Genomic DNA, 435,053 nt, shown 5'->3' on the forward strand with positions numbered 1-435,053 from the left:
ATACAACAGACTGTTCACCTCAAAAACACAGATAATGGCCAAATTTAGTAAAGTAATTCGGAAGGGGTAAGTTCTAAATACTTACTAACCTTATTTTTAATATAATTTAATGGTAAATTTACAAACTTAATTTTTAATAATGGCTACTGTTTAACAACTGGCTTGCAACAAAGTTCCTGAAAATTAAATAATTGGCTCTCCTGAGCCAGTACAAGCCAGCGCCAGCACACCACTGCCCCCACGCCTCCAGGAGGCCTCAGGATTGTAATGTCCACCCTATGAACTGACCAAAGGGAGACCGTCTTGGAGTGCTGCTGGTTTATTAGCAGATTTTCTTTTACAATGTTTGGGAGGAAGTGGGAAAGGAATCTTTAGGCAGACTGCCACTGAGGCACCACTGTTGTGTTCACTTACATTCAGCTGTGCCCTGCTCTCCTTTTCCTTATCTGCATACTACATGGAGGCTCAGAAGTTGAGGGGTTTACCTAAAGGAACAGAAAAAAGAAGGCAAGGCTTCAATGCAGAAGGAGCAGGCCCACGGCCCCGGAGGAGAACAGGGAGGAGCTGAGGTGGAGATAGCCTCTGCCTCTCTGATCCTGTTCTCATCCATCAGCTCAAGAAAAGCAGACTTAGCAGAGTGGGACAGATGTCTTTTATTGGTCTGACCAGCGTGACTAGTCGTAGGCCCAGGAAGAGCTCTCCTATCTGTCCCGGCTCCCATCTTCCCTCTCCTGGGGGTTCATGACTCACCCCCAGGGAAGAAGGGTGGCAGGCAGAGCCAGGATAAAAAATACAGGGATGGGATCTGAAAGGGGCTCCAGGTGATGCATAAAACATAGGGTTACCAGACCATCCAGATAAACTGTCCATCAGGCAGAGCAGAAGCAGTTTCCCTATACAGGCCCCTGGCCAGGAATGGCAGGGGTCAGGAGGAAGAGCTTCCCTAGAGGCTTCCTACTGTGCCCTTCGTGCCATCAGCATCTCCCGGATATTGTCCTCAGCTTCCTTCACACTCCGCTCCAGGTAGGATTTTTTCTGCTGCAATATGAGAAGGAAATAAGGGTTAGGACCAGGGGGAATGTGCCAAGTTGGCAGATGCAGCTTCTGTGCCCAATGGTTATGGCTTCTCTGTGACCAGTGACTTCCAGGAGCCTATTGTCTATTGGGAGCCAAGTATACACACCTGCCCAGAGTGTTCCCCCACCCTGACCACTGGGCACAGGGAGGGGGTTGCTCGGTACAGGAAGCAGGAGTGCTCTCTGGATGGCAATAGCACTCTTCCCCCAGAAGGAAGTAGACTCTAAAAACAGGCGTCTTGGTACATGAAGTTATACCAGACAGACAAAGGCCAGGAAATTCCAGGACAAAGCTCTGGCCCCATAACAGATTGTCTCTCAAGGTTTTCCATGGCCCAGGCCAGGCGCCTGTAGCTGCCACTGCTGCAAAATGGACAGCATACCCTCTGCTCTGTCCAGCAAGATGATAGATAGGCTGCATCACACGTCTCACCAAGGCAGATGAGTCAAGATGAAATCTGCTTTTCTAATGAAACTGTTGCCTGCCAGGAATCCAGGACAGTGACACTGAGTAAAACAGACCTTTTGCAAGTTTACCTCCTACCCCATCTGGGTCCTAAATTTAAAATCTCAACTTAAGACAAAGAACTTTACTTTCAGGAGCCACATGTGGACCAGGATTAACAAAAGATTAGTCAAAGGAAATGATGTGTGTACATTATTTTCCCTGTGGTCACCCCAAAAGTATGGTGGCTTCACCACTGGTCCCTGCCCTGAGGACACCGTTGTGGCTGCATTCCCACTTAACAGACATGAAATGAAGTCTCCCTTTTTGGGGAATACTCAAAATAATCCCCTCCCAGGGTGCATGTGACTGAGCCACACTAGAGCCAGAAATGCAGAGCCCTAGCCCAGATGCAGCCAGTGCCCTTCCCTCACCCCTCCTCCCTTCTTCACCCAAGCAGCTGGGGGTTCACTTTGACTACTGAAGTGCCCAGGTGACCTGGGGAAGCCAGGGAAAGGCTGGGGCAGAGGGCAGGTAAGCAGCCTGGTCTCAGGCCTTGCTTGGGAACTGATCCCCAACCTCTGAGACAGGAAAATGGAATGGAGTGCTTCTATTACCTGAGGCCTTCACCAATAAACCTCTCAGGTGCCCCTTCTACATATCCCTGCCTCTAACTTCTCCCACTCTCTGTCCAGATATTTTTTAAACGATAACATTTAGAGACTTTATAGTTTCCTTTAAGTGCCAAATGCTGAGGCATCCACAGTATTTTTTAGTAAAATTTTATTGAAGTATAGTTGATTCACAATGCTGTGCCAATTTCCGCTGCACAGCAAAGTGACCCAGCTACACACATATATATTCTTTCATGTTCCCCTCCACCATGGTCCATCATGGGACACTGAACATAGTTCCCTGCGCTACATAGCAGGACCCCACCGTTTATCCATCCTATATATAATAGTTTGCATCTGCTAATCCCACAAATCTTTCTCATAGTTCTTATGTGAACCTCTGGTTCCTGTTTGTCTTCTAACTTCAAATTTCTTGAAGGCTAGAAAGAGCCCGATCTCTTTACTCATCTCCCATCTGTCCAACTTGCACACAATTCCTTACAAAAGAACAGGAGCTCCACAAAAACTCATAGTGACCATGATAATTCTATGGCTGAGGAAATTTGTTCAATTACACTGCTAAACCTGATATAGTCCTATCACTGTGATATCAGAGTGGGAACTTAAACTTCCTTTGATAAACAACTTGTGGTGAGTAAGAAAGAGGCAAATACTAGTAACTCCTGATACACAACTGAAGAATGTACATGTACTAAGTGTTGTGCAGCAGCTAGACAGCAAGTGCCATGCACCATTCTGGGCACCTTTTGGGTCCCAGCCCTGCAGGAATCTAAGGAAAAGGCTTGTGGAGCAAGTGGAGTTCTATCCCGGCAGCACTCAGCCAGTGCTCAGGAGCCCAGGCCTGTTGCATTCCATCTCTGCCAACTTGCTGCCCCAGCTAGCAAAACCATAAACTTGGAGCATCAGCAAGAGCTTTTCTCCCTACTGCCCAGGCCTCTGGCCAATCAAATTCAGGTTGTATTCTCAGCTTTAAAATTCTTCATTCTGTCACATCTCTTCCTTCTATCTTCCACTTCCAGTTTCATTACTTTTTCATGATTTTTTACTACTGCATATCCTAAAGTCTTCAAGTTTCAAAAATAATGTAAAATGAACCTGTCTTTAAATCTTTAGTTTAAATAGACTTACTGGACATTAAAAAAATTTTTTTCATCCCAACAGATGGGGCATCTCTAGCACAGACCTGCTTTCTAACTGTATTTCAATAGTTCCTGTCTCATCCTCAAACATACCTAAGCCCAGAAGACCCTCATAGTCAAACCCGGACCAAAGCACATGATGTGGGTTGAACTGTGTCTCACAAAAAGACATGACGAAGTCCTAACCCCCGGTACCTGTGAATGTGACCTTATTTGCAAATAGGGTCTTTGCAGATGTAACCAAGTTAAGATGAGGTCATACTAGATTAGGGCAGGCCCTAAATCCAATGATTAGTGTCCTTCTAAGAAGGCCACGTAAAAACAAAGGGATACACAGGGGAAATGCCATGCGTTGATAGAGGCAGAGAGTGGAGGGTTGCATCTGCAAGATTAGAAAGGCGCCAAGGATGGCCCACAACCACTATAAGCTAGAAAGAAGAAAAGAAGGAGTCTTCCCTAGACCCTTCAGAGAGCATGGCCCTGCAACACCTTGATTTTGGACTTTCAGCCTCCAGAACTGTGAAAAAATAAATTTCTGTTGTTTTAAACCATCCAGTTTGTGGTAACTTGTTATGCAGCCTTAGGACACCAATATAGCACCTGAAATGAAGGATGCTCCCAGAGACAGAGTTTATCCCAAGGTTCTTTTGGACCCACAGCTTCTATCCACACTGAATCACAGAGGCCTAGGTAAGGATCCCTAAAAGTTAGAATACTGGAATTGTACTTATGCCAGAAATAACTGTCATAGAATTGACCCAAATACAAATGAGACCATCAGAGAGAATGGAAAAAATTAAGGAACCAATGACTAAGTTAAACTTTTTCTTCCTTGAATCTCCACAGCTTAAAACCACTAGTCAAATCAGAAACTCTGTGGACCCTGCTCTTCCCCATTCCTGTAAATAACAACTCCGTTGCTGCAACTCAAGACAAAAACTTCAGTGTCATCCTTGAATCTTCTTTCTTTCACATCTGACATCCAATCAAACAACAAATCCTGTCAGTGCTATCTCAAAATGTATCCAGAATCTGACCTTAATGAAGAGCCTCCTAAGTGGTCTCCTTTCTTCTGTCCTTGACCCCCTTCAGTTTCTTCTCCACACAGTGGCCAGAGTCATCTTTCAACATTTAAAACCTTCCAATGGCTTTCCATCTCTCTCAAAATAAAAGGCAAAAGCCTTTTCAAAAAGCCACGTACAGTCCTGCTCTAAGCTGACTCTGACCTCCCGTCCCATGACTCCCTCTCTCTCACTCATTCAGCTCCAGCCACACTGGCCTCCAAGCTGTTCCTCCAATCCACCAGCTATGCTCCTGCCTGTCCTTTGCCTTTGGGTCTCTTTGTGTAGGAACTCTCTTCCCCAGATATCTACATTACTTGCTCCTTCACGTCCTTCAGGTCTTTCTCAAGTGTCACCTTATGGGAAAGGCCTTCTTGATCATATGCGGCTCCATACTCTCTATTCTCCTCACCTTGATTTTCCTCCTTAGCACCTATCGCCACCTGAAGCGGTATTTGTCTGTCTGTCTGCCCTTATGAGAAGGAAAGGTCCATGAGGGCAAGACTTTGTTCTACTCACTAATACAGTCCCAGTGTCTAGAAGAATCGCTGGTTCATAATAGGAACTCAATAGTTGTTGAATACAAGTGCATTTATCGTGGGAAATGATGCCTTACTGATTTACTTGTACACACACTCCTTTTTAGTTTTCCCTCCCAACCTGAATGAGGAATACCCATCAAAGGAAGCAAAGGCAAAAAATGACCATTCTCCTTCAAGGTGGTTTTCAGTTTTTGACATTGCCCTCTAACCTCTGCCCCTAGATAAACACAGGTTTAAAACTCAGACCTCACTGATCCTGATGGGGACATGAAAACCTTGCTCTCACAAACAGGCCCTAAGGGTCAAAGCCCTTACACTTTATTGTCAGGTCAACTTGTAAAACCATAAAACAAACCATCCCCATTTCCCACGTCCTGGAGTAGAAAATCCTTGAGAAACTGCTCCATGTGATGTCAGTGTCAGGGCCGCTGTGCACTACAAGGGGATAATAACTGCTGTGGAAACTCTAGGAGGCATGTGAAACCCCCACCTTCCACCAGGAGTCCTGGGAAGGCATTTGCTGGCCTCACTGCAGCACCTTTCCGTCTTGCTGAGCAATCTCCCTCAGAACCCTGTCTGTAGGAAATTCTCTCCTGGCATCAAACCACAGAGCTCTAGGTGCGGCAACATTCTTGTGGGGCCTTGTCCTGACGTAAAATTCTGAGATTTCCTGTGGGGCTCAGCACGGCCAGGGAAATGACATTGTTGGACTTATTGCTCATCAGCCTGAAGTTCTTCTTTCCGGGAGTCAGACTAAGGGGCTGGTGTTTCATTCTCATCCTCTCACAAAGGAAAGAGGCTCAAGTCCCTAGAACTTTTCCGACATGACACAATGTCTCAAATAGACTCCTGAGGTAATTCATCTTGTGACACTATCTCTATAGACTTTTCTTCTTTTCTTAGGAACTTTATCTCTTTCTCTAAATTAATATTTTTCCTGTTTGTATTATCTTAGGGTATAGAGAAGTCTTTTCCCCTCTCACCTTTTATTTCCCCACTCGTAAAATGAAGATTTGGGTAACACCAAATTAAAAACTCAAGAGCTTCAATGAATCTCATGTTCTCTCAGTCTGCAGAACTGTAAAATGGCCAGAGGGGGCCAGCTGCCCATAATGGGGAAGTTTAGCAAGAGGCCAAGAATTCACTGAAGGCTGAGGAGGCATGTCTTGGCGGCCAGGGTAAAATGTGAAGAAGGCAGGGCAACAAGAGGAAAAAGAGAAAAACAAAGGCAGTGCAGGGGCACAATGAGAGAACTCAGAAAGGGAAATGAGACACGGATGGGCAGAGCTCTGAAAATGCAAGCGCTACAACAGCCTGAATGGGTGAGGAGCACTCACCAGAGGCAGGAAAGGCAGGCCAAACATGACCAGGGATTTGAAGATCAGAGACAAGTGATCCAAGGACACACGTCCACTTGTGAACTCATCTGGGTTTATCCACTTCACCATTAAGGACACAACTAGGCTACAAGGTAATTGCTGAACTACATATGGCTGGGAGACAAGCTGAAAGAATGAGAAAGCAATTTTAGGCATGGAGCAGGAGAATAAAGGAAATCTAAGAAGGGGTTACTGTCTCTGCATCTTTTAGAAACTGCTTTCAAGACATCTTTCAGAGGTTCCTCTGCTGAAAGACAGGGACAAAAGACTTGGATCAAGCTGAGCAATGACCTTGGTTTTTCTCCCAGATGTTCTTTTACCTACCTGCTAAAGAGACTCTGACACTGCTACCGTATGGGGTCAGACTCCCAAATCCCACCTATGATCACATGGCTCAATGTACCCACGATAAACCTCTGCTCTACTCAAGTACCTTATAGCAGAGGTATACCAAGTGGTGGTGGTGGGGGGAGAGGGTGGATTCTCATTTCTTCCAAATGATAGTGTTTAGCCTTTTAGTCCACCTAAAGTTTATGTGATCTCTATCTACTATTGCCCTCCCTAACACATAAGCTTCATTTAAGTCCCAGAGAAAGACCAGTACATCAGACAACCTGAGAAAGAAAGAAAACAAGCTCACAGGTAAATGAAGAGCAAGGAGAGGCAACTGTTCCAATGCATATGGCAGAGATCAGGCTTCAGCCAAAGAATCATTATATTTATAGGCACCAAGCTTAAAACGATAAGCCAATAATCATGTCAAGTGATAAACAGCTGATGTAGGTAGGGACATTTGGCTCAAAGAATATTAAGGGGAGAAGGAACCCAATCACTAACTTAAATATCTAAAACAATGGCTCTTAAAGTATGGTCCCCAGACCAGCAGCACCAGCAACACTGGGGAACTTGTTAGAAATGCACGTTCTTGGGCCCCAACCCAGACCTACTGAATCAGAAACTCTCGGGGTGGAGCTTGGCAATCTGTTTTCACAAGCTCTCCAGGTGATTCTGATGCAAACTGAAGTTTGAGAATCTTCAAAAGTGGAAGTCAGCAAAATTCTTCTATAAAGGGCCAGATAGTAAATATTTTAGGCTTTGTGGGGTTGTCTCTGTCACAACTACTCAATTCTGCCACTATAGTGCAAAAGCAACACAAAAAACGTGCAAACAAATGGGCATAGCTGTGTTCTAAAAAACACAAAAACAAGCGAGCCAGATCTGGTCAGCAGGCTACAGTTTGGCAACCTCTCTTCTGAAAAAAGAGGGAGCCTTAAAAGGTAGAACTGAATCTAGCACGTAGGGATTTTAACTTTCCATGCAAGTTGCCTAATGAAAGCATAAATTTCCATCCATGCATCGTTCCATTCATTCATTCAAGCCTACTGCCAAACCATTTCTCCTCTTTTTTTCCTCCAAAACCCTGGTTCTTGAAGTTTGTAGCATCATGGTGTACCATCCTCTTCTCCCTTCCTCGCTGCTGCAATCTCCCAATCTCCCAATATCCTGGGTACTGCCCCTCATTCATCGGAGGCTCACTGTCTTCCTCTCCACCACTGCTGCACCACTTGAGGTGACTTCAACAAGAACGGAGATGATCCATCCAATACCATGACCTTCTCTCCCCTCACAATTTTTACTTTACCCCACCTGAGCCACCCAGCCCACGTTCATACCCTAGAGATTTGACAGCACCAGTAACTGCACCACCTCCAGAATTTCAATTTCACCGCCACTACTTCCTATTTTTCCAGGTCGTTTCGATCTGGTAACTCTCCCTCCAGCACTTCTTCAACCACATCACTCAACAAGTTTTTCATTATTCATTCTGCTTCCATGACCTTCTCCCCTCCCACCCAGCTCAGCTTCCACAGTCCATCATTTATATTTATTCCCCTCTGAACTCCCTTTTGCCCCTCTCTCCCTCTGTTGCACTTCCCTGGCAAAATACCAACCCAAGCTAAACCCAACCATCTACCTACTCCATGTTTGTACCCAAATAGCTGAATGCTGCTGGAGAAAAACACTTAAGTGTGCTGCATGGTTTTACTTTAAATTCAGAACTATGAATCTCAAATAGGCACTCACCAGTGTCCAGAAATTCTATTAAATTTTCTTAATATATTAAATTCTCTGCTCTCCAGGGCTTCCCTGGTGGCACAGTGGTTAAGACTCCGCCTGCCAATGCAGGGGACACAGGTTCGAGCCCTGGTCCGGGAAGATCCCACATGCCACGGAGCAACTAAGCCTGTGAGCCACAACTACTGAGCCTGCACTCTAGAGCCCGTGCGCCGCAACTACTGAAGCCCGCATGCCTAGAGCCCGTGCTCCGCAACAAGAGAAGCCACCACAATGAGAAGCCCAAGCACAGCAACGAAGAGTAGCTCCCGCTCGCCACAACTAGAGAAAGCCTGCGTGCAGCAACAAAGGCCCAATGCAGCCAAAAATAAATTAATTTAAAAAAATTCTCTGCTCTCCAAAGCAACTATTTCATACTTCATCTTGTCTCCTCAAATCTCCTATACTCTCTCCTCCCCTCTCATTCCCAGCTGAGAAAATAGCAGCAATCTGATGAGAATTATCTCTTTCCACTACCAAATCTACCACCTGACCTACACCTATACATATACTCTCTCCTTTCCTCGTGTTAAAATGGATAGAGGGGTTGTGTTTTGATAGAAGCAGAAACACAGCCCTTCCACTTGGGTGCTGTATCCATCCCCTTCTCAAAAATTTCACTCCCACAGTTATCCTTTTTCTTTCTTCCTAATCTTCAACGTCTCTTTCTCTGCAAGATCCTTCTTGGTAAGGCAAGTCACACACACACACACACAAAAAACACCTTTCTTGTCCTCACATTCCCCTGTAGGTACTGCCTCCTTTCTCTCCTCCCCTTCTTGCAAAACCTCTTGAACCAATTGTTTAGTAGTTGCCTCCACTTCCTTACCTCCCATTATCTCCTCAAACCTCTCCAATCATGCTTCCCATCTACCCTATTGAACTTACTGTAGTCCAGGTCACCAACGATCTCTATGTTGCCCAAAGCAGTGGTTACTCTCTGTTCTCTTCTTACTCAACCCGTTCTTACTCATCAACAGCATTCAAAACAATTCTTGAAATACTTTCCTCTCTTAGCTTTCATGATTCCACACTCTTATTTTCTTCCTACATTACTGGCTACCCCTTCTAAGTTCTCTTTTGCTGACTACTCCTCCTCTGCTCAACTTCAAAATGTTGACATTTTCTGGAAAGCTGTCCTTAACTTCTCTCCATCACTCTCTCTTAGAAACCCTCATCTAGTCTCATAGCTTTAAACATCATTATGACTTGTAAATTTACATCTCCAACCTAGACCTCCCCTTAATTCCAGATTTACACATCAAATTGCTTATAAAACATATTTTCCTGGTTGTCAAACCCAAACTTAACATGTCTAAAACAAGCACAATTGATTTATAGTCACCCCATACCCTCCCAGTCTTCTCCATCTCAGTGAATGGCAGTCATCCAATTGCTCAATTTAAAAACCACAGAGACAAAAAAATACAAAAGCCAACAGAAGCCATCCCTGATTCTTCTCTTTTCCTCGAACCCAATAGCACCCCGCAGCCACCCATCAGTCTTAACTTACTTCCAAATATATCCGGAAACCATCCTCTTCTTTCTATCCAGCTCCACTGCTACCATCCTAGTCCAAGCCTCCATCATCCTCGCCTGGATGTTTGTCATGGATATGATATTTTAACATGTAATTCAGATTACTTTCTGCTCAAAACCCTTGAAAGCCTTCCCATGACACTTCGAATAAAATCCGAACTCCTTAACCTGGGCAATAAGGCCCTGCATGATCTGGTCCCTGCCAACCACTCCAACCTTATTATGACTCTTCCCCTTTTCACTTGCTTAAACAATTCCACCAAACTTTTTCCAACCATAAGACATTTGCATCATCTGTGCCTTCCACCTGGAATGTTCTTCCTTTGGATACTTTTAAGTGGCTAGCTGCTGCTTTTCATTCAGATCTTAGCTGAAATTTCACCTTTTCAGAGAGGCCTCCCCAATAACTCTCTAAAATATCACCTTTACTACATGATATTTTCTTGCTTATATCTTTATTGTCTGTATCTGAATGTAAGTTCCATAACAGTAGGGAATCTTCTCTGACTTGATTAAAGCTTCATCCTCAGTACCAAGAACTGACATAATTAATTTAACCAACATTTATTGAGCACTCAATATATGTTAGACCCAAAGAGCACTGGGATTAGGGCAGTGAACAAGTCAAACACTTATTCACAGAGATTACGCTGTTGCAGGGCACATAGACATTTAACTACCACTGCAATAAGGGCTCCAAGGGAAAAGCACAGTGTCTAATAGAGGAAACACCTGGTATAATCAAGGAAATCACAGAAGCACTTTTGAACAAGCTCTGAAGGATGAGTAGGAATTAATAAAGTGGAGAGGTTAGCATGGGGAAAGAGCAATTCCAGGCAAATGGAGCAGCAAGAGCAAAGGTCAAATGAAGCAAGACACGTTTGGGAACTAACTAAATGACAGCCAGTGAGGCTGAAGTACTGAAGTGCGGGGTGGGGCAGGGAGGGATAGATAATATAGAAGGATGAGGCTGGTGAGACTGAGTCAGATCATACAGGGTCACAAGCCATATTAAAAATTTGGTATTTATCTTAAAGATGATGAAAAGCCACAAGGTCTTAAGCGGGAGAAACAAAAACGTCAAATTTCCATTGAAAATAAAAAATTACTCTGGCTGCAACACAGAGAATGAGTTAGAGCAGAGCTTCCTGCAGAAAGCCCAGTCAGTCATGAATGGGTAATAGATGTGTCCAAGATATTGATCCTTTTAGTCCCTAGAGTGGCCGGGTGCATTCAGGGCAGCCAAAGCCCCCCTGGGCAGTTGCCTCCACCTTGAGCACCCTTTGTCCACTTACCCCAGTGAATCATGCAAATACTCCTCTGGGTGCTGTGATGTAAAAAGGGTTGGGAAGCACTGGGTTAGAGAATACAAGTGTGAATGTTGAGAAACCTACTAGGAAGCCATTGCAATAATCCTGGAAAGAGATGACAGTATCTTAGTGGTGGCAATGGAGCTAGAGAAGAACAGATTCAAGAAATATTCAAGAAAAAAATCAACAAGAGGACTTCACCAAGTCCTTCACCATAACCTTCATTATTTATCAGAAGTTAGGAGGGGGGGTGTCAAGAATACCTCCCAAGAGGACCAGGTTTGGAAAAAAAGATGATAAGTTTAGTTTTAGACACATTGAGTTTAAGGTACCTGTGAAACATCCAAGTGAGACGTGAGAGGAGAAAAAGATTGGGGCAGAAACTAACACACCACTGTAAAGCAACTATACTCCAATAAAGATATTTAAAAAAAAAAAAAACAGATTGGGTCTGAAGTTCACAGAAGAAGTCTGGGCTAGAGATACAATTTTACATATAGGTAGTACTTGAAGCCATGAGAATGAAATTCCTAGAGAAGGAACTCAGAATAAAAGGACTTAGCCTTATAAAAGTCAACATTTAGTAAGAATGAAAGGAAGAGGAAGAACCAGCAAGTAACACTAAAAAGGAGGGACACTGTGTCATAGAAACCAAAAGAAGAGTAGTTCAGGAAAAAGGATGAGATGACTAGAAATCACTGGATGTGTTCAAGTAGGAACCATGACAAAAACATGTCCGAAATGGTTGGGGGCAGGGGAGGGGAGTGCTCCATCAAGTGGCCTCTAGGATATCTTCCAACTTTAAAAAGTCTAGGGAATTCCCTGGTGGTCCAGTGGTTAGGACTCCACAAGCTCTCACTGCTGAGGGCCTGGGTTCAATCCCTAGTCGGGGAACTAAGAGCCCACAAGCCATGTGGTGCAGCCAAAAAAATAAAAATAAAAAGTCTATAGCTCTTTGAGACCTGACCCTAAAACTTCATGAAGGAAAACTACCCAATATTTTAATTGTCACAGATGAGCCCTAAGAGTATGTGTACTGTAGTGTCAGGATAAATAATTTCACCTCCTAACTTCAAAGGAGACACTGGGCTTTGTACAGATCCAACACAAGGGCTGTAGAAATATCAGTATAATTACGCTCAAGGAAATTATGAGAAGGGCTGAAATGCTATAGTCAGGAAATAAAGATGCAAAAAAAATGTCCTTCAGAGACCACACAATGCCACAACTGAGAACTGTGTGTTGGATAAATCTATTAACAGTATACTAAACATGACAAGTATTTGATTCAGGATCTGCGTAAAAGAGATCAGAAAAAGGATGCACAAAGACCACTACCAATATCACAACCCTGAGGTCTTTGATTCCTTTCTAAAACAAACCAAAAAACCCTAAAAATTATAGTCCTCATAGGACACTATTCTAAGTTCCATCATATATGAGAAATAAATGTACCCAGTACATAAAAAGAAGTCTCATGAAAACAAATTTTACAACAGCAAGACATTTCCTCATATACACTGTTTTACTTCTGGTTCTCCAGGGTCAGAAAGCCAAGTATCTATCAATAGGACTATTAAAACTCTACAAGTCTTCCAAATGAGCAAATAAAACAAGTTTTACTATTTCAGTCTTTAGTTTACTCTAATCTTACAAGAAGAGCAAGAGGATCAAATCAACAGTTTTTACTATTGAGTTTGGCCTGTAGGCATGGTAAAGGGGTAGGTGAATAAAGGTGTGCCTTCTGAGAGCGGAAGTAAGGGCAACACCTTGCATTCTTGGAAGTGAAGGTGTAACTGACTCACCTGTGGCAGCAAGACTAACATGCAAGTATGTGTGGCAAAAGTCTGAAGTCAGTCTGATCCTACTCTCTGCTCCAAGCAAGTCCAAGAAATTCTATTTTCTTATAACTCGACAACAAAAAAATACACAACCCAATTAAATAATGAGCGAAGGACCCTCAAACAGACATTTCTCCAAAGAAGATATACTAATGGCCAATAAGCACATGAAAAGATGTTCAACATCATTACTCACCGGGGAAATGCAAATAAAAACCACAACGAGATACTATTGATACTTTACACCCACTAAGATGGCTATAATCAAAAATGGAAAATACGTGTTAACAAAGACATGGAGAAATCAGAACCCCCATATACTGATGGTGGGAAACGTAAAATGATACAGCTGCTATGGAAAACAGTTTGGCAGTTACTCAAGAAATTAAAAAGACAAAATTATCATATGACCCAGCAATTCCACTCTTAGGTATATACCCAAGTAAGAGAAATGAAAACAGGTGTAGTAACAAAAACTGGTGAATGTTGATAGCATTACTCATAACAGCCCAAAAGTAGAAACAACCCAAATGTCCATCAACTGATGAGTAGATAAACAAAATGTGGTATATCCATATAATTGAATATTATTCAGCCATAAAAGGAATGAAGAATTGATACATGCTACAACATTGATGAACCTTGAAAACACTAAGCTAAGTGAAAGAAGCTAGACACAAAAAGCCACATGCTGTATGATCTATTTATATGAATATCCAGAACAGGCAAATCTATAGACAGAAAACAGATGAATGGTTACCAGGAAGGGGAAATGTACAGCAAATGCTTAATGGGTAAGGGGTTTCTTTGGGGGAGGGGGCACAGTTGGTAATGAATATGTTCTAGAATCAGACAGTAATGATGGTTGTGTTTAAAAACAAGCATGACACGGCAAGTTCCTAATGAATTATTTTCAGAGCAAATTAGTCTTTACTCCACCCAAAGACTGAGAGTAACACATACACAAACCAGCCAGGATAAAATAAACTGACGTACTAATTTCTGAAAATTAACTTTAATGTTATCAGCAGAAGCATTAACATTTAATGAGTTAATAAGGTACTCTGGGAGAGCCAATGGACAAACAAAGGCAAGGAAACTTCTATGTGATCACATTACTACTTTCCAATCAAGTAATTTATTTATACAACTAAAAAAATAGAGATATGGCAACCGGAAACCCATAAAAGGACCTGGAGACAGTGAAAACAAGTAAAAGCTCAAAGCCACTAAAAGCACAGATGCATGACTCATCGGCACCTCCTCTGCTGATTTGTATAGGTCATCAGAGGGTAGAACTGGAGAACTATAAACATACTCTAATATCAAAGGGTTATTTTATAAAGCTTTCAAAAAACCTCAGCTTTCTTTTTACTAAGAAAGAGAAAAGGAAAACTCATAGTTACACCTGTCGGTATCACCAAGAAATCACTGTTCTCTAACTCTAGGCTAAACCTCTAGGTCAGGCAAGCAGCCCAGGGCCTTTGCTCATAGCTCTGAGTGTTCTGAGGGGCACTGAGAAGTCAGGTCACATTACCCAGTGGCACTTCTCCATCCAGGGTGATAAGGGGCTCACAGCATGATGAAATCACTCTATAGACCAGGCGTCACAGCTGCCCCTTGTCCCAACTCCACACCCACCCAGGTTACCATGGAACTGGTACAAACAAATAGTTTAATATGCTATTAGCTCTGATCTAAGTAGCTGACATAACACCAATTAAATTTATAATGACACTGGAGTAATAAAAGAGCACTTGGCACACTTCTCTTTGCAAACATGATTCAAAGGGTGGTTTTCCTTTTGCCCCTTCTTCAATTTCTAGCTGCTAGGCCACTTAGAAGCCACTTAACCTCTTTACTCAAAGAGTTGGTGTTTAGGGGTTTATCATTTTATAAGAAAAGGACCACTAATATTAGAACTAGCTACTGGGGGTATCCTACCATGGCATAGGAATCCTCATTTCTTTCTGAGTAAAAGTGAATGATAAAGTGGCTGGAATCTAGAATCCTGGGTTCCCACTCAAATCTCCCTCTCTTTCTGACTAATTCTGGTTCTGGCTCTGTGAAGGACACATGATCTCCATTTCTAACACGTGGGCAGAGGCCACCTAGTTTAAGAGATTGGCTTCACCACAGAATCCATGGCTATGAGGAAATGAGAGCAGCAGATATTATTAAGTGCACCAACCTGCTGGCGCTTGCATCCTTGAGCCCACTGACTAGTCTTACCAATGTCTATTATTTATGCTGCATATGGAAGGAGTCATCAGGCCTTTTGGCCACTTTTACATGCTATACATTAAAGCCATCAACAATGGGTCCTTTGATGTTACATGTTCTTATGGAATACCCTACAGCAGTTAAACTGAGTAAACTACATATATTTATTAGTGTGGGTAGAGCACACACATACAAAAAAAGCAAGTTATTGAAAGACATGAACACTATGATATCATCTGTTGAAAATGAGATGTTATAAAACATGGATTGGAAAGATATACCTAATACCTGATAGATTTCTTCTGGTGAGTGGGAATGAGACTAACGTGGAGCCAGGAGGCAAGTTACAAAGGAGACTTCAATTTCATTAGCATGGTTTTATTTTTGTAAAAAACAAACAAAAATATATATTACAGTATTCTAACATTTGTTAGTTCTGGGTGGTGAGTACACAGGTGTTTGTTAAATTAGCTTTGTACGTTTGTGTATCTTTATTTTTTTCCCAGTTAAAAAGAAACCTTTATCTTATAAGTACATGGTGGCAATATGCTCAATCAGTAGTTACTAAGCATCCATAATATGCAAGTAAAAAAATCCTGCATTTACCGAGTATTTACTGTGTGCCAGGCTCAGTCTCAAGTGATTTACATGTATTATGTTATGGGGTAGGTACTTTTTGTAAGAAGGGAGACATGCTGATCCTCTTCACCTCCAGTTTTCATCAGCTATCAGTCCTGGCTTCTTCAATCTACTCTCAGGAAGACTACTAGCTTTTCCTATTGGTGTGTTTGGAAAAAGCAATTACGGCTCAACTCCTTCCGCTCTGCCAGGATCTGCCTGCTTGCAGAAGGTACACATTTTCCTCGTAAGTTTGACAGATATGCTCTGCCTGCCTCTGCAGAGACAGACCTGTGGTTGTCCCACGCTTCCAAAGATTTGCTGGGTAGCTACATCTAAATTTGTATGCTTAATTCTGGATCAGTATTAGAAACCATTATTACTGCTGCACACCTAAGCCACATCCTTCAACCTAAGCTTTATCAGTTATAAACGTAAAATACATTTAAAATTTTCATATAGATTTGCCTTTCAGTTGATTCCATACTTAAGCAGGAAATAAAAGGGTTATTTATTGTCCCCATCCATCAACCCTGCTGTTGCTGCTGTTTTACAGAAGAGTATACTTAGGCTTGGAGACACTAAGTAATTTACCCAAGGGGGTAGTATGTGGCAGAGTCAGAGTTCAGATTCAGATTCATTTGATTCCAGAGCTCATATTCTTAATAATTATGCCAAGGCATTATGCTATGCATATCAGAGCAAAGAACAGCAGTACCAATTACTTGCTAAGAATTTGTAAGATGAACTCAAACAATATTCTAAAGGTTGAAGCTTTTCTTAGTATATACTGAAAGAGGGTAGGAAAGTATGTTTGTATATGCATATGTGTGAGTGTATACAAGGAACCGTGAAAAGTACTAGTTATTATAAAATTCTTTTAGGGAACTTTTAACCTTCAACTCTAGTAGGCATGTTGGCTTCCACCCATTAAGTACCCCCTCCCTCAAATTTTACTCAAGAAACCACAGATACACAGCAGGGTTTCTAATCTCCTGTGCTTTAAATGAACTATGTTGAACTACTCCCTACAGTGTAGTTCCCCCAGACAGCATGCTCAGCTTTGAGATTAACTTGATGTCAGTCTCTATATTCTGCAATCCCTCCTCAGGGAAAGCAAACCTTCCCTCCACAGACCAGGCCTCCCTAGCTCCAGGTCAGTGCTAATAAGAGAAAGCCACAAAGCACTTGAAACTTAGGTCTAACTGAGCTGACAGCCCCTGCTGTCAACACAAAACCAAGGGCCTGCACAGCCCCCTAACCATGGAGGAAGTTGGTCCCATCCCTTCAGCTTGGCCCCTTCACAGCAGAGGCTTGCCCATGTGGATGTTCACTCAGTTCTCTGGACTCACACTGCACACTATCCACACCTCTGTAAAGAGCTTTTACATCTTGCTGCAGTGCCCCTGGCTCAGTCTGTGAACCTTGTTTATACCTCCTGTACCTACCTTTTCTCCTTAGTTGATCTAATCCAGTCCTATGACTTTAAATGCCACCTATAAACTGACAATTTATAGACAATTCTCAATCTTATTTCATTAGCCTGGAGTTCCGGATTCATATTTCCAACTGTCTATTCAACATCTCTACTTGGGTATCTAATAGCACCTCAAAGATAACAAGGCCCAAACCAAACTTTCAATTTGCATTTAAAATTACTTTTGAAACTTGAAAACTGATTAGGAAACACTGATCTATGAATTATCAATAGTACATATGTTCTCATAAACATTTGGAATCTCTGTGGAGCCCATCACACATGGAATGCTATGTGGAAACCACAGTGAATGAACAGCATTGCACTGGGAATAACTACTTGCCCAGAACAAGGAGTACTTATACAAAGTGAGTAGAAACAATGCTGATTTCATTCATTTTACCCTTAACTTGTTTCCCTTAGGCCTTTCCAGCCTCATTTCTCACTTTAACCCTTCATTCCACCACTCTACTTCCAGACTTCTGTCCATAGTATTTCTTTGATTTGAAATGCTCTCTCCTCTGCCCCAACCCTATGTAGCAAAATTCTAACTGATCTTCAAGGCCCAGCTAAAATGCCTCCTCTCTCATGAACCCATTCCAAATCTCTCCAACAGCTGAGTGAATGATATATGTGGGAGGAAGGAGGTATGATTCCTTCATAACAGGTTCAAAACTTTGAGTCCTCGCTTTCATCCCTACACCCAATTGTCTTAGCTCTACCTTAGAATATATCCAGATTCTGATCACCTCCACTGCCACCACCCTGGTGGCAAGCCAACATCAATCTCCCGCCTAGATATAATGCAACATCCTCCTAACAAGTCTCCTTCCTTCCACCCTTGCCCTCCATAATCTATTCTCACCAAAGCAGCCAGAATGGTCCTTTTAAAATGTAAATCAGATCATGTCATTCCTCTGTTCGAAACCCTCCCCAAACTCCCAACTTCAGACCATAATCCAAAATCCTTAATATGGCCTACAAAGCCCTATATAATCTATTCCCTGATACTTCTCTGATTTCACCTCCTACTATTCTTGATCACTCAGCTCCAGCTAAACTGGCCTCCTTGCTATTCTCCCAACTCATCAATTATGCTCTCACCCCCAGGTTTTTATACTTGCTGTTCCCTCTGCTTGGAACCCTCTTCTCCCAGATGTACACATAGCTTGCTCACTCCCTTCGGGTCTCTCTTCTCAAATATCACCTTATCAGAGAAACCTTCCCTGTCAACACTATATAAGACAGCTTATACACTCTCACCATTCTCTCTTTACCCTGTGTTGTTTTTATTTTTAGCATTTATCAATTATATTATTTGTTTATTATCTGTCTCCGCATCCCATTCTCCAGAATATAAGCTCCAGGCCATCAGGGCCTTTGCTAATTATGTCTTTGCCTGTAATAGTGCATGGCACATAGTAAATACAATAGACTGTAGGTTCCTTAATGTGCAAGATTGAAGGTAAGAACAAAAAGCCTCCATAGTTAGTCAAAACCCCAAAGTACTCTGTATAATCAAGACACCCAGCAAACATTTAATGATTTTTTTTTTTTACATGCATACACTTCTTCTGGCCAATTATTATTGGCCAGAGCCTCACATCATGAATCTTAGAATTGTTTAGTCCCCCCAAAGGAAGGAAAAATCAGTTCTAAGTGGAAAGTTCAGCCTCTGATATTGAAAGCATCAACACTTAAAAATTAAGGCAAATGATATTTTACAATTCAGTTCAAAACTTGATCCATTTTAAGGCTTCAACTATAGTACCAGAAGCTCCTTCTTCCTCTTATGTTTTCTATCACCACCTATAGCTTGTTTCCCTCTCGTACCTTCTCTAAAGAGAGAAAGACACTGAGCTTGCATTAATGAAGTCTCTGAGTTTGAACCCCAAAAGTCCAGAAACGGAAAGTAATTTTTTTTTTTTACAAATTTCTAGAGCCGATTAAACTCAACCACAAATGATATCAATCTTGAGCTACTTGTAAAGATTTTAAGTGCTGCCATGTATGTCATTCCACATGAATCACAAGACGTCATCATCTATATAGCATAGATATTGTTGAAGACTGTGCTCTAAATTATAATTTGAGACCCTTTAGTTCAGTTAAAATGATTATGTATTTCATTAAATTAGGGAGTAAAGCAGGTTGATGACTTAAAAAATGCCTAAAAGTAATAAGCATTCCCAAAGCCTGCAGTGTCCAATTGCTCAATTTCCAAAGCTTTAGGTAAATACAGGCTTTCCCAAGATACTCCTTACCAAGAATCTCTAATACAAGCAATCCATTTTTTTCTTTGGTGCTAAAGTGGCCAGGCTCAGACCAAAAAAAAAACACCAAAAGAATTACACAAAGGGATTTTTGGATAGGACTTCAGACACAAAAATCAATAAGCAACTTCAGAATATAAAAATCAGTAAACCTTCAGGTGAGTTGACACAGAATGTAGAACACCAGAAATATAACTGAAAATTTGCTCCCAGTTTTCACACACTCCACCGCTGGTAAATACATAGCAGAGGATAGGAAGGACATTTAAATCATCCTTTCAGTGATCTTCAACAGCTTTACAAACAAGTAGTAGACTGCTATCTCCATTTTACAGAAAGTTATTTCTATTATTAGGAAGAAGTTAAGGTGCAGGGAAGTCAAGAGCCAAATCCACATAGACGTTTATGCTGGAAATGGGGGTTAAAATTACATGCAGGTATACTGAAGTCACATGTGTGGTTAATTTTATCAAACAACCTGACTCTCTGGGAACACTGAGTTAGGGCAGAAGAGAGTACTAAATAGATGTCTTTATTCTCACAATAACTCCTCCATTTTAACTACCATCTTCTCTGTCTCACCCTCTCTCACAAACTAACTGCACATTTCCACTGTCAAAAGCCACATTAAATTCAAGCAAAAGACCACAATCACTTGGTTAATCTCCAGTACAACCACTGATTAGAGGATGCTCTTTGAGACCCCCAGCTCTGGCTCTCCACTATAAGTGGATGTGGGTACATGAGCCCTATGGGGTTTGGGAAAAGAGAGAGCTCAAACAATGTACTTGTCAGCAACTTTAAACAAAAAACCCATTCAATTAGAATGGCACCATGTTCCTTTTGCCCTTTCTCCTTAGGAACTAAATTAAACAGATTACAGACAGTGGCAAGAGCTGGCCTTAGAACAGCCTCCCCCTTATTTGTTATTTTTAGCAATTTAGTCCGACAACGCCTGACAACTAAACATGCCTAGAATAGCTAAAGGGAGGGGGGATTATCAGATACTACCAGCAAAAAAACACTAGTCATCACTTCCTCCAACCCTAAGAAAGAATCATTTTCCATGTCTTTATAGCATCACAGAGTTTGAGCTTTTAGAGTCTCATATAAAAACACAGCACATATAAAACATCAGTGGAAACTGATAATGCTTCCTGACCTGGAGTATTGTTCCACCCTCATGTGTTTTCTTAAAAACAAAAGCAGAATAAAATGAACTAAAGTGTTTTACACAAAAGTTAGGAGTACAATGCATGTGTGTCCACTTTGGAAAAATTCCAGTGCAAGATAATTATGTACCCAAAAGAATGGCCTCATGAATAGTGATGGAATTCAAATATTTTTATTATACTGGTGGCAGGTGAGAGATTTGTTTGAAAACAAGACAGAGTGAGGTGGGAGAAAATCATAATTAGCAAGACAGCATCAACCACAGACACTATTTTTAAATGAAATAATGTAGTAAAAATTCTTTGAAAAATGAATAAAATGGTAAAATAAAAATGGTAAAGTCCTAAGCAGTATAACTATCTGCATCAGCAGATTAACTAAAATTCATTAAAACCCATTTTATAAAATTTACCACTTATAATAAATGTCCATGTACACTCAAGGAATTTAATAATTTTTCAACATTTTCTGAATTTTTTTTGCCACTATTCTAAGTATCATGTATTTTACATGACACTATAGGATAAAGCACTACAAATGATAAAATGATGTCTCCCTGAGTATGTTACTTTATGCATGTGGAGTTAATAAGCTATTACACAGCTCTATCCAAAAGGATCTCTAAAACAGGTGATACTTAATATAAACTACCTTTAAGCCATCACACAAACATCTCTGATTTCAGTTATTTAAGCAACTACTACAAAGATATCAAACAAGATGCTGTCACCTCATTTTACATTTTAGCTGGCAAAGCCGTAGGCAGACAACTAGTTTTATTTTACCTGCAAAAATAGGACTACAATTAATAAATTAAGGTAATGATCTAAACAGAAAGGAAATTGGGGTTTTTTTGTTTTGGTTTGCCTCCCTCCATCTTTTCATTTTAAGGGGACATTTTTGCTCCTAAAGTGGCAATTCAGAAAAAGACCAAGGTTATAATGATAAACTTAATAGAAGTGACCCTAGATATCTTCTAATCCAACCCTCTTGTTTTACAGATGAGGACACTGAGGCTTAGAGTACAGCAAGGGCTAGAATCCAGAACTCCTAACTCAACAGAAGGTATTTAAATTAGGAATTTAGTATTTAAATTAGGAATTTAGGGTAATGAACGTTCTTCTATAAGTCTAATAGACTTTGAGATCTCTATTCATGGTTCAAATATCAGCTTGGATCTTGTTCTTTTGAGCTGATTAATTACAGTGTGCTCATTAATACAGGTGTGACCTGTTCCACATTGAGTATTGAACAACTCATTTCTTCTGGCCAGCATCTATTACTTCAGATTAAAAGAGACCTGTCATATAAAGACTGATAAGAGTAAGAATCTAGGGTAAAGAAAAGTATACTGATTAACTTCACCTTACCATCTAGTTAAAAGGGCAGGGAGGCATGCAATAACACGAAATAAAGTTCAAATTCTAACTCATCAAAAGAAATAATTCACTAAGCAGCCTGAAAATGAATGGAGGAACTCTCAGGCATGGGAGGGCGGAGGCTAAGGACAAATATTTATGGTTAGACAAAGAAAAGTACAGACCATATAAAGCATACAGCAGCGAAGGCTGAGGTCAACAACCCTCTGAAGCATTCAAAGGGATACTCTGGTGTGGTTATAGACAAGTGTTCCAAGGAGGGGAATCAGGCCACCCCCGGAGTGTATCCTAGAAGAAAAGAATAACTGAATCAAGATGCAAAAGGCTGAATTCTGGACTAACTGGAATGCAAATCCTTTTTAAAATCTTAATCACAAAACGAAGACACACAGCAGTGAACAGATCAAATCAAAGGAGTGTGTGTGTAAAACATCTGTAATATGCATTTCACAGACAAATAAGAAAGGCTGTCTATAAAGGGCAAGTCTATTTGGACTGTTTACATCTAAGTTCTTACCAGACCTGAATATTTCTACTGAGAAAATGAAATATATCATAGATAGTTTACATTTGGGCAAATATTAGCACTTGAATCGTAACACATATATACTGACCAAGATACTGATAATATTGATAATAACCAATAAAGAATACTCAACCAGAAAAAGAGCATATATGGACTTATTCAGACTCATTCTTCTCTGAAAGTCACAGAGGAGGATCACACAGCTACATTAAGCCCTAAAACACCAGGACGTGGAGAATATATATAGTTCACTATAACTCTAGCCTTCCAACCATCAGGCTCTTTTAGACAAGTCTTAAATAACTAAAAACTATTTTAAAACAAACATCCTTTTTTATAAATGTTGAGAATACAAATGAACTCTATAAAGAGATAAGTATTCATATGTGAAATCCCAACATATGGAACAATAAGAGAAACTTTACCCAAGACTCCCAAAGTCAAAACAACATAGAAAAGAGATTAATTTACTAATCTTGTAATTATTTTTTTAAAAAATGTTTTTAAGACACTCAGAGGTGCCTAGCTATCTAGTTACTACTAACTAGATAGCTATTTGGTTAGCTATCTAGTTATATCTGAAGGTGGGAAATCACCAAGCTAATTTTTAGAGTAGAGACATTTTATACTTTACTGCTCTCTAGTACTCAAACTCTCCTGGGTTGGAGCAGGAGATGTCTCTGAAAAATAGCTCTCCTCAACAAGAGGCTAAGAGATAAACTGTGTAAATGCTCCATGAGAACATCTTGACTTCTTAAGGGTAAAAATGAGCTATCTGGAAAGATAAATTGTGGCACAACTATATAATGGAATACATATAGCAATGAAAATGAACAAATCACAATCTCAACATGAATGTACTTCACAAACACAATGTTGAGGAAGAAGCGAAGCAAAGCAAAAAATATGGAGACAGATTTTGTTCATATAAAGTTCAAAAACTGTCTTGAGGGATATATACATAGGTAGTAAAACTATATTTTTTACGAAAGGAAATAATTATCTAAAAGTTAGGGTTACCTGAGGGAGGGGGAGAGCAGGCAGGAATGGAAGGGAGAAACAAAGGTAGGGGGCGGTGCTCTGGTGTCCTGCCAATTTTTGATTTCTTGGTTTGGATGATTGTAACAAGTGTTTGCTTTATAATTATTGATTAAACTACATGTATTTTAACACATATTTCTGTAAATGCTATATTTCACTACAAAATAAATAAATGACTAATTTTTTTTTGATGGATTCTAAACTTTGAGCTATGCAAGCAGATGAACCATTGGGTGTAATTCTTGTTCAACATATAAAAAACATTCTCCCACTGGCTTTGCTCTCACCTGCCCTTCTCTCTTCATTGAAAACACAAGTAAGAATCAGTGCTTATCATATAGTAGTGTCCACTTGACATCACGTCCAAAGAGGGTGTCCCATCATATACACAAAGGTACTAGCCCAGGGCTTCCCTGGTGGTACAGTGGTTAAGAATCCGCCTGCCAATGCAGGGGACACGGGTTTGAGCCCTGGTCCGGGAAGATCCCACAAGCCGTGGAGCAACTAAGCCCATGCACCACAACCACTGAGCCCGCGCTCTAGAGCCCGCGAGCCACAACTACTGAGCCCTTGTGCCACAACTACTGAAGCCCGCACGCCTAGAGCCCGTGCTCTGCAACAAGAGAAGCCACCACAATGAGAAGCCCGTGCACTGCAATGAAGAGTAGTCCCCACTCGCCGCAACCAGAGAAAGCCCGCGCGCAGCAACGAAGACCCAATGCAGCCAAAATAGATAAATAAATTAAAAAAAAAAAAAAAGGTACCAGCCCAAAAGTGAGGTACTTAGGGCAAAAACTGGACATCCATCCAAGCGTCTACCAGTGCCTACCCATGCTATGGAAAAAATGATCCTCATTAGGCAGAGTAAAATCTCCTCAATCATGGAAACTCCAAAACATTTTCTCATCAGAGTCTCAGAACTCAGCCAACTGCAGAGTGTCACAGGCACCTCCTATCCGTTTTCTTGCCACTAGTCTTCCTACTTGTTTCAGGAACTACCGTCTGACCATAATAGCCGTTTTTGTGGAAGAGTCAGGACTTTCACAGTTTCTTAGATTTTACTTATAGCATTGGCTGGAGGGCTATTTCACAACCCTGGGATTGTAACATTCTGCGTCAGAAGTGGCATTATGTAGGCCAGAATGTCCTGGTTTCCTTATTCTTATTTTTATTGTGTCATTGCTGAGCTAACCAGGGTGGTGGAAGGGGTGGTAACCACGTCAGAGAAAGAGGGGAAGGAAAGTGGTCAACCAGTATTTGCATGTGCCTAAAATATAATGGGGATTTTAAACTGAAGGCAGATGAGCCTGAAGCAGTAATTCAATGAGAGAGAACATAGGAGAATAGTGGTCAAAATGTGTTCAAATATACCACTGAAAGCTTATCTCAAGGATTCCAAATACTTGAGATTCAAAAGGCAAGACATCAAAAATTCAGCTCTAGCTCATCTGAATGCTGAATCTAAGTTTTTGCAACTGCAAAAGAAGTCCACAATTATTTTCTTTTTACCTCTAAAAAAGTGAGCAAAAATATAGGATGAATTTTTCACTCTTTAGAAGATACATATCTCTTCAATCTATCAATAAGGTTTTAACTCAACTTTACCTAACGTTGAATTTTCTTTAAAAAAACCTATACTCTTTTTGTAGCAATGCTGTACATTTCAAAAAGAAAATTATTTTTACAAAGACAGATGAGACTCATGAAGTCCTAATTCCAAATCCCAATTATACTCATGTCATTTTTAAAAAGTACGATTTTGCATTTTCTAACAACATACACTGTGTTACATATTATATACTCAGCCATCTTCTTTAAAGTTATTCATTATCAGTTATTTTTTTTTTAGAGAATTCCCTCAATGACATAAATAACATGGTTACTCTATCATACTAAAGCCGTCATTTTATTTTTTCTCTTCAATCAGATTAGCATCATTGGTCTGCTAATCGCCATTAGGAGAAATGGTGACATTCCCTCCCAGAACCTGATCAACCATCTTTATAAAGGGAAGATAAAAATCTATATAACACTATCACATTATGAGTCTGTTATGAAAACACTTCCTAGTCAAACCCAGGAAAGTGACTACAGCCTGAAGAAGCCAACATAGGGGTATTAAAATGTAAAATATGGAATTTTAAGAAGAAAAAGACAGACTATTTTCCCAAGGTTAAGATGGTACTTGTCTTTACCCTTCTAGTATGTAATATAACTCCTTATCAAGAAGACATGAGGGCAGGGACTTCCCTGGCGGTCCAGTGGCTAAGACTCCATGCCTCCACTGCAGGAGGAGCAGGTTCAACCCCTCATCGGGGAACTAAGACCCCGCATGATGCACCACGCGGCCCAAAAAAAAGAGGACATGACAGCAGCATTACAGTACCCCCACCCCTGCTCCATAAGAAGAAAAGGGCCAACAAGTGGGACACCAGGCTGGTTGACAATGTAGACACAGCATACTACAGTTATCAAAAGCTAAACAAATTCTAGGTTAAGTAGGACTGGGGAAAAAAATCTGGAGAGGGCAAACATAAACAGTAAGAATGGAGGTGGATAAAAGGGAGTCTAGAAAATACTAATGAAGATGGGCTCTCAGATCAGACTAGCACCTATGTTATGTCATGGAAAAGACTGATCCATAGCGTCGTTTATATAGACTGTTGGTAGGGGTGGGCACACACTGTGGGGCTGAGTTAATAGCTCTGGTCAAAAACTAGAACTTTGGACCCAAACCAAAAAGCTTACTTTATCAGAGATGAAAATGTGCTAAATTAAACAGCCTGGCCTTTGTCTGCAGAGTTATGCATAAATTATGCCTCCTCAATTTAATTGTAAGGTATCTGAGGGTAGAAATTAATAATGATAATGATAATTAAATAAGATGAAATAGGCTGGACTGACAAGAAACACTAGGGCCCAGAAGAAGAGACTGTATATTTGAAAGGCAGAGTAATAACTGGGAGGCCTTGGGAAAAACTATTTAGAGCTCTGAATCTGCATCAAGCTTCCCACGTAATAGGAAACCATATTTGTAATTACTTCAACTGATGATAGTTTATGTGCCCAAATCCTCACACTGTGCTATGAAACTAGTAGAATAATTAGAGAGAACAAGGGAAAAGCACTTAATTTAACACTGAGGAATCAGAAAATGCTTCTCAGAAGAAGTAGCCCTAAACTAAGATCTTAAGGATTAACAGAGGTGGTAAGAGCAGAAGGAGGAAGTTCCCAGGCAGAGAGAATTACTTTTGCAAAGACCTAGTAGAAACAAAGAAAACACAGCAAGTTCTAAAAACAAAATATTTCTGCATGTCTGGAGCATACAGTGTAAGAGAGAAGAGGATATGAGGGACATGAGAGAAAGAAACAGGAGTCATTTCATAAACAGCCTTGAAGGTATGTTAAAAAGCTTGAATGTTACCCTAAGAACAATGATGGGGTTTACACAGAGGAACAATACGACAGATTTAACATTTTAGAAGGTCATTCTAGCTTTAATATGTTAAAAGGATTAGAAGAGAGAAAGCTGGAGGTGGAAAAACCAGTTAAGATGCTACTGCAGACAATTGAAGCAGCTGGTTTAAAGGTGAGAAAAAACTTCCAGAGGGAAATACCATTTAATAGAGAAAACAGTGAAGAAGTAATATTCAGAGATAGTAAAAAGTTTCCAGAATTGATGAGTCACTAATCCTCAAACTCAGAAAACCCAACTTAACCCAGATAGGATTAAGAAAAAAAGCAAAAAGACTAAATCCCCACCTAAACATATACCAGAGAAACTACAAAGCATGAAAGATGACAAAACAATATTAAAAGTAGCCACAGAGAAAAGACAAAGGAACAAAAATTGGACTGATAACTTCTCAACAGCAACAATGGAAGCCAGAAGTCAATGGAATGCTATCTTTAAAAGAGCTGAGAAATTCCTAAACATATAAAGTGAAATGAAACATATCATCTCAACTATGCATATAGTAATAATGAGCATTTACAGCACCCAGATAGTAGTTTCTAAATACCATTGCCCACTAAACTGAAAGACTAAGGAGAAATTAATAAATATCATCACAGAGGGAGATTTGACACATCTCTCTCATAACTAACTAAATAAGGAGGAAAAAAAATCAGTAAGAAACAGAAAATCTGAACACTGCAACTAACAATGTATGTGTGCATGCATGCACATGTGGGTCTGTGCACATGTGTATACATTTCAGGCTGAAGTAATAAAATTATAAAGGTATGGCAGTCAAAAAGTATAGGATTGCTTCAGGGAAGAGAATAGTGTGTGTAGTGGGTGATACTATTAAAAATACAGGTTAGGGCAGTATTGGAGAGAACACTACATGCAGAGGCAGGGATCATGCAATAATTGAATGTTGAGGTAATAAGGAAACCACGATGGTAGGATAAATGGAAAACAAGAAACTGAATATAAACTAGATTTACATTACTAAAATGGAAAGATAAATTGTCAAATGATGAAAAACAGTATATACAGCATAATTCCTCTTTACTTAAAAAAAGTGTGTATGTGTGTGTATGAACTTGTTTATAAAATAAAGTTTTATAAAGTGTAATGATACACATCAAACCGTAAAAGTGACATTTTGAGGGTATGCAGAAAGAGGAGAAAGTCATTATTTTTGTTTAATCATTTGTTTTATTTTTTGACTGTTTTTCTTTTTTATAGTATACTTATATCATTTTTATAATATAAATATTGTATAAGATGAAAGATTAAAAACAAAAAACACAAAATAACTTCCTAGGATAGAGGCTATAGTTTAACTCTGCTAGTTTTTTGTAGCTGTTAATTAGCATTTCAAATACCAACAAGCTAGCTAATCTACTTCTATTACCTGACAGATATCAGGATACTCTTACCAGTATTTGAGAGACTCCGTGACAGGAAACTTTTGGAAGATGAATTTCCTAATATTCATCAGAAATGAATAGTATGCTAAACTCATCATCTGTGGCAATTTTACCTTGATGATTTTTTTAAATTATAAAAGTTAACACAGGGAGATGCAAGAGGGAGGAGATACGGGGATATATGTATATGTATAGCTGATTCACTTTGTTATACAGCAGAAACACACCATTGTAAAGCAATTATACTCCAATAAAGATGTTAAAAAAAAAAAAGTTAACACATACTTGTTACAATTTATCCAACACAGAGGTTATAAGAAAAAAACAATTTCATCCCATGTCCCATCTAATTTCTTTAGGGTAACCAGTGTTAATTTAATATATATAACTACAAATCATTTTCAATGTTCATATACAGATCTTGGTTTTTGTTTGTTTCCATAAAAAGAATTATTTACATGTTACTTTGCATCTTGCTACTTATTCATCAGGACAATTTTTAGATATATTTACCAACAAGTGCAAAAACACACTTTTTTTTTGGTAATCTACATGAAATAGTTTCGTTCAGTTTTTTAAGATACTTTTGTTTGGAAAACTCAATCTAGAAGAGCTGGGCTGACAAAAATGATAAAATAGGATATAATAACAACCTGGTTACTACAGGATAAGTTTTCTTCTTTTTTTTTTTTTTGTTTGCTTATTTGTTTTGTTTTATAATACATTTTCTGAGCTACAAAGCCACTATCAAGTTTGTTTAAATTCTCATTGGTAGTCAAACAAAAATAAGCCTAAGTAACCTAAGATACTACATGCTTGCCCCAGCCATGCCAAGTCAGTGTCCCTGAGAAATCCCCTGAAGGCTACAGGGGGTGTCTCACCAATTCAGCAGAGGGCTGAGTCAGATTCTGAACCACTGCCTCAAATAGTATTCAAAGAAATCAGATAAAGTGACCTATGAAGTCACTGTATCCACCCCCATCTCAGGAAATCTTGGTCCCAAAAAATAATAACCAGTTTTTTGTCCTGTCCAACTTTTACTATATACAGGATAGACCATTCACCAAAGCCCAAGAAGACTATTTCATCTGAGGTTTTAATGTATAAGGAAATGGTAATAATAAACTCCAATTTTCCAAAGATTTACTAAATTATTACTCTTACCTATCATCTTTTTCCCTAGCTTAAAAAAAAAAAAAAAGTTTTCCTCACTGGAGCACTATCCTTCAGATAGTTAATTAGTTATAGCTTACTACTCAGTCCTTGTCTAGAATTACAATGTGTGAAAGAGTCATATAACTAGATCCTTTGACTATTATTATCATTACCTACTCTCATGCCCATCTACCACAACATATGGTGTTTAAATATACACTGTGCTTTTATTTTATTATATTTTTTAAGAATAGACATGTTCACTTAAGACAATGGAAGAAATACATTCAGGTTAACAGTATCCTATCTTCTCCAAAACTCCCTAAGGTTTCAAGAGATTAGTCTTTTTTCTGGTCTTATACACTGCCATAAAAAGACTGCTTCATAGCTCTAGCACAATTAGAAAAAATGAAAACAATGTGACATGACCTTGGCAGGCATACATTTTCATTTAATATGACACGATAATTACTTTTTTCCTAAAAGTCGACTACGACTATCAGTATTCAGTCAAAACTTACTTACTTCCAATTCTTTAATTTTTTCTTCTGCTATCTTCTGTTTCTCTAACAGCTGATTATGAATTGCCTCCTTGGATTGAAGAATAAACCTACAAAGCACAAAAAAGTTGAAGATTAAGCCACTTGACTACTATGTTCATCAAAATCAACAACTATATGCCACAAATATTAAACTAAGAAAACTAGAAGGATGATCTCCAATTGAGAACAAATAAAATGTATTACTACGTTATGACAAACTCAGGAAACCTCCACAGGTTTAAGCCTTCTTGGCTGAGAAGGAAAAAAAGCTTTAAAGTAAATTGTGCCTTCTGGTCTTAAGAAGGGAATCGGGCTTCAAGTATATTCATAGACAAAAGAAAAAAAAAACATAAAGGGATAAAAATCTACTGTAGGCTAAAAGAAAAGTTAACAAACAATAAAAATCCCCCATAACTTTAATTTTTCAGTTTCCTGTATCAACTTTTATCTAGATATCTTTCAAACAATATTTGTAAATTACAGCTCCTCCTCCAACCTTTAAAAAAAATTTTTGTAACAGCAGTAACTCATGACCTTTTAAAGTCACAATCAAGTACTGTGTTAGGATCAATGCATTAGTGTTTATATGAGTTCCTCACACAGAAAGCACTGTATAAGGCCCAGTATCTTTTATTATTATATCCAGAGTGTATAATACCTCTGAAAAGCTCAAAATGCACAAGTGGAAATTTTCAACTTTTTCCATTTTACATTCAGGCACATTATTTACAGTTGATGAGGGTGGAAATATGGGGAAACTTAAAAAGTTAATACTGAATCTGTTTTGTGACTTTAGGTTCATAATTCTTGCTGTGGGCAAAGGAAGAGCAAACTATTTTATAGCCTAAAGCAAGTAAATTGAAATATTTCCCTTCCACTGGAAGCAAGGGAAAATCTCAATTACTCAAATCTCTTTCAGGACTGTCCAACTGGGTTATAACAGATTCCAAAAAAGAACAACAACAAAAAATACAATTAATTAAGCGACTGTTTCTTCTCTTTGAACATAACTTAAGAGTTTAGCAAAAAACTAAACATCATCTCGTAACAAAAAAGCCAAACAAGAAACATATAAAGTTAGCGATATGTGGTTTTCTCTACCAACTTCACAAAAACAACACTGTGTCTAGGTAGGTTCTTACCATTAGGGTATGTTATTATAGATAAAAACAACAAAAAGGGCAACTAGCTTTTGCCCAGACACCTGGGAGGAAACTATTTTTCTCTCCTCTTCATGAATACACCTTGGCATACATATAATACAGTCTGGTGAACCTCTCTCTTTTTTTCCTTAATTTATTGATTTTTGGCTGCGTTGAGTCTTCGTTGCTGTGTGCGGGCTTTCTCTAGTTGCAGCAAGCGGGGGCCACTCTTCGTTGCAGTGCGTGGGCCTCTCATTGCAGTGGCTTCTCTTGTTGCGGAGCATGGGCTCTAGGCATGCGTGCTTCAGTAGTTGTGGCTCACGGGATCTAGAACACAGGATCAGTAGTTGTGGCGCACGGGCTTAGCTGCTTCACAGCATGAGGGATCTTCCCAGACCAGGGCTCAAACCCGTGTCCCCTGCACTGGCAGGTGGATTCTTAACCACTGCACCACCAGGGAAGCCCCTGGTGAACTTCTCTTTCACTCCACAAATTATTAAGCATGTGTCCTGACATGGACAGTCCAGATAATTTAATAGATGATCCCAGTCTTCAGTATTAACTTGACCCTTTGCAAAAATCTTGCTCATACATTTAATGCTAAGATAGACCACATTCATGAAAAGTGAGGACTACTACATAACCTTTTGTGTCCAAAATATTCTTATTATTAGTCCAAGAGATAGGTGTTATTTCTGATAAGACTATGGTTTACAGAATATTTTTCTCAGAACTAATTATTTAGTGTAGTATTTAAGGAGAAGAGTTGTTTTGAACTGTAATAAGTCTCAGTGACACCATATAAAAAGTATTATAAATCTAGGCCCAAGAGTCACCAAACTACGTCATTACATGCACGATTTTACTAACAAAGTCTTTCGGCCATGGAAATAATTTTCAGAGTAAAATATACATTTTTAAATAGCACTGATTGCTGGCCAGTGAATAGTATTCTCAAATAATAGGTCATCAGACATTATCTTTATTAGTGTCTCGGAAATTTTCAAAGCTAAGATTAGAGGTCAAGTCATTACTTATGTGGTCTTTAAAAATAAAGTATCTGAACAGATACTAAATCCCTTGAGCAGAAAATAAAATTACTAGAAAGCAAGGACGCTCAACAACAAAAACATGTTTTTCCATGGCCACACACCCCTGAGGTATCTATATTGAACTGTGCCAACTTCAAAGGCCAGAGAGATGTCATCGAAGCTGGCCAATCTACAAGCCTGAGGACATCTCAGCCATGAGAGTTTTAAACAAGGATGAGTATGGAGTAAATTCAAATGTCTATCTCAAAGAATAATTACATAGACAAAATTCAAACCAAAAAAATTACAGAAAATTTAGTTCTCAATTTTTAAAATGCCAAAGATACATTGTATGAGGATTGGAAAGAGCCCCCAGAAACATTTGGATTTCTGGAAAAAGTCTTTAGGAAACACCTTTTTCTAGTGTTAAAAGACAATGAAGGGCTTCCCTGGTGGCGCAGTGGTTGAGAGTCTGCCTGCCAATGCAGAGGACACGGGTTCGAGCCCTGGTCTGGGAGGATCCCACATTCCGTGGAGCAACTGGGCCCGTGAGCCACAATTACTGAGCCTGTGCGTCTGGAGCCTGTGCTCCGCAACAAGAGAGGCCGCGATAGTGAGAGGCCCGCGCACCGCGATGAGGAGTGGCCCCCGCTTGCCACAACTGGAGAAGGCCCTCGCACAGAAACGAAGACCGAGCACAGCCATAAATAAATAATTAATTAATTAAAAAATAAATAAATAAAAGTATAGAGGTTTTTTTTAAAAAAAGTCAGTTTAAAAAAAAAAAGGACAATGAATTCTCAGACGTTATTTTGAAGATAAAGGATATATCATGATAATGTAATTATGAGTGGTACATGATAAATAAGTATTATGTACACTACTTCTCAAAGTAGAGACTCTCACAGACATCCTGCCTGATAGTTTATGGAAAGCCAAATGGTAGACAAAGGATTCCACAGTTCAGAATGCACCACAAAGGAAAAATAAAGCATGAAATGAAAAATTATTTTCATATAACAAATGATATGCACAAAACATGCTTATTAATACTCAGCATCATATAATCTACAATAGTCACTGCTTTGTATTGACAAAAGGCCTCTACATTGGAAATCAATGCCATGTGACTCTGCACTGTAAACTATCAAGGATGTGTAGCCTGCTGTTTCATTTCCTCATTTATTTGTAATTATGCCATCTGAAAAACATAATTTATGATGGCTTTTGGTTTTCTTTATTTGAGAAACATCAGAAGCTGTGTTCTGAACTGTCCTGCAGGTTGATACATAACTTCTATTTTCTAATGATTCAGCATATATCAAAAGTGTTGTTCACCTGCAAAAACACAATCTAGGATCAGTGGCAATGCTGTTTTTGGGTACACTTCCAAAGTATGGTAACCTGAACACAGATTATTCAGAAATAACAATGTGCTTATGATAATGCATTTTGTTTGGGTGGGAAAGTTTTAGAATATGAAAACATATTCTAGTGGCATGTAAAGAATCCGCAAATTAAGTAGCACACAAAAGGCTAGATAAAAATGATCATATCTTGCTCCTTTGCCTCATTCCGCTGGTGATGAAAACTAGTTGCATGTATGCACAAAGATCCACATGCAAAAAAATTTTTTACTTCATAATTTTTTAGCAAAACAAAAACAAACAAAAACCTAAATCCCTTAGTAAAGAAGCAATTAAAATTTATGCTACATCCATATTGTGAAAGGTTGAGTAAGACTTCTATTACTGGCATTATGCAGAGTAGACATCCCGAACAATGCAAAAAAAAAAATTTTTTTTTTAACATTTTGCTGAGCAACCACAAATTAAAGATTTCACAGTGTGGAGAAAAGGGAACCCTCGTGCACTGTTGGTGGGGATGTAAATTGGTGCAGCCACTGTGGAAAACAGTATAGAGATTCCTCAAAAAATTAAAAATAGAACTATCATATGATCCAGCAATTCCACTCCTGGGTATTTATCCGAAGAAAACGAAAACACAAATTAGAAAAGATATATTCACCCGTATGTTCATTGCACCATTATTTATAATAGCCAGGATATGGAAGCAACCTAAGTGCCCATCAACAGATGAATGGATAAAGAAGATGTAAGATATAAATACACACACACATATACATATATATGATGAAATATTTCTCAACCATAAGAAGAATGAAATCTTCCCATATGTGACAACATGAATGGAACCAGAGGGTGTTATGCTAAGTGAAATTAGTCAAAGAAAGACAAATACTGTATGATTTCACTTATATGTGGAATCTAAAAAATAAATTAGGGACTTCCCTGGTGGCACAGTGGTTAAGAATCCGCTTGCCAATGCAGGGGACACGGGTTTGATCCCTGGTCCAGGAAGATCCCACATGCAGTGGAGCAACTAAGCCCATGCGCCACAACTACTAAGCCTGTGCTCTAGAGCCCATGCTCCACAACGAGAAGCCACCACAAAGAGAAGCCCATGCACTGCAATGAAGAGTAGCCCCCATTCACCGCAACTAGAGAAAGCCCGCCAGCAGCAACAAAGACCCAATGCAGCCAAAAGTACATTAAAAAAATTTTTTTTTTTTTTTTTAGCAGTTAATTTTTTTTTTTAATTTATTTATTTATGGCTGTGTTGGGTCTTCGTTTCTGTGCGAGGGCTTCCTCTAGTTGCGGCAAGCGGGGGCCACTCTTCATCGCGGTGCGCGGGCCTCTCATTATCGCGGCCTCTCCCATTGCGGAGCACAGGCTCCAGATGCGCAGGCTCAGTAGTTGTGGCTCACGGGCCTAGCTGCTCCGCGGCATGTGGGATCTTCCCAGACCAGGGCTCGAACCCGTGTCCCCTGCACTGGCAGGCAGACTCTCAACCACTGCACCACCAGGGAAGCCCTAAAAAATTTTTTAAAAACAAATTAACAAATGTAGCAAAAATGAAACAGTTATAGATAGAGAGAACAAACAGGTGGTTGCCAGAGTGGAGGGGGGTAAGGAGAAGAAAGAAATAGGTGAGGGAGATTAAGAGGTACAAACTTCCAGTTGCAAAATAAATGAGCCAAGGGTATAAAATGTACAGTGTGGGGGTATATTCAATAACTATGTAATATCTTTGTATGGTGACAAATCGTTAACTAGACTTACATGGTGATCATTTTGAAATACATTTTGAAATACACTTCTATACATTTTGAAATGAACCAAAATACTGAATCACTATGCTATATAACAGGAAGTAACATAGCACTGTAGGTCAATTACACTTCAAATACAAACACACAAACCAACTCACAGAAAAAGAGATCAGATTTGTGGTTACCAGAGGCAGGGGGTGAGGGAAGGGGAATTGGATAAAGGCAGTCAAAAGGTACAAACTTCCACTAAGACAAATAAGTACTAGGGATGTAATATAAAACATGGTAAATAAAATTGCCACTGCTGTATGTTACATATGAAGTTGTAGAGTAAATCCTAAGACTTCTCATCACAAGGAAAAAAATATTTTTTTCTATTCTTTAACTGTGTATCTATATGAGATGATGACTGTTCACTAAACTTAGGTGACAAACATTTCATAATATACACAAGTCAAATCATTATGCTGTGCACCTTAAACTTACACAATGCTGTTTGTCAATTACATCTCAATAAAACTGGAAAAAAAAAAAGTTTCTACAGGGGCCAAAATGAAGTGAAATCAGAAATTGTGGAAGGTAAGAAAGCAATAAATTGGTTTTCACCATGAGAGATTCTGCTGAATCCTAGAGACCTTCAGTATCCAAACAGGCACAGACACAGGAGATAAAACCTAGGCAGCATCCAAAGTGAGGATGTTATTAAGAGAATCCTCAATTAAAGGGTTCCACCTTCAGTCTAAGAGTGAAAACAACAACAACAACAACTTGTCTCTCAGCATGGTAAAATAAACTTGTCTATCTATACCTTGGTAGTAAGTAAAATGAAAAAATAAAAATGTCCCCTAAGAATTTGTAACCATAACGTGACTTCCTCATGGGTTGTGGTCCAAATTCAACCTATTAGGGAATTCCCTGGGGGTTCACTGGTTAGGACTCCACACTTTCACTACCAATGGCATGAGTTCAATCCCTGGTTGGGGAACTAAGATACTGCAAGCCACACAGCACAGCCAAAAAAAACATTAAAATAATTTTTAAAATAAAAAAATAAAAATTCAACCTATTTTATGGTCTAGAAAATCTCAAGCACAGAATTTCATTTACAGTGTTCCTAATTACATACATGGCAAAGGTCAAGTAAACCTGAAGATGGGTTAATAAAAATTAAACTAAAACACAAAGAGAAAAAAAGGTGTAAAAACCAATAAAACAAACAAAACAAAAACAGGATACAGCAGGCAAGACATAAGAGACAATATTAAGTTGTCTAACATATGTGTAAGTAGAGATCCAGAACAAGAAGAAAAAAATTGGAGAAACATTTGAACAGACAATGGACAAGAATTTTCTAAAACAAATGAAAAAAAGAAGCCAAATCACAGTTCCAAGACACTCAGAGAAACCCAGACAAAAAATAAATACAACAAAACTAGATGTAACATAACCAAATTACTGAAAACTAAAACTAAAAAGAAAATCTTGAAGGCAGCCAGAAAATGACACACTGCATTAAAACAAAGATAAGAGTTACATCAAACTTGTCACAAACTATGCAAGGAAGACAATGGAATGACATTTTCAAAATACTGACAGGCAAAAGCTATTAACCAGCATTACACACACAGTGAACATATATTTCAAAAATGAAGGAGAAATTCAAACAAAAGCTGAGAGAATTTATTCTAACAAACATACATAAGAAATTTTAAAGGTAGTTGTTCCAGCGGAAGGAGTATGATAACATATGGCAACTTATAAAGAAATGAAAAGCACTGGAAATAGTATAAATTAAGATAAATATAAAAGACATGTTTTTCTCATTGTTAATCATTTTAAAAGATAGTTGGGACTTCCCTGGTGGCACAGTGGTTAAGAATCCACCTGCCAATGCAGGGGACACGGGTTTGATCCCTGGTCTGGGAAGATCCCACATGCCGCAGAGCAACTAAGCCCGTGTGCCACAACTACTCAGTCTGCGCTCTAGAGCCCACGAGCCACAACTACTGAGCCTGCGTGCTGCAACTACTGAAGCCCACGAGCCTAGAGCCTGTGCTCCACAACAACAGAAACCCACGCACCGCAACAAAGGGTAGCCCGTGCCCGCCACAACCAGAGAAAGCCCACGTGCAGCAACGAAGACCCAACGCAGCCCAAAATTAAATAAATAAATTTTAAAATAAATAAACAAAAAAAATAAAAGATAGTTGACTGTCTAAAGCATGGGTTGGCAAACTGGCTTGCAGGCTGAATCAGTCACACTCATTTGTTTATAGAATGTCTATGGCTGCTTTCTCCCAACAATGGCAGAGTTAAGAGAGCTGTGACAGAGATCATATGGCCAGCAAAGCCAAAAATATTTACTATATATCCCATTAAAAAACAAGCTTGCCAATTCATGATCTAAAGCAAAATAGTAACAATATACTGTGGATTTCAGTACATATGTAAAATGTATAACAATAAATAAGAAGAATGCAGAGATGTGAAATATAAGATGAAACGGTAATTTTTTTTTTAATTAATAGCTACTCTATTTATTTATTTATTTATTTATTTTTAGCTGTGTTGGGTCTTCGTTTCGTGCGAGGGCCTTCTCTAGTTGCGGCAAGCGGGGGCCACTCTTCATCGTGGTGCGGGGGCCACTCTTCATCGCGGTGCGCGGGCCTCTCACTATCACGGCCCCTCCCGTTGTGGGGCACAGGCTCCAGACGCGCAGGCTCAGCAGTTGTGGCTCACGGGCCCAGTTGCTCCACGGCATGTGGGATCTTCCCAGACCAGGGCTCGAACCCGTGTCCCCTGCACTAGCAGGCAGATTCTCAACCACTGCGCCACCAGGGAAGCCCACGGTAATATTATTTAAAAGTAAATTACAATAAACTAAAGACATATATTGCAAAAAATAAGATAATCTCTAAATAAAAAAACTTTTTACTAAGGACTAATAAGCCAAAAGTAAAGATAAAATAGGATCATAAAACATACTCAATTAATCTAAAAGAAGGCAGAAAAAGAGAAAATGGAATAAAGAACAGGTGAGAAAAAGAAAGCAAGCAGCAAGGTGGTAGATTTAAATCCAATTATAGCATTAATTACCAGACATGTAAATGATCTAAAGACTCCAATTGAAAGGCAAAGATTGTCAGATTGAATTTAAAAGCATGACCCAACTACATCCAATCACAAGAAATCCACTTTAAATAAAAAGACATAGATAGGTTCCAAGTAAAAGCATGATCACACCCACAAGGGTGGCAATAATCAAAAAGACAGATAATAACAAGTGTTGAAGAGCATATGGAGAAGTTGGAACCCTCATTGGTGGTGGATACATAAAATGGTATAGCTACTGTGGGTAACATTTTGGCAGTTCTCAAAAGGTTAAACATAGAGTTACCCTTCAGCAATTCTACTCCTAGAAATATAACTAAGAAAAATGAACACACACGCACACAAACACACACACACACACAAAAACTTGACTGTAAGTGTTCAAAGCCGATTATTCATGATAACCAAAAAGTGGAAACAATTCAAATGCGCATCAACTGATAAATGGATAAATAAAATGTGGTATAGCCATACAAAGAAATATTATTTGGCAATAAAAAGGAATGAAGTACTGATACATGCTACAACATGAAGTAACCTTTAACACATAATGCTAAGAAGGGAGACACACTCACATACTATATAACTGTATGATTCTATTTACATAAAATGTCCAGAAAAGGCAAGTCTATACAGACAGAATGATTAGTCGTTGCCTAGGGCCAGGGGAAGGGGATATTATGGAATAACTGCTAATGGGTTTAAGGACACTTTTTGCAGTGATAAATACTGTTCTGAAATTAGACAGTGGTGATGACTACACAATTTCATAAATATTCTAAAAATCATTGAATTGTATACTTTAAAACTGTTAAAAGAGTGAATTTTGTTATATTAACTTTATCTTTAAAAATAGCCAAAAGATTTAAACAGACATTTCATCAAAGAAGAGATAACAGTCACAAATAAGAAATGCTAAACACCATTCGTTATTAGAGAAATGCAAATTAAGCCCACAAGGAGATACCATTACACAGTTATTAGAATGGCTAGAATTAACCAAAAAAATAAAGGCAACACCAAGTGTTGGTGAAAATGAAAGCAACTGGATCTCTCATACATGGCTGGCGTGCAAAATGGTATAGCCACTTTGGAAAAGAGTTTGGCAGTTTCTTATAAACGTAAGCAATCATTCTTAAAAACAAAGCAATCCCACTCCTAGGTATCTACCCAAGAGAAATAACATATGTCTATGCAAACAACTGTACACAAATATTTATGGCTGTGTTATTCAGAATTGCCAAAAACTGGAAACTCAATGTCCATCAACAACTGAATAGACAAACTGTGGTACAACTATACAATAGTATGCTATTCAGCAATAAAAAGGAACAAATTACTGATACATCCAGCAACATGGAGAAATCGCAAAACCATTATGCTCAGTCAAAGAAGACAAACACAAAAGGTTACATACATTATGATTCTATTTACAAAATTTTCTTAAAAAGCAAAACTACAAGCACAAAAAAACAGATCAACAGTTGCTAGGAGGTGGGGTAAAGAGAGAAAATTGACTACAAATGGACATAAAGGAATGTTTTGAGGAAATGTAAATGTTCTATAACTTAACTGTGGTGATAATTACACAACAGTATGTTTCTCAAAACATACAGAACTGTACAACTAAAATGGGTAAGTTTTACTCTATATAAATTACATGTGAAAAACAAACAGGAAATGACATTACTTTCAACAAACTGGAAATAATAGACTAATCCTAAAACATAGAAGAAATCCACCCTCACACAGATCCCAGCTAGCTGCCTGCTTTGGAGAGCATCAGGTGGACCATGTGGACCCCACCTGCCTCCAAAATTTGGGGTGTGGGGGAGCCGGGGCACATGGGGTGTGGCTATGGCTCAGCCAGGGGTTCCGGAGCAGCCTTGGTAAGATGCTGCAGGAGCTGAACTGTGCATGAAAGAGCACAGAAGCCCCATTCCTTACCATCAGTCTCTCCAAACCCTATGCCAGATATTCTCAATATTACAGTGATAAATACATTAGAATGTTTTGAGATTGCTGAATTAAAATATTAAATAAATTCAAATAATAAACCTAAGATGGCAGACTAGAAGGATGTGAGCTCACCTCTTCTTACAAAAACACCAAAATCACAACTTCTGACCCACTGACAAAAAAAAGTGCTGGAACCTACCAAAAAAGATTTTCTACATCCAAAGATAAAGAAGAAGCCACAATGAGACAGTAGGACGGGCACACTGTGATAAAATCAAATCCCATACCCACCAGGTGGGCAACCCACAAACTGGAAAATAATTATATCACAGAAGTTCTCCCACAGAAGTGAAAGTTCTGAACCACATGTCAAGTTCCCCAGCCTAGGGGTCTGGAAACAAGAGAAGGAGTTCCCAGAGAATCTGGCTTTGAAGGCCAGTGGGGTTTGACCACAGGAATTCCACAGGACTGGGGGAAACAGAAATTCCACTCTTGGAGGGCACACACAAGGTTTCAAGTGCACTAGGACCCAAGGAAAAAAAGCAGTGATCTCGTAAGAGCCTGGGCCAGACCTACCTGCTGGAACTGGAGGGTCTCCTGTGGAGGCAGGGAGTGGCTGTGGCTCACTGTGGGGAAAAAGACACTGGTGGGACTTCCCTGGTGGCGTGGTGGTTAAGAATCTGCCTGCCAATGCAGGGGACACAGGTTCAATCCCTTGTCCAAGAAGATCACACGTACCACAAAGCAACTAAGCCCATGTGCCACAACTACAGAGCCTGCATCCTAGGGCCCGCAAGCCACAACTACTGAGCCTGCATGCCACAACTACTGAAGTCCACGCGCCTAGAGCCCGTGCTCTGCAACAAGAGAAGCCACCACAATGAGAAGCTCACGCACCGCAATGAAGAGCAGCCCCCACTCACTAAAACCTAGAGAAAGCCCATGCGTAGCAACAAAGACCCAACACAACCAAAAATTAATTAATTAATTTTTTTTAAAAGAAAGAAATACGGTCAAGAAGATTTAAAAAAAAAAAAAAAGACACTGGCAGCAGTAGTTCTGGGGAGTACTCATTGGCGTGAGCCCTCCTGGAGGCTACCATTCTCTCACCAAGACCTGGCCCCACCCAACAACCTGTAGGCTCCAGTGCTGGGATGCTTCAGGCCAAAAAACCAACATGGCGGAAACACAGCCCCACCCATCAGCAGAAAGGGAGCTTAAAGTCTCCCTAAGCATACAGCGGCCCAATAAACACATGCCCTGACATGGCCCTGCCCACCAGAGGGACAAGACCCAGCTCCACCACCCAGTGGGCAGGAACCAGTACCTCCAACCAGGAAGACTGCACAAGTCTCTTAGACAGCCTGATCCACCAGGGAGCAGACAGCAGAAGCAAGAACTACAACCCTGCAGCCTGTGAAACAAACCACAATCACAGATAATTAAACAAAATGAGACAGCAGAAGAATAGGTCCCAGATCAAGGAATAAGATAAAACCCCAGAAGAAAAACGAAGAATGGGAGATAGGCAATTTAACCAAAAAAGAATTCAGAGTAGGGCTTCCCTGGTGGCGCAGTGGTTGAGAATCTGCCTGCCAATGCAGGGGACACGGGTTCGAGCCCTGGTCTGGGAGGATCCCACATGCCGCGGAGCAACTAGGCCCGTGAGCCACGACTGCTGAGCCTGCGCGTCTGGAGCCTGTGCTCCGCAACAAGAGAGGCCGCGACAGTGAGAGGCCCGTGCACCGCGATGAAGAGTGGCCCCTGCTCGCCGCAACTGGAGAAAGCCCTCACACAGAAACGAAGACCCAACACAGCCAAAAATAAAATAATAAATAAATAAATAAAAATTAAAAAAAAAAAAAAAAAGAATTCAGAGTAATGATAGTAAAGATGATCAAGGATCTCAGAAGAAAAAATGGTGGCATGTAGAGAAGACACAAGAAATGTTTAACAAAGACCCATAAGAATTAAAAATGAACAAACAGATGAACAATACAATAACTGAAATGAAAAATACACTAGAAGAAATCAATAGCGAAGTAAATAACTGAGGCTGAAGAATGGATAAGTGAGCTGGAAGACAGAATGGTGGATATCACTGGAAGACAGAATGGTGGATATCACTGCCACGGAACAGAAAAAAGAAAAAAGAAAAAAGAAAAATAATGAGGACAGTCTCAGAGACCTCTGGGACAACATTAAATGCACAAACATTTGCATTATAGGGGTCCCGGAAGGAGAAGAGAGAGAAAGGACCTGAGAAAATATTTGAAAAGGTAACAGCTGAAAACTTCCCTAACATGGGAAAGGAAACGGTCACCCAAGTCCAGGAAGCACAGAGAGTCCCAGGCAGGATAAACCCAAGCAAGAATGTGCCGAGAGACATAGTGATCAAGTTGACAAAAATTAAAGACAAAGAAAAAATATTAAAAGCAAAAAGGGAAAAGCAACAAATTACATACAAGGAAACTCCCATAACGTTATCAGCTGATTTCTCAGCAGATACTCTGCAAGCCAGAAGGGAGTGGCACAATATATTTAAAGTGATGAAAGGGAAGATCCTACAACCAAGAATATTCTACCCAGCAAGGCTCTCATTCAGATTTGACGGAGAAATCAAGTTTTCCAAACAAGCAAAAGCTAATACAATTCAGCACCACCAGACCAACTTTGCAACAAATGTTAAAGGAACTTCTCTAAGCAGAAAAGGCCACTACTAGACACAAGAAAACTGAGAATAAAAAAGCCACGGGTACAGGCAAACATAAAGCAAAGCCAGGAAATCATCCACACACAAATATGACATCAAAACCAGCAATCGTGAGGACAGCACAAATGCAGAATACTGGAAATGCATTTGAAATTAAAAGACCAGTAACTAAAAACAATCTTGTTCATATATAGACTGCTATATCAAAACCTCATGGTAACCACAAACCAAAAACCTACAATAGATATACACATAAAAAAGAAAAAGCAATCCAAACACAACATGAAAGATAGACATCAAACCACAAAAGAACAGAAGAGGAAGGGAAGAAAAAAGACCTACAGGGCTTTCCTGGTGACACAGTGGTTAAGAATCCGCCTGCCAATGCAGGGGACACTGGTTCAAGCCCTGGTCCGGGAAGATCCCACATGCCATGGAGCAACTAAGCCCATGCGCCACAACTACTGAGCCTGTGCTCTAGAGCCCGCAAGCCACAACTACTGAAGCCCGTGTGCCTAGAGCCCATGCTCTGCAACAAGAGAAGCTACCCAATGAGAAGCTCACACACTGCAACGAAGAGTAGCCCCCGCTCGCCGCAACTAGAGAAAAGCCCACGTGCAACAACAAAGACCCAACACAGCCAAAAATAAAAATAAATAAATTTTAAAAAAAAGACCTACAAAAAAAACCGAAACAATTAACAAATGGCAATAGAAACATACATATTGATAATTACCTTAAATGTAAATGGATTAAATATTCCAACCAAAAGACACAGACTGGCTGAATGGATACAAAAACAAGACCTGTATATATGCTGTCTACAAGCGACCTGCTTCAGATCTAGGGACACGTACAGACTGAAATTGAGGGGATGGAAAAAGGTACTCCACGCAAATGGAAATCAAAAGAAAGCTGGAGTAGCAATACTCATAGCAGACAAAATAGATGTTACGATAAAGACTGTTACAAGAGACAAAGAAGGACACTACATAATGATCAAGGGATCAATCCAAGAAGAAAATAAAACAATTATAAAATATATATACACCCAACACAGGAGCATCCCAATATATAAGGCAAATGCTAACAGCCATAAAAGGAGAAATCAACAGTAACACAATAATAGTGGGGGATTTTAACACTCCACTCTCATCAATGGACAGATCATCCAGACAGAAAATCAATAAGGAAACACAGGCCTTAAATGACACATCAGACATTCCATCCAAGAGCAGCAGAATATACTTTCTTCTCAACTGCACATGGAACATTCTCCAGGACAGATCACATCTTAGGCCACAAATCAAGCCTCAGTACATTTACAAAAACTGAAATCATATCAAACATCTTTTCCGACCACAACACTATGAGATTAGAAATTAATTACAGGAAAAAAAACTGTAAAAAACACAAACACATGGAGGCTAAACAATATGTTACTAAATAATCAATAGATAACTGAAGAAATCAAAGAGGAAATCAAAAAATACCTAGAGATAAATGACAACGAAAACATGATGATCCAAAACCTACGGGATGCAGCAAAAGCAGGGCTAAGAGGGAAATGTACAGCAATACAATCTTACCTCAGGAAACAAGAAAAATCTCAAACAACCTAACCTTACACCTAAAGCAACCAGAGAAAGAAGAACAAACAAAACCCAAATAGAAGGTAAGAAATCATAAAGATCAGAGCAGAAATAAATGAAATAGAAACGAAGAAAACAGTAGAAAAGATCAATCAAACTAAAATCTGGTTCTTTGAAAAGATAAACAAAATTGATAATCCTTTAGCCAGACTCACCAAGAAAAAAAGGGAGAGGGCTCAAATCAATAAAATTAGAAATGGTAAAGGAAAAGTTACAACCACAGAAATACAAAAGATCATAAAAGACTACTACAAACAATTATTGAATATATGCCAAAAAATAGACAACTTGGAAGAAATGGACAAATTTTTAGAAAAGTACAACCTTCCAAGACTGAACCAGGAAGAAATAGAAAATATGAACAGACCAATCACAAGTACTGAAATTGAAACTGTGATTTAAAAACTCCCAACAAACAAAAGTCCAGGACCAGATGGCTTCACGAGGGAATTCTATCAAACATTTAGAGGAGAATTAACACCTATCCTTCTGAAACTATACCAAAAAACTGCAGAGGAAGGAACACTCCTAAGAATCTGAAAAAAATGAATATATGTATATGTATAACTGAATGACTTTGCTGTACACCTGAAACTAACACAATATTGTAAATCAACTATACTCCAATAAAATTTTTAAAATAAATAAATAAGTAAACTCAAAGATATAGCAATAGAACTACCAAGACAAAGCAGTGCAAGAAAAAAAAACAGGAAATAAAAAAGAAATGAGGGGCTTCCCTGGTGGCGCAGTGGTTGAGAATCTACCTGCCAGTGCAGGGGACACAGGTTCAAGCCCTGGTCTGGGAGGATCCCACATGCCGTGGAGCAACTAGGCCCGTGAGCCACAACTACTGAGCCTGCGCATCTGGAGCCTGTGCTCCGCAACAAGAGAGGCCGCGATAGTGAGAGGCCCGCGCACCACGATGAAGAGTGGCCCCCGCTCCACGATGAAGAGTGGCCCCTGCTTGCAGCAACTGGAGAAAGCCCTCGCACAGAAACGAAGACCCAACACAGCCCAAAAAAATTAATTAATTAATTAATTAATTTAAAAAAAAAAAAAGAAATGAGGACTTCCCTGGTGGCGCAGTGGTTAAGAATCTGCCTACCAATGCAGGGGACATGGGTTTGAGCCCTGGTCCAGAAAGATCCCACATGCCGCGGAGCAACTAAGCCCGTGTGCCACAACTGCTGAGCCTGCGCTCTACAGCCCGCAAGACACAACTACTGAAGCCTGCATGCCTAGAGCCTGTGCTCCACAACAAGAGAGGCTACTGCAATGAGAAGCCCGCACACCACAACAAAGAGTGGCCCCCGCTCACCGCAACTAGAGAAAGCCCATGCACAGCAACGAAGACCCAACGCAGCCAAAAATAAAATTTAAAAAAAAAAAAAAAAGGGACCTGCCTGGTGGCTCAGTGGTTAAGAAACCGCCTGCCAATGCAGGGGACACGGGATCGAACCCATGTCCAGGAAGATCCCACATGCCACAAAGCAACTAAGCCCGCACACGACAACTACTGAAGCCTGTGCGCCCCAGAGCCCACATGCCACACTACTGATTCCATGTGCTGCCACTACTGAAGCCCCCGCGCCTAGAGCTCGTGCTCCACACCAAGAGAAGCCACCACAATGAGAAGCCCATGCACTGCAACAAAGAGTAGCCCCTGCTCACCGCAACTAGAGAAAGCCCATGCACAGCAACAAAGACCCAATGCAGCCAAAAAAAAAAAAAAAAGAAGAAATGAGCTATCAAGCCATGAAAGGACATGAAAAGACATGGAGGAAACTTAAACACATATTGTTAAGTGAAAGAAGCAAGTAATGAAAAATGCTTTTTTACTCTGTATGATTTCAAACATATGACATTCTAGAAAATGCTGAACTATAGAGAAATAAAAAGATGAGGGGTTTGGGGAGGGAAGGATGAATATGTGGAGCATAGAGGATTTGGGAGACAGTGAAACTGTTCTGTATGATAAAGTAATGGCAGATACAAAACATTATACATTTGTCAAAACCCATAGAACTGTACAAGAAGTGAATCCTAATATCAACTATGGACCTTAGTTAATCATAATGTATCAATATTCCTTCAATTGTAACAAATATACTACACAAATGCAAGATATAAAAAGAGGAAGAAACTGGGGAGGGGGAATGTGAGAGCTCTCTGTACTTTCTGCTCAATTTTCTTGTAAACCTAAAACTTATGCTCTAAAAAAGAAAGTCTATTAATTAAAGCAAACAAACAGGTTGGGGACATGTTAAAAGGGAACAGGAGACAACCTGAAACAAATCTATAGAACACAGCATGCTCAAATATAAACTCTGAGTGATGCTGCTGCATCTTAGTACAATCCTATTCATGTTCCCCTCATCAACTCCTATATTCATAAACCCCTCTTCTCTTCCAGGACCCATATTACAAGCATTATGCAGGCTCTGGGCTAAGCTATTTGTACCCAAAGTCCCTCTGAGAACTCATTTATTTTCAAGGCTTCAACCTGGCTAATGACTCTCAAAATATTATCAACCCCTATCACCTACACTATCATCTAATGGTCATTTCTACTTGTATGTTCCACATCTCCTCAAATTCAGCATGTCCCAAATTAAACTCATTTTATCTACCCATACCAACATTCCCTACAGTTTCCCCATTTCAATTTCAGTCTCTATCAGTGATATCACCACTTGCCCACTCACCTAAGTCCCAAACCTGCAGCTATTCTCTGTGTCCCCATATTCCCAATTTATCTCTAAGGCTCATTACTTTCTTTCATACTCACCCTCTTTCCTCTCCATCCCACTTCTGCCACCTTACTTTCTGCCCTTATTACTATACTCCTGAATTACTTCAAGAACTTCCTACCTGTACTCCCTGATTAAACTCCCTAATTCATCTTAAATATTTTACCCAGTTTTCATGTAGCTAGCCCTGAACTGTTGGTCACTCCAGTGATTGTTTTTGATGATTTTAGCAGACGCTATTGGTTGGCTACCCAGTATCTGTTCCTCTTACTTTGTTGTCAGAGCCCCAATTTTCTTTGGGTAGCCTGCACTGTCAAGAGACTCAGGGAGGTGAATCCTGTGGTAAATCTTGATTGGTCTTACCCAATCATGGAAGTTCCATCCCCCAAAATTTAAGCCAAGCATGTAGCTCAGTTCTTGTCATGAAATGTGAGAGGTGGTCCTTTTGAAGACTTCTGGGAAAGATTTCTTTGCTCCCACAAAAGTGACACAAAACACATGATACTTTCTAACTCTGGAGGTTGTCACATCTGAATGAAATCCTTGGAACTCCTGCAATCAATCTGAAGATGACGCTGCCAAACACAGGGAGGAGGGCAGAGGCAAGAGTACTTAAAGAAGTGGAATTAAAGCCCAATATACAGTCCCTGAGGAGGACTGATATGCACAACATGGATAAATCTTGGAAGTACTATGCTTAATGAAAAAAGCCACAAAAGGAGTACATATGATAATGATTCTATTTATATATCCCATATAAAGTTCTAAAATAGACAAAATTAATCTACAGTGACAGAAATCAGATTATCAGTTGCCTAGAGCAGGATCTGGGGGAGTGGAGGACTGACTTGGAAAAAGCAATAAGGAACATTTTAGAGTGATGAAAATGTTCTATATCATGATTGGAGAGGTGGTTACATTTGTCAAAACTCATCCAACTCTACTCTTAGAATGAATGCGTGTTACTATATATAAGTTATAGCTCAATAAAGCTGACTTAAGAAAGATACATAATTAGTACTATAGTAGGCCAGATGGTTATACGTGCCAGAGGAAAAATAAAGCCAAAAAACAGAGCATACAAGAGGCAAGTAGATGGGAGGTGGAAGTATGTATATACTACTTTTAAATAGGATGGTCATACCCAGCAATCCCATTACTGGGCATATAGCCAGAGAAAACCATAATTCAAAAAGACACATGCACCCCAATGTTCACTGCAGCACTATTTACAATAGCCAGGTCATGGAAGCAACCTAAATGCCCATCAACAGACGAATGGAGAAAGAAGATGTGGTACATATATACAATGGAATATTACTCAGCCATAAAAAGGAACAAAACTGGGTCATTTGTAGAGACGTGGATGGATCTAGAGACTGTCATACAGAGTGAAGTAAGTCAGAAAGAGAAAAATATCATATATTAATGCATATATGTGGAACATAGAAAAATGGTACAGATGAACCGGTTTGCAGGGCAGAAATAGACACACAGATGTAGAAAACAAACGTATGGACACCAAAGGCGGAAAGTGGGGGGGGGGGATGGTGGTGGTGAGATGAACTGGGAGATTGGGATTGACATATATACACTAATATGTATAAAACAGATAACTAATAAGAACCTGCTGTATAAAAAAATAAATAAAATTTAAATGATAAAAAAATAAACAGGGCTTCCCTGGTGGCACAGTGGTTAAGAATCCGCCTGCTAATGCAGGGGACAAAGGTTCGAGCCCTGGTCCAGGAAGATCCCACATGCCGTGGAGCAACTAAGCCCGTGCGCCACAACTACTGAGCCTGCGCTCTAGAGCCTGAGAGCCACAACTACTGAGCCCACGCGCCACAACTACTGAGGCCCGCACACCTAGAACCTGTGCTCTGCAATGAGAGAAGCCACCGCAATGAAAAGCCTGCACACCGCAAAGAAGAGTAGCCCCCACTCACCACAACTAGAGAAAAAGCCCGCGTGCAGCAACGAAGACCCAATGCAGCCAAAAATAAATAAATAAATAAATAAATAAATTTAAAATAAATAAATAAAATGAATAAATAAATAAGGTGGTCATAAAAGAGTGGATATATTGTATATGTATAACTGATTCACGTTTTCGTACAGCAGAAAGTAACACAACATTGTAAATCAACTATACTCCAATAAAAAAAGATTTTAATATATTAGTAAATAAATAAATAAATAAATAGGGTGGCCATGAAGGCCTCAATGCCTATTTAGTAAAGACCAGAAGGAAGAGAAGGTATAAGCCATACAGACATCTGGAAGAAGGTGGCTTCATTCAGAAAACCCAGAAAATACAAAAGCCCTTGTCTTTTTCTCTGATAAAATGTAAAAGTCATCTGAAGATTTTGACTAGAGTGATCTGAATTTTGTTTTAAAAGAGTCACTCTGGCTGCTCAGTTGAGAACAGCTATAAAGTGTAAGGATAGAAGCAGGGAGCCCAATTAGGAGGCAACTGCAATCCAATGATAGTTTAGACCAGGCTGGTAACAAGCAATGTTCAGATTCTGGGCAAAATTTAAAGATAGAGTCTTTGCTAATGGACTGAACGTAAGACTGAAAGAGAGGAGTCAAGGATGACTCCAAGGGACTTCCCCAGTGGTCCAGTGATAAAGAATCCGCCTTCCAACGCAGGGGACATGGGTTCGATCCCTGGTCAGGGAACTAAGATTCCACATGCCATGGGGCAACTAAGCCCACGCGCCGCAACTACTGAGCCCTCACACCTCAACTAGAGAACCTGCATGCCGCAAACTACAGAGCCCATGCACTCTGGAGCCCACGAGCCACAACTGGAGAGAAGCCCAAGCACTGCAATGAAGATCCCACGTGCCACAACTAATACCCAAGGCAGTCAAAAAAAAAAGGATGACTCCAAGATTTGAAAGAGCTGGAAGGATAGAAAAGCCATTTGTGGGACTTCCCTAGTGGTCCAGTGGGTAAGACTCCGCGCTCCCAATGCTGGGGGCCTGGGTTTGATCCCTGGTCGGGGAACTGGATCCCGTATGCCGCAATTAAGAATTTCGCATGTCACAACTAAAGATCCCGCATGCCACAACTAAAGATCCCACATGCCACAACGAAGATCCTGCATGCCGCAACTAAGACCCAGCATAGCCTAAATAAATAAATAAATAATAAATAAATAAATATTAAAATTGTTCCCCTCCCTCTAACCATCATTCCAACTGCCTTAAAAAAAAAAAAAAAAAAAAAAGAGAAAGAAAAGCCATTTGCTGAAATGAGAAAGACTGAAGGAGGAACTGGTTAATTTGTAACTAATGAGAATTTTATTTTGGTCAAGTCAGTTTTGAGATGCCTATTAGACCATCAAATGTAGATGTAAAGGAGGCAGGTGGATATATGCAAGTTGGGAGTTCAGGAAGGGTTCTAACCTAAGATAAAACTCTGGGAGTTGTCAGTATATAAAAAAGCATTTAAAGAGATAAGCCTGGATGAGATCACTAAGAAACTGAGTATATACAAGAAAAGAGAAAAAAATCCAAAGGCTGAGCTGAGCCCAAGATCAATCTAATATTTGGAAACGGGAAAGAAAAGGAAACAGTAAAGGAGACTGAGAAGGAATGGCCAGCGAAATAGGAGGAAAACCAAGAGGTGGTATCCTGGAAGCCACAGGAAGAAAGTGCATCAAGGAAAGAAAGATAAACTGGACTAAATGCTACTTACTGATAAGTCAAGTAAGATGAGGATTGGGAATTCACTATAATTATTTAAAAAATCATGGTCCCTTCAGGAACCCAATTCCATGTAAACATTCCTTGTTCTAGATGAGTAACTCACATACTGATAGGTTCAATCTGTACTAATTAAAAATCACTGTATATTTTTAAATCAAACTATTACTCTTGAAATAGAAACAGTAGTATGTTAATCTATTTTAAACATGACATTTATTTTTGGTCACTACTTGGTATTCTAAGTATTCTGGTAAATAATCACCTCTGATGTTTACCACTTTCACTCTGGTCTCATCAAACCCCAAACATTTCCACACATAAGCATCAAGCTATGCTACAACTTTTCCCAAGATGTGATCTTTATTTTACTAGTAGGTTAAAATATAACATTGGATAAACGAGAACCAATGGATAATAAAAAATTACTATCCAATGAGTACTGAAGGACCCAAACAGAATACTCTTGGTACAAAAGCAGAAAGTCACAGAGAAATATAAATATATTTTGGCACAGTGCAAAAGACTCAGACACACACATACAGGATGCATCTTGTGGTCCAAATCTTTTTACCCTGAGCCAAACAATGTAAAAGGCTTGGCTTAGGGCAGTCATGCTCTTATCTATTTAGAGATACATTTTCAGTACTGGGCTCCTGCTGCTGTGCAAATTTTGATATAAGAATATTCTAGTCCTCTTCAAAGCCAAAGGGATAGTGTCTTCCAAGTAATCTGGTCCATTTCAAGGTAACTGATCTTAGAACAAGAGTTGATAATGTGAGTTTCTGGCCAGAAAAATGAGATAACATTCTCCCAGACATGTCCATTCAAACCTGAAGTCTAAAATTAAAGTGGGTATACATTCTTCACAAAACCACAGGCACTAATGGTACATGCAACACACTGCAATCCTAATTATTCCATCTGGGCAAAGGATATTTGCAATTCACAGCAATTCCTGATAGAAGTAATGAGAAAGAAAAGAATACCAATAAGTCATTATCAAGTGTGTATTCGTGTATATGGACTGACTCTTACCTTTTAAGTCAATATTTTTTCTGAGTTCCTTTTGGGTGTTTCATTAAGCAGACTATGTCCCTTGACATGAACATGTCAGTCCTCCCTCAAACAGATTAGATAGCAAGTTGTTCCTAAATTTGCCACTATGAGATAAGTGGCAGCTAAAATCACAAAATTCTTGGTACAGCTTAAAATTGATTGTTTTTCACTTCAGAGAAATTCAGCCAGAGTTAAGTCAGTTACAGCACCCAAATCCCCAATGACAAAGTAACAAAGCTCAAGATTACTGCTACCTTTATTTTTATTTACATAGGAACAACAAGGTAATTTTTTTCACCCTTCCCTCAGTTAAACTACATTAATTCTTGCTTATCACCAATTGGAATACACTGCACTATCCTCTTGTGTTGTTGATTAATTGCTACTTTCATGCAACAAAAGCAGATCAAAAAAAAAAATGTCAGGCCTTTTGATGTCAGGAAATGCACAAGGAAACTCCTCCAAGTAATGGTAACAAAATGAATCAATTACATTTAAACAAGTTCTAGCCTAAACTAAGCAACCCTACAACAGACACATTAAATAAAAATTTTATTTCAGCATGTTTGTATATCCCAAGGTAAGTGTAACAGACTTCTTTTTCTTTTCTTATAATAAACTCCTAATTGACACATTTTTGAAATTAATTTCCTGTGTTTCAGTGAGATTGTTTGGATTCTGGAGAACATGGGAGGGCAAGAAGGGAAAGAATTATTAACAGTATTCTTCTGCAGAAGAAAAATGGCTATGTAATTCCTACGCAAATGTTTGTTAACTTCCCCTGCCATAAAACCAGTGATGTCATTCTACACAGCAGTAAGCACAGTTATAACGAACACCGAGTTTTTAAATCACTGACAGCTTACAGAAATTAAGAATATTACTCAAAAATCTCCTCTCCCTAGAGTACCACACCTGTGGAAGAGGAGACTATGCCCAGCTGGGGTTATATACATACTCAGCATCAACAAAACTGAAGTCATTTTTCCCTGCACAACAGGAAAAGTTGTTTTTTTCCCCCTTAGGACTCTGAGCAATGAAAGCCATGACTTTATATGGCTCTGTATAAAAACACAAGAAGGCTGGATCACATTCTATTAGGAAAAGCAGCTCAACATCAAAACTCCTCTTCCTTTAAAATAAAACCTAAAAAAATGACTAAGAAAATTTCTTCCTACCTTTGAAAATTATTTTATCTTTGCTTCATTTTCTCTACTGTAAACTACAGATTAATACTTTCAAAGAGAGTATAAGGAGCTTATAAATTCGAATTTGCTGTGTGGCTCTCACACCAAAAGTAGTCTGCATTTTTTTTTCTCCTACAGTAAGCATTAAATAAAATATCTAAACTTGGTTCTAGTGAGAAAAACAATATAAACCATTATTACTATAGTATCAATAATACTTAATATTTACTACACCAAGATTTGTTGTTTATTAGGAATGAAATATAGTACAACTATATCTTCAGCTTTAAAATTACCTCGAGGGGCTTCCCTGGTGGCGCAGTGGTTAGGAATCTGCCTGCCAATGCAAGGGACAAGGGTTCGAGCCCTGGTCCGGGAAGATCCCACATGCTGCAGAGCAAATAAGCCCGTGTGCCACAACTACTGAGCCTGCACTCTAGAGCTCGCCAGCCACAACAACTGAAGCCCGCAGGCCTAGAGCCTGTGCTCCGCAACGAGAAGCCACAGCAATGAGAAGCCCAAGCACCGCAATGAAGAGTAGCCCAAGCACCGCAATGAAGAGTAGCCCCCACTCGCCGCAACTAGAGAAAGCCCGCGTGCAGCAACAAAGACCCAACACAGCCAAAAATAAATAAAATAAAAATTTTTTTAAATTTTAAAAATTGTAAATAAATAAAATTAAAATGACCTTGAATTGACTGGAATACCAACTCTACATCAACATGAAATTGTAAAATGGTTGCAAAACTTGAGGTAGCATGATTTTACATACCCCTTTTGATTAATATTTAACATAACTAAACCTAGAGCAACTGCAAATGTTTCATCTTGGCTTTTCTAAATGTCACAACTCAAATTACAAGTCAACATTCAAATTAACAATTAAAATCACAACAAAACCAACATAACATTTTAAACAAAGGGCAGTTCAACCAAACTGTCACAAAGAGTTCAGATTTCTACATCCTAATCAGCTGAAAAGTTGCTCGATTATTTAGATTTTTTTAAAAATTTTGTTACCTATCAGAAATATACCTACTGTTTTCATTTTCTACCTGTGCCACATTTATCTTAAGTTTTATACTTCTGGATCTTTCAACCATTAGAGATCAACCATCAAATTACTTCAAGAAGTAGAAATAGCAACACTGCTCCCGAACAGCAATTTCTGCATTGCTAGACACTTATCTAGTTGGTAGATTTATACCATTGTTCATTCTTAGTTCCTTAAATGTAAAAAAATATCCACAGAATGGTGGCATACCTCTAAATTAGTTTAAATATGGTACAAAGTTATTTTTAGTTAGGTTCAAGTTTTAAAAAGGCACTAATCATTCTTCTCAAAGGCTAATCTACTCAAGTTCCTCCCATATTAAAATAATAAAAAGCCCCAAACATTTCCACACATAAGCATCAAGCTATGCTACAACTTTTGGAAAGAAGAAATGTTATTTATGTAATGTTCAAGCACAAGGATATTAGAATAATGGACCTAATATCAAATCAGGGTCTGGATCATACCTATTGTTAATAAAAATAAATTTGACCTTTATTCTGATGATGGGCCTTTCAAACACCAGCATGACTAAATGTCATTTATGTGTTCTTTCAAATGTAATTCTAATTTTTAAAAATACTCTTATCTTCTACTATGCAAAGGAAAAAGGAAGAAAACTCCCATAAACGATTACAAGCTGGTTCTTATACATGAAAAAAAAAATACAAGAAACATTCATGTAATATTTATTTGAGATCTGTTCCCTCCTTGCATGCTAGAAAGATGAAGACAAACACTTCCAACTATTCAGACAGATCATTCCACAGTTGTAACTTTCATCATAGTTCTTAAAGCGGTATGGTGAGGTCAGCTCACAAACAGCTTAAGTAGCAAAACTAGAAATTGGTGGTAGTAGTATCAGGCTACATAACAGCCTCTCCAAAGAATATGAAGTAAGAGAACTAAAATGTGCTGGCAACATGCCAAGAGACTGGATAGAATATAGCTTTGAGCAATGAATATGCAGAGCTTACAGTATATAGCAATTCATCATCTCTTACCCTGTAGCTTGATTTTCCTTGTTTTAAACCAAAAATAGCCATATATAAGGGGTATTTAACAGTACCAGTTTTCTCCATGCTTAATGACTGGGAAAGGCATCTGGGCTTGAAATGACTTGGTAACCTAAATACACACCCTAAAATGAAAAATCTGGCTTCCATCCTATGTGAGGATGAGTAAGGTAAAATATACAATTGTATTGATATTATTCTGCACAGAATAGCTTTTATTCTCCAAAAATTATACTGCCCTCAGCATAATCCTAAGGCTTGGGTTTTTCTATATTGTCAGTTCTATCTCTGCAACTGGTTGACATGTAGAATTTGTCAACCTTCTCAACAGATTTAATAAAGAATTAATTCTGTCAGATCAAAGGACATAATTTTGGTCAGAAACAATTCCTTTGACCTTAGTCAAAATATATGTTACTTTTAAAATTTCACCTTTATTGAATCATATATTTTAAAAGCATAATAAACTCCAATTCTTAAGTCTCTGACACTTCCTAAACATTTTCTTTCTAAAGAACCAAAAGAAAATGTGGTTATTTTAGGCGAGAGAATCATATACAATTCAAATCCACACGCATTTAACACCTATTTTGTGCCAGACATTATACTGAGAACTGAGGAAACAAAGATAAATATGTATATGGTCTCACAGAGCTGACAATCTAGTTGGGAAAACCAGACCATTTCAAACTCAATCAAGTTCTGCCCCCTACCCTCATACTGCCACCCACGTGCTCTACTAGCTAGAGGAACAAAAGCTCTGGTATCCTCCAGGAAAGTGTAAGTAAATCTGCCAGGCAAGATGAAAAAATCTTCAGAGAAGATAAGCTACATCTTGAAAGATGAGAATTTCACAAGGGAAAGTGGGATACTGCAGGCCAAGAAGGACAGAAGGAGCAAAATCAAGAAAGCACAAAAACATGGCATGCGTGAGGAAACCCATGTGGCAAGGGTAGGGATAACAATTTTGGGTACATGTGCTACTACTCTTCTACCCTCAGCCCATGACAGACCTCACTGATCAATTAAAGCATGTTTAAGTCCACATGAGACTCAAACTCCTTCTCAACAGATAACTCAAAACCAATGGAAGGAGGCAAGTCCATGAGATGAAATTTATGTGCTATCCTCAGCCTGGGAAGAGAAAGTGGTGGGATTTGAGGCTAGAAGGGTAAATTAAGAACAGATTATGAATGACCGTGAATGCTAGGCGAACAAGTTTAGATTTTATTTCGTGGGCAACCAAGGGTGAACAGAGGATTTTATGAGAAATAATGACATGATCAACTCTGGCAGATGTCTGGCAGATGTGTGAAGAAAGCTTTTGGACCAACAGAATAAAGGCAGAAAGAACAGTTTAAGAAGCTATACCTTCGGGACTTCCCTGGTGGCGCAGTAGTTAAGACTCCATGCTCCCAATGCAGGGGGCCCAGGTTCAATCCCTGGTCAGGGAACTAGATCCCACATGCAAGCCGCGACTGAGAGTTCGCATGCCATAACTAAGGAGCCCACTGGCCGCAACTAAGGAGCACACGTGCCACAACTAAAGGAGCCCTTGAGCCGCAACTAAGGAGCCTGCCTGCCGCAACTAAGACCCGGCACAACCAAATAAATAAATTAAATAAATATTAAAAAGAAGAAAGAAGCTATAGCTTCTCAGTCCAGGCAAGACACAATGAAGCTTGCCTTCTTAGTCCAGGCAAGATGCAATGAGGCCTGAATTTCAGCAATGGCAAAAATCTATTGCAGGTTCTAAAACAAAAATGTAATGTTTTAGATTTCATAATTCTTGGTGCCTTTTTTTTTTTTTTTATAACTTTATTTATTTATTTTTGGCTGCATTGGGTCTTCGTTGCTGCGCACCAGTTTTTCTCTAGTTGCGGCGAACAGGGGCTACTCTTCATTGCAGTGCGCGGGCTCCTCACTGCGGTGGCTTCTCTTGTTGCGGAGCATAGGCTCTAGGCGCGCGGGCTTCAGTAGTTGTGGCACGCCAGCTCAGTAGTTGTGGCTCATGGGCTCTAGAGCACAGGCTCAGTAGTTGTGGCACACGGGCTTAGTTGCTCCATGGCATGTGGGATCTTCCCAGACTGGGCTCGAACCTGTAACCCCTGCATTGGCAGGCGGATTCTTAACCACTGAGCCACCAGGGAAGCTCCTAATTCTTGGTTTTAAAACAAGTTTGAGAAAAATTAGTATTCTAATTAGAATTCCCTAATAATACTCAAAAAGGAAAAGAAAAGACAAATTAAGGTAAACACTAGAATTAAAGAAGTGAATCACAATTCAAAATTACTCAAGACTATAAATCCAGAAATAGATATTTCAGGTTTAGCATCAAGAAAGAGAACATCCTCATGACCAGACTAATACTCAGCAAGTCTTTTCTTCCTGAGGGCACTAATACTCTAGCCAACAACAAACACTACTTACCTTACATGCCCTTACAAATCCCAGTGAGATGCAGAAAGAACAAAAGTCAAATTTAAAACCATATCTCAGCCTTTAAACTCTAAAATTCTTTGTGAATACAACCCATATGTAGCACTTTGGGCAGAATGCAAAAAAAGCAACTTCCTATCATTTCTGCAGAATGTTTAATAAATGAAAGTATTCTAATTAAAAATTAAAACTTCACTGTAGATCAAAAGGCCAAAGAGAAAGTTCTTCTGTTTTGGAAAAAGAAATTCTTTAGCTGTTGCAAACAAAGGCTAATGTAATGATGTGAAATCCAGGTGCAACATATCAACAAGCATGCTAGAAAAGTTAGCATTACTGTTTTAAGACCTAAGGGTATTCAAACTAAAGATAAAATTATCCTGTAGTGAATGCCAACAATGCACTTCATACTACATAGACACATATTCAAGGGTTCTACTTTGTTCTCATCCCAATTCTTTTGTGTCCCAGTAACAAACTCTCAAATTGGGATTATCTTCCTTTTAAAACAAGCTAAAATGAAAAACATGAACTCCAGCAATAAAATTTATTCTGTGGTAATTGTTTATTCTGAGAAAGCAAATCAGATGAACAGTTTATCATCATCAATCTCTTTTCCAGAAAGATATGGATTAGCTAGTCATGAGCAGGGTCTATTTCTCATGATGTCATTCTAAAGTCATCACTAAATGTTACACATGCCATGCTTCCTTCAAATCAATCACAAAACAAGTCATCCTAGACTGAGGTCAAATTCCTTTCCAACTAAAAGAGCTCCAAACTTAAGTAATGGTCCACTTACTAAGTAATACTCAGAGACCAAATTCCAGAAAAACCCTCCTCCTGTACCTCCCCCACCTAAAAAAAAAAAAAAAAAAAAATTAGTCTCCTTTTAGCTCAGTGTAATGGAATGTGACCTGTAGTTAAGGGGTTTTCCATTCCTATTTACTGCTTAGAGAACATGAAGCAGATCTATTCTCTCTCAGAAGGGTAATGTATTTTTTAAAAAGTGAAGTGTAGGGGGTTAATCATAATTAGAACAAACAAAAGGTAAGGTGATTTATTAGATTTCTCATGTTTGACAGAATGAGTACATTTAAATCACAACTGAATGTTTATTTTTATTTTACAACCTGATCAGACATCTAAAAGATTTATGATTTGTGTGACTACTAATAACTAGGTAGGGAAGGGGAGGTTAAAACTACAACTACTTAAATAAATCTTCACACATGAAACTACTATAAACATCTTTTCACAACAAATCATATCTTTATCATTGAAGTTACACACTTAAGTACCTAAGCATAGAGAGAAGAACAGGGAATAAATATTTTTAAAATGTACTTCACAGTTTAAAATTAAACACATCTATCTAGAGTTCAGTTTCTCATTTTTAAAAAAAAGAAGATATTTGACTAGATGATCTTTAAAGCTACTATGATACTTTAACACAAGTTGTAAAGTGAACAAATTCTATGATTTAATTCAGACAAACCTCTTTCAAGATAACCCCCTTAAGGATATACTTTACTTACATTCTTCCTACACCTTCATACATGTTAGTCTCATCTACCAAAGTCATAATCTCTGTATCTGTAAGATGTGCATGCTTTTTCGTTCTGTTTAGCTGTTCAATCTGTATGTCTGCAAGCTTCACCTTCTGTTGAGTGTCAATAACTTTGGCTTGAAGCTCTGTGAAGGCCTAAAAAATAAGTCCGTGATTTAGTAGGTGCAACATTTTACAGGAAACATTTAAGTCAAATCTAAATATATTAAAATAAAGTCTGCTAACCAGAGACAAAGCTGTGAAATTTACCACGCAAACATCAATAAAAATCAATATAACTGTAAACAATCAAGCCACTATGCTAAATACATTTGACTCTTGAACAATTCGGTGATTAGGGGCACTGACCCTCCGTGCAATTGAAAATCCAAGTATAATTTATAGGTGGCAGTTCCTATACAGCAGTTCCTCTGTATCCTTGGTTCTAAATCTGTGGATTCAACCAACTACACATCGTGTAGTACTCTAGTATTTTCTATTTTTAAAAATCTGCATACAACTGGATCCCCGCAGTTCAAACCAGTGTTGTTCAAGGGTCAACTGTACTGAATTTACTCAGTCCTCAGAAGATGCAACCTATATGAAGCAGAACAAAGGTAAATAATAACCATATCAAGTAGCAGGTATCCAAGGAGTAATAAAAGCACTAAATGCAACAGTCAGAGGATGAAACCCAGAGATCCAAAACAAGAAACATAAATGTAACAACTCACTACATCTGTATTACACAACTAGGTGTAAAGTACTTTCCCACATTTGTTTGAAGTATTAACATGTGAATATTAATATGAGAATACTGACAGATATAATAAATGTCTCATTTACTCTTTTCAATAATCCTGAGTTAGGGATGGCAGTTTCACCACCACAGTTTACAAATTAACTATGTTTTAAAGAGATATAAATGACTTGCACAGGGCTGAACAACTACTAGGTGGAAAAGCAAGTACTTAAATCCATTTCTTCTGACCTCTAGTTCAGGAATCTTTCTATTCTACTATCTACAGTAATATTCAGAAAATGAATATTTTAAGAGAAAGACAAAAAGAATTTCAAAGCATTGGTAGAAGAACTGCATCATGATCTTCATACGCACATACCAAGCCAAACTTGACACTTGAGTACCCTTACTCAAAGATAAAAGGTTCTTGGATACTCATGAAGTGCCTAGAATGACTTTCACATGCTCTCAAATTTATGCCTTAATAATAACATTTGCGGCTGCAATACACAGCAAAAGCTACTACTTAATTTTTATTCTCACTTTGTTCTCACCTACTAGTAAGGTTTCAAAAGATTCATTTTGGGGGAGAGGAAGTGCCTGAAGTTTCCTAATAGTCTCCACCTGCCGCCACCCCCGCCCCCGCCCAAAAAAAACCTTATAAAGATATTAGAAGACCTTTAAACAAGTTTTTTTTTCAGTTAATTTCATTGGTTGTCAAAACTACCCAATTTAAGTCTGTAATCATTTTCTCAGTTTGCATTCACTGTCCACAGGTTTCCTAGCAACAAATTCAAATAATACTGAGGGGTAAGTCCATTCACAGCTGTACTCTATTGTTAGCTCTTTCACTAAACCCTAACTTAAATTTGAACTTTTAACAGAAAAAAAAGGTAAACTTTTATAACATTTTAAGACACAGTTTGCTAAGGAAGCTAGTATATTGTTAATGCTAAGATATTACAGCACTAGAGACCACATAAGGACTAAAGGTACAAGTTTCAAACAAGAAGCAAGACACACACACACATAAATCCTCAGAGCAATAATAAACAGCTTCATTTATTAGGTGGAAAAGCTATTTCAGCTGTCCTATTTCTTATGCAGAGGTTGACCAGGAGACAGCCTTAAGTAAGATTTGCTCTTCTAATGAACCTAAACTGATGGTCAAAAGGTGGGAAGTAAGGCAGAGAATACTGGATTCTAGTCCCAACCTTGGTCTGAGTCTTTTCTGAAACTGTTTCCTTTTCTAGAAAAGTATAGGTTTAAAGTAGGTCAAGTCTAGGAATCCCGACAACTCTTAAGCTGCGAAAACGTTCCTGAGTAACAACACATTTATAGGCAATTGTTTGAAAAGAGAAACCCAATTCCTTCTGATACCGATTTTATCTGGAAAACTTTCTTTTTTGACAAGTCTTTAAAAACGGGGGCGGGGGGGGAGCTGAGACCAAAGCCCTAAGATGAACACTGCTATGAGATATACCTAACTGAACCGTATGTAGCGACCTTACAAGGTATGGGATTGAAGAAGTGGCCTAAAAACACAGGTTGGACTTGGATTTTTTCAAAGCAAATTAGAATGCAGAATTAGATGCCTCAGCTCGGGCAGCCGTCTCAAAGGGCTCCAGCTGGAAACGCTCACTTCAGGCCTCACTATGGAACTGAAAACTCCAAGCTCAACGAAAGGTCTCTGGAACTCGGAACAAGGGAACAGAACAGCTATCGGCCCATCAGACTTAACCAGGCCCAGCGCAACCGGCTCTTACCCAGCAAAGAGCAGCTCGCCCCCGACTCCAACCTAAAGAGACCCTGTCCCGCCTTAGGACTCTGGGAAACCATTCCCCATTTCCCTGGAGCCTTCCGCAGGACTCGAGTCTCACTCGATATTCTTGTCCACAGTCCCCTTAGCTCCCAAAGAAAAAGTCTCTGCCTGCTCAAGACCCTCTTTTACCTTCTTCAACTCCAAATCCACGGGGGCCGCCATCTTGCTTCACTCCTGCGCCTGCGCAGTGGGAGAAAGCCGGAAAGAGGATGGGGGAAGGGCGCTCCTTGAAGGTTTGATTTCCCCCCTTCCTTCTGCGCCTGCGCATGAGTCTGGCTGATCGGTTTTCCGACCTTCGCCAGCGCTGGCAACCCCTGAAATATCCAGGATTCCGATTCAGAGTGCATCTTCCTCACGTGACCTATAGGCCTGCCCTGTTTCTCCACATCCTTCCAAACACAGCACAACGCGCAGATTTCGTGTATGGGTTTAAGCATTTTGACAAATAGCTTAATTTGTGCTGCTAAATTGAGATGTATGTAGATCAGGCCAAAACCCCTTAAGTCATTCATGCTTTCGGCGAGTCCCTGTGCTGTCAGGCATGAGAGAGTCAGCCTGCGAGCTTCAGGCATGGCAGTGTGGAGAAGACCAGAAGGCTTAGTTGAAGTGTTCTCGCAAAGAACGTATTTCTACTGAACGCTCCTGGAAGACCTTCTAGACATAGTGGTTCTCATGAGAGGCCACATTAGTTTGTTTTTAAAAAAAAAACAAACAGATTCTCTGATCCTCATCCCAAACTTAATTACTTAGAGTCTTTGCGATGGGGCCCAGAAATTTGCGCTTTTGCAAACTCCCCTTATGACCTGGTGCAAGTGGTCTGCAAACCACATTTTGAGAATCTGCTATAAAGTACCTGGTGTTTGAACCAGAAGAGTGACTAGTAATTGGACTTTTGGACGTGAAAGAAATATATGTCTTACCTACTCTAAAAATCTGTGGGGGAGAAGAAAGGGCAGGGAATTTGGAACTAGATAGATCTGTATTCAAGGTTTGGTCTACCTTGAGCCTAGGTATGTCTGGTTCCTATACTAGTTGTATAGCAATAGAGTTTGTCTCCTCATTTAATATGAGAATAACCCTAACAGGGTTATTCTGAGGAATAAATAAGATCAGGATGAAAAGCTCCGAGCATAACACAATGCACACAGTAGGTACACGATAAATAGTTGTAGTTAAGTTCATGTAGTTAGCATTGTTGTGTTTGTCTTTCAAGGTCCAGCAAATGGGCCACATCCTCCTTTACATATTTTTTTATTTTTTACATCACTCATCACACAGACCATAAATAATCTCTCTTCAGACTCTCAAGACTACATCTATTCCTTTTTCAAGGCGCTTTCTATCTTAAACAAATTTTTTTTCGTATTAGACTTACTAGCAATCCAAGTGTCCATCAGTGAATGAATGTATAAACAAAATGTGGTATATATCAGGGGTCCCCAACCCCCGGGCCGAGGACCAAGCAAAGCTTCATCTGCCTCTCCCCATCGCTCACATGACTGCCTGAACCATCCCCCCACCCCACCCCACCCAGTCCGTGGAAAAATTGTCTTCCATGAAACCAGTCCCTGGTGCCAAAAATGTTGGGGACCGCTGGTATATACATAAAATGGAATAGCATTCAGCCTTTAAAAGGAATGAAATTCTAATCCTACTTAGAATTCTAATGCTACAACACGGATGAACCTTGAGGACATACACTAAGTGAAATAAACCAGTCACAAAAAGACAAATGCCGTATGATACCATTTATATGAGGGACTTAGAGTAGTCAAAATCATAAAGACAGAAAGTAGAATGGTGTTGCCAGGAGCCAGGGGGAAGGGACAGAAAGGGGTATTCTTGTTTAATAGGCATAGAGTTTCAGTTTTACAAGATGAAAAGAGTTCTGGAGATGGAAAGTGGTGATGGTAACACAACATTATGAATGTTTTTAATACCACTGAACTGTACACTTAAAAATGATTACAATAGTAAATGTTATATTATGTATATTTCACCACATTAAACAAATGAAAAAATGTATTTGTTCTTCTTTCAAATCTACATGTTCTTTTCTTTTTCATAATGATATGCAGTGATATGTTCTTGCCTAATAGTGAAAATAATTAGAACATAATGAACATAATTATTTTTAAATTTCTTTACAATGTTTTATCACCTGAAGTTTTTTGGGTGTGAATTCTTCCACTGGGGGCGTCTGCTGGTCTTTCTTATGAGACTTAATTTTCTCATTTGACTCATAAGTTTTTGATTAAGTTCCTAACTTCAGTGTCTAGCATGTCCTGGACGATGAAAACATCTCACATTCACTTCTTTTTTTTTTTTTTTTTTGACTGCACCGCACGGCTTGTGAGATTTTAGTTCCCTGACCAGGGATTGAACCTGGGCCCTCAGCAGTGAACGCATCAAGTTCTAACCACTGGACCACCAGGGAATTCTTCCACATTCACTTCTACCAGAGCCCTGTGAGAGACATGAGTTCCAGACCAATTTTTAGGGTGATTCTTGACACCACATGAGTGAAGCAAATTTAGGGAAAAATAAACTTTGCCCTGAGCATAAAGTTGGCAGAATGTGTTATATGTTTATGGACTGGCAGCCACTGTAATATGTTTCCTTTTTTTTTTTAATATTTATTTATTTATTTATTTGATTGTGCCAGGTCCTAGTCGTGGCAGGCAGGCTCCTTAGTTGCGGCACGTGGGCTCCTTAGTAGCGGCATGCATGTGGAATCTAGTTCCCTGGCCAGGGATCAAACCCGGGCCCCCTGCATTGGGAGCACGGAGTCTTACCTGCTGTGCCACCAGGGAAGTCCCTGTAATATGTTTCTATATCTCCCTTTTATTTGGGCCTTCAAAATAAATATTTCCTTTCTCTCTCCAGAGCTTCTAAAATGGAAGGAAAAGACTGTCTACGAAAGCCCTAAAGAGTTTGCAGTCCTTGGACACTTGCCTGGAGAATAACCATGCTGTGCTTGCTTCTATTATTTTTATTTAAAAAGAAAAAAAAAACAAAAACAGACTTCACACTGAAAGCTTCACTACTACAGGGATATACTCCTTCTGAGGTTCAAACAGTCCACAGTCGTGGAATTTAAAAGGTGATCCTCTATTACCCTTCGGCTCTGCTAATCCATGCACAATACACTTACTTATTCATTCAACAAATATTTATTGAACATCTGTTAGGCACTAATCTAGGGCCTTGGGATATAACAATTAACAAGAGACAAATTCCCTGACCTCATGGAGCACACATTCCAGTGGGGAAAGACAAACAATAAACATGCAGGGACTTCCCTGGTGGTCCAGTGGCTAAGACTCTGCTTTCCCAATACAGGGGGCCCAGGTTCGAGCCCTGCTCAGGGAACTAGATCCCACATGCCACAACTAAAAACAAAGATCCTGCACACGGCAGCAAAGATCCCGCGTGCTACAACTAAGACCTGGCACAGCCAAATAAATAAATAAATATTTTTTTAAAAAAGATTGTATGTTCCAATAGCTAGAATAAACAAATTTATTTTTAAAAAACATGCAAACAAATAATTTCATATATTAATAAGTATTATTAAGAAGAAAATAGCAATGTGGTTAGAGACTGACTGGGTGGAGGCCACTTAGGTGTGGGAAGCTCTCTGGAAGGCCAGAACATTTGAGATGAGACCTGAAAATGAGAATTAGACAGCTATGCAAAGAGCTGGGGAAAGAGCATTCCAGACAGAAGGAACAGCAAGAGCAAAGGGTTTAGGATGGGAGCAGGCTTGGTATATTTGAAGAACAAAAGGAAGACATCAGTGTGGCTGGATGGGGAGAATGGTAGAAGGCGGTGACATCAGCGAGTTGGACAAGGGGCCAGACCATGAAAGACCTTGTAAGCTACAGTCAGGGATCAGAATGTTATTCTTTTTTTCTTTTTTTTTTTGGCTGCCTTGAGTCTTCGTTGCTGCACGCAGGCTTTCTCTAGTTGTGTCGAGTGGGGGCTACTCCTCATTGCAGTGCGTGGGCTTCTCATTACAGTGGCTTCTCTTGTTGCGGAGCACGGGCTCTAGGCGCATGGGCTTCAGTAATTGCAGCACAGAGGCTCAGTAGTTCTGGCTCGCGGGCTCTAGAGCGCAGGCTCAGTAGTCGTGGCACATGGGCTTAGTTGCTCCGCAGCATGGGTGATCTTCCCGGACCAGGGCTTGAACCCGTGTCCCCTGCATTGGCAGGCAGATTCTTAACTACTGTGCCATCAGGGAAGTCCCAGAATGTTATTCTGAGTGTGGTTGGAAGCCATTGAATAATTTCAAGCAGGGGATTGATATGACCTGAAGAGATTGATATGATTCTATTTTAAGGAGACCATTGTGGGTTCTAGGTGGAGACTAGATTGGAAGGAGCAAGTGTTGAAGCAAAGAGACCAGTTAGGAGACTACTCCACTAGTACATGAGACAGATGCTGATGGTCTGGGCGAGGATGATGACGAATGAGGTAAACAGAAGTAGATGGATTCAGGTAGAGGTTACTGAACTCAATGAAGGAATGGATTGGGGGTACGGGGGTGGCCATGAAATAAAGAGAGGAATCAAAGATGATTTGTAGGGACTTCCCTGGTTGTCCAGTGGGTAAGGCTCTGTGCCCCCAATGCAGGGAGCCTGGGTTCGATCCCTGGTCGGGGAACTAGATCCCACATGCATGCCACAACTAAAGATCCTGTGTGCTGCAACCAAGACCTGGCGCAGCTTAAATAAATAAATATTTTTTTAAAAGATGATTTGTAATCTCCAAATAAGTATGCTGAGTGAAAGAAACCAGACGAGAAAGAGTAACATGCTGTATGATTCCATGTCTAAAGTTCTAGAATATGCAAATAAATCTAAAGTGACAGAAAGAAGATCAGTGATTGCCAGGTAGATTGGGAGTGATGGAAACTAAGGTGGAGGTGGAAAGAGGGGGTTACAAAGGAGCATTAGATAACTTTTGTGGTGATGGATATATTTACTATCTTAATTATTAAGATGGTTTCCTAGGTGGGAACTTATCAAAGTGTACACTTAAATATATTCAGTTTATCATATGCAGTTATACCTCAATAAAGTTGTTTTAGAAGAAAAATAAAGACGTCTAGGTTTTTGACCTGAGCAAACTTGTTAAGTGATATGTCTTTTACTGAGAAGAGAAAGTTAGTTCTTATGATATAGCCTACATACAGTCTCAAAGCCACTCTCCAGGAATAATAAGAATAATCGGGGCTTCCCTGGTGGTGCAGTGGTTGAGAGTCTGCCTGCCAATGCAGGGGACACAGGTTCGAGCCCTGGTCTGGGAAGATCCCACATGCCGCAGAGCAGCTGGGCCCGTGAGCCACAATTACTGAGCCTGCGCGTCTGGAGCCTGTGCTCCACAACAAGAGAGGCCGCGACAGTGAGAGGCCCGCGCACCGCGATGAGGAGTAGCCCCCACTTGCCACAACTGGAGAAAGCCCTCGCACAGAAACGAAGACCCAACACAGCCATAAATTAAATTAATTAATTAATTAATTAATTTAAAAAAAAAAGAGTAATCTTTCCTCCTGTGAATAGACTATATTAGTTAGAGTATAGGTTCAGCTGCTGTAACAGAGTTCCAAAGTAGCAGTGGCTGAAACAAGATAGAAGCTCATTTCTCTCTGTCACAATCATCCAGACATAAGCAACACAGGGTAAGTATGTGAGTTCTACAATGCCAGAGTTCCCAGGCTCCATCTATCTTATCCATGTGATCCAAGATGACTCATCACCACCATGTCCATAGCTTAGCTAGAAGGAGGGGGAAAAGGACAGGGGAGGCTCACTCTGTCCCTTTAAAGGCATATCCCAGAAGTTGTAAATGTGGCTCTGTTCGCATCATATTGGCCCAGAGAGAATCACGTGGCCATTCCTGGTGACAAGAAAAACTGGGAAATGTAGTTATTATTGTGGGCAACTATGTGACTAGCTAAACACCAGGAATTATATTATTATGAAAGGGAAATAAAAGAGAGATACTGGGGAAAAATTAGCAGTTTCTGACATGGGAGCTTTTCAGCTTACAAAGCCATTTCTCATTCATCAAGTTATTTGATTGTAACAACTTTCTACGATGGATACTCTGAAGGGTTCATTCCATTTGAGAGAAAGTTTAGCAGAGTGGTTAAGAGTATAGACTTTGGAATCTGACCACCTAGTTTCAAATCCTGTTTCTACTGTTTACTTGCTGTGAGATCCAAGGAAAATTATTTAACCTCTCAGGGCTTCTGTCTCTTCAACTGTAAAATAGAGATAATAACAGTACCCATCTCATAGGCTGTTATCAGGATTAAATGAGATAATGCATGCAAAGTTCCTGATATACAGTTATATCTAATCTACATTAATTATTATTATGTGTCAGGTATTGCAAACCTACAGAAAAATAAAAGAGCATTTCACAGTACAGTGGGGGTCACAGATAAACAGAGAGTTATAAAAGAATATGAAAATTCTGCTGTAGAGGATGTAACCCCAGGAGTTGGAAGAACACAGAGGAGGGGCTCCCAACCCAGGAGTCTTGTAGGAAAAATAAGAGTTTGTGGCAAAGAAAAGAGAAACAATATTCCTAGAAGAGACTAAGACCACCAAGGCAAGAGCCTAGTGTCTTTGGAGAAATACAAATTGTTTGGTATGCCTGAAGCACAGAAGCATGTCAACCACTGAGAGAAAGGGACAGAGAGATGAGGGCCAACGGTGGAGGGCCTCCCAAGTCAAGCTCATTGAATGCAATGCAATGGTCATTGAATACAATGCAATGGTCATTAAATACAATGGAGTGCTGTAAGCAAGGGAGTGACTGGTCACATTTACACTCCAGAAAATTGCCATGGCTGCTTTAGGTGGAGTGAGAAGAAGATGAGAAACCAGATCAGAACTAGAGCAGCCATCCAGACAGCAAGGGGCCAAAACTAAGGCAGTGGAAGAGAGGAGAGCCCCAGTGTTCATCTGCTTTTCAGAATTCCTTTCCTGTCTTTAGCAAGTTCTCTCTTAACCCTGCCTTATCTCAGCTGCTTTTGCATCACTTTATTTACTACAGAAACATCCTCTTTGATAACATTTCTATATACAGGTGATCAACCATCATGGTTTGTCCAAGACTATACCAGTTTTTGCACTGAAAGCCCTGTGACCTGGGAAACCCCTCAGTCCTGGGCAGGCCAGGACAGCTGGTCAGCCAACCTATAGAGCTTTACAGAGAGGCAGTGTAATGGTTAAAAGAAAAATTCTGGACCCAGATTGCCTGGATTCAAATCCCAGCCCGATCATGTATCAGGTACAGGACCTTGAGCAAGTTACTATACCTCTCTGTAGTTCAATTTCCCCACATGAAAAATGGGGATGCTGCAATGTAGTAACTACCTCACAGGGTCATTGTGAGGATTAAATGAGTGAATATATAGAGGTGGCCCTCTGTATCCATGGATGCAAAATTCAAGGTAAGGGCTGACTGTAAGGGACTTGAAAATCCCGAGATTTTGATATCTGCAGGAGCGGAGGAACCAATCCCTGGTGGATACTAAGGGACAACTATACTGAGTATTTACAATTTAGATTGGTACCTGGAACACTGTATTTTTCATGACTATTTTGAAATTGTAGCTGTAATAAACCTACTGCCTTCTGGTTTATTTCACTTCTGTTCCACACATCCCCTTGCTCTGTCATCCTTTCTTGGATGTCTCCAGATCCTTCACTTTAAGCTCTCAGTCACCTCACCCAAAGATGGTGAGAAAAAGTAGTTCTGAGACTCGGATCTGTGGGTAGCCTCTGAGAGCATTAAATTGAATTAAAGAGAATTTAAGGTTTTTAAGACTCTCTCCCAAGTGGGCTACTTCCTGATATCCTCAGGAAGGGGGAATTTGCATCTGTTTCCTCTGACAATGAATTACGCACAATGGTCTGCCTAGTAGTAGGGTGGGATGGGGTGGGGCATTTGTACGGCTTATATGGTTCTGTGAGGGCTTTAGGGACAGGGATAGGGAGTGATCCTTCCCAGCAACACATTTGCCAAGAAACTGAAGTAGCTCTTCTAGCTGGCTGAGTTAGGTTTGGGGCTGGGACATTCCTAGGAGGGGAAGGGGAGCCTTAGCTGTGCCTACCAAACAAAATAGTCACTGTAAACTACAAGGAGAGGAAGTGAGTTGTCCTAAGGGGGAACTGTCAGCGGCTTTCCCCAGGCACCTTGCCACATTTGATTCAATCTGTTTATGAAAAGTCCAAAGAAAATGAGTATTTTCAATCAATCTGATGATTTAACCTTGTCTAAGAGATGAAGCTGGGTAACAGAGCACAACAAAGACTGGGATATTTATCCCATTGGTCACCAGAGAAAGTGAGGGGGTGGGGCCTGTCAGAGGTGAGAGTCAAGGATAGGAGACTCAAGAATCGGGAAGCAATAAAGTCAGGGAAATCAAAAGCCTAGTGGAGAATCCATGTCTCTATCGCTCCAGCTCACCCCAAATGGAAAAAGTTCATTGTCCTTTAAAACAGGAAGAAGAATACAATGGGGTTGGGTTGAGATCTGGACAAAACTCTACATGCAGTTTTTAAATAGGCACCAAAAAGCATCAACACAGAAGAATGTTTTTCTACCCTCAGAGCTGTACCTAGGATGTGGTGACTAAAGCTTTTCCCCAGAGCACCCACATTTAGCAGCTCCAAATTTTTTAAATAAAGATTTTTAAATTGTAAGAAGCTTAAATTTTTAATATTTTTCCTTTTATAAATTAGAAGAACATGAGTGAGTGTAGCACCTAGTAAGCAGGAAACTTTGTTGAAACAGGAAACCACACATCATTCACCTGTTACTAACTCGCATACGTAGCCACAAGCAATTCCAGACTTATATTTGACCAGTTTCGCCTCCAAGTGGAAAGAGACAAGGCTACTTTCCTTTACGGTTCCAGAAAGAGTCCCAGAATTGGATTTTCCGGGCCTAAGTTGATCATATGCCCATCTTTGAAATAATCACAATAGCCAGAGGCATGGAATGCTCTGATTGGCCAGGTGCAGGTCATACAGCCATTCCTGGAAGGTTAGGGGTATCATCCCCACCCAAAAAGCACATGGACTGAGGGAAAAGTGTCTTCTTTACCAAAGAGTAAAGTATAAGTATCAAAGGAAGAGGTGATGGATATCACAAATAGGAAAAAAAAAAAAAAAAATAGGTGTCCACTACAACTTAGTTGCCAAAATTTCAACTTTTTCAATCCTCTCTCCTAATAAATAGGCCAATTCCATTTCAATAGGTACATGAACTTCATGATAGTGAATCTCTATTCTTCCTGAGATAATGGAGGTCAGGGACTTCAAGGAAACAGTTTTGTTTTGCAGTGGAGTCCTTGGATCATTGGATGTGGAGGGTCACATCCAAGGGGACTGAATCTAAGACTTAGTGTTGTTTGGCTTTTCTAGCTCAGGAAACTAAGTACTATCTCTTTGTTTTATTAATGACAAATTGTAGCAGCCACTGTTGATAGGGATGTGGAAGTTACCACTTCCTTTTGTCCCCTCAGCTAAGGTCAAATGCTAAGGTCAGCTTGGGCTTGGGAAGATGGCAAAGGGTAGCTGGCTGTGGGTGAGTAGCCTCTGTGACTCATAGGTCTTTGTCTTTCTAACCATAGGGATTAGTAGAATACATAAGAAGTCACAAGCAGGAATACTTATCCTGAAACATCAGCATCTGAGGACAGAAAGCCATATAGAATTAGGCGGTAAACTTTGCAACGGATCCTAATTAGTCCATCCATTTTGTCACATACTTATTTCCATTGTGTTCTGCCATCTGAAGTTTAGTATAAAATTTCCAGGAAAAAATCCTAGACTCAGAGAGCTGGAAGGGATCTTTGAGTTCTTCTAGCCTACCCCCTTACTTTATAGTTGAAAATATACAGAAATATGTAGAGAAATATAATATAGAAATATAGAAAATGAGGCTCACAAAGGAGAAGTGGCTTGCCAAGAACATAGCAAATTGGTATCCAAGCTAAGACTAGAGCCCAGGAGTCTTGGATTCCCTTCCAGAGTTCCTTCCATTCCACCCTGTGGCCTTTCTTGGGTGGATCCTGGCAAGACTATACTGAGTCTCAAAAAGAAGAATTTAGAATCAAAAGGCTCCATTTGTCTGGGGAATATGGGACTCCTGTTTGTACCCAGTTACCCTCGACTGCACTTAAACATACAGATCTCGGAAAAGGGTTTCAATCCCAGGGCACAAAGACAAGTTGAGATAGAAAAAGCTCTAGGCCTCTGCTCCCTAGAAGCAAGATTAACCTGGTGTTCTTTTAGATTTGGACTATGCATTGGGAATTCTGGGTACTCCGTAAACACAGCCGTGCTGCGTGGCTTACGGGATCTTAGTTCTCCCACTAGGGATCAAACCCACACCCTCACAGTGAAAGTATGGAGTCCTAACCACTGGACCACCAGGGAATACCCCAGCAATCTTTGAAAGCACTGATACCTGGGCCCCTCCTCCTGGAGAGGTGGATTCAGTAGATCTGTGCTGAAGCCCAGAGAATCTGCGTCTTTTAGAAGCTCACCAGGCTTAGAAGCTGCAGCTCTAGAAGAAAATGTTAATGGAAATGCTTTTCTGGAAGGGAGAAAAAAAATTATGTCAAAACTTGGCACTTTAAAGCCATTCTGATGTAAACGCTTCAGGTGTTTATGACAAAGAGAAAACGAGAATTCCTGGAAAGGGGAGGAAGTTGAAACCCAAGAAATCATAGAGGGAACAATGGAAATAAGAAGGCGGCTGAGTTTCTGTTTTACTACATTGTGACCACAGCTTACACTCAGACAAACCACCTCTTAGCCCAGACTTTGTTTCCCTGACTCTACCCTCCAGTGACAGATTCTGTGAATCCCCAATCCTCAGGGCAGAAGAGCATTAGTGCAAATCAACCACTTTTTGGCATTTTTCTAGTTTCTGAACAAAAAACTAACCATACATTGGCTTTGTCCATGTATAAATGAAACAAATATTTAAGTACCTACAGGATGCTAAGTGCTGCTCTAGCAGTGAACAAAATAAACACCTTCCCAGTCCTCATGATCTTTAGAGTCTGGCATAGGTGCTGGATGCATTTCATAGAACTTACTGAGAACTGGGGTTGTAAAGAGATCTTTCCCTTTATTTTAGTGGCTTCATCACACTAGTTTCTCTTCTATTCCTAGACTACATCAAGCGTTTTCTTTCCTCCAGGTTCTCCTCTAGATCACTCTTACCTGCACTCTGCCCATCACCTACAACTAAACTTATGGGTGTCAGCTTCAAAGCCCTTTCCATAAAGAGGCATTTAACTGACTCCACAATTTATGTATACATTCTTTTTTATATTCTTTTCCATTATGGTTTATCACAGGATGTTGAATATAGCTCCCTGTGCTACACAGTAGGACCTTGTTGTTTATCCATTCTATATATAATAGCTTGCATCTGCTAACCCCAAACTCCCAATCCATCCCTCCTCTATTCTCCTCCCCCTTGGCAACCATAAGTCTGTTCTCTCTGTCTGTGCTGACTCCACAATTTAAAGTAGCTGCCCTGGGGCTTCCCTGGTGGCACAGTGGTTAAGAATCCGCCTGCCAACGCAGAGGATATGGGTTCGAGCCCTGGTCCGGGCCCTGGTCCGGGAAGATCCTACATGCTGTGGAGCAACTAAGCCCGCGAGCCACAACTACTGAGCCCATGTGCCACAACTACTGAGCTCGTGCTCCACAACAAGAGAAGGCACTGCAATGAGAAGCCTGTGCACCACAACAAAAAGTAGTCCCCTGATCTCTGCAACTAGAGAAAGCCCACGCACAGCAATGAAGACCCAATGCAGCCAAAAATAAAATAAATAAAATAAATAAAATTTTTAAAATAAATAAAGTAGCTGCCCCTGTTATTCTCTCCCAGAGCACCTTATACTTTTTCTTCATGGCATTTATCACAGTTTTTTTTTTAATTAATTTATTTATTTTTGGCTGCATTGGGTCTTTGTTGCTGTGTGCGGGCTTTCTCTAGTTGCTGCGAGCGGGGGCTACTCTTCATTGTGGTGCTCTGGCTTCTCATTGCGGTGGCTTCTCTTGTTGTGGAGCTCAGGCTCTAGGCACGAGGGCTTCAGTAGTTGTGGCACACGGGCTCAGTAGTTGTGGCTCGCGGGCTCTAGAGCGCAGGCTCAGTAGCTGTGGTGCACGGGCTTAGTTGCTCCGCAGCATGTGGGATCTTCCCGAACCAGGGCTTGAACCCGTGACCCCTGCATTGGCAGGCGGATTCTTAACCACTGCGCCACCAGGGAAGCCCTATCACAGTTTTTAACAGTATATTTATTTGCATGATTATTTTTAAACTCCACCTTAAAAAAAAATTAATTCACACAATAACCACATATTAAATGAAAACTGTAAAAGGAAAAGAAAATTAGCTTCCTGCTCCTGACACCCTGGTTCTCAGCTCTTCTTCCCACAGGCAGATGCTATTATATTCTATAAATATTCTATATAGTTCTATGGGTCCATGTAATTATTTGTTAAGTGGCTACCTACTAGTCTGAGAGTAGGTACTGTGTCTATTTGTTCATTGCCTTATCCTTAGTATTTGGCACATAATCAGCACTTCATCAGTATTTGTGGGGTAAATGAAAGGATGTTAAAAGAACAGAGAAATTGGGTCAATATCTGAACTGCCAGCTTCTATGCATCTTCCCTGCCCCACTCAGCTCTGAGTATCCAGTAAACTTTATCGATGCTCCTGTGCTCTCCCAACTCTCCGTTTACACCTCCTTGAGAGCAACTTCTCACACAGCGCTGAAACTATAGTTCCCTTGCCTGTCTGTCTCTCCCAGTAGTCAGTGAGCTCCTTGAGGGCTGGGACCACGTTTAATTCTTCTGGAACGCTGTTCCCAGACGTTAATGAATACTTTCTGACTGGCTGCTTGTCTAACCTGACACATCAGACTGTTGGCTCCTTTGCAATTCTGTTCTCAGCCTGTCAGAGCAGCTCAGAGTTGTTATTTTTCTGATAAAGACTAGCGTTTGCTTCAACATCTCTAGTTTAGAGAGGTGCACTTTATTTGAGCCTTCCTGCAGATCCTCATTTCTTTTAGGACTCAGTTTCCTCATCTGTAGAACGGGAATAATCATGCCAAACTTCCAGCATTGTTGTGATAATTAAATGTAAATGCTCTTATGTAAAAGCACCGAGCACATCAAGGCAGTTGTTCAATTCCCCACACCCTTTCAGCAAGAAGAGTCTAGGTGTCTGTTTTACTGAAAAGGAGAGAAGCTCTCTCTGCGTGGGAAGTAGGGTCAGACAGACAGGAACTTTAATTCCAATCCCAGTTCAAACATTATTGAAACAGTGAGGTGTGAATCACTAATATAGTAAAAAATTTCCCCTTTTTGGACAATGACTTGAAATATAATGGTTACATGTTAAAGAAGCTGCTGAGTGATGCATCCTCAGGACAGAATACAGAGACTTAGAAGGTCCCTCAAGGCCATATGCAGTCTGGTCCCTGCCTGCCCCTCTGTCTCATCCTGCAGCACTCCCTCCCTCCTCCCTTCTAGGCTCTAGCCACACTGAACTTCCTTTGTTCCTCCATGCATCCTTTTGATGCCAGGCCTTTGCATATGCTCTTCCATCTGCCTGTCACTCACTTATCCTAAGCTTAAAAATTTCTTCCCCAGGAAGACCTCTCTTGACCTCCTGAACCAGAATAGGTCACTGTGTTGTAGGGCAACCTATAAAACCCTGTTCTTCCCCTTTCCCAGCACTCATTACAGATGTAAATTCCCAAAGGGCCTTATTCAACCGTCTATGTATTCAACAATCATTTCTAGAATTCCTACTATGTGCTAGGTGTTGTTCTGGAGGCTGAGGATACAGTGGGAGGCGAGATAAGCCACAGACCCTACTAATGGACACTTACATTCTAGTGAGAGAGGCAGACAATAAACAAATTAATATAGGGACCTCTGCCCTGTTCATTTCAGCATTTCTAGAACTGGACATTGTATACCCAACGCATAGCAGATACTCAAAAAATGCTTGTTGAGGTGAAGGAACATGAAGTGAGTGTGAGTGGCAGCCAGCCTCAGGAAAGAGGCAAGGGTGGCCAGTGTCAGAGCCAACATGACTAACTACTGCAGGGATCATTTCACCCTGAAGATCTGTCCAGCTTTCAGGAGGGACCAAAATGGGTTGGAGTCTACCCTCTCCTGTTGGTCTCTAAGAACATGAGACTGGGGTGGGGAGAAGTGGCTTAGCTTCACTTCTGTCTGCCCTGTGCCTATGTAGGCATGTAAAAATGGGGATAAGTGAGTGGGTGCAAGCCCCAGACTTGCCAAATGATCTCATCCACTCCTGTGCCTTCCTGTGCCAGACACTGGCTAGCTGGTGGCCAAACCCATTTCCTCTTTCTCATGGACACCCACCTAGACTACATTTTCCCACTTCTCTTATAATTAGATGTGACCACATGATGAAATTTTGTCAGTGGAATATGGACAGAAGTGATAGAAACTCCCATGCACGATCCTTCATGCTCTTTCCATATCAAAGTGACGTCGGAAACCATGTATTAAAGGTGGCAGAGACCCAAGATGGAAGGACTTAGGTCCCTGAACTACTATTTGGAGAAGAGCCTCCCATTTATTAGGACAGCCATTATTTTATTTATTTTTAAAAATATTTATTTATTCATTTATTTTGGCTGTACCGGGTCTTAGTTGCAGCACATGGGATCTTCGTTGCAGCATGCGGACTTCTTAGTTGCGGCATGCGAACTCTTAGCTGCGGCATGCATGTGGGTTCTAGTTCCCTGACCAGGGATCGAACCCAGGCCCCCTGCATTGGGAGCACGGAGACTTGCCTGCTGGACAACCAGAGAAGTCCCAGGAACACCCATTTTAGACTTGATCTGAGTGAGAAATAAACTACTGTGATGGGCCACTGAGGCTGGGCATTTACCTGTTAGAACTGCTAGCATTATCTTAACTATATACTTCCTTACTCTCTCTGGGACAATGATACTTCTCCAACCCAGTGCCTCCCCTTGGCTCCAAACTCAGCTCTACAGCTATGCACCAGACATTCCTATTGACATGGTCGGATATATATATAAAACCTTTCTCAGATTCTTTTCCATTATAGGTAGTTACAAGATATTGAATATAGTTCCCTGTGCTATACAATAGGTCCTTGTTGTTCATCTATTTTATGTATAGTAGTGTGTATCTGTTAACCCCAAACTTCTAATTTATCCCTCCCCCACCTCCTTTCCCCTTTGGTAGGCATATGTTTTCTGTGTCTGTGAATCTTCTTCATCCATTCATCTGTTGATGGACACTTAGGTTGTTTCCATGTCTTGGTTACTGTGAATAGTGCTGCTCCGAACATTGGGGCGCCACACTTACTTTAAAACCCTAGGCTGGCTCCCATCGCCCTGAGGATCCAGTCCAAACTCCTTGGCATTGTCTTGAAGGCCCTGCATGATCTGACCCGGCCTCCCTCTACCTCTTCACCCCTTCTGCTGACCCCAGCCCAGCTGTCTACACTCCGGTCACACCAAATTCATTTCAGTTCCTCATTCACATCATCCTCCCTCCCTGCGCCGACTGTTCCCTCTGCCGAAGAATACTCTTAACCCCTCTCTTCCCTTGGGCCACATCTGCTCAGCCTTTAGGCCTCAGCTTGAATTTCACTTCCTCAAGGAAGTGGCCTCCCTGACCCCTGGAGCAGGCTCAGCCACTAGCACCTCCTACTGCCCATCGTAACTCTCTCGACACTTGATTGGTGTGACTTGTTTAATTGTCTGTCTTTCCTGTTAGAGTGCAAGTTTCTAGAGGGCAGAGCCTGGGTCCTGTTCACTCTTGCATTCTTAGCTTCTAGAACAAAATAGGAATCACTGTATGAATGTTAAATGAACCCATGTTATCAGTGAACTAGCTCAATAATCGTCAACTTAAAGTTGCCATATGGCATCTCTCGGCAGCCTCTTAGGAATATCAGTGCTCTTTCATGGTAGCAAACAGTTAATTCTCAGAGTTTCTCTGTGATCTGAGTCAGTGATGATTTGCCCCGTCTTCACGAGGAAACAGAGCCTCAAGGGAGCAGGTGATCTGCCCTAGGGAAGCAGAGAGGAGAAGCAGTCACAGGGCTCTAGCTATGACCATACTACCTCTACCTCCGCCCTCCCCGCCTGCCCCCCCCCTCAACCCTGGCCACCAACTTTTCTTGTTTCTGAGCACCGGGCAGAAATGTAATGTCATGACACATTGGGGCATTTCTTTCTTCCACTGCATTTTTCTGATGTGACTCCAGCCTGGGGGTTGGGAGAGCACAGGCCACAGGGGGAGGGAAGCGATTGGTGGGGAGGTTAGCTGCCCCCGCATTCCTCGGCGGCCTCCGTTTGCATAGTTCTGAGGGAGAAGAAAGCAGTTAGCAAGCTTTGGCAGATGCACTGGGCATTCAGCTCCCGTTCTGGCAGCTGCAGTGGTTGGGACCAAACACACGTTCTGCCAAGGCCAGGGAGGCAGGCCCTCTCCTGGCCCAGGCTGCCAAGATGCGGTGGAGGAGGTCAGCGCCTCTGCCTAAGATGGGGAATCACAGAAAGAGCCCCCTTCTTTCTGCCCAGTCTGGCAGCCAGTTGACCATGAGCCAGTAAGTATGCGTATATGGGGTGGGGGTGGGAGAATAATGTCAGGGCCTCAGGGCAAATCCTTCCAGGTTGGAGGGCTGGCGTGGACATTGGAGGGTCTGGGGGTGCTATCTTAGCCCTTGCACACCCTGGACATACTGGAGGGGAAGCCCCTGGGCAGATGTCCCCACCCAGCTGCTGGGGCCACTGACATTGCATTCCAGAGAGGGCTGCAAGTCACAGACCGTGGCTTGAGAAAGAGCGTGCAGCCTCGCTCACCATGGAAACCAGGCTTCCTAGGAAAAGGTCACATATTTGATGTGGCTGTCATCCGGACACCTTGAAAGAGGCCCTGTTCCTGTTTTCTTGAGGACACCCGCCAGTAGAGAAGGCCTGAGACAATGGGGGTAGCAGCTGACCAGTTTGCCCGGCTCTAGGCAGGCCCCTGTCACAGTTTCCCCTTCTCAGCAAAGCCCAGCATGCACACGCTTCCACAGTCTGACTCCAACTCATACCCATTGGGTCAGCGCTGCAGACACAGCCATGAGTCTGGCAAGGAGATTGGCTGTTCCAAGAATCTGGAGAAGGAGGTGCCAACAAGATCTACGAGGGTAAAAACTAGCAGAGGGCTAGAAGTCAGAGCTTGTCAATAACTACCATGTATTGAGTACTTACTTCACACCAGGTACCATGATAAATGCTTTACGTGCACCATAATCCTCACAAAAACCAGAATAAGAAAAGTGAAGCTTTATGCAACTAGAGATTATCATACTAAGTGAAGTAAGTCAGAAAGAGGAAGACAGATACCATATGATATCACTTATATGTGGAATCTAAAATATGACACAAATGAACCTATCTATGAAGCAGAAACAGAATCACAGACATACGGAACAGACTGGTGGTTGCCAAGGGGGAGGGGGTTGGGGGAGGGATGGAGTGGGAGGTTGGGGTTAGCAGATGTAAGCTATTATGTATAGAATGGATAAACAAGGTCCTACTGTATAGCACAGGGAGCTATATTCAATATCCTATGATAAACTATAATGGAAATGAATTAAAAAAAAAGTGAAGCTTTGAGAGGTTAAATAACTTGTCCAAGATTATTATACAACCAGAAAATGGCCTGGTCAGGGTTTGAACCCAGCTTTGCCTGATGCAGAGCCTGAACCCTTAACCTCTACCCTATTTTCACTCACTCCTTTATTCATGCATTCATTCATTTATTCAACTGTCCATTCATTCATGCATGCATCAAACATTTAGTGAGAGTCACTGATGTGCTGGGAACTGTATTGGGTACAGGCAGAGAGAGCTGCAAAAGGACACGCTGCATGACCTCCATGAGATCACAGTTGGAAAAACAGATGAGTGAACAATGACAATACACAGTGTGATGGACGCCATGGGAGAAGAACACCAAAGGTGCTATGGGAAGAGGACCAATTTTCCTTGCATTGTCCAGGCCCGGTTCTGTGGAAGCACAGAGGAAGAGTGACTAACCCAACTGGGACTGGCGGGCTTTCTCCAGAAGGTATCCAAACTGGAAAAGGATATTTGTACCTGCAGGTTTGGACTTGGGTCAGCCTTCTCAGGCCTTGAGTCTCAGGGTCTGGAGTTGTATCCACTAAGCAGGAGAGTACACTTACCCCCAGATGGACCTGATCAGGCCTTCCTTACCAAGCACAGGGCTTCCCAGGGCCACCAATCCACTCAGTACCATCAAAGAAACAGAAAGAAGTCAGGCCTTCCTAGAGAGCTTTCGGTGAGGGCATGGTGTACACAACCAGGCTTAACCCAGACACAAATGGCATAAAGGAAGAACAAGTGGTAGCTTCTTCCTTCTTTCACACTCCCAGTGAAGCATGCCTGCTGTCAAAAGCTGGGGGACAGCAAAAATAAAACTAGTCTCTCAGGGACTTCCCTCGCGCTCCAGTGGTTAAGACTTCTCCTTCCAATGCAGGGGGTGCACGTTGGATCCCTGGTCGGGGAGCTAAGATCTCACATGCCTCGTGGTCAAAAAAACAAAACATAAAACAGAAGCAATATTGTCACAAATTCAATAAAGACTTTAAAAATGGTCCACATCAAAAAAAAAAAAAAACTAGTCTCTCATCATAGGGAAACCAACCCAATGACTTCTAGGTTACAAGGAAATGAGGGTTGGGGAAAAGGGTGACTTAATTCCTCCCATCTGTCTGGTTGCTACACCCGCATCATACATCTTTGAGGAAGCCTCCCACGCAGGCTCTGATCCACTAACCACAGCACTCCAGCCCTGAAAGGGGCCCTTTTCCTTAGACGCCCTGTTGGTTAGTAATGGCCAAGATGCTGGGAGGGAAGAATGGAGGGAGGGAGGGATGTTCTCTGAAGAGCAAGAGGGCAGCTGGCTTCCTTCACAGCTGTGTGGGTGGCAGTGAGCTAAGAGGTCCTGTTCTCCTCTCCATCAATCAAGAAAAAATGTGCAATTTTAAAAGTTCAAAAAGAAAATCCAAACCCAAACAACCTCCAAATTATATTAACATGGTGGTGGCCAGACACTCCAGAAACCAACCATGGAAGGGGCAATTCTAACTTCTTCCTCCTGCTCTCAGGCAAGGGTAGCCTTTTTCTTTTTCCAGGGTTGGTCTCCATGGAGCAACATTGCCTGGTGTCCTGTTCCCGGAGGCCTGGCCCGGCTTGGGCACCTCACCACAGCAAGGAGGGAAACACAGAGGCTTCTCCTCTCTTCTCTCTTCGGAGAATGGTGGTCAAGATAGAAGCTCGTGGTCAGTGAGAATTGCATTAGGTAGTAAGAGCCTTGTGGAAGGTTCTTCATTCCTCTGAGTTTCAGGGCCCTCTTCCATTAAACTGGAAATAATAATACTACCGACCTTCCCGGGGCACTATAAGGGTTAAATAAGATCCTCTCAGAGAAGAACTGTGAAACACCATATAAATGGCAGGTGCCCTTATTTTTCTTTTTTTCTTTTTCTGTCTTCAGGTCCTTCTTATTTATCCCTTTTGCTTCCTTTTTTCTCCTCCTTGCCTCCTTCTCCCTCCCATCACCCTCACTGTAGTGCCCTCCTTTACCCCATTTGGCCTTAATATGTCCACAGAAGAATTCTTTTTTTTTTTTTAAATATAAATTTATTTATTTATTTATTTTTGGCTGTGTTGGGTCTTCTCTGCTGCGCACAGGCTTTCTCTAGTTGTGTCGAGCTGGGGCTACTCTTCGTTGTGGTGCGTGGGCTTCTCATTTCAGTGGCTTCACTTGTTGCGGAGCACGGGCTCTAGGCACACGGGCTTCAGTAGTTGTGGCACACAGGCTTAGTTGTTCTGCGGCATGTGGGATCTTCCTGGACCAGGGCTTGAACCCGTGTCCCCTGCCTTGGCAGGGGGATTCTTAACCACTGCGCCACCAGGGAAGTCCCCACAAAAGAATTCTTGAGTTCTGTGGCCCCTGTGAACTTGCTCCCCCATTCATTCCCATCTTGATGAACAGAACCATTATTTGGCCAGTTTCTCAGGCTAAAATCCAAGAAATCATCCTTGATTCTTCTCTTTCCCATAGTGCCCACATTTGATCCATCAGCCTGTCTTATAGGTGGTTCCTCCAATATGTATCCTGTATCTGACCATTTCTTACCACCTCCTCTGCTACCACCCTTCTCCTGGCCCCCATCATGTCTTGCCTGGATGACTGCAAAGGTCTCCTAACTTTTGCCCCCTAGGACCCCTTCTCTGTATATCAAAATCATACTTGTAAAACATAAATCAAATCATATCACTCCTCTGCTCAAAACACTCCACTGGCTTCCAAATTGTTTACCATCTGGTCCTTACCTCCCTCTTCAACCTCCAATGACTATGCCACAACTCAGGAGTTCCTTTGTGTCACTCACACATACTAAGCTTATTCTTTGCATGCCTGATCCTGCCTTGTCCCAGTTCAGATGTTACCTCCTCAGAGAGACCTTTTTTGAGCCACCTATGTAAATTAATTCTGTCCCTACTGACTCTTTAGTAGACCACTCTTGTGTGTGTGTCATTTCTGAAATTATCCCATTTCTTTATTTACACATGTATTGTTGGTCCATGTGTCAGTCTTGTCCACTGTTCTCCAGTGACAAGAATAGTACTTGGCACATTATAAGTGCCCGTCAATTTTTTTTTAATGAATAAATGAATGTACTTGCTCCAAGATTACTTCTTCTCCCCCTCACCTTACTCCATCAAAATGCCCTCCCTCTTCTTCAGAGCATGGATTTCATTTGAAAGTTGATAGAGAGGCCTCCACAAATATTCGCTGAATGAATGAAGCTAAAACGAATTACGGGGCTTCCCTGGTGGCGCAGTGGTTAAGAATCCGCCTGCCAATGCAGGGGACACGGGTTCGAGCTCTGGTCCAGGAAGATCCCACATGCCTGCCGCGGAGCAACTAAGCCCGTGTGCCACAACTACTGAGCCTGCGCTCTAGAGCCTGCGAGCCACAACTACTGAGCCCACGTGCCACAACTACTGAAGCCTGCGTGCCTAGAGCCCGTGCTCCACAACAAGAGAAGCCACCGCAAAGAGAAGCCCACACACCTGAACAAAGAATAGCCCCCACTCGCTGCAACTAGAGAAAGCCCACGCGCAGCTACAAAGACCTAATGCAGCCCAAAATAATAAATAAATAAAATAAATAAATTTATTTAAAAAATAAAACGAATTACGTCAACTAAGAATGCCAGCCTCTTAATGTATAGCTATTCCCAGGAGTATTAGCATTCTCAAACAGGAAGCTTGAATTTTCAGGCATCGTTGACAAAGGGAAAAATTTCAGGCCAGCCGAGTTGAAGTGATATGTTTGGACTGAGTTTCTGTTCCATGTCTTCTCAAATCCACATATATTTGTTAAGACCCTTTAGGGCTCCTTTGAAACCAAAGCTGCCGTTAAAATGTAAAACAATAATTGAAAAGCATTGCTTGTTTCTAAGAAAAGAATTGTGGATTGAGAATCAGAGGCCTGGGTTTCAATCCTGGATGTGCCACTAATTAGCTTCTTGCACAGGTTGCTGATGGTAACTATCATTTACTGAGCATCTAACATGTGGCTGACCCTGAGCTAGGCACTTTACTCACTTATATCATTTCTGCAACTCTTCCAGGTGGATATTTTTAGTATGTCTATTTTATAGATAGGGAGGAAGGTTCAGAGAAGTCAGGTATCATGCATGAGGCCACGTGCTAGTAAACAGTGAAGCCTAGACTCAGACTCAAGTTTGTGTCAGTCTGTATTCCTGTTCCTTCCCCAGCACCCTGATAAGGCACCTTGGGGCAGGAGAAGAAACTCTAAGGAGTTGCTCTCTAAGATCTTTTTCATGTAATTTCTTCACTATATGTTTTCTGGATTTGAGAAGAAGAGAACACAAGTGTGGCCCTGAGAACTCATTTGAGAATGTAGCTTAGTGGTTAGAGTACAGCCTTGGATGTCAGACTTCCCGAGTTAACAGCCTGACTTTACCGCTCACCTTAAGCATCTACAACATGCGTGGAGTCAGAGCACCTACCTCCTGGCCCAGTGGGCCCTACTTAGTGAGCACTCCATGAATGTTAAATATTTATTAACCTAATAATGATTACTATGTACATCATAAAAGAAAGTCTCTCAAAGGCTACTGAAAGGAAAGCTCACAGAGAAGAGGCAGATGTTTCTCAGTACTCACAAGGGCCCGATCTCTTCTGCTGGCCAATCTTGAGAAGTGGCTGCTGGTTCAGAGGCTCCCAGAGTCACTGTATCAGCCAAGTAGATGCCCAGGGGAGCTCCAGTGAAGCCAAGGAGAGCTTTTATCAGCAGCAGGGGCAGGAGGAGAGAGCAGCTGAAAAGCAGGAAGCCCAGAACCCACAGGAAACATTAGCTGGAGAAACAGTGTGCTCGGAAAAGCCCAGCCCTGAGTGAGGACTGGAGGCTTGAAGCTTAGAGGCAGGAAAGGGAGCCCCACGAAGAGTTCAAAGTAACTCATTGCTCCAGAGTTATTTCTGTACCATTTTCTCTGACTACCGAAGTAATACATTGGTACTTTACAGAGCTTTATATAATGCAAACAGCAAAAGAGTCCCCTACCAAAGTTTTTAAGTATCCTTTTATTCAAGTTTAATACCTGTAGAGAGATGCACAAATCATACTCAATGAATTTTCTCAAAGTGAGGTGCACGTGGGAAGCCAGTACCTAAATCTTAGAATATAACATTATCAGAACACCAGAAGTTCCCCTATCTTCCCCCTTCCAGTCATTATCAATCCCAATAGTAATTCCTTTCCTAATTTCTTTCCCCATAGATGGGTTTCGCCTGTTTTAAAATTTTAAATAAATGGGATCACACGGAACGTATCCTTTTGTGTCTGGCTTGTTTGACTCAGCAGTATGTTGTGAGATTCATCCATACTGCTATTTAATATTTCATTGTATAGATATACCACAATGTATTTATTCATCTCACCATCGAATACTGATGAGTATTGGGGTAGTTTCCGGTTTTCAGTTATTGCAAATAATGCTAAGATCACTCTTGTACATATCTTTTGGTGAGCATATGTACTAATTTCTCTTGTGTATATCACTGGAAGTGGAATTGCTGGGTTATAGGGTATGCATATGTTCAGCTTTGGACAGTCAAAGTACATGTAAGATCTCTCTGTGGGCTCCCGGAGAAACTTCACAATGTCACAACTCTCAAAGAGAAGAGGATGAGGAGGGGGCATCCAGTAGCACTTGTCTAACGGCCTCCCAGTGGAGGTCTCTGCTTCCACTCTATCCAGGACAACATGACCCGTCCCAAATTCCATTCATCCTGTCATCCCCATCCATCCTCCCCAGCAAATGCCCTTCTTTAAACCCAATCACACTTCCAGGGCAGCACTGCATCACATACCTGTCCACCTGCTGGCCTTGGATTGGATTTTAGTCATTTCTTGTATTCATTCATCCACATAACAAATATTGTGTGCCTACAACTCAATTGCACTCTTTTACCATCTGGGATTGGAGCAATGTACACACCCCTATCTTCATGGAGCTAGCATTCTAGTAGGAAGAGGTAGACAAAAACAAATAAGAGTATGTTAGTGGTGATGAGGGCAATGAAGAAAAATAAAGCAGAATAATAAGGAGAGTAAGAGGAGTGGGGTGGGAGAGGAATGTGTTATCGTATAATAAGGTAGTCAGAGAAGGCCTGCAAGATCTGGATTATGTTTTAAATGATCACTGGCTATTATGTTGGAAATGGGCTATATGGGAGTAAGGTGGAAGAAAGGAGACAGGAGGCCACCACAAGAGTCTGGGTAAGAGGGAATTCTCTGGTGGTCCTGTGGTTAGGACTCTGCGCTTTCACAGCTAAGGGCACAGTTTCAATCCCTGGCTGGGGAACTAAGATCCCGCAAGCCACGCGGCGCAGCCGAAAGTTAAAAAAAAAAAAAAAAGTCTGGGTAAGAGATGATGGTGAATTGGACTGGGGTGATGATAGTGACAGTGATGAGAAGTGGCTGCATTCAGCAAATATCCAAAAGGTAGGTCTGACGAGATTTGCTGATAGATGATAGATGGAATGTGGAGCATGAGAGGGGAGTCAAAGGTGACTTGTTTCCTCCAGGAGCAATGCCTGCTTGCACAGACAGCATAGGCCCTGATGCCAGGGTCTGCCCACTGAATGGGCAGATGTCTTTCCCGGTTACAGCCAGCCCAACTTCCTATGTGAAAGATCTATTCTCTCCTGTCTCAGAGATGGTATGATATAAGTACTAAGACAAATGATTAGAATCAGATTACCAGTTGCAGCTCTCTCACTTACCAACTGTGTATCCTCGGGCAAGTTACCTAACCTCTCCAAGCCTCAGTTTCCGATTCTGGAAAAATGGGACAATAGTACCTCCTACATAGGGTTGTTGGGGATACTGAGATAGTTTACATAAATAGGCCTGGGCTATTTATGGGCTTAGAAAATACCTACGTTAAACTAGCTCCCAGTTAAAACAAGCAGACAGAAGGTTATGGAGTAAGGGTTATCTTTATTTGAATTGCAAAGTATAAATATAAACCAGGTTTGGAAATTCAGGTTTGTAACAGTTCAGTAATGGCACCAGAAACTTCCAGAAGGGACCACGATAGCATACCTTTGTAGTTTTGGTTAGGTGGGTGGGTTTACACAAAAGCCCTCCTCACCTCCAACCTTCTCTGTAGCAACTGGTAGGTTATCAATTACTAAGAACAGTCAGCTCCAATGTTTCCTGTTCCTCCTCAGCCTTTTTCTTTGTTAATACCTTTTCTAGATTATCCTCTGCTGCATTGACCCCTGCATGGAGTAGCACCAGAAGAATGGCAGGATAAGAGAAATGTCTTGACACAAAGGACAGTGAGTTCCCACTCTGTGGACCTGGGCCCATGGAGGGTGAGGGGCCAGGAAAGCTGCAGGCATGGAAGCCCAACTTCTTCTGAGACTGGGCAGGGAGAGGACACAGGGGAATACCGATATCTGTTACATCTTGACATCAGCACCTTGGGCTTTCAAAACACAAACGGTAGACACAATCGCCTAGGCAAGACTGCCGTCCAACTCATAGAGTGGATCTGACAAAGTTAGTTCCTACATCACATCCTGACCATACAGAACTCCCCCTGTGGCACTCAGATCGTGGAAGATCTTCCGAAATGTGGACAGACAATAGATTACTACAGATGGATCACAGAGCCATCTCACATTTGCAGCAGAGGAGAGTAATGCTGAGCCAGATGGTGGGAGATGCAGGATGGAGGGCCAGGAAATTGCCAAAGTAACAGTCTAGGCACTTGAAATATTATTGTTAGATTGTTAAAAACTAAATAAATTAACATACATAGAATAAAATAAATATATAATTTAAGAGGCATTTTACAAACAAACAAACAAACAAAAATAGTTGTTATTTTTCCATCTGGGTAGAAGTCCCAAAATTCAGAGTTCTCAGGTTTATGGTATTTCACAGTTAACTCATCAAATCCAGCACTGAAGGGTCCAAATGGCAGATCCCTTGGTGGCCTCTTGAGTACATGGCTTCTCAATCTTTGTTACTTTCTTCCAGTCCCCGAATCTTTTTCTTCCTCTCCTTCTTTTTTTTCAGGCAAAGATCCTGGAGCATATGGAATTTAACTGGCATTTTAATCCAGAAGATAAGTGTTTAAACAAACTTATGGGGGTAAGTAGGGCTTGGTGGAGGAGAATCAGAAGGGCACGAAGGTCCCTCACTTTTGCTTTCTTCTGACCCAGATCCCACTGGACATATTCTGTTTGGCACTTGAAGGCTCTCGTATTTTGGCAAAGCAGTTATGGGAGGCCCAATTTAGACGGCAACTGGGGATGAAGGAATCTTCATGGCTAGTTGTGAAGTCCTTCCCCTCTGCAGAGTCTGTGATCAACTTGTATCTTCTCAGAGGTAGCAGTCCCCAGCTGATTCCTAAAGCACAAGAAGAAGGCATTTAAAGCTGCAGCCAGCTCAAGAGGTCTTAAGAGTCTCCTGGGTCCAGCTTTAAGAAGTGGAAAGATCTTCTGGGAAGGGGTGGGAAGGAGAAGAGACGAGGACGAGAGAAGCTGTCTTCTCAGGCATTGGTCTTGGGTATCTCTCTAGCAACTTCCACCCTAAGTGGAGATGCAGCACCGAGAACCTTTTTGAAAACAATTCTGCAGTGGGACCCTGACTCCACAGTAGCCCGCCCCCTAACTCCTAGGTCAAGAGAAGACTTCAGCACGCCTAGAAACAGATCTGGGAAAGCTGGTGATGGTACCATGGGGCAAAGGATGGACCATTACCTTGAGCACAGGTTTCTCTCAGTGGGACGTAGTCATGCCCAATTTCACTTTCTCTTCATTTTCCACATCATAACCTCCTCTCCTGTGGTACCTGAGGAAAGTAAGTTTTCTGAGCAAGCTCTGCCTGCTACAACAGGGTGCAGGTCCCAGAGCTGTCCTTCCAAAAGATTCTGGCCCAGTGATTCTCTCCATACTTGGAAAAGCCCAGAGGATACGGCAGCTCAACAGACCTCTGGCCAAAGGTCCAACTGCCCCAAAGGATGCCTCTCTCTAATGGCAGGCTACAATTTGCTAAGAACCTTCACCTCATTTATACAATCCTCACAACATCTTTATGAGGTAGGGGAACAGAGATTACAATCACTGAAAGATTACAACCCTTAGAAAGACAGGTAACTTGATCCAGGTCTCACAACAGATGAGTTGCACTGCTTGTAAATGGGCACAGAGTGCTTAGTAGGTCTCCTCAGTCTAGAATATAAGCTGGATTGAAAGCATGGCCTGGGGACTAGATGCCTCAGATTTGGAAGGATACACCAATAGCACCACCCATGCCCTGACTACCAAACCACACCCTAATGCCATCAGAGAACAGAGTCAGGAAAACGAACTGTGTGAAGATGTGGCTCCATGGGTGGGTTGCTGAGCCTGCTGTGAGAAGCAGGACCTCCTGTGGCCTGACAATTTTTGCCCTGGGCTCTAGACACTGGACATATGTCATACCAGAGAAGCCAGGTTCTTGGAGAGCCTGTACCCAGGAATGTTAGTCAGACTCCTAGCCCAGGATTTGGGGGTTTAGAGGGCTCATGTGACCATCAGGTAGAAGATCCTGGAGGAGGAGGAATAGAAGTGATTTGCAAAAACAGCCTGTAACACTCACCAAAACATGAGAAGCCCCACGATGACCAGCAGACAGACGGATGACAGCACCACGACCACCACAACCAGGATGGTGGTGTGATCATACGTATATAAACGATTTTTCACTGGGAGGCTCAGCCCATGGCACCTCTCTCCATGGTAACCCGGGTGGCAGCTGGTTCAAAACAGAACAAAGCAGAGATGAAGTTAGTGGTTTGGCTTCACTCTTGGCAACGGGCCACCTACATAAGCCAGAGCCCACTCCTCACAGCTTCTGCCTGTCAGTCCCCAACTGTGACGCCTGTCCTTCCTCCAGCCTTCTCTAGTACAAGACTCTTTAGAAGCCCCTCTAAAGGCTCTGTGGCCTTCCTCCTTCACTCCACGCCCTCCCCTTCTTCATTCCCTTTGGTTCTCTGGCACAAAATTCCTGCTCCAGGCAGGGAAAAAGCAAAAGAGGACTTCAGGTCTTGGCTAGATTGTTCCACGCGTGGATGATTAATTACATGTGTGTTAAAATGTTCAGAGGACTTGGGCACAAGAGCTGGTGGGTTGAACTGAGGGGATTCAGTATCACTCCCTGTAGTGAGGCCCCTCAACGCTCTGACCCAGAAATAAACCCAGCCTTCCCCACCAATGCTTCCAGTGTCCAGTCCCTCTGCCACTGCCCAGCCTATTAATAGGCCCTGTTCCTTTGCCAGAAGTCATTTTTCTCAAGTTTCCTTCATTTAACTCCCAGCTCCCCCTGGGTGCAAGGCCCAACTTGAAAGCTGAATTTTGGCCTTTGGCCTCTGAACGCTGGGCTATCAGGCCTACTTCATCCCAGGACAAAGCAAACAAACCGAGAAAACATCTTCTTGCCTAGCTGTCCTGCCAGTACATTTTAGAATGTCAGAAAAAAACCCTTGGCTTTTCTTACTCAAGAAATAAATCAGATGGCAACTGCCTCTTCTAACACAAAACTTTTCCTGGAAGCCCTTGGGAAGACTGAGAAGTGCCTACAGTTGAACAAGCACATTCACGTCCCTTTCTTTTTTTGCGGGGGAGCTGCACGGCGCGGCTTGTGGGATCTTAGTTCCCCGACCAGGGATTGAACCCAGGCCCTCAGCAGTGAAAGCGCGGTCCTAACCACTGGACTGCCAGGGAATTCCCTCACATCCCTTTCTTTATCTGAGCGTCCCAGAGATCCTTTGATGTAGGCAGGAGCCCATGTTACAGAAAGGCAGAGCTATTTTCTCCACAGTCACACAGCAGGGCAGAGACATAGCCACAGATTGTCTGACGGTGAGCTCAGTGTGCTGCCCACACACATCCATAAATGCCCATTCGGGGATGCAGTGGCACTGTCTGCCTGGGGACTTTAGGCCGCTAACTGCTGAAGGAAGCACCGAGAACCCGGTGGCCCTCTAATCTGAACTGCACATCCTCTGGGGAAAAGGTTAGGCATCTGGTTCCTTAGAGCAAGGAATCCCTTCTTCCTGCCGAGAGGTATCAGGAAAGTTCCAACGAGCAGACCCATCAGACCCAGGGGCCGGGCCGCCCCTGCCTCCCTGCCCAGCACCTCTTCCCTTCCCAGCTCCTCCTGGGTGTTTCGGGGAACCATCTCACTGCAGGATAAATGTAGGTCAGGCCCACAGCAGAGCACACAGCTCCTTGCGCAGCCTCTCCATGCATCTGTCCCATTGGCCCAGGTGGACAAAACAATGACCCCTATCCTGCCAGGACATAGAGGATGCTCTTAGGAGCACCCCTGGAAAAGCACTTGTTCAAAGCACTTTACAGTTTATAAGACACTATCCTTATCGACTAGCTTAACTGAGACTCATAACACCCTGGTAGCCAGGTATAACCTCTTTTACGTATTGAAAGACTAAGATTAGGGTCAGAGAGAGTAAATGATTTGCGAAACGTTTCACAACTAGGGAGCAGAAGGGCCAAATTCCAAATTCATAATTCTTTCCATTCTGAACAGTGTAGGTTACCCCAAGGAAACACATATCTAATGGGCTTGATGGGTTTCTGGAGCAGAAACAGAGAGCGGTCTAACTCTGCTCTCTCAGTTATTATTACTGTTATCTTGAATGATAAATAACAATTAATAGCACACATTACTTACTTATAGGCTTACACATTACTTACATAGGCTTACTTACATTTTACTTACATAGGCTTACTATGAGCCAAGTACTCTGTGCTAATTGCTTTACAAGGATCATTTCATGTAATCTTAAAAACATCTCTATGAAGTAGGAGTTACTATCCCCATTTTAAAGATGAAGAGACTGAGGCTAAACTTCTATTATATAACCTGCCCAAGATTACACAGGTAGTGAGTGGTAGAGCCAGGATTTGACCCAGCAGTCTGGCTGACTTCAGAGACTGTGCTTTCCTGCGGGGAGGGAAGCTGAAGTTGAGTCTGTTTTTCACTTCCAGCCCATCATTCAAACCCCACAGGTACTTACTCAGATGATAGAAATAAAGCTTGGCCTCAGAGTCCCGCAATTCAGTTACATAATCCCTCCACCCCCACCCTGAGTCAAAAGGATAATAATGTAAACATCCTAATATTACCCACGTCCCCCTCCCTTTGCAGACAACTTCTGGCTCCCCCAGGGAAGGAGCATTCCAAGCATCCCAGGGTGAGGGTAAGATCGTGTGTCTTGCCCAGAGCCAGTGACCCATCAAACCAGGATGTGTTCCTCCTACCCACGTCTGTGGCCCATTTCAGAACTTGTATTACAACAGAAGCAAGGACCCTCTAGAGTACAGAGACATCTTCCAAATTGGATTCCTCCACCCCAGGAGGTGGAGGGGGCACCATTTGGTGGAGGGGACTCAGAATACATGAGTTCCAGACTGGTCCTGCTGCTATTTCTAGCCAGGTGATCTGGAGCAAGTTACGGTCGCGTTTCCAAGCTTCAGTTTTCTCATGTGAAAGGCAGGAATGATAAATGCCTATCTCACTAGAGCTTTGTGAAGATCAAATGAGATAATACAAATAAAAGCACTTAATAAAAGGCCAAGTCCCACATGTGTGGGAGTTACTATATAATCAGATTCCAGAGGATACTGCCCATATCCTGAGGAAGGGAGCACCAAAGTCAGATGGAGCCAAAGAGAAGGGGGCTCGCCATTCCTTCTTGGCATCTGGGCAGTGAGGCCAAGTAGAGCCTTCAGGCCTGTCTCTCTTCCAGCTCTGAGTCCTCGTCAGGCTAACTGTCCCCAGGTTTCCTCCAGCCACAGGAAACTTTGCAGCCAGTTTCTGGGTCAGCAGCTCATCAGGAGCCCCAGGAAACTGCTCTTTGAGGGCAACTTTTGGCTGGTGACACAAAAGGGTTTTCCTGTGGGTGATGGCTGCAGAGGGCGGTTTAGGAAGCTGGCCAGCCTCAAGCTCACCACGGCAGCCTGACACACCCCGGCTGGTGGTTGCTGGGTCTGGAGGCAAGAAGGAGCCACAAAGCGTCCCAGATGTAGGTGCCCAGATGTCACATTCTCCCAAACCAGGAGCTCTGTGTCTTCTTGCTGCCTTCTGTCCTGAGTACCAAGGGCAGGAGGCAGGAGGCAGCCAAGCCAGACACAGAATCCAGCCCCTTGAAAATCTGCCTAGGAAGCAGATACAGAGTCTTCACATCAGATTCCATGCTCTTCAATTAGTAAAAGCCTTCGGAGACCTCTAGTATAATAGCTGCCCTCTGTAAAATCATGCTCCAACTCTGTAAGAACAGACAGGGAAGAAGGACGCAATCCAACACCCAGTGCAGCCTGGGGGCATGAAAAGCATGTTGGACTGGAAGTCAGGCACCTGAGTGCCTGTCCTGTTTCCACACACTTTATTTAGCTGTTGATCTCAGACAAATCACTTCCTACTTCCGGGCTCCAGTTTCCTCATCTTTCAAGTACAGACAGCAAGCCCTGCCTACCCAGCAGAGGGCTTTTGAGAATACAGGGCTGTATTTTCCCGTCCCCTAGAATAGCTGGCACCAAGTAGGTGCTCAACAGAGACCTGTTGGGCTCAACTCATATTAAATGTAAACTGTAAAGCTCCAGGGCAAAGGAAGGAAGGCACTGTCACAGTTACCATCACCATCCCTAGGGTCACCTTGACCCTGGACACCACTATCTAGGTTCTCTGGGATTAGGTCGTCAGTCAAGCTCAGCTCTCCAGGAGAGCAGCCTTAAAAGGGTTCTCAGCTGAGCGGTGGAAGTCCGTCCACCAACGCCCTGGACCAGTTCGGCCGAGACAGATTTCTGGCCTCGATCCATCTTGACTACGCTCAGAGTCACTGCCTCCACCCTGTGCTAATGAGGCCAGTTTACAAATTTAGGACAAATATTCCCTACCCTGTCTCAAGACTTCTGGAAGAATAATTTGGGGACTGTCTAGGTCACTCTTTTTTTTTTTTTTTAACATCTTTATTGGAGTGTAATTTCTTTACAATATTGTGTTAGTTTCTGCTGTATAACAAAGGGAATCAGCTATATGTATACATATATCCCCATACTTCCTCCCTCTTGCATCTCCCTCCCACTGTCTAGGTCACTCTTAAGCAACCCCCTCCAATACCAAGCTCTTGACACGGATATGAAAGGAGAGGATGCACAAGTGACTGTAGACATGGAGGGGGGTGATGGGTCTGTCTGACAATTGCCAAATACAGGGCAACTCTGCTATATGAGATCAGATGGGACAAGGAAGCTTTAAAAAAAACCCCGAAGGAGCTGTACCAATCACGGCAGAAGAGACGCGAGGCAGCCAGCCTTCTTGACAGGCTGGGAAGCGGTGTGCACACAGCAATCTCCTGACTCTGTCCAGAGTCTCCCAGGTCACCGAGGCTGCCACTCCACAGAAACTCAGGCCCAGCAGAAGAGAGTGCATGTTTACAGCCTGATGTGGGTGTTGGTCTCAGGCACAGTGGCGACATTATGCCTGCCACAGAGCATGGCAGTGTCGTCACCCCTGAGGGGTTGCCAAGGCAGCCATTTGCTGGGCTTGGCCTAGCAGAGTGGCTGGGGAACCCATGGCCTCTCCACCCACACCCCTGCCCAGGGAAGGGGTGGTGCTGCCTGACCGGGGGCTGATGCCTACTGAGTTGGGTTCTATTTTCCGTTAATCTTACACAAAGGAAGTGTTCTCCCACCCCCATAGCCAAAGGTCAATACCCACCATGTCCCCCACCTCCTGGCCCTCGCCAGGGTGAGGAAGAAGGGAGGAGGGGCTTCTCCTTGCTCCACAATGATTGCTTTCTCTACAGTCCTGCCACGTCTTAGAATCAACCCACATTTGCTCACTCACATGCACATATGTCTGAGTACACATACCTGCATAGCACATATCCAAATGCACCTCATACCTACCTGCAGGACTTGGGAAAGAAGGCCACGGGAGCTCCACTCCACCCAGGAGCCCCACTCTGCCATGTTTCCTACTGGCTTCTCCCATCTGGAGAAGGGCATGAGGCAGAAATGAAGAACCTGCCTTCAGGTGTCAGCTCTCCTAGCATGTGCTCATTTCTGAGCAAGCAGGAAATGCCCCCAAAGATGAAAGAGCGTCACAAACCCACGCCACAGGAAATTGCATCCTATGCTGGGGGGAGCCCCTTCCGCTGACTAAAAATATTTCCCCTCCTCCCAACTTCCTCCCAGAGGTTGAGAAGAAACTGAGTGGATTTATGAATTCAAGGAACAGTGACAACCAGGAACAGCCACCAGGCTGACAAAGAGTGAGCTGTTAACAGTCAGCCCCGGGGAAGAGACACTTACATGCAGGATGGAGCTCGGAGCTCCTTCACGTATTTGCATTCTCCGTGGATGCAGAAGTCCTTGTATTTCCGAAGACATGGGTCTCTCTTCTTCCCTAACCCCTTGCCTTTCTTCTTTCTTTTCCCACGCTCCTCCTTGCTCGGTGTGGCCAGAGCTTGTGGCTTGGAAGAGAAAGCAGCTGCAGTAGAAAAGTACCCTGTTAAGTCTTTGACTTCCTCAGGGGAAAAAATCAGAACAGCACAGTGTCTGGAAGGACATTTTGATCCTACCTGAAGTCAGAGGCCTGGGAAGGCCTCTCGGCTCAGTGCCTCCCAAGAGCTGAAGGAAGACTGGGCAGACCTCCCAAAAGTGGTGGAGGAAGTAGAGGCTGGGGGGTCCCAAGGAAGGCATTTCATAAACTCAGTTTAAGGACCTCATTCTATGGACTTGAGGACACGGGGAGTGGGATGGGTAAGCTGGGACGAAGTGAGAGAGTGGCATGGACATATACACACTACCAAATGTAAAACAGATAGCTAGTGGGAAGCAGCCACATAGCACAGGGAGATCAGCTCAGTGCTTTGTGTCAACCTAGAGAGGTGGGAGGGAGACGCAAGAGGGAGGGGATAAGAGGATGTATGTATATGTATAGCTGATTCACTTTGTTATACAGCAGAAATTAACACACCATTGTAAAGCAATTATACTCCAGTAAAGATGTTAAAAAAAAAAAAAAAAGACTACTGGGTCCAAGTGACACTAAAAAAAAAAATAGGACCTCATTCTAAGAATGCTAGCTTCTGTTGAGTAACTGCAGCTGATTGGGCAATTCTACTGACCTCATCCCCACCCCACTGTCCATCCTCATCTCCTACTCCCCCACGCCCACTTGGTTCTATTTTGGCCTTAAATCAGCCTCATTTCCTGATGCTGCACTCAGTGACCCATTTGTAGGAAGACAGCGTCAGAGATAAAAAATTGCTTCTGGAGAAGGTACTTGGAGGGTATTTTAGAGGGAAGAGGCTCCTAAAATAAGAACAGTGCCCATGTCCAGGTGGTCCTCTCTGGGGTACCCATTAGCAGCAGCGTACCATGATCCCAGAGCAGAACCAGGCTCAGTGACAGCAAGCAGGCCACCCCTGGTCAGAGATTTGCTGTTTTAGCTTTTTAAATTTTTTTTAATTTTAAAAATATTTTTATTGATCTATAGTTGATTTACAATAGTGTGCTAATTTCAAAGAGCCTTGCTTTTTTGACATCAAGCAAAAATTTACCCTGCTCTGTGTGCTATTTGCAGCTTACCACTTCTCTCAAAGGTCCATTTACATTTATCCCCAGATGTCCTGCTTATAGCTCCCTAGGATGGGGAGTACAGTGCACAAGAAGCAGAAAGATGGAAAGTAAAGAACTATCAGAAGGAACTAGAACAATGATAACTCTCCCCATTCTTTCCACACTTAAAAAGGGAAAAACAACCTCACACAGACATCCAGCTGGGACTGATCATGGGCTATGCCCATCAGCCCAGGGGTCTGACACAAGTCTCCCCTCCCCTGTCCCAGCAGAAAAAATGTGCCTGCTGTCTATGGCTATAGCCACATGTCTGGCAGAAGGATGAGCATCATACATTAGACTGGAGTCCTAGGATCCTCAAGGTGGAATTGACTTCAAAAAATATGGCTTTCCATTTTCAGATGAAAAACTTGAGGTCCCGAAAGGCAGTGACTTGCCCAAGGTCCTACAGTTTGGGGATCTGAAATGTGGTCTCTGGACTCCATATCCAGTGCTCTTTCCCAGCACACCAAGCTGCCTCACACAACCCAGTCCCCTCTTCCAGACAAGCCCAGAGCACCTGGGATGCTGAGCCAGGAATGAGGCAATGAATGGGCTCTGAAGTCAGCAGACCCGTGTTCGAATTTCAGCCATGTGATCTTGGGCAAGTCACTTAATCTCTCTGAACCCTGGAGCTCTCAGTAAAAAGTGGAGAACAGGTGTTCCTATCTCAGAGGGTTGCAGCAAGGATTAATTAACCCACAATAACATGTTAAGTGCCTAGAATAGAGGAGGCACTTAATAAATGATAACAGTTATTTATTTCAGGTGATAAGATTCCTAGACCTGAAAAATAGTCTTTGCCCAGCAAACCCAAGAAAAAAGAAGAAGCAGATGCCAGTAGTCCCATAGACTCTTGTTTCCTCTGGTGCAGACCCAGGCCCTTTCAGAACTCAGAAGGTGAGGCAGATGCTCAGAGGAAACCAGTGACCATGGCTGTGGTGAAATTGAGGCAGGAGGGCCCAGCCGATCAGAAGGAGGGAGAGGGACTTCCCTGGTGGTGCAGTGGTTAAGAATTCGCCTGCCTCAAAAAAAAAAAAAAAAAAAAGAATTCGCCTGCCAATGCAAGGGAAACGGATTCGAGCCCTGGTCTGGGAAGATCCCACATGCCGCGGAGCAACTAAGCCCGTGCGCCACTACTGAGCCTGCACTCTAGAGCCCACGAGCCACAACTACTGAGCCCGTGTGCCCCAACTACTGAAGCCCACACGCCTAAAGCCCGTGCTCTGCAACAAGAGAAGCCACCGCAATGAGAAGCCCAAGCACCACAATGAAGAGTAGCCCCCGCTCCCTGCAACTAGAAAAAGCCCACGCGCAGCAACGAAGACCCAGCACAGCCAAAAATAAATAAATAAATAAATAAATTTATTTTAAAAAGAAAGAAAAGGGAGGGAGAGAGTGACAGGGTGACAGCCAGGCTCCTGAGGGGAGAGGGAGCAGTGAGTCAGGTCTGCAGAGCTAGGAGGAGCAGCTGTGTGGGTGGAGGGTGAGTCACAGCCCAGCTCTGCCCTGCCTATGAGGAGAGGGCCAGGAGAATCCAGGTTGTTCAGGCCAGGAGTGACCCCCAGAGGGCCACTGTGAGAGGATGGAAGGTGGGAACCCAGCCTCAGCTTTGGAGCAGACCCTTGATGTATACTAAATAGAGACAGCACCTAAGGGAAGCTCTGGGTAAGGAAGAAGGGTGGCAGAGGAGCAGACGGAGCTAGAACAGGTGGATATCTTTCCAACCAAATATAGTCATTCCGGGGCTCCAGGGCTCAGTCCCTGCTCCACCCTTAAGAATCTCTGCAGGTGACTGGGGGCAAGGAAGCAGGCAATACTGGAGGCTCTGGACTCTGCCCTGTGCTTGTATTTACTTAGCCACAGCACCTCTGCCGGTTGAAGGATCCCATTTGGCCCTTCCTCCCTTGGAGTCTCTCTCAGGGACTCAAGGTGGTCCGGAAGTATCCAGGCTTGTGTAGGATTTGTAGACACCCAGCATATCAATACAGCTCTCTAGGGACCCAGTGCTCAGCATTCACAGCCTCCCGAGGAGGTGCTGGCCTAACCTGGGGGGGACCAAGTGTTCCTCGTTCCCCTGTTTCCCCAACCTGGAGACAGGTGGATGGAGGAGACTAACACTGCACACCTTGTATGTGCCTAGCATCTCCACATCTGTTACCTTATTTTGTACATAATAGTCAGTTGAGGTGGGAATTAGGACTTGTGCACATTTTTTCATAGAAACTCTAAGGAAAGCATCTCAACCATTCCTTGTTCCTATCACCCAGCTTACCTCAGAGGAATGTACCAACCTCACACACCTTGCCTGTTTCAATTTGCCTCAGAGTATCCAGAAAGGCAGCAACGTGGCATGTGAGACCACGTTGGGCAAGAAAGACAACAGGATCTACATTCTAGGACCCCCCAGTGAGTTTGTCAGGCCAAGTGGCTTTTCCTTGAGGTCCTCCATGAAAACCCCCAAACCACAGGTGTGCCCAATCGTTATAAATGCCAGATCCACTTATTCTTCAACTGTCCACCGGGGTCCGAGGATGGGCATCCCTCACACCCACCTCTGAAAAGGTCCAGGTCTGTCTCTTCCAAGTCCAGGACTTCCCGGCCTCGGCCACCTCCCGGGGGCAGCAGCTGGTCCGTAGATTGAGTAGGGGAGTCCAGATTGCTGGTTCCAGCCGCCAGCCCTCTCCGAAGCCGCTCCAGGCTGTCGCCGGTCACCAACACCGAGAGCACTACGGGTGAGGGGCGAGGCCGCTTCAGAACCCCCGCCCAGACCCCCGTCGCCACGTACCGCTGCCGGCTCCCGCCTGCCGGGGAGCACGGGCCCCACCAAGTGGCCCGCGCCGGGGGTGCTGCAGCGATCTTCCTCCGTGTCCCCAACAGAGCGTCCCCATCCCCCCCGACCCCCGGCAGCCCTCTTACCTGCAGCCAGAAAGAGCTTCAGCACCACCGACGGCAGCAGCTTCATGGTCCCGGACTCGGCGGAGGCGGCGAGGCAGCAATCACTTCGGAGGCGGCGGCCACCGGGCGCTGGCACGGGAGCCGGGCGGTAGGAGCGCAGGAGACCCTGCCGGGCACGTTCTGCTGCCGGCCTCTGGGTGCAAGCCTGGCTGGGATCTGCGCGGAGCTCGCGGCCGCTGGGCGTCTCTGTATTCACTCCGTCTGTCCGTCCGCCCGAGACCTTGAGCCTCACTCAGAATGGCCAGCTGCCTTCCGCGCGAAGCTCCCTCGGTAGACTGAGCGCTCCCGGGCTTGCGGCCGGGAATAAGGCTCCTGGAGGCGCCGAGGCTCCGCCCCGCCCCCTGCCGCCCCGCCCCCACCTCCTCCCGCGCTGGGACTCTCGCCCGGCTCCAGGCGCCTGCCGCCCAGCCCCGGACCCCGTGGGCGCGGCTGGGAAAAGGGGCGGGAGAAGGGGGCGGCGCTCACATATTTCGGGACTAGGCCAGGGCAGCCGCGGCCTGACTGTGGGTAGGGCTGCTGACCGGCAGGTGGCGGGGACCAGCTCCTACCTTTCCCCAGATAAGCTTGTCACGCTGCAGCCTTGGGACTGCTGAGCTGCGCTTCGCCCTTGGACACCCCTCATTCCTTCCCCTCTTCCAGGCCTGGTCCCTCCGGTCATCCCTGCTCTAAACCAGAGATCTCCACCCATGTCATCTTCTGAGCTTCAGAAACCCTCTTCTTTGCCCACCGATAAATCAAGTAGTAAATAATAATTAATTCATTTATCATTTAAAATTAGAAACATGAATGCCAGGAGGTCTCGTGAGCCCAAGGTTACCAGAGTTGCAGTTGCAGGCACCTGGTATCAACCCAGCAAAAGCAAAGGAAGTTAGTAGTAGTCTTCCAGCCACTGGAGTGGCTTCTCCCCATCTTTGTCCCAGAGGACAATGTCTCCATTAGGATTTTTGAACTATTGAGTATAATCCCCAGGCTTCTGGGATTGGAGAGACACAGGCTGTGGAACAAGCCTCCTACTTTTCCTTGCCTTTGAACACCACCTTCTTCTCCAACATAAAAGCTGAGCCCCCTCCCACAGGACCCAGCTGGCTAGCTTAGGTTGCCACGTTCAACAGGTGCTAGGAGATTGATGTGTTTTTCTTCCAACTTATGAATTTTTACAGGGGTCTTCTGGAGTCAATGTCCTGACCCAAAGAAATGACTCTCTCAGTAGGCATTTCAGCTCCCAGGGACACGCTGGGATGGGAGTTGTATGACACAGGGCTGGGTTGGCATTCAGAGCCCTCAGATTGTGCCAGATAGAGCTGCTTGCCTGATTCAGCCCATGTGTAGGGATAAAAACAGGCCTGCTATTTATACATAGTCTATCCCACTCTCCCTCCCCATCCCCACTTCTGCAGGGGTCAGTGGGGCTTTGCCCTCTTAACTTGTCCCTAGCAACTCTCCCCAGGTTTAGGTTTCCATAATGCCCTGGAATCACTACAGATCTAAGCTGGAATCCTAACTTTGCTTCTTACTGTGTGACCTTGGACAAGATATTTAATCTCACTGAGTCTCAGTTTCCACACCTCTCAAATGGGAATAACAATAATAATAATGCCTACTTTGTAGAGAGCTGCGTGAAGATTGAACGAGGGAACACATATAGAGCAGTTAGTACAGGGCCAGACATATTGTCATAACTGTGACCTATTATTATCATTATTATTACTAATCATTCTATACTGACTGTTCCATTTCCTTAGAGACCTCTTTTCTCTCCTTTCCCCACAGGTCTGAGGCTCCATGTGTGGTTGGGCTGGTTTTTAGGAGGAAGCTCACCTGTCACCTATTTGGCCAAGTGCCACTGTGGGATTGCTCCTTTTGGTGATCAGTATTGGGCCTAGGACCTCAGTAGATTGTCACCACCCAGGCCACACCTTTATTCTCCCTCAGCAGCTGCCTGACAACCTGCTTCCCCAAAACGAAGCCACCTTGGGGTCAGGGCTCTCCCCAGGGGAGGGTGGAGGGAAACACTTCCTGACACACAGCCAAGTCACCCTCTTCCCCTCACCACTGCCAGTTTCACACCCTGCTCTCCTGTCCCAGCCTGCCTCTCCCTTCACACACTCTGACCTTCCGCCTTCTCACCCTCACATCAGTCTTAGCCCATTCATGGGGCAACTCCAGGCTTTCATCACACCTGTGAGCCTCACCCCAGCTAGGTTTGTGTGTCAGCCAGGTTTTATGGGAAAGACCTGAAAAAAGAATATAAAGGGCCTGGAATGGTTCTGGGACAGTCACTTCTCTCAGAACTTTGGGTGTCCTCTAATCAGAAAAAGGAATCACGATTCATGCTGGAGCAAAGTCATTAACTCATTTATTCCACAAACAATCACTGAACACTTTTCAGGCACTAGGGACACAGCAATAAATAAGACAGCCAAGGATATGCTTTTATGGAGCTTGCATTCTACCGTAGGGGGAGACAGGCAACACATTAAGTAAATTAAAAAGGAAACTAGATCCTATGATGACAAGTGCTAAGATGAAAGTTAAAATTCAATGATATACTATAGGATGCTGTGTCCCAGTGCTTGGGACAACACGTTAGACTTGGTGACTGATTAGCAAAGGTCTCTCTGAGCCTGTGACCTGTAAGCTGATGCTTCAATAAGTAGAAGGAGCCAGACTTGTGATGATCCATTGCCAAAGTATTCTAAGCCGTGCAAATAGGGCAAAAACTCTGAGATGGGAACAAGCTGGGAGCACTCAGGGAACAGCAAGAGGGCCAGAAAGGAGGGAGGGTTATGAGATAACATTGAAGCAAAGGCTAGTGACAGATAACAGAGAATGTTACAGGCCCAAGGTAGATGCTGGATTTTATTTCCTATCACTGTGAGCATCAAAGGAGAGACGTCAGTGGGAAAACACAGTTATGCAGGATTCTTTCATCTCTTCCCCTTGCTCTACCCAGGCCTCTCTACCCCACCTGCTCTCTGGCAGTCAAGTGCTAGGGACACACTCCTGAGGAAGCAGACAGGCCACTCTTCTTTTCCTGACTATCTGTGGACCATGGGCAGCTGAGGCTTAGAAACCTACTGGCCCTGGGCCACCAGTGAGTCACAACGGGGCAAATCTACAGCAGAAACCTTGGCATCCTGCTTCCCAGCTCTGTGCTGGGTTCCCAGGCCTCTGGAAAGACAGGCTCCTTGGGACACTGTCACTGACTCTGCTAGGCCATACAGACCTTCATTTAGGGAGAGCACTTGCAAGCCAGTGGGGAGGAGGTGCTGGTGGTGACAAGAAAGGGGAGAAGGGGACTTGGAGAGGGGACCCACCTGAGTCCCTTCCCCACTGTGGCTGAGATGTCTATGCTAACAGATTGGTTCTCCCACACCTGGCTGTGCATCAGAATTACCTGGGAATTTATTTAAAATAAAGAGGTCCTCCTAATTCAAAACTTCCTGGGGTGGGTCCCAAGCATTTACACTTTTGGCAGGTAATTCTGACATCAGCCAGTTTCTGAAGCACTGGTCTGCATAATTAGGATAACGAGTTAAGCATCTGAACAAAATCTGAACCTCTGAGGCAGAGGCAGAAGAACTTTAAGTAATGACACTTCCCATGTGCTCATGATCTTGCGTGATCCTCACAACTGCCCTAAGACTAGATACTCCTCCCTATTTTAAAGGGGTAAGGCTAAAAACAGGTAACAGCCCAAGGCCACCCAGTTAGTAAGAATCTCAGCCTCAATTAGAATTCCTCTCTTTTTCCTGGGCCTGTGCTCTAAAGCTCAACACTATTCTGAACAAATGCATGAGACGATGGCCGCCCTCTCTCTGCCTCTACCGACAATAACACCCTCAGCTTTACTGAGGCTCAGTGCTCCATCTTTCTTGGGGGGAGGTGCTAAGAATCTCTGCCTCACAGACTGGAGGGAGGCCTAGGTAAGGGCAGCAGGGCAGCTAGTGAAATGGGTACGCTCTCGGGAGCCAGACTGCCACGGGTTCAAATTCAGGTTCTGCTATTTTTCTAGCTTTCTAACTTGGGACATGTTAGTCAATTTCTCTGATCTACAGTTTGCGTATCTGTAAAATGGGGATAATAATAGTAGCAGAATATGATGCCTGGCCCATAGTAGGTGCTTACTTGGTGACAGCTGCAGTTAGGAAAAATGCTTCCTTCTTTCTTTCTTCCTTTCCCCCTTCCTTCCTTTCTTCCTTCACTTCTCCCTCCCATTCTTTGTTCCTTCCTTCCTTTCTTCCTCCCTCCCTTCCTTCCAGTGGGAATTTAGTAAGGTGCTGCTTTCACCTGGGCCAGTCATCCTCAGTTGAAGTGGTCCCTCTCTGCTGCAAGATGGCCATTCTTACCAATGAGTTGGTGGATCTGCAGGGCCACTCCAAGTTTTAGAAACCGCTACCCAAGAAAGCAGCCCTCATCGCTCAGAGAGAAGCATGTGCCCCCTGGGGGATGGGATTCAGCTGCCTTCTCCTTCCATTCTGACCAGAAAAGTGAGTCCCAAGTAGACCCAGAACTCAGCTGGCTGGGGATAATGGAGGGGCTCCTCCACTGAGGGTACTTCTATCACCAGGTGGCCATGAGCCCGGTTACCCAAACTTGGAAGCTCAGGGTAAGGGGTCATTTCTCTTACCCCAGGCTGATTTCTCTCATCCGCGTCTCTATCCCCATCAGAGCCAGTTGATCAGGCAATTTGGGGGGTGCAGCGGGATTTGAACTCAGGCCTGACCTTTGGAGTCCCCTTGCACCTCCTATGCTGACTGGGGCCCCTGGAGGAAGTGCCAGGTAATACTTCCTGTGCACCTGGGGGTGGAGAGGCTCTTATGTCTTATTGCCTGGGGTCAAGATCCATTTGAATAGGATGATAGATAGGAATGGATGAGGTGGGGTGGGGGATGTGTTAAGGGGACATCTGAAATCCCTGTCATCCCCAGAAGATGTTGAGGAAATGATATTTATGATGTGCTTGGCGAATGCCTGGATCCCAAGCCATCCTCCTCCATTTCTGGGCCCATTTCTGTGGCTTCAAGAGATTTAAATCTCCAGTCCCAGGACTTTACCCCTTCCGTCATCCCCTAGCACAGATGGCTCACTGGAGGGACAGGCAAGTGATTCTCATCCATCGCACAACCCGCCTCCTTCCTCAAGCCTCAGGTTCCTCCATATAAAATGAAGGTTTGAAACAATTGTTCTGTATTCAGGCACTGGCCAGTGATGTCCATAGTGAATTGTTAGCAGTCGTGCTGCTGTGAAAAGTCTTGCTGAGACAATTCTATGACGATCAACAGTGCCTGATCTACAGGGTGTGATAATTTTCTCTCTGTGCCTCAGCTTCTTCATCTTCAGATGGGGGGAGAATAACAATCTACTTAGGGGGTTCTTGTGACAATTGAAGGAGATAGCATCTCTGAAAGTGCTTGGCAAAAGGGAAAGCCCTATATAAATAGGTCAGTACTATTATTAACGTCTCCAGAGCTCAGCCTTGGAACGAGGTCACATCACATCCTGTACCAGGCATGTATAAGTTTGGTTCCTCTTAGAAATGTGGTCACAGAGCTGCAGTTTAACAATATCCATTTGCTCTTTTTATATTTATTTTATTTATTTATTTTTTGGCCGCGCCACGTGGCTTGCGGGATCTTAGTTCTCCGACCACGAATCGGGACGTGCTCCCTGCAGTGGAAGTGTGGAGTCCTAACCACTGGACCGCCAGGGAATTCCCATTTGCTCTTTTTTATAACTTAAGGTTGATCTAAGACAATGGTTCACAAAGGAAGAGATACTACCTCCTAGGGGATATTTTAGGAATCTGTGGGAGAGTTTTTGGTTGTCACCGATTGGGGAGCCCTCAGGCACTTGTGGGGGAAAGACATCAGGCACACACAGTTAAGAATTGCCCCAACTTCCACTGCTTTTGAGTGTCCCGCCAGATACTCATATGGGTGAAACTCTTGATTATAATTACTTGAGCCTAGACTTATCTCTAATTCACACAAAAATGCAAAAAGAGTTTTTGCACTGACTTTTCCAGGAATGAAATTAGCATGAGTTTTCATTTTGGTGTTATTTGAGTTGCCAAATGACAAACCTGTGTCAGTATTTGTAGTTGTCACACTCAAGGTAAGTCTGTGTAGGTGCAAACAATGGGCAACTTCACTGAGATTTCTAGAGTAGTCTGACCAAGCATTTGCCTATTCAAATAATATTATTTTATTTTAAATCACCCCTTTTATATTAATTAGGGTATTCACTTTCTTTAAAGAGTAACTGTGCAGTTAGGATATTATTTGTGAACTTCATTTCAGAATAGTAAAGGGACATTAATGTATTTGTTATAAAAAGGAAATATCGATTCTGAAAGGGTTGAGAACCACTAACATAAGAGATGTTCACATGGAATATGAATATCTGTATCCTTTGTAAAAGCGCTGTTCTAGATATTATTAGATATAAGGTCCCTGGCCAGTGCCTGAATGAGGTGTAATAAACTCCTCTTGTAGTTCAGTGTTAGGAAGTTTGGCTCATCTGGTATCTGGTATAGGTACTTCCTTTTATGAAATAATGCAGGTGTGAAATTCATGTGTTCCCTTTTTGCATCCACTGCCAGGAAGCTCAAAGTTAAGTTTTGGTGCTCAGTTGCAGTGATTATCCCCAGTCCAGCATTTTGAAGACAATTATTTCTTACTTCTCCAATCTGATTTCATTATGGGGCTCTTTAATCATTCTTTAAATATTTACTTGTTTCTATGTCTCTTGTTGTCTAAATCTTTTCTGGAAGTAAGGGGAGCACAAGTAATTAGTTTGAAACTCAATAATCACATACCTGCAGTTGCCTTCCCAACACTTCCTGAGTCTGGCAGTCTAGGTCAGAGGCGCCCGGAAAGCCTGAGGTAAAGCGGTTTACTGTGGGCTTGGGTGGTTTTGCTCTACAGACTCAATCTCTCTTTTTCCTCTGCCTCTTCCTTTCAAAGGCTCTCACCCCTCCACTCCAGATGGAGTGTCGGCATTGTGACAAGTGGAAGCAGGCTCCAGCTGTCAGGGTCCACTCCAAATCTTGGCTGGATCTTGGTGTCTGGGGTCAAGGTGGGGTCAGAGAAGGGCCCCCCAGCTCCAGGATGAGAGACGCCCAAAGCTCCAGCTGGAGAGACTCTCCCTCCCCAGACACTCTCCTAGCATCTTGTCTGAATCCCTCAGAAAGGAGGCTTTAAGCTTGGGCTGAGGCATGTGACTGACACCTTTCTGATCCCTGGGTCCACCGGCCCCTAGCTCTGACCTTGAGCAAGATATCTATCTGAGCCTCAGTTTCCTCATCCAGAAATGGGAACGTTAGCTACCTCAAAGGGCTACTGTGAAGACTCACTGAGATAACCTGCAAGGTGCTCAGGCAGTGCTCGGAATATAGCAAGTACTCAGAAACCAGCAGTGGCTGTTCATTCCAGTCTGCCCTGGATTGGTATGACTCATAGGCCTGTCTGCTGGCCCCAGCTGTGAGCTCCTGGAGGCAAGAGCGTGCATTCAATCTCAGCTCCTCATTCATAAGTTCAGTGACTGTGGCAAATTGCTCAACCTTTCTGAGTCTCAGTTTTCTTATGATAAAGTAAGAATAATGAAATATACCTCAAATTTGTGGTATGAGTAAAATTAACAGTGGTTATTTTGGGGTAAAAGGGCATTTGAAAATTTATTTTATGTTATTTTTACTCTTATGAGCATTTTCTGTTTTCTCTAGAACAAATGCGAATTATTTATGTATTATAAGTCATTTTTCAAAAATGTGCTTTTTTTCTGGAAAAAAAACTCTTAAATTTATTGAGCACTCACTACATTTTAGGTATTGTTCTAAGAGTTTTACATACATTATTTCATTTAATTCTCACAACAGCTCTCTGAGGAAAATAGTATCTTCACCCCCATTTTTATTTATTTATTTATTTATTTGGTTGTGCCGGGTCTTAGCTGCGGCAGGCGTGCTCCTTAGTTGAGGTATGTGAACTCTTAGTTGTGGCATGCATGTGGGATCTAGTTCCCTGACCAGGGATCGAACCCCGGTCCCCTGCATTGGGAGTGCGGAGTCTTAACTGCTGCACCACCAAGGAAGTCCCCACCCCCATTTTATAGATGGGAAAACCAAGGCTTAACGAGGCTGAGCAATTTGCTCAGCTGGTTGTAAGTGAATCTATACATGTGATAAAATTTCATAAAACTATACACCCAAACACACACAGACAAATGAGTGCATATGGAAACAAGTGAAATCTGAATAAGGCCTGCAGTCTAGTTAACAGTGTTGTGCTTATGTCATCATCCTGGTTTTGAATATTATACTATTGTTATGAAGATATTACCATTGGGGGAAGCTGGATGAAAGGTACCAGCCAGAGACCTGCTTTTTTTTACAACTTCTTCTATAGTTCTTCTTCTATGATTAGACTCACATAGTTTTTTTAAAATAAGTTAAATTAAAAGTTTTAAAAAACTGAGTTTTTTAAAAGCTTGTCATAAGGATTGCATGAGATAATGTGCCTAGCACAGTGGTTGGATGCAACTGACATTTCACTATATGATATTTTCTTTCTTCCCCACTCTGGAAGTGGCTATTTTCATAGCTTTTAATTATAACAGCCTCCCTCTATTGTGTTTACTATGTACCAGGACTATTTTACATGCATTGTTTCATTTAATAAAGCCTATGAAGTGGGCACTTTTATTATTCCCCTTCTGCTGTTAGGAAAACTCAGGTTCTGCAAAGGTAAATCTCTTCTCCACTTGCTAGAAAGTGACCAAGCCCGGATTTACACCCAGGCAGCCAGTTGGTGACACCGCTTCCTCCCCCTCAGGGCCAGTTCAGTGTACTGCTAAAGATCTACTTTGAACCTTGGAAATCATCTACTCCAACTGTCTCAGTTTCGGTGGAAGAAAACAGGCTCAGAGGGGGGAGGGGCTTTGCCCAAGGACACCCAACAAGTCTGTGTTTGAGCTAAGATGAGAACCAGGTCTTTGAATTCCTGGGCCAGGGTATTTTCCAGGGTTCATGCCCAGGGCTGCTCTCCCAGACAGCACACCTTCACTGGCCCTGTCTGGGAGACCACTGATGCCCACAGACAGACCCTCACTCACCTCCGTCACCAACCTGTGCAGCTCAGGACACTTGAGACCCAAGAGGGAGAAGGGCCCAGGGAGGGTAGAGGCATGGTGGCCCTCTATTTCAGGCAGCCTGGGGAGCCAGAGTAGTTGGGGCCACAGAGAGGGCAAGGGCAGACCCTCTGAACTTTAGCTGGAATGGGGGAGGGAAGGGAGGCTGTGCCTGTGAGGGGCTATTCATGCCAAATCCAGCGCCTGTCCCCCTCAGGCTCCCTTGAGTCACTTGCCCCTGGGGTTGGGACACATTCTTGAAGGGGTGGTCACAGGGATTCCCCGCCCTCTCAAGCCCTAGGCCAGTTTCTATTCTTCCTGGGACTGAAACCAACTTCCCCATCAGACTCAGCACCCAATTCCCAACCGGTAATATAGTGACTCGCTCCTCTAATTCCTGCCCTGGGAACTCCTTGGACTTGAGATATTTGCCCCAAGTCCAGACCTGGGGTTGGTGAGGAGGGCCAGCCTGAGTCCCATTTTTCAGAGAGGAAATGGGTCCCAGGATCTAGTGGAGAGGTTGACCCGCATTCAGATGAGCCTGATGGGTCTCTCGCCCCATCGCTGTTGCGCTCCCCCGCACCCCATCCCGCCAGGCCAGTCTGCAGTGGCTCAGGGCAAGGCGGAGGATCAAGGACCCCTTCCTGCCATCCCCACCATCTCTGCGCCCTAGTGGGTCCGCTCTGGGAAGCAAACCCAGCCGCTTGGCCCAAGGGAGCGGCCCTAGCGATCGTTTCCGCGGGGAGCAGCGCCCTCATGTGGTCTCAATGAGAAGCTCAGCTCATTTCCCAGCCCCTCCCTTGCTATGACCTCATTGAACAAGTATTTATTGAGTGCCACCAGGTGCTCTAGGGGCAGTGGTGAAGAAGATAGATAAAATACCTGCTCCGTGGATGGTACATTCCTCTGTGTGTGTGTGTGTGTGTGTGTGTGTGTGTGGAGGGGCAGGCAATAAACGATTGAAAAAATAAATAAACAAGGCAGTTACTAGTAGTGATAATTGCCAGGAAGAAAAACAGAGAAATGTGATGGAGAAACTTAGGACTCCATGAGTAGGTAATATCTAAGATGAGACGTAGGTGACAGGGATCCAGTCCTGTGAAGATCTGGGGTAAAAGCCTTCCGTGCAGAGAGAAGAGCCACTGCAAAGACCCTCAGGCAGGAACAGGCTTCACATAACAGAGGGAGGCCAGTGTGGCTGGAAAGGAGGGAGCAAGGACAGAACGGTATGAGAATCCATCAGGGAGGCAGGAGGGCTGGAGCCAGACTATAGACCAGATCTTATAGACCATGACAGAGTTCGATTATTCTTCTAAGAGTAATGAGAATGTATTGGGTGGGTTTTGAGCAGAAGAGTTGTATGGCTTGATTGCCTTTTAAAAGAACCTCTATGTTTGAGTGAAATGGAAATGTATTTAAAAAAATAAAAATAATAATAATAAAATGAGGGTCCCTATGGCTGCTGTGTGGAGAATGGAAGAGTGGAAGCAGAGAGATCACCGTAAAAGGTTAGAAAGCTATTGAAATAATTCGGGTGAGACATGATCGCAGCCTGGAACAGGGTGACCATGTTGAAGTGGGGAGATGTGGTTGAATTCCGGAACTACTGTGAAGGTAGAGCCAACAGGACTTGCTAATAGACCACGTTCTCCCTTGCTCATCTAGTGCCAGGAACTCCTCCACACACACACCCTAGCTGGCTCCTCCATCCTCACTGGGGGGCTGAGTTAGAGAGGTGGACCCCAGGCACACAGCTAAATTAGGAAGTTTCCAGGTGTTGTTGGACAAAGGAATTTAAGACTCAGGCATCTGTTCTTCATGAACTGCCTCCACTTTCCATCATTAGCCCATTTAGTGGGCAGGGCCTCTGCCTGCTATCTCCCTTCTCCATTAGCCTGCTTGACTTCTATAGACGCAGTTATTTATTAGGTCTCTGTTTGTCCAAATGGGTGCCCTCAGGGTGTGTTGGTGACACTCAAAACAGTCCACGGTATTTGGTGTTTGTATTTGGTACAGAGTAGTGGGTAGTATAATCTGGGGGTCAGTCCTAAGACCCAAGCCAGCGATGTATTCTTGTTAATTTACACAAAATGCAGTGGGGTCAGACTGGATCCCACAGGAAATGCTCACCACCCTTTTGCCCCAGGTTGGGCATTTCTGGAGAGCCTGGGAAACGTCAAGCTAGCCTCACACTCTCAGGCTAGCAGGGAATGGGGAAAACAAGCAGGGGAGGAGGTGACTGGTTGGCTCTGGAGTCAGTAGGCCTTGCTGTTTGTGTTGTGCTACATGCGGGGTGCATTATAACTGCAGCCCCTGGGCCCCTGGGGCTCAGAACCTAGGCCCCTGGCCTCAGAACCTAGGACCACACCAGTCCCTGAGAGTCTGTGCAAGCCTCACCGAGATGAAGCTGCCAGGCCAGGAGGAGTTTGAAGTCTCCAGTGCTTGTGAAAATGTACCCACAGGAGAGCTAGACAGTGGCCCTGGCGGCCCCTTAGACACAGACAGCAGGGAACAGGGGGTACCCAAGGACCCTCTGCCTTTCATTCAGCTGAATGAGCTGCTGGGCTGGCCCCAGGCCCTGGAGTGGAGAGAGACAGGCAGGTGAGTGGGACCCAGGCCAGTTTTATGGGGCCCTTCCCCTTCCCCCACTGGGGCCTCCTCCATGACTGCCAGCTCTTCCCGTGTGTGGGGTGGTATTCTCACTCCCAATCAGGAGTTCCTTCCTGTGTTCCCCACTTCAGACCCTCACCCTCTATGGTGCTCAGCCTTCTCTGCAGTCTGGTTTTGAGTTCCCCAAGACCCAAGGTGAGGGCTGACTGCCCGGGAGGGGCATACTCTGTACCACTGGGCCCGCACCTTCCCCACCGTCTCACTTTCCCTAGCTCTCCTGTGTCCCCACTCCTGAACCTGGGAGGGAGGCCCTCAGGAACACTGTCCGCCCCTCTTCACCACAGGTGGGTGCTGTTTGAGGAGAAGTTGGAAGTGGGTGCAGGCAGGTGGAGCGCCCCCCCGTGCCCACCGTGGCACTGCCTAGCCTCCAGAAGCTCCACAGCCTGATGGCCAAGGGCCTCGTCCTGCTGGACTGTCCAGCTCAGAGCCTCCTGGAGCTCGCGGGTATGCTGGGACCCTTTGCTGGGAGGGCCTGGACATCCAGGCCATTTCTCTAAGATTTCCCCCACAAAGTTTTGGAATTTTCCAGAGCCCACCCCGCCCCACCCTGGGGGATTACCCATCCCTGTCACAGGGGAGAGATAGAAATGCAGAGTGAAGAGAAAGTTCACTGGCCCCTGCGTTCCCTAGACTCTCAGAAGGGAAAGGGACCTGAGCAGAGGGCAAAGGGGAGAGTTCAGGGGCAGGGAGCTCACAGGAAAGGGTGGGAGCCCCACCTATGTTCTCCAGAGCAGGTGACCAGAGTGGGGTCACTGAGCCCAGAGCTGAGAGGGCAGCTGAGAGACCCCCGCATCTCATCCAGACCACAGGCACCAGCCCCTGCTGAGGTGAGAGGCCCCTCCCTGGGCCCAAGACCAAAAACCCTGGGGTGGGAGGGTCCCAGATCTCCCCTGCACCTTCCTGGACCAAGAGTGGCCTAGCCTCAGCTTGGACCTCAACCCAGGACTCATGAGTGAGAAGAAGCAGGGGTAGTAGTGAGGGGAGAAGAATGGAGGGGCTAGAATCACAACAGCCAGAGCTCTGTGAAGGGATGTTCTTGGTAGGCACTGTGCCAGAGGTCTACGCACAGTATCTTATTTAATCTTCACAACCACCCTGGGAGGTAATACCACAATTATCCCCATTTTAGTGATGAGAAAACTGAGGAGCAGAGGGGGAAGTTGTGCTCCAGTTTTCACAACTTGGCAAAGCTGGTCAGGGAGCCCTGGTGGATCCACCCCAAAAGCCTGTGCTCTTAATCATCGCATAATCCTGTTTTGTAGGATCTGCTCGTCCAAGAGAGGCTTCTCACGAGGAGGAAGCCCCCCTGAAGGAACAGGTTTGTGGCACTTCCTTGGGCAGGGCTGGGAGAGGAGTTAGGGATTAACAGAGGTCCACCCTCCACTGGACTCCTCCTCAGGCAAGATCCTGCCAACATCCCCTTCCCTGAATAACCTTTCATTCTCTGTGTCTCCTTGAACCCCAACCCAGCATCAGAACCCTCTGAGACAGAAGCTCCCACCAGGGGCTGAAGCAGGGGCTGTGCTGGCAGGAGAGCTGGGCTTCCTGGAACAGCCAGTGGGGGTCTTTGTGCGACTGCGGGATCCAGTGGTGCTGGGGCCCCTTACTGAGGTGCCTCTCCCCAGCAGGTGAGGCTGCTGAGTGGGGGTCGGGTATCCTGGAGCCCAGAGAAGGCCTTTACCAGCGAGGGGATTAGGAGGTCTTTGGGTCTAGTTCTCTGGGGGTGGGGATGGGGACTGGTACTCAGGGAGGGGTGGCGGTCAGTGCTGCAAAGAAGGTGTGCACAGGAGCGTGTATATGGGGTTGGTAGTGAGGTCAGAGGCCAGGGCTGCCCTGTGAGATAGCAGCCTCTGTCTCTCTCTGGGACCTGGTTCCTTCCTCAGGTTTTTCGGCCTTCTCCTTGGCCCTCCCACACAGGGAAGGGGCTACCATGAGATGGGCCGGGCAGTGGCCATCCTCCTCAGTGACCCGGTGAGCTGGGCAGGCACGTGTGTGTATGTGTGTGTGCGTATACGTGTGTGCACGCTTGTGTCAGTGAGTATATGGACTCTCCACGTGCGATCAGTACAGCAGTGAAGCAGAGTGTGGCTTCATGTCTGGGAGCATGAGGACTGAAGTTCCCTTGGCTACCACCGCACCTCCACCCCTTACCTAGCACAGGGCTGGCACACAGTAGGCACCCACAGATACTCACTGAACGCATGCATGCGTGAATAAATGCTTGAATGACTCATCTGCCTATGTGACTTGTGTCTAGTTTTGAAACTGTGAAAATGCATGTAAGGGTGCAGATCTGTATTTAGTGCCCCTCTGTGCCCCTATCCCAAGCAATTCCAGTGGTCAGTTCAGTGGGCCACCAACTTTCATGACCTTCTGGCAGCTCTGGATGCTTTCCTAGAGGAGGTGACAGTGCTCCCTCTAGGTCGATGGGACCCAACAGCTCAGATTCCCCCACCTAAATGTCTGTCCTCTGAGCACAAAAGGTATCTGGGGGTCATCATGCCCTAGAGATCCTTCCCCAAAGGCCTTGGGTCCAGTTCCACTGTTGAGGAGGGGCAGTGGGGTAGGGGAGGGGACAGGAAAGGGGCAGACCTGAGTTCTGCTGGACCACTCTGTCGCTGTGAGACCTTGAACCTTCCCCTGCCGGAGCCTGGCTTTCACTCCTGTTAGAAGGTCAGAATGTGACCTGGACCTTGTTGAAGCGAGGCCCAGGTCTCCGCGGTCAGAGCCGCGCTCCCAGCCAGCAGAGACACGAGCCGCCGCCAGGGGGCAGGGTGCCGCGAACTCCGGCGCCGAGTCGCGATCTGGCCGGGGATCCTCAGCCAACTCGGGTTCCCCTTGTCCTCAGGCTCCCCTCGCAACTGTGGGAGCCCAAGGGCCCCTCTGCCCGGCGAAGGACCCCGGCTGAGGACAGGCACGGCCGCGGGCCGCACGCGGCCAGCCCGGAGTTGCGGCGGACTGGCAGGTGAGGCGAGCTGGGGTGGGAGCGAGGGTAGCTGTCCTGGGTGGGGGGAGGAGTCACACAGGCCCCGAGGTGGGCGCTCACTGTGGGGGGCGGGGGAGACTCACCTGGCCCCAGGGACGTGGGATGCGGGAACCTGGATCACTGATGACCCACGGGCGGGAGGCTCCTTGTCCAGGACGTGCGCCGGAAGGCCTCGTGGTACCCCAGCGACTTCTTGGACGCCCTGCGCCCCCAGTGCTTCTCGGCCGTGCTCTGCATTTACCTGGCCACCGTCACTAACGCCATCACTTTCGGAGGTCTGCTGGGAGAAGCCACCGACAGTGCTCAAGTGGGGGGCGGGGGTGGGCGTGTGGGGAGTAGGCGTAGCTTTGGTATTCCACCAACCATGCCCTTCCCCCTCCTCTGGGTCTATGGCTGGGCTGAGGAGGCTCCTCGGAAGCTTGGTTCCTGGGCTGAGGAATCCAGGGTCCTGTGCTGACAGGGCCCACTGTTGGCTTCTAGGGGGTGCTGGAAAGCTTCCTGGGCACGGCAGTGGCTGGAGCTGCCTTCTTCCTGATGGCTGGCCAGCCCCTCACCATCCTCAGCAGCACCGGGCCAGTGCTAGTCTTTGAACACCTGCTCTTCTCCTTCAGCAGGTAAGAGAACTCCCCCACCTCACCTGACCTCACCTGACTAGCACACCCTCAGCCTGGTCTCAGCTGGGTCAATAGGGGAGGGCGGAAACTGGTTCCAGGGGCACCTGACCCGGATTAGGTTGGGAGCAGAATGGGCACTTCCAAGCCCTGCCTGTCTCTCATCCCCCAGAGATCACAGCCTGGACTACCTCCCCTTCTGCCTGTGGGTGGGCATCTGGGTGGCCCCCTTCTGCCTGGTGCTGGTGGCCACAGAGGCCAGTGTGCTGGTGCGCTACTTTACCCGCTTCACCGAGGAAGGCTTCTGTGCTCTTATCAGCCTCATCTTCATTTATGATGCCGTGGGCAAAATGCTGACATTGACCCGTGCCTATCCCATCCAGAGACCTGGCTCTCCCGCCTATGGCTGCCAGTACTCAGACCCAGGAGGTGGGCGAAGGAAATAGGGAGCTTGGCAAAATAAGGGAGGATGCAGGAAGGGTTGTCCCCGTACTGTCCCCCTTAGTTAAGTTCAGCAAAATGCTGAGTACTTACCCAGTAACCAGCAGCACTCTTCCCTATTGTGGTTCTGAGTCAGATGAAAAATAAGTCAACAGAGCAGGCCCAATATCTTTATTTCTGCCAGTGCTGAGAGAAGAACATGGTTGTATCTATGGGTATATGGGCTTCCTAATGATGAAACCAAAATTGGATCGACTTACCCACCCAGTCGTGGCTGCACCGGAGAGGGACTGTCTCACCCTAGAGGAGCAGAGCTAAATGCACGCAGGGTGCAGGCAGCTTACTCCCTAGAGAGGGAGAGGAAGGGGCAGGGCCAGGCATGCCCAGCTTCTTCTCCCAAACTCACCAATCAAATAAATCACTGCTCTTCTCCTGGGCTGAGTTACTGACTGGGTGGAGAGGAGCTTGGAGTATTACACTTGCACATTTCCCTCCACGTGGACCAGGACTGAGGAAGAGGTGTCCTCTCAAGAGTTCCAGGCTCTGCACTAGGCATGAACAAGACTAATTCTGGCCCTGGTGGAAACACACAGATTTGTGTGCTCATCCATTTGTTGGGCGTCTGCTTTGGCCAGTCCTGTGCCGGGCACAGGGTTACAGATAGGTAGGGAATTTGAAGGGACAAGGGCATGAGGCAATGTCCTGAGGACAGACTTGGTAGTGATCGGAGTCAGCAGACAGATGAGTCAGAACTAAGAACTCTCTGGTTCAGCTGGACCTGTGAAATTAGGCTCCTGATTTGGGCTGGAGAAGGTTCCCAGGGGAGGAAAAATCACCTGAATTCTTTTTTTATTTTTTTTAATAAATGTATTTATTTTATTTATTTTTTATTTATTTATTTTTGGCTGCGTTGGGTCTTCATTGCTGTGCGCGGGCTTTCTCTAGGTGTGGTGAGCGGGGTCTACTCTTTGTTGCGGTGCGCGGGCTTCTCATTGCCGTGGCTTCTCTTGTTGTGGAGCATGGGCTCTAGGCACGCGGGCATCAGTAGTTGTGGCTCACGGGCTCAGTATTTGTGGCTCGCGGGCTGTAGAGCGCAGTTTCAGTAGTTGTGGCACACGGGCTTAGTTGCTCCGCAGCATGTGGGATCTTCCCGGACCAGGGATCAAACCCGGGTCCCCTGCACTGGCAGGCAGATTCTTAACCATTGTGCCACCAGGGAAGTCCCCACCTGAATTCTTCTCTCCTTCCAGGAAATGAGTCTCAGTGGACAAGCACAAAGCCAAAAGACAGAGATGGCATCTTCAGCGTGGTGAGGGCCTGTTCCTGGGAGGGCCTGGGAAAGAAAGGGTGGAGACCAAAGAAGTCAGTAGTACCAGGCTCTTCCCACCCCTCATAGGTCACTGAGGCCCAGCCATTTGCTATGGTTGCAGATCTCCTATCTTGTGTACTCAGTCTCAGTGGACATCAGTGGACATTTATTTCACTGCCCATAACCCCATCCTGGACCACCTCTCCACACAAGACCTAGGCCTAGTCAATGCATCCTTGCTGCCCCCACCTGAGTGTACCCGGCAGGGAGGCCATCCTCGTGGGCCTGGCTGTCATACAGTCCCAGACATTGCCTTCTTCTCCATTCTCCTCTTCGTTACTTCCTTCCTCTTTGCCATGGCCCTCAAGCACGTAAAGACCAGCTGCTTCTTCCCTTCCATGGTGAGTGTCACCTCTCTTTCTGTGGGAGAGAACTGGCTCTTGGCCTTGGGCCCTGTCTGCAAATGGGAAAGGGGGCAGAAGGAAGGGGATGGTGGCCTGAACCTGACTGAGTGTCTGCTGGGTGGCCAGGTGTGCAAGATGCTGGGTGACTTCTTCTCAGTCCTGGCCATCCTGCTGGGCTGTGGCCTCGATGCCTTCCTGGGCCTAGCCACGCTGAAGCTCACGGTGCCCAGAGAGTTCAAGGTGAGAGCTGGGAGTGGAGGGCAGAGGGCAAAGCAGGGCCAACAGAAAGGACCCTAGAGGAGGAAGATGAATAGATCCCATACTTCTCTAGTCTTCTGTTTTCTCACTCATAAAATAGAAATAGTATAATAATGGTCTCACAGAGTTGTTGTGAGGACACATCGTGTGCCAGATACATAGCAAGCACAGAGTAGGTAGCTACTATTATAGGTAAGGGGTTAAAAGAATGGGTTCTGGTCAGCCAGCCCTAGGTCTGAGTTCCACTTCTGTCACTTCCTAGCTGTGTGACTTAGGGAAGTTAACCCGCATTCTGAGCCTCAATTTCTTCATCTATAAAATGGAAATAATAAATTACCATAGTTTCTACCTCACAGGTTGTTTTGAGGTTCACAGAAGATCATAGTGCAAAGCACTATCACATTTCTGGGACTGGCACATACCAAGACCTCAATAAATGCTAGCTATTGTTGTTATATGTTCTCCCTACTCTTGGCATGGCCCTACCCACTACACTACTCCCCAAACTCTTCTGGGCACCCATGATTGCCTGCTCTGATCCAGTAAAGCTGGAGCTCCCTGCCCAGGGCATGACAGTGCACAGGACAAGGCTCAGCACTGACTTAGCACCTAAACTTTGCCTGTGCATTTGGAGACCTCCCCTCCAGCTTCCCTCAGGGCAGGAGAGCACGGGGGCTCCAACTGAGGCAGCCTCAGGGGCTCAGAACCCAAGGCAGCAACTGGAGCCCTGCCCCCCACAGACGCTTGTAATCAGAGCAGACGCAGACACACCCAGCCCTGCCCCTGCCCCAGATCAAGGCAGGTCTGAACCTGAGTTGCCCAGCGCTGGATGGGGGTGCGGGGTGCCTAGGGAGAAGCTCTCTGTACATCAGGAAGTGTGGGCGGGCCTAATCCACCACCTCCTCCTCTTGCAGGGAGGGAAGGACCCCGAGAACCAAAGTCCAGAGCCCCCAGCTCCAGCCCAACCCCCAGGCTGGTCCCCCTCCTTCTGCCCTCTGCCATCCTTGCACTGGGATGCTTTGAACCAGCTGTGCACATACAGACTGCTCCCACCTAGCATTCAGTGTCTTAGAGCATGCGGGGGGGGGGTGGGGGGGATGAGGGGGGGCGTTGTGGAAGAGTGCCAAGGCTGGAGTGTGCAGGTGAGGTGCTCTTGAGATACCCTCTCCAACCTGTCCACGGACTGCCCTTCCCTAGCCCACACTCCCTGGACGTGGCTGGCTGGTGTCACCTTTTGGAGCCAACCCCTGGTGGCTGAGTGTGGCAGCCGCCCTGCCTGCCCTGCTATTGTCTATCCTCATCTTCATGGACCAGCAGATCGCAGGGGTCATCCCCAACTGCACCGAATATAGACTGCGGGTAAGGCCTGCTGGGTAAGACCCTAGGTCCCTAGCCCAAGGGACAGGAGCTCCAGGGTGGGGTCCAGGCTCCCCCTCTCCCACCCCAGAGGACAGAGGGCTCAGATCTGGGCTAGCTTCATCCTCATTGCCCCACCGCTACCTGCAGAAGGGAGCTGGCTTCCAGCTGGACCTCCTCTGTGTGGCCGTGCTGATGCGGCTCACATCAGCTCTTGGGCTGCCCTGGTGTGTCTCATCCACTGTCATCTCCCTGGCCCACATGGACAGTCTTCGGAGAGCGAGCAGAGCCTGTGCCCCAGGGGAGGCTCCCAGCTTCCTGGGCATCAGGTGAGGCCAGTATTCAGGAGGCTGGAATGAGACGTGGGCAGCAAGGTGGGGTATTGGGTACAGGGCAGAGTTATTTGGGCAGCTTAAATTGTAAGCTGGCGACTCCAGAGGGCTCTCTCACTGCCCCATGAGCACTGCTGTGGGGCGAATGGGTGGGTTCTGGGCTCTGAGGTGGGTGAGTCAGGTCTTCCCCTCTCCTCCTTCAGCCATGAGACTGGGAGGGGCCTCCAGAGGAGCATCATGGATATGAGTGTGGAGGCAGCTGGGGCTGAGCAAGGATGAGGTGGTACCTAATCATCCCCACTCAGTGTAGAAGCACCTCATTGATATTACAAAGTAACCATCACAAAAACAATTTTGTTGGAAACACAGTCTAACTGTCGAAAGTATGTGAAATCAACTTTGCAAATTATGAAGCAGAAGTTTTTATGGTAGTGTAAAATGCTAATTTTCCATCAAAATAAAAGATAAAAACAAAGAGCAGCTCTGAGCTTGAGCTGCTGAAGAGGACTGGGACCCCCGTATTGAAGTGACCTGTCCCTTCCTCTCTGCCAATTTTTCACACCAAGCTAAGGTCCCCTCCCTGCCAGGTAACTCTCAGGGGATCCCTCTGCTTCCCTCCTGCCAGGGTCTGTTGTGATGTTTGGCCAGTGTGCCCAGCCTGGGCACCCCAGGGGCTCTCCCAGACCCTAGCTAACTCCTCCTTTCCCCACAGAGAGCAGAGGCCGACGGGCCTGGCGGTGTTCATCCTCACAGGAATCTCCATCTTCCTGGCACCTGTACTCAAGTTACCTTAGTCAGACAAGCCAGCATCAGGGGCAGGGCAGTAATAATAATAAATGTAGGAAGAACTGACATTGGCTGAACATTTACCGCATGCTGGGCACTGTGTTAAGTTTTCTCCATACATAGTCTCATTTAATCCTCACATTACCACTGAGAGGCATATGCACTTTAAAAATGAGGAACCTGAAGATTAAAGAGGTTAAGGAGCTTACAAGAGACCACCAAGAGGGCTTCCCTGGTGGCGCAGTGGTTGAGAATCTGCCTGCCAATGCAGGGGACACGGGGGTGAGCCCTGGTCTGGGAAGATTCCGCATGCCGCGGAGCAGCTGGGCCCGTGAGCCACAACTACTGAGCCTGCGTGTCTGGAGCCTGTGCTCCGCAACATGAGAGGTCGCGATAGTGAGAGGCCCGCGCACTGCGATGAAGAGTGGCCCCCGCTTGCCACAACTAGAGAAAGCCCTCGCACAGAAACGAAGACCCAACACAACAATAAAATAAATAAAAAGTTTAAAAAAAAAGAGACCACCAAGAGACCTAGTTTCTCAGACCTATCTGAGAACCCAAACTCTGACCCAGTAGGCTTTCTACCCAGTGGAGCAGGGTGCAGACATGCCACCATCCCCAGGGCCCAAGTACTACCCTTGCTCCAGACTCTCAATGAGCCTTAGACTAAGAGTGTGATCATCACAACCCAGAAAAACTTTGAGGCAAAACCCCTTCACTTCTCCCTCACCAGATGTTTATAAACACCTACTGTGTGCAAGGCTCTGCGAGGCACCTGGGAGAAAGGGGTGGGGAGGGGAGTAATATTGAAGAAGAATATGGAACCAAGCCCCTGTCAGCAACACATACACATGAATAAAAATTAAGCAACAAGTAACAGCAGAAAGGTTCAACAAGCCAAGACAGCAAAGCAGTCAAGGAGGATGTGGAGAATGGTACACAAATTCACAGGCAGGACGACAAGAGGTTAGCGGAGGGAAAGGTCATGGAGGCTGGGTGAGAGTAGAGTAGTTGAAAGAGTCAGATGGACCGGATCAGCCGCTGACTAACTAGGTGACTCTCATTCAGCAGATTTTTACCGAGCATAAGCCATGTGCCAAGCACTCTTGCAGGGACTGGGGATATAGCGGTGATCAAAACAGATCATCCACATCTTGCATTCTGGTGAGAGGAGACACATAAAAACAATTAAAACAATAAACTAGGATAATTTCAGATAGTGATAACTTCTACGAAAAATAAAAGAGGGCAAGGTGATTAAGAGCACCAGGGGTCTACTTTATTTATTTATTTATAAATTTATTTATTTATTTTTGGCTGCATTGGGTCTTCATTGCTGCGTGCAGGTTTTCTCTAGTTGCAGCAAGCAGAGGCTACTCTTCATTGTGGTATGCGGGCTTCTCATTGCAGTGGCTTCACTTGTTGTGGAGCACGGGCTCTAGGCACGCGGGCTTCAGTAGTTGTGGCACATGGGCTCCGTAGTTGTGGCTCACGGGCTCTAGAGCGCAGGCTCAGTAGTTGTGGTGCACAGGCTTAGTTGCTCTGTGGCATGTGGGATCTTCCCGGACCAGGGCTCGAACCCATGTCCCCTTCATTGGCAGGCGGATTCTTAACCACTCAACCACCAGGGAAGTCCTCAGGGGTCTACTTTAGATTGGCTGGTCAAGGAAGGCCTTTCTGGGGTGTTATGACATGAGTAGTGAGAAGCATGAGTAGTGAGAGGGATGTTAGGGAAGAGCATTTTAGGTGGAGGGAATAGGGAATTCTCTGGCAGCCCAGGTTTAATCCCTGGTCGGGCGGAAAAAAAGAGAAACATAAGTGGAGGGAATAGCAAAGCAAAAGGCCTTGCAAGGGGTAGAAGTAAACTTGGACATAGTGAGGAAAGGAAAGGGGGCCAGTATAGCAGGAACAGAGAGAGCAGAGAGGAATGTGAGAGAGAAGAGTGGTAAGAGAGGTAATGGGCAAGTTACTTAGCCTCTCTGAAATCCAATTTCTCCATCTGTAAAATGGAGAAAATTATAGAATTTACTGCATCTGATTGACGTGAAGATTCAATGAAATCAGGCAATACAAAGTGGGTATGCTTACATGCTGGAGGCTGGAGGCTGGGGGTGGAGCCTGGGGGGGTGGGTATCTGGGCAGCTGGCAGAGGTGAACTACTTTGCCAGCTCTCCACTTCTCTCTACCAGTTCATCCCAATGCCTCTGCTCTATGGCATCTTCCTATACATGGGGGTGACAGCAATTAGCAGCATCCAGGTGAGTCCATTAAAATCACCAAGTAACCCCACTCTTCTCCTTTTCTTTCCCGCTGGTACTTCCTGCCTGCATTTGCCAATTCCCCTCCTCTCCTCTTTTCCTGCTTCTCCTGGCCACAGGGACTCTGCTGCCACGCTGTGGTTGGGGAGGGGACCAAGGGAGCCTTCTGACCGTTCCCAACGCTGGGCTTGGATAGCTAACAGTGACACCCTCCAGGCTACCTGAGCACCCTGCTTTCCTCCTCCTCTTGTTCCCCCAGTTCACGAAGAGGGTGCAGCTATTATTGATGCCAGCAAAGCACCAGCCGGACCTTCTGCTCTTGTGGCATGTGCCTCTGAGGAGGGTCCACTTCTTCACAGCCATCCAGCTTGCCTGCCTGGGTCTGCTTTGGATAGTCAAGTCTACCCCTGCAGCCATCATCTTCCCCCTCATGGTGACTCGGGGCAGAGTTGGGTGGTGTCCTGATGGCCCCCAGGAGACTCAGCCTGGGAGGGTGGCCAAGGCCTGAACGAGAGGGAGAATCTACCCTCTGTCACTTGCCTTGGCTCTGCCTGGTTGGGAATCCTAGGACAAAGAAAGATGGCCAAGGGATGACTACAGATGGGCTAGACCTGGGATACCTGGTTCAATTCCTTTCCCAATCTCTTTGGGCTGATCAGCCACAGGTAGGGATATAAAGCCCAGAAGAAAAGTGAAGACCTGGGAGAGGCAAGGCTGGCACTTTTGTTACTCAGTAAGCTGATAATGTAAGTGGCTTCTGGCTTTGTTCTTACTGAGGAAGTTAAGAGCCATGGGCTTTGCACTGGAACCAGTCTGGTTACTACATCCCAGCTCTGTGACCTCTGAGAAGTTACTAAACTCTCAGGGCCTCAGTTTCTTTCTCTGTACAGTGGGAATAATTATGTCTACCTCATATGAATGTGTTAGCATTCAGTGAAACTACACACAATGCCTTGCACATAGGAAGTGCTCAATAAATGTTACTGTTGTTAATGTTCCTGCTGCTATTGCTGGCAGCCCTTGGCTTTGTTTCTATCCCTGCAGTTGCTAGACCTGGTGGGGGTCCGAAAGGCATTGGAGTGGGTCTTCTCACCACAGGAACTCCTCTGGCTGGATGAGCCGATGCCAGAGAAGGAGAGAAGCATCACTGAGAAGGGGCTGGAGCCAGAGTACTCGTTCAGTGGAAGTGACAATGAAGATGTGAGCTCCAGGATGGGCCCTCTCAGGAGAACAGGGCAGGGGTTGGGGAGAGAGGTCTTCTCCAGGAGTTGCCCCTAAAGTGTAATATCTCTGTTAAGTCTGAAGATCTGATCAACACAATCATTCCTCTTTGTTCTGTATTAACATAGGCACACTGAAGGAGCGAGGGAAATTTTTTCTTCATATGAGCCCAGGGTGGGTGGAAAGGCCTGTGGACAAAGTCCTGATCTTTGTCTTTGTCTTAATGTGGGTTTATATCCTTTCACTCTCTGGGTTCCTTTCTCTCTGCTGTCTGTCTCAGTCTTTTGTCTTTCTGTTCCCAACTCATCTTCGGATCTCCGTTCCATAGTCAGAGCTGATGTATCAGCCATAGGCTCCGGAAATCAACATCTCTGTGAATTAGGTGGTATGGAGTTGGGGCTCCAGGAAACTGAGCGTGAGGTAAGGGTGTGAGGAAAATGCTCCAGGTGTTGAGGATGGGGAGGTGCGGGCTCAGACCTTGGAAAGCTCCAGTGTGCTGAACAGCCCTGTTTTCTCTACATGCTCCAGTCCCTCCTGAACCCCCTAGTGGGGGAGGGGGTAGCAGAGTCTCTCCAGAGGAAAGAAGGAAACAAGCGAGGGTTCCTGGGCTTGGCTCCCTGTGGCACTGAAGTCTGGCCAGTAGAGGGAGCTCAAGCTCACACCAAACTGGAAGGGATGGGGGGTGGGGGAGGGAAGGGCACAATGATAAAAGAATGGGAAGGAGCAGGGAGGAGAGGAAGGGAGCATAAAGCCTCCAGCAGTTTTCCTTGCCTTGGAGGCTCCTCCCATAGGCTGCTTAGAACCACACTCCAGACAAGTGGAAGGATTCTTTGTCACTTGCCCTCTCTGCCTTTCCTTCATTTTATTCATCCATTTATCAAAACATTTTCTGAGTACTTTTGGAGTATCCAGGTACTAGAGATACACAGTGGTAAGACAGTCATGGTCCCGGACCTCAGGAAGTTAAAATTCCAGTGGGAAAGACAACTGTTAGAGTGGGATAGTGCTGGCTAAGGGAGGGAGAGGCTGTGGCAGCAGAGAGGCCTCCGATCTCTTCTTGGAGGGTGGTGAAGCTACAGTGGTGGGAGTTGGGTAGGGCTTCCAAGAGGAAGTGGTCCATAATTTGAAATCTGAAGAATGAACAGAAGCTAGCCAGGATAAGATGGAGGGAAAACATTCTAGACAAAGGGTACAGTACATGCAAAAGCCTGGAATTTTTCCCCCTTGATAAAATGAACTCTCTGGGGCTCCGCCTCGCCATGGCTCTCCAGGCCGAAGAGCCCGAGTCCCCACCAGTTGCAATGGAAAATTCTGGGGGCTGGAGGGAGACAGGGCAAATCACGGGATGGCACAGAACAAGATCTCCTGAGCTCTCCTTATCCCCTATCACTGCTTGGCTCTGTTCTTTGCCTTGTTGTGTAGTCCTTGCTCTGACCCCACTATGTCTTCTCTCTGTTCACAGGTATTTACTCAGGAAGTCAGGACATTGTTGGCCTTTGGCTAACTGCCAGATGCTCAGTCGGCTGGGAACCTGGAACGTTGGGGCAGGACGGGAAGGCAGCTGGCCAAGACCTCTTTCACCCTCCTGAGCCGGGAGTGGAGAATGGCAGGGGACAAGCAGGTTTGCTTTGTGGTTGGGAAAGTCTGGTAAGCCAGAGGGACTGACCAGACCCCACTCACTCTTTACCCCATTGAAGGAACCTAAGTCTAGAAGCCCTTCCCATTTTGAAACATCTGTCCTCACAAATTCTCTTTTGTACAGTCAGGGGGTTGTCAGGGAACTCTTTTCAGTTTGCAAAAGGGAAAAAAAGTCCCTCTTTCCAGAAAAGTATTTCTCTATTTTAAACAGTTTTTTTACACATATAAAAATAAACTTTAGTTTTTTGACCACAAAGGTGAATGAGATTATTGCAAAATATTGGAACACTCCAGAAATGTATAATTTTGAAATGGAAATCATCCCAGAGATAACCAGTGTTTCATTTTAGTGTATATTGTTCAGATTTATTGAGTTCTATAACATGCTTGATACTTAATATATGTTGGATGTTTTCCCCATGTTGGTACTACATACATATCCAACATTCCTCTTGCATAGAATAAATAACTTTATAAATTGAAAAAGATATCATATATACAAAAGAGTATATAAAATGTCTTCTGCAAGTGCAAGAATTTCTCCAGAGTATATGCCTAGGAATGAAATTAAAGAGTAACAATAAAAAGAACACCTGTGTATCCAACACTCAGGTTAAGAGATATCCTAGTGCCTCAGAAATCCTTCTGTATGTTCCTCTCATACTGCACCCCTAACTCCCCATAAACACATCTGAATTTTATGGTAATTATTTTCTTGCTTTTCTTTATAGTTTTAACATCTATTTATGTATACTTATGTATTTATTATTTGGCCTATTTTTGAATGTTATATAAGTGGAATCACAGTATATGAGTTCTCTGCTTCTTTCACTCAGCATTGTTTTGAGAATTATTCATATGGACCTCTGCAGCTGTAGTTTGCTTATTTTCATTGCTGTTTAGCACTCCACTGTATGACAATACCACAATTCAATTATCCATTTTACTGTTGACTCAAAGAATTCACTGCTGAAGCCATCTGGACCTGGTGCTTGCTTTGAGGAAAGTTAAGTTCATTCAAATTTGTTAATGGTTATAAGATTTTTTTAAAAAATTATAGACTATATATTTTTAGAATGGAGAAAATCAAGGTTAAGTTTAAGTTATAATTAACAAAGGTAAAATGAAGTTTTGTTTTTGTTTTGTTTTTTTTTCTTTTTTGGCCGCTTGGCTTGCAGGATCTTAGTTCCCTGACCAGGGATTGAAACCGGGCTCCCAGCAGTGGAAGCGCCAAGTCCTAACCACTGCACTGCCATGGAATTCCCAAAATGAAGGTTTTTATTGAATTATTTAACAGCCTAAAGTTTTTTCCCCAAAACATGAAGATCCAAAACGTCCCATAAACAATAAACTGTGATTCCAAAGCACACAGCCTTTCAATTACTGAAAATGTTATCTTTATCTTATTTCAGTTGGTCCAGGGTGGGTTTTAGCAGCATTTTTTGGTAATTTTGGCTTCATGTTGTCTGGAGAGAATTTACAGGTGGTGACTAATAGGCAAATAATTTGAGAAGTTCCTCCCTTAAATGTTTTATAGGGACTTCCATGGTGGTCCAGTGATTAAGACTCCGTGCTTCCACTGAAGGGGACACGGGTTCGATCCCTGGTCGGGGAACTAAGATCCTGCATGCCACGCAGTGTGGCCAAAAATCAAAAAAAAAATTGTTTTATAGACTTGAGCCTCCTCTTTCTATAATATTATGGCTGTTTCAGCCCCTGGCAAAAAAGCATTTGCTCAATAAATGTTTTGAGAAAGAGTGTTTGAATAAATGATGCAGAAATGTTATGAATGCAACAGATGATTGTTAAATATTCAGTGAACATCAGTGAGACGAGAAAATCATACTTTCTATCCTAAAAAATGAAAAGTGCCGTCTCTTTTGCCACGCTTTCCCAAAATGATTTAAGAAATCTGCTTCACAGTTTGCAGCACTAGTTGAGAGTAACTTTTGGGGAAGGTACATAATGAAAAAGACAGTACATAGTCTATTAATATAAATTAATGATCCCAAATAAGGATTTAAATAATGGGGGCCTAAATCAGTAGTGTGTTTTTTTCACTGGTGATGGAATATACTAAAACAGTGATATCTATATCAGTAAGAGAAAGGAAATATGAAGTATCAAGTTCTTAAATATAATTTTAAATTTTTTTATTTTTACATTTTTATTTATTTCTTTTTCTGGCCATGTTGTGCGGCATGCAGAATCTTAGTTTCCCAACCAGGGACTGAACCCCTGCCCCCTGCATTGGGAGTGCAGAGTCTTAACCACTGGACTGCCAGGGAAGTTACCCTTAAATGTAATTTTTTTAAATTGAAGAGTCCTAGTCTTCCTCTTCATCACATAGGCAGCACCTTTGAAGTAAACAAATCTGTAACTTGACCAATTTTTTGGAATGCAGGTCACAGTATGACCCGACCCAGCCTCTGATGGTTAGCTTCATCATAAGCTCCATGGCCTCAACTCTGGGAAAAACTGTATTTTTTTAGCACCATTTTAGGTTCAGGATATAGGATTTTTAGGCTCTTTATTTCTTCTTTAGCCAGTTTTGGTGAATTGAATTTTTCTAGGAATCTATTCATCTTATCTAAGTTTTCATATTTATTGGCATAAAGTTATTAAAACCTTTATCTGTTTAGTCTATGTAGCACATTTAGCTATAGTCCCTTATCATTTTTAATATTATTTGTACTCTCTTTTTTTGTTCTGGTTACTCTTGCCAGAAGTTAGTCTATTTTATTAGTCTTTTTTTAAAAAATAAATTTATTTATTTTTATGATTTTTGGCTGTGTTGTGTCTTCGTTGCTGTTCACGGGCTTTCTCTAGTTGTGGCGAGCAGGGGCTACTCTTCGTTTGCTGTGCGTGGGCTTCTCATTGCGGTGGCTTCTCTTGTTGTGGAGCATGGGCTCTAGAGTGTGCGAGCTTCAGTAGATGCGGCGCGTGGGCTCAGTAGTTGTGGCTCGTGGGCTCTAGAGCGCAGGCTCAGTAGTTGTGGTGCACGGGCTTAATTGCTCCGCGGCATGTGGGATCTTCCTGGACCAGGGCTTGAACCTGTGTCCCCTGCATTGGCAGGCGGATTCTTAACCACTGAGCCACCAGGGAAGCCCTATTAGTCTTTTTAAATAATTAACTTCTGGCTTTGCTGATCTTCTCTATTAAATATTTTTTTACTTCATTAATTTCTACTCTTTATTATTTCCTTCCATTTTCTTTAGGTTTATTCTGTTAATTTTCTAAGTTCTTAGCTCATTATTTTGAGCCTCAGTTATTTCCTGATGTAAGCACTACTGCTATAGATTTCCTTCATAGTACCACTTTAGCTTCATCCCACAGTTCTGATATAGTATTCTCATTACCATTTATTTCTAAGTATTTTCTAATTTCTACTATGAATTCCTCTTTGACACACAAGTTGTTGAGAAGTACATTTAAAAATTTTCCAGACTTATGGTTTTTTCCCCTCAATTAATTATCTTTTTATAACGGATTTCTAACTTAACTGCATTTAGACATTTGTGAGGCTAACTTCATGGCCTGGCGTGTGGTCAGTTTTTATAAATATTCCATGTGTGCTTGAAAAGAATGTTTACTCTCCAATTTTGGGGAGCAATTTCCTACCTATTTCTATTAAGACAGCCAGCTAGTTGTGCTGTTCAAAATATTCTATATATTTCATAAGTTCTTTTTGGGTCTGTTTGAACTATCAAGTACTAGAGGAGGTATGTTAATATACCTACTATGATAATGATTTTGTCAATATCTCCTTGTGGATATGTCAAATTTTGCTTTTATATATTTTTAAAAGCTGTGTTATTGGGTGCTTTCCAGTTTAGAATTGTTATATCTTCCTGGTTAAATGATCCATTTACTATTTTGTTATGGTCTTATTTTGTGATGACTAGGAATGCTTTTGCTTAAAAGTATTCTGTCTGCTAGAAATATAGTTATATCAGCTGTCTTTTGGTTAGAATTTACCTATATTGTATATTTACATTCTTTGAATTTTAGTCTGTGTTTTTATATTTTAGGTGTATTTATTAATACCAGCACATAGCGAGATATGGTTGTTGTTTTTTTTAATCCAATTTGACAATCTGTCTTTTAGCTAGAGAACTCAGTCCATTTACATTTAGAATAATTACTAATATGTTTGGGTTTTTTTTTTGGTTTTCTATTCTGTTTTTCTGTGTCTTTTCCCTTTTCTCATCTTATTTTGGATTGATTGAGCTTTCTTGTCTTTTAATTTTCTTTTCCATTTTCCTCCCTCTATGCATTTGGGATATAAAAAAAAGGGAAGTCAAGGATGACTCCAATGTTTCTGGCATAAGTAACAGGAAGAATGGAATTGCCATTGACTGAGTTCATATTTGGGCGTTTTAAGTGTGATGCTTTTTAGATAATAAGGCAGAGATGTCAAATAAGTAGCTGGACATGCAAGTCTGAAGTTCAGGGGAGAGGTCTGAGTCAGAGATAAAAATTTATAAGTTTATTAGTATATAAATTATATTTAAAATGGACTAGGTGAGATTGCCAAGGGAATGGACTTGGAGAAGAGATCCAAGGACCAAATCTTGGAACATTCCAGTGTTAAGAGGTAGGAGGTTGAGGAGCAACCAGGAAAGGAGAAGACTGAGGAGAGGCTGGTGACATGGAAGCAAAACCAGAAGAATATGGTATCATTCTTGAAGTAAGAAAATGTTTCGCAGAGAAGTGTTTCTGGTTAAAATTTGTTTTAGGATCATGCTAACTCATTACTTTTGTGCCAGTTCGTCTATGATTTTTAAAGTTAAAAATTATATCTAACCTAGCATTTTAGTTGCTTAACCTAGCATTTAGTTATTTAGGTTGTTCAGAAATTTTAATCCATACAATGCCAGAAATGGAAATTCTGATGGCTCTTTTTAATGTTATAAAGAAGGATCCTAACATTATAGTCTAAGTATCTATTGATTGAGAGAAATATATATCAAAAGTATCATTTAAACTTAGATAATTGTATATTTTGTTCATTTTAACAGCATCTACATATTGTTGAAGATGTCTTCATTTAGACTTATTTAAATATTCAGCAAATACTTACTGAACATCGACAGTATCCTGTCAGATAAGGTTTCTGATTTCATGGAGTTTACATTATAGTGAAGGATAGAAGTAACAAACAATGAATAAGATCATCTCAGATAATGGTAAATACTCTGAAGAAAATCAAACAGGGTAATATGATAAGGACTGGGAGAAGACATTACTTAAGATGGATGTTCAGGGAAGGCTTCTCAGAGGAGGTGACCTTAAGGTAAGACCTGAGTGACAAGGAACCAGCCAAATTATCATCTGCCTGCAGTCAAGGAGTGGTAAACATACACATGAATTTTTTTTTTAAGATTTATTATTTATTTATTTAATTTATTTTTGGCTGCATAGGGTCTTAGTTGCGGCACGCGGGATCTTCATTGAGGTATGCAGGATATTTTGTTGCAGCGCACAGGCTTCTCTAGTTGTGCATGCGGATTTTCTCTTCTCTAGTTGCAGCGTGTGGTCTCTGTAGTTGTGGCGTGTGGGTTCCAGAGTGCGTGGGCTCTGTAGTTTGCGGCACACGGACTCTCTAGTTGAGGTGCACGAGCTCAGTAGTTGTGGCCTGTGGGCTTAGTTGCCCCACGGCATGTGGGATCTTAGTTCCCTGACTGGGGATCAAACCCGTGTCCCCTGCATTGTAAGGCGGATTCTTTACCGCTGGACCACCAGGGAAGTCCCCCATACACATGAATTTAAGAGCTCTATAGTCTTTTTTTTTTTTTTTGGCTGCTCCAGGGAGACACGTGAGATCTTAGTTCCTCGACCAGGGATTGAACCCGTGCCCCCTGCAGTGGAAGCACAGAGTCCTAACCACTGGACTGCCAGGGAATTCCCAAGAGCTCTATACTCTTTAGATTGGGAACCACTGTCATATGGGAAAGATTTTGAAGTACTGGCTTCAGACTTAGCCCTTAGCTTGGTCAGTCCAGACCATATGGGCCTGAGATATTCCTTTCCAGGCTCGAACCCATAGACTTCAGTTTTCTGTCAGTAAAATGGGGACAAGAGCCTGGATTCTAGGGTGCTGCAAGGGTTAATTAATGCCTATAACATTCTTTAAGATCTTTAATGTATGTGCTGCCGAAGTGAGCACTCTTTAAGATCTTTAGATGAAAGACCTAGTGCTGCATAGATGGTTATTAGAGCCTCCCAAGCCCCAGGGAAAATCTCTCCATATCAGTAACCTAGGTTGTCTCCTCTCCAGTCTGTAGCTGTGGAACAATGGTTCTCAAACTTCCATGGGAATTGGAATCAAACGTTGTTATAATGTGAATTTCTGGGTTCTCTACTTGAAGTTCTTGTTTGTTTTTGTTTGTTGTTATTGTTGTTTGTCTACTTGAAGTTCTGATTCTCCCTAAGGTTCTGGGTTCTCATCTTCTTAGTTCTGTGTTCTTCTGTCCTCTTGTCCAGTGCCTCATGCTTCCCAACACTCTAGATTTTTGTCTTTGCAAATGGACCTGAGTGTGCATTTGTCTATATATACTAAGGTCAGAGACATCTTTGGTCATTTTTCCTGAGAGCAATTCACAGCAGATATTGGGGAAGGCAGGAATGTGTCTGTATCTACTTCTCAAATTAGTCACATGTTAGAAGGAGGATTTCAGGGAAACTTTCGAATAAAAGGAGGGAGAAATTGCTGACTGGTACAAAATGGGAGATGAATACATGGAAAGTAATTAATCCTGGTTTGAGGACCAGTTCACTGCTTCTTACCTCTCTTCTTGGTGCTGAATCCCAGTATAGGGGCTGTCCAGGGCTTGATAGATCACTTCATTCATTTACTCATTCATTCATTCAACAAATATGTATGTATTAAATATTTATTATGTGTCAGGCAGTGTTTATATGTTGGAATTCAGTGTTAAATAAGACAAGATCTCTATTCTCCTGGAGTATCCATTCTAATAGGGGGAGACAGAAAATAAATAAATATATAAAGATACATACATAAGACTGTTTCAGACACTGATAAGTACAATACACAAGCTAATGTGATAAAGAAGGTGGGTGACTACCTTAGATTAACATTTGAGCAGAGACCTGAATGACAAAAATAAGTCAGCCTTGAGAATACGGAGGAGGGGATGGAGGGGAAGCATTTTTGGCAAAGGGAATATCAGTGCAAAGCCCTTCAGGCAGGAAGGACCTCAGAATGTTTGAGAAAACGAGAAAAGGCCCACATAACTAGAGTGGAGGAGTGAGGGAGAGAAAATTTCAGGATGAGGCTGGAGAGTCTGAGGATTAGGGTTGTAGGCGACCATAATGTATACCTTGGAAGAAGCGGTGTGGGTGAGGCCTTGTCCCTTGGGGTAAGAATAGTAGAGGCCAACTCAGAATTGCCAGAACAATCTTGAAAATGAAGAACTGTGTTGGAGGACTCACACTTCCCAATTTCAAAACTTAATTCAAAGGTATAGTAATCAAGACAATGTAGTACTGGCATAAGGAAAGACATATAGAATTGACAGTCTGGAACAAACCTTCACACTTATGGTCAATTAATTTTTGATGAGGGTGCCAAGACAATTTAATGGTGAAAGAATAGTCTTTTCAACAAGTGGTGCTGAGAAAACTGGATATCTATATGCAAAAGAATAAAGTTGGACCCCTACCTCATGCCATATGCAAAAATTAACTCAAAATGGATCAAAAACCTAAATGCAAGAGCTAAACCACCTCTTAGAAGAAAACATAGGTATAAATCTTCATGACCTTGGATTTGGCAATGGTTTCTTAGATATGACACCAAAAGCACAAATAACAAAATAAAAAAATAAATTGGGCACCATCAAAATTTAAAACTTCTGTGCTCCAAATGATACTATCTAGAAAGTGAAAAGACAACCCACAGAATGAGAGAAATATTTGCAATCATATATCTTATAAGGGACTTTTATCTAGTTTACAACTCAATAATAAAAGGGACAAATAACCCAATTTAAAAATGGACAAGGGATCTAAATAAACATTTATTTAGATATATAAATGGCCAATAAGCACATGAAAAGATGCTCAACATCATTAGCCAACAGAGAAACACAAATCAAAACCACAGTGAAATACCATTGATACTCACTAGGATGGCTATAAATAACAAGTATTGGTAAGGATGTGGAGAAACTAGAAACCTCACACATCATTGGTGGGAACGTAAAATGGTACAGCAGCCCTGGAAAACAGTTTGTGTTCCTCAAAAAGTTAAACACAGGACTTCTCTGGTGGCGCAGTGGTTAAGAATCCGCCTGCCTGTGCAGGGGACACAGATTTGAGCCCTGGTCCGGGAAGATCCCACATGCTGCGGAGCAACTAAGCCCATGCGCCACAACTACTGAGCCTGCGCTCTAGAGCCCGCGAGCCACAACTACTGACCAGTGTGCCACAACTACTGACCAGTGTGCCACAACTACTGAAGCCCGCGCGCCTAGAGCCCATGCTCTGCAACAAGAGAAGCCACTGCAATGAGAAGCCCATGCACCACAACAAAGAGTAGCCCCTGCTCACTGCAACTAGAGAAAGCCCGCATGCAGCAACGAAGACCCAATGCAGCCAAAAATAAATATATAATTTTTTTAAAAAAAGTTAAACACAAAATTAATATATGACCTAGCAATTATACTCCTAGGTATATACCCAAAAGAATTGAAACCAAGTACTCAGACACTTGTACACCAACGTTCATAACAGTATTATTCACAATAGCCAAAAGGTGGAAACAACCCCAAATGACCCAACAACCCAAACTCATGAATAGATAAACAAAATGTGTTATACCTATGCAATGCGATGTTATTCAGCAATAAAATGGAACAAAGCACTGATACATGCTACAACATTGATGAACCTTGAAAACATCATTCTAAGTGAAAGAAGCTAGTCACAAAGGACCACATGTTGTATGATTCCATTTATATGAACTATCTAGCATAGGTAAATCTATAAAGACAAAAGGTATACAAGTGGTTGCCTAGGGCTGGGGACCTGGGGTGTTGAGAGATAATGGCTAATGGGTTTAGGATTTCTTTTTCAGGGTGATGAAAATGTTCTAAAATAGATATGATAGTTGTACAACTCTGTGAATATAATAAAAGTCACTGAAATATACACTTTGGAAGAACTGTGTGGCATGTGAATTATATTTCAATAAAGGTGTTAAACAAATAAAAAGAATTGTAGAGGCCAGAGCCCGATATCTAATTAGAAGAGTCACAACAGGGAGGTTGAAAGCCTCTAGGGCCTCCAAGACCAAAGGAATTACCACTGCTGGGCAAGAACTGGGGAATTCTCCAATACCAACTCTAGGGACATACTAGCTAAGTGAACCCAAGGGAAGAATCATGGCCTTGGGAGGTTTCTCCAGTTTGTTTTCAGAGACCTGTGTTTGTTCATCTCCCATGAATATATCCATGTCCAAAGGGGATAATGTGTAATGATGCAAACTAGAGCTTTGTTCCCTCTCTAGATTCTCTGCTCTTTTCAATGACATTTATTTCAGAGTCCTTAGCTCCAGCCTGGACATATCTCCTGTTCATTAATAACTATAGGATCACAGAGCTGGAAGATCATCTCATCTGAAAGATGCAGAAACTGAGGGTCCAGAGAAGGAGAGTGATCTGCATGATCACACAGCCAGTAAATGGCACAAAGGAGGATCAAATCATGGTGAAATGCCTTATGCCTAAATTCCCCATCCTAGTGACTATATCCCTAATGAATCAGCAATAGCCTAAGGAGAGAAGGGCTCAGGCCAGGGGAGGGGTGGATGGTAGGAGGAAAGTAGAAGCTTAGGTGAATGTGGAGGTGGAACGGGAGGTATATGGGAAAGTAGCAGTTGTTATTATGCTGGTTTACATTTTTTTCTCTTTTAACTTGATTTCTTTTCATGTTGATCTATTCTAATTAACCAGGTGGTACTGTGGCCTAGAAGAATTGCTGGTTCTTAAAGGCCATTGAAGGGTTTAGGCCATTTTAAGAAATGGGCCAGAGCAGGAGGAAGGGAATGCGAGTATTCCTGCTTTAGGGGATGTCCCTGGCTCCTTCCTGTTCATGCTGTTGAGCCCAAGTGGACCAGACGTGGCCCCTGAAAGTTTGTCTTTACCAGCTAGCTTTGGGGTTTCTAAACGCCTTAATAGCTGTGCACGTGCCTCACTCTCATCTTCCCTTTCCTAGTCTCTCTCTTTACCCAGCACAACCCATAAGTCTTATCTGGAGACTTAGACAGGGAGAAGAAGGGAAAGAAGTGCCTTTTCCCTTTCATAAACTCACATCAGAGATACCCAGAGCACAGTTCAGAGCTCTTGTTCCCATGCTTTGACTGCTGGGCTAAAGATGAGCGGTGGCTGAGTGGGAAAAGACTGAAAACACAGCAGAGTCTCCATAGGTCATCTCCTCCATTCTTCTGCCACTGCTGGAACCGCTATACTATAGTACTGCAGCAGCTCTGAAACTTTTTGATCTCAGAACCCCTTTACACTCTGAAAACTTATTACAGACCCAAAGAGCTCTTGTTTATATATGTAGGCTTTGTCTATTGATATTTTATCTACCAATATTTACTGTAACAGAAATTTAAACTGAGGAATTTTTAAAAATCCATAATTTCATTACATAAATGTGAACACAAGTTACATATTTTTAAAAATTTATTTATTTATTTATTTATTTTTGGCTGTGTTGGGTGTTCGTTGCTGCGGCGACTGGGGTCTATTCTTCGTTGCGGTGCACGGGCTTCTTATTGCAGTGGCTTCTCTTGTTGCGGAGCACGGGCTCTAGGCGTGCTTGCTTCAGTAGTTGTGGCTCACGGGCTCAGTAATTGTGGCTCGCAAGCTCTAGAGCGCAGTCTCAGTAGTTGTGGCACATGGACTTAGTTGCTCTGCGGCATGTGGGATCTTCCCAGACCAGGGCTCGAACCCATGTCCCCTGCATTGGCAGGAGGATTCTTAACCACTGTGCCACCAGGGAAGTCCATGATCTTTCTTTTTTTTTAAACTATTAATCTTTTTTTTTTTTTTTAAATTATTTTATTTATTTATTTATTTATGGCTGTGTTGGGTCTTCGTTTCTGTGCGAGGGCTTTCTCTAGTGCGGCAAGTGGGGACCACTCTTCATCGCGGTGCGCGGGCCTCTCACCATCGCGGCCTCTCCTGTTGCGGAGCACAGGCTCCAGACGCGCAGGCTCAGCAATTGTGGCTCACGGGCCCAGTTGCTCCGTGGCATGTGGGATCTTCCCAGACCAGGGCTCGAACCCGTGTCCCCTGCATTGGCAGGCAGATTCTCAACCACTGCGCCACCAGGGAAGCCCCCCATGATCTTTCAAAACAAAAATAATTTAATGAGAAGAGTGGAATTTTTAATGTCTGGCTTAATAAAAGACGGATGGATTCTCCTATCTGCTTCCACATTCAGTCAATTGCAATATAGTATTTTGGTTGAATAACATGAAGCAAATCTGGACTCACACAGATATGTAGTTGGAAAAGGGAAAAATATTTTAATGGCTTTTCCAGATAATTGTGGTTATTTCCTTTAATACCACACCAAAATTAAACGACTGTTAGTTTTGTAAAGGTTGAAACCATAACTATAAACTTTTCATACTCTGTTACATTAAAATTCATTGGTCTATCTTTGGATGGTTGTTTTACTCATATATGGGTTTGTAACATCAACCATTGGTCATTTGGGAAATATTGGTCCACTGAGTTATGTAGGTCTTGCAAATACTGACACATTTAATTATATAATATCGAAAACCACATTTGTTAATATTATCACTATCTCAGGACTTCCCTGGTGGTCCAGTGGTTAAGACTCCACACTCCCAATGCAGGGGGCCCGAGTTCTATCCCCGGTCAGGGAACTAGATCCCACATGCCGTAACTAAGAGTTCGCATGCTGCAACTAAAAGATCCCGCACGCTGCAACGAAGGTCCCACATGTGGCAACTAAGACCCAGCGCAGCCAAATAAATAAATAAATATTTTAAAAAGTATTATCACTATCTCTTCAGAAAAGTCTTTTAAGTTTTGGGAAACTGTAAACCAATGGTAGTGGGTACAATTTTGCAAAATCCTCATTTTTGCCCCAAAGCCTGAATTTTATAACTGGAAACAAATACTGTCAGCTGTTTCCCTTCAGATGGCAGGCTCCAGAAAATGTCTGCCAAATACACAAGTCTGAATTGCCAAAACTTATCTGTCAGTCACACTTTCATGTAAAAATGGTATTCCATGAAAAAGTGGTTAGTTCAGCTTTGCAACTGGAATTGCTGCCTAAGTGTTTTTCCTTGAGGCAATCATGTACTTGAGACAAGCAATGTATAGCAGAAGTGCTTTATGTATACTTCCCATTTCCTCACATAGAATATTTAAAATATATGTACTCAAGGGTTGAGTTTTGTTTTCTGTTTTTAATATTTATTTATTTATTTGGCTGCGCTGGGTCTTAGTTGTGGCACACGAATCTTCGTTGCTGTGTGCAGGATCTTCGTTGCGGCATGCAGGATCCTTAAGTTGTGGCACATGGGATCCTTCAGCTGCGGCATGCGGGCTCTTAGTTTTGGCTTGCACGTCGGATCTAGTTCCCTGACCAGAGACTGAACCTGGGCCCCCTGTATTTAGAACGTGGCGTCTTAACCACTGAACCACCACGGAAGTCCCAAGGGTTGAGTTTTAATAAAATTAATTTTACCTGCTCCATTAAGGATATTCATATTAAATTTGGCTTTTTTCCCCCCTTTGCGTGCTGAGTGGAGAAGACTACATTAACTACTAGTACAGTTTGATACCATTGCCTTGAATCGTGCTGAGGCACCAGCAATTTTTACCCACCATTGCTTTTTTTTTTTTAATATTTATTTTGCTGCCCCGGGTCTTAGTTGCAGTATGTGGGATCTAGTTCCCTGATCAGGGATCAAACCTGGGCCCCCTGCATTGGGAGCATGGAGTTTTAAGCACTGGACCACCAGGGAAATCTCTACCCACCATTGCTTTCGTACTGTCAAAAAGTCAACACAGTGAAGAGTTGTATCTTAGAATTATAATGAAAACAGTTTTGATTCCACAGCCCTGAAAAGGCCTTGGGGTCTCCAGGAGTCTATAAACCATACTGTGAGAACTGTGGCAATATATGTGTGTGTGTATGTGCGTGTATATTAAAATATATGTAAAATAGTTCTCCCCTAAGTTCACATTTCTCTGAGTTAAATATAATTCCCTATATCTGACCTTAAAAAGTACATTCTAAATTTTAATTAATTTGCTTTTTCCTCCCAATTTTAATTTATTGGACAAGTAACATTACAACAATAGAGCTATTTTAAAATTAAAAAAAATCATCTACCAACTTCTACAGTTTAGTTTAAAGGTAATAATGGGGGGTGCTTTTGGAAATCTATTATTGCAAAAGTGTTATATGCTCATTGTAAACAAATTCAAACAATAAGTGTACAAATAAAATATTTTTACTTAAAAACAGAAATTAAAAAAAAAAAAAATAATAATTAAAAAAAAAAACAGAAATAATTGCATATACTTTTTTGCTCAGCAGTTTACCATGAACATTTTACTTAGAGTTTTCATTCATTCTTTTTAACAAGTGTATATCAGGTCGTTTTATAGCTGTACTGCAACTTAGCCACTTTCTTATTGATGGACAAGCAAGGTTTCAATGAATTTCCTTGTACAAATATTTTTGAGCTCATGTGTGAGTGTCTCTGGGCACTATTCCCCCAGAATTGGAAGTGGATTTGCTAATCAAAGGGTGTGCACATTTAAAAATTTGAAGGCTGGGCTTCCCTGGTGGCACAGTGGTTAAGAATCCGCCTGCCAATGCAGGGGACACAGGTTCGAGCCCTGGTCCGGGAAGATCCCACATGCCACGGAGCAACTAAGCCCGCATGCCGCACAACTACTGAAGCCTGCGTGACTAGAGCCCGTGCTCTGCAACAAGAGAAGCCACCACAATAAGCCTGTGCACCGCAACGAAGAGTAGCCCCTGCTCGCGGCAACCAGAGAAAAAGCCTGTGCGAAGCAACGAAGACCCAACACAGCCAAAAATAAATAAATAAATAAAATAGAATAAATTTACTTTTAAAAAAATTTTTTTAAAAAATTGAAGGCACCTCCAAGCTGATTTCCCTAAAGACTGTATCAATTTTCACTCCTGCTAAAGGTATATGAGAGAGCAACATGGGACTTGTTTAGTGTAACTGCTGGGCAGGAGATGATCAGGGTCTGAATAGTGGTCTCACCATTGCTCTTGAAGGTTTTTTAATATTTCTGAATCCTTTGGTCACTCTCCAGGAATCCTAGTATTCCTCTAAAATCCCTAGTAGATAGAGCAATATTGCTGCTTTCTTAGGACTCTCTATTACAGCTCAGTCGTAGATAAAAACGCTGCCAGCTTATGGGCAGAGGCATTGGGACAGTCTAGGACTTTAGCCAAACCGCAGAGGCCACTGACAGGCTTGCCCACTTCTCAGACATTTGTCCTACATAATTCTTGTACTGGTGAAGCAGTCTTCTTCAACTGACAAACCTTTTGCATCCACTAGATCTCTGCTGGAAAAGTCCAACCCTGTCTGTTTTTTTCTTCCTTGTCACCAGTGGTGCCAATGCCAGGATTTAAGAGGGCCCTCTAGGTGAGAAGTTTCAAGTTAGAGTCCTGACCACAATTTTCCTTACAGCTTCTGCGAACTTGTACCAGACTCATGTCTCAACTAGACTATCTATGGGTATACTTTCGGGGCCATAGTAGACACCATGTCACTTCTTTGGGGCAGAACATCTGGGAGGTGGCACTGTTACCTGCCCTGCAGGTGAATGCCATGCTGTGTCTCCTGATTTATGAGCCTGCCTTGATGAGCAAGGGGTGTGGTAAACTGAATTGAGTTCAAACACTCCACTAGAGTCTCCAAGATCAAACTTCAGAATGACTCAGTTCTCACATATAAGCCAAAATTCCTCCCCGAGCTGGAATCCTGGGCTTGTTCGCTCCTGACTTTGGTAAACAATGATGTACTTCTGATTCTTACAGAAAACATCAGAGGGTTAGATAGACAGGGTCATATAGGAACCTCAGAGATTTTCCTGCAAGGTATTGACCCTAATGCCCATTCCTCCAGTGCCTCCTTTATTAAAAGGAGGGAGTGTTTATTTTTTTATAAATTTATTTATTTATTTTTATTTATTTATTTTTGGCTGCACTGGGTCTTTGTTGCTACGCGAGGGCTTTCTCTAGTTGCGGCGAGCAGGGTCTACTCTTCGTTGCAGTGCACGGGCTTCTCATTGCAGTGTCTTCTCTTGTTGTGGAGCACAGGCTCTAGGCACGCGGGCCTCAGTAGTTGCAGCACGCAGGCTCAGTAGTTGTGGCTCACGGGCTCTAGAGCGCAGGCTCAGTAGCTGTGACTCACAGGCTTAGTTGCTCCGCGGCATGTGGGATCTTCCCAGACCAGGGCTCGAACCCGTGTCCCCTGCATTGGCAGGTGGATTCTTAACCACTGCGCACCAGGGAAGCCCCAGGAGTGTTTATTAAAAGGACTAAAGGACTCCTTAAGAGCCCTTCTGATTCAAAAGTGATTTACTAGGTGCCAGACCACCATGACCTTAAAGATAAGCTGATTCTTGCTGTGGGGTCTACTATTTAACTGTTCTCCCATCAGTTTCCAAACCATGAGATTCCATGCCAGCCGTGGGACCTTCTAAAGTCTATGGCAGAATGCCGTGGTACCAGCCAAGAAGAGCTTCTACAGAAGATGGGTGTGGCTGCCCAAGTTGTAGGGCACAAGAGGATGTTTGGAGTGGTTAGCCTCAGGTTTCCCAACTGTGGAATAGGAGAGGTGGGGGCTTCATTGCGATGCACATGGTAGGGTTCTGTGTTTCTCCAAGGGATCTACTGATTGCAGGCTCTTTGAACCCTATTCTTGTCAAAGTGCTCTTACAACTGTGACCAGTGCATCTGGGCTGAACCCTTATATACTTGCTGGTACTTACTCCTCAGTGTGATTCTTGACCTTCCCTTTTAATTAGTACTGAGGGATGGCGGGAAGCTCAGAGAATTGCTGCTAGTACTCATATTTTCAGTATGCATCTTTCAGTGGAGGCAATACCCAAAATATATTCACCAAGGACTCACCTGGGGGGAAAGTGACTTCACCTTCATTGCTAACCACACGACCTTTCTGCATAGAGATGTTACTTTTTGTGGAAAGCAAAGCTACAACTTGACATCGTTTAAAAATTTGTTTCCAGTTACAGTAAAAACATTTACCTGTTTCTTTTTTTTTAAATTTATTTATTTATGTATTTATTTTTGGCTGTGCTGGCTCTTCCTTGCAGCGCGTGGGCTCTACAGCATGCGGGCTCAGTAGCTGGGGCACGCAGGCATAGTTGCGGTATGTGGGATCTAACTTCCGTGACCAGGGATTGAACTCGGGCCCCCTGCATTGGGAGCATGGAGTCCCAACCACTGGACCACCAGGGAAGTCCCCCTGTATCTGTTTCTGTTCAGTATGTTTCTCTTGAGGGTTTCTTGCGGACTTACCATGTAATGTTCTATATTGGCTAAGTTCCCCCCTTTGCTGTCTGAAACCAAACACATAGGGTGAACTCACCATCATCTTCTTTATCTGAAAAAGAATTGTTCCTGCTTAATTTTTCTAACACTGCCAATAAATATCCCATTTGATCAGTTCCCTGATTTTATACCTAAAGTGATTTTTTTCTTACAAACTATATTAAATTTATTTTCCTGATCACCAGAGTACTATATGATGTATAGAAAAATTGAAAACATAAATAAATAAAATAAATAAAAACACCCATTATCCCACCATCCACAGATAATCTGTCTGGTGTATGTCATTTTGACGTATGGGAATATTCTATCCATTCTAGTGTATTGGGAATACTATATACCCTTTGTTTTATAATTTTATCTTTTATTTAATATAATGTGAACTTCATTTTTAATGACTATAGAATCAAATTGTATACCAAAATTGAGTTAACATCAATTAATTCCTGTTAGATATTTAGGTTGTATTGATTGTTTTTTTTTTACTATATGATATTTTGTGCCATGTCTGATTAACTCTTAAAGATAAATTCTTAGAAGTCCAAGAAATAAACATTTTTTAAAATGAACTTTTATAAGAGTGGATCTTAAAAGTTCTCATCACAAGAAAAAAAACTAACTGAGGTGACATATGTTAACTAAATTTACTGTGGTTAATCATTTTGCAATATATACATGTATCAAATCATTATGTTGTATACCTTAAACTAATACAATTAGTGACAATAATTATATGTCAATTATATCTCAATAAAACTGGAAAAATAAAAATAAAATAAATAAATGTAAGCATAAAAATAAAATAACTTAATTAAAAGTAAAAACTTTAAATTTTGGAATAGTTTTAGATTTAAAGAAAAGTTGCAAAGATAGTACAGAGTTCCTAAATAGCCCATCCCCAGTTTCCTCTGTAACTAACATCTTAACATTAGTATGGTACATTTGTCACAATTAATGAGCCAACACTGATACATTATTATTAGCTGATTGATACATTATTATTAACTAAGGTCCATACTTTATTCAGATTTCCTTCATGTTTACCTCATGTCCTTTTTCTGTTCCAGAATCCCATTCAGGATATCATATTACATTTAGTCATCATGTCTCCTTAGGCTCCTCTTGACAATGACAGTTCTCAGACTGCTTGCACATATCAAGGATACATACTATTAACATGATTTATCCCTGTTGATGTTAATCTTGACACCTGTCTGAGGTAGTGTTTGTCAGGTTTCTCCACTATAAAGTTACCCTTCCCCCTCCCTTTTCCATACTGTACTCTTTGGAAGGATGTCACTAAGCACAACCTACACTTAAGGAAAAGGGAGTTATGCTTCACCTCCTTGAGGGCAAAGTATCTACATAAATTTGGAATTCTTGTGCATGGAAGACTTATCTATTCTCTCCATTCATTTATTTATTCAATCATTTACTTATATACATATGAACTTGTGGATATTTATTTTATACTTTGGGTTATAATCCAATACTAATTATTTGCTCAAATTGTCCCAGCTTTGGCCATTGGGAGCTCTTTCAGTTAGCACCTGTATCTCTCTGAGATACCCTCATTATTTTGTGTATGTGTGTATGTTTAGTACTTTCTTACTTTCTGGCACTATAAGATGATCCAGGCTCATCTTGTACAATATATTTACTGCCCCAGTCCTAGAATCAGTCATTTCTCTAAGCAGCCATGGTTCCTTTTTTTTTTTTTTTTTTAATTAATTTATTTGTTTTTGGCTGTGTTGGGTCTTCGTTTCTGTGCGAGGGCTTTCTCTAGTTGTGGCAAGCGGGGCCACTCTTCATCGCGGTGCGCGGGCCTCTCACTATCGCGGCCTCTCTTGTTGCGGAGCACAGGCTCCAGATGCGCAGGCTCAGTAGTTGTGGCTCACGGGCCTAGTTGCTCCGTGGCATGTGGGACCTTCCCAGGCCAGGGCTCGAACCCGTGTCCCCTGCACTGGCAGGCAGACTCTCAACCACTGCGCCACCAGGGAAGCCCAGCCATGGTTCCTTTTATTGAAGAATGATATTAAAAACCAGGAGTATAAGGTGTGCATGTTGCTACTGGAATGTCATTTCTAGCTGACAGAACAAAAAAAAATATGTGTGTATACTAATTTGTGTATATATACATACCTATACATATTTCTACATATATCCACTTGTAACTATAGTAAACTAAATATGAGTTCATACTCATGTTTCCAGCTCTAACCCATCACCTCACAGATCATTCTAGCCTATTCCCCTTGCTTATCTGTAGTCTCCCATTCTAACAGTGAGAAAGTAGGCTCCTACAATCTGTCATCCATTTACATAATTGTTCAGTTCCAGTACACATACATAGTGGTTTCAGAACTGTTAATGCATATCTCCATGGGAAACAACTTGATCAAGCATAGTACAGTGCTTATGTGCTGTTCCTTTTGTCTTTAGTCTTAGAGCCACCACTCATTTCCAAAGTTACGTAGGTCAGTATATTTTTCCTTCACTCCCTTCAGTGAGGTTGTTTCACACATTTTAAAAAAAAAATAAACATATATTTATTTATTTTTGGCTGCATTGGGTCTTCATTGCTGCGCACGGGCTTTCTCTAGTTGCGGCGAGCGGGGGCTACTCTTCGTTGCAGTGAGTGGGCTTCTCATTGTGGTGGCTTCTCTTGTTGTGGAGCATGGGCTCTAGGCGTGCAGGCTTCAGTAGTTGTGGCACTTGGGCTCAGTAGTTGTGGCTTGCAGGCTCTAGAGCTCAGGCTCAGTAGTTGTGGTAAATGGGCTTAGTTGCTCCACAGCATGTGGGATCTTCTTGGACCAGGGCTTGAACCTGTGTCCCCGGCACTGGCAGGCGGATTCTTAACCACTGTGCTACCAGGGAAATCCTGTTCTGTACATTTGTGATACAATTAGATTCCTTTGCCATAGTCTGCATTCCATTCTGGGATCCCCTGGACTACTAAATGATTAAAAAAAATTTTTTTCATACGTTAAATTTCACTCTTTGTGCTGTAAAGTTCTATAGGTTTGACGAATGCATAGTGTCATGTATCTACTATTACAGTATCATACAGAATACAATATCATACAGAACTTTACCACCCTAAAAAATCCTCTGTGCTTCACCTATTCAACTCTTCCCCCACCTCAACCCCTGGCACATTGATCTGTTTACTATCTCCATAGTTTTGCCTTTTCCAGAATGTCATATAAATAGAATCATACAATACGTGGCCTTTTCAAACTGGCTTCTTTCACTTCACAATATGCATTTAAAATTCATCTTTGTCTTTGCATGGTTTGACAGCTCATTCCTTTTTATAGTATTCCATTGTATGGCTATAACACACTTTGTTTACCCATTCATTTATTGAAGGACACCATGGTTGCTTCCAGAAGCAATGATTATGAAGAAAGCTGCTATAAACATCCCCATGCAGGATTTTATGTGGATATAAGTTTTCAAATCAATGGGTAAATACTTAGAAGTGCAATTGTGCATTGTATGGTAAGACCATGTTTAGCATTGTAGGAACCTTCCAAACTCTTTTCCAGAATGGCTGTACCATTTTGCATTCTCATCAGCAATGAATGAGAGCTGCTGTTGTTTTGCATCCTCACCAGCAATTGGTACTGTCAGTTCGTTGGATTTTAGCCATTCTAGTAGGAGGAAATAAAAATTTAAAGAAAGGATCTTGATACATAGTGCCACATTTCGCTTCAGAAAGTTTGTATTGATTTCTCTCGAGTAACTTCTGTTCCTAACTCTACTGTTCCCCGCATTTCATCAGGCACCAAGTCATGCTGATTCTTATGCTTGCTGACAGTTCCATTCTCTCATTTTGATAGCCACTCCCCTGATTCAGGCTTTCATTACCTCACACCTGGCCTAAGCACAACAGCAAGACTGTTTGTTTCCTAGACTCCAGTACCTCCTTGTTCCATATCCCAACTCATACAATGCAGCCCAAACAAAACAAAACAAAACAAAAAGTTGTAATCTCCCTTTGACAATTTTTATCTTGGTAACTTTGCTTTTCAATAACTACGAACCGAAATTTAAAGCGCTCAGTCCAGTATTCAACATTTCTTTAACCAAATTTCTCTTTAATCCTCTTTCTGATTTCTCTGCACTGACCAAGTTATTCTTTTAACCATTCCTTTCCATTTGGAAGGCTTTACCTCTTCTATTTCCCTCAGTTAGTTCCTAGTTCAAAATGATAATAATCAAAGCTTTTTCCTAAATAAACTTACTCTATTTTGATTTCTCTTTTACTTTCTACCTACTCAATGCTGCAAAATAGTTTATTATACTGTCTTGAATTTGTCTTTCTGTTAAGACTGTTCTCTATTATCCCCACGTGCATTTTATCTACCTAATCATCAGTCAATAAGTATATGCATCAGTGTAACTGAAAAGAAGTACATTATCTTCTGCTTCTTTTATGTTTTCTCTAAAGACTTGGCAAAGTGCCATGCACGCAGCAGGAATTAAGTCAATGTTGGTTGAATGTACATGTGAAAAAATTGCAAAACTAACCTGAAATATTTGAAAAAATTTTTATTACACAAAAAGTATATGTTCACTGTGGAAAAGAAAAAAGAAAAGCCTAGAAAATATAAATATTCAAAAAAGAAAAATATAATTTTATAAATCTCTGTACGAATCTATTACCCCAAAGATAATTACTATTAACATCTTGGTTTTACATGTAACCTACCATACTTTTTCCATACATGTATGATATTTGATTTAAAGTGATGACTATGTTTTGTGGTATGGAATGTCTCTTAAGTTATGTACCTTTAAAGTGTACCTCAAAAGGTCAACTGGACACACAAACTTTCTTGGTCAAGGAGCACAGCATCACGCACAGAAGTATACTAGTCACTTGAAGTAGATTTGGTATTTCTGATTCTCAACTCAGAGACCCTCCCACCAAATCCTACTTCCTCTCAACCCTATTGCATATTCTCCTTGACATGCTGTCCTCTGTTAAACAATTCAAGGACTAAGGAATCCTGACAGAACCCCAAGGAAGAAAATGAATATGGGTATTAATTGTTCTCTCCTCTCTCCATTGTTGAGAACCTGAGTGATTCTACCACAAGAGGTATTTATATACTTGTTAGTTTTAGAAGTTATATATATATATATATATACATATATATGTATATATATGTATATATATATATACACTTTTCCCATTTTCAGGTAGGCTCAGTAAATTTTCTGAATAATTTGGTATAATTTTCTTAGGCTATGTGGTGGGGTAGTCCAGCTGCAGGCATAGCTCCTTGTTTTTTAAAACATGCCCACTTCCTACATCTTGCAGGTATATTCAAATATAGCTCAAATAAGTGGTAGCCTTCAGCCTGGTTGCAATTTTATGGTTTTTCAATTGAACTAAGTTGTGCCCAGAACTTCCTGGAGGATAGAGAGTAGGTTAGAAAGTTAGACATCTGTAGCACTGTTTGTTTTACAAAAAAAAAACTGAAACAATCTAAATGTTCAACATTATAGTACTGGATAAATAAATTATAGTATGCCTGGTTAACAGAATACTATGAAGGAGTAAACAAGAATTACAGAGCTCTTTATATACTGACATGGAATATCTCTAGAATATATTAGGTGAAAAAAGCAAGATACAGAAGTGTGTATAGTATGCTGCCATTTGTGTTAAAAAGGGAAAAAGTAGACAGGTACGAAATTGCTTATATATGTATAAACATTCCTAGAAGGAGACTTAGAAACCTGATAACGTGGTTTGCTTATAAGAGGGGATCTGGGTGTTTAATGGACAAAGTAAAAGGACTACTTTCATCGTATTTTTAAAATTCTTTTTGAAATGTGAACCATGTGAATATATTAAGTATTCAGATTTTTTAATGTGAAATTACATGGTGTAAGAAACTAACAATATAGTTGGAGAAACCAGGAGATAAGTTTTAAGTTAAATGTTTCCAACTGTTACAAAAGAGAGAGATATCAAATTTGGTGGCAGTCAGGGATAATTTACCTAGAGTCCTAATTAGCAGGTTTATAAAGATATAATGGTTGAAGTATTATATCAGTTTACCTGATTGATTAAATTCCTCTACCTTTGAGGGTACCATGGAATCAACGTGATATAGTGGGAAGAGCATGGGTTTGGGGATCAGGCAGAAATAAATTCAAATCCTAGCCTTTTAATATACTGGCCTTATATGTTTGGGCAAGTTATATAACCTTTTTGGAGTTTCAATTTCCTTATCTGTAAAATGGGTGAAATCTTGATAGGGCTATTATAAAGGTTAAATGACATAACATCCAAGTGCAACAAATTTGTTGGTTTACTTATCCTTCTTTCCTTATATAGATGGGCTGAACTGAGATGGACTGACACGTAGAAATTAAATGTCTTGAGAAAATGCAGGTTGCATGTAAAAGAACTACATGTAGCTAAATTCCCTGTATCTACAATTTAGTTGTCAATCTCATATTTCTTATGAGGAATAAAGCCTTTTATTACCCCAAAGTTTAAAAAATCCTTGGACTATACAGTTTCCCTTTTTCCTTCCCTGTCTGAAAGATGATCAGAAGGAAGAGTGTGCTTTGAAACACGTTAAATTAGACCCTAATAAATATTCCCACTGGTTTTCTGTGGGAAAACATTTTATTCTAATGTTAATTTCCAACAAGTATACTTTTAAGAGGGATTTTGTGCTCCACTACTTATTCAGCCTTTGAAAAATCAGTGTATTACTTTTCTTTCAGTAGTAAATACCATCTTAATATATAATATATCAAAACCAAGGTTACCCACTGAATCACATTAGTACTTATTGATATTTTACACTGAATACATTGAGTATGACCTTATATATTCATCAAATGTATTACTTGATATGATGATTTCTCAATTAGTTTTCACATTTGTAAAACCACATGAATGAGGCATATATGGAAATATTAAATTATATTTAACATACAATCTATATAGCAGTCACCAAAATCTAGGAGATTGAGAGTTCCTAACTCCAATACTGACTGTCAAACTACTGAAAACAAGTGTCTTAGGTAAAGGTCCTGGTGAAACAAAGATCACTGCTTGATCATTATACTCCCAGTTATACTCAGGGTTGGTTGCTAGGGACTGAGTAGAGAAGTGTATTTTTCTCTCTCAAATATACTGGGGGAAATGTATATATCCAGATTTCCTTTCTCTCTGTCCTTGAGATTCACGTAATGAATTTAGAGTTTTTTCAGGTAGCTGCATCAGAAATTATTTTTGTGATAGTGGTAGAAATGACAAGCAGTTCCTTTGTAATGTTGCACCAGTCAATACCTGTTTTTGCCTAAGGATGTAGCCATACCAATTCTGGATAATCCAGCTCTGAAGTGGGTTGGGCAGTGCTGGGTTTCTTTTGTTGGCGCTATTAGTTTGAGTTGTGACCTAGTCACACATGCCTACTGAAGATATGAGCTAATTAAGTTCCACAAATTCTAACTAAAGCCAGTGTACATGGCATTGACATCAAAGTAGTTTTCTAGAAAAGGTACTTTCCCCGCATTTTCTACAATGTATTATCTAGAAAGAACATTTACCTGAAATGTTCTGCTCATAGAAAACTGTCTCTTTTTGACACGTGAAATGCCAAAATGAGCATTTACCAAGCCAAAGAAATGTTCACAATCTTCGAATTGCTCTTTAAATAAATGCTTGGCAGAATCAATTTTTAAAGTCATTTTAAAAATCATTTTTTGTAGAATTTTCAGATTCCAGTTCAAGGGAGGTGAAATATTAAAAATTACACACTCAAGCTATACAAGGCCCTTTGTTAAAGTTGCAAGAGAGTAGACAATGCCAAAGCTTTTGCTTTTAGCCAATGTCTCTTGGCTAAACTCGTATGGACATTCTCAGGGTCAAAGAACATTTGCCATACAAACTTCCCCAAATGCCTTTCTTGCGATCTTTGATCGTAGGATTAGTTAGAGCATTAGTTCTTTTAAAGCCCTCTTTATTGACAAAGGCGATAGAGAGATAGAGCTAACAGAGGTACAGAGAGCTCCTTTGAGGGGGGAAGACCCCCTTAGCTAGCCTTGTTTTGCATCACAGAGACAACAATTAGTGTGGCTGGCAGGAGCCAGGGGCAGGTGGAGGACTCCTGAAGGAAGACTAACTAAAAAAAGTTAGTCTTTGCTGTAAGTTTGGCACTTTGCTAAGCGCCTGACGTTATTACCATTTATTCATAACAACAACTCAGTGAGGGAGGTATTAGTATTACCCCCATTTTACAGACGGGCGAACTGAAAATCACAGAGACTAAACAACTAACGCCCGGAGGTCACACAGTAAATAAGCGGCGGCACCAGAACTCGAAATTGCTCCAGAGCACGCACTCTTAACCACTGCGTTCAGCCCAGCGGTGTGATTCCGCGCGCTGTCCACGGCCTTCCCACCCTCCTTCGTGGGACAGTTCCCGGTACTGAGGCATGGCGCTGTCCAGCCCTCAGGCCCGCCGCCTTCCACAGGCAAGAGAACGCGCCCCCGAGGGGCGACCCCGCCCGCAGGTTGTAGAACTGCCGCGCCCAGCCACGTCCTGGCACACGGGCTGGCCGAATCGCCTCCGGGCGGTCATCCTCAGCAGCTCTCTGGTTCCCTCAGCTCGGGGGGCTACGCTCATCTCGGAAAGGCGGGAGGCACTCAACCGGAACGGCCCCGCTCAATCGTCTCTCCCAGCCCCCTACTCCCGCCCAAAGAGCCAGAAGCAGAGTTTACACAGCCTCCCCTGTCCCAGAGGCGGTGACCTCTCTAGTTACTGACGCGCCGCTCCTCCAACCAGGGACGGGCAGGACGGTGGAGCCTAGCTGAGACTGACAGCTTCTTCCCTCCAATCCGCGTGCAGCAACTCTCCGCGCCTGGCAGAGAGCGACAGGTGGGGACTGCGTTACCTCCGCGCCTCTTGCACCATTGACGTAGGAGTCTCACTAAGCGCTGGGTGAATTCACTCCAAATCTCACCAATTCTTGCAGGTCGTCACCTCAGCCGTCATTTTAATCAACAGTGGAAATTCCCCAACCCTTTCCCGTCACCTCAGATGGGGGCGGGATGAATGGTACACTTACCGGCCAATTGTACCACGCGACGTCCTGTGACCAAGTGACCGACACTTTCTGTCGCCAATGAAGTTTCCCATTGTCAGGGGTCACTATGACTGACCACAAGGCCAACTAATCCACTTTAAGGTCGTGACGCGATAGTCAGAGAGACTGGCCAATAGACATAGAAAAAGACCGGAAGTCGGCACTTGGGGAATAGGAGGCGGGTGTTCGCAACCGCCTAGGCCTGCGCGGGTCAAAGCAGCTTGAGGGCCGCGAGCCAGGGAGCGGCGCGTGACGAAGAGTCTGAGCGACGGCTCGCCTTGGCCAATGATCTGCAGCCACTGGGGAGCTGCAGCCAGTGGCGAGTGTGGGGGCGGGAGGCAGCAGGTTAGGCAGTGAGAAGTTAGTGGCGCTGCTGGGACGGGGGGGAAGGAGACGCTTCTTCCTCCTGCTGGTTCTCTCGTTCCCGGGATTGGCGGCGGCGGTGGCCGCGGCCGCGAGTGACTCGGCAGCGTCTCCGGCTCCGCGTGAGAACCATGCTGACCGACGGCGGAGGCGGCGGCACCTCCTTTGAGGAGGACCTTGACTCAGTGGCTCCGCGATCCGCCCCAGCCGGGGCCTCGGAGCCGCCTCCGCCGGGAGGGGTCGGACTGGGAATCCGCACCGTGAGACTCTTTGGGGAGGCCGGGCCGGCTCCGGGAGTCGGTGGTGGCGGCAGCGGTGCGAGCGGAGGGGACGCGGCGCTGGATTTCAAGTTGGCGGCTGCCGTCCTGAGGACCGGGGGTGGTGCCTCTGGTAGCGACGAGGACGAGGTGTCCGAGGTACGGCTCGGGGACCCCCGCCTCCCACACAGCTTGAGGCACGAATTCTCTCTGGGCCGGCGCAGGGCCGGGGCCACCCTCCCGCTGCCCAGGCGGAGTCGTTCTCTGACAGCGATCGGCTCCATGGCGGCAGTGGCCGCGGTGCGGGCCTAGTGCGCCCTCGGCTTACTCTTCAGCCCGCGGCTTGAGCCGGACTGCTTCCCGTCACCATCCATAGACCCACAATAGGCAATCCTTTGGTCTCTGAGCTTCGCGCGGGAACCGGGACTCCTCGGGCACCTCCCGCCCACCCCGCTTTGGAGATGGGGGGGGCGGGGTCTTGCCAGAGTCCCTGCCCTTGGTACTGAGAGAGCGAGACAGAGGGTCAGGGTGAGAGAGGGAGAGTGAGACAGAGACAGAGAGACAGAGCTGGCTTGCCTAAAGAGCATTGCCACTGTACTGTGTCTCTCCTCAGAGTTGCAGGGTTGGACATTGTTTGCCTTATGCCTTACTTGTGTGTTTAAGGAGGGGTCTTAATTCCCCTGTATAGTTTGAGACAGGTGAGCTCTCTGCTTTTGCGCTGAAAAATCACGTGGGTCTTGCGCCTGGAACTTTGTGTGAAGTTAGACAGGAAAAGAAAGTTCCAGTGCATCTTTGAGCTTCGCAACAGCTGGATAGCTGAACTCTGGAGATTTTTATGCTTGGAGAAGATGAGGCCCTGTATGGACACCTTTTGCAGTGAGGGAAATTTGTTATCAGGCCCTTAGTTTCTTTTAGCTCTTAGGTGTATACTGGGCCTTTTTAGGTCTAGGCAACCTAGAATGGTAGGCATCAACTTTTGGGCTCTAGGGCAAAAGGAGATATTTTATATCTGCACTTTTTTCCCTTGATTTTGGCTTGGTTATAGTACTGTCTTGTGATGACTATTGTTCTAAGTGCTCAGAGTATTCTATTTTGGTTCTAAGGTGCCTGGTTCATCCCCTATGATGTTTTAACCTCCAGTGTTGGTCTTAAAGTACAGGGATTTCTATATATGTACAACTATCCTGGCTTTTGTATTTGAGAGGAATGAGGAGACACTGCATTTGTGGGTTGTAGAATACATTTAGTGCACAGTCTTACCATTCTTGGTCTGAACAGGAATTCCTTTAGATTTAAAACCTTAGTGTATTCTAACCCCAATATTTTGCTTTGGAAAAAACTGTGTGGGTTGTAAAGGAGATAGTTCCTTGAATATCTGTATCTTTGAATTTCACTATAAGAGAAATAACTTCTAAGCCAAGGTGGGACAGGATTTTATTTGAGTAGGCAGTTACGGAGAGACTCTCTGGAGCACTTCCACTCCTGGGCTTGTGGAAGGCTTTCATTTAGACTTTGAATGAAAATTGATGAGAGATGAACCTAGAACACATTTACCTTTTACCTAGGAAATAAAGTGGGAATATCTTTAGGCTCTAAAGATTAGAGTCCATTTTTCTTTGAAACTTCTAAGAGAGACTGAAAAGGTTTGCTTTGGTCTGAATGTGATAGAAGGATGATGTCCTTGATTTTCTGGACCATTTTTGCATAATTGTCATTGATGAGATGAAACATCACACACTTGTTTTTACTCCAGTAGTATTCTTAAATTTCTTCAGCGGTAGAGTGCTAGTGAGCTTCCGAAGTTATGAATCTCTAACTCTATGGGCTCATGTGTTATATCTGGGTAAATAAGCTTTTGAAATAACCATTTATGTGAGGCTTGTTCACGCATCCATATCACATGGAGAAGAAATTCCTGGAATTTCTAGTGTCTGTTGTATAGTATGTGTGGTAGGATATAGTCTATACCTTTGTGAGTGAAATGACCTTTTTTTCCCAAGCAAATTTCTTGGATTGTCTTTTCTCTCTGACAAGATGAGTGTCTTCTCCCATATTATTAACTTTGAATTTCCAGTGTGAAAAGACCATAAATAATATTCTTCAAACAACACTCACCTAACTGGCATTTGATGAATAATAATAGAATCTTTATTTTCATCATACCTAGATGTTTTAGAACCAAATATTTAAAATGTAGACATTCAGAGAGATGGGTTGGTTTGTAGTTTGAGAGTGAAGTTTGTCTTGTTCCCCGAATGGGGCAGGACTAGGTGAGAAATGAGTAAGAAATGTGGAGGCCTGGTGCATTTGCTCTAGAGTTAGTTGAAATTCTATACATTTGGTATACAGAAATGTAGATACTTTAAGGACCTCTTTTCTATTCATTATCAGAGCCTACAGCTGAGAAAAAACAAGGTGCTTTCCCTTGCTGGCTAAGTCAAAACACCTTTTAGTTTGAAGAAGGGGCTTGGATCTTTTTGTAAATTTTTTATATTAGAATTGTGCTAGCTTAGGGAATGTCACAATTTGGGGTCTTTGGTTCTTGTTGTTTTAAACATTGGGGTGAATACCTGTTTTGTATTTCTTCAGGCATGCTGAGCATGTTCCTTAGCTGTCCAAGTCCTTGAATAGAAGAGTCAGAACTTGCATTGGATTCTTTTGAAATGTACCCATTTTTCAGAATAGAAGTCAGGTTGAAAATTTTTTAAAAATCTATTTTTAAATGTTAACTTTAGATTTGTAATTTTTTTTTTAAGTAAGGTAAAAGGAAAATAAAATTCCTAAAGAAAGGATTTTGGTGAGGTTTATGATCTTTAATTTTTTGTCTTAATGTATGCATATACTGTATGTATATGTGTGTGACATCTTCTTTTTAAAATTATAAAAGTAATATAGTCCTATGGTAAAAAAGTTCAACAGTGTAGATAGTAGATATAAGATGAAAAGTAAAAGTTCTCCTCACCCGTACTGACCCTTCAAATCCCACTCTTCAGAGATAACCAGTATTGAAATTTTTATTTTAGAAAAATTTCCAGGCCTATATAGGCCTATATGTATATGTATACATGTTCATATACACACTTAAAAGATAGATATCCAATTAGAAAACATTGCTGAGGATTTTTTCTTATCTTGATACAGGTGCTATATTTACAATTAGGTAAAAGCACATGGAAATTGTGTACAACATTTTATAGCAAATTATAACAAAAGCTTTGTAGGGATTTTTTTTTTTTCCTGAAGATTATGTTAAAGAGTCAAAAGCACAGGCCATACAGAGGGTCCATTCTGATTTTCTCTAATAGGAGATGGATCATTTCCTTTAGGGTTACTTATGACCTACTATCTAGATAGAGCAAAGTTTCTCAACAGCAACATATCGACATTTGGGGCCAGATAATACTTTGTTGTGAGGGGCTCTCCTGTGCTTTAGCAGCATCCCTGGCGTTTACTCACTAGATGCCAGTAAAACCCACCACCCAGCTGTGACAGCTAAAAATGTCCTTAGACAAAGCCAAATGTCTTGGGGGGCAAAATCACCCCTGGTTGAGAACCACTGGTCTAGAGGCCCACTCTTATCTGGGATGGCAATTTTGTCATGAATACTCTGTATTCAAAGTTCAGGTAAACAAGGTGAGTCACTGCTTTTAATAGCATCTCAGGGCTTATGCTTATAACCTGAACAAGAGAGAAATTGAAAGAGGGTATGGACAGATGTTTTGTTTTTTTTTTAATTTATTTTATTTTATTTTATTTATTTATTTTTGGCTGTGTTGGGTCTTCGTTGCTGCGGGGGCTTTCTCTAGTTGTGTTGAGCAGGTTCTACTCCTCGTTGCGGTGTGCGGGCTTCTCATTGCGGTGGCTTCTCTTGTTGCGGAGCATGGGCTCTAGGCGCGCAGGCTTCAGTAGTTGCGGCAGGCGGGCTTAGTTGCTCCGTGACATGTGGGATCTTCCCAGATCAGAGTTCGAACCCGTGTCCCCCTGCATTGGCAGGCGTATTCTTAATCACTGTGCTACCAGGGAAGCCCCGAACAGGTTTAATGTTATAAATTTTCCATGGTAAATATATAATTTTAGGAAACTTAAAATGCTATATTGTTTTTGAAAAATTCATTTATTGTCCATGAAAATGAATTTCTAAAAATTCTTTATGGGGACTTTGTTCAAGGTAGAAAGGCTTTACTCCATAAATTATCATCAGTAGTGATAAAATAGGAAATATACCTTTGCATTCTAGTGAGCAAATTTTGGAGACGTGAAAATGTCGATTGAAGGAAAAATTACATGTTATTACTGTAACAATTTTTTTTTAGATTTATTTATTTATTTTATTTTTGGCTGCGTTGGGTCTTCACTGAAGTGAGCGGGCTCTCTCTAGTTGTGGCGAGCAGGAGCCACTCCTTGCTGCGGTGCACAGGCCCTTCATTGCGGTGGGCTCTCCCGTTGCAGAGCTTGGGCTCGAGGCACGCAGGCTTCAGTAGTTGTGGCACATGGGCTCAGTAGTTGTGGTTCATGGGCTCTAGAATGCAGGCTCAGTAGTTGTGGCGCCCGGGCTTAGTTGCTCTGCGGCATCTGGAATCTTCCCGGACCAGGGCTCGAACCTGTGTCCCCTGCAGTGGCAGGCGGACTCTCAACCACTGCGCCACCAGGGAAGCCTGTGTAACAATTTTTTATATTGCATGAGCATCAGCCTTGCACAAGTTTCATTCTATAAAGCCTTAAGACTTTACATAAAATGATTCGTTGGTGAGTTTGGTTATATGAATGGTGGGTCGAAACAGAGTTGATTAGGTATGGGTAGAGGAAAACCTTTTTGTGAAACTCGAAGTATGTAGAGGTTTTCTTTTGGTTATTATTTAGTACATTTTCCCAGGTGATTTACATTTGTACAGTTCATAAGACTAATATAAAGGCAGATACAGTAAAAAGTCTTGACCTTACTCCTGCTCCCAAGGATCCTGCCCTTTACAGTTTTAAATTTTTATTTATTTATTTATTTTCGGCTGCGTTGAGTCTTTGTTGCCGCGCAGGGGCTTTCTCTAGTTGCAGAGAGCGGGGTTACTCTTCGTTGCAGTGCGTTGGCTTCTCATTGCAGTGGCTTTTCATTGCAGAGCACAGGTTCTAGGCACATGAGCTTCAGTAGTTGTGGCTTGCAGGCTTGGTAGCTGTGGCTCACGGGCTTGGTAGCTGTGGCTCACAGGCTCTAGAGTGCAGGCTCAGTAGTTGTGGCGCATGGGCTTAGTTGCTCCGCGGCATGTGGGATCTTCCCGGACCAGGGCTCAAACCCCTGTCGCCTGCATTGGCAGGGATTCTTAACCACTGCACCACCAGGAAGTCCCCTGCCCTTTACACTTTTAATGTCTTAATGTCCTTTCAGAATTTCTTTACGGAAATACAAATATGTAGTTTTATTTTCCCCATTGTTATACAAAAGATAACATACTATTCATGTGAGATTTTTAAATGGTGAATTTGAGAAGAATTTAGACTTTTTATCTATTCAAAAGTGATAAAACATGTTAAGAATGTAGCATTGGAGATGAGTTTAAGCACATTCTTTTCTGAGCCTATCTGGTAGTACAGTGATGACCTCTGAAAATCAATTCTGGCCTTCTGATTCAATGAGAGTTAAGATAAATAAAATAGCAGTTTTTAAAAAGTATTAGTCTTGAGTTGGCAAGGAAAAAGAAGAGAAATGAGGTGTCTACTTTTTTTTTTTTTTTGCCCAAATTTACCTTCCTACAGAACCAAAGTTTTAAGAAATAAAATAAATTCTTTTCTTTCTTTTTCTTTTTTTTTTTCAATCCACTATAAATGAACTGTTCCAATATATCTATCTTCTTGGACCTTATTATTTACAATTTTCCTCTCCTGTTGCTTGTCTACAAAGTCATAGAATCCTGGTGATAATCCTATTTCATCTCATTTTTAGGTAACTGCTACCATTTATTGAATGCTTATTATATTCCAGTACCATACTATATATTTTGGTTATTTTGTTTAATCACTCAACACCCCTTTGAAGTAGGTATTATCTACATTTCTATAGATGCATAAGTGTAGGTTCAGAGAAATGATGAATCCAAAAAACAAAAAAACAAAAAAATGGTTAAAATGTTATACAGCTAGTAAGTGGTAAAGCTAGGATTTGAATCCAGAACTCATGCTGCTATTTTGCGTCTTCTGATTAAGAACTAGGCAAAGTTTTTGGTTGCCAATGCTGTGTCTCCAATAAATGCTTGCTTAATCCCTGTTGAAGTTTTCATAGATCTATAGTGAAGTGAGAAAAGTAAGGATAATGCAGTGAATTTCTCATAAAGCTGTCTTTTCCCACTTTTTTCTTTTTTTTATAACAATGATTTTTAAAAATTTATTTATTTTATTTATTTATTTTTGCCGGCGTTTGGTCTTCGTTGCTGTGTGTGGGCTTTCTTTAGTTGAGGCCAGCGGGGGCTGCTCTTCGTTGCATTACACGTGCCTCTCATTGCGGTGGCTTGTCTTTGTTAGGGAGCACGGGCTCTAGGTGTGCGGGCTTCAGTAGTTGTGGCACATGGGCTTAGTAGTTGTGGCACATGGGCTTAGTAGTTGTGGCTTGCGGGCTCTAGAGCGCAGGCTCAGTAGTTGTGGCGCAGGGGCTTTGTTGCTCCACGGCATGTGGGATCTTCCTGGACCAGGGCTCGAACCCGTGTGCCCTGCGTTGACAGGTGGATTCTTAACCACCGCGCCACCAGGGAAGTCCTCTCACTTGTTTCTATTTTGAGATAATGCCCTTCCAACTATTATGAAATTAATTTTTTAAATATCCGTGTTTGACAAAATATCAAATTGGAAAGTTCATGTTAGGACTCTGGGTAAAGCCTCAACAGTCTGGGAACCATTGATCTGAATGACTTGCTCAGGATCACACAGCTAATTTATAGTAGAAAGTAGGTTATGTGACTCCCATTATAGTTATCTTAACTGCTATATTGTCCTGCTGACTGTTTCTCTTCTGATTCATGAATTTAATTAGTTGCTTAGGAAATGCCTTCTCAAACTAGCATTTAATCCGTAGTTGACCCTGTTGGAAAACTTTTATATTATGAAATTGGTGACTGCCATGTAGATCAATCAATATATTAAGAAGGCAGTCAGGGACTTCCCTGGCGGTGCAGTGGTTAAGAATCCGCCTGCCAGAGCAGGGGACACGGGTCCGAGCCCTGGTCTGGGAAGATCCCACATGCTACCGAGCAACTAAGCCCGTGCTCCACAACTGCTGAGCCTGCACTCCAGAGTCTGCGAGCCACAACTACTGAGCCTGAGTGCAACAACTACTGAAGCCCACACGCCTAGAGCCCGTGCTCTGCAACAAGAGAAGCCACCCAATGAGAAGCCCACGAACCGCAAGGAAGAGTAGCCCCCGCTCACGGCAACTAGAGAAAAGCCCGCACGCAGCAACAAAGACCCAAGGCAGCCAAAAATAAAAATAAATAAATAAATTTAAAAAAAAAATTAAAAAAAAAAAAGAAGGCAGTCAAAGGTGTGCCATTGAGTATTGGAGGAACACTACTTTAAGGTAATTTTGTAATTGCACTTAAACTCGGAAAGTTTAGGTCTTATTATTATTCATTTTAAGAGAATTAAGAAATATTAGAAGTACCAATATAGGAAGGCATATACCCAACTTTGCACCTTTGCCACTATGGGAAACATTGATTTTAATTTGTGAAAATTAAAATCTGTGTGCTATTCTATTGGTAGTTACTTACAGTGTATGGTTCCTATGAATAAAGATCATTTGCCTTATGATGATTGACTGGTTTACCATTTTTCTGGTCAACTTTACCTAAATCAGGAGGAAAGTAAAGTTGTATATAAAGCTTTTTTTTATTTGATAAGCTGAGATTTAGCAACAGTTTGTCAAAGAACACATTCTGCTCTTCCTCCCCTATACATCCTTCTGTTCTCACAAAGTTTTTCCCTTAATGGATGATGTTTTCATTAGTAGAAAGAGTTTGTTTGTTTGTTTGTTTTTTTAAAGTAGATGTCCCACTGTATCCTAGTGGTTTGATTCACTGCGTTAGTTTGCAATTTTGAAAAGAAAAAGGCAAGTACACTCCCAGGGATTAGCCCCAAGAACCAAAGAGTTGAACAGGAGAACAGTTTATTAAATTGTCAAGTTTTGATGCTTTGTAATGAGGACAGTTAGGTTGAGAACAATTTTTTTAAATTGTGGTAAAACAAGGATAACAAAATTTTACCATTTTAACCATTTTTTAAAATGTGTTAAAATATACATAACATAAAATTTACCTGTTTTTTTGGCCATGCCATGTGGCATGTGGGATCTTAGTTCCCCGCAAGGGATTGAACCCTCGCCCCCTGCAGTGGAAGTGCAAAGTCTTAACCACTGGACCGCTGGGGAAGTCCAGAATTTACCATTTTAACCATTTTAAAGTGGTTTTAAGTACATTCACATTGTTGTGCAACCATCACCACCAGCCATCTCCAGAACTTTTTCATCTTCCAAAACTGAAACTTTGTACCCATTAAACAGTAATGCCCTGTCCTCCCTTCTTCAGCCCGTTAGCAACCACAGTTCTGCTTTCTTTCTCTATGATTTTGACTACTCTAGGTATCTCAAGTGAAATCATACAGTTTTTCTACTTTTTGTGACTGGCTTATTTTACTTAGCATAATGCCTTCAAGGTTCATCCATGCTTGCAGCATGTGTGATACTTAGCTGAATACTATTCTATTGTATGTGTATACCATATTTTGTTTATTCATTCATCTGTTGATGGACCCTTGGATTGCTTCTCTGCCTTTTGGCTGGTGTGAATATGCTGCTGTGAACATAGGTGTATAAATACCTGTTCAAGTCCCTGCTTTTGCTGCTTTTCTGGTATATACCCAGAAGTGGGATTGCTGGATCATCTGTTAATTCTATTTTTAATTTTTTGAGGAACCACCATACTGTTTTCTGTAGCAGCCGTACCATTTTACATTCCCACTGGCAAAGCACAAGGATTCTGATTTCTCCATATTCTAGCCAATACTTGTTTTCTGTTTTTGAGAATAGCCATCCTAATGGGTGTGGTTATGATGTTGAACATCTTTTTCATGTGCTTATTGGCCATTTGTGTATCGTCTTTGGAGAGATGTCTATTCAAATCCTTTGCCTCTTTTTTTTTTTTTTTTTTTTTTTTGGCCACTCTGCCCAGCTTGTGGGATCTTAGTTCCCTGATCAGGGATTGAACCTGGGCCCCTGCAGTGAAAGCGCCAAGTCCTAACCACTGGACCACCAGGGAATTCCCCCTTTGCCCATTTTTAATTGGGTTGTTTTTTCATTGTTTAATTGTAGGAGTTCTTTGGATATTAATCCCTATCATATGTATAATACGTATAATTTGCACGTATTTTCTCACATTCCATTGGTTGCCTTTTTTACTCTGTTGTCCTTTCGTGCTTAAAAGGTTTTAGTTGAGATGAAGTTCAGTTTATATGGTTTTTTCTTTTATTGTCTGTGCTTTTGGTTTCATATCCATAAAGTTGTTGCCAAATCCTATGTCATGAAGATTTTTTCCCAATGTTTTCTTCTAAGAATTTTATCCTTTTAGCTCTTACATTTAGGTCTTTGAGCCATTTTGAGTTAACTTTTGTTTTTGGTGTAAGGTTAGCATCTAACTTCATTCTTTAGCTTGTGGATATCCAGTTTTTCCAGCACCACTTGTTGAAAAGACTGTAATTTCTCCATTGAATGGTCTTGGTATCTTGGTTGAAATTAATTGATCATATATGGGAGGGTTTTTTCTGGGCTCTCTGTTCTATTCCATTGGTCTATATGTCTGACTTTATGCTAGTATCTCACTGTTTTTATTACTGTAGCTTTAGTAGTAAGTTTTGAAGTCAAGCAGTATTAATCCTCCAACTGTGTTCTTCTTTTTCAAGATTGTTTGACTAGCCAGGGTTCCTTGAGATTCCACGTGAATTTTAGGATGGGTCTTTGTATTTCTGTAAAAAATGCTGTGGGATTTTGATAGGGATTGCATTGAATCTATAGATTGCTTTATGAGAACAAGTTTGAATACAAATCTTACATAATTGTTTCACCACAGTAGATATTAGCAAATCAAAAAGCTTGAGACTGACAAAACATTTGAAAGCTTCTATGACAGGAAGAGACTGAGCACTCACTGATGTCCTCCCTGAAGCCATTGAACCCAGTTCGCATGGAATACTGTGCTCTAAGTAGATGTTTCTTTTTTCTTTTTTTTTTTAAAGTCTTTATTAGATTTGTTACCATATTGCTTCTGTTTTATGTTTTGGTTTTTTGGCCACGAGACACGTGGGATCTTAGCTCCCTGACCAGGTATTGAACCCGCATCCCCTTCATTGGAAGGCGAAGTCTTAACCACTGAACACCAGGGAAGTCCCTAAGTAGATGTTTCTGTAATATAATCGTTATTTTTTCCCTGTTTGTCCTCATATTGACTAATTTGTGATTGATCATGATGCTTCACATGTTGATTAAATGCTAGGAAGAATAACTTTTTATCCTTTTTATCACTAGAGATGGGATGAGTGCCATTTTGGAAAAATTGTCTCAATCTGGTATTAGGTCTAGATAAATGAACCTGTAGTATTTTCTTTAATGATGTAGAATTTAAAAGTTTTCACATAGGCATTTTATGAAATCTGAGTCAGAAAGTAAAGGTTTGGCCGTGTCAGTTGATACTTTGAGTGGTACACTTTGAAAGTACTTCCAGCACTTATCAGCTTCTAATTGATTTTCTCCTGGTGTTTACCTATTCTGCTAAATCTCTACATTTCTATTTTGGCCTTTTAAAAATTGTGCAGTTGATAAATTCAGTAATATATGTGACACAGACTGTCATTATCAAAGAGCAAATCTCCAAAGGGGCAGTAGTCCAATTATATTGGATACATTCTCTCTTTTTTTTGCTACATTTTATTTTGATATAATTTCAAACTTACTGGAAAGTTGCAAGAATAGTACAAAGAACTCCTCCCATATATCCTTTATCTAGACAGACCAATTTTGTTCATTTTGTCCCATTCCTCTCTCTCTCGACAGACAAGTAATTTATTTTCTGAATCATTTGAAAGTAGACTGCATACATCCTGTCTCTTTTACCCTTAAATTCTTTAGTGTATCTTCCCTAACAACAAAGGCATTCTCTTACATAACCACAGTTCATTTATCAAAATAGGAAATTTAATAAATTTCCAAAGTATTTTTCAAATTCAAATTCCCAAAGTTAAAAAAATTGAAATAGAATTCACATAATATAGAATTCACTCTTTAAATTGTACAATTCAGTGGTTTTTTAACACATTCAAAAAGTTGTGCAACCTTCACCGTTATCTATTTAAAAAAATTTTCATCACCCCCAAACAAAACCTGGTACCCATTAGCAGGCATTTCCCATTCTGCTGTCCCTGCAGCCTTTGGTAATCACTATTTTCTGTCTCACTGGATTTGCCTAGTCTGGGCATTTCATATAAATGGAATCATACAATATGTGATCTTTTGTGCCTCACTTCTTTCACTTAGTATATTGTTTTCAAGATTTCTACATGTTGTATCATGTATCAGTACTAAATTGGATAATATGTTTTGTGGATATACCACATTTTGTTCATTGGTTGATGATATTTGGATTATTTCCACATTTTGACTATTGTAAATAATGATACTATGAACATTTGTGTACAAGTTTTTTATGACGATATCTTTTCAGTTCCCTTGAGTGTATACCTTGGAGTGAAACCTTGATCATATTATAACTGTTTTATTTTCTGAGAAACCACCAGGCTGTTTTCTGTAGCAACTGAATGATTTTACATTCCCAGCAGTGTATGAAGGTTCCAATTTTTCCACATCCTTGCTAACATTTTTTTTTTTTAATAGCCATGCTAGTGGGTATGGAGTTTTTGGTTGTTTTTTGTTTTTGTTTTTTTTTTAAATAAATTTATTTATTTATTTATTTTTGGCTGCCTTGGGTCTTTGTTGCTGTGTGCGGGATTTCTCTAGTTGCGGCGAGCAGGGGCTACTCTTCGTTGCAGTGCACAGGCTTCTCATTGTGGTGGCTTCTCTTGTTGCAGAGCATGGGCTCTAGGCGTGCGGGCTTCAGTAGTTGTGGTTTGTGGGCTCTAGAGCGCAGGCTCAGTAGTTGTGGCTCGCGGGCTTAGCTGCTCCACAGCATGTGCTCTGTTCCCAGACCAGGGCAGGGAAGCCCCTGGAGTTTTACCTCATTGTGACTCTGATTTGCATTTCCCCAATGACTAATGAAGTTGAGCATCTTTTCATGTGCTTGTTGTCCATCTGTATGTCTTTGGAGAAATGTTTATTCAGATCTTTCTCCCATTTCTTGGTTGGGTTGTCTTTTTATTGTTGAATCATGTTTGTTGTTTGTTTTTAGGAAAAAACACGTATTCTGGATACCAGTCCCTTATCAGATACATGATTTGGAAATATTTTCTCCCTTTCTGTGGGCCATCTTTTCACTTTCTTGATTGTGCCATTAAATTTTATTTTTTTAAGTCTTTTAATAAATTATTTATTTATTTTTGGCTGTGTTGGGTCTTCATTGCTGCACACGGGCTTTCTCTAGTTGCAGTGAGTAAGGGCTACTCTTCGTTGTGGTGTGTGGGCTTCTCATTGCAGTGGCTTCTCGTTGCAGAGCATGGGCTCTAGGCGCGTGGGCTTCAGTAGTTGTGGCACACGGGCTCAGTAGTTGTGGCTTGCGGGCTCTAGAGCGGAGGCTCAGTAGTTGTGGCGCACGGGCTTAGTTGCTCTGCGGCGTGTGGGATCTTCCTGGACCAGGGCTCGAATCCATGTACCCTGCATTGGCAGGCAGATTCTTAACCACTGCACCACCAGGGAAGTCCTGTGCCATTAAATTTTAAATTTTGGTTGGGCCCAATTTTTATATTTAACTATTTTTTCTTTTGTTGCTTGTGCATTTGGTGTCATGTCTAAGAGACCATTGCGTAATCCAAGGTTATGAAGATTTACACCTGTTTTCTTCTTTTTTTCTAAGAGTTTTATACTTTTAGCTCTTATATTTAGGTCTTTGATCCATTTTGAGATTTTATATAAGATGTGAGGTAGAGATCTAACCTCATTCTTTTGAATGTGGATATCCAATTGTCCCAGCACCATTTGTTGAAAAGATATTTCTTTCTCCATTAAATTGTCTTGACACCCTTTTCAAAAATCAGTTGACTTTAAATGTGATGGTTTATTTCTGGAGTGTTTATTTCTATTTTATTCCACTGTTTTATATGTCTTCTCATGCCAGTTCCATACTGTCTTGATTACTGTAGTTTTTTGTAGTAAGTTTTGAAATTGGGAAGTGTAAGTCTTCCAATTTTGTTTTTTTTTAAGATTCTTTTGGCTATTCTGGGTTACTGGATATGTTCGTGCTCTTCATCTGGTCTTCGGAAGAGGTATAATAGAGGGTATTTTATATGGTACAGAATTTGTGGTCACACATGAAAACCACCCCATCTCCATTAATAATATTCCATTTCTTGAAATTTCTGCCCCTCTTGTATACACTGAAGGTGGATGGTTGGGAACTCTTATGATTTAAACCTGTGTTTGCTAGGCTACCAGAAGAGGAAGTTGTTGTAGTGTTTGTTTGTTTGTTTATGCATCCCCTCCCTGACAAAGCCTGGATACATGTTTGAGAGGAGACAAAACTGAAGAGGCAGGAGGTGATTCGTTTGGGTAGTTGTAGTCTAAGTACATCTGATGTGGACTATATATAGCTTGCAAGAAGAATATGGACAGAATTTCTTTTTCCAGGATAATAAACAAATGGATAAGTGGAATAAAATATAAAACATAGCAACTAGAGTTTTTGCATCTAGTATCTTCTAACAATTGCTTAGGAGGTGAGAATTCAATATTTGAGTAACACACAATTAGCTTGACACCCAAGCCAGTGTTATCACCTGTGTGATTAAATTGCAAAAACAAATCTTGGATGTTACTGCTCAAATGGTCCCAATTATTTTAATTTACTAGTTATTTTGACTCTGAATAGTGAGAATCTGTACTATATTTTAGTACCTGTTTTGCTTGAGACTTGACTGACAAGTTAACAAAGAAAAGTTTATTTTCTTTTAGGTTGAAGAGACCATTATTTAAGGCTATACTTACATCAGGTGCATGTATTTGACCTATTACCACCCCCCCAACAAAATTTTGAATAATATGATAACAGTATCAAAAGTACTTACTACTATGTATTATCTCCTTGTTAATCTGTTGAAAGCATGCTCTCATTCTCTACAGAGGAAAATCAGTGTTTAGTTTGGGGTAGGGCCTCTTTTTCGTGAACAGACATCTTGCATAATAAAATTATATCTTTCAGAGATTAGAGTCCTTGGCACTCTGTTTAAGAATTCTGATTGGTATCGTAGGGTAGATTCCACAATAATTTAAATAGAATCTACTATTTGTTAAGCTTAGTGCTGGGCTTTGGGATTACAAAGATGAAAAAATGTGGTCCCTGCCCTTAAAGACATTAGGCTTTTCAGGAACGTGAACATTTCAGAGAATGTGAAAACAAGGTAAATTATTTATTCAAATTATATTTGCCCTTCTAAACTAGTTTTACATAATAACAAATTGTATTTGAGTATGTGTTCTAGGCATGTGTACCTTAATTGCATCACCTCATTTAATATTTTCCTAGTCTTGTGACAGTCCAAGATCCTAAACTCAATATATGGATCATTGCCCTGTGTTAGTTGGATAATCACTATAAAGGTTGATGTTTGGATGTCTTACTTCAGGAGTTTGATGGACTTTAAGTGACAGGTTTAAAGGGGCAATGATTTAAAATGAAAGGATACAAAGTTCATCAGCATAAGATATTTGAGCAAAACCACAACTGCTTCATTATGTTCTATAAACTCTCCAAGCATGTCCTGCTCCAGAGCCTTTGGCATTTGCAGTTGGCTCTCACAGGAGCATTCTTCTCTTAGATATGCGTGTGGCTTCCCTCTCTCACTTATTTTAGCAATCTGCTAAGAGCCCTTCCTACTGCCTACTGTATGTACGTTCCATAAACATCTCAGATTCACAATTCTAAAACTGAACTCATCCCTTCCCCTTCTACCCCTATCCCTTCCCCACCCCACCTTTGTAAATTGCATTGCCCTAAAACTAGTCAGTGTAGTCAGAAACCTTGAAGCTTGCATCTGCTATCTCTTACCACACACATCCAAACAGGTACTAAGTCCTGTAGGTTCTTTCTTAGCATCTTGTTTGTCTCTTTCTCTGTATTCTCACTGCTTCTGCTGTAAATCAAGCCATCATCTTTCACCTGAACTTATTGTAGTAATCCCTGGCTCTATCTACTTCTGTGATTATACCTCTAATTCTTCGTTTACCCTGCTATCACGGTCAGTTCTCTAATGCCAGTTCAATCATGTCACTCCTTTGGCAAAAAGGCTTCCCATTCCTTAGATAAAGAATAAATCAAATTCCTTGGTATGGCATACAAGGTTATTTAGGATTTGGCTTCTGTCTATTTCTATCCTTGCTGTATCCTACTTTATTTGCTTTTTATATTCCAGCCATACCAAATTGCTGTAGTTCTCTGAACATATCAAGCTATTAAACGTCCCAAGTAATTTGCTCTCACTGCTTTGGCTTCTAGAATCATGATAATAACTACTACATACTGAGTGTTTATTGTCCACTGGACTAAATGCTTGCCTTTATGTTCTTAAATAAACTTTACAACTACCATATGAAGAAAGTGATATTATTCCCAATTTACAGATGAGGAAACTGAAGCTTAGAGACATTGTATAATATGCACAAAGTTGTACATCTAGTGATGAAGCCAGGATTTGAATCAGGTTTCTTGGAATGTAAAACCCATGCTTATAACTACTACTCTACACTGCAGCTGTCACTAATGGCCCCGTTCTCCATCCTGTTGGTTACCTTCTTGTTCCAGATCATCACCTCTGATTTCCTTCATTACTACCCCAACTGGAATTGACCATTTCTTCCTTCCTCTGTGTTCCCATGTTGTCTGTATATAACTCCCTGTTAAATAGCATCTGTAGTACTTTATTGCATTTATTTGATTATATGCCTTAATGAGCAGGAATCATGTCTTATTTATTTTTGTGTTTCCCATATACAGTAGAATGTCTGGCACTTAGTAGGTGCTTATTAAATGTTGGGTTTAATAAGCCAATGTATGTTGAATATATGTATAGTGTTTAATATGCTCAGATTACTTGTTAGCCTAAGACAACATAATGGGTTTTATATTTTTGTGGAGTAGAGAGTAAGAGTATAGGAACACAAGGTCCTTAGACAAAATGACCTTAATAATAGTAGTAATGGTAATATTAATAGTAATAATAACTAATATTTGTTGAGTGATTACCATGTATTAAGCACTGTTGGTACAATTTTAGATATAGTATCTTGCTTAATCATCAATAACCCTGTGATGTAGTTACTACTATTATCCTTATCTTATAGCTGAGGAAAATGAGGCTAACAACGGTAAAAAGAGTTAGCTAAGATGGCACTGTGAACAGTGGGCTAGTGTTCTAAGAGTCCTTGCTCTTAGTCATTATGCTCTCCTCCCGTTATTGGTATGAATTGGAGGTTTATGGGTGTTTGAGGCTCTTTTTAACTTATTAAAATTAAGTATTTCTTTGGTGTGTTTGATGCTTATTTTTTTATTTAGGGTAATGAGCAGAAGCCAGGACTTCTTTCTAACCTCAGTCTTACCCATTTATTATGATAGGGCAAATACAGAATAACATTTCAACATTAAGATTTTCTTGGACTTAATTGCCAGGTTCTTCATTCCTTGTGACTTTCCTAATGAATATGTGAGGAGTCTTCTCTTTTTTTAAATGTATTGTGGCACAAATTTTGTTGTATGTATGTTGGTCAGAAATAATGTAGTTTTACTGCCAGAAATTACTATATAAAAGCATGATTTGTCTGTCTCTCTAAGAACTCTGGCAGAGAGGAGTTTGTGGGCTTGATAATCTATTACATTTAATTTAATTTAAAGGTTTTTCCTGACATTGCTGTTATTGTTAAACTGCAACATCATGATGCTTGTAGATTCTCTGTTTACTTCATTGGTTAGTACGCATTTGTTTTAGTCATACTACACTGTTTAGAAGAGTCACTTAATACAGTTTGGTGTGGTGAAAAGGGTGTGAGCTTTGGAGTCTGAAACATGGCTTCAGATACCTGTGTGGTTATGTGATCTTGGGTAAGTCACTTAACTTTTCTGAGTTTCAGTTAAAATGAAGATGTTAATCTACTTCACTGAGTAGTAAAGATGATGGAGTGGAATAATATATGGAAAATGCACTTAATGGTAACTATTATTTTTTTAAAAAAAAGCCTTTCCTTTCTCCCATGTTTAGAAACTTCAAAAAATAATAGATTCTGTATTAAAACTATGGTTTAGAAATGAAGTTTTTGTAGTTGACTAAAGTGGAGGTAATTTTCTCCAGCTTTAACTGAGAATTAGGAAAAGCCTGATGGTTCTCTCTTGTGCTGTTTAAACTAATTAACTTCAGAAATCCCAAGGTAACAGTTATGTTTTTTGAGAAGAGGATTGTGGATCTGAAATTGGGCATACAGTTTCCCTTGTAGAAAGAAACTTGAGCACTTTTTACGATGAGGCATATGGCCTTTGCATTTCATTACTTCCAGATGTTGTTGCTGATTATATTGGGCCTTACAGTATCAGCAAAACTCGTTCCTAAATTTATAATTATTTGGTCTCAAATTGCGTCTGTATTACTTTTTCCTTTTGAGTGGATCTTGGAGCATGTTTGTGGTGGATGCAACTGTTGAAACTTTGGAGTAACACATTTTTTGCAAAAAGGAATTACTATGTCTTTCAGTAATTATCTCTTGGAATGCTGACCCATCCTTTTTGCTGCTCCAAGTAGAAATCAGTAGTAAGCTACCTGCATTCTAAAATTGGTATGATTCTGATTTAAAGACTTTGGGTGGGGAAAGGTAAGACATGTTTATCTCTCCAAATGTTAACTAAGAGAGAAGAAAAATAATAGCAAGTACATTTTAAAAATATATATTTTTTAGATGTTTAAATGTTTTATTTGGCTTTTCCTTTTTAATTATCAAATCTGAATTTCTTGAGGAAGCTTTATTTTTGAAGGTTTATAAGAAGAGGTGGTGAAAAATAAAGATTTAGCCTTCCTCTTGAACTTCTCATAGCTCTAGTTGGAATTCATGGGAGTGATGATGATTCTTTTTTTTCTTTCTGGCTGTGTTGGGTCTTCATTGCTGTGCGCGGGCTTTCTCCAGTTGCGGAGAGAGGGGGCTACTCTTCATTGCGGTGCATGGGCTTCTCATTGCGGTGGCTTCTCGTTGCGGAACATGGGCTCTAGGCGCACAGGCTTCAGTAGTTGTGGCACATGGGCTCAGTAGTTGTGGCTCACAGGCTTTAGAGCACAGGCTCAGTAGTTGTGGTGCACAGGCTTAGTTCCTCCGTGGCATGTGGCATCTTCCCGGACCAGGGCTCGAACCCTTGTCCCTGCATTGGCAGGCAGGTTCTCAACCACTGTGCCACCAGGGAAGCCCCGAAATTTTGGGTTTTTCTGTTGTTGTTTGTTTGTTTGTTTCTTGGTGGAAGTGAGTTTTGGCCAAATCATAGCTAGGTTAATAAATGATGTTTTCCTAATTAGATTTTGGCCAGGGTGACTGAGGTTTTTTTTTTTTTTTTTTTTTAGGTGGTAATAGCTGAGTCTGTGGTTATTCTCCCTAGTAACTATTGCCATCCAGTGGTTCATTTTGAAATGTCATATGGGACAAAATGCTTGTTCCCCTTTTCCTCCCTTCTACCTTTGTTTAAATTCTAGTTGAATCTAAAAACCACACATTTTTTTTAGAAGAAAGGAGGGAGAAAAAAGACTTTTGAGGAGGAAGACATAAAGAGTTTGCCTTTAGCGTTTTAGAAGAGATAACCTATAAGGGAAAAAACAGGTAGTTTTTTGTGGGCCAGATTTCCTCTCATTCTTTTTCCTCCATGTTTTATTTTTGTACCTAATCAGAAGTAGGAAAAAAATCTGCCATGTTTAAGACTTGAAATAAACTTTCTTGCCATTGGTTAAAAACAGTACCACTATAGGTTGATGTTTTATGTTTGCTGCTGAATGTAGCTGCTGGATAGAGATGAGCTGTGTAACTACCGTTAAGCAATAAGGAAATTTCTGTGACCCTTTAGTTGTATGTAGGAAACTATGAGCCTTATATATTCATTTGCATGATGAAAACTAATTTCATTAGATATAATATTACTTTGAACTTATCTATTATTTAGACATTTTTTTGGTGTTATATCACTGAGCCTTTATATGAAATGTATGGTATTGGTCTTACTATTTCCATGTAGCTATAAATGGTTTCCATCTTGACTGGCCAGATACCTTTTGAGGTAATGCTGTTGCAATCGGCATTGCAACAATATGTGTTTCAGCAGGTTTATCAGGTAAGATAGTTATGAACTGCCAGAAGCAATCCCCCAAATAGTCCCAAAGTAATAGGCATAACTGGATATTTTATCCTTTTATTGAATCCACATTGAGACAGGCTTTTAAAAGTTTATGGAAAGTAGGACAAAAAAGTATGAGAATTGAATGCCTTTTGGCACATCTAATCGACACAAATATATTCAAGTCATTTATGTGTATAGTTATGTATAACTTATTCTGGGAACTTAAGATTTTCCCTACAAGTGTTACAGATATTTCAAATTTGATCTTGTGGGTCAGAACTTAAATATAAAATGCCTAAAACTACATTTGAAAATTCAAGTGATTCTCACAAAGAAAAAAAATTGTAACTATGTGAGGTGATAGATGTTAACTAAACTTATTGTGGTAATAATTTCATAATATATACTGTTAGCAGTCACTCCCATTCTTCCTTTCCTGACTCTTCAGGAGACCATTAATCTTCTTTCTGTCTCTGTGGATTTGCCTGTGCTGGACATTTCATATTAATGGAATCGTACAATATGTGACTTTTTATGTGTTCTTGCATGCTAAGCATGATATTTTCAACGTTTGTCAGTGTTACAGCGTGTGTCAGTACTTGGCTGAATAATATTCCATTGTATGGATATACCACATTTTGTTTATCCATTTACTAATTAACAGACATACGGGTTTTTTCCCACTTTTTGTCTACTATGCATAATGCAGCCATGAACTTCTATGTACAAGTTTTTGTATGAACATGTATGTTTTCAGTCTTCTTAGGTATATACATAGAAGCGGAATTACTGGGTCATATGGTAATTCTGTGTTTAATTTTTGAAGAACTGCCAAACAGTGTCCCACAGTGGCTTCATCATTTATACTTCCACTAGCAATGTACAAAGGACCTTACGTTTTTTAAGAGTGGATCATTTGTCACTTTCTAAGTGCATCTTCAAGCCCATTTTTTATTTCATTCCCTTACTCTCCACCCACATTTCTGACCACCTATTGAAATTCTTTGCATCCTTCAAAGCCTAGCTCAAATGCTACTTCTTGTACAAAGTCTTCTTGGATTACTGGGGCTGGAAGTGATTTCTCTTTAATGCATATAGTTTTACCATTTATTTCTCTTGGAGGCCTTTTGTGATAGTTGTTGGTGTCTTTGACATTTCTCCTACCACATTTTTGTACTGTCTTGGTATTGTACTTTGTATAAAACAGGACTTCAAAAAAAAAAACAAAAAACAGGACTTCAATAAATATTGGAGAATGAATGGGAGAGAATTGGAAATCCTTAACTTGGATTTTTAAAAAGTTACATAATACATGTAATCTGTATTTGTCTCTGTAATATGTGTAATACTACATCAGACCAGTGCTTCTTATAAAATAGACATATTAACATCTAAATACCATATTTAATAAATTTCAGAATTTGGAATGGTGGTTTTTATTTGTCCTTACAACTGGCAGGTATATGTATCGGCAAATATGTAATAATTTCTTGCACTTGCAACAAACTCTTTGTTGTACAAGCAGTTACCTTTCAAAGCATTTGAAAACTGGTAGTCTACATTTGTCTGCTGGCATTGATCTAGAATGACATCTTTGTCTGTAATTATATATTAAAGCATCTGTATTACAACATAGTACATGGCTCAATGTTACTGGGTCTGAAGTTAAAGATTTATTTTATAAAAATAAAAGTACATCACTAGATAATAAAATATTGTTATATCCACATCATTTTAATTTTACTGTCTTTATTAGGATATCTTTATTTGGTCTCCATTGTGAAAATTGATGACCAACTAGTCAAGTATTCCAAATAATGTAGTCCAAATACTATGGTCCTTTGTTTATGAATTTGTTAGGTAGTATCTGTTGCCTAGTGTTTAAGAGTTATATGGCCTGTGTTTGAAACCTGGCTTTGCCATTTATTAGCTGGCAGAAGTACTTAACCTTTCTGATCCTGTTTTTCTATCTGTCTACAAGTATGTTAACCTCCCTGGTTAGACACTTTTTTTTTTAATATAAATTTATTTATTTTATTTTTGGCTGCGTTGGGTCTTCGTTGCTGCACACGGGCTTTTCTCTGGTTGCAGCGAGCAGGAGCTATTCTTCGTCGTGGTGTGCAGGCTTCTCATTGTGGTGGCTTCTCTTGTGGCGCACGGGCTCAGTAGTTGTGGCTTGTGGGTTCTAGAGTGCAGGCTCTGTAGTTGTGGTGCATGGGCTTAGTTGTTCCGCGGCATGTGGGATCTTCCCGGACCAGGGTTCGAACCCATGTCTCCTGCATTGACAGGCGGATTCTTAACCACTGCAGCACCAGGGAAGCCCCAGACATATTTATATACTACAGACATATATAGGTATATAAATATGTACTCATGATTATATATACATGAGTACTCATGTTCATGTTTGCATACATATACATACATACTTTTAGCAAAATAAAGATCATACTGTTTTAAATCTTGTGGTTTTCACTTAATTTTATGACTGTTTTCTTATGCCATTAAATATGCTTCAAACACATTGTTCTTAATCACTGCATAGTGGTCCATTCTGTGAATGTACAAAACGTACTTACCAAATCCCCTATTGTAGTTTTTTTCACTTCATTTCTGGAATTTTAATTAATGCTGCAATGAACATTCTTGCACATTTTTGTCTGGCATTCAGATAATTTTTTAAGGATAGATTTTTTTTTTAATGGAATTACTGGGTCAAAGGGCATGTGCTTTTTAAAAATAAATTTATTTATTTATTTATTTATGGCTGCATTGGGTCTTCGTTGCAGCACATGGGCTTTCTCTAGTTGCAGTGAGGGGGGGCTACTCTTCGTTGCAGTGTGCGGGCTTCTCGTTGCAGTGGCTTCTCTTGTTGCGGAGCACAGGCTCTAGGCGTGTGGGCTTCAGTAGTTGTGGCACTCAGACTCAGTAGTTGTGGCTCTCGGGGTCTAGAGCTCAGGCTTAGCAGTTGTGGTGCACGGACTTAGTTGCTCTGCGGCATGTGGGATCTTCCTGGAGCAGGGCTCGAACCCATGTCCCCTGCATTGGCAGGCGAATCCTTAACCGCTGCACCACCAGGGATGTACGGCATGTGCTTTTTAAAGCATTTTGATATACATTTCCAAATTGCTTCCCAGAAAGGTTGTGCATATTTTATTTGGTAAGAAAATTTAGAATTAACTTGATTTGAAATTAGAGGGTTGCATGTTTATTTTCGTAAGTTGATTTTGCTTATAGTATTCATTTCAACAAATATGTATTGAATAACTACTATGTACAAGGTATTCATAGGCTCAGACGATAGAGCAGTGAACAAATGGCTATGATTCCTAACCTAATAGAGTTTTCCTGTCTAGAGCACTTAGGATATTTGACAGTGGATTAAATCTTCTTTAGTTTGTCAGAATTGAATATATTAATTGGAAGAGAGGAGAAACGATACTTTAATGACCTATTTATGCTATCTAGCCTTTTTGCTATCTACTCCTGCATACATCTTCCTAGGGGCTATGTTGATGTACTTGTTTCATTTTAAAAATGCTGCTTTTCAGGCTCTGTGGTAGGCACAGAAGATTCATTGCTCTCCAGGAAACTTGAATCTGGTGTGTCTGGGTTATATCTGTAGTCGTGTCTGAAGATAAGCAGATAGTCCGGAGGCTCCCTCAAAGTCCCTCCCCATAACCCCCTGTTTCTACAATAATTTATTTGGTTACATTTGAATTCCAAATCAGAAGTCATATTACCTTAAATTGCTGTTATTCTAACAATATTAAGATCAGCTTCATGGATATTGCATCTTTAATTCCTAAACAGGTTGAATCATTTATTTTGGACCAAGAAGATCTGGATAACCCGGTGCTGAAAACAACATCAGAGATATTCTTATCAAGTACTGCAGAAGGAGCAGACTTACGCACTGTGGATCCAGAGACACAGGCACGACTAGAAGCATTGCTGGAAGCAGCAGGTACTTCATATTTTGTTTTCTCTTTTTCATCTTTTTAAAAGACTCCAGGGAATACCCTGGTAGTTCAGTGGTTGGGACTCTGCGCTTTCACTGCCAAGGGCATGGGTTCGATCCCTGGTAGGGGAACTAAGATCCTGCAATCCGCATGGCATGGTTGGAAAAAAAGAAAGACAAAAAAAAAAAACCCCAAGACTCCATCTCTATACAAAGTTATAAAAGATTATCCCCAAATTATATATATTATATAAAATTTGAAATCTGTAGAATTTGTTTTTTTTTAAATTTCCTGAAGAAAATGTTCACATTTTATGTTTAAAAAATTCTTGGTTGAAAGTTCTCAGTGAGTGATTTCTAAGCTCAACACTAACTTTTTTTTTTTAATTGAAGCATAGTTGATTTACAATGTTGTGTTAGTTTCAGGTGTACAGCAAAGTGATTCAGTTTTACACATACATATATTCTTTTCCATTATGGTTTACTACAAGGTATTGAATATAGTTCCCTGCTATACAATAACATTAACCATTTTTTAAAAATTTATTTATTTAATTTATTTTTAGCTGTGTTGGGTCTTCCTTGCTGTGCGTGGGATTTCTCTAGTTGCGGCGAGTGGGGGCTACTCTTTGTTGAGGCGCGCAGACTTCTCATTGCGGTGGCTTCTCTTCTTGCGGAGCATGGGCTCTAGGCACGCAGGCTTCAGTAGTTGTGGCACGCGGGTTCAGTAGTTGCAGCTCGCGGGCTCTAGAGCGCAGGCTCAGTAGTTGTGGCGCATGGGCTTAGTTGCTCCCTGGCACGTGGGATCTTCCCAGACCAGGGATCGAACCCATGTACCCTACATTGGCAGGTGGATTCTCAACGACTGTGCCACCAGTGAAGTCCCAAGACATATATAGTATGTTAGGAATGTGTTTACTTTGATGATTCTTTTTATTCCTTTAACTTTCTCCTCTTATGAAAAAGCATAGGTAAAATTTATAGCAGATTGACTTTTAGTCCATCTAATGTGTCTTTTTGGAACTGACCGAAACTTAAAATTAGATTGAACAAAACAATTTAAGTATCTAGCAGAAGATGGTTTTAGAGCAGACGGTTTAATTTAAACCTTTTTTAAAAAAAGGTTCCATTGCAGGAGGCAGAGGTTCGATCCCTGGTTGGGGAACTAAGATCCTGAGGGCAGTGCAGTGTGGCCAAAAAAAAAAAAAAAAATCACATTAGTAATTGCTTTGGTGTCCCTCCCTTCTTTGGATTTATTGTGAGTCTCCTACTTGTGATTTAGGGGTAGTCTATATAAGATTCCTGAAATAGGAGTGCCATGGCCACCCCATATATATATATATATTTTTTTTTTTTTTTTTTTTTTTTCCTGTGCTTTAGAACCAGCTTAGAGCAGAGAGAAATGTGGAGAAAAGGCATTTTTCTTCTCCATGTCTTCTCTGGACTAAGTTACTTTCCTTCCCTAAACCAAGCTTTGTTTATTGGTGATAGTACATCTCCTCTCTAGTTTAGGCTGACATTTCACTCATACTGTGAGTACTACTCCAAGACCCCTAATTAAGGATTTTAAACCTATTTCTCTTTTTTCTGGCCACCTCATGAGTCTCACTCAGGGATGGCTCTTTTCTGGTACATTGAGCATTTTTCTTTAGGTTCATGGTTAAGTATAAGTACTTATATATTTATACCTTATACAAGATACCTTAGAATTGCTTGCTTTTCTTACCTATACTGTGAGAGAGAAAATAAACCTTGAAAATCATGTCTTCCAGGAGGTGTCAGAAATTACTGAGTTTTAAAATTTTCTGTGTTTTGACAATTTAAACTCCAGGCATTGTTGGATATGATATTTATCTAAAGAAATTGTCAGATGTTTGTTAAAATGATGTACTCCTTTGAAGCCCTGTGCAAGTCAGTTGGCTTAATGAATACTTCTTTTTGTGCATTAGTATTTTCATTTGCTTTTTGGACATTGTGTTGAGCCTGTAACATTTAAGACTTATGCATTGTTTTCAATTATGAGAATGTGTTAGACGTTACTAGGCTTCTTAAGAAGATAGAATTCTTAATGCTATTTTAACCAAAAAAATTGAAGTTGAAAATATTTTTTTCTTTAAGATTCTTTGAGATTTTTAAAGAAAATTAAGAATTAAAGAAAATTAAGAAAATTAAGAAGAATTTTTAAAAAGTCTTTTCTAAATTATAAATAATATATAAAATAGCTAAAACAATATGAAATGTATTAGGTAGATTGTAAAGCCTGCCCATTGTAAAGGTTTACATATACTTCCAGACTTTCCCTTGTAGTTATATAAATACATGTATATGTTTGAATATACATGATTTTTTAAAAAATGAAATTAGATCATATTATAGAAATTATAATTTTCTTTTTTTCACTTAATTTATTGTGGCCATCCTTCCATAACAGGATATGTTGCTCTTTCTCCTTCTTTAAAGGGTAAGATAATATTCTGTTGCTTGGATGCACCACAGTTTATTTTACCAATGGCTTATTGAAGGATTTTTACGTTATTTCCAATTTTTTTGATATCACAAATAATGCTGTAGTTCATATCCATGTATATCTATAACTTTACTTGCTTGTGCAAGCATCTTCATAGGACAGATTCCTAGAAAGTGATATTGCTGGGTCAGAGGACATTTTTGCATTCAAAATTTTGATAACTTTTATCAAAGTGGTCCCTCAAGTTTATGCCAGTATACATTCCTATCAACAGCTTTCCTCAGTCTTCTTTTGGTCAATTTCATAGTTTGTGTTCATTCAATATTATCAATGAGTTGTGCGGTAGCTCTTTATAAATGATATAAATTTCGTTGGGTGTTAATTTTTCCAGTTTTTATTTTGCCTTAACTTTATTTATGGTGTCTTTAATTATATAGAAGTTTTTATTGGAATTAAAAATGTTTAATATCACATTTACTAATTTTTTACTTTATAGCTTTTGTGATTTGGTCTCATGCTTAGAAAAACCTCCTCTATATCAGCAATAGAAAAAGACTACATAGTATAATAGTACTTTTCAGATTTCACTTAAGTCTACCTGGTATTTATTTTTGTAAATGGTGTGAATTTGAGATCTTACCTAATTTTCAAATAACCAGTTTCTGAACAATATTTATGAAATAAGCCCTCCTATCTCCACTGACTTGAAATGTCACCTTTATCATATATTGAATTCACAAATGATCTAAGTTCTTTTTTTGTTTGCCTCTATTATATATCCTTGATAGAATTATCTTTTTTCTTTGCAAGAATCATACTATCATACTGTTGTAATTGGATAGCATCACAATATATTTTTTATCTTATTGGGCAAGTTCCCCTTCCTTTTTTTTGTTCTATAAAATTTTATTGACTGTTTCTCATTTTCAGCGGTAACAGGTGGTGATATTATCAACAAAATTTTGTTGCAGTAGTCACTGATTCCTCACTGAATCTAGAGAAAAAGATTTATTGGCAACTTAGACTTACCATATTGTGAGCTCTGTAAGGACAGGAACTATGTCTTATTCCTTTCTGTCCCCCTAATGTCTGGCACATCATAAGCACATAGTAAATACTAAATATGAGAATTAATTTATTTTAATTTACACTCTTGCCCCAGAAAATGGTTCTAGGTGGCTGTTCAATCAAAGGAAGAAACTGTTGGATTGTTTGTTGTAATATTACAGAATAGCCCCTTCATTACTACTGAAAATAGATAGGATCCTATACTAGAGATCTTATGCTGTGATTGTACTTTGATAGAAATCTCATTCATTCATTACAGTAAGCATCATGTTAAGTTACGTTTGGAGTTAGGTAGAGGACAAATTAGTATTATGTGCACTGTAAAGATGAAAAGAGTAAAACATAGGTGTTATGCAATGGCCTTTTGACATTAGTGACAAAATTGAAATTATCAGCCTTGCATAATGGAGATTATGCCATTTTGCCCTAGGGAATAGTGTTTAGAAATGTAATTACAGTTTACACATTTATGCTTTTTCTTTCCCCGAACTGATTGATGCACACTGAAGGAATTGGCAAATTGTCAACTGCTGATGGTAAAGCCTTTGCAGATCCTGAGGTACTCCGAAGACTGACATCTTCAGTAAGTTGTGCTCTGGATGAAGCTGCTGCTGCACTGACACGGATGAGGGCGGAAAACAGCCACAATGCAGGACAAGTAGACACGTATGTGTTTAATGACTTCTGCTGGGTATTCAATTCAATATCTGGTTTTCATTTCTAAGGAAGTTACTTATTCTGAAGGTTATAGTAGGAAACTCTAAACTGACTGCCTGAGTAATAATAAATGAAATGGGTTGTTGATGCAATAATCTAGGTCCTTGTTACTCAGATATGGTCCATGGACTAACAGCGTCAGCATCATAGAAATTCAGAATTTCAGGCCCCATCTTGGATCTACTGAATCAGAATCTACCTTTGAACAAGAAACATGGGCTATTTGTATGCACATTAAAGTTTGAGATTCACTGATTTTGTTAGTCATTCTGCAGTAAAAATTTTACTTAGATTTTTACCTTCTATTTCATCTAGTCACCTCACTGTTATCAAATAAAATTTTAAGACATAGGATTATATCCCAAATGTCTTTGGGAATCATTACATTAGTTTAAAAAATTGTGCATCTAATGCTGTATAAAGTTCATTTAAAATTTAATATGACAGTATGTTAGGACATTTTGAAAGATAAAAATGACAGCTGTTTTCATATTTATTTATTGCCTTTCTGGCTTGGTTCACATACATGAAAAATTAGTATTGCAAACAAATACTCAAATAATTTTCTTCTTACCATATCAGCATTTTTCTATATATGACTAACTGTATATATTTAATGTAATTCGTTATCATAGGACCTTGAGTCTTTCTTTGTTGGTTTTGTTTTCAGTCGCAGTCTGGCGGAAGCTTGTTCAGATGGGGATGTGAATGCTGTTCGTAAATTGCTAGATGAAGGCAGAAGTGTAAATGAACATACAGAAGAAGGAGAAAGCCTGCTGTGTTTGGCTTGTTCAGCCGGGTATTACGAATTAGCACAAGTAAGCAGAAATAATCTTTAGTGATCAAAATTGTGGAAGGGTTTTGATGTTTTGTTTATTTTTATCATTAATAAAAGAAATTATCATTAGAGGCCAAGGTCTTTCCTTTTTGGCAGTAGGTAAAATAGAAACTGATACATAATTAATTTTTGTTGTCTGTACATGCAACTTGGCATGGTCTGTTTTTTTCTGCCGCTTGCTTACTCAAAAATAGTCCTAATGAATAAGAAAAACAGAGAAATAATAATAATAATATTTTAAACTTGCCTTTAGAAATAATATACAAGTATAATGAAAGATATTGACTTATTTTCATTTCATCTAGATTATCCCAACTCTTTTAGTTTGATTTTTTTTTCCTGTTAGAGCAATTTTGGGAAATAACCATGTGTTTACCAGTTAGTTTCTGTCTTGTGAGTATAGTTTTGCTGTTCTCTTGCTAGATAATCCTGAGCATAACACTAATTCTTTGACAGGAGCAGTTAAATTGTATAATTGGATGGTTAATGTGATTACCTACTTTAAGATTACTAGGTAATGGTATTGTAAAATATAACATCTAATCGGGTGTTTTGAGCAGTGAACATTGGCATATTTTCCCAAAAGGTGATTATTTTTTATTTTTCCTTGCCTCCACTCTAAATATCTTCCCAGATTCAGTATATTCTCTAGAAGTAATATTAATAGTAAGAATTGACAGTTTCTCTCTGTGTGCATATGTGTTTTAAAGGTATTGCTTGCTATGCATGCTAATGTTGAAGACAGAGGGAATAAAGGAGATATAACCCCCCTAATGGCAGCATCCAGTGGAGGTTATTTAGATATTGTGAAATTATTACTTCTTCATGATGCAGATGTCAACTCCCAGTCTGCAACAGGTATGTGGAAAATGATGTGTTAATTTGAGGAAAACAAATTGATATAAATAACTATAACCTGAGAGATAAAAATTTGATTCCTAGGGAAAACTGGTTGTAAACATACAGAAAAATCATAGCCCTTGTTTAGAATCTCTGAGTAAAATATAGATTAATTTGATATCTTTAAAAGTCTTTGAAACACTCTTACATTCTATTTGGTCAAGATTGACAGTTTTTTTGCTGGGGACAATTTCTTTTTTGCCACAATGATATATAATGTACAAAGAGGCAAATTTATGAACTGTATCTTTCACAATTTTTTATCTCATTTAAATACAACTCCCTTATATAGATTAACCTGAGAGTCAAAACCCTATAGAGTTTTTTCTGTCAAGTGTACAGAGTGCATTTACTAATGAGATATTCTGTGGCAGCATGAAAGCTACTCTAGTAAGGTTCTTTATAAGCCTCGGTCATTTGTCTTGAGTTATAGGTGTACATTTAATAATGAGATTCCTTGGATTTAGTGAGGCAGGCACATGGTTTAAAATACAGTTTCAATAATTAAAGCATATCAGTCTTCCATACCATTAAGTATATATTAAATGTAGCCTAATTTATTTTTTAAATGACCATGACTTCTTAGAAAGGATTGTAGGTTACTTTGCTGACCACTTTTTCTTAGTCATAGTAATATTAATATCCTCCATGTCTGAGACTGTTAAACAGTTGAATTCTGAACAAATTGGGTTTGAAATGATAGTTTTCTTGCTGAACCTTTAAAACAGTCTTCTTCAATCTCATACTGTTGGGATGGTTAAACCATCTCCCTACTCCCTTTAATAAATAAAAGTCCTCAAAACAAAATCAGGAAAGGAATAAGTGGCAAGTCAGGGAATAATGACCTTTTAAATAAATTTTTCTTTTGAAGGAATTATGCTGAGGGGGATTTATATCTGTCTCCCTGGGTCTCATAAATGTAGACTAAACGAATAAATGTGTAAAGATAAAGGAGAGGTAAAAGAAAAGTAAGAAATGAATATACATAGAAAGAAAATGTTAAGTGTTTTCTAAGTTGTACGGTGTTGAAAGAAAAAGCAGTAACTTTGAGTGGTACATTAAAATATTTTATATTAAAATATGTTGAAAGTGATTTTTCAAGATGGCACTTAATCTTATTGTACAAGCTAAGGAAATATGGAGAGAGATGAATTGGTTTGTTTATAATAAGTCTTTTAATTAGCGAAAAAATTACGATGATGCTTCTAACCAATACAACAAAAAAATGAGATAATAGTTCTAGTGGTTTATGTTAGGTAATTGAAGAGATAGAACTAGAGCAGTAGTATAATCGTAATTATATCAGTTTTATCATAATTTTTAATTTCTTTTTGTTCTTTTTTAGGAAACACTGCACTAACTTATGCCTGTGCTGGAGGATTTGTTGACATTGTGAAAGTGCTACTTAATGAAGGCGCAAATATAGAAGATCATAATGAAAATGGACATACCCCCTTAATGGAAGCAGCCAGTGCAGGTCATGTGGAAGTTGCAAGAGTTCTTCTAGATCATGGAGCAGGCATCAACACTCATTCTAACGAATTCAAAGAAAGTGCTCTTACACTTGCATGCTACAAAGGTACTCTATAAATATATATATGTTTATAGGGTTTTTTTCATAGCAACTTTGAATATTTAAATATTTGAATATTGAGTATTTGAGTTAATTTTATATTTCTTATACTTTTCCTGTGCTATAAAATTATCTAGCTTCTAAGAGATTATACAGAAAGTCCATTTTAGCGTGTATTTCCTAAAGTATAGTTTCATAGTATATGTTTTTTTATTATTTTAATTCAAATTTATTCAACTAGCTATAAGGTCAACCAAAACTCTTAGCACAGACTTAGAGGGTTTCCATTCTTTAATAACTTTTGTTTTATATGATTTTTTTCCTACCTTTATTTTAAAAATAATACACACTCAAATAATAATAATCACACTTGATATAGAAAACCTGAAAAACACAGAATAGTGTAAAGAAGTTTTACAATGACATGTAATGCTACCATCTAAAGATTTAAAAAGCATGTAAACAATATTTTAGTATATTTACTTCTAGTTTGTTTTTTAAGTACATTTATAAACAAATATATATACACTTGACTCTTACAACATGGTATTGAACTGCACAGGTTCACTTATACACAGACTTTTTTCAGTAAGTGTGTACTATAGTACTAAACAATCCAAAGTTGGTTGAATCCTCGGATGTGCAACTGTGGATACGGAGGGCCAACGGTGAAGTTATGTATGGATTTTTGACTGCACCCTAACCCCCCACATTGTTCAAGGGTCAACTGTATATATACATTTTTAAAACTAAACAAGCATACTCTAACACTATTTTATAGTCTGCTTATTTTACTTAGCAATACATCATGAACATATCCCCATCTCAATAAGTATTTTTGTAATACAACTTTTGATAGACACATGGTATTTCACTATTTCAAAAGGAGTAGATTTGGCTGCATATGTCACAAAACCTAAATTAATAATGATTTGAACAAAAGAGAAGCTTATTCTTGTTTATAGAAAACAATTCTGGGAATTCCCTGGCCATCCAGTTGTTAGGACTCTGCGCTTTCACTGCCGAGGGCCCGGGTTCGATCCCTGGTTGGGGAGCTAGGATCCTGCAAGCAGTGTGGCGTGGTCTAAAAAAATAAAAAATAAAAAAGATTAAAAAAATAAATAAAACAATTCCAAGCATAGGCTATCTAGAGCTAATAAGGCAGTTCCATTGTTATCAAGATCTCAGCATTCTGTTTTTCTGCTCCACCATCTTAGTATGTGGTTTCTATTCTCAAGGTTACCTACTACCTATAATCAAAGATGGTAGCTAGGGCTCCAGCAATCCATATTCTAGGAAGGATGAAGAGGGTAAGGGCAAAATGAGGAATGCCTTCCAACTTAGTAAGCTACCTTTAAGGAGTCTTCCTAGAAGTTCTGCTTTATAAGTCCCTTTTACATCTCATTGGCTCCCAGCAAGGGAGGCTGGAAAATGTAGTCTTTTAGTCAGGAATGTTGCCACTGAGATGAAATCGGGAGTTCTGTTATTAAGGAAAAATAAGAGAATGTATATTGGGTAGGAAACTAGCAATCTCTGCCAAATACATCAAATGGATGCACCATAATTGCCTATTGTTGGACACTCGAATTGTTCCCAGTTTTTCACTATTATTAAAAACACTGTGATAACATCCTTGTGCAGACATCTTTGCCTAATCTCTGGTTATTTCCTTAGGATAAATTCCTGGAAGTGGAATTGCTGGGTCAAAGGGTATGGACATTTTTAAGGCTTTTGATACATATTGCCAAATTGCCTTCTAGAAAGGTTGAACCAATTTACACTCCCACCAGCAGTGTTTGAGAGTGCCCTTTACCCCACCCTACACCCTCACCAACACTGGGTATTATCATTCTTTTTAATATTTGCCATTTTGATAGTAAAAAATGGTGTCTTATTTTAATTTGCAGTTTTTTAGTAGGAAGGTTTAATATTTTTTCATCAGTTTAATATTCATTTTCACTTCTTTTTTTGAATTACCATTTCATGTCCTTCATCCATTTTTCTACTGGAGTGTTTGTCTTTTTCTTGTCAACTGTTGTAAGGCTTTTTATATACTAAATGTATCAAGAGGGTTGAAATTATTTTGAATGGAGTTTTCTCTGCCTGCTCATTGCCACAGTGAGTTTATGGTTATTATTTTAAAGCTCTTTTTCTGAAAAATATGATCCAAACATACTTTACCTGGCATTCTATTTGATTTCAGTGTTTTGATTTATATTTTATACAGAGTAAATCAAAGAATACGTATTATTACTTTATTGCTTTACTTGAATTAACGTGCTTTGGACTAATTCAATCTTTAAAACCTAGATAAGACCTTGACGAGAGCCTGCTTATTATTTTGGATTGGCTTTGTAAAATTGTCATTGATTTCTTTATTGAACGCAAAATAAGTTCTCTTGTAAATTTTTGTATAGACACCTGAAAGAAAAAGATTCCCTATTTTAATACTTATATATTAAATCGATAGTTCTTGAGAAATACAGTTTTAAAATTTGTGTTCTTTTTTTTCAAAGGCCATTTGGATATGGTTCGCTTTCTGCTTGATGCTGGTGCAGATCAAGAGCACAAAACAGATGAGATGCACACTGCCTTAATGGAGGCTTGCATGGTAATTTTAAGTTGCACTCACATGAGATTTTATGGGAAAAAAGGGTCATATGTGTTTCAACCTTTGAAAATTATTTTTATTCTTTTGGAAAAATCATTATTATGAGATGGTAAAGATCTTGAGTATTTTGTACATTATCAGAGAGGGAAGGGGAAGTGTATGATGTTTTGTTTATCTTTTGATGGTAAATCTGTTAATGTAGGAAATCATACAAAAGGCAGGCTTGGCTATGTCATTTTCAACACAGTGATGTACTTTTATTTTCTTCCCAGTTTTTTCATTATGGTAAAACACACATATCATAAAATTTACCATGTTAACTATTTTTGAGAGATATTAAGTATATTCATAATGTTGTGCAACCATCACTACCATCCATTTTCGGAACTCTTTTCATCTTTATAAAACTGAAACTCTGTATCCATTAAACAGCAACTTTCCATTCCCCACTTCTTCCTATTCCTGATGATCACCATTCCACTTTCTATCTTTATCATTTTGACTACATTAAGTGCCTCATATAAGTGGAATCATACAATATTTGTCTTTTTGTGACTGACTCATTTCAGTTAGCATGATGTCCTCAGGTTCATCCGTGTTGTAGCATATGTCAGAATTTCCTTTGTTTTTTAAGGCTACATAATATTTTATTGTATGTACCACATTTTGCTTATCCATTTATCCACTGATGGACACTTGCATCGCCTCCATGCTTTAGCTATTGTGAATAATGCTGCTGTGAACATGGGTGTACAAATATCTGTTTGAGTCCTGTTTTCAGTTCTTTTGGATATATACCCAGAAGCGAGATGGCTTGAGCATATGGTAATTCTATTTTTAATGTTTTGAGGAACCACCACCATACTGTTTTCCACTGCAGTTGTACCATTTTATGTTCCCACCAGTAGTGTACAAGGGTTCCATTTTCTCCACATCCTCACCAACACTTGTTATTTTCTGGGTGTTTTTTCTTTTTTTTTTTTTTTTTTTTTTTAATTTTTCTTTTTTTGGCTGTGATGGGTCTTTGTTGCTGTGTGCGGGCTTTCTCTAGTTCAGCTGAGCGGGGGCTACTCTTCATTGTGGTGCACAGGCTTCTCATTGCGGTGGCTTCTCTTGTTGCAGAGCACAGGCTCTAGGCGCATGGGCTTCAGTAGTTGTGGCACACGGACTCAGTAGTTGTGGCTTGCGGGCTCTAGAGCGCAGGCTCTGTAGTTGTGGTGCATGGGCTTAGTTGCTCCGTGGCATGTGGGATCTTCCCAGACCAGGGCTCAAACCCGTGTCCCCTGCATTGGCAGGCGGATTCTTATCCACTGTGCCACCAGGGAAGTCTCCTTTTTTTTTTTTTTCTGATAGTAATCATCCTGATGTTTATAGTTTTGATTTTCATTTTCCTCACTGTAGTTTTGATTTGCATTTCCCTAATGATTAGTGATACTGAGCATCTTTTCATGTGCTTATTGGCCATTTGTATATCTTCTGCAGAAATGTCTATTCAAATCATTTACCCATTTTTTAATTAGCCTGTTTTTTGTTGATGAGTTTTAGGAGTTCTTTATATATTCTGGATATTAATCCCTTATCAGATATATGATAAATATTTTCTCCCATTCTGTGGGTTGCCCTTTTACTCTGTTGATAGTGTGCCCGTTTATGCACAAAGTTGTTTGTTGTTTTTGTTTTTCTTATTCAAAAGTTTTTAATTTAAGTTCAATTTATCTATTTTTGTTGTTGTTGTTGCCTGTGCCTTTGATGTCATATCCAAGAAATCATTGCCAAATCCAGTATCATGAAGCATTAGTCCTGTGTTTTCTTCTAAGAGTTTTATAGTTTTAGCTCTTATATTTAGGTCTTTGGTCCATTTTGAGTTAATTTTTGTATATGATGTTAGGTAAGGGTTAAATTTCATTCTTTTGCATTTGGATATCCAGTTTTGCCAACATCAGTGTTGGAAAGACTGACTTTTCCCATTTAAATCATCTTGACACTTGCCAAAAATCATCTCACCAATTATTTGACCCAGGTTTATTTCTGGGCTCTATTCTGTTCCATTGGTCTGTATGTTTGTCTTTAAGCCAGAACGACAAAGTTGTGATTATTGTAGCTTTGTATAAGTTTTGACATCAGGAAGTGTGAGTCCTCCAGCTTTATTTTTCTTTTTCAAGATTGTTTTGGCTATTCAGGGTTCCTTTAAATTGCATATGAATTTTAAGATGGTCCTTTCTATTTCAGCAAAAAACTCCATTGGGCTTTTTATAGAGATTACATTGAATCTGTAGATTGCTTTGGGTAGTACTGACATGTTTTTTTTTGGCAGGGGGTGCTGTGTTGGGTCTCGTTGCTGTGCAGAGGCTTTCTCTAGTTGCGGTGAGCGGGGGCTACCCTTCATTGTGGTGCGTGGGCTTCTCATTGCAGTGGCTTCTCTTGTTGCAGAGCACGGGCTCTAGGCACACGGGCTTCAGTACCTGTGGGACACGGGCTCAGTAGTTTTTTTTAAATGGAACTTTTACAATTTTAAAAAATTAATTAATTAATTTGGCTGAGTCGGGTCTTAGTTGCAGCAAGCGGGCTCTTTGCTGTGGTGTGCGGTCTTCTGTCTAGTTGTGCGGGCTCAGTAGTCGTGGTGCATGGGCTTAGTTGCCCTGCAGCATGTGGGATCTTAGGTCCCTGACCAGAGATCAAACCTGCATCCTCTGCATTGGAAGGTGGATTCTTAACCACTGGACCACCAGGGAAGTCCTGATCATGTGGGTTTTTTCCCTTATTCTGTTAATGTGGTATATTACATCAGTTTTCATATGTTGATCCATCCTTGAACGCCAGGAGTAAATCCCACTTGGTCATGGTGTATAATCCTTTTAACGTGAGTTTAAGTCTTACCTCCTCTTTAATTTTGGGGGGAAAAATTTGAGAAGGATTGGTGCTAATTCTTCCTTAAGTGTTTAGTAGAATTTACCAGTGAAGCTATCAGGTCCAGGGGTTTTCTTTGTTGGGAGACTTTTTATTATTGATTCACTCTCCTTATTAGATATATGTCTATTTACATTTTTTACTTGTTTGTGATGTAGCCTTGGTAGGTTTTGTGTTTCTAGGAATTTGTCCATTTCTTCAAGGTTATTCAATTTGTCAGTATATAGTTGTTCATAGTACTCTTTTATAATCCTTTCTAGTTCTATACTATCGGTAGTAATATCCCCTCTTTCATTTCTGATTTTAGTAATTTGAGTCTCTTTTTCTTAGTTATTCTAGCTTTGTTGATTTTGTTGATCTTTTTAAAGAACGAGTTTTTGGTTTCATTGATTTTTCTCTCTTGTTTCTTATTCTTTATTTTGTTTATCTCTGCACTAATCTTTATTATTTCCTTCCTTCTGCTAGTTTTGGTTTAGTTTGTTCTTTTTTTTCTTTCTTTAATTGGTTTCTGGTTTGTATGATTTCTTAACCTGATTCTAGATTTAACACAATTATGATTAGGTATGTTTTTGGAAAAGGACAGTAACATGTAACCCTAAAGTAATGTATTTGGCTTTAGAGTTATTACTGATAAAACTCTAGTTTTGGAGATAACAGACATCTTTCTAAAGTTTTTGTAGCTTCATATTAAAACCTTATAAAGCAAATTGACTAATATAATCTATGGATAACGTAGAATGCATTTATTTGCTTCTTTCCAAGATAACCTAGAATTAGATTTATCATGCAAGCACTTATTACCTTTAATGCTGTTAACATAAAACTTTAGGTTAGAACCTTAAGTCAGTCTCTTTATTTCATAACTGAAAGAACTGAGAAACAAAGAAATTGGGTAATCTTGTCCCAAATCATGCAGTTAGATAGTTAGATAGCAGATGTTGGAGTCCTGGGCACACCACAATCAATTGTGTAGGTTGTGCAGCAGTACGTGGTAGCCCTTTCTAAGTCTAGGTCTTCTTTCCTCAGCTGAGTGTTTTTGCCACTAACATTACCCTGACTCTTATTTAAACCAAATTTTAAAAATAAGAATATTCGTTAGAAAAATAATAGAAAAAATTTTGACACTAAACATGAAATATTTTACATATGCCAATAATTTTTTACTAACAGTTGCAAAATCTATTTAATGTAAATTTTCTGTTGAGAGCACAAATTTTCAAAATAAACATGTTTCAAAGGATATTACTTAGCAAATATATTCTTTTGTTGATAAAACAGTGCTGGATTCCAAAAACATATCCAACGTATTTGGTCATAGATCAGTTCAGGAACCATTTTTCTTCTACATCTGTAAGCACTTAGATATCATAGATATATGTATATCTACGAAGCATACATCAAATTCAAAGAAATCAGAGCAATCTGAGTTTTTAAGACAGGTTTAATGACAAGAAAATTACCTGGAAGTACAAATGTTTTTTGAGATGTGATTAAGTAAAGCACATTTTTGCCTGTGTTCCTTCCAATTGTATATTACTGCATAACAAATCACTCAAAACATAGTGGCTTAATACAACGGCCATTCATTATTTTTTATGATTCTGTGGGTTGATTGGATGGTTATTCTCTTATTCTCTTTCTTTTCTTTTTTTTTTTTAAATTTATTCATTTATTTCTTTTTGGCTATGTTGGGTCTTTGTTGCTGCGTACGGGCTATCTCTAGTTGCAGGGTGAGTCGGGGCTACTCTTCGTTGCGGTGCTAGGGCTTCTCATTGCAGTGGCTTCTCTTGTTGCAGAGCAGAGCTCTAGGCGCGCCGGCCTCAGCAGTTGTGGCTCGCGGGCTTTAGAGCGCAGGCTAGGTAGTTGAGGTGCATAGGCTTAGTTGCTCTGTGGCATGTGGGATCCTCCCGGACCAGGGCTCAAACCCGTGTCCCCTGCAGGGGGATTCCCAACCACCGTGCCACCAGGGAAGTGTCCGCTTTTTTTAAATTAATTTTTATTGGAGTATATGTTATTCTCTTTCAATGTGTTGTTTAGTTTTAAACGTTTGAATGTTTGAAAATTTTCCTGTTGTCAATGATTTCTACTTTGATTACATTCTGATCAGAGAACACACTCTGTATGATTTGAGTTCTTTAATTCTTGAGGTTTGATTACCATGAGTAAAATAGATAGCTAGCGGGAACATGCTATAGAGCACAGGAAGCTCAGCTCGGTGCTCTGTGATGACCTAGATGGGTGGGATGGGGGGTAGGGTGGTAGGGAGGTCTAAGAGGGCGGGGATATATGTATACATATAGCTGATTCACTTCATTGTACAGCAGAAACTAACACAACGTTGTAAAGCAGTTACACTCCAATAAAAAAAGAAAGTAAACACCATAAAAAAAATTCTTGAGGTTTGTTTTATATTCAGGATGTGCATATATATTCCATGGGCATTTGAAAAGAATGAATATTCTGCTTTTGGTCAGTGGAGTGTTCTATTAAGACCTGTTGACAGATGGTGGAGTTCTTCTACATCCTTTCTGAATTTCTGTCCAGTTGTTCTAACAGTTGTTGAGAGGGGGTGTTGAAATCTCCAGCTATGCTTGTGGATTTGTCTATTTCTTCTTCTAGTTGCTTCACTTTTCCCCCACATTTTGGAGCTCTGTTGTTTTGGTACATGCCTTTTTTTTTTTTTTTTTCCTCATCCATTTTCTCAATTTTTTCCCTCTATTTTTTGGGATATATCTAGTAGTTATTTTGAAGTTCTTTTCTTCTAACTACTATATTTGATTCACTTATGGGTCAGCTTTTATTATTTTATATCTTGATGATCAGTTACTTTTTCTTGCCTCTTAATATGCCTAGTAATTTTTTTTTGTAATCCATATGGTGGATGATACCTTTTCAAGGCCCTGGATTACCCTGTATTCCTTTTAAGACTGTTAAATTCTGTTCTAGCAGGCACTTAAATTACCAGTGAATCACCCTGATCTTATTGAGGCTTAATTCAGCATCACTTTTACTCCTAGGTCCTTACTCTTTGGTCTTAAAGATGTTCACTCTTCGTTTAGGATATATTTCCTTGGGCCATGGTTTGGAAGATGCCCAAAGAGAAAAAGTTAGAGTGAATGGAGGCTAAACAATACACTTCTTAATAACCAAGAGATCACTGAAGAAATCAAAGAGGAAATCAAAAAAATACCTAGAAACAAATGACAATGAAAGCATGACGACCCAAAACCTATGGGATGCAGCAAAAGCAGTTCTAAGAGGGAAGTTTATAGCAATACAATCCTACCTCAAGAAACAAGAAACATCTCAAATAAACAACCTAAACTTACACCTAAAGCAGTTAGAGAAAGAAGAACAAAAAAACCCCAAAGTTAGCAGAAGGAAAGAAATCATAAAAATCAGATCAGAAATGAAGGAAACAGTAGCAAAGATCAATAAAACTAAAAGCTGGTTCTTTGAGAAGATAAACAAAATTGATAAACCATTAGCCAAACTCATCAAGAAAAAAAGGGAGAAGACTCAAATCAACAGAATTAGAAATGAAAAAGGAGAAGTAACAACTGACACTGCAGAAATACAAAGGATCACGAGAGATTACTACAAGCAACTATATGCCAATAAAATAGACAACCTGGAAGAAATGGACACATTCTTAGAAAAGTACAGCCTACTGAGACTGAACCAGGAAGAAATAGAAAATATAAACAGACCAATCACAAGCACTGAAATTGAGACTGTGATTAAAAATCTTCCAACAAACAAAAGCCCAGGACCAGATGGCTTCACAGGTGAATTCTATCAAACATTTTGAGAAGAGCTAATACCTATCTTTCTCAAACTCTTCCAAAATATAGCAGTGGGAGGAATACTCCCAAACTCATTCTACAAGACCACCATCACCCTGATACCAAAACCAGACAAAGATGTCACAAAGAAAGAAAACTATACGCCAATATCGCTGATGAACATAGATGCAAAAATCCTCAACAAAATACTAGCAAACAGAATCCAACAGCACATTAAAAGGATCCTACACCATGATCAAGTGGGGTTTATCCCAGGGATGCAAGGATTCTTCAACGTATGCAAATCAATCAATGTGATACACCATATTAACAAATTGAAGAATAAAAACCATGTGATCATCTCAATAGATGCAGAAAAAGCTTTTGACAAAATTCAACACCCACTTATGATAAAAACCCTCCAGAAAGTAGGCATAGAGGGAACTTACCTCAACATAATAAAGGCCATATATGACAAACCCACAGCCAACATCGTTCTCAATGATGAAAAACTGAAACCATTTTCACTAAGATCAGGAACAAGACAAGGTTGCCCACTCTCACCACTATTAGTCAACATAGTTTTGGAAGTTTTAGCCACAGCAATCAGAGAAGAAAAAGAAATGAATCCAAATCGGAAAAGAAGTAGAGCTGTCACTGTTTGCAGATGACATGATACTATACATAGAGAATCCTAAAGACTCTACCAGAAAACTACTAGAGCTAATGAATGAATTTGGTAAAGTAGCAGGATACAAAATTAATGCACAAAAATCTCTCTTGCATTCCTATACACTAATGATGAAAAATCTGAAAGAGAATTTAAGGAAACACTCCCATTTGCCATTGCAACAAAAAGAATAAAATACCTAGGAATAAACCTACCTAAGGAGACAAAAGACCTGTATGCAGAAAACTATAAGACACTGATGAAAGAAATTAAAGATGATACAAACAGATGGAGAGATATACCATGTTCTTGGATTGGAAGAATCAACATTGTGAAAATGACTATACTACCCAAAGCAATCTACAGATTCAATGCAATCCCTATCAAACTACCAATGGCATCTTTCACAGAACTAGAACAAAAAATTTCACAATTTGTATGGAAACACAAAAGACCCCGAATAGCCAAAGCAATCCTGAGAAAGAAAAATGGATGGAGGAATCAGGCTCCCTGACTTCAGACTATACTACAAAGCTACAGTAATCAAGACAGTATGGTACTGGCACAAAAACAGAAATATAGATCAATGGACCAGGATAGAAAGCCCAGAGGTAAACCCACACACATATCGTCACCTTATCTTTGATAAAGGAAGCAAGAATATACAATGGAGAAAAGACAGCCTCTTCAATAAGTGTTGCTGGGAAAACTGGGCAGCTACATGTAAAAGAATGAAATTAGAACACTTCCTAACACCATACACAAAAATAAACTCAAAATGGATTAAAGACCTAAGTGTAAGGCCAGACACTATCAAACTCTTAGAGGAAAACGTAGGCAGAACATTCTATGACATAAATCACAGCAAGATCCTTTTTGACCCACCTCCTAGAGAAATGGAAATAAAAATAAACAAATGGGACCTAATGAAACTTAAAAGCTTTTGCACAGCAAAGGAAACCATAAACAAGACAAAAAGACAACCCTCAGAATGGGAGAAAATATTTGCAAATGAAGCAACTGACAAAGGATTAATCTCCAAAATTTACAAGCAGCTCATGCAGCTCAATATCAAAAAAACAAACAACCCAATCCAAAAATGGGCAGAAGGCCTAAATAAACATTTCTCCAAAGAAGATATACAGATTGCCAACAAACACATGAAAGGATGCTCAACATCACTAATGATTAGAGAAATGCAAATCAAAACTACAATGAGGTATCACCTCACACCAGTCAGAATGGCCATCATCAAAAAATCTACAAACAGTAAATGGTGGAGAGGGTGTGGAGAAAAGGGAACCCTCTTGCACTGTTGGTGGGAATGTAAATTGATACAGCCACTATGGAGAACAGTATGGAGGTTCCTTAAAAAACTAAAAATAGAACTACCATATGACCCAGCAATCCTACTACTGGGCATATACCCCGAGAAAACCATAATTCAAAAAGAGTCATGTACCACAGTGTTCATTGCAGCTCTATTTACAATAGTCAGGACATGGAAGCAACCTAAGTGTCCATTGACAGATGAATGGATAAAGAAGATGTGGCACATATATACAATGGAATATTACTCAGCCATAAAAAGAAACAAAATTGAGTTATTTGTAGTGAGGTAGATGGACCTAGAGTCTGTCATACAGAGTGAAGTAAGTCAGAAAGAGAAAAACAAATACCATATGCTAACACATATATATGGAATCTAAAAAAAAAAAAAATTGTTCTGAAGAACCTAAGGGCAGGACAGGAATAAAGATGCAGACGTAGAGAATGGACTTGAGGACACGGGGAGGGGGAAGGGTAAGCTGGGACGAAGTGAGAGAGTGTCATGGACTTATATATACTACCAAATGTAAAATAGATAGCTAGTGGGAAGCAGCCGCATAGTACAGGGAGATCAGCTCAGTGCTTTGTGACCACATAGAGGGGTGGGATAGGGAGGGTGGGAGGGAGATGCAAGAGGGAGGAGATATGGGGATATAAGTATAAGTATAGCTGATTCACTTTGTTATAAAGCAGAAACTGGTGCACCATTGTAAAGCAATTATACTCCAATAAAGATGTTAAAAAAATAAAAATATATTTTATAAAAAAAAAAAAGGGAACATCTCAAATGCTCCCTTCTTTAAGTTATCATAACCCTAGCCCTAGCTTGGTTACTGTCCAGTGCCTCCAGTTGTTTTCTTTTTTCCTCAGTTTTTATAGTTGTTTATGATAGAGAGTAAGTCCAATCCCAGCTACTGCTCAAAGGCTAAGACTAAAGTCTTAGAGTTAAAAAAAAATTCTAATAATGATATTAGGCCTTTAAGAGTAGATTATTCTTTTTTTAATTTCTTATTTTGTTATTCTTTTTTCCTTTTTTAGAAATAATATTGTTCATTAACATAAAAAAAGTGCTTAGTACAATTCCTCTCTAAGGTCTGTACTCAAGATATGTTAGAGTATATATAAAGACTCTTCAAAAATTAAAGTAAATTCAAGCAAAACAGTTTCTTGGGAGCCTAGAGAAGCTGGGCGCAATAATAGTTCCCTGATCTGTGGGCATTCATAAACCCTTATTTTCTTTTCAATTAGATTTGTATATCAAACACCAAGTAACTCAATACAGGAATTTGGTTAAAATATATTTTATCTTACATATATTTGAAGTATTAGTAAAACTAAAATTTTAATGTAAAGTCATTTGTTTTTGACATCATGTCAGAAGTGGTTACAGCTAAGTTAGTCATTTAGTTAAGTATAATGAAACTCTAGATGGATACTGAAACCTAATATTTAATTAAGGTTTCTTTAATTAATTCTTTAGTAAAAGAATTGCCCAACCATATAGAACCTTATTTTTGTACTCAGTCTTTACTTTTCATTAGCAATATTTGGGTCATTTTTGAAATAAAGAACAATACCATTTGTCTTTATATGCACAACAGGAGTTAAGGAGTTACATAAAATTTTGAAGCAGAGAATTTGAAACTAAAGAAATGTATGATGATAGAGGGATAGAATGGATATGCTCTATGAGAATATTTTATTGTTAATTGCCTTACTGTCTATGCACATGGGCTCATGGTAAAATTATTTACAAGTGAATACGACTTATTTTTACATCTTTGTAAAATTCTTTGCCTCATTACAACAAGTTAGTGATGAGAAAAAATATAGGGTAGTATCAGTCCACAGGGATTTACCTTGGTGACATAATCCCAAGTGGTAATGACTTCACAAAATTTGTTGTTATTTTTTGCCAAATCTTTTTTTCTTAAATAGATCTAACACAGTTTCTACACTTAAACATGACACCTAAGTTTGAGGCTATAGCTATATTTGACCTTGGCTGTAGTATAAACAGTAATTATTTTATTTTGAGTTACTGTTGACTATGGATTTAACAATTTTTTGAACTTCAAAGAATGTGGAAATTCAAAATTATTTGGAGTTGTAACCGTATCTCACAAGTCTGATTCTTGTGGAAAATTTTGGGCTTGCTCAAAAGTAAGGTAAAATAATTTTAATGGACTTTTGGTAAGACAGATTTCAAAAATTGTTCAGATGGTCATGGTAATATATATGCCTCTAAGCTGCCTCTCCTTTTTTTTCCTCTTGTCTTTCCTCAATCTCTTGCTTTTCTTCTCCCACTTAAAAAATATCAAAACAAAACAAAAATTCCTTTCTTCTTGTTTTACTTCTGAAAATCTGCAGGATGGACATGTAGAGGTGGCACGTTTGCTTTTGGATAGTGGTGCTCAAGTGAATATGCCTGCAGATTCATTTGAGTCTCCGTTAACGCTAGCTGCCTGTGGAGGACACGTTGAACTGGCAGCTCTACTTATTGAAAGGGGCGCAAATCTTGAGGAAGTTAATGATGAAGGATACACTCCCTTGATGGAAGCTGCTCGGGAAGGACATGAAGAGATGGTGGCACTACTCTTAGCACAAGGTAAAATAGTTTTACTTCTTTAATTAAAAAATCCATTTCCTTTGGTTTTTTGTGTCAGTATCCCTGAAGTTTACTACAACTAAGATATTTTTTGCATTGATGATAAAATAAATTATCAACACCCTGGAAAGAACCCCAGAAGCAGAGAAAAGATAATTATCACAAATCAGAACACTTTATTGTAAGTCTTTTGTAACTAGTTTTATCTATTTTCATGCTTTCCTCAGGAGCAAATATAAATGCTCAGACAGAAGAAACCCAAGAAACTGCTCTGACATTGGCTTGCTGTGGAGGATTTTCTGAAGTTGCAGACTTCCTGATTAAGGCAGGGGCTGACATAGAACTTGGCTGCTCCACACCTCTGATGGAGGCTTCTCAGGAGGGACACCTGGAATTGGTTAAATATTTACTGGCTGCCGGTATGTGGCTTTAAAAACACCTTTTAGAAAAAGACTTTTATATTGCTTTCATAACTTTAACAATTAACCATAACTTTTTCAGCTTTCTACAAAAGTTGAAAGACAGCTCCATAATTTAACTCTCTTCTTAGGCTTTTAAATCTCCAAAAATGTCATTTTTTTAAAAGGTTTCTTAGGTTATTAATGTTTGCTTGGTGACTATAAGGCTTTCTGTTGACCTCTTTCCATTGAATGTTTGTGGCTTTTGAGGGGAGAAGTTAGTTCCTCCTAGTGTCTGTTAATAAGAGGAGGTGGGGGTGACATAGAGGTTATAATTTGATACCCTTAAGCCTGTTCATTTCTTGACATTTCTGACTTCTCAAAAAATATAAGAAAGAATGAACGAACAAGTGGGAACCTTTTTTTTGGCAGAAGTATTTAGTTTTTTGGGTTTTTTTGTTTATTTGTTTTTAAATATTAATTTATTTGGCTGCATTGGGTCTTAGTTGTGGCATGCGGGCTCTTCATTGCAGCGTGAGGGATCTTTGTTGTGGTGCGGGCTCTTCGTTGTGGCATGCAGGCTTCTCTCTAGTTGTGGCGCGTGGGCTCCAGAGCGTGTGGGCCCAGTAGTTGCGGCACATGGGCTCTCCAGTGTGGCACACGGGCTCTAGAGCACGTGGGCTTAGTTGCCCCGTGGCATGTGGCATCTTAGTTCCCCGACCAGGGATCGAACCCACGTCCCCGCGGAAGGTGGATTCTTAACCACTGGACCACCAGGGAAGTCCCAGAAGTATTTAGTTTTAAAATAATTTGTGCTTTATATATTGTTAACCAGTGGTAAGAAGTAAGTTTTTTTACATAGAATATTTGTAGTTTTATATAGAGCAAGTTAAGGATATATCAGAAAAAATTGATCCAGATGTAAACCTTTATATATCCCTTAGAAATAGTATAAAATTTTTTATCCATATCTAATAAGTTGTTTAAAATTTGACATATAAAGAAATTAATACATAAAGGAAAATAAAATATTTAGCAAAACTTTATTTATCCTTTACTGTTAATATTAATTTGATTATAGCCCAGCATCAATTATTCCTTTGAATTATTATTGCAATAATTTCTTAATCCAGATCATTAATGGTTTGGCTGATTATTTAGATTTTGAACCAATGCACAAACCAGCCATACAGGCTGACCTCTTCCTTGACTCAAATACTATTATTTGCTGTAGTTAGTAAATGTATGTGCATTATTCAGTCATTTTTCCCACATTATTTTCTGTAACTGTCTGTGTCCCCATTCAGGACTCTTTCTTTACCGGTGCTTATCAGTCTTCATTCTCCCCACATCCCTCTAAGTGTCAAGATATTGTTAAGGGGCTTTTAAAAGAAGGAATAAATAACGTTAACTAAGAAATCACCAGACATTCTGCTCAACTCATGTGTTAACTCTATTAATTACCACTGGCCACTGGTATAGTAAATATTACACACATCTTATAGAAACTGATGTACAGTCATGTTCCATAAGCAAATCAAGCTAATAAGTGACAGGGCCAATATTCAAACTTAGAACTGCTGACATTGTTTTTTCTATTGCGTCACCACTGATTCTCATATTTAGCTACTTTTGCTAATTTGAAGTAGGTAGTTTCTGGAACTGTCTCGGGGGCCTGAGAATCACTTTTTATGTGATCACTACCTAAAACAATTTTTTTCCAGATTAGAGTGTGATTTATTTACATGCATTTCTTCTTATATAGTGTAGTGCTAAAGAAGAATCCAACAGGTCTTTTAATACATTGCCTATACAATTTTTTAAAAAAATTCAAAAACCTTTTGTTACGGCATTTTTTTCAAACATTTAGAAAATATGATGAATCCTAAGAACCCATCACCCAGCTTTAAGAATCTCATTTCATCTATACTCCCTCTATATCCCCCACTTATTTTTATATAATATTTATTAAAAATAATTAAACATTAAATTTTTTTTATTGAGAGATAATTGACATACAACATTATATTAGTTTCAGGTGTACAAAATAATGATTTGATATTTGTGTATATTGTGAAATCACCACCAGAATAAGTCTAGTTAATATCCGTCTCCACACATAGTTATAAAAACATTTTAAAATTAACATTTAAATTTTTTAAATTTGAAAATAAATTTGTTTTTATAAATTATCAATAAATATTTCAGTATGTATCTCTAAAAGACAGTCTTTTAAAAAAGTAACCACAGTACCATTTTCTTACCTAAATTTTTAAAATAATAATTCCTTGGTGTCATTAAATATCCAAGCAGTTTTCATATTTTCCTGATAGTCTTATAAATGTGTATGTGTGCGTTTAATGACTTTTTTGAATTAGGATTCAAATAAGATTCATACAGTAACTCTTGATCAATACATCTCTTAAGTCTCTTTAATTTATGGGCCCTTCATCATCTTTCTTTTCTTTTTTCCCTTGCAAGTTTTGGTTGAAGACATGAAATGTTTATCCTTTAGGCTTCCCAGAGTATGGATTTTGCTAATTGCACCTCCACGATTTCAGTTAACTTGTTTTTCTGTCCCTTGGATTTCCTATAAGTAGTACTTAGATCTAGAGACTTGATTGAATTCAGGTATGATGTATGTTTGTTTTGTTCTGTTTTGTTTTTAAGACTACTTCATAGGTAGTATTTGTGTACTTTCTTCAGGAGGTAGTAAATGTCTGATTGTCTCTCTTTTTGATTATTAGATATTGATGATCATTGCTTAGATCCATTAATTTGTTAGGGGTTACAAAGTGGTAATATTCTAAATTCTATTATTCCTTCCTTGTTTATTAGCAGGAATATGTCTATAAAGAGAAACTTCCCTTCATCAACTATTTGGTTACTCTTAGGTATAAATCATATAGGACCAGTAGTATAAATGTTTGATTTTTCTCCCCCTTTCCTCTCCCCCCATCACCCCAAATAATGAGGTGGACCCCTAGTATCCTTCACTGGTGACCAATGAAGTGGTTTTTTTTTTTTTTTTTTATTTTTGGGTGTGTTGGGTCTTCATTTCTGTGCGAGGGCCCTCTCCAGCTGCGGCGAGCGGGGGCCACTCTTCATCGCGGTGCGTGGGCCTCTCACTGTCACGGCCTCTCTTGTTGCGGAGCACAGGCTCCAGACGCGCAGGCTTAGTAGTTGTGGCTCATGGGCCCAGTTGCTCCGTGGCGTGTGGGATCTTCCCAGACCAGGGCTCGAACCCGTGTCCCCTGCATTGGCAGGCAGATTCTCAACCACTGTGCCACCAGGGAAGCCCGAAGTGGTTTTTTTGTTTTTGATTTGAACATCATTTTGAACTTCTAGATTTAAACATACATGGTGGCTTTTACTCTATCATAGTCCTCATTCTTTTTTATGTAAAAATTGCTGAAAGATGGGACAATTTCACTATCTTTGGTCAATAAGTTTAGCTCCTAAATCCTTTTGGTGTGACCTCATTATAGTCTCTGTTTCCTTGCTTTTTGATATTGCTAGGTGTTTCAGGCCCATCTTATACAGATTCTCCCCCAGTCTTGGAACCAATTATTTCTTTAAGAAGCCCTAATTTCATTTAGTAGGATATGGTACTTCTTAGCTAGAGATGCTATTTCAGCTTGGTCTTTCATTGTCTCTAGGCCTTTTTAGTTGGTCAGAGTGAGGAAATATTTTTCTTACAGATAATAATACAACATGAATTCATGTCAGTACTTCCAATTCAGAACCATACGGTTTTACTTAACTTCAGCAATCTTTTATCTGTGTTTTCTCTCAGCCATGCCCCGAATTTCACTCACCAAAGGATTACTCATTTGATTTTTACCTCAATGTCCATAGAATAGAAACCAAAACTACCATCAATATGATTTCTGAAAACTGATATTTTTTGCTTTAGCAGCCCTTTTATTTCTTAGGGTATATCTTACTGGGGATGTATAGGCAGATTATTATTATTATTTTTAAAATAAATTTATTTATTTATTTATTTTGGCTGTGTTGGGTCTTCGTTCCTGTGCGTGGGTTTTTCTCTGGTCGCGTAGAGCAGGGGCTACTCTTTGTTGTTGTGCGCGGGCTTCCCATTGCGGTAGCTTCTCTCGTTGCAGAGCACAGGCTCTAGGCACGCGGACTTCAGTAGTTGCAGCACGCGGCTCAGTAGTTGTGGGTCGCGGGCTCTGGAGCACAGGCTCAGTCGTTGTGACTCATGGGCTTAGTTGCTCTGTGGCATGTGGGATCTTCCTGGACCAGGGCTCAAACCCGTGTCCCCTGCATTGGCAGGCGGATTCTTAACCACTGTGCCACCAGGGAAGTCCAGATTATTGTATTTTTTAATCGTTTGGTATAGTTCCTTTCTGTGTGGCTAAAAGCATTTTTCCAAAACATTTAAAGGAAAATTAGGATTCTTAAAATCTGATATTTTCATATTTAGAGTTTATGAGTTTCACCAAATTATAAAATTCACAAAGTAAATGTGTAATTTTTTTGTTTGTCAGGTGCTAACGTTCATGCTACAACAGCAACAGGAGACACAGCCTTAACCTACGCTTGTGAAAATGGACATACGGATGTTGCAGATGTTTTACTTCAAGCAGGGGCTGATTTAGTAAGATATTTTTAATTTCAAATATTTTTGTGTGAATGTTAATACTCAATTTATTTTTAACATTTAGAAAACACTAGTAAAGAAGATCAATAGTTTGCATGCTTTGTATAAAATAACTTTTAAAAGTTTAGCTACTTGTTCTAGTTGTTGCATTTATTAAATGTATTTGAAAATAGTTTTTAAAAGGGCATACTGTTTCTTTTCCTAGGTAAAAACATTTGTTTCTTTCTTCCTCTCACCCCAGTCCCATTTGACATTCCTGAACCTTTTTAACGCTCCTTTATTAGACATATAAATTCAACGATATGTTTGTAGCATAGGATAACCTGTTAAATCACTTTGAGTGATTTCTTTTGTTTTTCTAATTAGTTAGACATTTAAAATAAAGCTACTGTCATCTTCCTAACAACATTATTACAGCATTTCATTCTTTTTCTGTTCTTTTAATATCTTCTATTTTGGCTTTTCAAAGTTTCAAATTAGATGGCAGGTTCATATGTGTAATAATCCTTACAACTATGGGAAATTATAAATAATATCCCACTTAAAGGTTTATGCTTCTTGCTGAAATGTTTGCTTTGACTAATTTTTATTTTGTGAGAGTATTTTGAACTGCTTTCTAGAGTTTCTTCCAGAATTCCCTTATGTATTAAAAATCTATGTGAGACACGCATAGTTATAAATGCTGTAGAGAATCAACTCTATTAATTTCAGTTATTTAGAAAAAACTGTGCAAGTATTGTCTTTTAAACCATTTCCAATAACAGACATTCCCCCCAAAATACCTGAGAACATTGTTGGAAAATAATTAGACTATAATAAGTGTATAGTGTAATTATGCTATTTATTTATCATCATTTCTACTACTAATAAATATTGTAGTGATAAGACTAGCATTCATTCTTATTAATTAGGATCTGCCAGTTAGAATTTCTAAGAGGTGTACCTTTTTCGTTTGAAAATTATGACGGATATGTTAAGTAGATCTTAATCTTCTGCCTTCTTTCTTTATCTCATTCCTTTTTTTAAAGTTGCTTTGGGTCATCTAAAAATTAAGAATTGAAGCATTTCATCACTTGGAATAAACAGGGTAGAGCATAAAAGCTTAGATAATATAAGCAAAGTTTAATACTCTTATCCTCTGAATTCTTATCAAAATTCTTCCTTCTTCCATTTTTCCATAGCTAAGTCACTTTCTTGACTAATTTGCTAGTTCTTCTAAAAATATTAAATAGGAAAAGAGGAATTATCTGTTAAATGCACTTTAAAGTATAGCAAAACCTTAGTGATTTTTGACAGAGTTAAAAATTTGTTATGAAATATTTTTAAATGCCCTTTAAAACAAAGGGCATTTAAAAATAGAAAACAAAATAGTTGTTTTTTATTTTTATAGTCTTCTGGAATTAGGTAAATTGTGATTAAAATTCCTTAGAAGAATTTCATTAAATAAGCAGATTGAAAGATTTGAATTTACCATACTGTTTTACATTCAAAATATAAGATTAAAAAATGGCTCAGATAAATATTTATCTTAAGTACAAAGGTAATACTGTTATTCTGACGTAACTGTTTTTCTCTTTTGCAAACCATCTTTGCATTCATATATACATGTAATTATAATCATAGTATAGTACAGTTGTTTTCTATTTTCCAGAATGTGTATTCTGTCATAATCTTTTCCATATTGCTACATATTCTCTATATTTATAACTTGTGCATAATATTCCATCAAGTTGATGAGCCATAATCATTCACTTATTATTGAACTTTTGACTTGCTTTTTATTTTTCACTGTTGTAAATACTGCTAGATTTAATAATTTCATGTGCATAACTTTTTCATTTTTTCTCCTTTTGAATTATTTCATATATTAATTTTTCACTTTAAAAAATATATTCCTATTTTATGCTTTTGCTATCTGTGGAGAGATATTTCAATTTTAATATTAGTTATTTTCCTGATTGTAAAAGCAATTCTTGTTCTTTATAGAAAATGTGGAAAGTATAGAAAAGCATAGTAAGTTTGATATTTAAAACCTATAAATAATTTCAGGCTTTACTATAAGCCATAGGCAGGAAACAAAAGACCTAGTCAAAAACAAGAAGTGAGTAAAGCAGGCAGATCAGTCCCTGAGTCCTGAGGAAGAAAATGACTGATAATTCTTGCTAGCTGGACCTAAAAGGACAGTAGCACCTTTCTTGTCCTTCATTGTTTTCTGTCACCTCCTAGTATCTGTTTAGGACTGTAGTAATTTCCTCCAGTGGTTTGGAATTGGAAGACTACACTCCCATTGCATGGAGTGGAGATATATTCCATTTCTGGCATCCCATAGATGTATTCTTGATGTCTAGGTTTGGTAGTTCTTTAAGTTAAATTGTTTGTTTGTTTGTTTTCGTGGGCTAGCTGAGAACCTTCATTTTGGGGGGAACTATTTTTACCTTCGGTTTTAAATAAGAACGCACAAGTCAACCTTTGAAACACGATCTGGGCCATGCTTTGTTAGATTTTTAGAGCTTAACTTTTGCCACAATTTAAGGCTTTGTTATTATATATTTTTTAAAGAGCTTAAAAGTTGTTGTCTCTCATTTTTAAAAATATTCTGTAGAATCAGTTAGGATATTAATTACAATTTTATAAAAATGTAATACAACAATTTGGATTTCTTATATTGTTTCCTGAGATGAAACTGAGAGGTTTTAAGGCTTTTCATTCTACATGTGTAGTAGGTATAGTTTAGAACTTAGTTTTAAAGGAAATCTAGACAGTTTCTTATTTAACGCTTTTTAAAAATCCACAACCAGAACTGTTAGTATACTTGAGCATTTTCAGGTAGATCCTCAAAATATATGTACATGTTCTCATTTGAAACTTAGTTATTTGAAATTTTATTTTTTCTTTTTTTAAAAATACTTAAAATGAAAAAATATTTGATATTTCCAGTAAAAAAAAACCCTGAATATCCATCATATTTAGAAGGTTATGGATTGATATGTAACTTGTCTACCTTTGTAATAATTGCATAACTTTGAATAATCCATTATTAAAAACCTTTGGACTAGATTAGTATTCTTAAATAAGCCACTTAAAATGTTCCTTTTGGAAATCAAAAATTAAATGAAATAAAAAATTGTCCATTAATTCCAGAGGTTTTTTTTTAAAATTCTTCCTATTTAACATGCAAAATCATTTTAACTACTCAATAAGCAGAGAGCCTTGAACAAATCACCTAATCCATATCTTCCATATAGTTGCACCTCTTGTTACCACTGTAATGGAAATCATTATATATTGAAATAAAGATTATTCCTTTATGTACTTTTTTCTCTGCATAGCATCTTTTGTTTATTGGGCCCAAATTAGTTTTTAGTATTTGGTGTGATTACAGGTATAATATGATGTAAACCCATCATAAGAAAGTTTGTATAAAAACACATTAGCATTCTGTAGTATACTTAAAATCTAAAAGAAATTTTAAAAAAAAGAAAAAAGAAAAAAATAAACCAGCCTTTGGAAACTAATCTTATTTCTCTGAAAAGGAATATACTATGTGTCCTTACAAATTTGTTATTGAACTGCTTGACCAAAAATAACCAATAAACACCATTTAAAAATTGAAGTTGAGTGACTCCCCTGACGGTCCAGTGGTTAAAACTCCATGCTTCCACTGCAGGGGGCATGGGTTCAGTCCCTGGTCCGGGAACTAAGATCCCATATGCCGTGAGGCGCGGCCAAAAAAAATAATAAATAAAAATAAAATTGACATCTGCAATATTAAAAAAAACGAAAACTGAAGTTGATTCAGTTCCATTGTCTTTGAGTCACTGTCCTGGTGTCCTGTATAATTATTACTTTAGGCCATTCTCCCCAGTTACTGGTCTTTAGACCAAAAGGCAGAGTTTTAATATTTCATTCTTATTTGTATCTTGATAGCTTACTTCAGCTAAAGCATTTATATGGCTTGATTTCTTTTACCACAGTCCCCTAGCCCCCTCTTTACTATTACTTTTATGTTCAAGGTGGAGAATTTGCATAGTTAACTATTCAACAGTATAACTTGGATTGTAAAACCCTACTCTGCTTCTTTCTTTTTTTCTCTTGCTTGCTTTTAATTTTGACTTACTTTGTTGTCTATGTTTTCCTGGCTTCCATGCCCAACCATGTTATTGTTATAGAGATGATCCATCTCTATGAAAGATGACTGCATCAGGTCAGAGTTTCCAAAGGCCCTAATGATAGGATGTTTAGGTGGCAACAGTGTTGGTTAACATGTCAGTGTTGTTTTGTTTTTCTGTTTAAAAAAAAAAAAAAATATATATATATATATATATAGTAGGAGTTTTTGTTGTGTTTTTATTTTATTTTATTTTTTTCTTCCAGGTTTATTAAGATATAATTGACATACAGTACTATATAAGTTTAACTTGTGATTATCACAATAAATTTAAGAACCTCTATCATCTCATATAGATACAAAATTAAAGAAATAGAAAAAAAATTTATTCCTTGTCATGGGATCTCTTAGGATTTGCTCTCTTAACAACTTTCATATTTAACATACAGCAGTATTATATTTATCATGTTGTATAATACATCCCTAGTACTTACTTATAACTTGAAGTTTGTACAGAGTTGCTTTGATTTGGTGGTGTTTCTGGTTTTCAAACCATTTGTAAAGATGATGGAATCTTTCTCTTTTCATCATGACATGTTAATTTCAGCACTAAAATTTGATGCATTTGTTGAGATAAAAGAAATATTTGTCATCTGTGGAATTTCCTTCACATGTATTTGCCAACAAAGCTAAGGTTGGAAAGGGAGAGTGATATATAAATCCCGTAAATTAGTATTCCTTCCTTGTCTACAGCTCCTTGGCCTTTCATTTCTAGAAGAGGAACTCAAGTAGTATTTTCCATAATAAACAACTGACATAGATATTAGAGAAGGTAAATACATTCTAGTTGTGTTCACGTAAAGATTTTTTATGACCCACTTTAGCATGTTACAGGCCTTCATTGCTATTTGAAAGTAAATCTACTAAAAGGAAGAAATACCTGTGGAAGGCATCCTGTAATCCTGTATCTGAATGGAGGGCTAATGAGTGACAAAGGCTACACTTAGTTATTTAGAAAGAACTCAACATTAGAGATGCTACTGAACATTAGACAAGACACCGGAATTTTCATCATAGCCATCAGATCACTGATGTATAAGTAAATAGTTGCCTCAATATTCTCATCTGTAAAATGAAATCTAGTGTTATTTTCTGGACTATTTTACCCAAATCCTGTAAATATTCTTTCTTTGGCTATGCTGGGTGTCCTAGGGCAAATCACTTAGATTCCCTAGCCTTCTTTTGTTTTTCTTTCTCATCTCCCCCCTTTCCTTTATTTTATGAGGGGTTTGGACCAGATCTTTAATGACGTGGCTTAAGAAATCTAATTTTATGATTTTTAAAGAACAGGTTAACTAGCTACCTGTTTGGAGGTATCAGATGGACTAGATGAGTACTTAGCCCAACAGTGTGTAAAGTGCTATGGGATCCTTGAAGAAAATGAAATTTTAAGGTGTGAGTCATAATTAATAATAGTGATGTGTTACACAAATTATTCTATCTCTTAAAATCTTTGGGTATATTAAATGTATCTTAAATTTCTTAATTTTGGGCATTATTTATAATGAATAATTAGCAGATTTAGCTTATTATAAAATATTTTAATAGATAAAAGTTACTAATCCCTAGAAAACACAGTAATGTGGTAAGGCCACCCCAGTAAAGAATAATTTGGCATTATAATGCTAAATCATTCTCTCTCCCACCCTATCTTTTTACTATCAGTATTTTATCCTACTTAAATACTGTCAAAGAAGTAGGAAGAGTTTCCTTAACATGGATTTTTATTGTAAGTAAACTATTTTCTTAAGAATAAAATCTCTCCAGTTATCTTTGGAATTGTTCAATTACGAATTTATTCTTCTTTTCCTTTGGTTAAACTTTATTTTGAGTAGCAGAATAAACTTTTGTTACATCCTCTTCTTCTCATCTTATATGCCTTCAAACTTTTCAAAATTTCCTTTCTTTAGGATTGTTTTTTCAGCTTTGGCTTTCAAGTATACATAGGTAATGCCCAGTGAGAGACAAGGAGTTTAGAAATACCATTTTACTTTGAGATGTTAGCCACCTTGAAAATAGGGGTGGAAGACGGAGAGGTTTTTCCAAGGACAAGATAGGACATGGTTTCTTTCTTTCAGCTCATAATAAATCTGCTTTAGATGCAGTAGATCAAAGAAAATAAATAGAACCAACCTAAAGAAGTGTGGTGGGCACACAGTGTTACTAATCCTGGGTCTTTGCCATATTGAGTAATAGCTGGTCCTATGCAAATCAGTTATATTTTTTCTTATTTTTAAATAGGTAATATGTAACACTTTTACATGGTTCAAAATTCATAGAGTATAAAATGTCCCATGGGCACCCAGTTTCCCTCTCTGTTGGCAATCAGTGTTGTTCATTTCTTGTATCCTTCCAGAGATATTTTATATATGTATGATGAAATTTTACATCTTGAAAGAAACACATATTCTATTTAATGCTTAGTGCTTTGTATAATTCCTTACTGAAATAGAATTTTGATTTTTAGTATACTAATTTTCTCTGTAGAGTTGATCATAACTTTTAAAGGTTTATTATTTTTAATGTTGGAATGAAAATCGAAGCACTTCTGCACTGAGTAAATTGCGCCCCTTGAATATGTTGTACTGGTCTATCACTGATTTTCCTCCCTAACCGTAAAGTAAGCTCTTTGACCCTTGTTGCTTTTCTTAGACTGTGTTCTAGCCAAATGAACTTTGGGGGGCGTTTTCCTAGAATAGTTGAACTAGTGGAAACTGGGTGATTTGGACATGGATACATTAGCACCCTCTGGTTCTTAATCCTGGAAATTAGATTTGATATGGACTTACCTTAAATGAAACAAAAATTCTGAAGGATCAGTTTGTTATCTATATTAAATCTTAGGAAATAGAGGATTTCTATTTCTTTTCTATATCCTCTTTTGTAAGATTTTTTTTTAATTTAAGCAATATGTTGTGTGTCTTTCTGAACATTTCTATACACTCAAGCATATATATATATTCTGTGTATGTGGGCTATATGTCTTTTTTATATGAATAGATTTGTTACCACATATACTGTTCTGAAACTTTTTTCTTTTTAATATAATATTTTTCTGTCAATTCCTAAGATTTCTCATTCTTTTTCACAGGTACCTAGTGTTCTATATAATTTATTAACCATTTATTTATTCATAAACACCTGGGTTATTATAATTTTTAAATACTACAAATGGTACTGCACTAAATATTGTTATGCACATTTACGTATCTTTGCTACTTTTGCGAATATAGGGATAAATTCCTAGAAGTGAAATTGCCGGTTTTCAGAGGGTCCACATCTAAAAGTTTGATAGCTGCTGCGAAACTGTACAAAAATGCTGAACTAGTCTATTCTTCTACTAACAATTGAGGTCTCCTGATTCTTATATTCTCATTAACATGAGTTAGATTTCCCCTTCCTTCCTTCCTTCCTTCCTTCCTCCCTCCCTCCCTCCCTTCCCTTCCCTTCCCTTCTTCCTTCCTTCCTTTTTTTATGGTTTTAATTTTCTAATCTCTGATCATAGTCCCCATGTTTCTTTTATCTAAAAAAATCCCTGTGTTCCAAGTAGCCCTATGAGCTGCTCACTAATTGCTGAACTAATTGTTGAACTATATAAAACACAGGTATAAAGTTACTTCCTGGAAAAGTATTTATTCAGACATCATTTACAAATGCAAATTTTGAAATATTTTGTTAATTTCTTTAAAAAAAACTGATTTTTTTAAAATCAAATATTTAGACAATGTTTATTGACTCCATTCTGAAGAGGAGATTAATGTGTCTTCCACCATAGGATTTTCATGAGTTATTTTTTTATTACATTATCATGATTTTATAACATTTACATTCTGTTTTATGACCCTATTATTTCTCAAAGTTGTTAAACTTTAACTGTATATTTAGGTGGATTCATGTTTACCTTACTAGTCTTTCATATTATGTAGACTCTGAATTCCTGATTTCCTGAACTTGACTCACCTTTTGGCTGGCTGATACTGGTATTTTGTTTTGAATTTACTTTCCTCAACCAAAAAAAGGAATTCACAGGTGCTTGCATTTTTGATATTACTGTATGTTGTATTTATAAATGAATGTAGCCAAATATAAAATTAATGAATCATGTGTTTTTTCCCCTCAAAATTCTAAGCCCTCTATTCTACTGTTAAATATTGCCAAAGCCTGCTAGAATATTCCCCATTATATGTAAGTGATTTCCTTTCTGCCCGGATTATCATAAGATTCGTTCATTATACTTAAACCTCTATGATTTCCCCAGGATGTGTCTTAGTGTTTATTATTTTATAATAGTTTTTCCTGGAAAACCGTGAGTGCTTTCTATTTAAAGATTTTAGTTCATCCTCTCTCCCCTCTCCTTTTCTTTCTCCTCCTCATCATCCTTCTCCAGTTTTTTTCTATTACAGCCTTGAATACTTCTTTTTCTGTTCTATTTTCTTCTGGGACGTTTATTATCCATATATTGAATCTCCCTTATTATCTTTATGTCTGATTCTTTTCAGTTCTTTGTCCTTTTCCTCTGTATTGTTTCTTTCTTAAACCCATCCACCAGGTCACTATTTTTTCTGTATACTTGTTGCTGCTTCTAACGTGGTTTTCGTGGTTTCATCATTACTTGGTATCTTTTCCTACTTTTATCTCTCAGCTTCTGATATTCGCAAATCTTTTGATTTAATTATTTTCCTTGGTTAGATATTAAGATACTGCTCTATTTTCCGTGGTTTTAGTTGTATTTGGAGATAAAGGCATGAGTTCAAAAACTTTAGCAGAACTTCTGAGCTCTTCCAACTCACTTTTTTTTCCTGATAAATTTATTTATTTATTTGTTTTTGGCTGTGTTGGGTCTCCATTGCAGTGCACAGGCTTCTTATTGTGGTGGCTTCTCTTGTTGCAGAGCACAGGCTCTAGGTGCGTGGGCTTCAGTAGTTGTGGCTCGCAGCCTCAGTAGTTGTGGTGCACGGGCGTACTTGCTCTGTTGCATGTGGGATCTTCCTGGAGCAGGGCTCGAACCCGTGTCCCCTGCATTGGCAGGCAGATTCTTTTTTTTTTTTTTTTAATCCATTCATCTGTCAATGGACATTTATTTATTTATTTAAAAAATAAATTTATTTAAAAAATAAATTTATTTTAAAAATAAATTTATTTATTTATTTATGGCTGCATTGGGTCTTCGTTGCTGTGTGCGGGCTTTCTTTATTTGCAGTGATCGTGGGCTACTCTTCGTTGCAGTGCACGGGCTTCTCATTGTGGTGGCTTCTCTTTGTTATGGAGCACGGGCTCTAGGTGAGTGGGCTTCAGTAGTTGTGGCACACAGGCTCAGTAACTGTGTCTCATGGGCTCTAGAGTGCAGGCTCAGTAGTTGTGGCGCACGGGCTTAGTTGCTCCGCGGCATGTGGGATCTTCCTGGACCAGGACTGGAACCCGTGTTCCCTGCCTTGCAGGCAGATTCTTAACCACTGCATCACCAGGGAAGTACCCCCAACTCACTTTTAAGTTTCCTCTTGCTGTTATATCACTTTGTTCCACTAGTTAAAGCGTTCATATTCTCTTTAATATTTTTGAAAGTACAAGGGAATATTTGACTAAAATTTTGTTTCTATTTTTGTAGGAACTTCTTAATAGGTTCTGTGTTGGATACTTTGTGCTTATTTATTCTTATTTGAATGGAGCTTGTCTTTGTTGAAAATCATATGGGGATGAGGAAGGGAGAAGTGAGCTTTAACAGTCAGCTTCTTCAAATCATAGAGTTGACTCAGAATACTTTCTCACCAAATCTCTACCATAGGAACATGCATCCCCTTAGGGTAAGCATATCATCCAGGGTAGGAGGTAGGAGTGACTTAGGGTGAAGCCTTCTCTAGGCCACATTTCTTTTATTTGGAGATACAGTTGATCCTGGTCAGTGATTGCAATTCTTATTACTGTTTCTTCAACCATCTCCCTGTCTCATCTTTGAGTACTTTCTCCCTGTCTCGAGACTAGATCTAGAGAAAATACAGATATTCCATCGCAAGTTCTTTCAAGTCTCCTGTTTTAGTTGAAAAGTGTGAGCGCTAAGTGCATTTATAATGGGGGGAGGAGGTACTACAGAACTATTTAATCATCTTACAGTATTTTTCCTACTTTTATCTCTCAGCTTCTGATATTCGCAAATCTTTTGATTTAATTATTTTCCTTGGTTAGATATTAAGATACTGCTCTATTTTCTGTGGTTTTAGTTGTATTTGGAGATAAAGGCATGAGTTCAAAAACTTTAGCAGAATTATGTCTGCATATGTTAAGGTTTATATTGAAGTTATATTGGTAGAGAACCATATTATCATACTTAAAAATCATACTCTGTTCATGAGATTATGGTCTCTACAGATGAGAATCTTTTTAGTTGAAGATCCTGAGTTAATAAAGCCCAGCACCTGAAGTACTGGTCACAAGGTCTTCATGGCCAAATGTGATTTTCGTTTTTGGAATAAGATCCGTGAGTTCTTCTTTTTCCTTTCACAGGACAAGCAGGAGGACATGAAGACTATTTTGGAGGGCATAGATCCGGCCAAGCATCAGGTGAGGGTGGCCTTTGATGCTTGTAAGCTACTACATAAAGAATAGATGATGTAGGTAACCAGAACTCTGGATATCTGAATTCCAGCCAAGAAGTTCCAGGACCCTGTTGGGTGACAAAGGAAATCCTCTTCGATTGAAAAAGATTATGAAGTTCCAATAAAAAGAGATTTACATTGCTAGTAGTTTGCTTCCTTAGTATTCTTTTTATGTGGTATTCCTAAAAAAAAAAAAATCTCTTAGGTTAAAATAGATTTTCTTATTCAGATAGTTTTTTTGCATTCTCCCTTATTGAGAGAGTTAAGATAACCCAGAGAGAAAGTCTCAGTCATAAAGCCCTTTGTATTCAACTTTGTTCAACAAAAATCTGAAACTCAGATTTAGGGTGATATATTGGATTTTTTTCTATATAATCCTCAAATAAACAACAACAAAAAAACAGTTTAGTGAAACATTTACTATATTGCTCATGCCCTAATTTCTATAAAATTAAAATTTTCTTCTTAAAATCCTTTCATGTAACCTCGTTCTAGGATTGTTTTTTAACAAGGTGAATACTAGTTGATAAACAAACATTTCTTTTGAAAAAAGAAATGTGTGGAATTTGTGCCTGATGCTTTTAGAATTCAAGCAAATTTAATATCCATTGTAATCCAGAGAGATTTGTTTACACTCAGGAGCAGTGCTTAATTTTTAAATTAGGAATAAGTTGTGATTGCTTCACAATTAATTTAGGCCATCTAAAATAAATTTTTCAGTGTCAAGCCACTCTTAACCATAATGCTTATTAAATATCTTTTTTATTGGCTTTTGGAATGAGAAGTTGTTACATATTCATTCTACTTTGAAGAAAGTAAATAAATTTCTTTCACAAAATACTATGTGAAAATGTAAACTTTTACTCAGTTTATGTAATAGCTGTGGCTCCTATCAAGAATGTAAAGCTGAGTGTTAGTTCAGATAAAGTTAATTTTTTCTCCCTGGATTTGTTAAAGAAAATGTGATTTTAAATCTGTCTCTCTAGCTGTAAGTCTCAAGACTTGGGATACTTTTTAAAATTGAGGTTTGTAGCCCCACTTTTAGAGGTTCAGATTCAGCAGATCTGAAATGGGGAGTCTGCATTTTAAATGATATCCCAAGAGATTCTCATAAGTCCTCTATATTCCACACTTTGAGACATTGCTAGAGTCTGTAGATTATTCTGCATCATTGCTGAGTTGTGTTCTTTTCCAACCTTTGCTTTATTATCATTCTTCCTTCTTCCAAACTGAGTAAGCTTGGTTTTTGTCTTTGTTACTTGTGGTTTTTAGAAACTGAGCTAAACACAAACCCTAAAACAGTGCCTCTTAATCTTTTTCCATCTCAGTTCTGCTGAGGGATATGAATCTGATCAGTAACAGATCACTAAATTAGTGATTAATATACAGTGGTGGGTTGGAAGAACATATCCCCTAGGGGAGAGTGTAAGAATCCTTTAGTTACATATATAGTATAAAACGGCCTCCCTCTCCTCTCCTCTGATTCTGGTCCTTCCCCCTAGACCATGTCCTCCTTCAACTCCAAGAAACACTGGCTCTGTGATATAGTTACAATCTTCGATATATACCTTGGTTGCCCAGGACTGTGGTTTTAAAGGAAATCAATTTATTTTAAAGAAAAAAAGCCTTAATCTAAAATTAAATTTTGTTATCTAAAGCCAAATAGAAAAAAAATGCACCTTTTTTCTCATAATGCTTATGCATCAGAACGAGAACTTTGCAGTGCATTTTTTATGGACAAGATTTTAGCGGGCTTATAAACTCTGATTATCCACTTATCAGTATATTTCAACCGTTGGTGATTAGTTTACCTTAATAAACTAAATAGGACCTCCTGCTTTTTAAATAACTTTTTATTAAGGAGTAGCATATATACATATTTTAAAACTTTACTACTTAAAGCTGGAACACTTTTATCAATTTTTTCTTGATCCTTAAAACTATCTGTGCAATACACAAAACTCCTAATACACTTTTTTTTTAAAGGCCAAGTTCTTTCTTTCTAGGTTATTGTATGTTGAATGAGTCCTATCTCAAAGTTGTTTAAATATAAGTAACAAATGACTTCCAGTCAAGAAAGTAAAGTCACTGTTAGTATATTTTCAAACCTCTCTGCTCTCTGTCATTCAAGTACATAGATCTAATAAATAAAATATGGGAGAAAAGCAAACTAAACTAAAAATATATAGCTATACTCAGAGACAAGACCAATGAACTCTGTGGACTGGAAACGGACCCTGGATCCACAGCTGAAGCTGTAGGCCCAAGGAGAATTAAACCTAAAAAAAAATGGGCGCTGGGGGCTGGAATTTCATCATCTATAAGGGAATAGGGACTGAATGCATCTCACATGGAACTGGCCAATAGATGTAGTCTTATTGCCCAGCCTGTGAAGCAACATGGAAAAAAAGCTCCAAGCAACTGCCCAGAGTGGCAGTTAGAAATTAGCAAGTTGTTCTTCATAGAGGGAAGCTGCAAAGACAACATTGTAACTAAGAACTTGGAGGGCATCATTATTTGATTTAGTGAGAAGAACAGAAATAACTTCATGGGATAAGAAGCTTAAGTTGCCAAGGAAAGAGCTACTTCTGAAATGGACCAGACTGAGGTAACTTTTAGACCATCTAATGAGAAGGGATAAGTTTGTGGATGGAAATAAAAGAAAAAAAACAACTCCCATGCAAAATGAGCTTTTTCAAATAAAAAAATTATAAAGCTCAGGAGCAAATCTACATGAAGAGAGATAGTCAAAATGCAAGCAAACAAAAAGCAGCAGCACAGGAGAATACAGGCCCAAGGAAATTGAAATAAAAGACTTGAATCAAAGATTTTAAGCATGCTTATTTTAAACTATGAACAATAGCCATAAAACAATGTGAGGCAATGAAACAAAAGCTGATGATTATGAATTAAGAACAGATAGATACGAAATAAAACATTTAAACTTTCAGGAGAGAAAATTGTGGAAATAAAAACTAAATATATAGGATAAACAGTATATTGGACAGTTGAATAAAGAATTAATGAATCAAATGATAAAATAAATAATACAGCACAAAGGTAAAGAGATGGAAAATAGGAAAGAGAAATTGAGAGGCCATATATATTTGACCATATATATATATATGACCATATATATATATATATATATGAAGTTTCTGAAAGAGAGGCTAGAAATAGAAGGCAGAGGCAAAGCTTGAAGAGAAAATGATGGAGAATTTTCTAGAACTGAAGCCTGACATGAATCCTTGATTGAAAAATAATTGCTAAGGAGAACAAATGGTACTGCAGAATTTTAAGGATAAAGAAAAATCTTAAAAGCTATTGGAGGAAAAATGAATTATTCTCAAAGGAACAACAATTAAATTTTTGATGGTAGATTCTCATCAGCAATAATAATCACAGAAAACGATGGAGAGTAATATCCTCAAAATACCAGAAGAGGGACTTCCCTGGTGGCGCAGTGGTTAAGAATCCACCTGCCAACAGAGGGGACACGGGTTTGAGCCCTGGTCCGGGAAGATCCCACATGCTGCAGAGCAACTAAGTCCGTGTGCCACAACTACTGAGCCTGCGCTCTAGAGCCTGTGTGCCACAACTACTGAAGCCCGTGCACCTAGAGCCCATGCTCTGTAACAAGAGAAGCCACCACAATGAGAAGCCTGCACACTGCAACGCAGAGCAGCCCCGCTCGCCACAACTAGAGAAAAAGCCCGTGCGCAGCAACGAAGACCCAACGCAGCCACCCCCCCCCCCAAAAAAACAGAAGAAAATAACACAATATAGAATTCTATACTCAACTAACATTCCAAAGAAGGAAAAATAAGCATATTTTCAGATCTACAAAGAATAAGAGTTTACCACCTCAGACCCTTGCCAAAAGAACTACTAAAAGTTATGTACATCAAAAAGGAGAAAAAACCCTGGAGGAAGGCGTGGGATGCAGGAAGCTACGGTAAGCACAGAAATTGGTAAAATATATTATAAATACAAATTTGTGAGTATAAAACCTAAATTTTTATGCTTAAAACCAAAGTAGTACTAAAAATCTAGACAGCAATAGTATGAAATTCAGCAGGATATGTTAGAAAGTTCAAAAGCCACGCTAGAATCCTTGTGTTATTCAGGAGTGAAGAATCAGGTACTGAATAACTTTAAAGATTCTTTTTTACAAAAATATATTATTAATCAGAGCAAATATAAACCTATTGAACTCCGTTGTTAAAAGGGCACAGACATGAATTAGATTCAAAATCAAAATCTAGCAAATTCTGTTTTCAGGAGAAAGATCTAAAGCAAAATGACAGGGAAAGGTTGACAAAGTAATGGAAAAAGTTATGTAAGGCAATATTAATATCAGGCAAAATGTAATTTTAAACCAAAATTATTTTTAGAGATAAATAAATGCTCCTCCAGCTAGTATAACAATCAGTTACTAATCAGTAACTAACATCTACCCTCCAATTAAAATAGAAAATTACAAAGTTACAAGAAAATTAGCTCTACATTTGTAATGATAGGATTTTTTCCCACACTTCTCTATGAAACTGATAGATCAAATACATAAAGCGATTGTTAAGAATAGAAAAATCAAGTTTGCTCCTATAAATAGAGAGCTATCATTTTGTTTCCAATAAATATGGAATATGTTATTTTCCAGTGCATTGAATATGTGTAAATCTGGTGCATGTTTTAGGCCACAAAAGAGTCTTTAAAACAAACTTCTTAATCATATGAACTACATTCTCTGATCTCTGTTTTTTTAAAATTACAAATTAACAATAAGACCTTATTTTTTAAAATCCCATATAACTAGAAAATGAGGAAAAATACTTTTACATAATTCATGAGTTAAAAAGGCAATCACAGTAAAAATTGCAAAATAGATGTTATCACCAAAACTACACATCAAAACTTGGGTGAGAGGGTACAGCTAAAGTGGTCCTTAGAAGGAAAATTGTGTGTGTGTGTGTGTGTGTGTGTGTGTGTGTGTGTGTGTGTGTGTATGTAATGAAAGTAAATGAAGCTAGTAAAAGAACAATAGCACAAAGAAGGAAGGACATAACATTTTTAAAAAGTTAATAGAATAGTAAACAACAAAAAAAATGGAGTTAAAAAAAGAAAAAATAAGGATAAACAGCAAAATAAAAGCTGATTTTAAAAAAATTCTGAGATAGATAAAATAAGCCCAGCTTTTTTCAAAAGGGCAAAAGGTATATGATAGAACCTTAAAGGGAGTTATAACTGTATGATATAGTAGAGAACTTTAAAATTCATAAGGCAATATGAACAATCAGTTTGAATACTTAGATGAAATGAATACTGATTTTTTTCTATAAATATCAATTATCAAAAATGATTCAAGGGGATTCCCTGGCGGTCCAGTGGTTAGGACTCTGTGCTTTCACTACCGAGGGCCTAGGTTCAATCCCTGGTGGAGGAACTAAGATCCCGCAAGCCTCGCTGCATGACCTAAAAAAAAAAAGATTCTAGAATCGTATACCTCAATAAAACAACCATTTCACAAATTGAGTCAGTAGTTCAAAACCATCCATCTAATGAAGGTAAGAGGATCCCAGATGGATTTATAGGTGAGTTTTACCAAATGTTCAAGGAATAGATAATCCCTATATTATTCTAGCTGTTATCCAAAAAGAAGAAAGAAAAAAGGTCAAACTGCACAATACCTAAGTTTGTAGCCTTGAAAAATAATTTTCTTTGTTTATGAAGGAAATAATCATAATTCGTATCCTAAAATTTTATTGATATTGAACAAATATTGGCTGAAATAATAAATCCAACATTCATAAGTAAGTAGCCAGTTGACCCTTGAACGACGTGGGGGTTGGGACGCCCACCTGTGCTTTGGAAAATCCACATATAACTTCACATCTACCCATGTTGTGCGGGGTTCTGCATCCCTGTGATCGTGTAGTGTAGAACTTAGGTATCAACATATAAATGGACCTACGCAGTTCAAACCCATGTTATTCAAGGGTCAGCTGTATAGACAAATTTGGTTCCTATCCTAAAAGAAGGATTCAGTGGTCAGATATTTTGGGACAAATGGTATGTGTTGTGGGATATACATTATTAATTTTAGGACAAGAAATATTATAAATACATTATAAAGTTGTAGTATTATCGTATCAACTGTTTCCTCAAACATATTGTTCAAAACCAAAGGAATGAATGTATATTTATAGGGAGGAAAATAAAATAGGCAGCTTTTAACACCTTTTATTTCCAAAATTTTATTAGTATGTTGAATTTTGAAATTTCACTTGGAGTGAGCATCTTGGGATTATAGTTTCTGATTTCTTATTTTTAACAGCTATGGGAATATTTTAAATATACAGAACTAACAGTTACTTTAAAAGTTTATTCTAAACAGGGCTTTCAGAATCTTTTGTCTTTGCCACTACTAGTTGCATTGATGGGTGTCACTGCCAGGCTAAAGAGATAAGAAAGAAAAAAAAAGGAAAAGTGACATTAGTATTGCCCACCCATGATCTAGTAATAATGTATTATCAAATGAAGGTAATGAATGTCTTACTCTAAGTTTAGCTACCATTCTCAAAATTAACTTCTCTTTCTCTTATTTACCTAGTAGAAAATTTAAACTTCAAACTTCATTTCTATGAAAGGGAAGATTTGAGAGGTCATATATGCTTAGGTTCCTTCTTGGTAAACAGTGTTCAAGTACTTCATTGTTTTAGACATTAGGTATATAATGGTAAGCAAAAATGGACATGATTGCTTTTCTCATGAAGCTTATACTTGAGTGGTGGACATGTTACCCAAATAGTTACACAAACTAATATGTGATTGGAACTTATGAAGGAGCAGTTCGTAGAACTGTAAGTCAATAGTAGGAAAAGTGATCTAGTCAAGAATGTTCAGGAAGTTCTTCCTTGAGGAAATAACACTTAACTTGAGACAGTCAAGGATGAAAAGGAGCTAACAAAGAAGTGTTACAGGGAAGAGAGAGCAGCTTAAGCAAAATGGCCCTGAAACAGGAGGGGAAATAGCAGTTGCTAAAGGAGCAATTTCTTTCCAGTGTGTAGTTGATACAACAACTCCAGCATGTAGTGTGTTGACACAACTTTCTAGGTCTTTCTGAGTAAGCTCTTCATGATGTGTATTCCGTTTTGTTTGAAGTAAATTGCCAGAATATTAGATTTACCTACATTTGAATATAAGTTCAAAATTCATTCTAAAGCCAAATTATGTTGGCATTGTCTATAGTTATTCATCCTCCATACCTTAGAGTTAATAAAGATTGTTGTCTAATCAATATGCATAACAAAAATCAAAACATAAACTAGGAGGTTGAGAATTCTACACTATCAAGATAAAAGAAAAGAACTTCTTTTAGAGTGGAATTCCTGTCACTGCAGTCCAGTTTAAAGTTTCCATTGGGTTGACAATCTATTCTTATTGTTAGTTTGCCAAAGTTGTAGTGAGATATAGTTATGTAAGTAGACTAGTTGACTGTGTGGTAGCTAAAGGATTTGCTGAGTTAATTAGAAGAAATCACTGTTCTTTATCAAGTTTTTCTTAGTAACAAAAGAGGACCAGAACAACAGAAATTAATGTTTGCATACATAGTGAGGGGATAGTTGAGAGAACTTTTCGTAAAAGCTGTGTGTCAGCTACATTTTAATACTTAGATGAATGTAGTAAGAGTTCAGAGTACTCCCAACAGGCAGTACTACTTACCATACAAGCAAGCTTTTTTTAGTGGCATTTGATATTAGGATGCTTGAGAAGCTGTTTTCTCATTCATTCCTCTTGCTGACAAACTTGCTAGGAAGGATAACAATCTTCCTACTATTGTAAGACTGCTTCTTTTGCCTTTGACTATTCAAGCATTTAATTTCTACTCTAAAAAATAATCAGCTCTTTTGTATTTTTCTTTTTTCCTTTTCCCTTTACTCCTGAAATACCATAGTGTTTTTCTTCAGAGATTGGTTTCTCTCCTTTGATAGATCTCTTATTGGCTTCTGATATGATGAGATCCTCAAAATCACCTCACAAAATTAAGGTTCCTTTTTCATAGTTGAGATGAATAGTTAGGGAAATATCTTTTTAACCTTAGTATTAGAAAGATGCAGTTACTTCTCTTTGGGGATCAAACTAAACATAAGTCTTATCCTTAATGTTTATTGTTTGGTATGTAAAACTGAACTTGCTCTTAGAAAGTTACACCATCTAATGTGGACTGAAATTAATCCTGTATTTTGGAGGAATTGAGGTAGGTAACATAAGTGACTGCGTTGAGTAAGTATTAAATCTTCATTATTTCTTATGTCATTGATACTAAGTGTTAAAAATAGATGGTTAATGAATTGGCACTGATGGATTATTTTATGTTTCTTTACTAGGAACATGAATCTGAAGGTGGAAGAACACCTTTGATGAAAGCTGCGAGAGCTGGCCATTTGTGCACCGTGCAGTTTCTTATTAGCAAAGGTAAAGAAAGTACAAGTGTGCATTTCCAAGAAGGTACAACTTCTGAAAAAAGTTCCTAAACTGTTGCAATTTCTGTTAAAGCTACTTTATCTATAGTATAAGTATTGTATTCCAGTCTTTTGTTGCTGTATTTTATTAGGAGGCAGAGTTCATAAGGTACTTTGCTGGGATCTTTATTAGGTGTTTTTTTTCCTGGCTGCATTGGGTCTTAGTTGTGGCACACAGGATCTTTGTTGAGGCATGCGGGATCTTTCGTTGCCGCGTGTGGGTTTTTTTTTCTCTCTCTCTATTTGTGGCGCACAGGCTCCAGGGCACGTGGGCTCTGTAGTTTGCGGCGCGTGGGCTCTAGTTAAGGCTCGCGAGCTCAGTAGTTGTGGCGCAGGGGCCTAGTTGCCCCGCGGCACGGGGTATCCCAACTCCCTGACCAGGGATCGAACCTGCGTCCCCTGCATTGGAAGGCAGATTCTTAACCACTGGACCACCAGGGAAGTCCTGTTTATTAGTTTTGAGTTTGAAGTTTTCATCAACCAAAGAGTATATGGTTACTCCCCAAAGTTGGAAAAGTCAAAGGTAAAATGTCCAGCTATATTTAGTAGATACAGTATTGTTCAGCACTTAAGGCAGTTCTGCTGGAAATGGGGAAGGGTGGAGGAGAGAAAGTCTGCTACTGTTGTTGATGGTACAGTTAAATCAACCAAGTACACAAGGGTGTTATTTATTATTTTTAGAGATTCTATTATTAGAATATATTTAGGCAAAGAAGTTCAAATGAGGGATAAGAGGTAGTTCAAGACTACTTACTATAGAGAAGTGAAATGCTGCTGAACTCAGTTTATGTTGAACCATATAAAATTGTCATTGTATATGTCAAAGATGGTAATATTAGCAATTTCTTTTGGTTCAGCCTAACTCTGTGTAGTTTTCGAGGTACTCTGGCATCTGATAAAAAAATCTTAGGATGTTAAACTGTAAGGAAGGTCCACTCAAGTGTTGTCACGTTATTCAAATAAACATTTTATATCTATTGTATATTCCAGTAGAATTCTGACATTTTGTACCATTAAGGATGCAGTGTAAGATTTTATCATTTTAAATATACTTGCTTTCTTCTTTAATTGGATAAAACTAGGCCTATTTTCTTCACATCACATTTTGCTACCAAGTAAGGCATATCTTACATAATGTTATAACTTAGTCTGTAAAAGCTATTTACTTCAACCATGCAGAAGTAATAAACAGATGGATAACCTTTAGAGTTCTCTCATGCCCCTTTCCTAAAGAAGTTACCTAATCATACCCAGCAACTACCCTGCTAAGCATATAATCAGGCTTGTCAGGAATAAGAACACATTGATTATAGCCTTTCTAGGCTGTAGTAAGTGCTAAACAATCCCACCAACTATATTTATTATTAACAACTTTAAAAATAATCTCATGTTGCTAATGTAAGGATGTTTATTGGTGTGCCTTACCTTTCCCAAAGGTACTTTAATACAAGTTAGGATTAGGTTCAGCTGCGTATTTTTGAAAATTAAATAAATAGTAGTTTCCCCTAGGTTTATTTTTCCCTTCATAAAATATGTCGAATTAAGGAAGAAGGAAGAATGAACATTGCTATAGTCTTTTTTTTTTTTTTTTTAATTTATTTGGTTGCACTGGGTCTTAGTTGTGGCAGGCGGGCTCCTTAGTTGCAGCTCACCAGCTCCTTAGTTGTGGCATGTGAACTCTTAGTTGCAGCGTGCATGTGGGATCTAGTTCCCTGACCAGGGGTCAAACCCAGGCCCCCTGCATTGGGAGCATGGAGTCTTATCCACTGTACCACCAGGGAAGTCCCCATTGCTATAGTCTTAACTATCTAGTTGAGTCCTTTTGGGATTGTAAAAGGTAGTTGAACTAAAAATGAGAGGTCTTTTTTTCCGTGAATCAAAATTAATTTACCAAAAAAAGAGGCTAAGAAAAGATTTTGCATTTAGACTTCTTTTAGGTCATATTGTACAAAGCTATTGAACAACTTACTAAATCGCCTTTCTGATAACATATTTGGATAATCTTTTGTCTTCTCTTCATATCCAGGTCTCTCTGACCCTTAAAATACACAATATGAAGAATTACATTTCTCGTAAATACTGTTTAAAAAAATCTGTTTTCTCTACTTTGAGACCTGGCTATACTGCCACATTTTAGAAGTAGATCAAAAATGTCTTTGAAGAGTTACATACAATGGTATTATTTGGTGCTCACATTAACCTGTATGTATTTATTAATCTAGATTTTTCATTTTAGAAGTGATATTGAATGAACGAACTACAACTATGCACAGCAATGTGGATGAATCTCAAAAATATTATATTGAGCGAAAGAAGCCAGGCACAAAAGAGTACACTGTATGATTTCATTCGTATAAAGTTCAAAAACTAAAACCAGTTTGGAAGTCAGGATAGTAGTTACCATTGGAGGGCGGGGTAGTGACTGAAAGGGTGCACAAAGTGGGGCTTCTGGTATGTGGATAATGTTCTGTTTCTTGATCTGGGTGCTGGTCACACAAGTGTGTTCACTTTGTGAAAATTTTTCAAACTATACACTTATGATTTGTGCACTTTTTTGTATCTATGTTGTACTTCAAAAAAGTTTTTAAAATCACATTGTCTGAACTGGCTTTGCTAAGATTGCTGTTTATTTTTCTTTGAAGGTGCCAATGTGAATAGGGCTACAGCCAATAACGATCATACAGTAGTGTCGTTGGCATGTGCAGGAGGTCACCTGGCAGTTGTGGAGCTACTCTTGGCTCATGGGGCTGACCCTACTCATCGTCTCAAGGTATTCTACTTCAAAATAAGTAAATAATATATACATCATTATTAAAATATATTTCAAATATTTTAGTGCTTAATATTTATTAATATTCATTACTGTTTAAATGAGTTTTGATTTTATATGAGCTGCTAAGAAACTAAATGTGTTTAGTAATCATATTATAAAAAGAAATTAATAAATAATTAATTACGGTGTCAATTTTTCTCAGGATGGCTCAACAATGCTCATTGAAGCTGCAAAAGGTGGCCATACTAATGTTGTTTCTTATCTATTGGATTATCCAAACAATGTTCTGTCAGTTCCTACCACAGATGTGTCTCAGCTTACCCCACCTTGTCAAGATCAATCTCAGGTAATGTAAAACAAAGCTTATTTGTAAATATAAATATTCTTCAAATTGGGAGTTTTTGTTTAAAATTAGTCTTTAGTAAAATGGGCTTATTTCTCTCTCTCTCTCTTTTTTTTTTAATAAATTTATTTATTTATTTACGTCTGCCTTGGGTCTTCGTTGCTGTGCGCGGGCTTTCTCTAGTTGCCGCGAGTGGGGGCTACTCTTCGTTGCGGTGCATGGGCTTCTCATTGCAGTGGCTTCTCTTGTTGCAGAGCACGGACTCTAGGCACACAGGCTTCAGTAGTTGTGGCTCGCAGGCTCTAGAGCACAGGCTCAGTAGCTGTGGCGCACAGGCTTAGTTGCTCTGCGGCATGTGGGATCTTCCTGGACCAGGGCTCAAACCTGTGTCCCCTGCATTGGCAGGCGGATTCTTAACTACTGTGCCACCAGGGAAGTCCGGCTTATTTCTCTTTTAAATTTGAATAAACCTGGTCCTAAATTCTTTAAGATTTTCTTCAAAAGTACATGGAAAGTTTTTTCACTGTCTTATTTACTGTAAATAGTGGTTAAAAAGAAACACTTAATACCAAATATAAATATAAGTATTCCAAGTTGTCCTTTTATTACAACTAGGTCTTTAAGGTTGTTTGTTTTTTTATGATTACATTAAGCATAATCTTGAACCAAGAGAATGATTTTCCCTTAATACCTCCCAAGACAATATTAATTATCCTATAGATAGTTACTTTTGTCATCCAGGAAAGTATGGGTAAACCAGGATATATGCACCAAAAATTCATTAATTTTTAAACCTACCTAAAAATATGGAGAGAATATAGAGAGTATACTAAGTATACAAAGTTCAGTGAAATCTGAAATTCCTTTCTACAAAGTTATCCTGAGAACTACTGAAATACACCAATTCAGGAAATGTGTTGGATTTTTTTCTTTTGACCCATATAGAATTTGAACAAGGGTAAATTGGCCAGTTGAATATGTGACTTGTACTCCTAGCTATAACTGAAACCAGCAAGGATTTCTCCGTAACAAGAGAGTGATATTAATTCCATTTAGCTTATCATTGACTGTTTGTAGAATGCCTGAATTTGCCCAATCACTATTCTCAGAAATTACTGCTTGGTGAATAATGCTGCTGCTGCTGCTTCTCCTTTTCTTCTCCTTCTCCTCCTCCTTCTTCTTCCTCCCCTTCTTCTTCTTCCCCTCCTTCTTCTTCTTCTTGGTTTTTCTCTTAAAGAAACAAAAAAAGTTAATTTGGTGGTATACGAAGAAGATCTAAAACAGGATCTCTTTCATTTATGGACCTTTGTTTTATTCTTTGGTCTGAGATTATTTTTTTCTGAGTTGACTTTTTAGGTTCCACGTGTACCAATGCATACACTCGCCATGGTTGTACCTCCACAGGAACCTGACAGAACTTTACAGGAGAACTCTCCTGCTGTTTTAGGAGTACAAAAAGGTTAGTTCTTGAATTATTTTCCTTAAAATGGGTATGTTATCACCTAAAGTATGAATTCGTAAAGGTACTTTAATGGTACACAGTTACTGTGTATCCAGAATTGAGGTAGGTAATTCTGACAAATGCTAATCATCTTACATACTATTTAAAATAGAAAAGACACAAGTACTAGGAAAAATGATTTCTTAAAATGCTAACATACTTCTAGGTGTAGTTTTCATCTGGCACAGGCAAAAATACTTAAGCATATACCAAGTTCTTCATTATATTAAATAAAGTAGCAAGTTATATTAAAGTAGCAAAAATTTATCAGGCATTCATTTTTCATTTCACAACTCTTTAGCTAAACAGTAATATGAGGAATGAAAATATGTTTGCTGTCAAGTCTTAGTAGCATTGATTCAGTTTGGTGAGTGAGAAGTTTAAGAATTATATTTAGTTTCTTTCATGTAATGCTGAATATATGGCTTAACATCTGTCAGTATGTGAACACGGACAAATAACTATAAAAAAGTATATGAATAATATCCAAGTGAATATCAAGGTGTATACACTATTTAAAGGACTCAAGTTTTTGAGCTCTGTTATTTTTCTGCTGTATTTTCATTTGTAGATATAAAGTACCTTCACTTGGTAATAATGTATGGTTGTCCTACCTGAGTTCTCTGAAATAAAGAAAATAAGTAATATGTAAAGTGTTAAAAACTATTATATGTAAAACAAATGTATAAGCATATTTCATTCATTATATGACAATGAAGTTCTAGATTTTTGAAATCACAGTGAAGTGTGTAAGTATATATTTGTATCTTTAACACAGCTTTAAATGAAGTTGGTAAGGAGTGACTATACAGCAGCAAACAGAAGCTTCTTTCAAATTAATGTCAATTTTAGTAATTTAGAGTATTGTGGGCCTTCACCAAGGATTACTTCATTTCTAAACTATTAATTTCATAGATAAAATACCTGTAGTCTCTCCGACTTAAGCTAATTCTAGCAGTTTTCCATTGGACACCTAGCTATTCAAACTTCAGAAAATGAAGACTGCTATTTTTAGTCTTAAGAAATAAAAAACAAATTAAGCATGTACTTGTTAAGGAATCTGAGCATCCTAACCGGCTAACAGCCTTTAGTAAAATATTTAAACCTAAATGCCTCTGTTTTTGTTGCTCTTTGTTTGACTATATCCTATAGAGGACTGTAGTAACTTTGGCTAGGGAAATTCAGTACTAAATAAGAAATCATTTAAAAAATATTTATTAACACAGAGCCACAAAATAACCAAGAAATAAGCTAGGAAGGACACAGAGTATGTACAGAAAGGAAGTAAAACATTTTAAATTTCGATTTAATATGTAAGTCAACTGAAACGTTTGGGTAGTGACTTTTTAAGTTGATACTCAAGTGAGTAATCATATTTTTGCTTACTGAAATACCTTCTTATACTGAGTAGCTACTTATTTTCTTCACTTTGATGTTTTTTGGGTCTTTTAAAATTTATTTATTTTTGGCTGCGTTGGGTCTTTGTTGCTGCGTGCAGGCTCTCTAGTTGCAGTGAGCAGGGGCCACTCCTCACTGCGGCGCGCTGGCCTCTCATTGTGGCAGCCTCTCCCATTGCAGAGCACGGGCTGTAGGCCCATGGGCTTCAGTAGTTGTGGCACGCAGGCTCAGTAGTTGTGGCTCGCGGGCTCCAGAGCGCGGGCTCCAGAGCGCAGGCTCAGTAGTTGTGGTGCACGGGCCCAGTTGCTCTGCGGCATGTGGGATCCTCCTGGACCAGGGCTCGAACCTGTGTCCCCTGCACTGGCAGGTGGACTCCTAACCAGTGCACCACCAGGGAAGTCCCTGATGTTTTATTACTTACTGAATAGTGTCAAAATGAACTAACCTTTTAAGGAATCTTTCATTTTACTAAATTATTAGGGAAGGAAAAAATTAACACTGGTATCTAGACACTTGGCCCTTGCTGTTGCCAGATGCCAAGTGGTATTGCCAACCCAACATTTATTTATGTGGGAGCAAGCTGTGATAATGCATTGTGTTAAGATTTCATGTTAGTATTGATATAAATCGTGTGCATATTAGAATATCACTATAATTTAGGAAAAATCAATTGATGATGTAAAAGTACGTACACACTGAATCACCTGGGTAGATAGAAAAATCTATCTTAAATTATTAAATATACATTATATTCTCCTTAAAGTGGCTTTTTCTTAAAATTTCTCATTTATATAGCTAGAGAAGTTACTTTGAGTGATGAAATTGCTGTTTGACCGTTTTGCTTTTGTTTTTCCTAAGTCCATAGATTATACCTGCATTGCATATGTGACTAAGGATGGAGGAAGGATTCTTACTCTCTAGGACTCTCTTCCTATTCTAGCAATCATCTTTTCAAGTTTATAACATTTTACTCCTATCTGAAGTCTTTATTCATATCTGCATCCTTTTAAAATATATTCAGGCTCATAAATCTTACCCAGGTGTTTCTTATATATCCTACTATGATATTCTTTTCTTTCATGTGCACCATTCGTCCAGGCTCCGTCCATCTTGACTCATATTCTTCTGATTTAGGCAACTAATCTCACTTATCCATTGTTAGTTTTCAAGGATTTGAGATCCTAGCTGGCATCTGACAGAGGCCTCAGAATCACCTTTATAAACAAAATGTGAAACTAGGTAAGAGTGATATGCTCAGTTTTCTAGCATTGTTTAGCTTTATCATCTATAGTTATGAATATTCACATGGGAAAGGATACATAAGTAATATCAAACCTTTGTCTTTCCAAATTTAATATTGTAAATAAATTTGTTGATTGTAGCCACTTGTTGCATCTAATTCATTTGTAGTAACTGATTCTACAGAGATCCTAAAATAGGATTCTGATTATTCTCTGTAGTTATATAGCTTAGAACTAACTAATCCATTGCAAAGCATTAAAATGATGTCAAGATAAACAATACACATCTTTTGTGTGCACCTTAAGGCCCTCTTGAGGAGTCATTTCTTTTCTCTGAACTCCTATAGCACTTTATTGGATCTTCCTTCTGGCTGTGGTCACTCCTGCACCTTCACCTTCCCTTTGGACTTCAAGTGTGGAAGGTTGAGTTAATCATACTTAATTCCTGGACTTTGTCATCATGACTCTGCTCTTGTTTTTACTTTGTTCCTTTTTATCCCTCTTTCCATACCCATACTTCCCCTTAGGCAGTCATTCTAGTGTGTTTGATTTGCAGATTCTTTTGTTCTTACAAGTTCTTATAAAATGTTTACTACTTTATATATTTTTAAATTTACATAAATGGTATTATGCTGTAGATCCTGTTTTGTTTTTTACTTTTTTCACCAACACTGTTTTTAAGATCTATCCATATGTCTACCTCTAGATTGTTTCTACCTGCAGCATACATAGTGTTTCATCCTGTATATCCTCTATTTTTTACTTGTCCTTTCTCTCAATGATGGGTACCCAGATTGTCTCTCATTCCCCACCACCACAGACAATGCTGTGGTGAAAATTCTGGTACAGTCCCCTTATGGATCTGTATGAGAATTTCTCTGGGATAAACTCAGGAGCAGAATTGCCTGTCATAGGAGTATGTAATGTTTATCTGACAAAGTACTGTGAATACACTCTTTAGAATGCTACAGCAGTTTACACTCCCAGCAGCAATGTGTAAGGGTTACTATATTAAACACCCCCATCCCATTTCCGTATCTGCCAACGCTTGGCTTTATCCTTTTATTTGGATTTGTACATTTTTATCTCCCCTTTTAGACTGTAAGCTCCTCGAGGGCAGGGTTTAGATTGCTCGTCTTTGTATGGTCCACTATGGCTTGCTTGTACTAGACGTTAAATATTTGTTGAATAAATTAATAAATGCCAGGCTAAGAATATAGATTATTCTGAAGACAAAAGAAAATTATTAAGAATTTTTAAGAAGAGCGACATTGTGATTAAAGGTGATGTTTAAGAACTTAATCAAGAAATACTATTTTAGACTGCTGGGGAACAGATTGAAAACAGAACTATAAATGTAAAGTAAGTATTAGGTTAACATGATGCTTTATATCCCAGAGTTGTTATTGAAGTAGGTAACATGAAAAGTTCTCATTTTAATATCAAATCATTAAAATTGTATAGAAAAATTATATGTACAGTGAATGAGGTTGAGTGTTCCTCTGGAAATTTTACTACTAATATTCTCTAGTTTAATAGATTTCCATTAGTAATCATGCTTACGTGGATTTATGTATGCCCAAATTTAATAATGTCTTTTAACATATAACTGCTTATGTCCACCTCATTTCCTCACTGCCCATAAAAAAATAAAGGCCATGTTCTAAGCTGTCTCTATATCGTGGTTTCCTGTTGCAAACTTTTTTAATTAATGGAGGAAAAGTGAAAGTTGAGGAAGTAGGGTAGAAACCAAACCAAAGAGATAAGATAGTAACTTTACCTGTGTTCCTAAATATTAATTTATGATATCACTCAGTGCTACCAATGAGTAGAGAATGAATAGATTTATATATTTCTATCTGACAGTGGGCGATATCTGAGGAAGATGGAACTCTTTTACATTCTGGTGTCTTATACTACTACCTTCCTAGAGACTGAAAATTTTGTTGGTAAAAGGACACTTGTTAACATTCTCTGCTTTTCCCCAAAATGAAGGTGTTTCTTCAGCTTCTAGGAATAATTAGGTGACATTTGTTTTTCACCAACATGGCTTAGTCGTGATGTTATAGCTTGTATTAGTGCTTTGATGTGTATCTAGGCAATCCCACTAACTCCATGGATACAGATACTCAGTCATTGTCTATTTGGGGAAGAACTGCTTTTTGTGCATTACTTTCACCATCCTCTGTTCTTCCTGCTACATATATTTTGGGCTTTTTGTCTCTGTGTTCAGTTAAATAAGTTACTCTTTGTAATCTTGTGCTCTAAGCTTTTTGTATTTTATTTGTTAACAAGATACAGCCATTTCTCTCTGTTATTACCCTCAAAATTCTAGCCTTATTTTGGATTATCTTACTATTATAAGATTTAAAATCTGACTGTCCAATGTGGTCATAATTAATTACCAGTCTGATTAGTGTTGAACTCTTACCTAGTTTTCTTAATCTTAAATACAAATTACGAGACGCAAATTACAAAATACAAAAACTATACAGGGGTGTTTTAAAATAATGTTGGAGGAGCATTCAGAACTTCTTTGCAGAACTTCTGAATTTACTCTGCTGATGTCATTGAATTTGTTACACAACTGAAAATTTCCTTGCTGGGCTCGCAGATTCATACATTTCTATTTGTGGCAGTTAAACTCCCTTTTCCTACCAAGGATTGTCATTAGGTACCTTGAACAAGTAGAGCAAACCATTATTTCCTATGTGATCTTGCGGAAATAGTTGTAAAATTATCTCACAAACTAACGGCTTTTGCTCTGAAAGGATAAAGTCTGTTCTCACCACTTTGCTCAGATAGAAGTGTAAAATTGAATGTGGACAATACATTTTGCTGAATTTTGCGTTTAAAAAATAACTGTCTTTAAAGTAATTGCAGTGATTTTGGAACTGTGGTTGTCTGACCTCGTTAAAGACAGTATCTCAGGGAAAACCTGTTAGACTTTTTTTGATAATAACATGTTGCAAATATTTGAGCTGCCTGCAGTTTTGAGTTCTCCTATTCTAGCAAAAAAAGCAGTGAAATCTTTTATTTTTTTGTCTAGTAGTTTTGTCACCCTCTTGCAGTTCTGAGCATTTAAACATCTAATGGATTATTTTTTTCGTTTGGACCTAAGAATCATTTTGAATGCATTGGATGAGCTTATTTTTAAAATTCTGAAGTTACATATATTATTCATATATATTGACTACAGTCCTTAAGAATAGACAACTGTTTTTTACCCAGTTTTTTTTAAATAGCTTTATTGTTGTTTAATTTACACACCATAAAAGTTCACTCATTTTAAATGTACAATACAATGACTTTTAGCAAATTTACATAATTGCATAACCATCACCTCCATCTAGTTTTGGATCCGTCACTCCAAAAAAATCTCTCATGCCTGTTTGTGATCAATCCTCATTCTTACCACTATAATCCAGGCAACCACTATTTTCCTTTCTGTCTCTATAGATTTGCCTTTTCTCTATAGATCTGTTAAAAATGGAATTGTACAACATGTGGTCTTTTGTGTCTGGGTTCTTTCACTTAGCATAATGTTTTCAAGGTTCATCCACGTTGTAGGCTATATCAGTAGTTCCTTTTATTGCTGAATAGTCTCAGTTCTTCCTAAACAAGATTAAGCCTTGAATTTGCCTCTAAGTAGTTATTATATGTTTCCTCCACTTTATGCCCAGATGTTAGGATTGTTAATATTGATAATTATTTTGCCATGAGGGGAGTAAATTAATTTAAGTGTGATCGAAACCTTAAATTAATGTATAGTTACTTCATTTTTAACATACACTGTCAATATGAGTAATCCTATATAGGAAGTCTGATTTTCTCCTAGGTAATATTCATTGTTTCTCTCATAGACTTTTACGTGAAGAGTTTATTTAAACTCAGAATAATTGTCCTTTGTGATACAAGTTTAATACAGTGTTCAGGTACAGAAGTGTTTAAGACTTAATTACTGAAAAATTTTAGAAGGTTATATCTTAAAAATTGATTTCAAATTATATTTTAATATAATAAAGAAACATTTTGGCAGTTTGAAAGACACTTTTCCCTACTTTGATCTACAAGTTACAGTTTCTTCCAGTAACCTGTACTTGCACAGTTAATATTGTAAAAAGAACAATTGGGCAGTTAAGCCAACATTAATGATACCCTCAACATTATTTTGATACTGCTTTAGATTTGATGTTCTTTAAAAAGTCCAATTAAATAAGCAGAATTTTGAGGTTCTTTCCTCTTTGATTTCCTTTTCTCCCTAATCCTGTCTTGTTTTCCAAAATCATCCAATCCAATAAATATTAGATTTTTTTAATTGAAAAAGTCACATTTTTTTAATTGGCAACATCCCTGTTTGTGCTATGTAAAATAGATGAGTCTGGTCTTTAATCTACCTACAACTGGTGTGAATCTGAACATTCATTCTATAGCATTAGTTATATGGGTTTTGGGAGGGAAGTATGTGGTGGGGGGGCGGAGGGAGGACTGGGATTTTTTTTTTGTTTTTTTTTTTTTTTTTAGCATGGCACATTTTCAAACATTTTTCATGTGCTTAGGTACATCCAAGCAGAAGTCCAGTTCCCTGCAGGTAGCAGATCAGGACGTACTGCCACCTTTTCACCCATACCAGCCTTTGGAGTGCATAGTAGAGGAGACTGAAGGAAAACTGAATGAACTGGGACAAAGAATTAGTGCTATTGAAAAAGCACAGCTTAAGTCATTGGAGTTAATTCAAGGTGAACCTCTGAACAAAGATAAGATAGAAGAACTTAAAAAGAACAGAGAAGAGCAAGTCCAGAAGAAGAAGAAAATACTGAAAGAACTGCAGAAAGTGGAAAGGCAGTTGCAGATGAAAACACAGCAGCAATTTACCAAAGAATACTTGGAAACCAAAGGTCAGAAAGACACAGTATCTCCACACCAGCAGTGCTCTCATAGAGGAGTCTTCCCAGAAGGGGAAGGAGATGGTAGTCTCCCAGAGGATCACTTTTCAGAGTTACCTCAGGTTGACACAATCTTATTTAAAGATAATGATGTTGATGATGAGCAACAGTCTCCACCATCGGCAGAACAAATTGATTTTGTCCCAGTCCAGCCTTTATCATCTCCACAGTGTAACTTTTCCAGTGAATTAGGTTCTAATGGGACAAATTCTCTTGAACTTCAGAAAGTATCAGGTAATCATCAGATTATAGGACAGCCTCAGATTGCTATTACTGGACACGATCAGGGGCTGTTAGTGCAAGAACCAGATGGACTAATGGTTGCAACTCCAGCCCAGACGCTTACCGACACTCTTGATGACCTGATAGCAGGTGGGTTAAGAAATATACCTGTAATAATTTCTCTTTAATCTTTGTGCTCAACTTCTTTATATGACTCTCCGAAAACACCAACTTGGTACTTTTCCATTTTAGAACTATCTTTATAAAATTACTCATTTCTTGAGGTGTTTTGGAAGTGAATTTAACTAAACTCAACAACACTAACACACAAAAGTGTGTTTTCCCTCTTCTTTTTTGTTATTTGCAAAAGCAAAGAAATAAAGTTGCCATGATACTTTATTTTAGACCTTTGGTATCAAAATCATCCTGTGTTGTATCTTGGGTAGGAGATCTCAAAATAGAATTTCTTTGTAGGCTTTAGAGATAATCATATAAGGTTAGACATTTAATTTTCCTGCTGGTGATTTTCATATTTGGAAATCAGAATTCTAAATCGCATTGCTTTTTCTTTATTTATAATTTTATTAGATCAATTTAAATATTTCTAATTAAAAGGGATGTTCAGAAAAAAAATATAAGCATTCCATGTTTTTAAAATATTTGTGGTTAGAAGATCATTGTCAACTTGATAACGATTTAGAGATTGGGATTTTTGTATTAACTGTCTTGATGAAAGCAGACAGACACCACACAGACACAGACACACACACACAGACACACACACACAGACACACACACACACACAGCAAAGCAAAAAAGAAACCAGCCGTATAAACTTACAGTATATGTTTCTGTTTATTGTTGTGTGGAAAATTACAACTAGATATGAAATGAGGTGCACAAGTTTACTTTCCGTTTCATTGTCCTTGCAGCAGTGGGAAAACAGTGCAATTAATCATTTACCTTCCTAAAGATGGCTGGTGAATGTATCACCTCCATGAGAGCCCAGTTCAGAAATGCAGCCAGAATGGCTGTTGACAGTGGATGAAGACCAAGAACTAAGATGTAGCTGGAGTGATATTCAAAGGCAGGCCAGTCCTCTGTCTCTTGATTGCAACATTTTTTTTCTTTACTGTTGTCTGTTTCTTCTTGTCATATTCTCCTCCCCTCCTCCCATCCCAGTTATGCTATCCCAGTTTCCTTTCTTCTTTTGTGAGCCTTTAGTCTTCCTAATCTTTACTGAATCTTTTAAAATGTGGAGTAAGATTACTTAATTCAGGAATTTTATTGGGCATGTGTATGACTTCCAGTGGTTATAGAATTGTAATAGTGCCTTTGAGGCTCCTCTGATATGTAATAGGTATTGCTGTGCAGAGGAGGAATGTCTTAGTTTTCATAAAGAAAATAAAAATGCTGAGAAATGTTTTAAGGAGTTAGAGTCTTTATTCTTTAATTTTGTTTTTGTATCTTCAGCCCATAGCCACTTAACTCAAATTGACTTTGTGTCATTAGCATTGCAAGTTGTTATAAATTTTGAATAAACTCTTATAGTTCATTTATGGTTCTGATTTCTAATCTGGTAAAAGCAGATATTGGAGTGTGAAGTATGATTATAAATAATAATGATGAAACTGGTGACCTGAGAGTAACATTTTTAAGACTTAGGGTTCTATAAATATCATTATAATGTTCCTAATTAAGTACTCAGTTTACAGTTATGAAACCCACATTATTGATCAGTTTAGTTTGTTGGAACTTAGGACCTGTCCTTTTTTTTTTTTTTTTTAAAGGAGAAACAGCTCTAAAGGGAACTTGTAGGTGTTAACTTTATGGTAGTATTTACTGCTGTTTCTTGTAGAGGAGGTCAAATTCTGGTTATTTCACTGAAGTATTTGTTATATTGAAATGACCTTTTACAAAGTTCACATGAAACTTCAAAAAATTGGTTTAGAAAACATCTTTTAATTACATTTAACATTACTATAAACGAATAAAATTTAATTTCTTTTAGACATTAATGTCTAGTGACAGTTGGCCCACCATATTGTACAATATTCTTTTATTAATATGCTTTAAAGTATAAATCTGTCAATACATTAAAAATTATACATTTTTTTCTCATTTTTTTTTGGCTGCTTGGCTTGTGAGATCTAGTTCCCCCACCAGGGATCAAACTCAGGCGCCCAGCAGTGACAGTGCCTAGTCCTAACCACTGAACCTCCAGGGAATTCCCTAAAAATTATCTTTGTTTAAAAATACTTTCATTTTGCTGAAGCTTACATTTTAAAATATATAGCAATAATTAGATTTTCTTTGTTCAAAATGATGACTTATCTCAAAATTTAAAACTTTATTGAATCTAAGTTTCTGTTAATTTCTTAATTGAAGTTGAAATAAATTAAATAAGAATGAATTAGGTAAATACCTAATTCTGTGATTTTATGATATGTTAATATACCAGTAGAATTATAGATCAGAACAAAGATATAATTAATTTTACCTAAATTAAATCTAGTTATCATGCCTCATAGTTAATAAAAGAGAGGAAGAGAGGATACTGTACATCTTACAAGTTTACTTTAGATAATATTCATATATAATAGCAATAAGTGTCACTCTTTAAATATAAGAGTATTTTTCTTTATTGCTGTTCTACTCTCAAAATATTTGTCATGATAATGAGTTGGTTAGATACATAATTTATTAATGTCATAACTTGACTAGCTGACTGACAGCCATAACTCTATAGTCTTAAACGTATCATACTTGATATAGTCTCAGCCAGAATATATGTATACTCTTGATTGGAAGCGTGGTTGTTCAGGTCCATTTCTTCTGAAATTAAGTGTCAGTCTTTTAGAAGTTATCGTAATAGCAAGTGATTCTCAGTTCAGATATCTAGAATTAAGGTCTGAAAATAAAAAGCAATTTAAAGAAATTCAAAATAGCTTTGTCCATTGAGCAGTTCTAGAAACATCTAGTAAAATTTTCAGTCTTAATATATAAAGAAGCTTGGTTAAAAAATCAACTAATATCACTTTATTTACATTTATTGAGTGCTTACCATGCACCAAGCTCAGTGCTAAATGCTTTTATATACATTATCTCATGGGCTCTTTATAGTAATACTATAAAATAAGTCCATATCCCATCTCTGTTTTTCTGTTGAAAACTGAGGCTATAATGGAAATTAAGTTGCTAGTAAGTGTTAAGATTCAAACTCAGTTCAGCCAGTTTAAGAACCTTAGAAGTAAAATGCATGCATCTGATTCAACTTGAAGTTCTGAGTTTATATTAAAGATATTATTTCCTTAGACTTCTAAATTCTACTAAATAACAATTACCCTTATTATTTTTGTATTAAGATTTGATGTGCATGTAAGGTTTAATATAGTTTTGTGACTTGAGAACATTGTTACTGTTGTTGACATCTTAATAGGCTCTCTTCAAACAAATTCCAATTCTATAGTATCTTGCTTTAAGTAATCCTGTGATAGTCATTTTAGGCTTAAGAATAAAAAAGTAATTAGGAAATTATCTTTGAGGGAATTTACAGTAAAATATCTTTAAGTAATAATTTCTTCTAATAGATGTTAATATTTTATTTATAGATTGTTATTTATATGGAACTATTTAATAAAGTTACTATTATCTAAAACAGGTTACAGTGATTTAATTTCTTAAGGCCTTGCAACATAGTTTACTTATACCTAATATCTGAGATTTTTATGTAGTAAAGTTTATTACTGTCTTCCATATTGCCTACAAAACTATCTTAAATTGCATAAAGAATTAAGTAAAATATTGCACTTATTTAGTTCTTCTATCACCCCATTTTAGGATAGTGCATAAATTTAATTTGAATTATGTAGTGACTTTTGTGATAGTGATCTGTTTTGGTCATTTTCAGAGACATTTTGTTCAGAAATAGAAAACATTTTAGGATTTATGAAAAAAATTTCATAGTCCTGGTATAATTTTATCTTCATAAAACCTTTATTCCACATGTACTTTAAAAATCTTTGCTACTTTCTAGTTTTATCTTTAGAACTTTTCATATGTAATTAATCCTATTAAAGTCACTTCTGTGGAATGTTTCTGATTGTCATTATTGCAGGGAGGAAAAAATGTCTTGAGGATACTGTTGTACAAAAATGTACAATCAATGTGACAATACATTTTTGGTAACAGCTGTTAAATGTACAAAAGTATTTTTTAAAAACCAACTCTGTAAAAAAGTCTTTTATAACGTCACATTCTGGCATAGCACTCTAGTCAACTATTTTAAATTTTTTGAATATCTGTTTTTCATAATAACAGAAAGAGATAACATGAATAAACAAATTTAATGATAGAAAAGTAATTCTTTAGTAAGATATATGTTGATAATTATACGACTACTGTTAAAATCTTACTATTACAAAGGTGCCATATATCAATGTTTAGTGTCTTGTTTCTGGAACTGTTTCCAAACATATCAGCTGTTTTGAGGAGGCATAACAAAATACTATCTGCTTTTAATTCATTCAATGACAAAAATTTTTAAAGCTTTGTTTTCATTGTGCATGTTCTTACAGGCAAAAGAAATATTTATAATAATCATTTTTATTTGTAACCATATAGTTAAATTATGTATATTTATGTGGTGACAGAAGCTGTAGAAATTCATATTATCAAGATGTGATTTTATATATATTTGTTGCGAGGGGGGAGGGACAGCTCATGTAGAAACATATCTGAACATCTTAAAATTTGCTATTATTTAAAGCATACTATTAAATATAGTGTAGTACTATAATAATAGTGTAGTACTATTAGCATACTACACTTATCTTTCATACTTGTGATCAGTATCCTTGATTGGGATCCAGTCATATCAAAATTCTAGAGAGAAAGCATTCTCCAATCCTTGAAATGCTTACATTTTTCTTTAAGACCTGTGTGTTTTTGATTGACTTTTAGTGTGGGTAAGAGGAGGTTATTGCCATCACTGAAACTTTGTTGTCTTTTTCTGTATTATTAATGATTATATGTTTTTTCTGAGTTTTTTCTCTCGAGTGAACTATAATGTTTTTAGTTTTCAATGCAGTGATTAATAGTGCTGAAAATCCTATAAAATACCTGATAATTACATATATTAGGCACTTACCATACCAAACACTTGTGTTAAATACTTTTTGCACATTTCTCATGGATAATTCACAACATCCCTCTGAGATAGATCCTATTTCCCCCTTCACGGGGCAAACTCCATCTCATGTAAGAAAAGAAATATGCAGAAACATAAAGATATAATTTCCTTTAATTCAGTTTCAAACACCACATTTTGAGGTCCCAAATAAAAGTTCCAATGTTCATTTTTAAAATAGTTTGATTTTCAGACATTGATTCATTTTAGCAAATTTTCAGAGTAAATATTGAATTTTAAAAACACATACTCTCTGCTGTTTATGTGAGAAATATTCTAACTTGTTCTTCCCCTTTTTCTGCTTTGTCTGCTTCTTTTTTCTTTTTTCCTTCTTTTTTTTTAATGCATTGTCCTCAGGATGTTTTTATCTAATTGCCTTTTACAAACTAAGATATAAAATTCCTTTTTTTTTTTATTGGAAACTATTTTCTCCCTATTGACAATATTAAAGGCTACCATTTGTTGTATATGCACTAAATATCAGGTACGATGCTCAATATTTTACTTCATTATCTCAAGGGGTTTTCCCAACAACCTTACAATGGAGGTACTGTAATTATCATCCCATTTTACACATAAGGAAATTGAGGTTCAGAGACATTAAATTACTTGCCCAAGATCAGAAAGTCATTGGTAGAACTGGGATTCAAACATATGTCCATCTGACTCAAGCTTGTGATTTAACTACTACATTATATTACTGCTATAGAACTTTCCGTTTTCTGTGTTTTTCTGTACACAAATGTCATTACTCTTTCAAGTAGAATTCAGCAATATGAATATTGTTTTTCAGCTGTGAGTAGCAGAGTGCCCACTGGTTCAAACAGTTCCTCTCAGACGGCAGAATGTCTTACACCTGAGCCCTGTTCACAGTCTCCAAGCAATGTGGCTTCCCAGTCTGTGCCTCCTGTGTATCCTTCAGTTGACATCGATGCACATGTGAGTAGACTGCTTTATTTATTTATTTATTTATTTATTTAATTTATTTGGCTGTGTCGGGTCTTAGTTGCAGCATACGGGGTCTTCGTTGTGGCATGCGGGATCTTTCATTGTGGCGTATGGGCTTCTCTAGCTGTGGCGCGTGGGCTCCAGAGTGCCCAGGCTCAGTAGTTGTGGCATGTGGGCTCTCTTTGTTGTGGCCCATGGGCTCTAGAGCGCAAGGGCTCAGTAGTTGCGGCATGCAGGCTTAGTTGCCCTGCGGCATGTGGGATCTTAATTCCCCGACCAGGGATTGAACCCTTGTCTCCTGCATTGGAAGGTGGATTCTTAACCAGTGGAGCACCAGGGAAGTCCCTAGACTGCTTTATTTAAATTTATTTTGCACATTCTGATTTTCTTTGGAAAGGAAAAGATTCTTTGTACATTAATTGTGAAAATAAATATTATTTGCTCTTCAATCAATAACCCCATTGTAAACAGAAAAAAATCTAAGTTTTTTTTTCCTTTTCCTAGACTGAGAGCAACCATGACACAGCATTAACACTAGCTTGTGCAGGTGGCCATGAAGAACTTGTATCTGTACTCATAGCACGAGATGCTAAAATTGAACACAGAGACAAAAAAGGTAAGAAATGTTAGTGAGAAAGTTGGAGAGTAATTATATCAGAAAACAATTCATTTTTTACTATCAATAAGTGGTTCCTAGACTATTCAGTGAAAAAATGGGTTCACATATTTCAATTAAGAATATCTGGATTTGTTAATCTTCAGAGCCAAATTATTCTTCAAAAATTCAAAAATTAGACTTTAGATCATCAAGGAAGCAAGTTGTGTTTAGCTTTCTCCTTAATCTAAAAGTAGAGCATGCAGAGGTATCAAAGTTTATTATGAATATAAACTTTAATAGTTTTGTTTGACTTAGCATTTTCTTTTTATCAGGTGTTTATGGGGTTTTGTCACTAACAAATTAGGGTTTAAAGCAGTTTTATGTTAAATGATTATAAGTATCTGCCCTAAAGACCTTTTCCTACTAAAATAATAGAGAATTAAAAACAGTGCCTTAATATGTTAAAAAACACAAATTTGACTGAGATTTTTATTTTCTGATTTAGGTTTCACACCACTAATCCTGGCAGCAACAGCAGGACATGTTGGAGTTGTTGAAATCCTTTTGGATAAAGGTGGAGACATAGAAGCACAATCTGAACGAACTAAGGATACTCCGCTTTCATTGGCATGTTCTGGTGGACGTCAGGAAGTATGTTAATGTTAATTTTCATTTCGTAAACATTTTACTTGTATTTTAAATATGCATATGCTTAGTAATTTAGCTACATGAATAAAACTTGCATGTGTTTTGACATGTTCTATATATTAAATTTAATGAGAATAGTAAATACCCTTTTAAAGAATGTTTCTTGCCTTTCAGGCAAAATAAAAATTCTCATCATCCTTACGTTTATTGGGATTCAATAGAGCACAGTCCTAACACATGAAATGCAAATTTATCACTCAATAATTGAGGAATAGAAACAGTAACAACTTGTTATTTCAGTATAATTGGAATTTCATAGCTCTGAATTCCTTGATATGAAATTGACTTCATTTCTGTAGTGCTGATATTTGAATATTTAGGGTCTAATTAAAATGTTAAGTATTTAGACAAGGAAGTTATAGGTCCCATTTCTTTGTGCTTCCTTCATTATAAGATGGACCCTTGGTGTAAACTAGATTTCTCTGTTCATATTTTACTTTGTAGGTAGTAGACTTGCTGCTGGCTCGGGGTGCAAATAAAGAACATAGGAATGTGTCTGATTATACACCACTGAGTCTAGCTGCATCTGGAGGATATGTTAATATCATTAAGATTCTGCTTAATGCTGGGGCAGAAATTAATTCAAGGTATCTATCACCTGTTTATTTTATTACTCATGATTAGTAAATTATTACCTTGGAATTAAGTGTTTTCCCCTAAATATTTAGACAGATACCATTTTTAATTAAGATAGTACTAAAGTTGCAAGGCCAACAATTATTCCTATAATGTGCTTATAAGTAATCAAAGCTTATTTCAGCTAACGTTGCTGTTTTTAAAGAGGTTTCATTTCAGAAAACACTGTTATATATAGTTGGAAATTTATGGCCTCTGAATAGGGATTATGTTTTAAATTGTGAGATTTTCCTATTTCTAATTATTAGTCTAAACAAATAAAATCTATTCATTGGAGTTAGAAACCTTTCTTCTTACTGAAGCTTTTTCATTTTTTATGTTCTCTATGCTTTTTAAGAAAGCAATAGGCAACATATTATTTTAATTTTCTAAGCACATTTCCCCCCTTAGGACTGGGAGTAAACTAGGTATATCTCCCCTGATGTTGGCTGCAATGAATGGACATGTTCCTGCAGTGAAACTGCTACTTGATATGGGTTCAGACATTAATGCCCAAATAGAGACCAATCGGAACACAGCTCTCACCTTGGCCTGTTTCCAAGGACGAGCAGAAGTAGTGAGTTTGCTTCTGGACCGAAAAGCCAATGTTGAACATAGGGCAAAGGTAAGCATTTTATAACTTGTCATCTACTTCAGATATATTTTTAATAGAAAGAGCAACTTAAATTGAATGTACTATTTTAAATTATCATAAGTTAAAACTGATGCCCCAATGCAGAACTGAAGAATAGTTGTAAACAATGTGTCACTGACCATTGGTCAGTGGCAGACTATCACCATTCATGACTTTTATTAAAGACAGTGAAGAAAAATAGAATCAGTACTTTTTTCCACCTTCAGCCTTGAGTGGCTTTTTATTAATCCTCCAGTTTGCAACTTTTGAATGTAGTAAATTCTTCTGTAGTAAGATATGTTTGTAGTAGAATTATTTTGTATAGTCCTTTAATGTAGATTTTTAAAGAACTCCTTTAATGAGGCATGTACTTACCATTGGTAAAAACTCCAATCAAAAAAATTGCTGCAGGGACTTCCCTGGTGGCTCAGTGGTTAAGAATCCACCTGCCAATGCAGGGGACACGGGTTGGATCCCTGGTCCAGGAAGATCCCACATGCCGCAGAGCAACTAAGCCTGTGCACCACAACTACTGAGCCCACGCACCACAACTACCAAGGCCGTGCACCAGAACTACTGAAGCCCACATGCCTAGAGCCCGTGCTCCACAACAAGAGAAGCCACCACAATGAGAAGCCTTCACACCACAACAGAGAGTAGCCCCCACTCGCCACAACTAGAGAAAGCCCACACAGCAACAAAGACCCAATGCAAGGACTTCCCTGGTGGTGCAGTGGTTAAGAATCCACCTGCCAATGCAGGGAACACGGGTTCAAGCCCTGGTCTGGGAAGATCCCACATGTGCGCCACAACTACTGAGCCTGTGCTCTAGAGCCCACAAGCCACAACTACTGAGCCTGTGTGCTGCAACTACTGAAGCCCACGCACCTAGAGTCGGTGCTCCGCAACAAGAGAAGCCACCGCAGTGAGAAGCCTGCACACCGCAACAAAGAGTAGCCCCCGCTGGCCGCAACTAGAGAAAGCCCGTGTGCAGCAACGAAGACCCAACACAGCCAAAAATAAATAAATAAGTTTGTTAAAAAAAAAAAAGCAAAAAACAAAAAAGACCCAATACAGCCATAAATAAATAAAAGCATGACTATTAAAAAAAAAATTGCTGCATAGATTATACAATTAAGACAACTAAAACCTAATCTGACCACGACAGATTACTTTTTGTATTACAAGTATTCAGTGTGACCCATTTATATATTAGAAGTCCTAAAGAAAGCCATATTATTTTGGTAATGATACCAGTAGGAAAAGTCTTCTGGTGAAATGTTGGAGACTAATGAGCAAAGACACATGCATAAAATTTATAAAATGATATTTTAATCTATTTTACCCAAGTTTGAGTAGCATTTAAGGAATTTATCCTGGGTTATTTAGCAGACTGCCTTTTCAGATAGAGTATATTCTAAACAAGATAGAGTATATTCTAAACAAAGTTTTCCCATTGAACATTGTGCCATATTTAATTTTCTTTTTATTCGTTTTAATATTTCTGTTTGTTGTGCAGAGCAGTTATTGTCTCATGTAAATTTATAACAGTAGAGATGTTATGAAATTGTTTATTTTTCTAGCATGAGGGTAGTATAAGAGAAATCATTCTAGCATGTCTAACTGAACCTAACAATTTTCACTTGCTGTTTAGTAAAGCTTAAGAGTGAATGTTGCTTAGCTCTCTTGTGAGAGAAAATCAGAAATAGAATACACATATAAGTCAATTGTTTCAGTCCCTTAAAGAAATTAATATAATTTACTCACATAGTTTTTTGGTTTAAACAGACTGGTCTTACCCCCTTGATGGAAGCTGCTTCTGGAGGATATGCAGAGGTTGGAAGAGTTCTCCTAGATAAAGGAGCAGATGTCAATGCCCCCCCTGTGCCTTCCTCAAGAGATACTGCTTTAACAATAGCAGCGGACAAAGGTCACTACAAATTTTGTGAGCTCCTGATTAATAGGTGGGTAAATTTTATATTTATTTATAGAATTTCTGTGATCCCTTTCACATTTCAGAGCCTTTACAGTTAATAAAATTGTTTTACTTTATTGACATTTTAAAGAACAGATTATTTGTTTGCTGTTTTATAAAAGATGAAAGACAAATTAGAGAAAAATAGAAAAAGTCAGCCTCTTCCCATAGGAAACAAACCATATTAACATTATTTGATTTTTATAGGGGAGCCCATATTGATGTTCGTAACAAGAAGGGAAACACACCACTTTGGTTGGCATCCAATGGTGGTCATTTTGATGTGGTGCAGTTGCTAGTGCAAGCAGGTGCTGACGTGGATGCAGCAGATAACCGGAAAATCACACCTCTTATGTCAGCATTTCGCAAGGTAACTTAATGTGGGGAAAAAGGGTAGAATTTGTTTAAAACTACTAAATTTTAAGTTGAAATCATGTGAGAAAGATAAATTGGTCTTGAGGAATTGACTCTGTTCCTATATACAAACCTTTGCTGTCTTTCCACTTTCTTTGTGGCCAAATCTAAGAGCTATATGGTAGTTCCCTATAAGCAACTTGGTTCTTAAATCACTTGGTGTCTTGACTAGTTTTGTTATGTTTTTGTACATAAAACGTGAGATTTAAGGACAGATATTATATGTAGATGAATGTTTTCTCTACCTAAAGAACAAAAACAAGTGGACTCTCATAAAAATTTATTATACCTCCTGTATATATTAAGGCTTACTTATCTGCTCTATTTTACAAAGCTTTCCCATTGCAATTGTGATAAAATGTAAACTACTTAACGTGGCTTACAAAGCCCTGCATGATATGGCTCATGCTAGCCTCAAACCAATCATTTCTATTCCCCTTCCCCTTTGGTCACTACAGTTCAGCCACTGGCCTAGAATGCACTAAATTTTTAAATTCCTGAGGGCCTTTGCTCACTGGTTTTCTTTTCCTGAAATGTTCTTTCCCTTACTCTTCACCTGGCTCACTTCTCTTCATCCTTTAATATCTACTCATCCTTAAAAATCACTTCTCAGAAAGTCCTTTTCTAAATCCCAATCTGAAAAGTTTCTCTTGTTCTCTTTTATAGTTCACTGTTATTTTCCTTATCTCATTTTGTAATTATACATTCAAACATGTATTACTTTTTTAATGCCCATCTCCCCAGTCAGACTACAAGATCTATGAAGGCTGAAATTCATGACTGTCTTTTTCACCAGTGTTTATACCCAGTTGTTCAGCTCAGTGCCTAACACATACTAGATGGTCAGTAAATAGCTATTGAATGAGAGCAGTGTAAGTTATGAGTCTTAAAAAAAATCTTAAATATTTCCCTTTTTTTTCAATTTTTTTCTTTCCTTTTAATTGAGGTATAATTTATATATAGTAAAAACACAAATCTAAGGTACATGAATTTTGATAAATGCATTCACCTATGTAACCCATACTTCATAAAGATATAAAATACTTCCATAATCCTAGAAAGTTTCATCATGCCCATTCTCAGTTAATTCCCTGCCCCAGAGGCAACCACTTTTCTGATTTTTGTCACCATCAGACTAATTCTTTTTTTTTTTTTTTTTGTGCCGCACCATGTGGCGTGTGGGATCTTAATTCCCCAACCAGGGATCGAACCCGTGCCCCTTGCATTGGAAGCATGGAGTCTTAACCACTGGACTGCCAGGGAAGTCCCCCCATCAGACCAATTCTTGAAGATTAAACGAACTTTAGTAGGAGGGGAAACAATGCAAGTTTGGTTATGTTAAAATAGATGTACTTATAATTGATTACAGATCATCCAGCCCCTGATAATGGCATTTAGAAAGTGTTTTACCTAGATTCAAGTCATAGAACTCAAATATGACAACCTACCTCGTTTAGTTTTGTAAGATAGAGCCAAAATAATGCTTTGAAATCTAGAACATCCTCTTTGTTTTTGGACTAATTTCCCTTTTATATTGAGATTCATTTCACATCACCAATTTTTATTTTACTAATAGATTTATTCTAGGAGATATATTTTTTTTAAAGTTTGTCTATTTTCAATGGGATGTGGGCAGATTAAATTCAGGAGAAATGTCGTTTGGTCCACCATATATTTCCCAGCATGTTGTACTTATCGTTTTCTGATTATAAACTCAACACTGTTTTTACTTTCATAATTTCAATTTTAAGTTTAGTAAACTCTCAAGTGTTACTGTACCTTTTACCCTTAAGTTTTTAAGCATATGGGCCAATTTTCAAAGTATTCTTTTGTGTATTTTTTGTTATACTTCTTACAGGGTCATGTAAAAGTTGTTCAGTATTTGGTGAAAGAGGTCAATCAGTTCCCTTCTGATATAGAATGCATGAGATACATAGCAACAATCACAGATAAGGTAGGTTTAATATGCTGTTGAAGCACATTTTTGTTCTTTGTGGAATTATATGCCAGAGTATATGTTAGCAGACCGTTCTTTTCATCCTCTATGAGACTGATCATCTGATTTTTCTATGCTTTAGTTTCCCCATTTGCAAATGAAGAATGGGTATAATATTCTTTATAAATTATTTTGAGATTTCTTTCCTATTATGGACCATAATTACAGTGACTGCAGCTAAAGTTTATTACTAGACTATTAGCCTGATTAGAAAATTTTCTAAGAACACAAACTTTTTAGAAAATGGTACCTTATTTTGATTTTTCAATCAAAGACTAGACTCAAAGGATAGCTTAATTTGGTTTAGTGAATATTCAGTAATTTGAGGCTTTAAGCCCTGAACTTTGGTATACTTATCAGCTCAAGTTTTATTGGCCTGTTTATGTGTTCCTATATTTATATAATTCCATTTTCCACTATAGGAACTGTTGAAAAAATGTCACCAGTGTGTTGAGACAATTGTGAAGGCTAAAGACCAGCAGGCTGCAGAAGCAAATAAGAATGCAAGTATTCTTTTAAAGGAACTTGATCTGGAAAAGGTGAGTGGGAAAAATAATTTTCCTTATTAGAAATGGTTGAAAATCTAGTAGAATAAATTTGCCACTGATATGACCATAATCTTAACAAAATCTCTTTTTAAAAAATGATTAATAGATTATCAAACTACCATCAATTTTTTGATTCTGACCTATACATAAAAAATATTTTTAACCATGTAAGTGAGGAATTAGTTTTTTAGCAGATCACAATTTTCCAAATGACATTACTGCCTAAGTGGTTTTAATATTAGTCTGGGAAGAAATTTTTTAAAACATTGGAAATCTTTTGTTTATTATAAGATCTGGGCTATAAGTGGTTTATTAGATCCTTAATTAAAGAGTAAGTGTCTAAGTTTCCTAGGATGTGTGGTAGTATAATGGAAAAAGTTAAAAAAAAAAAAAGGTCGCTTTTCTGACACTCAGTGTGCTTACCTTGAAAAGGAGGGTGTTGTTATGAACCCAGAAGTTATATTAAAAGAATAAATAGCATAATCAAGTAGAGTTATTATAGGAATGCAGGAGATAGCTTAACATTAAGATATTTTGTTGATGATAAAAGGAAGGAAAAAGATCATTTTGAGAGACGCGAAAATTTTGACATCAATTTTTAGTTTATTTAAAAAAAAAACACAAAACTTGTAAGTTAAAAACAGAAGAAAAAATTGCTTACAAATCAATGAGAAAGGGACTTCCCTAGTGGTTCAGTGGTTAAGACTTTGCCTCTAATCCCACATGCCTCGCAGCCAAAAAACCAAAATATAAAACAGAAACAATATTGTACAAATTCAATAAAGACTTTAAAAATGGTCACCAAAAAAAAAAAAAAAAACATTGAGAAAAAGATAACTTGCCCAGAATGAAAAATGATCACACAAATGGGCAATTCACAGAAGAAATATAAATGTTCAATAAATAGATGGAGAACGCTCAACTTCATGAATAAACAAAGAAATGCACAGTGAAAGAGTGATTTAAATTTCTTTTACCAGATTAGGAAAACTTAAAATTTAAAGGTTTGATAATAGATATTGATGGCTAGAGTGTGGAGAAATTAACATTCTAGTATGATTTTTGATGTATGGTATAAATTAGTATAACTATTAATGGAGATGATTTGACAAATGCATTAAATTAAAAAGGGTGCATACCTTTACTCCAGTCACTCCTCTTCTAGAAATTTAGCCTAAGGTAAATACTTTGACAAATGCTCAAAGATGTGAATATACAAAAGGACATTCACTGTTAAATTGCTTATAATAGGGGCAAGGGTATAAACCTTAAAGTTTTATCGTTAGGAAATTAAATAAATTTTAATACCTCCATGATAAACTTGATTACAGTTAAAATCAGAAGGGGAAAAATAATATTCATTTTAAAATGAAGTTTGAAGTTTGATGACTACTAAGGTCCCTCCTATGTTCTATAATTTTTATTTTTGTGTAACTACCCAGGGATATGGTCAGCAATTCCTTAAACAGCCGTTTTGCTCTTATGCCAACCGAGTGATGAAACTGCATATTCAGTTAATAATTATTTTTTCTCTTAATCCTCAGCCCCTTTTTCATTTACATAGGGTGTTGACAGACTTTTTATTTTTTTATTCTTTATTTTTTTAATTTTAATTTTTAAACTTTTTTGGTTTCGCCTCATGGCTTGTGGGATCTTAGTTCCCCGACGAGGGACTGAACCCAGGCCCTTGGCAGTGAGAGCGCAGAGTCCTAACCACTGGACCACCAGGGAATTCCCAACAGACTTTTTCTATAAAATGCTGAAGAGTAAATATTTTAGGCTTTGTAGGCCCATATGATCTCTGTCATAACTCCTTGACTCTGCTGTTGTAGCACGAAAGCACCCATAGACAATGCCTAAATGAATGTGTTCCAATAGAACTTTATTTATGGACATCAAAATTTTAATTTCATAATATTTTCACATGTCACAAAATATTCTTCTTTTTATTTTTTCAACCATTTAAAATGTAAAAGTTAGTCTTAACATTCAGGCCATAGTTTGCTGACGCCTGATTAGATAAATAAAAATGTCAAAGAGTAACTTACGACTCAGAATGGTAAATTATAGTTTTGAGGAAAATGCTTTACTTAATTACCAGGACAACTGGACTTCATTGACAAATTCTTATGGTGAGCCTTTTTTAGATAATTTCCATACAAATATGAGTAATTTGATGTGTTTTCTGTTTGTTTCGAATTTTCATTATGATGTGAAGCGACCATTACCATGTTCCCCTGTCTGAAAAAAAAATATTTTCTAGTACTAACCAAAGCAAAACTATAAAGTAAGACAAAAGTAATTTCTGTAATGGCCTCCTTTGGATATTTTCATAGTGAAATTTGTTAATACCTCATAAAGAGCATAATAGCTGCATTTTATTTTATTTTTTTTAACGTCTTTATTGGAGTATAATTGCTTTACAGTGGTGGGTTAGTTTCTGCTGTATAACAAAGTGAATCAGCTATACATATACACATATCCCCATATCTCCTCCCTCTTGCTTCTCCCTCCCACCCTCCCTATCCACCCATCTAGGTGGACACAAAGCACCGAGCTGATCTCCCTGTGCTATGTGGCTGCTTCACACTAGCTATCTATCTTACATTTGGTAGTGTATATATGTCCATGCCACTCTCTCACTTTGTCCCAGCTTACCCTTCCCCCTCCCCCCTCCTCATGTCCATTCTCTATGTCTGAGTCTTTATTCCTGTCCTGCCCCTAGGTTCTTCAGAACCTTTTTTTTTTTTTAGATTCCATATATATGTGTTAGCATATGGTATTTGTTTTTCTCTTTCTGACTTACTTCACTCTGTATTACAGTCTCTAGGTCCATCCATCTCACTACAAGTAACTCAATTTCATTTCTTTTTATGGCTGAGTAATATTCCATTGTATATATGTGCCACACCTTCTTTATCCATTCATCTGTCAGTGGACATTTAGGTTGATTCCATGTCCTGGCTATTGTAAATAGAGCTGCAATGAACATTGTGGTACATGACACTTTTTGAATTATGGTTTTCTCAGGGTATATGCCCTGTAGTGGGATTGCTGGGTTGTATGGTAGTTCTATTTTTAGTTTTTTAAAGAACCTCCATACTGCTCTCCGTAGTGGCTGTATCAATTTACATTTCCACCAACAGTGCAAGAGGGTTCCCTTTTCTCCACACCCTTTCCAGCAATAGCTGCATTTTAGTCAAACAAATGCCACATAAATCTATGGATTTGCCTAATTCTGGACATTTCATATAAATGGAATCAGACAGTATTTGGTCCTCTGTGACTGGCTTCTGGCAATTCATAATGTTTTCAAGGTTCATCCATGTTGTAGCATGTATTAGTACTTCATTTTTTTTTTTTTTTTACTGCTGCATAATATCCCATTATATAGGTATACCACATTTTGTTTACCCATTTATTAGTTGATGGACATTTAGGTTGTTTCCATTTCATAGGTATACAGGTTTTTTGTTTGTTTTGTTTTAACTTGGAATGCTTCATGAATTTGTGTTTCATCCTTATGCAGGAGCCCTGCTAATCTTCTCTGTGTTATTTCAATTTTTTTAGTATATATGGTGCTGAAGCAAGCATGGTGTACCAGTTTTTGTATGAATATGTTTTCATTGGGTATATATCTAGGAATGGAATTGCTAGATCATATGGCAGTTCTGTGTTTAACCATTTGAGAAACTTCTAGATTGTTTTCCAAGGTAGCGGCACCATTTTATGATCCTACCAGCAGTATATGAAGGCTTCAATTTCTTCACATCCTCACCATGATTTGTTTTATCTGTCTTTTTGATTATAGCCATCCTAGTGACAGTGAAGTGGGTATCTCATTGTGATTTGATTTGCTTTGCTTTTCCCTGATGGCTTGTGATATTGAGCATCTATCTCTTCATGTGTTTATTGGCCATTTGTATATGTTGTTTGGAGAAACGTCTATTCAGATCCTTTGCCCATTTTTTAATTGAGTTATTTGTCTTTTCATTATTGAGTTATGAGTTCTTTATAAATTCTTGATACAAGGCCCTTACCGGATTAGCAAAATTTTTCACCATTTTATGGGTTGTCTTTTCACTTTATTGATGGTCCCTTTGAAGCACAAAAACTTTTAATTTTGATGATGTCCAGCTTATCTATTTCTTCTTTTGTTGCTTTTATAAATGTATGTTAAGACTGACATCTATGGGAAACCCCATGTATCATAAACAAAAGTATAATTTCATTATTTATTTTAAATTACTGCCTTATTGATAAAATGAGATACCTACTTTATTTGCAGTCAAGAGAGGAGAGCAGAAAGCAGGCTCTTGCAGCTAAAAGAGAGAAAAGAAAAGAAAAGAGAAAAAAGAAAAAAGAGGAGCAGAAAAGGAAGCAGGAAGAAGATGAGGAAAACAAACCTAAGGAGAATTCAGAGCTACCAGAGGATGAAGATGAAGAGGAGAATGATGAAGATGGTGAGAAATGAACCATCTGAAATAGTGATAAAATTCTTCTGTGTTCATCAACTTCATTTTGAGTGCTTTTTGCTCTCAAAACTCTCAAAACTAATTCTAGTTAAATATTCAGTTACTTTAATCTGAAATAGACAGTTGACTTCCATAGTAAATACTTCTAAATATTTTACATTGTAAAGTGACACAGAGAAACAGAAGGGGGAAGGCAAGCACATAATTTGAAGACATTCAGTTGTAATTTAAGTTCCCCTGTAAAACCCATTATGTGTGTCCTAAAAGTGATACAGTAAGAGGTTTGCCAGCTTTTCTTCAGGTTCTTCCCTACCCTCTCCTTCCCCAGATGGAAACTGGGAAGAGGTCCAGTTCCTCAATAGATTTTTAACTAAGGTTCAGTCTTGAAGCTGTATAGGGTTGGGGTCCATTACTCTCAAAGAGTTGTTTATTGTATAGTCTGGCAGTGGTTGTAGTAGGCAAATAATTTTGCTCTATTTGAATTCTAATTCTAAAATGCTATTTGAAAAATTTCTTAAATTCAAACTGTATTGTGATTTTTGGTTAGTTTATGAGACTAGCATTTCAGATCTTAAGAATGTTAATGTTTTATACCAAGTTAGACATCAAAATATGATATAGTATATTTGTTCTCACAACAGTAAAGATTTCTTTATTTACTAGTGAATACTGGTAAAAGGAAAATATGACCTAAGGGTCTGAATTATTAGGTGTATTCTGTCACAATTTGTTTTGAGATCTGTGGCTCTCAGTGTGATTTTTATCCTTTTTCATGATTTCAGTGGAGCAAGAAGTTCCCATAGAACCTCCTAGTGCGACCACCACCACCACAATCGGAATCTCTGCAACATCTGCAACATTCACAAATGTGTTTGGGAAAAAAAGGGCCAATGTTGTGACAACTCCCAGCACCAATCGGAAAAATAAGAAGAACAAAACAAAAGAGACCCCTCCCACTGCACATTTAATATTACCAGAACAACATATATCCTTAGCACAGCAAAAGGCAGATAAGAATAAAATAAATGGAGAACCCAGAGGTGGCGGTGCAGGTGGGAATAGTGATTCAGATAACTTGGACAGCACAGATTGCAACAGTGAGAGTAGTAGTGGTGGTAAAAGCCAAGAGTTAAATTTCACTATGGATGTGAATTCCTCTAGTGATAGGAGATACCCCTCACTGCTACTCCATTCCCAAGAAGAAAAGACAAGTACTGCTGCTTCCAAAACTCAGACACGGTAAAATTTTCTGACTTGTTAACTCTGCACCTACCTTTCCTTTTTCACGCCTGGCACAAGAACTTGAAGTAACATAAGTTGTGTTAAACAACTGAAGTCTACCACATTACCTGTCTTCAACATTTAAAACTGAAATTCACCAGTGTCCTCCTTATCATGTGCTAGTTATGCAATGAGATTGTTAGAACTTTTAACATTCAACTTTGAAGCTGAAAATATTAGCGTTCCTTGATTTTAACTGTCATTTTTATTGATTATATATAGTCCTTCTGGCTTCTGAATCCATTTTAATACTAAAATAAATAATGGACTCTTTGCCCTATTTCTATTTTTCTGATTGTTAATAATTTGATGTGCCAAATTTTTTTTTAACAAGGTTTTTGGTTTTTTTATATAAATTTATTTATTTAATTTTGGCTGCGTTGGGTCTTGGTTGCTGCACGCGGGCTTTCTCTAGTTGTGGCGAGCGGGGGCTACTCTTCGTTGCGGTGCGCGGGCTTCTCATTGTGGTGGCTTCTCTCGTTGCAGAGCACGGGCTCTAGGCACGTGGGCTCAGTAGTTGTGGTGCGCAGGCTTAGTTGCTCTGCAGCATGTGGGATCTTCCCGGCTCAGGGCTCGAACCCGTGTCCCCTGCATTGGCAGGCGGATTCTTAACCACTGCGCCACCAGGGAAGCCCTGATGTGCCAAATTTTAATTCAGATACTTCAGCAAATCCCTTTGAGTTTCTATCTTAAAATTTATCGTTTATTGGCCTTGATATTTCTCTTCTCAGACTTGAAGGCGAAGTGAATCCTAATTCCTTATCAACAACCTACAAGTCAGTGTCGTTGCCATTAAGCTCTTCAAACATAAAGCTGAATCTGACCAGCCCTAAAAGGGGGCAAAAAAGAGAGGAAGGGTGGAAAGAAGTTGTTCGAAGGTAAGTAGAATTAGTCTCGTCTTTTTAACTTTTCTCCTCTTGTGAGATGGTTATCCAGTTAATTAATGAATAATTTGAATGTGGTTATTATATTCAATGGCAGTGCCATACTACATCCAGAGTAGGCTAAAGCAAAATTAGAAACAGTATGTAAATTTTGTATGCATATTTTATATGATACAAGAAATGTTGGCTTTAGAATAACAAAAAACATTTTATTAAAACATAAGACATACAGTTTACAGACAAACCATACAAAAAGGTCACAGGCTTCTTAAGGGGAAGATTCACTTGACAGCAAAGTCACAGTGCTATTTGTGAGGGCTATGATGTTTGTTTAATGGTCCCATTTTGATTCAGACAAGTTTGTCCATCTACAGCATTTAAATAAAGTTAGACTTCGCTAGAGAATCTATATCTGCTTTTAACCAATGCAATTAGATCACCATAAAAGTGGGGGGGTGGAAGAGCCCATAAAATTAAAACTACCTTCTCCCTCAAAAAAAAAAAAAAAAAAGACAAATACCAACACCCCTGCAGCTAACTTTGACAACTCCCTTCATTCACACTGCTTTATACTTAAACCATGATGGGGGAAATGAATAAAAGCAGAGAGGAGCCACTGCTTTTAAATGTTTCACACAATCCAGAAGGTATTTCTAGCCTCTGCTCATGCTTTACAACAGGGAATCAGGATAAGACTTACGTTTGCTAATGTGCACTTAATCACCAAAGGACTAAGATGTCTGAGTTTTTATTCTGTAATTTTTGTAAGACTTTGTGTCCATTAAAAGCAAACAAAAAAGGAAGAAGTCTTGGCAGAACAGAAGTGATGCACACTTGATGATCAGATTGATTTAAGTATTATTCATGGCCTAGTCTATGCTCTAGCTTTCAAAATAGCTAAATATATTCTTCCCAATTTGTCTACATTAGGATATTAAATTTTGATCATGAAATGTATTTTAGAGTCTACAATTGGGTATTCTTCTGGAAGGTATAGTTCAAAGTTTGAGGGTCCCTCCCTCAAGGAGGGAATCCTGGCAGCCAGCAGTGACCACATGAAGATAATGGGTGTTGCTCTCATTTGGTTCTGCCATCAAACACTGGGTTTCCGTGATAATCCTGCAGGACACCCAGGCCATCTTGTCAGATCCCAAAATCAGCCTCTTGTGTTTTCTCACACAAGTGGAAGTCCCAGGCTCCACTTGTGGATTGCTTTTTATGTACAAATCTGAGGCTTTATTTTTTATTGCTGAGTAAAGTTGTTGACACTGATAAGCTGCCTTTATTCATTTTCAGTATAGAGTTTAACAATGTGGTATGCATTATTTTAATTTTGAAAGTATCAATATATGATCATTGCAGTTTAGTTAACATGTGATAGTTTATGCAGATTTGAATGCTGAGATCATGAGTGACTTAAATATAATTTTTTTAAATGGCAGTGTGTTTTTTTTACCTTTACTAAATTAAATTCAATATAATAAGAGGTCAGTTTCTAAAATAAAAACTTATAATAATTTCCTCTTTAAGGTTTGAGAAATACTATTCTACAGATGTTCATGAACATACTTACTGAGACATCTTTTTTTTTTTTAATTTATTTATTTTATTTATTTATTTTTGGCTGCGTTGGGTCTTTGTTGCTGTGTGCAGGCTTCTCACTGCGGTGGCTTCTCGTGTTGCCGAGCACGGTCTCTAGGCGCGTGGGCTTCAGTAGTTGTGGCACGCGGGCTTAGTTGCTCCACGGCATGTGGGATCCTCCCAGGCCAGGGATCGAACCCGTATCCCCTGCACTGGCAGGCGGATTCCCAACCACTGCGCCACCAGAAAGCCCGAGACATCTTTTTTAATAGACATTTTGATTTCATAAGCTCATGTGTGGTCTCCATTTTGTAGGTCAAAGAAATTGTCTGTTCCAGCCTCAGTGGTTTCCAGGATAATGGGGAGAGGAGGATGCAACATCACTGCAATACAAGATGTTACTGGTGCCCATATTGATGTGGATAAACAAAAAGATAAGAATGGCGAGAGAATGATCACAATAAGGTAATTGTGAGATATATATATATTGTTAGTTCTATGAGGAAATTAAATTTTATTAGAAGTACATTTTTGTTAGGTATGGTACAATCAATTCTATTTCATGGTAAAGATTACCTAGTTTTGTATATTTTTGATCTTGTTCTGTTTTTTGTTTGTTTTCTCCCCAGGGGTGGTACAGAATCAACAAGATATGCAGTTCAACTTATCAATGCACTTATTCAAGATCCTGCTAAGGAACTGGAAGACTTGATTCCTAAAAACCATATCAGAACACCTGCCAGCACCAAAGCCATCCATGCAAACTTCTCATCTGGAGTAGGCACCACAGCAGCTTCCAGTAAAAATGCATTTCCCTTGGGTGCTCCAAGTCTTGTAACTTCACAGGCAACAACATTATCTACGTTCCAGCCCACTAATAAACTTAATAAGAACGTTCCAGCAAATGTACGTTCTTCTTTCCCAGTTTCTCTACCCTTAGCTTATCCTCACCCTCATTTTGCCCTGCTGGCTGCTCAAACTATGCAACAGATTCGGCATCCTCGTTTACCCATGGCCCAGTTTGGAGGAACATTTTCACCTTCTCCTAACACTTGGGGACCATTCCCAGTGAGACCTGTGAATCCTGGCAACACAAATAGCTCTCCAAAGCATAATAATACAGGCCGTCTACCTAACCAGAACGGGACTGTTTTACCCTCAGAGTCTGCTGGACTAGCTACTGCCAGTTGTCCTATCACTGTCTCTTCTGTAGTTGCTGCCAGTCAGCAACTGTGTGTGACTAATACCCGGACTCCTTCATCAGTCAGAAAGCAGTTGTTTGCCTGTGTGCCTAAGACAAGTCCTCCAGCAGCAGTGATTTCCTCTGTGACAAGCACTTGTAGTTCCCTGCCTTCTGTCTCCTCTGCATCTATCACTAGTGGGCAAGTTCCCACCACATTTCTGCCTGCAAGTACTCCTCAAGCACAGCTTTCTTCACAAAAGACGGAGTCTTTCTCTGCCATGCCAGCCCCCAAAGAGAAAGTGTCCACACAGGACCAGTCCATGGCAAACCTGTGTACCCCCTCTTCAACTGCCAACAGCTGCAGTAGCTCTGCCAGCAACACCCCAGGAGCTCCAGAAACTCACCCATCTGGTAGTCCCACTCCTCCCTCCAATAACACACAGGAGGAAACACAGCCATCCAGTGTGTCTGATTTAAGTCCTATGTCAATGCCTTTTGCGTCTAATTCAGAACCTGCTCCATTGACTTTGGCATCACCTAGATTGGTTGCTGCTGATAATCAGGATACCAGTAATTTACCTCAGTTAGCTGTACCAGCACCTCGAGTTTCTCATCGAATGCAACCCAGAAGTTCTTTTTACTCAGTGGTACCAAATGCAACTATACACCAGGATCCCCAGTCTATTTTTGTGACAAATCCAGTTCCTTTAACACCACCTCAAGGCCCACCAGCTGCAGTGCAGCTTTCTTCAGCCATGAACATTATGAATGGTTCTCAGATGCACATTAACCCAGCAAATAAATCTTTGCCACCTACGTTTGGCCCAGCCACGCTTTTCAATCACTTCAGTAGTCTTTTTGACAGCAGTCAGGTGCCAGCTAACCAGGGTTGGGGAGATGGTCCACTGTCCTCACGAGTTACTGCAGATGCCTCTTTCACTGTTCAGTCAGCATTCCTGGGTAACTCTGTACTTGGACACTTGGAAAACGTGCACCCTGACAACTCCAAGGCACCTGGCTTCAGATCACCTTCCCAGCGAGTTTCTACTAGTCCAGTTGGTAAGTTATTATAACCATCATTACGTCACAGTTTGGGGCTTTAACAACATAATCTAACCTTCCAAAGTAATAAAGCATTTATTTTGTACATAATATTGCATGATCTTTTAAAGAAATGAAGGTGTGTCATAAATAGTAAAGACCCCTTAATGACTGCTGATTGAGTGGCCAAAATGTAGTTGTAGGTAAGTCACATATGAGCTGCTTTATATTCTCTTTTATGATCTCTCTGCACCTCATTTCAAGGAAGTTATATCTTGTGTCAGTCCACTTTCTTAGAATTGGTATAAGATGATATTAATAAAAAAGGACTCATAGGATGCTTCAAGCATTCCAAATTTACAGACATTTTAAAAATCATAGTGATTGCCTGCATTTCTGAGATTAAAAAGTTTGGGTTACGAAGGTGTTTAGGTTACAGTCCATAATCTACATTCTTTGTTTTCAGTCTTGGGTACTCAGAATGAATATTAAATGATGTTGTAACTCTGTATTATTTACAATAGATGGAGCTGTTTGAAGAGATCCTGTGTGTATAGGTTCTTATTTAACAAAAAAAAAAAAAAAACAATTTTGAATCAGCTGTTTGTTTCTTGAAATTAGAAATTAGCTGCTGAGGCAGTATAAGAAAGATTTAGAAAGATAAGAGTCTAGTGGTGGCTTGGAGATATTTGGAAAACCAGAATCTATTTTCCAGAGTCTAAGGGCCAAACTTTAGTCCAATCTCTTTGCTCTAGTCTGAAAAACAAAATTAGAAATTGTGGCTGACCTAGAAAGGGGGTAAGAAGAACTAGTGCCACTTAGCATTTTTCTTCCAGTTGGAAAACTGTCCCATAGCCCATCTTTCCTTTTTGCTAATTATAAACTGATCTAAGTTGTTTAAAATTTGTGAGTTTATGGATATGGCATAGCCTTAGCTTTTCTATCAGATATGTTTCCATTTACTTATCTTTTCAGGAAAACATAGCTGTTATATCATCTTTTGAATAGAAATAAAGCTTGCATAAGACAGTCTGTGGTCCAAAATATTCTCTTGGATTTTTTTTCTTCTTTTCTATAAATAGGTATCTATTTTAACTTTTCATTTTGGCAGACTAATAAAAAGGTTTTCAAAGGCCCCAGAATGAAAGAAGAGCTCATTGCCAGTGCTCAGACTGTGGTAAAAATTAATTTTTTAATTAATCCTTGACTTGATTGGCACTAACTAATATGTGAATTTAGAATGCCTTAGCTAGAGTTAGACTTCAGATCTCTCATATTCCAGTGTTTGAGCTCTTTGCACTCCACATTCTATATCCCAGAAGATGTGCAGATTATGAATGGCTGGAGAAAAGAAAGTCAAGGAGATCATCCATCTAGTTTGGTAGCAAACAAGGTTTGGGAACCTTAATTATTCAGATCTATAACATCAAAATTATTTATTACTAGTTAAAAAATAATTTTTTAAAAAAGCAAGCATTAATCCTTGACCTTCCTTCCAGGGTCCAGGACTGATTAAGCTTGGCTTCATTTCTTAACTGCCTGGGTAGTTTCTTTTGTTGATGCTCTTCTTTCATGGATATAGTTTAGTTTTCCTAGTTTGCAGGTAAGAAATAGTGATACTTAAAAAGACGGGAAAGCATGTGGAGAAACTGGAACCTTCAAACACTGCTGGTAGAAACTTAAAATGGTACATCATTTGGAAAAACAGTTCAACAGTTCCTCAAAAAGTTAAAAAGAGTTACCATATGATCCAGTAATTCTGCTCCTAGGTATACCCAAGAGAAAACATGTTTCTACACAAAAACTGGTACATAAATGTTCATAGCAACACCATTCCTAAGAGCCAAAAAGTGGAAACAATCCAATGTCCATCAACTGATGAATGGAAAAACAAAATGTGGTATATCTATATAAGATATTATTCTTAGTATAATGTATATTCTATATTATGAGATACAGTGAAAGAAATGGAGTACTCATTTGTGCTACAACATGGGTAAACTCTGAAAACATTTTGCTGAGTGAAAGAAGCCAGTCACAAAAGACCACATATTGTATCATTCTTTTTATATAAAATGTCCAGAATAGGCAAATCTAGAGAGACAGAAAATATATTAGTGGTTGCTTAGAGGTTCAGATATGGGGTAAAGGAGGATGGAGAGTGACAGATAATGCATACAGAGTTTCTTTTAGGGTAGACAAAAATGTTCTAAAATTGATTGTGGTGATGGTTGTACAACCCTGTGAATATACTAAAAGCCTTTGAATTATATACTTTATAGATGAATAAGACCTGCTTGAAAAGTTCTGAATTTTTTATGTTGATATTAACTACTTTTTTCTGAAATGAGCACCTATAATCCTTTTCCAGATCCTTGACCTCTTTCCCTAAAAATGTTCTCCAGAGAAAGCAATGGAATTTGAGAATACTGCTAAGTTCAGACTCATGCAAACTAGATAGAAACTTTGATGTAGTTTGCAGCTGTTGATTTTTTTTTTTAATCAGATGGAATACTGAAATTATCTTTAGTTTAATCGTATGCTTTCCTTCCTTGTTAGGAAGCAAACATTGGTAGGTTTTGTTACTCATCTTGCACAGGAAATGACTATAGTTTTATAGATGAACAGCTATATTTCTAAGTGATGGGTACCACAACATGCTCTCATTTCATGTCCCCTCTAATGAAAGCTTTGAGATTTATCTAGAACATACTCCAGGTGACTGCCATTCCTAAACATTGGGCTCACATTTCTATATCTAGTCCTGCTTGGTGATATTCTTCTGGACTGTAAGAAAAAAATGGTTTGGGGGGACATACAGTATGAAATAAATGGATTCTTGTTGCTGTGATCCACAAAATAAACTGCGTTCTTTCTGCTTTTTTAAAGAGGAATTAAGTCAACCTTGGACTTTCATTTTTAAAGCCTTGGCTAATTTGACGTCTTGGACCTGTTTTTATTTCAGGGTTACCGTCCATTGACCCATCAGGCAGCTCCCAATCTTCCTCTTCTGCTCCTCTGACAAGTTTTTCCGGCATACCAGGAACTCGGGTTTTCCTGCAAGGGCCAGCTCCCGTTGGGACTCCCAGTTTCAACAGACAACATTTTTCTCCCCACCCTTGGACAAGCGCCTCAAACTCATGTAGGAATCCTAGAGGAACTCTTCCCAAAGAGTCTTGAATAAGTTATTAAACCATTTGTTTCAGGGAACGCTATATTGTAACTTTAGTAATCTAAATTGTATGCAAATACCCAAGGTTTGTTTTGCAGTCATGTCAAAAATTATCAGTCATTTATAGGATAGAAAACTTGAGAAGGGTCAGGCTATTCTTCCAAGCCAGATTTGAGATTACACTGAGACTTGGATCAAGAAAAGAGGCACTACAAGTAGTTTTATAAGACCGTTTGGGGACAGTATTGTGAAATAATTTCTTAGGTCTGAAAAGAAGTTGAATTTAAGTATCTGGTCAGTTTGGTATGATTCCTCATTTAGTTTTACATTTGAGGAAACTGTATGATTGCCATTTATAAGTGAAAATATTCCTCTGTTCTGACTTATTTCAATATTTAGAACAGATGAAGTTCTAAAAGGATTTGAACAGGATTTGATTTTTTTTAAATGAGCATCATGAGAAAGTCAGTGAGTATTGGCCCTTTGGCAAGGAAAACTACCCATATTACCTGAGAGTCCCATTAAGAAACAAAGCTGTGAATTGAATCCTACAATGCTTCACTAACATTTAACCTTCCTTCCTTATGGGGAAGAATAAGGGGCTGTAGAAAGAGAAAAAAGAAAACAGCTAATAATTATAGAGGACCAGCAGCTATTTTCCAGACAATATGATAGTTACCGTGCAAACATTGCCACATTTAAGTTAATTTAAAATGTGACAATATATGTTTTGAGAAGATTTTTTAGAACTACAGTAAGGGGAATTCCCTGGTGGTCCAGTGGTTAGGACTCTGCGCTTTCACTGCCGAGGGCCCGCGTTCAAACCCTGGTGGGGAAACTAAGATCCCGCAAGCCAGCAGAACTACAATAAGAATAAATACAGCCTTCTTCCTTTCTAGCCTCGTTCAGTTCAATTTGAAAAAATTCTTTAGACTAGTCTATACTTACTATATTTTTAGACTAGTTGTTTATATTTACTACAGGCAGAAGTAGTATAGGATAATATTTATAGAACTTATATATTTTCTTTTTTTAATTTACTTATATATTTGGTTGCACCAGGTCTTAGTTGCGGGAGGCAGGCTCCTTAGTTGTGGCATGCGAACTGTTAGTTATGGCATGCATGTGGGATCTTGTTCCCTGAGCAGGAATCGAACCTGGGTCCCCTGCATTGGGAGCATGGAGTCTTAACCACTGCTCCACCAGGGAAGTCCCTATATATTCTCATCTGAATGACCTTGTAAAATGAAATTTTTTTTCCAGAACCTATGTTGTGGAACAGATCTTTCCAACAAGGTTTCTCATATTCTTATAATTAGTTTTTATATGTAATAAAACAATAGAGAAATATTTTGCCACCAGGTGACTCTCCTATTCCATCTGTTTCTTCGGGATCATCTTCACCTCTTTCAGCCACTTCTGCCCCACCAACTTTGGGCCAACCGAAAGGAGGCAGTGCCAGTCAGGATCGAAAGATACCTCCCCCCATTGGAACAGAGAGACTAGCCCGGATTCGGCAAGGAGGGTCTGTTGCACAAGCCCCTGTGGGGACCAGTTTTGTTGCTCCTGTTGGACACAGTGGAATCTGGTCATTTGGCGTCAATGCCATGTCAGGTACAGTTACAGTGTCCTCTGTCTGGAGGGATATCTTGAGTAAGTTGTGGGATTTTGCCATTTAAACTTAGTTCCTTACCTAAATAAATAAGCTTATTAGTTCCTGCACTTAACCAGTAAGGTTGTTTAAACCTTTGAGGAGTTCAGTCCAGTCTCAAAGTCTGGAATGTTAGTTTGGATTATACATAATAATAGATGTAATATGTATGATAGTAATATATATAAAATAATAAATACAGACTTGATTAGAAGTAAAAGATTCAAAGCATACTTCCTTTCCTTCTTAAGTTTTTCATTGTAGAATAGGACAATCATTTGATTTCTTTCAGAGAGCACTTAATCTTTTGAAGGACAAGGTAGAGTGTTTAGGGTATTCAGAGGACTCCACCCAGTTTTCCAGGAACTTGTATTTTGATTTGCAAAGATTTTCATGAATGTGTCCTGAGCTTCTCAAAGGAATGCTTTTGATTAAATTTAGTATGAAAAAATCCAGTGGTAATGTTTTGTTATTTTATCCAAATAAATATCTAACCTTGATCTCAATTCTTCTTTCTAGAAGGCTTGTCAGGTTGGTCACAGTCTGTGATAGGGAACCATCCAATGCATCAACAATTATCAGACCCAAGCACATTCTCTCAGCATCAACCAATGGAGAGAGATGATTCTGGAATGGTAGCCCCCTCTAACATTTTTCATCAGCCTATGGTAAGCAGTTTTGTGGATTTTTCTAAAGTGAGCTGACAAACATCATTGTAACTTGTTTAACACATTGCCAGCCAGTGTAGTCACATGTTAAGGAGTAATTTGTACTGAAATAATTCTCCCTTTTGGTATAACTAGTTTGTTTCTATGACTTTGCCAGATCTTTTATCCAATTTCAAAAGTGGATTATGTTGTTTACATTAGTTTGTCCTCAAACTATCTTGAAGAAGCCCCCGTCTTCCCTCCAGAACCTGAGAGATTTGGGTTTTGCTGCTTTGCATTTGGCTGCCACAGCTTAGAGGCCTCTTCCTCTCTGAAAAGCTGGCTGTGAGCTCCCCATTGCCCTCTTGTCTCCTCTGAGAGCTTCCAGGCTGCCATAAAGCCAGATTGTGGCTGCAAGCAATCATGTAGAATTCCCCTTTTCTTGGCAGAAGCTTATTAGTAAATCCTAAATATGGGAAAGTTGAGGGTATTATATATGTTCATCAAGTATTGGAAATTTCCTGATGATTTGATATTGGATTTAGTTGTTTTGTTTTTCTATTCTCATTGAAAAGTGTTGCTGACGCAAATAACCACTTTTGGTTTCCCAAGACTGTACAATGGTGCTATACTTACAGGATACTCTGGAGTTCTTTGAATGAAGGGAAATAAGAGAAATCTATGCTGATATTGTGGAATCATCATTTACAATCACTTCATGATTACACCTTTCTGCTGTTTTAGGGTCTACCAATTTCCATGTATGGAGGCACCATAATACCCTCCCATCCTCAGCTTGCTGATGTTCCAGGAGGCCCTCTGTTTAATGGACTTCACAACCCAGATCCTGCTTGGAACCCTATGATAAAAGTTATTCAAAATTCAACTGAATGCACTGATGCCCAACAGGTAAAATGGACTTAATGCTCTTTTATTTTTCAGATTTATGATGTCATTCTTTTAATTCTTTGGGTAGTGCAAGTTCTGAATATATCAAAAGTCATGACATCTGACTATCTTGAACTGAATTAAGTTTTTCAATATCAAGATGATGCTACTTAACATTTTATCTCATGTATGTGTATTCTTCCTAGGCAGAAACAGTGAATTACCATTGCATTTATATATTCATTTTGTAAATGTCTAAAGATTCCTAATTAGAAATTCCAATTTTTCCTCCCCCTTTTCAGATTTGGCCTGGCACGTGGGCACCTCATATTGGAAACATGCATCTCAAATATGTCAACTAAGTTAGAAGGTCTTACTCTTTAGCCTTGTTTGAGAAACTTTTGACCTTGGAAGAACCCTGGGGATTTTTTTTAATGTGCCTAAGAAATATTCTCTGAGGCTTTAGCAATGGAAATTTGATTGCCCATTGTATATGAACAAAGTGATTTCCTATCCATCTGATTATGTTCTCTGGTTAGTTTAGCCATTTTGAAATTAGTGCTTTGGGCTAAACATACTGAATGCTACTTGTATGCAGAAGAGAATTAGATGATTACATGTTTCAACCTTTTAGGGTGGTAAATACATGTACAATTGTTTACATACTTAAAATGAAAAGGTTGAGTAAATTTCTTGTCATATAGTGGCTCTACTTAATGTGGCCTGTATTAATGTGAAATATTTACCAGAATATTCAATAAAAAGATGAACAGTGTTTAGAAGTGGGGTGTGATCCTTTCAGTGGTCATGCAGGTACTACCCAATCCACAATCATACTGAACCAGGTTGTTAATACTATATTTGTGATAGGCTTCTCACATTTTACACTTCAGAGTCCATTCTTAGACTGCCTTGAAAAAGCACTTTTAAGACTAGTTGTATACTTATTCTGTGTTAAACATTCCTTGTTCTTTTGTTCTCTTCCGTATCGTTTTAAAAGTGAGAATGTTTCAAGCCCCTGCAATGTGTCTTATTTGACTTTAGCAGATAGGCCATTAAAAGGTTTAGCTCTTTGTGGATCATGAGTATGTCAATAAGAACAACAGGATTTCAGTCAGATGACACTGAAAAAACTTAGGGACACCCAAATCATCCTTCAGATTCCTTTTGTGCTTCCTGACTTTTTTATCTAAAGATTTATATTGGTTATAGGTGTTTAAGTTTTATTTGGGTTGGGACATAGGAGGGGGGGGTGGGGGTGGGGGGGGGTGACTCCTTTAATTCTGTTGTATTGTTGCATCAGCTGAATAATGTTTATAAATATGTGACTAATTCTGGGCTTAGTTCCATGAAGAGCCAATATGGTCAACAAGCTAAACTCATGAACACTGGAATGGATTGCTTTGGCCAAACTATAGGCTATGCCAAGAATCTGACACAATAGAGAAGAAAAAACTAGCCCAATGAAAAGAACAGTCATCAACTTGACTGTTCATGTTTTAATATGGTTGAATTACCTGGTCTTAGATAAAAGCGAGCTAAAAAAGAAAACAAGAAAATGTTTGAGGTGATAGAGGAGCCAAAACACACATTAAGGCAAAGAAGGATGCACAGAAAGATAATAACTAGGGGCAGAACCATACCAGAAGCACTTTTCTACTCTCCTACCAACGGAAGTTCTTAATCTTCTCTGCCTTGCTCCTAGAGCTGCCACTAGATGAGACACGCCATGTTTGTTCTGTGTTAGACATACCTGGTTGTTCTGTCTTCCATATCATTTTACATATGAGAGTGCTTCTGTAAGCTCATTTCTTATTTTCTATTTTGAATGGATTTGGAAATTATCACTGGTGTTGAAGCTAGTGCCTTTGTAGTGCTTAATAACCACATCAAGTAGTCTCAAGAGACCCCCTTGAGGGGGACAGAGGACCCCTGGCATCACCTACATATCTTGCTGTTTCCACTTACCACTAATAACAACCCAAAAAATCACCTAATATTAGTGAAATGAATGAAACTACTCTTGATGAAACATATACTAGAGAGAGAGAATACTACGTAAATTATTCAGTGGGACAAAAAGTGAGTTTTGTTCTATCTTAACTATTTAAAGTACACTTGAATTATTGGAAGAGCTCTTCCAATATCTTCTATACCTTGAGGACAACAGAATGAGAAATTTTATCTCAGATCAGGAACTAGAACCCATAAGAAGACACAATTATGAGAAACCCCTAGAAGGATTAGGAAAAAACAGGAGCTGTGCAGTTTGTAGCAGTTATTTAGGATACCCTACTTCCTGCCCTCTTGCCACCACTGCCTTCTTTTCTTTCTATTTGAATCCCAGTAGCCTACTCCCCACTCCATTTTGCCTGCTAATCTCTTCCTCTGTCTTGCCTCTTCCTGGCATTACTTTACTGCTATTTTACCAACCTGAACCTTGGATTAAACCTAGCTCAGGTAAGAACTTAATTACTTTCAGAATATACAAGGGATTTGTGGGGAGGCAGAACGGGTAGAGTGGAACAAGAGTCAGAAACCTAAATTCTGTTTTCATTTCTGCCACTTTAAGCTATATGACCATAGGCAAGTCATTTCTTACCTCTGGGCTTCACATTCATCTGTAAATGAAACAATGTAAATGAACTCAAAAGGGTCTCCTAGTTCTAACAGATTCTCTTGTCTTGTGAATGAGAATGTATGGTATGGGACTACTAGAAGCCAATACATTGCTGAGATTTGAGGGCCCCTACCATTTGTTCTTACATGGAATCAAAAGTCTGCTATTGTGAGAGCCATTATTGATTTTGGGAATTTAGTGGAGGCAGAAGAAAACCTTGCATACCCATAGTGAGCCCTCAAGTCATTAAGAAACATCCTGCTGAAAAAAAAAAAGAAAAAGAAAAGAAAAGAAACATCCTGCTGAGGCATAGATCAAGCCCTATGAGAATAACAGCTCATTCAAGGAATAAAACTGTATCATCAAGGTTTCTGGACCCACTTATTTCAAGTAGTGTTCAATGTAATAAAATACCACCACCAATAAAATTCTTGATGTTTTTAAGACCCTTTAAACCTATTGTGGCTACAGTGTGCTGACTTGCCCTTTTATAGGCCAGTCTGCTTCCTTCAGTCCCTGCTCTCAAAGGGGAAATCTCATCACCTCAGCTAACGAGACCGAAGAAGAGAGTTGGACAGCCAATGGTGGCCTCTCCTAACCAGAGGTAAGAAATCTCAGGACTTGGAACTGTAGTTTCCATCTTACAGATTCTGGCCAAGTCCTCTTTCCAACCTCAAAGTTAGTACAGGAGGGTACCATCCTTAGTTTGAGGTAGCTTTTAGAAGGGGAAAGGCTGGTCATATTAGAGTTTCAAGCCACATAGAGGAGTTCTTAGTATACATGGTTCTGTCCCACTGTTTAAGACCTTTGTACCACATTGTAAACCCAGGAAGAGGCAAACAAACTGTAGGAAAACAGCTTCTGAACATCTTGTTCTCTAACTAGCCCTAGAGCTCTTCTACTAAGAAGTGTGGATGGTTGTGACGTCTTCCCAGTGGACCCTGTTCTGGGGTGAGGGACTCTGATAATGCTGCATTTTCTATTCCTCAAAGATTTGTCACCGTGTGTCAATGTTATTTGACAGGTTACTTTACCTTCACTCTCTCCTGTAGGAAATGGGTGAGAGAAACTTGAGTGTGTTAAGACCACCTCCAAAAAAGGGCAGGAGCTTGGGCTTGAAGACCTAATTTGGAAAACAAGATCGTGAATCTAATGATCAGATTGCAAACCTATTTTGTGATTACTTTTCACCTCTTCCTGTTTTATCTTAATGGTACTGACGTGAGTTCAAAGTAATTTGCCTGGTGGCAGAGACCTGGTATTCCCCTACAGGTTTAATCAGATCTCTGGGGTTGGGACCTGAGCATAAGTTTTTGGTTTTTTTCTTTTTTGGAAGCTTCTATACTGTAATGGGCAATCAGTGTTGAAAAACCTCTGATTTAAACTCTTGGTCCTTCATCCTGGTTGAATGGATGATGAATCTGGTTTTCTCTCGAAAACCAACTACCTATTCTCTGGTTCCCCAGCCCTTATAGCACACAGTGTCTCAAGAAAAGTACACTTCTAGTAGTACTCTTACAGTAGTAAGACTGCTCTAAGTCTGTAACTGCTGCTGTTGTTTTATAATAGAGATTAATAGAAGGATCACTTCCACACTGATCCTTCTTGAAAACCTTTGACACTTCTAGTTCTCCTACTCACTGGTCTTTCTCAGTCTCCTTCCTCCACTACCCCTTAAATAAATGTTGATATGCTCAGGTCTCTTCTTTTGGTGTATCTTCTCCCCAGGTAATCTCATCCCATACTCTTGGATTTTACTCCACCCAGATCTGAATCACTTGCCCAGAGTTCTCCCTCTGTAGCTTCAGACCTGTATATCTGGCTCCTTACTGTGCTTCTCCATCTGAACATTCCACACACATTATATATTCCCCAATATAAGATATGCCCCTCCCCTTGTTTTCCCTATTATATTAGGTGGTACTACTAGCTACCAAGACTCTCAAGTCAGAAGATTGGGAATTATCCTAGCTTATCTCCTCTCCCACCCCACCCTGAAATCAGTCACCTTACCCTTCCTCCTCTGTGTATCTGGATCCCCTCCACTTCTCTCCATCCTCGCAGCAACTGCCTTTTTGCCTACCCTATTTCACTAGGCTGGAGTCTTTACCTCCAGTCTCACTGTCCTCCACCCCATCTCCCCCTCCCCTCACTAGACTACTTACCTTGCTTAAAAGTTGAGTTGTCATAGATGGTTCCTCCACAATCTGATCCCAAGCCTTACCCTCCAGCACTTCATTGCTAAGACACTTTATTTAGGCATATACCACTTTGTAAGAGGCTCAAAAACCTTTTTGGAACAATAAAATATACATATCCTTGCTACCTGAAGCGTGATTCTAAGGACATGCAGACCTAAGGGTCTACATCACCTGGGATTTTATTAAAAACCCAGAATTTCAAGTCCCACCTACTGTATCAGAATCCTCATTTTAACAAAATCTCCAGGTGCTTTATGTGCACATTAAAATTTGAGAAGCAATGACTTGTAAAATAGTCTTTTTAAATGAGTCAAGAAATCAGAGCTGAGGGAAAATCTGATGAAGCCAGTGCTGAAGTAGTACTGATAAATGCATGAAGTCAGGTGGTCTACAATTAATTGGTGGTGGGGTGGCATTGCTGAGGGTATAGTGACTCTGAGGAAGCCAAACAGCAGACAACTGGGTCAAGTCGAGATTTTTTGTGTATACAGGTACTAGACTTAGTACTTACTCTCCCACTACCTCTCTCCTGCCTCCTTTCATGTCACTGTGCCTACATCAAAAAATCTTCTCTTTAAAGGCCAGCCTCTCTGATCTTACTTTCCAGAGGGCTAAAGACCAAGCCCTCCTCACCAGCCCCCAGTCCTTCCTTAGTTTCCTGAGGTTAGCTGTGATAGAGAGATCAAAGAACTGGCCTCTCCTATCTTCCAACCTTTATTCATGCTTTAATCAGTCCAGGTATCACTTCTTCCAGAAAGCCCACTCTCCCTCCCTGACCTACCCTGATGGCTGTGCACCAGGCCATCAAGGCACTTTTACCCTGTACTGAAATTGATTAATGGGAGGCATTACACAGCTGTGCCTAGGGGCACACACTTGAATCAGACACACACAGGTATGAATTCCAGCTCCCCCTCCTACAAAATCCGTGACTTTGAACCATGACCTAACCTCTCTGGACTTTGGTGTCCTCACCTGTAAAATGTGGCTAATAACAGTGCTTTACTGTCCAAAACCGTTGAGAGGAATGGATGGATTAATACATGGCAATAACGTGTGCCATACCTCACCTGTACCCAGCGCCCGCTGTAAACAGTAAATAGTAAATAGCTGAGTAGCTGCGGCGCTTATAGGTATAGGCAGGCTGGCCAATTTTGGGCCAGGAGGAACTGGAGGCTGGTGAGGCTCCTGGAACTCCTTCCAACTTTTGCTGTTTGGTGCTTCCTCCCGCGAGGGTAGGGCGGGATCATCGGGTTGATTGACAGCCGGCCCGCCCCCGGCTTGACGTTGTCCTGGTGTTGTTGCTGCGGCCGCACGTGGTCAACTGAGTCCGCCTCAGACTCGGCTGCGCCCCGCGTCCTCAACACCAGCACCAGCCGCTGCTTTCCTGCTCGTCCCACCCGCGCTATGTCCACATCCACCAGCTGCCCGATTCCCGGGGGCAGGGACTGGCTGCCTGACTGCTACAGCACCACGCTGGGGGGCACACTATACGCCACTACCCCCGGAGGTCAGCGGCCAGGCCAGCGTGTGCGTGTCGCGGGACGTGGGCGGGGAGGTGCGAGCCTGGACTTGCCTGCAGGCCCCTCTGCAGGTTGTAGCTTTGAGGGGGGTGGGTGCTTGGAGCCGAAGCCCAGTTCCCTAAATTCTCAAAGTGATGCAACACGGCCTTGTGCCTAGTTTCCTAGTGACTGGGCAGAAATCATCACTATGGCCTGGGTTCTGGGCTCCTTGCTCACCCAGCCCTCCTGACTTGCCGCCTGGGAGCAGAAGCCGAGGCCCCAGTTGAGTGTGGCCTCAGCAGGAAGCAACCGGGTCTTGCAAAGCTGCAAATGCAGGACTCTGGCAGTTGGGGGCAGGAGCTTCGGGTCTCTGCGCTGGCTGGCTTGACTAGTGGCAGATTGGTGGAGCAGCCTGGGATCATGCCTATTCAGGGGTTCCTGCCGCGGAGGCGAAGGGGAGGGGTGAGAACAGGGTAGGGCCTTTTGAGGACATGATTGGGGCCAAGTTCCTCTAGGCTGAGCTGAGCCTGACAGGACTTGGGAGGGGTCAGGATAAGAACAGTGTGTCCCTGTATTTCACAGGAGGAACACCGCTCCTCCCTGCAGGATATCAGAGCCCAGGTGGCAGCACCAGCCTTCGTATCTGCTCTTGGCTTCCTCATCCAACTGAGGCTGGAGGGCTAGGCCCTCCCTTGTGAACCAAAGCAATGAAGTTCCAGAGCCAGCAGAGCAGGACAGGAGCCTCCTTAAGTACTTGAGCTCCAAGTTTGGTGCTCCTCCTGGAGCCAAGACCTGAGGCTCCCCTAAACTAAAAGCCCCTGCCTAAACCAGCTGGGATGCCCCACTTGCTCTATGGTGCTTAGACACATCTTGGGTAGGCCCAGGAGACTTTAAGTGCTGTGAAGCCTAGTCAGCTGAGATCCTGGCCGGGCTGCAGAGCAGTAGCCCTTTGAAAAATGGGAAGATGTGACCCCTTGGTCCCTAAAAGGCCTGTGTCTGGGGTCCCAGACAGCTCTGTACCCAAGCTCCTGCCTCTTACCTAGCCCCTACCCCTTGACAGGCACCAGGATCATCTACGACCGAAAGTTCCTGCTGGAGTGCAAGAACTCACCCATTGCCCAGACGCCCCCCTGCTGCCTCCCTCAGATTCCCGGGGTCACAACTCCTCCAACAGCCCCACCCTCCAGGCTCAAGGAGCGGAAGGAGCAGAAGGAGACAGAGGAAGAGATACCTGGTAAGGAAATCAGGCCCCCAAATTTAAAAATGGCTTTGAGCCCAAATGCCCCAGTTAAGTAGAGTGGGGGTTCGATTCTGAGAGGGGCTTCTTCACTGACACTGAACCTGCAGACCCCAGCCCAGCAACCAGTCCTCCTGCCTTTTCTCTCTCCAGATGATGCACAGTTTGAAATGGACATCTAATCCAGTGAAGATGACCCTGTGTGTGGAGTAAGAGGAATCCCTCACGCTGCTGCTGCTACCTCCTTTTTCTGGGGTATCCAAAGGCCAGCTGGCCTCATCTAATCCAGAATGGGGTGATATGGTGGTTCTGGGCCTCCCTTAGCTCTGAGGCAGCTAGACCGGGGATAGGAATGGGCAACTTGCCAAGCCCTTAGTTCTACTACTCTTTGGTCTGCAGGCACTCCTCCCAACCCCTGGCCCTTGGCTCAGGCTGAGGCTGAGGCTGGGGCTGGGGGATGGAGAATGTCACTGTCTGACTGCTTAGTAAACATTCAAAGAAATGCCTTGGCTCCAGTGTTCTCCTCAATGCTGATCTTCCCATCTCAGCCATAAAACTAAGGGTCCCAGCAAACCTGGTTAGGATCAGAGGTCCCAGGTTCCTTCCCAGCTCCCACTGGGCCCACTTCCAGCAGCACTTAGAGCCTGAGGCAAGCTTTGGGGGCAGGCCATAGGAGCTGCCAAACCATAAACAGCAATAGCCTGACCCCTGCCAAGGGCTGTTGCAGCCTTTCCAGGAAGCAGCCTTCCTGGAATCAGGCCTCTCTACCAGTCCCTCCTTAGCTTTTCCAAAGCAGGAGAAAAGAGGCACTGTCCCAGCCTATAGCCTTCTTTTGTCTCTCCCCATACCTTTTCTGCCTCCCACCTGTAAGTACCAACTATATTCCAACACTGGAAACCTGTACTCTCCCTTCTCACAGCATGATATGAGCCTCCTGGCCCCTTCCACCTGGTTCTGTTGTCCTCAAAGCGTTAGAAGACCTTAGGGCCCAAACAGAGGCAGAAGTTTATTTGGTGAGTCAGATAAAGAGTCATAATCCTACTCTTCCCGTCCCCTGAAAAAAAAAATCATGATCCCATATGTCAGCAATCTGGTCTTTTTCACCTTCAATTTATACAGCTAGGTTCTAATCTCTGTAGCACTTGCATACCTCAAGGGTGATGCAATGCAAATAGGTCAGTCTCCTTTTTTTGAGGGAAAAAAATCTCCCCATGCTATTTGAGCCTCTGTTCCCATACTGAAACAAAATCATCCAAACATAGGGTTACTCAGCCCAGCAAGGGATGTATGTTTCTAATTTGGGGGAGAGTGGCAGGCAGTAGTCTACTCACGCCTAGCAAGGCCATTCATGATGAATAGAGGAAGAACAGAGGTGTGCACGGTGCACAGCGAGCAGGGCAGTTAAGGACACCAGAGGAAACCAGTTTGGCATAGGAAGGGCTCATCTCTCCTACCCAGGTCCCACCACATTGAGATGTTTTTATTGAAATTCATATGGTATGGGTAACAAGCGGCCTCCCTGTGGTCCAGGAGGGACCTCTTCCCCCAGAGATGGGTCAGGCCAAACACCCCAATGGGGCAGACAGTATCCCAAGTGGTAAAAGGGAGCCAAGTTAGGGAAGGCCTCCCATGCCAAGGCATAAGAGATGGTGTGAGATCAGTCTGGGGAACCCACAGATTAAGGATCGTGTTGGATGCCTGGCACGGTCTGGTTCTGCTCAGCTGTGGCTACAGATTTCTCTTCATTGGCCTCCTCCTCTGAAGACAGACTCCTCTTTTCCGCAATTAATCTTTTAACTCCCACCATCCACTGACTGACCTCAGTCACATGGTCAACCATGAGTGAGCGGTGGATGTCATCTGCTGCATCCCACTGGTGGCTTGAAAGCTCTGAGGAGAGAGAGGGGCTGAGCAAGAAACCTGGAGCAAAAAACATAGCTGCAACTCCTCCCCTCCCAACCAGTCAAAATCTCAGCACCTAGTCCAACTTGGACAACCATGGCAGGATGAGGGACTTAGGCTATACCAAGGGACCCAGCCACACCTTGCACCAGCAGAGCCATCCTCTTCTTTACAGGCATTGACAGCTTCCCTCCAGCCCACTGTTCCTGCAGCAGAGCCAGGCGTCGGCTGATGTCATCACATACCTGCTTCTGAGAGACAGAAGCCCCCTCCAAGTCAGTGCTGCCAGCCCAACAGGGGCAGGGAAAGGAGCACCATATAGGAAGCACCTGCTTTGTCTGGCCCAGGAACTTTACACTCTAAGAGTTATGGTTCTTTACGCAAAGATTAGAGGCCCCACTAAGAATCTGATGAAATCTATGGATCTTCTCAAGAAAAATGCATGTATGGCTAGAATTTTTAAATTTCTGGAGTTTCTCATATGCTCAGAAATTAATTCTATAGTGCTGCTTTACAAATAAGGAAACTAGGGACCAAAGAGGTGAAGATCACTCTGCTACTTTCCTTTTTTTTTTTTTATATATATAAACTTATTTATTTTATTTATTTATTTTTGGCTGCGTTGGGTCTTCGTTGCTGGGCACGGGCTTCTCATTGTGGTGGCTTCTCTTGTTGCGGAGCACGGGCTCTAGAGCGCAGGCTCAGTAGTTGTGGTGCACGGGCTTAGTTGCTCTGCAGCATGTGGGATCTTCCCGGACCAGGGCTCGAACCCATGTCCCCTGCATTGGCAGGCGGATTCTTAACCACTGCGCCATCAGGGAAGCCCCTCTGCTACTTTCCTTTAAGACTCCTCAGATCCCTTGCCTCCAGAGAACTTAGGAAACATTATCAATAAAAAAAGGGGCTGTTGTTGTTGGTTTTTTTTTTCCCCTCCCTAAGCATAATATCAGCAGGGTCTGTTCTCAGTGGCCTAGAGGTACGTAAATCAGGCTGTTATTGTCACTAATGGGAGTTGAATTCAATTCTTGTTCCTATAAGCCTCTTCTGAGGCTTGTGAACCCTCCTAAATCCTGTGTTCATTTTTCTAGGAAGTCCTTAGCAAATTCTGAAGGGGTTCATTAACTCAGAAAGGATTAAGAGCCATTGCCCATAGGGTCAGAGGGTCTACCTTTGAGAGTCATACTTGCATCTGGCTGTTGATGGGAGCTTTCCCACTTACCTTTGTGTGGCCACGGCAATCCTCCAATGCCCGTTCCAAAGGTCTCAATACATCTTCCAGCAGAATCTCAGACTCAACGACTGGGAAATTTGTGGGCTCCATGCTGGAGGGAGGACAACTCCCCACAAATGGGGGTCTGGAAGCCTTACTTGACAGAGGTGGAGGCCCCATTGGGGGGGCCCCAGGAGATGTCTCTAAGGTGGGGACTGAAAAGGTAAAGCAGGATCAAGCAAACATGGCTTAAATAGGTAAAAGAAATAAAATGGATGATGTGATAAAGAGGAATAGTAGAGGGACCTACCTAGCCTGAGTGTTCAAGGAAGGCCTTATAAGATGATATCTAAGTTTATCCCAGCTCACACACTATGTGACATATGGCAAGTTACCTTTAACCTCTGAGCTTGGGTTCCTCTTCTGTAAAATGGGGATATTATAGGAATAGTACTTATTTCACAGGGTTGCAATGATGATTAAGTAAGAATATAGGTACAGCTGCTACATTAGTGTGTAGCAAAAAGTGCTCACAAAGTTAAGAACTTGGATGAGATAGATGCAGCCATAAAGAGTTGAAGGAACCATGTACTAGGGCAGAGGTAAGGGAAGGGCCCAAGAGGTGGAAAAAGTCCTGACTTGTTCAAGGAACAGAAACAAGGCCTGTGTGGCTGGAAATGATTAACACTTAAGAAAGTAGTATGAGCTTTCACTGGAGAGGTAAGCAGGGATCCAGACCCTGCAGGGCTTTGGAGGAGTTTAGTCTTGAGCCATTACTCCATTAATGGTAACAGGAAGCCACTGCAGGTTTATAAAAGCAGGGACTGATGTCACTAAACTTGTTTTTTATGACGTTCACACTCTGTATGGTCTGTGAAAAGCTGATGAGAATAGGTAGAGGAGGGCAGGTTAACAATAGTCCAGGAAAGAGAATGCTGGCATGGACTACAGTGAAAGAGTAGATGAGGGGAAATGGAGTGGTCTGAGATATATTTAAGAGGAGGTAGAACAGATCTTGATGGAACAGGGGGTGAAGGAGAGAGAAGCCAAGGATGACTCTTGGTTTCTGACTTTAATGATGGGATGGTGGAATCACTATGGAAAATGAGAAAACTGGAGGAGAAAAGTCAAAAATTACTTTTAGGTATCAACATCCACATGGATGATAATTCATCTAATTTGGTCTGTCAGTTTGACCTTCTCACCTCCAATAACCATTTTTTCCACCCAACCTCAGCCTCCCATCCCTCTCTGCCTTGTTCTCAGCAACAATGACCACCCCTCCTACCCTTCCAGCTCAGCTACTCAGATTTTCGAGGTGCATTAAACTCACTCCCTTTAAATTCATAGCTACAGATTTTAAAAGGCATTCAACATTGCCTGGAGATCATATACTTTGCCTCATTTTTCCACTCTTCAGAACAACTATTTTCACATCTTATCTCCTCTAAACTCTTCTACCTTCTCCTTTTATTTTCCTTTCCCTGCTGTCTCTCTACTTCTGACCCTACCTCATATTTCACTGAGAAGATAAAGGTCGTTGAACAGGAACACTCTCATCTTCTCACCACCAGTTCTACTAACCCACCTGCATCTGTGGCTGCTTTCCTTCCTCCTCTAATAGATGAAAGGTTCCTGTTCCTATCAGAGGCCATCTCTGCAGCTGTACTCTGCATCCCCGCCTCTCTTGCCTTCTCTAGGCTTCCCTCCTGCAGTTATCCCTTTTCTCCTGTGCCATCAGTTCTCCCTCTCTACTAAACAATCCCATCAGCATACAGAACCATCCCTTACCTCACGCTGCATCCTCAGGCACTGCCCTATTTCTCATCTCTGCTTTACAGGAGAATTTCTTCAGTGAGCTGACTACAGTTACTCTCTCCACTTTTCACATTCTCTCCTCAGCCCATTCCTGCTGGGTTTCTGCTCTCATCACTCCTGACTGCTTTTGTTAGGGTCACTAGTGATTGTTACGTTTGTCAAATCAAGTGGTCCCTTTTCTCCATCTTATTTAACCTCTCAGCAGCATTCATCAGGGTTGAATCAAGATTTTAATCTCTCCCAGAGTAAACGTTACTTTTCTTCTTACTTCTTTTGCTCTTTCTCAGTCTCATTTGCTAATTCCTTCCCTGTTCAACCCTGAAATGCTAGAGCACCTTAGGGCTCTGTCTTGGATCCTCTTTAGGCCTCTATCCACACACACTCTTTATTCAAGCCCATGACCTCAAATACCATCCATGTGACAGTGACACATTTCTGTAATTCTGGCCTAGACCTCTCCCCAGAGTAGCAGCCCAAATTTAACATGGCCAAGACAGAAAGCTTGCTTTTTTCCTCACCCACCAAAACCCAGTTATCCCATATCAATGATCAACACCATCCAGTTCCTCAAGTGAAAAAATGTATGTTACATTGCTTCTTCTTTCACCTCACCTGCTATACCTACTCATTCCTACTGACTTTCTCCATAACATATCTTATATCCATCCAATTCCTACCACCTCTAGTACTCCAACCCTTGTCCAAATCATCATTACATCTTACCTATGTTAGCATAATAGCCTCTTAATTTGTCTTTCCACTTCTTCCCTAAAATCTGTTTTCCACACAGGAGACACAGTGGTCTTTTTAAAGATATAAGTCAGTGTTTCTCAACCTGGGGAGATTTTGCCCCCAGGACAAATGTCTGGAGACACTTTTGGCTGTCACAACTGGGTGGGTGCTACTGACATCTAGTGAGTAGAGGCCAGGGATGCTGCAGACATCTTACAATGTATGGGACAGTCTCTCACAGAAAAGAATTATCTGGCCCAAAATGCCATTAGTGCTAAGGTTAAGAAACTCTGATTTATATTATAACTCTGCAATGTTACAGGTGTGGATAAGAGAGGAGTGAAAAGAGCTGAATTTGAGCTCCCTTTTCAGGGCCACAGATCCACCTATTGGCACGGGAAATGCTCAGGGGAAAAGGACGCCCTCCTCTACTTTAAATTTTTCCATGGCTTCCACTTTACGTAGATTAAAATACAAACTCCTTATCCTGGTTTACAAAAACCCACTATGATCTGGCCCCCTGCGTACTTCTCAGATCTTAATCTCTATCCCTAGCCCACTGTGCTCTAGCCATCAGATATTCCTTCAGTCTCTGAATTTGCCAAACTTATCTCAGGGCTCCTGCAGTAGCTGTTTCCAATGCCCTGAATGCTCTTGCACCTGATCTTTGTGTGGCTAGCTTTTAATCATTCAGATTTCAGCTTAAGTGTCAGCCCCTCAGGTACCTTAGTTACCCCGTCACTCTTACATCACCCTGTTTTATTTCTCTGCAAAGCCCTTACCACCATTTCATCTATCTCCAAAGCGATAGTGTGGACTCCCAAGAAAACAAAACTTTTGTCTTGTTCACTGCTGTTTAGTTTGCCTTCAAACACAGTAGGTGCTCAGTAGATGATACTGATTAAATGAATAACACGTTAAATCTGAGATGCTTATCATACAGTCAAGTGACGAGGAAGAAGAGACAAATGGGTATACCACGATGGGGTTCTGAGAAAAGATCCAGGTTGGAAATAGGATTTGAAAATAATTTGGAAATTAAAAACTATATTAAAAACCGTATGTCTGGATGAGATCACCTAGGGCGAAAGCACAGAGAGATTCTTTTGAGACCAACGTACCAATTATTTACCTGGGCAACAGGTAAGGAGCTCGGAAAAGGGCCAGAACTGGGCCCCTTTCTGGGGCTCCAACCTCTCTCCTCAGGAAGTCCTCGGAGAGCAAAAAAGGCCCACGGTACAAGCTTATCCCTGGCACCGCCCATTCTCGGCGGCACACAGGGCCCCCACGCACCTCTGGGGGATCCATCCTGGGGAGCGGCGACCCTCTTGGTGAGCGGCGTGCGCTTGGGTCCGCCAGCCTGGGTCTGCAGCCCGTATGAGAATTGCGGCGGATCGTTCCAGCCCCGCTCCTTGTTGCCTGCGAAGGTGAGAGGACGTGTGAAGCGAGCCCGGGGGCGACAGAGGGTCCGCACCCCGCGCGGTAACCGCCCGCAGCCTGGGCCGGCGGTAGACCCAGAGCCCCAGCCCACCCGCCGCGCTCACCCGGTTTCACGTACAGCCCCGCCATCTCCACTTCCGCACGGCCAGCGGGGCATCACGTCACTTCCGGGGCGGCCGCACCCGAGCCGGCTGGGGCACGCCCCCGGCAGGGCTGGTTGCCTGGAGTCCTCCAGGTTGGACAGTTCAGAAACGCTGGGAATCACCGTCGAGGCCCCGCTCCAACTCCCGAAGGAACTCTAAATCTATTCCAGCTAATAACGCACGGGGCCCTAGTAGGGTACCAAGTGGGGCTGTTTTCCAGGGGGTGGCGCTCTAGGAGCCCAAGTGGGTTCTCTCTCTCCAAATCTCACAGTTGCTCTCAGGAGCAAGTTTAAACCACCAGAAGCTCCTGTCCCACACATGCCCCCACTGTGATCTAGCCAGGTGGACTTCCAGAACCTCTGTCCACTTTCCTGAACGTTTACACTCTCTCGGCTGGAACGTATTTATCAGGAAGCCTAGCACACTGAAAGCACCTCAGACCACGTACTTCAGGTGTCTCACCTGAGCTCCCACAACCTTCTGAGATTTCCCAGTTGTACTACATATTATCTTCAGTGCTGTTTATTTGACTCTTGTTTGACAGTTCAGAAGGTGGAACTCCTATTTTATTATACCTCCAGTGCCGACCTTAGTGCCTAGTGCCTATATATACATAAAAATATATTTCTTAAATGAAGTCATTTTTCCAACACTCCCATGCCCTTATGTGACTACCTGCAGCCACCAACACCAAGCACAGATGCAGACACTCATCTCATACAGGTTGTTAACTCCCAACCCAGTCCCAGGCCCAATATACTCACATCCAGTGAGGTCACTGAGGGATTTTTATTTGTACTGATTTTGCTATAAAGTGTTGCTGAGGTAGAGCCAACTGTCCAGGGCTGGACAGGGGCAAGGAACACAGGGACCCAGGGAGAGGAGAGCCCGGGGCCTAGGCTGTGGTACAGGGCCTCTCAATCATCCATATAAACAATAAATTGGGCAATAAATAGAGGGTGGGCAAGGGTCACTGGGGCAGGCAGAGAAGGCTCCAAGGGGCGAGAGGCTGCAGGCCCCTGGGGAATGAAGGGGTACAGAGTCAGGCATGGACCCAGAACCTCCTTCCCCAGTCCTCCCCGATTAATTTAGGGCATGTGGAGCAGAGAGGGTTTCAGCCGGAAGGCATCAAGAAAAGAGAAGACGCCCCGCTTTCGAGGGGCTGCCCCTGCACCCCCAACCCCTCCTTTGAGCAGGGGGAGGGGCAGGGGACCTCCAGGGGAGTCCACAGAGCTGGTCCGCTTGAGCCGCAGGCGGGCACGGGCCTGGGCACCCCAGGCCTTGCCTCGAGCCGCAGAGGCCACAAGACACTTCTGGTACTGAACCTAGGGAGAAGGGGAATGTGAGGATCCAGCTCCTTTCTGCCCCTGGACCCCCTGAAAGCTTCTGCAGGACAGGGACCCGGCCAAGGCTTCAGTAGGAAATGAAGCTGGTAGTCTGCCACGTTTGGAGCCCCTACAGCATTCACAGGTAGCTCAATAACAAAAGCCTAAAACCTGACATTCACTGAGCATTTAAGGAGAGCTTGACACTGTGTTAAGTTCTTTATATATATATAATCTAATCGATCTAGTTATTTATCGGGTGTTATAATCAACATTTTGCAAATGAGGAAGTGAGATTCAGAGAGAATACATGACTTGCCCAAGGTCACGTAATCAGAAATTGATAGAATTGGAATTCACAACTAGTTCTGATTGCACGGCCTGTGCTCTTAACCATACCTACCACTATGCTAACTCTCCTCCATCTCTCATTGCAGTGGACTGGACCCTGGCAAAGTGGACTCCCTAGTCAAGGGGATGTTCTACAACCCAGTCCCAGGGCAACTGCTCTGCTCCTCTCTCATTTGAATTCAACAGGGTTCTAAATGGTCTTCTTACTTCTCTTGTGTCTTCCAAATCTTCTACCCATACTATAGCTTCAGTGATCTTCCAAATCCACAAACTTGACTTCACTGTCCTGCTCAAAACCTTTCAATGGCTCAAAGTGCCTCAAGATAAAACAAATTCATCACCCTACCCTGTAAGTTCTTCCATGACCTGGATTCTGCCATTCTTTCTGCCCCTATCTCTCACTCCATCCCCCCCTGCACTCCAGATACACTAGATTCTTTCACATACTCTAATCCACTGACATCCCTCTCACCTTCACAGCTGGGGTTCCCTGTACTTGGCACATGTCCTGTCCCATTCCCCTTCACCTGGATAACTTCCCTCCTTGGACCTTCAACTCTCAGTTTTCTATCACCTCTTTCAGGTAGCCTTCTTGAACCTCCGAAGGGGCCATATCCTCCATCATCCTGTGGTGTACAACTTCTTTCTGGCCTGTCTCTGCTCTAACCTAAGTGTTCTGTGAGGGCAAAGGCTATGCCCTCTAAACCACTGAATTCCCAGGGTCAAGTATGGTTGAGTTCCAGCAAGCACTCGTATTTGAGTGAATAAGTGAACTGAACTGAGTGCAAGTGTCCCATACTCAAATGCCCACAGATAACCAGAAAACAATCTAAATGAGAGAAAACAGGAAAGACAATGCTCACCCTTCAAGGCACAGCCCTTACACAATTCCAGCTAAATGCTGAAATGTATACGTGTGGACCCAAGTGTCAGAGCTTCTGATATTTTATGAAAAACACAAATAGCAATTATTATGTGAAATGTCCTGACCTTTAAATATTGGCAACTAATTAAAACCTATTAAAAACAGCATGAGGGTCAAATAAAATACTACTGAACCACAGTCAGCCCTGGCATGGCTGGTTTGTGATCTCTGGAGAGGTTGCCGATCCTGAACCCCAGTCACCGGTACAGAGCAGCTGCAGGGCAATCCCACCCACCCATTCCCACCCCTAACTCACCATGCAAGCAGCCTGCACAGCTTCGGAGAGTCCCCCTGCATGGGGCTGGCACCAGAAGGCCGCACACTGGAAGCTCTGACGGCCCAGGTCGGCAATGAGGCCAAAGGTGTGTGGGTCACGACCAACACCAATAAAGGTCACGAGGCGCACAGGGCACTGCCACAGTGGCTCCTCCTCTGCACCAGCCTTTGCCTGCCCAAATCAGGCTTAGTCACTAGAGGGCCAGGTACTAGCTGGACCCACTGAGCACTTCCAGTAGCAAGCAGTAACCCCTTGGCATCCCCGCCCACCCCTCCACAGCCCCTAACTTCACCTTCTTCTGGCTGGTACCTGAATGGGATGTGCAGTCATGAGAGAGTCAGATACGCTGAGCATGGCAGGGACCCAGGTGTCCCGGTCCCCATGGGTGGTGAGGGTACCAATGGCCTCGTTCAGCATGTCCATGCCTGGGGGGGGAACAAGCCCACCATGGTGTCTCCCAGGCGTAACAAAAGATCTGCAGGGAGTGTCTAGGCCCCTCTCACTGACTTAGGATTCAGAGAGATGGGAACAGAATAGCTGCAGCCAGGCTTAGACTCCTGAGTTGAGAAGGGTGGTACATCCCAGGCTATAGAGGGCCATGGGAGCACTCTTAGAAATGGTGGTAGATCCTTCCTTTCCCACCTTCCTCTTCTCTTATGCAGCCCACCCCCTCCAGCCCACTCAGTCCTCACCCATGGCTTTGGTGACTGGCAGGGTCCCCATGTACAGTGCCTCGTACTTCTGAGCAGCCTGGCTCACCGCATCCAGTAGCTCCACTGAAATATATACACCAAGTTGGCCTGGGTACTCGCTCAATGACCCTTTTCTCCACGCTTCTAAGGGAACTGGAACTAGCAGAAAAAAGGCCATGGATGTTCCTCCAATTTAGAGTTTGGGAATCCCTGGGACAAGGACACCTCAGAAGTTCTCTCTCTCCAGAGAAGTACTAAATAACCAGAACGCCCTTCCCATCTTTCACCAAAGTAGCCTGTTGGTGCAGTGCAGCCCTTCCCTCCCCATACCTTGTCGAGGCAGGTCTTCAGGGGAGATGGGGTCTAGTGAGCAGCAAGGGGAATCACCACTGACCCCTACTCGCTCTGACAAGATCTGAAACACAATGCAGCCAGCATGAGGTGTAGGGAGGGGGAAGTGAGGTAAGGGAGCCAATACCACCCTAACCCAACCACCTTAGCAGCTTCAGACCCAGCTCCATACCCACATTCCCTGCCCCACTCCTGGCCCTTACCTGGGCACAGAGCCCGTGTAGGGCACTGGCAATGGCCTTGGCAGGGACGTCACAGCGAAACACATGGCACTTGAGCATACAGCTGTCTTTGTCACCCGCCACAAAAGCGAAGTCCCTGGCAGGGTCAGAGATGGGACTAGGGCAGGGCCAGGGATGGAGCTGGGGTAGAGGCTAGGTAGGGACAGGGGCCTGTAGTGCCTGCAGGAGGCTGGAAAGTCAGGGTTATGGCAGGGATGGAACAAGGAGATCAGGGCTGGGGCTCCAGGCGCCTGGCTGTCACTCACCTGTCACTGTTCCAGAAGCATGTGGGAGCACAGAAGAGAATCAGCCCAGCCTCTCAGGCTCTCCCCCATCCGTCCCTGATGAGCTGGGCCCACCCTCCCCAACCAGGGCTGTACCAGGCAGGGGAGGCAGAGCTTGGGTACATGTCAGAGGACCTGTGTCCAGGGGTTCAAGTACAGAGGGTCAGTATCAGCGGGGATCACAGCCTGCAAGGGGGAGGGAGGAGCAACTCTCACTTCGAGGGATGTAGGGGGTCCTCACCGGCCCTTGGAGCTGCCCACACCCCATACACGAATGTGCACCAGAGGCTGGCGGTGGATCAGACTGTGGTCCAGGGGATTCACCAGGCTCATCACATCCTTCTTCAGGATCATCAGCATGTTCTGGCCCTGCCAAGGAGAGGTCAGCCCGGAGCTCAGGTGAAGGTGGTTGCCATGAGGAACAGGCAATTCAGGGACAACCACCTCTGCTGGATGCTGGGCTGAACCCCTTGAAGGGCCAGCCGGCTTACCTCGCCCCAGGCACCATCCGGGGGCTGGCTCTGGCTACGGGTCTGGGCCAGCTGCTGGATGCAGTTATTGACTGCAATACTGCTCTTCCCTGGTACCAGGTCCTCTTCAGGTACTTCTACCCAGCCCAGAGAGCGGACTGCAAAGCACTGATGGGTTGAGGAAAAGGACAGGAGGACCCTGAGTAAGTAGAGGTGAAGTAGGGTGGGAGGTGCCACAGGCTCCACATATATAAACCCTCTGAGACCTCCCTTCAGCCTTGATCACCTCTGCTCAGCCCAGTCTCACCCCTGACCTTTCCCTTGGGACCCTCCCCAATGCCCTGGGCTGGCCCTCAGGCCCAAGTCACTACCTTAGCCCCTGGCTCCATTCTCTGGATGTAGGATTCTTCACCATACCAGGACAGAGAATTACTGGAATAGAGCAGAGCTCGTAAGAGGACCACAATTCCTATAGAAGGGACAATGGTGAGGACTAGACTACTCGATGGGCACAAGATGTGGGATAAGACCCAGAATATAGTGTCCCAAATATAAAGTCAGAGTGAGACAAGGCCCAGGACATATTACATAAATGTAACATAAAGCATGGCTTAGAATTTGAGGGAAAATTCAACACACAAGACACAGAATAAAACAAACATGGAACAGGGTCCAAAATCTGGACCAGAGCCCCAAATCAGGACAAGAAGACCCTAGAACACAGGATAGGAACCTCCGTGGACAGAACCTAGGGTAGTGACCAAGGCCTAGAACATGAGAGGTCAGGACCCAGAACACATAAAACAACATGTAGCAAAAAACAGTTTGGAACAAGGAACAAAACTCAAAACACTGGGAGAGTCAACAATATGGGACAGAGCCAAGAACACATAACAAAACCCTAAACATGGGACACAGGCCAGAACCTGTGCTGGAAAGCGGACTGTGGGTCCAGCTGCATCTTTGAGTGCCATGGAACCCCAAGCCTTTCATTTTTGCCTGGCCTATCCCTGTTACCTCCGGTCCAGTGAGCTCTCCAGGCTGGAGAAGGATCTCCCCTTGGGGGGCCGAAGTCCCCAAATTCCCTCCGTCTTCTGTAGAGAGGGGGCTAGGTCAGTGTGGCAGCAGGCTTAGATCCACACATGAGCTCAGGCCCCCACCTCACACTCCACCTACCGTGCCTGCGTCCTCTGCATCTCCTGACTCCCAGGTTGGGCGCTGCCACTGGGTGCTACCGCTGGGTACATGCCAATAATAAGTACCTGCAGCATCGCGGATCTTCCTCCAGCCAGGGGGCAAACCTGGCTCCCCCTCCAGACTCTGGTCCCCCCACAAGTCATCTACAGGAACGTGGGATTGGAGAAGGAAGGCATATATGTGCGCTAAGAATAACACTTTGTCATAACCCTTCCTCCAACCCAAAAGGCACAACTTAACGCTGAAGGTTCAGCCTGAGGGTCCAGGCTTCCAACCTTGGATACTGCAGTGCAAAGATCGGGGTTCATTTGTTCCCTGGTCTTCACTCCGAGACGTACGCCCCTCCCTGTCTTTGAGGCTGGGGTAGCCTTTCGCGCTCCCTCGTCCCCCCTCAGCTCCCGATCCTCCCATCGGGACCCTCTGTGCACACCATCGCAGTTGACCAGAATGATGGCCAGCATGTAATCCTTGCCCAGCATAGCCCTGGTCGCGTCCCCAGCTCGCCTCCGGAGCTGCTGCGCCTACAAGTCCAGCCTCTCTGCGCCGGAATCGGCCTGGCCAGCTGGCGCCGCACAAATACGGGGCGGGGCAGGGGCCGGGTCCTGGGGGCGGGAAAGGACCCGCCTGAGCAGCGCCTCCCGTCGAAAGGTGGCGCGTGAAAACAGCCGTCCGGATCCCCCAGTTGCCGCGCGTTGGCGTGCGAAGGCCTGGAGGAGGAGCAAGGTCCGCGGCGCGCACGCTGACATCATAGCTCAATTGTGAGCTCATCAACCGGCGGAAGGTCCGCCAGGCCAACGTGCGCGGAGCGCACACGCGCACGAGTGAGATCATGGCGTTCAGGTAGTCTACGCGCGCGCACACGCAGCCTAGGTCTCAATGGGAGAGGTCACGTGGGAGTATCTGCGAAAAGAAGACCTTCAGGAAAGCGCCTCCACCCGTTCCAGAAATGCCCCGGAAGTGCCTTCGCCCTCAGTAAAGATGGCAGTAGCATTTGCCAGGAGGGAGGCGGTGCTGCGCCTGCGCAACAAGCTCGGCTGGGAAGATGGCGGATGACAAGGTGAGGGAACTGCAGGGTTGTCTGCAGTCTGGGGTGGGCTTCACACTTTTTTAGTCTTGGGGAGAGGCGACAGATGGGGGGGCTTCTGGGTGGGGTTGCCCCTTGTTTCTCCTGGGAGCGGACTTTTACTCCTGTCGACTGCCTCAATAATGGGAAGTGGAGTGGCGGAGCATTGCGCAAGGCAAGCGGAGCCGGGAATCCCCCAGGTGTCTCCCCACCCCCCAACCCCGGACCATCATGATCCTTAGTTACTTGCAGACATTCCTCACTCTGCTCCATTCCCTAACCACCGAAATTTCCCTTCCAGAGACAGGAAGTTTCCAACAGCACAGACACACCCGCATTCGAACACATTCCTTGGGCACACTAATTTCGTCGTTATGTGCGACCAAAATCCTGAATTCATTTACCCACACTCTTGCAGACAGCCACGTTCCCTCCCCCCGCACCAAACCCCAGCTCATCCAGTCACACATTCAGTTTGCGATGGGTTTGGGGAGGAAGGGGGAGAAGCCTAGGCAGAAATCAGGTTTACCCCCAAATTGTCCAAGGAACTGCCTCACCGTTAGTCTGGAAGTTCAGCACCAACCACACATTTGCTAAGTACTTGGAGTCCTTGTGTTAGGCCTCGGGACACAGACGACAAGATAGACTTTCAGGTAGCTTACTACTCACTAGCGCTTGCCGGATAAACCTAGGTCCCCTAGCTGCCCCTCTTGTCTTCTCTATTCACCGCTTACTGTATAAAATTTCTGTAAGAGTTGCTGTAAGTTACCGATGCAGGTCCCATCGGTCACCCCCTCCCAGGCCCCCGTGTGAATTCTTTTACTTTTCTTCCTTTACCACTATCATCTCAGGAAGGTTTTATAGGAAGGGGTTTCTTAGGCTCACTGCCTCCTGCCCCCAGCCTCTGATAGACTTGAGCAGGGGATGGGGCTGGGTCAACCTTCTGGAGCCAACCTCTCTTTTGTCCTAGGATTCTCTACCCAAGCTCAAAGACCTGGCATTTCTCAAGAACCAGCTGGAGCGCCTGCAGCAGCGTGTGGAAGACGAAGTCAACAGTGGTGTAGACCAGGTAAAGGTGCACCTGCCCCCTGCCTCCCGCTTAGGCTTCATTGGTCAATATGCTTTTGAGTGGGTGGTAGAGAGTCATTCAGCAAATGGTTGGCTATTGAGGGCGTGTTCTCTGTGACCCCAAGGAAAGTTTCCCTGAGAAAATGGCCTTTGAACTGGGATCTTAAGTAGGGGTTAACTGGGTGAAGGGAGGAGGAGGGAACATTCCAGGCAGATGGAACAGCATAGGCAAAGCCCTTGTGGTCGGAGGTAGCATGATGAACATGCGAGGTGAAAGCAGTTCAGTTTGGCTGCAGTAGTGGGGGAGCATGCTAGGATATGAGACTGGAGAAGTAAGCAGGGGTCAGATTCCTCAGGGACATCTCTCTCAGTGGGATTCTGTGGTTAGAGCCTTCTAACCTCAGGGTTCTGACATTATGTGATCACGACTCCTAGGTTCTTTTTCTGCCCAGGACCTTGAAAAAATCTTTGGTGAGCATACTACGGTTTTCCAGAGTAAGGAGGAGCTGGTAGTGGAACATGCTAAGCCCAGCTTGAGTAGCTCCTGGGTAGAGAAGGGGAGAGCTTGGCTGAATTTTCTCCTACATTTTCCTCCACAGGATGGCTCGCTCTTGTCCTCTCCATTCCTCAAGGGCTTCCTGGCTGGCTATGTGGTGGCCAAACTGAGGGCGTCAGCAGTATTAGGCTTTGCCGTGGGCACCTGCACTGGCATATATGCAGCTCAGGCGTATGCTGTGCCCAATGTGGAGAAGACATTGAGGGACTATCTTCGATCACTGCGCAAGGGGCCCGACTAGCTCTGGATCCCATGGGGGAGGCAGGATGAGCAGCTGGGGCCTGCAGGTGGAGGCCTTTCAACCACAGATGCCATATCTGGCCTCCCCGGCTTTCGCCCATTTGCTGTCTCCAGCTTTCCTGCCGCCTTCCTGCAGAGGCTGGACAGTGGCTCATCAGCCAGCACCCTGGACTCCTCGCCTCCATAACCCCATGGCATTGGCCCCAAGACAGTGGCTTCTAGAACCACCAGCCCCTTCCTCTTCTAGCCCTTACTGTGGAGTTTGCAGCTGACTCTGATTCTCAGTATTCTCTCTGGCGGTGTACCAAGGCTCCTCTTCCCTGGGAGCCAGCTCCATCACTTGATTTTCCCCAAACGTGTCACAGTCCCCACTGACCCCCCTTGCTAGCCGCACAGGCCACCCAGGGTCTAGTTTGGGCATGAGTGTAGAGGACGGGGGTGTGCCAGGCCTGGGCCATCCCAGGCAGGCCCGCTGGACCCTGATGCTACTCGTGTCCACTGCCATGTACGGTGCCCATGCCCCATTGCTGGCACTGTGCCACGTGGATGGCCGTGTGCCCTTCCGACCCTCTTCGGCTGTATTGCTGACTGAACTGACCAAGCTGCTGCTGTGCGCCTTCTCCCTCCTGGTGGGCTGGCAAGCATGGCCCCAGGGGACCCCACCCTGGCGCCAGGCCGCCCCATTCGCACTATCAGCCCTGCTCTACGGCGCCAGCAACAACCTGGTGATCTACCTTCAACGTTACATGGACCCCAGCACCTACCAGGTGCTGAGCAATCTCAAGATTGGAAGCACAGCCCTGTTCTACTGCCTCTGCCTCCGACACCGCCTCTCTGCACGCCAGGGCTTAGCACTGCTGCTGCTCATGGCAGCAGGAGCCTGCTATGCAGCTGGTGGCCTGCAGGACCCTGGGAACACCCTCCCTGGGCCCCCTTCAGCAGCTGCTGCAGGCCCCATGCCCCTGCATATCAGTCCCCTGGGACTGCTGCTTCTTATCCTGTACTGCCTCATCTCAGGCTTGTCTTCCGTGTACACAGAGCTGCTCATGAAGCGACAGCGGCTGCCCCTGGCACTTCAGAACCTCTTCCTCTACACTTTTGGTGTGCTCCTGAACCTAGGTCTGCATGCAGGTGGCGGCCCCGGCCCAGGGCTCCTGGAGGGTTTCTCAGGATGGGCAGCACTCGTAGTGCTGAGCCAGGCGCTAAATGGGCTGCTCATGTCAGCTGTCATGAAGCATGGCAGCAGCATCACACGCCTCTTCGTTGTGTCCTGCTCGCTAGTGGTCAATGCCGTGCTCTCAGCAGCCCTGCTGCAGCTTCAGCTCACGGCTGCCTTCTTCCTGGCCACGCTGCTCATTGGCCTGGCTGTGCGCCTGTACTATGGCAGTCGCTAGCCCCTCACCACCTCCACCCTGATTCCTGACCTGTAGATTGGGCGCCACCATCGGAGCCACCTCCCAGTGCTGACCCCTCCCCTCAGCAGCCCTGTAACAAGTGCCTTGCGAGAAAAGCTGGGGAAGTGCGAGCAGCCATGTCAGTCTCTGGAGGTAGGTGCATGGAGGGTTGAGCCTGGGAGACTTGAAGCCTGGGTTTGATTAAGGAAACTCTTACACCCCCAGAGGTTCTTCCTGACTAAGGAATGAGGGGAGCATCAGTTCATGGGCCTGAGAAATGATACCGTGCCTGATGGGAGGAGGTGCCCTGCCTCAACCTGCATGAATGCAGTTTCTTAAAGTGGGGTGTGGGCAGCAGTTGGCTTTCCTTGCCTGCTCTGATCACCCCAGCAGACCCACGGCCCCCAGGCCTGGTGCTGGCTGCTCCAGCCCAGCCATGGTGCGTGACTCCCCCGTAACTTACTCACCCCCCACTGTCATGTAGGAAAGCCCAGTTGCTGCACATTATACGCCCATCACCCAGGCCTCTGCCATGCTCCCCTAGCGGCAGCAGCACCTGGAAATAATGCCCCCGCTCTCTCCACATCCAGCCTTTGTTCTGGAAACCTCAGAGAGGACTGGGGCTTGACACATCTCAGGGAATGTTGCCCCTGGGCCCTGGCTTAAGCTACGCTCCTGACCTCTCTGCTCACCCTAAGGACTCTCTCAAAGCCCGCTGCCCCCTCTATAGCTCCTAGGAGGTACCATCCTTCCCACTCTGGGTCTTGCCCTTTCCTAGCAGTGTCCCAGCTCCCAACAGCCTAGGGAAACTCTACACAGAGTGACCTGGGACCAGGCACAGGGAAACTTGTACAGCTCAGTCAGTGTCTGTATAAGCAATAAGGTCTTAATAAAGTGCTCTGGGGTGTAGGTGGTTCCTACAATTGGCCATAATTGTCCTGTGTCTTCTGTGTTGCATAGCTCCTCTCAAACATAATTTCATTCCTCTGGTGCCCTGAGTATCTTAATCCTGGAGTGACTTATGGACTAAGAGAAGAGGCTGTTTTCTCCCAGCTGTTGCCAATAGCATTGTTTCCTTTGCGAATTCCATGGAGCCGAGACTATTTTCTGTCATGGAGCTTTGGAAGTTTCTCTGAAGCATAAAACTTGGGCCCTGGAGAATTTGGAAGGAGTCTTGGGAATAGAAAGTGCTGGGCCCAGCAAGGCAAACTGTAGACTGTAGGCTAGAGAACTCTTAGGACTCAAGGTGGTTTTGTTTCTCATCTCCTCTGGATCCCTCACTGATATTCCTGCCTGTCGTCTCTTCTCATGACCAGAGGAATGTCAGGCCCTGCTCCCGTGGTAGAATACCTGGTAAGCTTGTGGGGAAAAAAAAAAGAGAAATCCCAGTCCTGCTGAAGCAGAATCTTAGGGAGTGAGGTTTGGGAATCTTTTTTTTCTTTATTCCTTTTTTTTTCTTTTCAGTAAGCTTCCTAGGTGATTCTGATGCACACTGCAACTTGTGAACTACTATTGCTGGCAGTGTAGAACTATAGCCAACCAGGCTTGAGTTTTAATTCTGGCTCTGTCACCTATTGGCTGACTGTCCTTGAACAGTTACTTAACCTCTCTTAGCTTTAGTTGGCTTATCTCTGAAATGGGGGCATCAAATGATACCTACTACTATAAAGGAAATGGCTAAATCAAATAAGGGATATTAGTGTGCTCAGCAGGGACTGGCACAATGAGACCTAGTTAGTGGTGTTATTAATTATCCATAATGAAGGTTAGCTTGGCTGTTGTGTCCCAGCTCCTCTCCCTTCTAGGACCTTTACGAATGAGGAGAGAGGAAACTGTCCCTGAAGGATTCCTGATCCCCACATTTCTCCTCAGGGCTGGGATCCAGCATGCCTGCGCCCAGCCTAGTCTGCTGAAGTCGCTGGCTCTGGGCTTGGAGCTCCTGGTTCTGCGTAGCCAGGTTGATGGTGTCTTGCAGGATGCCAGCCAGCAGGCTGCGATAGCGATGCTCTGCAGCCGTGGCCTGTTCCTCCCACAGCCCCCGCCAGGCTCGGAATACCTGTGCACAGATTCAGAGATCCCCATCAGTCAGCCAGCCTTGGAACCAATTCAAGGCCTGCCCTCTGTCCCCACTGACCTGCAGCGTGTGGCATGTCCAAGCCCGGGCAGCCTGCACGTGCAGGTCATAGAGGGCTGTCAGGTCCTGCTCCGCCGTGTCCCGTTCTACCTGAAGGGCCTCCAGCTGGAGTCTCAGCCCTGTCCACTCCCGGTGCCGTCTCTGCCTCTCCTCGGAAACCTTCAGTGATAATACATACCCTTTGTTGAGTGCAACCTGTATGCCAGGCTCTGTTCTACTTACTTTATATTGTTATTTCATTTTATCTAATGATAACCTTTGAGGTAATTGCCGTTTTACAGATTTGGAAACAGTGGATCAGAGAAGTGACCTAACCTGACCAAATTCACATGGCTAGTGAGGGACAGAACTGACACATGCAGTTCAATAGTTCACCGTCATCCTTGGGGTAAAGTCCAAATCCAGAGGCGTGGCACACGCTGGTCTCTTTAGCCTTGCCTCTGACCATGCCCCTGCCAGGCTCCAGCCAGATGGACAGTTCGCAACACCCAGAACCTACTTTGCCATTGCTTCCCTTTGGACTTTTGCTCATACAGGATTCTCTCCTAAGAGCATGTCTCCCACCTTCCCCTGATCCGACCTCTGTGCACACAAGTTTTGTTTCTTGTTTAAACAAGCTGTGTTTACTTAGTGCCTCCATGTGATGAGCACAAACTGCCCTGTGGATCTGAGTCTAGTGAATTTCTCTGGCTAATTTGTTTGTCCTTTAAGTCTCAGCTTAGATGCCATCTTCTCTGCTCCACTCCAGCCTGGGCCAGGTACACCTGTTTGTTCCCACGAGTCGCTAGCTCCCTCATTTCCAGCACTTAGCACTGAGAATTGCATCGTCTATCCCCCACAAAGCTGTGAGGGCCATGAGAGAGGCTGTGGTCCAGTCTGCTGTGATTGACGCTAGATCCCAGCACAGTGCCTGGCCAGGTTAGAAGGAGCCTCAAGGGACTTCCCTGGTGGTCCAGCGGTAAAGAATCCGCCTTGCAATGCAGGGGACACAGGTTTGATCCCTGGTCAGGGAACTAAGATCCCACATGCTGCAGCACAATTAAGCCCACGTGCGGCAACTACTGAGCCCGTGCACCTCAACTAGAGAGCCTGCGTGCCGCAAACTACAGAGCCCATGCTCCCTGGAGCCCACATGCCACAAATAGAGAAGAGAAAAACTCGCACGCCACAACTAGAGAGAAGCCCAAGTGCCACAACGAAAGATCCCACATGCCTCAACAAAGATCCCCCGTGCTTCATCTAAGACCTACTTGACCTTCCTCACCTCTTCAGCCACCAGGCCTTTGACCTGGTCCCTTGCCACCACCTCTTCCTGTTGTTCCAAATGCTTCAGTTCCTCTTGGATCCAAATTTGGTGCTGTTCTCGCAGTCTCTGTCTCTGGGCCTGAGCCAGGAAGAACTGCAGGGCCACATCCGGGGCCTGCTGGGCCTAGGTGGCATCATTCTAGGCTCAGCCAGAAGCCCATGTGTGTACACAGCCTTGGGACACAGGGCCCAACTTTTCCAACAGACCCCCATTACCAGGGCAGCTCCTAGAATTACATCCAGGAGACTAGCTGGCCTGAAAGAGCCTGTGGCCTGGACAGAGACTCAGAGGCCGTGAGGGAAGAGGAGAGGTATTGATTCTGCCAGTAGGTGCCATGGAGGCCCTAGGGACCCCATGCCCCTAAACCAACCCAGTAGGAAAACAGCCCCTTCCCATGCCCCTCCCTGAGGGATCCAGTAACCCTTCAGGCCCTTTATTTGCCAGAAGCTCCATATTTCTCCCTGATGTTAGGGCAAGGTAAGCAGGACACACATTATCAGGACTCTGCGACTCTACTCCCCAACAGCTTCCAGTTGTTCTGGGGTACATGAGGTGTTACCTGTTCCTCAGGCTCCCTGAGAGGGTGCATTTGGTGGAGATCAGGTCCTATAGATGCTGTTCTTCCTGCCACTGGAGGAAAATGCAGTTAAGCACACCAAAGGTGGAGAAGACCTCCAGCTCCACCCCAAGCACCAGCCTCACCTTGAGGCTCTTCCTGGAGGCCTGGGCTGGGGCTTGCTGTTGAATCTGTCACCTGCTGAGAATACATTACGAGTGAGAATTCTGTTACCTTTCCTCCCAGGACAGTGTTGGTTTTGAAATCAGATCAGGGTCCCAGCCCTTCCTTTTCTTAGCTGTATGACCTCAGGCAGGTGGCTAGTCTTCTGAGTCTCCATTTTCTCACCCATAAAATGGAGCTGATAAAAGTTGTAGAGAGCATGAAATGAGATAAGGCACCCAAAGCACTAAACAGTGGCCAGCTCTGTTCAATAACGTGGAGTTTACAGGCCTAAATCGCAAGGCCTAGGGCTGTAAAAACAAGTTATAAGTAATTAAGAAAATGAAAGCACCAGGAGAAGCTGGACAGGGGCCACCTTCCAGCCACTCTGTGACAAATCATGGAAGACAGCGCCCCCTTCTGCATAAGGGAGGACATGCATCCTAAGGGGATGAAAGAGTGCCGTACTGAGTCTAAGGACTTGGATGTCTTTGCACCTCTGCTGCCTTTGATTATCCTAGTGACCCTGGTATACTCACATCACTTCTCGGAGCTTCAGTTTGCTGAAGCAATGCTGGGAGCAATGTTGTCTTCCCTGTTTAAAATAAATTGTGGGTTCCCCTTGACCTTCCATACAAACTCCAAACATCTCAATAGATTTACAAAGACCTGCATGACCAGGCCCCTACTTCACTCTCCAATCCTTCTCTCTGGACTTTCTTCCTCAAACTCTATCCTCCAGCAAACTGAGCTGCTTGCAGACCCCCAAAGAGATCAAGGACTCGCTTACCTCTGACACTTCTCCTGTTATTTTCTCTGCCTGGAATGTTCTTCATTCATCTTTGCTAGCCACCTCCTTCAGGTTTCAACTTCCTCCATGAAGTCTTCCTTCCCTCTCTTGCCAAGACTAACTTAGATGCCCACATAGAGCCCTTTGGATAAGCTCTTCAGAGCACTGATCATGGTGTTAATTGTTTCTTTCCAGAGGATTATAAAAAGGCACATAGTGGTCAATAAATGTTTGGGAATCAATACATTAATGAATGAAGGAAGGGCCCCCTCGGGCCCCCTCACAGTGCTCTATCAACAGAGAAAAAGGAGGCAGACATCAATAGGCCTCCCAAGAGTTTGGATGGGAAGACGTACCTGTGGTTCTGGGAGCCCCATAGCCTCAGTTTTGACTGCTTTGAGCATCCAGCTTCCTGAGCGCTGGCTCCAGGCTTTTACCACCTATGGAGAGGGGATTCTGAGTGGGCTCTGGCCATTGCTGGCCCAGGCACCCCCAGGCCTCACCTTGCTCACCTGCAACTCCCGCAGTGCCCTGCCTAGCTGGCTGAGCCCACTATCTGTCAGGGCGTCCCCAAGGAGGCCTGAACGCAGGCTCTTCAGTCCAGCCCGCCGGGCCCGGGCCTCTTCTACTGCATCCCAGAGGGTGGACCTCACCTGTCTCACCTTCATCCTCCTTCCTGCGGCCCCCAACAGAGCAGCCTGGAGCAAGCTCAGGGAGCTGCCTAGTAAGGGGAGACACAGAGTGAATGCCTCCTTCCTCTGAACTCCAGAGCACACTGCCTGTAAAACTTTTAACTTCTATTAACAGTACTATTCATAAAAATAGCTAACACCTGGGCTTCCCTGGTGGCACAGTGGTTGGGAATCCGCCTGCCAATGCAAGGGACCCGGGTTCAAGCCCTGGTCTGGGAAGATCCCACATGCCGCGGAGCAAGTAAGCCCGTGAGCCACAACTACTGAGCCTGCCCTCTAGAGCCCGTGAGCCACAACTACTGAAGCCCGCACGCCTAGAGCCCGTGCTTCGCAACAAGAGAAGCCACTGCAGTGAGAAGCCTGTGCACCGCAACGAAGAGTAGCCCCTACTCGCTGCAACTAGAGAAAGCCCACGCACAGCAACAAAGACCCAACTCAACCAAAAATTAATTAATTTAAAGAAAAATAGCTAACACCTATCTGGCATTTTCCATGTGTTCGACGGTACTGTGCTAAGGCTTCTCATGGATTGTCTCTTTAGCTACACAATACTCCAGTGAGGCAGCAACCCTAATTTACCCTGTCTCCCTCCACATTTTCCAGATGAGGCAACTGAACCTCAGAGAGGTCAAGCAACTTCCTGGTGAGTGGCAGAGCTGAAACTCAAGCCCAGTTCTGTCTGACACTAAAGCCTGTGCCCTTAATCACGATCCCAAACTGGCCTATACATAAACACACTTCCTTCCCTTTCTGCTTTGTCCTTGAGAGTGTGAACTGCCCCAACTTATCTTCCTCATTCCACAGAGCCTGACGTAGGGTGTGGTCTGGGAATATGTTGGCCAAATGAATGTGTGTTTGTTGATTTTGAAGACAGAGGGCCAGACTTTTTCTTTTCTTTTTTTTTTTTTTTTTTTTGTGGCTATGTTGGGTCTTCGTTGCTGCACGTGGTCTTTCTCTAGTTGGGGGAGCCAGGGCTACTCTTCGTTGTGGTGTGCGGGCTTCTCATTGCGGTGGCTTCTCTTGTTGCGGAGCACAGGCTCTAGACACATGGGCTTCAGTAGTTGTGGCTCACGGGCTCTAGAGCGCAGGCTCAGTAGTTGTGGCTCACGGGCTTACTTGCTCCGCGGCATGTGGGATCTTCCCAGACCAGGGCTTGAACCCGTGTCTCCTGCATTGGCAGGCGGATTCTTAACCACTGCGCCACCAGGGAAGCCCCACAGACTTTTTTTTTACTCTTTTATTAGTGGAAAACTTCAAACATATACAAAGTCTAGGAAATTCATCTACTTATCACCTTATCAGCTTCAACAAATAGCAACTCATGGTCATTCTTGTTTGATCTATACCCTCCCCTTGACCTCCCCCAAATCTCTGACATCATATCATTTCACAGAGGCCTGATTTTTAATGAGTGTGTGAAAATAGGAAAGTACCTTCCCTTCTCTGATCCTCCCTTTCCTTGTCTATAAATTAAACCTGCCTCTCTGCCCGTAGACTGGATCTGCCTCATGGCATTGTGGTAAGAATCAAAGGTTTTAGTCAGTGTAAAAATGCTTGGTAAACTGTTGAAGGCCTCTGAAAGGGTGAGGGGTTGCTTTTACTGTTGGCCTTACCTTTCCAGACGGTGGGAGCCTGGCAATTCTGGGACCTTTCTGAATCGTGGCCCTCCCAGAGGCTCAGGCTCTCTCTGAGCTCGCTAGGGTTGGGGCTGCCGCTGGTTGGGTGAAGGGGGGGCAGGCCTAAGGCCAGATCCTAGAGCTTCCCAAAGAAACCCACATCCTCCCCCAGGCCACCTTGAGGGTCCAGGCGAAGAAGAAGGCCACTGTAGTTGTTTCCTTCCAGGAGACATGAGACAATCCAGGGCAGAGAGCCCTCCACCTCCTCACCAGCAACTTTACCAGCCAACACCTGCAGCAAGGGACAGTCTCTGCCAGAGGGAGGGAGGGAGGAAGAAAAGAGATGTCCACCGGTAGATGCAGAAAGAAACTTGCCCAAATCACACTCTGATGGAAAGACTGACTATTTCCAGTCACTTTTGTGTACAACCAGACAGATTTGCAACCTTGTATAGATCTTTATTTTATTTTACATTTGATTACTTTTTAAATTACACAAATAATACATTCTCATAGTATAAAAACAATTTAATTGTATATCTGACAAGGGACTTGTATCCAGAATATATAAAGAGCTCCTACACCTCAATAATAAAAATACAACCCAGTTGTAAAATGGCAAAGCAAGGTGACATCAACAAAAATGGCAAAGTAGGGAACTCTGGGAGTCTGTCCCTCCCCAGAAACATCTGGCAAAAAAAAATGGTCAGAATCAACCTTACTGGAACTCTGGGAGATAGTCAAAGGTTGACAGCAATCAAGTGAATGTTTAACCAGGAGGAAGGCAGCTTAAATATGGTAAGAGATCTTTGTGGTGTTTTTAACTTACCCTAGCCCCAACCTTCTCCCCAGCACAGCCCACATTTCTGGTGGGGGTACCTGGTTCTGAAAGGAGCAGAGTAAATCTTGTTCCCAGGGAACTGTGTTTGTCTGTTTTGATTGTCTGGGGTTTCCCACAAAGGACTGACAAAAGCTGCCTCCCTTTGTTTCACTTATCTTGGAATTCTCTTGGAGCAGAGGAGCTATGCCAGAGGACAGTCCCCCAAAGCATTGAGAGATGAAAGAACAAGCAAAAATAACAGTTGGGGCAAACAATAGACACATGGAAAGACTGGGAGAAAAGGTGGGGAGTGAAATTTTGGAGGAATAAGGGTTTTGAAAAGTTCCCATGTGTACTAGGGTACCTAGAAAGCCACACATATGTCCAGGGCAGTGTGTGTGGTCAGAAGAGACATGAGAAGACCATAGGCTTTCACCTCTGGCTGAATTAGGGCTCAGTACAAGCATCAGGTGAGGCTGAGGCAAAGCTGTAAATGATCTTGCTAAGCATTTAAGGAGTGACCCAACACAGAGCCAGTCTGTAGAAACGTGGAGAATTTTTTTCTTCTTTTCTCCCTTTTTTTCCCTTTTCCTCCTCCTTGCCTCCTCCTTCTTCTCCTTCCTCTCTCCTCATTCCCTTTCCCCTACCTCTCCTCCTTCTCCTTTTTCTCCTTTTCCTTTCTTTTTTTTAGGGGGGGGCATTCTCAGAGGTTAGGGAATTCTATGTCAGGTCATTGGCTAATCACTGAGATAATAGAATGAAGACTTCAGTGACTGCAAGGAATACAGTCTTTGCAAAAATTGTTTGGAAAAGTAAGCAAATGGATGGCTGATGCCCACAACAAGCAACAAGGCAAACCCTGGAGAGGAGGGAGAATCCAGCTTTCAGAGTTACCAGATTATCATATCCAAAATGTCAGAGCACTAAGGAAAAAGAATGGAGACTTAAGAGACCAACACAATAAAAAATATAGTCTTTACAAAAAATACTCAAATTGGCCAGTTTCCAACAAAAAATTATTAGGCATGCAAATAAGAAAGTATGGCTCAGGACTTCCCTGGTGGTCCAGTGGCTAAGACTCTGCACTTGCAATGCAGGGGGCCCGGGTTCGATCCCTGGTCAGGGAACTAGATCCCACTTAGGTCTCAACTAAGACCCGGCACAGCCAAATAAATAAATTTTTTTTAATTTTAAAAAAAGAAAGTATGGCTCACTCACAGGAAAAAAGAAAAAGAAATTAATAAAAACTGTCCCTGAGGAAGAAGACACTGGATTCAGTAGACAAAGACTTTAAATCAACTGTCTTAGATATTTTCAGAAAACTAAATCAAGAATATGATGTCTCACCAAGGCTGGCTCCTCTGTCAACTCCCAGTTCCCTCTTTCCCACCCAACTTCTAGCTTCACTTCTATCTTGGGAATTTTCCTTAAAATTTTGTGGTGGGAGAAGGGGAATAAAGATAAAGAAAAAAAAAAGAAAGAAAATGATGTCTCAGTGACTATCAGTAGAACAATAGAAATTATAAAAAGGAACCAAGGGCTTCCCTGGTGGCACAGTGGTTAAGAATCCACCTGCCAATGCAGGGGACATGGGTTCAAGCCCTGGTCTAGGAAGATCCCACATGCCGTGGAGCAACTAAGCCCATGCGCCACAACTACTGAGCCTGCACTCTAGAGCCCGCGAGCCACAACTACTGAGCCCATGTGCCACAACTACTGAAGCCCGTGTGCCTAGAGCCCATGCTCCGCAACAAGAGAAGCCATTTCAATGAGAAGCCCGTGCCCCACAATGAAGAGTAACCCCCACTCGCCGCAACTAGAGGAAGCCCGTGCACAGCAATGAAGACCAAAGGCAGCCAAAAATAAATAAATTAAATAAATAAATTTTTTAAAAAAAGGAACCAAGTAGAAATATGGGAGCTGAAAAGTACAATAACTGAAATTAAAAATTCCCTAGAGGGTAGATTTGAGCAGGCACAAGAATCTCAACAAACCTGAAGATAGGTCAAATAAAATTATCCAGTCTGAGGAGCAGAAAGAAAAAAGAATGAAGGAAAATGAGCCTAAGAGACCTGTGGTCTGCCATCAAGTGTACAAACATATGCATAATGGGAGTCCCAGAGGGAGAAGAGAAAGAGAAAAGGACAGAAAGAATATTTGAAGAAATAACGCTCAAAAATTCCCCCAAACTTATGAAAGACATGAATCTACACATCCAAGAAGCTCAACAAATTCCAAGGAAGGTATACTCAAAGAGATCTACACCAGGACAGATTATAATCAAACTGTCAAAATCCAAAGTCAAAGAAAGAATCTTGAAAACAAGAGAGAAGCAGCTTATTATGCACAAGGGATCTTCAGTAAGATTAAAAACCAATTTTTTATCAGAAACTATGGAGGCCAGAAGGCAGTGAGATAACACAGTTAAAGTGTTGAAAGAAAAAAAAACCTGTCAACTAAGACTTCTGTATCTGGCAAGACTATCCTGCAGAAATGTAAGAGAAAGTAAGATATGCCCAGATAAACAAAAATTGAGGGAGTTCATTGCTAGTAGACCTGTCTTACAAGAAATACTAAAGGGAGCAAATCCTTCAGCATGTCAGAGATGAGGAAAGGAGGAGACTCTGATGCTGCCCTGGGCCTCTACATCCATATTTCAGCCACCTACCCAAGCCTTCCCCAAAGCTGTTAAAAGGCTCCATCAGACTTACAGGGCTCCTGGGAGCTGCAGGATCCGCAAGGCTCCTCGCCACATGCCCTGGGTCCCAGGCCCCTCAGGAGGGTCAGGCCGTGGGCAGGACATGGTGACAGTGAGCAGAGAGCAGGCACTGTGGAGGAGATCAAAGGATCAGGCCAAATGGCTAGGGGGTGGGGGTGGGTGAAGGTGCCCGCCTGTCCTCAGCTGCCTTCACCACCTGCAGCCTGCAAGTACAGCTCTGAGGCAGCTCTTGAGTCAGACACCTCCACTTCACTGGCATTTTCTACCACCCTGGAGGAAGGGAAGGCTGATCTCAGCTCCTAAGCACAAAGGTTCTGTCCAGCCCCCCAGAATCTCTGCATGGGGAGCCCATGGAGGGCCCAAGAGCCTATAAGAATCATCCCCAAGACTCCACGCTCAGTATATCCCCTAAAAGCCTCTCATCTTCATGATCTTATTTTTTCTCCTATCATCTGCCCAGTGAGGGAAACAGGGTAGTTGGGATTGCTCCCATTTTATAGATGGAGAAACTGAAGTTCTGCTCAGTGAGCTGCTCAGATCACCCGGGATGGTAATGACTGAGTTGAAGAGGTGTAAGTGGATGGGATGGTGAGAAGAGTGAGAGGTTATGGAGATATGGGATGAAGGGAAGACGGTGAGAGGGAGTCCTGGGGGCAAACCCAAAACCTGTAAGCATGACCCCAAGTTCATAACTTCCCTTCCCTGGGGTGGCAGTGGGGAGAAGCCTCCAACGGCTTGGTTTGGGGTGTCAGCCCTGCCTTAAGACAAGCACCCTCAGACCCCGTTGGGCTCTGGACACTCACAAGCCCAGAGGGGCCACATCCAGCACCGACAGGTTCTCTGTCCCTGGAGCAAGCAGGTCCCGAGTCCTCCCACTGGTGCTGAGCTGGGATCACACAAGCACAACATCTGTTACAAACCGAACCTTTCCCCAGCCTTTGGCTCATGTGGTCCTCCCGCTGGGGCCCTGTGAGCCAAGCAGGGCAGCAAAATTCAGCTATCTCAGGCAGGAAAAAGGAGACCCCAGCAAGGCAAGCCGACAGTGGTGAGCAGCAGAGACCCAAACTCTTCAGGCAGCCCCTGATCCTTGGGCTCTTTTGCAGCATCACCATGGCCTTGGCTCCCCAGGTTTCCCCTCTCCCCAGGGCCTCACCTGCACCAAGCTAAGAGTACTAAGCACGGCATCAGAGCCCCTGAGGGGCAGAGCTTCAAACAGCATCTGCAGCAGCTAAAGTGGAGAAGGGTGAGTGAGGATTGAGAAAGGATTAACCTGTTTTTCAACATTTCCTGAGGGCTAAGTCTATGCCTGGCCCTGTGCTGGGTGCTATGGACTTGGTGGCCAGGACAAAAATAGCCCCCGGCCTTGTGGTTCACAGCGAGCCAGACAAGTGAGCCGACATTTTCAGTGGGACCTCCTGTTTGCTAGGGTAGGGGCTCATGACAAGGTTTTGAGGCAACTATTTTAGTTTGGGGGCATTTTGATGAAGCCTAAAAACAAAATGTTTATTATCATTATTAGTATTACTAAGAACAGTGAAAAGTAGACTTCCCTGAGTATCTGACCTTTGCACACCATCCCTCCTTGACCCTCACCTCATGGACCCCAGCCTCCCACCTTCCCTGACCTCTCAATAGCTTCGTGATTGACGCTGGCAAAACATCCTGTATGGACCACAGGGTGCTATAGGAACCCCAAGGAGGGGCACCTAGTCCAGCTAGGGTGGGGAGGGGAAAGTTCTCGAAGGTCTCCTGGAGGAGCCAACACTTGAGTCTCATAACAACTATGACTGGTGCATCCTCTGGGACTCACCTGAGGCACAAGCCGGGGTGCCTCTGTTTCTCGACCCCGAAGCAGCAGGGCCACACTGTACCCTCGGCCCACCGAGCCCAGCATGCACTGGACTCTTGCTAGTAACTCCTGCTCTGCCTCCTGCAGGGAGACACAGGCACATCTCGAACTCAGGTGCCTGCCCAGCCTGCCCTGACCAGAGAGCTTGGGAAGCACTCAGCACTCCAGGAACAAGGGTCCTGAGTGCTCCGACCCTCCTCCCATCGCCCTACCAGACCCCCTTACCTGAGGAGCATCAGAACCCAGGACTCTGTCAAAGGTGATGCATTGTTCCTGTGAGCAGGACTGGAGTCAGCAGTGTCACTCCCATCCTCCCTGCACTTACCCACACCCCATCCCAGCCCATCCCATCTCTACCTGACTCTCCAGGATCCCACGCTGATACAGGCGGATGCTCTTGGGCCCCTCCAGGAGGAGCGTGGGGCAACAGGTCTCCTCGGGGCCTGAGACAGGTGGGCTTCATATCAACTCTCATGGGGGAAATTGAACTCCCAGGACTCCTGAGTCCTGCCCTCAACCTTTGCCTCAGTTTCCTAATGTGAGATGGCCTCGCCCTCCCCCTCTCCCAAGAGGCTCTCCCAGGCTGCGTTACCTCTGAGATGAATGTGTGGAGGCTTCTTACCAGATCTTCTCCTTCGCTCTACTTCCACCACCACGGTCAGCCTGGTCTGTGGGTTGTCAGTGAGGACTGAAGGGGCTGAGCTGCCCCGGCCCAAAGCAGCCCCTGTGCTCATCGCCTCTGCACACTCCATGGCTTCTGTGCCTCTCAGATTCCCCTCAATAATTCATCTCCCTGATCTGAGGGCTCTGGGTGGGGCCTGTAAACAATAACTTACCATAGGAGGTGACAGACCTCTCTTTTCTGAGTGAGCCAGACTATTGCATGGAATTTTTCTTTTTTTGCTCTTATGAAAAATTGCAGACATATATAACTGCGGAGAGAATAGCTTAATGAGCTTCCGCGCACTCAGCTTCAGCAGTTATCAACTTATGGCCGGTCTTATTTCTTCTGTTCCCCCTTCCACCCCAGTGGATTCTTTTGAAGCAAATCCCAGACACCTTATATTTCACATATAGCTATTTCAGTATGTATTTATAAAAGATAACTACCTTTTTAAAAAATGACAGCTTTGTTGAGATATAATTCACATACCATAAAATTCACCCACTTAAAGTGTATTATTCAATGGTTTTTACTAAGTTTGCAGATATGTGTAACTCTTACCACAGTTAATTTTAGAACGTTTCCATCACTTTATAAAGAAACTTGCTTTCCTTTACTATAACCTCCCTAACCCCCACCCTATCCTGACCCTTAAACAACCACTCATCTACTTGCTGCCTCTATAGATTTGCCTATTCTGGACATTTCATATAAGTGGACTCACATAATATGTGTTCTTTTTGTGACTGGCTTTTTTCTTGTTTTTCAAGGTTCATCCATGATGTAGCATGTATCAGTACTTCTTTCCTTTCTGTGGCTGAATAATGTTCCATGTACGATGAAATTACTTCTGTCACCAACTACCCAGAGTTTGGCCAAACTTCACAGGTAAGAGCACAGTTGCAATAAGACTGCCCTAAATTCAGACGCTAGTCTCAAGCTCAGGGGTCCTCACTTTGACTAGCTATCTACACTCCCAGGTATTCCCACTACTCCTGCAGCTTCCATAATTTGCTGGAATGACTTACAGAACCCAGCAAAGCGTTATAGTTACTGTATCTGACACCAATTCTCTAACACTGACTGGGTGTCCTGCATTTCAATCCAATTCTGATACTAATGTCGACTGAAAAAAACATGCACAACCTGTGAGTTGTGAGTTAAGTTTTATTTGGGGTAAAATTAGGACTATAGTCCAGTAGACTGGACTACTAGCATTTCAGACTGCTCTGAGAAGCTGCTCCAAAGAGGTAGGGGGGGAAGTTCAGTATATATGTGATTTTGGTGCAGGGGGAGTACATGCAATCAAGCACATATTTTTTTGCAGGAGGTTTCTGCTAGTCTCGTGAAGGTTACTGCTAGTCACTAGGAGCAGGTGTCACCATGAAGGGCGATTTTAGTGCTTTTCTAGGTACAAGGAGATGCAACAATTGGACTCATAAAATTGTCTCCTGAAAATATGTATCTGAAGACCTTTTTTGCCAGTTTTTCCCAGAGCACAGAGTGCCTCATTCCTCATCTCCACCCTGAACTCCTTTCAGGGGGTGTTGAAGGTCAGCAGTTGCAGCAGCTCATAATTTGATCCTTGTAGAGGTAGATGGCAAGTGCCAATTTGTAGGTGACACTAACTGCCTGTAGTTAGCGCCAGATCCCACAAGTTAAAATGCAAGGTCCTCAAAAAGACCCCTTATTTCAGGTTCCAGCCACAAGTGGGATCCCCAGGTTACTTGTAGTACTGCCTGACTTGGCTACAGATTCCTGGGTTCCCACAACCAACCCTCAGGTTCAATAATTCACTAGAATGACTCACAGAACTCGGGAAAGTGCTCTATTTATGATTACCTTTTTTAAATTTTAAAGCATGCAAGTGAACAATCAGATGAAGAGTTATGTAGGACAAGGTCTGGAAGGGTCCTGAGTGGCAGGAGCTCCTGTTCCTGTGGAGTGAGGGCATGCCGTCCCAGTACATCAATGTGTTCGCCAACCAGGAAGCTCCCTGAGCCTCATTGTCTAGCGTTTTTCGATGAGATTTCTTTCATTATGTAGGCATGATTAATTAAATCATAGGCTATGTGATTGAATTCAACTCCAGCCCTTCAATCTGCATGTTTTTTTCTTTTTTTGACCGTGCTGCGTGGCATGCAAGATCTTAGTTCCATGGCCAGGGATCAAAACTGTGCCCCCTGCAGTGGAAGCACAGAGTCTTAACCACTGGACCGCCAGGGAAGTCCCTGCATGGTTGTTTTTTTCTAGTGAGTAACCTCTTCCATCCTGAAGCTATCGAGGGGCCCTGCCAGAAGTCACTTCATTAGTATAACAGAGAGACTCCTATTGCTCAGGAAATTCCAAAGGTTTTTGAAGCTTTGTGCCAGTAACTGAAGACAAAGACCAGATAAGTTCTTTATTATATCACAAGCCACTCTCTGGTTTTTCACCAAGGATCCCTTATAGCCAAAAGAATCATACCTGTCTGATCATCTACATTTGGTGTACATCTATATAACAGGTAGGGCAATAGTAACAAGATGAATATGCCTAACATCTGGAGGAATCAGTGTGGGGTAGACATAGGAGGCTTGTATTTTCCCATACATTTGACTATCAGTATTGATATTGTAGTCTTACCAACAATGCCAGTGTTATATCTCATTGTGTAGCTGTTACGTGAAAAATAAGAGTAATTAGTTCAGTCCCTCATTATATCTTACGATCAAAATGTCTCCCACGGCAAGGCCACCCAGGTTTGCAGTCTTCTCCTATATCTCATCAGGTTCCAAAGCAAAAGTGGTCTCAGGATTAGATGGTTTCACCCTGAGACATCTGGTATAACTGAACTAAGGGACATACCATCTTTTTCTCTGAGCCCCTTTGAAGCATTAGTGTAATATGGGATTTCCTTCACTGCATAACCTATTTATTCGTTCCTTCACTCTCAGCTTCTGTTCCTCATTCTAAAGTTCATACGGTTTTCAACAAATGCTGAATAGTCAGAACAATCTTATAAGAGAAGAACAAAGTTGGAGGACTCACACTTCCTGATTTCAAAACTTATTGTGAAGCAATAGTAACCAAGACACTGTGGTACTGGCATAAGAACAAACCTAGAGATCAGTGAGAGAGTAGAGCAGTAAGGGTCCAGAAATAAACCCATGTTTCTATGGACAGCTGATTTGACAAGGACATCAAGAACATTCAATGAGGAAAGATTAATCTTTTTAACTAATGGCACTGGGACACCTGGACATCCAGATACAGATGAATGAAGTTGGACCCTTACCTCAGACCATATACAAAAATTAACTCAAATCGATTAATTTCCCAAATTTAAGAGCTAAGACTATAAAACTCATAGAAAATACAGAAATTAATCCTCATGACCTTTAATCTGGCAATGAGTTCTTAGATATGATACCAAAAGCAAGCACAACAGAAGAAAACATGATAAACTGAATTTCATCAAAGTTAAAAACTTTTGTGCATCAAAAGACATTATCAAAAATATGAAAAGACAGCCTACAAAATGGGAAAAAATATTTGCAAATTATACACCTGATGATGATCTAGTATCCAGGATATATAGAGAGCTTCTACAACTCAGCAACAAAAAGACAAACAACTCAAGTAAAAAATGAGAGAAAGACTTGATAGCCATTTCTCCAAAGAAGATACACACAGTGCATAAAAAGATGCTCAACATCATTATACATGAGTGAAATGCAAAAAGACAAACAACAATTAAAAACTAGGAAAAAAATTTGAATAGATAGTTCTCCAAAGAAGCTATACAAATGGCCAACAAGCATGTGAAAAGATGCTCAAAATCCTTGGTCATTAAAGAAATGCAAATCAAAAATGTAATGAGGTACCACTTCTTACTCACTAGTATGGCTCTAATAAAAAGAAAAAACTGTGCTCTGATTCAGTTGATACACACAACTGAAAATATAAACTTTCAGGGCATGTATTGCTTTTTTAAAAATATACATTTATTTATTTGTTTGTTTTTATTTTTGGCTATGTTGGGTCGTCATTGCTGTGCACAAGCTTTCTCTAGTTTTGGCGAGCGGGGTCTACTCTTCCTTGTGTTGGGCGGGCTTCTCATTGCGGTGGCTTCTCTCGTTGTGGAGCATGGGCTCTAGGCGCGCGAGCTTCAGTAATTGTGGCACGCAGGCTCAGTAGTTGTGGCTCACGGGCTGTAGAGGGCAGGGTTAGCAGTTGTGGCGCACAGGCTTAGTTGCTCCGTGGCATGTGGGATCTTCCCAGACCAGGGCTCGAACCCGTGTCCACTGCATTGGCAGGTGGATTCTTAACCACTGCACCACCAGGGAAGTCCAAACCCTCATACATTGTTGATGGGAATGTAATATGGTGCAGCCGCTGTGGAAAAGAGTTTGGAGGTTCTTCAAAACATTAAACATATACTTACCATATGATCCAGCAATACTTCTCCTAGGTATATATGCAAAAGAATTGAAAAGAGGTACATAAACAGATTTGTGTACTAAAATGTTCATAGTAGCATCATTCACAATAGCCAAAAAGTGTCCATCAATAGATGAATGAATAAACAAAATGTAGTTTATACATACAATGGAGTATCATACAGCCATAAAAAGCAATGAAGTACTGACACATGCTACAACATAGATGAACCTTGAAAACATTATACTAAGTTAAATAAGCCAGACACAAATACTGTATGATCCCACTTATATTAAATATCTAGAATAGGCAAATTCATAGAGATAGAAAGTAGATTAGATGTTCCCAGGCTCTAGGGGGAGGGGAAATGGAGAGTATTTGCTTAACGGGTACAGAGTTTCTCTTGGGGTGACAAAAGAATTCTGGAAATTGCGGTGATGGTTGCACAATACTGTGAATGTAATTAATACCACCGTACCTTACACTTAAAAATGGTTAAAATGGCAAATTTTACTATATATATATTTTTTACCAGAATAAAGAGAAAAAATATATATCTTATTCCTGTCTGCATACAATCATGCTGTTTCCCTCATCTTAATGAAGATTATCTTATGAACATAACATCAATCATACTCCATGGTGAAAGACAAAACTTTCTAAGATCAGGAACAAGACAGGGATGCCCACTTTTGTCACTTCTATTTAACATAGTACTAGAAATCCTAGCCAAAGAAGTTAGGCAGGAAAAAGAAACAAAAGACATCCAAACTGGAAAGGAAGAAGTAAAATTATCTTTGTTCACAGATGACATGATCTTATATGTAGAAAATCCTGAAGTTTCCACACAAAAAAACCTGTTAGAACTGATAAACAAATTCAGCAAAGTTGAAGCATACAAAACCAACAAACAAAATCCAGTGAGTTTTGTAAAAAAATAAACAGAAACCTCAATTAAATAGAGTTGGGAGAGCAGAAGGGACTGCTTCATGCCCTGAGACCTTAGGAGAGCCCAACAGGAAGAAGAAAGACTCCTTTTTTACTGGCGAGGAGCCCTCCCACCTTCCTTTTCCTCTGTATAAAAGTGTTCTCCTACCTTTGCCATACAGAAACTTGCATGTATTGATAGCTCGCCGTGGTTGCAGACCCCTGAATTGCAATTCTCTGCTGATCCCAAAGAAACCTGTCTTTGCAGAACTATCTGACAGTCTATTTGTTTCAGTTCAGCAGTTTCTATACACTAACAATGAACAGTCTGGAAACGAAATTAAGAAAAACAATTCCATTTACAATAGCATCAAAAAATAAAATAAAGTACTTAGAAATTAACTGAAGAGATGAAAGATGTACAATGAAAACTACAAAAATTGCTGAAAGAATTAAAGAAGACACAAGTAAATGGAAAATCATCCCATGTTCATGGATTGGAAGACAATATTATTAGGATATCAACACTCCCCAAGGCAAGCTACAGAATTAATTAAATCCCTGTCGAAATCTAATGGCATGTTTTGCAGAAATAGAAAAATCCATCCTAAGATTCATATGGAATCTCAAGAGACCCCAAAGAGCCAAAACAATCTTGAAAAAAAGAATAAAATTGGAGATCTCACACTTCCTGGTTTCATAACCTATTATAAACCTACAGTAACCACAACAGTGTGGTACTGACATAAAAACGGATATATGGACCAATAGAATTGAATAGAGAGCCCAGAAATAAAACCTCACATATATGGTCAAATGATTTTCGACAAGGGTGCCAAGACCATTCAATGTCTTTTCAAAAAATGGTATTGGAAAAACTGTCTATCCACATGCAAAACTGTTGGGAGGCAGAGATATTGAATAATATCCACCGAACTGAGAAAGAACTTTGAGACCAAAAACAAAGCAGGCAACTCCATAAAGTGCAATTTTGAAGTTTATTGTGGGTACTGACACACAGCCATATTATATAATGCGTATTGTGAACTTACCTACAGCTAGGATCCAGAGGCATTCACAGCTGCGCTCTGCGAAGGGGATACCTTGGATTTAAAGGGGCCAAAGCGAAAAACAGAATTTGACTACCAAGTAAGACGCACATCTGCATCCAAGGGAACCGGGGCTTCTTCCTCCTGGGGGGTCTCATGACCATTAACCATCTGTGTCAACAAAAGGCATTCTTCCAGTTTTCGTATCACATGAAGGCAAGAGTAAAAGTTGTTAGGAAAGTAATCTGGCTTGGGTGCACTCCTTGTGAGTAGACTAAAGCTCAGTTGTGCAGAAAGGGGAGGGGCAAGACTGTGGGCCTAAGATGGAGCTGACAAAAATGGAGTCAGTGTGGTTCAGCCACGTAGATTGGCAGTTTATTTAGCTGTCCCTATGACTCTTTGAGCCCATGGTCTGATAACCTGTGTAACTCTCCCATCAATGTTAATTTGCATTCTCCGTTCCTTTCTGTGTGGTTCTGGACACTGGAGGGAGGCAGGCTGGAGGGCTATGTTTCCATGCCTCCTCCCACTCCTCTTGAGGTCCCCCTCGAGGCAGATACCTAGATCTCTGCTGGGTGTGGCTGCCTCCTTGATGTAATGAAGAAGGAACCCTTAGAAGGAACAGTACTTCTTGGCTGATGTCCTGGGTCGCTGAGATAATGTGGTTCAGAGGACGTATACTATTAATTGCCCTGTGCAGGGGTCCGAGAAGCTGTGAAGGGTCTAAGGTGTTATCCTGTTTGCAAATCAAAGAACGATTATACACACATATACTAACATAGTCACAAGATCTCTGGTTCAGAGACAGGCTGTTAAATGACAGCATCTTGTATCAGTTCCCCAACCCCAAACTGCCGCAGACCAGCTGCAGAAAGCTAGAAGTTCCTGGCGGTGAGGGGTAAGGAACTGAAAAGCACCAGTATGGGATCAGAAGGGCCAAGACAACTGATGGTTGCAAGGCAAGTTTATTCAAAGAGCATGAATGTATATATAGGTTTAGTACGGAACGAATAGCAGACAATAAATCAGTAAACCTTGTTTTCCACATAATTCTGTCGCCACTGTCTATGCGTTAGCATGCTTTATGGGCCATTCTCTGGAGGTACAGACTTCCCCCTTAGGGCAGCACGTCCTTCTTCTGGGGAACAACCAGGGGCTCTTAGATCCAGAGCAGGCACCTGGAACGAAACTGGCCGCAAGCCATTTTCCTTTTTTACGCTCAATACCGCAGCGTCAGGAGTGCATACCAAGAAAGAGACAAGCAGTTCTCCGGAAAGCAGAAAGCTGAATAAGCTTACAGCTTGGGGGCCACCACACCAAACTCCCCATTACATGACACAGTGAAAGCCAATGTACCTGTGTGTGCAGAGGGGCTGTACGCTACAGGAGAGGAACCCTGAAATTATAAAACTCAGAGCTTATGTAGAACAAGTGGCATAGCTGTCTCTCCTCACTGGGGGTTGGAGGAAAAAAAGAGAGTGAGAATAAGCAAATGGCTCTGGGTTTTATTACCTTGGAAAGGGAGAAGCTGACTCTTGGAAAATGCACCAGAGAGGAAACATTCTGTATCCTCCTAGGTATGTTTACCATTCAAACATCCTTTAACACAGGTGCCAGTAAACTGTTCAGAAAGCCCGCATTGGGCAGAAACCCTTGGTTCTCCCACACAGCCCTAGACAGGCGACTTTTCCCTGCCCTTTCTGCCCCAGTAGTTCTTTTCTAAGGAAGGGCAGGTATGGTTTCTAGGGAGTTAGGATGAAGAAAGTTTAAGTATAATGGATTCGCTATCCAGCAATGTGCCCAGTAAACGTCTGTTGAGTGAATGACACGGACCCGCTGTTTAAGATTTTAATGAAGATGGGGCAGAGGGTTGGTTGGTTGAGATGTCCTGACGAGGCTCTCCCAGAGCCAGGGCAATCTGAGCCAATTCATTCCCCCCCCCCCCCTCCCCTGGGCCTTAGGCAAAGGCCCCGGCTCCCTGAAGCAGTGCCAGGGCTCCTGACACCCCCATGGTCAAGGCGGAACGCGCACAGACTGGGACCACGCCAGAGCTCTTCAGGTCTTCTTGGTGATTGAGGGCTCCAGCGTCCAGAAAGGGATTCCCGTCCAGTGTCAGGTTATTTACCTCGGGCAGCTCGTCTGGCCGCGGCGCCCTGCTTAGCCTGTTGCAGCTGAGATCAAGCACGCTGAGCTTGGGCGGCAGTCCTTTAGGCACTTGCTCCAGCCCCGCGAACGACAAGCTGAGAGAGCTCAGTGAGCTGGGCCAGACACACGAGGTAGCGCCCGGGGCGGTGGCGCGCAGCGAGTTGTGGCTGAGGTCCAGGCGGTGGGGTTGCACGCTCGCCGCCGCCAGCGCAGCGCACACGCTGCTGAGCGTCTCCATCCCCGCGTTGCGTAGCGCTAGACCTTGGAGGGCCGGGAACTTGTGCGGACAGAGAGCCGCAATCAGCCCGCGCTCGCCGAGTCCAGGATTGTCAGACAGGTCTAGGTTGGTGAGGGCCTGGAAGGTGGGGAGCTGTGCGCAGGCAAAGGCAAGCGAGTGTGCTTGCGCGATGTTCAGTACCCTGAGACCAGGCTTGAGCCACTGCTGCAGTTCGCCGAGCCAGGCACCTCCTGTTGCCCACGACACGTTACGGAGACTGAGGGTGGAGAGCGCAGGCCCAGTGGCTTCCAGAGGCGGCGGCGGCATCGGGCCGGTTACCTCCAGGTCCTCAAGCGTCAGTTCCTTGAGGCGGGAGTAACCGAGCGCACGCAGAAGGGCGACCAGAAGCAGAGCAGGAACCTGGGCAGCGCCCAACGTGAGCCGCCGCATTCGCAGAGCCTTGATTGTGTCAGCGTACTGCTTCGGGTCGGCGTCGGCGCTCTTTAGAAACTGTTCCAGGCTGCGGCCGCCGCCACGGATCTCCACCTCGACAGCAGCCACACACTGAAAGGCGCTAGACCAGTCAGGCTTCGGATCCGTGAAGTTGCAGACGCAGCGGAAATCTTCTTCGTCCAGCTCGCAGGGCTCTAGTGTGGCCGCAGACACACGCAGCAGTGGCAGCAATAGCAGCAGCAGACAGGGCACGCACACCTGCGGAGACAGCGGAGGTCAGGGCGGATCCTGCCGGTCCCTAAGGTTCCCCGAGTAGCCCTCCTTCGGCCCTAAGAGCATACACTCACCATGGTCGATAGGTCCTCAGAACCTCTGCCTCTCCGCCGGGCTCTGGGATGGGCTGTGGCTTCTTTCCTTTACAGCGGCTCTTGTCGGCTTCCAGGCTCCACAAACCTATCTGTCCTTACTCTTTGGCAGCCTCTGAAAGTTTATGTAACCCTGGGATGTCACTCCGTTCCCTCCTCTTTGAACCCTGTCACTCCCCACTTTTCTTCCTCCTAACCACCCCATCCGCTGTCCTTCTGGGAAATTTTGCAGTGAATGATGTTGCCAGGAGAGGAGCCACAACGGGAAGTATTTTGCAAGGTGTCTAGGGCCCTCTGCCTCAGGCAGTGCCCTGATGACTCAGGTGCCCCCAGCCTTGTCTGGGATGGGGAAAGGAAGATCCCCAGTGCCTCAGGCCAGGACTCTTAAGTCCCCTGCCTATAGCCCAGTGACTCAACCCGGGTCGTTTCCTTAACATTTCCCTAGTCTTGGTAGTTACTGTTAACCTCCTGTCACCCAAGTCCAACTCCCTGAATATCCTCAGGTATTTAACTGCGTATTTTGTGGAAGAGACTGCAGACTTCATCTATTGACTCCAAGGGCTAGAATTAGGTTCAAGAGAAGGAAGTTGGTCTGAGGAACAGCTCCCCCCGCCCTCCTTTTTTTTGTTTTTTGCTGACTTGTTCTTTAAATTTGTTTATTAAGAAATAATAGCTTTTTTTTTTTTTTGGCCGCACGACATGTGGCATCTTAGTTCCCCGACCAGGGATCAAACCCGTGCCCCCTGCATTGGAAGAGCAGAATCTTAACCACTGGACCGCCAGGGAAGTCCCCTCACAATTTTTTAAAGTGATAGCTTTCTTAAAAGTAGAGAAGTCTATGTGTTTAACAGAGACACATTGGCCAAGTCCCTCGCTCTCTTAGTTTCCACTTCCCCGCCCTGAAATTTGAGAAATGAAATATTCCTAAATATAATTTTTCCACTTGTACCTAGCTCTCTCCTGCCCTTTCCCCAGCACAATTCCTATACCCTAGGAATGAAAAGCTGGACCTATATTGAATGAGGATTAATTAGTAACTCACCTGCTTTGTCAAGAAAAAAAAGCAAGTGTCCCAGAGGGTGGGGAATTGTTACCAAACCAGGTTTGTTTGCCCAACAGGCAGTAAGCCAAACACTGAGACGCTTTGGTTTGTAGCAGAGAAAGGGTTTATTCACAAGGCATCTAAGTGAGGAGCAGGGAGAACAAGTCTCAGATTCACCTCCCTGAAGGCAAGGGGCTTGGGATATTTATGGGTGAAGGGTATAGGGTGGTTGGAGGTACTGGGGAAGGCGATTGGGGACAGGAAAAAGGTGAGGTAATCAGTATTCTGCTCAGGTGTATCTGAGTTACATGCTTCTTCATGGGATGCATGTTCAGAAAGTGGTGGCATTAGCATGATCTGAGGGTGAAGTTTTGGCCTTCTGATGTCAAAAGGCCATCCATCCAACACTCGCACAGGCCCAGTTGGAGGGTCAGTGGTTCCAAGCAGTCTTAATCAGCTGGAACACGACCTGGCAAGAGCTGACTCTAAGTTCCTGAAAATCAACTTAAGGAACTGTTACTATAGCAACCCATTTGTCAGAGGTGTTATCCACAGAGGGGCAGTTAAAGGAGTCTTGTGACATATTGTGTAAGCTACATGAGGGTATGTAATTTGCAGGAACAATTAAGGCAAGCTTGATCGGTGAAGGCGGTTTACATGATATTATTTATTAAGCAAGTTACAGTTCAAGGGATCTAATTGATGACTGCCCTCAATTTTAGAAGGGCTATGCTTTTAAAACAGCCCTCACAAGTCTGAACTTCTGGATTTCTGGGCAAAGAGCTACATGAAAAACATTTGAATTTTCACTTCCCTTTTTCCAGAAGTAGCCACATCTGTCAACAATCCAAACAAGGAAGCCCCATCGGACCACACTGCTCCCTGTGTGTCCTGTTGGGCATGTTCTAATACCCTAAGCCATGCCTAAAGGCCAGACCATGTCACTGGGACATCTCTGAGGACCAAGATATGAGTATAGTTCAGTGTGAAATACACTGACTCTGCAGTCAGTCTGCAGTCAGACAAAAAGGCTTGGAATCCCAGCTCTATGGCTAAGGTTGTAACAACAGCCCTTCATTGTTATTTTCTTCATCAGAGTCTCTGCATTCAGAAGACTCAGGCCACTGAAGCCTGGCTCCTCAGGAAATTCCATCACCTTAACAACAAGAACCTACTGTATAGCACAGGAACTATATTCAGTATCTTATAATAACCTATAATGGAAAAGAATCTGAAAAAGAATATATATATCTATCAGGTTGGCCAAAAAGTGCCTTCAGTTTTTAAATAAAAATAAAAGACACATTTTTTCATTTTCACCAAGAACTTTATTGAACAACATATTCACCCTTTTGTTACACTACCTTCTGCCATTTTTCAGGGAACTTCATAATTCTATCTTCCCAAAACTTTTTATCTTTTTGAGCAAAGGACTGTTCCAGGTGTCTTTTACAGTCCTCCAGGGAACTGAAATTTTTTCCATTAAGAGAATTTTGTAAAGACCGAAATTAATGGAAATCCAAAGGTGAATGTGTGGTGAATATGGTGGATGAATCAGAACTTCCCAGCCAAGCTGTAACAGTTTTTGTCTGGTCATCAAACAAACATGCGGTCTTGTTTTATCCTCATGGAAGATTATGCGTTTTCTGTTGACTAGTTCCAGGCGCTTTTTGTCGAGTGTTGCTTTCAGTTGGTCTAATTGGGAGCAGTACTTGTTGGAATTCATCGTTTGGTTTTCTGGAAGGAGCTCATAATAGAGGACTCCCTTCCAATCCCACCATATATGCAACATCACCTTCTTTGGATGAAGACCGGCCTTTGGTGTGATTGGTGGTGGTTCATTTCACTTGCCCCACGATCTCTTCCATTCCACGTTGTTGTACAGTATCTGTAAACCCACCTAACATGATTCAAAATGGAGTAACACCTGTCAAGGGCACCTATTAAGTCTCTTTCAGACACCCGAGACCTGGAAAATTACTGAAGACTGCAAGTCTATTCTCCAAAAAAACACATCCTATAGACACACAGCCAACCCCGGTACTGCTGTGGACCAGAATAGACATGAACCCACCTCCTTTTCCTGCACCTTGCCCTTTGAAGCCCAATAAAAGATTCAAACCCCACGCTTTGGGGCCAGTGCCACCCTATGTGTCTGGCCCCTTTCCTCCCTTGGAAAGTGGAGGAGTAAAAACTTTCTTTTCTTCCCTGGTTAATATTTCTGTGAATTCTTTCACAACCCGCGTTGGCTCACCTAACAGTGTCCACTTTTCATCGCCCGTCACAATTTGTTTTAAAAACGGAACGTTTTCATTACGTTTAAGTAGAGAATCGCGTGCGGAAATATGGTCAAGAAGTTTCTTCCCCCCCCCCCCCCCCCCCCGCGCTACTTATGTGGAACCCAAACATCAAAGTGATTAACATAACCAAGCTGGTGCAAATGATTTTCAACGCTTGAGTTGGGTATTTTGAGTATGTCGGCTATCTCCCGCGTGGTATAACGTTGATTGTTTTTAATTAATGTCTCGATTTGATCGCTATCAACTTCAACTGGTCTACCCGACTCTGGAGCATCGTCCAGTGAGAAATCTCCAGCATGAAACTTCGCACACCACTTTTGACATGTTCAATCAGTCACAGCACCTTCTCCATACACTGCTCAAATCTTTTTTTTGCGTTTTGGTTGCGTTTTTACCTTTCTTAAAATAATAAAGTATAATATGCCGAAAATGTTGCTTTTTTCCTTCCATCTTCAATATTAAAATGGCTACACAAAAATTCACCAATTTCGATAACTCTTTTTTAAAATGCATGCTGATATGCCAGCTGTCACATACAATCTAACAAAATCGCTTTGAAGGAAGTTAAAGACAACTAAGTGCTACTAGAGCCATCTTACGGAAATAAACGAACGAACCTTTTGCCAACCCAATATATATATATTACACAACATTGTAAGTTAACTATACTTCAATTTTTAAAAAATGGTTAAAAAAATTCCATCACCTTAGGGGAGACACTCTGGATGAAGGGTCCAAGCTAAGAGGGGCAGTAATGTTTCTGCAAAGGTCCCCAACTCACACCTTGATTCAAAAAATATCTATTGTTTGTCTAAACCAAGTGCCAGCGCTAATACCAAGCCCTGGGATGCTGATGTGACCATCACATGGTTCCTCAAGTACTCTAGTAGGTGCGGGAGGCAAATGCAGATGCAGAACTACAGTCCATAGTAAAGAGGACTCTTACAGAGGAGACAAGGACTTGGGGGAGCTCTAGAGAAAGGAACAGCTAGCCTTGTAGTAGAGAGAACATGAGGCTGTTTCTTACAGGACTAACAGAGTTGCCAGGCAGATAAGTGCAAAAAACAAAAACAACAAACAAACAAACACCCCAAATAAAAAACAATTTGGGCAGCTGTAACTGTTTGAGCAGACACTCTGGGCAGAGCATAGATTTTTCCTGGGGACTTGCCTTAGCTTCCCAACCAGGAGAAAGAAGTAGGTGTTAGAAGCCAGCCTGCCGCATGAGGAAGGGGACAAGACCCAGATCCTATCCCCAGCCAGAGCATGGTGCATTAATAAATGGTGCTCAGGGAATTCCTTGGTGGTCCAGTGGTTAGGGCTCTGTGCTCCCACTGCAAGGGGCACGGGTTCGATCCCTGGTGGGGGAATTAAGATTCCTCAAGCTGCACAGCCAAAATTAAAAAAAATAATAATAATAAAGTTAAATAAATAAATGGTGCTCAATAAATGGCTGTCCAGAGGCTTGATGGATGCTGGACCTGGAGAGAAGATATGGAGAACAGGATGATGGTCTGCAGATATTTAACTAGATGTTTTGTGGAAGAAATCAAAGACTTCACCGATTGACTCCAAGAGGTGGAACTAAATTAAAGGGAAGGAAATGGGTTTGAAGAACAGTTCCCATTCCTGGATTTGTTCTTACTTGCACATTTGTCTAAGTAGTAGCTTTCTAAAGATTAGAGGCCTCAGTAAGAATTCTTTTTAACTTTTTTTTGACCGCACAGCTTGAAGGATCTTTGTTCCCCCAAGAGGGATTGAACGCGGGCCCTTGGCAGTGAAAGCGTGGAGTCCTAACCCCTGGACCGCCAGGGAATTCCCTCAATAAAAGTTCTTAAGTGCTACCAGGACTCTACTCTCTTGGAGCTGTGAAGGCGGTTTGGGAGGAGACAACGTCAAACAGTTACACTGTAACTTAATGTTAGCTGTGAAAAGGGTTATGAAGGAGAAGCGTACGGTGCTATATGCTCTCATAACGGGGGCACTGGTCCAGTAGTTCTGAGTAGGGGACACTGGAGATCTCGAGGACAGTGTTAAATAAGGGAAGAGTGCTGGTTGTAGTGAGGGTGGGGTGGCAGAGACAGGGCTCTAGGCAGTGGAACAGCCTGTGCAAAAGCCCAGAAGAGAAAAAGTGCAGGGCTTATTCAGGGAACAAAGATTCTAGGAGAGATGAGTATGGTAAGGCTAGAGAGGTATGCAGGGATTAGACCATATAGGGCTTAGTTGGCCACAATTCAGATTTTGAGGGTATGGAACACAGTTTTTGTTTGTTTGGCTGCGGCGGGCGGCTTGCGGGATCTAGTTCTCCGACCACGTATTGAACCTGGGGCCATGGCAGTGAAAGTACCGAGTCCTAACCACTGGAAGCCAGGGAATTCCCTGGAGCACGGTTTTTAATTCACCAGTTTCCCCAGTACCTACTAGATTAGTGGCTCTCAAAATTTGACGAAAGAACTACTTTATCCTGAAAATAATTCACTTTTTTAAAGTATTTTTAAAATTTTTATTTATTTAATAAATTTATTTTTGGCTGCGTTGGGCTTTCGTTGCTGTGCACGGGCTTTCTCTAGTTGCAGCGAGCAGGGGCTACTCTTTGTTGCGGTGCGCGGGCTTCTCATTGCAGTGGCTTCTCTTGTTGCGGAGCATGAGCTCTAGGTGCGCAGGCTTCAGTAGCTGTGGCACGTGGGCTCAGTAGTTGTGCCTCTCTGCCTCTAGAGCGCAGGCTCAGTAGTTGTGGTGCACGGGCTTTGTTGCTCCCTGGCATGTGGGATCTTCCTGGCCCAGGGCTCGAATCCGTGTCGCCTGCATTGGCAGGCGGATTCTTAACCACTGCGCCAACAGGGAAGCCCTTGCGGTTCACTTTTATTCAGAACAGTGACACATAATTGAATTTGTTTCCTTTTTCTCACCTGAAAAATGAGGATAATTGTCATGGCGAACATTCAATAAGGTAATGCACTTACAGGGGTTAGCCAGCTTTCATCACTGAGAGCCGTGTTATTGGTGAAATGGAGTTCGACATCTTCCTAGAACTCGGGGTAGTTTTGAATGTTCATTTAGAATCTGTTAGGGATGGGGAGGTTGTGTTTGCTGAGTGGAAGGTGACGCTAGGGGCCTGGGGCTGTCCGAGTCGAGGTTGAGTTACTTCCTTTACTTAGATCGGAAGCCGAGAAGCCGGAGGCCACGGGGAGGGGCAGCTATCTGGAATTCGCTCATCTAGAGATCCCACTCCTCTAACCTTCGCTTCGCTCCGCTCCGCCCCGCCCCGTCCCGCCCGTGGTCGCTTCCCGTAGTTCCGCCCCGCCTTCTCTTCACTTCATGTCCCGCCCACTGGCACCTCCCCTTCCGCCCTGCGCTGCGGCTGCGCAGTCCGTACCATGTTCTAGACGGCTGGGCCCTGTGGCGTGCTCTGTGGTGCAGGTTTACTCCCGTTCCACCATGTGGAGCCGACAGCGGGGCGGCCTCAAGCCGTTACGCTGCGGGGTGGAGCAGCTACGGTGCCGCCGGCGGGAGCGGGAGGCAGGTGCGGGCGGGCGAGGGAACACGGGAGGATGAGGGTATGGCGGTCGGAGTAGGGGTGAGGAGGCTTCCAGGGTTGGAGATGGGTTCTGGGTCCTGGGTGCCCCTCCCATGATCAAGCGGCTCCTTTGCTCCCAGCACTGCGGAAGGCACGGAGAGAGCAGCAGCTGGTCAGCAAGAGGCTGCTGAGAGACGAAGCCTTGGAGGAAGCCGAGGAGGGATGTGTGGCCATGATCTTCGGGGAAGCCGAGGTGAGGGGGCAGGGTGCTTGGTGAGATCCACACCAGGTAGCGGCAAATACCTTCTCTTGTACTCGAGGTCCGCCCCCAGACCTGAACGCGGTCCCTTCAACACCTCCTTCCGTCTAGTGGGCCAAGCCGGCAACCAGGGAATCATCCTCGACAACTCTATCCCTCATCCCCACATCAATACATCAAGTCTTAGCCCCCCCCCCCTTTTTTTTTACCTCCTAAAGAGCTGTGGAGTCTTTTAAATGGCGTTGCCATCACGATCGCCACCACCCTCTTCTCTGAATACTTAACAGCAGCCGCCTAACAGGTCATCTGCAGAAATTTTGCCTCCTCAAGTTAATTCTATGTACATCAGTCAGATGCGTCTTTTAAAAACACAGAGACCAAAATCCTTCCTGTGATCTACACAGTCCAGCATGGTCTAACCTCTGCTACTTCCAACCTTATCAGTTCACTCATTTCAGCCAAATTGTCCTCTTTTCAGTTCTTGGAACAATATACCAGGCTCTTTCCTGTCTCAAGGCCTTTGCATTTGCTGCATCTAAAGTGGGTCTGCAGAGTATTAATCATACTAATTGTTTGCTTGTTACCGTTTCTCCAACTAGACTTTAAATCCACAGGAACCTGGACCTTATCTTATTTGTCATCATTGAAAACTCAGATGCCTATACAGTATCTGGCATATAGTAGATGCTCAGTATTTATGGAATAAGTGAACGAAAGAATTTCTTTCAGCTCATTTATTCATTCAGCAAGCATTGGGCATCCCCTGTTTATATTATGTTTACATATATAGTTTACAAAGCACTTATACCTAGGTTATATCATTTATTCATTGTGTGCTTACTTTATACCAAGGCACCTATGCTGGGTACTGAGGTACAGAAAGATGAAAAGAGAGTCCCTTTCTTTGATGTGTTCACAACCCATTGAAGGAGTCAGATGTGCTCCTACCTGTCATGAAGGAAACATGAGGCACAATAGAAACCCCTGAGTCTTCCAAAGGGAACCAGAAAGAGCTAACTTCCCAGAGGCAGTGAGAGCAGAAATCTAAAGGAAGTGGAGGACCTGGGGAGTGTATCCCAGGCAGAAAGAATAGATTATGTGAAAGCTTGGAAGCATTAAAAAACACGTCATGTGATGTGCAGTGTTGTTGCAGTGTCAGTTGCATGGGGAGAATCGCTAGAGGGATAGGTTATGTCAGGCTGAGAGGTTTAAATGTTATCCTTGAAATAACACAGTAAAAAGGCAGAGTAGATGTTATGCCCATTTTTCAGGTAAGAAACTGGGGTTTAGTCCCCTGTAGCGTAAGTGGCAGGGCTTGTATTAAACCCAGTTCTGATTCCCTCTTCTGTCCACTGTACTGCAAGGTTGGTACTGGCCATATTAGTGTGAATGACGAGTTCTAGAGATAGTGCCATATTGAAGGGCTCACAGCTGAAGTGGGCAGAGCAGAACTCATGCCTTGCTTTCTGGCAACTATGTGTTGCCATCTCTCTTCTCCCTGCCCTGGGCTCCAGATCCAGCAGTTCCTGCGGTTAGCCCAGCGGGGGACAGAGGAAAAGGAGAGAGAGGGGGCTCTGGTCAGCCTTCGGCGAGGCTTGCAGCGCCCTGAGACGCAACAGACCTTCATCAGGTCAGTGTGGGTGGTGTGAGTGTGTGGCTGGGGCTCTGAGGGGTGGACAGGAGTGTGGGGGGGATGGGCCACTGGCTGAGCAGGGCTCTGGTGCTCACTCATGTAGGCTGGAGGGCAGCATTCGGACCCTAGTCGGGCTCCTGACCAGCAACCAGGCCCTGCTGCAGCTTGAGGCGGCTCGGTGCCTTCATGAGCTCTCTCACTCTGAGCAGTCTGCAGTAGTTGAGGCCTGCCTGCCAGCCACTTCCTACCTTCTCACCTACCTCTCCGGTCACAGCTCAGACTTTATAGTAAGCCCTGCCCTTTCCTACCTTGTTCTTGGTTGGATTTAAAAATTGTGCTTTTGGGTCCAGTTTGAGCTGGCAGGTAGGCAAAAGAGGAAAACCTGTTTCTCCTGATGCCCCCAGCCATACACACACCCATCATCTCCCATTCCCCTGTGCCCACATCCTCAAGGACAGGTATGCTCCAGCTTCCCCACTCCCACCCCTACCGCACCCCGGCCTGAGACAGGCCAAGCCCAGTGCTTTTGTTGTCCCGCTCTCAGGAGCTCTGTCTGTATACACTGGGTAACCTGATTGTGGAGAGTGAGGCTGTGAGAAGGCAGCTCCTGCCACAGGGCATTGTTCCAGCCTTGGCTGCCTGCATCCAGGTAAGTGTCCACCTCCTTGCTTCCTCTCTGGGCACCCCTCCCCTCACGTCTCTCCACATGCCCCACCTGCTTTGGGTAGGCAGCTCCAGCCTCTGCCCTGTGCTAAGGGGTTGAAAGTCTCAGGAAATCTTATGGCCTAGGTTCCAGAGTCAGATCCCTACTCTGTCTGCTTCTAGTCTCCCCATCTGACTGTGCTGGAAGCTCTTGGATATGCCTTGTCCCAGCTTCTGCAGGCTAAGGAAGCTCCAGAGAAGATCATCCCGTAAGTAAAACTGAGTCTCCAGATGTGTAGGCAGGTGTGACCTACTTGGTAGTGTAGCCCCTGATGCCTGATCGAGTCTTGTTTCCAAAGCTGTTGCACATTTCAACTCCATGTGCCTGACTGGGAAGAGCTTTGGGTTTGGACGCTTTCCCACCTGCTCTCAGGGTTTGGGAAGAGTGACTGGCATCTTGCCTTCTGTGGTTCCTACTCACAGCTCTGCTTCTACTGACAGCTCTGTCCTGGGCTCCACTCTCCCCCAACATATGCTGCAGCTGTTGCAACCTGGCCCAAAGCTGAACCTTGGAGTAGCTGTGGAGTTTGCCTGGTGTCTTCACTACATCATCTGCAGGTAATAGGCCAATTGGGAAAGTGCCACAAACCTCCCCTGGGGCTTCCTTCCATGACACTCAGGTTTTTGAACTTTGGTTTCTGGAATTGTTGTGGTGAGTTTTCTTTGTTCTATGGTCCTCTCTTCTTGGAGCTCAGGAAACCTACAGACCTAGGCCATTTGCCACCTTAAAGGTAGGATTGACCGAGTAGTGACTACTTGCTTCCTATTGCCCAGCCAGGTCAACAATGCCCTGCTCATCACCCAGGGCGCTCTGTCCACCCTGGGGCTGCTGCTGTTGGACTTGGCTGGGGCTGTCCAGAGAACTGAGGATGCAGGACTGGAGCTGGTAGGTGACGAGGACAGGTCAACATCTGGGTGACCTTTCTTTTTACTCAGCTCCTGCTCCAGTGTGCAGGTTGCCTCTTCCTTCTTAAACCTGAACCCTAACTCGTCTTTGCAGCTGGCATGCCCTGTGCTTCGGTGTCTAAGCAACTTGCTAACAGAGGCAGCAGCAGAGGCTGTGGGAGGGCAACTGCAGCTCCGAGATGAGCGTGTCGTGGCAGCCTTATTTATCCTTCTGCAGTTCCTCCTCCAGAAACAGCCCAGCCTGCTTCCTGAGGGCCTCTGGCTCCTTAACAACCTCACTGGTAAGCACCATAATCTGCCTAGGCCTGGACCTTTAGATACTGGGAATAATTCCTCATGGCCTGGGCTGAGGTGGGTAGGATTGGGAGTGGGTTGGTTTCATGCCCCAGTTGGAGGAACTTCACCCTGACATTTTCCCTTCCAGCAAACAGTCCTAGTTTCTGCACCTCCCTGCTCTCCCTGGATCTGATTGAGCCCCTCTTGCACTTGTTGTCTGTATCTAATGTGGTGAGCGTGTTGGTAGGTATTGGGGTCACTTGAGCCCAAGGTCTGGTGGCCAAAGTGTAAACAGTGGGAGCAGCCCTGAGCCCTCATAAGTACCCTTAGCTGAGAGCTGGCAGGTGGTGTGGTATGGATGGCTTCAGGGCCAGACCATCAGTCATAATCCAGACAGTCTAGGTGTGAGTCCCTAAACTGTAATTTACTAGTAACTAACCTTGGGCAAATCAACTAACCACCTTAAGCTTCAGTTTCCTCATTTATAATTGGGAATAGTAATCCTACCTGAGGGTGGCTGAGGGGATTACAGAATATGCATATAAAAGTGCTTGGCACAGTGCCTGGGCATGTGGTCAGCATTCCATAGAAGCTATGGTTAAAATCTTTGGTTTTCATCGTTTGTGGGGACTGTGTACATGTATCTGTCTGCAGGTGCTCACGGTTCTGTGCAACGTTGCTGAGAAAGGTCCTGCTTACTGTCAGCGTCTATGGCCAGGGCCCCTGCTTTCCTCCTTGCTGGACATGTTGGCCTTCTCTGACACTGAAGTAGTAGGCCAGAGTTTGGAGCTGCTGCAACTGCTGTTCCTCTATCAGCCAGGGGTGGGTTTCTGGCCTTAGTCCCCAATCCTTCTGTTCTGAAGCCTCTGGTCTCACCATGGCCCCTTTCCTTCCAGTCTTAACTATAGTCATTTCTCTGGGCCTGGCTAGCCTATGTGGGCTCCAGTTCCGAACTTCCATACTCTTGTTGGGAATGCATTCTTCCAAGAAGAGGTGGGCTAACCCATAAGACTGTGGTAATTGCGTGTTAGGACTGAGGGACCCAGTGTTGAATCCTTTTCTTCCCTGCTCTCAGGCTGCCCAGGCCTTCTTGCAGCAGTCAGGGCTGCAGGCCCTACAAAGGCATGAGGAGGTGGCACAGCTCCAGGATCGTGTGCATGCTCTCCAGCAGACGGCTCTTCATGGGTGACTTGACTTCTCAAAGTCATGTACTCCACTCCCCATCTCCCCCACTCCCCATCTTCCTGGCCCACAGAGCCCCTTTGGGAGGTTTAGAACCATAATGACGTCATGCCCTCTGCTCCCACATCTAAGCCTAAGCCAAGATCTCTGGATCCCAGCTTCTCCAGTTTTACCCAGCAGTGTCCAGGCGGGAGGACCAGAGGGAACTCAGTGTGGCCTACTTAATCTGGGTCCATAGAATCTCATTTTTTCTTGTCCTTTCTCTTTTTTTTTTGCTTCAGCAGCTGGTGGCTTTTGATGGGACGGAATAAAATAAGTTTTATTTTTATATTCAACTGCTTTGCCTCATTTGATTGCACAATAAGGGGTAGTTGGTGGAATGAGAAACAGAACATCCTGAGACAGCATTTTCAGCACAAGCTTTATAAAGAACAGAAGAACACGTTTCTCCACATTGTACTCAGTCCAGCAGAGCTCAGGCTCTGGGGCTCTTGCTCTTAATCCTCAGTGGAGGCTTCAGGCTTTGCCACTTAGCACATTCTCCAGGGCTCTGGTTACCTGATCAGCACTGAAGTTGTTCAGAGAGACATTCTTCTCTTGGCCAAATGCTGAAGAGAGAGGGATGTGATTAAGTATCCACTCTGCACTGTACGGGCTACCAAAGTATAATAAAAGGTCTCTGTCTTCAACTTACAGTCTTGGTAGGATAGGAAGGGCAGTAGCATTTCGGCTGATTCTGGGCAGTCATAATGGGAAGGAAAGTGTTTCAGGGACGTTTTAAGGGGCATGGTAGGCATTTATTATTAACCATTGTGAGCAGTGTATTACATGAGCCTGCGTTTTAATGGTGCCCATTCAATGGCTCCCATTGTTCCTCTAAACTAAAGTTATTTGTGTCCATCTCCTTCTCTAGTCTACTGGCTTTTGGAAAGAAAACCTTTGTTCCTCCTCCAAACAACGTTTAGTGCATGGCATACTGCAGTTGTCCACTGTTATAACGGATCTGCCTTGGGTGTGACTCCCTGCCGTCCCCCAGACATTCCTAGGGCGAGGTTTAGTTAAAAGCCGTGATTAAAAATACCATTATTCAGTAAGTATAAATATTTATTGTGTGTCCCTATGTGTCAGGCAACATGACAGTAATTTTCAAATTGTAAAGTGACACATAGGTAATATATTAATAAGTATGTGGTAAAATTAAATAGGGTAAAGGGACAATGTTACATACCTGGCCAGGGAATGCCTTTTTGAGGAGGCTGAATTATAACAAAGAGCCAGCCATGGAAGTCTGGCAGAAGTGCAGTCTGGGAAGGGGGAACAGATGTAGAAGCTCAACCCTGTTATACATCCTAGCTGAATAACCAAAGAATCCACCCCTCATATTAATTAAGGTTAAATGAGATTTAGGCAGGAAAGCACTCAGCACAGGGCCTAGCCGTAAGTGCTCAACACAGTCATTATTTTAGGTTTTTACTATTGAGATTCTCACACTCTACCTGGACCGGCACTGACCACACAATTTGGAAGGACCTACATTGATGGACTGGACCAGCATCCCTTCTCCCCTATCTGAAGCCTGTTCTGAATTACAAAAACGACAGCTCCTGATCTCTATGCAGGACAGGGCCCGCCTCCACATAGATGTTACTGGGACACAAAGCATCCTGTAACCCTGCGAATGTATATTTCCTTATCTGCAACGAGGTCAACAGCAAGTCCGAATTCAGTCCCTGTACAGGTTTCTGTGTGACCTTGGGCGGCCCTTTCTCTTCTCGAACCCTTGTTACTCCACCGGGGTCTCAGGCCCCCGGCGTCCTGTGCTCACCGTAGCGGGCCCATAGCTTGGGCTGCACATCGGAGCACTCGCGGATTAGGATGGGCAGGTGGGGGTTCGCCTTCTTCAGCTCCACATAGCGTTTCTCGATGAAGTCCCTGCAGGGCCGGAGAGAGCACCGTGCGTGCGCTGTGGGCGCAGGCCTCCTCAAACACCCGGGAGGTCGAGGTCGTGACCCCGGCGCCCCGAAGCCCGCCCGCCTCACCGGGCCGCGCCTCACCTGACTCCCTGGCTTCCGGGCGAGCGCTGGCATAAGTGGATACGAATCTCACGGAGGCCCAATGTGGCACGGATCCCCCGACTCGCTGCGGCAGCCGCCATCTGAGCTAGTACCAAATCATCCGCCCTAGACCTTCCGGCCAAGTGATCCTATCAGACCAGCCGCGGACGCTCCAGCCCCGGGATAGGTTGGCTGACGTAAGGGGCGGGGCCAAGTTTAGCCAATGCCATAAAAGCATTGCAGGTCAACTCTTACTCGGATTTCTCCGCCCTCCGTTGCGGCGGAAAAGCTGGGGCACGAAAGGCACTGTGGGTGGACTTCTGAGGTGCATTGTGGGGAGTCGCCTGTTGTTGGCGTGTTGTTGTGGATCCTCGGTCGTTGCTGGGGTTGAAACACCGCGGACGAAATGCCGGAGCGAGATAGTAAGCCTCGGGTCATCTGCCCTTTCTTCCCCGCGGGACTCGGGACACTTGGCGCGTTATTTTGGCCTCAGAATTTAAGCCGGCTGTGTGCGCGAAGGTGGAGGGGGGCCGGGAGTGTGACGCTTGGAGCCTGGCGAAGCAGTTGGGCCCCGAGCGAGGCCGGGCAGCTCCAGGCTGTCCCTCAATCTTGTCCTTGCCCCAACCCACGACAGATGAGATTTATCTGTGAACCACCCCCAGCCCCCGTCACTTAATTTTCGGTTCCGTAAATTTATCTTTCGCGTAGTATCTTAGGTGTCATCTTCAAGAAGTCTTTGCTGATCCTCCAGCGCTGGTTTAGGGGCCCCCTCCTCTGAACTCGCATAGCTCCTTGTATTTTCCTGCTTCAGCACTTGTTACCCTGTATTGTCAATGTCGACGTTCTTGCCTTTCTTCCTCACTAGATTGTGAGCAACTCGACAGGAAAAGACATCTGTATTGTTCACTACTAGATCCCCAACTTTTGCACAAGACCTGACTCTAAAGAGATTGATTAAATTAACATCAATTCCTTTTCTTAGGCGAGCCGTTCTCCAACCCTTTGGCCCCAGATGGCCACGATGTGGACGATCCTCACTCCTTCCACCAGTGAGTGTTTTCATGTAGAACCATGGGAATGAGCTGGGTAATGAGTAAAGTGGTGGTGGTGGTGGTGAAAGAATTCTGAATGTCTTGTCAGCAAGGATGACCAAAAAATCATACCGCTTGCCTCTTTATCTTTGTGAACTTTAACTGGATCAGGTCAACTGCATAAGAATATTAGAGGGGAAATTATGGCAGGGAGAGTGCTAGTTTTTAAAATTGATGTTTAATTACACATTATATAGGAATTAATTCTTATAGAAAATTAAAACATCAGAATAAGGGTAATGTTGTCTTTGATAACATCCCCAGTTCCATCCCCTTTCTTAGAGGTAACCACCGTTACCTTCTTTACACTTATCTTTTTGTCCTACTCTTGTTAAATGCATTTGTATACACACATTCATATCTGAGTAAAATACATCATTGCTTTGTGAATTAAAATATTAAAATTAATCGGTGTTATATTGTCTTTATAACAACTTTGCCACCTGTGTTGGGTTTTTTTAGTAATTTATTTATTTTTGGCTGCATTGGGTCTTCGTTGCTGCGCGTGGGCTTTCTCTAGTTGTGGCGAGCGGCGGCTACTCTTCGTTGCAGTGCGCGGGCTTCTCATTGCGGTGGCTTCTCTTGTTGAGAAGCACGGGCTCAGTAGTTGTCGTGCATGGGCCTAGTTGCTCCATGGCATGTGGGATCTTCCCGGACAAGGGATCGAACCCATGTCACCTGCACTGACAGGCGGATTCTTAACCACTGAGCCACCAGGGAAGTCCCTGTCACTCATTCTTTTTTTCTAATTTTTAAAAAATTAATTTATTTTTGGCTGCATTGGGTCTTGGTTGCTGTGTGTGGGCTTTCTCTAGTTGCAGAGAGCAGGGGCTACTCTTCGTTGTGGTGCGTGGGCTTCTCATTGTGGTGGCTTCTCTTGTTGCACAGCATGGGCTCTAAGCGCGCGGGCTTTATTAGTTGTGGCATGCGGGCTCAGTAGTTGTGGCCAATGGGCTCCAGAGCACAGGCTCAGTAGTTGTGGCACACGGGCTTAGTTGCTGTGCAGCATGTGGGATCTTCCCGGCCCAGGGCTCGAACCCATGTCCCCTGCATTGGCAGGCGGATTCTTAACCACTGTGCCACCAGGGAAGTCCCAGCATCTCACTCATTCTTGATTTATCAAACTTCTTTTTTTTTTTTTTAAACTGAACTCTTTTTTTTTTTTTAATTATTATTTACTTATTTATTTATTTTTGGCTGTGTTGGGTCTCCGTTTCTGCGCGAGGGCTTTCTCCAGTTGCGGCAAGTGGGGGCCACTCTTCATCGCGGTGCGCGGGCCTCTCGCTATCGTGGCCTCTCTTGTTGCGGAGCACAGGCTCCAAACACGCAGGCTCAGTAGTTGTGGCTCACGGGCCTAGTTGCTCCGCGGCATGTGGGATCTTCCCAGACCAGGGCTCGGACCCGTGTCCCCTGCATCGGCAGGCAGATTCTCAACCACTGCGCCACCAGGGAAGCCCCCAAACTTTTTTTTTTTAGTAGCCGCGAGCAGTGGCTACTCTTTATTGCATTGCGCAGGATTCTCATTGCGGTGGCTTCTCTTGTTGCAGAGGACGGGCTCTAGGTGCGCGGGCTTCAGTAGTTGTGGCACAAGGGCTCAGTAGTTGTGGCTCACGGGCTCTAGAGCGCAGGCTCAGTAGTTGTGGCACACGGGCTTAGTTGCTCCGCGACATGTGGGATCTTCCCGGACCAGGGCTCAAACTCATGTTCCCTGCATTGGCAGGTGGATTCTTAACCACTGTGCCACCAGGGAAGTCCAATTTATCAAACTTTTTAATCGTTAACACTCTGATGCATTAAAAGTGGCATGTTCTTTGTTTTAATTTGTATTTCACTGATTTCTAGTAAAGTGAACCATATATTTTACATACTCCTTTTCCAATTCTTACTGGGTACTAATTTTTAAAATTTTCGCCCTCTAGATCAAAACTCACTAATGAAGACTTCAGGAAACTTCTCATGACCCCAAGGGCTGCACCTACTTCTGCACCACCCTCTAAGTCACGTCACCATGAGTAAGTTCTGGGGTGATCCAATCTGTTTCCCATCTCCTTCCTATGGAAAATTTATTGAACTAGATATCTTAGGAACTGGGAAGCTAGTTCTCTTTTGAGGTCCATGGTTCTGATTCTCTGCCTTTTGAGATTGAAGCTCCAGGAAAGACTGGGATGCTGTATGGGTCTCGTTTTTTTAAAAATATTTATTTATTTATTTGGCTGTGCTGGGTCTTATTTGTGGCACACGGGATCTTTTAGTTGCTGCATGCAGGATTTTTAGTTGTGGCGTGTGATCTCTTAGTTGCGGCATTTGGGATCTAGTTCCTTGACCAGGGATTGAACCTGGGCCCCCTGCATTGGGAGCATGGAGTCTTAGCCACTGGACCACCAGGGAAGTCCCATGGGGATCTCATTTTTTCTCAGAGTATATTCCATGGACCATTTGTACTAGAGTTGCTGCTGGTGCTTAAATAAGTAGATTTCTGGGTCCATTCCAGCCCCACTGACTCAGATTCTAGGGCAGATATTTGGGGATATATAATTTTAATAGTTCTTCAGGTGGTTGTGACGCTTTCTAAAGCTTGAGAACCACTCACCTACAAATACTGACATGGATCTCTGCCTGATTGAAACTGGTCACCTATTGCTTTGGTCAGTATTCTAAGCCTTTCTTCAGTCCTCATAGCTACTTCTTGGGGTTTCTGGGGCTGTGGCAATATTTCACAATCAGTGAATTTCTTTCTTTCCTAGGATGCCAAGGGAGTACAATGAGGATGAAGATCCAGCTGCACGAAGGAGAAAAAAGAAAAGGTAAAGGAAGGATGGAGGAGTGTTGGGTTTTATGGTGGATAGTGTTCAGGGAAAAGGAGTAGGGGCTAGTGATGAGGCAAGAGACTGAGGTTTTCCTTTCTCGTCTTGAGATTCTCTGCTTTCATAGTGGAGAGGAATGATATTTAGAATGGCTGTTTAGGGCTTTGGAGTCAGCTTGTGGTGTTTTAATCTTATCTTTACCAGTTTCTAGCTGGATGCCATGGGCATTTTGCTTAACCTCTCTAATCCTCAATATTCTCATGGGTAGAATCAAGATAGTGATAATAACTTTTATCAGGTTGTCATGAGGATCAACTGTGATAGTCCATGTAAACACTTAGTACCAGTGCCTGGCATATAGTAACCACCCAGTTAATTTTGGCTGCCGTCATTATCATTGTCATTGCTATTATTTATATGATACTAAGCTTCCAAGACCTGGTACTTTGCTTTTTTCTCTCTTCTTGAGGAGGACTGGCAAGGAATGACATATTTTCAGGTGAAATTTGGAACGTGATAAAAATTCAGAGACTTCCTGGTTGCCGTATGGAAAAGTCTCATACTTGTAGAGACTCGGTGATGTAGAGTTAGGTGACATCAAAGGATTCTGAAGTGACAGATGGAGTATACTATGGTGGCATTAGAACAGTGTATCTGTGAGCTGGAAGATGCTGTAGTTCTGCTTTTGAGGAATATCAAGAGGTGGCCAGCAGTTCTATGAGGACATATATGAGCTTTCAGCATAGAGAGTTGGGTGAAGGTGTAGGGAAACAGGCAGGAACAGTTCTGCTGAGCCTTACACATTTGCCTTTCCCTGGTCACAGTTATTATGCCAAACTTCGCCAACAAGAAATTGAGAGAGAAAGAGAACTAGCAGAGAAGTACCGGGACCGTGCCAAGGAACGGCGGGATGGAGTGAACAAAGATTATGAGGAAACTGAGCTGATCAGCACCACAGCTAACTACAGGGCTGTGGGCCCCACTGCTGAGGCGTGAGTACCGAGTGGGCCAGGGCATGGTTCCCTCAGCATTGCAAAGTCATACAATGGCAGTATGAGTTCTTCCTCACATTTTCCTTGCTCTGGAAAGCCATTTCCCCATGCCAAGCCATTTCAAGAGGCACTTGCCACCCACAAAGGATGGTTCTTATGTGGCCTCTTTCATTCTACAGGGACAAATCAGCTGCAGAGAAGAGAAGACAGTTGATCCAGGAGTCCAAATTTTTGGGTGGTGACATGGAACACACCCATTTGGTGAAAGGCTTGGATTTTGCTCTGCTTCAGAAGGTGAGCCTTGGTTGGTAGATGGAGAGTAATACTAGCATGCTGAATGCTCTTATAAGTGCCTTTTGGGGTGAGGAGGGAGACTGCTGTTAGTTCAGACCATGTAGAAGAACTAACGGTGCCCCCTCTGTAGGACTAATTGCTATTCATCCTTCAAGTCTCAGCCTCAGTTTTATCTTCTTGGGGAAACAAACCTTCCCTGATCACCTGGGTGTTGCTAAGTCTCCCCACTCCTCACCTCCCACTACCTGCACCCTTGCATAGCTCTTCTGTTTTACTTACAACAGTTATCACACTTTGTTGTTTATTTGTTTAATTTGTCTGTCTCTCTTTTTATAAGCTCCATTAGGGCAAGGACTATATTGTCTTGTTCAGTATTGAGTTCTTAGTTCCTGGCACAGTGTGGTATAATGGTGTTCAGTAAGGATATGTAAAGTGAATAAATGTCTAAACCTTAATTGCTTTCCTGTTAGGTACGAGCTGAAATTGCCAGCAAAGAGAAAGAGGAGGAAGAACTGATGGAAAAGCCCCAGAAGGAAACCAAGTAAGTATACATCAGGGAGAGCTTGAGAGTTTAGAAAGATGGGGCCAAAAGTAGGAACACATTTAGCAAAAATGTTCTTTTTGTCTTTTCAGGAAAGATGAGGATCCTGAAAATAAAATTGAATTTAAAACACGTTTGGGTGAGTACGGAATTTCCACACTAGTAGCTCTGCATTCCAGGGGAATTGTAAGGAATTTAGTGCTCTGGATGGAATATGCTTCCCCTTTCCCTCAACGTACTTTTATCTCTTTTTTGTCCCCAAACCAGCTAGTTCCCACAAAATACTGTAATAGAACTCAGATGTAGACTTAGTTATTTCATATATATTACTAATGTCCCCTCAGTTAGGTTGGAAGCTCTTTCAGATTTGGGCTTATCCATTAAGGGAGGTAGCATGGTTGATGATTAAAAACTCAGAATTCAGAAACCTGCATTTGAATCCTGTAATGAAGTCACACTAAGCATGTAATTTTGGGTGCAACCAACTTAACTTCTCAGCTCCTGTTTGTCCACTTGCAAAAACGGGGTTAACGTTCACCTCATGGGATTACTGGGACGAAGAGAAATAATACATGCAACGTGCCTATCACACTGAGTATATAGTAGAGCTATTTTTTCCCATCTTCATCAGTATTACCTTAAACTTCATCCTTCTTCCTCACAGGGCCTAATACAATGCTAGGCACATAGTGCCCTTGAGAAGGCAATGTAGGAAGGGTGGATAAGAGCTCAGGCTTTGGAGTTAAACGGCCGGAGTCCCGTTCTTTGTCCTGTCGCTTAGTAGCTATAGGACTTGGCAATAGTCATATGACTTAAGTGGTACTAAATCACTTATTTCTCAGCCTTAGTGTTCTTATCAGCTAAAAGGAGATAACAATGATCACCTCACAGGGCTGTTGTGAAGACTGAATGAAGCAAAGCATGCATAACACTTGGCATGGTGGCTGGCACAGAGTAACCACTTAGTAAACGGAGGCTGTTATTGTAGAAGTTTCTCACTGGCTACTTGCTGCTCTTTCTCTTTTTGTAGGCCGAAATGTTTACCGCATGCTCTTCAAGAGCAAAGCATATGAGCGGAATGAGCTGTTTCTTCCAGGCCGCATGGCCTATGTGGTAGACCTGGATGACGAGTATGCTGACACTGACATCCCCACTACTCTTATCCGCAGCAAAGCTGATTGCCCCACCATGGAGGTGAGTGACCCAGGCCCCGAGAGCCTGCTATGTGAGCCTCAAACCCGGGAATCAGCTTCACTTCTGCCCTGAGCCTCATCTACCACATTTAACCAAGTCCTGTCCACCTTTTAACCTCCTAAATCTCAGTTGAATCCATTCACTTTTCTCTATCTCCACCAATAACACAATAACATTCCAGTCTAAGCCATCGTCTCTTGGGACTTCCTTAGTGATCCAGTGGTTAAGACTCTGTACTTCCAGTGCAGGGAGCATGGGTTCGATTCCTGGTTGGGGAACTAAGATCCGACATCCTGTGCGGCATGGCCAAAAAAAAAAAAAAAAAAAAACCATCATCTCTTGCTGGAACTATTAAAAGGGGCTCCTAGTTGGTTTCCCCACTTCCACTCTGGTTCCCTTCCAATATTCTATTTATTTTTAGTATCGTTGAGATGTAATTCACATACCAAACAGTTCACCCCTTTAAAGTGTACAATTCAGTGGCTTTTAGTATTTTCATAGAATTGTACAAACGGCATCAGAATAAATTTTAAAACATTTTCATCACCACAAAAAGAAACCCTGTACTCTTTAGCCATTACCACTCCCCACATCTTTCTGTTCCCTTTTCCATTATCATTTTCACACATGGCCAAAGTGATCATTTAACAACATGACTTTTTCTCATCATGGTTTAAAAGCTTTTTTTTTTTTCTGCCTTCACTACTGTCTTTTTTTTTTTTTTAAGACAATTTTTTAGAGCAGTTTAAAGTTCACAGCAGGGCTTCCCTGGTGGCGCAGTAGTTAAGAATCCACCTGCCAATGCAGGAGACACGGGTTCGAGCCCTGGTCCGGGAAAATCCCACATGCCGCGGAGCAGCTAAGCCCGTGCGCCACAACTACTGAGCCTGCGCTCTCGACCCCACGAGCCACAACTACTGAAGCCCACGTGCCTAGAGCCCGTGCTCCGCAACAAGAGAAGCCACCACAAAGAGAAGCTCACGCACCGCGACGAAGAGTAGCCCCCACTTGCCACAACTAGAGAAAGCCTGCACACAGCAACAAAGACCCAGTGCAGCCAGAAGTAAATAAATTAATAAATAAATTTAAAAAAAGAGTTCACAGCAAAATTGAGAGGAAGGTACAGAGATTTCCCGTATGCGCCCTGCCCCCGGTTTAGAAGCTTTTGATGGTTTCTTTATTTTTAAAAAATATTTATTTATTTTAATTTTGGCTGCATCGGGTCTTAGTTTTGCGGGATCTTTGTTGCAGTGCACGGGCTCTATAGTTGTGGCTCACGTGCTCAGTAGTTGCGGCACAAGGGCTTAGTTGTTCCGCAGCATGTGGGATCTTACTTCCCTGACCAGGGATAGAACCCGTGTTCCCTGCATTAGAAGGTGGATTCTTAACCACTGGACCGCCAAGGAAGTCCCTTGATGGTTTCTTAGTGTTAGGAGAAAGACCAAAATCTTTTTTTTTTTTTAATTAATTAATTAATTTTTGGCTGCATTGGGTCTTCGTTGCTGAGCGCAGGCTTTCTCTAGTTGCGGTGAGCGGGGGCTACTCTTCGTTGTGGTGCCCTGGCTTCTCATTGCAGTGGCTTCTCTTGTTGCGGAGCACAGGCTCTAGGCGTGCGGGCTTCAGTAGTTGTGGCTCGCGGGCTCCAGGGCGCAGGCTCAGTAGTTGCGGCGCACGGGCTTAGCTGCTTCGCGGCATGTGGGATCTTCCCTGACCAGGGCTCGAACCCGTGTCCCCTGCATTGGCAGGCAGATTCTTAACCACTGCGCCACCAGGGAAGCCCAAGGCCAAAATCTGTATCATGGCTTGTGAGGCTCTGTAACTCCTGGCCTCTCCAGCCGTTTTCTACCATGCTTCCCAGTTTGTTCTCCAGTCATCCTGGCTTTCTTGAACGTACTAGATTCACTTATGACCCAGGCCTTTGTATGCTGTTTCATATGTCTGGAATATCCTTTTACAACACCTCCTTTCCCTGTCTTCACCTACTTAATTCTCACTTATCCTTTAATTTGTTAATTTGTTAAGTAAATGAATGAGTAAATGAAGAGAGTCCTGCTCAGTGGGATAACATTCTTGCTCCTTGGGGGTTTTCAGGCCCAGACGACACTGACCACAAATGACATTGTCATCAGCAAGCTCACCCAGATCCTTTCCTACCTGAGGCAGGGTACCCGCAACAAGAAGCTCAAAAAGAAAGATAAAGGTAATCTGGAGAGTTAGGGAGAGAAACCTTACCCCTGGAGGGGCATCTGAGATGGAACCAAAGTCTCCTGGAGCTTCCAGAACATTGGGAGGCTCCTGGGGACCAGAGAAAAATGGGAGCAGTGGAGCATTAGCAAGGGATGGTTACATCCAGGTTCTGTCTGCGTGACCCACCCAGGAAGCAGTGGTCAGTTTTGAGGCTTGAGGAGGGGGAGTATGGGGTAGCTTTTGTTGTCCCATCTTTTAAACAGAAGATGTTTAAAAGGGCATTGAGAACTGAAGAGCGTGGTGAGGCTGAGTGGGAAATAACTCAGGAGTGTCTTCCTCACTCCTCTCTTTATGTTACAGGGAAAATGGAAGAGAAGAAACCTCCTGAGGCTGACATGAAGTATGTATCCTAGCCCCTGCCCCCTGATCTAAGGGAGGAAGGGCCTCTGGGTTTCCTGTCTTTGGCATTTCGGGGAGGCCTTGGTGTGAGAATCTGGAGAAATGGCTGGGGGAAATGGAAGTTTGTGTGACTTTGTCATCTAGGGATCTCTGTTTTCCTAGTATATTTGAAGACATTGGGGATTATGTGCCCTCCACAACCAAGACACCTCGAGACAAGGAGCGGGAGAGATACCGGGAACGGGAGCGTGATCGGGAGAGAGACAGAGACCGTGACAGAGAGCGAGAACGCGATCGAGAGCGGGAGCGGGACCGAGAGAGAGAAGAAGAGAAGAAGAGGCACAGCTACTTTGAGAAGCCAAAAGTGGACGATGAGGTGAGATGTAGTCCCGGGCACTAGGTGGAGGAGCTGCCCATCTCTGTGGCTGCCCAGCCAGGTACAGAACCCCTCTGTTATATAGGTGGCTCATGGCTTCCACAGCAGCAACTGGGTCAATTAATCCAGGGTAGGAACCATCCTGGAAATGGGGGCAGGGGGTAGGGTAGGGAACTGATTCAAACTTGAGGGAGAGATGAGTGGGCATTCCTCCTGGTGACACTCACTTTAGTTTCTGTTTTCTTTCCAGCCCATGGATGTTGACAAAGGTGAGTTTTACCCATGGCATCTTGCATTGGCTCTGGCAGTGCTCCTTTCCTCTGGGCTGAGAGTCTGACCCAGAACTCAGAGTTGCCAAGGGTGGGACTGGGGGACTTCCTAGTTCTGGGTTCTCGGAAGATCCATGTCTTGCTTTATGGAATAGACAGAAGATGAGTCTGGAGTTCTGTCTGTCTTCCTGGGCAAGGGCAGGGCATATTTGCTCTGTTTGATATAATTCTCCCAGCTGTGGGGTTCTGAGGACGTGGGGCAGGTTGAGTGGACAGTATTCTGAGCACACTAGTGCATCTCAAGCAGAGTAGCTCATTTTGAATTGGAATTTTATTAAAACTTTGTTAGCTAAAGGGTTCTGTTGCTTAAAAAATGTTGTTGTGAAAGGCACAGGTGGGAAGTGTGTTGTGGGGAAGAGGTTGTAAGTTCCTTATTTCAAAGTCTGAACAGAGTTCTCTTTCACCCAGGACCCGGATCTGCCAAGGAGCTGATCAAGTCGATCAATGAAAAGTTTGCTGGATCTGCTGGCTGGGAAGGCACTGAATCATATCCTTTATTTCAGTGTGTTCATTCCAACTCCACCTGCCTCCCTGCTTCCCCACAACTTCCCCGCCCCCATCTTGCTCTTTCCCTTTTGTGCTGAATTTTGATAAGGCTGAAGTCATGACTTTCCCCTTTCTCAGAGGACTCATTCACGTTCATAGCCCTCTCCTTAGAGTTTTCATGTTGGAGCGTCTAGCCCTTGGCCCTTCCTGCTTGAAGTTTTTCTGCTATTGGTAGAATTATTTTCTTTAACATAGCATATGCTGAAGAAGCCAGAGGACAAGAAGCAGCTGGGTGATTTCTTTGGCATGTCCAACAGCTATGCTGAGTGCTACCCAGCCACGTATGTGAGACTCTGTTAAAGAAGGGAGGCTGGGGTGATTGCAGAACAAGGTCGCGGGGGAGGGGGAGTGAGATGGAAATGTGATTTGTTGGGACCCAGGGGTACGTCTTACTTGATAAAGTATTCTTTTAGGCTCTGAGTGGGAGGCCTAGGAGGGATGGTTGTTCCTAGGCATATAGCCTCTTAGTGGGTAGGTTTCTGCATGAACCATAGGAGTCTGGGTCTGCACCATCTCTTTAACTGTTGTTTCTCTTTAGGATGGATGACATGGCTGTGGACAGTGACGAGGAGGTGGATTATAGCAAGATGGACCAGGTGTGGAGCTGGAAGGATGGATGGGGACAGTTAATCTTTAGCGCATATCCCCTTCCCTCCTCCCAAATGATCTGTTTCATTTCCTGGGCCTCATCTTCCTTCAGCTGCAGCAATAGGAGCAGCAGCATTGTGGGGTCGTGGGCAGCTTAACTGTTTTAAAGCGTCTGTACAAAGTCAAATGAGATAGGGCCATAAATATATTTCTTTTTATTTTCTGTAAAGTGCCAGGCTTTGATTTCCATCCTAGGGCGTAAGCAGGCCTTTAGTGCACATGTAGAAAGGGAAGAAGCAATTACAGTTTTTAGAAAATAACTGGAAAACAAACAAACAAACTGAGTTTTATTATAGCCAGGATTGACATTTTCCTCTAAGCCTTAAAACAAAAACAAAAACACCAACAAACACTAACACCATTAAGGGTGAAGAAGTGTCATCTACTTTTCCTTGTTTTCTCTGTACTGCAATGCTTAATAGCATGGTTTAATTCTATCTTGGAGCCTTGCTTAACCCTGGCTCTGCCAGGTATTGGTTTTGTGACCAAGCCAACTTATTTTACTGCTTTTTCCTCAGTTTCCTCACTAGAAAAATGGAGAGATCTATAGTTCTCTCTTAATAGAGTTTTTGAGAGAATTAAATAAGATACATGTTTAGTGTTCAGAATGATGCCTGGCACATAGTAAGTACACAGTTAACATTTATTATTGTTTATTAGGGTAGGATTTATGAATGATAAAACCTGGGATTATGGGAGAGCCTGGCTTTCATCAAGGGCTAAAATTTCCTTTCCACTGACATCTCTTCCTTCCCCGCCCCCCATTCTGTCCTGCAACAGGGTAACAAGAAAGGCCCTTTAGGCCGCTGGGACTTTGATACCCAGGAGGAATACAGCGAGTATATGAACAACAAGGAGGCTTTGCCCAAGTGAGTCTTGGTACTAAATACAGCCAAGAGTGAGGAGAGGGATGGTGGTGGGGGTGGACTAGCCCACAGCAGGTTAGAGGGTGTAGTCTGGCTGAAACATTCTGAAATCGGTTCTCTGCTCACCGGGTCTCCTGGGAACACCTTGCTACTGCTATTCAACCTTGGATGCCTTCTTCCCTCAGCTGCCCTTTTTTTCCCTCAGGGCTGCATTTCAATATGGCATCAAGATGTCTGAAGGACGTAAAACCAGGCGCTTTAAGGAAACCAATGACAAAGCAGAGCTTGATCGCCAATGGAAAAAGATTAGTGCGGTAAGTGGGACTGGTTCTGGGTGGGAGGGCTACAGCTGGGAGGAGATACTGGCCCACAGATTCAGGAACAGGCAGGGGGTCGGAGAGCCATGGAAGTAGGAGAGAGGTCAGCCTTGGGTCTCAGGTGAGCTTAGACTGGCAGCATAACCATCAACTATAACTGTTCTTTTTGCAGATCATTGAGAAGAGGAAGAAGATGGAAGCCGATGGGTGAGCAGCATTATTCTTCCTCTGTGAGACTGGTGAGAATTGCTTAGCATATTGATCTTATGCTCATTTCTCTTTCTATTGCAGGGTTGAAGTGAAAAGACCAAAATACTAATCTCTGGTTCCAGCCCCAAGAATAATCTCCACAAGGATGTGCTCTCCACTGCTCGCTTTCTACAATTCCAAAAATGTTGCACGATGTTTTTTTTTTTGAATGTATATAAAATTTCATTGTATAATCTTTTGGTTCCATTAAAATTGGTTAACCTGCTGTCTTATCTTCTCTATGTTGAGGGCCCAGATGCACCAAGAGGGCTACTAATTCCATATACATGTGATTGTATAAAAATCACATGGAGAAAGTCAGCTCAGTCCTTTCCTGAGCTGTGGCTCTAGATTCCTAAGCAGGATATATACTAGCCAGGGTGCCCAGTGGAGGAGGGAAGAATGACCCTCACTGTCAGGCAAGAGGTGTACAGAGAAACATAAGGATGATTGGTCTTAAATATCAGACTCATCTGGGCCCATCCGGGGACCTAGTCTTAGGGCAGAGGTTCCCTGGGAATTAGGGTCAGCCCAGTGGGCTACCAGTCTGATCCCAAGGTTGTGCAGGACTGGGCTCTAGGTAAAGGCACCTGATGAGAAACACTCCTGGGAACAAAAACCCTTCACAAATTTATGCCCTTCTGGGATCTTTAGTAATTCCAAGCACAAATCACTGCTTACCTGGTTGAAGGGGAAGTGCCTTGGAGAATCCCTGTCCTAGACCAGAAGAGTTTAGTGCCCTTCAACACACTGAAAGTTTGCCAAGGCCCAGGGTGGGATCCCTGGCCTCCAAATCACTCCATCCTCACCCTTTTCCTCTTGGCTCATTGCCAGCACTTTGGTCTGGTACTCATCAGCAAAGGTCACCAGTTCTTTCTGGCTGGATCCATAGCTGCCACTGCCTGCCCTGAGCTAAGACCTGTGGGCTTACAAGATCCAAGAAAAGCTAGATGGCTACTTTAGCCATTGCCTTTGGTTACTTTCACCTTGACAGGGCAAGAGCTTTTTGAGGAAGCCAGCTTTATGCATGGCGCCTAGGAGGCTGAAATTGGGCACTGTCTGCAATAGCACCTAGAATGGCTAATTTCAGACAGTAAGTGACACCCTGATGTCATGGCTGTAGGCAGCAGTCACAATTACGAAAAAGGTCACAGAGACCCACTTGGCTCAGATGAAGGTACCTAGAGGGTCACTAAGATCGAGACCTTCTGGGGGTTGACTGCCAGTTTAAAATAAGTTTCTGCAAGTACCACCAAGCCTTGTGAAAGTAACCAAGATCCAGACAGGAACACATGCTCCTCCTTATCTGCCCCACCATACACAGTGCTCTCATCTTTGTGGAACCTTTGGTAACCGGAATGTCCAGAACGTCAACTGTTGTGCCCATTTTTCCTTTTCAGCAACTCCTTGCCAGCTCTCAGCACTGCTGGCCCAGTCCCGCTGAGGGTCTGCAGCCAAATGGTAGGAACGGGCGGGGCGCTGTTGCTTTGGCCACGAGGATGTTCAGCATGGAGGGCTGCAGCTTAAGTGTGTGCGCGGACTGCCTGCTGTCTACGACCTCCGCAGGTCAAATTCTCGCGGCGTGGGCTTTTGTCGCTTATTGACCAAACTGGCTGTCGCTTGTCTTGGTCTTTCACCAAACCATGAACGACTGGCGTCCCGCTCTTCTCTCCCGAAGGCAGGCAGTCATCCTTTACTGATCGCGGGAGACACTACCAAACTGTCAGCACCGCTCAGGAAAAGGGGAAAGGACTTAAACGCAGTTCCCGACTTTACGTAAAGTCACCAAGAAGGGGACTGATGGTTGCGCCGTCTATCTGACACAGGAACCTCCTCCGCTGCAACACTGGGAAGTAGCGGGATTAGGAGGCCGGGCTCCTCGGGTCGGTCCCTCCCACCAGCTGAGTCAGGCCCCGCCTTCTCCGGGTTTCGGAGAACGCCTTGACGCCACTTCCTGCCTGGCCCCCTACCCCGGAAGCGGTGCCCTGGGCCACTCCCGACGAGTGACTGGTGCTTCGGTTCACCTACCAATTGCTGCGCGGCTCGGCTCCTCTGCTTCATGGACCGCACGTGTGAGGAGAGGCCCGCGGAGGATGAGAGAGACGAGGAGGACCCCGACTCCACGGAAGCCCCAGCCCGGATCCGGGACACTCCGGAAGATATCGTGCTGGAGGCTCCGGCCAGTGGACTGGCGTTCCATCCGGCCCGCGATATCCTGGCGGCTGGGGACGTGGACGGGGACGTGTTCGTGTAAGTGCGGGGCAGAGATGGGGGCGTGGTGAGCGTGGTGGGTGTGGGGCTGCTCGGTCTGGAAGCTCCGCAGCGATGGAGCTGGGATGAGGAGAGAAAGTTACAGGGAGACTAAGTTTACAAGCCTCAGTCTTGTCCAATTCGTTTAATAACGTTAATTCGTCTTTAAGCAAGTTACCACACAAATCTATTGAAAGAACTGAGAGACAAAGTGGCTGGAAAGTCGTGACGGAGCCCGGACATGCTGCAGGCGTTGAGGACACTGTTATTTCCCACCGAAATATTGTATTGATCCTGAAACAGGACCAACGGGGCCCCCTGCTTTCGCTTCTTGCCCACTTTAATTGATCTTTCAAAAACACAAATCCAACCACCTCACTTCCTTGATTAAAACCCTTCAATAGTTTACCTTTGCTTTTAGAATTAAGTTGAAATTCCTTATTCCGGCTTTCAGGGCCTTGACCATCTGGCCCTTGCTCACTTTTATTTTTTGTTTTCTGTGCTTATTCATCGTTACCTTTTTAATGTACCTTGAAGCCTCAGCTCCTTTGCACATGTTATTCCTTCTTCCTGGAATTTCCCTCACTTGCACCTATTGTCCCAGAGTTCCCAGCATCTCTTCACTCTTCAAACATGTCTCAGACTAAATTAGATTACCTGTTAGATGCTGCCTTGGCACCAGATACCTTTTCCTCATAAACTAAATAATGGTGTGTAATCATACATCCGTTTGCATAATTATTTGAACACTGTCTCCTCCGCTAAAAAAATGTTTTTTAAACTTTTTTGACCTCGCCCCACAGTAAAAATAGCTTTTATATTATGTGTGAGGCACTCTAATATTTTCTGATTTATTTTATTCTGTCGTTATTGCGAGCACACACAGAAAATGCTGATTGCAGCTCAGTAATGGGTCATGACTAGCGTTTGAAAAACAACGTTCTGGAGTGTAATCTGTAGTCTCTTTAGTTCTCCATTTTATCTCCTGCTTCTAGCCCAGGGTTAGTGCTCAATACACGTTTGATTTTGAATAAAAGATGTAGGCTGGAAGCAGTGAAAAGCCATTGAAGGCCTTAACCAGGAGAGTTGTGCTATCAGATTTACTTAATGAATTTAAACCCCAAATCCCTCATTAGCTGCAATGGCCTTGGGCAAGTTAATTTCTGATTTTCATCTTTGAAAATGGGAACAGTAGAGAATTCTCTGGTGGTCCCATGGTTAGGACTCCGTGCTTTCACTGCCAGGGCCCCAGGAACTAAGATCCCGCAAGCCCTGTGGCTCCGAGGAAGGAGGGAGGGATGGAGGGAAAAAAGGAAGGAAGGGAGGGAGGGAGGGAGAAAGGGAGAGAGAGAAAAAAAAGAGAAAGAGAGGGAGAGGGGGCTTCCTGGTGGTGCAGTGGTTAAGAATCCGCCTGCCAATGCAGGAGACACGGGTTCGAGCCCTGGCCCAGGAAGATCCCACATGCCACTGAGCAACTAAGCCCATGCGCCACAACTACTGAGCCTGAGCTCTAGAGCTGGAGTAACTAAGCCCATGCGCCACAACTACTGAGCCTGCGCTCTAGAGCCGGAGCAGCTAAGCCCGTGCGCCACAACTACTGAAGCCCACGTGCCTAGAGCCCGTGCTCCCCAACAATAGAAGGCACCGCAATGAGAAGCCCGCACACCGCACCGAAGAATAGCCCCTGCTTGCCGCAGCTAGAGAAAGCCGCGCACAGCAACAAAGACCCAACACAGCCAAAGATAAATAAAATAAATAAGTTTATATAAAAAAAAAAAGGGAGGGAGGGAGAGAGAGAGAGAGAGAAAGGCAGGCAGGCAGGCAGGGAAGGCAAGGCGGGAAGGAAGGACGAAAGAAAATGGGAACAATAATACATACCTTGCAGAGAGGTTTACTACTTTTATCCATGTTTACAGTGCCAGATACTTGGGAGTCACCCTGGACTTTTCTTCACACACCCCCCTGGCTTCTGTTTGTCTCCTCTTCTCTACCCTCAGCCACTGCCTTCTGGAGGCCTCAAACTTCTCCCATGACCATTCCAGAGAGGTTCCTTTTTTCCCAAAGGATTCAATTCAGACTTCTGCTTGGCCTACATGGTTGTCTCAAAACTAGTCCAGCCCATCTTTCCAGATTCAGCTATACTCCGTCTGCCCACTTGAACTCTCCTCATTCCTCGTGTCTGCCCTGGGAGAGACATCAGCATCTGCCTCCAATATCTGCCCTTTGTTCTCTGCCAGGTGACCTACTTATTCTTCATGATCCAACTCACATGTCATCACCTTAGTTAGCTTTCCAGGGCTCTCTTCCCTTCCAAAGTATTCATTCAATCTGTGTTTATTAAGCAGCTTTTTCATGCTAGGCACTGGGACAGAGCAAACAATAAGTAGACCCAGTTCTGCCTGCCTGGAACTCACTAGCAAGCAAGCACTTATTCATTCAACGCTTTTTGAAGATCTGCTGAGGCAGGCACTAGGGATAATCTCTGACAGGTACTTGTCTCAAAGCTGAGCTTACAGGCTGGTGCCTCTCTGCTCTACCTCCCTTTTCATCCTTCCGCCCCACGTGTTCACGGTGTGCCGTAATTTTTTTTTTTTTTTTTTTTGGCTGCGTTGGGTCTTCGTTGCTGCACGCGGGCTTTTCTCTGGTTGCGGCGAGCAGGGGCTAGTCTTCGTTGTGGTGCGCAGGCTTCTCATTGCGGTGGCTTTTCTTGTTGGGAGCATGGGCTCTAGGCGCGTGGGCTTCAGTAGTTGTGGCACACAGGCTCAGTAGTTGTGGCTCGCAGGCTCAAGAGCACAGGCTCAGTAGCTGTGGCGCACGGGCTTAGTTGTTCTGCAGCATGTGGGATCTTCCCAGACCAGGGCTCGAACCCATGTCTCCTGCATTGGCAGGCGGATTCTTAACCACTGTGCCACCAGGGAAGCCCAATGTGCCGTAATTAACTGTGGCTTTCTTTAGCTGCTGTAGACCTGGAGTGTAATATCCCTGTCTTACTAATCTTTACATTTCCAACTTCTGGGCTGTTCTGTCATTTTTGGACCTCCAGAGTGATACAGACCTAATCTTTCCCCAGGTTAGGGCTTTCAAAGATGATGAAGAGGGGTGGGGTGAGGTCACAAAAATGTACATTGAATGAAAAAAGGACCTCACATTTGAAGCTCATTGAAGATGGGAAAATGGGGGACTTCCCTCGTGGTCCAGTGGGTAAGACTCCACGGTCCCAATGCAGGGGGCCCAGGTTCAATCCCTAGTCGGGGAACTAGATTCCGCATGCATGCTGCAACGAAGATCCTGCGTGCTGCAACTAAGACCCGGCACAGCCAAAATAAATAAACAAATATTAAAGAAAATAATAATATAAATACCTATTCATTTAAAAAAAAAGAAAATGGGATGGTAAGCTCCTTGGGCTTGGAGGTGTGCAAGCAGGAACTCCTAGGTAGGTGGAAGTTTGGCTAGTTGGTCTCTGTACTCCCAGGTGAGGTCTAGAATCATTCACTCTTCTTCCATTCTCCCCAGCTTTTCCTACTCCTGCCAAGAGGGAGAAACCAAGGAGCACTGGTCCTCAGGTCACCACCTCAAGTCCTGCCGAGCCATTGTCTTCTCTGAAGATGGGCAGAGTGAGTATTAGGAAAGGCAGCCACCAGTGTGGTGGTGGGAAGGGAGCAATGAACAACACCATGACCTGGGCATTTCCCCCTCCCTCCCCACAGAACTTGTTACTGTCTCCAAGGACAAAGCCATCCATTTTCTAGATGTGGAGCTGGGACGACTGGAAAGACGCATTTCCAAGGCTCACGGGTAAGGGGAAGCCAACTGTGTGTTGAGATAAAGGGTAAAGATTGATTGGTACATCCCTACTGGGACAAAGGTGCTCAAAGAAGTTCTGTATCTGTGTCTCTAGTGTCCCCATCAACAGCCTGCTGCTGGTGGATGAGAATGTTCTGGCCACTGGGGATGACACAGGTGGCATCCGCCTCTGGGACCAGCGGAAGGAGGGTCCCTTAATGGATATGCGGCAGCATGAGGAGTACATTGCTGACATGGCTCTGGACCCAGCCAAGAAGCTGCTGCTGACAGCCAGGTACAGCCTCAAAGCTGCATCCCCTCCCTTCCGTGTTAAATGTTTCCCTCGGTGGGTACCTCCAGCCAAGCCTGCTGCTTTGCTCTCTCTACAGCGGAGATGGCTGCCTTGGTGTCTTCAACATCAGACGACGCCGGTTCGAGTTGCTCTCCGAGCCTCAGTCTGGAGACCTGACCTCTGTTACACTTATGAAAGTACAGCTGGGTGCGGCGGGATGGGGGTGTGCGATAGGGACTTGGTTTGATGTGGCTCCACAAACATGGTTTGCCCTGTTTCCCTGCAGTGTGGGAAGAAGGTGGCCTGTGGCTCCAGTGAAGGTACCATCTACCTCTTCAACTGGGATGGCTTTGGGGCCACAAGTGACCGCTTTGCCCTGAGAGCGGAGTCCATTGACTGCATGGTTCCAGTCACTGAGAGTCTGCTGTGTACCGGCTCCACTGATGGAGTCATCAGGTGAGAGGAGGCGGATGGCCCTCCAGTCACAGGAAGGGCAGACCTAACTGGCCCATACCGAACGCTTTTCTTTCTGTCCAGGGCTGTCAACATCCTGCCAAACCGAGTGGTGGGCAGTGTGGGCCAGCATGCCGGGGAACCTGTGGAGAAGCTAGCCCTCTCCCACTGCGGCCGCTTCCTGGCCAGCAGTGGCCATGACCAGCGCCTCAAGTTTTGGGACATGGCCCAGCTGCGGGCTTTGGTGGTGGATGACTACCGCCGGCGCAAGAAAAAGGGAGGGCCACTACGGGCGCTGAGCAGCAAGGCCTGGAGCACCGATGACTTCTTTGCAGGACTGAGGGAGGAGGGAGAGGACGCCACAGCTCAGGAGGAAGAGGAGGAAAGTGAGGATGACAGTGACTGAGGGAATGAGCTGAATCTCAGGATGGGTTCTCAGTGGACAAGAGTCTTGCTTTCTGGGCTGGATCCCTAGAGAGGCTGGGAACTTAAAGTATCCTATTGTGCACAAGAAGATGCTCAGGATCGGCACACTGATGTGGGGAAGTACTTGCCCTGTCGCAGCTGCTCACTCCACCAGTGTAAGACAAGCCCACAGCTGGAGCAAGACGGCACGGACACAGGTGTATACCAACCAGGGGTTTAATATAAATACAACCAGCATAGAAAAACTCAAAACTACACATACACCAAAACCAGAATGCCAAGTGGTGGGGGCAAAGGCAGATTTCTGACCCTTTGGCTCAGCCAGCCCCCAAATAAAAACACCAACAAAGACAAATCAAGAAAATAAGAAGCAAAGATTCATGCTAAGCTGTGGGAGGAGAGAGGGGTGTGTGTGCGAGTGTGTGTCAGAGAACAACCCTGGGGTCAGGTTAAACCCCAGGCTGGGAGGGGGAAGGGAAGCTCCCTCACCACAACTTAGCCAAACTTGAGCTGCCAGGAGGTGCTGTGGGCCCTGCCCCAGCTGGGAGGCTGTGTCAGGCCTAGGGCAGTGCCCATGCTCCTCCCCTTCTTGGGATCAGATAGCAGCTGCCCAGGCCTGCTGGGCCAGGGACTGACACAGGCTCCGCCTACTCATTCAGGCTGCCTGGGGAGAGGATTAGGTCACTGCTGAACCATGGTACCTCCTGCCTCAGCCCCAGCAGACCGCAGGAGGCTGGCCCCAGACTCAGTGCCTCCAGCAGCCGTGCAGACACAGCATCCTTGGCCACCTCATGCCCATCCTGCCCACTGGGGGCCAGCACAACCCAGATGAGGCCACTGAAGGGCACTGGATGCCCAGGGATCACCACCTGGTACCAGAATCGGTGCCAGCCAGCAGAGCCTGTGCCCAAACACTTGGTGAGGAACAATGGGCTGCCCAACTTCATCCGTTGGCACAGCAGCTGCAGGGCAGCCCGAGCCCCTTGGAACTCCAGCCCCTTGTCCCTGGCCAGGGCTACTTGGCTGCCCTCTGGCTGTAGGCACTGTAGAGAGGGATCCGTGAGCTGCTGGCGGAGTCGCTGCTTCAGGTCTGGCTTAAGCCACTCCACAGCCACCTGTTCTCCACAGAGGCGTGACTGCCCTGCAGGAAAAAGGCAGAGACAGGGCGGGGTCTAAGCCCTGGGCCCAAGCCCCCAGACCGGAGTCCTCTGGAGTCACACAAGCCTGTTTAATTTGTAGCCTCCCCATTTCCTGGTGTGACCCCAGGCAAGTTAAATAACTTCTCTAGGCTTCTTTGTGTTTACTTACAAAGGGAGTGCAATAACTGCTACCTTCTAAGTTTCCTTGGAGTACTGGTTGATTGCAGGCTTTGTCTACCTCATAACCATCAGAATAGCTAATCTTTACCATGAATACTTGCCAAGAACTACAGAATGTGCTAAATGCTGCTTAATTCTCAGTTTCAGGAAGCAGGTTCTACAATGGATAAAAGGTAGGCTCATTTGGATTGCCTTGGGCAAGTCAATTTTTCTTAAAACAGTCTATCTAAAGAGGGACAACGTTCTATGTTTCACTGCAATGTGGAGTTTTAAGTCAGGAGATAGTGCATGTGAAGTGTGAAGTTTAGGTGAGTGGTAGCTGGTAGAACCGGTGGAAATTTAAAAACGTGAGGTCAGTCTGTTTCAAACTCAAGTGTGTTTGACCCTAAGGTCTCGCGACTTTAACCCGCTATGCTGATCTACGCTGACGTGTTGAGGTAAAGTGCCGGGCAGAACGCGTTTAGCCCCAACCAGCGGCCCCTCGCAGTCTCCACCCCTACCTTCCACCAGGGCCTTTTTGGCCATGGCTGCGGCGCGGTGCGAGCTGAACTTGAGCAATGCGATCTGCGCGGGCGCCGGCCCGGGGCTGGGCAGCAGCAGCGCCTCCTGCAGGCCGGGACCCAGCGGCTGCAGCGCGAGCAGCAGCGCGCGGCGGCTCAGGCCCGGCGGCAACCCGTCCACACTCAGCTCGCACTTCTCGGTGCTGCGGCACACGAGCAGCGGGCAGGACGGCCGCAGCGGGTGGTTGTGCAGCGTGGCGATGGCGGCCTGGGCGCCGCGTCGCGAGCTGTAGCGGGCGTAAGCGAAGCCGCGGTTCAGGCCGCTGAAGGTCATCATCAGGCGGAACTCGTAGAGGCGGCCCACGCGCTGGAACAGTGGGATCAGCTGGTGCTCGTACACGTCCTGGGGCAGCCGCCCGATAAACACTTCTGACCCGGCCGGCGGCGGGCTGCCCACCCATCCTGGGGGAAGGCGGGGGGAGGGGCACCGTCATCCACCCGGATGGTTCCGGGGTCGAGGTTCAGGGACCGAGCGCAGGAGGGAGTATGTGTGCACACGTCTGTGAAATGGTTACAACACCCGTACGCCCCGGGTCGTTGGCATAACTGGGTGACTGAGCTACCAACGGGGCTGGCACCTTAAGACTGGCTCCCTTCCTCGAGGGGGCGGGTGGGTGGGAAGCCACAGACAATGAGTTTTATCAGCCGGGGGGGCGGGTAACGGGGTAGTTAAAAGTTTCTGACTGTGGCGCCTCGGCGTAGGCCCCTCCCTCCCCCGAACGCGGCGGCTCGGGGCCGTCGAGGCTGCCCTAGCCCTCCCGTAGGCGTAGGGCTGGGACTACCGTACCTGGGGGTGGCCCGCCATACTTCCTCTGCCCGTTCACCTGCACCAGGCGGATGCCCGTCTCCCTGACCCACGCCTCCAGCGCCGCCTTGTTCTCTGGATTCACCCTCTCACACCACAGCTGAGGGGAAAAGGGCAGGTTGGAATGCCGTATCGCTGCGTCCACCCCCACCTCGCCTGTGATGTCCAGGGCTCACCGACCCCCTGGTAGGCAAACACTTACCTCACACTCCCGCTTGGACTGCATTGCTCTCCCGCTGGCTCGCTCATACCCCCTTTATAACCTCCTCCCTATCTGCCCATCTGGAAGCTTCCCTACTCCTCCACCCCCCAAGCTCTCATTGGCTCTGAGCACGACCCCGCCCACCAAGGGGGTGGGGGTATCCGCCGCACGTGCGCCGCGGGAACCTCAGACCCTCAGGTGAAAGCTAGAGACCCTAGTGGGTGGGTCTGCGGGCAGCCCCACCTCCTAAAAAACGGCTCGCAAACCGGCAGGACTGAGGCTGGAAGCGAGAACGTCGGCGGCGCCCTTCCCCTGCGGAATAGCCCGTGGGAGCTACTGTAAGTGTCTCTCCCCATTTTCCACCGCTGAAGTGGTCGCAGTGGGAGGCCCAGGCTCTGACAGGGAAGGCAGGGCTAGGCAGTAGTGACACAGGCAGGCTCCAGTGGTTGAGGCATTTTATTGGACCTTCCGCGGCGGCTGGTTGTGGGAAGCGTTCCCTCCACCTGGTTGTAGGGCCCTGCCGAGGAGACCATCTTGGGCCAGTTCCCCGTGGCCCACCCATTTTTGGGTGGCCATTTTTGCCTGTGATTACCAATAAAATAATCATAATAAAAATAAAAAAGTCTCTGTTCTGACCACTCGTCAGGTCTTCCTGTTGGGAAGGAAACGTGCAAAGCTGTTGAAGTACGTATGCAGAGTTTTGTCTTAGCCTTAAATAGTGCCAGTCCCACTTTCCTCTGATAGTTCAACTCAGCAGATGCAAAGGGGCTGGCTTGTTCTCCTTTTGATTTCCTCCACAAGGTCTTCTCTTCGGACGTCCACCTGGCCAGGATGGAGGAACAAGGTGGTATGAGCATCTTGTGTTCCGCTGCTCTCTGAGCACCCATGCCTTCCTCTAGTCATCATGCCTGGCTCAGCTGGGCGCAGGAACCCAATCAAACACCTCAGGGGAGAGACAGCGCTTCTTGGGGGAGGTGGAGAGACACAGGGTATGTGTGGGGATGGAGATTTTACCCTGCCATGACCATAGTAACATGTTACCCCCTTAAGTCCTTTAGGAGTGGGCGTTAATATGAATGCCAGGCTTTTGCTTAGGTCTTGGATGGGCCTTGGCCTGCCGAAATGGCACACATTCCCCATCCCTCAGCCCTCCTGTCCACCTACTTACCTCTTCCCTGCTGGCCACCGAGCGGAGCTTGATGACCCCGTCCTTGAGCTCTTGCTCACCAACGATGGCCACCAGTGGGATGCCTGCCTCCTCACAGTACTGCAGCTGGTTCAGTAACTTGGGGTTCTTCTTGTAGAGCAGCTCTGCCTGCAGGGGACCAGGGAAAGAGATGAAGGCTGTCTTCTGCAGTCCTCCGGGACAACCTCCTTGGGGCCCAAGTTGGCACCTTGCTCTGACCTTCACCCCAAGAAGTCACAGTAATGGCAGGCCACTATGGATAAGCTTTTATTTCGTTTGTGTCCAGCACTCCCAAATTTGCTGCCACCCTGGGGCTTGCCTCCTCTACCTTGATACCAGCATCCCATAACTCTGAGATGAGCTTCAGTCTCTCCTCCAGCAGCTTCTTCTGTGCAGATGCCACAAGCACCTGTGTTTCTGTGGTCCGTACCTTCTCCTCCAAGGCCTAGGGAAGAAGCAGTTAAGAAAGAACTGGGCTACCCTTTACAACACCTTAAAAGAGCAAACAAAGCAGGCTCTTGTCAGGATTCTGAGACCAGGCCCAACTCCACCAGGGCAGGCTAGTCTTCTCATCTAGCAACTGGGCAAAAAGTAGCTCTTAGAAGAATAAGAAATGAACTGACTGGCTTGTACTTATGACTTGCCAGAATTAATAATGGAGGGCAAAGGTAGCTTATGTACAGTAACTTCAAGCTTATCTCCATCTAGAAACTTATGCATCATAAGTGATATTCTGAGCTCACCCAGGCAATCCAATCACCCCTGGCAGTCCTAGTTCCCACAGTCAGGAGACTGTGTCTCTTATACGTCAGCCATAGGGCACAACTTGGGGGGTGTGTGGATGGAGGGGAGAAAGAATGCTGCTGCTGTCTCTTTTTCTGGAAAACTATTCCCATTGTTCTTACAACATAAGATGCCTACTGGAACAGTGACCTCAGTTGGAAAACACCAGTGGGTTCCACTCTAGAGAAAAGGGTGGGAGCAGTGGGAAGGTTACTGCCAGAGCATTACCCGAGGGATGAAAGGCAACCAGCCACTTAAGAGCAGTAGCAACAAAGGTGGGCTTGAGGCCAAGAAGGGCTTTCTTCATGTTACTCTAGGTGCTAGAGAGTCAGGATAGCCATCTGAGGGATCCCACAGCCTCAGATACACGCTTCCCACTTAGAGACAATATCGCAGAGTGGTTGGGAGCAAGACTTTGGAGTTGGACTGCCTGCATCCAAATTCTGACTCTGCCACTTAAACCTTGGGCAAATTATTTGATCTATAATCTTCAGTTCCCTTGCCTAAGAAATGTAAATAATAAAAGTAGCTACCCTCAGAGGGCTGTTTAAGAGTTTGATTAGACAATGCGTGAAAAGCAGTAAGCACAGTGCCTAGCACAGAGTAGTAAAGTAGTAAGTGTTCTGTATTATGAGGAAGAGTCAGGTCTTTGGATATACTGGCCTAGATTCCTGACAGCTCTGAAGGAAGTAGGGAGCAAAGGATTTTGTGAAGAAAGAATGATCAAAGATCCATCAAGCTGGCCTATAATGGGGTGGGAGTCTGAAGGACAGCAACAGTCTTCTCTCCATTTCTTTGCAAAGATGCAACTTGCCCAATGCAGTACTACTTGCCCCCTTAGAGATCAAAGAAGATAGCTCAGGTGCCACCATCTGCCCAGAATGTCTTCCACCCAGCCCGAAGACCTACCTCCAGCCTCTGCTCCACAGTGGAGAAGATCCGCTCTACCCCAATGCTGAGCCCCACGCATGGCACCTTGCGCCCTTTGGGATCAAACATGCCCACCAGCCCATCATAGCGCCCTCCAGCCGCCACACTGCCCACACCCAGGGGCTCTTCCCCTGCCTGGGCCGGGGGCTGTAGCAGCACTGCCTCATAGATCACCCCGGTATAGTAGTCCAGCCCTCGAGCAAGGCTCAGGTCGAAGGAGATCTGGAGGGATAAGAACATGGTCAGTAGCAGATGAGGATCAAAGGCCTCCAGCCCCAGAGCTCAGCTAAGGCTCCCATCCCAACCTGACTCACCTTGTCAGCAATGCCAAACAAGGTCAGATACTCAAATAGCAGCTTCAGGTCTCCCAGGCCCTCCAAGGCCTGCTTGTTTTGGGACAATTTAGGATCCTGGAGCAGCTGTTCCACCAGGGATACCCCACCTGGGGAGACAGATTTGTGAGCCAGACTGACAAGAAGAAAAAGATAAGGGCTTTACCTTTTCCTCTGGATTACACATGTATGCATGTGCGCACACACACACATGCATTCCCTCTCCCTCTCTCTCCAGTGCACACACACACACACACACGGAGGAGTCTGGCTTTAGCGTGAGGGCAGTGGGATGGCTGCCGGGGAGGCAGGGTTTGTTTCTCACCATGCTGCTGGACGTAGTCCCCAACGCGGTCAGCCACCTCAGGTGCCAGGCCCTTCTCTCCCACCATCTCACTCTTTACTTCCTCCCAGGACACCTGAGCAGACAGATACCAGTCAGGGAACCCTGGTCAGCTTCCCCAGTGCAGAGCAAGTGTGAGCCCTTCTCACGGGGTGGTCTTGAGCAGAAGCTGCCCGTCAACCTATATCCTGGGGCTAATCTTCCTCTGTGGGCATAGAGGCAGGGCCCTCTCTCTCCTAATCTTTTCCATTTCTCAGGGTAGGGTGTGATCTGGGAAAAGAAGAGTCAGGGGTTTGGGTCATTACCTTGTCCAGCTTGTCCACTGAGGAGCAGATGGTGCGGAACTTGCTGTCAGGAACACCACAGACGGCAAACGTCCCATCTAGGATGCGCCGATCATTCACCTGCAGCGACCCAAGGCATAGTGAGAAGAGAATCTCTTTACAGGACCCTCGATAGCCTTGGACACTTAGGCTACTGGTTCCTCTGCACCAGGACCTTCTCCTGTGAGAGGCCAGGCCCAGCTTTGCCCTCCCAGCCCCATTCAGCTCTGACCTTGACCAGGAAGTCGCCTATCTGGAGTGAACTCAGGATCTCACACATTATCTTCAGGCACTCGGCATCAGGAATCATGGGGTCAAATTGCCCAGCAATGTCAAAATCCTGTAGGGAGAGGGTTAGCTAGAGATCCTCAGGGGTTTAACCTTGAGGGAGGACTCCTGGGAGCTCTGCTCTCTATGAAGGAGGCCTCTTTGCACTCATGCGCAGACCACATTCTTCATTCTCCGTCTGACTGTCAGCCCAGAGCAAAACCCCAGTATTCCTGGGTCTCTTACCAGTCCTGGTTTTCTTCCCATCCACAGGGCTATTCCTTCATTATCTCACTCATCTATTTTTCCTTATTTCCTTCCACTGTTGTGGGAGCAATTATACGGCCTTAGTCCTTTATTCATTCAGAATCTGTGCCACCAGTCTGGGCGACAGTACCTCAAATCCAGTTTCCTCATCCTTTGCTGTGATCCTATCACTGTGGTTTAATATAAAAAGCACTGGACCCAGAGTTCTAGTCCTAACTTTGCCTTTCTTATCCCTATGATCTCTTCATCTTGCTGAGCCTCAAGTTTCCTCAGATAAAATGAGGAGAGTAATCCCTGTCCTGTATATGAAAATACTAAAGAAATCTTAGGGTTAGCATTATCTGGGGCATCTAGATTTTTCAGGACACCAAAAGTACTCAATAGATTCTACTGGCTCAAGGGAGGGCCTCCTTACCCATCCTGCCCCCATACTCACACACTGGTAGAATTCCCGATATCGGCCTCGGGTCATGGCTGGGTTATCCCGCCGATATACTTTTGCTATGTGGTAGCGTTTAATGTTGGTCAGTTTATTCATTGCCAAATATCGAGCAAAAGGAACCTGATGACAAAGAGTTAAGGGGAAAGCCCCACCTTTCACAGTCTGGAAGTTGATTATCATCATCAACAGAAGCTGGGGTCTAACCGCACCCTGTGTGGGTAAAACCACCATCTGTAAGATTAACAGCATTTCTGAACATCAGCAAGAATCAACTTTGTTACCATACTGGGCAGCTGAAGTCTCATAAAATATTAAGGCTCTTTTCTTTTTGGGCTATGCTGAGCACAGCAGGGGGGTGGGCAGATTGGCCAGGGAGCAGAAAAAGGGCCCCAAGTAGGGATCTCTAAACAGATGATTCTCTGACATAGCTTGGAGATAAAGGAAAAGTGCTGTTGGTCAATTAGGGAGAACTCTGTCCACCAGCCAGGGCAAGGGAGACGTATTCTGAATCCAGGGGATTGTTGGCAGAGTCAGAACTGGACCCTGACATAAAGATGAGGTCTCACTCAGGATTCAGAAGCCTTCGAAGGCTAGCTATGCTCTGTTTAGCCAAAGCCTAGCTCCTGGTTTAGAGAAATAACTTCCCTGACTGCAAGATGCATTATATTTGATCCCACCTATGTCTAGCTGCCCCCAAACCTGAGGCTAGAAAAAGCCCCAGCCCAGAAAGGGCCAATACATCCAAAGTTTAAAAAGATATAGTGAGGTCATAGCGAAGAGACAGCAGCTCCCCACCTTGGTCCTTCAGGTCATAGATAAGCTTAGAGTCTTCCCCATACTTTCCAGTCAGTGTTTCCTGGAGAAAACATAAAGAAATGTGATCATAATGATAAATATAACAATTTGAAAGGAAGTTTTAAAAACAAAAATCCACCATTCTAACTATGACTGATTTCAACTTATCTACATTTCCTCTGTTCTCTCTCCCAATGTTTCCTTATTTGATGTAGTTATAATCAAGGAAATACCAATTTGGTTTTCTGCTTATCACATTTCCATTTTGTGACAGCTGAAGTATTATTTTTAAAAGCTGCATTGGGAGTTCCCTGGTGGTCCAGGGGTTAGGACTGCGCGCTCACTGCCGAGGGCCTGGGTTCAATCCCCAGTTGGGGAACTACGATCCCGTAAGCTGTGCGGCATGGCCAAAAAAAAAAAAAAAAGCTGCATAATATTCTAGTGAGAAGAAGCTATTTCCTTCCTTCCTAGTGTTACACTGATAGATGTTTAGGTTATTCCAATTGAAAAAAAAATTCCATAGCATTTCAATAAATATATTTGGGTACACAGTTTTTTCTTTTGAATATTTTTTTGGAGGATAAATGCCTAGGAGTGGGTCATTAGATCAACAAAGATAAATGTTTTTATGACGGCCTAAGATTTAAACACTGTCAAAAGCCAAAACTGAGAGAGTCCTTGCCCTGTGATATCTTCAACAAGATAATATATTTCACTATCAGACTGGCAAAGTTCAAAAAACCTGAAAATTCCCAGTGTGTAGAAAATAGAAACACTCATACAATGGTTGGTGTTATGGCCGGAGAATACAGTGGTTGGTATTATGGCCTGAATCGTGTCCCCTCGAAATTCATATATTGAAGCCCTATTCCCTGCACCCACCCAGCCCCCGTAACCTCAGATTGTGACTCTATTTGGAGACAGGTCTTTAAAGAAGTAATTAAGGTAAAATGAGGTCACTAGGATGAGTCTTAATCCAATATAACTCATGTCCTTATAAAAAGAGGAAATTTGGACACAGAGGAGGGAAGATGATGTGAAGACATAGGGAAAAGACACCATCTAAAAGCCAGTGAGAGAGGCCTTAAGCAGATCCTTCCCTCATGACCCTCAGAAGAAACCAACCCTGCTGACAGCTTATCTTGGACTTCTAGCCTCCAGACAATAAATTTCTGTTCTTTAAGCCACCCAGTCTATGGTATTTTGTTATGGGAACACTAGCAAACTAATATAGTTGGTAGAAATAGGAATGAGTACAACCATTTGACCCAGAAATTCTACTTCTGTGAATTTACCCTGCAGATAAATGCCCACTAGTACCAGACATTGTTCTAAGCCCTGTGTATACATCAGTGAACAAAGGCAGTCCATGCCCTCATGGATCTTCTATAGTAATGAAAAGAGACAGGCAGTACATTAATGCAAGGAAACAAATTAACATAACTTTTGATAGTGATAGCTGCTTTAACGGAAATAAAATAGGTCAATGTGATAGACAAGGGCTACTTTAGACAAGGCAGTTGGAGAGGAGTATTTGAGGAATGGCATTTTAGTTGAAATCTGAAATTAAAATCTGTCATGTCTAATTTACTCTGGAATTAAAGTCATGCAGAGAGCTAGAGAAAAAGGGAGTTCAGCAAGAGGGAAGAGCAAGAACAAAGGCTCGAAGAAAGAAACATATTTAGTATGTTCCAGGAATAGAAAAAGACCATGGTAGCACAGTGGGCAAGGGGAAGAAGCACATGAGATGATGTGGGAAAGGTAGGCAGTTGCCACATCATGTAGGGCCTTGTAAGCCTGAGTAAAGAGTTTGGATTTTATTATAAATGCATTGGGAGTCACTGGGTTTTAAGCAGGGAGGGATGCAAAGAACCGTTTTTTAATAGCAAAGAACTAGAAACAACCTCAGGGTCCATCAATAGGAGACTGATTGCATATTTATCCTTTATATGTTCGATTTACATGTATCTAGGAAACATCTCAAGTACAGGTGCCATGGAATTCAATGTAGACAGGAGCCATAACAACTTCCACTCCTGAGAAGGGCTCTCTTTTGGATGCTGCTGGCCACAACCAAGGTAAATAAAAAGCAGGGCCTCTTTCTCTACGCCAGTCCTGTCCCCCTTCTCATGGAGAAAATGCCAATCTTTGTCTGCAACAAGAGAGAGACCTTTGGTCTTCACTCTCTTGCCATCCTCTTTGTTGTTTGTATACCCATTATTCCACCATGCAATTTCTCCTCATCCACCCCTCACCTTTAGTTCAAATACAGGTGTATCAATTACTTCTGCACCGTGGCGCTTGAAACAGCTGATGATTACATCAAACACCTTCTCCCGAACTGCCATCTGCCGGGGACTGTAGTCTCTTGTGCCCTTGGAGTCAAAATCAGCCAGAGAACCAGGGATGGGGTTTAAAAACAAAGAACAGTAAGGTCTAGAAATATAAAAGCATGACTTCAATGATGGCGAATGAAAACCCTGCCCCAAACTTAGGTTTTCCTACAGGTCACTGAGTTGTAAAACAAGTACAAACAATTCCCTATTAATTACCACACCCATTTGCTCTCACCCTTCTAAATTCCAACCCCTTTTTAGCTTGGTTCTGTCTTCTAGAATTCTTGGAACTCTGTTCTCTGAGAAATTTTCCTAAACTCATTTTCTGGGAAACAGAACATTCCCCTGCCTAATAGAAAACATCTACCTGATGACAGGCATATAACCAACTCAAACTGGCTTAATGAATCTAATTCCAAATTTTACAAGTAACATTCTCTCCCAACATACCTTAAAAAAAAAACCCTAATGAACACTATTTTTTCTTTCTTTTTTTTTTTTTTTAATTTATTTAGTTATTTTTGGCTGCATCGGGTCTTCGTTGCTGCACGCGGGCTTTCTCTAGTTGTGGCGAGCGGGGTCTATTCTTCGTTGCGGTGTGCGGGCTTCTCATTGCGGTGGCTTCTCTTGTTGTAGAGCACGGGCTCTAGGTGCGTGGGCTTCAGTAGTTGTAGCACGCGGGCTCAGTAGTTGTGGCTCGTGGGCTCTAGAGCACAGGCTCAGTAGTTGTGGCATTCAGGCTTAGTTGCTCCGAGGCATGTGCGATCTTCCCGGACCAGGGCTCAAACCCGTGTCCCCTGCTTTGGCAGGCGGATTCTTAACCACTGTGCCACCAGGGAAGTCCCCACTATTTTTTTCTTTAATTTTTTTCTGATAGCCCTATGACAAGGGCTAAGTAAATGAATTTGAACGTGTTGAGAAGTTAAATCATTACTTAAGGCCACTCAGCTGTTTCCTGGCAGTCAGTACTAGAACTCTGTTCTTCCAGGTCAGAGCTTCTAGTTTGGGCTTTTAAATGCTACTCACAAGTAGGACCTCTTTAGTCTCAGGACTCCTTTACACTCTTACTATTTACTAAGGACCCCAAAGTGGATTATACCTATCAATATTTATCGTATTATAAATTAAAACTGCAAACATTTAAAAATATTAATTCACTTAACAAAAAGAAAATCCATTACATGTTAACATAAATAACATTTTAGGAAAATGTAACTACTTTCCAAAACAAAAACATTTGGTGACAAGAGTGGCATTGATTTACATTTTTGCAAATCTTTAATGCCTGGGTTAACAGAAGACAGCTGAATTCTCATATATGCTTTTTGCATTCAATTCTGTTGTGATATGTTGTTCTGGTTGAATATATAAAGAAAATCTAGCCTTACAGAGATGCGTAATTGTAAAAGGAGGAATATTTTTAATAAACTTTTCAGCTAATTGTAGATATTCTTTTTTTAATTAATTAATTAATTAATTAATTAATTTTATTTTTGGCTGTGTTGGGTCTTCGTTTCTGTCCGAGGGCTTTCTCTAGTTGTGGCAAGCGGGGGCCACTCTTCATCGTGGTGCGTGGGCCTCTCACTGTCGCGGCCTCTTGTTGTGGAGCACAGGCTCCAGATGCGCAGGCTCAGTAGTTGTGGCGCACGGGCTTAGTTTCTCTGCGGCATGTGGGATCTTCCCAGACCAGGGCTCAAACCCGTGTCCCCTGCATTGGCAGGCGGATTCTTAACCACTGCGCCACCAGGGAAGCCCCAGATATTCTTCTTAAACTACACCAAAATCCAAAGAGGGAGAGCTTCTTAAGGATTGGTTTGCAATGTGGAATCTGAAACTACATCAATGAACTTTTCACACTGTTACATTAAAATCCATTATAAGGTACCCAGAATTCACAGAGACAGAAAGTAGAACGATGGTTACCAGGGACTGGAGGGAGGGTAGAATGGGGTGTTACTGTTTAATGGGTAAAGAATTTCAGTTTGGTATGATGAAAAAGTTCTGGGGGTTGAATAGTGGTTATGGTTGCACAGCAATATGAATGTACTTAATGCCACTGAACTGTACACCTAAAAATGGTTGAAATGGCAAATTTTATGTTATGTATATTTTAGTACGATTTTAGAAATATCTGTTACTCTATCTTGTACTTTGGATATTTTACGCAGGCACAATTTTATAACATCATGCATTGGTCATTTAGAAAATATTTGTTCTTTGATAACAGTTACATAGATCTTCCAAATGTTGATATGCCTCATTATACAATATCAAAAAACCGTATTTGTTCATGTCACCATAGATATCATCAGGAAAGTCTTCAAGTATTGAGAACCTGTCAAGCTCATGGTGGAAAACACAAGTTCTAACTTTGACTTCAACACTTGAATTTTATCACTGGCAACAAATACCGCTGAATGTTTTCCTTGAGGTGACAAGGCTCACTTTGTTCATTTTTGTGAAAATATCTGCCCAATATCCAAATCTTTAACACAATAGTTTATCTTTCAGTTTTTCTTTGAAATAAAAAAGGTTTTCCATGAAAAAAGCAGCTAGTTCAGCCTACAGTTCACACATGGCACAAGCATTTTTCCTAATTTGGAATGCAGCAGAAGTGCTTTATTTGTGCTTTCCATTTCATCATACAGAATATTAAAAAACAGTGTACTCAAGGGTCGATATTCAATAAAATTAATAATTTTTACTGTTTTATCAAGGACATTCTTAAGTGAAACTGAATCTTTTTTTTTACTGTGAGTTCACGAAAGTAAAGAACATAATGGTTATTAGTACAGCTCAGTGCCAACATCTTAATTTGTGCTAAGACACCAGCAGTTCTACACACCAGTGCTTTTGCACCTTCACCGCAAACGAAGTGAAAAAGGCAAATAACATTATGAAAATAATTTTGACCAGGAAGGTTCCTTGAAAAAGTCCTTTCCCCATAATACTGAGTTTTCTGTTAATTATGAATCACATGTCAAGAAATGTATTTCAACAAACTAAGTGGATATTAACTCTCCAGTATATTCTCATTTTCTTTTTTTTTTTGAAACATCTTTATTGGAGTATAATTGCTTTACAGTGTTGTGTTAGTTTCTGCTGTATCTCATTTTCTTTTAACATTAAATTATGGAAATTTTCCAACACACATTATAGAGAATAGTACACTGGACCACCCCACCCTGTGTTTATTACCTACCTTCAACAACTATCAACATCTGCTATCCTTATTTTATCTAAGCCCCAACATTTTTTTTTCCTGCAGTATTTTAAAGTAAATCCCAGATATCATATACTTTCATCATAAATATTTCAGTATGATTGTCTAACATATAAGGATTAAAAAACAAAACACTACAATACCTTTCTTACAACCAATATAATTTAACAGCAACCCTTTACCTAGTGCCCAAACCATGTTTAATTACCCCCAACTGCCACAATAATATCTTTTTATGGTTGACTTGTTTGAATCAGATTCTTAATAAGTTCACAACTTGTACTTGGTTTATATGTCTCATGTCTATTTAATCTGCAACAGTTTCCTTTCCTTTTTTTAAAAAAAATGTCCTTTATTTGTTGAGGAAACTGAGTCATTTTTCTGAAAGAATTTTTCTCGTTCTAGATTTGGTTAACCATTTATTCAATGTGGTCATTTAACATGTTCCTCCATTTCCCATATTTCCAGTAAACTGGTAGTTAGGTAAACTGGTAGTTAAGTCTGAAGACTGATTAGATTCAGGTACAATTCTTCTTGGCAAGAATACTTCATAGGTGGTGCTGTGTACTTCTTATTGCATCACGTCAAGAGGAACATAATGTCTGGTTGTCCTACTTTTAGTGATGCTAAGATTGATCATTGGGTTTAGCTGAGGTCAGCCTGATCTATCATAAATCCCCATTAATCTTTTCACCCAGTAGTTTGAATAACTACTGATGGTCACTGCCTTGGGGTTTTACACCATCTCTTTAACCTTTGAAATGAGTTATATGTAGAAAGGAATAGCTCAGTGATTTTAGGAGCCCAAAGAATTACTCTTAAACGGTGACATCTCAACATAAGGAAGACAGATCATCTCCCCTCTACTTTGGAATTAAATTTCACATACATTCATTGAATACCTATTTAGTCCCAGACTCTCAGGTTAAATAAACCATGTGAATAATGAAAAGTCAGCAATAAATGCAATAACAGAGATACTTATGAAGTGCCAAGGGAACCCAGATGATAGGTAAATAGTTCAGTTTATAGAACTTACAGAAAGTGGCATCTGAACTGAAATCATGGTGGTTGAGCTAGGAATCTCCAACTTCATTCCATTCTACTCTCCTTCTCTATTTGGTTCTAGTCATAAAGGTCTTTTTATAGTTCCTGGAAACTACCAAGGTTCTTTCTCACTTCAGGATTTCCATACCCTACCTGGACTTATCTTCCTCACACTCTTCACCCGGCTGTCTTCCACTCATCTATTAGGTTAGCTAGTCTATCACTTCTTCAGACTTCCCAGTTCTCCCTTATTTTTCTCAGAGCATCCTTTTTACTTCTTTACATCACTTAACACAATTTGTAGTTACATATCCATGTGTGGGATTATTTCTCCTAAGCCTGTTTCCTTCAGTAGAATGTAAGCTCCCTGAGGGCAGGCTATATTGTTCACCATGGTACACTCACTGCTTTGTACAGTGCTAGGCACACAGTAAGCACTCAGTAAATATTTACTGAATGAAAGAAGGAGTAGCAGTAGCAGGTAGACTCCCCTAAGCACCCAGCTGGCCTAGTTTCTGCCATCACTTTGCCATCCCAGAATGACTCAGAGTCCAATCCAGCCTGGCGCCTACAGCCAACTGTTGTTTCCTCTGCAGGATTTCAGATCCTCCTCAATGACCTGATTCAGAGAAGCAGGCATATATGCGTCCTTGTGAGTGGAATTAGGGACCCTCTCAGAGGCTCCCTAAAGGAATATTTACCTTGGGGGTTTTGAGCACAAACTTCTGTTTCCCTTCATCAGGGCCCAGTTGTGCCTTCAGTTTCAGTAGTTTTGCCACCTCCTCCTCGATCTGTGGAGGGAAAGTAGGCGCTGGGCTACCACATCTGCCACCCCCTCCCTCTTCCATCATTCATTCAGTATCCCTCCCTCATCAGGATGTGCGGCATATCTCTCTCCCAAGCCTAGCTTTGCTTCTCTCGGGTCCTACCGCAGCTACCTCCCCACCCAGCCCGTCCTCCTACCCACAAGTCCAGTCCCTTCTTCCACATCCCCATCCTCTGTGCAGACCACTCCCCGCTCTGTTCTCCCAGGCCTTCCTTTGTCCCCTCTCCTGCCTCCTGGGTCGTACCTGCTCGGCGCCGGCCTTCTGCTGCTTAAGGGCCCGCACGCGCTCTCCCTGAAGTCGCACAAGCTCCTCCAGCGTGGCACGATCTGCCATACTGGCTGCCAACTGGAGCTGACTGCTGTCTAGGTAGGTTGTGGGGGCCACCGCTTCAGCTCGGATGACTTCCGGCTATCGAGTGGAGGGCCCGCACGCCTAGAAAGCCACCACTCAGTACAACAATCACTTCCGGCTCCTACAGGAAGTGCGGAAGCTGGGCGGAAGCCAGAGAGGACTGGAACCACCCTGCGGGATTCGGGAGGTGTAGAAACGCTCACCTCTAATATGGTGCTCGGGGTTCGCCTCTACAGCGCCCTGTACCCTTCCTGGGGTCCTGTCTGCCTCCTTCCTAGGTCCTTTGCCTCGTGTTCCGGAAATCCTGCCTCCTGCTGCACGATGCCCCGGCTCGGACTCCTACATGGGAGGGCCTGGGCTGTGCTGTTTGGCCAGCTCCGGCGGCCGCCCGGTGCTGTATGCATCGGGGCAGTCCATTCTCATAGCCAGGTGAGCCAGACTGAGATAGCTCTGGTCTGTCGGGGCAGGATCTCCAGGTCTGAAAGCATAGACTCGCGGCCTGTACTCCCGCAGTATTAACAGTCGGTTTTTTATTGAGTGCCCACCATGTACCGACACAGAGCTAAGGCCTTTTAGGATGTTTTGTCATTTAATCATCATAGCAATCTTGAGATGTTGGGGTTATTATTTCCGTTTTACAGTTGAGGAAACGGAGGCTCCAAGGTTAAATGACTTACCTATGGCTACATAGTAAGGGAGCATTTTAATATAGGTACATAGTCCCTTATCTGAACCTTTTAGGATCAAACACATTTAAATTTTTTTAAGCAAAATATATGAATATTCCCACTAAGTGAGATGACTAACTACCATAAGTAGAGTGAGTTCACATTAGAATTTACCTCAAAATTTTTAGTTTTCAGAGATTATGGATTCTTAGGAGGGGTTGTGGGCTTCAACTGCTGTCCTTTGGAGCACAGAATCTGCCAAAGTATGAACTACTACACGCTCTATATTTCTGGAAGGGCATACAGCCTGCTGGTGATAATCAAAATCACAGATTCTGTTTTACCTTGGGAATGACACTATTGTGTTTCCAGTAGATGCTTTGTGCTATCATGAACAACAGAGCTCAGATCTTTTGTTATTTGCAGTCACAGCATCCTACCAATCGGCTTTTTTTTTTTTTTTTTTCAATCAGGAAATCCATTCCTTTTCATTCCACAGGCATGTTCTGTGTTCTTGGGCTGTTTCTCTTTTGTCTTCCAGTTACTTTTTCCCTATCTCCAAGCCTAATGACCATTGCTACCTTATTAACAATTCTTATTTTTCGCTCTTTGAGTAGGAACTGAGAACTGGAGATCATACTAATCCCTACTCCTATATGGTTAGTGGTGGTAGTCTTGGGTTGCTTTGTGCCTTCCTTGTTTTTTGCTGGTTAAAGTTTTTCATACTTTTAAAAACTCCAATTATAGTGAGGAAGCTTGTATGGTAAACATCTGATCCCATATGTATTACATATATATTGCAGATACAACTGGGTTTTTGGAAGTGGGCTGAGATTGGGATAGATGAAATAGTGTTCAGACTTCCTGTTGCTCAGGGCCAAAAGTATTTTCAGGTTGGTGGTACACAGGGCCAGAGATACCACAGGTTTGGCCAGTATTGAGAGGAGCCATATCTCACATTTTTTCTGCCAGGTTGCAGAGGCAGCGTTAGCAACCCAACTGAAGCCACATCAAGAGAAATCAAATTTTATTATCAAGACCCCAAAGGTAATGTTCTTTGCCCCACCCTGTCCGTTAGAGTGCCTTGGAGTTCTGCCCTGTGCTTCTCTTCCTGACCACTTTTAATGTTTTTGTTTTTGTTTGTTTGTTTTGGCTGTGCCGCATGGCTTGCGGGATCTTAGTTCCCCGACCAGGGGTTGAACCCAGGCCCTTGGCAGTGAAAGCGCAGAGTCCTAACCACAGGACCCCCAGGGTATTCCCTATTTTTAATTTTTCACTATTTCACTAATTCTTCACTATTCTTGAGGTACTGGGTGGGGCTCATAGTCGTCTGAACTCAAAGAGATTTCAACTCCAGACCTTAGATTATAGATGTAGTTTAAGTCTTTGTCTTAAATGGACTTGTCTTTGTCTTTGTTTTCACTCTGGCTCCTTTTGGTTTCTAGGGCACCAGAGATCTTAGTCCCCAGCAGATGGTTGTGAGGGAGAAAATTATTGATATGGTTGTTAGCTGCTTTAAACGTCATGGAGCAAAGGGGTTGGATACCCCGGCATTTGAGCTAAAGGTAAGAGGAGAAAAAAAGAGTGCAGGAACTCCATTTCTTTCCCAAAGGGCTTCTAACCTATGTTCTGGAGTCCTCCTTTTAACCGTGGCACTTTCTGTTTGACCCCTGCAGGAAATGCTTACTGAGAAGTATGGAGAGGACTCTGGGCTCATCTATGATCTGAAGGATCAGGGTGGAGAGCTGTTGTCCTTGCGCTATGACCTTACTGTATCCTTCTAAGTACGGGAGCCTGACTTACCTCTTTCCAAACCTAGAGGGCATTCTCTGATAACGGGACAGAAGTGACTCTGGGACCCTATAGGTTCACTGGCAGCAGCCTTTACTTCAAGTTTCTTCCAGAAGGCAATTCTGCCAGCAGAGCCTGGCCTGGAGCTCTGTCATTTAAGTTTATAGTGTGTCAGAATCCGTTGAGGAAGCTTGCAAAAATACAGATTTTTGACCTCTAGCCCCAGATTTTCTTAATTCTGTAGCTGGAGTGGTGTTCAGAAATCTTCATTTTAAATAGGTACCTGGATAATTAAGATGCAGGTGGTCCTTGAACACTTGAAGAAACATTGATATAGAAGTTGTAGGCAAATCCAGGTTCTGAAGCTTGACTCTTCTGAGACAGTTAAGAATTGATCTGAATGGGAGGGAATGGCCCAGACTTGAAGTTGTTGGGTCATTTCTATCTCTGCTTCCCGTGCTTTCTACCAAACTTGCAGGGATTCCTTCATTTGACACTATTCAATGTTTATTGATTGCTATGCCTTGGGGATAGTGGGAAAGGAGACAGAGAAAGTCCTTGTTCTAATCCTAGTGGATGAGATCCAATTGATAGAGGCCCAGTCCTCCCTAATGTCTTTTCACTGGGGCTAAGCTCTGGATGTAGTATTCTTCCTCCTTAACCTATTTATGTGAGGTCCCTTTTGCTCGTTATCTGGCCATGAATAAAGTGAAGAAGATGAAACGCTATCATGTTGGAAACGTGTGGCGGCGGGAGAGCCCAACCATAGTCCAAGGCCGCTACCGGGAGTTCTGCCAGTGTGTAAGTGACCTGATGGAGGTAGCATGGTTTGATAGTTCTGGGGACCACAACCTAGGAACTGGCTGCTCAGTAATTTTTTTTCGCCTGTCTTTTTCTTTGCTGTAGGATTTTGACATTGCTGGTCAGTTTGACCCTATGATCCCTGATGCAGAGTGTTTGAAGATCATGTGTGAAATCCTTAGTGGGTTGCAGCTGGGGGATTTTCTCATTAAGGTGAGGCCAGAGCTGAGGACTGAGGGGAGAAGTCTGGATTTGGCCTAATGCTGTTTCAAAACATAGGTGACCCCAGCCATTAAGCCTGTGGCTCTAGGACTTTCTTAGTACAGGTGTTGCATTTTATATCTGTATCTATATAGTCATCCTGTGGAATTTCCTTTCTATCCCTTTTATGAGTCAGGCAAGTAGGGACTGCCATTGTTTTGAGGGAGAGGTCATTCATAAGCCACTTGGGTCACTTCCATTGAGTTCACAGGTCAATGACCGGCGGATTTTGGATGGGATATTTGCCGTCTGTGGTGTTCCTGAAAGCAAGTTCCATGCCATCTGCTCCTCGGTTGACAAACTAGACAAGGTAACAAAGAAGACATGCTTCAGTAGATCCTATCAGAGTTTCTGCCCTGCCTTCAAATCTATATATACCTTTAGAGGAAAATAAGGAGATGGTGGCTGGAAGTGAGCTATTTCTGGGAGGAAGGTAAGGAGACATTCTGAAACGAGACCTGAGTTTTGCTGTACAGTGGAGATTATGGCTGGATTTCCTAAGCTGCCTCTGACTTTGCTGAGTAGAATGTTAGCTACTCGTGACATACATAATGAATGAAATGAGATGTTCTTTTCCATTAAGAGAAAGAAGGATCTTGGGGCTAGGCTAATGTTTGGGTGTTTGTGCAGATGTCTTGGAAAGATGTGAGACATGAGATGGTGGCAAAGAAAGGCCTGGCTGCTGAAATAGCTGATCGAATTGGGGATTACGTCCAATGTCATGGTAAGAATCAGTGTTTTCAGAGGTACATGATAGAACCAGAGTGAGAGTGATAAGTGTATAACTTCTACCTCTGAAACAGCTCCTTTTCATAAATGTGCTAAGTTCCAGAGCCTGGTTTGAATTTAATAACCTTTTTACTTACTGTAACCAGTTATGTCTTCAGGTGTCAAAGATGGAGGCAGAGGAGGAGAATCTGGTCATATGTGATCAGGATCTTTTTTTTTAAGAAAATGAGGAGGACTAGCTGGAGCATATTAGGGATAAATTTGGATGAAACACATCTGGGTGTATAACACAGACCGTATTTCTCCCCACATGTCTCTCCAGGAGGGGTATCCTTGGTGGAACAAATGTTCCAGGATCCCAGACTATCCCAGAACAAGCAGGCCCTAGAGGGCTTGGGAGACCTGAAGCTGCTATTTGAATACCTGACTTTATTTGGAATTGCTGAGAAGGTAAGCTGGGTAGGGAGTGGACCTCCTGCTGTGTCTAGGGCTCTCAGGGTCCTGAGTCTTGTCTAAGACTGACTATAACCTTGTCCCCACAGATCTCCTTTGACCTGAGCCTGGCTCGGGGCCTGGACTACTATACAGGAGTGATCTATGAAGCAGTGCTGCTACAGACCCCAGCTCATGCTGAGGAGGAGCCACTGAATGTGGGCAGTGTGGCTGCTGGTGGGCGCTATGATGGGCTGGTGGGCATGTTTGACCCCAAAGGCCACAAGGTGCCGTGTGTGGGGCTCAGCATTGGAGTAGAGCGGATCTTCTCCATTGTGGAGCAGAGGATGAAGGTAGGCCCTTGGTAGGGTTAGAGTGGGGCTGCAGACCTTAAAAACTCTCATGTTTCTGGAGGTGCAGTTGGACTGTTTTTCTGATGATTGTTTTTGTTTTTTTTGAATTATTGGTGCAAAGGAAGTTTTTATTAGTTTTACTTTCTCTCTCTCTTTTACTAGACTTTTGGTGAGAATATACGGACCACAGAGACCCAAGTGTTTGTGGCCACACCTCAGAAGAACTTTCTCCAAGAACGGCTGAAGCTAATTGCAGAGCTTTGGGATGCTGGGATCAAGGTATAATGGAACTAATATCCAAAACATCTAGGTATATGTGGAATTCATGCACCAGGCCCACTTCTACCTTATGCCTAAGGTGGAACTCAAGACCTTTCTAGTCTTCACTAGTGTGTCTTCTTAGGGTATGAGGGCTAGCTACTTACTTATTTGGATATGCCTGCTCCTGAGGTTTGAGTGGTATGGTCACTTCTTCTTTTTTTTTTTTTTTTAATATCTTTATTGGAGTATAATTGCTTTACAATGGTGTGTTAGTTTCTGCTTTATAACAAAATGAATCAGCTATACATATACATATATCCCCATATCTCCTCCCTCTTGCGTCTCCTTCCCACCCTCCCTATCCCACCCCTCTAGGTGGACGCAAAGCACCGAGCTGATCTCCCTGTGCTGTGAGGCTGCTTCCCACTAGCTATCTATTTTACTTTTGGTAGTATATATAAGTCCATGCCACTCTCTCACTTTGTCCCAGCTTACCCTTCCCCCTACCCACGTCCTCAAGTCCATTCTCTACGTCTGCATCTTTATTCCTGTCCTGCCCCTAGGTTCTTCAAAACCATTTTTTTTTCTTTTTTAGATTCTATATATATGTGTTAGCATACGGTATTTATTTTTCTCTTTCTGACTTACTTCACTCTGTATGACAGTCTCTAGGTCCATCCACCTCACCACAAATAACTCAATTTCGTTTCTTTCTATGGCTGAGTAATATTCCATTGTATATATGTGCCACATCTTCTTTATCCATTCGTCCGTCGATGGACACTTAGGTTGCTTTGGTATGGTCACGTCTAAGTCCCCTATTCTTTTTTAAAAAGTTAATTAATTAATTAATTTTTGGCTGCATTGGGTCTTTGTTGCTGTGCACAGGCTTTCTCTAGTTGCGGCGAGCGGGGGCTACTCTTCATTGTGGTGCGCAGGCTTCTCATTGCAGTGGCTTCTCTTGTTGTGGAGCACAGGCTCTAGGCGTGTGGGCTGCAGTAAGTAGTTGTGGTACGTGGGCTCAGTAGTTGTGGCTCACGGGCTCTAGAGTGCAGGCTCAGTAGTTGTAGCGCACGGGCTTAGTTGCTCTGCGGCATGTGGGATCTTTCCAGACCAGGGCTCGAACCCGTGTCCCCTGCATTGGCAGGCAGATTCTAAACCACTGTGCCACCAGGGAAGTCCCTAAGTCTCCTATTCTTTCTTTACCCTTTTCAGGCAGAGCTGATGTATAAGAACAACCCTAAACTACTAACTCAACTGCACTACTGTGAGAACATGGGCATCCCACTGGTGGTCATTATTGGTGAGCAAGAACTGAAGGAAGGGGTCATCAAGCTCCGTTCAGTGGCCAGCAGGGAGGAGGTGAGTGGGGGCAGGCAGAAATAGGAGGGACCAAGTGTTTCTACCTTTCTTAGATTCTTTAAGAAATATATATCTTTTGGCTGAGAAAATATCTCCAGGGTTAATCATGATAGAGATGAATGAGCACCCACCCTAGGCAACCATTAGCCGATGACTGGTTGGGTGGGCAAAAGGACAAACGAAATCTCTATGGGTATTTCAAGACTAATGAACAAAATAGACATAGAACAGGTGTTTGAATCCCTTTAGTCCTGAGGGCATACATTCTCCAGGTCAGGCTGAAGCACGTACTCCTCCCTGCTGGTTGCATAAGTAGTGGGAGCAGTTGCAGAGTTAAATGAGTCCAGAAAAGTAGTGGCTAAGGAACTAGTATCACTCTCTAGTTCGTCACATGAGAGTTCTGTTATGTTTCAGGTGGCCATTACACGGGAAAATCTTGTGGCTGAAATTCAGAAGCGACTGTCTGAGTCTTGATCCTTGCCTGAATGCCATCTGCTGCTCTTTGTAGAAAGGTTTCATCTAGGACTGACTTCCTGAGGGACTCCACAACTGCTGGCCAGGATGGGTGACAAGTGCCTCTGCATCCTTCATCCTTCCTGGGTACAGAACTGTAGAAGGCCCTGAGGACTCCTGGGCTAGTGTGAGCAGCTATTCTGCATGGGCGCAGATGGCTGGTACGTGAAAGAGACATGCTCTAACATCCGAGGCAGATGGCAGGTTTGAAATGCCATTGAATGCTGCCAACAGGTGCTGAGATGGTTGCTATGAGCAAGTCTCTGGGAAAGTCACCTCAGGTTGAGAGGATTCTGACCATTGAGATCAAAAGTCAAATACTTAGCCTTCCACTCTGGCTTCTGAGCCAGTTTCTGGGAAGTTTGTCCGTAGCCTGCCCTTGGCCTGTCCAGGGAGTTTTTGGGAGACAGCAAAGAGTTGGGCAATGACTCTTTTCTGTTTTGTTTGAGGACAGAGATGCTATCCCAAGGGCATAGCAGTGCCCATATTGATGTGGCATCTCTCTAGCCCATCCATTGTTAATAATAGCAGGGTGAGGCTGTCTGTTTAATAATCTTGAATGTTGAACTTAATAAGTGACCTGACAAGATTGAGATGTGATCTTTTGAGATTTTGGAGACCATTACCTGTGCCAGAATCACTGCTCTGACTTCCATGTCCTGCCATGGAGGTGCCTGTTCTAGAAGTGGTTGTATAATATATTAAATAAAATATTAAATATAGTAGTGTGGGTAATTTGTTATCAAGGGATTGGTTTGCATAGGCCATGGAAAACGCTTGAGTGTACACTGGAGGATTCTGTGAGCTAGGAGTATCCTCCCTGGGGTGATGTTTCTGTATTCAGTGAAGGGAGCAGCCACAGTTCCCCTTCCCCCCAACTTGGAGATACAGTCACGTCACTAAATCAGTGTATAGTGAGATATCTGCTAGAGTTCTTTACCCTAGAGTGTTGCTGATGACCGACCTTCCCAAGTCGCATCATGTTGATTAAACTGTGCCCTGTAGATTGAATGACTAATGTTTCTCAGCTGAAGGAAAAACGAGTTAACCAAAGGTTGATAGCATTGCTTCAAGATAAAGAGACAAGTTGCAAAAAGCGCCTTGCATATGTGCGTTGGAAAGGCTGCAGCCTTTGCAAACAGTTCGGCGCTCTTGGGGCCATATCTTTAGTGCATACAGGTAAATGAAGCATCTAGAGCCCCTATTACGGCGCTTCAGCCTTAAAGAAGGTTTGGAAATTCTTGGCAGTGCACGCAAGTTGATTAGATTAGATCAAGAGAACTGATCCGAATCTCATTTTCCTCTTTGGTTTAAAAGACAAGTTGAATCTACGCTTGTTTTGAAAGCCACGGCAAAAACGTTTCCAGGCGCCCTTACTTCCGTGTAGCTTCATACTTTCCTCGCGCATGCGCTATTTCTTTGGAGCAGGGGCGGGGCCGACAAATCCTGTTTTAGAAGCCCTCCAGTGCTTAGCTCGTTTAGAACACGAGAGTCTAAGCTTATTGGAGGCAAGCTTGCTTTACGGCTCAGGGCCGCTTTTTACGGCATTTTCAGGCTTCCCATTCACTTCGCAGTGAAGATGGCGTCGGGCAGTGGGGTAGGTGTTGTGTGTGAGGAGGCTTCGGGTGGGGGGTAGGGGGTGGCTTCTCGGCGCCGAGTATTCTGCACCCGATTGACTTCCCGACACCTCCTCGCAAACTAATGGCCCCAGTTCAAGAGCTTCTTCGTAAGGCCCTGGCACAGGGTCAGTGGAATCGGGGAGGGCTCTGGTTGGGGTCCTGAGGCAACCTCAGCCTCCTGGTGCTGTCCGGAGAGGCTTCGCTCTCCCCAGGTCCCGGGGCCGCCTTGGCAGCGAGGACGCGCTTCCGTTTTTCCAGGAGTCGGACACGATTAGCGACGAATCTCAAGCGCTTTTTCCTCCCCTCAGACAAAAAACTTGGACTTTCGCCGAAAGTGGGACAAAGATGAATATGAGAAGCTCGCCGAGAAGAGGCTCACGGAAGAGAGAGAAAAGAAGGATGGTGGGTGCCTTCTCCATCAAGTGCTAAGTGCATTATAGAGGCGATGCAATGGTTGGAGAGTGGGTGGGGAGTTGAAATGTGCTGTCCTCCTTTCTTGTGTAACCTTTGGCAGAGCGTTGCCTCCCTGGTCCTCAGTTTCTTCAGGTATGAGAGAGAGGAGATGGACTGAAGTGCTTTTGAGGTGCTTTCCAGCTCTGTGATTCTGCTTCCTTGCCCTACCTTTGCTTGGCTTATTTCGTACTTTCCTCAAGTACAGAGAAAAGAGTGGGATCCTTACTAGTGACAGAAGAAGGAGTATTTTGCTGCTATGTATTATTGCTTTTGAAGAGCAGCGGGGGACATGGTATTGTTTAACCTAGCGCTTAGTGCTGTTCTCTGTGCCTTATACAATGTGACGGAGTTGGTGCTTCTCTCCTAGAGATTCCACTCTATAAAAAGAAACGTCTTATTTTCTCATCTGTTTTCAAACTGTACATTTTTCTTTTGCTTTACTTTTTTTTAAAAAAATAAATTTATTTATTTATTTGTTTTTATTTTTGACTGTGTTGGGTCTTCGTCGCTGTGCGCGGCTTTCTCTAGTTGTGGCGAGAGGGGTTACTCTTCGTTGCGGTGCACTGGCTTCTCATTGCAGTGGCTTCTCTTGTTGTGGAGCAGCGGCTCTTAGGCGCGCGGGCTTCAGTAGTTGTGGCTTGCGGGCTCTAGAGCACAGCCTCAGTAGTTGTGGCGCACGGGCTCAGTAGTTGTGGCTTGCAGGCTCTAGAGTGCAGGCTCAGTAGTTGTGGCGCACGGGCCCAGCTGCTCCACGGCATGTGGGATCTTCCCAGGCCAGGGCTCGAACCCGTGTCCCCTGCATTGGCAGGCAGATTCTCAACCACTGCGCCACCAGGGAAGTCCTCTTCTGCTTTACTTCTACACCACGTTGCATAATCTAACTCTTTTGGTTTTTATGTAACTTGTACAATAGTACTTGACATATAACAGATATTTCCTAAATGTTGGTCCCCCTTTAAAGTTTTCCCAGCTTTCAGAAGATTCCTTTCTGTTTTATGCTTGGGATATCTGTTTGGAAGCACTATTGAGTGGTCTTACTCTTCTTTTAAAAGGTTGCTTTTTGTGAAAATTCAGAACTCCTCCCTTCAATTCAGTTAATTCATGAATAAAAAACATTGCTTTTAGACTCGTCGGCTTTGAAGTGGAGGAAAGATATAGAGGGTTAAAGATTGCTTGTCATTTTTTCTGTGTTGAGCTTCTCCTTAGCTGCTGCTAGAAGTGACTGTTGTGTCCCTTGCTTCAGGTTTCAGAAAGACATGAAAGTAAACCTCAGGATTTTGGATTTCATGCGTTTCTTCTCCTTTCTGGTTAAGGAACTCTAATAATGAAGGGACTTCCTTCCCCATTATATTTCAGGAAAACCAGTGCAGCCAGTCAAGCGAGAGCTTCTCCGGCATAGGGACTACAAGGTGGACCTGGAATCCAAACTTGGGAAGACAATCGTCATTACCAAGACCACCCCACAGTCTGAGATGGGAGGGTGAGTGGCTTTTTGTCTTTCTCTGCAGCCAGGAGTAAGTCTAATAAACTGCGTTGGTTTTAGGAAGTGTTGAGCAGGGTACCTGGCCCTAGAATAACAACCTTGTTTCCTGTAATTCCATCCATTGTCCTCCAAGGTCTCAAATTAACTTAATAGTGTCTCTAAGAGGGGTCACTCTGTAGGCTTCTTCATATTAGCTCTGTAACTACTTCTTAATATCTTAAAAGGGATTATTTGTTCTCCTGCCAGAGGAAGAAATGAAGAAAAGGACTACTGAGGAGATTTCTAGGGGAGAAGTTAGGTAAAGCTAGAATGGAGCCCAGGTGCTGTTGATGGTGAATAAAGGGGGTTGAGGTTCCAGACTGGCTGCAAAGCTTGTAGCTGTTATGGATTTCCTGGTTGTGCACCTTCCTCCTAGACCAAGACCATAACCTGTAGGAAGAAGGGTCCCACAAGAACTCTTCATCTTTTTGCTCAGCACTACCTCTCTGTCCAGTTAGGTTTTCCAGCAGGAGCATAACACAGATAACAATGAGTGACACTTTTCTGAGCTGCTTCTCTGAGTAAATCCACTGTTGTCCTTCCTCTTTGTGTTAGTTATCTATTGCTATTTAAATTAATACATTAAGCCAGTATTTAGCAGCATAAAACAATAGATAGCTCACAGTATCTGTGGGTAAGTAATCTGGGAAAGGTTTACCTAGGTGGTTCTGGCTCAGTGTCTCTCACAAAGCTGTCATCAAGGTGTCTGCTGGGTCTGCATTCATCTGAGGTATAAGTGGGGCTGGAGGATCTGCTTCCAAGCTCTGTCACGTGGCTGTGGTTTGGAGACCTCAGTTCTATGCTCCATGGGCCGCTCCATAGTGCTGCTCACAGCAAAGCAAGTGGCTTCCCCAGGGCACGTGATCAGACTCGTGAACAGACTAAGACAGAATCCATGTTTTTTAATAACCTAATCTTGGAAGTGACATAGCATCACCTTTGATATATTCTATTGATCACACAGACTAACGCTGGTGCAAATTGGGAAGGGCCTATATAGGGTAGGAATACCAGGAGAGTGGGATCATTGTGGGGGCCATCTTGGAGGTTGGCAGCGACACTCTTCCAAGAGCTAAGGCTTTGTGGAAATGAGAATGCTTCTTCTAAAAAGAAATTTTACCTAAAAATAATGAGTTTTTTGGTTGAAAACGATAAAATCCTTACAACCAGATTTGACCCTAGTGCTATTTCTTTCTGTTTTCTAGATACTATTGCAATGTCTGTGACTGTGTGGTGAAAGACTCCATCAACTTCCTGGATCACATTAACGGAAAGAAACGTAAGGCTTGGAGGTAGTTTGCGACTGGGGCTGGATTTGAGTTTTGGAGGTGGGGTGCGGGAAAGGGTAGTTTCTATTGGGCCTCTTTTTTAATGTCTGGGGAATTCTCTAGTTGCTTCAGCATAGGTTATTCTTTACTTCATTATTTAATGTTTCTGGAGTCCATGAGGTGAGTATCTGTTCCAAGCTCTCAACAAGCCCAAACCATGGTCTTCTCCAGGGCCCAGCTGTCCCCACTGGTGTGCATCTGCTCAGTAAGGGTAGTTGAAAGCTGTGTATATCTTGTTATCTGGGGCTGCTGCCAGGGAAGTTTTTTTTAGCCCTAATTATTTTTACTGTGTGTTTTATGAGTCTGTTTTTTGTTTTTTTTTAATGTCAGGAAAAGACTTTTTGAGGGGCTTAGGATGTCTTAACAACCTTACCTTCTTCACTGTTGACCCTACCCAGATCAGCGAAACCTGGGCATGTCTATGCGTGTGGAACGTTCCACTTTGGATCAGGTGAAGAAACGTTTTGAAGTCAACAAGAAGAAGATGGAAGAGAAGCAGAAGGATTATGATTTTGAGGAAAGGATGAAGGAACTCAGAGAAGAGGTAGCCTCTCTTCCTCATTCCACTCCTATCCCCAGAGGAGAGTTGTATCTCCTGAATTTCTGTACATTAAGGGGAACATTTATTGCCCTTGTTTGGGACTCTCATAATCTGAAGGAAATGGCTCTAAACCTATCCTTTTCTTCTGGACTCTCTGGGCCATACTTTTTTTTTTTTTTTTTTTTTTTTTACTATAGGAGTGATTAATTAAATGCACCTAGTCCCCAGCAGGCCCGTGGAACCAGGCTGACTGGGTCAGAATTCTTTTTCCTTCACATACTGGTTGTGACTCTTGGACAAGCTATATAACCTCTTTGTGCCTCTGTTTCCCCATATTCAAGATCTTAGTATATAATATACATAAAGCACTTAGACCAGTTCCTGGCTTGTACTATATGCCCCAGAATGTTAGTTCCTATTATGTGGCTTTACTCCCATCACCTTGTTAAGAACTAGAGATGAACTGGGATGTAGGATTGAGAAATGCTCTCCATAGGCTAAAACTTCTCTTTCTTGTCCCTTATGATCTTTACTGTGGCTTTTCCTCTGCTCTTGAAATTTTACTTGTCTTTAATTATTTTATTCTAAAGATAGAAAGGAAGCTCACCTATCTCTTTCAGCATTTGGCTTACGAGTCTGAACTGATTCTGAGTGATTTCCCTTCTAGGAGGAAAAGGCCAAAGCCTACAAGAAAGAGAAACAGAAGGAGAAGAAAAGGAGGGCTGAGGAGGACTTGACATTTGAGGAGGATGATGAGATGGCAGCTGTGATGGGCTTCTCTGGCTTTGGTTCCACCAAGAAGAGTTACTGAGGCTTTCTATGCTTGGCTTTTTGCCAGGCCTAACTTTGTGTGTGTGGGCGTCATCTTTTGGGAGGTACTGGGGAAAGTCCTTAAGAGTGGCAATGGGGAGGGCTAGAGGGTGGGTGTTTGTGGTTTCCCTCTACCTTGGGAGAGAGCACAGGATGCAAAGGAATGTGCTGTGGCATGTTCCTTCAGCCTCAGTATTTCACTGGAGACAGAGGACCTCTGATCATCTGAGTTCCCAATAAAGAAAAACCACCTCTTCTGAGGCTGCTTTCCCGAAACTCCCCTTGCATCTTTCCCTCTTCATCTGTCCATCTCATCTGAGCATCCTACATTTACCCTGTGTTCTGCCTTTGTTTTAATTTTTACTCTTGCTTAGCCTACAGCAGAAGGGTTCTCTGGGTCCCCAGTTTCCAGTTGATAGCATATCCTTGACTGGCCCCTCCTTTTGCCATTCTCCCCCAGTCCCGCCCCGTGGTTCTCCGGCCACCTGTGCATGCATGTGTACTTCTGCCTGGGTCATTGGTATGTGCGGATGCGTGTGCATGAAACTGTCACATAGAGGGAGCCTAAGCTAGAGCCTCAGGAGCATTGCTGCCTTGGGGCCTGGTGTTCTCAGCTTCCTTAGAGCATGTAACAGGAAATTAAATGGGATGAGTGTTTGGTGTGGTTTTTGTCTGGTGAGTTTTTTAACCTTTGTTCTTCATATGTAAACTGTTCAGCTTTTCCTATTTGTTTCATTTTATTGAGGATTACTCTGTTTTTGTCTTCCTTGTAAGCAGGCTCTTGGAAGAACCTGTTTGATGCAAAAAAGAAAAAGGAGAAAACCTCATATGGGAGCCCTTGGGTCTCAGAGGCTGTTCAACATGTATAATAAATAGCATTGACTGGGCCTATTTCACATTTGGTGGGAACATCCCATATTCTTCCCTGTGTATTGTTTTTTCTTCCCCATACTTATTCTCCTCCCTTCATTTGAGCCCTGTCACTTTTTTTCTAGGTGCCTTCAACACGAGTTATACTTTACTCTGATGTGATCTGTGTCTGGAGGAGTTTGAATATAACTTTTCCTGTAATTTTAGCCTCCTTTGATCTTCTGTTGCTGGAACAGCAGAGCTCAGGGTTGAAAACTTAGTGTTTTCCTAACTCTCCGCAGTTAGGCTAGGCACAGGGTTACTCGGTGTTTGCACTGTTGACATATTGGGCTGGGTAATTCTTTGTTGTGGAGGCTCCCTTGTGCATTGTAGGGTGTCTAGAGTATCTCTAGCCTCTACTCACTAGTTGCCAATAGCACCTTCTCCCCAAGTTATGACAATGAAAGATGTCTGTGTCCCTGGAGGGGGGGTGGGGCATAATTCCTCCCCCCCCCAGCCCCACTGAGAACTATTGAGAAGCTGCCTTGCCTCAAGTTGGGTCTAACTTGAGAATTAGATGGTACAGACTGGCTAACTAAAGCAAAAACAACTTTGATGTTCCCTAGATCAGGTACTGTGCCAGGCCCCAGGGATGCAGACAGAAAAAAAAAGTCAGTTCCTTAAAGTAAAAAAACAAATGGTAGTTACACAAGCTTCAAGCAGGTGAATTCTATAACAACTTTAGTTGCTTCTGTTCCTTGAAAAGTGGGCTCTGCTTGGGCTAACAAGGCTGCTACCATATGGCTTGTTGACATTTTCTGCCTTATCTAGCCCTTTGGACACCTTTATGTAGCATCTGAACCACTTGTGGGTCCCCCAAAGCGCCATACTCTTTCCTTTGGCCTTTTGTGCAGAATTCCCTTGCTGTCAGGCATCTCTTTTGCTGACTCTTCTTTTTTGGGGGGCGGGGTGGGGGTGGGTGGGCAGCGTGCTGTGCGGCTTGTGGGATCTTAGTTCCCTGACCAGGGATCAAACCTGAGCCCTCAGCAGTGAAAGCGCAGAGTCCTAACCACTGGACCACCAGGAATTCCCTGCCTAATTTTATTTCTGACGCTGTATCTTGCCAATGGAAACACTGAATGTGTCTTTATCTACTGGTGCAAGGACTGGCTCAAAATTTCTCGTACAATATTCGTTGGCCAGCTGTGGACATATTAGTTGGTGCTTTCCTTGGCAGGATTATGTGTTCTACAGGTCCTTGGGTAAGAATCTACCCCAGTCAACTGGGTCCTTTTGTTCCCCCTGTCAGGGCAGGCTAGAGAATGTCTTAATGAGCTGAGTTCTTTCTGTGGTTCAGTGTTCATTCTTCAGGCAGCTAATTCAACTTGGCTTCAAGCGATTTCCCTCTTTTTGGTACCGGTGGAACCTGACTTCTGGTCACCTCTACTAAAAGCAATTCTGAAGTCCATTTTCTCTAAATTCTCTTGGGACTGGCAAGTGGTTTGAGTTTCCAAGGGGTCTGTCTAGGTCATGGCTGTTTGGAGGGGTTCAAGCTGGTGACTTAAAAAAAGCGGGGGGAGGAAGGAGAAGGGATGGAAATTTAGGAGCCCAGAGCAATCCTAGAGAACTCCAAACTCTGGAAGAGAAGCTTTATTGATGTTTGTGGTCTTTCTAAAAATCCAAGGAAATTTTGCATTCTGGTTGAGTCATATGCCTGTGACCGGTCTACATGAGTTCGTTCATTCAGTGAGTGCTGAGATGCTGAACATGTTCTAGGCCCTGGTAGTATCTTCTGGGATAAGGCAACAAGGCCCCAAGTGTCATGGAATTTACATTCTGGTGGAATTGCCAATTAAAGTATTTAGGGAACAAAAAATCTGTATGGCTTCAGATGATTTTGTGACTTCAGGTGCTCCAGGGCCTCTCACATCTCTCCCATAACCTCCAAAAATTTAAATGTGAAGTCTTTAATTCAGCAATTCTACTCATATAAGTATGTGTCCTAAAAACAGACTTGCTTACGTGTACACATGCATACAAGGATGTTTACTGCAGCTATGTTTATAACAGTTAAAATAAAACCGGTACATTTATATTTGAGTATAATTCAGCCATTACAATATATATGAATTAGATCTAGTGTATGTACTGACAAGATCTCCAACACATTCTGTTAAGTGTAACAGAACAATACCCAACAACCGAATCCCCAATAAGCCCACCCTTCACCCCCGCCAGTCAAAACTATGTTGTGTGTACAGTTAAATCCGTAGATTGAGGGAAAAAACTGGAGGGGTACACACTGAAATCGTAGTCATGGTTAACTGGAGAAAAGTAGGAATTGTGGCTGTTTACAGTATACATGCAATGAATAGGGTGTTTTTGTGCAGTTTAGAATAATTTTTTAAAAATAGTAACAGAAGGAGTGACACTATATGACACCTGGGAGAGGAGCTGTGGGGTTTAGCTGCAAAGTTCCAAGATAAGGCCTGATGTAACAATTAGCAGCTTGTAAAGATTCCACTGTCCTGACTCAAGGCACTATGAAAGCTGTTTAGATCACAGAGTGAGCGGCCCTGTGTGGTTGTCGGGGGAGCGTAGAGGCTGGACCAGAAGTCCAGAGACTGTGGTGGACCTGGTGACTGCCGCGGACCTGTTGACTGCCGCGTGGTAGGAGGGAATAAGCCCGGAAGCAACTGCGGAAGAGCTCACTAAGAGGTAGGGGAGACCTGGGTCCTTCTCACTGCTCTGTGTCCGCAGATGGGCACTCCGAGTGTCTGGATTGGGGGTGGGGGAGCACGCAAAATCAGCCTGGATCGTATCTACTCTGGTTAGTTTGTTGTGACGCAACCCTTTCTCAACAGTCAAGGGGATATAATCCACAGTTCTGACTCGGGCTGGCTATAGCTCAGCGGTTCCTTCGACTGCATTGTGATTCAACTCACTCTCCCCAGAGTGGTTCGAGACCCGCGGGCGCTCTCCAGCCCTTTTGCCACTGTCCCAGCCTTCTTCATTTTCTCATTAATCCCTTTTGCTGTCCCAGCCTTCTTCATTTTCCCATTAATCCCTTTTGCTGTCCCAGCCTTCTTCATTTCCCCATTAATCCCTTTTGCTGTCCCAGCCTTCTTCATTTTCCCAGTGATCCCGCTTTGAGAAAGCATTTTGAGACTCCTCCCCTGACGAGAGCACCAAAGCGACCAGGTTTCCAGCGGGTGTTCAGCTCCCATTCGACTAGGAACCAGGGTTCCTTGGAGAAATGGCTGGTGCTAGGACGGGGGCAGGAAATACAGAGATGAACCCAGAGCATCTTGGATTCACCTAGTAGTTCCAGGAAGTAAGGAAGTGCTAAAAAACAACCTCCCCCCCCCAAAAAAACCACCCCACTTACTTTTAAAATTACTTTTGATGTTAAGTAATGTTTGCGTTTTTGTTCCAATGGTTATCAGTTATACTTGTATTTTTTCTAAGTCCTCAAATAACTTTTCCATAGGTGGGCTGTATTATTTCGTTTGTCAGCTCTATCTTGACTCGCTCCTATTACTTATATAACGATCAATTATTTTATTCCATTTTTCCCTTTCTCTCCTCCCTTCCAGTTTGAGTCATATTGTTTTTAGAAAACAATTTGCATACTCTTTTCCCAGCCTTGTCACCACCTTTATTTTACTTGCAGATCTACAACTTATTAGTATATTTAATACTCACCATCATGATGAGTATTAGTTGAATGAAACTCATTCTCTACTAAATTCCTCAAACGAGGCTCCTGAGTACAGTATTCTGAGTTCTTGCATATTTAATACTGATTTTCTATAGCCTTGGTACTTAAAGGACAGATTGGCTGGATATAAAATCTTGGTTCTCATTTCTTTTCTTTTCCTTCCTAAATGACTTGGTCGTTTTGCCTGAGGCCCAGAGGATTTTTTTCTTTCAAATCTAATTGATTTTCTAAGATATCTCACAATTGACCATTCCATATCAGTTTTCTTTGGTCCTTGGGAGACCCTTTCGAAGTGTAGATTGAAGTTTTATTTCCAGGAAGTTTTCTTGAATATTACATCTGTTTCATTATTTTGTTTTTCTTCTACAGGGACTGTAATATATGCTGGATCTTCTTTGCCTCTCTATCTAGCACTTTCTCTCTGATCCTTCTTACTGATTTCTTGATTTTATTTTCTCGGCTGTTTTAATTCCTTCCGTCAAAACCAGTTATTGTATTTTAAGTAAAATCTCTTCCCCTTGGACATCTTATAATTTAGTCTTTTTTTTTTTTTCCTGAGGTGATTTTTCTTTTTGATCAGTTTCTTTTGATTTTGACTAACTCTTGTCTTATATCTTTTTGTTTTTTGTCTATTTTTGTTCTGAGTTATTTTTCTGATTCACAGTATTTTTTCATATCACCAAATGACTGTTTAAGGTTATTTAAATCAGGTTGGAGTTTTCTTGTCTCATGGTTAGTTTTGAAAAAAAAATGTATTCTCTTTTTTTGTTGTCTTTATATAATATTATACCTACTACTTTCTGTTCATTTTGAAATGTCTACTTTCCAGTTTCGGCAATTGCAAATGAGGCAGGCAGTTGGGTGTTTTATCAGGTTTCTTAGTTTGAGAGTGCCCTCTTCTGTTGGTAGAATGGAGTGCATTTTTTCCAAATAGAAGGCACTTTTTTGGGAGTGGAGCCCAGGTTGATGTGTCTTCTGATTTTGTGACTCTCTTTCATTTCTCTGGTAGTCTTCATCTTCACTCCTTGTTTCCTTCTTTCTCTTCACCATCAAGCCCTCAAGGGATACCTGCCCTTCAAATCATCTCTTTCCTCTGGACAAGATGCCTTTCAAAGATTTCCATTTCCAGTCTCATTTTCAAGAATTTCTTTTAGAGTTCTCAATTCCTCTCATCCACCAGGTCTCAGACCTATTGTCAGCATTTCTCCACTCAAGCTGGGACTCTTTCTGGTGGTGACTTTATCTGTCTTCACCATTGGTAGGATTCTGCTGCTCTCTAATCTTCTTTACCATCTTGGCCTCTCTTCAGTAGCATGGCTTTGTAACCGGATCTGCTGATTTAGGTTGTATAGTTACCAGTTTATATATAAAATGAAGTTTATAATATTCTCTGTCTCCAAATTATGCTGCAGTCATAGGTGGTTTTATTAGTTTTGTTTGTTTGGGTTTTTTTTGCTGCACCAAATGGCTTACCGGAAACCCTACTTCCCCAACCAGGGATTGAACCCGGCCCCCGGCAGTGAAATCACCGAGTTCTAACCACTGGACCACCAGGGAATTCCCTAGCTTTCTTTTTTGTTCATTTGTTTGTTTTTAGGATGGGTGGAGAGATTCAAATTTAGGTGGCTGACATTCTGCAGGAACCTGGAAGCCAGCTCATTTTTTCCTTCCAGTTTTATTGCGATATAATGGATATAGAGCACTGTATAAGGTTAAGGTGTACAGCATAATGATTTGACCTATGTACATCATGAAATGATTAGCACAATAAGTTTAGTGAACTTCTACATCTCATATAGACACAAAAATAAAAGAAAAGGGAAAAAAAAAAGAAAAGGGAAACATTTTTTTCCTTGTGATGAGAACTATTAGGATTTACTCTCTTAGCAACTTTTATGTATAACATAAAGCAGTGTTAATTATATTTAACATGTTGTACATTACATCCCTAGTACTTATTTGTGTTATAACTGGAAGTTTGTGCTTTTGACTACCTTCATCCAATTCCCCTCACTCCACCCCTGCCTCTGGTAACTACAAACCTGACCTCTTTTTCTATGAGTTTTGTTTGTTTTTGAAGTATAATTGACCTACAACACTATTTTATTTCCTGGCGCACAACATAGTGATTCAACATTTCTGTACATTACAGAAATGGTGGTTCTGTACACCACCACCATAAGTCTAGTTACCATCTGTCATTATACAAAGATATTATATTATTATTGACTATATTCCCCACACTAAACATTTCATACCCGTGACTCATTCATTTTGTAACTAGAAGTTTCTACCTCTTAATCTCACTAACCTATTTCCCTCATCCCCCTGCCCCACTCCCTTCTGGCAACCAGCTGTTTGTTCTCTGTATCTATGACTCTGTTTCTGTTTTGCTGTGTTTGTTCATTTGTTTTGCTTTTTAGATTCCACTTATAAATGAAATCATAGGTATTTATCTTTTTCTGTCTGACTTGTTTCACTTAGCATAGTACCCTCTAGATCCATCCATATTGTCACAAATGGCAAGATTTCATTCTTTTTATGGCTAGTAATATTCCTTTGCATATATATATATATATAACCACATCTTTTTGTCCATCTATCAATGGGCTCTTAGGTTGCTTCCATGTCTTGGCTATTGTAAATAATGCTGCAGTGAACATAGGGGTGCATATATCTTTTTGAATTGTTAGGGTTTTTTTTTTTTGATAAATACCCAGGAATGGAATTGCTGGATCATATGGTAGTTCTGTTTTTAATTTTTTGAGGAACCTCCATACTATCTTCCATAGTGGCTGCACCAGTTTACATTCCAACCAGTAGTGCCCCAAAGTTCCCTTTTCTCCATATCCTCACCAGTATTTGTTTCCTGTTTTTTTTTTATAATAGCTATTGTAACAGATGTGAGGTGATATCTCATTATGGTTTTAATTTGCATTTCCCTGATGATTAGTGATGTTAAGCATGTTTTCATGTACATGTTGGCCATTTGCATATCTTCTGTGGAAAAATGTCTATTCAAGGTATCTGCCCACTTTTAATTTTGTTTTTTTTAATGAGTTGTATGAACCACTTACCTATTTTGGATATTCACTCCTTATCAGATATATGGTTTGCAAATATTTTCTCCTATTCTGTAGGCTGCTGTTTCATTTTGTTGATTGTTTTTCTTGCTGTGCAGAAGCTTTTTAGTTTGATATAGTCCCACTTGTTGATTTTTGCTCTTGTTTGTGCTTTTGGTGTCATATCCAAAAAATCATTGCCAAGATCTATGTCAAGGAGTTTTTACCCTATGTTTTCTTCTCAGAGTTTAATGGTTTCATTGCTTACATTTAATCTCTTGGTCTACTTTGAGTTAATATATGTGAATAGTGTAAGAAAGGGGTGTAATTTCATTTTTTTGCAAGTGAATATCCAGTTTTCCCAGCACCATTTATTGAAGATACTATCCTTTCCCCATTGAGTATTCGTCATTTCTTGTCAAAAGTTAGCTGACCATGTAAGTGTGGGTGTACTTCTGGGTTCTTAATTCTGTTCCATTGGTCTGTATGTTAGTTTTAATGCCAGTACCATACTGTTTTGATTACTATAGCTTTGTAATATAGTTTGAAATCAGGACTCATGATGCCTCCTGCTTTGTTATTTCTCTAGATTGCTTTCACTTTTGGGGTCTTTTGTTGTTCCATATGAATTTGGGGATTGTTTTTTCTATTTCTGTGAAAAATGCCATTGGAATTTTAATAAGGATTACATTGAATCTATAGGTGGCTCTGGGTAGTATAGACAACTTAAAACAAATTAACTCTTCCAATCTATGAGCATGTGATGTATTTCGATTTACAGTAAATCCCCTACATATGAACCTTCAAGTTGCGAACTTTCAAAGATGCGAACATGCGTTCGCATGTCCAATCACATAAATTAGTTCACGTGTCCAGTGTACATTGTCACGTGCATGCATCCTCTACAAGTGGTTGTGCTTTTGTGTACTTTACTGTGCAGTAATGTATAGAGTATAGTAGTACAGTATCTTTATCTCAAGCCCAGGATGTCCGGAAGCAAGCATAAAAGCAGCCGCGATGTAGCTGATAATGTACTGTACTTTTCAGAGTACTGTACTGTAAGATTAAAAATGTTTTCCTTATTTTTTTGTGTTTGTTTGTTTTTTATGTAATTTGTGTGAAAAGTACTATAAACCTATTACAGTAGGGTAGTATATAGCCAATTGTGTTAATTGGGTACCTAGGCTAACTTGTTGGACCTATGAACAAATTGGACTTACAAATGCGCTCTCAGAATGGAACTCATTCGTATGCAGGGCACTTACTGTATTTGTGTCTTCTTCCTTCTTCAGTTTCTTTCATCAGTGTCTTATAATTTTTAGTGTATAGGTCTTGTACTTCTTTAGTTAAATTTATTCCTAAGTATTTTATTGTTTTTGATCTTTTTTTTTTTTTTAAATTTTTTGGCCGCACCACGCAGTATGTGGGATCATAGTTCCCTGACTAGGGATCGAACCCATGATCCCTGCATTGGAAGCACAGAGTCTTAACCGCTGGACCACCAGGGAAGTCCCTGACCCTATTTTAAATGGGATTTTTTCCTTTTTCATATAGTTTATTGTTAGTGTATAGAAATGCAACTGATTTTTTATGTTGATTTTGTATCCTGAAACTTTACTGAATTTGTTGATTAGTTCTAACAGTGTTTGAGTGGAGTCTTTAGGATTTTTTATATATAAGACCATGTCATCCACAGAGACAATTTTACTTCTTCTGTTCCAGTTTGGATGCGTTTTGTTTCTTTTTCTTGCCTAATTTCTCTGGCTGGACTCCAGTACTATGTTGAATAGGAATGGTGAGGGTGGGCACCCTTGTCTTGTTCCTCATCTTAGAGGGAAAGTTTTCACTCTTTCACCATTGAGTATGATGTTAGTTGTTGGCTTGTCATATATGGTTTTTATTATGTTGAAGTATGTTCCTTCTATACTCAATTTGTTGAGAGTTTTCATCTTGAAAATATATTGAATTTTTTCAAAAATTTTTTGCATCCATTGAGATGATCACATTGTCTTTCATTCATTTTATATAGAGTGTCACATTTATTGATTTGCATATGACGAACTGTCTTTTCATCCCAGGGGTACATCCCACTTGACTTTTTTTTTTTTTTCATGCCTCTTGGCTTGTGGGATCTTACTTAGTTCCCTAACCAGGGATCGAACCCACACCCTCAGCAGTGAAACCACAGGGTCCTAACCACTGGACCGCCAGGGAATTCCCCCACTTGATCCTTTTAATGTGCTGTTCAATTTGATTTGTTAGTACTTTGTTGAGGAGTTTTGCATCTGTATTCATCAGGGATATTGGCCTGTAGTTTTTGGGTTTTTTTAAAACATCTTTATTGGAGTATAATTGCTTTACAACAGTGTGTTAGTTTCTGCTGTATAACAAAGTGAATCAGCTCTACATATACGTATGTCCCCATTTCTCCTCCCTCTTGCGTCTCCCTCCCACCCTCGCTATCCCACCCCTCTAGGTGGACACAAAGCACCAAGCTGATCTCCCTGTGCCATGTGGCTGCTTCCCACTAGCTGTCTATTTTACATTTGGTAGTGCATATATGTCGAGGCCACTCTCTCACTTTGTCCCAGCTTACCCTTCCCCCTCCCTGTGTCCTCAAGTCCATTCTCTACGTCTGCATCTTTATTCCTGTCCTGCCCCTAGGTTCTTCACAACCTTTTTTTTTTTTTTTTTTAAGATTCCATATATATGTGTTAGCATATGGTATTTGTTTTTCTCTTTCTGACTTACTTCACTCTGTATGACAGACTCTAGGTCCATCCACCTCACTACAAATAACTCAATTTCGTTTCTTTTTATGGCTGAGTAATATTCCATTGTATATATATGCCACATCTTCTTTATCCATTCATCTGTCAGTGGACACTTAGGTTGCTTCCATGTCCTGACTATTGTAAATAGTGCTGCAATGAACATTGTGGTACATGACTCTTTTTGAATGATGGTTTTCTCAGGGTATATGCCCAGTAGTGGTATTGCTGGGTCATATGGTAGTTCTATTTTTAGTTTTTTAGGGAACCTCCATACTGTTCTCCATAGTGGCTGTATCAATTTACATTCCCACCAACAGTGCAAGAGGGTTCCCTTTTCTCCACACCCTCTCTAGCACTTATTGTTTGTAGATTTTCTGATGATGGCCATTCTGACCGGTGTGAGATGATACCTCATTGTAGTTTTGATTTTCATTTCTCTAATGATTAGTGATGTTGAGCATCCTTTCATGTGTTTGTTGGCAATCTGTATATCTTTGGAGAAATGTCTATTTAGGCCTTCTGCCCATTTTTGGATTGGGTTGTTTGTTTTTCTGATATTGAGCTGCATGAGCTGCTTGTAAATTTTGGAGATTAATCCTTTGTCAGTTGCTTCATTTGTGAATATTTTCTCTCATTCTGAAGGTTGTCTTTTCGTCTTGTTTATAGTTTCCTTTGCTGTGCCAAAGCTTTGAAGTTTCATTAGGTCCCATTTGTTTATTTTTGTTTTTATTTCCATTTCTCTAGGAGGTGGGCCAAAAAGGATTTGCTGTGATTTATGTCATAGAGCGTTCTGCCTATGTTTTCCTCTAAGAGTTTTATAGTGTCTGGCCTTACATTTAGGTCTTTAATCCATTTTGAGTTTATTTTTGTGTATGGTGTTAGGGAGTGTTCTAATTTCATTCTTTTACATGTAGCTGTCCAGTTTTCCCAGCACCACTTATTGAAGAGGCTGTCTTTCCTCCATTGTATACTCTTGCCTCCTTTATCAAAGATAAGGTGACCATATGTGCATGGGTTTACCTCTGAGCTTTCTATCCTGTTCCATTGATCTATATTTCTGTTTTTGTGCCAGTAGCATACTGTCTTGATTACTGTAGCTTTGTAGTATAGTCTGAAGTCAGGGAGCCTGATTCCTCCATCCATTTTTCTTTCTCAGTATTGCTTTGGCTATTCAGGGTCTTTTGTGTTTCCATACAAATTGTGCAATTTTTTGTTCTAGTTCTGTGAAAGATGCCATTGGTAGTTTGATAGGGATTGCATTGAATCTGTAGATTGCCTTGGGTAGTATAGTCATTTTCACAATTGATTCTTCCAATCCAAGAACATGGTATATCTCTCCATCTGTTTGTGTCAGCTTTAATTTCTTTCATCAGTGTCTTATAGTTTTCTGCATACAGGTCTTTTGTCTCCTTAGGTAGGTTTATTCCTAGGTATTTTATTCGTTTTGTTGCAATGGTAAATGGGAGTGTTTCCTTAATTTCTCTTTCAGATTTTTCATCATTAGTGTATAGAAATGCAAGAGATTTCTGTGCATTAATTTTGCATCCTGCTACTCTACCAAATTCATTGATTAGCTCTAGTAGTTTTCTGGTAGCATCTTTAGGATTCTCTATGTATAGTATCATGTCATCTGCAAACAGTGACAGCTTTACTTCTTTTCCGATTTGGATTCCTTTTATTTCTTTTTCTTCTCTGATTGCTGTGGCTAAAACTTCCAAAACTATGTTGAATAATAGTGGTGAGACTGGGCAACCTTGTCTTGTTCCTGATCTTAGAGGAAATGGTTTCAGTTTTTCATCACTGAGAATGATGTTGGCTGTGGGTTTGTCATATATGGCCTTTATTATGTTGAGGTAGTTTCCCTCTATGGCTACTTTCTGGAGAGTTTTTTTTAATCATAAATAGGTGTTGAATTTTGTCAAAAGCTTTTTCTGAATCTATTGAGATGATCATATGGTTTTTATCCTTCAATTTGTTAATGTGGTGTATCACATTGGTTGATTTGCATATATTGAAGAATCCTTGCATTCCTGGGATAAACCCCACTTGATCATGGTGTATGATCCTTTTAATGTGCTGTTGGATTCTGTTTGCTAGTATTTTGTTGAGGATTTTTGCATCTGTGTTCATCAGAGATATTGGCCTGTAGTTTTCTTTTTTTGTGACATTTTTGTCTGGTTTTGGTATCAGGGTGATGGTGGCCTCGTAGAATGAGTTTGGGAGTGTTCCTCCATCTGCTATATTTTGGAAGAGTTTGAGAAAGACAGGTGTTAGTTCTTCTCTGAATGTTTGATAGAATTCGCCTGTGAAGCCATCTGGTCCTGGGTTTTGTTTGTTGGAAGATTTTAAATCACAGTCTCAATTTCAGTGCTTGTGATTGGTCTGTTTATATTTTCTATTTCTTCCTGGTTCAGTCTCGGAAGGTTGTGCTTTTCTAAGAATTTGTCCATTTCTTCCAGGTTGTCCATTTTACTGGCATATAGTTGCTTGTAGTAATCTCTCATGATCCTTTGTATTTCTGCAGTGTCAGTTGTTATTTCTCCTTTTTCATTTCTAATTCTATTGATTTGAGTCTTCTCCCTTTTTATCTTGATGAGTCTGGCTAATGGTTTATCAATTTTGTTTATCTTCCCAAAGAGCCAGCTTTTAGTTTTATTGATCTTTGCTGTTGCTTCCTTCATTTCTTTTTCATTTATTTCTGATCTGATCTTTATGATTTACTTCCTTCTGCTAACTTTGGGTTATTTTTGTTCTTCTTTCTCTAATTGCTTTAGGTGTAAGGTTAGGTTGTTTATTTGAGATTTTTCTTGTTTCTTGAGGTAGGATTGGATTGCTATAAACCTCCTTCTTAGAACTGCTTTTGCTGCATCCCATAGGTTTTGGGTCATCATGTTTTCATTGTCATTTGTTTCTAGGTATTTTTTGATTTCTTCAGTGATCTCTTGGTTATTTAGTAGCATGTTGTTTAGCCTCCATGTGTTTGTATATTTTTACAGTTTTTTTTTCCTGTAAATGATGTCTAGTCTCATAGCGCTGTGGTTGGAAAAGATATTGATATGATTTCAATTTTCTTAAATTTACCAAGGCTTGATTTGTGACCCACTATATGGTCTCTCCTGGAGAATGTTCCATGAGAACTTGAGAAGAAAGTGTATTCTGTTGTTTTTGGATGGAATGTCCTATAAATATCAATTAAGTCCATCTTCCTTAATGTGTCATTTAAAGCTTGTGTTTCCTTATTTATTTTTATTTTGGATGATCTGTCCATTGGTGAAAGTGGGGTGTTAAAGTCCCCTACTATTATTGTGTTACTGTCAATTTCCCCTTTTATGACTGTTAGCATTTGCCTTATGTATTGAGGTGCTCCTCTGTTGGGTGCATAAATATTTACAATTGTTATATCTTCTTCTTGGATTGATCCCTTGATCATTATGTAGTGTCCTTTGTCTCCTGTAATAGTTTTTATTTTAAAGTCTATTTTGTTTGATATGAGAATTGCTACTCCAGCTTTCTTTTGATTTCCATTTGCATGGAATATCTTTTTCCATCCCCTTACTTTCTGTATGTGTCCCTAGGTCTGAAGTGGGTCTCTTATAGACAGCATATGTACGGGTCTTGTTTTTGTATCCGTTCAGCCAGTCTATGTCTTTTGGTTGGGACATTTAATCCATTTACATTTAAGGTAATTATCGATATGTATGTTCCTATTACCATTTTCTTAATTGTTTTGGGTTTGTTTTTGTAGGTCTTTTCCTTCTCTGTGTTTCCTGCCTAGAGAAATTCCTTTAGCATTTGTTGTAAAGCTGCTTTGGTGGTGCTGAATTCTCTTAACTTTTGCTTATCTGTAAAGCTTTTAATTTCTCCATTGAATCTGAATGAGATCCTTGCTGGGTAGAGCAATCTTGGTTGTAGGTTTTTCCCTTTCATCACTTTAAATATGTCCTGCCACTCCCTTCTGGCTTGCAGTGTTTCTGCTGAAAAATCAGCTGTTAACCTTATGGGGATTCCCTTCTATGTTATTTGTTGCTTTTACCTTGCTGCTTTTAATATTTTTTCTTTGTATTTAATTTTTGATAGTTTGATTAATATGTGTCTCAGTGTGTTTCTCTTTGGGTTTATCCTGTATGGTACTCTCTGTGCTTCCTGGACTTGATTAACTATTTCCTTTCCCATGTTGGGGAAGTTTTTGATTGTAATCTCTTCAAATATTTTCTCAGACACTTTCTTTTTCTCTTCTTCTTCTGGGACCCCTATAATTCAAATGTTGGTGCATTTAATGTTGTTCCAGAGACCTCTGAGACTGTCCTCAATTCTTTTCATTCTTTTTTCTTTACTCTGCTCCCTGGCAGTTATTTCCACCATTTTATCTTCCAGCTCACTTATCCGTTCTTCTGCCTCAGTTATTCTGTTATTGATTCCTTCTAGAGTATTTTTAATTTTAGTAATTGTGTTGTTCATCACTGTTTGTTTGCTCTTTAGTTCTTCTAGATCCTTGTTAAATGTTTCTTGTATTTTCTCCATTCTGTTTCCAAGATTTTGGATAATCTTTACTATCATTACTCTGAATTCTTTTTCAGGTAGGTTGCCTATTTCGTCTTAATTTATTTGGTCTTGTAGGTTTTTAACCTTGCTTCTTCATTTGTAGCATACATTTTTTCGTTTCTTTTTTTTTTTTGATGGGTGGTGCTGTATTCCTGTCTTACTGGTTGTTTGGCCTGAGATGTCCAGTACTGGAGTTTGCAGGCAGTTGGATAGAGCCCGGTCTTGGTGCTGAGATGAGGACCTCTGGGAGGCCTCACTCCAATTGATATTCCCTGGGGTCTGAGGATCTCTGTTAGTCCAGCAGTTTGGACTTGGAGCTCCCACCACAGGTGCTCGGGCCTGACCTCCGGCCTGGGAACCAAGATCCTTTAAGCTTCGTGGCATGGTTAAAAAAAAAAAAAAAAAAAGGAAAAAAGAAAGATAAAAAAGGAGCAGTACAATATCAAAGAATAAAAAACAAAATAAAATTAGAAAGATAAAATATATATTAGGAAAAATAAAACTATAATTGAAACAACTAAAACAAGGTAAAATAAAACCACAACAGAAAAAAGAAACAAAAAAGGGGGGGGGGGAACAAGCCAAAAGGAGAGATCACTAACAAACTATAAAGAATAAAATAAAATCAGAAAAATAAAAGATTTATTAGGAAAAATAAAGATGTAAAAGAATCGACAGCAATGAATCAACAAGGTAAAACAGAACCCCAATGTAAAATAGGAAAAAAGAAAAAAAAAATGCCTTGGCTATGGGGGTGGAGTCTGGGGGTGTGTGGAATTTAGTCAGGAGTGGGGTTTAGGGTGGGGCAGGACCTAGGCTGGTGGGGGCGGTGACGTTTGAGCGTGGGGTGGGGCCTAGGCAGGGCAACATACAAGCGTGGGGCAGGGCCTCTGCTTAGGACCTGTGCACAGAAGGGGATAGGCAGCAGGTTGAAAGGAGGGTCTCTGGAGTGTGGAGTTCCGGAGTTTGGAGGTAGGGCCCTGAGTGAGGGTGTGTGGGTGGAGTTTAGGCCCAGCTTGTTGGAGGGGGTCTCCGAGTGCAGAGGTAGGGCCCTGGGTGAGGGTGTAGGGGTGGGGCTTGGGCTCTGTGTGGCAGGAGGGAGGCTCTGGGGCAGAGGATTAGGCCCAGGAGCCCAACAGGCTTCCTGGTGCCTAAGTGGACAGGGAACGCACTGGCCCTGTTCCCTTCCATTCCTTCACGCCCCTCCCCCACCATCTCCCCCAGGGTCTCCCCAGTTGCCGCTGAACCGCTAACTGTGGGTGGGTCCCACTGGGTGTAGGAACTCCTCCCCTCCCCCAGCCACCCCTCAGGGGTGCTGGTCCGGAGGTCCAGCCTTTACTTTAGCTCCCCCTTCCCTCCCTCCCACTCCCTCAGGACCCACATGGCTGGAGGGGGCCTCCGTGGGCAGACGATCAGGCCCGGGATCTCAGCATGTTCCTGGGGGCCCAAATGGGCAGGGGAAACCTGGCCACACTCCCTTTTGATCCTCTGCCCTCCCAGTGGTCCCCAATTTCCCCCTTTGTGTGTGGGATCCCTTAACTGGATTTAAAAAGTTCTAAAGGGATAAAGGCTAGAATGTTAACAGTGGTTAACTCTGGAGAAGGAAGTAGAAATTGACAAAATAAATTTTGTCAATAAAATTTTCCTCTCTGTATTAATTTATATCTTGTTTATTTTCAAGAAGCAGATAAAATTTAAATTAATTGAAATATTTTAAAAATAGAGGCAGAAAAAATTAACTATTGCTCTCAACCATCATGTGTAGTCTCTGGACGTTCAGTGTAGAATAGTGGTCTATTATATTTACCCAGATACTTAACACTTCTTTTACTTTTACTTCTTTTCTGATGTTCCAAATTTCTCTCTGGTATAATTTACTTCCATCTGAAGAACTTTCTTCAGCATTTCTTTTAGAGCAGGTCTAATGGCATTGAAATCTCTTAGTTTTTCTTCATCTAATAATGTCTTTATATCACCTTCCTTCTTGAAGAATATTTTTGCTGGGTACTGGAATGTGGGTTGAAAGTTCTTTTCTTACAGTGCTTTAAAGTGTTTCACTTCCTTCTGACCTCCATTGTTTCTGATGAGAAATCCACAGCCACTTAATAGTTGTTCACCTAAGTAAAATACACTGTTTTCTCTAATTGCTTTCAGGTTGGTTTATTTGCTTGTTTTTCCCTTCAGTTTGATAATGATGTGTCCGGGAATGTATTTCTTTGAGCTTATTCCATTTGTGGTTTACTAAACTTCTTGTTTATATAAACTTATGTCTTTTGATGAATTTGAGAAGTTTTCAGCCATGAATTCTTCAAATATTTTTCTACTTCGTATTTTTTTCTCCTCTTCTTCTGGGACTCTGATGACACTAATGTTGGACATTTTGGTATTACCCTTCAGGTCTCTGAATTTTTGTTTTCTTCTTTTTTCAATCTTTTTTTTCTCTCTGTTGTTCAGATTGGATCATTTCCCTTGGTCTTCGTCATGTTCACTGGCTTTTTTCTCTTTCATCTTCCTTCTGCTATTGAGCCCATCTAATGAATTTATTTTGGTTATTGTATTTCCATTCTAGTATTTGCATTTGGTTCTTCTTTATATCTTCTATTTTGTTGCTGTAGCATTTCGTTCATTACAAGAGTATTCACCCGTAATTCCGAGAGTACAGTTATAATTTCTGCTTTAATATCTTTGTCTGATAATTCCAACATCTGAGTCATCTTTGAGTTGGTGTCTGTTGATTGAATTTTTCTCTTGTGATTTGAGAGTTTTTTGGATCTTCATAAGCCATATAATTTTGGATTCTATCCTAGACACTTTGGATGTTATATTATGAGAGTCTTGGTCTTTTTTATAGCATAGGGAGAATATTGTGGGGTTTTTGTTTTGCTTTGTTTTAGCAGATGATTGACCAGGTTAGGTTTAGGCCTCAAGTATTAACCTGCCTTCTGTTGGCTGTGGTTCTAAAGTCAGTTGTTTAAAAGTGATTGCAGTGCCTGCAGGTGTGCCACCTTGCGGTCAGTCTTGGAACTGGACAGTCCCTCTACTCTGTAGCTTATCTCTTAAACCATGTTGTTTGCTATTTAGAGTGAGATCCATACAGTTTGGAGGTGAACCCATGAGTTCATACATGACCTTTTGGGATCACTCCTCTGATCTCCCTTGGTCTCCATGGCTCTATGGGGCCTCTATTTCTGGACCTTCAGTCTGAAAGCTGAGGTTTCAGTTTCCCTTCTCTGCCACAGATTTCCGATGACGGTGTCTGCATTCAGGACCAAGTAGACAGATGACAGAAAGATCTGTAAAAAGCTACAGGGATTTGCTCCATGTTCTTGGGATCACAGATCCTTTCATTGCAGAGAAGCTTTCCCCTTCCTCAGAGTTTTTGACACCTGTGGATGAAACAAGAAAGAGGGGAAAAAGAAAAAGAAGAGAATTCCCCTACTGTCTCTGAGGTGTGGTCCTCTTAATTCTGGTTCCAAGACTAGAAAGAGAAAGATTCTATTGGAACTCTTTGTCTGCAGCTGGTGTGCACTTCTGAGTTTCAGGCTGCCTTTGAGTTCAGGCTGGGCAGTATCAGAGAGGAAAATGACAAGCACTATTGATTCAGTGGAACTTCAAAGTTTTGGTACTTTCACAAATCTGCCTGCTACTAACTTTTCAGAGATCTAAGATAGCGACTCCATGCATTTTATATAGGATTTATAGTTTCATTCGGTGTGAGAATGCATCTGTACAAGGTGGAATGTGATTACTTCACCTTCCCTGGAACCAGAATTTCCTTTTAGTTTTTATGCAATAGCTTCCATCAGAATCTGTCTTTTTAAAAAATATTATTTTTAAAAACTGGATAAATCAAATTATGTTGACAAAAATTTTGTGCAATCAAGACCACACTGAAAGTATCATATTTGATATCAGATTTAATTTTATTAGGTTTGACAATACTATCATCAAGAAACATGAGTTGGGGACTTCCCTGGTTGTCCAGTGGTTAAGAATCCACCTTCCAATGCAGGGGACCTGGGTTAAATCCCTGGTTGGGGAACTAAGACCCCACATGCTGCGGGGCAACTAAGCCTGCACACCACAACCACTGAGCCCTCATGCAGCAACTACAGAGCCCACGTGCTCTGGAGCCCACATGCCACAACTAGAGAGAAGCCCATGTGCCACAAGGAAGAGCCCGTGCACCCACAATGAAATATCCCGTGTGCAGCAACTAAGACTCAATGCAGCCAAAAATAAATAAATAAATAGATATTAAAAGAAAAAAAAAAGAAATATGAGTTGTATTTCATATGTGGAGTTAGTGCCTAAGAAGCTCATATAAGAATCTGGTCTGAGGTCTATTCATTTGGGCCTATGGATCCTAACCTCACAAAGAATAAGGAATGTTACTTACTGGCAGGCCGGGAATTTAGCAAATTTTGGAAATCTAGAGGAAAGGAGAATTTACTCACATTTACTGGTGCTAAAGACAGAACTTGATTGAGATAAACATCTTGGTTTTGGTTTTCTAGCATTGGAATAGATGAGCAAGCAACAGTAATAACAACATCTCTGAAAGACAGAGGCTATTGAAAATGCAATCTTAGATTCCTTACGTAATGTCCAAGCAGCAGTTAATTCTGTGGACCTAGTAGTTGCTCAGCGCTGTATGGCTGTGAATTTATTGACCATACAAAAAGACTTATGTGTGTTAGTAAATACCCTTTGATTTATCTATGCATTTGGTCAAGCCATCATCACAACAAAACCTGCAATTGGACCACTTTTAATGATGAACAGTATTTTGGAATTATTCATAATCACATGGAGGGATTAAGAAAAATATCCAAAACATGGTAACATAGCAAAAAGATAACCTTTAAAAATAATTTTTGAGCACTTTCTATAAGGTTCCATATATTTTTGTTGTTTTCTTTTTTAATTAATTAACTTATTTATTTTGGCTGCTCTGGGTCTTAGTTGTGGCATGCGGGATCTTTGTTGTGGCATGGGGGATCTTTTTTTTTTTTTTTAGTTGCGGAACGTGGGATCTTTTAGTTGCAGCATGCAGACTTCTTAGTTGTGGCATGTGGACTTCTTCTTCTTTTTTTTTTTTAATCTTTTGGCCACACCACATGGCATGTGGGATCTTAGTTCCTTGACCAGGGATCGAACCCGCACCCCCTGTATTGGAATTGCAGAATCTTAACCACTGGACCACCAAGGAAGTCCCCATGCAGACTTCTTAGTTGCAGACTGCGGACTCTTAGTTGCGGCATGCATGCGGAATCTAGTTCCCCGACCAGGGATCGAACCCAGGCCCCCTGGCATTGGGAACACGGAATCTTACTCACTGGACCACCAGGGAAGTCTCTAAGGTTCCCTATTTTGTATAGAGATGTTTGCACAGTTGATTAGGGCTCAGAATTTTTTCAGTTCTGCAAAACCAATTATTGTATGATGATTTATTATCTGTCAAGCAGAGCAATTAATCACCAAAGTTTTTTTGGTCTTCGTGGACATTAACCAGTTTGGAATTTAACTTAGCAATCTTATTTTAGCATTCTTCCCATCCCCTGATTATAAAATTCACACTTATCATATTATCTTTGGCTGGCTTTGTCATGTTACTGGTTCCATTATCAATGAGTTAAATAAAACTGACCCGCTTACTATCAGTTTGTATAAGAATTATGTTTTTAACATTTTGAGAATCATTATTTGACAAAATGCAGAAATTAACATCCTTATACTTGTATCCCTGTATGTACCTGTATAAGAATTTCTTTTATATATAATGCTGGAATAAAGCTGATGGCTCATAGAATATTTTATTCAATTCGATTAAGTAGCTCCAGTTGATCTTTATCAGAATGGCTGCATCAGACTCTCAACAGCAATTCATGATGTTTCCTTTATCTCCACATTCTTTCTCATGTTGGTAATTACTAGCTTTCATATTTATGCCATTCTGATAGATGTAAAGTGTTCAATCATTTTATTTAAATTTTCATGTCTGTGATTATTAATCAATATTAATAAAGAGGATTACATGGGAAGATTTTATTTTACTTTACATATTTTCTTTGGATTTTTTTTTGTTTTGGTCAGCTGTATCACCACTGCCATTCCTGTCTTTTTGTTGTTGCTTTCTTTTATTTTTCCAGATATTAGTTGCTTGTTTTTTCAGACATTGCAACTATATTCTCCTTAACTGTTGTCTGTTAACTTTGCCATGGTTGCTTCATTGGACAGAATTCTTCATTATTGTGTGTTCTAGGACTCGGTCCTTAGTTTTATTATCTACTTTATCTACACTCATTCCTTTGGCAATATCATTTAGACTCATGATTTTTAAAATTTTAATTTATTTTATTTTTTATTGGAGTTAATTTACAGTGCTGTGTTAATTTCTGCTGTACAGCAAAGTGATTCAATTATATCTATATATACATTCTTTAAAAATTTTATTTATTTATTTTTGGCTGCGCTGTGTCTTCATTGCTGTGTGCAGTCTTTCTCTAGTTGCGGCCAGCAGGGGGCTACTCTTCATTGCAGTGCACGGGCTTCTCATTGTGGTGGCTTCTCTTGTTGTGGAGCATGGGCTGTAGGTGCGTGGGCTTCAGTAGTTGTGGCACGTGGGCTCAGTAGTTGTGGCTCATGGGCTCTAGAGCGCAGGCTCAGTAGTTGTGACACACGGGCTTAGCTGCTCCGCGGCATGTGGGATCTTCCTGGGCCAGGGCTTGAACCCATGTCCCCTGCACTGGCAGGTGGATTCTTAACCACTGCACCACCAGGGAAGTCCCCTACATTCTTTTCCTATATTTTTTTCCATTACGGTGTATCACAGGATATTGAATATAGTTCCCTGTGCTATACAGTAGGACCTTGTGGTTTAATCCATTCTATATATAATAGTTTGTATCTGCTAACCCCAAGCTCTCAATCCATCCCTCCCACACTCCCCCTCCTCCTTGGATACCACAAGTCTGTTCTCTATGTCCGTGAGTCTGTTTCTATTTCATAGATAGGTTCATTTGTGTTATATTTTAGATTCTACATATAAGTGACATCATATGGTATTTGTTTTTCTGACTTACTTCACTTAGTAGGATAATCTCTAGGGCCATCCATGTTGCTGCAAATGGCATTATTTCATTCTTTTTTATGGCTGAGTAGTATTCCATTCCATATATGTACCATATCTTCTTTATCTGTTCATCTGTCGATGGACATTTAGGTTGTTTCCATGTTTGACTATGGTGAATAGTGCTGCTATGAACATAGGGGTACGTGTATCTTTTTGAATTATAGCTTTGTCTGGATATATGCCTAGGAGTGGAGTTGGTGGATCATATGGCAATTTTGTTTTTTAAGGAACCTCCATCCTGTTCTCCATAGTGGCTATACCAACTTACATTCCCACCAACAATATAGGAGGGTTCCCTTTTCTCCACACCCTCTCCAGTATTTGTTATTTGTAGACCTTTTTAAAAAAATATTTATTTATTTATTTATTTATTTGGCTGCATTGGGTCTTAGTTGTGGCACGCAGGCTCTTTGTTGCAGTGCGCCGGCTCCAGAGCACGCAGGCTGAGTAGTTGCATCACGCAGGCTCTCTAGTTGTGGTGTGTGGGCTCTAGAGCATGCGGGCTTAGTTGCCCTGGGGTATGTGGGATCTTAATTCCCTGACCAGTGATCGAACCCATGTCCCCTGCATTGGAAGGCGGATTCTTAACCACTGGACCACCAGGGAAGTCCCTTGTAGATCTTTTAATGATGGCCATTCTGACAGGTTTGAGGTGGTATCTCATTTTAGTTTTTATTTGCATTTCCCTAATAATTAGCAATGTTGAGCATCTTTTCTTGTGCCTGTTGGCTATCTGTATATGTTCTTTGGAGAAGTGTCTATTTAGGCCTTCTGCCCATTTTTCTATTAGGTTTTTTATTTTTTGTTGTTGTTGAGCTGTATGAGCTGTTTGTATATTTTAGAAATTAAGCCCTTGTTGGTTGCATCATTTGCAAATATTTTCTCCCAGTCTGTAGGTTGTCTTTTCACTTTGTTTATGGTTTCCTTTGCTGTACAAAAGCTTGTAAGTTCGATTAGTTCCCATTTGTTTATTTTTGCTTTTATTTCTATTGCCTTGGGAGACTGATCTAAGAAAACACTGGTATGATTTATTTCAGAGAATGTTTTCCCTATGTTCTCTTCTAGGAATTTTATGGTATCATGTTTTATATTTAATTCTTTAAGCCATTTTGAGTTTATTTTTGTGTATGGTGTGAGGGTGTGTTCTAACTTCATTGATTTACATGCGAATGTCCCACTTTCCCAACATCAGTTGCTGAAGAGAGAGACTGTCTTTTCTCCACTGTATATTCTTTCCTCCTTTGTCGAAGATTAATTGTCCATAGATGTGTGAGTTTATTCTTGGGCTCTCTATTCTGTTCCATTGATCCATATGTCTGTTTTTGTGCCAATACCATGCTGTTTTGATTACTGTAGCTTTGTAATATTGTCTGAAGTCTGGGAGAGTTGTTCTCCTCCTGCCTTGTTCTTTTTCTTCAGGATTGCTTTAGCAATTCCAGGTCTTTTATGGTTCCATATAATATTTAGGATTATTTGTTCTAGTATTGTGAAAAATGTCATGGATAATTTGATAGAGATCACATTAAATCTGTAGATTGCTTTGGGAAGTATGGCCATTTTACCAATTTTAATTCTTCCAATCCAAGAGCATGGAATACCTTTCCATTTCTTTGAATCATCTTCAGTTTCCTTTATTAATGTTTTTTTGTTTGTCTGTTTTTTTAAATTTTATTTATTTATTTATGGCTGTGTTGGGTCTTTGTTTCTGTGTGAGGGCTTTCTCTAGTTGCGGCAAGTGGGAGCCACTCTTCATCACAGTGCGCGGGCCTCTCACTATCGCAGCCTCTCTTGTTGTGGAGCACAGGCTCCAGATGCGCAGGCTCAGCAATTGTGGCTCATGGGCCTAGTCGCTCCGCGGCATGTGGGATCTTCCCAGACCAAGGCTCGAACCCGTGTCCCCTGCATTGGCAGGCAGATTCTCAACCACTGCGCCACCAGGGAAGCCCCTATTAATGTTTTATAGTTCTGAGTATATAAGTCTCTCACCTCCTTGGTGAGGTCTGTTCCTAAGGATTTTGTTTGTTTGTTTGTTTGTTTTTGTTTTTTGGATGCAATTTTAAAAGGGATTTTTTTTAACATTTCCTTTTGATATTTCATTGTTTGTGTAAATAAATGCAACCAATTTCTGTATGTTAATCTTGTATCCTGCTACTTTGCTGAATTCATGTATCAGTTCTAGTAGTTTTTGTGTGGAGTCTTTATTTTTTTTATTTCTTATTTTTTATAAATTTATTTATTTATTTATTTTTGGCTGTGTTGGGTCTTCGTTGCTGTGCACAGGCTTCTCATTGCGGTGGCTTCTCTTGTTGCAGAGTACTGGCTCTAGGCACGTGGGCTACAGTAGTTGTGGCATGCAGGCTTAGTAGTTGTGGCTCACGGACTCTAGAGCGCAGACTCAGTAGTTGTGGTGCATGGACTTCGTTGCTCCACAGCATGTGGAATCTTCCCAGACCAGGGCTTGAACCCGTGTCCCCTGCATTGGCAGGCGGATTCTTAACCACTGTGTCACCAGGGAAGTCCCTGTGTGGAGTCTTTAGGGCTTTCTATATATAGTATCATGTCATATGCATATAATGACAATTTTACCTCTTCCCTTCCAATTTGGATACCTTTTATTTCTTTTTCTTGTCTGATTGCTGTGGCTAGGACTTCCAATACTAAGTTGAATAGATGTGGTGAGAGTGGGAATCCTTGTCTTGTTCTAGATTTTTGTGGAAAGGCTTTCGGCTTTTCACCATTGAGTATTATGTTGGCTGTAGGTTTGTCTTAAATAGCTTTTGCTATGTTGAGATATGTTCCCTCTACACCCACTTTGGTAAGAGTTTTTATCATGAATGGATGTGGAATTTTATCAAATGCTTTTTTTGCATGTATTGAAAAGATCATTTGTCTTTTCTTTCGTTGATGTAGTGTATCACATTGATTTACATATTTTGTACTATCCTTGTGACCCTAGGATGAATCCAACTTGGTCATGGTGTATGATCTTTTTTTTGTGTTGTTGGCTTTGGTTTGCTAATATTTTGTTGAGAATTTTTACATCTATATTCATCAAAGATATTGGCCTGTAATTTTCTTTTTTGGTAGTGTCTTTGTCTGGTTTTGGTATCCGGATGATGGTGGCTTCACAGAACATCTTTGGGAGTGTTCTCTCCACTTTGATCTTTTGGAAGAGTTTGAGAAGGATTGGTATAAGTTATTCTTTGTATGTTTGGTAGAATTAGTCTGTGAAGCCATATGGTCCTGGACTTTTGTTTGTAGGGAGTTTTTAAATTACAGATTCCGTTTCACTTCTAATGACCAGTCTGTTCAAATTATCTATTCCTTCTTGATTCATTTTTGGTGGGCTGCATGTTTCTAGGAACTTGTCCATTTCTTTAGGTTGTTGAATTTGTTGGTATATAATTCTTCATAGTATTCTCTTATGGTTTTTTTGTATTTCTGTGATATTGGTTGTTATTTCTCTTTTTCATTTCTTCTTTTGTTTATTTGGGTCCTCTCTCTTTTCTTCTTGGTGAACCTGGCCAGAGGTTTGTCAACTTTGTTTACCATTTCAAAGAACCACCTCTTGGTTTTACTGATTTTTTTCTATTGTTTTTTACTCTCTATTTTATTTATTTCCTCTCTGATCATTACACTATTTTTTTCCTTATGCTGACTTTAGGTTTTGTTTGTTCTTCTTTTTCTAATTCTTTTAGGCAGTAAGTTAGGTTGTTTATTTGAGATTTTTCTTGTTTTTGAGGAAGGCTTGTATCACTATGAACTTTCCTCTAAGAACTGCTTTTGCTGCATCCCATAGATTTTGTATGGTTGTGTTTTTATTGTTATTTGTCTCAAGGTATTTTTAAAATTTCTTCTTTGATTTCATTATCGACACATTGGCTTTTTAGTAGCATGTTGTTTAGTCTCCATGTAATCTTTTTTTTCTCACTTCTTTTTCTGTGGTTGATTTCTAGTTTATGCCATTGTGGTCAGAAAAGACACTTGAAATAATTTCTGTACTCTTAAATGTATTGAGGCTTGTTGTGTGCCCTAGTATGTGATCAATTCTAGAGAATGTTCCATGTGCACTTGAAAAGAATGAGTATTCTGGTTTTGGGGGGATGTAATGTCCTGAAAATATTAATATCAATTAAGTCTAACTGTTCTATTTATCATTTAGGATCTCTGTTGCCTTATTGATTTCCTGGCTAGAAGATCTGTCCATTGATGTGAGTGGGGTGTTAAAGTCTCCTACTGTTATTTTATTCCCATACATTTCTCCCTTTATGTCTGTTAGTATTTGTGTTGTGTATTTGGGTGCTCCTATATTGGGTGCATATATGTTGGTGAGTGTAATATCCTCTTCTTGTATTGATCCTTTTACCATTATGTAGTGTCCTTTATCTTTCTTAATGGTCTTTGGTTTGAAATCTATTTTGTCTGATATGAGTATTGTGACCCCCATTTTCTTGTCATTTTTGTTTGCATGAAATATCTTTTTCCATCCCCGCACTTTCAATCTATGTGTGTCCTTTGCCCTAAAGTGGGTCTCTTGTAGGCAGCAGATTGTAGGCTCTTGTTTTTAATCCAATCTGCCAGTCTATGTCTTTTGATTGGAGTATTTAGTCCATTGGCATTTAAGGTAATTATTGATAGATACGTATTTATTGCCATTTTAAACCTTGTTTTCCAGTTGATTCTATATTTCTTCTTTGTTCCTTACTTTTTCTTTTTGTGGTTTGATGCATTCCTTTTATATTATGCTAGTGTTTTCTTCTTTTTGATTTTTGTGAATCTATTGTATGTTTTTGATTTGTGGTTACCCTGTTTTTCAAGTATGTTAACACCTTCCTATATCTGCTTTCCTTAGACTGATATTCATATAGGCTCAAACACATTCTAAAAAAAACTCCCATTTTGGAAATTCCCTGGCAGTCCAGTGGTTAAGGCTCTGCACTTTCACTGCTGAGGACATGGGTTCAATCCCTGGTCAGGGAACTAACATCCCACAAGCCACACAGTGTGGCCAAAAAAAAAAAAAAAAAGGCATGTAAAAAAACTACACTTTCTGGGCTTCCCTGGTGGCTCAGTGGTTAATAATCCACCTGCCAATGCAGGGGACACGGGTTCAAGCCCTGGTTCAGGAAGAGCCCACATGTCCCAGAGCAACTAACCTGTGTGCCACAACTACTGAGCCTGCACTCTAGAGCCTGTGAGCCACAAATACTGAAGCCTGAACACCTAGAGCCCATGCTCTGCAAGAAGAGAAGCCACCGCAATGAGAAGCCTGCGCACTGCAACAAAGAGTAGCCCCCACTCGCTGCAACTAAAGAAAGCCCACACGCAGCAGTAAAGACCCAACGCAGCCAAAAATAAATAAATAAATAAATAAATATTTTTAAAAAGCCCTACACTTTCTTACTCTCCTCCTCCACATTTTATGATTTTGATGTCCTCTTTTACATCTTCATGTTTATCCTTTTGCTATTCGTTTTGGTTATCATTGTTTTCACAAGAAACTTATTTTTGTTTTAATTTTTATTTTTAATCTGTATACTGGCTTATTGAAGTGATTTATTTTCCAATTGTGATTTTCTCTTTCCTATAGCTTGTTCCTTCTTTTTTATTTAGAAAAGACTTTTCAGTATTTCTTTTAGGATAGGTTTAGTATTGCTTTTTTCTTTTAGTTTTTGCTTGTCTGAGAAACTCTTTATCTCTCCTTCTATTCTAAATGATAATCTTGCTGGGTAGAGTATCCTAGGTTGCAGATTTTTCCCTTTCAGGACTTTGAATATATCTTGCCACTCCCTTCTGGCCTGCAACATTTCTGTAGAGAAATCAGCTGATTGTCTTATGGGGGTTTCCTTGTAATTAACACTTTGTTTTTCTCTTGCTGCCTTTAGAATCCTCTCTTTAACTTTTACCATTTTAATGATAATATGTCTTGGTGTAGGTATATTTAGGTGCATCTTGTTTGGGACCCTCTGTGCTGCCTGTATCTGGGTATCTGTTTCCTTCTTTAGGTTTGGGAAGTTTTCAGCCATAATTTCTTCAAATACATTTTTGATCCCCTTTTCTTTCTTATCCTTCTGGAATTCCTATTATGCATAGATTGACATGCTTTATATTATCCCATAGGTCTCTTATACTGCTTTCATTTTTTTTTTCCATTTGGCCTTCTGTCTGCTGTTCTGATTTGGTGATTTTTATTAGTCTATCTTCCAAATCACTTATCCATTCTTCTGCATTATTCAATCTGCTATTCATTGCATTTAGCTCAGTTTTTGTCTTGGCAAATGAGCTTTCTAATTTTTCTTGGCTCCTCTTTATAGTTTCTAGTTCCTTCTTACAGTAATTTGCATTTCTATTGATAGCCTTTCTTAATCCATTCAGTATTTTCCTTATCTCCTTTTTGAGCTTGATGTCTATCAGAGTGAAGAGGTCTGTTTCACTGTTTGTTCTTTCAGGGCAGTTCTCTTTATCTTTTAACTGGGAGTGGTTCCTCTGCTTCTTCGTTTTACTTATGTTTCTCTTACTCTGTGTGTTTAGGAGAAACAATTATCTACTGCAGGCTTAGAGGGCCATTTTATGTCAGCGCATCCCTGTATAGCCTGTGTGGGTTTAATATTTTTGGTGCAAGGGCTGTTTTTAGTATGGATGCCTGCTGCCTCCTTCCTCAGTGTGTCCTGGCTGTTATCCCCTTGGTACAGGGTGTGACTGGTGTAGTGGTGACCATAGCCTACACTGTTTAGCAGGACCTCCTCTTTGCTCTGTGGTTGTCACAGCTCTGTTGAGGGCAGGGTTTGCTCCCTAGTTGTTGGAGTAGAAGCCCCCAGATCCATTTATGAGCTGTCTCTGAGCTGTGGTGCAAGGTAGGCAGGATTGGAGCACTCTCGCTGGGAGAGGAGCAACTGATTATTCCTCTGCCAGAGCTGTCCACTGGTGAGTGCACCCCATTGTGTCACCTGTCAACTGTTGTGTGGGCTCACAAAGTACACTGTTGTTGTCACTGCCCTTGGGCTTCCTCAACCATAGGAATTCTGGCAATCTACTCTGGTGTCCCTCAGGCATTGTTTTCACAAGAGCACCCCTGCAGATCCACTGAAGTCAGGTCCTAGGACTGCAGTAGTCATGCACCTGGACCCACTGTGGGAGGTGTGGAAGCAGCCCAAGTATCATGATTTTAAATGGTATTTATATGTCAACAATTCTCTTATTTACAACTCCAGGTTATACATTTCTCTCAAACAAATATATCCAACTGCCTACTAGACATTTCCACTGGGAATGACTGATAGACATCCATAACTTAATATATTTGGATTACACACTTGATTTTTCTCCCACAAATCTGCTCTTCTCACATTCTTCACCATTTGGTTTGAAGACAACTCTGTTATCTTCATTGCTGAAGCAGTAAGTCATTCTTGGCTCATTTTCTTTCAAATCTTAGGCCAAAACTAATATATAAATTTTATTATAATATTTTTTTCATCAACAGGTATGTATTGAGCACATACTATGTACTAGACACTCTTCTAGGTAGTGGATATAGAGTAGTCCCCCCTACCATCTGTGGGGGATATGTTCCAGGACTCCCAGTGGATGTCTTTAACCTCAGATAGTACCAAACCCTATATGTACATTTTTTCCTAAAATAATAGGCAGATACTGTATAGAGCATACACTGGACAAAGGAATGATTTACATTCTGGGTGGGACAGAGTGGGCTGGCACAAGATTTCCTCATGCTACTCAGAACGGTGCACAATTTAAAACTTATGAATTATTTATTTCTGGAATTTTCCATTTAACATTTTCAGACCATGGTTGTCCACAGGTAACTGAAACTGCAGAAAGTGAAACCATGTTATCATAAACGGGAGACTACTGTATATTACTGAACAAAATAGACAAATAGCGCAACTCCTGAGAAACTTATATTATGAGGAGAGGCAAAAAATAAATAAGAAAATAAGAAGTGAACTATATTTAAAAAGGTGAAAATAATATATGATTTGGCATAAAGAAATAGTGGAACAGATTAAGAGGATAAAGAATCTGTGAGGAATGGGAGGTACATATTGCAATATTAAATAGCTAAATAGGATAAGCATAAGTCTCATTAGGCAGTTAAATATAAAAAGACTTGAAGCATGTGAGGGAGTTAGCTTAGTGATTTTCAGGAGAAAACATTTCAGGCAGAGGGAAAATCTAGAGCAAAAACCCTAAGGAAGATATGTGCTTAGTGTCCTCAATGAACATTACAGAGGTTGGTGTAATTGAGAAAGAATGGTCAGAAGAGCAGTAGGAAATGAGGTCAGGGTGGTAATGGGAGAACAGATACTTTGGGTTTTGTTAAGGTAAGACTTTGCCTTGTACTCTGAGTGAAATGGGAAGCTAAATCTTCTCTTTTTAGGATAGGAGTGACATGGCTAAGGTCTGTCTGGATGCCATGTTGAAAATATAATATAGGGAGGGAAGGGTAGAAGCAGGAAGATATGATAAGAATCTGTTTCAGTAATCCCAATGAGAAATTATGTTTACTTTAACCAGGGTGGTAGTGGTCAAGAAAATAAAATAGTCAGATACTCAATATTTTTTCAACTGTTGAAAAATTTCAAACCTACAGAAAACTTGGAAGAAAAGACCAATGAATCTTCATATATTTTCTACTTAGGTTCACTCATTGTTAACACTTGCCACATTCTCTCTCTCCATATCTATCTATCTATCCACCTCTCTATTGCTATACAGATATAGCAGAGAGAGAGGAAATTTTTTTTTTTTACGAATGAGGCAATTTATTAACCCAGCATCATTTGTTCTAATGCTTCTTGTTGGCAGCTGCCACCTGTCCAGCGATTCTGTCCAGATCTCTCTGTCCCTGAGGTGTTAGTTTGCGGCCCCCATCTTGGTCCTTTTCCACCATTTTCAGCCCCTCCAGGGCTTGGAGGACCCGACGGGCCACGCTCTTGGAGCCTCTGCTGAAGTGGCTGGGCATGACACCATTTCTCTGACACCCCCCATAGATCTTGGTCACGGAACCAACCCCAGCGCTGCCCTGGAGGTACAGGTGCTGTGCTGTGGAAGCAGCTCGTGTGTAGAACCAATTCGCATCGTAGGGAGCGAGCTCTTTATGCTTGGCCAGCTTGACAGTGTCCACCCATTCAGGGACTTTCAGCTTCCCGGACTTTTTGAGGAAGGCTGCCAGAGCTCTGATGAACTCCTGCTGGTTCACATCCTTTACAGTAACTCCAGGCATCGTGCGGCCTCCAAGCTGCCAGCCAGGGAAAAGGGAGCAACGGGGTTTCCCGGGTGCACAAGTCGGGCGTTGGTTATTGCGAGAGTTCCCGAGAGAGAAATATTAAATGATTTTTACAATGTCACACAAATTTTACAAATATTTAACTATTTTATAGTTAATTAAAGACATAGTAATTTTCTGCAATACCTCACATACCTGTCTCCTAAGAACAAAGGCATACTGTGATGGTTAATTTCACGTGTCAACTTGACTGGGCCATGAGGTGCCCAGATACTTCATTAAACATTATCCTAGGTATGCCCGTGAGGGTATTTCTGGATTAGGTTAGCATTTGAATTGGTAGACTGAGTAAAGCAGATTGCCTTCCCCAACATGGGTAGGTCTCTACCAATCTATTGAAGTCCTCAATAGAACAAAAGGCTGAGCAAGAGCGAAATTACACTCTGCCTGATGATCTTTGATGTGGGAACTTTGGTCTTCTGCTTTTGTACTGAGACTGGAACTCACACCATCAGCAGCTCTCCTGGTTCTAGGCTTTCAGAATGCAGATCTTGGGAGTTCGCAGCCTCCATGATCACAGGAGACAACTCCTTATTTGTTATTTTTTCTTTATTCTTCTGTTTAAATTTTAGATTAAGATTATCTAGTTTTCTTAAAAATCCAACTGAAATTTTGATGTCAATGATTTTTTTAAAGATTTTTTTTTGATGTGGACCATTTTTTAAAGTCTTTATTGAATTTGTTACAATATTGCTTTTTTTTAATGTTTTGGTTCCTTGGCCATGAGGCATGTGGGATCCTGGGTTCCCAATCAGGATCAAATCCACACCCCCCGCACTGGAAGGCAAAGTCTTAACCACTGGACCACCAGGGAAGTCCCTGATGTCAATGATTTTTAATTCATGGATTAATTTGGGGAATTTTTATTTTATATTAATGAATGTCATCTAAGCACAGAATGTTTCTGTATAATTTTCTCTGTACTTAACGGTGTATTATATTTTTCTTCATTGACATCTTGTATATTCTTAGCTAATTCCTAGATGCTTTTTAGCTTTTAAAAAAATATTGTGAAAGATATAGTAAAATGTTTTCTGCTTATTGATAAGGTAGTGAAATACTTGAAAAAAATATTAGAGTCACTCCATCTGACTGAACTTCATTAACCAAAAATCATGGAGAAAATAAAGCAAGATGAGTACCAAAGAAATAGAAGGAATTTAAGAAGAAATGGACAATAGGTATAAATGAGAGAGTAGAATAAGCAGTTAATCAAAATAAACTTAAAACAGAATTCTTATACATTAGACAAACTACTGGAAGAATTAGATTCTAAACCTCTGCACTAGTGAGCCACAGACCTTACAACTCTCACCCAGCTTGTGTGGGAATGAGTTTCTTCATTTATAAAAAAGGGACTAAACTACATTATCTTCCAGGTCTCATTCAGCTCTAAGATTCTAAATAGAATTGCCTTGAACTGGATAATACTAATAACTTAAGTCTTTTTTTTTTTTCTTTTTCTTTTTGCCACACCATGCGGCTTGTGAGATCTTAGTTCCCCAATTAGGGGTTGAACACATGCCCCTCAGCAGTGAAAGCATGGAGTACTAACCACTGGACAGCGAGGGAATTCCCCTATAACTTAAGTCTTAAAATCAAATCCAAAGCTTTAAAAATTCCTATTTCTTTAAATTATGTTAAGCAATAGAAGTGTAATCTTTACAAGTAGCAGTACTTCTACTCTTTCATGCAAAAGTTTTGCAGAATTCAATTTGAAAGACCATGGGCAAATACAGGTCATTTCTCCAAAGTCAAACTGATGGTGGCTGTTGACCAAGAAAAACATTATGGAAATCCATCTGCTACAGTTCATGCAGGGGTCTCAGACTCAAACTATTCCCTGATAGGATGTAGAGTATCCTAAGTAACTGTGACTGCCTGGAGTACCTTTCATTTGGATTTTCCAGGACAAGGATACTGCCAGATGCAGTGAAATACTATTAATATTTTAAAGTTGATCTTGGTTATAGAACACTTGCTGATATTGCCTTTTGCTTATGTTGGTTTTTCTAGGTAGATTATTTCATCAGTAGTAAAAACTGATAGCTTTATCTCTTCCTTTTTCTATCATTTTCTTTCTTTATAATAATGCATGTAAAATTTCTATGTTAAGTGTAATTTCTGCTGTAGTTTTGTTTTTGTATTTTTTGTTTGTTTGTTTTGGCTACGCCATGTGGCTTGTGGGATCTTAGTTCCCTGACCAGGGATCGAACCTATGCCCCCTGCAGTGGAAGCGCAGAGTCCTAACTACTGGACCACCAGGGAATTCCCTGCCGTAGGTTTTTAATATGCAATTTTTCCAGGTAAAGAAGTTTTCCTGGGACTTCCCGGGTGGCACAGTGGTTAAGAATCCACCTGCCAATGCAGGGGACATGGGTTCGGTCCCTGGTCCGGGAAGATCCCACATGCTGCAGAGCAACTAAGCCCGTACACCACAACTACTGAAGCCTGTGCACCTAGAGTCCCTGCTCCTCAACAAGAGAAGCCACCACAATGAGAAAACTGTGCACTGCAACAAAGAGCAACTCCTGCTCACCGCAACTAGAGAAAGCCTGTGCGCAGCAACAAAGACCCAATGCAGCCAAAAATAAATTAATAAATTAATAATAATAATAATAAATAAAAAATAAATTTAAAAAGGAGAATATTGGCCTTTCCTACAAATGACCTCCAAAAAAAAAAAAGAAAAAAAGAAAAAAGAAATTTTCCTGAGTTATTTTTTTTATAGTTTTAAAAAAATTTTATTTATTTAATTTTGGCTGTGTTGGGTCTTCGTTTCTGTGCGAGGGCTTTCTCTAGTTGCGGCAAGCAGGGGCCACTCTTCATCGCGGTGCACGGGCCTCTAACTATCGCGGCCTCTCTTGTTGTGGAGCACAGGCTCCAGACGCGCAGGCTCAGTAGTTGTGGCCCACGGGCCTAGTTGCTCCACAGCATGTGGAATCCTCCCAGACCAGGGCTCGAACCCGTGTCGCCTGCATTGGCAGGCAGATTCTCAACCACTGTGCCACCAGGGAAGCCCCTCCTGAGTTATTTTTAATCAGAATTTAAAAATCTGAATTTTACTGAATGCTGTAGTGGGTTGAATGGTGGCTCCCTAAAACAATGTGTCCATGTCTTAATACCTGGACCCTCTGAATATTACCTTATTTTGAAAAATAGTCTTTTCAGATGTAATTAAATTAAATTAATGATCTGAAGATGAGAACATCCTGGGTTACTGAGGTGGACCCTAAATGCAACAGCTAATTTCCTTATAAGAGACAGAAGAAAACACAGAGAAGGGGAGAGATCCATGTGAAGATGGAGAAAGAGACATTATAGTGATACAGCCACCAGGAATGCTGACAGCCACCAGAAGAGGTAAGGAATGGATTCTCACCTAGAGTCTTTGGAGGGAGTGAAGCATTGATAACACCTTGATATTATAATCTGGCCTCTAGAACTGTGAGAGATATATTTCTGTTGTTTTAAGTAATCAAGTTTGTGGTAATTTGTTACAGCAGTCCTAGGAAATTAATACAAATGCTTTTCTACGTTATTTGGCTTCTATCTTTTATTTATGTAATCAATGTTCAAGGCCAGAATCAAACAATTGCAGGTACTTTATTTTGGGAGGATAGTCATAAGGGAAATTACATGCTTAAAAGATTATCGGTAGGGTTTAAGTAGTAAGCTGCACAAAACTAACTTACTAATAAAACAGTTTCCTCTGAGAATTCCATTATACACCAGTCTAGTTCTGGAGCTTCCTCTATCACCGAATAGCCTTTGTGCCCAGACTTTTGGAGAGAAGACATTAAATAAGTGCTCCAGGAAATAGGGAATCAGTTTAAGAAGTAATACACTTGACCTTAAGCCCTCTATCTTTAGAAATGACTGAAAGTGTGAGAGCATGCTTAAGAGGTGTTGGGTAACTCAAAAGAAATAGTTTACCCAAATTATTATCTACAAAAATGACCACATTGCCTCATTTTCTAACATATAACTCAGAAAATCTGTTTAAGCAATAACATAAATCCAACCTTTATCAAAATTGAGAGAAAACATGCTCTAATTAGAAATGATGTAATCAGAAAGAATGTAGAATGACCTTCAGTAGCGGATATCAGTTTACTCAACATCAGAGAAGTCATACTGGTGAAAAAAAACACTGTGAATGTAAGGAATGTGAGGAGATGTTTAAATGTAAGTCAGTATTTACCACACTGCAGAGAATTCATAGTGGTCAGAAACTTACATGTTAACAATGTGAGAAGGTCATTATTTGTGTGGATAATATAGTCAACACCAGAGAATTCATATTGATGTAAAATCCTGTGAATATAAGGAATGTAGGAAGTTGTTTAGAACTGAGTTCTTTTTGCAAACCAGAGAATTCATACTGGTGATAAACTTTATGACTATTAGTAATGTGGGGAAGCCTTTTTTGTGTGCACACAAGTTACTTAACATCAATAATTTATACTGATGAGAAACCGATGAATGTAAGAAATGTGGAAGATGTTCAGACTTAATTCAGTCCTTACTATGTGTTAGAGAATTCATACTGGTGAGATGCTTTATGAATATTAAAAATGCAATAAGACCTTAACTGTGTGTGGACAATTTATCCATATTAGAGTATTCATACAGGTGAAAAATCATAGGAATATAAAGAATGTGGGAAGGTCTTTAGACCTGATTGCATTCTTTCTTCAAGTCAGAGAATTCATACTGGTGATAAATTTTATGAATGTAAGGAGTGAAGGAAAGCATTTATGTGTGGATGAGTTACTCAACATCAGAGAATTCATACAGGAGAGAAATCACAGGAATATAAATAAGGTCTTTAGACTGAATTGAGTCTTTTCTTCAAGGCAGAGAATTCATACTGATGATAATCATTATGAATGTAAGAAATGTGAGAAAGCCATTATTGTGTTTGTACAAGTTACTTAATATCAGAGAATTCATATTGGTGAGATAACTGATTAATATAAGAAATGTGGAAAGACAACCCACAGAACAGGAGAAAATATTTGCAACTGATGCAACTGACAAGGGATTAATCTCCAAAATTTACAAACACCTCATGCAGCTCAATGTAAAAAGACAAAACAACAAAAAAAGAAAAACCCAATCAAAAAATGGGCAGAAGACCTAAATAGACATTTCTCCAAAGAAGACACACAGGTGGTCAAGAGGCATATGAAAAGATGCTCAGCATCGGTAATTATTAGAGAAATGCAAATCAAAACTACAATGAGATACCGCCTCACATCAGTCAGAATGACTGTTATAAAAAAGTCTACTAACAATAAATGCTGGAGAGGGTGTGGAGAAAAGGGATCTCTCCTTCACTGTTGGTGGGAATGTAAATTGGTATAGCCACTATGGAGAACAGTATGGAGGTTCCTTAAAAAACTAAAATAGAGCTACCATATGATCCAGCAATCCCACTCCTGGGCATATACCTGGAGAAAACCATGGTTCAAAAGGATACATGCAACCCAATGTTCATTTTAGCACTGTTTACAATAGCCAAGATGTGGAAGTAAACTAAGTAACCTAAATGTCCATTGACAGATGAATGGGTAAAGAAGATATGGTACATATATACAATGGAATATCACTCAGCCATTAAAAATAATGAAATAATGCCATTTGCAGCAAAATGGATGCACCTGGAGATTATCATACTAAGTGAAGTAATTCAGACAGAGAAAGACAAATATCATATGATATTGCTTATATGTGGAATCTAAAAAAAATGATACAAATAAACCTATTTGCAAAACATAAACAGACTCACAGACTTGGAAAACAAACTTATGGTTACCAAAGGGGAAGGGTGTTGGGGAGGGATAAATTGAGAGTTTGGGATTGACATATACACACTACTATATTTAAAATAGATAACCAACAAGGACCTACTGTATAGCACAGGGAACTCTACTCAATATTCTATAATAACCTAAATGAGAAAATAATTTGAAAAAGAATAGGTATATGTATATGTATAACTGGATCACTTTGCTCTCCACCTGAAACTAACACAACATTGTAAATCAACTATACTCCAGTATAAAATAAAATTTTTTTTAATGTGGGAAGATATTTAGACTTAATTCAGTCCTTACTATATGTTAGAGAACTCATACTGCTATGAAGCTTTATGACTATAAAATATTCTAAAAAGCTTTTACTGTGTGTGAACAACTTAATCAACATCAGATTATTAATTTGGTTTTTAAAAATCCTATAAATTTAGTCAAAGTGGGAAAACCGTTAGTATGCATCAGTAGGTTCCTTGATAATATTCATATTGGTAAGAAGCTCTTTGAGTGTAAGGAATGTGTGAAGGCTTTTAGATATAATTCAAACCTTAATATATGTTGGTGAATTTATACTTGTGTGAATTATTATGAATATATGGAATGTGAGAAAGTGTTTAATAAAGGAAGACACCCTAATATGCAAAAGAGAATTCATAATGATGAAAATCCTATAAATATAAAATATTTGGAGAGGCCTTAAATAGTGTCTATCAGATCACTCAACTTCAGAGAATTCATACAGGGGAGAAACTCTATGAATTCAAGGTATGTGGGAAGACCTCTATTCATGTTCGAGATCTTAGTTTTCGTCAAATAATTCATGCTGGTAAGAACAAATTTTAGGAATTTAGGAAGAATTTTAGGCAACATTTACATCTTTCTCAGTTTGGGAGAATTCGTAATATAATTTGATTAACTAAGAAAGCCTTCACGTTTTATATTTCTGTATTTAGATAATCAGAATATCTATCCTAGAAAAAAATTGGAGACTGTATAAAGTCTATATGCTAATTTAAGTTCATATATCTCTAACTGGTGCAGTTTTACCAGGTACAATTTGGAATTATAGTGCTTACTTTGGAGAACTTTTGATATAGACTAGATTGTACATTTTGACGTACCTTAGAACACAAAGAAAATATTTCTACTTCCCAATGGAGTGCTTTATTTAGTTGCTATGAGGAGCCTTCCACCCTTGAAATTGGACTTTAAAATTGCCTCACTAAATAATTACTTAGATAAAGCAAATTAAAATTATGAGAAAGTTAGAAATACCTTATTTATAGATCCACAGAACCTCGTTATACTCCCCTCCATATCTCTCCTACTCTTCCCTTACCCGTCTTCCACTTCCAGGACCTTGTTCCTTGTTCATTGATTCCTTACTTTTACTCCTCCTCCTTTCCCTTAACTCACAAAACTACCTTAATGCATCTTAAATTTGATATTCCCACTTGGGAACGACTTCAACATGTAGTCATGTTTGGATCTCTGTGCCATTGTTTGGACTTCCTGTATCCCAAAATAAAAAGAGAAAAATGTCTATAAAGATGATCATGTGGTTTTTGTCTTTTATTGATATGAAGTATTACATTAATTGATTTTCAGATGATAAAACAACCTTGCATTACTGGGATAAATCACCATTAGTCATAATGCTTTATCTTTTCAAAATTTTGCTGGATTCAATGTGCTAGTATTTTGTTGATATATTCAACAATGTCTGTATTCATAAGAGATATTTGTTTGTAGGGTTTTTTTTTTGTGTGGTGTCTTGTCTGGTTTTAGTATCAGTGGCCTCATAGAAAGCTGAGAAATATTCCATCCTTTTCTGTTCTTTGGAAGGCTTGGTGAAGAACCTTTTAAAAATGACTATCTGGTTCTGGGATTTTCCTTGTGGGAAGTCTTTTGTTTTTTTTTTCCTAATTCAATCTCTTCACTTGTTATAGGTCTATTCAGAGTTTTATATTTTTTCTAAACTCAATTTTGTTAGTTTCTATCTTTCCAGGAATTTTTCCATTTCGTCTATATTATCTAATTTGTTGGCCCACACTTGTTCATAGTATAACCTTAGCATTCTTCTTATTTCTATAAGGTCAGTAGTAGTGTTCCTTCTCTCATTTCCAATTTTAGTTATTTGATTTTTTCTCTCTCTTTCTTTCTTTTTGTCAGTCTAGTGAAAGTTTTGTCAATTTTAATGATCTTTTAAAATAACTGTCCTTTTGTTTTATTGATATTTATTTCATTCTTTTTCTGTACTCTAGTTCATCAGTATCTGTTGTAAGCATTATTATTTACTTCCTTCTGATTGATTTAGGTTTAGTTTGCTCTTCTTTTTTTTTCCTTCAGTATCTTAAGGTGGAAGTTTAGTTTATTAATTTAAGATCATTCTTCTCTTTGAACTTACAGTTGTAAATTTCCCTCTAAGCACTTGTCTCCCATTAAGTTTTGGTATGTTGTGCTATATTTTCATTTACCTCAAGCTATTTTCTTATTTTTCTTGATGTTTCTTCTTTTGCCAAGTGGTTATTTAGTAATGTATTGTTTAATTTTTACATATTTTTTGCATTTCCTAAATTTCTTTCTGTTATTAATTTCTAATTTCCATTAAAGGGGAACATCCTTTAGTGAGTTAAATCTTTTTTGAATTTATTGAGGTTTGCTTTGTGTCTCAACATAAAGGTTTGCTTTATGTCTCAACCTGGAGAGTGTTCCATGTGTACTTGAGAAGAGTGTATATTTTGCTGTTGTTGATGGAGTTCTCTGTAAAAGTCTGTTAGGTCTAGTTTGTATAGACTGTTGTTCAATTCTTCTGTTTCCTTGTTGATTTTATGCATGGTTGTTTCATATAGGATTGATAGTGGAGTATTGAAGTTTCTGACTATTGTGGAATTGTTTATTTCTGCAGTCATTTCTATCAGTCTTTGCTTTATGTGTTTGGGGGCTCTGTTGTTAGGTGGGTATATGTTTATAATTTTTATAATTTAAAGATGTATTGACCCTTTTATCAACATAAAGTCACTCTTTTTTCTCTAGTATCATTTTTAGTTTAAAGTCTGTTTTGTCTGATATAAGTATAGCCACTCTAGCTTTTGTATGGTTACTGTTTGCTCTGTGTGTGTGTGTGTGTGTGTGTGTGTGTGTGTGTGTATGCATAATTTCCAATCCTTTATTTTCAATCTTTTTTAAAAAAATTTTATTTATTTATTTATTTATTTATGGCTGTGTTGGGTCTTCGTTTCTGTGCAAGGGCTTTCTCTAGTTGTGGCAAGTGGGGGCCACTCTTCATCATGGTGCACGGGCCTCTCACTATCGCGGCCTCTCTTGTTGCGGAGCACAGGCTCCAGACGCACAGACTCAGTAATTGTGGCTCACGGGCCTAGTCGCTCCGTGGCATGTGGGATCTTCCCAGACCAGGGCTCGAACCCGTGTCCCCTGTATTGGCAGGCAGATTGACAACCACTGTGCCACCAAGGAAGCCCTTGTATTGAATCTTGATTCAATTTTTGAATCTAAATTATGTCTCCTGTAGACAGCATAGAATACGATTATGTTTTCAATCCATTCTGCCAATATCTGCCTTTTGAATGGAGAATTTAATCCATGTACCTTTAGAATAATAGTATACTCATAAAGAAGCATTTATTTCTGCCGTTTTGCTGTTTGTTTTATGTATGCTCTATAGCTTTTTTTTGTCCCTCATTTACTCCATTACCACCTTCTTTTGTGTTTAGTTGATTTTTTGTAATCACATGTATTGATTCCCTTTTCATTTCCTTTTGTGTTTTTCTATAGATATTATTTTTGTGATTACCATGGGGATTACATATACATCCTAAAGTTATAACAATCTCATTTGAATTGATACCAACTTAACTTCAATCACATACAAGAACTCTATTCCTATGCAGCTTCATCTCCCCATCTTTATGTTTTGACATCACACATTACATTTTTATACATAGTGTGTCCAATAGTAGATTTAAATTATTTTTATGTATTTGCCTTTTAAATTATGTAGAAAACAAAAAGCAGACTTACTAATCAAAATTACAATAATATTGGCTTTTATATATGCCCATGTATTTACATTTGCTGGAGATCTTTATATTATCATTCAAATTTAAGTTACTGTCTAGCATCCTTTGATTTGAACCCAAAGGACTCTCTTTAGCATTTCCTTAGGGCAGGTCTAGTGGTAATGAACTCCCTTGCTTTTGTTTATTTTGGAATGTCACTTTTGAAGGACATTTTTGCCAGATATGAAATTCTTGATTGACAAATTTTTCTTTCAGAATTGTAAATATATCATTCTACTGCCTTGTGGCTTCCAAGTTTTCTGATAAAAAGTCAGTTGATAATTTTATTGAGCATCACTTGTACATGCCAAGTAATTTCTTTTTTGCTGCTTTCAAGATTCTCCCTTTGTCTTTTGACAGTTTGGTTATAATGTGTCTTAGTGTTGGTTTCCTTAGATTTATTCTACTTGGAGTTCCTTGAGTTTCTTGGATTTGTAGATACACATCTCTCATCAAATTTGGGAAGTTTTTGACTACTATTTTTTTCAAATAATCTTTCTACCCATTTCTCCTTCTCTTCTCACTTTTGGACTCCAATACTGCATATATTCTTATTCTTGATGGTGTCTCATAAGTCCTTTAGGCTCCCTTTACTTTTCTTCAATCTTTTTTCTTTCTGTTCCTCAAACATTTCCATTGTCCTATATCTTCAAGTGTGCTGATTCTTTATTCTGCCTACTCATATCTGCTGTTGAACCCCTCTGGTGAATTTTTCACTTCAGTTACTGTATTTTTCAGCTTTTTTTTTCCCATTCTCTCATCGAAGAGTATCTTGTTTTGTTTTGTTTTCAGTGTTTTGAATATTATAATGTTGCTATCAGTATTTGTCTAGAGGTTTTTTTGTGAACATAAGTTTTCACTTCTCTGGGATAAATGCCCAGGAGTGCAATTTTAAGTCTATTTTTTCCCAAAAGAATCGGCCAATCTGTTTTCCAGAATGGCTGTCATATTCTATATTCTCATCAGCCACATATGAATGATCTAGTTTTTCTGCATTCTTGCTAACATTTGATGTCAGAATTTTTTATTTTAGCCATTCTGGTAAATGTGTAATGATATCTCATTATAGTTTTAATTTGCATTTCCCCAAATGCTACTGGTGTTAAAAATATTTTCATGTTTCTTTGCCATTTGTATATCTTCTTTGGTGAAATGTTTTTTTTTTCAATTAGATTAAATTTATTTAAAATATAGATAATCTAACAATAAAGTACAATAAACTGATTTTGGCCTCTAGTTTTCCTCTCTACCCAAAGTCCTACAACAATGTCCATAGAGGTAAACTTTCCAGTGCTCCAGATCCCTGGATCCTTACTCCTTCATCAACAATGTCAAACTCAGTCACTCCCTCCCCTGGTCACATCTTAGATAGTCATCACCAAAAACTGCACTGTCTCTAAAATCTTGAGTTTAAACACCCCACTCTCTGTCCTCCACCCTTCTTCTACCTACATCGTTAAATCACAAACCCCTACAGCCCCAAATTCTTCAGCTGTTGGGAGGTTGCCAAATTACTGGCCCTGTAACTTTCTGACTGCTTATTTCTTCCTCGCTTCCCTGTCTAACCTGAAGTCCATGACTTCTCATTGTAATCATTCCCTTGCAAGTATCGCCAGCTCCCTGGTTCTCTCCTATTCTCTCTCCAGGGAAAGATCTCCCTCCAAAGCTTTATTTGGCCAGTAGCTTATGATCCTCTAGGACTTTGTCTGAGTATAAGTTCTTCTGGTGGCCTTTCCTGACCACCCTATGAAGAGTGCAGTCTGCTATCTCTACCTCAATTCCTTTTCCTTGCTTCTTTCATAGCACTCATGGCAACTTATAAACATTGTATTTGATATGTACTTTTTTCTCCCTGTCTCTTGCACTAGAACATAAGTTCTATCAGGACAGAGACCCTGACTATCTTGTTCTCCCTACATTCCCAGTACCTACTGTGATTCCTTGCACATATTAGAAACTCAATAAGCAATAGTTGTACAAAGGAATGATTATCAAATTTTCTAAGCCTATTAACAATGTACAATTATTTCCAAGTGTCTGTCTGTGGAATGATTACAAAATTTGATAACATATGAGGACATAAATATACCTTATTTAATTCAGTAATAGCGTTAATTATACAACCCACATTCTTTCACCACAATGTAATAAAATCAAATATATAATAATTGACTCTAACCCACTGGAAATCTAAAAAACTCTATTTTCAGTAACTTTTGGGGAAAAAAAGAGAAAATGAAAGATTACAATTAAATTACAAACATTTTAGAAATTAAAGAACATTATATATCAAAATCAACTGCATGGATCCAAAACTATCTTCAGAAAAATGTATAGTCTTAAATGCTTTTGTTATTAAGCAAGAAAAAGAATTAACTATGTATTCATGGGGGAAAAGTTGAGAAAAAAAGCATTGAAATGAACAAACATAAATGAGAGTTAAATTAATCAAGGTAACCATAATATATTAGAGATAAAAGGGGAAAAAAGAAAATTATTTGAACATATTAGTAAAATAGATAAACTTTTGTCAAGTGCACTCAAGGTAAAGGAGATGATAAAGCATAAACAAGTAGAGATAAAATTGGGCACAAATGCACAGGGAGAAAATTAATTTAAGAGTCTTCTTGTAGCTAAACCTTCTTTTTTTTGCTTTCTCTAGATCTTTGCCTAGGAGCCAAGCTCGGCTGGAGAGAGCTGCACAACAGTCCACCCAACGGTTTTTCATAAAGGCAAGGGTTCAACTTTAAAAGGACCTCCCCAGTGCCCCCCAAAATGGGGTAAGTTTCTCTGTCCTGCCCTCAATGACAAGGTTTTTACACTTTCCCTTTGGGCCTCCCCAACTCCCTGCCAGCTTCCTTACAGCAATAACCTGACCTTTACCTTCTCAGAAAAAATTGCAGCCACATTACCCTTTAACATGAAATAAAATGAAAAAATATAATAAGGAAAAAATAACCAAAATTGCCTCTAACTCCACAAGATCTTTGTCTGTGTCATTCACTCACACATCTCAAGCACCTAAGACAGGGCTTGGCTCAGAGCTATTGCTTTGGGCTTCCCTGGTGGTGCAGTGGTTGAGAATCTGCCTGCCAATGCAGGGGACACGGGTTCGAGCCCTGGTCTGGGAAGATCCCACATGCCTTGGAGCGGCTGGGCCCGTGAGCCACAATTACTGAGCCTGCGCGTCTGCAGCCTGTGCTCCGCAACAGGAAAGCCTGCGATAGTGAGAGGCCCGCGCACCGCGATGAAGAGTGGCCCCCACTTGCCACAACTAGAGAAAGCCCTCGAACAGAAACGAAGACCCAACACAGCCATAAATACATAAATAAATAAATAAAAATTTTAAAAAAAAGCTATTGCTTTGATCTGGAGGTAAATTCATTTGAGGAGCAAGGTAAATTCATTTGAGGAGCAAGTGGATACCAGGTATGCATGTCCCCACCCATTCGAACTCATTCTCTCTCCACCCTCTTCTGATTCAGTGAAAGCAGTGATCCCTCTTCACAACCAAGACCAAGCCTTCCCCCCATGCTTGAACTCCTGATGCTCCCAGCTTCTCAGGGGTCTTACATTATCAGTTATCCTGTTTCTCTTATTCATAGTCTAAACCACACTCTTTCCAACAGCTTTTAAACGTGCTTGAGAGTCTGTTCCACTGAAAACATAACTCTCCTTCAACTAACGTCTCCCCTCCAGCTTGCGTCTCCCTCCCTCCTGTGTGCTTCCTAGAATTCTTTTTTTTTTTTAACATCTTTATTGGACTATAATTGCTTTACAATGGTGCACCAGTTTCTGCTTTATAACAAAGTGCATCAGCTATACATATACATATATCCCCATATCTCTTCCCTCTTGTGTCTCCCTCCCACCCTCCCTATCCCACCCCTCTAGGTGGTCACAAAGCACTGAGCTGATCTCCCTGTGCTATGTGGTTGCTTCCCACTAGCTACCTATTTTACATTTGATAGTGTATATATGTTCATGCCACTCTCTCACTTTGTCCCAGCTTACCCTTCCCCCTCCCTGTGTCCTCAAGTCCATTCTTTATGTCTGTGTCTTTATTCCTGTCCTGCCCCTAGGTTCTTCAGAACTTTTTTTTTTTTAGATTCCGTATATGTGTGTTAGCATATAGTATTTGTTTTTCCCTTTCTGACTTACTTCACTCTGTATGACAGACTCTAGGTCCATCTACCTCAATACAAATAACTCAATTTCGTTTCCTCTTATGGCTGAGTAATATTCCATTGTATATATGGGTCACATCTTCTTTATCCATTCGTCTGTCGATGGACACTTAGGTTGTTTCCATGTCCTGGCTATTGTAAACAGAGCCGCAATGAACATTGTGGTACTTGACTCTTTTTGAATTATGGTTTTATCAGGGTATATGCCCAGTAGTGGGATTGCTGGGTTGTATGGTAGTTCTATTTTTAGTTTTTTAAGGAACCTCCATACTGTTCTCCATAGTGGCTGTATCAATTTACATTTCCGCCAACAGTGCAAGAGGGTTCCCTTTTCTCCACACCCTCTCCAGCAGGTGAAATGTTTCTTCATGTCTTTTGCCCAGGTTCTAATTGGGCTGTTTGATTTTTTACTGTTGAGTTTTGATTATCCATTATAGATTCTAGATACAAGTTCTTTGTCAGTTATGTGCTTGCAGACAATTTCTCCAAAATTTTATTATTTAGCTTTTTTAAAATTTAGCTTTTATTCTCATACTCTAAATATGGTATTTCACAGAGTAAAAGTTCTTAAATTTTGATGACATCCAATTTATCAATTTTTTTTTCTTTTACAGACTGTGCTTTTGGTGTCAAGTCTAAGAACTCTTTGCCTACCCTTAGATCCTAAAGATTTTCTCCTATATTTTTTTCTAAAAGTTTTAGTGTTTTATGTTTTACTTTTAGGTTCATGATCCATTTTGAATTCATTGTAGTATAAGATATGAGACTTAGGTAGGGTTTTTTTGTTTGTTTGTTTTTCCTAGCAAAGTCCAATTGCTCTAACACTATTTGCTGGAAAAGCTATCTTTCCTGCATTTAATTTCTTTTGCAACTTTGTCAAAATTCAGTTAGTTCAGCACATTAGCATGGGTCCATTTTTGGATTATTTATTTTGTTCCCTTGATCTACCTGTCTATTTATCTACCAATAGCACAGTCTTGATTTCTGTAGCTGTATAATAAATAATAGGATACACTGATTCCTTCTACTTTTTTATTGTTTTTAAAAATTGCTTCAAGTATAGTTTCTTTGTTATTCCATGTAATCTTATCTATATCTATAGAAAATCTTGTTGAGATTTTGGTAGGAATTGTATTAAATCTATATGTTAATTCAGGGAAAACTGACATCTCTCCATGAAGTGTCGAGTCATCCAATTCATGAACACAGTAGGTCTCTCCACTTTAGATATTCTTCAATTTCTTTCATTAGTGTTTTGTAGTTTTCAGAATACAGAATACACTTACACCTAAGGATCTTTTTTGAGCTAATGTAAACGGTATTGTATTTTAAATTTAATTTTGGTATGTATATTTTCATTGTTAGTATATGGAAATACATTCATTTTTGTATGTTTATCTTGTTTTCTGTGACATTGCTGCATTCACTTTTCTAGGAAGTTTTTTACTGCCCCTGTAAATAGGGACAGTTTTCTTTCTTTCTCATCTATATGCCTCTTATTTCCTTTTCTTGTTTTATGGCACAGAGTAGAACTTCCTTCACTATGCTAAAACAAATAAGAGTAGTGAGACCAGATATCTTTGCCTTGTTCCCAATCTGAGGTTGAAGGCATTCAGTCCTTCACAATTAAGTATAATGTTATCTATAGGTTTGTCATGGATTCTCATTATCAAGTTGAGAAAGTTCTTGTGGTTTTTGAGGAGAAGTGAGATGTAATTTTTATCTTTGTTCCTCTATAGGTAAAGTGTATTTTCCCTCTGGCTTCTTTCAGGATTTTTTTTTTCAATTAAACTTTTTATTTTGAGATAATTGTACATTCAAATTCAGTTGTAAGAAATAATACAGAGAGATCCTGTGTACCTTTCACCCAGTTTCCCCTGATGGTAACATAAAGCTGTAGTAAAATAACAGGATTTTTATTTAATCTTTGATTTTCTATAGTTTGAAACTGATATGCCAGGTGTAGATTTTTTGGTGTTTATTCTGCTTGGTGTTATCTGAGCTTCCTGGATCTGTGATTTGATGTCTGAAATTAATTTGGAGGAAATTCTCAGTCATTAATATTTTTTTTAACAATTTTATTTATTTATTTATTTATTTATTTAATTTTTGGCTGTGTTGGGTCTTCATTTCTCTGCGAGGGCTTTCTCTAGTTGCGGCGAGCAGGGGCCACTCTTCATTGCGGTGCACGGACCTCTCACTGCTGCGGCCTCTCTTGTTGCAGAGCACAGGCTCCAGACGCGCAGGCTCAGTAGTTGTGGCTCACGGGCCAACATGTGGCTCATGTTGCTCTGCAGCATGTGGGATCTTCCCAGACCAGGGCTTGAACCCATGTCCCCTGCATTGGCAGGGAGATTCTCAACCACTGTGCCACCAGGGAAGCCCCTCGGTCATTATTACTTCAAATATTTCTTCTTTTCCTTTCTCTATTTCTTCTGGTATTCCCACTATGAGTATGTTATACACCCCCCCCCCCACTTTTTTTTAATGCTATGCCTTTTTTATGCCTTTTAAAAAGTTTTCCCACAGTCCTTGGATTTTCTGTTCTGTTTTTTCAATTTTTGTTCTCTTTGCTTTTTGGTTTTTGAGGAATCTATTGATATATCCTCTAGCTCAGAGATTCTTTCCTCATCCATGTCCAATCTACTACTGAGCCCGTCAAAGACATCTTTCATTTCTGTTACATTTTCTTTTAAACGGGTTTGTTTTTCTTCAAAAATGGGGTCTAATATTTCTTTTTGGTTCTTTCTTAGGATTTCCATCTCTGTTTACATTGACCATCTCTTCTGTTCTTACATGCTGTCTACTTTATCCATTGGAGCCATTAGCATATTAATCATAGCTGATTTAAATTACCAGTCTGATAATTCGAACATCCCTGTCAAGTCTGGTTCTGATATTTGCTCTGCTCTTCAAATTGTGGAGTTCCCCCCACCCCTTTTGCTATGCCTCATAATTTTTTGTTGATAGCTGGACATGATATACCAGGCAGAAGGAACTGCTACAAAAAGCCTAGTAATAATGAGGTGTTGAGGTGTGGGAAGAGGGGAAGCATTCTATAGTCCTATGGTTAGGTCTCAGTCTTTTAGTGATATTATGCTTCTGAACTATGAACTTCACAAGTGTTTCTCATTCCCCTCCACCCCATGTCAGACAGAATGGCTAGAATGCCCTGGAATTGGTATTTTTCTTCTCCCTCACAGAAAACTAGAGCCTGCTGGAATTGGCTCTGATAATAAACCAACAATTAGTCTTCCATTAATTAGTTTCCCTGAGGGAAGGCCTTGTTAAGAAGAACAGAATACATTTCAAAATGGTTCATTTCCACCTCCCACTGCCAGAAGCATGAGGGGGATTTTTCTCTGATATTTACTGTGGGAATCTGGTCAAGTTCCTAGAGGTAAATTTCAAAATATTTTGAGCCCCCCTCATGACTGCTTCTCCCCCATCTACATTGAGCCTCCAGCAATTTGTCTATTGCAGCTCAGATATTCCTGTTCCAGCTCTGGTTTCCACAGTGGCTTCTGCTCTTGGGTCTCTGTGCCAGTAAGTAATCTGTGACTTTCTGTATTTCCCTGTCTCTTTAATTTTGGGAGTAGTGGTTTGCCCTGTGTCCTCCCCTCTCTTACACAGCCAAGAAGAGTTGTTGATTTTTTTCAGTCTGCTCAGCTTTTTATTTGTTGGAGTGGTGATTTCAAATCCCCTTACATTCAGAACTAGAAACTGGAAGTCCTTGACAGTGTCTTTTGATGGAAAAAATTTTCACCTTTTATGAAGTCTAATTTGTCTGTTTTTAAAATTTTGTTGCCTGTACCATATCCAAGGAATCATCACCAAACCCAATGTCATGAAGCTTTTGCCCTATCTTCTTCTAAGAATTTTACAGTTTTAGGTCTTACATTTAGGTCATGGATCTATTTGAGTTAATGTTTGTATGTGGTGTTAAGTAAGGGTATAACTTCATTCTTTTGCATGTGGATTTCCTGTTTTCCCAGCACCATTTGTTGAAAAGACTGTCTTTCCTCCCATTGAATAGTCTTAGCACTTTGGTTGAAAATCGTCTGACCATATATGTAAGGATTTATTTCTGGGCTCTCTGTTCTATTCCATTGGTCTATATGTCTGTCTTTATGACAATACCACACTGTTTTGATTACTGTAGCTTTGTAGCAAGTTTTGAAATCAGGAAGTGTGAGTCCTCCAACTTTGTTCTTCTCTTTCAGGATTCTTTTGGCATTTAGGGTCACTTGAGATTCCATATACTGATTACCAAAAACTAAAGAAGGAAGCCCCATTTTGTCACTGCCAGAGAGAAGACAAAAATGGTAAGGAGATAAATTATTTCAAATATGAAGGGGAAAAAAAGGCAAGATTTTAAAGTAAAGTGAGAATGGTAGGAAAGGAGTAGTGCTTTTGCGATGCTGTTTTCAAGGAGAGGTGGCCAGGGAGGCCGGTGCCTGCTGCTCTCACTTCTGCTCTTCACAGCCTGTGGGGCTGGCAGCAGCCAGATCCACTACTCGGTCCATGAAGAGGCCAAACACGGCAGCTTCGTGGGCCGCATCGCTCAGGACCTGGGGCTGGAGCTGGCCGAGTTGGTGTCATACCTGTTCTGGGTGGCGTCCAAAAGCCATGGGGACTTTCTGGAGGTAAATCTGCAGAACGGCATTTTGTTTGTGAATTCTCGGATTGACCGGGAGGAGCTATGCAAACAGAACACGAAATATAGTATCCACCTGGAGGTGATCGTGGACAGGCCGCTGCAGGTGTTGCATGTGGAGGTGGAGGTGAAGGACATTCATGATAATCCACAGGTCTTTAGAGTGAGAGAACAAAGGTTATTTATTCCTGAATCTAGGCTGCTGGATTCACGTTTCCCGATAGAGGGCGCTGCTGATGCAGACATTGGTACCAACGCTTTTCTAACATACACTTTCAGCTCCAGTGATTATTTCTCTTTGGATGTACAGGCAAGTGATGAACTGAGTAAGTCACTTTCGCCTGAACTGAGGAAGTCTGTGGATAGAGAAGATACACCAGAACTTCGTTTATTATTGACAGCCAGTGATGGGGGCAAACCAGAACTAGAAGGTACAGTTCAGCTGCTGATCACGGTGCTCAACATTAATGATAACGCCCCATGGTTTGCCCAGGCCGTGTACAGAGTACACTTATTAGATACTACTAATGTTCCAGCAAATGGAACATTAATGACCACATTAAACGCCTCTGACGCTGACAAAAGTGTAAATGGCGAAATTGTCTTTACTTTGGCAATGTTGTTTCTCTTAACATAAACCAACAAACAAACAAAAAAAAACAAATTCAAAATTGATTCCAGCTCAGGGGAAATTAGGCTAATTGGTAGACTGGATTATGAAGAAACGAAATCCTACGAAATTCAGGTAAAAACAGTTGATAAAGGAGGTCCTCCAATGTCAAATCACTGCAAGGTTTTAGTGGAAGTGCTGGATGTAAATGATAATGCTCCGGAACTGGCGGTCACATCCGTCTTTGCCTGTAAGAGAGGAGTCTCCACTCAGCACCGTCATCGCCTTCATCTCCTTGTCTGACCGTGACTCTGGTGTCAATGGGTAGGTGACCTGCACCCTGACGCCTCATGTCCCCTTCAAGCTGGTGTCCACCTTCAAGAATTACTATTCGCTGGTGTTGGACAGCGCCCTGGATCGCGAGAGTGTGGCAAACTATGAGGTGGGGGTGACCGCGAGGGACGGGGGCTCGCCTTCTTTGTCGGCCACCGCCAGCTTGTCCGTGGAGGCGGCCGACATGAACGAGAACGCGCCCGCGTTCGCACAGCCCGAGTACACGGTGTTGGTGAAGGAGAACAACCCGCCCGGCTGCCACATCTTCACGGTGTCGGCGCGGGACGCGGACGCGCAGGAGAACGCGCTGGTGTCCTACTCGCTGGTGGAGCGGCGGGTGGGCGAGCGAGCGCTGTCGAGCTACGTGTCGGTGCACGCGGAGAGCGGCAAGGTGTACGCGCTGCAGCCGCTGGACCACGAGGAGCTGGAGCTGCTGCAGTTCCAGGTGAGCGCGCGCGACGCGGGCGTGCCGCCTCTGGGCAGCAACGTGACGCTGCAGGTGTTCGTGCTGGACGAGAACGACAACGCGCCGGCGCTGCTGCTGCCCGGGCCGGGCGGCGGGGCGGGCGCGCCGAGCCAGCGGGTGGCTCGGTCGGTGGGCGCGGGCCACGTGGTGACGAAAGTGCGCGCGGTGGACGCGGACTCGGGCTACAACGCGTGGCTGTCGTACGAGCTGCAGCCGGCGGCGGGTGGCGCGCGCAGCCCGTTCCGCGTGGGGCTGTACACGGGCGAGATCAGCACGACGCGCGCCCTGGACGAGGCGGCGCGCCGCGCCAGCTCCTGCTGGTGCTGGTGAAGGACCACGGCGAGCCGGCGCTGACGGCCACGGCCACCGTGCTGCTGTCGCTGGAGGACAGCGGCCAGGCGCCCAAGGCCTCTTCGCGGGCGTCGACGGGCGCCGCTGGCGCGGAGGCCGCTCTGGTGGATGTGAACGTGTACCTGATCATCGCCATCTGCGCGGTGTCCAGCCTGTTGGTGCTCACGCTGCTGCTGTACACGGCGCTGCGGCGCTCGGCGCCGCCCAGCGAGGGCGCGTGCGGGCCCGGGAAGCCCACGCTGGTGTGCTCCAGTGCGGTGGGGAGCTGGTCTTACTCGCAGCAGAGGCGGCAGCGGGTGTGTTCTGGGGGCGGGGGGCCGCCCAAGACCAACCTCATGGCCTTCAGCCCCGGTCTTTGTCCATATCTGAGCACGTAGGGAAGAAGTGAACATCCAGAGACAAACTCCGTAATATAAGTTCAACTTCCAAGCTTTGGCTTTAGTTTTTTTAAATTTTTACTTATCTAACCATCTCTTCAAATGTCACTTTAAAAGATGTATTCCAAGTGTTCACTAAAATTGCAACAAATCTTACCATTTATTGTAGATATTTATTCTATTACTTATAGCTGCATCTTGACTAGAACTTGGAATCAAACAACAAAAAAACTAATGTAGGAACAAATTGCCATATTCCTTGGTTCAAAGAGTAGGATACTTTTGAAAGAATACTGAAATATTAAGCAGTCTTGATCATATTTAACACAGAATCTTAACGTAGTCAAATACATTGTCATTTTCAAGTTTATTTATAGCTCGGAATGAAACGTCAAGCCCTGGACAAAAAATTATAGGCAGATTTACAGAAACCATCTGCCTTCCCTTAAGGTTTTACGTTTCAAAGTGGGCAATTAAAAAAAATCGTTTTAAACAAAAGTAATTTACAATATATTTGTAGGGTGATATTTTAATTTTTATGTTAAAATATACAACTATTTTTTCGTTGCTTTTATGATCAGTATCCTGATGCCAACGACTTTGAGTTCTCCTGGTTCTAGAAAGCTTAGCGTGGAATGAATTTTTTAGTATAGGATCTGGTTAGGAAACAACACCTTCCATTTACTCACAAATGTTCTAAGACACTTTATTTATTTATTTTTAAATTTATTTTTTTAATTTATTTATTTTTGGCTGCATTGGGTCTTCGTTGCTGCACGCGGGCTTTCTCTAGTTATGGTGAGCGGGGGCTACTCTTCGTTGCTGTGCGCGGGCTTCTCATTGCAGTGGCTTCTCTTGTTGCAGAGCACGGGCTATAGGCACGCAGGCTTCAGTAGTTGTGGCACGTGGGCTCAGTAGTTGTGGCTCGCGGACTGTAGAGCGTGGGCTCAGTAGTTGCGGCGAATGGGTTTAGTTGCTCCGGGGCATGTGGGATCTTCCTGGACCAGGGCTCGAACCCGTGTCCCCTGCGTTTGCAGGCGGATTCTTAACCACTGCAGCACCAAGGAAGCCCTAAGACACTTTATTTTTACTTCTCTCAACCTTTCCAATAACTTTGTGAAGTGCATACTTTAGTCTCACTTTGTGGATGAAAATGCTGAGGCTCAGAAAATCTAAGTTCAGTATTTTTCCTAAGTTTTCTCCAGATTTCCCAAGGATATCCAAAACTTGCTTGTTCTAGTAGACTTCATTGCCTTTTATAAAATATTTAAGGTAGCTTACAATGGAAGATATTTACAAGAGCAATTTTAAAAAGTCTGTTTAAAAGCCAAAGTAAAAGATCAAGAGAAGAGTGGGAACAATTTATCAAAAATTCAATCATAGGCTGAGTGCAAATCCTAGTACTCACCTTCCTGGAAGTAAGTACAAAAATATAAAAAAGAAGAATAAAAGGAATTTCTCTGTACCAATTCTTCAAGAGAGAAAAAAACTCCTCTCTTCCTGCTATAAATTCAGAGTTGATTACTGATCATTATGTAAGGGTTTAGCAATATCCTGAACAGTATGTTTGATAGCAGTTTTGCAAAACCAGCTGAAACATATTTGTTATAAATATTATTATATATGCTAGTCATTAAGTCAAGAGCACATTAAGTTTTATTTCCTATGTTTAATTCTAAAACTACACAAGTATTAAATGAACATATTTTTGTTTGCAAACATTTAAATAAACGTGCAGAAAAAGTCCCTTGAAAGTCCCCTTGTGAAAGCATTCTATAAGAAATTAGTATAATTTAGTAGTTAAGTTTCTAGATATTTGAATTGATATAGTGCTGTTGCTTAGAGTGTTTCAAGAAACAGGCAGTGAGTATGTTTCTGTAACTTTTCAAATATTAATTATCATACCCACTCAGGCTTTTGGCAAAAATCAGCAAATAATAATAATAATAATTTTAGATTTCACGTTGCCAAGAAAAGTTTCCAGCTTCTTTAAATATGAGATAAACTTTGCAAGATTATAAAACTGGGCAAGATAAATTAAGGAGTCACAAAAATAATTTCTATTCCCTAATTCACATTACCTATGTGCCCATGTCCAGGCTTAGGAGTTTCTCTATGGACACTGAATATATTTACTGATGGATCAGTACACAAGCACACATGGAGAGCCTACTACAAACTAAGTCCTGCTGTAGAAACTAGGGACCTAGCAAGAGTGAAACAAGATAGGAGAGGTCCTTGGCTTCAAGGGGACCACATTGTAACCTGTTTAAAATAACAATTGTGTTATGAAAAGACTTACATTGGTGTAATATTGTCTTTTCAGCTTTCTTTGTCTAAACAAGGTGTCTGTAAAAGAGGATCTCATTCTATTCATGACTTTTAAAAAATAGGCAGTATAATGCTGACTGTTATTAGCAAGTTTTCTGGACAAAAAGCAGATGTGGGCTTTCCTTCTTTATGCGATTTGCACTCAGAAAACTATATGTAATTCTCATTGCCTCAACTAATGAAAATATAATCAAGTAGATGGAAAATGCCCTGGAAAGGGGAACTAAAATGATCAAAAAATTAGGAGGGATAGAGGAAACTGTGTTTTAAGGCCAAACTGAAAAATCATAAACAGTATGGAGAAGGTAAACATATATTTCCCTTATCAAGCCAAAAAAACTTGAGTTAGAGGTTGACATTTGAAGCTAGAATGGCACAATTTGTTTCTTCAAGAATTTATATAGGTTGAAAAATCAATTATCTAACAGTACTTCACTGAGAGGTTAATAATAAGATTTCTAATGGAATTGGACATCACTTGATAAATACCAATAGCCCTTTAAATGTGGCCTGAAGAGATTCAGGCATGCCTTCACACAGCTACATTGGGATCACTGTCAAAAAAATTTTAGATGATGCATTATGGATCTAAGAACAGACAAACATTTCTTTCTGTATTATGATTATTGTTGTAAAGGTTAAAAGTTTTCTGGGTTATTTGAAGGTATTAACTTGGAGGTGAGTCTCAAATTTTAGTTAATGACTACTAAACCAAAAAAAGGGGGTTTAAGATTACAAAGTTTGAAAAGTGATTTCTTAAATGAAAAGGTACTTCTGGGATGGAGGAAAAGATGATTGTGGAGTGGTGTTTTTACTTAATATTTATTTTTATATAAATATGAATGGATTTCCCATTGGTAGTTAATATTCTTGTGCCATTCAGAATCTTTGTGCCAACTTTCAATAGTTTTGTCTTCCTTTACAAGATTTCTTCCAGGAAATGTATTTCTTCCTCTTTTCTTCTTTATAAAGATGACCCAGTTGCCATATTTTTCTACTTTTCCACCATTCTTTGCTATCATTAATATGTATTCATTGAACAATTTAGTATTAATAAAAACTTAGACTAATATAGATTTATGGAAAATTTATTTTTTGGTACTTATTTCATTGTATGTTTACAATTCAAACTAGTCATTCATTTAGGAAATTTATTGACTTAAAAATTGTCAAATCCTCAAAAGGTGAAGTTATATTTGCTGAGATCTTATTACCAGGTTATAATCATTGTTATGCAGTTGGATTAGTTTTGGTTAATATTAATTATCCATTAAAGTTGGCAGCTTCACACCTTTGCTGTCCATCTGAAAAACTAGGCAAAATCATCATGCTGTTAATACTGAAAATAACAATGTTATTTTCATTTTTCTATGAAGGCTCCAAAAAACATCCCAATGGAAACAAAAACTATGATTTCTTTCAGTAAAATATTAGTAAAACATATATTATTATCTTTTGATTATTCAATTTCAGTAACGAATTTCAGTTGCATGACTATGATTTTAGGAATTGCAATTTTATTATCAAATTACCTTGGTATGATGATACTAATGTAATTTCATTTGTAGGGGAATATTATGTTTACATTGCCTAAAGTACAAGAAAGAACACCTGAGAAGACTATTTCTTGATATGTTCCTTCTTTTTCAGAAAACTTCCTTTCTAAGATTAGAACTGTAATTCTATTTTCTAGTATAACAATAAGTGATTAGAGAAGTTAGGTATCACTTCAAGTACCTTTGAGACTTGTAGTCAGTCAAGCATACAAATAGATGAGAATGAGAAATAGTTGTTTATTTTGGTAGCCACTATTAGTATTTCTGTTCTCCCCCTTCTGGGAACACTGGAGGATTTCACTTCCCTGCTACCTTGAGCTGTGATTTTCTTTGATCAATGAAATGTGCATGATGTATACCACTTCCAAGCAGAAGTAGATAATTGCCAGTGCAAGACTGTCTTCTGTTGTCTTTTCCCATTGCAGCATTTATGGAAGTACAGGTTGATGCTGAGATGCCATAAGATCAAAGCATTCTGGGATGCTGAGCCAACATGTGGAGAAAAGCTGTCCTAGGCAGTCTTCCATAACCACAGAGGACTTTGCAGAAGTCAGAAATAAAATTGTGTTTACTTTAGAGGTAAAATGGAAATAGTCAATATACAGCAACATGGTCATTGGGGTTCCATCGCCATTAAGCTAATGTGAATAGAATACATTTTAAGAGGAGAGCATTACAACAGGTAATACAACTGATAGGAGAACATTATTATTCATCCTTGCACTTAGGTATCTGACCATTAAGTAGATGAGGTAACTTGGATTCCATGGAAAAAATTATTGTGTAGTGATTTATTTTTATATAAAAAGGAGAAGAAAAATAATAAATGGAATTTAAAATGTTTTAGGCACCTCTTCTTCTTTTTTTGTTTTTCTTACCTAGCATCCATTTCCCCGTCTTGTTTTTTTCCTTCTGGGGCTTTGTTGTAGGTTTGTGAAAGACCTGAATGAGGATTTTTCAAGAATAAATGCTCAGACACATAAATCTTAAGGCATTGACAGTTTGCTTTGATAAGGGCAAAGGATATAATTGTAGCAATGGATACTATATTAGTTTTGTAGTGCTGCTGCAACAAATTACCACAAACTTGGGGGCTTGAAACAACAGAAATTTATTCTCTCACAGTTCTAGAGGCCAAAAGTTCAACAAGGTGTTGGCAGGGTGATGTTCCTTCTGAAGACTCTAGGGGAGACTTCTTCCTTGCCTCTTCCAGTTTCTGGTGGCTCCTGGCATTCCTTGGCTTGTGGCAGCATACCTCCAATTTCTGCCTCAGTCTTCACATTTCCTTCTTTCGTGTGTCTCTGTGCATCTTCTCTTTTCCTGTCTCTTATAAGGACACCTGTCATTGGATTTGTGGCCCACCCAAATCTAGGATAATGCTAGGGTTAGGGTTACCTTATTTATATCTGTAAAGATCTCTATTCCAAATAAAGACACATTTTTAAGGTTCTGGGTGGATATATCTTTTGGGGGCTACTATTCCAACCACTACAGACACAAGTTTGGTGGTGTTTGTTGAGCATGGCTTCTCAGTCTCCTTTCCCCATTAGGGGAAATGTGCTTGGATTTCTGGCAATGGTACTCTATCTCTCTGAGGGAAGGGAGAGAGACATTCTAGGTCCTCAGAAACCCTGAATAACAGCAGAATGTACCTCATACCTTCAGACATGTCATTCTCAAAATCCAGCAAAATTACTTTATAGGATTGTAAAAATTCCCTTAAGCAAGCCGTGTTTCCTAGAGCTAATATCTTGATTCTAGGCATAATTCCTTAATACGTCAACAGTAGCCAGAGTGGCCACTGATTATAAAAAAACTACGGGGTGTTACAAATATGCAGTTGCATTGCAACTATGTAATGATATAATGGCCAGTCTGCAGCTATGTGCAATCAGTTTAAGCTCCAGGAGAAATTGGGTGCATGAGTTCTTGCACTGGCCTTCATGAGAACCAACCTCCTCATTTTCAGTCCACATAATTTAGGCATGCCTGATTTCATCTCCTGGCTTCAAGAATGAATAAGCAACCCATGTCTGGCCAATGTGAGAACCATCACAACTACTGACTAAAGGAAAAATACATCATCTAAGTTGGGTCAAAGGAAGTGATATTCTAGGATTTTTGCTGGGGATATTAGGAAAAGGGCATTTTTTTTCTTCTGAGAGTCACTAAATGTGGCCTGAAAATAGGTAGCCTAAAAGTTACTTTGGCCATTTTTGCTCTTCCTGAAACTGGTAAATAATTGTCTATTTCTGTGCATAAGACAATAAATGATGCTCTGCTTTTTTGCTTAAGTCAGTTTACTTGGGGTTCATTGTTAGAGTATGATTAATATAAGTATATACTTTATAGATGGTGTGAATAAATATCTTAAGTTATTGGACTAAAGGGAGAAATTAGCATTGGTTTTCAGTACTAGGAAAAGCTAGTTTTTCTTTAGCAGGGATTTTTCTTTTCTTTTACGGACAGTATAAATCTTGCAGTTAATTTTGTTTTCCTCTTTGCTGAAAACAAAGTTTGTGACCTCCTTAGAATAACTGAAAATAACTTTTATGCATTTTGAACACTGACCCACCCTCAATTAATTTTATTTTATCCCTATGTTATCTTTATCATATTTTCATATTGTTTGTGTATGAAGGGGACAGCTAAGAATTATTAAAATAAGATATTCTCAAATAATTAACACTAAAAAGAGGTCAATTACACTGTTCTTGAATGAAAATCCAAATGTAGTAGAAAAGGGAACATTCTTAATTAAGAATACATTATCCAAATGAGGAACAAATGAATTGTTAATTTACAAACATCTGTGAACAGTTCAGAAAACAAACTAAAAATGGAATATATAAATATATTTTCAATTTATAAAGTATAAAATAAATACCCTTTGAAGAAACCGAGAAAAAATTCTGGTATATTCAAAAGAACTGAAAGCAGGGTCTCAGAGATATTTTCACACCCATACTCATAATAGCACTATTCACAATAGCTAAGAGGTGGAAGCAACCTTGATATCCATGGACAGATGGATAAATGGATAAACAAACTGTGGTATATACATGCATCAGAATATTATTCAGCCTTAAAAAGTATGGAAATCCATCACATGCTACAACATGGATGAACCTGGAGGACATTATACTAAGTGAAATAACCCAGTCACAGACAAATACTGTAAGATTCCACTTATGTGAGGTACCTAGAGTAGTCAAATTCATAGAACCAGAAAGTAGAATGGTGGTTAGAGGGGTGTGGTGTGGTGGGAAAGGGGAGTTGCTTTCTAATGGGTATAGATAGAGGTTCATGTTTGCAAGATGAAAGTTCTCAAGATCTGTTTCACAACAATGTGAATATACTTAACGTACTAAATTGTATACTTA

General features: G+C 41.6%; 19 protein-coding genes, 1 long non-coding RNA gene and 2 pseudogenes across 49 annotated transcripts; 11 read left to right on the forward strand and 11 right to left on the reverse strand.

Annotated features, from left to right (window-relative positions):
• Positions 1–303: 303 nt before the first annotated feature.
• On the reverse strand, positions 304–62,897 carry PFDN1 (prefoldin subunit 1). Of its 2 annotated transcripts, XR_014241054.1 has the most exons (5): positions 62,575–62,897; positions 59,871–60,037; positions 30,354–30,438; positions 22,390–22,513; positions 304–1,038 (listed from the first exon to the last, which is right to left on the reverse strand). XR_014241054.1 is itself a non-coding variant. In XM_082378721.1 (4 exons), exons 1-4 carry the CDS (start codon positions 62,605–62,607, stop codon positions 955–957), a joined length of 369 nt encoding a protein of 122 aa, XP_082234847.1. In that variant the 5' UTR covers positions 62,608–62,704; the 3' UTR covers positions 304–954. The 2 variants fall into 2 exon arrangements, 1 of the variants encoding a protein (XP_082234847.1); XM_082378721.1 differs by lacking the exon at positions 22,390–22,513 and having other exon boundaries at positions 62,575–62,704.
• A 24,217-nt stretch (positions 62,898–87,114) lies between these two features.
• HBEGF (heparin binding EGF like growth factor) lies at positions 87,115–100,074 on the reverse strand. 5 transcript variants are annotated; one of them, XR_014241052.1, is made up of 6 exons: positions 99,758–100,071; positions 99,394–99,567; positions 95,528–95,705; positions 95,123–95,207; positions 89,790–89,945; positions 87,115–88,556 (listed from the first exon to the last, which is right to left on the reverse strand). XR_014241052.1 is itself a non-coding variant. In XM_082378699.1 (6 exons), the coding sequence occupies exons 1-5, from the start codon at positions 99,801–99,803 to the stop codon at positions 88,928–88,930; spliced, it is 627 nt and encodes a 208-aa protein (XP_082234825.1). In that variant the 5' UTR covers positions 99,804–100,063; the 3' UTR covers positions 87,115–88,556; positions 88,910–88,927. The 5 variants fall into 5 exon arrangements, 3 of the variants coding, with proteins under 3 accessions (XP_082234825.1, XP_082234824.1, XP_082234823.1); XM_082378699.1 differs by lacking the exon at positions 95,123–95,207 and adding an exon at positions 88,910–89,000 and having other exon boundaries at positions 99,758–100,063; XR_014241053.1 differs by lacking the exon at positions 87,115–88,556 and adding an exon at positions 88,910–89,000 and having other exon boundaries at positions 99,758–100,070.
• A 163-nt stretch (positions 100,075–100,237) lies between these two features.
• Positions 100,238–125,011, forward strand: SLC4A9 (solute carrier family 4 member 9). Its single transcript, XM_082378732.1, is given in 24 exon segments — positions 100,238–111,526; positions 111,808–111,932; positions 111,935–112,039; positions 112,325–112,372; positions 112,375–112,418; position 112,422; positions 112,858–112,913; positions 113,066–113,223; positions 113,479–113,566; positions 113,924–114,078; positions 114,444–114,560; positions 114,723–114,888; positions 115,062–115,195; positions 115,365–115,621; positions 116,884–116,942; positions 117,155–117,586; positions 118,802–118,963; positions 119,111–119,289; positions 120,005–120,068; positions 122,259–122,336; positions 122,596–122,769; positions 123,381–123,536; positions 123,886–123,906; positions 123,910–125,011. Coding segments are annotated over 24 exon segments (3,009 nt in total). The 5' UTR covers positions 100,238–111,326; the 3' UTR covers positions 123,940–125,011.
• LOC309622689 lies at positions 114,723–150,944 on the reverse strand. 2 transcript variants are annotated; one of them, XR_014241055.1, is made up of 4 exons: positions 150,633–150,944; positions 119,105–119,310; positions 115,727–116,966; positions 114,723–114,858 (listed from the first exon to the last, which is right to left on the reverse strand). It is a non-coding gene; the product is annotated as an uncharacterized lncRNA (long non-coding RNA). The 2 variants fall into 2 exon arrangements; XR_014241056.1 differs by having other exon boundaries at positions 114,761–114,861.
• Positions 150,945–151,284: 340 nt separating this feature from the next.
• Positions 151,285–266,941, forward strand: LOC309622637 (ankyrin repeat and KH domain-containing protein 1; the record flags this gene model as incomplete). Of its 6 annotated transcripts, none has more annotated exons than XM_082378610.1 (35): positions 151,285–151,747; positions 174,940–175,093; positions 179,132–179,288; positions 180,010–180,157; positions 180,888–181,035; positions 182,423–182,656; positions 185,167–185,261; positions 196,323–196,560; positions 196,788–196,979; positions 201,470–201,579; positions 212,249–212,305; positions 220,728–220,815; positions 223,505–223,632; positions 223,838–223,981; positions 225,335–225,437; positions 232,678–233,436; positions 239,268–239,413; positions 239,927–240,038; positions 240,526–240,671; positions 241,173–241,315; positions 241,755–241,968; positions 243,766–243,941; positions 244,160–244,322; positions 246,225–246,320; positions 246,785–246,901; positions 251,199–251,373; positions 252,168–252,624; positions 253,398–253,544; positions 255,447–255,596; positions 255,761–257,373; positions 260,321–260,497; positions 261,890–262,141; positions 262,698–262,873; positions 263,570–263,734; positions 266,828–266,941. In XM_082378610.1, the coding sequence occupies exons 1-35, from the start codon at positions 151,463–151,465 to the stop codon at positions 266,939–266,941; spliced, it is 7,779 nt and encodes a 2,592-aa protein (XP_082234736.1). In that variant the 5' UTR covers positions 151,285–151,462. The 6 variants fall into 6 exon arrangements, with proteins under 6 accessions (XP_082234736.1, XP_082234737.1, XP_082234738.1 ...); XM_082378611.1 differs by lacking the exon at positions 266,828–266,941 and adding an exon at positions 264,016–264,488 and having other exon boundaries at positions 151,286–151,747; XM_082378612.1 differs by lacking the exon at positions 266,828–266,941 and adding an exon at positions 264,016–264,488 and having other exon boundaries at positions 151,286–151,747; positions 261,941–262,141.
• A 21-nt stretch (positions 266,942–266,962) lies between these two features.
• Positions 266,963–271,775, forward strand: EIF4EBP3 (eukaryotic translation initiation factor 4E binding protein 3). The gene is made up of 3 exons (XM_082378728.1): positions 266,963–270,044; positions 271,097–271,270; positions 271,427–271,775. Exons 1-3 carry the CDS (start codon positions 269,942–269,944, stop codon positions 271,453–271,455), a joined length of 306 nt encoding a protein of 101 aa, XP_082234854.1. The 5' UTR covers positions 266,963–269,941; the 3' UTR covers positions 271,456–271,775.
• A 957-nt stretch (positions 271,776–272,732) lies between these two features.
• SRA1 (steroid receptor RNA activator 1) lies at positions 272,733–278,602 on the reverse strand. The gene is made up of 5 exons (XM_082378715.1): positions 278,480–278,602; positions 278,229–278,354; positions 274,395–274,600; positions 273,318–273,426; positions 272,733–273,163 (listed from the first exon to the last, which is right to left on the reverse strand). Exons 1-5 carry the CDS (start codon positions 278,502–278,504, stop codon positions 272,952–272,954), a joined length of 678 nt encoding a protein of 225 aa, XP_082234841.1. The 5' UTR covers positions 278,505–278,602; the 3' UTR covers positions 272,733–272,951.
• A 29-nt stretch (positions 278,603–278,631) lies between these two features.
• APBB3 (amyloid beta precursor protein binding family B member 3) lies at positions 278,632–285,347 on the reverse strand. 3 transcript variants are annotated; one of them, XM_082378675.1, is made up of 12 exons: positions 285,042–285,347; positions 284,591–284,754; positions 284,432–284,508; positions 283,786–283,846; positions 283,436–283,582; positions 283,186–283,313; positions 282,643–282,757; positions 282,419–282,503; positions 282,089–282,172; positions 281,706–281,821; positions 281,376–281,567; positions 278,632–278,706 (listed from the first exon to the last, which is right to left on the reverse strand). In XM_082378675.1, exons 1-12 carry the CDS (start codon positions 285,088–285,090, stop codon positions 278,689–278,691), a joined length of 1,236 nt encoding a protein of 411 aa, XP_082234801.1. In that variant the 5' UTR covers positions 285,091–285,347; the 3' UTR covers positions 278,632–278,688. The 3 variants fall into 3 exon arrangements, with proteins under 3 accessions (XP_082234801.1, XP_082234800.1, XP_082234802.1); XM_082378674.1 differs by lacking the exon at positions 278,632–278,706 and adding an exon at positions 279,289–279,843 and having other exon boundaries at positions 285,042–285,334; XM_082378676.1 differs by lacking the exons at positions 278,632–278,706; positions 285,042–285,347 and adding an exon at positions 279,289–279,843 and having other exon boundaries at positions 283,786–283,883; positions 284,591–284,684.
• Positions 285,348–285,515: 168 nt separating this feature from the next.
• On the forward strand, positions 285,516–289,865 carry LOC309622682 (SLC35A4 upstream microprotein; the record flags this gene model as incomplete). 2 transcript variants are annotated; one of them, XM_082378723.1, is made up of 3 exons in its annotated part: positions 285,516–285,668; positions 286,645–286,743; positions 287,342–289,865. In XM_082378723.1, exons 1-3 carry the CDS (start codon positions 285,654–285,656, stop codon positions 287,537–287,539), a joined length of 312 nt encoding a protein of 103 aa, XP_082234849.1. In that variant the 5' UTR covers positions 285,516–285,653. The 2 variants fall into 2 exon arrangements, with proteins under 2 accessions (XP_082234849.1, XP_082234848.1); XM_082378722.1 differs by having other exon boundaries at positions 285,639–285,701; positions 287,342–287,539.
• SLC35A4 (solute carrier family 35 member A4) lies at positions 287,958–308,279 on the forward strand (the record flags this gene model as incomplete). The annotated part of the gene is made up of 3 exons (XM_082378683.1): positions 287,958–289,085; positions 303,011–303,128; positions 305,177–308,279. The coding sequence occupies one exon, from the start codon at positions 287,958–287,960 to the stop codon at positions 288,930–288,932; it is 975 nt and encodes a 324-aa protein (XP_082234809.1). The 3' UTR covers positions 288,933–289,085; positions 303,011–303,128; positions 305,177–308,279.
• On the reverse strand, positions 290,743–301,835 carry LOC309623488 (uncharacterized protein; the record flags this gene model as incomplete). Its single annotated transcript, XM_082380437.1, has 12 exons — positions 301,419–301,835; positions 300,881–300,920; positions 300,531–300,613; positions 299,911–299,997; positions 296,366–296,499; positions 294,393–294,601; positions 294,237–294,320; positions 293,075–293,129; positions 292,932–293,002; positions 292,331–292,495; positions 291,067–291,225; positions 290,743–290,988 (listed from the first exon to the last, which is right to left on the reverse strand). Exons 1-12 carry the CDS (start codon positions 301,619–301,621, stop codon positions 290,743–290,745), a joined length of 1,536 nt encoding a protein of 511 aa, XP_082236563.1. The 5' UTR covers positions 301,622–301,835.
• TMCO6 (transmembrane and coiled-coil domains 6) lies at positions 303,017–323,963 on the forward strand. 9 transcript variants are annotated; one of them, XM_082378667.1, is made up of 12 exons: positions 303,017–303,128; positions 318,818–318,930; positions 320,451–320,566; positions 320,673–320,856; positions 321,114–321,218; positions 321,395–321,480; positions 321,713–321,829; positions 322,046–322,157; positions 322,272–322,458; positions 322,602–322,696; positions 323,108–323,275; positions 323,529–323,963. In XM_082378667.1, the coding sequence occupies exons 2-12, from the start codon at positions 318,910–318,912 to the stop codon at positions 323,640–323,642; spliced, it is 1,305 nt and encodes a 434-aa protein (XP_082234793.1). In that variant the 5' UTR covers positions 303,017–303,128; positions 318,818–318,909; the 3' UTR covers positions 323,643–323,963. The 9 variants fall into 9 exon arrangements, with proteins under 9 accessions (XP_082234793.1, XP_082234792.1, XP_082234791.1 ...); XM_082378665.1 differs by lacking the exon at positions 303,017–303,128 and adding an exon at positions 318,504–318,683 and having other exon boundaries at positions 322,395–322,458; XM_082378663.1 differs by lacking the exon at positions 303,017–303,128 and adding an exon at positions 318,505–318,683 and having other exon boundaries at positions 322,602–322,684.
• CD14 (CD14 molecule) lies at positions 308,574–313,568 on the reverse strand. Its single transcript, XM_082378680.1, has 2 exons — positions 311,801–313,568; positions 308,574–311,711 (listed from the first exon to the last, which is right to left on the reverse strand). The coding sequence occupies exons 1-2, from the start codon at positions 311,801–311,803 to the stop codon at positions 310,596–310,598; spliced, it is 1,119 nt and encodes a 372-aa protein (XP_082234806.1). The 5' UTR covers positions 311,804–313,568; the 3' UTR covers positions 308,574–310,595.
• A 79-nt stretch (positions 323,964–324,042) lies between the features above and the next one.
• Positions 324,043–325,848, reverse strand: NDUFA2 (NADH:ubiquinone oxidoreductase subunit A2). Of its 3 annotated transcripts, XM_082378718.1 has the most exons (5): positions 325,690–325,848; positions 325,461–325,567; positions 324,864–324,939; positions 324,330–324,371; positions 324,043–324,243 (listed from the first exon to the last, which is right to left on the reverse strand). In XM_082378718.1, the coding sequence occupies exons 1-5, from the start codon at positions 325,788–325,790 to the stop codon at positions 324,198–324,200; spliced, it is 372 nt and encodes a 123-aa protein (XP_082234844.1). In that variant the 5' UTR covers positions 325,791–325,848; the 3' UTR covers positions 324,043–324,197. The 3 variants fall into 3 exon arrangements, with proteins under 3 accessions (XP_082234844.1, XP_082234845.1, XP_082234846.1); XM_082378719.1 differs by lacking the exon at positions 324,864–324,939; XM_082378720.1 differs by lacking the exons at positions 324,330–324,371; positions 324,864–324,939.
• A 115-nt stretch (positions 325,849–325,963) lies between these two features.
• IK (IK cytokine) lies at positions 325,964–338,748 on the forward strand. Its single transcript, XM_082378659.1, has 20 exons — positions 325,964–326,111; positions 326,672–326,738; positions 328,700–328,792; positions 329,525–329,584; positions 330,409–330,576; positions 330,756–330,870; positions 331,341–331,411; positions 331,504–331,550; positions 332,442–332,605; positions 334,697–334,805; positions 335,153–335,192; positions 335,354–335,567; positions 335,818–335,836; positions 336,305–336,383; positions 336,643–336,723; positions 336,981–337,038; positions 337,871–337,959; positions 338,162–338,270; positions 338,446–338,480; positions 338,565–338,748. Exons 1-20 carry the CDS (start codon positions 326,096–326,098, stop codon positions 338,590–338,592), a joined length of 1,662 nt encoding a protein of 553 aa, XP_082234785.1. The 5' UTR covers positions 325,964–326,095; the 3' UTR covers positions 338,593–338,748.
• Positions 338,749–340,477: 1,729 nt separating this feature from the next.
• WDR55 (WD repeat domain 55) lies at positions 340,478–346,084 on the forward strand. Its single transcript, XM_082378716.1, has 7 exons — positions 340,478–340,772; positions 344,289–344,389; positions 344,483–344,570; positions 344,674–344,853; positions 344,948–345,047; positions 345,137–345,306; positions 345,388–346,084. Exons 1-7 carry the CDS (start codon positions 340,582–340,584, stop codon positions 345,707–345,709), a joined length of 1,152 nt encoding a protein of 383 aa, XP_082234842.1. The 5' UTR covers positions 340,478–340,581; the 3' UTR covers positions 345,710–346,084.
• On the reverse strand, positions 345,930–348,901 carry DND1 (DND microRNA-mediated repression inhibitor 1). The gene is given in 5 exon segments (XM_082378681.1): positions 345,930–346,478; positions 346,481–346,870; positions 347,549–348,010; positions 348,396–348,513; positions 348,616–348,901. Coding segments are annotated over 5 exon segments (1,062 nt in total). The 5' UTR covers positions 348,640–348,901; the 3' UTR covers positions 345,930–346,410.
• Positions 348,902–349,053: 152 nt separating this feature from the next.
• On the reverse strand, positions 349,054–362,140 carry HARS1 (histidyl-tRNA synthetase 1). 3 transcript variants are annotated; one of them, XM_082378673.1, is made up of 13 exons: positions 361,960–362,140; positions 361,591–361,680; positions 356,539–356,658; positions 354,249–354,344; positions 353,483–353,608; positions 352,745–352,852; positions 352,495–352,593; positions 352,172–352,265; positions 351,829–351,956; positions 351,494–351,736; positions 350,130–350,246; positions 349,780–349,930; positions 349,054–349,437 (listed from the first exon to the last, which is right to left on the reverse strand). In XM_082378673.1, exons 1-13 carry the CDS (start codon positions 362,047–362,049, stop codon positions 349,361–349,363), a joined length of 1,539 nt encoding a protein of 512 aa, XP_082234799.1. In that variant the 5' UTR covers positions 362,050–362,140; the 3' UTR covers positions 349,054–349,360. The 3 variants fall into 3 exon arrangements, with proteins under 3 accessions (XP_082234799.1, XP_082234797.1, XP_082234798.1); XM_082378671.1 differs by having other exon boundaries at positions 349,784–349,930; positions 361,960–362,138; XM_082378672.1 differs by lacking the exon at positions 349,054–349,437 and adding an exon at positions 349,445–349,579 and having other exon boundaries at positions 349,784–349,930.
• Positions 362,141–362,185: 45 nt separating this feature from the next.
• Positions 362,186–369,960, forward strand: LOC309622661 (histidine--tRNA ligase, mitochondrial). Of its 2 annotated transcripts, none has more exons than XM_082378660.1 (13): positions 362,186–362,496; positions 363,708–363,782; positions 364,181–364,300; positions 364,412–364,507; positions 365,202–365,327; positions 365,433–365,540; positions 365,800–365,898; positions 366,219–366,312; positions 366,640–366,767; positions 366,860–367,102; positions 367,265–367,381; positions 368,579–368,725; positions 369,140–369,960. In XM_082378660.1, exons 1-13 carry the CDS (start codon positions 362,278–362,280, stop codon positions 369,197–369,199), a joined length of 1,632 nt encoding a protein of 543 aa, XP_082234786.1. In that variant the 5' UTR covers positions 362,186–362,277; the 3' UTR covers positions 369,200–369,960. The 2 variants fall into 2 exon arrangements, with proteins under 2 accessions (XP_082234786.1, XP_082234787.1); XM_082378661.1 differs by having other exon boundaries at positions 368,579–368,666.
• Positions 369,961–370,684: 724 nt separating this feature from the next.
• On the forward strand, positions 370,685–376,407 carry ZMAT2 (zinc finger matrin-type 2). Its single transcript, XM_082378717.1, has 6 exons — positions 370,685–370,835; positions 371,166–371,259; positions 372,667–372,790; positions 374,038–374,111; positions 374,559–374,704; positions 375,369–376,407. The coding sequence occupies exons 1-6, from the start codon at positions 370,818–370,820 to the stop codon at positions 375,510–375,512; spliced, it is 600 nt and encodes a 199-aa protein (XP_082234843.1). The 5' UTR covers positions 370,685–370,817; the 3' UTR covers positions 375,513–376,407.
• A 29,947-nt stretch (positions 376,408–406,354) lies between these two features.
• Positions 406,355–406,890, reverse strand: LOC309622679 (small ribosomal subunit protein eS19 pseudogene; annotated as a pseudogene). The gene has a single exon. The product of its transcript is annotated as a small ribosomal subunit protein eS19 pseudogene (transcript).
• Positions 406,891–409,196: 2,306 nt separating this feature from the next.
• Positions 409,197–427,783, forward strand: LOC309622657 (protocadherin alpha-1 pseudogene; annotated as a pseudogene). Its single transcript, XR_014249937.1, has 2 exons — positions 409,197–419,582; positions 425,213–427,783. The product of XR_014249937.1 is annotated as a protocadherin alpha-1 pseudogene (transcript).
• The last annotated feature ends 7,270 nt before the right edge of the window (positions 427,784–435,053 follow it).

This window comes from Balaenoptera borealis (assembly GCF_965194805.1).
Source record: "Balaenoptera borealis genome assembly, chromosome: 2".
NCBI classification, from domain to species: Eukaryota; Metazoa; Chordata; class Mammalia; order Artiodactyla; family Balaenopteridae; genus Balaenoptera; species Balaenoptera borealis.

Coding starts and splice junctions, on each gene's coding strand:
- PFDN1 (XM_082378721.1), bottom strand. CDS start 62,607: ATGGCGGCCCCCGTGGATTTGGAGTTGAAGAAG. Junction 60,038..62,574: donor TGGATTTGGAGTTGAAGAAG/GTAAAAGAGGGT, acceptor CTTATTTTTTAG/GCCTTCACAGAGCTTCAAGC. Junction 1,039..30,353: donor AAAAAATTAAAGAATTGGAA/GTAAGTAAGTTT, acceptor CTCATATTGCAG/CAGAAAAAATCCTACCTGGA.
- HBEGF (XM_082378697.1), bottom strand. CDS start 99,803: ATGAAGCTGCTGCCGTCGGTGGTGCTGAAGCTCTTTCTGGCTGCAG. Junction 99,568..99,757: donor GAAGCTCTTTCTGGCTGCAG/GTAAGAGGGCTG, acceptor CCTCACCCGTAG/TGCTCTCGGTGTTGGTGACC. Junction 94,653..95,122: donor TTCTTTCCCAAGTCCTGCAG/GTAGGTATGAGG, acceptor CACCCACATCAG/GCTGTAAACATGCACTCTCT.
- EIF4EBP3 (XM_082378728.1), top strand. CDS start 269,942: ATGTCCACATCCACCAGCTGCCCGATTCCCGGGGGCAGGGACTGGCTG. Junction 270,045..271,096: donor ATACGCCACTACCCCCGGAG/GTCAGCGGCCAG, acceptor ACCCCTTGACAG/GCACCAGGATCATCTACGAC. Junction 271,271..271,426: donor GACAGAGGAAGAGATACCTG/GTAAGGAAATCA, acceptor TTCTCTCTCCAG/ATGATGCACAGTTTGAAATG.
- SRA1 (XM_082378715.1), bottom strand. CDS start 278,504: ATGGCGGGGCTGTACGTGAAACCGG. Junction 278,355..278,479: donor GGGGCTGTACGTGAAACCGG/GTGAGCGCGGCG, acceptor TCACCTTCGCAG/GCAACAAGGAGCGGGGCTGG. Junction 273,427..274,394: donor ATTGCCGTGGCCACACAAAG/GTAAGTGGGAAA, acceptor TCTGTCTCTCAG/AAGCAGGTATGTGATGACAT.
- APBB3 (XM_082378674.1), bottom strand. CDS start 285,090: ATGCTGGGCAAGGATTACATGCTGGCCATCATTCTGGTCAACTGCGAT. Junction 284,509..284,590: donor ATGCAGAGGACGCAGGCACG/GTAGGTGGAGTG, acceptor CCCTCTCTACAG/AAGACGGAGGGAATTTGGGG. Junction 282,173..282,418: donor TGAAGACCTGCCTCGACAAG/GTATGGGGAGGG, acceptor TATATATTTCAG/TGGAGCTACTGGATGCGGTG.
- TMCO6 (XM_082378662.1), top strand. CDS start 318,599: ATGTGGAGCCGACAGCGGGGCGGCCTCAAGCCGTTACGCTGCGGGGTG. Junction 321,481..321,712: donor GCTCCAGAGAAGATCATCCC/GTAAGTAAAACT, acceptor TTCTACTGACAG/CTCTGTCCTGGGCTCCACTC. Junction 323,276..323,528: donor TGTTCCTCTATCAGCCAGGG/GTGGGTTTCTGG, acceptor CCCTGCTCTCAG/GCTGCCCAGGCCTTCTTGCA.
- NDUFA2 (XM_082378718.1), bottom strand. CDS start 325,790: ATGGCGGCTGCCGCAGCGAGTCGGGGGATCCGTGCCACATTGGGCCTC. Junction 325,568..325,689: donor CCCGGAAGCCAGGGAGTCAG/GTGAGGCGCGGC, acceptor CCGGCCCTGCAG/GGACTTCATCGAGAAACGCT. Junction 324,244..324,329: donor CTTCCTATCCTACCAAGACT/GTAAGTTGAAGA, acceptor CTCTCTCTTCAG/CATTTGGCCAAGAGAAGAAT.
- IK (XM_082378659.1), top strand. Junction 330,871..331,340: donor ATTTTGCTCTGCTTCAGAAG/GTGAGCCTTGGT, acceptor CTTTCCTGTTAG/GTACGAGCTGAAATTGCCAG. Junction 337,039..337,870: donor ATTATAGCAAGATGGACCAG/GTGTGGAGCTGG, acceptor GTCCTGCAACAG/GGTAACAAGAAAGGCCCTTT.
- WDR55 (XM_082378716.1), top strand. CDS start 340,582: ATGGACCGCACGTGTGAGGAGAGGCCCGCGGAGGATGAGAGAGACGAG. Junction 344,854..344,947: donor AAGCTGCTGCTGACAGCCAG/GTACAGCCTCAA, acceptor CTCTCTCTACAG/CGGAGATGGCTGCCTTGGTG. Junction 345,307..345,387: donor TCCACTGATGGAGTCATCAG/GTGAGAGGAGGC, acceptor CTTTCTGTCCAG/GGCTGTCAACATCCTGCCAA.
- HARS1 (XM_082378673.1), bottom strand. CDS start 362,049: ATGGCAGATCGTGCCACGCTGGAGGAGCTTGTGCGACTTCAGGGAGAG. Junction 361,681..361,959: donor AGAAGGCCGGCGCCGAGCAG/GTACGACCCAGG, acceptor TTCCCTCCACAG/ATCGAGGAGGAGGTGGCAAA. Junction 352,594..352,744: donor TAGGCGACTTCCTGGTCAAG/GTCAGAGCTGAA, acceptor GGGTCGCTGCAG/GTGAATGATCGGCGCATCCT.
- LOC309622661 (XM_082378660.1), top strand. CDS start 362,278: ATGGTGCTCGGGGTTCGCCTCTACAGCGCCCTGTACCCTTCCTGGGGT. Junction 362,497..363,707: donor CAGTCCATTCTCATAGCCAG/GTGAGCCAGACT, acceptor TTTTTCTGCCAG/GTTGCAGAGGCAGCGTTAGC. Junction 367,382..368,578: donor TTTGGGATGCTGGGATCAAG/GTATAATGGAAC, acceptor TACCCTTTTCAG/GCAGAGCTGATGTATAAGAA.
- ZMAT2 (XM_082378717.1), top strand. Junction 374,112..374,558: donor TCACATTAACGGAAAGAAAC/GTAAGGCTTGGA, acceptor GACCCTACCCAG/ATCAGCGAAACCTGGGCATG. Junction 374,705..375,368: donor TGAAGGAACTCAGAGAAGAG/GTAGCCTCTCTT, acceptor TTTCCCTTCTAG/GAGGAAAAGGCCAAAGCCTA.